Here is a 458237-nt window from a genome sequence, read left to right as displayed (position 1 = left end):
GTGCTGCTGCCTCATATGTGAAAAAGGTTAAAAAGCAAACTTGGCTCCAGCTGATACCTGGGACTCTAGCTTATGGGCCTAACGTGGCACAAATACACAGTTTTGTAATTTTCTCAGTCGGTAACTTGTGTACAGTATCACCAAAGAATTTGAAACAGTAAATTGACGTAACACTTGGCTGAATTGGAGTTCCTAGGACACAGGTTAGAGGCAACTTAAAACTGCCAGAAAGGAAAGGAAGAACCTAGAAGAAAGAAAAGTAAAAGGAAAGAAAAAAAACCCCCACTGTAAATCAAAATTTTAAAACATGAAGAAAACTAATGATAAAAATAGCCAACAAACATCTTTTTTTTTTGTAATTTTTTTTAAATTTTATTTTTAAACTTTATAATATTGTACTGGTTCTGCCGTATATTGAAATGAATCCGCCACAGGCATACAAGTGTTCCCCATCCTGAACCCTCTTCTCTCCTCCCTCCCCATACCATCCCTCTGGGTCGTCCCAGTGCACCAGCCCCAAGCATCCAGTATCGTGCATCGAACCCAGACTGGCGACTCGTTTCATATATGATATTATACATGTTTCAATGCCATTCTCCCAGATCATCTCACACTCTCCCTCTCCCACAGAGTCCAAAAGACTGTTCTATACATCAGTGTCTCTTTTGCTGTCTCATATACAGGGTTATTGTTACCATCTTTCACAAACATCTTTTAAAATTTTGATCCACTTGATGAAAATGACAGCACAGCCTGAAAAAGACTTTAAGAGAAGTACAATTCAGGATCCTGAAAGGTGAATAAAAAATAAAAATTATGAAACCCAATATATAGAGAAGATATTCATTCATTCAGCATTTAATAATGAGTGTTATTTATGTCAGTCACTGTTCTAACTGCTAAGAACATTGCAGTGCATGCCATAAATCAAGCAGACAAAACTCACTACGCTCATGAAATTTTTATTCTATAGAAAAAGAAAATAAACTAAAAGTGAATTAGAGAATAAGTGCTAAGAAGAAATAAAAGGAATGCTGAGCCTGGTGAGGTGAGGTGCTAGAGCAAATAGAGAATGTTTCATTTTGTAAGAAACCACTAAACTGGCTCAATTTTTTGCATTTCCACCAGCAGTGAATGAAAGTTCTTGTTCTACTTCCTTGTCAGCATTTGGTGGTGTCACTGTTGTGGATTTTGGCCATTATAATATGTGTTTAGTAGTGGTATGTCATTGCTCTAATTTGCATTTCCCTTATGACATATGATATGGAACATCTTTTCATATTCTTATTTATCATCTGTGTATCTTCTTTGGTGAGGTGTCTGTTAAGGTTTGGCTCATCTTTTAATCAGGTTGTTTGTTTTCTTAAGAATTCTTATGTATTTTGGGTAACAGTCCTTTATCATATGTATCCTTTGCAAATATTTTCTCCCATTCTGTGTCTTGTATTTTCATTCTCTTGATAGTGTCACTCATAGGACAGAAAAAAACTTACTTTAATGTAGTCCAGCTTACCAGTTTTCTTTCATGAATCATGCCTTTGGTGTTGTACCTAAAATTTATCACCAAATCCAAGGTCATCTAGATTTTCTCTTGTGTTATCTTCTAGGAGTTTTATAAGTTTACATTTTAATTTTAGATCTGTGATCTGTTTTGAATAGACTTTGTGAAGGTTAGAACCACTATGCCTAGATTTACTTCTTTTTTTTTTTTTTTTAAACTTTACATAACTGTATTAGTTTTGCCAAATATCAAAATGAATCCGCCACAGGTATACATGTGTTCCCCATCCTGAACCCTCCTCCCTCCTCCCTCCCCATTCCATCCCTCTGGGTCGTCCCAGTGCACCAGCCCCAAGCATCCAGTTTCGTGCATCGAACCTGGACTGGCAACTCATTTCATACATGATATTTTACATGTTTCAATGCCATTCTCCCAAATCTTCCCACCCTCTCCCTCTCCCACAGAGTCCATAAGACTGTTCTATACATCAGTGTCTCTTTTGCTGTCTCGTACACAGGGTTATTGTTACCATCTTTCTAAATTCCATATATATGCGTTAGTATACTGTATTGGTGTTTTTCTTTTTTGCATGTGGGTGTCCAGTTGTTTCATTTGTTGAAAAGCCTATTTTTTGTCCATCATATTGCCTTTGATCCTTTGTCAAAGATCAGTTAACTATATTCCTGTGGGTGTATTTCTAGGCTGTCTATTCTGTTCCACTGATCTATTTGCCTGTCCTTTCGCCAATACCACACTGCATTGATTATTGTTCTTCAAACTTGATCTATCAATTTAATGCAATCCCAATCAAAATTCTAGCAAGTTATGTTGTAGTTATTGACAAATTGATTCTACAGTTTATATGGAGAGGCAAAATACCCAGAATAGTCAACACATTACTGAAGGAGAAGAAAGAGGACTGACACTACCCGACTTCAAGACTAGGCACAAGGTTGGCCTGTCTTGGAGATTTCTAGGTGCTGGTATGTCTGACTTTGTAGAATGAGTTAGGAAGTATATCCTCTACCTCTGTCTTCTGAAAGAAACTATAGATAATTGGTATAGTTTCTTCCTTAATGTTTGTCACCAGTGACCCCCATCAAGGTCTGGAACTCTCTCTTTTGGGAGGTTATTGATTATTGATTCAATTTCTTTAATAGATATAGGCCTATTCAGGTTGTTTATTTCTTTTTGTGTTAGTTTTGGCAGATCATGTCCTTCAGGAAGTTGGCCCATTTCATCTAGGTTATCAAATTTGTAGGCACAAAGTTGTTCATAGTACTCCTTTATTATCCTTTTCATATTCATGGTGTCTGCAGTGATATTGCCTCTTTCATTTCTCATATTAGTTATTTGTGTCCTCTCTACCCCCCTTACTCCCCTGCTTTTTTTCCCTTATGTAGGCTGGCTAGAGGCTTGTTGATTTTATTTTCATAAAACCAGATTTGTTTTATTGATTTTCTCTATTGATTTCCTAGTTTTAATTTCATTGATTTATGCTTTAATTTTAAATTATTTCTCCTTTTAAAATACTTTTTACATTGGATTTATTTTGCTTTTATTTTTCTAGCTGTCTAAGGTAGACACTGATTGATTTTAGATCTTTCTCTGATACATGCATTTAATGCTATAAATTTTTTTCTAGTCAAACTCTGATAAAACTCTAGCAGTTTAGGCTCTGGTTAAATAATTTCTTCCAAGGTAAGGTATTGCTAAGAACAAATAAATGCTCTGGCATATTTCAAATCATTCATTTCCCATCCCCCTGATGAGAGCTTGAGGATATTTTTGAGTAAATATTCACTGTGAGAAACTGGTGGAGTTTCAGAAAGTAAAACTCACAAAAATGTTGGGGGCTGAGTTTCCCTAGACTAGCTTTTGTCTCTCAGATCTGCCCACAGTGAGCCTCTAGCAATTTGTTAACTACATTCAGGTTTTCCTGCCTTGGCACTAGTTCCCATGGACGTTTCTGCTCTGATTGGTTGTGATTCACTATACATACAATCTCTCTCATTTGGGGGACAGTGGCTTGCCCCGTGACCTCACTTGTCTTGTGCAGTTAAGAAGAGTTGTTGATCTTTCATTTTCTTCAGTCTTTTTCTTGTTGGGATGGAGTAGTGACTTCCAAGCTCCATAACGCCAGTTCAGGAATTAGAAACACTTAAAATTCTTTAAAAAAAAACTGATATGCTAAAACAAATCTAGTAGGAAAAATCATTAAGATCTATACTCTGTAAATGTCAACCTAAGATATTTCGGGCAAAAATAAAAAGGATAAATGGCACTTCACACTCTCTACATGAGCTCTATCTATATATTCTTGTCTAGCTGTAAATCACATTGTCTTTTCCTAAAGCCCAAATTTAAAATAGTAAAATAGTGAATGCATTTAAAACCTAATGCTGAGATACTGACTTGAAAGCTATTCTGCATTCAGTTCAGTCGCTCAGTTGTGTACGACTGAGTGTCCATCACCGACTCCGTGTCCATCACCAACTCCCGGAGTTTACCCAAACTCATGTCCATTGAGTCGTTCATGCCATCCAGCCATCTCATCCTCTGTCCCCTTCTCCTCCTGCCCCCAATCCCTCGCAGCATCAGGGTCTTTCCCAAAGAGTCAACTCTTTGCATGAGGTGGCCAAAGTATTGGAGTTTCAGCTTCAGCATCAGTCCTTCCAATGAACTAAAGTTTCTTGGAGAATGATTGATTCCATTTCCTAGAGTAAAAAAGGAAAAAAATTGCAAGTGTGTCTAAATCATTTTGTTGCAAGAATAAAGGCTTTTTTTTCCACAGGGTTTTTTAAAAAGTTCTGAGGTGGTGTTAAAAAAAATCAAAAATCAGTCTTTCCTTATGGCCAAATTTGATTTTGACGCTCAAAGAATAAATTATGGTTAATTAGTTTTAGGTGAAGAATAATAAATCAGATTTAATTTTTGCTTTGTAATGTATGTACATTTTCACTCCCTAAAAGCCTGACAATACGTAAGAAGAAAATAAGGACATGCCTCTATTATATAACTTGTTTTTAAATTTTTACTTTTTCTAATATTTGTTACATACAAAATAATATAGAGATTTGTATATGTACATTATGAGTCAAAAGATGAATAAAGCAAATCCATCACCAAAACTAGAGACAGAAGGGTAAAAAAAAAACTTGGCAATTTTTTTGATGCTCTCTGATGGCATACTTTGTTATAATGAACAAAATAAAAAATAATTTGAGGTGTTCTCTCAATTTTTCTAGGGAACCAGCCAATATCCTCCTGTCTTCCAGTGGGAGGAGCTGCACCTGAATTCTTCTTGCCAGTGCTAGTTATTTTTTTTTTTCCCAACTTAATCTTTCCATGTGAATCAAGGTCTCCAGATACTGGGTAGCTGGCTTTCTCAGATAATTCTTATAGTTTGCACCTAAACCACGAATTGCCTGGGTCCCACTAGTTTCCCTCCAGAAAAGGTTCCCCTTCATGTTTGCCCTTACAGATAAAACCTTACAGAAAAACTTAAGGATGACAAGATCACACACACACGCGTGCATGTATGTGTATATAAAAGTACATATACTTAAGCTTTAAACTTGTATGTTCTCCTTATGGAAGGGAGGACAGCAAGGGGATGGAATTCCTCTCCTATAATGCAAAGCTACATTGCAGATCAAGCATATTGCTTTGGGTCCTATATGCTTCTCCTTGGGATGAGGGGAGAATGGGGGAACCTGGGTTGTTTTGTTATTTTCTTGGCTTTGTGAGTTTCTCCTTTCCCCTATTAAAAGCTATCTCTTATCCTTGTGGTTCAGTTTTTGGTGTGCATCAAAATTACCTGGAGGTTCTGTTAGAACCCAGATAGCTGGGCCACAGTTCCAGGTTTTCTGGTTCAGCAGGTCTTCAGTGGGGTCTGGGAATTTGTATTTCTAGCAAGTCCCCAGATGATGCTGACATTGTTGTCAGGGGACCATGCTTTGAGCAACTTTGTTTTAATTCATGCAGTGTGTCTATGCAGAAATCAGCTCTTTTGGCTACCACAAAGAGTGTCACTTGCCAGAGTTCCACCTAGGAGTTAACTGTTATCCTTTCTGACATCTTATCTTTCCTTTATAGTTTTACCACATATACAGGAATCCTTAACCAACAGATTTGCTTTTCATTAAAATTTTATAAAAATGGCATTATTCCTTAAGGGTCTTTGCTTTTTTTTCCCACTCATCCACCCAGTATAAAGTTATAATTAATTTTTATTGTTGGATGATATTGTTTTGTATGAATATACCTAATGATATTTGGCTTGTTTTCAGGTTTTTGCTAGGAAGCTGCTATGGACAGTTAGTTCTTTATTCAAGCATCGAGTTTCCCTCTCTTTATGAAAGGATCCAATCTAGAGGAAACCCTCCCTCCCTTAGACTTTCCCCCTAGTTCTGAACCCCCTTACTGAGACACTCAAGGTGACACGTGTTCTTCCTTGCTCAGTGACTGAATAAAACACAAGTTATTCAACTACAGATGTCCAATATATATTGAAAAATATGTATCTTGTCATTCTTTATTGTGCCTGTTGGTGAATACAAGTTCTTAATCTTAGTTCAAGTTTTCAATCTTTTTTTCTTTAACATAAATGCTTTTTGATATCATACTTAAGAAAAGCTTAAGTATGACAAGATCATATATACACACATGTATGTGTATATAAAAATACATACATATAAGTTTTAAAGTTATATATCTTCATCTGAAATTCATTTTTGTGTGTGACGCCATATGCATGTAGCGATTCAATCTCATTTTTTTCCTATATGGTTACAATTTCTAACACCAATGTATTCAATAGTCATTCCTTTCTTTGCTTTTCGCCATTTATGTGCACACTTTTGCCATATATCAAATTTCCATCTACACTTGGGTTATGAAGATCTTTTTGTTTGTTTTTTAAATCTGTTAAGGAACACAGATAAGGAAGACTTTTAAGATTGAATTAGTTTCAAGGCTTGTGAAACACTTTTTAGGTAAGTACCTAAGTAAGTCTTGAAGTATACAGATTAATGGTGTTTTAAATTGGTATCAGCTGGTGTAATGATTCAGTAATAAAACTGATTAAGTTTTTTAAAAAAGATATTCATTCAGAGTGCAAAAAGTTTCATAAGACTGATAGAACAATTTCACCACACAAGTTTGTAGGTGCTTAACAAAGTGATAATTTCCCTGAAACTCGCAAACAGCTCAAAGTATACTTTTAATTTACCATAAATACATTATATCACTTGTGTTTCTTTATAGTGGCAGAATCTACACTTTAAAATTTTGGAATACATAAACTGTCTTTAGAAGACACAAAAGAGAGTTTGAAAGAAAATGGTGAAAGTAGGTATTGCACACAAGAGGGAAAAATGTTAAAAGCAAGATGAAAAAGAATCTACAGGATTGATTTTTAGGTTTCTCCGCTTGGGAGGACAAGAGACAAGAAGTCTAACATGGTCCCAGTATTCAAAGTTAGGATATCCTGAGACGATGAACTGTACTGAGGGGTGGCCTGTTTGCAGGGTAAAAGATGGTGTTTTTTCCCTCCCAAGTCTATTGTTCCTTAGCTTTCCTCAAGGATTTTTTTCAGTAGCTTTTAAATTTTTATTAGTGACTTACAAAATAAAATGTTAAAAATCCCTATCTCTAGGTGGCAAATAGTTTGTAGGTGCTTGCTGCTGCTGCTGCTGCTGCTGCGTCGCTTCAGTCGTGTTCTACTCTGTGCGACCCCAGAGACGGCAGCCCACCTGGCTCCCCCGTCCCTGGGATTCTCCAGGCAAGAACACTGGTGTGGGTTGCCATTTCCTTCTCCAATACATGAAAGTGAAAAGTGAAAGTGAAGTCGCTCAGTCATGTCTGACTCCTAGCGACCCCATGGGCCGCAGCCTACCAGGCTCCTCCGTCCATGAGACCTGCCAGGCAAGAGTACTGGAGTGGGGTGCCATTGCTTTCATGTTATTAAAAAAAAAAAAAAAAATCAAATTCCGGTAATTTTTAAAGCGTCTCCAAAAAGCATCCCAAGGAAAGAATATTGGGAGCTACGGCATCAGGATCTTAATCACGGTGTAGCCACAATAATCCAAGTGACAACAGGGTTGGGTATATGGATCTCAGATTCCTTAAACACGGCATGTGGGAAGACTAACATGGTCTTCAAGTTTCGTTTCAGCGCGAAAGTTACAAGTCTCCCTAAGCAATTATAAAACATATCAATGTCAATTTAACTTATCCTACAGTTGAGTTGCTGCCAAGCATTCTTCAGGTGAGTCATACGGTCATTAAGTTCTCAAACCGAGGAGCGAACCCTATCTACACGCCTGTGAGTGGCTTCCGACTGACAGGCTTTGAACGACTATAACAGGACAGGCAGGCTTCTAGGCCAGAACGTCTATATGAGCAGGAAATTCCCCGAACAAGAACACCAAATGGTGCTAACTTCTACAGCTTCCGTCACAACAAACAAAAGGCCAGGCTGCCACGGCGCGTGGGCGTCGCACCTGCTTCTCGCGGGTCACACTTTCCTACGTCCCTTTTTTGCATTTTTAGGAGTGAAGCTTCTTTCTTAAGCGGAAGTGGGTCTGCTACTTCACAGATTCCCGAAGGGATAAGACCCCAAACAGCGGGAACGCCCCTACAATCTGGCCCAGGCGGTCGCGAAGGGAGTCCGCAGGGCGGCCGCAGGGGCGCGCCCGGGGCACGCTGGGAACGCTGGGTGCCCCGGCCTTCCTGACCCGGAAGGGCTGGCGTGTGGTAACCCCGGCTTCCCTAGCAACCGAGCGGGCGTGAGACCGCCTCACTCTCGCCGGCTGCCCCCCAGGATGCCGCTGCACGTTAGCAATTACAGCTGGCAGCAGACGAGCACTGCGGTCTTCATCTCTGTGCCTCTCCGAGGCGTCAGCGTCCGAGACGCGGACGTGTTCTGCACCGAAAATTATCTGAAGGTAGGAACGCAAATCGTGCCAGCCGGCCCTGGGGGTGTGGTCTGAGGCGTCTGCGAGGGCATGGCTGTGGACGCCCAAGAGGCGCGTCCTTGCAGATAAGCATCCTAAAATATTAGTCCTATTAAAAATAAAACAAAGCAAAACAAACAAAATAAGATACTAATCTCATACAGGTGACACCTGGTCTGTAGATAGATGTCATCGGGTCAGGGATGATTTTATCCATGGCTTCCATATGCCTTGCTACTTTTATCGTGACCTGGGAATAAATTTATAGCAGGAATTTAAGAAAATGATTTTGGCTTCCATCAGTTATTTCTTAAGGGGTGTGTTTTTCATTTTGTGTAGCCATATTAACTTTCGTTTCCCCTTTTCTGAATAGGTGAACTGCCCTCCATTTTTATTCGAGGTGTTTCTCTATGCTCCCATAGACGATGAGAGCAGCAAAGCCAAGATTGGGAATAACACTATTGTTTTCACCCTGCGCAAAAAAGAAGCAGCCATGTGGGAGACCCTTTCTCTGTCAGGTGGTAAGTTCTTTACTAAAAGAAGTTAAGCTGGTTGTGCTTTTAAAACTTTATACCATTCAAAAATCTATCTTTTGAAATAATTATGTTGCTCTTCTAGGAAAACAAAATAGGCACGAGCGTCATTTAGATGAGGTAGTGCTTCAGCTGTCTCTTAAATAACCTAATTATTGAGTAACCGAATTTCTATAAAATTAGAGTCTGTTAATAATAGCTCTTAAACGTTGTGAGCTTCTATCTTCAGAGGGTAAGGCCTCCCGGTGTGGCCTTTATGAGCGCTCATTTTGTATTAGGCATTCAGTTCAGTTCAGTCTCTCAGTCGTGTCCGACTCTTTCATCTGTTAATCCTTGTAATAGTCTATCACTTAGGTACTCCACCACCCCCGCCATTTTTTTTTTTCCTATTAAGGTGAAGCTACTGAGGTGCAGAAAGGTTGAGTAATTGCCAAAGGTCACACTCAACAGTGGCTACATATTTGAAGATATATACTACAGAAGATAGTGAAGGACAGGGAAGCCTGGTGTGCTTGCAGTCCATGGGGGTCCCAACGAGTCGGATGTGACTTAGTGACTGAACAACAGAACTTTTACAGAATACAGATGTCTGAATCTTACCCTAGACAGATAAAATCAGTTTCTGGTAGTGGGACCTAAATTGTTAAAATGTTTTTAGAGATTAAAATATACAGTCCCAAGTTGAGATCTCCTGTTGTCTGTACTGTTAATCTGTATTCTATTCTTCTGCCAAGATCAGCTTTGTGGGTCAGTAATTGCCCTAGATAGCATATTAAAAAGCAGAGACATTACTTTGCCAACAAAGGTCCGTCTAGTCAAGGCTATGGTTTTTCCAGTGGTCATGTATGGATGTGAGAGTTGGACTGTGAAGAAAGCTGAGCGCCGAAGAATTGATGCTTTTGAACTGTGGTGTTGGAGAAGACTCTTGAAAGTCCCTTGGACTGCAAGGAGATCCAACCGGTCCATTCTGAAGGAGATCAGCCCTGGGATTTCTTTGGAAGGACTGATGCTAAAGCTGAAACTCCAGTACTTTGGCCACCTCATTCGAAGAGTTGACTCATTGAAAAAGACTCTGATGCTGGGAGGAAGACTGGGGGCAAGAGGAGAAGGGGACGACAGAGGATGAGATGGCTGGATGGCATCACTGACTCGATGGACGTGAGTCTGAGTGAACTCTGGGAGTTGGTGATGGACAGGGAGGCCTGGCGTGCTGCGATTCATGGGGTCCTAAAAAGTCGGACACAGCTGAGCGACTGAACTGAACTGAATTGCCCTCTACTGTTTTAGCTCTATTATCTTCCTCTCTAATACAGTTACCATGTTTTCTTGTGTTTTCTGTCTACTGTCTGAGATTTCTCTTAGATCTTTGGCATTAAGCCTTGAGTTGGAACTATTGAGAATGGGGAAATTGCAGCCACTCTTTATGTTAATGTTTTCTTCATATCTTGCAGTGGAATTAAATTTTTTAGTTCTTAGTACTAGGTAAGATTTTTCTCTACAATGTGGTTTTGAGTTCAGAAGATACTGGAAGGGAGGTTATCATAGCCAGCTTACTTTAGTTCTGTATTGAATCCTAGACTAACTGAGGGGTTTTAAAAACCAGATTTGTTCTCTCCTGCCCCTGCCTTATTTTTTGATTCTTTTAAGTCCAAGATGGTGTCTGGGAATATGTCATGAAACACACACAGGATGTTCTGACTTCTCACCTAAAATTAAATGTAAATACTTTGATTTATTTCATTTGATGTTGATAATCTTAATTTTGAAGTTAGATGAGACCAGAATCATCATCTAATATAATGACTTAAACAGATTGCATACATGCTAAGTTGCCTCAGTCATGTCCGACTTTTTGCAACCCCATGGACTATAGCCTACCAGGTTCTTCTGTCCATGGGATTTCCCAGGCAAGAATATTGGAGTAGGTTGCCATTTCCTTCTCCATGGGATCTTCCCGGACCAGGTCTTCTGCATCACAGGCAAACTTTTTACAGTTTGAGCCACTTATGTCATTAAATATTACTATTATTTTGATTTTTTCCACTATTTAAAACTTTAAAAATAATTCTTAGCCTATGTGCTGTAAGAAATCAGGCAGCAGATTGGGTTTGATCATAATTACCAATTAGACAAATCAAAACAGTCTTAAAACTAACTTATATAAGAAGTAATGAACATTGACTTTACTTCAGAAACCAAGTTTGAGATTCTTTTAGATGTCAAACTCAGTTTTTTTTAATTTGTTAATCTTGATTTTTATTTTTTGTTTTTTTTCAGACTCAGTTTTACATGCAATTCAGTGAAATTGTTTTAGCAATCTTTTTTTCCACATATAGTATTGTGAAACTCCAATATCTACTCCAAGCCTGCCTCCCTCATTATTAACAAAATACTGCTCCAGTTTTCTTTGAAGTTCATTGTTGATCCATTTTTCATTTCTTTTAGATGTGGAGCATTTAATTCAGAAACTTGATTTTTTAAAAATTACTTCTGCCCCTGAAGCTGGTCCAGGTCTCTGCCACCCTCTTACTAAAACAGGGGGATGGTTGGGGAGAGGCTTCAGACCTCATTCCAGTCCTGATTTCCAGCCAGGATCTTGGATGGGTAAAAATTCCATACTCTTTACTCATTTTTAACTGAAATTTAATATTCCCTTCAATTATGAATGGAGACAACAATCAAAAGTAGTATCAATAAAATTCACAACATGTTCATATCAGGTATCTTTGTCTTTTAGATGCACTACTTTGAAATTATATATTAGACATTTTGCTATGTATTTAATGCATTAATAAAGAAGCAGATATTTGTATATCACAAATTTAATGTTTTGTGTTTTAATATAGCACTTAATATTTTGTAAGTATTTTAACATAACACTTTGTAACTAGTTTTTTTTATGTATTATTTTCATATATTTTAAAACAATATTAAGGGTTAGTATAAGGGTTTACTAGTCATCTCTCCATTCCTGCCCTCCTTGTCTCTTCTTACTTCACTCTCCCAAGTTTCCTCTCCCCTCCTGTTTTTTTTCTTCAAAGTCTGGATCCCTTCCTTAATCCTTATTCTCTTAAGATAATTTACCCCATAATGGATCACAGCCTGCAGTTTCTAAAATACTGAATCACTGAATAAAAAATGACTGTGAATGGTAAAGTTTTGTATGTAACATGTCATATGACTTTATAATTTTTCCTAAAGCTTGCCGTGTACTCTTCATACATAAGACTAACCATTTATGTTTTTGAAGGTGATTGATCATGTTAGATGATCTCAACCCATGTTCTTTTCTAAGAGACCTCCTAGTGATGCTTTATTGTGATCAGGTTTATAAGCTAGTAGGAGAGAGAGGAGTATCAGTGTGTTCTCTTTCCTCCTCTCTGGCCCGCTTTGCCTCTCCCCATCCCTCTCGTTGCACACCCTCTCTCTCCCTCCTGTGACCCTCTCCTCCTTCTCTCCCTCCCCTCTCCGCATCCTCATTCCCTGTCTTATTTCCTGTCTCCATTGCTCCTCTTGTCTCTTATTCATATGTTCCCTCTCTGTCTCTCTGTGTCTCTCTGTCTTTCTCAGTGCACAAAGGCATCCATTCTTTACTAATTCATTACTGTTACAGTCATTCTTATTAGCTTCTTGACTGGTTTAATACTGAGAAATGTTCTTACTTCTCCATGTGAAGTTGGGTCCAAAACCATCTTATCCCAGATCAATATGTAAGAAAAACAAATTCTCCTAAGTAAGACAAATTCATCATGATTCTAATTTAGTGATAATTCTTTGTTTTAGTTGACAAAGAGATGATGCAAAGAATAAGGGAGAAGTCTATCCTACAAGCACAGGAAAGAGCAAAAGAAGCTATGGAAGCAAAAGCGGTGGCAAGGAGGGAAGATCAAAAATATACACTAAATGTCATGATGAAGGTAAGTTGCAGATTGATAGGAAGGTCCTTTAATTAAAGGTATAATAGTAAACTATGCAGTGATAATTTGTTCCATCGACGTACTTTCTCACCTTTTTGTTTATACCTTGGTTACAGGACTTGCTGTGTTACATAGGTTGTCTGCTACTTCTGAAAAGCTGTACGAAAGCATGAAGGTTCAACAATAGATTTACCTGTTTTAGGGAGAATGTTCTATTTCCAGGGGAACAAAAGTTATAAGGTTTTATGGTGGAAGTGTTTTACTTCTTTTTTTATCTTGAAATTGATGGACATTATTATTTAAAACAAGAAAAACATAGATTCAGCACTGAATATTGACCAGTAATATCTTTTAACTGTTGAGGCTTTCAAGTTAAAGCTTTGATCAGCAATACATTTTTTGAGATATAATTCACATACCATACAGTTTGCCTATTAAAAGCTTACAATTCAGTGAGTTTAGTATATTTAGAGTCATAAAACCACCATCACAATCAATTTTAGAACATTTTCATCACCCCAAAAAGAAACCCTGCACCATGAGCAGTCACTCCCTATTCGTCCAAACCTCTAACCCTAGACAACCACTAATCTACCTTCTGTCTCTATAGGTTTACCTGTTCTGATTAATTTTTACAAATAATTTTCCATCTTAAAGTCTCATTTTGAAATGACTAAGAAATCTATAACAAGCATTATCTCATTAAGAGTTCTGTGGACTCATGATTGTTCTTTTGCTTTTGGATCACTAGTATTGTTTTTATAATCAACAGTTCATAATTCCAGTCCATAATTCCAAAGGCTTCTCTGCTTCTTTATCACTTTTACTTGACGTTTAAATATCGCCAATGGTTAATATATTTCGTTTTTTACTTAATAATTGAACATGTGGTCAGCTATCCGAAGATTCCTGCTTTCAGTATACTTGATGAGTTCCACCTTTTCTTGATCATATTATCACTACTATCAAACTTTTCCTGAATGTAAAAAAAATACAAGCAAAATAGTATAAAATTTGTGGCAGCAAATAAGTATTTGTTGAACTGATAAATAATAGCCCACATACTGCTGCACTGGTAAATATAACAAAGCTGAACAGTTGATCCCCAGGCAATACCACAGTGCTCTACCTTGAAGTTGATAAATATCTCCTGACATATGAAAGCCTGACTTTGGTATTTGCGACAGTAGTTTAGGGTTATTAATGTATAAAGAATGAAGCTGTAGTTTACATTGAAGTAATAGAACCTATGAAAGTCTGTACCCTATACTACAAACTATTTACTTTGTCTGTCTCTTCCCCTGAGTATTGTTGAGAGTTGAGACTATATTTTCTTTCATCCTTATCATAACCATTGCCAAGTAATAGTAGGTGCTCAAATATTTGAATAAATTAATGTGACTACATTGTTTGAGTACTCTGTAATCATAGTAAAATTCTATTCTGGTGGATAAATGTAGATAAATTTACTCTGTGCAATATTAGACAACATTTAGAAAAGAACTTTGATGGTCCATTAAGAGTAAATGAAGCAATATGATGACAAAAGGCAGCTCATTATTAGCTTAAACCATAAATTAGCTTAAAACTTGATTTACATATACCCAAAACATTCTTTTTTTCGTAGTAATCTTTTAAAAAGAGTGAGCAGGGCTAGTGCTAAGACTCACTGTTCAGTTTGCTATGTTATATAGTGGTAACCTGCTCGGGCTTCCCTAACAGAACACCACAGAGTGAATGACAAAGCAGCACCCATTGGTCTTTTTGCAGGTCTAGGGCTTAGAAGTCTCAGATCAAGGTATAGTGGGTGATGAGTCTATTCCTGGCTTGCAGATAACTGAAAGAGAGAGAAAAATTCTCTGGTGTATCTTCTTATTCGGGCATATCCTGTTGTATCAGGGCCCCACCCTTATGACCTCATTTATCTTTAATTACTTCCTCAGACCCATGTAAACAGGAGTTAGAGCTTTAACACATCTGAGGGGACACAGACATCTAGTCTGCAATTCAGGAGACTGCCTTCAGTACAGTATCAGATCAGATCAGACCAGATCAGCCGCTCAGTTGTGTCCGACTCTTTGCGACCCCATGAATCGCAGCACGCCAGGGCTCCCTGTCCCTCACCAACTCCCAGAGTTCACTCAGACTCACGTCCATCGAGTCAGTGATGCCATCCAGCCATCCCATCCTCTGTCGTCCCCTTCTCCTCCTGCCCCCAGTCCCTCCCAGCATCAGAGTCTTTTCCAGTGAGTCAGCTCTTCGCATGAGGTGGCCAAAGTACTGGAGTTGCAGCTTTAGCATCATTCCTTCCAAAGAAATCCCAGGGCTGATCTTCAGAATGGACTGGTTGGATCTCCTTGCAGTCCAAGGGACTCTCAAGAGTCTTCTCCAACACCACAGTTCAAAAGCATCAATTCTTTGGCGCTCAGCCTTCTTCACAGTCCAACTCTCATATCCATACATGACCACAGGAAAAACCATAGCCTTGACTAGACGAACCTTTGTTGGCAAAGTAATGTCTCTGCTTTTGAATATGCTATCTAGGTTGGTCATAACTTTCCTTCCAAAGAGTAAGCGTCTTTTCATTTCATGGCTGCAGTCACCATCTGCAGTGATTTTGGAGCCCAGAAAAATAAAGTCTGACACTGTTTCCACTGTTTCCCCATCTATTTCCCATGAAGTGATGGGACCAGATGCCATGATCTTTGTTTTCTGAATGTTGAGCTTTAAGCCAACTTTTTCACTCTCCACTTTCACTTTCATCAAGAGGCTTTTGAGTTCCTCTTCACTTTCTGCCATAAGGGTGGTGTCATCTGCATGTCTGAGGTTATTGATATTTCTCCCAGCAATCTTGATTCCAGCTTGTGTTTCTTCCAGTCCAGCATTTCTCATGATGTACTCTGCATATAAGTTAAATAAACAGGGTGACAATATACAGCCTTGACGAACTCCTTTTCCTATTTGGAACCAGTCTGTTGTTCCATGTCCAGTTCTATGTCCATGTTGCTTCCTGACCTGCATACAAATTTCTCAAGAGGCAGATCAGGTGGTCTGGTATTCCCATCTCTTTCAGAATTTTCCACAGTTTATTGTGATCCACACAGTCAAAGGCTTTGGCATAGTCGATAAAGCAGAAATAGATCTTTTTCTGGAACTTTCTTGCTTTTTCCATGATCCAGCGGATGTTTGCAATTTGATCTCTGGTTCCTCTGCCTTTTCTAAAACCAGCTTGAACATCTGGAAGTTCACGGTTCACATATTGCTGAAGCCTGGCTTGGAGAATTTTGAGCATTACTTTACTAGCGTGTGAGATGAGTGTAATTGTGCGGTAGTTTGAGCATTCTTTGGCATTGCCTTTCTTTGGGATTGGAATGAAAACTGACCTTTTGCAGTCCTGTGGCCACTGCTGAGTTTTCCAAATTTTCTGGCATATTGAGTGCAGCACTTTCACAGCATCATCTTTCAGGATTTCCCTGAGTTGGGAGGATCCCTCTGGAGAAGAAAATGGCAATCCACTCCAGTGTTCTTGTCTGGGAAATCCCATGAACAGAGAAGCCTGGCAGGCTACATAGTCGGTCATGACTTAGCAACTAAACCAGCAAACCAAATATTTAGTCAATAACACTGTAAAAACTATCCAAACTTTAGTGGCTGAAACAGCAATCCCCAGCCTTTTGGCACCAGGGACCAGTTTCGTGGATTTTGCCATGGACCAGGAGTGGAGATGATGGTTTCAGGATGATTCAAGCACATTTATTGTCATTTATTGTGTGCTTTATTTCTAATCTAATAACTACCACTGATCTGAGGAGTTCTGATCTGTGGCCCAGAGATTGGGGACCTGTGGCTTAACACATTATTTCTCACGATTCTGCATGTTGGTCAGGCAGTTCTTGTGGTCTGAGTTTGTCTTGGTTGTGGCTGGATGTTCTAGGATGGCCTCACTCACATGCCTAGAGCTTTGCTTGGGAAAGCCGAAGTCCCTCTCCATGTGGTATTTCATTCTCCAGGTTAGCAGATTTCTTTACTTCGTAGTTAGTGTTTCTGAGAGTGGGAATGGGAAAGCCCTAATGTATAAGCCCTTTTAGACACACTTCTGTGTCACATTATCTAATGTTCCATTAACCTAATGTTGCATAGAACCAAGCCCAAATTAAGGGTTAGAGAAATAGACTGCACCTTTTCTGGGGAAGAAAGGTGAAGTCACATTGCAAAGGGACATGCCTATAATTAAGGAAGGAACTTTTGGCCATTTTACAACTTAGTTTGAATTGAAAAGATTGGAGTTTAAGCAATAAAGATAATTTGATTTCATCTAGCAGGAGAAGTTCAGAGACAAAGCAGTGAATCCAAGCCCTGACCCATCTCTCTACAACATCCTTAGCACTGCCTTTTCTTTGTACCTGCTTCATCCTTAGGCTGATAGGAAGATGATCCACATCTGCACATAACCAGGAGCCAGCAGGAGACAGACTGTCTATTCTGTTGGCTCCCTTTCAAGCCCCATAAAATGATTGCTTTATATACTGTAGAATGATATTTCAAATAGCAGTCAGTTTTACATAAGTGCAAATATATCTTTACTTCAAGTCTGATGCTTCAACCGTGGTTTACTGTGTCCATGTCTGCTTATCTTTGCTGCTGATCTGTCATTCATTTAGCAGACATTTATTGAATAGTTTAAAAGATATTGAGGCAGAGCTGACAAGTCAGTCTTCGATTTCAGTTTACTCATAGTATAGAGAGGGTGACAGACAATAAAAAGCAAAGATTACAGCCTCATATGCATAAGAAATCATGGGCAGATAAAGAGAAAACACTGGCCAAAGATTGGTATCTCAGTCTGAAAGGATGATCAGGAAACAGGAGGCAGTATAGCTTGTGCTGAATATTGGAGAATGAGCTACAGTTACCTAGGGATAAATGGGAAAATGACATTATAGTCAGTTTTGTATAAGTGCTCGACAGAATTTGGTACAGTGAGGAACAGTTGTGATAAGAAGTAAAATCTTGATATTTAGAAAAATCTCTTGAGGGGAACTCTTTAGGAATTTTCAGCAAGAATACCAAAATAATTGGTTTTGTGTTTTAGAAAGCTCATTCTGGCAAATGAGTTTGAAGAGGTTGCAAGGAGGAGGCAGAACTTTTGTATTCTTAGGATAAAAGCAAGAAAGAAAGCCAGTATGTGTTGAAGAAAGAAGCCAGTAACGAGGGAGAGATTGATAATATAACCGGGAGAGAGGATTGATGATGAAGCAGTTTTTTTGTGGTGGGATGAAGGTTGGAACAGGTGAAAAAATTAAGTCCTATGCAGTAGGGGTTGTTTTATCTTTTGACTAAAGGGCAGGAATAAAGAATCACCAAGGGTTTGGAAAATTTTTCATGACATAGATAGTTAAAGTAATCCTTTGTTTCATGGTGTGGGTAGAAAGTTCATCTACCCAGAGCATGAATAATTGAGATGGAGTAGGGGTGACTGTGGAGAAGGCAATGGCACCCCACTCCAGTACTCTTGCCTGGAAAATCCCATGGACGGAGGAGCCTGGTGGGCTGCAGTCCATGCGGTCGCTGGGAGTCGGACACGACTGAGCGACTTCACTTTCACTTTTCACTTTCATGTAGTGGAGAAGGAAATGGCAGCCCACTCCAGTATTCTTGCCTGAGAATCCCAGGGACGGTGGACCTGATGGGCTGCCGTCTATGGGACTGCACAGAGTCGGACATGACTGAAGTGACTTAGCAGCAGCAGCAGCAGCAGCAGCAGGTGTGACTAATAGAAGCTTGGAATATCGATACCAGGCTAATCAGAAACATGCTTTTTTCCCCCTTTACTTTGGACTACTATTGCCTACTTTTCCTGTTTTCTTCACTCTTTGTTTTGTAGGTTATCTTCTATATTGAATTTTTTGGTTCTATTTTATTTTCTCTTTTAAGGAACTTGTTTCCCACTAATTTTTAACCTAAATAGGTCAAATTTGAAGTTCTTTCTTCTGCTGTTTTCTTTAAGTTGAAACTCAGAAGCGTGGAACTGTAAAATAACTTTGCCTGATTATGTGTGAGTTACTTTCTGGAGTTGTCTAGATTATACTATCAGATCAGATCAGATCAGTCACTCAGTTGTGTCCAACTCTTTGCGACCCCATGAATCGCAGCACGCCAGGGCTCCCTGTCCATCACCAACTCCCAGAGTTCACTCAGACTCACGTCCATCGAGTCAGTGATGCCATCCAGCCATCTCATCCTCTGTCGTCCCCTTCTCCTCTTGCCCCCAATCCCTCTCAGCATCAGAGTCTTTTCCAGTGAGTCAATTCTTCTCATGAGGTGGCCAGAGTACTGGAGTTTCAGCTTTAGCATCATTCCTTCCAAAGAAATCCCAGGGCTGATCTCCTTCAGAATGGACTGGTTGGATCTCCTTGCAGTCCAAGGGACTCTCAAGAGTCTTCTCCAACACCACAGTTCAAAAGCATCAATTCTTTGGCGCTCAGCCTTCTTCACAGTCCAACTCTCACATCCATACATGACCACAGGAAAAACCATAGCCCTGACTAGACGAACCTTTGTTGGCAAAGTAATGTCTCTGCTTTTGACTATGCTATCTAGGTTGGTCATAACTTTCCTTCCAAAGGAGTAAGCGTCTTTTCATTTCATGGCTGCAGTCACCATCTGTAGTGATTTTGGAGCCCAGAAAAATAAAGTCTGACACTGTTTCCACTGTTTCCCTATCTATTTCCCATGAAGTGATGGGACCGGATGCCATGATTTTTGTTTTCTGAATGTTGAGCTTTAAGCCAACTTTTTCACTCTCCACTTTCACTTTCATCAAGAGGCTTTTGAGTTCCTCTTCACTTTCTGCCATAAGGGTGGTGTCATCTGCATGTCTGAGGTTATTGATATTTCTCCCAGCAATCTTGATTCCAGCTTGTGTTTCTTCCAGTCCAGCGTTTCTTATGATGTACTCTGCATATAAGTTAAATAAACAGGGTGACAATATACAGCCTTGACGAACTCCTTTTCCTATTTGGAACCAGTCTGTTGTTCCATGTCCAGTTCTATGTCCATGTTGCTTCCTGACCTGCATACAAATTTCTCAAGAGGCAGATCAGGTGGTCTGGTATTTCCATCTCTTTCAGAATTTTCCACAGTTTATTGTGATCCACACAGTCAAAGGCTTTGGCATAGTCAATAAAGCAGAAATAGATGCTTTTCTGGAATTCTCTTGCTTTTTCCATGATCCAGCGGATGTTGGCAGTTTGATCTCTGGTTCCTCTGCCTTTTCTAAAACCAGCTTGAACATCTGGAAGTTCACGGTTCATATATTGCTGAAGCCTGGCTTGGAGAATTTTGAGCATTACTTTACTAGCATGTGAGATGAGTGCAATTGTGTGGTAGTTTGAGCATTCTTTGGCATTGCCTTTCTTTGGGATTGGAATGAAAACTGACCTTTTCCAGTCCTGTGGCTACTGCTGAGTTTTCCAAATTTTCTGGCATATTGAGTGCAGCACTTTCACAGCATCAGAGTCCTTATTGGTGAAACCACATGCCCTGTTTATTGGACGCATGTATAACTAAGGTATAGAAAAGCTACAAGTAACTGCTTTCTCATTTTTTGTTCTATGCAATTGTAAAGGTGATTGTTTTATTCATGTATTTAACCTTGCAGCTTACGGGATTCCAGTTCACTGACCAGGAATTGAACCTGGGTCATGGCAGTGAAGCCTGGAATCCTAACCACTAAGCCGGCAGGGAACTCCAGTAAATATGACTTTTAAATTTCTCTTTTTGATAGTTCGTTGTTAGTGTATATAAATGCAACAGATTTCTATAGGTTAATTTTATATCCTTCAACTTTATTGAATTCATGTGTTAAATCTAATAGTTTTTTGGTGGCATCTTTCGGATTTTCTTTATATAGTATCATGCCATCTGTAAACAGAAATAGTTTTACTTCTTCCTTTCCAATTTGGGTTCATTTTCTTTTTATTGTCTGGTTGTTATGGCTAGGACTTTCCATACTATGTTGAATAAAAGAGGCAAGAGTGGGAATCCTTGTCTTGTCCCGATCTTAGAGGAAATGCTTCAGCTTTTTACCAATGAAAGTGATTTGGCTCTAGGTTTGTTATAAGGCCTTTAGTATGTTGAGGTATATTCCCTCTTGTATCCACTTTGTGGACAGTTTTTATCGTAAATGGATGTTGAATTTTGTTGATGGCTGTCTGTGCATCTGTTGAGATGATCTTAAGATTTTTTATTCTTCAGTTTGTTACTGTGGTGTATCCCATTGATTGATTTGTGGATATCCTTGCATTCCTGGGATAAATCTCACTTGATCATGGTGTTTAATCCCTTTAATGTACTTCTGGATTCAGTTAGCTAATATTTTGTTGAAAATATTCATGTCTGTGTTTGTCAGTGATATTGGCCTGTAATTTTCTTTTTTTGTGGTGTCTTTGTCTGGTTTTGGTATCAGGGTAATGCTGGCCTGGTATAATGACTTCTGAAGCATTCCTTCCTCTTCAGTTTTATGGAGTAGTTTTAGAAGGATAGATGTTAACTTTTCTTTAAATATTTGGTACAGTTCACCTGTGAAACTGTCTGTCCTGTACTTTGTTCATTGGGAATTTTTAAAGTCAGTAATCAATTTCAGTACTGGTAATTGGTCTGTTCATATTGTATATTTTTTCTTGATTCAATTTTGGGAGATTTTACATTTCTAAGAATTTATCCATTTCCTTTAAGTTGTCCATTATATTGATGTATAAATTGTTTGAGTAATTTCTTATGATCCTTTGTATTTCTGTGATGTTAGTTATAACTTATGGTTTTTCATTTCTAATTTTATTTGGGCCTGCTGTTTTTTTAAATTGATCTGAGTAATAGTTTATCAATTTTATTTTTTGACAGATTCAGCTTTTAGTTTCAGTGGTTTCTTAAAATTGTTTTTTAGTCTCTATTTTTTTTCTTCTCTGACCTTTGTATTTCTTTCCTCCTACTTTGGATTTTATTCGTTCTTTTTCTAGTTCTTCAGATGTATTATTAGGTTGTTTTCTTGAGATTTTTCCTGTTTCATGATGTAAGCTTGTATTGCTGTAAACTTCCCTCCTTGAATTGCTTTTGCTCCATGGCATAGATTTCAGTCATTATGTTTCCATTTTCATTTGTCTCCAGGAATTTTTTTATTTCCCCTTTGATTTCTTCAGTGACCTGTTTTTTGCTCAGTAGCATTTAGTTTAGCCTCCACGTGTTTGTATTTCTTGCACTTTCTTTCTAAGCTTATAGCGTTGTGGTAAGAAAATATGCTTGATATGATTTCAGTGTTCTTAAATCTGTTCAGACATATTTTGTAGCCTAGAATGTGATCTATCCTGGAAAATGTTCCATGTGCACTTGAAATGTTTATTTTGCTATTTTTGAATAAAGTATTTAATGTGTATATATATATATATATGGGCATCTGATCATATATATATATATATAGGGCCATCTGATCTAATGTGTTATTTAAGGCCAGTGTTTCCTTATCGATTTTTTGGTCTGAATCGTCTATTGATTTAAATGGGGTGTTGAAGTTCGCTACTTTTACTTGTTAATGTCAATTTTTGCCTTTATGTTTGTTCACATTTATGTATTTAGGTGTTCCTATATTGATGCTTTTGAACTGTGGTGCTGGAGAAGACTCTTGCGAGTCCCTTGGACTGCAAGGAGATACAACCAGTCCATCCTAAAGGAGACCAGTCCTGGGTTTTCATTGGAAGGACTGATGCTGAGGCTGAAACTCCAATACTTTGGCCACCTCGTGTGAAGAGTTGACTCATTGGAAAAGACTGATGTTGGGAGGGATTGGGGGCAGGAGGAGAAGGGGACAACAGAGGATGAGATGGCTGGATGGCATCACCGACTCGATGCACATGAGTTTGGGTGAACTCTGGGAGTTGGTGATGGACAGGGAGGCCTGGTGTGCTGCAATTCATGGGGTCGCAAAGAGTCAGACATGACTGAGCGACTGAACTGATGTTTAGTGAACATATATTTACAATGATTATATCTTCTTGTTGGATTGATTCCTTTATTATAATGTAATGTCCTTTTTTCATCTCTTGTTACAGTCTTTGTTTTAAAGTCTATTTTGTCTGGTAATAAATACTGGTACTCTAGCTTTCTTTCCATTTCCATTTGCATGAAATACCTTTTTCCTTCCTCTTACTTTCAATCTGTGTGTCTTTAGATATGAAATGAGTCTCTTGTTGGCAGCATACAGATGGGTCTTGTTTTTGTATATATTCAGCCACTCTTTGTCCTTTGATTGATCCTTTTAGTTCTTTTACATCTGAAGTAATTATTGATAGGTATGTACTTACTGCCATTTTGTTAATAGTTTTGGGGTTGTTTTTGTAGTTCTTTTTATTCCTTTCTTCTCTTGCTCTCTTCGCTTATGATTTGATTCCTTTCTTTAGTATTATGTTTGGATTCATTTCTTTTTTGTGTTTCTATTATACATTTTTGGTTTGTGGTTACCATGAAGTTGTATACAGTAACCTATATATGTATGTGAGTGTTTGTTTTTACTCTCCCTCTCCCCACATTGAATGCTTTTGACATTATTTTTTACTTTTTTGTTTTGTATATCCTGTAACTGCCTATCATGGATATAGATGATTTTACTACTTTGTTTTTTTATTCTTCCTACCAACTTTATAAGTGGTTGATCTACTACCTTTACTGTATATTTGCCTTTACCAATGAGATTGTATTCTTTTATAACTTTTATACTTCTAGTTCTGGTCTTTTCTTTTTTGCTTAGAGAAGACCCTTTAATTCTTCGTAAAGCCAGATTAGTGGTGCTGAACTTTTTGCTTTTACTTATGTGTCACATTATCTCTTTCAAATCTGAAATAGCTTTGGCATGTATTCTTGGTTGTAGGTTTTTTCCTTTCATCACTTTAAATATATAACGCCACTCGCTTCTGGCCTGCAAACTTTCTGCTGAAAAGTTACCTACCAGTCTTACGGGAGGTCCCTTGTATATAACTAGTTGCTTTTCCCTTCATTCTTTTAAGATTCTCTATCTTTAATTTTTGCCATTTAATTTATAGTGTGTCTTGGTGTGGACCTCTTGGGATTGATGTTATGTGGGACTCTGTGTTCCCTGGACCTGGATGTCTGTTTCCTTTCCTAGAATAGGAAATTTTCAGCTATTATCACTTCTAATAAGTTCTCTGCCCTTTTCTCTCTCTCTTCTGCATCTGGGACCCATATATTGTGATTATTTTTTTGCTTGATATTGTTCTAGATGTCTTTAAGACTGTCCTCATTTTTTTAAAATTCTTTCTTTTTTTCCTGTCAGCTTTGGTAATTTCCACTACTTTGTCTTTCAATTGGATGATCTATTCCTCTGTATCATGTAACCTACTGTGATTCCTTCTAGTGTTTTTTATTTCACTTATTAGATGCATCAGCTCTGTTTGGTTCTTCTTCATATTTTCTAGCTGTTTGTTAAGCTTCACACTGTGTTTATTCATTCTTAAATTCCTTATTGGTTAGATTGTTTGTCTTCACTTTGTGTAGTTCTACTTCTGGAGTTTTGTCTTGTTCCTTTGTTTGGACATAGTCTTTTGTTACCTCCTTTTGCCTAATTCTTTGTGTTTATTTGTAGGTATTAAGTAGATGGTTTATGTTTCCTAATCATCGAGAAGTGACCTTATGTAAAAGACAATCCTATGGGACCCAACAACATACTCTCCTTGGGTCACCAGAGTTATATGATCTAGGGCTAACTCCTGTGTGGCTAAGTGGGGCCTTCTGTCGTGTCAGGGCCAACTACTGTGGGATGGGCATGCTGGTAGACAGGGCTCACCCCTATCCCTGTTGTATGTGAGGCCCTTCTGATAGGGAAGCAGTTAGCTGACAATGGACAGAGCTGAGTCTTGGTATTTTGGCCACATGGCTTGGGCTGTCCCAAAGTTGGTGCCAGTCTGATGGTGAATGGGGCCAGGTCCCACTAAGGCTGTCTGTGGCCAGGGGACCCTGGAGCATCTGGCTGCAGGGCCTGGGGAATCTCAGGATTCGTGTTACTGCTAGAAGGTGGGGATGGATCCTGGGGGATCCTGTGTCATGTGTCAGCCCACCAGTGGGCAGGGCCAGATTCTAAAGTCTAGGATCTGGCCCTGGCTAGAAGGCTGTGTAGCTAAGGCTGGTGCTTACCCACTGGTGAGGAAAGCTAGGTCTCCTATGAAGCTTGCAGCTTGACCATACATATCCTGGTACTGGTGCTGATATGCTGGTGGGCAAGTAAGCTTCCTGCTAGAGGGAGAACTCCAGAATGTTCCTAGCACCAGTGTTCTCATGGTAGAGAACACTGCTCCCCAGAGTGCCTGCTGCCAGTGTCTATAGGAGGAATCCAAGTCACTTCCTGGCTCTTTGAAAAGTTTTCCAGTATCAGCCAATGGCTTTGACCTAAGCTCTTTTCACCTTACTGCCTTTGTTCTGGGTCTTTGAGTATGTGAACTTTTGCTACTCAGCTGTCTTGGTTACTCCCCCATCACTATTGCTTTTAAATTTTATTTTTTATCTTTCTCATCTCTGATATTTCTAATAACAAGTTCTACAGACCAAATGCACTTTGGCTTTTTGTTTGTGTTCCTTCTTCTTCATACTGCTGCCATGGTGACTTTTTAAATTTTTAAGCTGTTTTTTCCAGTTACTGCAGTAAAATTGGCAAATAAAATTGTAGTATATTTAAACCATACAATGTGAAGATTTGATCCATGTTTATATAGTGGAAGGAATCACGTTTTCAAGTTCACTAATATATCTGTCATGTCACATAGCTACCTTTTCTTCATCTTTTTTTTTTTTTTTTGAGGTGAATCCTTCAGATCTACTCTCTTAACAACGTTCAATTATGTAGTACAGTTTATCACTATAATCAATATGTTGTATACAGTAGATCCTCAGCAGTTACTCATCTAACAGCTGAAAGTTTGTGCCCTTTCACCAATGTGTTCCCATTTCCTCACCTCTCCTCCAGCTCCTGGCACCACGACTCAACTTTCTGTGATTCTGATTCTTTTTTTTTTCAAAGATTCCATGTATGGGCTTCCCTGGTGGCTCAGATGGTAAAGAATCTACCTGTATTGCGGGAGACCTGGGTTCGATTTCTGGGTTGGGAAGATTGCCTGGAGGAGGGCATGGCAACCGACTCCAGTATTCTTGCCTGGAGAATCCCCATGGACAGAGGAATCTGGTGGGCTACAGTCCATGGGGTCGCAAAGAGTCAGATACAACTGAGCGACTAAGCTCAGCACATGGTACCATGCAGTGTTTGTCTTTGTGCGGCTTATTTTGCTCAGTGTACTGCCTTCCAGGTTCTTCCATGTTATTGCACATGGCAAGATTTCCTTCTTTTTTAAGGCTGAATGATACTCTGTTTTGTGTGTGTGTGTGTGTGTGTGTACATATATATTTGTTGTTGTTTAGTCACTAAGTCGTGTCTGACTCTTCTGCAACCCCATGGACTGTAACCCTCCAGGCTTTTCTGTCCATGAGATTTCCTAGTCAAGAATGCTCGAGTATCATTGCTATTTCTTTCTCTAGGGGATCTTCCTAATCTAATGATCGAACCTGTGTCTCCTGGCAGTGGTAGGTGAATTCTTTACCACTGAGCCACCATGGAAGTCCATACATATATATAGAAATAATAAAAAAAAAACAAAGTGTACAATTCTTTGGCTTTGTTTATTCACAGGTTATACAACCATCATTACTATGTAATTTTGGAATATTTTCACCACCTTAGAAAGGTACCCCGTGCCCATTAGTAGTCACTCCTCACTCTTCCCTCCCCTAAAAATCCCTAATCTCCTTTTTGTCCCTATGAATTTGCCTATCCTGGACCTCTCACATACAATATATGTCCTTTGGTGTCTTCAGTCTTTCACTTAATATAATGTTTTTAGAATTTATCTATGTTGTAACATGTCTGAGACCTTTATTCTTTTTATGGCTGAACAATATTCCATTGCATGAGTGTACTGCAGTTTGTTATCCATTCATCAGTTGGTGGAAATTTAGTTTCTTTTCATCTTTTGGCTTTTGTAAATAGTGCTACTGTTAACATTCACTTGTAAGTATTTGTTTGAGTGAATGTTTTCAACTGATTTGTGTATAAACCTATGCCGGGAGCCGGCATATTGCATATTGAGTGCATATTGCATATTGAGTGCAGCACTTTCCACAGCATCATCTTTCAGGATCTGGAATAGCTCAACTGGAATTCTATCACTGCCGGGAGCCAGCGTGAGGCACTCCGCCCATGACAAAGGTCATGAGGAAGAAGGCTAGGCATACGCAAAGGCGGGATCGAGCCTCAGGAGTCCCCCTGGAAATTCTCGAGCATCTACCCCCAAAACCAGAGTCTGCCTACTTTCTGCTTTGTGCTTTCACCTACACCTCTGACTTTACGGGGGGCTGTCTCCCACTACCTCTCTCTGAAAAAAGAGTTAGCTTACAGCTCCAGTTAATAATTCCTGGGTGTGACAGTGTTTCAACCTACAAACTCCTTTGGAAATCCTCTAGCCTGCCTGAATGGGTTTTTCCGGCCACATGTGATTGTTCAGAGCCTCCCAACTGTGAGAGGCAGGAGATGTTCTAAACTGCCTAAACACAGATTCCTTTGAGTAGTTAAAAGATTGATTAGAAATTGTATTGGTGAAGGGTTTTTCACTTGTTGGGCCGATGTTTGCTGCTAAGTCTCCATACTCCTTACCTACTGTGTCCTTGGCAGTGTATTGATTGATATAATGGGTGTATAGAAATGTAAAATGCAGCTTTGTCCAATGCTTTTTCGGAAGCTGGTGCCTGACTTTGGAATAATCACCTTTAGAGAAAAATAAGTTTCTTAAAATGTTAACAGGCCTCCGGGCCAGAAGATGATGTCAATCACCTGAACTTTTGCATATGATAAGTTTGCAGGAAGAAAGCCTGGCTTGCTGCATGACTCTACTCCTTCCCCCATTATCCTCTATGCATAACTTAAGGTATAAAAACTACTTTGGAAAATAAACTGCGGGCCTTGCTCACCAACGCTTGGTCTCCCCATGTCATTCTTCCCTTTAACTTCCAGCTGAGCGTCCATCTGGAGCGTGGATGTCCTCTGCGACCATTTATTTGCCTGGGCTTCTAAGACCCACTCGAGAAGGTGTCTAAGGTGGGGCACCTTCCGCTATTCGAGAGGGCGCCTGCGGCCTCCGTGGTCAGAGCTAACCTGGTGTCACGGGTTATATTGATTTTCCGCGTAAACCAAGCCACTCAGCTTCTTTTCTCCACTGAATTTTCCTACTGAGCTATCCTTATTTCAGCCGCTTTTCTCCACTGAATTTCCTCACTGAGCTATCCTTATTCTATTACTCTTTGTATCCTTAATTAAAGTGTAATTAAGCAGTTGTTCCCTGACCCTCGCCTACGCCGTCTCTCCTTCGAATACCCTGGCTCAGCCGGGGCTGGTCCCCGGCAGGTGGTGCCTGAACAGGGAATTGCTGGGTCATTTGTAATCGTATATTTAATTTTTTGAGGAATCACCAAATAATTTCTCATAATTGGTACACCATTTTACATTCTTTCCAGCAGTATATGATGATTCCAGTTTCTTCCATCCTTGTTAACGCTTGTTATTTTCCTTTTTTTTTTAAATTATATAAAAAATATAAAATTTTTTAAAAATTATATAATTTTTTAAAAATTATATATCAGATGTGAATTGGTATCACTGTGGTTATGATTTGTATTTCTCTGACATTAGTGATTTTGAACATCTTTTCATGTGTTTCTTGGCCATTTGTATATCTTATTTGCCAACATGTCTATTTAAGCCATTTGCCCATTTTATAATTGGAATATTTGTCTTTTTGTTGTTTTATTCCTAGTTTTTTAAGGAATCTCCATATCGTCCTCCACAGTGTCTGTATCAGTTTACATTCCCACCAACAGTGCAAGAGCGTTCCCTTTTCTCCACACCCTCTCCAGGATTTATTGTTTGTAGACTTTCTGATGATGGCCTTTCTGACCAGTGTGCGGTGATATCTCCTTGTAGTTTTGATTTGCATTTCTCTAATAATGAGCGATGTTGAACATCTTTTCCTGTGTTTGTTAGCCATCTGTATGTCTTCTTTGGAAAATGTCTGTTTAGATCTTTACCCCACTTTTTGATTTGGTTATTTGTTTTTCTGGCATTGAGTTGTATGAGCTGCTTGTATATTTTGGAAATTAATCCTTTGTCAATTGTTTCATTTGCTATTATTTTCTCCGATCTGATGGTTGTCTTTTCACCTTGCCTATAGTTTCCTTTGCTGTGCAAAAGCTTTTAAGTTTAATCAGGTCCCACTTGTTTACTTTAGTTTTTATTTCCATTACTCTAAGAGGTGGGTCATAGAGGATCTTGCTTTGATTTATGTCATCAAGTGTTCTGCCTCTGTTTTCCTCTAAGAGTTTTATAGTTTCTGGTCTTATATTTAGGTCTTTAATCCATTTTGAGTGTATCCTTTTGTGTGGTGTTAGGAAGTGTTCTAATTTCATTCTTTTACATGTAGCTGTCCCATTTTCCCAACACCATTTATTAAAGAGGCTGTTTTTGCCCATTGTATATTCTTGCTTCCTTTGTCAAAAACAAGGTACCCATATGTGCATGGGTTTATTTCTGGGCTTTCTATCTTGTTCCATTGGTCTATATTTCTGTTTTTGTGCCAGTACCATACTGTCTTGATGACTGTTGCTTTGTAGTATAATCTGAAGTCAGGATGATTCCTCCAGCTCCATTCTTCTTTCTCAAGACTGCTTTGGCTATTCAGGGTCTTTTGTGTTTCCATATGAATTGTGAAATTTTTTGTTCCAGTTCTGTGAAAGATGCCATTGGTAATTTGATAGGGATTGCATTGAATCTGTAGACTGTGTTTGGTAGTACAGTCATTTTCATGATATCGATTCTTCCTACCCGGGAACATGGAATATATCTCCATCTGTTTGTGTTGTCTTTGATTTCTTTCATCAGTGTCTTAAAATTTTCTGTATACAGTTCTTTTGTATCCTTATTTAAGTTTATTCCTAGTTATTTAATTGTTTTTGTTGCAATGGTGAATGGGATTGATTCCTTAATTTCTCTATCTGATTTTTCATTGTTAGTGTATAGAAATGCAAATGATTTTTGTGTATTGATTTTGTATCCTGCAACTTTGCTAAGTTAACTGATCAGCTGTAGTAATTTTCTGATACTATCTTTAGGGTTTTCTATGTACAGTATCTTGTCATCTGCAGACAGTGAGAGCTTTACTACTTCTTTTCTGATCTGGATTCCTTTTATTTCTTTTTCTTCTCTGATTGCGGTAGCTAGGACTTCCAGAACTATGTTGAATAGTAGTGGTGAAAGTGGACACCCTTGTCTTGTTCCTGATCTTAGAGGGAATGCTGTCAGTTTTACACCATTGAGAATAATGTTTGCTGTAGGCTTATCATATATGGCCTTTACTATGTTGAGGCAGGTTCTTTCTATGCCCATTTTTTGAAGAGTTTAATCATAAATGGGTGCTGAATTTTGTCAAAGGCTTTTTTCTGTAACTACTGAGGTTATCATATAGTTTTTATCTTTTAATTTGTTAATATGGTGTATCACATAGGTTGATTTGTGTATATTGAAGAATCCTTGCATCCCTGGAATAAACCCAACTTGATCATGGTGTATGAGCTTTTTGATGTGTTGCTGAATTCTGTTTGCTAAAATTTTGTTGAGGATTTTTGCGTCTATGTTCATCAGTGATATTGGCCTATAGTTCTCTTTTTTGTGTTCTTTGTCTGGTTTTGGTATCAGGGTGATGGTGGCCTTGTACAATGAGTTTGGAAATGTTTCTTCCTCTTCAATTTTTTGAAAGAGTTTTAGAAGGATAGGCATTAGCTCTTCTCTAAATGTTTGATAGAATTCTCTTGTGAAGCCATCTGGTCCTGGGCTTTTGTTTTTTGGGAGATTTTTGTTCACAGCTTCAATTTCAGTTCTTGTAATTGGGTTGTTCTGGTCCTCCTCCTGTGTGTTCTTGCCTCCAATGTCCACAGCTATTAGAACTAGTGTGTTTTCTTTTGCGGGAGCTCTCAATGTCCTTTTATATATTCCATAGACACAGAGTCTGCCTAGTTGATCATGTGGATTTAATCTTCAGCTTGTACAGCTGGTGGGAAGGTTTTGGGTCTTCTTCCTTAGCCCCACTGCCCCTGGGTTTCAATTGTGGTTTTATCTCCTCTTCTGCATGTGGGTCGTCCACTGGGGTTTGCTACTGAGGCTGCCCTGGAGGACTGGGGTCTGCTCCTGTGAGGGCCAGGTGTGGAGGTGGTGCAGCTGCTTGGGTCGCAGGGGTTCTGGCAGCACCAGGTGCTCAGGGGAGTTGGTGGCTAGGGCAGCAGAAAATATAGTGCTTTCGAAGGGTATGGCAACCAGTATTGGCCAATATGCTCCAGTATTCTTGCCTGGAGAATCTCCCTGACAGAGAAGCCTGACAGGCCACAGTCTACAGGGTCACAAAGAGCTGGACGTTACCAAAGCGACCCTGTGTGCATAGACGCAAGACATTTTTTGCCTGTGGCAGCTCTTCCCCAGTGAGAGTTGAGCATGAAGGTGGCACAGCTGCTTGGCTTCAGAGACCCTGGTGGTACCTAGTGTGCTGGGAAATGGACTACCTTCGCCACAGGAGTTACGGCCATATCAGTGTCTTTTTTTAAGCCTCTTGTAGCTGGCAATCAGAAGGCCTTTTTGGCCAGTCTCTCCGTAGCTCTGCCATTCAGACACTTAGAGGGTTCCCTCGCCTTGTGTCCTTCTCTGTTTGGCACACCAGGCACATAGCGGGGCCCCCCTTGCTGGGCCCTACTCTGTAAATTGTGCATCAGGCACTTAAAGGACACCCTGGATGGGGTCCTACTCTGTAGTTCAGTGCGGCTAGTGTTTGATGGGCCAGCCTCTCTATTGTTCTGCTGTCGATGCTGGTGTGTGGGGAGAGAGAGGCTATGGTGATGGCTCCACCCACTATGCGTGACTCAGCAGCAATATGTCGCCTTGCTTCCATGGCTGCCCGGCTTTCCTCCACAGGCATTTCCCACCACAGTCTCCTCCCTCACATCCCCTCTATCCGTCTCTCTGCAGTCAACAGCAGCCCTCGACCTGGGATTGCTCCACAATCCCTAAACTCCAGCTGCCAGCTGCTGCGCCTTCCAGGGGACCTATGTCCCTGTCTGCCGCAAGGACTATCTGATTGTCATAACATTTAGGCTGCCACAGATCAGCTGTTTCACTCCCAGCCTTAAATGTCTCTCCTCTGACTCAGACAGTTGCCCCACTGTGGGGATCGGACCCCTGCTTCAGTTCCCCCACCCGCTGAGGGCAGGTCCAGTCCTACTAACACTCCTGTTTTCCCCACTAGTTCCTTCCTCCTACCGAGTTTTGCGTGGTTCTATATATTCTTTTCCGCTGGTCAGGTACTCCTGTCTGCTCTCAGCTGGTGTTCTGCATGCACTTCTGTGTCTGAAGGTGTATTCCTGATGTATCTGTGGAGAGAAATGTACTCCACGTCCACCTCCTCCTCCGCCATCTTGTTCTCTCTGTGTTTTTGTTGTTGAGTTGTAAGAGTTCTTTACATATTCCAGATACTAGGCCTTCATTAATGACTTTCAGATACTTTCTTCTATTTTGTAGATTGTTTTTTCACTTTGATAGTATCCTTCTTTGGTAGTATCTTTTGTACACAAAGTTTCTTTTTTTAATATATATATTTATTTTTGGCTGTGCTGGGTCTTTGTTGCTGACTGGGCTTTGCTCTAGTCGTGGCTAGCAGGGGCTTCACTCTAGTTGCAGTGTGTGGCTTCTCACTGTGGTGGCTTCTCTTGTGGCGCACAGGCTCTGGGGGGCGCCGGCTTCGGTAGTTGCCACGCAGGGTCAGTAGTTGCGGTTCCTGGGCTCTAGAGCACAGGCTTAATAGTTGTGGCACACAGGCTTAGTTGCTCTGTGGCATGTTGGGATATTCCCAGACCAGGGGTTGAACGTTGTCTCCTGCGTTGTCAGGCAGATTCTTTACCATTGAGTCACCAGGGAAGCCTCATGAAAGGTTTAAATTTAAAGGCCAATATGTTTATTTTTTTTCCTTTTGTTGCTCATTCTTCTGGTGGCAGTCATATCTAAAAATCTGTTGCCAAATCCAAAGTCATGAACATTTACCCTATGTGTTCTAAGAATTTTATGTTTTTACTCCTTATATTTAGATTGTTGTTCCATTTTAAGCTAATTTTTGTATATGGTGTGCAGTATGGGTCCTGTTTCTTTCTTTGGCTGGTGGATATTCAGTTGTTCTAGCACCATTTGTTAAAAAGCCTATTCTTGTCCTCTTTGAAAGGTTTTGGTAACCTTATCAAAAACCTGTCTGTGCATAGATGTGTAGATTTATTTCTGGACTCTCAATTTTATTCCATTGGTCTGTGTGTCTGTCCTTATGTCAGTACCACACTTTCTTTTTTTAATTAATTAATTTTACTTAATCTGTTTGACTGTCGGGTCTTAGTCGTGGCACGCAGGACCTTTTGCTGCAGCGCCCAACTCTCGGGTCGTGGCACGCAGCGTCAGTAGTTGCGGTGCGTTGGTTTAGTTGCTCCATGCGTGTGGGATCCTAGTTCCCTGACCAGGGATTGAACCCAAGTCCCCTGCATTGCAAGGCAGATTCTTAACCAGTGGACCACCAGGTAAACCCAATACCACACTTTCTTCATTACTGGAGCTTTGTAAATAATATATTTTGAAATTGAGAAATATGAGCCTTCCAGCTTTGTATTTTTGGTTATTCTGGGTCCCTTGTAGTTACTACATTTGAATCTGAAGAAAGACTTCTATTTCAGTTAATATTATACCATATCTATGTGTTTTCTGACAATTTGAAAAGGCCTTTACATGAAATCTTATTTTTATAATTTAAAAAGTATAGAAAATGAATGGGGAGTAAGATTTCTTGTAATTTTCTCTTTTGTTTTTTGTATTTTTATGTTTTTCTAATAATAAACATTTATTTTTCCTAATAAGAAAACATTTATTTTTGAAAACAGAACAATGCTTATCTTCCTGTGATTATTTTTAGACTTTTAATTTCTTTTTGTTCTAACAGGAATTTACTAAAACTCTATGTACATCTACCAATTTCCAAACATATGAAAAATTAACTGTAGCCATTAGCATGGTATCATGAGAAAAAGCAGTATCTTTGACTGTCTTTCTTATATTTACACTTTGTCAAGTCTACTGACTTACTTCCTTTTTGTGTAAGCATATCTCAAATTCACAGAGTCTGTGCAGAAATAAAATGTCAGCAATTATATATATGTCCACTTTTTTGTTTACTGCAGGCTTTTTCATCTTTTCCAGAGGTGTGGTTAAAATCTTTTTTTTTTTTTTTTTTTTTCATTTCATTTGTCCTGTTGCCCCATGAGCTTAGAGAAAGTCTGTGGTCAGTTTTTCAGACCTGTTACAACTTGAGCGCAGGACAGTTGGTCTTCTTGTGCGCCTTTCCCCGGGTCCCTGAATCTAGACCCTAGTGAGCTTTTTGGAAGTTACTGAAGGTTTGTAAGTAGATAATTTTAGGACAGTAATTTTTTTAATGCTCTATGTATGGAGTCAGTTGCCCATATTTTATAGAGTTACGTTTGAAAACCAGTTGAGTTGTTAGTGGCTAAGTATATGTATTATGGAAAAGAGATGGTTGGTGTAAGGTCATGCATTCATAATACTGATTAGGGTGTTTGTTAGCTTTGAAAAGAACAGAGTGTGGAAGAAGAAATACTTTGGTTTCAGAAAGAAGTTGAAAGAATTTAAGATGTTGATGGTTTCCATCATCTCAACAGCAAGGTCTTTTGAACCAGAAGTAGCTTAGCTCAATAGGACACCTCCAAAAAGAAATTGTTTGCAAAAGTCTGTTATAAGAGATGAATAAAGTTACTATTGAGCAGCAAGGATAAGGTAAAGAGTAGGGTACAGGAGTAAGATATTAACTAATTTCCATTAGTCAAAATCTGGTTTAAAAAACTAAATTTTACTTCTGTTCCTCCATTCTGTCAGTTTTGCTCCTTGAAGCTGAAGGCTAGTTTAATAGAAGCATTTTAGCATATATAACATTAAATATATCAGTACTGTATCTCTGTGTAGTAAACCCGGGTACTGACTTCAGGATGATTTCTTCAACAGTAAGCCAAAGCTGGATCTTGTAAAGATACCAGCAAATCATGATAAGACTGTAAAGTCATATAGTGTAATACCAAAGAATTTCTATCAAGTAATAACTTCTCTTCAAGGAGAGATAGAGCTAACACTTTAGTAAGAGTTTACTTTTATCTTTGTGTGCTTAGTCACTAAGTTGTGTGTGACTCTTTGTGACCCCCTGGACTGGGATTCTCTGTCCATGGGATGTTCCAGGCAAGAATACTAGAGTGGATTGCCATTTCCTCCTCCAGGGGATCTTCCCAACCCAGGGATCAAACTGGCATCTCCTGTGTCTTTTGCATAGGCAGGCAGATTCTTTACCACTGAACCACCTGGGAAGCCATCCTTATCTACACATGGAGTTTCCAAGGCACTTACAAATTCTTATGCTTTGTATGAAAGTCCAGATTTCAGTTTAGTTAAGTAAACTGAAAGGTAGAATCCCTACGTCCAAATTTGCCGGTGAGTTAAATAAGTTCCTCTCAGTTTTACTGAGTTTTGACTTTTCACTTTGTGAATTATTTAGCCTTTGGTTCTTCTTACAGCTCTCACTGATGTCTTCGGGCCACGTTTGGCCTATCTGAAAATCTGCCAAAGGGAAAAGAAAATGTCCTAGTCTGCTTGGGTTGCCATAACAGACCAATAGCAAAAACACAGACTGTGCAGCTTAGGTAACAGAAATTTATTTTTACACTTCTGGAAGCTGGGAAGTTCAATATCTGGCTTCAGGTCAATTCATTTTCTGATGAGACCTCTCTATCTTGCTTGCAGCTGGCTGTGTCCCTACATGATGGACACAGAGAGAGTGTCATTTCTTATAAAGACAATAATCGTAGTGAATCAAGGCTCTACCCTTATCACCTCATTTAATATTAATTTCCTCCTTGTAATTGTAAGCCTTACCTCCAAATATTGCTTCATTGAGTGACTGTTAGGGTTTCAACACACAAATTTGGGGGAACATGATTCAGTTTTTAGGGAAAAGAGAACTGAAGTGAACATCAATTTTATTATGTTTTAGCTTTGACTGAACATATCTCACATGCTAGTAAAGTAATGCTCAAAATTCTCCAAGCCAGGCTTCAGCAGTACATGAACTGTGAACTTCCAGATGTTCAAGCTGGTTTACAAAAGGCAAAGGAACCAGAGATCAAATTGCCAACATCCGCTGGATCATCGAAAAAACAAGAGAGTTCCAGAAAAACATCTATTTCTGCTTTATTGACTATGCCAAAGCCTTTGACTGTGTGGATCCCAATAAACTGTGGAAAATTCTGAAAGATATGGGAATACCAGACCACCTGACATGCCTCTTGAGAAACCTATATGCAGGTCAGGAAGCAACAGTTAAAAATGGACATGGAAGAACAGACTGGTTCCAAATAGGAAAAGGAGTACATCAAGGCTGTGTATTGTCACCCTGCTTATTTAACTTCTATGCAGAGTACATCATGAGAAACGCTGGGCTGGAAGCAGCACAAGCTGGAATCAAGATTGCTGGGAGAAATATGAATAACCTCAGTCAGCTATGCAGATGACACCACCTTTATGGCAGAAAGTGAAGAGGAACTCAAAAGCCTCTTGATGAAAGTGAAAGAGGAGAGTGAAAAAGTTGGCTTAAAGCTCAACATGCAGAAAACGAAGATCATGGCATCTGGTCCTATCACTTCATGGGAAATAGATGGGGAAACAGTGGAAACAGTGGCTGACTTTATTTTTTGGGGCTCCAAAATCACTGCAGATGGTGATTGCAGCCATGAAATTAAAAGATGCTTACTCCTTGGAAGGAGGGTTATGACCAACCTAGATAGCATATTGAAAAGCAGAGATAGTACTTTGTCAACAAAGGTCTGTCTAGTCAAGGTTATGGTTTTCCCAGTAGTCACGTATGGATGTGAGAGTTGGACTGTGAAGAAAGCTGAGTGCTGAAGAATTGATGCTTTTGAAGTGTAGTGTTGGAGAAGACTCTTGAGAGTCCCTTGAACTGCAAGGAGATCCAACCAGTCCATTCTAAAGGAGATCAGTCCTGGGATTTCTTTGGAAGGAATGATGCTAAAGCTGAAACTCCAGTACTTTGGCCACCTCATGCGAAGAGTTGACTTACTGGAAACAACTCTGATGCTGGAGGGACTGGGGGCAGGAAGAGAAGGGGACTACAGGATGAGATGGCTGGATGGCATCATGGACTCAATGGAGGTGAGTTTGTGTGAACTCCGGGAGTTTGTGATGGACAGGGAGGCCTGACGTGCTGCAATTCATGGGGTCGCAAAGAGTTGGACACGACTGAGTGACTGAACTGAATTGAACTTGCTGAAAAAAACGAACAAAAACCATGTAGTTGAACATCAAAAGATTACTGCTTGTCACAAGAAACAGACATCTCAAGTTAATGTTTTTAGTGCTTTTCTCTGTATGGAAAGATGCTTGATAATGTGCTTATTGAAATTATTCCTTTGAAATGCTTGTCAACTGTCTAGGGCCAGTATTCTGCCCCACTGGTGCATCTGCAGTGACTGATGGCTTGATGGTGGACAACATTGTTTATTACCAGAACGACAGTCAATGTTCTTTGTTGACAAAGATAATAAAGCTTAAAGATACTCTTAGGCATTTTTGCATGTTTTTTTCCCATTATCGCCCTTTACATTTTAAGCAGTTATTTTAAATTCCATGCCTAATAATTCTTACATCTGTGTTGTATCTGATACTGGTTCTAATTATTGCTTGTTTCTTTGCAATATGCTTTTACTTAACTTTTGGCATGCCTTACAATTTTGTTGTTGTTAGACACTAGTCATATTGTATCAGGTAATAGAAACTAAGGTTAATAGGACTTTAGTGAGTAAATTTGTTTACTGTAACAGATTTGGGGTTTTGTTTAATGTTAGCTGTGTTAGCTGTGCAGGTATAGGTATTAGAGGCTTCAAATTCCTCTAGTGGGTTTTTTTTTTCCAGTTCTCTTTTGAATCTTGGATTTTTGGCTTCTCTATCTACTCATCCTCAGAGAGAGCCTTTGTCATACAGCTCTTTCTTCTGTGATCAAGTGTCATTATCCTGGAACCCTGTTGGTGTGGTAGTAAATTGTAAGGGAGTGGAAATATTCTATCATCTTTCCATCAAATCCTAGTCTTTTCATGGGTCTGTATCTTGGTTGTGTGATCTTTTTACACGTGTTCTTCCAGTGATACAGCTTTTCTCCCCTGGCCCTCATTTTCTTCCTGGCTGCATTGTTCCTGTCTATTTTCCTGAAGCCTGACAGCTAACTGTGTTTTTTTTTTTCTCCCTTCAGGTGGGACAGGAAGTCTGGGGAGGACAGGAGTGGGAGGAATTCCCTTCTCCCAGTGCAGATAAGGGACTTCAGCTTTGACTGGTTGCTTTCTCCTGGAGAGTCGATCTTTGTTATGGAGAATGCTTTGGATATTTCTGTATGTCACAATGATTATTTTTTAAAATTCTTTTTGTAAGGATAATTGCTCTACAGTATTGTGTGGCTTCTTCCATACAACAGTGTGAATCAGCCATAAGTACACATATATCCCTTCCGTCTTGAACCTCCTCCCACCCCCCATACCATCCCATCCCTTTCGGTTGTCACAGAGTACTGCGTTGAGCTTCCTGTGTTATATGTCAGCTTCCCATTAGCTATCTATTTCATTAATACGTATGATACGGTATATGTTTTAATGCTCCTCTCTCAATTCGTCCACCCTCTCCTCCCCTCTGCCTCACTGTGTCCAAAATCTCTGTCTGTGTTTGCATCTCTGTTCCTGCCCTGCAGATAGGTTCATTGGTACCATTTTTCCAGATTCCATATATATGCATTAATATGCGGTATTTGTTTTCCTCTTTCTGACTTACTTCACTCTGTATAGCAGGCTCTCAATGATTATTCTTCTCTACCTTCTTCCAGAGTTCTTATTCAGATCTTAGTCATGGTAATCTAGTGGGGTTTCTGATGTTAAAGCTCATAAAAATATGGGGTCACCCTCTAAGACTGTGGCTCCCCAGAGTTTCTCACTGCCGTGCTGGGCCACACTCAGACTCCAGCATTTTGTCAAAGTTACTGTTTAAGTGTTTTTGCCAGCTTATAGCTCCAGTTGCTTCTGGAAAATACAAGCAGATCTTTGTGTCTTTCTGGATACACTTGTGTCTCTGGGTTTCACAGTAGCAGTTTTCTCTGTGACTTACTTCTCTGATGGGTCCAAAAAGCTTTGTTTTTAGTGTATCCATCTTTTTCTGTTATAAGGATAGGAATAACAACTTTTTAGCATGTCAGAATGGAAGCTGGAGCTCCTTTGTTGACCTTTTAGCTTTATATATATATGTGTGTGTATGTGTGTGTATGTATACATACTCTATATAAATATAATTTTTATGATATGGATATAAATTTTAGGTTATTCAAGTTTTTAATGGTTGCCATATGCACCTTTAGCTTATCACAATCTATGATCTACTTCAGTTTAACACTGACTCAGTTCCAGTAAGTTTGCTTTATACTGCTTCATTTGGTCTGTTTATTTTAGGCTATTATTGCCATTCATGAATAGGTATATGTATATGGATTTTATAAATAAACAATATGTGTTATAATTTTACTTTAAAAATTATTTTTTTTTAAATCTCAAGTTTTCAAAGAAAGAGAAGAAAAGCAATCAAATACTGTGTTTTAAAAAATTTTAATGGATAAAACATAAATAACATAAAATTTACCATTTTAACCATTTATATAGTTCAGTCACATTACATACATTCACATTGTTTTGCACCATCACCAACCATCCATTTCCAGAACTTTTTTTATTTTCCCAAACTGAAACTCTGTACCCATTAAATAATAACTTCCCATTCCCCATTTCCCTAAGCCCCTAGCAAGCAGCTGTTTATTTTGTCTCTGTGAATTTGACTCCTGTAGGTGTCTCATGTAAGTGGAATCATACTATATTTGTCCTTTTGTGCCTGGCTTATTTCACTTAGCATAATGTCCTCAGAGTTCACCTACTTTTTAGCATGTATCAGAATTTTCTTCCTTTTAAATCTGAAAAATGTTCTGTTAGTATGTATATACCACATTTTGTTTATCCATTTGAATTGTCTTTTATACTTACCCATATATTTACCATTTCCCATATTCTTCATTCCCACTTACAGATCTGAGTTAGTGTTTAGCATCATTTCCTTTCAGCCTGAAGAATCTTCTTTAGTACATCTTATTGGGCAGGTCTGTGACAAATAGTTTCTCTCAGTTTTCATATATCTTGGAATGTGCTTATTTCATCTTCATTTATGAAGAATGGTTTTGCAGGATCTAGAACTTGCAGTTTTAATTTCTGTCTGTCTGTGCTTTGAACAACAGGTCTTTCGCTGCTTTCTGTCCTCCATTGTTTCTAATGAAGATTCAGCCTTTAATTGTATTATTATTCCTCTGTACATGATGAGTCCTTTTTTTTGTCTCTGCTTTAAAGATTTTCCAGTTTTTGTTTGGTCTTTGTGTTAATTTAGTAGTTTGACTAAGCTTTATCTAGGTGTATCTCTTTGTATTTATTTTACTCTTGGTTGAAATTCTCTGAAAAGTGTAATGTTCTCATCAGATTTGAGAAGCTTTTGGTAGTTATTTCTTGATGTATTTTTAGTTGGAAACTACACATTTTAGTGGTTGGTAATTTAGTCATTAAGTTGTGTCCAACTGTTGCTACCCCATGGACTGTAGCCCACCAGGCTCCTCTGTCCATGGGATTTCCCAGGCAAGAATGCTGGAGTGGGTTGCCATTTTCTTCTCCAGGGGATCTTCCCAACCCAGGGATCAAACAGAGGTCTCCTGCATTGCAGGCAATCTCTTGCATTGCAGGTGGATTCTTTACGGACAGAGACACCAGGAAAGACATTTTCGTAGATTATAATAATTCTGAGTTCTAAAAAATTATTTATTGATTGATAGTTGTTTAGTTTTTTTTTTTTAATTTTATTTTATTTTTAAACTTTACATAATTGTATTAGTTTTGCCAAATATCAAAATGAATCCGCCACAGGTACACATGTGTTCCCCATCCTGAACCCTCCTCCCTCCCTCCCTCCCCACTCCATCCCTCTGGGTCGTCCCAGTGCACTAGCCCCAAGCATCCAGTATCGTGCATCGAACCTGGACTGGCAACTCGTTTCATACATGATATTTTACATGTTTCAATGCCATTCTCCCAAATCTTCCCACCCTTAGTTGTTTAGTTTTTAATAACTTGCCTGGACTTTAACTGTGGAGTCACACTAGACTCACTTGTGGTAAACAACTGCTGATGTTTCTGCTGAGTTTTCTCATTCTTATTTTTAATTTCTTATGTTTTTTTCCTTAAGTGTCTTCCCTGTGTCTGCATAGCTACTTGTTAGCTAATGACTTGGGCACAGGTGGTAAATACCTTCAGCCTGAAAGGTTTCTACCCCTATGCTGACTGGTCTGTATGTGGATTTGGGAATACATTCAAAGTTAGAGCAAGTTCTCAAGTATCCCTTGGTTTTGTTTTATGCCAGGCTTCCTCACGTATCCCCCAGTAATGCATCACTTTCTATTTAACCAGGGGTGTATGGTGAGTTTATTACAGACCTTCCATGGCTCTCTAATTTACATGCTCGCTCTTTTAATTTTCTGACTAGTCAAGCACTTACCCTAACCAGGACTTCAACCTCAGACCTCAGCTGCAAATTTTCCCTTTTCATTCCCAACCAAATTTACTACTTTTCTCCACCAAAGCCACAGGTTTTCACTACCCCACCCTGAAGTGAGTCCACTGTTTTTGCTAACAAAGCTGCCGGGTTTTGTTGTTGTTGTTGTTAGTTTCATGTTAGTGAAAATGTTGGTCTTGTCATCCTGGCTGGAGTGAGTGGTTGGAAGAAACCTTAGACAGAAGGGCAGAGCCTCTCACAGCTTTTAACTTGTGACATTAGCAGTTTCTCTGGAATCAACACTTATCAATTTGCAGGCTACCTTTGGTTAATTCCCACTGCCATGAATTGATTATTTTTGATAAATTTGTCTAGTTTTATACTTAATCTTTATGGATGAAAATTGCCAACCTCTTCATTCTTCCATAAAACCTGCATGTTTACTGCTGTGGATGAATTTCACATTTACTTATTACCAAAATTCCTAAGAATGCTGTTGGTATTTTGATTAGATTTAAATTGACTTATAAATTAATTTGCAGAATATCAGCATATTTAAGGCATTGAGGTTTTCTTCCAGGAATGTGGCATTTATCTCTCTTTATTCAGACTTACATTTTATATTCCTCAGCAAAATTATTTAGCTTACATATAGGGCTGGCTCATATTTTGTTAAGCTTATTCGTAGCATTATAAAAGCTTTTCTGGCAATTACTAATGAAATGACCTTTTTTTTTGTATTTACTGATTGTTGCCAGTTTGTAGGAAAGTTAGTTTTTATGAGTTTGTGTAAGTTGATCCTGTATGTGATTGCCTCTTTGAATCTTTTCATTCTGATGTGCTGTGCTTAGTCACTCAGTCGTGTCTGACTCTTTGTGACCCCATGAACTGTAGCCTGCCAGGCTCCTTCGTCCATGGGGACTCTCCAGGCAAGAATACTGGAGTGGGTTGCCATGCCCTCCTCCAGGGGATCTTCCCAACCCAGGGATTGAACCCAGGTCTCCTGCATTGCAGGCAGATTCTTTACTGTTTGAGTCATCAGGGAAGCCCAAGAATACTGACTGGAGTGGGTAGCCTGTCCCTTCTCCAGGGGATCTTCCCGACCCAGGAATTGAACTGGGGTGTCCTGCATTGCAGATGGTTTCTTTACCAGCTGAGCTACCAGGGAAGCCCTTTCATTCTAATAGTTTGTCAATTTATTATTTGTATTCTTTTAGGTAGCATATGATATTATTTGCAAATAATGATGGTTCTATCTCTGTATAGTCTATGTTTATAGTTCTTAAAGTTTTTAATTTTAAAAATATATTTATTGTAAAAATTCTGTAGTGTAGGTTATGCCCTCCAGGAAAATAGTAAAACAGTAGTCATATTGGCCTTAGGGACTTTACTGGAAATATTTCTAATGCTTCATCGTGAAGTATGATATTGTGTAACTCCTTTTATTGATCTAAAAAATATTTTTTTCAGTATAAACTAGTATATTGGCATGTACTGAGATCATATTATTTTTTTCTTTTGAGTGCCTAATATCATAAATAAGAAGCACCATATTTGATCAAGATGTATTATAATTTTAATATTTTCCTTGATTCATATTCCTAGATTTTATTATTTTTGCATTTTAATTCATAAATGAGATTGGTTTATAAAGAACATCGCCTTGATAAACCAGAGATTCATTCCAGATTGAAATAATTATAGGCTTCCCTTTCTTCAGGAATTTGGATTAGAAGCTGCTCATTATTCAGTTACTTACATTTGCTGTCTATATTAAACTCATATCCCAGACTGTATGGCATCCTTTTTTGAGCAGTACAAGGGACCTAAAATCCAGTTCTTCATGTAAGGTGATTATTTTTCTAGCTTTCTGAATTTTTCTGTTACCACACATTCCTCCTTTAAATGGTATGTTCCTCTGATTGCATTTTGTATAAAGTAAGACCATCAAGGATTATTTAATGTTTGTCAGTCTCTGTTTCTTTGCTGTATGGAGTCTCCCTTTTCTCTTTATCATAATCATAAGGTATTACCTTCTTCATGTTTTTCTTTTCATTCCAGTTCATTCTGTGACCTGTTCTTTGATGCCTTTTGTAATTATTCTTCTTCCTCATTAATCCCTGAAGACTACTTTTATGTTTGTGATACAGCCTATTATACATTATATACACATATGTATTTATAGTACATATACATGTGTGGCTACCCACACACTTATTTCCCTTAACCACATCTTGGCATAATAGAACTTTCTTGTTACTTTTGGTTGTAAGAACAGTCTTATTTTTGGTAATTGAGACTTAGTTTGTGCATTTATAACACTTTTAAAAATTTATTCTGCTTAACAGGGATTATGAGGGGTGAAGGTGTTCTGACTCTTCAGATACTTTTTCCTCCTTCCATGTGTTGGAGCAGAGAGGAAGGAGGGGGAAAAAGGCAAATATATTACTAAATGAGGGGAAGTTGTCATCATCCTTTAGGTTGTGGCTACCTATAGCTAATACTGACTGTTCATCATGACCTGTTGTGAGGCCTTTAAATGCTGGTTCATTGCCCTGTGCAGATTTCTCCTGGTCCAACCTGTTGACAGCTCCCTGCAGCTCTCTGAACCTAGGACATGTAGTAGTTAGCATCTTGTGTGCTTGGTTTAGGTCTTAGAAGCAATTCTAGGATTACAAGAAACTTTTGTTAGTAATCTATGAAATTTATTTTAATGTCAGTGTTTCACAGTTTAATAGGAAAAAAAAGTAGTCTCTAGAGGAGGGTATTAACTCATGCAAATATTTCTTTGGTACTTCACAGTTTTCATACTTGTAGTTTTAATTCCATATCCTAAAATAATTCAGCCTCTTATAAATTTCTTCCCAGCATGTCATTCTAGAGTTGTGTCAGATGTCCTATTTAAATGTAAATTAATTTAAATTTATATTAATGAAACCTAAATAAAATGAACAGTTCAGTCCCTCAGTCACGCTAGCTACATTTTCAGTGCTTCATTGGCCACAAGTGGCTAGTAGTACAGAACATTACTACCTCTGATAAAAGTTCTGTTAGACACTGCTTCTCTAGAGGATAGAGGTGAGAAATACTTGTTACCATAGGAAAGTTAGAAAAGTGGAGTTAACCATATATACTAACCAGTTACTCTGTTACACAGATTTTTTTTTTCTTGACCATATGAAGTTTGTGAAAGGGAGAAAAGTTGGCACACAACTGAGCAATGTATTGCTTTCAGATTCATCTGATATTTAGTTTTTCATGTGGAAATTTCAAATAACTTTACTGCAAACAAAGCTGGGAGAAGGCAATGGCACCCCACTCCAGTTCTCTTGCCTGGACAGTCCCATGGATGGAGGAGCCTGGTGGGCTGCAATCCATGGGGTCACTAAGAGTCGGACACGACTGAGCGACTTCACTTTCACTTCTCACTTTCATGCATTGGAGAAGGAAATGGCAACCCACTCCAGTGTTCTTGCCTGGAGAATCCCAGGGACGAGGAAGCCTGGTGGGCTGCCGTCTATGGGGTTGCACAGAGTCAGACACGACTGAAGTGACTTAGCAGCAGCAGCAGCAAACATAGTTGACAGCAGGGTTCAAAGTTCAAACATTTCCACCCACCAGAGACTAACTCCCTAGTTCCTGCTTTCTGTATCCCTTCTTATTATGTCCTCATTCCTCAGATGAAGGTCAGTGCAACTTCAGTCCTAAGACAGGAAAGACTGGCATTTTTGAAAGCCAAATGTTTGCGTATACATATTTGTGTATATGGAAGGGTTTTGAGACAAGTGACTTAACTTTCAGAATAACAAATTTTTCTTCTTTCTTTTTTTTTTAACCAAACTCTTACATATCATCTAATTGAATGTGTGCCTATATTTTACATACAAGTAAACTGAGGCTAGGGAAAGTTACTGCCCAAGAACATGTCAATGTGTGTGTGTTAGTCACTCACTCATGTCCGACCCTGTGACCACATGAATTGTAGCCTGCCAGACTCCTCTGCCCATGGAATTCTACAGGCAGGAATACTAGAGTGGGTTGCCATTCTCTTCTCCAGGGGATCTGCCTGACCCAGGGCTCAAACCTGGGTCTCCTGTGTTGCAGGCAGATTCTTTACCATCTGAGCTACCAGGGAAGCCTGAAACTAAGGTATGTGTTCAGTGACACCCAGATTGTTGAGCATTCTACTAAATCGTTTGCCTTTCCTATTTTAATTGTTTATGCATTGCTAACTATTGCTGCAGTTTTAATGACAAGTGTTTAGAGGTGAAAGTAACTAATTATTGTAATGAATTTTTTATTTTTTTAAAATGTTGCTTTTTATATGTTTTAAAGGATTTGGTAATTTTAATTTTTACAGATTGAAGAAGAAAAGAGGAAAAAAATAGAAGATATGAAAGAAAATGAACGGATAAAAGCAACTAAAGAATTGGAAGCCTGGAAAGAATGTCAAAGGAAAGCTGAAGAACTTAAAATAATTCAGAGAGAAGAAAAATTATATCATCAAGAAAAGCAAATGGAAGAAGAGAGAAAAAAATTAAAACATAAATGTCTTACTGGGAATTCAGCATCTAAAAATCTTGCTACAAAAGGTATGGTGATTAACAGTTTCTGGGAAAGTGAGTCATGTTAGTGAAGTATATATGTCATTGTGTGTGTGTGTGTGTGACAGAGAGAATCTGTCCACAGTATTAGGTCATTATTTTAGTATATGATGTACTACAATACAGAGAATAAGGTGAAAGACTTATTTCTTCCAGAAAGTAATTACGTTTTCATAATAAAATGAGCAAAGATTCAATATTGTTTTTACTCACATGCTTTCTTTAGACTTTTAGGCAAGTATTATCAATTATGTGTTTAACTCAGGTACAGTAAGACTTGGAGTGAATTAGCAGTACCAGGAACATTCATTTCTTTCTTTAGAGATAAGAAACTAGGAATTTCATTAAAAGGTCTTTTATTCATGTAACTCAGGAAAGCAAGTACTAATAAGCAGATTTAGTTGTAAACAGATAAGAACTCTGCTGGCTTTTGATTCTGGTATTTTCAAAAATAAGTGAGAGGACATTTTTCTTTATTGAAAACTAAGTTTGTTTTTATCTGATATTAGAATATTAAACTTTGTTTTGGGCTTATTTATATTTACTAAATGGAACATTTTGTAGTAAAATCTTACACAAGAGTAACTTCATATTTCTTGGGTGATTACTGTATGTCAGGTAATTTTATTGATTGTATCACTGTTTTCTCACAATAGCACTTGGAGTAAGTGCTGTTATTATTTTTTGTTTTATTTTGTTATTCGTATTTTAAAGGAAAAACATGTTTTGAAAGGATAAACAGCTACCCAGTAAGCAAACCTGTAGGATTTGAACTCAGATCTGTCTGAGTCTGAAACCTGTGTTCTTTTCAAAGGCTATAGGTCTTTACTACTATAACAGTGAGATCTAGCATGTTAAAAAGTCATTTATAGTGACTATTAAGCAATAGCCATTATTAAATTTATATATTTTTCATGGTTTAATATTGACATGCCAGTTAACTACTATGCTATCTCCTTTAATGCCATTTCAGCAAAATATTGATACAGCTAGAGAATTTGAAAACATTTCCTTCCAAATTTAAAATACTGCTAGACAAATTGATTGTTTTTAAATACTGTTGGAACACAAACATACTTTTATTGGTATGAGATATCCTGAAGGTGCTTAGAAAAAATTCATCCATGGATATAAGGGAAATTAAACATGGTAGAGGGAAAAAATACATGTCATCTTTTTTTTTAACTCTAGAAGTCTCCCCCCCCCCCCACCCCTTATTTCAGTTGTGTCATTACAGATGCCTGACAAATGTGGTTACTTTCTTCCATCTTGTTCATACATTTAACAGATATTTATTTACGGCATGTCTCCTCTGTGCTGAAAGTTATGGAATATACATTTATGACTAAACATGTGGCCAGTGCCTTCAAGGAACATATACTGTTATAGATACAAATATCTTCAGTTAGCTGGGATTTTACATAACTGCTTTAAAAAAATTCACAAATATCTCATTGGTCAATAAAGTTAGACCTCTTGAAGCGGGAAACTTGGCCGCTCCTAAAAAGTCTAATACTACTGTTTCAATGTCACTGTTAACTAAAAATGCTCATTTGATAGCATTTTTAACTATAGGAAGCATATTTTGGACAAGCTACTTTTGTAGTATATATAGAATACAGATGGCGTGGCAGGTACTGCAGCTTGCCTACTCACTGTGCACTCTCCTTTTCACTGATAGAATCATGACTTGGGGGTGGGGAACAGAAGAAATGTGTCCAGCTAAAAAAAGTTAATTCTGGGAAATTTGACTATTGGTTGGATATTTGAAGAAATCAATGAATAATTACATTTTTTAATTTACATGTGATAATGATATTATAGTTAGATTTATAAAGCCCTCATCTTGTAGAGGTGACTACTGAAATATTTATTGATTAAAAAATACAGTGTCTGAGGTTTGCTTCAAAATAGTGTGAAAGTGGATAGAGGTAATGATGAGTGGTGTTGGCCATGAGTTGATAATTGAAGTCATGTTATGAATGCATGATGGTGATTATTCTTTCCTGTCTACTTTTGTACATATTTGAAATTTTTTATTATAAAATGGAAAAAAATTAAGGATCAAACAGTTACTCATTTTTCAAAGTAATTTTAAATTAGTAAAAAAAAGAAAAAAGGAAAACAAAATTCACCTTCAGCTCCCTCAGACTCTCTTGTAGCCAAGTGACACGTGTATGTCACTTGTATATGCATGTCACTTGGGTGTATATGTATGTCACACACACACATATATATGTATGTACCTTGACACATGTGTGTCACTTGTCATACATATGTATGACATGTAGCCAAGTGACACCGCTCTGACTCTTGAAATAGAAATGTGCTAATGATTTATAGAAAAGTATTACTTTTCCAAGATAAGTGTCCCCAGTTCCTTTTTGCTTGCTTCTTTGCTTTTTCTACCTAAGATGAAGATCTATGCCAGGAAATGAATTAGCTATCATCTTGAGATCATTAAGAGGTAAGTCATACATTAAGAGTGATGGAACAGGGAAGAAGGAGCTTGCGACATTAATAACATTGGAGAGCTTATAAATCATGCTGGAGTATCTTTCTTCAAACTTGTTGAGAAAAACAAACCCATGTATGATTAAACCACTTTAATTGTGTTTGTTATTCATGTATCCTAGAGAATTTTGACTACTGGAAATGGCTAATGGAAGGCAAGGTTGATTTAGCCTTTGAAAATCATTTAGTATAGTTAACTAAATTAAAGGGAAAATGTGATTATTGCAATATTACAAAAAGGCGTTTGACAAAATCCAACACCCATTTGTAATAAAAATTGCTTAAAAAATTAGGACTAGAAACTTTCTTGATCTGGTAAGGGCCTTCTACACAAAAACCTATAGCAAACATCCTATTTACTGATGAAATAATGCATATTTTGCCCCTCAGGTTGAAGAGTAAGGCAAACATTTCTGTTTTTACTGCTTCATTCAGCATTATACTGGAGGTCCTAACTGCTGCATTAAGACAAGAGGGCACATTGGTGGTTGCCTGAGACCAGGAGCAAAAGGAAGGAATGAACTGCACAGAGCTATAGGGGGCTCTTAGAGATGATAGAAATTTTCTGTCTTGATTGTGATTTCATGAGTATGTACATCTATCAGAACTCATTTAATATGCTTTAAGTACAGTTATTGTACATGAATTATTTCTCAATAAAATTGGAAAAAATGTTTATTATTTTTAAGCATGAAAGCATCAAAGTGTATATGATTTCCTCAAATTCTTATTATTCCACAGTAGTGCTTAGGGCCAGGCATACTGAGGCCATCCCCCAAGTGGTTTCATTTGAGGGTCCTTGCCTTTATGTCTGTTTTTATAAGGGAAAGTGAAATCAATGAATGTTAATTCGTTACACAACTTTGGAAACTTCCTTGTCTTGTTAGGAAGAGCTTTGTTTAAAAGGGATAAACTCTTGAAGTCATTTACCAGTATCAGCCTGTTGTGTTGAACTAATTTTGCAGTGCTGAGCTATCTTATTTGCTAAGCTACTAAAAGCATTGTAGAGGGAAAGATGAGACTTCAGAGCATGTGGATTTTTCCATTCTCAACTTTATAGAGCTAGGTATTTCTAAAGGCAGGAGCAAGCATAAGTCTGGAGAAAATAAGGTTGGTTGAAAGTGTGTAAGACTTTGCTTACCAGTTCTCCTCCCCTACCACAGCAGACAGCTGGAGGTTTACTATCTCTACGGTTGAGTACACAATGAGATTCTCCTCTAAAAATACAGAGATTGAGTGAAAGTCTGCATTATGAAAATCTAAGTACTGATTCAAGAGATCCCTTCAAGTCCTATACTCTTTGCCATATGCATACATGAGCCCAGTGCATCTGGGATGCAGATTGAACAATTCCTTTACAGGGAAGCCAAAACCTTGCAAAAATCTTGTCATTTTTAATTGTCCAACTAATTCACCATGCTGAAGCTTATTCATCAACAATCTTCAGATTCATGTACACAACTTCCAGTCAGAATATTTATACTTAGCATTTTTAATATGAACAGATAGCCAAAACCAAACAGAAAAATATAACTTGGAACAACTAGGTATGAAACAAGTAGGAATGGAAGAAAACTTAAAAGGAACCATAATTAATGTCCTCAGAGAGATGAAAACATATTTTAACCTTGAACAAAAACAGAGGCTGTAATAAAGAATTTTCCATAAAAACAGTTTGGAAATTTAAAATGTATAAAACATTTGGTCAGATAGTTGAAATATAGTAAATTTTCCCCAGAAAATAGAAAAAAAAGACGAAGAGATTTTAGAATAGAAAAGATGGAACTTCTCTCATGGTCCCGTGGTAAAGAATCTGTCTTGCAATGCGGGGGACACGGGTTCAATCCCTGGTTGGGGAACTAAGATCCCCCATGCTGCAGAGCAGCTAAGCCTGGGCACTGCAGCTACTGAGCCCACATGCGCTGGAGCCTCTGTACCACCACTGGGTAACCTGCACGCTGCAACTGCTGGAGCCCACCTGCTCTGGAGCCTGCACTCTGCAAGTGCACAGTCCATGCTCCAGAATGAAATCTCCCACATAACACAGTGAAGGTCCTGGGTGCCACAACTAAGACCTGATGCAGCCAAATAACAATAAATAAACAGATAAATTAATGTAATTAAATAAAATAGAACAGATGAAACAACTGGAGTATACATCCACATTGTCCCAACATTCAAATAATAGAAGTATTAGGAAGAGAGAAGGGAGAAACAGTAAAGGAAATAATTTTTTTTTAAATCTTTTTTTAAATTTGGATATAACTGACTTATTATGTTTTAAGTGTACAATATAATGTTTTGATATATGTATATATTGTGAAATGATCACCACAGTAAATCTAGTAAATCTGTCCATCACCATACATATTTACAGTATTTTTTCTTATGAGAACTTCTAAGATTTACTAATATAAAGTACAGTGTATTAACTATAGTCATCAGGCTATACATTTCATTCCTAGGACTTGTTTATTTTATGACTAGAAGTTTGTACTTTTTGATCACCATCACCCATTTTGTCCACGTCCCAACCCCCGTCTCTGACAGCCACCAGTCTGCTCTCTGTAACTATGAGTTCCATTTTTTGTTGTCGATTCTACATGTAAGAAATAATTTAAAAATTTTTTAGTGAGGGGTTGTGGAGGGAGAAAGAAAGGAGGAGTTTGGGATTAACAGATACATACTACTATATGTAAAATACACACTCCAGTATTCTTGCCTGGATAATCCCATGGACAGAGAAGCCTGGTGGGCTATGTTCTATGGGTTTGCAAAAAGTCAGACACGACTGAAGCAATTTATCAGCAGCATTTGTAAAATAGAAAAACAGGGACCTGCTGTATAGCACAGGGAACTGTATTCAATGTCTTGTAGTAACCTATGATGTAAAAGAATCTGAAAAAATATGTATCTGTTCCTGCTGCTGCTGCTAAGTAACTTGAGTCATGTCCGACTTTGTGCGACCCCATAGACGGCAGCCCACCAGGCTCCCCCATCCCTGGGTTTCTCCAGGCAAGAACACTGGAGTGGGTTGCCATTTCCTTCTCCAATGCATGAAAGTGAAAAGTGAAAGGGAAGTCGCTCAGTCGTGTCATATTTGTTCCTAATACTATTTTATTTTTCCTTAATCAATCATTGCAGCATTTTGCAAATTTCATTAGTCTATTCCAAAAAGCGGTTTTGGATGTTATTGATTCTTTTATTCTTTATTTGTTTTCTAGTCCATTAATTCCTGTGTGTATTTTTATTTCGCTACTCCTAGTTTCTTTGAGGTTTCTCTGTTTTTTTATATACTTTGTTTGCATTAAGTTTTGAATCTTTTAATTCATGCATATGAAGTGTAATACATTCATTAAGTCTTGACATCTTGTTTTTCATTGTCATGTGGTTACAAATATTTTGCAAGCCATCATCATTTTTTTGGTCTCCAATTATTAGGGAGAATTGTTTTAAAGCAGAAATGATGCTTAGTTGTGGATGTATCTGGTATTAAAAGTATAGTCTGATGCTGTAAAGAACAGTATTACATAGGAACCTGGAATGTTAGGCCCATGAATCAAGGTAAGTTGAAACTGGTCAAGCAGAAGGTGGCAAGAGTGAACATTGACATCTTAGGAATCAGTGAACTCAAATGGATGGGAATGGGGGAATTTAATTCAGATGACCATTATACCTACTACTGTGGGCAAGAATCCCTTAGAAGAAATGGAGTAGCTCTCACGGTCAACAAAAAAGTCTAATATGCAGTACTGGGGTGCAATCTCAAAAACAACAGAAATGATCTTGGTTTGTTTCCATGGCAAACCATTCAGCATCACAGTAATCCAAGTCTATGCCCCAGCCACTAATGCTGAATTAGCTGAAGTTGAATAGTTTTATAAAGACCTTCTAGAACTAACACCATAAAAAGATGTCCTTTTCATCATTAGGGATTGGAATGCAAAAGTAGGAAGTCAAGAAATTCATGGAGTAGTAGGCAAGTGTGGCCTTGGCAAAGGCTAACAGTTTTGTCAAGAAAACACACTGGTCATAGCAAACACCCTCTTTCAACAACACAAGAAATGACTCTATACATGGACATCCCTAGATGGTCAATACTGGAATCAGTTTGATTTTATTCTCTGTAGCTGAAGATGGAGAAGCTCTCTACACTCAGCAAAAACAAGACCTGGAGCTGACTGGCTCCAATCATGAGCTCCTGATTGTAAAATTCAGGCTTTAATTGAAGAAAGTAGAGAAAACTGTGAGGCCATTCAGGTATGGCCTAAATCAAATCCCTTATGATTATACAGTGGAGGTGACAAATAGATGCAAGGGATTATATCTGGTAGACAGAATGCCTGAAGAATTATAGATGGAGGTTCATAACACGGTGCAGGAGGCAGTGACCAGAACCATCCCCAAGAAAAATAAATGCAAGAATGCAAAGTGGTTGTCTGAGGAGGCCTTATAAATAGCTGAGAAAAGAAGAGAAGTGAAAGGCAAAGGAGAAAGGGAAAGACACACCTAACAATGCAGAGTTTCAAAGAATAGCAAGGAGAGATAAGAAAGCCTTCCTCAGTGATCAGTGCAAAGAAATAGAGGAAAACAATAGGAAAGAGTAGAGATCTCTTCAGAAAAATTAGAGATAACAAGGGAACATTCCATGCAAAGATGGGCACAATAAAGGACAGAAATGGTATGGACCTAACAGAAGCAGAAGATATTAAGAAGAGGTGGCAAGAATACACAGAAGAACTATACAAAGAAGATCTTCATGACCCAGATAATCATGATGGTGTGATTACTCACCTAGAGCCAGACATCCTGGAGTGTGAAGTCAAGGGGGCCTTAAGAAGCATTACTACCAACAAAGCTAGGGGAGGTGATGGAATTACAGCTGAGCTATTTCAGATCCTAAAATATGATGCTGTGAAAGTGCTGCACCCAATATAGCAGCAAATTTGGAAAACTCAGCAGTGACCACAGGACTGGAAAAGGTCAGTTTCTATTTCAATCCCAAATAATGGCAATGCCAAAGAACGTTCAAACTACCATACAGTTGTGCTCATTTCACATCCTAGCAAGGTAATACTCAAAATCCTTCAAGGTAGGCTTGAGCAGTATGTGAACTGAGAAATTCCAGATGTACAAATTGGATTTCAAAAAGCTAGAGGAACAAGAGATCAAATTGCCAGCATTCATTGGATCATAGAGCAAGGGAATTCCTGAAAAACATCTACTTCTGCTTCATTGACTACACTAAATCCTTTGACTGTGTGGATCACAACAAACTATGGAAAATTCTTAAAGAGATAGGAATACCAGACCACCTTACCTGCCTCCTGAGAAAACTGTATGCAGATCAAAGAGCAACTGTTAGAACCAGAACCAGAACAAATCCCAACTGATTTGTTTCACGTTGGGAAAGGAGTATATCAAGGCTGTATATTGTTACCCTGCTTGTTTAACTTCTGTGCAGAGTACATCATGCAGAATCCTGGGTTGGATGAATCACAAGCTGAAATCAAGAGTGCTGGGAGAAATATTAATAACCTCAGATATGCAGATGATATCACTCTACTGGCAGAAAGTGAAGAGAAACTAAAAAGCCTCTTGATGAGGGTGAAGAAGAGTGAAAAAGCTGGCTTAAAACTCAGCATTCAAAAAACTAAGGTCATGGCATCTGGTCCCATCACTTCACAGTAAATAGAAGGAGGAAAATAGAAGCAGTGACAGATTTTATTTTCTTGGGCTCCCAAATCACTGTGGATGGTGACTCCAGCCATGAATTTAAAAGATGCTTGCTCCTTGGAAGGAAAGCTATGACAAATCTAAACAATGTATTAAAAAAACAGAGATATCACTTTGTTGACAAAGGTCTGTATAGTCAAAGCTATGATTTTTCCGGTAGTCATGTACTGATGTGAGTGCTGGACCATAAAGAAGGCTGAGCAGTGAAGAATTGATACTTTTGAGTTTTGGTGCTGGAGAAGACTCATGAGAGTCCCTTGGAGAGCAAGGAAATCAAAGCAGTCAATCCTAAAGGAGATCAACCCTGAATATTCACTGGAAGGACTGATGCTGAAGCTGAAGTTCCAATACTTTGGCCACCTGATGAAAAGAGCCGACTCATTGGAAAAGTGGGAAAGATTGAGGGTAAGAGGAGAAGGGGGCAATAGAGAATGAGATGGTTGGATGGCATCACCGACTCAATGGACATGGGTTTGAGTAAACTCTGGGAGTTGGTGATGGACAGGGAGGCCTGGCGTGTTGCAGTCCATGGGGTCACAAATAGTTGGACACGACTGAGTGACTCAACAACAACAGTAGGTTATCATTTTTCATTTTTACTCTCAAGTTTTCCACTCCTGAGTTCTTAATTTTATTTTTCCATGTTCTGGTACATTTCTTTGAGTAATTTACTCAGAAAAGATGGCTAGATGGTGTATTTACTTAGTTCTTAAATATCTAGGAATGTCTCCTGGCTTCATAAGTGAATAGTAGTATACTGGGTATAAAATTATTGGACATTGTATTAGGTAGGTTCAAGCCAATTACTGAAATAAGTGGTCCAAAGTCATAGATTGGGCCTCCCTGGTAGCTCAGTTGGTAAAGAATCTGCCTGCAATGCAGGAGACCCCGGTCCAATTCATGGGTGGGAATGATCCCCTGGAGAAAGAATAGGTTACCCACTCCCTGGAGGCTCAGATGGTAAAGAATCTGCCTGTAGTGCAGGAGACCTGGGTTTGATCCCTCGATTGGGATGATCCCCTGGAGGGCATGGCAACCCACTATAGTATTCTTTTTTTTTTTTTCATCAAATGTTTTTTTTTTTTAATTTTATTATTTAACTTTACAATATTGTATTGGTTTTGCCATATATCAAAATGAATCTGCCACAGGTATACATGTGTTCCCCATCCTGAACCCTCCTCCCTCCTCCCTCCCCATCCCATCCCTCTGGGTCATCCCAGTGCACCAGCCCCAAGCATCCAGTATCGTGCATCGAACCTGGACTGGTGACTCGTTTCATATATGATATTATACATGTTTCAATGCCATTCTCCCAAATCATCCCACCCTCTCCCTCTCCCACAGAGTCCAAAAGACTGTTCTATACATCAGTGTCTCTTTTGCTGTCTCGTACACAGGGTTATTGTTACCATCTTTCTAAATTCCATATATGTGCGTTAGTATACTGTATTGGTGTTTTTCTTTCTGGCTTACTTCACTCTGCATAATAGGCTCCAGTTTCATCCACCTCATTAGAACTGATTCAAATGTATTCTTTTTAATGGCTGAGTAATACTCCATTGTGTATATGTACCACAGCTTTCTCATCCATTCATCTGCTGATGGACATTTAGGTTGCTTCCATGTCCTGGCTATTATAAACAGTGCTGCGATGAACATTGGGGTACACGTGTCTCTTTCAGTTTTGGTTTCCTCAGTGTGTATGCCCAGCAGTGGGATTGCTGGGTCATAAGGCATGAAAAGATGTTCAACATCACTCATTATCATAGAAATGCAAATCAAAACCACTATGAGGTACCATTTCACACCAGTCAGAATGGCTGCGATCCAAAAGTCTACAAGCAATAAATGCTGGAGAGGGTGTGGAGAAAAGGGAACCCTCTTACACTGTTGGTGGGAATGCAAACTAGTACAGCCACTCTGGAGAACAGTGTGGAGATTCCTTAAAAAACTGGAAATAGAACTGCCACTCCAGTATTCTTGCCTGGAGAATCCCCTTGGACAGAGGAGCCTGGCAGGCTGCAGTCCCTGGGATCACAAAGAGTGGACACAACTGAGCGACTAAGCACAGCACAACACACAAAGTCATAGATCAAATAAGATCAAAATTGAATGTTATCTAATACTTATTATGTAACGGTCATCAGTCTAGACCTGATAGATGTCTTTGTTCCACAGGGCCTTCCAGGGTGGTGGGTTAACATCTATTGTACCATTATTTGGCTTGCATCTCTGGATCCAAGGTGGATAATGCAGTTGGCATTGTTTTTTAGCCAGTGGGATGGGGAAAGAAGATGTCCACTGCAAGTAGATTTACCGGTAAAATGATGATCTGTAAATTGTATACATCTCTTATATTCACATTCTGTTGTGTTAGGTTTGGCACATAACTGCACCTACTCTTAAACAAAGAGGGGAGAATTGATAGGATACTGGATGATAGCATTCCCAACCACAACCATCTATAGAAATTGTTTGTTTAAATTTTTGTTGATGTTACTTTCTAGTTTGAGTCTTTATTCTTTCTTCCCTATCCCCTCTTTCCTCCCTTTGAAATGTTAATTCAGGCCCTTTTCAGTTTTTCTTTAAAGTGGAAATTTTATATCTTAATTATATTGTTCATTTTATATCAAAGATATAAACTCTCTGTCATGTTTGTAGAAAATCATTTTTGATCACTTTTGATATTTTAATTTTTTAGTACCATTCCTTCCCATTATTTATACAGTTTATATTCTAACATATAGATTAATATCTTCTCTTATATTGACTGAACAATTATTATATCTAACTGCCTTTGTATAAATGTATAGCTTTTCATCATAACTCTTTGCCTGTTCCCATTAGCTTTCTCTAATAGCTGAAAATCTTTTCTGTCATTACCAGGAAGCCTGTAGAAGATAACTGTTATAGGAGCTTATGGAAAGTGATGACTTTGCCTAGGTACCCTCCTTTAGAGTTGACATAGGTTATAAGAGTGCCATCCTCTATAGTGAATGTAAGTTAGGCACTGTGTGGTTTAACAAAGAGAACCCCAGAAAAGTAGCTGAAGTCATTGATTAAAGAACAGATAATTAGCTTCCATAATTTCAATGAGGAATTTTACATTCCTTCCTGTAGAAAATATGTTTGGATTATTTGTATAGGATTTTAAAAGTAACTTTAATGGATAATTGCCATAAAAGTCTGTTTGATTGTTAACTAGGAAATTAAAGATTAATAACTTAGTTGCTAATATTGTTTTTGAAGGGAGAAATTCAGAAAATATATTTTTTGAGAAGTTAAAAGAAGACAGTGTTCCTGCTCCTCGCTCTGTTGGCAGTATTAAAATCAGCTTTACTCCTCGAGTATTCCCCACAGCTCTCCGGGAATCACAAGTAGCAGAAGAAGAGGAGGTTGGTACACTTGCTGTTAGTTACAGTGACCACACATGAGAGTACTTAATTTTTTACTTCATATGTTGAAACTTACTGGATCTGAATTTTTAAAGTATTCATTGCACTAAAGATATTACTTCATGAAAAAATTTAATATTTCTTTTTGAGAAAAATATATTTTGCAGGATCTATTTTTTTTTGGCTTCAGAATGCTGATGAGAAAACATTGATTTAATAGTCAGCATTGTTGCTTATTTGAGGAGATAATCTGTTGCATGTGCATTTATTTTGTTAAATACATAGTTTTCCATAATAGATTTGTAAACTTTGGGACTTTGTGTTGTGGTAAGAAAAGATTTGTAAATTTATTATAACTATATTATTACAATTAATTAGTAACGTCAAGTGTTTCTAATGTGACATTTGGCATTGATACCTTTCATTTATAAATTCCTGAGCTCTGGGATTTTGAATGTCATATATTTAGTTGTATAAGCATTAAGAATTCTAAGAACTGCTTTTATTAATTTATTTTTTACTATCAGGTATGAACTGATACCTCTCTCAGTTGAAAAGCTGTGAAAATAATTGAAGTTTCTTAATATATAATGATAATTTATAAATATTAACTTTTTTCTTAATATTAGCAATATATTTATGTATTTCATTATTTATAAAAGGATTTCTATAACTATAAAATTATAATTATTTTTAAAATGTATATATTTTTATAATATAAAAATACATACATATTATAAACAAGAAAAGTAAAATAATATTCACATGAACTACCAGAAATTTGGACAAAGTTTGAACTAGAAATTGATAACATATTTGATTTTAATCAGCTAGTGAAATTAAAAAAAAAATTTGAAAATGTATAAAAGCTGGAAGTTTAAAATCACCATGATCAAATATTATATCAGTCTGCTTAGAATACTATTACAAAGTACGTAGACTTGCTGGCTCTAAGAACAGACAATTATTTCTCACAGTTCTGGAGGCCGAGAGGATATGGGGGTGGGGTGTAGAAAAGAGCATGCCCTCTAGTTTCTTCTTCTCTTATAAGGATACTAATCCTGTCTTGGGGGCCTCATCCTCATGACTTCATCCAAACTTAATTATCGCCCAAGGGCCATAGTTCCAAATACTATCACATAGGTGGTTAGGGCTTCACCATACGAATTTTGGAGCACACAAGCATTCAGTACATAACAAATAGTATTTCCATGTTATGTAGGAAGATGGGAAATCTAAAAGGAACAGTTAATAAAATAATACCTTTGTGTCCTTCATTAAACTCATTCTCATTTCAGTGGCTACATAAACAAGCAGAGGCACGAAGAGCAATGAATACTGATATTCCTGAACTTTGTGATTTAAAAGAAGAGGAAAAGAACCCAGAATGGTTGAAGGACAAAGGAAAGTAAGTTGTTTGCACCCTGGCCATGAGACTTATTATAAATCTATGTAGATATTAGTACTTATAACATTTTCTAGATATCTTGACATATGTGTGAATGTGATTGTTGGGAAGAAATAATGTAAGTATGCCAATTATGTAGGTAGCACCTCTGTGTTTAAAAAGTCAGATCCTATAACAATTAAATGAGATTCTTATTTTTATTTGCTTTTATATTTAAATGTCATGGAAATGAAAAAATATAACATCTTTGGATTGCTTATTAAAGTCTCTTTTAAAATTACTCAGTGTTTGACATAAGTCCTTGCTAATACTTCCCTTAAAATCATGGTTCTTCAAAACTAGAATTACTTTGATTAGTCATATCAGTCTTTGAAAGCTTATCAGATTAGCTTGTTGCTCTGTCATGACCTAGATGGGTGGGATGGAGTGGTGGGGTGGAAGGTTCAAGAGAGAGGATATATATACACATATAGTGGATTCACTTTGTTGTACAGCAGAAACTAACACAACACTATAAAGCAATTATCCTATAATAAAAAAAGATTATCAAATCAGTCTATAAATTATTATTTTATGTCTAGACAATCTTTTTATTTATTTATATGTGACTGTAAATTTTAGACAATTATCAAAAATAATGAATTCTGGTACATTCTGTGGCAATTTGAGTTCATATTTGGAGGCAATTGTTGATATTATTTATTATATCTTATTTTGTATGTTTGTATTATTTTCCTGTTGCTGCCATAACAAACTGCCACTGACTTGTTGGCTTAAAACAATACTAATCTATTATCTTATAGTTCTGGAGGCCAGAAGTCTAAAGTGGGTTTTACTAGGCTAATATCAAGTATCAAGTGCAATCCTTCTGGAGACTGTAGGAGAGAATCTATTTCCTTGGGTTTTCCAACCTTGAGACCTCCCACATTCCTTGGCTTATGGCCCCAAACCAGCAGTTGCATCACTCTAGCCTTTGCTTCCATAGTCACATCTCCTTTTCTGACTCTGGCTCCCCTGCCTCCCTCTTTCATTTATAAACACCCTTGTATTGATAATCCAGGGTAATCTCCTACATTAAGATTCTTAATCACATCTGCAAGGTTCTTTCTAACTCACCATTTTATGTATTCACAGGTTTTGGGGAGTTAGGATGTGGCTATCTTTGTGTTTTCCTGTTCTCATCTCTTCTCTGTTCTCCTGGTCTTTTCTCTTATCTAAAACACCACCAGAGATTGATTTGTGAAGTTGAACTGGAGTAGACAGTTTTCTAAAGTTCAGAAGCCTGAGGCTCACAGGTTTGTTTCTCTTACTCCCAAGAGTAATCCCTTCTCCTCCTCCTCTTCCTTCTTCTCTCCCTTCCTCTCCATCTTTTGAACCATTAAATAAATATCTGTTGATTATTTATGGTTTGTCAGGCTGTAGGCTAGGCTCTGAACTACAGAAATAGAGGAGAGAGACATATACTTACAACACTGTATGAGAAGTGCAATACATAGAAAGCACATGATAAAATGAGAGTACAGAAGAGGGGCACTTAGCCTTAAAAGGAGGGAGGTAGTTTCAGGAAGAGCTTCCTAAAGAGTATAGCACCTGAGTTCCTCTTAATGATAGGTAGGAGTTTCAGGAGGAAGGGAGAGAAAGGTGTTCATTTTAGGCAGAGGATACACTGTGAGCAAATGCTCAGAGACAAGAATAGTGTGACATACAGGCCAGGAACTATGGGTAGCTTACTTTTTGATAAAACATAAATTTGAAGCTAAGAATAATAACACATGAACCTAGAAAAATAGGCAGTGGCCTTGTGTTATTCTTAAATTTTATTCTGTAAGGTGGAGGAAAATGTGTTCCAGTAACTAAGGTGGAGGTCTTGAACAGTGACATTGTTGTAGAGGGGGGAAGGCGAGGGCCATGTGAGAAATATTCAGGAGGTAAAATAGGGAGGACTTCTGAGTGACTGTTGAGGAGTAGAGAAGTAGTTGTGGACATCTTCTGGGTTTCTAGTTTAAAGGATTGATTATATGCCACCAACTGAATTAGAGAACACTAGAAGAGGGCCTGTTAGGGGGAAATGTAGGTAAAGGTCAGTTTTGAATATGTTGAGTTAGAGGTGTCTTTTGGTCAAGCTGACAGTGTCCAGCGAGTTTGAAACCCAGAGGAGAGTCCAGCCCTGTGTTATCGATTTGGAGGTCATCAGCATTTATGCAGCAGTTGATTTATAAGAGTAGGTGAAGTATCTAAAAATAGGGTATAAAGGGGAGTAGTGGCCTAAGGCTAGAACCCTGTGATCCACAGTATTTGAAGATCTGGCAAAATAAAGTAGTACACAGAAATAGTCTCAGAGGCTGACGGAATAAAAACTTTTAAGAGTTTTTTTTGTCTTGTTCTTCTCTAAAAGTTCTCCAGGCAAGAATACTGGAGTGGTTCATCATTCCCTTCTCCAGGGGATCTTCCCAATGCAGGGATCGAACTGGGTCTCCTGCATTGCAGGCAGATTCTTTACCATCTGAGCCACCAGGGAAGCAAGCCCTCTTTACAAATAGAAAAGATTCAAAAAGATGTGCAGATGAGACAAAAGAAGTGTTTGAAATGTCCTCAAGAAGAGTGGGGAAAACTCAGTCAAGGCCGATGGTAAATGGATTATCTTGATTTTGTTATTCTTTTTCCTTTTGTTAAAAGTTGTGTTCATTTTTACACTTTATAATAAAGATATACCTTTTGAAAAAAATTTACACTGCACATTAAATGAAAGTTCCCCTTGGTTTTTACCCAGTCTGCTGGCCTTCTTCCTTCCTTGTCCCTCAGATATATCCAGTCTAAATATTTCTTTAATTACATTTGCTTGTCTTTAAGCTGTCATTGTCATAATCACAGTTATTACGTTCATAGCTTGTGATAGGTTGCCAGAGCTTTGCACATACAATTTCATTAAATCCTTACTACTGTAGTTAGCTAGCAACCACTGCTTTTGCATTCGTTTAACAAATGTTTATCATAAAGCTAGCTGCTTTACACAAACTAGGTCTTTTAATTCCTTTAACAGTATAAATAGTTGTATATTATTATCTTTACCCCAAGTTTCTAAAATACAGAAAAAGGGCTAGAGAGGTTGAGAAATTTGGCTAAAGTGGTGGTTTATAAATAAAACCAGGATTAAGTCCCACGTCAGTATGATTACAAAGCTTTTGTTCCAGATAGTGTTGTATAATCCTCACAGATGAATAAAATTCTTGTTGTCCTTTTGTTCTGGTTGTTTAGCCTTAGTAAAGACAGCCCAAGTGGTCTGGCTCTGTGTCAGGAAGCATTTAACAGGAGGTTCCTGTGTGCTGTTTTGGATCTGTCAGGAATTCTCTGTTCCTTATTAATTCCTGAATATTCAGGAATTACGAGGAGAGGCAAGCCTCTCTCGGGGGCTGAGGAATCCAGGCATTTCCTTCACTAGTGCTTCTATATGGTGATAAGTACCCTCTTCCTTCTTGTGAACCATGCGGTAAAAGTGATTGTTTACAAATCTCTCTCTTTAATATGGATTGCCTATGTTTTGTAAGTCTGGATTTTTAATCTTTATCTTTGCTGAGAATAACTACTTTGTAAGATGGTATATATGCCCACACCATGTTGATTAAAACACCTTTGCTCCATCAGAGCTCTGGTCCCCGTGTCTTTCTCTCTCTCTCTCTCTTTTTTCAGGCTGATCCCCTGGAGCGCAGAGGCTCTCTGAGTTCACTTTCCTGCCTGGGCTTCTAAGACCCTTTCGAGAAGGCGCTCTGCGCCTTCACCCCATCGAGAGGGCGCCTGAGGCCTCTGTGAACAGAGCAAGCCCCGTGTCAGGGGCTTTATTGGCTTTCTGTGTAAACCAAGGAATATCAGCCTCTTTCTCTCTCCTTTACTTTCTTATCGGTCGACTCCGGACCACCAGGTTCCAGTCCATTAAAGGACCTCAACAGCTATGAATTGCTCTTCCTTGAGGCCTGAGAGTGTTGAAGTGCACGTAGCTGAATGTGCTCTCCTACTGGATTGGTTACTGAGGTCTAGAAAATACTGGAAGATTAAGTTGTAATAGAGATGGAATGGGAAAGACTAGAGATCTCCAAGAAAATGAGAGATACCAAAGGAACTTTTCATGCAGAGATGGGCACAATAAAGGAAAAAAATGGTATGGACCTAACAGAAGCAGAAGATATTAAGAAGAGATGGCAAGAATACACAGAAGAACTATACAAAAGAGATCATCATGACCCAGATAATCACAATGGTGTGATCACTCACCTAGAGCCAGATATCCTGGAGTGTGAAGTCAAGTGGGCCTTAGGAAACACTACTAAGAACAAAGCTAGTGGAGGTAATAGAATTTCAGTTGAGCTATTTCAAATCCTAAAAGATGATGCTGTGAAAGTGCTGCACTCAATATGCCAGCAAATTTAGAAAACTCAGCAGTGGCCACAGGACTGCAAAAGGTCAGTTTTCATTCTAATCCCAAAGAAAGGCAATGCCAAAGAATGCTCAAACTACCACACAATTGCACTCATCTCACATGCTAGCAAAATAATGCTCAAAATTCTCCAAGCCAGGTTCCAACAGTATGTGAACTATGAACTTCCAGATGTTCCAGGTCAATTTAGAAAAGGCAGAGGAGCCAGAGATCAAATTGCCAACATCCATTGGATCATTGAAAAAGGAAAAGAGTTCCAGAAAAACATCTATTTCTGCTTTATTGACTATGCCAAAGCCTTTGACTGTGTGGATCACAATAAACTGTGGAAAATTCTGAAAGAGATAGGAATATCAGACTATCTTATCTGTCTCCTAAGAAATCTGTATGCAGGTCAAGAAGCAACAGTTAGAACTGGACATGGAAGCAACAGACTGGTTCCAGATCGGGAAAGGAGTACATCAAGGCTGTATATTGTCACCCTGCTTATTTAACTTATATGAAGAGAAATGCTGGACTGGATGAAGCACAAGGTGGAATCAAGATTGCCAAGAGAAATATCAATAACCTCAGATATGCAGATGACACCACCCTTATGGCAGAAAGTGAAGAAACTAAAGAGCCTCTTGATGAAACTGAAAGAGGAGAGTGAAAAAGTTGGCTTAAGGCTCAGAATTCAGAAAACTAAGGATCATGGCATCTGGTCCCATCATTTCATGGCAAATAGATGGAGAAACAGTGGAAACAGTGTCAGACTTTATTGTTTTGGGCTTCAAAAATCGCTGCAGATGGTGACTGCAGCCATGAAATTAAAAGACACTTTACTGCTTGGAAGAAACGTTATGACCAACCTAGACAGCATATTAAAAAGCAGAGACAGTACTTTGCAAACAAAGGTCTGTCTAGTCAAAGCTGTGGTTTTTCCAGTAGTCATGTATGGATGTGAGAGTTGGACTATAAAGAAAGCTGAGTGCTGAAGAATTGATGCTTTTGAACTGTGGTGTTGAGAAGACTCTTGAGAGTCCCTTGGACTGTGCCAGTCCATCCTAAAGGAAATCAGTCTTGAATATTCATTGGAAGGACTGATGCTGAAGCTGAAACTCCAATAGTTTGGCCACCTTATATGAAAAACTGACTGATTTGAAAAGACCCTGATGCTTGGAAAGATTGAAGGCGGGAGGAGAAGGGGACGACAGAGGATGAGATGGTTGGATGGCATCACTGACTCAATGGACATGAGTTTGAGTAAACTCTGGGAGTTGGTGATGGACAGGGAGGCCTGGTGTGCTGCAGTCCATGGGGTCGCAAAGAGTTGGACAGGACTGAGCGACTGAACTGAACTGAACTGAACTGATTTTCTGAGGTGGAAGGAGAGAAAGTGAAGACAAATGTGAAACTAGATAAGTTTCTAACAAAAATTGCTTAGTGGGCACTATTGAGATCTCTACTAGGTTAGAGAGCATGAATTCTTGGAGATGTTATTCAGCACAGCTCTGTGATTTATCTTCTAAGTAGTATTTAGTGTTTCAGATTTAAGAGTAGATTATTGAGCCAAGATTGGAATTTTGATGGACAAGTACAACAGAAGACTAGTAGTACAAAGGACCAGATTGGAAAAATAGCTTAGATATCTAGCTGTGACATCTAGGCTGGGGGACTTGCCAGGCAATCCAGTAGTTAAGACTGTGTGCCCCCAATGCAAGAGGCTCGGGTTTGATCCCTGACCTGTAACTAAGATCCCACATGCTGTGCAGCATGGCCAAAAAAATAAAAAATAATCTATTTTTTAAAAATAGAAATCTAGGCTGGGTTAGAAAGGAATAGATGCCATAGTGACCCAGTGGACTAAGGAAAAATGGAGCAGTTAAGACATTAGAGGACACTATAAGGTTAAAGATTGATGAAGGGATAGTTTGCAGGATAGAAAGTTCTAGTCAGTGACTGGGATTCCAGAGTTTGATATCAGTGAAGTAGTGCAGATCAGGTGATGACAAGTCCAGGAGGTGGTCCTGGAGTGGGTAGCAAAAGTGAAGGAAAGGTCATTTGAGTTAAGGTTGTTACTGTTTAGCCAGTGAGTTGTGTCTGGCTGCAACCCCATGGACTGCAGCATGCCAGGCTCCTCTGTCTTCCACTGTTTCCCAGGGTTTGCTCAAATTCATGTCATTGAACTGGTGATGCTATCTAACCATCTCATCCTCTTGTCACCCCCTTCATCTCTTGCCCTCAATCTTTCCTAGCATCAGGGTCTTTTCCAGTGGGTCAGCTAGCTCTTCACATCAGGTAACCCAAGTATTGGAACTTCAGCTTCAGCGTAAGTCCTTCCAATGAATACTCAGGGTTGATCTCCTTTAGCATTGACTGATTTGATCTGCTTGCAGCCCAAGGAACTATAAAGAGTCTTCTTGAGCACCACAATTCACAAGCATCGATTCTTCGGTGATCAGCCTTCTTTATGGCACAACTCTCACATCGGTACATGACTACTGGAAAAACCATAACTTTGACTAGATGGACCTTTGTTGGCAAAGTGATGTCTCTGCTGTTTAATATGCTGTCTAGGTTTGTCATAGCTTTCTTTCCTTTTGTCCTTTCCTTAAAAGAAGCAAGCATCTTTTAATTTCATGGATGCAATAATCGTCCACTGATTTTGGAGCCCAAGAAAATAAAGTCTGTCACCGTTTTCCTTTTTTTCTCCTTCTATTTGCTTTGAAGTCATGGAACTTGTACATCTGGAAGTTCTTGGTTCATATCCTGCTGAAGCCTAGTGTGAAGGCTTTTGAGCATTACCTTGCTGGGATATGAAATGAGCGCAACTGTATGGTAGTTTGAACATTCTTTGGCATTGCCCTTCTTTGGGATTGAAATGAAAACTGACCTTTTCCAGTCTTTAAGCCACTGCTGAGCTTTCCAAATTTGCTGGCATATTGAGCGCAACACTTTAACAGCATCATCTTTTAGGATTTGAAATAGCTCAGCAGGATTTCCATCACCTCCACTAGCTTTGTTTGTAGTAATGCTTCCTAAGGCCCACTTGACCGTCTATTCCAGAATGTCTGGCTCTATCTAGGTGAGTGACCAGACCATGCCATCCTGGTTACCTGGGTCATTAAGACCTTTTTTGTATATTTCTTCTGTATTCTTGCCACCTTGAGTTAAGGAGTCCCAGGTATTTCAGGGCTAAACGGATAAATGGATCATATACCTGAACTTTAGAATCTTCTGGAATTATGGCATGAATTGGGTTGGAAACAGATGCTGGGAGCCAGGTATCAAAGACTTCAGTGAATAAGAGAGGAATGATTTTAAAAAGCCAGTTAGATGACAGTGACCAGAGGTTATAGAGTAAAGATGCCAGAGTTCTAAAGGATGATGATTTTTTTTTTTTTTTTATTAAGGGAGAGTTACAGCTTGGAACTTGGCAGAAATGAGTCTGGAGAATGCCTATGGTCCTAGCCCCTCCCGTGATGTGGGGAGGGAATCCTCCGTAGAGAAGGTGGTAGATATAGCACTGCCCTCCAGAGAGAGCCAGGTATACTTTAAGAAGCATTGTGTGGAAAAATTGAGGATTAAGAAACAATGAGGGTGGGAGTTGGAGTCATTTATGCTTGAATCACAAGTAAGAAAGTGTAAAGGAATAAAGGGGGATGAGAACAGGAAAAACCAGCAAATGTGAACTTTCATGTGAGGGCAAAGAAGCAGCTGCTATTTGATCAGTGCCTGAAGATTACAGGTTGTTGGACATAGTTGGAAAGTCCTTTGGCACACACAATGTGTTAAGGTGCTGGGACTGGGTAAATGGGCCTAGACAGTGTGTAGTCCGGTTTTCTTTCTTTTTTATAGGTAAATGTATTTATTTATAGGTTTATGTTTTGGCTGTGCTGGGTCTCCACTGCTGCATGGGCTTTCTCTAGTTGCAGTGAGTGGGGGCTACTCTCTAGCTGCAACGTGCAGGTTACTCTCTAGTTGCGGTGTTCAGGCTTCTCATAGCAGTGGCATCTCTTGCTGTGGAGTGTGAGCTCCAGGGCGTGTGGGCTTCAGTAGTTGCAGCTCATGGGCTCTAGAACACAGGCTCAGTAGTTGTGGTACACAGGCTTAGTTGCTCCACAGCATGTGGGATCTTCCCAGATCAGGGATCAAACCTGTGTCTCCTGCATTGGCAGGAGGATTCTTTACCACTGAGCCACCAGGGAAGCCCTGGTTATTTCTGATATACCAGTGATGTGATTTCGATTTGAATGGAAAGGACAGATGAGATCATTGAGCTAGTGTTGGAATTTTGCTCACAGGTACAGCAAAAGAAGTGTGTGTGCATATGAAAACTGGCAAAAGCATTGAATTGGTAACAGCCTAGTGCAAAAAAGTGTACTTGATTGTGGTGAAGTGTGACTGGTAAATTATAATCACCTTAGTCTCTGATGGTTTTTTGTACCAGTTAGGATATAGGGTAAAGATGGCAAAGTCCCAAAGGAAGCATTACTATGAACAAAGCTAGTAGAGGTGATGGAATTCCAGCTGAGCTATGTAAAATCCTAAAAGATGATGCTGTAAAGTGCTGCCTACAGTTAGGTATAAAGAGAAGCAAAATAGGAGAGTTAAAAAGGAGGAGAGATGGAAGAAAACTTAGTAACTAGTGACATCCAGAGAAACAAAGTACAGCTAATCATAGTGCCAAGTATGAACAGATAAAAGGAAAGGTAGTAATTATTAGAGAGAAATGTATCCTCTTTAGCCATGTAACACAGTACAGAATATAGAAACAGACGTAATAGACGCCATTCAGAAGCAGTGTTGGATTTAAGACAAAGGATGAAATGCTTTCATCTCCAGAGGCTTTGTTTCACGTTAGCCTTCTATATTTACACTGGCATAAACAGTCCAACTGTCCTTTATTGTGTTTAAACTCACGGGACACTTGTTCACAGAAGGGTAGAAGTGGACAAGCCTTCCAAAAGAACAGTCATTTGAGAAAACTCTTCACGGGATTGTATCTACTCAAAAGAGACTCTTTTGAGTCTACCCTTTCTCAAAAGAGAAAAAGCCATAGAATGTTTTCATTTTTCTTTACCTGGTCTTTTACTGCTGGTCTTTAGTTTTAAATGCCAAATCTACATTTCAGAAAAATAAATCAACTAAGGTAATTTTATTTGTTCATGAAAACATTTTACCTTTTGCAATTAACATTGTACCAGATAGCTTTTTAGTGAGAACATTTCACATAAAACAGTCTCTGGCTCTAATTTAGATGTTCACATGGTGTGTTGTTATTTAACAGCCTTACATGACTCAGAATCTGTGAATAACTAATAACTACCCTTTCAGACTCTTTTAGTCATGTAAGGTTAGCTCGATCATTGTTTTATCCCACCTGTGTTACTCTGTACTTGAGTTTCAGCATGAGTTTTTTTGGACTGTCTTAACCACAGACTGAAAGTTTCTTCTTCTCATGACGTAGGCCTACTTGAATACCATTTGCATACCTCACTCTGTACAGCAAATTATAATGTTAGATAGGAGGAAACTAAAGATATGTAATTCTGGAATCTAATAGCACCCAGCAGCATATTATTGTCATGACATAAAATTACCTATACTAGTTCTAGTGTCTGAATTTTCCTTTTTTCTCTTGGCCTAAGTGCCAGCATTAATAACCTGCCTAATCCTCCAGTCCTTTTAAGACTGAGGCTGTGATTTGCTTTTACTTTTTCTCTTGCCACTCAGGTTAATTCTGCTTCTGAACCCCAGCGTTGTGTGTAGGAACCTGCCATTTGCTCACTGACTCACCTAGTACCAACTTGTGCCAGTCTGAATCCCTGTTTGCTTACTGTTTGTGGATTTTCTGTAGCTGGACTCTGCCTGCCTGTCTGGATATCCTTTTACTTCATGTTGAACTTTTTGATGCTGATTGTTAACCACCTGTTACCAATTTCTCCCAACACAGGATATAGTTCTGCTTGCCAGATTGAATTTCTTTCTGGTACTTTGGTTTGGATCCATGCCCTGGCAAGAACTGTGAAGAATTAGCTTACCACAGTTTCACAGATGCTGGCAGAAGTCAGGAGACTCTTGAGTCAAACACGAAGGACTTTATTATTCAAGGCATGTCACACAGTATGACCTTCATGTTAGTTCCTTCTGTGCCTGAAATCCCATAGGGCCAATGCAGAAGTGGACCCAAGTGGATGCTGTACACAAAGTAGGTTTGTACCAGAGCTGAGAAGGCCAAGCTTAAGGAATGCAGTTTTTTACAAGAGTCTTATAAGCAAACCTGTCCAACTTTTGCCTCACAGGGTGATAATATCTTTGTTATACTGAACAGCAAACAAATCTATTATTTGCCTCAGAGAGAGACCATGTCTCTGTCATCCAAGGATGTCCACTATACAAACATCTATGAAAAGATAGTCCCAAGCAAAAGCCCTCAGTGCATCTGTTGACATATGACATGCAGGAACATAAAAGACCCGTGGAGAATTGTCTCCCAAGTATCCTCTTGGATCTGCCTACTTTCAGAACAGATCTGCCAAATCTGCCTTGCTCTCCTGCATATTTTACAAGTCTGTTTGTTTGCAGAGATAAGACAGTTTTCTTATACTGTCTTTTGCCTGACTTGAAGTTTAGAATCCGTATTCTAAAATAACTTGACATAATTATGACTTTGTTTGTTGGTTGATTGTATGCATTTTACAACCCAGAATATTCAGTTGCAGTGCAGTCAGCATTATGGCCTAACTTGTCATTTTATTTAGTTGTACAGCATCCTTTTCCTCCTTCCATCCTGAGTGCTCAATTGTACTGGTTGATGTTCCTTCACTAAGATGCAGTAATACTCAGTTTTAGAAGCTCTTGAAATACCAAGGATGTTTTCTACCCACATAAGATGTTGAGAGAAACAAGGACCTTCAAAATCTTTTGAGCAGTAGGTGCTGTTAGAGTTCTTATTGCCCACCAAACAGAGCTGTTGTGTCTTCTGTTAGAATATGTGTTACTCCTGGCCTCCACTGCTGTTTCTAAGCCCCACTGCTTTTGATTTCTCTAACTTCTTTTACTGTCTCTTTCTTTACTTCCGTCCAAATTGCTTCTTTCTAATTCATGGCTGCTCTTATGTTCAACTGTTGCTCAAAATGTTTGGCCTTTCTGGCTATTGCCAATCATGATGTTTCTTTCTTTACAGTGGAAACCAATCAATCATTGTAAAAATGACGGTAGTGTTTGCAGTTGTCCACATCTCTTCTGTTTTTCTGTACAGGCAGTACCATAAGGACTCAGTATGCTTTGAATGAGTATTTGTGCATAATTCTTTTCACTGTCATTGCTTTATTTGGAGCCATCAGGCGAGACTTCCTGGTTATTAGCTTCTGTATTTAAATGTGTTGTTCAAATGCTACTGCCCCTAACATTGAGGTTTATTTTTTTCCCCTTTTCCTTTTGAAGTTCACCTATTTCTGAGTTCAGAACCATTCTGAAAGTCATAAAACAAATTATACTTTGTTGAATGTTTGTATTGGTGTTAAACTTTTAGGAATATAATGTTCATTGCATTTATAGTTTAATATATATGCAAACATTGAAAATGTTTAATATTTCATATTTCTTGCTATTAAACCTCCTACAGTGTTTCTTTTTTAAAATTTTGATTGGCATACAGATGTTTAGAGTGTTGTGTTAGTTTGAGATGTACAGCAAAGTGAGTCAGTTATACATATACATATATTCACTCTTTTTTAGATTCTTTCCCCATATAGGTCATTACAGAGTATTGAGTAGAGTTCCTTGTGTTATACAGTAGGCTCTTATTATCTTTTTTATATAGTAGTATGTAGATACAAGCTCATGAACAGTTTTCTCGAACTTGGAAGGCTTGTCCACCTCAACACTTCTGTGAACAACTGTTCCATGAGTTTAAACACAGTAAAGGACAGTTGGACTGTTTACGTCTGTGTAAATAAGAAGGCTGCTGCTGCTGCTGCTAAGTCGCTTCAGTCGTGTCCGACTCTGTGCGACCCCATAGACGGCAGCCCACCAGGCTCCCCCGTCCCTGGGATTCTCCAGGCAAGAACACTGGAGCGGGTTGCCATTTCCTTCTCCAAAAGCCTAGCATGAAACAAAGCCTCTGGAGATGAATGCATTTCATCCCTTGGCTTAAATTCAACAGAGTTTTGTTTTGGGGAGATAAAAACATTCTAGATATGGATGGTGGTGATGGTTGTATGAAAGTGTGTTAAGTGTTTATGTGTTTAATGCCACTAAACTGTACACTTCAAAATGGTTAAAATGGTAAATTTTACAGTTAAATGTTAATTAATTTAAAAAGAAGGTTTGTAGTGGACACAGGAGATTATCTAACCAACGTTTATTGTCTCCTTTTATCCTTGCTGACAGAGTCCCTATTTTGTTTAGGCATGTAGACCTTATCTGTGTGACTTAGGGTCACATAGACAGGAATAAATTCTGGATTGACTGCAGCATATCAAGATTATTGTCATTACACTGCTGGTGTGTGTATTATATATATATATATGTGTGTGTGTGTGTACACAGTAATGTTTATTATAGTATTGTTTATAAAAGCTGAATATTGGGAAACAAGACACGTGAGTGTCCATCAGTAGGAGCAGACTGGTTTTAGAAATCCTTGCACAAATGAGGGAACCTCTGTGAAAATCTCTGTGAAAATAGTATATTTCTGTATTTGTTAACATGGAAAGATGGTCATATTGTTGAATTATTTAAAGAACTTTCCAAACAGCAGTGTATAGAACTGAGGAATGAAATTGGAGAAAGAGAATGGGTGGAAGGACTGAGAACAAGAGAAACTGGTAGGTTTTTTTTCAGGCAAAATACTTTTTAAGGCTCGGTATTTTTGATCCATGAGATTTGGGAAAGGTGGTAAACTGGGAGATTTCTGGCAAGGTTTTCTTGATCTCAAGAAGCATATACCAGAAGATACTGTCTTATTTTCTTTTAATGAATATCGTGCCTGAGTGTGGCTCCTTGAGCCACGCATGAGGAAAACCAGCCCCAGGATGAAGCAGGAACCTGAGGCCTTGATAAGACCCATGTGCTACTGATCACATGGGGCCTGGATCCTTTCCCTCTAAGCTAGTTTAATGTGAGGTGATCTGTTTCTTTCCGTGTTTAAACCAGTTTGAGTTGAGGTTCTGTTACTTGTGGTCAGAAGCATCCTAGCTGATACGAGACATTTCAGAAATGTAAATGTTCCCACAGAAGTAGCTTTTCTGGTTTGTGCAGGTTATTTTAAACTTGAGTCAGACTTAGGTTAGATGTCACTGTGGTGTCCTTTTATCTTTTATTCATGATTTGCAGGGTGCTTTTATGGGTCTGCTTTTGAAGTCATTGTGTTTAATATTCTAAAATTGTGAAGTGTATATAGTACAGTTGCCTGGAAATGAATACTAAATGTTGTTTATATGGCTCTTTTATATTTGGCAAAGACTTTTAATTTTCCTTATGTTTATGTATTTTTCAAAATACTAGGAATTGTACATAAAAAACAGAAAAGAAATTATGTTTTAAATAATTCTTTTAATTATGTATATATCTTTATTTGAAGAGAATTTGGGGAGATTTGAACTGAAAGTGTATTTATTAGAATGCTTTCGTTTGCAAGTAACTGAGAAACCCAATTTAAACTGGCTTAATGTTTAAAGGATGGCTCAGTGGGTAAAGAATCCACCTTTACACAGATGTGGAAACACAGATGTGGGTTCAGTCCCTGGATCAGGAAGATCCCCTGGAGGAGGAAATGGCAACCCACTCCGGTATTCTTGCCTGGAAAATTTCCTGACAGAGGAGCTTGATGGGCTACAGTCCACAGGGTCACAAAGAGTCAGACACGACTGAGCATGCACAGGCATAAGCAATATTTAAAGGAATTTATTTGCTTACATAACTAAAAAAACTAAAGGTGTGTTACTTGTTGGTTAAAGCTTGATCCAGCAGCTTAACTGTATCACTAAGAACTCGAGTTTCCTTCTGCCTTTTTATCCTTTTCATAATTCCATAGTATTAGCTTTATTCTAGTGCTGGCTCCTCCCACAGTTTCAAAACGGTCAGCACCAATTTTGACTTGTGTGCTTTCTACATTTGTATCCAGCAGGGGGCGTTTTCCCAATTTTTTGCTCTCCAACTTTGGTAATATAAAATCACAGGCTTCATTCTGAAAACGCAGTTTAGGTCAAAAATCCGTCCCTGTGTCAATCATTGTAGCAAGAAGGATGGAAAAACTTCTAGTTTTTCCTTCTTTTTTTCCATATCAAAGTAACATTTTAAGGGAAACTCACATGCAAAATCTGCTACGTGTCTCCTTGAGATTTAGGATATGGAGGAAACAGTTAAGTCCTCATACTTATGCCTACTGGCTTAAGTTACTAATTAACTACCCTTGGAGGTGGAGGTGAGGCCAGTCCTGTTCAGATTACATGCTGATGTTTGGAGGATAGGTACGTTAGTGCCATGTCCAGTGTATGATTCAAGGAACGGAAAGAGAGGTCAGCCATACATCCCCTCTGCCGGATATAATTAGATAGTATTTCTGTGTTTATGTTTCAGTCTTAGATTGTTTTTCTTTTATGTTTTTGTCTCATTAGCAAATTGTTTGCAATGGAAAACTATTTGGCAGCTATTAATGCATACAACTTAGCCATAAAACTAAATAATAAGATTCCACTACTGTATTTGAATCGGGCTGCTTGCCACCTAAAACTGAAAAACTTACACAAGGCTATCGAAGATTCTTCTAAGGTATGTGTATCTATTTATATATATTGCTTTAAAATTTCTCTGCTCCCATTATTGATTGAAATGATGGCTTTATCTTTTGTCAGGTAAATTTAAATAATTGAGATGCAATGATTTTAAGAATCTTCTTGCTTATTACATATTTTTACTGAAAAAAAAGTTTTTTATGGATAAGTTACTGGTGTAGAGACTTCAAGTTAGATTAGAGATACCTTATCAATTGCCTTAGCGTATCAGTTGAAGTTCAAAAGGAAATTAGTAAATGGTAATCAGTTTGTACCCACCTTTTTTCTTAAAGTTTTGGAGACAATGGGAGACGGAAAGAGACTTGATGTAACTACAGCTTGCACAATAAAAGGATATCTCCATAATCATTTTTCCATTTTCAGAGTAACTTAGTATATCCTAATTTCCATTGTGAATAACATGTCATTATCTTAAACTTCTAGTTTTTCCTTTTTTTTTTCCATATCAAAGTAACATTTTAAGGGAAACTCACATGCAAAATCTGTTATGTGTCTCCTTGAGATTGAGGATATGGAGGAAACAGTTAAGTCCTCATACTTCAATCTCATTAAGTTATTGAAGATCTGATAATATTTTCAAGATCCAGTTTCATTTTACTAGCACAATTTCATGTACAAATATTTACTGAATGAATGAATAAACTGAATCACCAAATTTGAATATAAAAGCATTATATATAGTATGTTTATTATTAGAATTAATAACATTAACTAAATTAATGCTATTTAACCATCTCTGCTGTAAAGGTTTCAAATGATAAACCAAAACATAAACCTGGGGGCAAGGGAGTGAATCTCGTATAGGAACAATCAAACAAATCCTAAAATTATTCAACATAAATGTATATATTTAATAAATTCCTGTCCAGTTAAGCCAAAAATTTAGGTGGGTGAGGGCCTGAGGCTTGTTTTAAAGTTGAATTTTATCTTGTTTTTGCTCAAGCTTAAAATGGGAATTATGTTTTTCCCTATTTTTTCTGTAAGGCACTAGAAATATTGACACCACCTGTTGCAGACAATGCTAATGCAAGAATGAAGGCACACATACGTCGTGGAACAGCATTCTGTCAACTAGAATTGTATGTCGAAGGTAAGAGATGAAATGCTTTAAGATCCAGATTATACTATGAAAAAAAATGTCGTTGCCATTATTTAAGAGACTCCATTATTTTATACTTTTAGCATTTAATTCTTTGTAATTTATCTGGCAAAAGATGACTTGAAATATTTTTAAAAATCGTTGTAGAAGGGAATTAATGCAAGTTATAAACATCTCCCTAGGTCTAGGAGATGCTGTAATATCAGACAACTTTTTGTAGAAAAAATGTGTGATAAAGGATATAAATGAATCATTTAAGACATAATGGAAATTTTAAAAATTAGCTTCTTTGGTCAGACACACAGATAGCACATACATACATATGCATGCTCAGTTGTGTCTAACTCTCTGTGACCCCATGGACTGTAGCCCACCAGGCTCCTCTGTCCATGAAATTTTCCAGGCAAGAATATTGGAGTGATTTGCCATTTCCTACTCCAGGACATACATACATACATACATGGCATAAGCTCAGAAACAATTGATGTAGCACAGTGCATGATCGATTGCTTATTTTTGTGAGAATGTACTAAGGTTTTTAATTCAGTCCCATGTATGTAGAAGCCATATTTATTTGATTTTTAGTGTTTTAATTTCTTTTGTTTTTCGTTTTTAATGTATTTAAGAACTATTTGCAGTTATTCATGTTGTCCCAGAGTTTTATCTTCAATGCTCTTCTCATACTGCCCCCCCCACCCAGATACCAATTCAGTTTCTTTTCATGTAAGACCTAAAGGCCTATTCCTGATAATGTCTTGCCAGGAAATGGGCTCTAGCTTATAAAGTTTTCTATTTCTGACTTGTTTCTGTCATTTTTAGATTTTTTCTAACCAAAGCATCCAAATTAGGTTTATGTGCCTATCCTTTCTTTGAGTCATACCCAGCTTCATGAAGAAAAAAATTATCAAGACAGGAATGCAACACTGTAAGCATTCTTTAGGAATTACAGCATCATAGACTTTTTTGAACTTAAAGACTTTATTGAACCTTCATTTTAAAGATGAGAAAATGGAGGCTTGGAGACATTCTAAGTGATTTGCCTGAAGTGGCATGTCAAATCCGTAGCACCTGGAACTCAAGTTTCCTTCATGGTTGGTGGTTTAGTCCCTAATTTGCATCCAACTCTTGTGACCACATGGACTGTAGCCTGCCAGGTTCCTCTGTCCGTGGGATTTCCCAGATAAAAATACTGGAGTGGGTTGCCATTTCCTTCTCCAGGGGATCTTCCCAACCCAGGGATCGAACCTGTGTCTCAGGCATTGCAGGCGGATTCTTTACCGCTGAGCCGCCAGAGTTATTCACAAAGAAATTCTTCCCACTGATTTTTTTTGTAAAGATTTAGATTCAGTTATATATTTTTAACATCCAGTCTACAATGCTTTCCTTTTTAACCAGTTTTTCACAAAGAAACTTTATAGATAGGATAACTACACAAAAAAGTACAAACTATAGTCTATGAGTTATATAAAGTATGGATTAAGTCTACCAAAATTAATTTTTAGGATCTAGAATTCTGAAATGATGACATTAATTACTTTTTAATTGAGGTGATAAAAATGTCCTTTTGATATATGAGTTTTGAGTCTGTTCATGTTTTAATGAGTTTAAGCTGTTAGCTTATTTGTATTTCAGTTTAAAATTACTGTTTCTTACTGAATCTTGGTTAAAATCATTATAATTATTTCTGAAATTACTTAAAAATTTCTTTAGTCTAGACCATGTATGTGAAACTGGGAATCTGACTAAAACCTATTACTTATGCTGAATCATGGATTTAACGATTTTTTTTTATTTTTAAAAAATGTTGTCTAGATAACACAGGTACTTAGAAAATATTTTATTGATCATCATTGCTATATAAATATAGGCCTACAGGATTATGAAGCTGCTCTTAAGATTGATCCATCCAACAAAATTGTACAAAATGATGCTGAGAAGATTCGGAATATAATTCAAGGAACAGAACTAGAATCTAAATGACTACAAGAAGCAACTAGGTATTGTTCTAAGTTTAACAAAATAACTGGAGGCATTAGAAATCTGTGCATATTATGGCTGATTATACAGAATCACTTTGTCTTTAGTTCCATAGAGGGCAGAGTATTATAAATCTGTAGAAAATGAAATGTTTGATTTGAATGTTTTTTTAATAAGTAAGTCAAAATAGGAATAATTATTTAAATTATTTGTTTCATATTACTACAGGATTTTTTTTGTTACTGAATTCAGCTTGCCCTTATAACTAACAATATATTTGTTGATGTGATTACCAGGACACTTACTGATTCATTTTTAACAAGAAGTTTAAAATAAAGGATTATGTTTATAAAATATTTTTGTTTGTATTAAATACACAATTTAATTGTCTGAATGCTTGGCCTTGGTATAATCAATATTGATGTTTCCACTTAGTTTCCAAATGCACAGAACCTTCTTTTAAAAGAATACTGCTCCACTACCTGTTGTTTTAGGTTTGACCACTTTACCTTAGTATTATAAAACAGCTGTTTGGAAAACTTATCTTCACCTGTAGGGAGTGTAGCCAAAGCATGGATCATATCTTATAATACTATCTGATGATGATTTTTCTAATAAAATTGTTTTCTAGTACTGTCAAGTATACCAGGAAAAAAAAAATAAGACAGCAAAGGTGAAAATGTTAAAACATTGTGATACCGGCATGGATTGCACCACCAGTTGTGTTGTGTCACTTGATGATGCAAGTATTAAGCAAAACCAGCACAGCTTCCCTTTTGCATCTAACAGTTGTCACAATTCTCTGTGATTATATTTAGGGTTTTTTTTAGGGGGAAAAAACCCACAAAATTTTTAGGAGTAAGTTTTACAGTATTTGGTCATCAGATGTCATTCAAGTAGATCATAAAACAGTCTTTTTTTTAGAAAAAAGATGTAATACTATTTTGAATATGTAAGTATGTATGTAAGTATATGTAAGTAAGTATACATATGTAAATATGTAAGTATATGTAAGTAAGTATACATATGTAAATATGTATCCTAGTTCAGCAACCTTGAAACTTTTACTTCTATAAAGCAACTCTTGATAACTTCTGTAGCAGTCCTGCCCAGTTATCAGACCTTCTGGTGAGGTAGGATTGCTTTTTCTTACAATCAGCCCTGGTTTGTTTTTATTTTTAAAAATAAATGTGACCAAAGTAAAGGTGGTTCTCTGGGAAATGGAGTCACCGTAGACCCAGAGATGGAAGTCTCATGTTAACGGTGGCAGAGATAACCCATCAACTTAGGTCCCAGAATGACTTTGCAAATTAGATCTACTTACCCATCCTGAACCAGTTGTCTGTTATGTGGGAGAAAAATGAACTTTTAAGTATGAAAAAGCAAAAAAGGTGGTTCTTCTGTATATCATGTTCCAGATTGACATTCAGAATACTTTAACCAACCAATACTTTAACTAGTCTTTTCTCAGGCTATTCCTATTGCAGGAAAAACGGGGCATGAGAGGATGGTCACGTCCCGGGTCTCAATGAGTCCCAGGGACAGGCCGTCAAGTGAGGTTCTTTGGCTTTGGGCAGGAAAGAATTCAAGAGCGAGTCATAGTAAAGTGAAAGCAGGTTTATTTAGAGATGCACATTCCATAGACAGAATACAGGTCACCTCAAAAGGTGAGAGCTGTGCCTGGGTATGGGAGTAGTTAGTTTTATGGGCTGGGCAGTTTCATAGGCTTACTGAGTGGGAGAATTATTCCTACTATCTTGGAGAAAGGGCAGAGATTTCCAGCAACTGGGCCACGCCCACTTTTTGGCCTTTTATGGTCTTCCTGGGAACTGTCATGGCGCTTGTGGCTGTATCATTTAGTTAATGTATTACAGTGAGCATATGATGAGGCTTAGGGGCTACTAGTAGTCAAAAATGTTCCACTATCTTAGACCTAGTTGGTTCTAACCAGTTTTTTCTCTATCCTCAATGACTGTGGCATTCTTTTAAAGCCTGTTCCCTTCCCTCCTGTCTCATTCCTGTTACATCCCAACCAGAAACAAAAACCTGGGCCCAATAGTTACCCTAAGCGCAAAGGATCTATTTTTGAAGGAGGTAGAAGGGAGTTTTAAGTAGTTAGTTATTATTTTTGACCCTATCCTGTAAGTCTTGGTTTAAAAGCAATAGATACTCATTTGTATTCATGAACTACTTGACCTTTTTTGAGCAAATCTTCTGTTAAGGGACTTTTGTCTTAGACTGAAGTAGTGATAGAGTTAAATTAGAGAGATGCACATTCCCATTTCATTTGTGATAAAAGCATGCTTCCCAAATAGAGATATCATTAAAACTTAGAGTAAAAAATTGTTAAAAGGAAAAATTATTATGGTAGTCCTTAGACATGACCAAGTCAAACAGGGAAAGATTTATTACTTGCAGCAAGTAAGGAGAACACTGGGGACTTTCCCCCAAGCTCCAAAATTGGGGAAGTTTTTGCTAAAGGTGCATCCATATTCATGAAACACCCTGAGCAAAGAATTCTCTTTGGAGTTGGCAAAGTAAACAGAGTTCCAAGCTCTAGTTGATTGAAGTTAAGAGTGTCAGAAAAGGTCCAACATCATCATCCCTTAGCTTCCAGTAGATCTGGTGGTTGAGCCCTGGTTGTTGTTCAGCCGCTAAGTCATGTCTGACTCTATGTGACCCCATGGACTGCAGCACACCAGGCTCCCCTGTCCTTCACTGTCTCCCACAGTTTGCTTAAATTCATGTCCATTGAGTCAGTGATGCTATTTAACCATCTCATCTTCTGCCGTCCGCTTCTCTTCCTGCCTTCAATCTTTCCCAGCATCAGAGTCTTTTTCAGTGAGTCAGCTCTTTGCATCAGGTGGCCAGAGTATTGGAGCTTCAGCATTAGTCCGTCCAATGAATATTTAGGGTTGATCTCCTTTAGGATTGACTGATTTGACATCCTTGCTGTCCAAGGGACACTCGAGTCTTTCCAGCACCACAGTTCGAAAGCATCAATTCTTCAGAGCTCAGCCTTCTTTATGGTCCAACTCTGAGCCCTGGAGGGGGGTTAAATTCTTCAAAACAACTCAAGAAACTGCTTCAGGCTAATCTTTACCACTGAAAGAAAGAAAGTGAAGTTGCTCAGTCATGTCTAACTCTTTGCAACCCTATAGACTGTAGCCTACCACAATCCTCCATCCATGGGATTTTCCAGGCAAGGGTATTGGGTTGCCATTTCCTTCTCCAGAGGATCTTCCCAACCCAGGGATCAAACCTGGGCCTCCTACATTGTAGGCAGACACTTTACCATCTGAGCCACCAGGGAAGTGGTGTTACCACTGAAGCCGACTTGGAAGTCTTTATTATCTGATTTGTTATCTTTGCTGTTGTTCCTTGCCTGATAAGAGTGCTTTGTTCTTTTGTTCCTGTAAGATCATTGTTATCAAGACTGGTTCAAGGTCAAGCATTGTGACCAGGCTTAGATCACAAAATGGTTTAGGCCTCAAATGACTTCTCTTTTGTCAAAAACTGTATCTGGTTTTTTTCTCCAGGGACCCCCTACCCCATCTGCTTACGCAAGGACGAGGCCTGATTAAAAAAGTGGCTCAGAGGAGCCTGTTTAGAGTTTGGTCAAGGAAAGACCACTTGGCATTGGTAAGCCAGGTTTTTTCCAACACACCTCATCTATGTGGAGAATAAAGGGAAAGGACTTTTGCATATACTATCTGGGGGAAAAAGTTGGTATGTGGTCTCCTAAGAATCCTGAAAACAAGGGTGTGTTTCATTATGTTACTGAATTGATCTGCCTCAGTCTCACTCTCAGAGACCCCCGAGCACCCTCAAGACTGACTCATCTGCAAGGATCAGAGTCATAATAACCAGGCTCAGGAGAGTAAGTAAAACAGATTACATACTTATTACTAATGCAATAATCAGAAATTGACCGAGGATGTTCATGGTCATGGTAGGTTAAATGAAAATTCATTTCTCTTTATAAGCAGATTTGATATGGTAAATCATAAATTTGCTTGACAGACATGGACTCAGAACAAGGATAATTACTTTAATGAATGGACTATTTCATGGCATCATGCATCCAGTTCTACATAACAAGCTTCCTTTTTCCTAAAATGTTTAGGCTAATTCCCTTTGTTTACAAGCCTTAAGACATACTTCACTATAACTAACTCTCTTGTACTAACAATAAAACCAGGTTAACTCTTCAGGTCATGACAAGGTTACCAGTATCATCTCTTTGAGATGTGATTTTCCTTTTTTTTTTTTTTTCCTATGAAAGAACATTAATAGAGGAATTTATTTAGTCGATATTGTGATTCCCCCTTATAAAATGTTTTAAAGGAATGTGACTCCTAAGGCCATCTCTTTCTTAAGACACTCTCTTCAGGGAACTGCCTTTTTTTTTTTTTTTTTAAGGTGCTACTTTTGACAGTACTAGAACACACTTCATTTTAGCCTTTGCATGACCTAAATAAGCATGGTTTTTATTTAATAAATGGACTGCCTTGTATAGTACCTAGAACATAATAAACTCAGCATAATTTTGAACTATTATATGTAGTAAAAACCAACATTATTTGGTGAAATATATTAATTAGATCATTGATGGGGTTTAGTTTATAGCTAAAAGAGGAAAAAGACCTAAATAAACTGGTAAAATATTCCTTTGGGAAGATAAGCCTTTAGTTTAACTTAATGCTCTATTTCTAGAAGTAATCAGTCAGTGAAAGTGAAAGTGCTAGTCACTCAGTCGTGTCCTACTCTTTGTGACCCCGTGGGCTGTAACCCACCAGGCTCCTCTGTCCATGGAATTCTCCAGGCAAGAATACTGGAGGGGGTTGCCTTTTCCTCCTCCAGGGGATCTTCCCGATGCAGGGATTGAACCCAGGTCTCCCTCATTGCAGGCAGATTCTTGACCAACTGAACCACCAGGGAAGACAATCAGTCAATAAATGGAGGTAAAACTTTAAATATTCTGATAATTGTGTAAAGGTAGGAAATTTTTCCTAAAGTATGTGAGTTTTTAATTTAATGTGCTTTAAATATTTTCCAGGAGAATTGATTGTTTAAACTGTTACCTGAAGTGGAGTCTTTCTTTCTGGAAAAATTACTGAGTATGTTTATTTTTTACACTTTGCTGCTGCTGCGTCGCTTTAGTCGTGTCCAACTCTGTGGGACCCCATAGATGGCAGCCCACCAGGCTTCCTGTCCCTGGGATTCTCCAGGCAAGAACACTGGAGTGGGTTGCCATTTCCTTCTCCAATGCATGAAAGTGAAAAGTGAAAGTGAAGTCGCTCAGTCGTGCCCGACTCTAGCGACCCCATGGATTGCAGCCTATCAGGCTCCTCCGTCCATGGGATTTTCTAGGCAAAATCTGGAGTGGGGTGCCATTTCAAATGTACTGCTTTATTTGGTGTAGCTCACAAAATAAATGAATACTTTACAGTCCATATTCCAATGCTTTTATTTTTAGCTTGTTCTTATGTATCCTGGTTCTAAGTATACTATAAATTGATGGATAATTCTGTGTCCATCCTGTCTATATGTTTGATTTTATACACTCTACTTTTTTTAGTCCATGTTACAGAACATTACTCTGCAGTCATCTTTAGCTACGTTTTCTCTGTGGAACTGATTACTGTGGGTGAGAGATTCTCAAAATGTGCTTCCATCAAATACAAATATGCTTCTTCTTTTTAAAAAGTAACCTTTGGCCCCCACATATATTTCCAGCTATTACCCCATCTCTATATTCACTGTACAGAAAAGCTACTAAAAAGTTTTTACTTCTTGCAGGCTCTCATAAACCTGTTCTAGTACAGTTTTCCTCTCTACAACCCCACTGAAATACTTCTTGCTGAGGCACCAGTTATCTCTACATTGCCTAATCAAACCCTCAGGTCTCAGTCTATGTGTTAGCTTCCAAGATAGTTTCCCAAAGCTGGGTCATTCCCTGTTCAGGAAACAAGTTCCTTACTTGACTTTGGAGTATCACAGTCTTCCTCGTTTCTTCCTACTTCACTAGTTACTTCTTGGTCTCATTTGTTTATTCCTTGTCATCCCCCTGACTTCTAAATGAGTTGCCTAAAGATTAGTCCTTTGGTCTTTATTCTGCCTACACTTTGTTATTTTATCTCATGATTTTAAATAATATCTTTGTGTGAATATTGTTTAAATCGATTATATTCAACTTCTTCCTTGAACACCAGACTAGATATTCAGTTCCCACAATAACTTGACTTTCTCTTGACTTGCTTCAGGGGCATCTTCAAATACCAACTGATCAGACACTCCTGTACCTTAAATACCTCCTTGTCCAAGCACTCTTCCTCTAACCCTGTGTTAGTTTTTCCCTATAATTCTTTTCACCTGGCATGTTGTATACATACATATATATATATATATATATATATATACACATGTCACTAACATGTAAATAAAATATTTACATAAGTAAAATTTATGTAACATAAATATGTAAATGTTGTACTTATATGGGGGCTTCCCTGGTGGCTCAGACATTAAAGAATTTGCCTGCAATGCAAACCCAGGTTAGATCTCTGGGTGGCAAAGATCCCCCTGAGAAGGAAATGGCAAACCATTTCAGTATTCTTGCCTGGAGAATCCCATGGACGGAGGAGCCTGCAAGCTACAGTTCATGGAGTTGCAAAGAGTCAGACATGACTGAGCAACTAACATACATACATGAACATAAATATTTATGTGTAAATATGTACACATTATGGTGTTGCTATTAGTTACTCAGTCGTGTCAGATTCTTTGCGATCCCATGGACTGTAGCCACCAGGCTCCCCTATTCATGGGATTTTCCAGGCAAGAATACTGGAGTGTGTTGCCATTCCCTTCTCCAGGAGATCTTCCTGAGCCAGGGATCAAACCCTAGTCTCCTGCTTTGCAGGCAGACTCTTTACTGACTGAGCCACTGGGGAAACCCAACATAAATATTTATGTGTAAATATGTATACATATAAGCCAGTGAGGGTGCTCATGATAGCGCCTTCTTCAAGGGCAATGCCAAAGAATGCTCAAACTGCCACACAATTGCACTCACCTCACATGCTAGCAAAGTCATGCTCAAAATTCTCCAAGCCAGGCTCCAACAGTATGTGAACTGTGACCTTCCAGATGTTCAAGCTAGATTTAGAAAAGGCAGAGGAACCAGAGATCAAATTGCCAACATCTGTTGGCTCATCAAAAAAACAAGAGAATTCCAGAAAAACATCTACTTCTGTTTTATTGACTATGCCAAAGCCTTTGACTATGTGGATCACAATGAACTATGGAAAATTCTTCAAGAGATAGGAATACCAGACCAACTGACCTGCTTCCTGAAAAATCTGTATGCAGGTCAAGAAGCAACAGTTAGAACTGGACATGGAACAACAGACTGGTTCCAAATCAGAAAAGGAGTACGTCAAGGCTGTATATTGTCACCCTGCTTATTTAACTTCTGTGCAGAGTACATCATGAGAAATGCTGGGCTGGATGAAGCACAAGCTGGAATCAAGATTGCCAGGAGAAATATCAATAACCTCAGATATGCATATGACCCCACACTTACGGCAGAAAGCAAAGAAGAACTAAAGAGCCTCTTGATGAAAGTGAAAGAGGAGAGTGAAAAAGTTGGCTTACAGCTCAACATTCAGAAAACTAAGATCATGGCATCTAGTCCCATCACTTCATGGCAAATAGATGGGGAAACAATGGAAATAGTGAGAGACTTTATTGTTTGGGGCTCCAGAATCACTGCAGATGGTGACTGTAGCCATGAAATTAAAAGATGATTCTTGGAAAAAAAGTTATGACCAACCTAGACAGCATATTAAAAAGCAGAGATGTTACTTTGTAAACAAATGTCCATCTAGTCAAAGCTTTGGTTTTTCCAGTAGTCATGTATGGATGTGAGAGTTGGACTATAAAGAAAGCTGAGTGCCAAAGAATTGATGCTTTTGAACTGTGGTGTTGGAGAAGACTCTTGAGAGTCTCTTGGACTGCAAAGAGATCCAACCAGTCCATGCTAAAGGAAATCAGCCCTGAATATTCATTAGAAGGACTGATGCTGAAGCTGAAACTCCAACACTTTGGCCACCTGATGTGAAGAACTGACTGATTTGAAAAGACCCTGATGCTGGAAACATTGAAGGAGGGAGGAGAAGGGGACGACAGAGGATGAGATGGTTGGATGGCATCACTGACTCAATGGACATGAGTTTGAGTAAGCTCTGGGAGTTGGTGATGGACAGAGAAGCCTGGTGTGCTGCAGTCCATGGGGTTGCAAAGAGTCAGACACGACTGAGTGACTTAACTGACTGACGTACACATATTTTACATTTATATATTTATACATGTAAGTAAGTATTTGTAAATATTTCTGTATCTTGTTGCTCAGTTGCCCAGTCATGTCTGACTCTTTGCAACACCATGGACTGCAGCCTACCAGGCTCCTCCATCCATGGGATTTTCCAGGCAAGAGTGCTGGAGTGGGTTGCCATTGCCTTCTCTGTCCATGAAGCTAGGTGCCTAGAAGTCCCTGGACTTTAATAGACACTGAATGACTACTTAATTGCATTCCAGACAACATGCTTGATTCCATGATACTCATCCTTCTTAAGAATTTTAGCAACAGCAGCAAAACAAAACAAAAAATTGCCTAACCACCTATCATAGTAAGGAACTTTTGGTTACCCTCTAGATTTTACATGTTAAAAAGTTGACTTCACTTGCTACAAATCAAGCACCTACAGTGAATGAGTAAAATGGTTTGTATAGTTTATGCCAAAGAAGTCTGGTAAACTCAAATTCTGTTGCATCATTCGCCTGGAAATCTTGTGCAGTGCCTTGATTTTTGATGTTTCAGAGGAAGTTAACAAAGTCAATCTTTTTTTCTATCCTGTGCCCATATCATATTTTGGGATATTTGAAAGAATTTCATGAGGCTGGAAAGTTTGAGCTGTTTCCTAAGATTCAACTTTTCTGTGTCCAACTTTTCTGATCCCCTAGTGACTCACAAGATTATTTTTTCTAATTGACGTTAATATCCTGAACCTGAAATCAACAGGGAAAAATAAGAACAGTGATTCTGTTTTTTTCCAGTAAAGGAGTTTAGTTCCAATTGAACAGGCAGTTTCAACAGATGGCAGCTGAAATATATCTCTGTGTAGTGTAATTTCAGAGTTTAAAGAATTGTATAGGCTATCATTGGAGAAGGAAATGGCAAACCACTCTAGTATTCTTGCCTAGAGAATCCTGTGGACAGAGGAGCCTAGTGGGCTGCTGTCCATAGGGTCACACAGAGTCGGACACGACTGAAGCAGCTTAGCATGCGTGCATGCATTGGAGAAGGAAATGGCAACCCGCTCCAGTATTCTTGGAGAATCTCAGGGACAGAGGAGCCTGTGGGCTGCCATCTATGGGGTCGCACAGAGTCGGACACGACTGAAGCGACTTAGCAGCAGCAGCAGCATAGGCCATCATCTGTCACTGCTCATGCTCTGTGTTGAAGATGTATCAGAGTAATTGCATTTGTGAAAATGTGCAACATTCTTACACATTTTCATTCTTTCATATATAAGATTTCTTTTTCCTGGACTGATCTTTCCTTTGATTTGGCTTTACCTTCTCTAGGATGTTTCTTTTGACCTCCTTGTCTCTGTTTAAGCCAATTCTGTCTCTGTGTCTGAAAGACCTTTTATGTATTTTATATTACATAAATTATCACACATTATTAATTTGCTAATCTCATTTCCCCCAAATATTGTTTATGAAACAATAAAACAAACTCTCTTTCCTTTCTGTGTTCACTTTACACATTTGTTGTTGTTTAGTTGCTAAGTCATGTACGAATCTTTTGTGACCCCCATGGACTGTAGCCTGCCAGGCTCCTCTGTCCATGGAGTTTTCCATGCAAGAATACTGGAGTGGGTTGCCATTTCCTTCTCCAGGGGATCTTCCTAACCCAGGGATCAAACTTGTGTCTCCTGCATTGGTAGATAGGTTCTTCCCACTGAGCCACCAGAGAACCCACTTATTTTGAATAGTGCCTGCCATAAGTAGGTGTTCGATAACTGAATGAAAAATTTTCAAGTCCTCTCTTCCACCAGCTTAGTAGTGAGAACTAACATTTCCCCAGGTTCTAAGCTATTAGTTGAAGTAACAGAAAAGTAAGAAATTTCTCATCAAAATCTTGTTCAATTCAGTTTTTCTAATTAGAATTCCTGTGTTCCTTTGTCTGGGTAAATATACTCAGTAGACAAGTTGAGATCCTGCAAACATTTTGAAGTTTTGGAACTACATGAGCTAAATAAAGCTAGGTATAATAAAATGCTTTCTACCATTTATTCTGTTCTGAACACATTTTTATTTAAGAAGTCACTGTCATTCACTTATCAGTTGAAATGCTTTATTTGTCAAAGGTATTTTTAAAAATTACTTCAAGGCTTTTAAAACTCGTTTTTCCTGAATACATTTTCTCTTTAAGAGTAACATACTTTCATAGAGTGTGTTGAAAATTAGGGAAATCAAGGGTTCTTGTTCTGTCAGGTGCAGTGTTTAGAGTATTATTTTGATAAAATCCAGTCGCTCTGATATGACTAGAAAATACTTGCTCCCTTGGAGTATAATAGCAGGGGAAAAACTGTGGCATAGGTAAAAATTCACCGTAATTACTTGAATTGGTTTTATACATGATCATCTTAGGTTTTGATAGTGAGGTAGTTGTGTGGAGTGTCTTTGGATCCAACATACATGAAAACACTGGATTGCCAGGATTCACACAGGGGGGCAGTTCAGGTTTCATTTCTGTGTCTGAATTTGAAGCTGAAGTGCTTTTCTTATCCTAAAAGATAAATGCATAAAATAATTATCAATTACACAGTTATGAAAAAAAGAAAACAGAATTATTTAAACTAAGCCCTAACCTTTTTTATACAACTCACAAAAATTGACTGAAAAAGATCAAAGACTTGAATGTAAGATCTGATACCATAAAACTCCTAGAAGAAAACACAGGGGAAAAGGTCCTTGGAGGTGGCCTTAGTAATGATTTTTGGATATGGCAACAAAACTACAAACAACAAAAGCAAAAATCAACAAGTGTGGCTACAACAAACTAAAAAGCTTCTGTACAGCACAAAAATAGCAGAATGAAGAGGCAAACTTGGAATGGGAAAACATATGTGCAAACCATGTATCAGATAAGGGGTTAACTTCTAAAATATCTTAAGAACTCATACAATTCAGTAGCAAAAAACCAAGCAATATAATTAAATAATGGGCAGAGGAGCTGAACAGACATTTCCCCCAAAGACACATAGATAACTAACAAGTACATGAAAAGATGTTGAACATTCGCAGTCATCAGAGAAATGCAGACCTAAACCACAATATGATGTCACTCCACACCTGAAGAATGGCTATTATCAAAAAGTTAAGAGAGAATAAGAGTCGAGAATGTGGAGAAAAGGGAACTATTGGTGGAAATGTAAATTGGTACAGCCACTATGGAAAACAGTGTGGAATTTCCTCAAAAAACTAAAGATAGAACTACCATATGATCCAGCACTTTCACTTCTTAGATATCCAAAGAAAATGAAATCACATCTTGAAGAGATATCTGCACTCCCATGTTCATTGCAGCATTATTCATAATAGCTAAGACATGGAAACAAGTATCCATCAACAGATGCATGGAAGGAGAAACACACACACACAGAATGGAGTACTATCAGTCATAATAAAAGAAGAGCCCTGCCATTTGCAGCAATATCAAGGACCTTGAAATCATTATGTTAAGTGAAGTAAATCAGAGAAAGACAAATGTTGTATGATCTCACATATATGTAGAATCTTTAAAAAAAAAAAAAATCAAACAGCAGAATGGTAGTTATCAGGGGCTGGGTATGGGGGTAAATGGAGAGATGATTGATGGTCAAAGAATCAACTTTTTTCACAACTTTCAGTTGTAAGAAGAGTAAGTTCTAGGGACCTAACATACAGTATGGTTACTGCCATTAACAATACTGTATTTGAAAGTTTGAGAGTAGATGTTCTCACCACACTCACACACAAAAATTTTTAATTATGTGAGGTGATGGATATATCAGCTAATCATACTGTGTTAATCATTTCACAATATATATCAAAGCATCATGTTGTACCCCCTAAACTTACACAAATGTTATATGTCAGTTATATCTTAATAAAGGTAGAAAAACAGAAGAAAACAAAAACTTAGTCCCATCTACTCTCCTTTTGGGAGTCCTTTTCTCTTGAGGACATTGAAGAGTAGCCATTATATTATATTATAATGGCTTCCTTGGACTGCAAGGACGTCAAACCAGTCACTCCTAAAAGAGATCAACCATGAATATTCATTGGAAAGACTGATGCTAAAGGTGAAGCTCTAGTACTTTGGCCACCTGATGGGAAAAGCCAGCTCATTGGAAAAGGCCCTGATGCTGGGAAAGATTGAAGGCAAAAGAAGAGGCCAGCAGAGGATGAGATGGTTAGATAGCATTACTGACTCAATGGACATGAACTTGAGAAAACTGGGAGATAGTGGAGGACAGGGAAGCCTGGTGTGCTGCAGTCCATGGGGTCACAGAGAGTCAGACACAACTTAGTGACTGAACAACATATATATATATATATATATATATGTATGTATGTATGTATATATACACATACATATATATGTATGGGCTTCCCTGGTGGCTCAGATGGTAAAGAATCCATCTGCAATGCGGGAGATCTGGGTTCAATCCCTGGGTTGGGAAGATCCCCTGGAGGAGGGCATGGCAACGCACATCAGTATTCCTGTCTGGAGAATTCCCATGGACCGAGGAACCTGGCAGGTTACATTCCATGGGGTCACAAAGAGTCAGACATGACTGAGTGACTAAGCACATACATATGTATATTAAATTTATATATATTTCAATTATATATGTCTATACAGAGCAAACTTGTCAAAAGTATATACAAGATAAGTTTTAAAAATCCCATACTAGAACTATGAGAACTTATAAAAATGTGTAAATTATAGAATAAGATGCAATAGATCATAGTTCAAAGAGGACGTACAGTTGAATTTGAGTGAAAAAAGAACAAGATAAACAAACATTCAGCAATCTGAACCTTGTGGATCTTTGCTTTGTGTATTAAGCAAATAATTCCAAAACAACTAATTACAATTGTGGTAAATGCTATGAAGAAAAAAAAATTCAAGGTATTTCTGAAGACTCAGGGAGGTTCTAATCTAGTGTGAGGGCCTAGGAAGGCCATTCTGGTGAAGTGTCGTTGAATCTAAGACTGGAAGGCAAGGAAGGAAAAGATAGAAAAGGGCACAGAGAAAATGCATGGCCCAAGTGGAGTGAAAATGGCTCAAGATGAGGGGAGAGGGGCAGGGGCAGAACCTGAAGGGTCTGGTTGACTGTGTGAGAAGTTTGGATCTTTATGGTAAAAGCAATGAAAAGCTATTGAAGAGTTTTAAAGAGAAACATAATTTTTAGGATGATTACTTGGCTGTCAGAGCCTTGAATGGATGTGGAGAGGAGCTTCAGTAATCCATGTGACTGATGATGATGATTTCTAGAAAGATGATGGTACAGAGAGGCTAGGAAATAAATTTGAGACATATTTTGAAAGTAGAATGCATAGGACCTTGTGACTGATGGATGTGGATGGAGAGGAAGAGGAACATATCAAGAAGACCCCCAGATTTATGGACAAACATTTGGGTAGATGGTCATTTGCTACAATTTGTAACTAACATACATAATAAATTTAATAAATATTCAAAATAATTTAGCTATTTGGGGGAGGAGTGAGCAAGACAGTAAAAAGAATGAATACAAAAGTGATATTTTCTAGCACATGAACATAACATGCTTTATCTTCAGTAAAGTCATGTCCATTAAAATCAACAAGCTTCAATCATGAAGGTGAAAGAATTCACATGGAACAGACTATATGGACCTTATTTATCACTCATTCAACAAATACTGAGTACCTACTGTGTGCCAGGCATTGTTAGATGCTGGAAAAATAGTGATTAAAATCTGAAGTTCTACATTTTATTGTATAGGAGATAAGCACATAAGAAACCACCTCAATAATGTTGGGAAATTGGTTAGTTATTTTTAAAAAAGGTAGGTCTTCGCCTCCAAAATTAGGTGTCACCAGTTCTAGGCTCTGATGTTGCCAGTAATAAAAGCTGCGTGACTTTGATGAAGTTGCTTTGCAAGGATTCAAATTCTTTGTCTATAAATACAAAACAGGAGATGGATTAGACAGGTTTGTTTCCTAATCTGAGGATATAGATCAGATCAGTCGCTCAGTCATGTCCGACTCTTTGCGACCCCATGAATCACAGCACGCCAGGCCTCCCTGTCCATCACCAACTTCTGGAGTTCACTCAGACTCACGTCCATTGAGTCAGTGATGCCATCCAGCCATCTCATCCTCTGTCGTCCCCTTCTCCTCCTGCCCCCAATCCCTCCCAGCATCAGAGTCTTTTCCAATGAGTCAACTCTTCGCATGAGGTGCCCAAAGTACTGGAGTTTCAGCTTTAGCATCATTCCTTCCAAAGAACACCCAGGACTGATCTCCTTTAGAATGGACTGGTTGGATCTCCTTGCAGTCCAAGGGACTCTCAAGAGTCTTCTCCAACACCACAGTTCAAAAGCATCAATTCTTCAGCGCTCAGCCTTCTTCACAGCCCAACTCTCACATCCATACATGACCACAGGAAAAACCATAGCCTTGACTAGACGGACCTTTGTTGGCAAAGTAATGTCTCTGCTTTTCAATATGCTATCTAGGTTGGTCATAACTTTACTTCCAAGGAGTAAGCATCTTTTAATTTCATGGCTGCAGTCACCATCTGCAGTGATTTTGGAGCCCAGAAAAATAAAGTCTGACACTGTTTCCACTGTTTCCCCATCTATTTCCCATGAAGTGGTGGGACCGGATGCCATGATCTTCGTTTTCTGAATGTTGAGCTTTAAGCCAACTTTTTCACTCTCCACTTTCACTTTCATCAAGAGGCTTTTGAGTTCCTCTTCACTTTCTGCCATAAGGGTAATGTCATCTGCATATCTGAGGATATAAGGGCTTTCCAAATGTAGCCATAGGAAAGTGATCTTCAGTTATTTGAAAAACATGAATGAAGAGTGTACATTTACTTGTGATAAGGCCCTTAAAAATGCATTCTGTGGGGTCCATGTCAGCAAAAAATTTTAGCAGTTTAAAAAAAAAACCCAAATTTGGCAATTTCTGAAATACTTAACATCTAAGTCCTTTCAGATCAGAATTTATATTATTATAATCTAACCTTATAGAGAGGTTGGCAGGGTACAGAGCGTGCGTGCGTGCTAAGTTGCTTCAGTCCTGTCCGGCTCTTTGAAGCCCTATGGACTGTAGCCCACCAGGCTCCTCTGTCCGTAGGGATTCTTCAGGCAAGAATACTGGAGTGGGTTGCTGTGCTTGCCTCCAGGGGATCTTCCTGACCCAGGGATTGAACCCACCTCTCGTTTGTCTTCTGCATTGGCAGGCCATCTTTTTACCACTGGTGCCACCTGGAAAGCCCCAGGGTACTGTAATTGTGACTTTTTAAGGTTGAATTAAATAGAAGGTTGCTTTTATGCATTAAAATTCTTTTTCTTTGAAGACTTTATAGTAGATTCTTGTGATTCATGAGGCTCAGACCCTTTAAGAATTCTAAATTCTTAAAACTAGCAAGCATAAAATCTCAGTTTCTCCAACTCTAAAATGGAGGAAAGAATATTGGCCACGTTGTTGTGTCAGGATCAAATTTGGGTCAGATTAGCTTGGTTTCTCTTAAAATAACCCAGTTCACTCTGAATTCCTGGGTGATTCCACTTGGTGTCTCAGCAAAATTGTTTCCCACTATCAAAAACCTATTTGTTTTGAAATCTTTAGTTCTAGTCTGCAAATGTGAAGTATTTACTCCACCTTCTTTTCTTTATAGCTTCAAAATTTAGACCTATATATTATTTTATATTCACATTTAATGGATCTAATTTGAGATACTAAAATTCATAATCCACTTGTTCACATTTGAAGAAGTATGATAGTATTAGGGGAGCAGCACAAGGCAAGAACTCTGTGACCTACATTTCAATCCTTTATCATCACTGCACCTTTGTTTTTATATTGTCTGTAAAACTGGTTAGAAAATTTTGCTATAATTCCTGTGGTTGGAAAGTGAAAGAAAATCAGATGTAAATGATACATTACTATATAAATGGAACCAATTTTTATCATTTTCTTTTTTGCAGGTATACCTCAATGCATATGCACCATCTTCCACAATTCAGTTCTGAAATTTACAGGTTAAGAACATTTACACTAGTATGCTCCCATTTACTAACACTTATTATCTTGTAGGAAGCTGGCAAAGCTGGAAATAAAACTCATCAGGTCTTGCTATTTATCCTTTTTAACACTGCTTATTAAACTGTTTTAAATATCCAGAGCAGAGACATTGGAGCAGAGTAAGTTGCCAGAATGTTATGGCATTCTGACAACAGGTCAAAATGTCAAGGTTCCCACTTTTCTTAAGTGCGAGGTGCTGCCTTGTGACTTGTGAGAGAAAGTACCAATCCTGATATAATTTATGGACACCAGTCAGGTTGCCCAGGGCAACCTCACTCACAGAGGTTGTGACTTTCAAATTACCCTCTACAATTGGCTCTGAAATTCAGATCAACTTTAACTCCACAATGTAATAGAGAAAACAGAATGTAGTCAAAATAGAAGACAAATGAGCTGAAAAATTTTGTTGGCATAATCTGTACCATACAATCTGTAGAAATTACTGTCCACCTACATCTTTTGTACCTCCAGAACAATTCAAAAATGTTGATGGACTATTAAATAAAAATATCCATTGCTTTTACTTTATATCCTAGGTCCTCACTGCAGCTTTCTTATTTAGGTTTAGCCCTCTTCAAATCTGATATTCTTGAAATGTGGAGTTCAAAACAGATACATTGAAAACAAAACAGCCTAATAGAAAGAAAAATAAAAAGATTACTTTAAATTCTTTACTAGATTACACACTGAGTCAGCGACTGTTAGTGAAGGATAAGAAGAAGGTTAATGAAAAATTATAAATGAGTCTTTTAAAATCAATTAAGTGCCTTGAATGAAATCTACAAATAAATGGTATTGGCTTTCTTACTAATTTAATACTCAGGCTCTCCCAGAATTAGAGAAGACTAGGCCACTTTGACTTTTGCAAGTCTTTTGTTATAAACACACATTTTTATAAAGATAAATAACAACAAGCCATTGAAATAATAAAAATGCCCATTATAGAAGCTGTAATTATAACATTAAAAGTGCTTTTTCATCTTTGGTTTTGGTTTCACAGTTGATATTAATCACAGTAACACCAAAAGCAAAAAATTCCTTAAAGCCTAATTTTTAGGCACCCTTTTGTTTCTCCTCAGGCCCAACCATCCTTCTTCATGTTAAAAAGAAAAAAAAATTGGCCACTATTAGGGACAGAGAATTAAACCTTAACTTTCTACTGTTTCTATCAACAGTGATATAAATGCATCATATTCTTTCGCCCCCTCATATCCTTTTTTGAACAAGACACAATGTAAACAAATGTGAATTAACAAGACACGTTTTTCTTGTTCAAAACCATCACCCCATTTTGATGTGGGGTATGAGTTGCATACCATCCCCAATCATCTTTATACCTTCAGAGGCAATTCCGGCTTAATGCAATGTATGTTACATCTGTATAGTCCAGTGATTGCCTACAAAAGTGGTTTTTTTGGAGCGTGGGTTGGGTGGGAATGCGAGGTGCCCAAAATGTATAGTAAAGAATACCAACAGTCAAAAACATCCAGCCCTCTGCCCAAACCCACCCAGTCGCACTCGGTCATTCTCGATGTCTTCTTTATTTTTTCCGCAAACGCAGTGTTTTCCTGCAGCTGATGGCAAGAAGGCCAGCGAGCACCGAGGGGACGCGGCCCTTTTTCTACACCCAATTAAAGCAGCAAAGAGCTGGTGAGCGGTCGGCTGGATCAATACGCATAAACTAATCTGCCTAATCCCAGGAGCGGCCCTCCAGGGTGGAATCCTGCCAAGAGGTTGTAGCAGCCCGTCTCCATAGTAACCGGTCGCGGCGCCTCTCCAGCGCCGGGGCCCGGATGTTGTCAGGATCTCGGCTGCGGGGCCCAGCTTCCAGCAGCTTCCCGGCGGCCCGTTGCACTCCTTTTCGGGAGTCGTAGTTCTTCACTCGGCCGCCGCCGGGTATGAGGCGCGGACCCGACTACGAGTCCCGGCATGCGCCGCGGCGCCCCGCCGGCCGCCGCCTCCCGGCTGCGGACGCCTGTGAGCAGGTTGTTTTTATGAGAGGCGTCACTGCTCTCGGAGTTGTGACCGCCGCCACCGCGACAGCCAGCGCCGTCGGGCGGAGGTGGCGCTGCCCCTTCAGGTAAGGTCCTGGGCGGGTTTGGACCCAGGGAGGTGAGTCCGCGCCGACTGTTGCGGTTCTTGTGTCAGTCGTCTGGTGGAGGTATTCGTGGGGTTTCAGCTGAGGGTAGTCTCGACCCTTAGGCTCTCGGCGTTTGCGGCCGCCTGGGTGGCCCCCTCAGAACGCGGGGCCGTAGCCCCCGCGGCGGAGCAGATCCCCACGCGTCCGGTCCGGTGGTCCTGCATCCTCGATTTCCTGCGTGCAGACGCGAGCGGAGCGCCGGGGTTGTAGGGGAGCCGTCGATCCGGGGGACGCACCCGCCTTCCTCCACTGGGCTGGCTTAAGGCTCTTCTCGGTCCTGATTGATGAGAATCCATATGGTAAGATGTTTTGTGCGTCACCCCGCCGGGTTTTCAGCCAGCCGGTCTTTTTTGGTGACGTTTGAGCCTTGTCATGCCAGGAGCAGAAAGATTAAATAATGCATTTGAGATTTCTGCTTGTGCGCCAGTCTGATAATCATCAAATCTCCCTATCTCTCCCCCCTCCCCGACCCTGTCCCGTTCCTAATCGATAAGCACCCCACGTAGCATCAATCCACACCGTGTCTTGAACGCGTTACCTGTTTATTTTGTTTCATGAGTCCAACTTTTTGCCATTGGGAGCGCCAATTTTGACGAACTCGGCCAATTAGGCACTTTGTTGAGCGGGTGAAATTGGTGCTGCTTCAGTCTAGCTTTATTAAGAAATGGAATGGAGCCTTCTTGTAGCTAGACTAGGTAATTATTTCAGTACCGCAAATTTTAGGAAATTTGCCTCCAGTAAGGTCACATCTACTGAATAGTACTTGAAACGTCATTATTAGTGCATCACTTCTTTGGTGTCAAGTTTGAATCTTATTAGGCCCCGCATTTCTCAGGGGGCTATTTATCCCATCTTGCACACTAGTGTGAAGGGTTTAACAATTCTTTTCTACGCTATGGTCATAAAGGGGAAGAGAAGGGAGAAAGTGAGGGGATTATTTTCAATAATTTTTAATCCTTTACCCCAACCTAAGGATTGGCTAAGAATTCTAGTTAAAGAATCCATTAAAAATCGCTCTCAAATAATATTTAAGCGTGTGGGAAATACTAGTTTTTATATGAAAATAGGTTAGAAAGTAGTGTAATTCTAATTTTGTTTACTAAACTATAGAATTAGAAGTGGTTATATGTGTTTTAGAAATAAGACTCAAAGGAGAGTCATAGTTATGAAAGTGATTAGATGATGCAACTACAATTTTTTTTTTACGCTTTCTAGTATTTTCCAAATTTTCTATAGGCAAAATTTAATTTAAAAAAAAGGGATACAGATAAAGCAATTCCAGTTATGTAAACTCTTTAAACATTAATTTTAAAAAGCAAGTAACGACAAACAACATAGGCAGAGCCCCTGTTACTGCATCCACAAACTATGAATAAGAAGTTTAAATGTAAGTTGGTTGTGGAGAAGTGACAAGAAATGCTTTGGTTGGACTGGAAAGGAAAACAAAACAAATATGACACATTCTCAGCATTTGTACATCTCATCTTGATCTGTTTTTATTTTGGACAGTAAAATCAAAGACAAAATTCCTTACTTTTCTTCAGTTAAGGCAGTGCAGTTTTGATTATTCCTGTAACTCAAGGTGACAAAGCATGGGCATGTTAATCTGAAAAGATCTGGATATAGCAAGATTTTTTCATTTATCATTTGCCAGTGGAAATAAAGAAGTTAAACATTATTGTAAAATAGGGGATGTTAAGCTTGTTTTCATTGAATCATTTTAAGCACTGTGTTTGATACGCCTGATATTTTGGATTATGTTTTTGTTTCATTTTCTATTATTATTATGTTGGATATGGATGGTATTTTGCATGTTTGGGCCACATTTTGTTTTCTCTTCTAAAGAAAGGGCTGCATTGTTCTTTGAGAAGAATAATCTATGTATTTTTGCAGTTATCAGTCTTGAAAAATTGGGGTTTACCTCAATTCCAAGTGGTCATTTATTCTTAATAAAATATCCATTCTAAAGCTTTCCTCCCCTCCCCCCCCCCCTTTTTTAAACTGTAGAAGTCATACTTTGTTTTCTTAGATTCTTTTCTTTGGAGCATTGTTTCTCTCCCCAAATTTCAGTTTCTTGTCAGTATTTTGTCTTGGTTTGTGTGTGTTTTGTGCCCTGTGTTAGTTCAATACCTTATTAAAAATTTGAGTTCCTTTACAGGGCATAAGAAACATTCATAATTGCTTAACTTGTCTGATTTACTAACTGGTTCTAGATTATAATATTGTATTTTTATGAAGGTTAATATTTAAAAAATTATGTGAGTTTGAACTGAGGTCTTAGAAGTAGTAGTTTCTGACGTGTAAAGAATATGGACACAGTGTAAGGCCTGTTAAGCCCAGAGTATTTTAAAACAGAAAATGCAGACTCATCTAACAATGTAGAACTAGTAGAGGCTGAATTGTTTTTGTTTTCATATGTGGTTAAAGTGAGGAAGTTGCCATATTATAAGTAATAACTTATATTTTCAAGAATCTTCTTTCTGGGAGTTGTTCAATTTTTGTTTTTTATTATAAATTTTTTTTGTAGTTTTTAAAGGTTACTTTCCATTTATTATTACAAAATACTGACTGTATTCTCCGTGTTGCACAGCACATGCTTCAGCCTGTCTTATACCCACTAGTCTGTACCTCATTCCCTTACCCCGGTATTGGCCCCCTCACTAGTTCTCTATATGTAAGTCTGTTTCTTTTCCTGTTAAATTCACTAGTTTGTTATGTTTTTTATATTCTACATGTAAGTGATATCATACCATATTTGTCTGACAGTTCTGCAGTCTTGATTAATTTAAAACAGTTAAAAAATATGAGTTTGTTTCAAAGGTCATGTTTATTGTATCAGATGAACTTGAAAAAAAATCTTAGAGTTCTAAAGTGAAATTTAGCTCTATAATGGGAAGATTGCAACTAACTGATTTGATTTAGAGGATTTTTTTTAAGGGTGTTTAATGTGTGGAAACCTGTGTAAGGGCTTTCTGAAGGAAGTATTAGCAAGGAAGCCAGAATCTAATTTTTCTTCAGTATTTGCCCATGAAGCACTTTACTAAAATCTTACTTCTGGTTCATGTTGCCAGCATGATGAAATGTGAAAAAAGAATTGGATTAGGAGTCAGAATGTTTAATGATGTTTACAGTAATTCAGTTTATGAATCTGTTGTTTCCATTTTTATGTTATAAATAATAGCCATTGCCACATTTCATGGCATATTCATGAAAATCAGATCTGATATAAAAATCATATTACTTTGTGTCAGAGTGATCTACCAATGCAAAGTATTATTGGCTTTTGTAAGTAACATTTACATAAAGCGTGTTATACATTAGAAATGTGATGACTTAATGTGATACACACTTTTGGCTGAGAAGTTTGATGGAAAAAAGTCAAATGAGACCTTCATTTGACTTTTTTGGTAGTGCTTTTTGCCTTTTACTAGGTCGAAGGAAACCTGGCCCCTTTCTGACTGTGACTTTGCACTCTGCTGCATTAAAGGTCCTGAAATTGCAGTGTGCTTTTATGGTTGGACCTTTAATTTTGGTTTTGAATTATTTTAATTGCGCATCTAAAGTATAAGGAAGATCATCAGTGTGACTTAACAGTAGGAAGTGAATGCTGTTTTTAATGTTCTAAAATGGTACTGTAAGTTGATTTCATGAGTAGTAAGCCTACATTGAATGTCAAATCCCAGGTCCTCCCAGAGATGCATGACGTGTGTGTAAGCATTTATCTTTGAGGGAGAGGAATAGTTTAGAGTTTGGACACCTCCTTCTGGGGACGTCAGCCCTGTCTGTATCTGACCATTGAGATTAACATCAAGTTTGGTTGACATACAGAGCATTCAAGTCTTTTAGAAACTTATAAATCAATTCTGAGGACTTCATGAGAACAAATATAAGTAAAAGTAACAGTGGGGGTATACTTAATTGTCTATTATGTACTTAAAAAAAATGGAAAACAATAAAAATATATAAAATCTCTTTGGGGACTTCTCTGGTAGCCCAGTGGTTAAGACTCCTTACTTCCACTGAATGGGGGCATGGGTTCCAGCCCTGGTGGGGAACTAAGATCCTACTTGCTGCTAGCATGACCCCCAAAAATAATCCCTTTGTTTCCCATCTTTCTGGCTTTTTTTTCCCCAACAGAAAAGTAGAAGAGAATTGTAAAAAAAAAAAAATTATGACAAATTATCTTTTTTGTGGAAAGTATGTTAAAAAATAATAGATATATGATTAATACATACATTTTAACAAGTAAAAACTTTTTTTTAATTGAGAGTAGAAGAAAACATCAAGCTATATAGTTCTACTTATTTATCTCTGAAAAGGGAAAAGGAGCCACCAGGGACTTAACAGTGTCCAAGTGAAGGCAGTATGGAGCTAGTCAAGCTTTTAGATTTACTCTTGGCTCTTTTAGCCTTTTCCAAAATTAAGGTGTAACAATTCTGGAAAGTTAGGATTCTTCTCAGAGTCGGAAAACCTGGTGGAAAGGATATTTCCATATTAACAAGTATCACAATTTCCTTCCAGCATTTTGAATTCATGTTGTTTACTACTTTATTTCAAACTTTTTATCAAAGGTGTAGCTTCTTTATCAAAGGTGGAGGCAAAAGGGGATACTTCTGTCTTCAAATATAGCAGTAGTTGCTTTTGTTTCCCCATTTGAAGGATATTACATCATAAAAGGAAACTTGTGAAGAAATTGTATATTGGCTCACTTCTTGCAGAATTTGTTTTGTAAATCAAAAAGTTAACCTGTATTATAACAGTATTGCTGCCTCCTTCTGGGGTGGATGAAGTGAAATTCTTAATACTATTCCTGTTGGAGACTTATCTCCAGATGCCTGTCTTTAGCAACAGATTTCAGTGTTTAAATGAAATTCACTCCATTAAAACTAGGAAAGCCTGTTTGCTGTGGAGTGGTTATCTTTGCATCCACTTAAAAGATGAATGTAAACAAGAAGAAGGCAGCCGTTGGACCCACATCTTGATCCCATAGTTACTACACTGTGGACTCTTCAAAGCTCTGGGTTATGTTCTTTTTTCTCTAATATTAGTTTTCCACAATAAACTTCTGATACCTCAGATATAAGTATTTTAATATGATTCCCTTAAGTCCTTTAACTTGTCCTGAAAAGACTGGTCCTCCAGAAGATGATTAGATTTTGTTTCAGTTAATCATTTACTTAATATCAGGCTGGTTTTTTCATTTTTAAAAATGTCCCTTTTCCTGCTGGTTATGAAGGTAATAAATAGCTTATTGAAATTTAGCAGACATATTGCATGTAATTTTATTTTTTTTTAGATTTGAAATACACTCTTTAAAATTTTAACTCATTTAAAGCATATAAATTAGTATCAGTAGGGTTTATTTTTCTTTAGCATATTAACCTGTTTAATCTTTGTTCATCATTTAGGTGTTAAAGTAATTTTGCTTCTCTTTGTGTATCTTTGCTAGTAATGTTGAACATTTTTCCTTATAAGCTAGTTTAATGTCCTCTATACATTGCTTACTCTTGTTCCTTGTTGAATTTTCTGTTCAGTTTTAAACCTTTCTTCTTACTGACTTATTGGTGTATTTTAAATGTTTTAAAAACTCTGTTATATATATGTTACAAATATGCTTAGTATTTCATTTTTACTTATATGACTTTTAAAATAAGTTTATGATTTTTGTACAACGGAAAACTTCTCCTATATAGTTTCTAGGTTTTGTGTAAAGCCTAGAAAAAGATTATCTTTAAGATTTTAAAACTTTTCGGTTTTGAGTCTTTTTTTTTTTCCTTGTGTTTTTATCTTATATGTTTAAATCTCTGGGCTGTATTTTTGCCAGGTGGTCTTAAGGTTTTATGAAGCCTTACATTAATAATGCTGAACTTGCACACGGCAAACTGGAGAAGTGACATCAATCTGAAAGCCTTTTGCAACATCACATTTATGAAGTCTAATTGAGATTATATTTCTGAGTGATGCAATTTGGCAAAAAAAAAAAAAAACAAAAAACAAAACAACAAAAAAAACCTTACCTGATTTCCCCCGCTTTGGGAGTCAGGAGAGAGAGAACAGTGAAATTTACTTTCTTTTTAAATTCAGAGGCGTTTTATGTGAAAATGGCTCTTATTTTTTGCATCTCTTTCATCCTCTACCTTTCACAAAAACCATAGAAAGCTTTTGTGTTGTTGTGAGCATCCAAAATGGCAGCCGGTACTTGAGTTCCATATGCAGGATTGCCTGTGAGATCTTTCTTCTCTTGCTGCTGTTTGGAAGCAACTTTAGTTTGGCCTGTACATGGTGAAAATATGCTGCAGGATTTATCTACTATAACAGTTAAAATGCCATACAAAAACTCAGTCTATTTCAAATAGAGAGTTTACTTGACCATTCTAGCCAGTAAGCTTTGGAATTAGCCTTGCTAGGGTGACAGCACAAAGGCCAGGCACTCCTAGGTTAGGCTTATTTATTGTCGGAGTTTGGGGGCTGAAATAAGGTTGACATTGTAGGTGGAAAAAAATATAAACTTCACCTTCACTTAAGATGAGACTATTTGGGAAAAAAGAAGCAACAGAGTGAAAGGTTCTCTCCCCTTTCCAATGAACAGAATTGAAGACTCCTTAATTCCCCAAAGAGATACAGTTCTTACCATTTACCTCCAGAGGTATTTGTCACAATACTTTTTAAAATGTGAATTTGTGCCAAATTACCAAAAAGCATAGTGACAGTAACAGTTTTAGATGCTTTCTTAGACTGAAAATCTTGGGAATTTTTAAGCTTTTCTGTTTCAACCCCTTAATTGTGGTGCTCAGTGATTTTAGTGACCCTACCACACTTTTGAAAATAGGAATAAAAAAGTTCATAATTGTGCTACATTTAACAGAGGCAGGCTTAAGGGTGGATCTGGACTTGAAATTAGACCTGTAGTTACATTCCTATTTCTGATCCTTTAATTCCTGATCTGAGTAAACATGCTTGTATGTCCTTTTCTGTAGATAAAATAGAGTATTTAAGTGATTAAAGATGAGAGATTATTATGTTTGTATTGTATGACTTCTGACTAATAGAGAGCAGTTAAATTTTTTGAGCTATTATGAAGACATTAAAAATAAAATTAGAACTTCTTGTCAGAGCTTTGAACTTAATACTAATTAGTTAAGTAACTCATGGATAAGAGTAATTGAAGCTGACATTAGGCAAATTACGCTCAGAAGTATAGAAGTTATGCTAATAAATAAATGCTGTGCATTCAGGGAAAGGAGAGATCAGTGTGTCAGAAACATGAAGGAAAAGTTCTTGGAGGAGGACTAAGCCTTAAAGATAGAAGAAAGGAAGAAGGAAGGCATTCAGGAAGTATGACTTGAGTAGGTGGAGACGTGGAGGATTGCTACAGTTCCTCCTCTACTTGTAACAAGTAGATGACTTTGATCAGATGAGATAGTTCTGGAGGGGAGATCTCATCAACTGCAGTAATGCCTAGAGCCAGATAGTGGAACATTTGGATGTCACCCTAAGGAGTTTGACTTTATAGTGCAAAAGTCTTATTCTCAAGGTCATGGAGAGAGTTTCTGCAAGGGAAGTTGCAAAAAAATCTTAGCACTTGGGATAAGTATTATATGTAACCTGCAGTCAATTTCAACATTGCCTGTATTTAAGTGTTTTAGGGTGGTTGTGTGTGTTTAGGGAAGGACCAAGGAAACAGTTGAAAAATGGAACTGTAGAAAGTGATGAGAATACCATAGTCATTTAAACAGCATTGTTTTGGTGCTGAAATATAGATCATTAGAACAGACCTGTAACTGATTCATAAATGTATGGGACTGCATGTGACAAAGAATGGCATTTTAAATTATAGAATTATGGACTATTTAATAGTTGAGATTATTTCTAAACTCACACTAAAAGGGAAAAAATCAAAATTCATAGTTTAAATAGCTAAATGTAGACGCTCAGTTCAGTTCAGTTCAGTTCAGTTGCTCAGTCGTGTCCGACTCTTTGCAACCCCATGAATTGCAGCACGCTAGGTCTCCCTGTCCATCACCAACTTCCGGAGTTCACTCAGACTCACGTCCATCGAGTCGGTGATGCCATCCAGCCATCTCATCCTCTGTCGTCCCCTTCTCCTCCTGCCTCCAATCCCTCCCAGCCTCAGAGTCTTTTCCAATGAGTCAGCTCTTCGTATGAGGTGGCCAGAGTACTGGAGTTTCAGCTTTAGCATCATTCCTTCCAAAGAACACCCAGGACTGATCTCCTTTAGAATGGACTGGTTGGATCTCCTTGCAGTCCAAGGGACTCTCAAGAGTCTTCTCCAACACCACAGTTCAAAACCATTAATTCTTCGGCATTCAGCTTTCTTCACAGTCCAACTCTCACATCCATACATGGATCCATACTGGAAAAACCATAGCCTTGACTAGACGGACCTTTGTTGGCAAAGTAATGTCTCTGCTTTTGAATATGCTGTCTAGGTTGGTCATAACTTTCCTTCCAAGGAGTAAGCGTCTTTTACTTTCATGACTGCAGTCACCATCTGCAGTGATTTTGGAGCCCCCAAAAATAAAGTCTGACACTGTTTCCACTGTTTCCCCATCTATTTGCCATGAAGTGATGGGACCGGCTGCCATGATCTTCGTTTTCTGAATGTTGAGCTTTAAGCCGACTTTTTCACTCTCCTCTTTCACTTTCATCAAGAGGCTTTTGAGTTCCTCTTCACTTTCTGCCATAAGGGTGGTGTCATCTGCATAACTGAGGTTATTGATATTTCTCCCGACAATCTTGATTCCAGCTTGTGCTTCTTCCAGTACAGTGTTTCTCATGATGTACTCTGCATAGAAGTTAAATAAGCAGGGTGACAATATACAGCCTTGACATACTCCTTTCCCTATTTGGAACCAGTCTGTTGTTCCATGTCCAGTTCTAACTGTTGCTTCTGACCTGCATATAGGTTTCTCAGGAGGCAGGTCAGGTGGTCTGGTATTCCCATCTCTTTCAGAATTTTCCACAGTTTATTGTGATCCACACAGTCAAAGGCTTTGGCATAGTCAATAAAGCAGAAGTAGATGTTTTTCTGGAACTCTCTTGCTTTTTCCATGATCCAGCGGATGTTGGCAGTTTGATCTCTGGTTCCTCTGCCTTTTCTTTTTTTTTTTTAATTTTATTTTATTTTTAAACTTTACATAACTGTATTAGATTTGCCAAATATCAAAATTAATCCGCCACAGGTTTACATGTGTTCCCCATCCTGAACCCTCCTCCCTCCTCCCTCCCCATTCTGCCTTTTCTAAAACCAGCTTGAACATCTGGAGGTTCACAGTTCACATATTGTTGAAGCCTGGCTTGCAGAATTTTGAGCATTACTTTACTAGCATGTGAGATGAGTGCAATAGTGTGGTAGTTTTAGCATTCTTTGGCATTGTCTTTCTTGGGATTGGAATGAAAACTGACCTTTTCCAGTCCTGTGGCCACTGCTGAGTTTTCCAAATTTGCTGGCATATCGAGTGCAGCACTTTCACAGCATCGTCTTTCAGGATTTGAAAGAGCTCCACTGGAATTCCATCACCTCCACTAGCTTTGTTCGTAGTGATGCTTTCTAAGGCCCACTTGACTTCACATTCCAGGATGTCTGGCTCTAGGTGAGTGATCCCACCATTGTGATTATCTTGATCATGAAGATCTTTTTTGTACAGTTCTTCTGTGTATTCTTGCCACCTCTTCTTAATATCTTCTGCTTCTGTTAGGTCCATACCATTTCTGTCCTTTATCGAGCCCATCTTTGCATGAAATGTTCCCTTGGTATCTCTAATTTTCTTGAAGAGATCTCTAGTCTTTGCCATTCTGTTGTTTTCCTCTATTTCTTTGCATTGATTGCTGAGAAGGCTTTCTTATCTCTTCTTGCTATTCTTTGGAACTCTGCATTCAGATGCTTATATCTTTACTTTTCTTCTTTGCTTTTCGCTTCTCTTCTTTTCACAGCTATTTGTAAGGCCTCCTCAGACAGCCATTTTGCTTTTTTGCATTTCTTTTCCATGGGGATGGTCTTGATCCCTGTCTCCTGTACAATGTCACAAACCTCCATCCATAGTTCATCAGGCACTCTATCAGAACTAGTCCCTTAAATCTATTTCTCACTTCCACTGTATAATCATAAGGGATTTGATTTAGGTCATACCTGAATGGTCTAGTGGTTTTCCCTACTTTCTTCAGTTTAAGTCTGAATTTGGCAATAAGGAGTTCATGGTCTGAGCCACAGTCAGCTCCCCGTCTTGTTTTTGCTGACTGTATAGAGCTTCTCCATCTTTAGCTGCAAAGAATATAATCAGTCTGATTTCGGTGTTGACCATCTGGTGATGTCCATGTGTAGAGTCTTCTCTTGTGTTGTTGGAAGAGGGTGTTTGCTATGAGTAGTGCGTTCTCTTGGCAAAACTCTATTAGCCTTTGCCCTGCTTCATTCCGTACTCCAAGGCCAAATTTGCCTGTTACTCCAGGTGTTTTTTGACTTCCTACTTTTGCATTCCAGTCCCCTATAATGAAAAGGACATCTTTTTTGGGTGTTAAAGGTCTTGTAGGTCTTCATAGCGGAGAAGGCAATGGCACCCCACTCCAGTACTCTTGCCTGGAAAATCCCATGGATGGAGGAGCCTGGTGAGCTGCAGTCCATGGGGTCACTAGGAGTCGAACACGACTGAGCGACTTCACTTTCACTTTTCACTTTCCTGCATTGGAGAAGGAAATGGCAACCCACTCCAGTGTTCTTCCCTGGAGAATCCCAGGGACGAGGGAGCCTGGTGGGCTGCCGTCTACGGGGTCGCACAGGGTCAGACACAACTAAAGCGACTTAGCAGCAGCAGCAGCAGCAGCAGCAGGTCTTCATAGAACCGTTTAACTTCAGCTTCTTCAGTGTTACTGGTTGGGGCATAGACTTGGATTACTGTGATATTGAATAATTTGCCTTGGAAATGAACAGAGATCATTCTGTCATTTTTGAGATTGCATGCAAGTACTGCATTTCAGACTCTTTTGTTGACCATGATGGCTACTCCATTTCTTCTGAGGGATTCCTGCCTGCAGTAGTAGATACAATGGTCATCTAAGTTAAATTTGCCCATTCCAGTCCATTTTAGTTCACTGATTCCTAGGATGTCGACGTTCACTCTTGCCGTCTCCTGTTTGACCACTTCCAATTTGCCTTGATTCATGGACCTAACATTCCAGGTTCCTATGCAATATTGCTCTTTACATTATCGGACCTTGCTTCTATCACCAGTCACATCCACAACTGGGTATTGTTTTTGCTCTGGCTCCATCCCTTCATTCTTTCTGGAGTTATTTCTCCACTAAACAGATGCTAAAATCTGATAAAATATTAGAAATACAGGAAATAATTGACAATTTTGAGAGTGAGAAAGACTTTCTAAAGTAAGGTGTGAAATATAGGTTATAAACAGAGACCCTATTCTCTACCCTCAACATTTTACTACCTAAAATTTAAAAACATATTTGTGATAGAAGCTATTACTTATTTATTTATTTTTGGCTGTGCTGGGTCTTGGTTTTTGCATGGACTTTGTCTAGTTGCTGCAAGCAGGGGCTACACTCTAGTTGGGGTGTGTGGGCTTCTCCTTGCAGTGGCTTCTCTTGTTGCTGACATGGGCTCTTGGGCTTCAGTAGTCGTGGCTCCCAGGCTCTAGAGGCAGTGGTGCATGGGCTGAGTTGCTCCTCAGCGTGTGGGATCTTCCTGACCCAGGGATCAAATCTGTGTCCCCTGCATTAGCAGGCAGATTCTTTACCACTGTGCCACCAAGGAAGCCCTGAAGATACTTTTTTTAACTGAAGCATTCTAAGAAAAAAAGTTAGTAGCAAATGAACTAATTAATGACCCAGTTTTATTTTTTTGCTCATGACATGATGAGAAGTTAAAGATGGTTGTTACCTTTTGGTGAGGTTTTGGCGAAATAGGTACCTTTGTATGTTGGTGAAAGGCCTTCTCTAACAGCCTTATTTAAAGTTCTGATCCCTCCCTACCCCCTACTCTCTGCATTGTTTTCCCCCATTTACTTTATTTTTCTCCACAGTACTTTCTACCAGCTGACTTACTGTATCTGTCTTGTTTATTTCTGTAGGGTTGTTATTGGAACAAAAAGGATGTTTAAAAGTTTTTATTAGTTGGGATCTTGGGTCCTCTTTCCTTTATCCAACAAGGTCTGGTTTCAGGCAGGCATTTTCATATCCTTTTGGGGAGGTGCAAGTTCCAGAACCTTTGAAAAGCAGGATAGAAATAGGTTCCTGAAAGCTGTCTAGATTAACTGTCTTGTCTTTGATCATATTTACAGCGCAGCAGCATTTTGGGGACCTTTGCTCACAGCCCATTGGTTGGCTTACATTGGAATTGTAGACGTGTGGGAGAATAATGCCCCCATTCTTCTCCATGGTATCTAATTCTAGAAGATACAGAAATGGAAATGGTACCTTTTTCATAGTAAAATGTAGCTACTCAGGAATGATGAGGGGCACCATCATATCAGGTAATATTCACTCCAGTTATACTTTATTAGGTGAAATTAATATTGTTGCTGTTATTAGTTTTGACAGCTGCCACCTCAAGTTGTTTTAAAATTGTGTGTTTAGTCTATGTCTGTCCTCTGGATTCAGTCCCCAGCTGCATACTTGATGTTTCAACTTGGATATGATAATAGTTGTCTCAAATTGGTATGTTCCCAACCAATTTACCAATTTTTTTTTTCATCACTTGCTGCTTTTAAAGTCTTTCGGTCTCAATGGTCATTTTTTTCTCGTATTTACTTAGGACAGGAGTCATCCTCATACCTTATATTCACTACATCAGGAAGCCCAGTTGGCTTATCCTTCAAAACACGTGTATAATTTGTCCACTTCTCACTGTCTTTGCTACCAGTCTGGTCCAAACCAGCATCATCTCACCTGGATTACTGTTCTTGCTTTGCAGATGGTCTTCCTGCTTCTGCCTTTGCTCCCTCCCAGTGCTGTCCTCATAGGGCAGTCAGGGTGATCTTCCTATTCCTCTCCTCAAAATTCTCCTGTGACTTTTAATTTCACTCAGGTTAAAGTGAAAAGTCTTAGGATTTGTAAGATCATGCATCATTCATCTCCCACTCCTTATCTCTCTATCCTCATCTGTTCCCACTTTCCTGCTTGGCCACTCCTCTTGAATCGCACAGGCCTCCTTGCTGTTTCTCAGAGATATGGGCTTGGTTCCAACCTTGTACCTACTGTTCATTTTGTCTGAAACACTCTTCCCCCAGTTAACTGCACAGCAATTCACTCACTCATTGAAATCTTTGCGCAAATATATCTTCTCAAGGAAGCTTTCCCTGATTATCCTTTCTGAAATTAAGCCTCTCCAACCGAGCATTTCTGTTTTCTTTTCCCATGCTTTCTCTGTAGTAGGAGTTACACCATCGAACACACTGCGTATCCTATCAGTTTATGTTGTTTATCGGATGACTCTGGTGTGAAAGATGAAATGCATAGGAAAATTGAGATGAGTTTAATTCAGACTGTTGCAGTAGCGAGAAAGTTCATTAATGAGGAATATCTCATAAAACCAAGGAATTTTATGGAGGCAAGTGAAATAAGGGGCTCAGGATGGATGGAAGTCTAACCTGGGGTTTTTTGAGGGCAGATTGGTCCTTTGCAAGTTAGCTGTTTGTCAGAACACAAAACAGGATGGGAACATTTCTCAACCTTCCTTGCTTTCCTGGAGCACAGGCTCAGATAGTTTTACTGATAGAATTTAAGCTCCAGGAAGGCAAGACTCTTATTTGCTTTATACATTAATATATTTTCAGTATCTCGCATGTGCTAAGAACTGAATAAATATTGAATGAGCAGATGGATAAAGGAATGAATTTAAAATGGTACCAACTATAGGCCCATCTGCTGGAGAGTGTGATTACACTAGTGTAGTATAATCCTTCTACCTTAAGAAGCTTCATAAAGGAGAGGTGAGAATTCGTGTAATAAATGTACATCCTAATATGCCTAGTATGTGCTATATTCTATATTGAAACCACATATTTGTAATGCTTAGTGCCAGATTCTCTTCCATAGAGTTCTACAAATCTTTCACTCTGTGAAGAAATGTTCCATAGGATTTCTTATGAAGTGAAAGTTACTTTCAGTAATTTGTTCTGGAGGATCTTATTATAAAGGAGTTTGGAGACTTTTGTCTTGAAGGCAGTGGAGACCAATTTTAAGTGATTGACTGACTAAGTGATCAGATTTGTGTTGTAGGATAAACATAGTAGGGGCAGCCTTGGGAAGGAGTAACCAGAGAGGAATTTGAAACTGTAAGCAGAGATCTGTTAGAGAATTGTCACTATAATTGAAATGAGAAATGATGAAGTTGGATTAGGAAGTGCATAAGGATTTAGACTTGGGTCAAGGCAAAGTTTTAGTTGTTTCAAATGTGCTGTGCTTAGAAGCTCAGTTGTGTCCGACTCGGCGACCCCATGGACTGTAGCCTGCCAGGCTCCTCTGTCCATGGGGATTCTCCAGGCAAGAATACTGGAGTGGGTTGTCATGCCCTCCTTCACGGGATCTTCCCAACCCAGGAATCGAACTCAGGTCTCCCTCATTGCAGGTGGTTTCTTTACCATCTGAACCACCCGGGAAGCCCATTTCAAGTGTAATTATCCTTAAATCTAGGATTTTTGACCTGATGTTTGGTGGATTTTGCTTATCACCATATTATTTTTGGTTAATGCTCTTCTCTGAGATAGAAACAGGAAGAGCAGCAGGAAGATGATCTTAGTCTTGTAGATGCTGAGAAACCTACAAACAGTCATCCAAAAAGCACTGGGAAAATCCGTAGCTGGAGATAGGGATAAGAAACTACCCTGAGGAATAAAAGGAAGCCTGAGTCTGGAACTTCCCTGGTGGCTCAGATGGTAAAAGCATCTGCCTACAATGCAGGAGACCCCGGTTTGATCCCTGGATTGGAAAGATTCCCCTGGAGAAGGAAATGGCAACCCACTCCAGTACTCTTACCTGGAAAATCCCATGGACAGAGGAGCCTGGTAGCCTACAGTCCATGGGGTTGCAAAAAGTCGGACACGACTAAGCGACTTCGCTTTCACTTGAGTCTGGAAAAGGGCTCCAAGTTTATCATCTTCATAAAGTATATCCTTAGCTTTATAGCTTTAAGTTATTATTAGTAAGCCCCTCGAAGTGGAACAGGGAATGGGGTCAGGAAATGGTTCACAAAGTGATGCCTTAGCTGAGATAGAAGAGTGGGCACCAGAGTTTAGGTGGAAGTTAGGGGGTGAGGAACTGAGATCAGAATATGCAGAGTGCCTGAGTTAAGAGAAAGCTAAGTTTTTTAGGTTACTTGAAAAGGTTAAGGGAAAAAAGAAGGAATGAAGAGTGGATGAAGTGCTAGAGACAAAACACTTGATATTTAAGGCCTGTGAGCATTATCTTTAAGACTATGAAAATCTTAACATTTTTAAGGAATGACAAAATACCGTTTTAAGCAGATAACTCTGTAATGAGGAGGTTCAAATGCAATGGCAGTGTCCGTGAAAAAAGATGCAGAACTTGAGAGTTGTGAGTGAAGTTTTACTTGAGACAAAATGAGGACTGCAGCCTGAGAGACAGCACCTCAGATAGCTTTGAGAGACTGCTCCAAAGAGATAGTTGGGGAAGGTTGATATGTAAGGCTTTGGTGAAGGGGAGTTCAGTGCAATCAAGCCCTTACTTTACTAATCTAAAGACCTATTCCACCAGATTCCCTGGAGCACAGAGTGCTTCACTCCATCCTGAATGGCCTCAGAGGGTGTTTAATGTTAACAGCTACGACAGCACAGGGTTCAGTCTCCACAAAGGCAGATGGCAAACTCCGTTGTTGTTCAGTTGTTGGTGGACGCTCTTGGCAACTGCCAGTTTGTAGTTGATAGAGGCTTTCAGAGTCAGTGTGTCTAGAATGGGGCTTAGACATATACTTTCTAAAATTTTAGTGCATGCAAATTTTTGAAAACATCTGAATTAAGAGCGTTCTTTAATAGGGCTGTGATTTTTGCTTCTCCAGACTCTTGGAGTTATGGCCAGTAGGGAATCTTTTTTTCCTCATTTGGGCTAGATGTCAAGCTTGTTCTTTCTCCAGGGCAAGTAAATAGAATTAAACAGGGATCTAATTAAAGTGGGCTCCTAGATTTGAGAAATTTAAATATGATAAAAAGTGTCAGTTTAGCAATGTATGTAACTTTCTTTTGAAATCTTGTCTTTATCTTCAGAGCAATTAGAATTATTGATTGGTAAACAAATAACTCTCTGGGGACTATCTGTTTAAATGAACTGTTTAAATGGAAATGACCTAGATAAGGGTAAGAGATACATACACATTAAATATCCCTGACAGGAAAGCCTGGTGTGCTGCAGTCCATGGGGTTGCAGAGTCCAACATGACTGAGTGACTGAACTGACTGACTGAACAGGTCTGGTGTTCCTGCAGTTTTAGAAGGTTGCCTGTGTGCAAGCCAAGATGTGCACTGGGAAATGTTGAGGGGTGAGATGGAACAGCAGTGAGAATATGGGCTACTATGCTTAGTTGTTCAGTCATGTCCCAACTCTTTGCAAGGCCATGGACTGTAGCCTGCCAGGCACCTCTGTCCATAGGGGTTCTCCAGGCAAGGATATTGGAGTGGCCTGCCATGCCCTCCTCCAGGGGATCTTCCCAACCCAGGGATCGAATCCAGGTCTCCCATGTTAACAGGCAGATTCTCTACTGTTTGAGCCACCAGGGAAGCCCAAGAATACTGGAGTGGGTAGCCTATCCCTTCTCCAGGGCATCTTCCCAACCCAGGAATCGAACTGGGGTCTCTTGCATTGCAGGTGGATTCTTTACCAGCTGAGCTTCCAGGGAAGCCCGTGGGCTACTCAGTTCAGTTCCATCGCTCAGTTGTGTCTGACTTTGCAACCCCATGAACTGTAGCATGCCAGGCTTCCCTGTCCATTACCAACTCCTGAAGCCTCCTCAGACTCATGTCCATCGCGTCAGTGATGACATCCAACCCTCTCATCCTCTGTCGTCCCCTTCTCCTACCTTCAATCTTTCCCAGCATCAGGGTCTTTTCCAGTGAGTCTGTTCTTCACATCAGGTGGCCAGAGTATTGGAGTTTCAGCTTCAGCATCAGTCCTTCCAGTGAATATTCAGGACTGATTTCCTTTAGGGTTGACTGGTTGGATCTTCTTGCAGTCCAAGGGACTCTCAAGAGTCTTCTCCAACACCACAGTTAAAAAGCACTCAGCTTTCTCTATAGTCCAGCTCTCACATCCATACAGGACTACTGGAAAAACCATAGCTATTTGAGGAGGTTCAGAAGTGGGGATTTGCAAAGGGAAGAGGGGCTTTCACATGGTGAAGAATGAATGCCTTTTTAGGCTTCAGCCAGTTAATCTCAAAGCCCTACCTACTTGTTGTTCTGTGTAGAATGGTTTTTCCAAATAGTCAGTTAAACCAAAATATCCTATATGTTCTCCCTTCTGTGGTTGGTTATTCAGTTCTTTAAAAATCTTTCAACTTTGTCTTCTCAAATCTCTAACTCCTCCTCATCTTCTTTACCCTTTCCCCCTTTGTCAATACTGGTTGAATTTAGGTGCTCATCTTTTCCATGGAATATTGCATTGATTCTTTCTATCCCACAGGTCATTTTTTTCTGCCTTTGTTTCCGTAGTGCTTTCCTCATTATCTCTTGGGAAATTTTTCCATGTCATTTTGTTGTTGTTAATGAGGAACTAGACCTTAATTTTTTTGTGATATCTCTCAATTTAAAAATTTTTGCTATTCAGTTAAAAAACATGCCGCCTAGCGTGACTGAAGCGACTTAGCAGCAGCAGCAGCAGCATGTCTAAAAACCTTACAACCTCATTTATAAAGCCTGCTTTAACCATTCTTTCTTCCAGCTAAGTTAACTACTCAGTCTTTGTGCAGTCTCATGTTAACCTGTAACTTTTAAGCTGTTATAAAACAATTCACATACAAATAGTAACATCAGAAAGTTGTTTTAAACTTGTGAAAACTGGTTCAATGAGAAATTGGGCTTTATGTAGTCAATCTAATAAGGAATGCTGAAATAAAATTGCTAAAATATAAAATAGGTTAATAGCCTATAGGGATTTATACTGAGCCTTTGGGGGATAGTATTTTCTACTAGACAGAAAACATGTATTTCACTCTAATAGTTTTTTTGTTTGTTTATTTTACAGTTACCTTTAAATTTAGAAACTGCCTAGGCCCTAATTAGTTGTAAATGAAACAATTAGTTTACTTCAGGTAAACTTACTGTAAAACATTCTGTCTAGTGTGATATTAAAAGTCACACAATTATCTTTATGTCTTATTCTAGATTTTGAATAATTTGTCTGAAAACACTTATTTTGTAGTATTAGTGACTAGCCACCTCTCCATATCTTCTCTTTTTAAAATATTAATTTATAAGAGTTTTCAGAATCACTGATGAATGGTTCAAGTCTGTATTTTTTGCCCAGTTCTCATTTGTGCCTTAGTTCTGTATTATCTACAGTAGAGTTCCATTAAAACACTAACCATCAACTTGGATATAATGGATTCCCAGGATATGTGCAATAACAGAAACATTTATAAGATATGTGTAATGATAGCACTTTAATGAGCTTAGTTTTGAAATTTAAGTAGGAGTTTAGATAGCAAGGGAAGAATAAACCAGGTAAAGTGACCAGTGTGTTCTGATTTAGGACTTGAGTTTGTCTAGTCCTGGCAAGACAAGGAAATCCTCCTGAGCCAAAATAGTTAGATGGTCATATTGTGGAATGAAGGGGCAAGCTGGATCTGAAAGAAAATGTAGGATTCGGTCAGGCAGAGAAACAAAGGTGAGGAAGAACAATCTGACTGTGAGGAAGTCAACTGTTGAGAGAATGATGAATGGGGAACAGTCAGCTAGAGTAAAAGCCTATGTTATTGCCAATTTTCACAACTCTCTGATCCACTTTTGGTCTTTTTCTTCTCATGTTTTAATCTAACTGAAGCATTACCAGCATGGTTATTTTCTTAAAAAGCATTTGATCGTCTTCCTTCCCTGCTTGAAAATATGAACTGCTTCATGATTGATGACAACACAGTAGACTTCATTTTGCTTGGCCTTTTAACTCTTCCAGTTTCCCTATGTGGTTTCCTCAGCCATGATTTTCACAGTGTACAGTTCATTGAAAACATAGACTTGACTCTAGCTGACTGTCCCCTAGAATGATGGATTCATCATTCTCTCAACACTTGACTTCCTCACAGTCCGATTTTTCTTCCTCAACTTTGTTTCTCTGCCTGACCAAATCCTACATTTTCTTTCAGATCCAGCTTGCCTCTTCATTCCACAATGCGACCATCTGACTATTTTGGCTCAGGGGAATCTAAGTTTGGTTGTATTTGTTCATATTGATATGCAAACTTGTCTTGTCTGGTAAATCTATGGGTGGGTTGTCTCAGTTTCACCTGGGAGATAGTAAACCAGTCACATACTGTGTTGCCTATAGAATTTTTTAGAATGTTTTCCACATATCAATATGTTTTTGTATTTGTAGACCCGAAAAATGTCTGAGAACTCCAGTGACAGTGATTCATCTTGTGGTTGGACTGTCATCAATCATGAGGTATGTATTTAATATTTTTTGTACGGCAGCTTGTAGTATTATAGTGTTAATAATGATGTAAACTGGGTTCTTTGAAGGCTATTAGTTTTTTACATTTAAGCATAAGATTCCACTGATCTGTAGCTTGGACATTTTCCCTCCTACATTACACTCACTGCTGAAAACTCTTTATGAGGCAGCATCTTAATGTACATTGGTTTCCTCAACTTTGAGACAGTAGGCAGATACTTATTGAGGGCCTATTGGTCAGTCAGGCCTTGTGCTTTACTTATGTTCTCATATAATTTTAAGCAACCCTCTGTGGCATTAGATTTTCATTCTCATTTCATAGTTGAGAAAACCGAAGCTTAGAGAGATTTAGTACTTTGGCCAAGATTATACAGCTAGAAAACATCAGCAAGTGCATTTAAACAGGCCAGAAAGAAGCATGAAGAACACGTGTTCCACCTGTGTTGTGTTCTGTTACATTGTTACCATTGCAGAACATCACAGGAAAAAAGACTATGACTAGAACTCTGTCACAAAGTGAATTTTATTACAGAAGTATGATGTTATGTGACAGTATATAGTAAATATTAATTTATTCTCTCACACTGGTAATATATATTAATTACAGAAAAAAAATAATAAAATAGTGATAAATAGAAGCAAAAGGGTAAAAATTATTTATACCTATATAATGTGTTAATGGATTTATCTATAGTTTTCATGTTTTTTTCCAGCCTCTTAGGCTTCACTTATTTTCCTGCATCAATAAAAATTTTAAATGGTATTTTTTTACAATTTCCCTGATAATTTAATGTTTAGACAATTGGTTAGTCATGTCTTTTAGACAACAACATTAACCAGACTTTCTGCAAGAAAGTTTTAACATTCCTTAGCAGCTGTACTAGTTAAAATTGAGTGGTTTCTTTTGTTTTTTCTTTTATTTTTTTTTAATAAATGACTTTTCTATTTTGAATATGTTTCTCCAAAGCTTAGATCAAGTCTCATAGCAACAATTACTCCTTCAAGGATAATTAACAGTGTAGGAGCAAGGCAGTTGTGGGAATCTTCAGTGTGATGTAAGAGAGCAAACCTCTCTGGCGTGTAGCCAAGTGTGCCATTTGGGTGTTCTGTAGTAGAGATACCTTGTCACAGAGTTGATTATATTTGTACCTTTATCCCTCTTCCCTCCATATCTTGTTCTCAGGTTCTGCTCTTTCTTGCTAATGTCTCTTATGTGTATTTCCTTTATTTTTTTTACCATTGCTACCTTTCTGGCCAAGGCTAGGACTGGTCTCCCCAGTGGCTCAAAATTCAACCCAAACCTTGTGTCTGTTACTACTGTTCTTCTGCCACTTTAGCAAGCCCAAAGTCTTACATTCAGAATTCTCTTTAGGATTCAACTCAAAGTCACTCCTTTAATGAAGTCTCTTAGTTATGTTGAGTTACATATTTCAGGAGAACTCAGACCTTTTGATTTCATGATCAGTAAACTATAGGGTTGAGAGAGGGATCTGGAGAGAGACTGAGTCATTTTTGGATAACTTATTTTGCTAATTAAGATGAGAAAAAAAATCTGTTAAGATCCACTTTTATTAAAGAAAAGACAATCTGACATCAAAGTAAAAACCTTGGAAGAATAAAGAAGAGTCTACTTTTACAGAGAACGTTTACTCTATTAGTGTAACGGTGGTGGTGGTTTAGTCGCTGAGTCGTGTCTGACTCTTGAGACCCTATGGACTATAGCCTGCCATATTAATCTAATAGATTAATTTTAATGCTTGCCCTTAAAAATTTTTAGTCAGATGTTGTAATAAGTAGTTATTAATATATACTTGTGGCTGTTTCTCTGAATAGGCTTTAAATCTGAATTTTAGATTTCAGTTTTTTATACTCTGTGACACCTAGCAAAATGCCTTGGCTAGAGTAGTTCCATAAATGTTGAGTAGAAGCAAATTATAGAAATAGCTAAATGTAGAAATCCTCTGGGATTCAGATTGACTCTTGGGTTTATAGTGTGGTTAGAGTGTTTGACTTCTGGACTGACTCCTTTCAGAGTCTAAACCTGTGGCTCCCTTCTGCTGTTTCCCTGCTGTAGGTTTTATGGACTAAATTGAACAAAAGCAATAGATACTGTTCCCTTTGGAGTAAAGCAGCATCTGGGACTTGTAATAATGGAAGCATTTACAGGTAGTCAAATCTAGCTTTGGGTAGCTGATAGACAATTAACTGATGATCACTTTTTCTCTAGGGGTCTGATATCGAGATGGTGAGTTCTGAACATGGTGCAGCTAGTGACAGCTGTGAGCCTGCTCCAGAAAGTGCATCTTTATCACAGGAGGAGCTGCAAGAATTGCAGGTAGAGCAGGGAGGTAAGTGTAAAGAAGTCTGATGTTTTTGTTTTTCTTGATAGGATATGTGAGCAACATGAATCTTGCCTTCTTTCTAGGTGGGCAGCCTTTCTGGCTAGTCTAAACCAGCAGATCCCTGAAAGACTAGTGTGATGCGGTGGGCAGGCCTAAAGAACCCAGTAGCACCAACCTGCCCAGGGGCCTTATTTGTAGCTATAGTGGGCTTCAGTATGAATGCTTGATACTGCTAGTGTAATCGGTAACTAAATATTATTCATCTTGATTAAGACTGTTGATACACAGAATTATTTATTCATCAGAAGGGGTTTACTCAACTCTTCTACAGTTACCACACTTCAGAGTACCTTTGGTTATAGGTAGTGAATGGTGTTTAACTACTGTATTGCATTGATGTTATATATTCTTCTATGGGATTTGATGCCCACATTAATTATATAGAGAATTAAACCCAAATAGTTAATGCAGCTTAATGTTTAAATTACTTCTTAAAGTTTTTTTAAAAATTGCATTAAAATGTAAACAGGGCATTTCTCCGTCAGGAGAATTAAAGTGGATGTGTTAAGGCCAGAAAAATAAAAGATTTATGCCTGTTAATCTTATTTTGAGCCCATGTGTTGATTGCTGTTCTCATTTGAGCAGTGATTTTCATCTTTCATGGGTCAGATTTTGAGAATCTGAAAGCTATGCATGGTCTCTTCAAAGAAATGCATATCTTTAGATATGTGTTATAAAAATTTTTTTTTCATACTTCCTCAGGGGTCCTTGGACCCAAGACCAACTTTGTTGAGGAGTCTTATCTCCAAATTAATATTCTGTTGGGGCTATATTACATGCACAAATAGTGGTTTCTTTTTTTTTGTTGTTCTTTTGTTATTTTGGAGGAGTTAGATAATGAAAAATACACATGTATGATAGAAAAGCAAAGGATGACCAAAAATTCAAAGCCATCTATAATTCTTTTGATTCTGAAGATAATGTTATACCAACAATGCATGTGCTTTGCTATGCATAAAACCTGGTGCTTATTATGTACTGTTTTTGTTTTTAGCTTCTATTAAAAATTTACAGCCTTTTTGATTAAAAATATGACAAACTAATTTGTATATTTTTTTTCTTATAAGTTTCTTATAAAATATATCTGTTGTGGTGACATTATTTAGTTTTTCTGTATTCGAGTCATTGTTTTTTATAGTCCATTTTTTATTATAAAGAATTTGTAATTTGAAGCCATAGTTTTGATCCTTGTGTTACCAGGCATTGACAGTCATTACAATAGTGGTACATTTAGGAATTTTGAATAAACTTAAGAATTCAGGAAATGTGCTCTCACTGATCTGAGAATGAGTTTTCCATATTAACAGGTTTTTATAAACACCTTGGCTTAAGTACTTTGGAATTGTAAAGTAGAGATTGTTTATTCAGAGTTTATAGTTTTTGTAAATTTTTAAATGAGTTCAGTTCACTAAAATTATCTCAACAATTTCCAGTAGTTATATTTGAAATGCAGAGATCTTTTTAACAACAATAGAGTGATTGTTATAATTGCACGTAGCTTTTCATTGCATCCACTTTAAAAATGAGGAATAGATTTTATTTACCCATATTATATGCAGACTATAAAAAGTTGATGAAATATAATTAAATTGACCTTTGCTTTATGTCAGAGAGCAGCCAAAATGGCACAGTGTTACTGGGAGGAGGTGCTTACCCTGCTTTGGAGGAAATGAAGTCAGCACTCGAGGTAACCTTGTGTTTTACTCTGGATATTTGATAAACAGTAATTCTTAGAGAATACTAATTAAAGCTGCCATTTCTGTTTGTGAATTTTGTCTATAAATAGCTTTTGTTGAAAAATTTGGATTTGCAGGTTGGTCACTTTTAAATTTAAAGTTAGCTTCCATTTTAATGCCTAATTAAGTGAAGTAAATCGAAGTCGCTCAGTTGTGTCCGACTCTTTGCTGTAGCCTACCAGGAATTTTCTGTGGAATTTTCCAGGCAAGAGTACTGGAGTGGGTTGCCATTTCCTTCTCCAGGGGATCTTCCCAACCCAGGGATTGAACCTGGGTCTCCCACATTGCAGGTAGATACTTTACCATTTGAGCCACCAGGGAAGCACACTATTAATTAAGTGAAGTATCTTTTAATTTAGAAAAGTGATTTCTTGGTTATGTGTTAAAGATTTATTCTTTTAACATCTAATATTTTCTTTGGAAATATATTACATTCTTGAATTATATTGAGAAATTAAGGGTTCATATGTAAAATGAGAGTTAATTTTCAAACTTGAGAACAAACTAAATCTTGTCCTTTGGCATTTTACTTGACTTCTGCGTACCTATGGCTGATTCTTGTTGATGTTCGACAGGAAACCACAGAATTCTGTAAAGCAGTTATCCTTCAATTAAAAAAATAAAGTGGCAAAAAACCCCACACTCTTAAGTGCAGTTGTGTATCAAATATAATACTGTATTGATCAAATGTAATAAAGTAACAATAATTGCTCAAAAAAAACTAAATAGCTGGATGATCTTTACATGTTATAGCTGTTGAAGTTTATTAGAAAATTTAATCAATCTTTTATGGATTTCCTGACCATATAAATAAACCCATATTTATTTATTACAACCCAAATAAACCCATAGTACTGGTGAGAAATGAATCCTCTCCTTTTTGTGGACTTTGGGTTTGAAAGATGGATTTGTTTCTCAACTCCTGCAGGAATGAATGGTGGGCAAGCAGTTTGATTTAATTCTGAGAGAGAGTTGCTGTCAGGTTTGATGGTGTTTTCATACTGAAAGATGAGTCTACTCTTGAGTACTCCTTTCCTACTGAGCAGGACTTATTTTAAACCCAATCATCGTGCTACTTAAGTATACTTAGGAAATGTAAGGGCCATATGTATTTGTTGAATATGTCTCTAAAATTATGATTCTAATTCTAAAGGGAGAGGAAGAAAAGTTACCTGATGACAATCTCTATTTTGGAACTGTCAGTGATGATTCTGATATTGTTACACTTGAGCCACCTAAGTTAGAAGACATTGGAAATCAAGAAGAAGCAATAATTGTTAAAGAAGCAGAGAGTCCAGAAGACTTTAATAACATGGGCTCTTCCTCTAGCAGCCAGTACACGTTTTGTCAGCCAGAAACGGGTAAGATCTACATAGCGAATACACTATGGAGGCTTAGGACTCCTGTGATGACATTGTATGTAATGGCTGGTTTTCTGACCCTAAATATCAAAGTTATGAATATATTTGGGTAAAATGCAAGAAAAATTTTTGTAAAAATGTATCATTTTATCTACTGTTTTCCTAGACCCAGGGCCTAGAGCACAGTAGTCCAATAAATACTATCTTTTATCATTAAAAGAAGGAAAAAAAAATAGCTTTAAGAGATTTGTTAATGTCTCAAACACTCCAAAATGCATTGGACAATTTTAAGGTCTTTAGGAGTGGGAGATTGAGCCATTATACCTAAAAAGCAGGAGAATATTAAGATCTTGAGTTACACTGGTACAAATTTTTTATTACAGAAACAGTGAAAGAAACTTTTTTTGAGCCTTCCAGATCCATTTAATTATCAGTCACTCAACAATCATTTTTTGTGTGCTACCATGTGCCAAACAGGATTTAAGGAACTGGCAAAACAGGAGTGTCCTAAAGCCCCCAAACTGGGATCTTTCACTTTAGACTGAGTTATGAAAATGTAGCTATTATGAGTCACATTCTTAATGCAGTTAATGCCTGTTGTTCAGACAGAATCATTTGGAGGTGAAATGTGAGTTACTGAGCTAATTCCTTCTGTAATTCTTTGGCTCAGTTTTAGGGACATATGTAACATCTTTTGGGGTAATATAAATATTTAAATACAAAGTTATAGAAAATAACAGAAAGAAATCTATATTTAACCAAAGGTTATTAACCCCCAGTTATAATTTAGGGTGGATTGTGGGAGAGATACCTGGGGCATTGCTAGTGTTAATAAGAAATTCCTAATTTGGTGCAAAAACAAGAATGTGTAGTATTTATTTCAGATCATTTTCTTCGATTTTACCAGTCTTTGTTTCATTTGCCAGAATCAGACTGTGGGAATTCTGTTATTCCAGTTTAAGATAATAAAATTCAAGTAGGGTTAAACTAGATGCTGATTTAATTGGAGAGTATTTGTGGGCCAGAGGTGTAGTCAGATTGAAGCCAGGAGCATTGTGGAAGAGTTCAAGTAGATATTTAAGAAATGATGCCACACACTGTTGATTGTTTTTCCATGAACTTCAGTATTTCAAAGCACATTATTCTAGTTTTAATCTCCTTTTTGAACTTGGACTTCCTAGAATTTTAGATTCACTTAAGCAGAATATTTTTCAGATGTATTTTTATCCATTGTTCTGTTTCCCAGGGAATTATTTCAGTAAAAGAAATGCTAAAAAATAATTTTAAATAACATTTTGGACTATGTTGAAAATAGTCTATATACATCAGTTGTTAAGAATTTTTGTTCTCTTCCCTTAGCAGATATTTTTCTTGGTTGGTAAAATTTCCTGCTATCTGTTGCTTAGTTTTGTTTGTTTTTTCCCTTTCCCTGTCTTCTCCATCTCTATAGAATTTAAGCTTCTTTTTTTTTCTTCTTATAAATTAGATTCTTGTGGCAGTAACCTTTTCGTTGGTGTAAGAACATTTCCCAGTCCCTCCATATGACCCTCTCCTCCCCTAAGGAAGCAGAGTTGGTAGTTGTATAAAAGTTTGTGTTGTATGTGTTTTTTAAAAAGTCATGATTTTTAGATTCTGATGGAGCATGTGATCATGTTAAGTGATAATTAAACAAGTATTTTTCAATTCTCTTTTTCCTTTTTATTCTTTATAATAAAGCTTTATACATCTTTTTTTCCCTGTTTATTCACAAAAGAAAGATGGTGGGAGAAGCTGTGGAAGATTCCTGAATGCATAAGGGGATGGGATGAACAGCTGAAACACCACGTTCCTAGCCAACTCACTTTCCAAGGTGGTGTGACTAAATCTGATCAGCTTTTCTAGAGCTGAGTGTTCCTAGTCACATTTACTATTCACTTAGTGCTTTAAAGATATCTATTGTAATCTGTGATACTCTGAACAGGTGTTCAAAATTGATCTTGTAAGAAAGCTGGCTAAGCTCTTTGCATGCCTTTGCACTGCTTGCATCTTGGACTGTGGGCCAAATTATGCTTTAAAAGAAGTTTGAAAATCAAAGTATCTCAGCTGTCATATGTATGGGTTAAAAAAGATGGAAGCATTAGAAGAATGTGAATTTTTTCATTTGGGCCAGCCTAATCAGTTTACTTAGAATGCGTAATGTAGGCAATAAGTTAACGTAGAATTGAAAATTTTAAAAAATTTACAAATGGTTTGTTTTTATATTTACCCATCTTAAGTATGTCAGAAAGTCTGAATTAAGTACTTCAGCCATGATCATGAATGCCTTTATATTATGTGATGCTTTGTTAAAGTCTTCCTTTCTTTCTCTTTGTCCAAGAAATGTAAGCTCACAGCTGAGGCTATGACATCTTGGAAAAACTAGTGATCAAGAATAACCAGATAAACATGATGGGCATAAGGGTTTTGACCCAAAGATCTCTCAGTGACATCTTTGTTATTAACTATTAGGAATATAATATTGAATGAATATAATATAATATAATACTGAATGAATATTCAGTAGTGCCTTCTGTCTTTGTGTCTACTGTTGTAATTTGAGAGTCAACTGAATTCTCTATGATCCAGCTTTTAAAAGTATTGTCTAACCTAAGTCAGCAGCTTTGCTGTGGCATGGATACCCTGTCTTCTGAAGAAGTGTTTTGCTTTTTCGAAGCATGAATGTTTGTGGTTTTTGGAGCTCTTTGTATCAAATTTATGTTCACATTTTATTCTTACTTGTAGTGCTTTTTTTTTCCTTCTCCCTGGCCTTTGGAAATTATTACTGAGACATCTAATCTGCCTCAGCATATAGTTTATTGATATATGGGACAATATTAAGAAATAATACATTTGAAAAAACTGAAGATGGTTTTTTCCAATGAATATGCTTCTAGTACTTGAGATTTCTTGTGGTTTTTTTTTTTCTATTTGTTGTTCTTTATTGTTCTTTTCATAAAGGAGCAGCACAAGACTAGTGCTTAATATCGGAGATAGCTGTTGTGTCACTTCCTCATGCTGACATATTTACTAGAGGGTAAAATTAATAACCTTCTAGTAAGAGTGGCAGTCGAAGGGAAGGGCTCATCTGACTTCTGGAAGCCTGGGTTAAACTACAGTGCTTTGAACCTTGATTTGGGGCCCATAGGATGGAAATAAAACTAGGGGCTAGTACACTCAGGGAAACTTTTGGTAGTTATTGTCTTTTTTAAATCACAGGAACTGCTTATATACTTCCCCCTGTTCCTTAAACAGTTGAGCTTAAATTACCTCCATTTGAAATTGAAGAGATAGAGGTTTTTTTTTTTTTTTCACTTCTAGAAATAGCATTTATGGCGCTAATAGCAGTGAAACTTAATAGGCTGTGAGAATAATTGTTTTAATGGTATAAAGTATATGGGAGGTTAAAAAAAGAAAAAAGCCAAAACCAGACCCTCAGTGGCACACAATATAGTTAAAAAAAAGTCTTAGATATCACAATTGAAATCTTTGGCTTTATGTTGATAAATTTGAAAATTTAAGTTTTGTTTCTGTTGTGTTGTTGTTATTCTTGGCTGTCTTATGTAAAAAGGCACGTATGGATGGCAATCTAAATCATATTTATCAGGAAAGCTTTCTAAAGTATTTATCTCCATTTTTTTTTAAACAGTATTTTCATCTCAGCCTAGTGACGACGAATCAAGCAGTGACGAAACCAGCCATCAGCCCAGTCCAACCTTTAGACGACGTCGTGCCAGGAAGAAGACTGTGTCTAGTTCAGAGTCTGAAGAAAGGCTACTTGCTGAACAAGAGCCTGAACCCCCTCAGGAGCTATGTAAACGGCAGTTCAGTAGTGGTCTCAATAAATGTGTTATACTTGCTTTGGTGATTGCGATCAGCATGGGATTTGGACATTTCTATGGTAAGTATTTGAAAATTTGTTTTATATAAAGTGATGGTGAAGAGTGAGGCATTCTGGGAGCTGTTTCAGTGTCATCCTTGAAATATATGACATTAGAAAACATACTTGTTTGAGCCTTAGTTTTCTTGTGGAAATTGGGGATAGTGTTGCCTTATAAAGCTGTTTGCGCTTAAATGAAAACAGTATTTAAGAAATGTAAGGGCTGTTCATATATATATATATTATTAGGAGGATTATTTAAGTTCCATTTGTAACTATTTGTTACATTTGACATGAATGTCACAGTAATTGGTGCTCATTTCTACCTTCAGGTTTCATGCAGGCATTATATTTTATGACTCTTATTACTTCTGTGATTCACATGATTTAAGAATTCACTTGTATTATACTTTGCTCAGTGTTATTTACATTGGTTAATTAATCTTATTTACATTGGTTAATTATTTTCTTGATGCAAAGCCTTTGAAACTACCCTGGTGAAAGAGGAAGGGATTCCACGTGGTATTTTTCTTTTGGGAGCCTAACCATTGAATCTTATTTAAGTTGTATATTTGTACAAAGATAAGACTATTTGAGAACTGAACATTTGTACTTTTTGCTTTATTAAAAATTTGAAAAAGTTTAAACAAATGTCTTAGATCTTGCCAACTTCACAACTTGCAGTTTGCCTTATATTAACTACATTTAGGATTTTTGCCTATATAATACACAGTTTAGCTTTCTGAGTAATCTGGTTCCTTCCAGTAGTGTGTTCCTTAAGATTCAAGAATTACATGTACCCTGTATTGATTCATAGAAAAGATGTATTATTCAATATAGTGTAATATGAGAAGAAACTTAGTGAAGATAATCAATTCTTGTTTAAAGTGAGAGAAATATAAATCTGTTTCTTCTTGTCTTTAACTTTATATTAATAAAAAATAAGTATTTAGATGCCTGATGGATGTCTGCTTGAATTTAATACTGGGACCTTTTGATTTGTATCTTCCCTTGAAGTTTGTTATAGTGAGATTTGACTTGAAATATATACTTGTTTATTATCTAGCTAGAGCAAATGTATGAACATTCTTTTGAGCATGGTTTTTTCCCATTGCAGGTAAACGTGGAGGTAACAAAGGAGAAGGTGTAATTTTAATCTTTTTTTATTACTAAAAAAAAATTGGACAGTGATTTAATGTTAATCCACATTGCATTAAATCTCTGCAAAGTGCATGACCTTTAAGTATTTTGTAGAAAGATTAACTTAGGAGTGCTTTTAAAAACTGATAAATTATTGCCCTCTTATTTAAGAATTTTGTTACTTGTAAAATATACTTTATTAATTATATTGAAAATATTTTCCTGTAGTACTTCAGATCAGCTTTTCAGAATAGGAACAACCTTCATAATAATAGGTCTATACATTAATGAGACTGGCTCAGTGAACATAAAAAACTTAATCTGAATGATAAGTTTTTCATGGTTACTTTTAAAGGATATCACGGGTTTTTTTTATTAATTGTGGCACTGATCTCAATACTTTGAGTTCTTTTGAGTTGATGTTAGAGCCAGCTTGAATTTCCCAGGCAGTGTGAAGTCAGTCATTGCATTCCATAATTAGTCATTTGCTTTATAATCATTTATCAAGAACACACTACTAAATCATTCAGAACATTCACCAACCTTGGTGCCATGTAAATTTGGAGTGTCATATCTATGTTGGATGGAAGAGAGAACTATTTGGAAGGGCTGAGGATAGTAAAAGAATACTGTAGGTATTTGGTACTGCTTCTCCTGAAAGTCCTTACAAAATTTTTTGAAAATCACAATTAAGCACTTATCTTGTTCTTTCTTTTACCTGTAGACTCTTCATATTCTAAATTGACAATGAAATTCAATTGATTTGTTTTCCTCATGGAGTTGCTTTAAGTATAGGCTGCCCTGCTTTTCAGCAAATAACATAACGATATAACTAGGTGCTAAGTTATGAAGCACAAATAAGAATCATAGCTCAGACTATGACACTGAGTCAGTCATCCAAGAGGAGGTAGGATTTGAGTTGGGTCTGGACTTCCACACACTCCAATGTGGAAGGAAAGCAGAACATGCTATCGGTGGAGAACCTGATAACCTGAAAGGAAACTTGATAAGTTTGGGAGCACTGAAAAGACTGGCAGGATTGTATAGCCAGGTATAGAACAGATGTTTAGAAATAATGGAATATAAGGTTGGAATATGTGGGATGCAACTATACTGTAAAACATCTTGGAATCTGAGCAGGAGAGTTTGATTTATAGTGACCCGAAGCAGTAATTTTAGAGGAAAAGTGAAAAAGATAGTGTGGGATAGTGTGGGAATAGTCAAGTAGAAGGTTTGGTAATTCAGGTATTTGGTGATCAGGGGCTTGACTGTTTTAGTGAAGGTGGGGATAGAGAGAAGGTTGGTGAAACAAGGAACATGGAATACCAGTGGAAAACATAACTTTGAGCCAGGGATACTTGAGATAGTGGTGGTTTACTTTTTAAATTCCAAGAAGTGTGTTAGCTTCTTTGCTTTAGGTGGTGGGGGGAATTAGAGGGATGCATTTTTTGGTCAGTGATAAAGTTAATAGATGGTGAGCACAGTTTGGTTTACCTGGCGTGCTGCAGTCCATGGGGTTGCAAAGAGATACAACTGAGCAACTGAACTGAACTTTATTTTAGAGTGAATTAGGGCAGGTGCTGAAGTGGTTTTGTTTTGTTTTACTGAAGACACCCCAAAAATTGTGCCCGGCAGGCAGATGGATGTACTGGCTGGAAGCTCTGGTGAGACTGAGACACTTTATCTGTAGAAAAGAAGCCTTACTGCAGTGGTAGAAAAAACCAACAGTGGGTTAATGTGATTAAGGTAGGCAGATTTGTGGACAGAACCAGAAAGCCTTACACCCTGGGTTGTAACACTTTATGGTTTACAGCTGAAGGTGTAGAAGGGAAAAAAAGCTAATGGTGGGATTGATTGATAAGGGGCATGCTGATAGTCATTAAACATATGCTGCGTAATAGTACCACAAACTCAGATCTCAACACATAGTTTTAAGATATTTCCCAGTGGCCAAAGGAATTCATTCTGTTAGCAGTTTTGGGGGGGGGGGGGAAAGCAATTTTCTGTTGCCTTGGAACTATAGATAAATTTATTTTAATATTTCAAAGGATCTGAGATTTTTCGGAATAATAGGGAAACATTTGAATTTTTTTTTTGTATTTCTGTTTTTGTTCTTTTGAGAAGTGAATTCTAACAGAGTATCATAGCTGTTAACTGGTAATAGTTGTCTGTAATTTGGCAAAAGTTTTAGGTGATTTTCAAGATGTATTAAAGAAATAAGTTATTTTTTCAGAAATCAATAAACTATTCATTATTATATTCTTTCACTACAAAATTCTGTGATGTGATGCCACTCAGAGATGTAGTATTATGGTTGCCAGATGCATTTGGCCTTCTTTTTGATTTAGTGTTTTTTCTCATGCATGAAGCATGTAGCAGCATTTGAACAGCATGTCTTGGCAAATTAACAGTTTGATTTTTAGGGTGAAAATATAGAGCATCCTGGTTAATTTATGATTCATGGGGGTAGGGATGGTGATATTCCCATACAGGCCTAACTAGTGCAGAGTTCTTAAAAGATCTGGCTTTGAGAATGGTGGATAATCATAGTTAGCCAGTTGTTTTCCTTGCTATTCTTTTTAGGCTTATGCTATATCATTTAGGCAAAATATAGTGAGAAAAAAATTTTCATTTTTCTTTAGTGACTAGACTGCATGATTTGTTCTTTTCTCTGTTGAAGTGGGGAATGCAACACTTTATGTACCTCAGAGGGCCCTTAAATACAACAAACTTGAGTGCTTTCAATATAATAAGACAGAAACATGACATAAATTATTTTGCTTGATAGAGTAATATGGTCTGGCTTGTTTTAATCAAAAGAATAGTGAACTGCTTAAATATACCTGGTATATGCTAAATATAATAAAAATTATATTAACCTGTTTGGCCTGATTTATAAATTAGCGTCCATCTATTGCCATTTAATGAATGGCACCATAAGATTTTACTTATTCTTTCTTTGTTTATATAATCAGAATTTTTTAAAACTGTGAAATATTTTGTAAAACTGTGGTATTTTGAAGAAAATGATCCTCTCTGGATCAAGCAGTTAAATATATGCAAATTATGTGTTTCATTGTATATTTTAAAATATTGGTAATTGTGACATTTATATATCTTTAATAAAAAAATTTTTATTTTTAGGCACAATTCAGATTCAGAAGCGTCAACAGTTAGTCAAAAAGATACATGAAGATGAATTGAATGATATGAAGGATTATCTTTCCCAGTGTCAACAGGAACAAGAGTCGTTAATAGAATATAAGGTATGTTCTAGTAACAAATTTATAAAATTGTGTCATCCCATAATTATTGTGCTATTCAGATACAAGTACAGTGCAGATTAGTAAATCAATAATAGTATTGGTAATTGTTGACTGAGTACTTACGTGTCCTGGTCAGTGTTGTACCTTACGTATAGCATTTATTGCCACATCCCAGTGAATTAAGCAAGTATTGATACTAATTTTATTTTATAGATAGGAAAGAGATTCAAAAAAGCTAAGTAACTTTCTCAAGTCTGGCAATCAACAAAGCTGAATTTAATTTTGTTTATCTGACTCCAAAGATTTTCTTCCTAATCACTATATTATAGTTAACATTATTTTAATTGATATTATATATAAAACATTATTAGGCGACTTCCCTGGTGGTCCGATGGTTAAGAATCCACCTTACAATGCAAGGAACACCTGTTCGATCCCTGGTCCGAGAAGATGCCACATGTTGCGGGGCAGCTGAGCGCGTGTGCCACAATTGCTGCAGCCTGCATGCCCTCGAGCCTGTGCTCTTCAACAAGAGAAGCCACTGCAATGAGAATCCCAAGCCCCACATTTAAGAGTAGCCCCTACCTGCTGCAACTAGAGAAAGCCCTCATACAGCAGTGAAGACCCAGCATAGCCAAAAATAAATTTTAAAAAACCATTATTATTATTAACATTATTTTTATAGAGCCAAGCAAAACATTTCATTCAGTGAGAGAGAAAGAGGAGAGTTTGTACTTTTTTCTAGGAGCCACCCTTGCTCATGAGGAATAATCGGGCAGTCCTTTTTTCTGGTCTCATGTCAGTTATGAAGACAGAGAAAGCATGCAATGAAAATACCTGAAATTCACCTAGGTCCAACAGGACTCTGCTTTCCATTCTGGGTTTATGAGGATTAGCAAAGTATTTCCTCTCTAGTTCTTGCTTTGGAAGGGTGTTGGGATTATAGTAAACTCAGGGTAGAAAGGTAAACTGTTCCTTTTTCCTTCCATTTACCTAAATTTCCTTCACAATGTATATGCTTCACAATGTAAATTTCCCTTCTTTATGTATATATTCCTTTTATTTTTTTTATATACTCTTTATAGGGTTATGGTTGTATTTCTTTGGAAGACAGAATCCCACTTAATATCTGAATTATATCTTTCAGGGATGGACTACTGAAGTTAATTGTAAATAGTGTAGTTTTCTCTGCCTTGAGCAGTGTGATAGTCAGTCACGTTGGACTCTGCGATCCCATGGACTGTAGGCTGCCAGGTTCCTCTGTCCATGGAATTCTCTAGGCAAGAATACTAGAGCTATGCCCTATTCCAGAAGGGCGTGTCAACCTCTTGAATTATAACCTCCTGAGTTGCCTTGAGCAGAGGATGTTACAGAAAGGAGCAGCCATTTTCTTCTTTACTATGACGGTTTCTGGTTGCATAGAATGATGTTGGCTCTAAGGAGACTCACCCTGTATGGATCTTTACTGAATTAGTTCTTGCAAACCTCTTGTCTCCAGCTGCTAAATGTGGTTTGGAGTTTGAAGATCTTCATGGAAGACCTGTCCAGGATCTGCTTCGCCACTTAATTCAAGATTTTAGAGTTTACTGGATACAGAATATTGTACCCTCTAGTCATCCTGTGGCACTCCCTGTGCTTGTGCATTTAAAGATAATACTGCATTAGTCTGTTCTACTCCATAGTTCACTTAAAAAATTATTGAAGTAAGTTGATTTGCACTATTAGTATCAAGTGTACAGCATAGTTATTCCGTATTTTTTACAGATTATATTCCATTAAAAGTTATTATAACATAGTGGCTATAATTCCCTGTTCTATACAATATATCCTTTATACAGAGCAGTAGTTTGTACCTGTTAATCCTATACCATAATGTGCCCCGCCCTTCTCTTTCCTCACTGGTAACCACTAATTTGTTTTCTATATCTGTGTTTCTGTTTTGCTTTTATATTTGTTTGTATTATTTTTTAGATGCCCCATATAAGTGATACCATACAGTATTTGTCCTTCTCTGACTTACTGCACTTAGCATAGTATTCTCCAGAGTCCACTTCTGTTGGATAAATGAAACGTGTTTTCTCTCACACAGGGAGAGCAGATGAAATGACTGTAAGGAAATTTTGATTTTTAATTTGTTCTTTGAAGATTAATGAGCCAGACAGTGAAATATCCATCTCAGATAGTTAATTTTTAAGTGGAAAATCTTGTCATTAAAAGGACTTTTTTTTTTGTCTCTGTCAGATATTTTTATGGTCTGACTGAAATGGATTAGTCATGGGACTTCCCTGGAAGCCCAGTGGTTAAGACTTCACACTTCCAATGCAGGGGGCACGAGTTTGATCCCTGTTCTGGGAATTAAGATCCTATATGCCACATGGCATGGCCAAAAAAAGAAAGTCTTGGCAATTTCCTTGTGGTCCAGGAGTTAGGACTCAGTGCTTTCACAGCTGTGCACGTGGGTCAAAAAGTGAAAAACAAAACAATGAAGGTGTTTTTTTTTTTTTTTTTTTTTTTAAAGAGGGAACAGTCATAATGTTTGTAGTCAATTTTAAACAAAGTTGAAATATCATTTTGCTGATTTATAAGAGATTTTAACTGACTAGATAGTGTTATAACCATTAATCTGTTTAAGCATAACCATTAATTTGTTTAATTTCTTGCTATTTTGATAAAAGTTTGTTACTAATACATGTATTGACAGAAAAATCAGGCCCTTCAAGGGTACCCAGCACTGCAGCAAAAGTTCTATAAACGTGATTGGACATAATTTCTCTCTCAGAAATGGTGCTGACTTCAGAGTTATATTGCTAATCTGGTCAGTCTCTTCAGAAACATTGAAATTGGAGAAATTAGTTGTAAGTGTTACCAAGATTTAGTCTGTTCTCTGAACTGTGGGAGAACTTATATGACTTACCTGAACTAAGGTGTTCATTTGCGTAGGACCAAGATCTTTCAAATAATACCAAGATTATTGAAATTTTTTTCCTTCAGAGAGTGCCATGAGTATATAATGGACTTTTGAAGCCTAAAGTCATCTCTCTAACTATAATTTTACTTTTTATAAGATAATCTCCATCACTCAAGGATCAGAGAACCTTTAGTCCTGCCTAAATTCTCTCTAGGAGCCTTCCCAGTACAGATTGTGGAGTCCTGTAGTTAAAAGGTAGAAGGCAGTCTTCTTCCAGCATGCTTTGTTTTTATTTTCATGTAGCTCTTTGCTGTGCATTTTCTTGCATATGAACTTTTTATTTTCCAATTTTCATGTATTTAAAATACTACATAAAGGATAGTCTCTGTGGAAATAGACACTAAACATTTATGGAGTATTTGTTATACCATTAAGATTTAAATTCATCTTTGATATTTTACTTGATATTTTTCTTTCTTATCTTTCAAAAAATTTAGTCATTGAAGGAAAACCTTGCAAGGTGTTGGACCCATACTGAAGCAGAGAAGATGTCCTTTGAAATTCAGAAAAAGAACCTTGATACAGAAAATCAGTATCTAAGAACATCTCTGGAGAAGGAAGAAAAAGCTTTGTCTTCATTACAGGAAGAGTTAAGGAAATTAAGAGAACAGATTAGGATATTAGAAGATAAAGGGACAAGCGCTGAATTAGTTACAGAAAATCAGAAACTTAAGCAGCATTTGGAAGAAGAAAAGCTGAAAACACACAGTTTCCTTAATCAAAGGGAGACTCTGTTGGCAGAAGCAAAGATGCTCAGGAAAGAACTGGAAAGAGAACGACTAATAACCATAGCTTTAAGGGTAGAACTCCAACAGCTAAGCTCCAGTCACTCATATGGCAACTCAGACTCGCCCCGTGTAGTGACTGAGAAAAAGGAAATAGAAATGTTACGGGAAAGACTGACTGAGCTGGAGCGCAAGCTAACCTTTGAGCAACAGCGTTCTGATTTGTGGGAAAGACTGTATGTTGAAGCAAAAGATCAAAATGAGAAACAAGAAACTGATGGAAAAAAGAAAGGGAACAGAGGAAACCACAGAGCTAAAAATAAATCAAAGGAAACATTTTTGGGTTCTGTTAAGGAAACATTTGATGCAATGAAGAATTCTACTAAGGAGTTTGTGAGGCATCATAAAGAAAAAATTAAACAGGCTAAAGAAGCTGTAAAAGAAAATCTGAAAAAATTCTCAGATTCAGTTAAATCCACTTTCAGGCATTTCAAAGATACCACCAAGAATATCTTTGATGAAAAAGGCAATAAAAGATTTGGCGCTACAAAAGAAACCGCAGCTAAAAAACCGACAACATTTAGTGAATATTTCCATCCACAGTATAAGGCACGTACACAAAACCAGAATAGTAGAGGCCCTACTATGCAGAGAGAGGGAAGGAAAGAAAAGCCTCATTTTGAAGAATTTGGAAAAAATACAAATTCACAGAAATGCAGTGCTGAGCGTGACTGTGGTGGAAATTATAATTCTTTCAGAAAGGCTTGTTCTGGTGTATTTGAATGTGCTCAACAGGAATCTATTAACCTTTTTAATGTTAAAATGTTGAATCCTGTAAGGATAGATGAATTTAGACAGTTAATTGAAGGGTATTTATTAGAAAAACTGGATAGTTTTCATCATTGGAAAGAACTTGATCACTTCATCAATAAGTTTTTCCTAAATGGTGTCTTTATACATGATCAGAAGCTCTTCACTGACTTTGTTAATGATGTTAAAGATTATCTTAAAGACATGAAAGAATATCAAGTAGATAATGATGGCGTATTTGAGAAGTTGGATGGATATATATATAGACACTTCTTTGGTCACACCTTTTCCCCTCCATATGGACCCAGGTCGGTTTACATAGCACCATGTTATTATAATAGTTTTTAACATTTGTAGATTGAATAGCATTTTTATAACTTGATAAGTTTTTTAGAATGCTACTACAGTTGACCCTTAAACAACATGGGGGGTTAGTCTGCATATGACCTATGGTCAGCCCTCTGTATCAGCATTTCTGCATCTGAGGATTCAACCAGCCACAGACCATGTAGTACTGAAGTATTTACTATTGAAAGATATCCAGGTATAAATAGACCCAAGCAGTGCAAACCCACATTGTTCAAGGGTCAGCTGTATTTGTTGTAGAAGTACTTTTTGTAAACAAAAGTACTATTTGTAAAAGTATTTTATTGCCTTGGAATTTAGGATAAATTGAAAGATTAAATTTTAAGTTAAAATCTATTACAAACTGAAAATTTCATAAAATCAGTTTGACTTGAGCAAATGGTTTAATTTCTACCTTAAAAAATCTGAGGATATAAAATTCTATTTTAGCCTATTTCATTTTTTTCATTATACTTTATATGAAAAGATAATCACCTTAAGTTATTTCCTTAATCTTTTATTTACTCACTCACTCTGGGAAGCTAGGAGTGAAAAATACAAATTTCACTTTGAAATCAGAGTAACAATTCAAGTGTCCCACTTGCTTTGTCTATTCTACTTACCAACTAAATTATGATATTTAATACATTTATTATAGAATTATTATTGGTAAAGGTAGAGGCATGATCAAGGCGGTAAACTTTGCAAGCCACAAGTTCTCATGCGTGTGCTTTATATATAACCTTTAAAAATAACACTGTATTATCCATTGCTTACCAGCTTTCTCTTGTGTAACACGAAACTCTCCTAATCTTTGAATGTTAGCTTTATTTTTTAACCTTTGAGATAGTTTTCTCTATATAGCTTTTTGAATAAATGAAATGTGTCAATAAAATAATGAGACTGATTTTGGTGTCTTTAGTCATTAAGTACATATCTAGAGCAAAGTACTGTGAGGCTGTCCTGAGGAAAGAAATGAAAAATTCTTGCTGTCAAGGAGCTCAGAAGCTTTTGGAGAATTAGGTCAATACAAGAAATGCAGTGGAGATGTGGAGGCATATTATATGCTGGCCTCAGTCAGCAGATGTTTGGGAAGGCTTCATAATAAGATGGCCTTTGAGCTGAACTTCTTTTTAACTGGTTTTTGAAGAAGTAGTAAAAACTTGCCTGCAGCAGATGGAGTACATTCCACTCAAAGGGAACTTCATTTGCACTGATTTGGAGATGTGAAAACATGCTATGTTAAGGAGACAAGGTAGAGCTGGGGTGTGAACAGAAGACAAGATTCAGATCATGAAGAACTTTTATGCTGGAGGACTTGTTTTATTGCATTTTGGGTCACTGTCAGCAGCCTGAAGGGTTTATTGGAGAGTGAAGCTAGATGCTGAAAAGTGGTTTTTGAAATGATACAGACATGAGCTGATGAGTATCTGAACTAGGGCAGTAGCAGGAATAGAAAGGAGGGGACAGATTTGAATGGTATATAGTAAGTAAAATTGGTGCTATTTCTTATGAAATAGAAGTAGAAAGTAACAATGCCTTTTGAGATTTCTGGGTTGGGTCACTAGTATATAGTTACATATATATGTCTATAGTTACAGGTGTGTGTATATATATATATAACTGTCTAGTTATATATGGACATTAGCTACACTAAGGAATACCAGGGCTTGGGTAAGGGGAATTGAAAATGAGAATTGTGGTTGGTATTTATTGACATATAAGTAGGGAGAATTTGTTGGCCATTGGTTATGTGACTCTGTCTCTAGCCCAGACTCTGTATATGTAGATAGTCTAGGCTGGAGGTGTTTATCAGACTCCTGAAGAACACCAACATCTAAGGGGTTGTAGAGAAAGAAGGCTGAGAATGAATGATGGGCAGAGAGTGGCATTGTGAAAATCGAAAATCATCTTAAGTAAAAGGAATAATGTTACATGCTGCCCCCCCCCCAAAAAAGAATGGATGTCTTGGTTGGGAATTGGATGGCCATGGGGTGTTTTGTTGAAGTAGTGACAAAGGTGTGATTATGGAGATCAAGAACTACATGTAGATATTGTTTATAAGCCTTAGCTGTTAGAGCATGCATGCGCATGCAGAAAAAAGAGAGGGAGGGAGGGAGGGAGGAACTCTGTTGGAACTGTGTATCTATCCCTGCTGAGGGAGGAAGCCACTTGGGGAGGGGGAATTAATTTTAATAGGAAAGGAGAAAAAATAATGGAAACACATCTCATTATTTTATTGTCACATTTCTATTTATCTTTTGAGTGTTTCCCCTGTTTGCCAGCACAGTTATGTTTGTCCATTTTTTCTTTCTGTAGGATAAAAGTATAAACTCACTGAAATCTTTTTCATATGGTTATACTAGGATTATATACTTCAGATTCATTTACTATCCTTTTTCAGTGTTCAGATAATAGATTAATGGAGAAAAAACATTAAAATTGTTTCCTGTTTAAATAAATTTAACTCTAACCTGGATGAAAAATGTGTTTACTGCTTTCAGTCGACCAGATAAAAAGCAACGTATGGTAAATATTGAAAGCTCCAGGCATCGAAAACAAGAGCAGAAGCACCCTCAGCCACAACCTTATAAAAGGGAAGGTAAATGGCATAAATATGGTCGCACTAATGGAAGACACATGGCAAACCTTGAAATAGAATTGGGGCAGTTACCTTTTGATCCTAAATATTGACCTTCACAACTAAGTTAAATTAGAAAACTGTAACAGAAACTTGGATGCTTTCTTTACTGTTTGGTGTTGAAACTAAGATGAAATTATCAAGATAACAATGTCTTTTTATCATTTCTAAGTATAGTTTGATGATTTTATATTATTACTCAGAAGTAACAAGCAAAAGCTTACTAACTTGCATTTTCCTGTTATTTAGTTTTGCTGAATTTTTTTTTTTTGGCACTGGAAATGTTCAACTGTAGTTTTATTAAGGAAGCCAAGCATGCAACACATTTTGTGCATGAAATGAGACTTCCTTTCAGTGTATGAGCTTAAAGCAAGCTCAAATCATACATGACAAAGTGTAATTAACACTGATATTTGTGTTAAATTTCCAGTAGAGCTTGAAAAAAAAGTACATTGTGATGGAATTTCATCTTTAACATTTTATAACCTTACACTTGCTTCTTGTCTTTTTGTGGGTTCAAGAGCCCGTTGATTTGTGAAGAATTTGCTGCCTTATGAACTTGCTGACTTGTTCTCTTGTGAAATTTCTTGCACATCTGAATACTGTGGAAGAAACAATAAAACTACACCATGAGGAAAACTAAAGGTCTTTATTTAAAATCTGGCATTGCATTAATATATGATTTTATATTGTGATTTTTTTTCCCCATATATTTCCTCAGTAGTGCTGTTTGGTAAAGCAGTTCATAGTGGTTTTTGCTAGTTCCATGAGTTTTACCCAGTGTTTAGTAGCATCTTTCAGCAACATCTGAATATTTCTGCTCAGCAATCTCTATTTCTCTGAGAAAGATCTAAACATAGTTCAGAATTTCAGCTTTGGTTGAGTTTCTCATTTAACTTCCGTTCATAGACGTATATGTGACTTCCAGTTCGACTCTCCGGAAAGTGAGTGTGGAAGAAAACGGCAGTTCTCTCATAGTTGTTTGAAATTAGGAAAGGACTTATTTCCTAGAAGGAAATAAATGTTTTTAAGCAAATAAAAGCCACCTTTTGTTGAGTACTTTTCATGAATTTAAGAATGACCTATTTGTTCTTCTCCAACTTTTTTCTTAATAAAACAATGCAATTTCATAATAAAATAACTCATGGTAAGTAACACATATTCCTTGGTAGTTCTATAGAACTAGGGCTGATTTTGACCAGGGAAAAGACCAGTTAATAAAATATGTGTTGAAAGGGACCATTAAAAAAAGTGATATTGTCTATTTATCTGAGTGTTTGCTAAACCTGAGGTAAAATAAAATACCAAGTTATAGCTTTTTTCATATTCCCTTACCTCCTCCAAGACGCTAAAGATGATCAAGTGAGTAGGCAGTTGTGAATCATTTTGAAACTCCATATACAACCACTTTAAGGGATTTAGATAAAACGTATCTGCTTCAACTAGATAATCAGTTTTTCCAGTCAGGTCTGGGGGACACTGGAGAAATCTCATTGGAAGTGGGTAGTGGACATGGCTATAAAAAGAAAGTTACCATTATAGTTACAAGAAGTTAAAAAAAATTGTGACAGTTTTCAAATTACACTTAAGATACATCATGTTTACATAACAAAATGTGAAATCTGAATCTAAACTGGGTTTCACTTAAGGTGAAGAGGCACATCTTTAATGCAGTTTTCTCAAAAAATGGAGACTAAGATTCTTATTCAGTGTAGGTAGCATAACCTCAAGTCCAGAGTAAAGAGTGAAACTCCATGTGAAGGTGGGAAGTCAGTCCTCAGCTTGTGGGACTCAATACTCTCTAACATTAGTAGGTGTTCCAGGCACAGGGGCTTTGGGGCTTGTTAATAAGAGAGTAATATCTGGCAAAGCAGAAAACTGGTCATGAACCCGAAAGGATAAAGAATTCTTTGTTCTTCTCCTCTTTCTGCTCTGAATTCTTAAGCGACAAGTTTTTCCTATTTCTTTTGTTGTTGTTAAATATTTATATAAGTATGATTTAGTAAAAAGAACAACATGGGTTCACGGATCAAAATCCAAATAAGTAACGGTTTTACTGTGGCATTGGAAGATTAGAGTATATGTAGTCTATGGGGTCGCACAGAGTTGGACACGACTGAAGTGACTTAGCAGCAGCAGCAGCAGAAAAGGTGGATTAAGCAGTTACTTGGGACATGCAAAAAGACATGTTTACAACTTTGCCTCAGAAAAATTAATATAAATAAATATTTGATAGAGGTTTATTTTTATCTGTGAAATGTGTACAAAGTAAATTTACACAGGATCTTAATACTTCATGACTTTTACAATTTTGAAGATGAAGGTCTTGCTTCAAGGGGAAAGCAGAAACAATTGAGAAAAGGCTGCCAGCCTTATATTTCAGAGGTAGGTATCATACTTTTGTGTGTGTGCGCATGCTCCATTGTGCATTGTTGGAAAAACCTAAGATGAGAACTAGGTGAACTATGCAAAGCCTAAGATACCAGTCACTACAACCATGTATGGGAGAGCATCATGGTACCTCTAGGATTCCTGTTCTCTGTGAAGTTACCACTACTGAGAATGTGGGGAGAGTGAACATCCCTCTCTCAGCTCTAGTCTTTTTTATATAGACTAGATCCCATCTTCAAGTTAAAGGGCTGTTTGAGGTCTTGCATCCATCTAACTGGCTTTTGCTGGACAATCCCAGTTTTCCAAATAGCCTATTAATGATTGGCATTAATGATTGAGTTAAGCAGAGTATTCCAAAAGTGTTCAATTACTGTAAAATGATACCAACTTTGATACTGACTGAATGTGCACATGGAAAATTAACTTCAGATTAACTCTAGACAGGTAAAGAATTTTCTAAAGGAAAGCTGTTTTCTTTGTCCTTTTATCCTTATTAGGCAATTGATGTATATAGCTCCCTGAAATACAAGCTTAGTGTCCATGATGTATTTTTAAATGCCCTGCATAATTAAGGCACTTTCACTGTTATTTCCCAGACACACTTAATCCAAGCATTAAAATATCACCTAATTGAATTCCCTAACTTTTACAGGCAAGACAGCTGATATCTAAAGAAAGTAAAAACACTGGTTTAAGACCAGGACAACAGTCCCCATCAGTAAATCTGGACTTGAATCCTGTGTTCTGAGATCATTTACAAATTATGTAAATATAAGATGTATCACAAAGGTTTGTATTAAGATCAATGATACCTGATTTTTTTTTTTTTACTAAAGATTACCTTTTAAAGGTAGTATAAAATGCTGTATAAGTTTATTTGATCAGAGTATTTAAATGTAAGTTGTTTTGAATATTAAAGTATATTTAAAAGTGGTATATGATTTTCATTGACATAAACAGGAGTTTCAAATGCCTTATAATCATTTGACCAATTAATTTAAATTCAGGAATCTGAAAGGAGTTTTAAAGTAGTTTTTATAGTCATAGCATTTAGTGAACAACTTTTATTACCTGTAATAAGGGGTAGAATGACAAGGCATCATCATAAGTACTGAAGCTGAAGATACATTTGTATTGTTGTAAGAGAGTTCTTGAATATTAGTCATGACATCAAGAGTACCTCGTTGATGAACTAAACCAGTATAGAGGGCAAGGAGCATATTTGATAAAAACAGAAAACTTAGAGCTGGTTTCTTCCATGTTTTCAAGTTGTTTAGCGAGTATCCTATATAAAGATAGACACATTGAATGGTAACACTGGTAATTTTTTTTCTTATAGCTAAGTGAATATTAATTGCAAATATATTTATAATCTTTAATGGAAGTGTACTACAAGCTGAAATGCTGTCATGGAAAAACATGTAATAAGCATTGGGTCATGTTTGTAATTTCTCTTGACTATTCACTGTCATTGTCCAGTATCATCCAGGTCTTGACCTTTTTCTAGAAAAAGGAATTGACCTATAGGGAATCCAGATTTGAATTCTAGCTTTGGCATTAGTTTCCCCATCCACAACAGTACCTTTTTCAAATATTAGGGGAAAATGTGGGTACAGCGCCAGTCCTGGTACATAGTTGATAAATATATAGAACTTGCTTTTATTCCATTTACTTATCTCTTTTATCTCCCAAACACTAGTGACAGATTGTGTACATACAAGTCTCAGTAATTCTGGAGGAAATGTAACTATGTATTATTCTTAGAAAAATATACCACTAGGCTCCTGGGAGACTTTCAGTGGTCAGTTTGTGAGTGGTGGTGTGGATCTCTTTCTGGAAGTAGATTTATGTTTGTTTCTTTCACTGTTGTGTTGGGCAATCTGGAGATGCTGAACAATTAAGAGGGTATAAGTGATGCCTCTGAGCATGGTCATCAGAGGGAGGGTACGGGAACCAGTTCTGTAACACTGGTTATCTGACTTTTGAAACAGCACAAGTGTGGTTTGGCTAAAAAGATTAGCATATGGAAAAACAAAGTGGCCTCATCAGAGACAAGCAGGTCTGCAACGGCCACTGTAGTAAAAACAGATTAAGCAAAAACCCAGCCCAGAACTGGAAACAGCTCAAATGACAAGTTCAGTCTAAGAATTTCAGCATTATTAGACTAGTGACACCTTTCTTCTACAGGTAAGGAAACTGAGGTATAAGGTTATACAGTTCACTAAGGATCAAAGCCAACATTCTGATCTAGAATTAAGGTGTTTTGGGTAGGATTGGGGAAAGTTCAAATTAGGCAAGACAAGTTACTGTAGATTGAAAAAAACAGCTGTAGTTGTTTCTCTTCCTGTGTCCTGTCCCCACACTAGCCTGAAGTTTGTCCTCTTAGTTTAGCTTGGCTTTGTTTGACTAAAAGAATGTGGTAGAAGTGGCAGTGTGCTGGTTCCATGCTTGGGCCTCCCTTGGATCTCTGCCTACACCCAGCTTGTTCAGCACCAGATACCCTGCTGGAGAATGAGAGCCCACAACAGAGCTGAGGTACCCTGACCAATAGCCAGCTGAATCCCAAGTATGCGACAGCCCAGCCTAGTTCAGCAGAGCTGCCTACCTCCTCCGCAGCTGATTATATTTGCATAAGTGAGCTCAGTGGAGAACTACCCACCTGAGCTGTCGATTTGTAAATAATTGTAAGCCACTGAGTGTTGAGGTGACTTGTTACACTGCAATCGCCAATAGAATTGTCATGTTTATATAAAATCAGGTTAATATAGGTCACATAAGAATAGAGTAAAAACAGATTTGAGGTACAATATAACTCAAGGTTTCAAGTGGCTAGAAAAGAAAATTGGGCCAGAAAACTGCCATTTAAAACATCTGGAACTCCAAGGAGACTGTTGTCTGAAATCATTCCTGAACATCCAGACTTTGGTCTAGGTGAACTTACTACTTAACTAGTCTTGTTGTTGGAACTCGGCATAACAGTTCTAATTCTTAGTGAAACTACAAGTCTCCAAGGAATCAGAATTCTTGGCTCACTCAGGAACCTTAGGTACACGTGTCTGAGGGAAAAGCTCACATCCTGTTAGAAGATCAGGGGTTTTTCTAGGTCTCTGTCCTTGAAGGATCTGAATGGACACAAGATGGAAGAAAGGCAGATTGTTTTCATTAGAAAGGTGGCTCTACAACCCACACGAGCATTTTATCTCAGTGTTTGGGACTGGAAACAGGTTACCAAGACCCTCCCACTTAAAGATTCACTCTCTTGGAATGGGAATGAGGATTTAGACAACTTAGTCTTTAAAACACTCTGTTAAAGACACAGAGCAGAGAAATAGAATGGTGGAAAAAACAGATTATAAAAATGGAATGTAACCAAGTTCCTAAATTAACGAAAACAAAATGTGCACAGAAATATTTGTCCTCCAGTAGCATCTGGCAGTGTTCACCTGGGTGAAAAGTAAACAATTGTAACTAACTCAAGTGGTTGTTAAAAAGAAAAAAACTAAATCTGAATAGTACTTTATGAACAGAATTGTTCTGTTAAATGGTCCCACTATTCTAAAGACTTGCCAAGTAGCTCTTAGACTTTTATATTTTTGTGTCTGCATCTGTAGATGAAGTATGACTATATAAAGATACTATATGACACTAACTTTCATTTTAGTACTTTAGATATTTCAAATATATAGATATGTATGTTTGTGTCTAAAGAGAGTACATACAGCTGAGATGTGGGAGACGATATTTATACTTGACCAAAGAAGGCTGCTTAATGAATTTGGAGGGTTTTCTGTTTGTTTGTTTTTTAAGTAAAAAGTTCGATACCATTAATGCCTTCATTTTTATGAGCCTCCAGGTCCAGTTTGATTATCATTTCTTCCTTCCATAGTCCAGTGATTTTTCTTTTTTTAGTGATTAATATTTGAAGCAAGCCAACAAATCATTCTGAATTAAACTTTAATAAAGTTTCAATTCATAAATTTTCCAGACCAACATAAAAATTCATATTTTCCAGAGCTTAGTAATATAAAACTTTTAGAAGTCACATGTAAAAAACTTACTGCAAAGACCTAGTGGAGATACGGAGAAAGGTGGCAAATGAAACCAGAGGTGTGAATCACGTTAAAAACTGCATATGCGTTGGGACTGAGTCTTGAAGGGATAAATGTATATAAAGCATTAAAAACTAGTTTCAACATTAATTTTCCATTTGTGGAATGCAGAACTTGTAGTTTAACCATAAATTTAAATTAGCTATTCTGAAATAGATGTATTACTTTTTAGTGAAAGATTTCTAACAGCCAGAAACACCACCATCAAAAGGTGCTATAGATGCTGGATCCTTATATTTTTATCTCACTTTACAGGACACAGGAAAAAGGGCATTTAGGGAAGAAAAAGGATATTTTGGCTGCAGAAAGGGAAAGCTGCAGTAGTATAATCAATTTGTAATTAAGGAGCAATCCTTACTTAGCCTAGTAGAAAATAATATTTTAGAGTTTAATAAGCATTGACTGTCCTTGGTTTATTATTGTTTTTTTCCTCTATTTTACAAAAATACTTACCACAGAACACCATACAAAATGGTAAAACTGGATAGATAAACCTGAATTCTTTGTGGCTCAACATGCTATAATAAAAAGAAGATATTCAAAGAAAATATTATTTTCTCATATTAAATGATACTTTAAGAAATTAATGTATTTAAAATGAATATAATTAACATCTGTTTTTGTAATTATGAGACTGAGTTTCATGCTTCAGGAATCAGTCTATTTTTCAGTTATATGGTGGTGATGATGTGTTAAAAGTAATGCCAACAGTTGATGTCAAAGTGAAATTCTAAAGTACAACTGCATTCTAAAAAAAAGAGATTTTTGTTACCAACCCAAGTAATATGACTCAAATTTCAAATAGAAATGCATACATTTTCATTTAGGAATACAGTACTTAAAATTGTGGTGGTTTCTGTTTTTTAAAAGCAAATACAATTTTCAGCCTCTTAAAATTGAATATAATATTATTAAGCAAACTATATGTATCGGAAGGGCTTCCCTGGTGGCTCAGACTGTAAAGAATCTGCCTGCAATTCAGGAGACTTGGGTTTGATCCCTGGGTTGGGAAGATCTGGAGAATGTATTAAAAGTATTCAGATGGTCTGAGCATCAGCATTTGTTTGATATTTAAACGCTAAGTCGTGTCCGACTCTTTGCAACCCTATGAATTGCAGCCCACCAGGCTCCTCTGTCCATAGGATTTCCCAGGCAAGAACACTGGAGTGGGTTGCCATTTCTTTCTCCAAGGGATCTTCCGGACCCAGGGACTGAACCCACATCTCTTGTGTTACAGGCGGATTCTTTACCACTGAGTCACCAGGGAAGCCCTGAGAACCAGCATAATCACTGCATTTTCAATCTGCTAAATAATCCCCACTAACAAATCATAAGAATTAATGAACCTGCAAAAGATGAATAGTTTACCTTTCAAAGAATTTAATTTCTTGGTAACATTTAAAAAATGAACTATTTGAACAAATAAAATCTTACCTATAAACTAGCAGTGTCCATAGCACAGTCACCAAAAATATCCTGTACCTCTTTGGGGCTAGAAAGCAGCCATGAATAAAGAAGGGTAAGTGAGTACCCAGGACAGCTGGAAATCCTTGACTGAAGTACCAGTGCCATGGATGAGAGCCATAAAATGATCCCAAATCCTGCAGCACATTGAATTTCAAAAAATTGTACTGAACCAGAGTCCACTGGGATAGTTGAAGGAAAAAGAAATAGAAATGTGTTAATGCCAAGTATGGGTTTTTGGCCTTAGGGAATTTGGCATAATCATGAAATTAAATCAGAATGGAGTCTGAATACTAGGTAGTTTACACTGATAATTTTGAATATGCAATAATTCTTTTTTATACTGTTATGGTTTATAATAGTATACTGAATACAGTTCCCTGTGCTATATAATAGAATCTTGTTTATCCATTATCCATATAATAATTTGCATCTACTAATTGTAAACTCCCAATCCAACCCTCCCTCCACCCTCTTCCCCTTGGCAACCACAAGCCTGTTCTCTTATGTCCCTGAGTGTGTTTTTGTTTCACAGATAGGTTCATCTGTGTCCTATTTTATAGATTCCACATATAAATGATATGGTATTTGTCTTTATCTGACTGACTTCATTTAGTATGATCATCTCTTGTTGCATCCATGTTGCTGCACATGGCATTATTTCAGTCTTTTTTATGGCTGAGTAGTATTCCGTTGTATGTTTATCCATTTATCTGTCAATGGATATTTACAGTGTTTCCATGTTTTGGCTATTGGGAATAATGCTGCTATGAACATAATGGTGCCAGTATCTTTTTAGATTTAAGTTTTGTCTCGATATGTGGAAAAAGTCCCAGGAGTGGGATTGCTGGATCACATGGTAATTCTGTTTTTCATTTTCTGAGGAACCTTCATACTGTTTTCCATAGTGGCTGTACCGTAAGCTTACATTCCCACCAAAGGTGTAAGAGGGTTCCCTTTTCTCCACATTCTCTCATGCGTTTGTTAATTGTAGTTTTTAATGATGGCCAGTCTGACCAGTGTGAACTGGTACCTAACTGTAGTTTTGATTTGCATTTTTCTAATAGTGACGATGAATATCTTTTCATGTACCTATTGGCCATTGTATTTCTTCTTTGGAGAAATGTCTGTTTAGGTTTTCTGCCCATTTTTCGATTGGGTTGTTTGTTTTTCTGTTGTTGAGTTATATGAACTGTTGGCATATTCTGGAAATTAAGCCCCTTGTTGGTTGTATCATTTGCAAATATTTTCTCCTGGTTCAAGTTGTCTTTTTGTTTCTTTTTTATGGTTTCTTTTTGGATATTTTTCTTTTTTAAAAAATTTATTTTAATTGGAGTCTAATTACTTTACAATATTGTAGTAGTTTTTGCCATACATTGACATGAATCAGCCATGGGTGTACATGTGTTCCCCATCCCCATTTGTTTATATTTGTTTTTATTTCTGTTGCCTTGGGAGACTGACCTAAGAAAACATTGGCATGATTTATATCAGAGAATATTTTGCTTATGATCTCTCTTAGGGAGTTTTATGGTGTCATGTCTTATGTTTAAGCAGCCATTTTGAGTTTATTTTTGTGTATGGTGAGACAGGGTATTCTAACTTCATCAATTTATAGGTAACTGTCCAACTTGCCTATTACCAGTTGCTGAAGAGACTGTCTTTTTTTCCACTGTATATTATTACCTCCTTTTTCAAAGATTAATTGACTGTAGGTGTGTGGGTTTATTTCTGGGCTCTCTATTCAGTTCCATTGATCCATATATCCATTTTTGTGCCAGTACCATGCTGATTTGTTACTGTAACTTTGTAGTATTGTCTGAAGTCTGGGAGGGTTATGCCTCCTACTTTGTTCTTTTTCTGTAGGATTGCTTTAGCAATTCAGAGTCTCTTACGGTTCCATATAAATTTTAGGATTGTTCTAGTTCTGTGAAAAATGTCATGAGTAATTTGATAGGAGCAGTCACATTAAATCTGTAGATTCTCTGGGTAGTATGTCCATTTTAACAATATAAATTCTTTCAATGCAAGTGCATGGGATATCTTTTCTATTTCTTTGAATCATCTTAAGTTTCGTTTATTAATGTTTTATAGTTCTCAGTATATAAGCCTTTCACCTCCCTGGTCAGGTTTATTCCTAAGTATTTTGAGTGGTGTGATTTTGAAAGGTTTTTTTTTTTTTTTTACATTCCCTTTCTGATATTTCATTGTTAGTGTAAATAAATGCAAAGGGTTTATGTATGATAATTTTGTATCCTGCTACCTTGCTGAGTTCATTTATCAGTTCTAGTAGTTTATGTGTGGAGTCTTCAGGGTTTTCTATAGATGGTATCATGTTATCTGCTATAATGACAATTTTGCCTCTTCCTTTCCAATTTGGATACCTTTTATTTCTTTTATTATCTGACTGCTGTGGCTAGGACTTCCAGTACTATGTTGAATAGAAGAGGTGAGAGTGGGCATCCTTATCTTCTTCTAGATTTTGGTGGGAAGGCTTTCAGCTTGTCACCATTGGGTATTAAATTGGCTATGGGTTTGTCATGCATGTGTGCTCAGTCGCTCAAGTCATGTCTGACTCTGCAACCCCATGGACTGTAGCCTGCCATGCTCCTCGACCCATGGGATTTTCCCCAGGCAAGAACACTGGAGTGAGTTGCCACTTCTTCCTCCAAGGGGATCTTCCTGACCCAGGTATTGAATCCACGTCTCTTGTGTCTCCTGCATTGGCAATCATATTCTTTACCATTGAGCCACTTGGGAAGCCCATGGGTTTATCTTAAATAGCTTTTATTAATAGCCAGGACATGGAAGCAACCTAGATGCCCATCAGCAGATGAATGGATAAGAAAGCTGTGGTACATATACACAATGGAGTATTACTCAGCCATTAAAAAAAATACATTTGAATCCGTTCTAATGAGGTGGATGAAACTGGAGCCTATTATACAGAGTGAAGTAAGCCAGAAAGAAAAACACCAATACAGTATACTGACGCATATATATGGAATTTAGAAAGATGGTAACAATAACCCTGTGTATGAGACAGCAAAAGAGACACTGACATATAGATCAGTCTTATGGACTCTGTGGGAGAGGGAGAGGGTGGGGAGATTTGGGAGAATGGCATTGAAACATGTATAATATCATGTATGAAACGAGTTGTCAGTCCAGGTTCGATGCACGATACTGGATGCTTGGGGCTGGTGCACTGGGATGACCCAGAGGGAAGGTATGGGGAGGGAGGATGGAGGAGGGTTCAGGATGGGGAGCACGGGTATACCTGTGGCGGATTCATTTCGATGTTTGGCAAAACTAATACAATATTGTAAAGTTTAAAAATAAAATTTAAAAAAATAGCTTTTATTATATGTTGAGATATATTCCTTCTATACCCACTTTGGCAAGAGTTTTTTTTTATTATGAATGTTGAGTTATGGCAATGCTTTTTCTGAATCTAGTGAGATCATGTGGCTTCTGTCTTCTGCTTATGTGTTGTATCACATTGATTTGCCTATGTTGACCCATCATTGTGAACCTGGGATGAATCCCACTTGGTCGTGGTATACAATCTTTTCTGTGTGTCTTTGGATTTGGTTTGCTAATATTTTGTTGAGAATTTTTGCATCAATATTCATCAAAAGTATTGGCCTGTAATTTTCTCTTTTGGTGATATCTTTTTCTAGTTTTGCTTCTTAGAATGTCTTTGGGAGTGATCCTGATCAGTATAAGCTCTTCACATGTTTGGTAGAATTTGCCTGTGAAGCCATCTGGTCCTGGACTTTTGTTTGTAGCAAGTCTGTTTACAGATTCTATTTCTCCTCTAGTGATTGAAAGAGCACAATTCAAGAAGAAGTGAATCAATTTCTTCTTGATTCAGTTTTGGTGGACTGAATGTTTCTAGAAACTTGTCCCCATTTCTTCTAGATTGTCAGATTTGTTGGCATATAGTTGTTCATAGTATTATGTTGCTTTGTATTTATACAGTATCAGTTGTTAACATGTCCTTTTTCATTTCTTAATTTATTGGGTCCTCTCTCTTTTCTTCTTGATGAGCCTGGCCAGAGGTTTGTCAATCTTGTTTATTACCCTTTCAGAGAACCAGCTCTTGGTTTTACTGATTTTTTTCATCTCTTAATTTTCTCTCTGATCTTTATTATTTCCTTCTTTCTGCTGACTTCTGATTTTGTTTTTCTTTTTCTAACTCTTTTTAAGTGGTAAGTTTAGGTTGTTCATTTTAAAATTACTTTGTTTTTTGAGGAAAGCCTGTATCACTATGAACTTCTAAGAACTGCTTCTACTGCGTCTGATTGATTTTATATGGTTCTCTTTTCATTATCATTTATAATAACAGTGAAATTATTAACTTTTTACAAGTATTAATGTGTTCTTTGCAAAACACTAGGTTTTTGAGATTCAACAGAGTATAATTGTTTATGCCCATTTTGACAGTGTAGCATGTAGACATAAAGAATTAATGAAAATAATTTTTATATGTGTTTGGTACCCATATTAAAAATTTTACTGTAGTACCACCTTATGGCATCACACATTACCTATTAAGATAAAGCTATGAAAACACTGCACTTTGAATTACAGCATAAAGTAGGTAATAACAATAGCAGCTAACATTAAGTGCTCACTTTTGCCATGCAGTGTTGTAAGCATTTTACATGTGTTATCTCATTTAATCCTCCAACCTTAAGAGACAAGTACCACAATTATTTCCAGATAAGGAAACTGGCAAGAATAACTTGTCCAAGATCTTACATCTTAATACACTAGGCTTTAGACAGTAGCATCTGATTCCAGACCTATAAGTGACTTAAAAACCGGGAACTAAAAATCAACCAGAGGCTGTTACCAATTAAATTAAACCTATTACCATTATTATTAGATTAAACCTATATTGATGCTTTTGAACTATGGTGTTGGAGAAGACTCTTGAGAGTCCCTTGGACTGCAAGGAGATCCAACCAGTCCATTCTAAAGGAGATCAGTCCTGGGTGTTCTTTAGAAGGAATGATGCTAAAGCTGAAACTCCAATACTTTGGCCACCTGATGCGAAGAGTTGACTCATTGGAAAAGACTCTGATGCTGGGAGGGATTGAGGGCAGGAGGAGAAGGGGACGACAGAGGATGAGATGGCTGGATGGCATCACTGACTCGATGGGCATGAGTTTGGGTGAACTCCGGAAGTTGGTGATGGACAGGGAGGCCTGGCGTGCTGCGATTCATGGGGTTGCAAAGAGTCGGACATGACTGAGCGACTGAACTGAACTGAACCCATACTAAATCTATTACCAATAAGATTAAACCAGATGCTTAAAGAATATTCTGGTTAATATGAATTCTGAATAATTGAGGTTAACTAAAATCATTTAAAAGTTAACCTTTATTGTTACAAACCTGACAATAGTACTTTAAATGTATTTCTTAGAACTTCAATTAATACACAATTCTGTTATATGGCAAGTACAGCAAAGTGAACCAAAGGCATATGCTACTAGCTTTTTCCTAATATATCCCATATCATTAAAAAATATGTTTTGCCTATGTTTCCAGATACTCATGGATTAAAAAGTAAGGCTGAGTTTTTAGTGTAATAAAGTGACTATATTAAAGTAACTTAAAAAAAAAAAGGTTAATTTTACTTACTTGACCAAAAAAAATACGATCAATTATCAGAGACAAACTCAAAGTGACAAATCTGAAAAACAAAATAGAATAGTGACTAACACTTTGAACCTACTGAAAATCCAGTAATGGCATATGACTTAGTGGCATATAGCATCAAAAGCCACTTTAAAAATGCTTCAAAAGTTTCTCCAGCTGAATATGGATTTACACGTTTTGAAAGATATTTCACTGAGAAAAGCTGTATTTAAACTTTTTAAAAGTAATAAATTCTGTATTACCTATTGCTGCATAATGAATTACCACCAAATGTTTTGGCAACCTAAAACTATGAACATTTATTATCTCACAGCTTCTGTGGGTCAAGAATCCAGGCAGAGCTTAGCTGGGTATCTCTGACTCAAGATCTCATAACTTTTTAGGATATTGACTGGGTCTGTAGTTTCAGCTGAAGGTTCTCATGATTTTTCCCTACAGCATGCATTGTCACTTCTCAAGTTTCTCACACATAAATTAATCATAGTTTTTAGCTGTCTCCCCGAACTGGAATATGTAATTCATGAAGGAATGGACTTTGTTTTGTTAAATTGCTGTATCTCTAGCATCTGGAACAGCACCTAGCACATACTAGGATTAAATATTTGCTGAATGAATGCTTTACAATCAAAACAGTGTTAATAAATCTGAGAAATGACAACAGTGGCAACTTAGCCACCATGTGATTTTGTCCTTTTTTAATAGCTACCAGAAATAGCCTGTACAGAGTGAATATATTTAATATATTAAAAAGATCACTGTTTTAAGTGTCAAAGTACATTCATTCCTTCAATGAATAATTATTTTGTATATTCCACTAGGTACCTGGTATAATTCTGATCCTAGGAGCTCAAAATATAGTTAGAGAACCTGTGCTTCAATCCCATTTTCATCATAGCAACCCAGTGACACTGGCTAATTTAATTTCATCAAGCCCTCCATTTTCTGTATCACAAAGTAAAAGCACACCTACATTGCCTAGATCCAAGAATTGTGAAAATCAGGTAATAAGTTAATATATACTGTATGGTTATCATAAAACCCCATACAAATGTGAAGGAATCAAATATCCTTAAAATATATTTGAAAAATATTTAAGAAATAAAACATAGGAAAGTTCTAATTTAGAAAAACTCCCAGGATCATTTAAGCAAATTAAAATACTCAGAATCACAACTAAAAATATAAAATTGGAAATACTATGTTTCCTTGGTCTGATAATTCTCAGTGATATTAGAAGATATACCTGACTAAAAAGATGTAAAATCTTGTTTATAATCTTTATTAAAATTAATATGATGGATTGTAGCCATACTTACCCTACAGGTAAAAACTGATGTAGAATAAGATCAAGCTTTCTCTGTTCTTGCCAGAAATGTCTGAACAGCAAAGGTATCCATGGAATAACAGCTGTGGGACGGATTATGAAGGCAAGTGCCACCAGGGATGAGTACTTCACACTATACATAAGGAAAAGGTATTATTAAGACAACTTGGAAGTGAGTTCAGAGGTTATCTATTTACTCTGTGGTATTATATATATTTATTTTTTTAATGAGAGCGTTTTCTTTTTGGTATAAATGGCTATCTGAACATGGGGAACTTACCTAAACTTTATGGTTCTTAATTTTTCTCATCCATAAAAAAGAGGTAATATGTAAGGTCTTTTCCAGCTTTACTTAATATTCTAGTATTTCCAAGTAAGAAGTTATTCTAATCTTAATGTTAGTTTTATTTACTGAGAGGTATATCAACTTTTAACCATAAAACTCTTGTCAGATCCTTTTCTGGTGGAAGTGTCTCCTACCAAAATAAAAGACAGTCACACATCTTCTAAGGGGGAAAAAAAAACTCTTTTAAAGAAACATTGGGATTATTTAGGCAATGATGGGCTTCTGGGCACATGTGGTTTTGTTCAGAAAGTAGGCTTGTAGTTTTGCCCATCTGAAAGATACATATATCTGTGTATACATATATAGATATACACCTGATTTTAATAAAGCTTACTGTAAAAACCTATATGATCATGGATAGAAATGTGGGTTTTTACTATTAGGACCTCTCTCAATAAATAGTTGAAGGAGAGCACCTAATAATTTAATCATCAAGATGACAGACAGTAGCAAAAGAACTTTATGGTACTATGATACACCTATTGACTAATAAGTAACTATAAAGAAATTTCCAATGTTGGTGAAGATATAATAGGGATTTCAAGTTCAAATTCTTATGGAGACCAGGTAAGTAATAAAAATTTGCATGGAACCTCCAATAGTGTCATGAAGGAAGCTTGGCCCAGAATGTTGCCAGGCCTTACATTTTTTCAAGAGAAACTAGAAATCAAGATTTTAGGTAAGATCTCCCAATTTAAAAAATTTGCCAAGTAGTTAAGGTAAAGAACAAAAACACTGAGCAGGTGAAATAAAACACCTCTGGCTTGGTCTGAACTTGTAGTCAGCCTAATTGCAAATTCTGCCATAGTGAAACTACCTAGAGGATGCCCAAATGTATCTAGTCCTACCTAACCTCACTCCAAATTTTCCAACTTGGATTTCTTACTCCTTTCTGAATATTTCTACATAATTCTTACTGGAATTTAAAATCAAAGTATATGAAATATACCCCTTAACTTTCTCACAAACCTGTTTAGTGACTAGTATTTAATAGTATCACTCATTTTCTCAGTCTAAAAATTTGGAGTCACCTTAAATCCCAACTTTTCATCCTACACATCCACTTTCCTTCTTATTGCCGTGATTTTACATCAAGTCCTCTCACTTGCCTAAAATCTTCTCAGTGGTGTCTCCTGTTTGGAATCTTTTCATAGTCATTATTTCTGATTTTGCAGAAAGATTTCTTAATATCATTGTCACCGTCAATACTTACTCAACACTTACTGTGTAATAGGACACACTGTCTATAGATTCTCATTTAATTCTTGAAAGTGGCTCTATTCTCATTTGATAGAAATCAATGTTTATATATCCTCATCTGTAGGTAACGAAAGTGAATGCCTATTCTAGCAGTCAAGAGTCTTAATGCAGAAATGATGTTATTTGGTTTGATCCTCAACAACCTTGTATATAAGGAAGAATGGATACTAGCTTCTTAACTAGATTCCCAGATTTTCTAGCTTTCTCCCTTTTAATATATCCTCAGTATTGCTACTAGGAGAGAATTCTAAATCAGGTTTAATTGTGTCATGCTTCGCAAAGCTACCGGTACCCTGCTACTTACAAAATCTGAATTCTGGAGAAGGGCAAAGTGCCATGATAGCCTCATTCCTCTCTCCCACGCATTAGCTCCTCCAGACAACCTGCCCAGAATACAGTGAAACCCTATTCTGATGTTCCTTTTTCTTAGTATTTTATACCAATTTATATAAACCCAAACCATGTCCATGTATTTTCTATTTGCCATCCAGGATCTACTCTCTGTTCTTCACCTGCCCAGGGTGTAGGGAGGGTGACCTATTGGACTGTATCAGTGGGCTGCCTTGCTCTTTGGCTTCTCATTAGCATTGGTTAACTGGAGGGCAGAAGAGTCAGTGTATGTTATTCACCCAGCTCTTACCTTGCTATGGATAAAGGCTGGCTGTACCCCTCTATTGTTGGGGTCCTCTCTAAGAGCTCTAGGGATTTCAGTAACAGTTTCCTCTCCTTACTCCCTGAGGCCAAAGGATAACAAAAACTTCTGTGTGACTAGTCCTCAGGTGCTATGCTATGCTATGCTATGCTATATGCTATGCTATGCTATGCTAAGTCACTTCAGTTGTGTCCGACTCTGTGTGACCCCTAGACAGCAGCCCACCAGGCTCCCCCATCCCTGGGATTCTCCAGGCAAGAACACTGGAGTGGGTTGCCATTTCCTTCTCCAATGCATAAAAGTGAAAGGTGAAAGGGAAGGCGCTCAGTCGTGTCCGACTCTTAGCGACCCCATGGACTGCAGCCCACCAGGCTCCTCCATCCATGGGATTTTCCAGGCAAGAGTACTGGAGTGGGGTGCCATCGCCTTCTCCATCAGGTACTATGGTATCCCCTTACTAGCTTTTCTAAACATTGTTTATACCTTTGTAAACAGTCCTTTTATTAAACTCTCTTTGGTTATCTAGTTTGAGTATCTCTCTTTCCTGCTGTAATCAACTGTGAATTTGTGGTTCTGATAGCCTTCATGAATATTGGGGGAGTCCACTGGATATTGCAATATATTAATAATTTAAGATTTTTCAAAACCATGCTTTAGAGTTTTGTACATAATTGTAATAGTACTGTAACTCACCTGTTCATAGACTTTGAACCTTCCAAAGGATAGTAGAAAAGGGCAATTATAGTGAGAACAGTTTCCATGGTGTTTGTAAGAGTTCTGGTACAGCAATACCATGTGAACCAAGAGCATAACTGGCAAAAAAACTAAGAACAATTATAAGCAAATATATATGGAGTAGGAAATGGAAAAGCTTAGTATTATCTTCTAAGGAAAATAGCAAGCAAGTCTAATGTTAAAAATGGGCATGCCCAAACATTGTTTTTTAAGAAGTTATATCAAACACATGTCTATGATAATCAGATCTATATTTGTTAAAGTTAAGTTTATTCTTTCAGGTACATTTCATTTGATTTAAATTTCACTTCACACTAATAAAAGATATAAAAAAATGCAGATTCCTTGATGGCAGAGTTTAAAGACTGAAATTCATAGCTAGAATTTAATAATCAGTATTACTCAAATTGTCTTATATTACTGACAAGTATTTACTTGATATTTTTATTGACCTGGTTTGGAATGTCCTGTTTCCTGATGGGAAATTGAAGACAACACACACACACACAAAGTGACTTCTCAGGAAAAAGCATTAAATTCTAATTTGGAAATTGACTAAATTAATAAACTACTTTTTGGTAGAACATGCAAACAGAAGCATCATTAAGTCTGAAAAACAAATGCCTTTAAAAGAAATTTCTTAGTTGCTTCAAGGATGTTAAAACATGTCATACCAGCTTCCTATCTCTTCCAATGCAGACTTTAAAACATGTTCCCAGTTAACTTGTTGTGAAGTTAAAGGCTCTTCCTGAACTAGACGATCATAGTGCTGCCACTTTGGAGGAAGGATTTTAAAGGCATTATGTCTCTGCTGTTTTAGGTTCAGCCTTGGGCAGTGTATATAAGCACAAACTAAAGAGACTGACTGAATCCTTGAAGGACTCAATTGCTAAAGTAATCTGTATTTAATGCAAGTCAACATGCTATCTGCAGAAATGTCATATTAATAATTAATGTTAATAAATTAACACTAAATTGTATTTCAGAAATGTGTTGGTAAATTGGTTATCTGGAATTTGAAACATTTGCCAACAGAAATATAAAAAAGGTAATAAGATTTCTAAGTTGGCTTATATAAGCTTACTTAATTGATAACTCTTTTTAGGATAGTTTAACTGGGAAAATCATTCAGGATTTGAATGGGAGATTGAGAATCTCCTCACTGTGAAGTAAGTCAAATAACAAAAGACAATCTTCTGTACTTTTTCCATTATTCTAGCCAAAAGTGAAAGTGCATCAGTGAGAAGAGAATTCTTAGGCCTGAGTTGCAGGTAGTTGGAGAAATAGTGAAAGGATTGTAAACAGCTGAGGTAGTCCATGTGGTAGGCAATAATTTAGAACTGTTCCTACTGAATATTATGGCAAGTGAGACAAGGACTGAGCCGAGTCATGGTGCTTCCCAAGGCTGTGTCCTAGGTTTCGGCCTCTCCAGGGTTGCAGGGCACCAATGGTTTCTGCCACGTAGGGCTCATTCAAGGAGACAGCATATCCACCTGCATCTTACTGTTCTGAATTATGGAAGTGCCTTTGTAAAGTTGTACAAGTTATCTTCTGAAACTGCCTTGGGAAATCAATCATGTTGACTGCCCTGTTCACGTGCTTCATGCTCACAGAAATGAAGGAAATAGATTTTCTAACGTGTTTTAAACTTACCACCCATCGTGCTACTTGCTGATTTTCTAGTTGCTTCATTAATGAGTAAAGCCTCAAGTCTGCTATAGCAGACAGAAGTGCTTGGGCAAGTCTAGGAATCCAAATCTTCATTAGTTAAAAAAAAAAAAAAAAGATATTAAAAACATCTGGTTAGTTCACACTTTAAAACCATAAGAAATCAACAAGCTTATCCAACATTGATTGAAAGCCATTCTTAGTTTTAAAAAAAGATGCATTGTTCTATTCTTCTGCAAAAATACCTGTTTTTCTACAAAAAAAAACCTACATTAATTTTCATGGAAATACCAAAAGATTGCTTTATCTTTCCCGTTCTCTCTATAATATATGTATTACAATACTATTAATTTTAAGTAGCCAGCAGCCCATTTCATTGTGTGAAGGCTCTATTTTAGAAGCACATTTAGTTGTTTTCATTAGCAAAACAGTAGGTAATTTTAAATGAAACATTTACAATACTGTGGGCTAAGTATCATACTAAGTACTTCATGTATATCAGCTCATTCAGTCCTTCTGTCAATCCTCTGAGACAGGATTATAAATGAGAAAACAGGGACAGAGAGGTTAAGTGATATCCGCAAAACTGCAGAGCTAGTTAGTGTGGAGGTCAGGATTCAAACCCATCTGCCTGATTCCAAAGCTCTTAGCTACTAAACTACATTGCTTTGCTATCCTGCAATATCAATAATGTGAGTTGCTTCTTTTTTGTAATCTATTATAGAAATATGGTTTTCAGATTATATTAAAGAAGAATAAAAAGTAAATGTATTATAACACAGTTACTGATTCTATATTATACATTAATATCTTTGAGTTTTAAAATGTGTCACAGTTATCATTAACAAACTAAACACTTGCTGGTAGATCACAACTTAGTTTGTTCAGAAGATGTGTTTCTAAAAATTTACATGTACATCTGTATTTTATTGCATCAAACGACTAATTTTACGTTATAATTAGACCTGCTTTACTTTCAATTGTCAGCGATTTCTAACACTTTAGCTTTATGTCCTTTATCAGTACTCTGTAAGTATATGTTTAAATCATAACGGTACATTGTACTTCATAATTCCACTTAAACTGTGCCCGTAATATACAGTAAAAGACACCTCTGTACTCCTCTTCTGTTTGCCCTGCAAAAGAATCTATCAGCCTCCTCCTCACTTCCCAGGTCTGCAAATACTTCATGTGAAAAGTTAATTTCGCTACAAACTTGATATGAGCTGAGTGTTGAGGTAGCCACTAAAATACTAAAAGAATTCTTGTGCACTGAGAGAAGTATAGTTATTTATGAACTTAATGAGCTACTATATTCTGAGCTACTTGCCCTAGCTTTCAATATTGTGTTCAGTTTCAAGACCCACATTTTAAGATTAGACATTAATAAATTACAAGATGATTATGAGGTTTTAAGACTGGAGATGTTTATCCTGGATAAATAGGACTTTTTGAAGTGTTATGTAAAAAATCTTGAATTTAAAAGTAGATAGATTTTAGCTGAACACAAAAATAAATGGAGTTGTAAATTTCTAGTTGTTAGCAGTCTCTCCAGACTTTATCATAATTTTCCAGGTTATAATAAGGCCTTGACAAGAATTAAAGTGTTACACATGGCTGCTGGAGAATAAAAACTAGTGTGATGGAGTAAAGAGAAGATGGAATGTGACAGGAGTGAACCCTGAAGATTAGGCCTTTGTTGGCAGCTTACCATTCTATATTCCTGTTCTTTAAGATCCTGACCCTTCCTTTCCTGAAGCTCCAGGAGCTGGATGTCTATGTGCCATCTTCTGACTGATCAAAACCCCCACTGTGGTACACCGCTCCCCCTCCAACAGGTCTCCCTTCTTATCCCTCTTCTCACAATATTCCAAGCCAGTGCTCTCCAGTATAAATACAATGTGAGCCATATACTGAATTTTAAATTTTATAGTAGTCAAAAAGTGAAAAATGTCAAAACAGGTAAAATGAACCTCAATACTTTTATTTAACTCATTATATCTAAAATATTTCAACATTTAATCAATGTAAAAATTACAGAAATATTTTACATTCTTCTTTTGCTCTAGTTCTTTGACATTTGGTATGGATTTTACACTAAGAGCACATCTCAATTTGGACTAGCCACATTTCTAGCATTTCCAGTCTTGAGTAGCCACATGTGAGTCGTGGCTTCTGTATTAAACAGCAGAGCTCTAAGCCATCCTTAATTCTGTCCACATACCTTATGAAGTTTAGAGAGAAGTTATCTGGAAAGAGCACTGGACTGTGAATAAGTAGACATAAGATCTGCTTTTAGCTTTTAATATGCAGTGACTTTGGTCTGTTTTCTTCATCACTTCTCTGACACCTTCTGGTTTCAAAATTATATAATCTATTTTAAAATAATCAAGATGAGAGTATGATGACTGACAGAATCATAATGGTTCTCTGTTCAAGTTCTATCTTGAAGACTCCTTCATTCATAATCTAACCTATTCTCTAGGATAGTATATACATTTGGCTAGGCAAATATGAATATCCTGCATATCTAGAAGCTAGTGGGTAGTCGTGAGAGATGAAAAAACAATTCACAGTTCCTAACTTCTACCTGTGTTAATGGGAGAAACAACTCCTACTGCTCTCAATTTTCCTTCCCTGTGATATTCTCAAATGAAGCATCAATTTCACCAATATGGGTCTTTGTTTTTCACTAATGGGTAATTAGGTATCATTGTAAAGGGGAGGGTACAATACAGCCTTTAAAAAAAAGAGAACTAAACAAAACTCCACAACCTCGGTGTTTTTCCAGGCTTCAAAAAACCTTGCAGGATTTGGGCTGCCTTTAGAATTCTGGGCCACTTCCCGAACAGAAAATGGGGAAGGGCCAAACTGTTGAGTCCAACTTGATAGCTTAAAGGATGTTGATAATGAGGTTAGAAAAACTTCTGCACCGTTAGTTCTTCTTTTGTATCTTTTCTTGGCCACTGACCCCAGGAATTCATTATCTAGGGATTACAACCCTGCTCACTCTTGATGGCTAATTACTACACACCACAATGACTGTACATATCAATATATTTTTGTCAAGTTAATTTGCCTAATTTTTAATTTCAGCACTAAATCCTGAGTAGGTTTATATGTATTTAGTTTTCATAGGCTCACATAACATGGCTTTATGTTTACAAGTTAAAAAAATAAGATATATCACTTTCTTAAGTGATTCTTTTATGAAGGAAATTTACTTTTAAAGTACAAATATATAGTCATTCTGAACATCTGTATATCTTAATAGAACACAATTAAGCAGCAGAACACTAATGCTTAACGTTTTTAGCACATATTGAACGCTTACACATCACCGTGTGTCTTTGAACCCTGGGCTTCCCAGATACAGAGTTCAGTAACAGTAGTCTTTTAAAAACAAACTTCCATAAATAATAATTAATTATCATTAACATTTAATATTAATATTCATTAACCTTAAAAAAAGGATGAAATCTGTTAATGACTATTTTGATTACTTTTATTTAAACTTACCAGCAAATGAACACTATCTTTCCCCAAAAGATGCAGAATCTTGTAAATGCTTGCAAAGATTAAGGGGTAAGTATAACCCCTCAATCTTTCTGTCCATTCCCAGGTCAAATAACCATAATTAGTAATATTAAGGACTAATGTTAAGTAGCATTGAAACAGAACCTCTTTTCATTTCTACATATAAAACTTATTTTTCAGCAAAGAAGCTTAAATAAAAACATAGTATTTTATACAGGGTATTGGAAATAAAAATGTAGTTGGCTAACTAAACAATTTCTTCAAAGCAGGAATGTTTTTTACTTCATCTATATCCTCCACATTACTGAGCACTGTGGGAATATATGCCAAAGGCTTAGTACATTAACACCAAAGAAAGTACAGAAGAAATATTAGCCTAAAATAATGGCACACTTTTATAGGTTAAAATTACTCGGAGAAAATATGGAAAATTGATTGAAAACAAGTCAGAGCTGACACAGTTTCTGAGATGAATACACATTTCTAGTCCAGGAATAGAAAACTACAAAGGATATTTGAAAACCATACGATGTGCAACTTCAAGAGACTGCCAGTATTCATCTGGAACAAAACTTGTCTGGACTAAAAAGCAGTTACATATTCGTAATGCTATTATAAACAAGACCAGATAAATGTTTTCACCAAGATCTGAAAAAAATGAACAAACAGGTAATTGTAGCACAAGAGTCAGGCAACTTCCACTTGGAGAATGAAAATCTGCTCTGATGGGCCCCTTGCTCAGGTTCTGTTAAAGTGCAGTAGTGAATTCCAGCCCCTCCACACTACTCAAAAGCAGACCTGGGTGGAAGGTTAGACAAAGCGCCATAGCGTCATCAATGGGGGATTACCACTCCTTTCATTTAACAAAGCAAATATTAAGATACATTTTGAAAAAGATTGGGTTAACTAAGGCCTTAAGCTAATATATGTGTATATAATGAAAGAAACCAGCTAACAAATTACTAACTTCTGAAGCAACATTTTGTATGTGTGCATATACTGGCATATAAAATGGTCCTTTGTACACTTTAAATAGTCCTTATTGATGCTTTTGTATGCTAGGCACTGAAGTCATTCCTTTACATGCACTATGTCATTTAGTCCTCATTGCTAGGGGGAAGGTATCATTAGCCCTATTTTATATGAGAAAACTGAGGCTCAGAAGTTAAACTGCCTTCTCCCAAGTCAGAAAGGTTGTAAATAAACAGGATTCAAAACCAGGTCTGTATGTTGACTGGAGTCCTGCTCTTAATCACAAATGGACATCTTACACACTAAATATTTTTTAAATGTGAATTTAGTTGCCAACACTTAAAAATCAGATTTTATGTTAACATCTGTATTGTAGCATATCGAAACTCCTTAAGATCTGGCAACATAGAGCTCAACTGGGAAACAACTGGCTGGTACTGAAATATAGGCTCCTTTGACTTGTTACTTGTATTTAGCCTTGCCTCTTCTGTCTCCTGACAACTTGAGTTTGCAGCCTGCCTCTGATCCACTGTGAGTCTTTTACTATCATTCTGGGTTCCTGCACTTTCATTCCTTATTCTTCAGGAACATTTCCTTTTTTAAAATTGAGGGTAATTAAAATATTGTGATGGTTTTTCCATGCATCAACATGAACTGGCCACGGGTACATGTGTCCCCTCCCTCCCTCCCTAACCCCCCACCCCCACCCCACCCCACTCATGGCGCTGCCTTTGAGTGCCCCATGTCATACTCAGACTTCCATTGGCTATTATTTTACATAGGTAACACATGTTTCAATGCTATTCTCTCAAATCATCCCACCTGCTCCTTCTCTGGGTCCAAAATGTTCTTTATGTCTGTGCCTATACTTCCCTGCACATTGGCACCATCTTTCTAGAGTCCATCGTTCAGCTGTCAACATACACATGCACTAATACATGACATTTGTCTTTCATACTTCACTCTGACAGGGTCTAGGTTCATACACCTCATTAGAACTGACTCAAATACATTCCTTTTTAGAGCTGAGTAATATTCCATTGTGTATGTGTACTATTTTCCGACGGACAACTAGGTTGCTTCCATGTAATAGCTATTGTAAATAGTGCAGCAGTGAACACTGGGGTTCTTTTTCAATTCAAGACAATCTGTACTTTTCAATTCTGGTTTCCTCAGAGTATATGCCCAGTAGTGGGATTTCTGGGTTGTATGGTAGTTTTATCCCTAGTTTTTTAAGGAGTCTCCATACTGTTCTCCATTGGTGGTATCAGTTTGCATTCCCACCAACGGTGTAAGAAGGTTCCCTTTTCTTCACACCCTCTCCAGCATTTATTGTTTGTAAACTTTTTGATGATGGCCTTTCTGAGTGGTGTGAGATGATTCCTCATTGTGGTTTTGATTTGCATTTCTCTAATGAGCAATGTTCTGCATCTTTTCATGTATTTCTTAGCCATCTGTATGTCTTCTTTGGAGAAATATATGTTCATGTCTTCTGCCCACTTTTTGATTGGGCTGTTTGTTTTTCTGGTATTGAGCTGCATGGGCTACTTATATATTTTGAAGATTCTTTGTCAGTTTAATTTGTTATCTTCTCCCATTCTGAGTGTTGTCTTTTCACCTTGCTTATAGTTTTCTTAGTAGTGCAAAAGCTTTTAAGTTTAATTAGGGCCCACTGGTTTAATTTTATTTCCATTACATTAGGAGGTGGGTCATAGAGGATCCTGCTGTGATTTAGGTCAAAGAATGCAGGAACACATTTTAAATGTTCTCACCGGTGCATTCAACACCACGTAGTGCCCCTTGTGAACTTTAATCTTTCAGAAACAAACCTCCCTACTGGACTGTATCTGCTGTCCAAAAACCTTGTTCTCTCCTTTTCTCCTCTTTACTTTGTGGCCTCAGGCAGAAAAAACTGTACTCAGAACTGGCCCTTAAATAACAGCCTTCGGCACATACAAGGCACGCAATATATAATGAATAAATGAGGAACCTATCTACATACCCCCTCGGACAGATCAAAATCCCACTTGCTGAGGTGATGTTTCTCCTATCAGGGTGACAACGAGACCAAAGAAGGCGGAGGGGCCAGCAGAAAAAAGCAATGTGGCGGGGGTCAGACCTGGTTCCACTCCAGGAATCAGCCCTCTGTACATACGAAACTTTGGGAACACTGGGTCAGGGTGGCCACTCCCTCGCTGACTTGGGATGGCCACATCATGCTTATTCACCTCACATGGCTGCGGAAAGCTGGCACAAAACAATGCAGAATACAGTGCCCTGCAAGAGACGGGGATCCAGAATCCCATCTCCAGCGCAACGCGATTTCTTGGCACACCACGCCCCCCCAACTCCCGGCCTCCCAGTAGATGGAGCCCTCGTTCAGGGTCGCCGATTTCCCGCCACCACCACCCAGCTCGGCGTCCACACCCACTCACTCACCCCCACAGCGCCCGGTGCTCTTCTGCGGGCTGAGATACAAGGTGGACTTTCTTGTTCGCAGTTTTGTCTTCTCATGAGAGCGGTTCTGGAGACCGCGGAAAAAGAGGCCGCCGCCTCCGCCGTCGTCTCGCTCCATTCTGCATCAGCTTTGAGGTCCACTGGGGACCGCCAGCAGTCAACGTCCCCAGCAATGGATGGCTGAAGCGGCGCTCGTTGCTCTTTCGCCCACGAAGTTTGGCCTTTGTAAGCTGCCGTGCCGGAAGGCGCGAAGATAGCCGGGAAAAAGGCATCTTCGTCCCGCCCACCTCCAACGGTGGTCCCCGCGGCCCACTATTGCTGGTTCGGCAACGCGTTTACGTCTTAGCCGCGGACTGGTCCGCGCTTTCCCTACTACCTTTCTTTCTCGAGGGGTTGTCCCTTCCTTTGGTTTCCTGGTCTCTGGGGCTGGGGTCCGGAAACTGCTGAAAGGAACTGGATCTCACCTCTGCGAGTGCAGGCAGGATGCGGCGGGTAGCTGAAGCAGAACGGTGTGTGAGTGGTAATAATAGTACTGATAATTATAAACGGAAGTGTTGGTGTAACGTTGCATGCCTTGGGTGATCTTACAGTGACCATTTGTTGGGCGACGTAGGCGGGATAAGGGTAATTTAGCCTCGTGTACAGATGTGGAAAATGAGGCCCCACAAAGGTTAAAGGACTTGGTCAGGGTCATTTAGCGAGCTAGTGGCGGAAGGGGAACCTTTCCGAATTTACTTGCGGTTTAATTGTCTGTTTTACAAGGAGGTGACTTGCAAATGTCTCCTTTTCTTACACTTAATAGTCATCGAACCAAAACATGCTTGGTGAAGTTCTCATTTATCTAGTTAAGTGTAGAGTCCAGGAGGAAGAAAGACTTCTTCCCCCAGAAAAATAGTACATTACGATTTTAGAAATGGCACCCCACTCCAGTACTCTTGCCTGGAAAATTCCATGGACGGAGGAGCCTGGTAGGCAACAGTCCACGGGGGTCGCAAAGAGTCGGTCACGACTGAGCTACTTCACTTTCACTTTCAAGAAGAAGCTACTATTTACTCCGCCACTGTTGAGTTTTGTGGCCCTGGAGACTGGCTTAGGATGCTGTGAAATATTGCTATAATAAAACATAAAAATGATTCGCTCTGTTTTACCTGTTTATAAATATGTACTTGGTATCTCCGAACCATAGAACTTATCAGACTATAGACTACTGCAAGGAATATAACTTTCTGAGAAGTTCTAGAATCTTAACTCTTCAATTGTTAAAAGTAAAACCAGTGAAATCTCTATTTTATTTTTTGTCAAAAATGGATGGTAGATGACTTAGAGGTGATGTCAGTTTGTATCTACTATAGCATCAGAGGAAACTAGAAAATCTTTTAGTTTGTAAAAATTGTTTTTAATCACACATATTGTCATGAAATAGTAAAGAAGAGCTAATAATGAAAAGTAACAAATCTCTCCCCTTTCAGATGAGATTGGCAATCACATTTAACTTTCGTGGACGGCTGTTTCTTTTAATAGTATACCTTTTTTTTGTATACCTTTAAAGGCATAAAAAGTATGTTCCTCTATTTTTTCACACTTCTGCCATTTAATAAAGTATCAGTTTAAAACCTCTGAAAACATTCTATAATAGCATTTAGCTTTATCTTACACCGTCCCCTAACCCTCATTTCTCATATTCCCTTTGTATCTATAGTCCTATTTTAGTTACATCAAAAAGCATATTTACATATTATGAGAAAAATACTGTTTATGCAGGAGCAAAGTTGTGGCATGAAGTCTTTATAAAGGATATAGTACTGAGTTACTGCTTTGCTTCCCATTTTCTTTGTATACAGACCTGAAGAGAGTTCCTGGATGTGGAGTTTGTTTTTTTAGAACCATCTTTGCGCTGTGAAGTGTTTGATGAAAAAATGTTTGGAAGATTGACTTTTCCACAACTGCTTTTTGCTAGCCTCCTTGGAATTGCTGGAGGAATATATATTTATCAACCAATATTTGAACGGTATTCCAGAGATCAGAAGGAGTTAAAAGAAAAGATGAAATTGGTACAAGACTCAGAAGAGAAGAAAAGTTGATACTATATGGAGTTGAACTGTAATTGCTTAAAATTCCATTGAAATTATACATTGAGTATTAATAATTAGTAAAAAGTTATTCCCTATAAATAGTAAAAAATTATCAACTATACTTTAAACGTAAATACATTATTGATAGTGATTTTAAATTAGCTTTAAAAGTAGCACTGTCAATTTTAATGTTTACTTTTACTTTTTGCCATTCTATGTCTTTTCACCAGGATCTATGAGTACGTTTCCTTTTAAGCAAAAATGAATGTATTAAGGAATATTTTATTTCCTAGTTGAGGCTTATTTTTCTGGGAATGCGGCCTATACATTGGCAGTCTAGAGTATATAAACTAGCTGGAATTGTGTTTACAGTTATGTTTGTAAATGAAGTTAACCAAGTCAACTACCTCATGCAGAATGCACCTCAGTTAGCCTACAATTAGCCTACTTTAATGTACTTCAGCACTCTTTCAATTCCTGGCTTTCTCATCCCAGGCAGAATGGAGGTGTAAATTGAGAATCAGGATGGCTCAAATTAAATAGAGGTTTTTGAGAAGGTAGATGGTGTCACATAGGGTGGCAAACATGACACAGATCTGTTTACTTAACTCACTAGGCAAATTTACATTAATAATCGCGATCATGGAAGAGTTAATTTCTTATGAAGCTATTCATATAGTTAAAGGGTTTTTTGGAAATTGCTAAGAACTGATTTAATTTTATATTTTCAGTGAGAGCTTAAATGTAATCACATTGTACAAAATACTGTAAATCAACTCATTTCTTTTTTTTTTTCTTTAAATTCATTATAACTTAATATAAGCTATCTATGTGAGATCAGTGTAAGTAATAGGATTAAGAGAGAGAGAGGCCAGGAGGAAGCATGAAATTGTAAGCTTCTGTTCAGTTGCCACAGATGTCTCTTTATATTCTGCTGATTTAGAGCATGTCACATAACCATGGGCACTAATATATCATCTTGTTGCCCAAGGAATGATAATCCTATTTAACATTACGTGAAGTTGAACCACTTTTGATCATTTTGAGAAGGATGCACCTGTCTGTTTGGTAATCACATACCAACTGTCAGAGAATGAGTCGATTTTTTTTTTTCCAGTAAAGGTACTGCTGCTGCTGCTAAGTAGCCATTTAAATCAAAGCTATAGTGAGATGCCACTTCACATACACTAGGATGACTGCAGTCAAAGAGGGAGGAAGTAGTAAGTGTTGATGGGAATGTGAAGAAGTTGAAACCTTCGAATATTGCTGGTGAGGATATAAAACAAGTTTGGCAGTTGTGAAAGTTTTGAATTTCCTCAGAAAGAAGAACATACAGTGTTACCATATGACCCAGCAATTCTGCTTTTAGACGTACATCCCAGAGTAGTGAAAACATGTCTGCATAGACATCTGTAAATGAATACTCGAAGCATCATTATTATAATAGCCCCAAAGTGGAAATAATCCAAATGTCTCAGCCAGTGAACACATAAATATATCGTGGTATATCCACGCAATGGAATATTAATTTGTTGAGCACAAAAGGCCACATATTGTATGATTCTATTTATATGACATGTCCAGGATAGGTAAATGCATAGAGACAAAGTGGATTAGTATTAAATATTTCCCAGTGATTAAGGGGAAGAAGGTCTAGGGAGTGACTGCTAATGGATATAGCGTTACTTTTTAGTATAATGAAAATGTTTTGGAACTAGATAGTGGTGTTCAGTGACAGGTTTGTGAATATATTAAAAACCACTGAATTGCACACTTACAACTTTATTATGTGACATTATATCTCAATAAAACTGTCAGAGAGGACTTCCCTGGTGATCCAGTAGTTAAGAATCCACCTGCTGATGCAGGGGAGATGGGTTTGATCCCTGGTCTGGAAAGATTACACGTGCTATGGGACAACTAAAGCCTACGTGCCACAACTACTGAGCCCACATGCTGCAACTACTGGAGGCTGTGCTCTGCAATGAGAGGCCACTGCAATGAGAAGACCTTGCTTATTGCAGCTAGAGTAAACCTGTGCATAGCAGTGAATACTCATGTAGCCACATAAAATTAAAAAAAAAAACACTGTCAGAGAGGAGGGAAAAAACCCCAATGCTTCCAGAGTAGCAGCTGCAGTTGGGGTAGTCCATTGTTTTCTTCCATAATCTATCTAGTATATGTGTGTGGTTTAGAATATATATAACAAAATTTATTATTTTTATGATTTTAAAGCACATTTCGGTGGCATTAAGTATATTCACATTGTTGTGTGACCAGCATCACCATCCATCTCTAAAACGTTTGTTTAGTCTTTGCAAGGCCCAAAGAAGTGAATTGAATGGCAATGTGGAGATGCCCCACCCCTATATCTTTCATATATTTGAAGGTGGCGTTAATGTCTGCAATTGTTCACATGAATTGCTTCCAATTTGCTGTCATAGTCAGGGAAAGCAGATTCAGAGGCTTTCAGTTGGTTCTTTATACAATAATGATGTAGTATGGACTGAATGCATCCCCCCATTCATAGGAGGGGAAGCCCTGATCCCCTTGTGAGGGTATTTGGAGGTGGGGCGTTTGGGAGGTAATTAGGTCCTGAGAGTGGAGCCCTTATCAGTGGGATTAATAGTAGTGTTAGTTGCTCAGTCCTGTCCAACTCTTTGTGACCCCATGGACTGTAGCCATCAGGCTCCTCTGTCCACAGAATTCTTCAGGCAGAAGTACTAGAGTGGTTGGCCCTTCGCTTCTCCAGGGGATCTTCCCAACCCGGGTCTTCTGCACTACAGGCAAATTCTTTACCATCAGAGCCACCTATGTTTAAAAGCATCAATAGGATTAGTGCCCTTAAAGAAAAGATACCAGAGACATGCTCGCTCTCTCACCCATGTAAGGATATAGCAAGAAGGTGACTGCAAATCAGGAAAAGAGGCTTCATCATACACTGAATCTACCTCTGCCAGCCCCTTGATCTTGTACACCTCAACCTTCAAAACTGTGAGAAAAAAATACCTGTTGTTTAAACCACTTATTTAGTGGAATTTATTAATAGCAGTCTGAATAGACTAAGGCACAGCTCTTCCTGTAAGATCAATGTGAGGTCCCCGCCGGCTACTGAGTGTGTATATATATGTGTGTGAATATGTGTGTATACATACATATATATATATATATTTATATATATCCTATCCATGGACCTGAATTTGGGGAGGAATGACAAAGGGTTCCTCTAAAACAAATTTGGGCTAAACCTGCATTTATCCCACCCCCAATGACCCTGCACTCTAAACTGAGGGACTAAGGTTGCATTTAGAGCTTCCTTGTACCAGCCTCAGATCATGCAGTCAACAGGATCTGAATTTTGTCCTGGTTAAAGGCCTTGGGTCTCTCGGTAGGAGCAGAGGAAAGTTTATGGTAGATTCTTGTGGCATTGAGTCCTTCCTCAGATAAACACAGCTTCTTTTAATCGTTGGGTCTAAATTTATGGAATGACTTAAATCAGGAAACGTAAAAAGATCTTGATTCCCAGTGTGAAAACCAACAGCCTTCTGTTCACTGTTCTTAATTTTCTTTTAAAAATATGTGAGTCAAGAAACACCCCTTTCTCTCCCCAAAACAATAACACCCATCTATTCCTTCAGAATACAGTGATCTTTTAAGCTGTTGGCATATATCCCTGTATGCTATCAAGTCAAGACACCCTGGGTGCATTTCAGCCTGGTTTCCTGTTTTAGCAGTTAGGATTTGCCATCAGACCTTTGCCACTTGGAAATTCTTTTATTTCTAACTTGGGAGTCCTGTTGCAGCATCTTCTGTCAGTCTCAGCTCATAAAGGACATCCATGTCAGTGGCCTTCTCACCAGTGCCTCATCAGGGCCTTTCAGGTAACAGCAGGTGGTGGTTCTGCAGTCTCATCACAAATCCATTATTTTGACTCCAAAGTCAGCAGGGCGAGATAGGGAGAACAAGAAAGTTAAGGAGGGAAAGCCACGACTGATAGATTTTCAAGGGGGCCACTTGACTTGATCCTATGGGATTTTCTGAAGAGAATCTAAAGAAATTTTTAGCTATTATTTTGAAATAACTTCAGACTTAAAAAGTACAAAAATAATATAAAAAACTGTCATATACTTGTTATCCAGGTTCCACATATGTTAGCATTTATCCACATTTGCTTTAATCTCTCTCTGTATATATGTGCTTAGATATATGCACATTCAAACATTGTTTTTCTAAACTGGATCATGGAAAAAGCAAGAGAGTTCCAGAAAAACATCTGTTTCTGCTTTATTGACTATGCCAAAACCTTTGATCATATTGTGATCCTGTGTGGATCACAATCGGAGAAGGCAATGGCACCCCACTCCAGTACTCTTGCCTGGAAAAATCCCATGGACAGAGGAACCTGGTAGGCTGCAGTCCACGGGGTTGCTAAGAGTCAGAAACGACTAAGCGACTTCACTTTCACTTTTCACTTTCATGCATTGGAGAAGGAAATGGCAACCCACTCCAGTGTGCTTGCCTGGAGAATCCCAGGGATGGCGGAGCCTGGTGGGCTGCCGTCTATGGGATCGCACAGAGTCGGACACAACTGAAGTGACTTAGCAGCAGTAGCAGCAGCAGTGGATCACAATAAACTGGAAAATTCTGAAAGAAATGGGAATACCAGACCACCTGACCTGCCTCTTGAAAAACCTATATGCAGGTCAGAAAGCAACAGTTAGAACTGGACATGGAACAATGGACTGGTTCCAAATAGAAAAAGGAGTACGTCAAGGCTGTATATTGTTACCCTGCTTATTTAACTTATATGCAGGGTACATCATGAGAAATGCTGGGCTGGATGAAGCACAAGCTGGAATCAATATTGTCGGGGAGAAATATCAATAACCTCAGATATGCAGATGACACCACCCTTATGGCAGAAAGTGAAGAGGAACTAAAGAGCCTCTTGATGAAAGTGAAAGAGGAGAGTGAAAAAGTTGGCCTAAAGCTCAAACATTCAGAAAACTAAGATCATGGCATCTGGTCCCATCATTTCATGGCAAATAGATGTGGAAACAATGGCTGACTATTTTTCTGGGCTCCAAAATCGTTGCAGATGGTGATTGCAGCCATGAAATTAAAAGATGCTTACTCCTTGGAAGGAAAGATATGACCAACCTAGACAGCATATAAAAAAGCAGAGACATTGCTTTGCCAACAAAGGTCCATCTAGTCAAGGCTATGGTTTTTCCAGTAGTCATGTATGGACGTGAGAGTTCGACTATAAAGAAAGTTGAGTGCCGAAGAATTGATGCTTTTGAACTGTGGTGTTGGAGAAGACTCTTGAGAGTCCCTTGGACTGCAAGGAGATCCAACCAGTCCATCCTAAAGGAGATCAGTCCTGGGTGTTCATTGGAAGGACTGATGCTGAAGCTGAAACTCCAATGCTTTGGCCACCTCATGCGAAGAGCTGACTCATTTGAAAAGACCCTGATGGTAGGAAAGATTGAGGGCAGGAGGAGAAGGGGATGACAGAGGATGAGATGGTTGGATGGCATCACCGACTCAATGGACATGGGTTTGGTGTTGGTGACATGGTCTGGGAGTTGATGATGGACAGGGAGGCCTGGCATGCTGCGGTTCATGGGGTCACAAAGAGTCGGACACGACTGAGTGACTGAACTGAACTGAAATCCTTTGGAAACAGACTAAGTTGCCCATGTGATTCCCTTTACCTCTAAATATTTCAGAGTGCAATTCCTAAAAACAGGGATGTTCTCATTTATTATAGTGTAATAATCAGGATCAGGAAGTTAAGATTGATAGGATATTATTATCTAATCTCAGATTTCATTCAGAGTCTACTAAGTCCCATTAATGTCCTTTAGAACAAGACAAAAATATTTTTCTGAACTGGGATCTAATTTAGGGTCACATCTGAATTTAGTTCATGGTTTTTTGGTTTAATTTATTCTTGTTCCTTAGTCATTGCCTTTTATGACCTTGAAATTTTCAAAGAATATTGGTTTGTTTTGTAAAATATCCCTTAATTTGAATTTGTTTAACGCTTCTGTAGGATTAGGCTGGTTCCAAATAGGAAAAGGAGTACGTCAAGGCTGTATACTGTCACCCTGCTTATTTAACTTATATGCAGAGTACATCATGAGAAACGCTGGGCTGGAAGAAGCACAAGCTGGAATCAAGATTGTCAGGGAGAAATATCAATAACCTCAGCTATGCAGATGACACCACCCTTATGGCAGAAAGTGAAGAGGAACTAAAAAGCCTCTTGATGAAGGTGAAAGAGGAGAGTGAAAAAGTTGGCTTAAAGCTCAACATTCAGAAAACGAAGATCATGGCATCTGGTCCCATAGCTTCATGGGAAATAGATGGGGAAACAGTGGAAACAGTGTCAGAATTTATTCCTTTGGGCTCCAAAATCATGGCAGATGGTGATTGCAGCCATGAAATTAAAAGACACTTACTCCTTGGAAGGAAAGTTATGACCAACCTAGATGGCATATTCAAAAGCAGAGACATTACTTTGCCAACAAAGGTCTGTCTAGTCAAGGTTATGTTTTTTCCAGTAGTCATGTATGGATGTGAGAGTTGGACTGTGAAGAAAGCTGAGCGTCAAAGAATTGATGCTTTTGAACTGTGGTGTTGGAGAAGACTCTTGAGAGCCCCATGGACTGCAAGGACATCCAACCAGTCCATTCTGATGGAGATCAGTCCTGGATGTTCTTTGGAAGGAATGATGCTAAAGCTGAAACTCCAGTACTTTGGCCACCTCATGCGAAGAGTTGATTCATTGGAAAAGACTCTGATGCTGGGAGGGATTGGGGGCAGGAGGGGAAGGGGACGACAGGATGAGATGGCTGGATGGCATTACTGACTCGATGGATGTGAGTCTGAGTGAACTCCAGGAGTTGGTAATGGACAGGGAGGCCTGGCGTGCTGTGATTCATGGGTTCGCAAAGAGTCGGACATGACTGAGTGACTGAACTGAACTGAACTGAGGATTAGATAGCTTCAGGTTATACCTTTTTGATGGGGATACTGCAGAAGTGATGTGTTGGTATGGTTCACAGATTGCTATTTTATTCAGTGAATTACAATCTATTATTATCACCAGGGCTGACGCCATGATTTGTGGGGCTCAGTGCAAAATGAAGATGCATGGCTATGGATAGGGATCAGAAAGTCAGTCTCTTTCCATGAACCCACTACTCCAACTCATGATTAGTGTGCAACCCCCAGAGTTTACAAACTTCCATGCTGGAGTGCTCTTGATTCCTGGGTAGTGATGGCAGGAGGCCCCTGCTGCATGGCACATAGAATGGTGCTGTCAGACTAGGGCAGGGACACTTGCCTTCTTGCCCACCCCATGGTGCCATGGGGCATGGGCTCAATCCTGATCTTTTCTGTACTTACGCCCAGGCTCCTGGCCATGTGGAAGGTGATGGCATGGGCCTCCCCAAGTGAAGGTTACCAAGTCACTGCTTTGGAGTTGCAAATGCAAGGCCGTGCAGGTCCCAGGGGACTGATAGCTTACAGTGAACGATGTTGGATTCGTGATCTCCGAGGAAGATGTAGCATCGGGACCAGGGACCAGGCTTGATCACTCAAGAGCTTTTGTGTAGCAGAGTTTTATTAAAGTATAAAAAGGGACAGAGAAAGCTTCTGACTGACTTCAGAAGGGGGACAGAGAGTGCTCCCTTGCTAGTCTTAGCAAGGGCGTTATATACTTTTTCAGTTGGTTATTACAGTAAATCAAAAGAATATCTCAAGGTTGTAAAGGTTTTACCAGACCCACTCCCACAATTTACATTTTAAGATAACAGGATTAACTAACAATGGAAAGATCTTACCAGACCCACTCCCACAATATACATTTTAAGATGACAGGATTAGTCAGAAGGATCTCAAGAAGGAGAAACATGTCCTCAAGCAAGATACATTGTTATATTGACTAAGACAAAGCAATGTAGAAAAAAAGTTTATCCTTTTTTCCTCCTTGAGAACTCCAGACCCCTATCACCTCCTTGAGAGCCCCAGACCCCTATCTCCTCCTCAAGGACCCTGGACTTCTTATCAACCTGCTGTCGACTAAAAAAAAAGGTGCAACTTGAGAGTTGTGAGTTAAGTTTTATTTGGGGCAAAAATGAGGACTGCAGCCAGGAGGCAGCATCTCAGATAGCTCTGAGAGACTGCTCCAAAGCAGCAGTGGGGGAAAGTCAATATGTAAAGTTTTGGTGAAGGGGGAGTTCAATACCATGAAGCACTCATTTTACAAAAGGGTCTTTGTTCATCATGAGGATCTGATGTCACCATGAAGGGATTTAGTGCTTCTCTAGATATGAGGAGATGCAAGAATTGAGATCATAAAATCTGTTCCTAATGTTAGGTAGGTAGAATAGGGAAAAGGAGTCCAAAATGGTGGTGGCTAAAAGACAAGGAAGGGAAAAGCCCGTGAAAATAGAACAAAAGAAGGTCCAAGGACCAGAGTGAGGACCTCAGGTAAAACAAACAACACTCCTGGCTGGCCCAATTTACAAAGGACAGGCCCAGGGAGAGAGAAACATATAAATAGAGGAGCCAAAGCTAGCTCTTTCTCTCGCTCTTTCTCCTTCCCCCTTGCGCAGGGGTGCTCTTCGCCTCATGTCTTTGGATCGACATGCCCTCACGCCTCGAAGATGGATTTCCTGCTATCTTCTAAATAAATAGAGCTGTAACACTGAGCTGTAACACTGATTTGTCTAGGAGCTATAACATGGTCTATCGAAGACCTGAGAGCTGTGACATGCCGAGGGGGCTTTAATGTCCGTTACTCCAAATCTTTGTTTTGACAAGACAAAGAACCGAGGAACATACACTCGCATGACACTAAAAACATCCAACTATTTAAAGACCTGTCCCACCAGATTCACTGGAGCACGGAGTGCTTCACTCCACCCTGAACTCTCCCAGGGGTTGTTGAAGGTCAACAGCTGTCTCAGGATGGAGTTCAGTCTCCCCATGGCAGATGGCAGATGCTCTTGGTAAGTGCCAATTTGTAGTTGACACTACCTAGGAATTGACTCTCTGGGCCAGAAAGAAAGGCGTGGGCAGTGGCAGGAGTCAGAGCCATGTACATACAGAGGCTTCAAGCCTCCATCATGCTCCATTGTGCCATCAGATTTCACTTGTAAGACACAAATTCAAAGATAAAATTATTGAAAACTTTAAGACGGTGACTACAGAGCAATATAATTTCTGTGTACTGGGCCCTGTGTAGTGTTCTGGTTGCATGACCATGAAGCCAACCCTGATGATCACTATTTTTATGTTCAAATTGTTCCAGATTTGGTCAGTTGGAGTCCTTTCAAGCTGGCCCTGTTTTTTTTTTTTTTTTTTTTTTAGTGTTTATTTCCAATAGGAAGTGTTATTTTTGAGCATTTTCTGAAAAATTTATTGTTTAACGCATTTACAACTAGATACAAAATACTTAAGAATATACTTTGACATTTGCAGTGGATGCATTTGACAGGTAAGTTTTGTTAATGTAGCATATAAACAAAAATATTTTGACAGTCCCAGTTAAAACAAGCAAGCTCTTAACTGAGGTTTAATATACTCAGTTTCTGTAATAACTTTCTTTTGTTTTCCTCTGGATACACTTTTCTCAAATTCCTTTTTGAATTTCCTCTGCCCATGCCTTAAATAACTGAGCAATCCTCTGGATTCTGCACCAAGTCCCCTTTTTACCCTTTCAGCACATTTTCTAGACTAACTCATTGCCCCTCACATCTGCGTAGTAATAGCTCCAGTTCATGTCTTCTGTGCTTCAGACCAGCACTTTCAACTGCATACTAAAGAGTTTCACCTGGATGTTCTGCTGGTGCCGGCATGTCAGAGTTGAAATGTCCTGAACTTGTTGATTATGGTCTGTTTCACTCTCCCTACCTGTTGCTTTCTTTTGCTTAGGGGTTCCTAGTTGCCCAAACCAGAAACCTGAGCATTTCCATGAATTCCTCCTTCTCCCTCCCCACCTACAACCAAGTCTTCTTGATTCACTCTCCTGAGTATCTCAACTCTCTATTCATCCTCATCCTCACGGCCATCCCCTTCAACCAGATCACTGTTATCCCTCACTTGAATTTCAGCATGCTAATTGGCCTTCCCAGCCAATTCTTAGCCTCACAGCCATTAAGAAAATGGATTGTGAATTCTGGTCCTGGCTTTGCCACTTATTAGCTATGTAAAACTGGTGAGGTTGCGTAATCTCTTTAATGTGCTTTTTCCTCATCTGTAATGTGGAGACAAGAATAGTGCTTATTTCATAGGGCAATTGTGAGAAGTAAATGAGGTGATATATGTAAAGTTCTTAGCATATTGGCTGATTCAGAGTAAATGGCCAATAAATGTTAGCCTTTATTATAAGCATTCCAGGGTCCTTCATTACCCAACCTCTGCTTATTTCTCCAGTTTCTTTGATTGCTCCTTCCACTCTTTTCAGCTTTTCTGAGCTTTCAGTTGCTCCAGTATCTCATTCTCTCTTTTTTGCCTCCAGGCCATTCTTCTGATCTTTTTCGTAGAATTCTCTTCTCACCTTCCCCAGGGCTTCCCTTGTAGCTCAGCTGGTGAAGAACCTGCCTGCAATGCAGGAGACCCTGGTTCAATTCCTGGGTCAGGAAGATCCCCTAGAGAAGGAAATGGGAACCTACTCCAGTATTCTTGCCTGGAGAATCCCATGGACAGAGGAGCCCGGCGGGCTAAACCCCATGGCGTTGAAAGTGTGGGAAACGACTTAGCAACTAAACCACCCCACCTTCCCCACTTATTCACCCTTCAAATGGGCCTTAGAAAGCATCACTATGAACAAAGCTAGTGGAGGTGATGGAATTCCAGTGGGGCTATTTCAAATCCTGAAAAATAATACTGTGAAAGTGCTGCACTCAATATGCCAGCAAATTTGGAAAACTCAGCAGTGGCCACAGGACTGGAAAAGGTCAGTTTTCATTCCAATTCCAAGAAAGACAATGCCAAAGAATGCTCAAACTACCACACTATTGCACTCATCTCACACGCTAGTAAAGTCATGCTCAAAATTCTCCAAGCCAGGCTTCAGCAATACATGAACAGTGAACTTCCAGATGTTCAAGCTGGTTTTAGAAAAGGCAGAGGAACCAGAGATCAAATTGCCAACATCCTCTGGATCATGGAAAAAGCAAGAGAGTTCCAGAAAAACATCTATTTCTGCTTTATTGACTATGCCAAAACCTTTGACTGTGTGGATCACAATAAACTGTGGAAAATTCTGAAAGAGATGGGAATACCAGACCACCTGATCTGCCTCTTGAGAAACCTATATGCAGGTCAGGAAGAAACAGTTAGGACTGGACATGGAACAACAGACTGGTTCCAAATAGGAAAAGGAGTACAGTCAAGGCTGTATATTGTCACCCTGTTTGTTTAACTTCTATGCAGAGTACATCATGAGAAACGCTGGGCTGGAAGAAACACAAGCTGGAATCAAGATTGTCAGGAGAAATATCAATAACCTCAGATATGCAGATGATACCACCCTTATGGCAGAAAGTGAAGAGGAACTAAAAAGCCTCTTGATGAAGGTGAAAGAGGAGAGTGAAAAAGTTGGCTTAAAGCTCAACATTCAGAAAACGAAGATCATGACATCTGGTCCCATTGCTTCATGGGAAATAGATGGGGAAACAGTGGAAACAGTGTCAGAATTTATTCCTTTGGGCTCCAAAATCACGGCAGATGGTGATTGCAGCCATGAAATTAAAAGACACTTACTCCTTGGAAGGAAAGTTATGACCAACCTAGATGGCATATTCAAAAGCAGAGACATTACTTTGCCAACAAAGGTCTGTCTAGTCAAGGTTATGGTTTTTTCCAGTAGTCATGTATGGATGTGAGAGTTGGACTGTGAAGAAAGCTGAGCGCCAAAGAATTGATGCTTTTGAACTGTGGTGTTGGAGAAGACTCTTGAGAGTCCCATGGACTGCAAGGAGATCCAACCAGTCCATTCTGATGGAGATCAGTCCTGGATGTTCTTTGGAAGGAATGATGCTAAAGCTGAAACTCCAGTGCTTTGGCCACCTCATGCGAAGAGTTGACTCATTGGAAAAGACTCTGATGCTGGGAGGGATTGGGGGCAGGAGGAGAAGGGGACGACAGGATGAGATGGCTGGATGGCATCACGGACTTGATGGACGTGAGCCTGAGTGAACTCCAGGAGTTGGTAATGGACAGGGAGGCCTGGCACACTGCAATTCATGGGGTCGCAAAGAGCTGGACACAACTGAGTGACTGAACTGAACTGAACTGAATCTATACATCACTTGTCTCTGGGAAGTACTGATCTGGTATCAATTAACTTGTGTTCCAATTAGTCAGACTTAGCAACTGAACAACAACTTCCCTTATCAAGGATCTTATCTCACTGCACAGAAGTTAACTTGATCTCTTTGAGGACAGGATCACTGAGGGCAAGGACCAGTTTGCCTTGTTCACTATTGCATTTCTAGGACCTAACACAGTGTTTGACTTGAAGAATGAAAGGACAAAATGGGTGATGTATGAGCCACAGCATCGCTGTTTTCTGATCTCCTGCCTGGTGAAGTCCTGGTGACAGCCCAGCCTGGCTGTAGGAGTGGGGAGGGCTGAGCGCTCCTTGAATCATGTGAACCATTAGCAGTTGCTGTATTGTTGGCACCCTTCCCCCCACCCTCAACAGATCTTAGCGCATCAGTGATTCCCAAGACTTCCTCTACACATGAACATGGAACTACTTTCCCTGTTTTAACCTCCACTGACAACAGTTTGATGGCTTTTCTCTAAGGAATATCCCTTGAAACCATCACCCTATAGTGAATCTGTTATCCCTAACTCTGCGATTACTGCATTATATTTGCCTGGAACTATTAAAATGAATATGTATTCAATATTTAGCAACTTCATATGATTCATCCTATATGTGATTTTTTAAAGTAATCTGAGAAGCTCATTGTGCTGTAATGCAAACTGAGTAGTCTGAAAGGATAATGGAATTGGGCAGGTGTCCTTGAGACAGCTGGAATTTGTGATCCAGGAAGAATCTGTGAGATAGAACAGATATGAGGAGCCGGTGGACTAGGACTTCCAAACATTTTGCTTTGCTTAGAAGTAGACTTATTTGGTTGAGAGGTGCTTTGCCTAAGGACTTCCCTGGCAGTCCAGTGGTTAAGACTCTGCTCTTCCAATGCAGGGTCTCTGATCAGGAACTAAGATCCCAGATACCTCCTGATGTGGTCAAAAATTTAAAAAATAATAAATAAAAAATGCTTTGCCTGAAAACTCACAGCGGTAGGCCCAAAAGTTGCTGTTCAGACCTTGAGGGCGCTGGAGGAGGAATTTGGCGCTTCTAGTGAGAACCTGCTGGAGAAGGCAATAGCAACCCACTCCAGTAATCTTGCCTGGAAAATCCCATGGAAGGAGGAGCCTGGTAGGGGGCAGTCCGTAGGGTCACGAAGAGTCGGACACTTACTGAGCGACTTCACTTTCACTTTTCACTTTCATGCATTGGAGAAGAATATGGCAGCCCACTCCAGTGTTCTTGCCTGGAGAATCCCAGGGACGGCGGAGCCTGGTGGGCTGCCGTCTATGGGGTCGCACAGAGTCGGACACGACTGAAGCGACTTAGCAGCAGCAGCAGCAGCAGCAGTGAGAACTGCGGGCCTGAAGCTTCCCATCTCTGCCTCACAGCCACAGGTCCAAGGGGCCCACAGAAAGCCGCCGGCACTGAGAGAGGGAAGCCGCTAGGGGGCAGCAGAGGCTCGCAGGTGTCTCGCTACAGGAGCTAGTCTTTCAAGTTTTTTTTTTTTTAATTTTAACGAATTGCTCTAATACTTGGAAATTTAAATAAGAGAGATTTTGTAATCTGAACTCGACTGTTCAAGAGCAGAGACCCTGTTTACTACCCCACTTAACTACCCTTTTTGATGGCCCACCCCCCCACCCCGCTCCAGTCATCCAGTCATTCTCAAGTATCCCAGAGCTTTCCCTCACTCCAGGAACACCAATGCCAGGCTACCCGAGTGAAGAGCAGGCGGGGCCGGATGGACAGTGGCAAAGCCAGGACGCCCAGTGCGGATCTGGCCCCCGGGGAAGCCAGACGAAGTGGGCAGTCACTGCAAGCTGGGAGCCCGCCCCTCAGATCCCCGTTTAGGGCCTCAGGAGCCGTCGGTCTCAGGGCCGACTTTGCAACCGCTCAGCACATGTGGCGACCAGAGACAGACACTGACCTGACGCCATGAAAAACACCTGCAGAAAATGGCTTTGGGGGAGGAGATTTGGGGAGCGGCACCAAACTATACCTTATAGTGCCCCGTCCCCAGAGCAGTCTTTAAATGTCATCCCTGTGTCTCAAAACGAAAACAACCCCTTAAGGTTTGGCACCTTCCAGGAAAGGACAGTGGAGACTGGGTTTGGGCTAAAAGAGGCGAGTGGGGAAGTTTGTGTCGGCCCCCTGGGCAGGTAAGTAGGGGCTGGGGGCGGCGCGCTCGCCCTGTCGGGCGGGGGTGCGCCCCGAAGTGACAGGAGGAAGCGGGAGGTGGAGGGCGGGGAGGAGGTCCCGCCCCCACCTCGCGCTCCTTTACGGGAAGTGATGTGGGGCCAGACGGAAAATACCCGCCAAGGACCCGAAAAGGCCGGCAGCGGGTGGGCGCGGCGCGCGCAGAGACAGAGCGGCGTGGGGACCGCGGGCGGAGCAGGTGAGGCGGAGGCGCGGGCTGGGAGGCGCGCTCGGGCTCGGGGCGCCGGTCACCCCGCGGGGCAGCGCGACGGAGCGGGCGCACAGAGGGTCTGGCCCTGGGGCCGGGTGTTGGGGTTGCAGCTCCTCTCCGCTCTCTGGGAGGCAGAGCCCACCGGAGAAGCTTCTTTGCTTCTCCCAGGCCCTCAGCACAAACTACGATGACAATCGCGGGGGTAGGGGTCAGCTTGGGCGAGGTGCCGATTAGGTGGAGTCCCAGGTTGGGATGGGGCTGAGGTCACCTTCCGGCGGCATCCAGGTGCTAGGGGCCGCATGGAGGTGGCCGGGTGGGAGGAAGGAAACTTCTCAGGCAGGAGAGGAGGCTCCTGCACGGCCTCTCTAATTTTTTCCTTCCTCCGGTTTTGTCAGTTGAATGATTTAAAGTCTTGACACCTTTGTTGGGCGGGGTCTGGACGGCAAACTGAGTGGGAGAGGGTCCCCCATTCCTTGCCCTGCCAGTCAGACAGAAAACCCTACCAGGCAGTCAGGCCCTTCTGTCTTGACTGGCGGTAGAGCCGATGTGATGACAGGTTTCGGTAACTCTTGCCAAAGCTTTTGTCTCTGTCCCAATAGATCACGGATTAAGCAAAGTCAGGCCTGAAGTGAAGGAAATCTTGTGAACCCATGACTTTGCCTTCCCATCATTTTGGCTCCTGCGGGCCCCCTGCATGGCCTCAGCATCATCTGTTAGATCCTCTGTCTCAGGGGTCTTCTGTGGGCTAACAGCTATTTTCCCCTACTGGATGGATTCTTAACTTTGGGATTGGCTCATCAGTCAGAGGTTGGGTGTATCCTCTTATGCTGTATAAAGTTTCTATAATTATCAGTGATTTAGTTTGTTGGTGCTCCACTGTTCTGTTTTATTGATTTATTTATGCCTTCTTAGAAACTTGTTTTAGGGGGAAAACACGGTCTGGAAGACAGAATTTTTGCAGATGGTTACAAGTAAAGAAAGGTTTATGTAGTGCTGAAAAAACTAGACTGAGGATCTGTATTTTATGTTAGTTTTCCTTCCTACTTTCTTTCCTTTATTCTTTCTTCCTTACTCCCTCCCTTCCTTAATTTCCATGACCTGCCTTGGTTTTACTAATTTTGATGAAGTATAACTAATTTTTTCTTTTCTTGCTGCGCTTTTGGTGTCAAATCTAAGAAAGCATTGCTCAATCCAAAGTCCTGAAGATTTATGCCTATGTTTTCTTCTAAGAGTTGTTAGTTTTAGCTCTTACATTTCCATCTTTGGCTTGCTTTAAGTTAATTTTGTACATGGTGTGAGGTAGGAGTGTTAACAATTTTTTGCATGTGGGCATCAGGTTCTCCCAGCACCATTTGTTGAAAAGATTATTTTTCCCCCTTTTAATACCATTGGTGCCTGTGTTGAGAATAAATTGTCAGGAAATGTGAGAGTTTATTCCTAGACTCTCAGCCCTACTCCATTGAGCTGCATGTCTATCCTTATGCTAGTATCATACTCTCCTCTATTAACTATGTACGCGAGAGGTTTTGAGATGCGGAAGTGTGAGTCCTCCCACTTTGTTTTTCTTTTTTGAGACTGTTCTGGCTATTCTGGGTCCCTTGAATTTCCATCTGTAATTTAGGATCAGCGTCTCAATTGCTGTTGCCTGATTTTACAACAGATGCAATGGGTGTTGAAGTGGGCAACAGTCTCTAGGAACCAGACTCTTGATTTTCCTCTTCCCAACCTGCTTTTCCCTCCATCTCCCCTGTCTCAGTTAATGGCAACTTCATTATTACAGGTGCTCAGACTAAACACCCTGGGGTCACGCCTGATTCTTTTCTTTGTCTCATATCGGACATCTAGTCTCTCAGCAGAGTTCATTAGTTCTGCTTTGAAACTATATCTAGGATAGGAATCATTTTGTAACATTTTCACTGCTCCCACCATTTCCTTTTGTTTTGTCAACCTGGATTACTCCAAAGCCTCCTGCAGGCCCAGCCTGCTTCCACCTTCACCACTCTGTGGTCTGTTCTTAACAAAGTTGCCGAAGCCACTTAATATCACTCAGTCCTGTGCTCAAAACTCACCGGTGGCTTGTTATACCAGAGGGAAACCTCTGTCGCCTGCAATCCCTTACGTGGTGTGTGGCTTCATCTTCCATCACTCCCCTCTTTTCTCACTCGCCTTCAGCCACACCTCAGGACCTTTGCTGTTTCCTCTGTTTGAAATGTTCTTTTTTTTTTTTTTTGCCTCATTTTTCACTTTTATTTTTTTATTTTTTTTAATTTAATTTAATTTTTAAATTTTACATAATTGTATTAGTTTTGCCAAACATCAAAATGAATCCGCCACAGGTATACATGTGTTCCCCATCCTGAACCCTCCTCCCTCCTCCCTCCCCATACCATCCCAGTGCACCAGCCCTGGATGCTTATCCAGTATCCTGCATCGAACCTCCTTCAAAAGTCTGCACTGCTTACTCACTCATTTCATTCAAATCAAGTCATTTCTTTAGAGATGCTTTCTTGTCCCATCCCTTCTAAATTAGCATCCCCCATCCCCCAACCCCAGCATTTTCTTCCCTTGACCTTATTTTTCTTTAGAGTATCTGTAGCATTTTTTGTCATTGCACACACACATCTGTCTCCCACTGGTAGACTACAAGCTCCATGAAGGTCCGGAATTTGTCTTGTTTGCTCTGGTGGAGGTAGCACCTGGAATGGTTTTTGGCACATATTAAACACCCCCCCCCCCCCAAAAAAAAAATATGTTGAGTGAATGAAAAGGGAATGAGAAGCTGAGAAATGGGGATCACTCTGCTATTTCTTTCTCACTCTTCCTTCCCATTTGCAGTGTCCATAGCTACACCAGCAACTCCTCCTTCTCTCCTTTTCTATCTACTTTTTTCCCTGGAGAGAATGGCCTTACTCTTCTTGGAAAGGGAAAGGTCAAACAAAGGAAGGGAAAGGTCAAACAAAGCAGAAAGGTGAGGACTTTGGGTCCTTCCTGAGGGCAGGACGCTGACAGACTGTGAGGAGGCCTTCAGCGCCTGTCTCTAGTGACTTGGTTTCTTGTGCTGATCTAGGGAGAGTGAAATTCCTTGGAAATTTGAGAAAATGGAGTTTCATTTCCTGATGAATATTTTGCAGTGCAGTGAATTTAATTTTTCTCTGGCTTCTAACTGAAATTTCCAATTATGAGACTTGTTTTGACTTTTAATTGCATAATGACTTCAGACTGTCAACTGATTATGCATATGTAGCCTTATTTCCATGATGAGATTGTAATAGCCTGGAGGCAGAGCATGTCTTCATCTCCTTTATGATTCCTGTACTGCAAGCTATCATAGACAAAGGAAGTGTTCAATAAACTCTTGCTGAATGTGCCCATAAGTTAATGAATAACCTTGGATTTGTTTTCATCATTAGAAACCTCTAGTCCATATATTTAATTTTTCTCAGCCTGTAGATATTAAGTATCTTGTTTTAGTCCACCTCATCCTGCTGTTGCTGATAAAGCAGTATTGGCTAGAGTTGAGAGAGGTTTCCTGCGGACCTTTCTCACTGAGAATTGAATTAACTGGCCTGGAGAGTATAGTAATCACTGTGGTATTTTAAAAATTGAACTAGCTTTCCATTGTAAAACTTATCTTGGAATATGCCATATCTATATATTCACTACAAACTATGAGAAAGGAGTATTTTTAAACCCATGGCATGTATATGTGTGTGGGTGTAAATAACGTGAGCCCTAGTTAACTTGATGGGTGGGGGAATCCTTTTCAAAACGTATACATATGTCAAATCACCGTGATGTACGCTTTAAATATCTTACAATGTTATATCTCAATTATACCTCAATAAAGTTGGCTGACAGGATTCCTTGATGGCACAGTGGTAAAGAATCCGCCTGCCAATGCAGGAGATTCGGGTTCGATCTCTGGTCCAGGAGGATCCCACATGCTGCCAAGCAACTAAGCCCGTGTGACATAATTATTGAGCCTGTGCTTTGGAGCCAAAAATAAATAAGAAAATAAAATTATATATTTTAAAAAAGTGGCCCACAATTTAAAAAACAAATGAATTGTGAGCCTCTATGCAGCAAGATTGTCTTGTTATTGTTAGAACAAGATTGCCTTCTGAAGAGAGGAATTTTTCCCTCTCACTGCCTTTGCTTTATACGCTGTGTGCAGGTTTCGCTTGATCAAATTTATTCCTCTGCCTTGTAGTCAGGAAGTTCCAGTTTATGGTCTGGTTTCCCTAAGCTGATTATCTGGGGAGCAGACATGAGCACTGAGTTGCAGGAAGAGATAAAAGGTTTGCAATTAACTTTGTGTCCAGAAGGTGAGAGGTGCGGAGCTATGAGCATCCATCTTGTTCCATCCACTGTGTTTTGGCCTCCTGTCTGGTCAGGAAGTATACCACATTCTTTTCCCTGTATGATTGAGGTCTACTAACATTGATATTCTACTCACTGTTTAATAAAGTTTGATGCCTCACCTACTCAAAACAAATGTTGCAAGTCATTCTTCCTTGCCTGCTTTTGTTTTGTTTTATTTTTTGCCTCTGTGTATGTCACCCATGAGAAGGCCTCACATTTAGTGCTTCAGCCACACTTGGAACCACCCACCTGTATGAAATCAGACTTTTGAGAGCTGAGATTACACTTTGAATGTGAGGTTAGAGGTAGTGTGCCAGATTTTAAAAATTGGATGAACAACAAATACTATTTTACTATAAGTATGTCCCATGCAATCTTTGGGACACACTTATACTAAAAAATTAGTAGTTTTTTTCCTATGAGTGGCAGAGTTAACCGGTGTCTTGGATTTAATGTGGTAACTCTGGTCTGATAAATTTATGTTTTTGGGCAGGAAATGTGTTGATCATGATAATGTCCACAGAATAACTGAGCTATGGCTCATTTTGCTAATTGCACATGTCTCCATTTTAGGAAGGAGAGGGCGTGTAAACTCAAGGATTATTAGAATTAGAGGACAGTGGGAGAAGATTCCATTTTCCTCTAATGTTTTGTGGTGAAGGAAATTTTTCTCCAGAGATGTTGTCATTTTCTAAGATCACACAGTTAGTGGTAGAGCCGGAACTGGAACTCCGGGTCCAGTGGTTAGTCTGCTGCATAGAATCTTCCCTTGAGAGATCACACGTAGTTGCTTATGTTTTCATGCTGATCTTTAGTCACTTCTGTTGCCTCCCTCCCATATCGCTGCACTGTCCTGCTGCCCTTCTGGCCCTTGGATCTGCTGTGTGGCAGGCAAAGCTACCCTCAAGGACACACTTGACTTTTCTCTGAGAACCGCAGGGCCGTTGAAAGCCACCGTTGGTTGTATGCCTGTGGTGATGCCAGAAATCCCATCTTTCCATGTGTTTTTATTCCTTCTAAGGTCTGGTTATTATTCTCATCCCCTTTGAGTGCTTACTGTAAGATGCTTTGATTCAGGAGGACTTGGCTGAGAATAATTCCACAACCACCAAGTATTGTCTCACTGAAGGGCGCCTGCTTTGAGTGGCCAAGTCCTTTGACACTCTGTATCTTCTTGTAATTTGGTAGAACAGATATGGAAGATACATGGTAAGGATTGATGCAGTAGATAGGTGTATGTAACTTCCTCTTTAGAGATGTGTTCTTTTAAAACACAGTTTGCTTACTGTTTTACAGTTACCTGTACTTATTTAAGAAAGTAGCCTTAGAAAAAAGCATCCTTCCTCTGACTGCTGTGAGAATACCATATTTCAGAGCCACTAACCCTGTTTTTTCATAGCCTGTTGATTAATTCATATAAAGCCTTACCAGCTGCCAGGTCAAAGCATAATAATAAAATTGGTTGCCAAGAGACTGAAAAATCTGTTCATTCTTATTAACTGCTACTCATCTATCTTGCTCTGATCCCACCACGTGGGCAGCTGGTCGAGTCTTATCTGCATATGGCTGGTTACTTATCGCCTGTGTATTTTTATCATTTGACACAAAAACAGGGCCTCAATCAGCTAACGGAAGCTTATGGTAAGGTTTTTTTGATTATTATTCTTCTTGCTGTATTAGTCCTAATATGGGAAGGAATGAGATATACAGAAATAGGTCTTGACTTAAATGTCCGTTTGAGATACCTGAGAATTTTAAAATATAATCCAAGGGTGCGGTCAGGATTTCCTTTGTTTCCTGCAGTGTGATTAATTTTCATAATGAATCTCACCGTTGCAAGGGAGCAACCCCAGGGATGAGTAAAGAGGTCTAGCAGCCCTTGAGAAGATAAGGTGTCGTCCTTCCAATCAGATGCTAGAGACCAAACATGGCCAGATCAGCTGCTGGCCATTCTAGGCTGGACTTCCTTTGTCAGGGGCAAGGTCAGCTCTTCATCGCCCCGCTCCACTTAGGCACAGAGGGCCGCAGAGCGGGTTGTGGTATTTCCTTGGGGGGTGACTCAGCCATGTGTTCCAGAATTCCTGCTTCAGTGTGGAGGAACTGACTCCGCCAGGAACTAGTGGATCAGTTTTTAGTTTCTAACTTTGCCAATAATTAACTAAGTGGTATTACACTGGCGGTTCTTAATTAGGCTGTTTTCAGCTCCTTCTTCCTCAAGGGGGCATTGAGCAACATCTGGAGATGTGGCTGGTTGCCATACCTGGGGAGTTGCTGGTATTTAGTGGGCAGAGACCTGGGATGCCTCTAAACACCCCAAAGTGCACAGGACAGCCCCTCAATACAAAGAATCATCCTGCCCACCATGTCAGTGGGTCAGGGCAGAGAAACCCTGCATTAGACATGTTGTGGAACCTCTCTGGCCTGCAGTTTCCTAAAGTCCACATTCTCTCCATCATGTAAAGTGAACTAAGCCTAACTCCACTTCTGTGGTCTTTCTAACCTCTCCCTTACCCCCAATTCTGAGTGAGTCATCAGATATGAGATAGGGCCCCAGCATCTCTATTTGTATGTATTTTATGCTGCTAAGTCGCTTCAGTCGTGTCTGACTCTGTGCGACCCCAGAGACGGCAGCCCACCAGGCTCCCCCGTCCCTGGGATTCTCCAGGCAAGAATACTGGAGTGGGTTGCCATTTCCTTCTCCAGTGCATTAAAGTGAAAAGTGAAAGTGAAGTCGCTCAGTCGTGCCCGACTCTTAGCGACCCCGTGGACTGCAGCCTACCAGACTCCACCATCCATGGGATTTTCCAGGCAAGAGTATTGGAGTGGGGTGCCATTGCCTTCTCCAATGTATTTTATATCTGTGTGTATATATTTTACATACATCTATGTGTATGTATTTTACATCCATGTGTATGTATTTTACATCTCCACTGGGGATTCTGATGGGCAGTTAGGATTGAGGGCCCTGCCCTTAGGGATCCTGGGCTGAGGGCCTCGCCAAGGTGCCCAGTGGGCCATGTGAGGGGAGTGAACAGTGTGGGGACAGTCTGCCAGTAGGAAGCAAGAGCCAGGCGGCAGGGCCTGGCTGCCCTGTGATTGAGTGCAGGTGGAAGTCTGCCAGCAAGTCCTCAGGGAGGGCTGTGACTGAGGGCTTGACCCCTGAATTCCTCAGAGATGGGGCCCCCAGCCCCTCAGCACAGCGGGCTCTCACATGCCCGGGAGTGTCTACTCCGCAGAGTCCCAGCTGATCACTATACCCTTGTACTAGAGGTGCCCCAGATCCCAGAGTTTCCAAAGGATATAGCAAGACTGGACAGTTTCTTCATGGAAACTCCATCTCCTGCTTAGTTTGAGCCTTTCTGGGAGATTCAAAGTCAACGGCAGAAACCCCAACCCTGAGTCAGCAGCCCCTCTTGCCACCCAGATAAGGAAACCTCACTCGCTACACTTACAGCATCATGTAACTTAAGGGCTGGTGGGCATCTTAGAAACCAGGGAGCCCAGCCTCTCCTCCGTCTGACAGATTCAGAGCTGTGCCCACGGTCACATGACAAACTGATGGCAGAGAGGGTTCCAGAAGACAAGTCTGCTGGTTCTTTCTATGCCCCTGTGCTAATGTTTCCCAATTGTAACCAGCAGTGTCTCTCCCTTGGACTCCTGTGAAATATCACAGGAAGTGAAACAAATATATTAAAGATTTTCACCTATTTAAAGTGGTCCAGAAATGTCTGAGCATCTGCTATGGCTATGTACTAGCTGCCAGTTAAAGGCCACCATTGTTTCCTGCCTGGTCTGCTGTTTTTCTGGTCTCATTCTAGCTAACCCCAGCTCCCCGTAACCCATTCCTCATGCAAAGCCAGTGATATTTTTAAAAATGTAAATCAGATCATATCCTTCTTCTGTTTGAAATTCCCCAGTCTCTTACCACTGTGACTGGTGTAAGATCCAAATGTTCTAACCATGATCTGTAAGTGTCTCCATGATCTGAGCCCTGTTGGCCTCCTTGTCCTCAGCTCATCCCTGTGCCTCCTTCCCATCTATTCCTTAAAAACGCCAACCTCTTGCCCTCCTCAGAGCATCTGCACTTGCCCACAATTCTTTTCTCTAGATTCTCACCTGGGTGGTCCCTTGGCAGCAGAGTCATCCCTGATCACTCTGTTGGGAGTAGTCTTTAGTCAGCCTCCATCCTGTTATACTTTATGGTCTTCACAGGACTTCTTGCTGTTTGAAATTATTTTATCTCCATGTTAACATTATCTTTCTCTTTCTGCTGATTGTTCTCTATGTGACAGCAGGGACTTTGTTTTGTGAAATTCTGGGTACTTGTCACCTAAAATAATGCCTGGCACGTGGGAGATGCTAAGGTGATGGTGAGTGAATGATGGAGCAGGTAACTAGGAAGTTGGTGTGAGAGAAGATTGCATGGCCTGTGTTAATTCCTGTTTTTTCCTACATTGACTATGTTTTGTTGTTGTTTTTACACTTTTTACTATTTGTTTTTTAATTGGAGGATGACTACTTTATGGTATAGTGATGGTTTCTGCCATACATCAACATGAATCAGCCACGGGCATACACATGTCCCCTCTCTCTTAAACCTCCCTCCCACCTCCCTCCCCATCCCGCCCCTCTAGGTTGTCACAGAGCACCGGCTTTGGGTTCCCTGCATCACACAGCAAATACCCACTGGCTATCTATTTTACATATGGTAATACATATGTTTCAGTACTACTCTCTCAGGTCTTCCTACTTTCTCCCTTCCCTGCTGTGGCCAAATTGTTTTTAAACTTTTTATTTTGTATTGGGGTATAGCTGATTAACAATGTTGTGATAGTTTCAGGTGAACACAGAAGGGAGTATGTATCCATTCTCCCCCCAACTTCCCTCCCATCCTTAACACTGCTGCCACATAACACTGAGCAGAGTCGCATGTGCTACAGTAAGTCCTTGCTGATTATCCATTTTAAATATAGCAATGTGTACATGTCCGTCCCAAACTCGCCATCTAACCCTTCTCCCCATCCTTCCCCTGGCAACCATAAGTTCATTCTCTGAGAGTCTCTTTCTGTTTTGTAAGTTTGTTTGTATCATTTCTTTTTAGATTCCACATATAAGGGATGTCATATATTTTCCTTCTCTGTCTGGCTTCACTGAATATGACAATCTCTAGGTCCATCCATGTTGTGGCAAATGGCATTATTTCATTCTTTTTAATGGCTGAGTAATATTCCGTATATTGATATGTACCACATCATCTTTATCCATTCCAATGCCGATGGGTGTTTAAATTGCTTCCATGTCTTGCCTGTTGTAAACAGCGCTGCAGTGAACACTGGGGTGCATGCAACCTTTTTAATCATGTTTTTCTCCAGATATATGCTCAGGAGTGGATGCTCTATTTTTTAATGAACCTCCCTACTGTTCTGCATGCTTGCTGTACCAGTTTACATTCCCACCAACAATATAGGAGGATTCCCTTCTCTCAATACCCTCTCCGGTATTTATTGCTTGTGAATTTTTGATAACAGCCATTCTAGCAGTGTGTGGTAATATCTCATTGTAGTTTTGATTTGTTTTTCTCAATAATTAGCAATGTTGAACATCTTTTCATGGGCCTCTTGGCCATTTGTATGTCTTCTTTGGAAGAATGTCTATTTGGGTCTTCTGCTGAGTTTTTGATTGGGTTGTTTATTTTGTGCTGTTAAGGATTGGACTTTATTTTTTAAAATTAAAACCTAAATATCAGTTTGATACATGAGAAAAATGGAAGTGTTAAGCAGACTAGTTTCTTTTCTTTTAAGATGAATGTATTCAGATCCTCTAGTGTGAACTCTGTGGGAAACAAATAAAAGGACAGAGCTACTTGGTAAGCACAGACTCTGGCATAGGGGCTTAGAAATCAAAAGATCCAGGCTTTAGTCCTGGAAGGGGCCTCAAATATCACCTTGGGGATAGTTGCTTAGAACTGGCTGCCCATGAAAATCACATGTGCTGTGCTGTGCTTCGTTGCTCAGATGGGTCCGACTCTTTGCGACCCCATGGACTGCAGCCTGCCAGGCTCCTCTATCCATGGGGATTCTCTAGGCAAGAATACTGGAGTGGGTTGCTATGCCCTCCTCCAGGGGATCTTCCCAACCCATGGATTGAACCCAGGTCTCCCGCGTTGCAGGCAGATTCTTTACCATCTGAGCCACCAGGGAAGCCCAAGAATACTGGAGTGGGTAGCCTATCCCTTCTCCAGGGTATCTTTCCCACCCAGGAATCAAACTGGGGTCTCCTGCATTGCAGGTGGATTCTTTACCAGCTGAGCTACCAGGGAAGCCCAAAAATCACATAGCGAGCTTTTATTTAAAACATAGGCAAAACCACATGTTTTTCAGTCTCTTCTTAGGAGATTCTCATTTGTTAGGCTTGGCTTTAGGGCTAGGGAATTCATGTTTTATCTAAATGCTGCTGTAGCAATGGATGGTGCACTACCAGGTTTGGGAACCAGTGACTGAGCCCAACTCTGTCCCCAGGTGAGTACACTGAGGCTCAAAGAGATCAGGTGTCTCATTCAGGGGTACCCACATGAGTGGCTGGGAGATGGCACTCAAGTCTCCCAGCCTTCTTTCTGCACCATTCAAAAATGTAGTGAGAAAGATTCTCAGGGACAGAGGTGGGGCTGCCTCGGAAATTGTGGGTTTATTACTTTTTTCTTTATTGACATGTAACTAACCAGTCTGGTGTCAAACAGGAAATGCATCTAGCGTTGCTGTCCTTTTTTATTACAAGGTGTCAGATCAGTTTGAGTTTAATAGAGTGATGACCAAAGTGTGGTTCCAAGACCAACACCACCATCACCCCCCAAGAACTTGTTAGAAATACAGATTCTCAGTTCAGCCCAGAACTGCAGATTCTGTACTCCAGAGATGGCCCAGTGGGCTGTGTTTTCAAGCCATCCAGGAGATTCTCATGCCCACTGAAGCTTGTACTTTTTACAACCCAACCAGTGGTTAAAGCTGCTGGCCTCGGCCTTTTAGTTGGTGACTCATTAACATGGAGGCCTTAACTTAAGCTAGCCATCTGCTTTCCTTGGTAACAGTTGCTCAAAATAGGGACTTTTGTTATAAATCTTCATTAGTCTGCTACACAAGGTGGGGTGGATTAATACTTGTTGAACACCTGCTGCATGTGAAGCTGTGTGTTGGAAGCTATTACTTTTCTCATGTAATTCTCACATCATTCTCAACCAGGAATCCTGCTGTGTAGGTATTATTATCCCTATTTTACAGATTTGGAATCTGAGGCTGATGGAGGTTAAATAACAGTTATTTGCCCAGCTATGCTTGTGCATTTTGCTATCTGTTGTCTCCCCAGAGCAGTTGCTCTCCAACCTTTTTATGCACAATTGGGAGTCCTTTGGAGAATCTTGTCATTAATGCAGATTCCCTTGCTGCCTTCCCAGAGGGCTTCATTGAGGGGCCTGATGGAACCCAGGACTTTGGATTTTCACCAGTTACTCTAGGAGATTCTGGTGCCAGTGGGCATCAGACCATACTTGGAGAAAGTTCTCTCCTGGACTCATTCACTCTTGCTTCAATAGTTGGAGCAGATGTCTCTCAGGGCTCCTCAGAGTTTATGTGGTTCGCCAGTGTTTTGTGCTCACAGACCTTGAGCAATGGATGGCGAAGAAATATGAGCATGGAGGAAGGAGCTTGGTAGCTCATATAGAGAAAGATCTTTTTTTTTTTTTTTTTGACGTGTACCCACTGCTTTATTTATTTATTTTTGGCTGCACTGGGTCTTCATTGCTACACATGGGCTTTCTCTAGTTGTAGAGCGGGGACCGCTATCTAGTTGCAGGGCATGGCTTTCATTGTAGTGGCTTCTCTTGTTGCGGAGCACAGGCTCTAGGAGCACAGGCATCAGCAGCTGAAGCACTCGAGCTCAGTAGTTGCGACTTGCTGGCTCGTGGGCACTTGGACTCAGTAGCGCAGCTCCAGGCCTCTAGAGCACAGGCTCAATAGTTGTGGCACACCAGGTTAGTTAATGCTCCGAGGCATGTGGAATCTTCCCGAGCCAGTGTCCCCTGCATTGGCAGGTGGATTCTTATTCACTGGGCCCCCAGGGAAGCCCCCAGAGAAGCTTCTTATATGCCTGGCTGTTCCTGCTCTCTCTGCTGCCTCGGTGTTTGCAGGCCATGTTTTGGCTTTGAGTAACTTGTGATCCTTTCAGTTATCTACCCCAAAATTGTGCAACTTTTCATGTAACAACTTCACCCATGTGTTGGTGAACTGCCCCAAAGTGAGCCATTTCCTCCAGGCTGAAATAAGTATCTGTCGAGTACTGAGTTGCTTCGGCTTTTGAGGCAAGAAATGGCATTTCATCTGTTTGATGATATGATCCATTATTTTTCAGGCATAGAATGGACATATTTAGTGAATAAACTGTCAATCCATCAGGAGACAATGACTTGGTGCTATTATGAAGGGAAAAAGTGAGATGCAAATTTAAAAATAATTTCAGGTATGATGCCTGATGCCTTTTTTTGTGTGAGTCAGAATGCTGATTTCTCCTCCAGAAGTTTACCTAAGTACCCCAGGATCCCCGTAGTGAAAACAGTGCATATATCCAGAGCTGGTGGAGACCTCTCAGGCTTTTGCCCAGTGGATAAGTCAGCATTGGTGAAATATTACATTTCTTTAATAAGGCCTAGTCCCTGAAACAAATTATTAGGAAAAGGTTGGAAGGAAATTTGGGAAAGCAAACATTTCAGCTTCCTGGAATCCACTGTGTATAAGGTAAATTATTTTTCTGGTAAGAAATTAATTAAGGTATAGGTTAAGTTTCTAAGGATAATTTATTTTGCTGCTGATATCAGAGTTGGAAATACCAATAGGTAACTGAGTACAGTAGCTAGAGCTACCATTTATTGCAAGCTTACTGTGTGTCAAGAGTCATACGAACATTCTCTCATTTACTCTTCAATAGACTTTCAAAGTAAATATCATCCTTCATTTTACAGCTGATGAAACAGTCTCAAAAGGATTGTGTAATTGGACCATTGTTGAAACTGGGGTTTCCAGGTATGCAGGGCTTTGCTAAAGTGCAGGCCCGGGTAAACTAGGATAGTTAGTTACCCTGAGTGTCACCCAGCTCACTGACCTACAGCTGATGGCTAGGAAGTAAGCCCAAAGGATTCTCAGTTGTCTAATAGATGGTACATATATGGAAGTGTGCCGATTCGCCTCACAGAGAGACCTTCCCAACACTTCGTGGTACATATTTTTCTCCATTTCATACATAATTCTGATCTTGGTTATTTGGTTTCCAGATGCCTTGTCAGTTAGAAGCTGCTCATTGGTGGGGCGAGGAGTGACCCTGGAAAGGCCCTCTGATTACTGTGAGTAGGGACAACTGGCTGACTGACAGAGAAGGTGAAGGCAGGGAAAATGAAACATAAACTAATAAAAGACAAAATCAATACAGTGTCAGGAGGCTTTAATATAGTGGCAAACATACCTTAAAAGAGAGCAGCTATTATTGAACATGTACTAGGTGCCGAACACTGCTTTAAGCACTTTATGGTATAACATGACTCATTTTTACAAAATAATCCTATTGTTCCACCAGTGAGGAAACTGAGGCACAGAGTGGTTAGGTAACTTGGTGAAGGTCACACAGCCAGTGAGTAGTAAAGCTGGGATTCAGACCCAGGCAGCCTGAGTCCAGGGCCCAGGTCCTCAGCATCCTGTTTCCATGTAGCCTTAGGTCCTGAGAGTGTAGCGCACATTAGTGGTGTTTATTGTCATGGCCTGAATCATCCAAAGGGGGGAAAATAAAACTTTAAGGTTGGGCATTACATGTCTTTTTGTATTAATTAATTTATAAAATTTTATCAGGCCATAGTTCTGCAAGGACTGTTAGTAGAAGCTATCAGAATCTCCGCCCGCGGCTCATTTCCTGCTCCCCAGAGTCAACAGCTTTCAGTTCTTGCAATGAGTTGACACTTGCTGGTTGTTGTGTCCTCTGTCTCTAATGACATACTTGTACTTCTGTACGATTGATTTTCAGTTTTAGGCATCTTCTACTGATGCATTACTATGGAAAAAGAAAATTTTAGTTTGTTTTTCCACCCACCCCAACCACACACGCATAAGATTTCCATCTCCTCCTTCTCCCAGCAGTTACATTATAGTTGTAGCTAGCTCAGTATGTGATGGGCTTCTATTTATGTTTAGGCTTCCCTTCTGGGTTGGGCAGTCTCCTGAGAAGACGACTTGAACCACTTGTCTGTGGAGTAAGCCTGCCTTTTGGAAGTCCAGCATGGAGGTGTGGGGTGGAGGTGTCTTCATATTTATTAATACTGTGCAACTCCTCCCCTGCCTCCACTGAACTTGGTATGACTCAGAGACCCCCTGCGAGTTTGATTCTTGGAGTTTTACTCTCTCCGGAGAATAGACGTTCGACTTCTTCTGGAGCTAGAGGAATCACAAGGCTGGCAACGCTGGGGTTTGGGGTGTAAACAGACTTCCATTATTTTAGCCTCACTTTATGCTCTCCCCTCCCCCAGAGGTACTGGGGCTCTGACTGCCTAAGCCCTTTCTGGAGATTCTGTGATGAGTTGCTCCTTGTGTTTCTTTACTGGCAGATAAGGAGTCTGGTTTCCTGAGTTTGCTAATCAATTACCTCTTGTTCATCTACTTTCTTTTTTTTTTTTTCTTATATTTTTTGATTATTTTAATCACTGCATATATATTTAAACCAATCCATCTTTCAGGAAACAGAAACACCACACAGTGTGCAGTTAGCAAAGGTAACTTCTGTAAGTCAATATAAAATGTTACAGTTTAAAGCTCTTATATTTATCTTTAAAATTTTTATTGGAGTGTAGTTGCTTTATAAGGCATTTAGTCATAGAACTAAATGTATTTAGTGTGCTATCTTTATCCTGAAGCGTGAAAGGCACTGGAGAAAGCTTTCAATGCAAAGGGGTCATAAAAAGGCGGTGTTGCACGAAGGGGAAGACTGATACAGTTCTATGAAAAAGGGGGTTGTCGAAGTTTTACTTGCTACTCATAGTGTAGTTCTAGGACTAGGAACATCACTGTTACCTGGGTATCACTTGGGTGCTATTTAGAAGTGCAGAAATCCTGGGCTTTACCTGGGCCTGTTGAATCAGAATTAGCATTTTAACAAAAAATCCCTGGGAGACTCCTAGGGATTGAAGATTGAGAAGTGCTAATATCAAACTTTCCTCAACTTCTACTGTAATTTAGAATAAACTAACTGTAATGAATTTTCATGTGGGATTTACACATTTTGATACTTTCCCTTACTAAATTATTCTCCAAATTCTAGAGCAGTGGTCCCCAACCTTTTTGGCATTAGGTACGGGCTTGGTGGGAGACTCTTCTTCCATGGAGTGAGGTGGGGGAGGGAAATGGTTTCAGGGTGATTCAAGCACGTCACATTTATTGTGCACTTTATTTCTCATCTGATGCTGTTGCTGATCTGACACGAGGTATCGGTCTGTGGCCCAGAGGTTTTCTTTTACCAGATGATGTCAGACTGGTTCTGTTCAGGCTTTTTCAGTTGCTCACAGTTTTGCAGGTTGGTGAGAGGTTTTAGATTGCATCAGTGGAGTCTTCAGTCACACATGGAGTGGTCAAATGAGAGGGTGGCTGCCCCGTGAGGTAAAGGATACATCATTTGTTTTTATGCCCAACACCTACCCAGTGAAAGGCCTGTGTTTAACTAGAGACTTGTGGAATGAGTGAGTCAAATAAGACACAGTTCCTGTCTTTGAGGTATGCACCAACCAGCAAGGAATCAACTGGATAATTATCATACAGGGTTAACCTGCCTTAGGAAAGAGGGAGCACAGAGAAAGGACATCTGAGGCAGCATTCCTGGCAGAGGGAACCGAAGGGCTAAGTCTCTCGGTGAACAGAGCCTGTGGGTTTAGAGCAGGCGCACTCAGGTGAGTGTATCAAAGTCACCTGGCGGCCTTGTTAAACCATAGACATCTGCCCTCATCCTTAGAACTTCTGACTCTGTAGGCTTGGAGTGGGCCCATGAATGTGCATTTCTAACAGCTTCCAAAGCGATGCTGATGACATTGCTTTTCCATTTTGAAAATCACTGGTTTTAGAGAATTCCAACTAGCTCTGGTGGCTGGAGTCAGGAGGCTGGGAACAGTAGATGACAGGGAAGGCAGAGGCCTAGGGACTGGGGATGTTTCTGAGAAGATTGTGGGGAGCCACTGACTAGTTTTACAGAGGAGAGTGATGGAGACCCACTTACCTTGTGGAAAGATCAGTTTGGGTGCAGTGTGGAGGATGGGTCAGTGGAGAGGCCAGGTTGGGGGCCAGAAAATCAAATGTGTGGTTGACTATAGCCATCTAGATGAGAAATGCTAAACACTTGGAATAAAGACTAGAGGGGGAAAGATTCCAGTGGTCAATGGAAGTGGGAGGGGAGGGAGGGAGGAGTCATTGAAGACCATCAGATGTCTGGCTGGCTGTGCTTTGGGATTGTGTTACTCAAGACACAGGAGGAGAAGTAGGTGTGAAGCAGGGTCTACAGAGAAGAGCTCAGAAGGTAAGTGGAGGGCCGGACATATTGAATTTAAGATGCCAGCAAGGTATTTGGGTGGACTGCCAGGCAGAGAGTTTTCCTTGTGGGTCTGGAGGCCAGAGTGAGATGTGTGGGAAGTCCCTTCACTTCCTCAGCTTACACTGATCTCCTGTAGTGTTTGCTTGAATCAGGCCTTGTAAATACAAGAAAGCAATATTAATAAAATATTGCTAATTGTTAATAAAGAAGCAATATTAATGTAAGGGTTTCCCCAGTGGCTCAGCAGTTTAAAAGAAAAAAAAATCTGCCTGCAATGCAGGAGATGTGGCGGGAGCCATGGGTTCAATCCCTGGGTTGGAAAGATTCCCCCTGGAGGAAGAAATGGATACCCACTCCAGTATCCTTGCCTAGAAAATCTCATGGATGGAAGAGCCTGGCGGGCTACAGTCCATGGGGTCTGAAAGAATTGGACATGACTGAGCAACTAAACACTCACACACAATATTGATATAACCCTTAAGGACCTTTAGAATGCAATGCTTTTAATATGTTTTATCAAGAAAACAAATATTCTACTTGTTTGGTTGAGGGGAAAAGAAAAAGTTGAAGTGTAAGTCTTCTAACACTGGAAGAGGTTAATACAGCTGCCTTCTGTCTGAGAGACCAGGAGATTGGGTTTTAGTAAAAGCTTGAAAGGGGCAAAATCACTTGACTGGTTTGCGGGCCATATGACAAACAGCTGAGACTAATTAGCTGGATTGTGGGTTTTTCCAGAGATGACTGATTTTGAAAGTTGATGAAGCGAACTGCTTTTCAAAAGACTCTTTTGAAAAACTTTTGTAAGTAGACTGTTCTGATTTTAACCTTTCTCTTTGTAATAGACAACAATATCTTTTTAGAAGAGGACATGTGATTACAAGTTGCCTAATTGTTGAAGTGTTGGAAACTCCAGTCTCTAAAGTTTTGGGAAAATCAACCAGGATTTATACTTTGTCAAGGTACGATTATGCCTTTTTTTTTTTTTTTTTTTGGTGGTGGTGGGGAGGTAGAGGCTTCGAGTGCTGAGGTGCCAGTTTTCAGGTACTTAAAATAGTGCAATTTAACATAAAACACCACTGCACACATTAATTTTTTTCAAACAAAGACTTCAAGATGTCTGCTAAATTTCTTATGTTTAATTTGAAAAGTGCATTTTCAGTTACCAGAGAGTGGGCATGAATACTGACTGCTTTCTTCCTTTCTTTTCTGTACTTTAACAAAGTAACAGAGGCTTTTATTCTCAGGTAATATGTGGAATAAGAGAGCTGATTACGGAATTGAATAGCTCTAAGAGTCCTGCTCATCTTCTGAGCATTTTATCCACAAAAATTCAATTGGGATTTTGTTGTTAATGCTGTTGATAGCTCTGTGCTCTGTATGGTAAGTTTCTTCAGTTGTGTCTGACTCTTTGTGACCCTATGGATTGTAGCCCACCAGGCTCCTCTTTGCATGGGATTTTCCAGGCAAGAATACTGGAGTGGGTTGCCATTTCCTCCTCCAGGGGATCTTCCCGACTCACAGATTGAACCTGCACCTCCTGAGTTGGCAGGCAGGTTCTTTACCACTAGCGCCACCTGGGAAGCCCTAATAGCTTCTTCCCAGCTGATAGTTCTAGTGGAGATTATGTAAGTCTGTGTTTTAGTGTAAGGTGTGTTTCTTCTGTCACTTAAATTTGTCTTCTAATTATTACTCCAGTACATCATTTTGTTTTCTTGGTCCTAAGTTCATGCTTTCACCTAGGAGTGAACCCAAAGTCTCTTTAGAAATCAGATGAGAAAGAGCCTTGATTAAAAGCTGACAATCTCTGTTGAAATTCTTGGATTTTAAGTACCAAAAAAAAAGAAAAAAAAGACTGAGAGGATTTCATCCACAGAATGTCCAGTTTGTACCTAATACATCCCGAAGGAGATTGCTCCCACCTTGGCTAGTCTGTCTCTTACCAAGTTCTCTTTATTCTTTTCAGACATACTGTTCAGTGACCCAGCAGCCATTAGAATACAAACAACATTTTTCCTTCTTTCTTGCTGCTGCTGCCGCCGCCCACAAGACAGGAACTGCGGCAGAAAGACAGCGCTGATGAAACATTGTCGGCCAGCAGGGTGGCACCATGGCAACCAGGACCTGCCCATGTCTGGCAGGGCTGGGAGCCCAGGGCTGCCTCTGCTGCCATTTCAGCATCTGCCCCGTCCGGTCTCTCAGAACCTGAGTGCTCACAGAGGACATGCTCCACACTTTGCTCTGTTTCTCTTTTCTCTTTTGCTACTATTCCCTTCTTCCTCCCTCTGCACTTGGTTGATTTATAGTTTGAGCCAGGGCGCACCACATGTGCTAGCTGCTGGAACAGGCCCATTAAAAACAAAAGCTGATTTCTGCAGAAGCCATCCTTGTTTAGGGCTGTCCTTGCAAGAGGGCACCTTCCTGCTTTTTTTGGCGTTCCCGTTGTTGCTGGCGTGGCTGGGGCCCTGCCCCCTTGGCAGAGCAGAGGCCAGGTTCAGTGGGGGTTGGAGGGTAGGGAGGTGGTTATGAGACGCTGCTTGGGAGGAGAGCTTGCCTTGCTGCTGTTTTTCTGAAGGCAGGAGCCACTTTGCTCAAACACAGATGCAAATTGCCCAAGAGCTGAGAGCGGTTGTTTTTTTTGTTTTGTTTTGTTTTTTGCCTGTTTTCTTGCTTTCGCCCATTTCATTTTCTATTAGGCTTTTCCTCTCCCTGATGTAACCTGTAAGGGGATCCTTTAGCTCCAAGTGCTGGATTTATCACACTGTAAATGTTAAGTGGATCCTCTGTTTTCACAAGAAGAAAGCCCAGACAGCTTTAAGCTGATAGCACTCTGCGGTGGTGACTGATGCAGGGTATGTACTATTGTTTGAAAAATCTTTCTAGTGTCATTTTTGGATCTCTCTTGCTGAGCCTTACATTTTGGCCGTCTTCCTTCTAAAATGCCTTCTCTCTCGCATGGCCTCAGGAAATCAACTTGGTTGATGAATCTAAAATCCATCTTGTTAACCCTTATTTTTGTTTCGAGCCCTAATATTCTGTTTTCAGAATGCCAATTAAACACATTTCCCTGGATATCCCTGTGACATGAGGGACATGTAATTGGTCATATTCCATACAGGATTACATAGTCATTCAGAGTGTGTCTGGGTTCAAACCTTGACTTCACCTTTTATTGACTGTTAGTTTTCTTATCTGTAAATTAAAGAGTTCATAGGGTTGTTGTGAGCCTCTAGTGAGTTAATATATTAAAGGGCTTAGAAAAGTACTTAGTAAGTGTTTGTTATAATCATCTCAAACCAGCTTTTCCTCTCCTGCTTGTGTGCTTGTGTGTGGGTGCTCAATTGTGTCTGACTCTCTGTGACCTCATGGACTGTAGCCCACCAGACTTCTCTGTCCATGGGATTTTCCAGGCAAGATTACTGGAGTGGGTTGCCATTTTCAACGCCAGGGGATCTTCCCAACCCAGGGATCGAACCTGCATCTCCTGCATTGGCAGGTAGATTCTTTACCACTAAGTCACCTGGGAAGCCCTTTCCTCTCTTAATTAATGATAGTATCTTCCATTCAGTTAATAAACTGAAAGTTTTGATTATCTTTAACTCCTGTACCAGTCAGTTAAGGAGCTATACTGATTTTCTACCTCCTAAATCTATCTTGAATTAATCCCTTTCTCTGAATCCCACTGTCACCAACACAAGTCACTCACCATCTCTCAGCATAGCTTCCTGGTCCTCTGTGTATCCCCAGAAAGATCACTTTCAGGCACAGACCTCGTGTTCCTCTCCTTCATAAAGCCTGCAGTGACTTTCCGTTGCCCAGAGGATAACACACAGACTTTCTAGTGTCATATAAGAGTCCTTTCAGGCCCAGGTCCCAAACCCTCTCCCATCTTTTCAGCCTGTCTGGACGCCTCCTCTCCCATCCCGGTATAGTCCACTAATGGCAGGCATCTGCTGAGGTTCCCTAAATGCATCACAACCTTTTCCCTCTTAGACCTTTGCAAATATAGATGCTCTTCCCTGACTCCCACCCTCCCAGTCTGTTATGTGTTCCCTTCTCGTGGCTCCAAGCCTTGTCTGTGTTTTGTACTTCAGATGTCAGACAGCACTTACCTAGTTCCATCAAAACTCAGTTACACCTTTCACATTGGCATCGATAATATTTTTGTTGATGGTTTCTGTTATCTTTAAAGGATAAGGCTTATCTGACCTGTGAGGTAAAGTTCTTTACCACATCATCTGTGAACTGTGTAATTTTGTTCTTTTCCGTTTGTCACTTATCCCTCTGTGTGCTGATAAAAGTCCGTGGCTGGGGTACCCCTCTGTGAGGTGACTTGGTGGGCTCCCCCACTGCCCTGGCCCTCTCTGCCCCACGTCTCCCAGCTGCCCAGTCCTGTGTGCATATTTCTGTTACGGTTCTCGTTCCACTGCATCTTCATTGCTCATGTTCACGTGCAGCTCTTCTATTAGACTTGCTTTTCTGTAGCCTCGTTCTAGGTGCTTGGCATAGTGACACGTGCAGGGGCTGTTCTCAGTGCTCACTTGGTACGTGCATGATTGAACTGATGTGCTCATCAGCTACCACCTGCATTTCTGTCATTCATCCTAGCTTCTCTCTCCTCAGTGTCTTCAGGCTTTGCCGGTATATCTTTCGATCGTTGGTGTAGGACAGTCCACTTGTCAGATTTCATTTAAAATTATTAACAACTTTTGGATTGACATTTGTATATCATTTTGCATTTAGTTTCAGGTATACTTGAGGACATTGGGTTTATGTATAATTCTTGGGAACTACCTCTGTGTCTGTCACAGCCCATTCCCCTTGTCATCCTGTGCTTTATAATGTTTGCAATTTTGCGTTGGTCTCTTGAGCCAGGTTTTTCCTCTAAAGCCACTAAAAAGTTCTGTTAAAAAAATTAGATTCTTGGGACTTCCATGGTGGCCCAGTGGTTAAGACGTGCTCCCAATGCAGGGGGCATGGGTTTCCTCCTTATTCAGGAAACTAAGATCCCACATGCTACATGGCACAGCCAGAAAATAAATACATACATTTCCATCTAGTCTAGTTTTTATAGTTCTGAAAGTGTTTAAAAACTAAAAGTGAGTGTTTATAGAACTCACAGAATGAAAATAGACTGTTTTCTTTTTAAAATTTTTAAATGGTGTTTTAAAACATAACTGCTGGCAATGGCCTTGTGGCTCTTTGGAGTCAGGTATAAACTACAATTCTGTATATTCTTGTGATTTTTAATTTACTTTTCTTAGGACAAGAACTTGAAGTTTGTTTGAGAGCTGCTTGCTGATTTCTGTTTCTTTTAATTGCCCTTTTTCATTTCTAGATCATGCCTCATCTAACAATATTGGTAAAATAGCTGTATTTTATAGAGTTAAATACAGACTTTAGTATAACTGTAGAGACCAATTGAAAAAAAAAAAATCTTGGAAAAAAGTTTTTTCAAAAATTCATCGTAAATAATTAGCCAGAGTATAGAAATGTAGCTTCAGCTGCTTTAATTTTAAAATGAAGACATCACTTTTTAAAAAGTGGTAAGGTCACATTAAAAATGTTATTGGTTTATAGTTGATTTACAACTTTGTGTTAGTTGCAGGTGTACAGCAAAGTGATTCAGTTATACATATATCTGCTCTTTTTCAGATTCTTTCCTCATATTGATTATCACAGAATATTGAGTAGAGTTCCCTGTGCTACACAGTAGGTCCTTGTTGGTTATCTCTCTTGTATATATAGTAGCATGTGTTTGTTAATCTCCAGTTCCTGATTTATCCTCCCTCCCCCACCTTTCCCCTTTGGTCACCATGTTTGTTTGCAGTATCTGTAAATATCTTTCTGTTTTGTACATAAGTTGATTTTTATCATTTTTAAAAATTAGATTCCACATATGAGTGATATCATATATTTGTCTTTCTCTGTCTGACTTACTCCATTTAGTATGATAATCTCTAGGTCCATCCATATTGCTACAAATGGCACTATTTTGTTCTTTTTTAATGGCTGAGTAATACTCTGTTGTATGTTTCTACCACATCTTTACTCATTCCTCTGGTGATGGACACTTAGGTTGCTTCCATGTCCTGGCTACTGTAAATAGTGCTGCACTGAATATAGGGATGCATTTAACTTTTCGAATTATGATTTTTCTCCAGATAGATGCCCAGGAGTGGGATTGCTGAGTCATGTGGTAGTTCTATTTTTAGTTTTTAAGGAACCTCCATACTGTTCTCCATAGTGGCTGCACCAATTTACATTCCCACCAACAGTGTAGCAGGGTTCCTTTTTCTCCACACTCTCTCCAGCATTTATTGTTTGTAGATTTTTTTTTTGATAGATAATGACCATTCTGACTGATGTGAGATGATAACTCACTGTAGTTTTGATTTGTATTTCTCTGATAATTAGTGATGTTGAGCACCTTTTTATGTGCTTTTTGGCCATGTGTATGAAGGTCAGGTGGAGAAGGAAATGGCAACCCACTCCAGTATTCTTGCCTAGAAACTCCTGTGGACAGAGGAGCCTGGTGGGCTGCTGTCCATGGGGTCACACAGAGTCGGACACAACTGAAGCGCCTTAGCATGCATGCATGCATTGGAGAAGGAAATGGCAACCCACTCCAGTATTCTTGCCTGGAGAATCCCAGGGACAGGGGAGCCTGGTGGGCTGCTGTCTGTGGGGTCACACAGAGTCATACACGACTGAAGCAACTTAGCAGCAGCAGCAGCATGAAGGTCAGGGGCTTCTCTGGTGGCTTAGCAGTAAAGAATCTGCCTGCAGTGTAGGAGATGCAGGAGCCATGGGTTCGATCCCTGGACTGGGAAGATCCCCTTGTGAAGGAAATGGGAACCCACTCCAGTATTCTTGCCTGGAAAATCCCATGGACAGAGGAGCCTGGCAGGCTATATAGTCTATGGGGTCGCAAAGAGTTGGATACAACTGAGCAACTAAACCACCACATGAAGATCACAGTTTTTGACTAGCAGAGGGAGATGGCAGATTGGGTGGGGTCTAGTGCATACCAAGAGATTTATGATAAGGCAAGAAAGGTGAGGAACCTGTTTCATATTCACTGTCACAGCCATTTCTCCAAGTATCTGGGGAATACATTGACTTTTTTTTTAAGCTATAACCTTTTGGTGAGTCACACAGTTGTGTATGTGGGAGGCAACGAGGTGGGACGAGGGGAGAGTATGGATGAGGGTCTTTGGATCTTTTAGCTTTTCTATTCTCTCCTGCTGTACACTTTAGAGTGCTTGCCTCCCAGGGAACCCCAGCTTTAATGTACTGTTTAGGACTGCATATTACTTCGAGAATTTATCCATTTCCAGACACCAAACCTTTTGTGTGCTTTCTCTCAGAACTCACCTCCCCCATATCTAGATGAGGTGTTAATTTCATGTGCTCCTTTTATTATGCCGGCCATAGGTACTTACCATGCTTGGAGTTTTGCTTCAGTGGTCAATATTGTCCGTTAGATGGTAAATTTGGTGGGGGGATGCAGATGCTGTATCTGTCTTATTTGCATTTCTGTCACCTTGCACAGTGATGGGTGTGGGCACTCAACTGTTAAATGAATGAACAAAACAAACATGTGATCACCTTTTACTAAGACAGAACCTGTCCAGTCTTTTGTAGACGTATAACTTCCCTTTGATGCAGCATTCCATGAACTAGATTTGTTCCTCCTGCTTTAAACAAAAGGGTATAGCTACATTTTCCCCTCTGTCTTCAGATTGTACAAATTAAATGATCATCATGGCTGGTCTGGTTTAGGTTTGGAACCAAGGTTTTGAGGCATGGACTGGCTCCTTTGGCTGATTGTGCTGAATTGCAAAATATATATAAGCTTCACTTTTTATCTCTTTTAAGATGCTATTTTTTAAATGTGTTACCCTCAATGCTTAGTGTTATAATGGGGTGTGTGTGTGCTTGAACCCCAGTACTTAAAAGTCCAACATAGTATTGAAAAGAAAATTCAAAAGCTAGCTAATGATTTTCTGATGTTACTCTAGGTAATAAAAGACTATTTCAGTTGAAAAACTTTCTGTGATAATTACTTCTGTCTCTAAGTGACTGCATCTTGAGTGACCCTTTTTCTTTTGGCCCCAAACTAGAGCAACTTATGTAAAATGTGATGTGTTATATTTGAAGGTTGGTTTTTCATGGGGTCGCAAAGAGTCAGACACGACTGAGTGACTGAACTGAACTGAACTGAACTGAACTTTGAGTAAATCATCTCAATTACATGGAACTTAATATACAATTCATTTTTTATTCATCCAAATATTTATTAATGACTCTGAGAATTATAGCGTCCTTTCCTCAAGAATGGACTTGGAAGAAGCAATGAGTTTGAAAGAGAAGTCCTGGGTACAGGTTATCAATAAGAAGAAATTAGGAAAGTTAGAAAACTAAAAGTAAATAAAAATAAAGATCAAAGGCAGAATAATTGTAAAAGCTTGTAAATTAACAAATTAAAGGAGAAAAAAATCACATATTTTTCTCAGTAGATTTAGAAGCAAAATTTGATAAAATTGATGTATATCTGTAATACTTATTCTTAGAAAACAAGGAATAGGTGGAGTACTTCCTTATCCTGATAAGAGTGTTTACCAAAAACCTACAGCAAATGTTATTCTTAACAGTGAAACATTAGAATCAAGATGTTTATTCAGTACTTTTGGAGGTCCTAACTAGCACAGTAAGAGAAGGAATATAAATAAAATGTATAAAGATTAGAAAAGAAAAAAAAAGATGTATTTATTTTCAGCTATGTATAACAAATCATTAGAATAGTGTGACTAATAAATAGATGGTAATACACATGTAAGTATATATATTTGAAAGATATCACTTATAATAGTAACAAAAATATAAAGCATCATAAGTCTAAAACCGTACAAGGTCTTTATGAAGGGAATTTACTTTGACATTTGTAAAGGCATTAAAGAAGGCATCAATAAATGTAGAGATTATACATATACATGGATAGAAAGATTCAATATTATGAATATGTAAGTCTTCTCAGTTTAATCCAACACGCTCACATTCTGAGGAACTTGGATGGAAGTGTGAAAGGTCAAGAATGTCCTCAGTGAGGCAGCGGGATCTGGTCCTCCCAGGTATACCTTTATAACTCAGGTATAAAGCTCCGTTATAAAGTCACAGGAGCTAAGGCCTTATGACATTGGCCCATGGGTAATGAAAATGACCAAAAGAACAAAAGAGTGAATCCTGAAACATATCTGCCCCGATACGGTGACTCACTAGGAAAAGAGTAATTTTTCTTGATAAATGGTACTATGATAAATAGGTGTTTTTCAGGGAAAATTAGTGAAATTGGATTCCTACATGCACCTTAAAAATTACCACTGGGTTGAAGACAATGTGAAAGGTAAAATCTTTTGAAAAATAATATAGGTGAATATCTTTATCACTTTAGGTAAAGAAGGATTTCTTAGCTGTATTTTTGTTTTGTTTTTGGTCACATCACGAGGTATGCAGAGGTTCCCTGATAAGGGATCCAACCTGCACCCCACAAAGTAGAAGTGTGGAGCCTTAATCACTGGACCATGAAGGAAGTCCATGGATTTGTTTTATATTATATAAAGAAAACTATGTATCAAAGATTGATAGGTATGATTACTTGAAGATTGAGCTATTGAAAAGGAGGAAGGACAAATGACTAGGTCCTACTGTATAGCACAGGGAACTATATAGTCAATATCCAGAGGTAAACCAAAATGGAAAAGAATATTAAAAAAAAATATATATATATATATATATATAGAGAGAGAGAGTGTTCCTGGTGGCTCAGTGGTGAAGAACCCACTGCCGATGCAGAAGACGTGGGTTCAATCCCTGGGTCAGGAATATCTCCTGTAGTAGGAAATGGCAACCCACTCCAGTACTCTTGCCTGGGAAATCCCATGGACAGAGAAGCCTGGTGGGCTATAGTCCATGGGGTCACAGAGAGTCAGACACGACTGAAGTGACTTAGCACATGTGCGCATGCGCGCGTGCACACACACACACACACACACACACACATATATAATAATTGTCACTTTACTGTACAGCAGAAATTTATACAACATTGCAAATCCAACTATATTTCAATTTTAAAAAGTAAAAAGACAAACCACAAATAGGAGGAAGATATTTGCAGCCACTGTAACTGTCAAAGGATGAGTACCTAGAACATTCTTCTCAAAAGAATTCCTGCATGTTCATAAGAAAAAGACAACCCAATAGAAAAAAAGGGAAAGGACATGACTATGCTTTTCCACAAGAAGAAACTGAATGGCCAACAAACTAAAGAAAAAAGAAAAGAAATTGAATTGCTCAACCACATTAGAAAATCAAATAAGTGCCAATTTAGATTACAGTGTGGTACCGTTTTGAGAAGTCTGACAATAAACACCTGATGTTGGTGAAGATGTGAAGTTGGGAGTGTAAAACAACTGTGGCAGTTGAGTTGCTCAGTCATGTCCAACTCTTTGTGACCTCATGGACAGTAGCCAGCCAGGTTCCTCTGTCCATGGGATTTTCCAGGCAAGATTATTGGAGTGAGTTGCCGTTTTCTTCTCCAGGGAATCTTCCTGACCCAGGGATCATATCCATGGCTCCTACATTACAGGCAGATTCTTTACCACTTAGCCACTGGAGAAGCCCCCAGTTTGGCATTGTCTTGTATTATTGAACATGTACATACCAATGTCCCAGGAATGTCATTCTTTGGTACCCATCCTTTTCCTTTGGTATGTTCTGAATTGGTTCAGATGTCAGTTCAGTTCAGTTCAGTCGCTCAGTTGTGTCTGACTCTTTGAGACCCCATGGACTGCAGCATACCAGGCCTCCCTGTCCATAACCAACTCCCAGAATTTACCTCAAAGTCATGTCCATTGAGTCGGTGATGCCATCCAACCATCTCATCCTCTGTCGTCGCCTTCTCCTCCAACCTTCAATCTTTCCCAGCATCAGAGTCTTTTCAAATGAATCAGTTCTTCACAGCAGGTGGCCAAAGTATTGGAGTTTCAGCTTCAGCATCAGTCCTTCTAATGAATATTCAGGACTGATTTCCTTTAGGATGGACTGGTTGCATCTCCTTGCTGTCCAAGGGACTCTCAAGAGTCTTCTCCAACACCACAGTTTCAAAGAATCAATTCTTCGGCTCTCAGCTTTCATTATAGTCCAACTCTCACATCCATACATGACTATTGGAAAAACCATAGCTGTATTGAGATACTAAACCCTTCTTCCCTCAGGATTACTAGGCAGGGCCTGACATTGCTGAAATACCCAGATCTGTCATCTTTGATTATGAGCATTTGGCTAGTTTGTCAAACAAATAGCATGAAAATGGTTGGGAAGCAATTTCCTGGAGATGCTCTTGCTGGCGTGTATCAGGAGATGGTGCACATGCATATTTATAAAAAAAGAAAAGTATTGTTTTATTTTAAATGAGAACAAAAACTTAGGAAATACAGTTCAGTTAGCTAATTCTCTTCTGAACAGCCACAGGCATTAAGTAATTAGAAAGGGTTTTGACTTGTCATTTCTTGATATCAGTGGTAAACGTGGTAATTATTTCAAGCCAAATGAGAGAGGCAGAGAAGAAAGCTGAGGGAAAATGATATACTCCTGGCCAGTATATATATTCCTGGCTATATTTTTATTACCATGTGGTCCGATGGGTGGTGTAGGATAATGTTTTGAATCTGATATCTAAGTTTTTGAATCTGAGTTGCTGTACTAATAAAGGCTCCCCACAGGGGAGAGTTGTTGTTCAGTCACTAAGTCATGTCTGACTCTTTTCAACTCCATGGACTATAGCATGCCAGGCTTCCCTGTCCTTCACCATCTCCCAGAGTTTGCTCAGACCCATGTCCATTAAATTGGTAATGCCATCCAACCATTTTATTCTCTGTCATCTCCTTCTCCTCTTGCCCTCAATCTTTCCCAGCATCAAGGTCTTTTCCAGTGAGTCGGCTCTTCTTATTAGGTGACCAAAATATTGGAGCTTTAGCTTCGGTATCATTCCTCCCAGTGAGTATTCAGGGTTGATTTCCTGTAGGATTGACTGGTTTGATTTCCTTGCTGTCCAAGGGACTTTCAAGAGTCTTTTCCAGCACTACAATTCGAAAGCATCAATCCTTCGGTGCTTATCTTTCTTTATGGTCCAGCTCTCACAGCTGTATGTGAGTACTGGAGAAAACCATACCTTTGACTATACAGATCTTTGCTGACAAAATGATGGCTCTGACTTTTAATACAGTATGTGGGTTTGTCATAGCTTTTCTTCCAAGGGGCAGGTGTCTTATAATTTCATGGCTGCAATCAACTGTCCACAGTAATTTTCAGTTCAGTTCAGGACTCTTTGTGACCCCATGGACTGCACCACGCCAGGCCACCCTGTTCATCACCAACTCCCGGAGTTCAGCTCAAACTCATGTCAATTGAGTCAGTGATGCCTTCCAACCATCTCATCCTCTGTCGTCCCCTTCTCCTCCCTCCTTCAATCTTTCCAGAATCAGGGTCTTTTCAAATGAGTTAGTTCTTCACATCAGATGGCAAAAGTATTGGAATTTCAGCTTCAGCAACAGTCTTTCCAATGAATATTCAGGACTGATTTCCTTTAGGATGGACTGTTTGGATCTCCTTGCAGTCCAAGGGACTCTCAAGAGTCTTTTCCAACACCACAGTTCAAAAGCATCAATTCTTTGGTGCTCAGCTTTCTTTGTACTCCAACTCTCACATCCATACATGACTACTGGAAAAACCATAGCCTTTACTAGATGGACCTTTGTTGGCAAAGTAATGTCTCTGCTTTTGAATATGCTATCTACGTTGGTCATAACTTTCCTTCCAAGGAGTAAGCGTCTTTTAATTTCATGGCTGCAGTCACCATCTGCAGTGATTTTGGAGCCCTCACAAAATAAAAAGTCTGACACTTTCCACTGTTTCCCCATCTATTTCCCATGAAGTGATGGGACCAGATGCCATGATCTTTGTTTTCTGAATGTTGAGCTTTAAGCCAACTTTTTCACTCTCCTCTTTCACTTTCATCAAGAGGCTTATCAGTTCTTCTTCATTTTCTGCCATAAGGTTTATGTCATCTGCATATCTGAGGTTATTGATATTTCTCCCGCCAATCTTGATTCCAGCTTGTGCTTCATCCAGCCCAGCATTTCTCATGATGTACTCTGCATATAAGTTAAATAAGCAGGGTGACAATATACAGCCATGACATACTCCCTTTCCTATTTGGAACCAGTCTGTTGTTCCATGTCCAGTTCTAACTGTTGCTTCCTGACCTGCATACAGATGTCTCAAGAGGCAGGTCAGGTGGTCTGGTTTTCCCATCTCTTTCAGAATTTTCCACAGTTTATTGTGATCCACATAGTCAAAGGTTTTGGCATAGTCAATAAAGCAGAAATAGATGTTATTTTGGAACTCTCTTCCTTTTTTCCATGATCCAGCGGATGTTGGCAATTTGATCTCTGGTTCCTTTGCCTTTTCTAAAACCAGCTTGAACATCAGCAAGTTCATGGTTCACATATTGCTGAAGCCTGGCTTGGAGAATTTTGAGCATGACTTTACTAGCGTGTGAGATGAGTGCAATTGTGCAGTAGTTTGAGCATTCTTTGGCATTGCCTTTCTTTGGGATTGGAATGAAAACTGACCTTTTCCAGTCCTGTGGCTATTGCTGAGTCTTCCAAATTTGCTGGCATATTGAGTGCAGCATTTTCACAGCATCATCTTTTAGGATTTGAAAAGGCTCAACTGGAATTCCATCACCTCCACTAGCTTTGTTCGCAGTGATGCTTCCTAAGGCCCACTGGACTTCACATTCCAGGATGTCTGGCTCTAGTTGACTGATCACACCATCATGATTATCTGGGTCATGAAGATCTTTTTTGTAGAGTTCTTCTGTGTATTCTTGCCATCTCTTCTTAATATCTTCTGCTTCTGTTAGGTCCATACCACTTCTGTCCTTTATTGTGCTCATCTTTGCATGAAATGTTCCCTTGGTATCTCTGATTTTCTTGAAGAGATCTCTGGTATCTTCCATTCTGTTGTTTTCCTCTATTTCAGTGCTTTGCACTGATCACTGAGGAAGGCTTTCTTATCTCTCCTTGCTAGTTTTTGGAACTCTGCATTCAAATGGGTATATATTTCCTTTTCTCCTTTGCTTTTCACTTCTCTTCTTTTCACAGCTATTTGTAAGGCCTCCTCAGACAACCGTTTTGCTTTTTTGCATTTCTTTTTCTTTGGAATGGTCTTGATCCCTGTCTCCTGTACAGTGTCACAAATCTCTGTCCAGAGTTCATCAGTCACTCTATCAGATTTAGTCCCTTAAATCGATTTCTCACTTCCATTGTATAATTGTAAGGGATTTGATTTAGGTCACACCTGAATGGTCTAGTGGTTTTCCCTACTTTCTTCAATTTAGATCTAAATTGGCAATAAGGAGTTCATGATCTGAGCCACAGTCAACTCCTAGTCTTGCTTTTGGTACTTGTATAGAGCTTCTCCATCTTTGGCTGCAAAGAATATAATCAATCTGATATCAGTGTTAATGGTGATTTTGGAGCCCCAGAAAACAGTCTGTCACTGCTTCTACTTTTCCCCTTCTATTTGCTGTGAAGTGATGAGTATGGATGCCATGATATTAGTTTTTAAATATTGAGTTTTAAGCCAGCTTTAGTGTACCTTCATCAAAAGGCTCTTTAGTTCCTCTTTGCTTTCTCTATTAGGGTGGTATCATGTGCATATCTGAGGTTGTTGATATTTCTCTCAGCAATCTTGATTCCAGCTTGGGAGTCATCCAGCCTAGGATCTTGTACTCTGAGGCTTCCGTGGTGGCTCAGATGGTAAAGAATCTGCCTCTAATGTAGGAGACCTGGGTCCAATCCCTGAGTAGGGAAGTTCCTCTCTGGAAGGAAATGGCAACCCACTCCAGTATTCTTGCCTGGAGAATTCTATGGACAGAGGAGCCTCATGGGCAACAGTCCATGTGGTTGCAAAGAGTCGGACATGGCCGAGTGACTTTCACTTTACTTCACTATGCTATGCTATCCTAAGTCACTTCAGTCATGTCCGACTCTGTGCGACCCCATAGACGGCAGCCCACCAGGCTCTGCTGTCCCTGGGATTCTTCAGGCAAGAACACTGGAGTGGGTTGCCATTTCCTTCTCCAATGCATGAAAGTGAAAAGTGAAAGTGAAGTCGCTCAGTCATGTCCAACTCTTAGCGACCCCATGGACTGCAGCCTTCCAGGCTCATCCGTCCATGGGATTTTCCAGGCAAGAATGCTGGAGTGGGGCGCCATTGCCTTCTCTGTTACTTCACTACTCTGCATTTAAGTTAAATAAGCAAGGTGACAATATATAGCCTTGATGTACTCCTTTCCCAATTTGGAACCAGTCTGTTCCATGACTGATTCTAATTGATGTTGCTTCTTGACCTACATACAGGTTTCTCAGGAGGCAGATTAGGTCATCTGGTATTCCCGTCTCTTTCAGAAGTTTCCTTGGTTTGTTGTGATCCACACAAAGATTTTAGTGTACTCAGTGAAGCAGAAGTAGATGTTTTTCAGGAATTCTCTTGCTTTTTCTATGATCTAATGAATGTTATCAATTTGATCTCTGGTTCCTCTGCCTCTTCTAAATCTAGCTTGTACATCTGGAAATTCTTGGTTCGCATATGGTTAAAGCCTAGCTTGAAGGATTTTGAACATCAACTTGCTAGCATGTGAAATGAGCACAGTTGTGCAGTATTTTGAACATTCTTTGGCATTGCCTTTCCTTGGGATTGAAATAAAAACTGACCTTTTCCAGTCCTGTGGCTATTGTTGAGTTTTCCAAATTTGCTGGCATATTAAGTGAAGCACTTTCACAGCATCATCTTTTAGGATTTGAAACAGCTCAGCTAATCACCTCCACTAGCTTTGTTTGTAGTAATGCTTCCTAAGGCCCACTTGACTTCACACTCCAAGATGTCTGGCTGTAGGTGAGTGACAACACCATTGTAGCTACCTGGATCTTTAAGACCTTTTTTGTATAATTCTTCTGCGTATTCTTGTCATCTCTTCTTAATCTCTTCTGTTAGATCCTTATTGTTTCTGTCCTTTATTGTGCCCATCTTTGCATGTAATATTCCCTTGTTATCTCTAACTTTCTTGAAGAGATCTCTAGTCTTTCCCATTCTGTTGTCCACTCTATTTCTGTTCCATCTTATTCTCATGTCTAGGCTCTCATCTTTAAGGCGTGAGAGGTGATACAAGAGGCAGCTGCCACCAGGACCCCATGTAAGCTTCTCATGGCCAAACTCTTTGGACTGAGAACTGTGTGAGGGAGAGACCATTGAGTTCAGCCCTCTTATTTCATATTTGAGGAAGCAAGGCCTGGAAAGTGTTGGATCACACACAGGTGGTAGCAGAGCTAAAACTAATATCGGCACACTGACGGTTAGTTGTCCAGCCCTCTTCAACTTGCCACATTACCTCCTAAGCGTTCCTTTGAATTTATAGCCAGCTTTATAGTTATTTGTGTATTTGTCTTATGTTTCTCTGACTGTAAATTCTGAGGGGAAGGAGTATATCTTATTTACATTTGTTGCCTTTGAAGTAGTTAACTGGGCTTCTCAGTACCTGTTAAATTGCAGTCAAAACATGCTCTTGTAACAGACATGCCATTTTCCTACTCCTCACCACTTTGAAGGTGTTCACCTCAAGACCTGGCCCCTGTTTGAAGCCTTGGTCAGATTGTGCCCTGTTTCTGACTTCTCGGGGTCTTCAGTCCTCCCAGTGATCTTGATAGATAAAATCTCTCATATTGAAGAAACAGGCTGAGAGGGGTTACACGACTTGCCATGGATCACACAGCTGGAAGCGACAAAGCCCCATTTCATGTTTGATATCCTGTGCTGGGTGACATCTTGCTTCCTGAGGATCTTGTTTCATGTGTCTTTTGTGGAAAATGAGTTCATTTTGTTTCCTTATCCTGATTGCTAGCTTCTTGAGGAGAGTGGCAAGATCACATATTTCTCCTGTGCCATTTGTAGTTGCCAACACAATACTGGGCATGTAGAAATTGCTTATCAAATACTGTTAAATTGAATGCAAATGTAACTTAATTTACCAAAAAGAGCAGCTGTCAGTGGCGCTCTAAGACACTTTTTGAGTCATTCCTGAATGTAATCAGCAGGGAACAGAGGGAAGCGGAGGAGGGATGAGCTGTCAGAGAAAGTCAGATGGTAGACACAATTAGCAATGGAGTGGCAGCTGGCCTGCTGTCAGACCGGTGGTGAGCGGCGGAGGGGAAGCTGCGCACAAGAACACAGTCCAGGCAACATGAAAGTTTACTGCGGGGATGAGGGATGGGAGAGGAGTACTCAGAAGCAGCCTAACAGCTGTCCAGGTTAATGAAGATAGAGCACTCAGATACATTGAGAAAACGTTGATTAAAGGAATATCCAGACCTTGATGTGGCTTTGGAGGACTGATTTCGAGGGTGAGATTTGAATGGGTAGAGAAGCTTTGGGCTTAGTTTGTGATCATTCTGTTAATTACTGAGGCCGTGAGAAAAGGAACATAAGTCGACGAGGTTGTTGCTGGTGAAACAACTTCCCTCCCCTTTTCTCTACTATAGTGATCAGTAGGGTCTCAGTCCTGAGCCCTGATGGTCAGAAGTGAAGGGAATTCAAATGACTGCACGTGTCCTCTGTGCCCAGAGATGTGTTGTGATGACCAGCACCATGGCTGTTCTGGTATTGCTTCATTTTACTTTCTTTTCTTTGCATTGCCCTGAAAGTTAGTGAGGTGCGTTAGAAATTCCAGTTCTTTGACAGCTAAACTGTATTTCCAATTCTGCCTTTTCCCAAAAGGGTCATAAAAATCCACTGACAGACCACATGCTCCAGATTTTGGTTTGGAAAGTCACACTGCATCTCCTGAGTTAACAATCATTTTGCATCTGAACTAGATATGAAGCCTCTTGCATTAGAATGCATGTGGTAAATGTCCAGTTTCCTCAGAGAAGCCTGCACATGTTCTTTTGTGAAGTTCTGTCTCCTACAGAGATCAAGATCAAGAGCTTTTAGAGGAGAAGTAATAGAAGTTGAGTCTGTTCTTTTCTGTGTCAGAAATGTTCAATTTAGAACTATTTTATAAAAGCTAAAGCTATATGTACCTCAACTGCTTAGAAGTTAAGGGAAATTATTTCAAATAAAAAATTGTAATTTCTATGTAGAATAACTTTCTTTATCATGTTCTATCTAAAATGTAAATATGGAAAAGCTTTTCTTGAACATTTGCATATGAACTTTTAAGGTGATACTCATTTCCAGGAAAATTTCAGTATCATTGTTACGAGTTTTGGTTTATTTTCAGTGTTTGATAGCTATATAGCAATTGTATTTTTCCGTGATGTACAAATAAATAGGAAAGTTCTAAATTAAAGTGATATCAGTGACAACATCATTATTTTAATGGAAAGGTAATTCTTGGGGTCAAAGCGCTCAACTTACTAATTTTTGCAATCAAATTTGTTGGTATGTGAGGGCTAGTTCAGTTCAGTTGCTCTGTTGTGTCTGACTCTTTGTGACCCCATGGACTGCAGCACACCAGGCCTCCCTGTCCATCACCAACTCCCAGAGCTTACTCAAACTCATGTCTATCGTGTCAGTGATGCCATCCAACCATCTTGTCCTCTGTCGTCCCCTTCTCCTCCCTCCTTCAATCTTTCCAGCATCAGGGTCTTTTCAAATGAGTTGGTTCTTCACATCAGGTGGCTTAAGTATTGGAGTTTCAGCTTCAGCATCAGCCCTTCCAATGAATATTCAGGACTAATTTCCTTTAGGATTGACTGGTTGGATCTCCTTGCAGTCCAAGGGACTCTCAAGAGTCTTTTCCAACACCACACTTCAAAAGCATCAATTCTTCGGTGTTCAGCTTTCTTTGTAGTCCAACACTCACATCCATACATGACTACTGGATAAACCATAGCTTTGACTAGATGGACCTTTGTTGGTAAAGTAATGTCTCTGCTTTCTAATATGCTGTCTAGGTTGGTCATAGCTTTTCTTCCAAGGAGCAAGAGTCTTTTAATTCATGACTGCTGTCAGCATCTGCAGTGATTTTGGATCCCGAAAAAATAAAAGTCATCACTGTTTCCATTGTTTCCCCATATATTTGCCGTCAAGTGATGGGACAGGATGCCATGATCTTAGTATGTTGAGCTTTGAGCCAACTTTTTCACTCTCCTCTTTCACTTTCATCAGGAAGCTCTTCAGTTCCTCTTCACTTTCTGCCATAAGGGTGGTGTCGTCTGCGTATCTGAGGTTATTGATATTTCTCCCGCCAATCTTGATTCCAGCTTGTGCTTCATCCAGCCCAGCATTTCTCATGATGTACTCTGCATATAAGTTAAATAAGCAGGGTGACAACATACATCCGTGACGTACTCCTTTTCCTATTTGGAACCAGTCTGTTGTTCCATGTCCAGTTCTGTTGCTTCTTGACCTCCATACAGATTTCTCAAGAGGCAGGTCAGGTGGTCTGGTATTCCCATCTCTCGGATTCCTTACCAAATGAGCCACAAGGGAAGCCCATGTGAGGGCTAACTTTATACTTTTAACAAGTGTGTTTATTAAAGCATGATTATAGAATTATGAGAATGATTTCATGTGTAGCTTATAAAACTTTTTTTTTACTAGTTTGAAGTCACCTCTTTCTTATATAGATTCTCATTTTATCCTCATTAAGATGAAGTACAGTATTACACGTTTCTTCAGTATCCTCCAAACCCTCAAACAAAGTTTCTAAAGTTGTTGCTTGTCAATCTGTTATTCATGCACAACTACTTACATCCTCACGGTGTTCCTTTCATGTGTTTTATGCTCCTCTTGTCTGTAATTTTCTTTCCCCTCTTGGCTTGTTCTCCTGCAGATTCATAGTTTCCTTGCTAACACAGAATCTTTATTTTGCCTTAGCATACCTATATTGCGGTCTCTTTATTCACTCTTTCTTTTAATAAGGCCCTGTAGATTCTTTCTCAGTGACCATCTTGCTCACTGACTTTGGCCCCTATATTCTTAGTCCCCTCCCTTCAAATGTCTTTCTAATAGGTGCATTCAGAAAATAGAACTTGGAACTTCCCTTGTGGCCCAGTGGTTATGACTCCAAACTTCCAAAGCAGGGGGCATGGGTTCAGGGTGGGAACGAACACATGCTACACAGTATGGCCAAAAAAGAAAATAGGAGCTTGGTTCCCATAGGTGTCCTTACTACCTGGTTGATGACAAAGACAGGTGCAGGTTTGGGGACCAAGTTCTAACCTGAATGCTTGAGTTTTCCATTTGCGCAGGGCAGGAACCTGCTTGGGTAGATTAGGGAGGCTTGGAAATTGCATGGGTTAAGCAGGAGGGAGCAAATAGGTGGAATAATTTCCCTGACTTAGCTAAGAATCTTTCTGGCTTTTGATAAAGTAACTACTACCTGGGTCTTAGGTTCTAAGTGTTGTTCCTGATGAGCTAAGTGGTCTTCCCAGTGTATATGGGTAGGTATCCTCCTGATTCCTCAAATTCATAAGCCACCTCTCCGTCTTTTTGATCTACTCCTTACTTTGTTGGTGTTCAACTTTGGCGTGACTCTGTCCACCTGTCTGGGACCTCCATTTGCATTTACCCCTTCTGAACTGAAGTTGGTTCTGTGCCACCTTCATATGAGGCTGCCTTCTTGGGTAGGGAACACTAGGGGTTGCTCTGTTCCCATCTTACCTGTGCCCTTTCCTCCTTCCCTGGAACTTCTCGATGGTTCTAAGTAGCAGTCCTTGCATGTGTAGCTTTCCTCATGATACAGCCATTAGCTGGAACAAGGGGTCCTGTGGAGAAAATACAATACTAGTAATTCCTTTTAAATTTATGGAAAAAGTCAAGTTAGTGCAGAGGATTTTAGATTTTTCTCCCATCTGCTCTGTTATTCTCTGCTGTACTTTAGTACACAGTGGCTTATGATACAGAGCAAAAGAATATATTTTCAGTTATTTTGCTGTATCACATAGTAAGTTTGCTATATCATTTCGTTGTGTTCTTCAAAGCATATTTTGACTTCTGAGGGTTCTGCCCAAGCATAGGTTGTTGAGTCCATCAAGAATAATGTGGTTGTACTTTGTAATGCCCTTTAGGAAAAAATCAACAGTGTAGCTGGTTATAAGTATCCTTCCAGTAGTTCCATTTTGCAAGTACACTGGTTTTCTGTCCCAAGGAAGATGCTACTCCTTGGTACATCTCTGGCCAGTTTGGTCTAGATTTTCCCTGGACTATTCAGCCTTAGATCCACAGCTCTGCTTTCCCTTTGAGTGACTCAATTATCATTGTTTCCAAAACTCTTTCCTTATTTTCTGAAGCTCCAGTTAGCCCTTTTTGGAATTCTTACCAGGGTCTTTCAGTACATTCCAGATTTTCGCTCCCAGATAAGAAGAGTCCTAAGGTTGTGGTTAAGTGGGCAAGATTTGAGAGATGGTGTGTTTAGGAGATGTTGAATGAAAAAGCCTCGCAGACCTTGTAATGAGCTGTCAGTCTGAGGTGTTTAGGGAGAAAGAAAGTGTTGGGTACAAAGTTGAAGGCAAGTGAGATGATTCAGAGCCATTTGAGGTTGAGCTTTCCTCACTGGTTTTCCACATGTGTGCGGTGGAGCTTTTGTTAGGACCTTGTTGGGTTCACAGGCCTTGGAGGTGGGCTTACCTTCACTTCTTTTACCAGAGTGGTTCTAAATTCACCTGTTTTATATATTAGAGTGCCAGGTTAGATTTCATTTGAAGAAACTTGCTAAGGAAGGTTTGCAACCAGCTGGACAATAACACTTTTCGGAGGGAGTGAAGGATCTGTGGCAGTGACATGAGGTAGTTTTTCTGAGCCCCAGTGCCAGAGCGTCCCACTGGCTGTGAAGATGCTGACCTGCTAGGGACAAAAAGTAACCCAAACTTACAACTGCTCTAAGTCAGCCAAGAAGCTTCCCAAACATAAAATCAGCTCTGTAGCTGTAATAAAAGAAACCCAAACTTACAACTGCTCTAAGTCAGCCAAGAAGCTTCCCAAACATAAAATCAGCTCTGTAGCTGTAATAAAAGGTTAGGATGCAGCATAATGTGTTCATTCCTTATTGCTCAATTGACTGTCCTAACAGGAAAAAAGCCACTGTGTGCTGAACAGACATGCCTGAGCCTTGCTGTCACTTACAGAGTATGGCTCACACATGCTTCCTTAACTACTATCACAAGAGTAGACATGTGAATTCACTCCAGATTTTTAAAAATGAAAGAAAATAAAGAAAGACTAGTATGCATTACAACCTTTTCAATTAATGACACATTTATGAGAATACCTAATACTATATACTATTTGGAATAGTATTTGGAATTCTCTCGTAAATATATCATTAATTGAGAGGGTTGTCATGTGCACTAGTCTAGCAAATAACTTTGCCAGGCAGTGTCAGTGAGCAGTTTGGAGATCTCTGAGTGTGGATTATAACTCATTTGACTGTAGATTTTTATTCCAGTTTAAAAAATAATAATAAAGAGGAAAAAAGGCATTTGAATAAAAGTTTTTAGACTCTTAAACCACCTCCATGGATCCCAGAAGACTTGAGATCCCACAGACTTGAGGACTCTCATAAGGACTGCAGTGCCTTGTTCATTTATGATGTGTTATTTTCATCTCCTTCAAGACATTGTCTTGTGCTTAATTTTCTAAAATAAGATACATTATTTCCTTGGAACCTAACATTATTTCCTTGGAAGTAGTTTATATCCATAAACAAGGATATAACAGATTGAAAAATGCAACTAACTAGCTTGAACTCGGAGAAGGCAATGGCACCCCACTCCAGTACTCTTGCCTGGAAAATTCCATGGACGGAGGAGCCTGGTAGGCTGCAGTCCATGGGGTCGCTACAGTCGGACACGACTGAACGACTTCACTTTCACTTTTCACTTTCATGCATCGGATAAGGAAATGGCAACCCACTCCAGTGTTCTTGCCTGAAGAATCCCAGGGACAGGGGAGCCTGGTGGGCTACCGTCTATGGGGTCGCACAGAGTCAGACATGACTGAATTGACTTAGCAGCAGTAGCAGCAGCTTGAACTAGCAAGTATCTAATTCTGCATGGAACAAACAGGGAACACAGATTATTTTCATACTTAACACCCCTCCCCCCAATTTGATATTAAGCAGACCACATTTACTGATCCATAGGTAATAAAATTAGAAAACGACAACAATAATCACAAAAAAAGCCAACAGTGATCTGACAGGCTGATTTAGAAATAGGCTGGATGACTGCAAGTACTTCTGTCCTCTTTTGCATAAGTAAACTCAAGGCACACCCTAGTCTATACACAGCTGTTGATAGAAATGCAAACAGTCCCTTGCTAAGACTGCCTACTGAATAGGTGGAACTGGGCAAGACTTCTTGAGAATCAATAAGAAGTATATCCCACTGGACCTGGGCCATAGGTGAGTTTCTTTTTTTTCTCCCTTTTGATTTAGCTGTTAAAGAATATGATATGCAGCTAAACATGTGTTGTAAATATATTAACAGAGAGAGTGGATCTGACAAAGGCTAGAAAGACCTATAGCCGGCTGTTTAGAGCTTATGGGCACCAAACGAGAGAGGCTGAGAATCCTAGTACTGTTGTCTGGTGCTGCTAAAACGTCAGGAAATAGTTTGATTTTTTTTCTGAGCCTATTTTACTGTTTTTAAAAGAACTAAGTTAACATATGGTGGGATATTTACAGACAATAGTGTTTTGTTTTGTTTTGTTTTCAGACTATAGTGTTTTCAACTCATGATCAACTTGTCTCTGTATGCTGCCTTTTCATCAATGTATGATAAAACCCAAGCTGGCACCATGGAGAAGCACTTGGGTTTCAGAAATGGCCCTGTTCCCAGACTTAGCTGGAGGAAAACTCCTTTCCTTATTGGAAAAGCAGAAGTCCCTAAAGACAGAGTAGCGCATGAGCTTGTGAAGGAGGGTCCAATACCTTAAAATTGACCTAGCCGCTCACCGTTATAAGGAGAGCACCAGTATTCACTGACTGGCGTTGTTGGTGTAAGGTCAGTTTTTGCTCGCACAAGCTGAAGTTTAGGACGAGTACCTGGAGATGAAGGACAGGAAAGCCAGAAAAGGAGAGAGGGAAGAGGGGTCATGATTCAGGGTAATGAATAGAAGTGGAACTGTTAGAACCCAACAGGAGGGAATCATAGGGTGGATAGGAGACTGTGGAAAAGAAAACCAGCTGTGAAGAGATGATGTGCTTTCATAAGTCAGCCTGCATCTGAGAAGCATATCCCTGGGGCAGAGAACAGCTGTGCTCTGATGTGGTCAGCGCAGGCAAGGCTATGGGGTCGGCAGAATGAGGGAGACATAAAGACATACCCATAGCATCTTAGTGGCCTTTGGGAGAATCTGTATGCCAGACCAGTGCTTCGCCCCAATAGGGTGTGTGTAATAGGAGCCCTCACCATTCACAGTTCCTCAAAGTATGCACTTAAATACAGTGCGTGCGCGCTCAGTTGTGTCCGACTCTTTGTGACCCCATGGACTGTAGCCCACCAGACTCTTCTGTTCTTGGAATTTTCCAGGCAAGAATACTGGAGTGGATTGCCATTTCCTCCTCCAGGGGATCTTCCTGACCCAGGGAATCCGCATCTCCTGCCTTGGCAGGTGGATTCTTTACCACTGAGCCACTGGGGCACAGTGCATCTCATCACAGAAAAGATGAGGTACAGTCTGTGCCCTTTGGTAAAGAAGTCAGGGAAATGTTACAGTACACTGTAAAAAATCACACTTACAAAACAACAGTGACAATGATGTCCTAGTATGCAAATGAAGGAGTCTAGAAAGGCAGGACGGTGGTGTACTCTGGACACAGTTTCTCTACATGAATAAATATAGAGTTTTTGTCCTAGTTTTTTAAAAAGGCAATGATGAAGGAACCCTCTCTTCCCCAGCTACTGCCAACTCAGGGATATTTACCCAGTTGTTTTTATTGTTTGGACAGTCATCTTCAACAGGTCTGGATTCTTTTAATTCACAATTTTTTTTCATCCTAAAATTTTCTTGTTGTAAAAGAAGCATTGTTGCTCCATCACAAAGTGAGGTGATTCTCTTCTCGATTGGGTGTATTTCCTCTGAGAAATCAGCATCTTCCCTGTGTTACCTCACATGAAAAGCTTTGAGGCAGGTGAGATGCACATGGACAGGCAGGTTGTGTTGGCCAAAGGCCTTCCAGCCCTCCCACATTCCAGTAGGACCAGACTTGGCAGAATCCTCAACTCTGTTTCTCAGTCATAAATGGAAGGGTATTCTGTGTTTTGCAACCTTGGAAATGCATTCTTCAGTTTCAGGTCCTTTGAGTGCTTCTTCATTTGTAATCCTTCCAGTCCTGGCTGTGGTAGCAACATGCTCACTCTTCATCTTTCCATCTTTGAGTCTTGGCCCTGGGAGCTTGGCATCACTCTGGCATAGCCAACAACTCTTCACTTCTACTTCTTTAAAACTTAATAGCAGGATTTCCTCTATGAATCAGTTAGTCTTACAAATATATTGCCTTCCAGGTAGCTTAGGTCTTTTCATGGGGTTCTCAAGGCAAGAATACTGAAGTGGTTTGCCATTCCCTTCTCCAGTCCTGAATACTCACTGGAAGGACTGATGCTTAAGCTGAAACTCCAATACTTTGGCCACCTGATGCAAAGAACTGACTCATTTGAAAAGACCCTGATGCTGGGAAAGATTGAAGGAAGGAGGAAAAGGGGATGACAGAGGATAAGATGATTGGATGGCATCACTGACTCAACAGACATGAGTTTGAGTAAACTCTGGGAGTTGGTGATGGACAGGGAAGCCTGGCATGCTGCAGTCCATGGGGTTGCAAAGAGTCAGACACAACTGAGCAACTGAACTGAACCAAGCTTAGGTCACTCCTCCTTTTCCATTTTCAGAAAATATTTTTACTCCATTCTTTGGGAGCTTTATTAGGTTCAGTGTCCCTCTTAAGATATCATGGAAAAAACACCAGTCTTAATGTCATAATATCAGTTTTCAAACCTTAATGTGTTGTAGTCATTAGAAGAGCTACGATATATCGATTTCCATCATGGATTTTGCTACTCACTTTACACAGGTGGGTGGTGGTGTCCCATTGAATTTAGGAGTCCTTGACTCTGGCACCTATGTTTCATTGTCTTCGAGGGAGTAGACTTCACAGGTATTGCACTTCTTTGTAATTCTTGGAGTCTTCCTTGCTTCATGGCGTCTTTAGGAAGCACATTTAGCCACGGGAGAGACATTCCGTTGACAGGACATGTGGTTGTGACCATTATGGGGATGCTTTCCATTATTTGAGATATTAGTCAGCAAACCAAACAGCCACTCCTATTACCACGGTATTGCCTATATTTTACAAGTGACAGATTCTGTAGTACACCTTTATTCCTGTTACCCTGTGTCTATAAAACAAGATGTACTTGTCACAAACTGTGAGTAATACAGCACCCAGTGTTTACTTTTCATAAATTTCAGTAAACATTCATATTCTGATCCTAAAAGAGGTGTGGACAACAAATAATGTCTTTGGAATAAATGAATCAATGATCTCTATAGCTTAAAAAACAAAAAAGCCAGTATCTCATTTGAGTTGTTGACAGTGGTCTTCCAGAAGAACATTTTCTACTTCCATGAAACATTCTGGTGCCTCTTCTTTTTGTAGTTGCTTGAGTTATTGGTCTACTGGTTTATGTTGGTTACCTACAGAAGTGATGGTAACATCTCAGAAATAGTAGGTCAACTCTTGAGTTGGGATTGTTTATTTTTTCTTTATTCTGGACCTTCTATTTAATACTCATAAAGAATTGCAAATGTCTGAAGGATGCTTTTAAAAATGATATATTTGGATGTCCTGGCAATATTTGGGAATGTATATTTAATTCAACAGTTTTGTAGATAATTCTTTTTTTTTCTTTGAATCATTTGGCACTTTAGATATCATCTAAATAGCATTTAGATATCATCATCTGCTAGAAATTAGTCTTTTCACTTTGTTTAAATAGGGAAAATGGAATATTCGTATGTAACAGGCACATGTATAAATATTCAGTTCAGTTCAGTCACTCAGTTGTGTCCAACTCTTTGCGACCCCATGAATCGCAGCACACCAGGCCTCCCTGTCCATCACCAACTCCCGGAGTTCACTCACGTCCATCAAGTCAGTGATGCCATCCAGCCATCTCGTCCTCTGTCATCCTCTTCTCCTCTTGCCCCCAATCCCTCACAGCATCAGAGTCTTTTCCAATGAGTCAACTCTTTGCATGAGGTGGCCAAAGTACTGGAGTTTCAGCTTTAGCATCATTCCTTCCAAAGAAATCCCAGGGCTGATCTCCTTCAGAATGGACTGGTTGGATCTCCTATTATTAAGATATGTAAATTTAGATTCTGTCAGTTTTTAGTCACATGCCTCTCTTTTCATCAATGGTGGATGTATGATATTACTATAAAACAGTATATTGAGAAGAATCCATTTACAAATCATAGGTTGTAGGTGAATATGTAATGCAGTTATAATCTAATATTCTGAAATTGGATAAAGCCAAACTCATCTTTCAATAAGGAGATAAGGAAGAAAGAGATTCCTGTTTCTGTCTATTTTTCAAAGCCCATTACATTTCTACTTGACTTCTCTCTAACTAAGATCTTCTTGAAAAGAATAATTATTTGTTTACACCAAGTCTTAGTTGTAGCACATGGGATCTTTGATCTTTGTTATGGCACATGAAATCTTTTTTTTTCTTTTAATGTTTTTAATATTTACTTTTATTTATTTGTCTGCACTGTGTCTTACTTGCCACATGTGGGATCTAGTTCCCTGACCAGGAATTGAACCTTGGCTCCCTGCACTGGGAGCTCAGAATCTTAGCCACCAGATCATCAGGGAAGTCCCTACCTAAGATCTTTTCACAAACAAGATAAACTCTTTGTTTATAATTTCATCTATTTCACTATCAATGTATTCAGGAGGGCGGAAACGTATCCATTCAAACTAGACCAGAAATTGAGAAGAGGAAAGTCATGTGCACAGAGAGCAGAGGATGTCTCCTACTGTAGAAATGGGGACCCCCACTCTTGGGCAGTACACAGCTTGCTTTCCCAGTAAAAGTAAATGTGTTTCACTTCAGGGTGTAGCAATTGCAGTGACCTAAGACAGTGGAAACAGTGTCAGACTTTATTTTTGGGGGCTCCAAAATCACTGCAGATGGTGATTGCAGCCATGAAATTAAAAGAAAAAGCCATGAAATTACTCCTTGGAAGGAAAGTTATGACCAACCTAGATAGCATATTAAAAAGCAGAGACATTACTTTGCCAACAAAGGTCCGTCTAGTCAAGGGTATGGTTTTTCCAGTGGTCATGTAAGGATGTGAGAGTTGGACTGTGAAGAAAGCTGAGCACCGAAGAATTGATGCTTTTGAAGTGTGGTGTTGGAGAAGACTCTTGAGAGTCCCTTGGACTGCAAGGAGATCCAACCAGTCCATTCTAAAGGAGATCACTCCTGGGTGTTCATTGGAAGGACTGATGCTGAAGCTGAAACTCCAATACTTTGGCCATCTAATGCGAAGAGCTGACTCATTGGAAAAGACCCTGATGCTGGGAAGGACTGGGAGCAGGAGGAGAAGGGGACTGACAGAGGATGAGATGGCTGGATGGCATCACTGACTCAATGGACATGAGTTTGGATGAACTCCAGGAGTTGGTGATGGACAGGGAGGCCTGGTGTGCTGCAATTCCTGGGGTCACAAAGAGTCGGATTCGACTGAGCGACTAAACTGAACTGAAGACAGTGGTAGCCAGAGCTCATTTGGTAAACACAAGTTGCGCCTACACAGATCTTGGTATATTATAAAATGCTGTGGTGATGAACACTCTAGCTCTGACAATGCTGAAATCACCCAGTTAAAACTCACTGTTAGATCAGAATGCCAAGGTAACTTTTGTGATAAAGACCTTGTACATGACTGCACCTAAATTGAATTTTTCAATCTTTTCCAGAAGGTTCAGGCACTGGTTGTAAAATTGTATGCTTTGCCTAATAAGAATGTGATGAGGCTATGCTTTAGTAATAGTATTGATAAACAGAAATTTCAGTTATTGAACACAATGCAAACCAAGCAGTGTGCTAAAATTTTCTGTGGTTTATGTCACTTTATCCTTAAAGTAACTCAGTGAGGTTTGTAATGTTATTTCTACTTTGTAGTTTAAGAATGGAGGCTTAGTGTGGAGAACTTGGACCAAGTCACACCAACAAGGGTTCAGAATTTGAACCCAAACCTACTTACCACGATGTTAAGAAAACATCCCTTTCTTATACAGACTTGAAGTTCTCCTTAAGGATGATGACAAAAAGTCATGACTGTCTAGTATCATTTGTGGCATATGGTAGTGGTTCAGGTAATAGTATCTCTCCCTGCTTTGTTACTCTCTGTACTAAATATGGTTGATAGAGGGAAAATTGGCTTTCAAAAACCGGCTGGGTTGTCTGGGATAACTTTAGAATGACTCTGCCTTGTGATAGGGAATCCTAAGACTGGAATCTATGACTGAATTTAATAGGGAGATAATTCTCTTCATTGAGAATTCTCTTCATGGAGAATTCTGAATTCTCTTCATGGAGAATTTGGACTCTGTTGTGTGTGTGTGTGAGGGAGAGAGAGACACACAGAGACACAGATTCACACACACAGAGAGATCTTTCCCCTTTGTTTTAGCCAAACCATTTTCTTCTATCTTATTTCCTGAAGAGCAATTAAAATATATTTTATTTTTCAAATAAGGAAGAAGATCATTGACTTTCTCTTACCAGCCATTTATCACCACATGATACTTGTTGAAGTAGTGGGTGTTCCTTGCTTTCTATTGTTACTCTGATGAGAGTGAGGGTGGAGAGCACTTTGAAAAAATATTTGTGTAAGGAGGAGAGAAAGAAGTGAGCTGGATAAGAAAGTCTTTTGCCTATCCAAAATTGAGGGCATTCTTGACTTTTATTAATAGAAGACATTTCCTTGAGGTTTAGATGCTACTTCCTCCAGGAGGCATTGTGTTTAAAGAAGTGACCTTATATTCAAACGCTCTCCATAGATTCTTATTTTGTGTCTTATTTTTACTTTAGGGATTCAGTTCTCTTTTTAGATTTCTAGGGAGGAAGATTGCCTGGGTATTGACCCTTCAGAACTAGACTGCTAGGTAATGATGCTAATAGCAGTTATTGTGTGCCAAGCACTATTCTAAAGTTTATATGTATACACTAACTCAAACCACACAACAGATGTTTGAGGTAGATTTACTATTGTGCCTCATCAAATCTAAATGTGTTGATGCTGTACCTTGATTTTGCTAGAAGATGCTATTGAAAGGTTTTCACACACTGTATTTCTAGTGCCATTTTATTTACAAACAATTGCAAGTTGTCATAGGTTGTAAAACTGTGAAATATAAGATATACCCTACTTATAAAAAAGTTAAAATAACAAAGCATATACCAATAGTATTAATAAAATAGGATATCATTCCCATTTTTAAAATGGAGACCCTGAGGCAAAAGACATTAAGTTTTCTAAAGTGACATGACTGAACTCATATGTGTTGTGATTCTAGAGTCCATGCTCTTAACCTCCACTTCGTTCTGTCTCTCAACAATACGTTGGAATTGAGCCCATGCTGACATGTGATAGACTGCCCAAGACCCACTTACTCATCCTTTTATTGTGGCATTCATGATAGAATGGCACGGAGATTTTTCCAAGGGAGGAAGTATGTATGATGTGTATCTTGAGGGCTGTGATGAGGGTTTTGCCCTAATGCATGCAAAGTGCTTGACATGTGGGCATCTGACATGTTTTTAGTAAGAGCAATGCAATTGGGAGGCCTTTATGAACTGGCTTTCCAAAGATCAGTAGGTTGGAGTACTTGCTGGAAATTGTGTGCACAACATGCTGTTTGGGTGCCTCAAATTCTGCATTGGGTATTTTATTCTGTTCCCCTTTGTGCGCTAAAATACCAACATAAAAAGAGAAGGGAATACTAGACCACCTGACCTGCCTCTTGAGAAACCTGTATGCAGGTCAGGAAGCAACAGTTAGAACTGGACACGGAACAACAGATTGGTTCCAAATAGGAAAAGGAGTACCTCAAGGCTGTATATTGTCACCCTGCTTATTTAACTTCTATGCAGAGTACATCATGAGAAATGCTGGGCTGGAAGAAGCACAAGCTGGAATCAAGATTGCCAGGAGAAATATCAATAACCTCAGATATGGTGATGATACCACCCTTATGGCAGAAAGTGAAGAAGAACTAAAGAGCCCCTTGATGAAAGTGAAAGAGAGTGAAAAAGCTGGCTTAAAGCTCAACATTGAGAAAACAAAGATCATGGCATCCGGTCCCATCACTTCATGGCAAATAGATGGGGAAACAGTGGAAACAGTGTCAGACTTTATTTTTTTGGGCTCCAAAATCACTGCAGATGGTGATTGCAGCCATGAAATTAAAAGAAAAAGCCATGAAATTACTCCTTGGAAGGAAAGTTATGACCAACCTAGATAGCATATTAAAAAGCAGACATTACTTTGTCAACAAAAGTCCGTCTAGTCAAGGCTATGGTTTTTCCAGTGGTCATGAATGGATGTGAGAGTTGAACTATAAAGAAAGCTGAGCATCAAAGAATTGATGCTTTTGAAGTGTGGTGTTGGAGAAGACTCTTGAGAGTCCCTTGGACTGCAAGGAGATCCAACCAGTCCATCCTAAAGGAGACCAGTTCTGGGTGTTCATTGGAAGGACTGATGTTGAAGCTGAAACTCCAATACTTTGGCCACCTGATATGAAGAGCTGACTCATTGGAAAAGACCCCGATGCTGGGAAAGATTGAGGGCAGGAGGAGAAGGGGATGACAGAGGATGAGATGGTTGGATGGCATCACCGGTTCAATGGAAATGAGTTTGGGTGAACTCCAGGAGTTGATGATGGACAGGGAGGCCTGGCTGTGCTGCGGTTCATGGGGTTGCAAGGAGTCAGACATGACTGAGCAACTGAACTGATACTGAAAAATAATTCATTATTTCCATAATTGAAGAATATAATATTTTTTTTTCTCCTGAAGAATAGGCTCCAGAGACACCACTCAGGACTTGAGTAACAAAAGTAATTTTTCGTACGAAGATGATTCTATGTGAAGACCTACCAGAATCTCAGATAAGAAACCTGTTACCATCAGTATCCTACCAAAACCCTGAAAAATTTCTATTAACAATTTGAAGACCTGCCTGTTCCCTGAAACCTTGTATTTCCTTGCAGCTTCCTTACTGTTTAGAATTCTGGTCTCTGTTAACCCAAACCAGCCTGGTCATTGTGTCCAATTTAGGACAAACTCTAAATAGCCTCCCAATTTGCTGAATGTTCCGCCCAACTGAAATTTATATTTCATTGTTGGATCACAAATCAATGTTTTGCTGCCAGATCCTTGAGATAAGTCAGGAGGTGAGTTCTCAACCCAAGACGCCGGTGTCACTCATCATGCCTTTTCCTACTGTTTATCATTTTCTCCTCGGACAGTGTCCTTTCTCCCAACCAGTATACTGTACTCCAACATGGACAAACTGTTCAGTTGTCAAAAGATACTATACTGTGGTAGAGATACATTTTTGAGTACAGGTTGTCTACAATTGAGGTGATTATAAATAAAAATTTAAGTTTATTGATTTGGCATAAGTTTAAAACACCAAACCATTGCTTTTGGTGCTTCTGATTATCATTTTACTTTTTTAGTCTTAAACTGAACATCTGATCAGTCAACTTGGACTTTTTTTTTTGATGTTTATTTTTTGGCTGCACTGGGTCTTAGTTACAACACGTGGGATTGTCAGTCTTCGTTGTGGCATGCAAACTCTTAGTTGTGGCCTGTGGGATCTAGTTCCCTGAAAGCGAAAGTGAAAGTTGCGCAGTTGTGTCCGACTCTTTACAACTCCATGGACTATACAGTCCATGGAATTCTCCAGGCCAGAATAACTGGAATGTGTAGCCTTTCCCTTCTCCAGGGGATCTTCCCAACCGGGGGATCAAACCCAGGTTTTCCACATTGCAGGCAGATTCTTTACTGGCTGAGCCACAAGGGAAGCCCCGTGTTCCTTGACTAGGGATCATATCCAGGACCCCTGCATAGGGAACACTGAGTCTTTGCCTATGGACCACCAGGGAAGTCTCAACTTGGACTGTTTTGAACCAGTTTTTACCTTAAACTAGTTACAAGTGGTTTGATAAACTTAGAGCAACTGTGGCCCAGTTAGAGATAGATTTAATTGGTCAGTGCTAACTTGAGTCAGTGAAATTTATTCTGAACGAATCAAACCTCATGTGAGTCAGTCAGAACCTGCTTGTCCACATGAGAGCTTATTTGAGCTAGCTAAAACCAGCCTGAAGCCTATTTGAGCTCTTGAAACCAGACCTAAATGGTTAGACATATGTGGTTTTAGCCAAAGTGGCTTTAGATCAATCAGAAATGGTTTTGTAAGTAGAACATCTTTGAACTTAACTCTTTCATTCTCAACCAGAATGAACCATTGAGGTTCTTTTGAACAAGTGTGAATTGGTTAGAATAGATTGAATTGTTTTATGTAATTTAAACCTGATTTTAGGCTAGTTCCAACTCTTTTGAAAATGACATATCTACTTAAAATTAATTGAAAATGGTTAGATTTAGCCAAAAAAGAGGGTCTGACTTAGTGCACTACTCCGAGCCAGTCAGTAATCTTTTGTGTCAGAAATGCATGTTTCAAGCTTCCCAGAGGCTATTTCAGAATTGTTTTAGGTCTTCAGAGCCCCGTTGGATCTGTCCAGATGGGGAGAGGAGCTTAAGCCAGCATTTACTGAGTACCCAGCGTCTCCCAAGCATTGTGCTGGGCACTCCACAAAGAGTGTCTCTTTCAATCCTTAGAACAATGGGGTGAAGTAGTGTACATTATCTTCTTTTTCATACAATGGAAACCTGAAAATCCAAGGTTGAAAAACATCAGAGTAGCCAGTAGGTGGGAGACGTGGAATCAGTCTAGCTCTGCTTGACTTCAGAAGTCATGTGTTTCCTGTTAGGCTACCTTGTATGATACCAAACCTGGCCACTTAAAAAATATATATATTTATTCATTTATTTGGCTTTGTCAGGTCTTAATCATGGTAAAGTAGGATCTTTCATTGCAGCACACAGATTCTCTAGTTGTGGCACGTGGGCTCAGGAGTTCCATGGCATGTGGGATCTTAGTTTCCTGTCCAGGAATTGGATGCACATCCCTAGCATTGCAAGGTAGATTCTTAACCACTGAACTACCAGGGAAGTCCCCCATACCTGGTAGCTTCTAAGTCCAACATGCATTTGTAAAAATTTGAGGAATGGCCACAAAGCTTGGGGTAGAATAGACATTGGACTTGAAATTAGGAGACATTTGTTCTAGACTGTGCAAATGAGTTAAACGCTCTGGGTTCTGTTTTATTCTTTAGCAAACAACCCAGGAAATGGAAGGTCTGAACATTTATTTTCAGGTAAACAAGGCAGATAATTATCTAAAGGTGTAGTCTAAAGAATATAAGCTATGATTAATACCAACAGTGGTGTGTGTACCGTCAGTTGTGGTATTTCGTTTGTTAACACTTCTTTTATGATGGTTTGGTTTTGAACAGACTGTTATGTATTGCTGTTACCATGAATAGAAAACAAAACCCATGAAGACCATTTATAGACTTAGGTGTGTAATTCTTCTCCCATGATAACTAAACACTTTAAATTTGGGGGCCCTAAAGATACATTCATCTATCTTTGAATTCCATTTAAGTAGGTTTAACGTTCTAGAAGAGTGTGCCATTGATGACAACATTTTCTCCTGTACCTAAAATGATACAAAAACATATTTATAGAAATGACCAACTTTTTTTCAAAATAAAAATAAAGAGGAGACAAGGTAGCCACAGAAACTTCTTACATCACTCTCCTTGCAGACTTTGGAGTTGCTTTCTGCTTTCTCATTTATTTGGAGGGGAACCCCCCCCCCCCACCAAATGGTTTGATGTTATCTGGACCTACTTTTCAATTCTTATCTCTTTATTTATGAATAACTTGGAGCCAGTCAGATGCTGTGATGAGACATGCTAGTCTTTATTTGTACCCAAGTGGTCATCTTCTGGAGAAGTGTTCTCTTGCACACCATCAATACTGGCAACCTGCACCTGTGAGTACAGACGCTGTAAATGGAAAGCCATTGTCTGCGCTGTGTCTCTCTTTACAGTGTGCAAACAGAGCTGGATGTTTGTAGAGGCTTTGCCCTTAGTGACTGACCAGGCATATCTGAATGTGAGGTTGTAGCTCTGCACTAAGGCTGCAGCCGCTCTTGGGAATCAGAATTCAGGATTTTTGAGCATAAGGTGAGTCACCAAATTGAGGATGGGCTAGGGGAGGCAACCTTGAAAAGTCAGTGAATGTCCTTGCCTGAGCTTTTATTAATTTTATGTATCTATAGGAATAATCCAATAGGAAGCATTGAGAATTGTGGTAAAGTTTCTGGATAGGAGCTGACTGGATGAAAAGGGGACAATGAGAGGGAAATCAGCAGCATTTTTTTTCCTTTATTTTGGCTACACTGAGTCTTTATTGCAGTGCATGGGCTCTTCGTTGCCACGTGTGGGCTTTCTCTAGTTGTGGCATGCAGGGGCTTCTCTAGTTGCAGCACATGGGCTTAGTTGCCTGGCAACATGTGGGATTTTAGCTCCCCCACCAGGGATCAAACCTGCGTCCCCTGCATTGGAAGGTGATTCTTAACCACGGGAGAGGTCCCCCAAACCAGCAGAGTTTAATGGAGGACTTATAATGTGTATGTGGATAGGTAAATGTGTATGTTGAATGGGCAGATAGCATTGTCAGTGATAACAGGATGATTGGTTTTCTGATTTTCAAGAGGGTTTATTGGTATTAGAAATGGGAGGATAAAAAGAAGTAAGCTTTCCCTGAAGATAGACTATGTTTCCAGTCAGATTAATACTTTGAATAGTTTGAATCTATTTAAAGGATTAAAAATAAATTTTGAAAAGTGCTGATTGCAAAAAATAAAAGGTAACCATGGTTAGGTCTTGCTATACAAACAAGAACATTTATTCTCAAAGGTAGACTTGTTTTGGCCAGTGCTGAAGAGCTGAATTGGTAGCATTTCCTATAGGCTATCAAGGCAAGTGTAGGTAAATGAGCCTTTCATGGTGGAACTCAGTTCTCAAGTAAGCAGTGATATTCCAGAAAAATCTAATTTAATATGTAGTAGAAGAAGGCAATGGCAACCCACTCTAGTACTCTTGCCTGGAAGATCCTATGGACAGAGGAGCCTGGTAGGCTGCAGTCCATGGGGTCGCTAAGAGTCGGACACAACTGAGCGACTTCACTTTCACTTTTCACTTTCATGCATTGGAGAAGAATATGGCAACCCACTCCAGTGTTCTTGCCTGGAGAATCCCAGGGATGGGAGAGCCTGGTGGGCTGCCGTCTATGGGGTCGCACAGAGTTGGACATGACTGAAGCGACTTAGCAGCAGCAGCAGCAGGTGACAATAATAACATGTGAGGAAGCTGCAAACCAAGTTTTATTAGCATTATCTTTGAAGGAACTGTAATGACATGTGAAAATGCATAGGATAAATGAAATTGCCTAGATGTCCAAAGAGAAGCCAAGGATATAGCACTAGGAGACTTTGAAAAAGGAGGTACAGTTGGAACCACTTGCACTCTAAGAATTATTATTATTCCTGTAACATTCTCTTTGGAGAAGGAAATGGCAATTTACTCCAGTATTCTTGCCTGGGAAATCCCATGGACAGAGGAGCCTTGCAAGCTATACAGTCCATGGGGTCCAAAAAGAGTCAGATACAACTTAAGGACTAAACAACAACAAACATTCTCTTTCTTCCTTTGTTTTGTTACTTTTATTATACATGATATTCATGTAAGATAGTGACCATTATCTTCTTGATTTTCATTCTCAGTTGGAATTTTTGTCTTAAGGGTACTATAATAGCACAGCACGGTTTAGTAGCATCTTATCTAGCAAATGATTAAGTCTTTGGGACAGTGAATAATATCTAACCCTTTCTTCACAGAACCCTTGGGCATATAGGTGTTATGTAGGAGTACTTGTTGAACTGCATATTAAAAGAAGTCACTTTATTAGCAGAGGATTCTGATATTTTCTGATGAGTTTTTGGTAAATATGCATTTGTTTGTATTTTTCAGGTGACCCACTGAGTTCTTCATTATGTCTGATGGAGACTATGATTACCTCATCAAGTTTTTAGCTCTGGGAGACTCGGGAGTAGGGAAGACCAGTGTGCTTTATCAGTACACAGATGGTAAATTTAACTCCAAATTCATCACAACAGTCGGCATTGATTTCAGGGAAAAGAGAGTGGTAAGTTCTGCATCCTTCCATATAAAAATGTAATCTCTGAGTCAACCTTTGCCTGTCTGTTTTATTTACTTCATAGGAATTAGGAGGACAAAAGTTGGAATCTAAAATTAAAGGGTGCATATGAAAGTGTATTATGTTCAGTCTGAGCAATGTGATTAAAGGCTGTAACTGAGAACACTTCAAAGTAAAAGTGAAGATTTTTAAAAAATTTCCTTGATGTACTTCTGGCTGGTATCTTCCTTCTGAATTCTAAAAAGTGATTTGTCTACCTTTATTATGAAGCTTGCAAACCACCCTGCTCATTTTAATGGCTTTTCTCGTAATTAAGGCCTCAGCAGTCCCATTCACTAGGTGGCAGAACTCACTGACCCCACCAGGAATGTGAGGTTGAAGTACGGATGGGAATGAGTGTGCATATGGATCCGGGAGGTACCAAAAGAACAGTAGGGTTCTGCAGAATAAGAGAAGAGGTTCTTTTTAACAATTGTATTTATTTTTTTTAAAGGACTGCAAGACAAGTTATTCTGGGGGTAGAGAGGAAGTCAGGAGGTTGGTGTGTCCAGGAACTACATTTCTTACTAAAAAAGCAACCATTCCCGTAAAGCAGGTCACAAGTAGTCAGGAAGACTAAGGACAAAGAGGCTTTGGTGGAGCACATTCTACTTGGGAAATATGCAGTTTCTGGCTTCGAGGACAGAAGAATTCATTCTTTCTGATCCACCCCAAGTCTTTTATTCCACTACCAGAATTCTTTTCTTCTATGACCACTGTTTTGTTTTGTTTTAAAATTATTTTTAAATTAAGGTATAGTTGATATACAGTATTGTATAAGTTTCAGGTGTACCATATAGTGATTTACAATTTTTAAAGGTTATATTCCATTTATAGTTATAAAATATTGGCTATATTCTCTGTGTTGTACAATATATCCTTGTAGCTTATTTTATACCTTTGTCTTTTTCATGATTATTTTGGGATGCTTGCAATTTCAAACGAATTTTAGGGTCATTTTATTAATGTCTACAAAGAAACCAGCTGAAATTCTGACAGGGATTGCACGGAATCTGTAGAACAATTTGGGGAGTGCATGTGTGCTCAGCTGTGTCAGACTCTTTGTGGCCCCATGGCCTGTATAGTCCACCAGGTTCCTCTGTCCATGGAATTTTCCAGGCAAGAATACTGGAGTGGGTTGCCATTTCCTACTCCAAGGGATCTTCCTGACCCAGGGATTGAACCCTCATCTCCTGCATTGGCAGGCAAATTCTTTACCACTCTGCCACCTAGGAAGCATTCATATCTTAATAATATTAAGTCTTCTGATTTGTGAACGTGGATTTTTTTGCCATTTAGATCTTCTTTAATTTCTTTCAACAATATTTTGTAGCTTTCAGAATATATTTTATACTTTTTAAATTAAATTTATTCCTAAGTATCTTAATTTTTTTATGCTACTGTCAATTGTTTCCTTAATTTTATTTTTGAATTATTCTTTGCCAGTGTATAGAAATACAACTTATTTTGTAAGTTGAGCTTGTATACTGGAACACTACTGAACTTGTTTATTGTTTCTAATATAACCTGCATGTGTGCCAGTGTAGGGGGTGTCTGTATCTGTGTGTGTATCTGTGTGTTTATTCCTTAGGATTTCCAATATACAAGATCCTCCTATCTTCTGTTATATTTCTTCCTTTCCAAGTTGGATACACTTTCTTTTCTTTTTTTTTTTTTGTCTAATTGCTGTGATGAGTGCCTCCAGTAAAATGTTGAGTAGAAATGTTGAAGGAGAACATCTTTGTCTTGTCTTTGATTTAAGGAGAAAACATTCAGTCACCATAAAGTATAATAGAAGCTGTGCGTTTTTCATAGATGGTGTTCTTCAGGTCCAGGATGTTATCATCTGTTCCTAATTGTTGAGCATTTTTATTATGAAAGGTGTTGGATTTTTTTCAAGTGCTTTTTCTGTATCTGTTGAGATGATTGTGTAGTTTTAGTCCTTTATTCTAGAACTGTTCTGTTCCATTATAAATCAATATTGATTAGTTTTTGTATGTTAACCCAACCTTGTTCTTATGATAAATTCCACTCAGTCATGGTATATAATCCTTTTTATATGTTGTTGGATTCTGTTTGCTGGTATTTTGGTGTCTGTATTCAAAATGGATATTGGTCTATAGTTTTTTTTTCCCCTCATAGCTTTGTTTTTGGTGTCAGGATAATAAAGCCCTCATAGAATGAAGTGGGGAAAATTTCCTTCTTTTCTGTATTTTGAAAGAGTTTCAGAAGGATTGTTGTTAATTCTAAACATTTGATAAGATTCACTAGTGAAGACATTTGGGCCTGGTCTTTTCTCTGTGAGAAGTTACTTTTATTATGAATTCAGTCTTCTTACTGGCTATATGTCTCTTTAGATTTTCTATTTTTTCTTGAGTTAGTTTCAATTGTTTGTGTTTAGAAATTTCTCCATTTCTTCTAAGCTATCCAATTTTTTGGCATATGGTTGTTCATACTATTCCTTTATAATCTTTTTATATATTTAAAGTTGGTAGTGTTGTCCTTTCATTTCTGATTTTAAGAATTTGAATCTCCTATTTTTATTCTTAGTCTAACTAAAGGTTTATCAATTTTCTTAAGCTTTTCAAAGAAAAGATAATTTATTTCCACTCTAATCTTTATTATTCTTTCCTTCTGTTTGCTTTGGATTTAGTTTACTTTTATTTTTCTAGTTTTTTAAGGTTGAAGTTTAAATTATTGATTTGAGATCTTTCTTGTTTTTTAATATAGGTGTTTACTGCTATACATTTACCTCTGAGCACTGTTTTAGCAGTGAAGCTACTTTTTGTATGTTGTGCTTTTCACTCATCTAAAAATGCTTTCTAGTTCCCATTATGTTTCTTCTTTGACCCATTGGCTGTTTAAGACTGTACTGTTGAATTTCCACATACCTATGAATTCCCCAAATTCCTTTCTGTAAGTGATTTCTAATCTTTTTTAAAAACCACATTATGGTTAGAAAATATATTTTATATAACTTCAGTCTCTTAAACTTGTCACGACTTGTTCGATGACCTAACCTAAGGTCTGTCCTTGAGAATATTTCATATGTGCTTGAGAAGAATGTGTGTTTTGCAGTTGTTGGGTGAGGTCCTCTATAGATGTCTATATTATGACTAGTTGACTTAGAGTGTTCTGCAGCTCTTCTGTTTCCTTGTTCATCTGCTTGCTTGTTTTATCCATTATCAAAAGAGTGTTGAAGTTTCTAAATATTGTCAAATTGTTTATTTCTCTCTTTTTATCTGTATGTATTCTTAATGGTAAATACATGACCCTTTTATCATTATAAAATATCCTTTTTTGTCTCTTTTTGTCTTCAAGTCTATTTTGTCTCATATTAGTATAACTCTAGCTCTCTTTTGGTTATTGTTTGCATGACATTGTATTTTTTTCATTCTTTTCCTAACAACCTTTTTGTGTCTTTGAGTCTAAAGTGTGTCTTTTGTAGATAGCATATAGTTGGATCACATCTTTAAATCTATTCTGCTAACCCTTGCCTTTCAGTTGGAATCTTCAATCCATTTACATTCAATATAATTACTAAAAAAGGAGGGTTTATGTCTGCCATTTTGCTACTTATTTTCTATATGTCTTGTCTTTTTTTCTGTTGTTCTGTTACTTCTTGGCACCCTCTTTATTTTGTGTTATATAGACATTTTCTAGTATACCATTTAAATTCCCTTCTCACTTTTTATTTTTTGAATTGTTTTCTTAATAGTTCCCCTGAGGATTAAAATTGTCATCTTAATTTTTAACAGTTTAGTTTGGATTGCTGCTGCTGCTGCTAAGTCGCTTCAGTCGTGTCTGACTCTGTGAGACCCCATAGACAGCAGCCCACTAGGCTCCCCTGTCCCTGGGATTCTCCAGGCAAGAACACTGGAGTGGGTTGCCATTTCCTCCTCCAATGCATGAAAATGAAAGGTCAAAGTGAAGTCGCTCAGTCGTGTCCGACTCTTAGCGACCCCATGGACTGCGGCCTACCAGGCTCCTCCATCCATGGGATTTTCCAGGCAAGAGTGCTGGAGTGAGGGCCGTTGCCTTCTCCATAGTTTGGATTAATACCCACTTAATTTCAGTGCCATACTCTGCTCTTATATGGCTCCATATCCTGTCAATTCCTTTTCACTGTTATTGTCATACAAATTGCATACATATTGCATCTTTATGTACTGTGTACCTGTCTACACGAGTTTATAATTATTGCTTTATGAAATTGTGTTTTATCAGATGCAGGAAAGAGTTATGAAAAACCATTTATATTGTCTTTTGTACTGCCCCATGTAGTTACCTTTCCTGGTGCTCTTTATTTCTTAGTGTGAATTTGAATTACTGCCTAGTGTCTTTTCATCTCAGCCTGAAGCTCAGTCTTTGTTATTTCTTGCAGGGCAGGTCTGCTGGCAATGAATTTTGTGTTTTTGTTTATCAGAGGATGTTTTAAGTTCCCTTTTAATTTGAGGGATAGCTTTGCTGGAAATAGGATTCTCGGTTTGTAGTCTTTTTCCTTTCAGTACTTTTTATTGTCCTACTGCCTTTTGGCCTCCATTTTTATTTATTTGTTTCTTAATGATAAATCAGTTCTTAGTTTTATTGAGATCCCTTATATGTATTGAATCACTTTTCTCTTGCTGCTTTAAAAATTCTGTCTTTTGATTTTTGACAGTTTGGTGATATGTCTAGTCAGTATCAGAAAGTTTATGCTTCTTGAAGTTCATTGAGTTTCTTGAATATGCACATGAATATTTTTCATCAGATTTTGGGAGTTTTTGGCTATTATTTCCAGAAGTATTTTTTATGCCTCTTTCTGTCTCTCCCCCCACCCCACCAAATAATATATTACTTGTACATTTTTTAATATATTTATAAAGATATATAATGTGCTTACACATTATAATGAAGAGCCAATTCAATGAAAAAGACCCTAATTCTGTGAAAGATTGAGAGCAAGGGAGAAAGGGGCAACAGAGGATGAGATGATTGGATGGCATCATCGATTCAACAGACATGAGTTTGAGCAAGCACCAGGAGATAGTGAAGGACAGGGAACCCTGGCATGCTGTAGTTCATGGGGTCACAAAGAGACACAGCTGAGTGATTAAACAACAAAAATGTGCTTACATCATTTAATACAAATTATTGTGTTATCCAGGGACAATTATTTGAAATAAAATATAAATAAGATTGTATTCCAGATGGAATTTTCTTTAGAAGTTTAGATACTTAGGGGAGTTATACTGAATAGCTAATTTAGAAGAGTTCACCAGTCTCAGAAGTTCTCTTTTCTTTTTCATTTTGCCATTTTAGGTGTACAGAGCCAATGGGCCAGATGGAGCTGTTGGCAGAGGTCAGAGAATCCATCTGCAGTTATGGGACACAGCTGGACAAGAGAGGTATGAGATCTTCAGTCATGTGCTCTTTGCTGGAACAAAGGGGAATAACAATTGCACTGTTCACACAGTGACCTGAGCAGGAAAAGGCCAACTGATCCGTTGATGTGCACCTGGATAAGCCATGCTGCCAAATTAGCAGGAAATTTATCAGTCTGAAATGATAATAGTGGCTTTATTTCATACAAGGTCAAAGGGAAAATGAATCCTTTTAAAAATGGATGCTTTTACTTATGGACTTCTTTCTTTTTCTCCCCCTTTTTAAAAAACCTGTATACTTGTCTCCATTTACTTTTGTTTACTCAACCACAAAGAAAGCTAGAGTTGCATGCATTTCCTTACCTGATTATTGGAACCTAGCATAAAAATCTTGTTGGAATTAATTTATATGATCAGAGGTTGCTTGACAAAAATGTCACATGAAATCTTCATATAAAGTTACTTTTTTTGATTGAAATATAGTTGATTTACAGTGTGTTAATTTCTGCTGTACAGTAAAGTGATACAGTTATACAATTATATACATTCTTTTTTATATTATTTTCCATTATGGTTTATCACAGGGTATTGAGTATAGTTCCCTGCACTATATAACAGAACCTTGTTGATTATCCATTGTCGGTATAATAGTTTGGATCTGCTAGTCCCAAACTCCCAATCCATCCCTCCGCCACCTACCCCTCCCTTGGCTACCACAGGTCTGTTTAAAGTTGGTAAAAGAAAATATAAAAAAAAAATAAAATAAAAATAAAGTTGGTTTCAGTTAGCTACAGCTGTGTTATCTCTCACAATTTCCTTAAAGGATTTCATTTGTTTGTTTAACTTTTTCTTGTGGAAAACTCCAAGTATATATGGAAGTAGAGAGGCGAGTACAGTGAAATCAGGTACTGACTTCCCAGTTTCAACAAACATCAGGTTGTGGCCCATCTTACTTCGTGTATATCCTTCACCTCTTCTCACTACCCCCGCCCCACAATTATTCTGAAGCAAATTCCAAATATCAAACTGTTTTCTTTTGTAACTATTTTGGTACATATCTCTGAAAGATGAGTACTCTTTTTGTAAAAACGTGGATTAGAAATGTTTGAGAACACTTAAAATAGCTAATTAAAGGACAAATTCTTAACCAGTATTTTCTTCTCTGGAGCCCATGCCTGTCAGTTGCAGGCTTTGCATAAAGGCAAAATGAGAGAAAACCTACTACGAGAGAGAGAGGCACAGAGATGGCAGGATAAATCCTTGGTGCATGCATGCATGTGTGTGCTCAGTTGTGTCCAACTTTTTGTGACCTCATGGACTATGGCCCACCAGGCTCCTCTGTCCAAGGAATTTTCCAGGCAAGAATATTGGAGCAGGTTACCGTTTCCTATGTCAGGGGATCTTTCCCACCCAGGAATCGAAGCTGCATCTTTTGCGTCTTCTGCATTGGCAGGCAGATTCTTTACCACTGGGCCACTTGGGAAGCCCAAATCCTTGGAGAAGGTACAAAGAAAGGGGAAATTGAGTCTGACTACCATCACCCTAAAGCCAAAGAATGATTCTCAGGGATAAGAGATTTCTGTAGAGACTGAAATTAAAAGGTCACGCATGGAACACATTGTGATGTTAAATCAAGTCAGGCTTTCACAGGACAGGGAAGACACATACACAGCAAGCACCACTGCTTTTGGCCTATTTAACTTTTAATTGTACAATAAATTCTTGGCTGAGACAAAGAGATCATGAGCTAGTTCTTGCCATCCCTGTCCAGAAGGCTGGTTTTTCAAATCACATGGCTTATTAACACATAAACTTCTACCAGTTAGATAAATAACTTATTATATACATTTGGAATATCATCTAATTTGTTAAATTAAAAAAATTAGTTTTTATTTTAAAAGAAAATTGCAATAACTGTTGGCATTTTAGAAAGTCTGTGTATGTTTTAAAATATTTTTTCTTGTTCTAAATACCTATTTACTATATTTTTAAGACACTCAATGTCATTGATTATGTACCTAATTTTACACTGTTGAAACTATCTATTATATAATAGCAGAATTCAGTAAACCTTGTGCAAGTAAGATCTATGCATAGTGTGCATGTATAATGTGAAGTTAGTAGAAACGGTGGCATGTTTTTTAACATCTGACTTGTTATTGATGAACTGTTGTAAAAGGCTTGAGGGGACTGCTGGTGGCTTTATGTTTCAGAGTAGGGGTGTGGTTTAGGTGACCAATCTGCTTTTATGTTCCCAGGTTTCGTAGCTTGACAACTGCCTTCTTCAGAGATGCTATGGGCTTTCTTCTGCTATTTGATCTGACAAATGAGCAGAGTTTTCTCAATGTCAGAAACTGGATAAGTAAGTAGTATTCTCTCCCTGCCTGTTTCTTCCCACTCCCTGAAACAGAATCTCTCTTATATTCTACTTCTTTTGTAAGTTGTTTTGTAAGAGCTCATAATGCTGTTTAAAATGCTATTTAAAGGAGCACAGCTCTTAGTTCAGGAGCATAGATAACTAAAGTCCTCTGCTTTCCCTGGTCATGCTAACCTGCATTCGTTGAGTGCATCTTGCATTCTAGATCCCTGCATTTGTTGAGTACATCTTGCATTCTAGATCCATGGAGTGTTTTCTGTGTAATCTCTTCACCAGTCTTTCCCACAAAGAGGACCCTTATCCCCATTTTATAGATGAGGAGATAGAAGCCTAGAGAAGTGCTATCAAGTCTGATACCTTCCCAGGGTTCAAAACATGTAGTACATTGACTCTTTTGAAAAATTAATGGATCCTAACCCTGTCTCAAGGTCTCTTCTGTGTTTAAAGGGCCAAAGCACTTGCCAGGAGGATCTTGTCATAGAAACCTTTAGAACTGCCTTGGCCAGAGTGGTCCCCAGCACAGTATACATGAACCTGCATTTGGCTCTTTGGAGACAGCCTGATAGCTTACAGTATTGGTTAGTAGTCATTTAGAATCCTACTACTTGACCAAACGTACATTTTCCTCTGTTGGCTGTATTGGTGGAATCATAGAGAACCTACTGGAGAGGCCTGTGATATTAAATTCCTAACAGCCAAATCTTTAGAATGAACTTATTTATAAACCCCTACTACATAACAATTTCTTATAGTTTCAGTGTTATGAAAGGGTAATGGGCTGTAATTTTTATAGTAGAAAACCTTGTTTCTAAAAATGAGTTTTTAAATAAGTAATTGATGAATGCCTTGTGGTTTTCAAAGCATTTTCACATAGTTTGTGTCCAGTCCCCATGTTCCCCCATGAGGAGATCCAGGGAGGTGGTGTATCCTCATTTTAGGATAAAGATGCTTAGCCTTATAGAGTAATAGGCTTGCCCAAGGACATGGAGCTTTTGGCTTTTGATTCAGTGGCCTTTTTGGGGATGGGGGGATTCAGTGGCTTTTTATGCTGTTTCTCAACTAAGCTAATCATTAAGAGTTGAAGAGCTATTTAGTACTTTAAATATAGGTTCCCCGGGTTAGTCATGCTTACTGGGCTTCACTTTGTTAAGTGCCTGTCTGAGTCACACACCCTTTTGGCTGAACGGCAGTGACTATTTCTAATCGCTTATCCTTATTCAGTTCTGGGGCTTTCTTAAGCACTTTCTAAGGGTTGTTGTTAGAGATGGGCTCATAGAATCTTAGTACAGGAAGAGCATCAACCTACTTATTTTTCACTGGGAGAAACCAAAACTCTGGACAAGGTAAATCTCGTCCATTTGGGCTTCATGGCTAGTTACGTGAAGGATAAAATCATGTGAAATTCTGTGTATTATTTTGTGTTTTCCTTATAGCGTTAAAGAATTCTTCTTGCTCAGTTAGGCAAAGAAAACATACATATTGGAGATTTCACGTCTTCAGTGTAAAGTATTTGCTCTCAGAAAGATTCAGTGTCAGAGGTAGTAATGACAAATCTTAATTAGGAATAAAAATTTGTTAATTATATATATTTTTTATTTTTCCTCTGCCTGTTAGTAGTTTGAATATTAAGGGGATCATTCTTCTTTGGGGGGGTCAAATTATATATTATATATTTAATGTATATTTTAATATTTAATGTATTTTGTATGTTTAATGTATTTAATATATATAAATTATATATACACACACAAGCATATATATATGTGTACACATATATACATATACCAATGGTGGATAGCAGAACAGAGGCAGTATTGCATTGAACAGGTAACTGAGTCCTGGGTGCTGAAGGCAGAGACCAGGTCTGCACTCTCTGCTTCTCCAGAGATGCATTACAGTCCTTTCTCCCTTGAACCCAGATCTCTCCTGTCCTCATGGGAAAGAGTCCCAAGTTGATCCCAAGTAAGAGTCCCAAGTTGATCCCTGCTGAAGTTAGGAGACTGAACAGAGATCTGTGTCCTCTGGGCCTGAATTTGAAATCAAAGAGGAATCGGATAGTGTTGTATCACTCACCTGTCTTTCTGGAGCTTGAGGATGAACCAGTTGCTCCCACAGGCACCATATTTTGTAGGGAAACTCCAAAGTAGCCTGTATTTCTAAACTGTTCTTCTGTAGCCTCACTTAAGTGGGACAAGAGCCCAACAAGTATATTTTTAACATATTTTTCCCTTTATATTTTTATTCCTATTATTCCCTCTATCTGAAAAGCCCTCTCCATACTCACTCCCATTGTCTTAAAAATTTAGAGTTCAATTTACTCTTTAAAATCTGACAAAATATGGCCCCCATGAAATTTTCTGTGATAACTTTATTGAATTAAATTTTTTATCTCCTCTTTAAAAATATTATATTAAAATATAGTTGATTTACAATGTTGTATTAGTTTCAAGTGTACAGCAAAATGAATCAGTTGTACATGTATCCATTCTTTATTTTTAAAGATCTTTCTCCATATAGGCCATTACAGAATATTGAGTTGAGTTCCCTGTGCTATACAGCAGACTCTTATTATGTATTTTATATATCCTGTGCTGTGCTTAGTCGCTCAGTCATGTCCGACTCTTTGCAACCCCATGGACTGCAGCCCATCAGGCTCCTCTGTCCATGGGGATTCTCCAGACAAGAATACTGGAGTGGATTACCATGCCCTCTTCCAGGGGACCTTCCCAACCCAGGGATTGAACCCAGGTCTCCCACATTGCAGGCAGATTCTTTACCATCTGAGCCAGTGGGGTGTGTATGTCAGTTTTATTCCTCTCAATTGGAGTTAAGCTTCCTATTGTGTTTTGTACTACTTACACATGATCCTTACCACATACCATATCAAGTTGTAGTTATTTATGTATGTGCTTTTTTGGTGTGAGATATTTTAAAATAATTCATAAATTTATTTTTTATATAAATAATTCACAACCTTTGTAGAAAAGTTAGGAAAAAAGAAAAATGATCAATTATCATACTTCCCAGACTCCTCAAAATAAATACTATTAAACATCATTACAGGTAATAAACAACATCTCTAAATGCTTTATTGCATTAAAAGAATGATTTTCAAGTGTGAGCATGCATCTAGATCCCCCCAGAGAACTTGTTAAAACAGATTCCAGACCTCAAACCCAGCCTTCCTGCTTCAGTAGATATGGGGTGGTACCTGAGAATTTGCATTTCTAGCAAGTTCCCAGATGATGGTTGTTAGGCTGCTGGTCCATGGACCTTACCTGAAGACTAACTGAATTAACTCATTTAACCTTTACCTTACTCCTATGAAGTAAATACTGTCATTGTCTTCATTTAAAGATGGGGAAACTGAGGCACAGAGTGGCCATGTAACTTCCTCAAGGCCACACAGCTAGTAAATGGCATAGCCAGGATTCAGCTTTAAACACCTTCAGTCCTGAGTTCATTTTCATAACCTTGATACTGAACGGGTAAGGTATTAACAGAGCACTGAACCTCCCTGGAGGCCAGAAAGATTCCACAGTAGAAGTGACTGAGAGGCAAGTTGTAAAGGAAGTAGGGGATGTCCCTGAAGGAAGGCTGTGTTTGGTTATTCAGGGTCTAGGGACAGAACGCATAACAGCCTGGAGACAGAAAGGATGTGGCTGTTGGAAATGGTACAGTTTGGTCTTGCCTGTATAGGTCCTGTTCCCCACTTCCATCCCGGAAGGGCAAAGGGCAGTGCCCTGAAATTCTGCACCAAGTATCAGGCCTCCGTTATTGCTCAGTAAATACTAACTGACTTGACTTTCTCATGATAAGATATAATGAACATGACTTGATAATGAGGAACTAATGGTTAACCGTGATAAAAAATAAATTAGGCCATACATTTTTGAGGATGTCTTATTATGCAAGTTTGGGTTACTTTAATTTCACTGTGAGGCATGATGAGTATGAAATAAGACTTATTTTCCTTATTTGGGAGATTAAACTCTTTAGCTTAGTTGAAGTTCCCTTGCTTTTATTACTGTTAATATGCCTACTAACAGATTTTCATGTGAAAAGAAATAGAAGCTACAGAGTGAGAACTGTAGTCTTGTGCTTCTTGGGTCTGGTGACAGAATCATTGACTATATATTCTGGGTTTTCTGTCTTCATTTGATCCTATATTTTGTTTGTTTTAGATAAATTGATTCTGCCTTAGGATAATAGAAAAATGTGAAAAATATTTCAGATAGAAATAGGTTTATAGAAAGACAATTCATTTTAAAAATGCCACTGCTGTGGAGAGAAAATATATGAAAAACAGAGCTTTAAGGTTAGTCATGAGCACTAGGAAATCCTCCAAGTGTGCTTTTTTCTTTTTAAATGATCTTCATAAAGAAGATAGCTATGTGGTATATGTGTGTGTGTGTGTGTACATAAGTTTTGGAGGGATAACAATTTCTCCCATTCCTCTCCAATATAAATAAGCTGGAGTATGTGCATAAGGGCAGGATTAGTTTTACATCTCTGCCCCATCCATTTAGTTTTATAGCTTGGGGTATTGGTGTTTTGAAAGCATTATAGAGAATTATGTACTTCCTTATATCTGTATATCCATTTACAGTTTTAAAGCAGTTTTGCATATATTCTCCACTGATCATAGACTTATATTACTTAACTATAACAAATTTTCATATCTTCTTCTACTAATAGGTCAGCTACAAATGCATGCATATTGTGAAAACCCAGATATAGTGTTATGTGGGAATAAGAGTGATCTGGAAGACCAAAGAGTAGTAAAAGAGGAAGAAGCCAGAGGACTTGCAGAGAAATACGGGTGAGTATTTTTGGGGAGGATCTACAGCACAAATTTCCGATGCAAGCATTGGCACGTGAATGGGTAACAAAAAGGGCAAAAGCAAAAAACTGAGGGATGTAGGCCTCGGGAGAAGGTGTCAAACACCTCCTTTGCATATTAGTATTACATGATTTGGGAACCATAGAAAAAGCCATTGGTGAGGGCCTTCATTCAGGCTTCAGTACCATTTTCTCAGTCTCTTGGTATTTAAAGAAAGACAGCTTCAAGGACAAACACCCTAACTGTGTAAGGCCTCTTTTCCAAGATGCAGGTACAAGATGCCCAGGTTAAGGAAATTCTGTATATTTATTCAGTGAGGAAAATTCAAAGCCAATCCATATTCTGCTTTGGCGAGTTCCAGGATATAAGAAGGCCTTCTTGGCCTTGAAATACCTATGCTGGTGGAGGAGTGTGAAGATCTCCTTTGGTTTAAGCTGTTTTTTTGTTGTGTGTGCTTAGTCACTTCAGTCATGTCTGACTTGAAGGCCCCATGGATTGTAGCCCTCCAGGCTCCTCTGTCTATGGGATTTTCTGGAGCAGAGATACTGGATTGAGTGGCCATGCCCTCCTCCAGGGAATCTTCCTGACCCAGGGATTGAACCCGTGTCTCCTGTACTGCAGGGATTCTTTACCACTGAGCCACTGGGGATGCCCCATTTTTGTGGTGGAGAGTCAGCTAAATATTGTCTTCCTTCTTGAGCTCAGGGGGTAGGATCATAGTAGCAGCAGCATTAATGGACATGATAGAAGGGGTCAGCCACTGCTCAATAAAGTACTACAAAGCAATTTGTGCTGTACTTTCTTCCTCCAATATAATGAGAATGCAAATGCGCATGTAATACTCTTATTATCAATGGGAGACAGCAAGTAGGGTAGAGAAGGAAGGGGAGGGAGGGAGAAGGAGAAAGGTAGAGAGAAGGGTGGTGTGGGTGGTGTACTGTGTGTAGAGGGTGTTACTGCCTAGTGGCCTCTGTCGTTAGACAAATCCAAGGAAGCTATAGGAGGGACTTGGCCTTTTTATCGTGTGAACCCTGCGTTTTTCTTTTTGGGGCTGATACAGTTCCGAAGGCACTCAAGAATGGGGTTTACACTGGAGAGGGAGTGGAAGGATAGGTTGACTGGGCAGGAAGGAGCCAAGAGTCTGGAGAGATTTGAATACTAGGGAAGAAGAGTAGACTTGATCTCAGGGGCTCAGGAAGTTGCTGAAGGCCTTTGAACATGGAGTGCTGTTATGAGTACTTCCCCAGGTCAGTCTGGGGCGATGGGGAGGATGGAGTGGAGAGCTCCTGGGCAGTCCCTGTGAAGGGTTGCTGAGTGTCTGATGCTGAGGCCCTTAGGATGGGCAGTCAGAAGGGAAGATGGATTTGAAGTGGGGAGAGCCAGAACCAGCTGGGACCATGACCACGGACTGAAGCTGTGTCAGTCCCTGTTGCTTCTGACCTGGATGGTATGGGTGGCCAACAGAAGCCAATGCTCTTTGCACAGAGCTAAACACAAACACACCTGGCCCAGGAGCTGGAGAAGCTAAAGGAGGATCTAGGGGAAGGTGGAAAAGGAGACAGGTCTGGTTGCTGATTTGTGCCAATGAGATGAGTCAGCACATAAACGACAAAATGTGAGTGCCACAGAATGGCTGCTGCTTCACTTCTGCCCTGCGTCTCTCTGTGGTCCACCTTAACTGCAAAGGGAGTTCTGGGAAGTGTTATTCAATCTAGACAAGTTGACAGATCATAAAGCTACCACAGATAGAGAGTGGGGCTGGGCATTGGTGTCTTTTAAAAACTCTCCATGTGATTTTTTTTTTTAAAGCAATGGTCCCACTGACTTTTATTTATTTATGTATTTTTAATTAATTTAATTTTTGGCTGCACTTTGCCTTCATTGCAGCATGTGGGCTTTCTCTAGTTGCAGCAAGTAGGAGCTACTCTTTAGTTGCGGTGCACAGGCTTCTCATTACAGTGTCCTCTCTTGTCGGGGAGCACGGGCTCTAGGTTCACGGGCTTCAGTAGCTGTGGCACATGGGCCCAGTAGTTGTGGCCCTTGGGCTTAGTTGCCCATGGCATGTGCTATCTTCTTAGACCAGGGATTGAACCACATCCCTTGCATTGGCATGTGAATTCTTAACCATTGGACCACCAGGGAAATCCCTCCATATGATTTTTGGAAAAGAACTTGAGAACCTCTGACTGAGGTGATTCTGAAGTGGGGGCTGACCAAGCTCCACGGACGATTCTGATCACCTGATATGCCCACTTCTATCTTGATAGTCACTTTTGTAAAGTAGTGGAAGGAAGAGGGATCAGATACCATGGTGGATTCTGAAGTGTTGAAGCTGGGGGCTGTGTTGCAATGGGGTGAGGAGGAAGTAAGTGATGAAGCAATGGAAGCTGTGGACCTAGCTAGACCAGGCTTTTGAGAAGTGTATTTGCAAAGACAAGAAAAAATAAAATAGGGCAGCTAGGAAAGTTAGCTAGACCCAACAATTATATTGTCAAGTGTTGTAGGGGGTCTGGATTGACTCATTCCCTCTCTGGGCTTTACCTGCCCTTTGCTTGTTTCCTCTGTGCCCATTCTCAGGATTCCACATCCTGCCCAGTATTGGAGAGCCTGCCGTTACCTTCTAACTATATGGAGACTCTGGGTACAAAAGGGGCCACCTTTCCTCGGTGCTCAGCTCAGAAGATGTGGGCAGTATTTTGTAAGAGAGGCTCAGTGTAAAGTTTCTGAACTGGGTTAAAATGAGCAGAGGAGAGATTAGCAGATAAAATAGTGGAGGTTATTGAAGATGGGAAGGGATAGAAGCAGACTTCCCTTAGGATTTAAGAAGCATAAAATAGAGTTCTGTAGGCTATTGGGAGTTTCAGAAGAAGGTGTAAAAGAGAATTTGGTTCACATGGATTGGACAGATTTGACATTTAAGTTTAATGATTATTTTCACAGAAATCTTTTTTTTTCATTTTTAATAATTGTAATATTTTCATTGGTTGCACATGCACTAAAATACTATATTGGTTAATCCATCTATGTGCTAACAATCAGAAAACAGTAGTTTATGGGATATCTTCATATCATTTGTATGTTATCTGATAAATTTGTGGTTTTTGTTACTGTTGCATTACCATCTATCCTTAGTTCATAAGAATGGGTTGTTGGTTCACAAGTGGCTCTCTGAAATATATGTGTATTTAAGAATGAAAGACTATGTCTCAGAAAAACTTTGCAAACCTAATAAAAACATGCTGCAGTGCAAATAAGAAATATAAAGGTGTGTCTGCTGGGACAAGTAAATTTGAGAATGAGAACTTCATGCGGCAGCCCAGAATAGAAAGGGTGAATTGGATGCATGATGATGAATATTGGAAAATTTATTTTTAGTAGACTAAGAATCCCTTTACCCCTAATCCACTCCCCTGCCTTTCTTTGCTATAGCATTTGTTTAAATTGTAACATGAAGCTCTTAGGTCACTTTCTAATACAACGAAGCAATGTGGCCCATAAACCAGCTTTTTTAGAGCAACTACAAAATAATACTTTCCAATATTGAATAATATTGACAATGAAATCAGAGAAGAGAGCAATCAGAGAGGGTTATTCAGATTTGTACTTCTGCCAGTCAAAACCATGATATTTACTTTGTTGCTGAAACACTTTAAAAAATATCTGCGAAGTCAGTGACAAATATGTTAGAAGAAAAAGCAGAAAGCATATTGGCAACATTCCTCCTTTAGATGATACTATTAGATCTCAGACTTAAGTGTGCCACAGCATCACCTGAACTCTGGGTCCCACTGAGTTTCTCATTTAGTGGGACTGGGATGAAGCCCCACATTTTGCATTTCTAGCTGATTCCTAGATGTTGCTGCTACTAGTGACTGAGGATAGCACTTTGAGAAGCACCCGTGTAGGTGTCAGGTTACCGTGAGCTGTGCATGCTGGCAGATATTTTCCTTGCCCACAGAACTGGACAAAATGATGGTGCAACAGAATATGAAGCAGGTGTCTACTTGTGCCACATTTGGGGATGGACATGTGCTCACCGACTGATCACTGGGAAATCCACGCTAAGTCCAGGAGGATTTTTTCTCTTACACAGTTAATGATATCAGCTGTGCTATAGATGGGGCAAGGACATGGATTGTTACCAAGCGAGCACGAGCCATAAGCTTATAGGCAAAGACTTCACTGTAAGTGAAAATGGTTGCATCTGAGTGTCCTTCTGTCCTCTTCTTTACTCACAGAAGATAGGTGTTGGTCAGTATAAGCCTTTTGTTCTCAATTCAGGGTTAAGGGAAATAGAGGACATAATGAATATGATGAAAGTATGGTAATTGAATGTATGCATATCACATATGCTGTGCAAAGAAATAAGCAGTAAATTTTCACAGAATGAGATAAAACTGTCATATAACATTGTATTCATTTTAGGTATATGACTTAATGGTTTGATTTATGTGTATGTTGTGAAATGATCACCACAATAAGTTTAGTTAACATCCATCACCGGTGTAATTACAGTTTGTTTGTTTTTTCTTTTTTTACTGAACCTCAAGGCATTTGGGATCTTAGTTTCCAGACGAGGGGTGGAAACTGGACACCCTGCTGTGGAAGCACGGAGTCTTAACCACAGTCCTGCCAGGGAAGTCCCCTGTAGTTACAATTTTTTTTTTTTTTCTTGTGATGATGAGGACTTTTAGGATCTATTCTTAGGGACAGCATACAGAAGACAACTCCGCCCCCCCCACCCCCCCACAACTGGAGACTACTGGCTAATGATGAGAAAGTGCTCAAGAGTTTCTGGAACGGAGGATGTGTTAAAAACTTTTATTTACAGCATTAATAATATGAGTACAGACCGTTTCTGGGAACAGTGGTTTCGCTCAGCAGGCGGCACTCAGTATTTCATCTAGTCTGAACTAGATGAAATGTATGAATAGCTTGATCTCTGGTGCTTTGATTCTTTGAAAACTTGATGATATCTTCTCTTTATTCAAGAAATAAATAATGACTTATCATTGGGCACATTTTAAAACCACACACAGAAGCTGCAACTAAACAGACAAGACTGATTTCCAGGGCCCCGCAGAGCTCAGAGGATGATCTGGCTTTCGTTTGGCACTGTCTCCCAGGGTGCAGCAGCGTGTGCCTCACCCTTCCCTCTAGAGGCTTGTTCACTCAGCAGCCGGCAGGCTATAAAAAGTAGTGAGACTCGCTTTTTAGTTTAGTGAAAAATTCCTCCATCATTTGTGGATACACATGTGAGCCAAATATCTAAAACCGTTGCACGGAATCACCAAATACGCTTGCTTTTCATTCCTGGGAACCTCTAACTGGGACCTGGGATATTCTCGTTTTGTAGAAATAAGTAAGAGAAGAGAGAACACCTAAAATTGGATCCTAAACTATGACATGAGCTGGATATAGGTATCTTGGTGAAAGACTGCAAATGGTCATGTCCCCCTCATTTTCTTAAATTTAAAAATTTGTGATGTATCTATTTATTAAAAGTGCATCAAAATTGGTGTTCTGCGAGTGTTCCAAAATCCATTTAGCGCACATGTATGGAGGGATATCAGCTGCACAGGATTTTTTCTGAAGGTTTGACGAGCTGCTTCCTAGTTGTTCTGCACTAGCACCATCGTGTGGCAAGAAGGAACAGTACACCTGTCTCTATGCTTGACAGTGGGGCAGTTGCTCCACTTGAATTTAAGCTAAGAGTACTAAATTTTTGCCTGGAAAGTTTTAGGAAAAGCAGAACATTATGTTTAGAGAAGAAGAGAATCCCATTGGGTGAACATCCATTGAGCACTTGCTGGACGCTAAGCTTGTGTTAAGCCCTTTACCTGTATTATCTTATTGCTTCTTTATTAAGACCCCATGAAGCACTGTTATACCTCTTTACAAATACAGAGAACTGTTCGGATAAAGTAGCCCAAGTACCTTCTAAAAGTGAACATCAAGAAGATAATGGACATAAAAATATGTCTGACTCTATGCTAGAATTTCTATGCCGTTAGGACAAGCTGAGCAGTCCAATTTTCAAATGTGAGCACAGGGCATCATTTTTTGTTTGTTTGGTCACACCACATAGCTTGCAGGATTTTAGTTCCCTGATCAGGGATTGAACTCACGTCCTCAGCAGTGAAAGCTCAGAGTCCTAACCACTGGACTGCCAGGGAATTCCCAGAGACATCATTTTATGATGGAAAGAAAGTCTTAATTCAGGATCTTTGCTGTCCATCTCATTTAGTTTACTTTTTGTCTGGCAGCTCAAAGAGCTGAGGGTGGCAAGGAGTGATCTCTATCATTCATTTATTCCTATAGGAATAAAAACCGTATTACCTCAGTTGCTTGCTGCTGCTGCTGCTAAGTCGCTTCAGTTGTGTCTGACTCCGTGCGACCCCATAGACGGCAGCCCACCAGGCTCCCCTTTCCCTGGGATTCTCCAGGCAAGAACACTGGAGTGGGTTGCCATTTCCTTCTCCAATGCATGAAAGTGAAAAGTGAAAGTGAAGTTGCTAAGTCGTGTCCGACCCTCAGCGACCCCAAGGACTGCAGCCTTCCAGGCTCCTCCATCCATGTGATTTTCCAAGCAAGCATACTGGAGTGGGGTGCCTCAGTTGCTTAGAAGACTCTGAATAATTAGTCTGAAGATTTTAAGGTTGTTAACCTGACTCCGGGTCACATCACCTGGAAGTTCACAAACGATCAGAAAATACACTTTTAATTTTTAGTTTGTTAGTAGAATTTGAGATTAAAACTCTATATCTTCTTAATATTGTACCTCTTTTAATATGAGTGACTTCAAAATGTATGCTTTCACTCATATACCCTGAAATTCTGTCAAGTAAGTATTTACTTAAGTTAGTAAACATTAGAGAATAGCTCATAGTTCTGCTAGAAGCGTCAGTCATTTGTTGTTCAGTTGCTCAGTTGTGCCTGACTCTGTGACCCCATGGACTGCAGCATTGCAGGCTTCCCTGTCCTCCTCCATCTCCCAGAGCCTACTCAAACTCATGTCCATTGAGTTGGTGATGCCATCCAACCATCTTGTCCTGTCTTTCCCTTCTTCTCCTGCCTTCAATCTTTCCAGCATCAGGGTCTTTTCCAATGAGTCGGCTCTTTGCATCAGGTGGCCAAAGTATTGGAGCTTCAACTTCAGCATCAGTCCTTCCAGTGACTACTCAGGACTGATTTCCTTTAGGATTTATTGACTGGTTTGATCTCCTTGCAGTCCAAAAGCCTCTCAAGAGTCTTCTCCCACACCACATTTCCAAAACATCAGTTCTTCAGCACTCAGCCTTCTTTATGGTATTAATCAGTAAAGTAAGATCTGTTTTCTCTCAGCATTTAATGATGATCACTTATGATAGTAAGGAATGGTAGTAAGTATGGTTTGACAAGAACTGGAGGGAAACAAATGCTTTGGAGCATGAAACGCTTTGGCTAGGACAGATCTGAGTGAGCCATCTCTAATGTAGGGAAGCATAATTCAGACTACTAGAATTTAGGGCAAGACTATAGATCAGCTTCATAGTGGATTGAATCAATTTTTGTGGGCTAGTCTGGAAAGTTAATGTTTATAATCTTGGTAAGGTCTCTTGGAGCTATGATTTTCCACAATTCAGTGATTCTATATATTCTGAGTTTTAAACAACAAAGTTAAAAACAAACTTTTGTAACCCATTACTGTGTTTGAAATAGAAAATGTTTATTAATGACAGATTTGTCAGAAACGACACATTTCTTATGTGTCAGACTCCAGTCTAAGTCCTTTAGATGACTTCCTTTAGAAGTCAATTAATCCTTAATAGGAAGATAGTGATAGTTTCTGGTTTTATGGATAAAGCAACTGAGGCACAGATATTTATAGTTTGCCAGTGCTACACAGTTAGGATGGAGTTGTAATAGGATTTGAATCCAGGCAACCTGGCTCCAGAAGTTATGGCTGTTAACCATTGTCCAGACTGTCTTTAAGTGTCTGACTCTTTGCGACCCCATGTACAAATGGGGTCCCCTTTATTTAGCCCACTGGGTACTTCTGTGCATGGAATTCTCCAGGCAAGAATACTGGAGTGGGTGTTGTTGTTCAGTTGCTAAGTCATGTCCGACTTTTTGTGACCCCATGAAGACTGTATGCCAGTCTTCCGTGTCCTTCACTATCTCCCAGAGTTTCCCCAAATTCTTGTCCATTGAGTCAGTGATGCCCTCCAACCATCTCATCCTCTGTTTCCCCCTTCTCCTCTTGGTCTCAATCTTTCCCAGCATCAGGGTCTTTTCTAATGAGTCAGCTCTTTGCATCAGGTGGCCAAAGTATTGTAGTTTCAGCTTCAGCACCAATCCTTCCAATGAATATTCAGGGTTGATTTCCTTTAGGAATGACTGGTTTAATCTCCTTACTGTCCAAGGGGCTCTCAAGAGTCTTCTCCAGCACCACAGTTCAAAGCATGAATTCTTTGGTGCTCAGCCCTTTTTATGGTCCAACTTTCACATCCATACATGACTACTGGAAAAACCGTAGTTTTAACTGGGTAGCCATTCCCTTCTCCAGGGGATCTTCCTGACCCAGGGATCAAACCCTGGTCTCCTGCATTGCAGGCAGATTCTTTACCATCTGAGCCACCAGGGAAGCCCTCATGTATAGGTTCTATCATTTTTAGACTATTTATATTTTTTTCATTTATGCCTTTAAATGGTTATGGGATATTAGGAGCTGAGATGGAAGAAACTATGTAAAGTAGAAATAGCGTAATGGAGAGAGATCCTGTTGAGGAATTCAGTGAGGCTGAGGACTCTATGGTTGGAAAGATATTTATGATGGACTTTGAGGAAATGTTAAAAATGAGATGTGAACCATTGTAACCAGTGTTTACAAGAAAGTTTTCTGCTCAACTACTTTTTTATTTTTGTATTTCCAATTTCAACCCATTATTCTTATAGGGAGAGATGAATTTTTCAGTTGCTTTTTCATGAAACAATAGCTTTCTGAATGGTGATAGAATGATCAAGACTTCTCCTTAAATATAAGCAATATTCTTAGACATTAAATGATTCTCCTTGGGTGTAACTGAGAAAGAGCATGATGGAGAAAATCTAAGTATTTAAATTTTGAGAATTCTTAATCTAAAATTCAGTTCATATAAAAATGGCAGCATCAAAAAGTGTCCCTGGGACTTAATAACATAGATAGTTGATAAATAAGTATTTATTGAGTTTCCACAAAGAATGTCTTCTTCAAACTTGGTAGAGAAATACTGCATGTGACCAGGGGGATGGGGAAAATGCATTTCCTTCATTTTGTGGCTAAGACACCAGATGAAGATATAGGAAAAAAAAAAAGACTGAAAGTAACCAAAGAGATAGCCAGGCAAGAGGTTTAAAAATCACTAAGATTATGTAATTTGCCCAGTGAGACCTTCTCTGATTAAGATATTTACTTTATTTTTAAAAAGATTTATTTATTTATGGCTGTGCTGGGCCTCTGGTGCTTTACACAGGCTTTCTCCAGATGTGCTGAGTGGGGGCTACTCCCTGGTTGTGGTGCACGGGCTTCTCATTGTGGTGGCTTCTCCTGTTGAGCACACAGGCTCTAGGGCATCAGGGTTTAAGTAGTTGTGGCACATGGGCTTAGTTTCTCCTTGGCATGTGGGATCCTCTTGGATCAGGAATTGAACCCATGTCCCCTGCCTTGGCAGGCAGATTCTTAGCCCCTGGACCACCAGGGAAGCACCTGATGAAGGTATTTTAGAGTCAGCATATGAAGGGCTATGAACATGGGCATGGTAGAATCAGTGGAACAACTATGTCCATCAGACCTCACAGATAGATGGATAGATGCTCAAATGAAGAGATGGTTCCTCAAGCAGTTTTTATGAGCTACACTCCAACAGGAAAGAATATAGAGTCCAGTTGCAAGGCCTGTTAGTTCCTGTAGGAAGCAAGCAGATAATAAGGCATCATCTTGAGGAATCGTAATGGACTTCATGATAACCTTCATGCCTCCACATGTACCCCTACTGTGATTCTTAGGAAGCAGAACAGTTCTGAAAATATCTGTCAAAGCACTAAGAAGGTTAAAATAATTCTGTTAAAGCTCTCCTGTGGAAGCTGCTCCTAGTCAGGAAGTAATGAATTGTAATCAGAGTCATTGATGGAGTGTTAACATGCTATGAGAACACAGGAAAACAGATATTCTTCAGCAAGAGTAATAGAGATGGATGTTAAAGTATCTATAAATGTAAAGAATATTTTACTGAATTCAATTGCAGGACTCCTGAAGGGGCTAAACAACTTTCTTTTGTAGTTTTTACATCTAAGAGTATTTTTGGTCAGACTCCTTACTAAGTGGTGGGAATGAAGTTAACAGTTTGAAGAAAATATAACTATATCATTATTTTCATGACTTTATTAAGAAGGGGGAAGAATCTGGCAGGTAATTGATTAATCCCCTTGCAAAGACCAAGTATGAAGGGTGACCACCGCAAGAAGACTGATGATGTCTTAAGAACACATGAAAATAACCTTATAGTTTTGAAACGATGCTTTGTGAGTTACTAAAGAATTATACCTAATCTCGGGTCCTGGGATAACAAAATAAACACGCTTAAGATTGATATGCTTGAGGAACCCTCAAGTGCTATAAAATTCAGAATGTCTTGTCTTCAAGGGTGTGGTCCAGGAATACCGCCTGGAGCTGACAAGTGGCCAAGCCCTTGACGAATACGGCCAGGGATCTCTGATGTCTCATGTCGGCTTGTATTTTTTTTTCCCCCATTGACAGCAAGTGAGAGTTCTCTATTTTGGAGAACTTCATACAACATCATGTAAATTTGGAACCAGTAGAGGCTATAGTTGAGTTGGTTACACTTGAATAGCTGTGGATTCAAAGCCTGGTTCCACTCCTTTCTAGCATTATGAAATTGGGCACATTACTTCATCTTTCTGAGCTATAGTTTCATCATTTGTGAAATGGGGATAAAAACTCCCGGAAGTTTTACATCTCTGTTAGGAATGCAGTGTCAGTTATTATTTTACTTTTCAATGTGCTAAAATGCCTTTCTTGTCTTATATATTTATTATATATATATAAATATATACATATTTATATATATATATTATATAAATATAAATATATTTATATTCTTCTGATTTTCTAAGTTGAATTATCAAGGGCAGAGGTCACTGACCTTTCCCGCCACACGCTATAACCCAGGTTGTTGCTTCTTTCAGAGTCCCCTACTTTGAAACTAGTGCTGCCAATGGGACAAACATAAACCAGGCTATTGAGACGCTCCTGGACCTGATAATGAAGCGAATGGAACGGTGTGTGGACAAGTCCTGGATTCCCGAAGGCGTGGTGCGTTCCAACGGTCACACCTCTGCAGATCAGCTGAATGAAGAAAAGGAGAAGGGGTCATGTGGCTGTTGAGGGGGCTTAGTGAGCTGAACAGCCATTCGAGGGGCCCATGTCTGTGACCTTCCCTATGGTGATACATGACTCAGAGAGAGGCAAACAGGCCTTGCGTGCAAACTGCTTCTCACCATCCCAATTAGACCTATCAGTAAAGCATCCCGTTTTAAAATTACTTTGCTGCAGCTTTGTAAATATTCTTTAAGTTTCAGCCTGAGAGGCAAAATATCTCACATAGCCAAAAGTGCCTTATGAAACATTAGCCCCATGGCAGTAGATTGTTCAAGGATTCAGGATTTTGTAGCCACAGAACAGTGCATTTATTATGTATAATGACTGAAGATACCATCCCTGCTTTACCATAGATAGGCCCAGAGTCTCACCTTTAAGATCTTAGATGTAATATCGGTCTTTAACGCAAATTTAAGACACTTCTTGCACCACAGGGGACTTTCTAAAATGTCATCTAAACAATTTAAATATTAAATAAGAATATACACAAATGATGGTTCAATGTCGTGAGTATAATTTATGTAAGCATTCTCTTTAAAATGAATATAGGAGAAATGATTGGCCATATCTATAGGCCCTGGATAAACTGGATTGATCAATTTCATGCTCACTGTGACTATTTTTGGTGGGAAGGGCCTTGAGAGTAAGGACTAGGGTGGTTTAGTGTTGTGTAAGTGACTGAAGTGGGGACTTCTGGCTCCCTGCCCGATTCCCTTTGCTCTGAAAGGTTGATTGAAGGGTCAGGGAATTAGATTTTTATGCCTTTAGTTCACAGTGATATGTGCATTTATACTTGGCCTATGTGCTGGCCATATTGAACATAGCTGGTGCTTATGCTGAAGTTATTTGTGATAAGCAAATATTTAGCTTTTCTTTATATTTATAATGTTGGTCTGGCATCCTCAGGCTGCAGTTTCAATTAGCTTATGAACGACTCCTCATTTTTTTTCACCATCAGGCTCTATCTTGATCTTTGAAACTTGTTTTATTTTTATATGGGTGGAATTGAAGGAATTAGTTTATAATTACATAACATGTCTGTTTATACTGTTTGGTGGAAGATGGATGTTTGTATTTAAGCAATTACATTCGTATTCTGTCTCAAAATAGAAAAACAAAATATTCTATGGCCTGTAGTTTTCACTGAGATCATGGGTATTTACTATACTTGCTGGATCTTGCCAAGGTCATGTACTCTTCCACACTGCCAAGATGTCTTTTTTACCAAATTAAAGGTGTGTTTCAAAATATGCTTCATGGCAGTTGTTTATAAAACTCAAAGGGGAAAATTCTTATTTATTAAAGTAGTTTAAGTGGATTAAGATTTCCAAAGAACTTAATGGCTATTTAGGAAGAAATACCACTCATTATAATTTAAATAAAGAATAAAAATAAATGTATTTTGTGATGGCATAACTGTAATTAGAAAAATAAAACTGTGATGAAAAGTAGCTACTGGTACATGATAATTTTCAAATGGCTTTTTATGGACCATCTGTCCTGTTTTTTTTTTTGCCACTGCCCTCCCACCATCTGCTTAAGAAACTTAGTTGTGCTTTGTAAGATCTTATATATTTCTATCCTTAAAATTTAGACTTTTTAAAATACTAAGAAGTCACTGAGTCCTATGCATTTGAATTGTGTATCCTAGTGATAAAAGGTCCAGCTATTTCTGGATCAGAGTCCTCATCATAAGCAGTGCCTTGTAAAATTGCTGTAAGACTGAAGTGGAGAAAATAATTTTATAGCTATGTACCAGGGAACATTTTATATGATTTATTTGTAGAGTGAAAAAGAAAACAATATCTGTATTGTGTCAGCCTATCAGGAACCAAATGAGCAATTCATACAGATTCTATTGGCCTTAAACATAATACACAGTGAAACATATACACGAGACAGTGCACACACAAGAGCCATTTTTAGTTATTGACATCAATAACCTGTATTCTCTTTGGAAATCATGTGTTTAAATTTACTTTGAAGCACCAACATAAACTTTTTTTCTGTGTCAGTGTATTTTTCTATTTACAGGCTTGTGTAAAAGTGAAGTGTATCTTCAGTGAATTTTGTGCCAGATAAGCTTATAATAAAAAAGTGGTCTAATCTGTCATTTATGTGTGAACATAACTTCATTTCCCTTTACAAGAAAGTTTCAACCCAGAGGATGTAATGCTCAAGCAAAGCACATTCAGAGACACAAATTCCATTAGGTACTTGATGAGGGACCAGCCAAGATAACATGTTCTGGAGAAGGTAACTCACACATGTCATCATCAAACACAGATGGAGCACCGACAGTGCATGAAGTGTTGTGCTGGCTGTTGACAGGCGAACAAAGCAAGGATGGTAGGGGCTTGAACTAAGACTGGGGCTGAGAGATGGGATGCAAGAAGCATTGGGGAGGGTGTGGTACTTAACTGGATGAGGAGGGAATACGCGGAGATGGACTCTCTGACCTTATTTCCTGCCACCCTGTCTACCTCACTCACTCCTCTGTGAGCATACTGGCCTCCCTGGAGCAGTCAAGTGTGTTCCTGGAATATCTGCTGTTCCCTCTGCCTGGAATGCTTGTCTTCCATATATCTACATGACTCCCTCTCCCACCCTGTAGGACAATTCAAATGTCGTGTTGTCCAAAAGGACTTGGCTGATCACCTTCTATAAAACAGCAGTCACTCCCTCTCATGGCCCCTATCAGATTGTCCCCCGCTGCCTTGTTATTCTGCTCTGATTTTGTACATGTCACTTGTCACCAGTCAATATCTTTGTATGTTTGTCTCTATCCACTAAGATATAAGCTCCATGAGGACAGGGACATGGGAAGTTTTCTTCAAAACTGTGTTGCTGCTACCTGGAAAAGGCCTGGAACATGGTAGGTCCTCAAATGGCTATTGGACTGAATAGAGGACTTAAGATGCAGCAGGGTCAAATGAAAGAGTTTTCAAAGTAAGACTCCAAGACTTCAAAATGTTTAGAAAGGTTCTCAAATAATAAGTCCATATTGGTTTATTATAAGAAATTAGGAACTCTGAGAGGTATACTCTTGATCTTTTGAAGTTGATACCAAGATAACTAACGATCCATTGAAGAAATGTTCAATATGGACTTTTGGGGTTTTTGTGTTTTTTGCTTTTGGCCGTTCCAAGTGGCATGCAGGATCTTAGTTCCCTGACCAGGGATCAAACCCTTGCCCCCACAGTGGAAGTGTGGAGCCCTAACCACTGGACAGAACAGGAAATTCCCAATTAGGAGTTTTTAAAAACTGAACTGTAGTTTATTTACAATCTGTTTTGGCAAAGTAATTCTTTGCTAACATTATGTATACATTATATAAGTATATATTAATATATAACATACATGTGTCTATTCTTTTTCAGATTCTCTTCCACTATAGGTTATTGCAAGCTATTGAATATAGTTCCCTGTGCTCTATAGTAGGGCCTTGTTGTTTACTTTATATACAGTAGTGTGTGTATTTGTTAATCCCATACTTCTAATATATTCCTCATCCTCCTTCCTCCTTTCCCCTTTGGTAACCATAAGTTTGTTTCCTATGTCTGTGGGTCTGTTTCTGATTTATAAATAAATTCATTTGTACTGTTTCTTAGATTCCATATTTAAGACATATCATATAGTATTTCTCTTTCTCCGCCTGACTTAATTTCTTTAGTATGATAATATCTAGGTCCATCCATGTTGCTGCAAATGGCATTATTTCATTCTTTTTATGGCCAAGTAATATTCCACTGTGTGTGAATATATATATACACACACACACACACATATATATATATATATATATCACATCTTCTTTATTCATATATCTGTCAATGGGGGCAGGCTGCTTCCATGTCTTGACTGTTAAACAGTGCTGCTCTGAGCAGTGGAGTGCAAGTATCTTTTCAAATTAGTTTTTGTCCTTTCCATATATGCCCAGGAGTGGGATTGCTGGGTCATATGATAACTCTATTTTTAGTTTTTAAAGGAAATCTCAATACTGTTTTCCATAGTGGCTGCACGGATTTACTTTCCCAAAAACCATGTTGAAAGATTCTTTTTTCTCCACCCCCTCCCCAGCATTTATTATTTGTAGGCTTTTAGATGATAGCCATTCTGACTGGTGTGAGGTGATATGTCATTGTAGTTCTGATTTGCATTTCTCTAATGATTAGTGATGTTGAGCGTCTTTTCACATGCCTGTCTTCTTTAGAGAAATGTCTATTCTGATCTTCTGTCCATTTTTTGATTGCTTTTTTTTTATATTGAGTTGTAGGAGCTGTCTGTATATTTTGAAAATTAATCCCTTGTTAGTCACATTGTTTACTAGTATTTTCTCCCATTTTATAGGTTGTCTTTTTGTTTTATGATTTCCTTTGCTATGCAAAAGCTTATATGTTTGATTAGTCCTCATTTGTTTATTTTTGCACAATAAAGAATGCTTTGCTTGGCTTCTTGTAACCCGGAAAACTCTATATAGTATTTCCAGGTCTTCTATTTTTGGCAAGACGGATGAGTTTAGAACTATAAAACTCTTCTAATATAAAGCACTTGATAATGCTGGATAAAATATAATGAATGTAGTTTTTAAATGAACTATTGATCTCTTAAGAAAGTAAGGATAATACCTAGAGACCATCCCTCTTCCTCCACAAAACAGACAACAACAACATCAGCAACAACAGTGGGATCTTGTAACAAACTGATACTGGATGTGGTTTGCTTTTGGTTTGGATTTTGCAAGATCAGTAATCAAGGTGCTCAGCTTTAATGGCTATGTGCCATCATGAGAGAAAACTTCGGATTCCTTGGAGGTAGGACGCTGGAATGGAGGGCCTCCTAACCCCAAACACACGGAAACCTGGGGCCTGGTCTATGTGTTAATCTCTGCTACAAATTTATAACCATAAGTGTGCTTTTACACAGGTTTAAGATTCAAGTTTATGTTACTCCTCTCCTGTTTTTTTTTTTTTTTTTTTTTTCTGGGAATGGTTAAGCCAAAAAATTAACATAAGCTAACATAAAATAATTTGTGTGTTCTTGCCTGGAGAATCCCAGGGACGGGGGAGCCTGGTGGGCTGCCGTCTATGGGGTCGCACAGAGTCGGACACGACTGAAGCGACTTAGCAGCAGCAGCAGCAGCAGTACTTCTGGATTACTTGGGAGAAGCAAACAGAATCTCTTCAGAGGGAAAATTTCCACCCAGAATTTACAAAATTTTTACAGAAAACACCTACTAAGGTGAGCTCGCTATTTAAAATGAAAACCCGATCCTTCCCCACCCGCTTCAGCCCCAGACATGAGCAAGGGCCGTGAACCAAAATCCAGCAATATGGCACTTAAGAACCTCAAATAATATGCTTTCCAGATGGAGATCATAAAATAATTACAAACATAAAAGGAATTGAAATATCTGGGAAAAGAAGACTTCATTAAAGATACAGGACTGGTTTGAATTTAGAAAAAGACTTCCATGTATGGAAAATGTAGCCACTGGCATTCAGAATATAATGGTTAGAGGTTAAATGGTAAGTCTGAAAAGAGAATGGGTAAACTAGAAGATAGACTGGAGGAAATTACACAGAATTCAGCAGAGAGAGATAAGGTACAGAGAGGTTAAGAGAGCGAGAGAGAGGGAGTATTAGGGCTCCAGTTCAGTTCAGTTCAGTTGCTCAGTCGTGTCCGACTCTTTGCGACTCCATGAACTGCAGCACACCAGGCCTCCCTGTCCATCACCAACTCCCGGAGTCCACCCAAACCCATGTCCATTGAGTCGGTGATGCTGTCCAGCCATCTCATCCTCTGTCGTCCCTTTCTCCTCCTGCCCTCAATCTTTCCCATCATCAAGGTCTTTTCAAATGAGTCAGCTCTTTGCATCAAGTGGCCAAAGTATTGGAGTTTCAGCTTCAACATCTGTCCTTCTAATGAACACCCAGGACTGATCTCCTTTAGGATGGACTGGTTGGATCTCCTTGCAGTCCAAGGGACTCCCAAGAGTCTTCTCCAACACCACGTTCAAAAGCATCAATTTCCTGTACAAATGGTGGGGTTTTTTTTAATGTCTAGTAATTAAAAGGCGGAGAGGGAGTAAAGGTGGAGAAGACGACCACTACAAGTTTTTAAAACACCGCTGGTTAAGTCCTGCGAGCCTGAGACTCAGCAGCTTCGGTTGCCGTGCGGGGCAGCAAGTTCCCGCAGTGGACACCAGGCAAGTCCTCTAGGGAATCCGGCGGGGCTCGAGGCGTCGAGAAATGAGTTCCTAGAGACTAGCCAAGTGTGGAGAGCCGCCTGGGAACAGCACAAACTAGAGACAGGATATATAAGACATGAGTAAATGCTGACTTAATATGATTCGGTAGGTGGAAAAACTAGACGCTCTAACAGCCAGTTCAGAAGACGCAGAACCCTGCACTTGCCCAGACTGACAGCTGCCAGCCGGACTGCATTTCTGCGCCTGCCCCAAACGTCAGCGCTTTTCCCCGCGCGGCCACGGGGAGGCGCGGTCACGTTCGCCTCGCTTTCCAGAAGCCCTGAAGAGCACCGCCTTTTCCGGATGCTCTTTCTGGAGAACTGGGAAGAGAATCACTTCCTGTGGCGGGGCTACGTCACTTCCTCTTCAGCTGGGTGTTAGGGAGGCGAGTCCCCACGCGCATTCAACATGCGGATTGAAAAGTGTTATTTCTGTTCGGGCCCTATCTACCCAGGCCACGGCATGATGTTCGTTCGTAACGATTGCAAGGTGAGCCGGCGGGGAGTGGGGCTCTTTTAGCTGCGCTCCCGCCGGGCTGAAGCCGTGCCCACTCGGCGCGGGGTTACTCTGCGCCTACCAATTTGGCGTGGGGTTTGGCCTTGGATTCTGGCGCGTGAGGCTGGCTTTACACAGGGTCGGACCTCCAACTCCCGCTGGGGGAGTTTCTCCTTTAGGCGGTCCGAGCAGAGCTGGTCACTAGGCCGCTCTTGGGAGAGGCCGGCAGTAATGAGGTTGAGGAGCGATTCCAGCCAGAGCCCACGGGGAAGCTGGGAGTCTGTTGGCCCACTGTTGTATGTGGGCCACATTCTTCAATTCAGTAAACCTTGCTGAACGCGTGCCGGGTCAAGCATCTTTGCCGAGGTCCACCTCTATACAAATGTATAAGACTTGCGGTCAGCCGTAGTGTGTAGAGGTTGATAGAAATGTTGGGTATGACTTAATAGCAGAGTTAGGTTTTATGAAGTGATTGAAGGTGATTTGGAGAAGGACGTATGTGAAAAGACACAGGAAGGAGGTGCTTTTATCCTGTATCTTGCATTTTGTTTAAGAGCAAGAGGAGAAAGCATTTTAGGCGGAAGGGAAGTGAACAATTTGAGCAAAGGCACAGAGGAGCAGTTACTTCTCTGTTTAAGGAAGTGACGGATTGCAGATGGTGATAGAGGCTTGGAGTAGGGCTATAAATACAAATATAAATCTATATTAAAAAGGTACGTCTGAAAACAGAAGATAGATACAGATCTTACCGGACTTTCAATGGAGTTGCTTCTGGGCAAACCTACTGTAAGTCGAAGATGCAAAAGCCTAACCTACTGAATATTGTATATAGCCTAGCCTTCTTTAAACATGCTTAGAACACATTAGCTTACAATTGGGCAGAATAATCTAACGCAAAGCCTCTATTATAATGAAGTGTTGAATATCTCATGTAATTTATGATATACTCTACTGGAATTGAAAAACAGAATGATTCTATTAAGTTGTTTACTCTGTGGACTCGGAGCTTTGGTTTGCTGTCAGATGCCCAGCATCAGAGAGAATTTTACTGCATGGCTAGCCTGGGAAAGATCAAAATTGGAAGTATGATTTCCACTGAATGTGTATCACTTTTGCACCATTGTAAAGTTGAACCATCTTAAGTTGGGCACGGTCATTATAAGGCCTCATTGTGAAAGGCTCTAGGAATAATATATGAATTTGCCTTTCATGCTGGAATGAATCTCATTCCTTTGTTCAAAATATTGTTTCTCATAATTTGAGCTCTTATATTTGCTTCAGAATCACTGGACACTTGTGGAAAAAAACTGACTCCTGATTCCCACCAGATCTGTTGAATTGGAATGTCTAGGGGGAAGGGAAGAGGCTCTAGGAATCTATATTCAATGAGGTGATTTTGACACGCTCAGGAATTACAGTTTGTACTTCTTCACCTTATATGTGTATTCTGTATGAAAAATACTGACCTCACTAAATTAGGAGTAAGAGGTCTTGCTGAAATGAGGCACCAAAGCTGTATTTGGGAACCTGAAAGAGTATGTAAGTGATTCTTAATTCCTCCTCTCAGGAACATGACAAAGAATTTATAGCAGTGAATGAAATGATCGCCGGGTTGGGGTGTAATTCACAGTAGGCATTATGGCATTGTAGATGATCTGGTGATCATAATTTTATGTTTTGTCCATCAGTGTTTGTCAGCTGGATATGGAAATTAGAAAGGACAGTGGGAGCTGTCTAAAGTTGGGCGTTGACCTGGCAGATACAGTGGGAGTTCAGGTTGATGAGGAAGTCTGTGTTGCTAGCAAGAATGGTGTTGAGTTAGTTGGAAGCTCGCTTGCTCTAGGGAAGACTGGTGTATCCAGAACAGAGTCGATTGGGGAAATAAGATGTAGAGGCCCAGAAGCACTAATGAAGACCAAGCACCTCATTTTTTCCTTTGTTGATATTTCCCACATCTTTATATCCTAGTTCCAGGTTTGAATTTCCCACTTGACAGAGAAACTTCTTTTTGTACCTAACAGTGAGCCTCCTGAAAGAGAGTTCTTATTACCTTAGCTCTTTTTGCTCTCAGAATTAATAGTCATGTACTTAGATAGTTCTAGAAACTGAGAGTTACCTTTGAATCTTTTCACTCTTTGTATCTAGCTATAGGTCCTATCCATGCTGCCTTTGCAAAGGATAGTGGTGTCTTGGCTTTTTTCCTGCCTTCCTAGTCCCAGATTAGGCACTTGTCACTTTTGTAGCCTCCTAACTATTTTTTCTCCATTTATGCTTGTAGCTTTGGAGATCATCTTTCACAGACATCTCCCCTCTTATGCTTCTCAGGTAGCTTCTTAAGAGTAGAATTAGTGTGTTGTTGTTTAGTCACTAAGTTGTGTCCGACTCTTTCGTGACTCTGTGGACTGTAGCCCATCAGGCTCCTCTGTCCATGGGATTTCCTTGATGAAACTGCTGGAGTAGGTTGCCATTTTCTTCTCCAGGGGTCCTTCCTGACAGAGGATTGAACCTGCATCTCCTGCATTGCAGGAGGATTCTTTACTGCTGAGCCACCAGGGAAACCAGAATTAGTGTGTTACTAATTAAAATACTGGAAAAAGTGAAAATATTAGTTGCTTAGTTGTGTCTGGCTGTTTGTGATTCCATGGACGGTGTAGCCTACCAGGCTTCTCTGTGCATGTGATTTTCCAGGAACGAATACTGGAGTGGATAGCTCTTCCCTTCTCCAAGGGATATTCCCAACCCAGGGATTGAACCCGGGTTTCCTGCATTGCAGGCAGATTCTTTTCGGTCTGAGCCACCACGATAAAATATTACTGCTCTGTATTTTCATAGTTTGCAAACAGAAACATGTACACTCTTAAGGTGTGCTTAATAAATCTTTGTTGAATTAGTGGCATAAAAAGTATTGAACTGTGAATCTCAGATGGATCATTTGTTTGCATGTTGAAGACTGAGGATAGTGCTCAAGGACTAGATTAGAAGGGAAATTTGAGCCTATGAAGCTTTGTCTCACACAGAATCATCCACCACCTACCCCAGTAGAGATTTAATCACTCCTTAATGTATATTTACATGTTACTTTATACTTGATTATTGTGTATAGCCATATCCCATTATTTATATCCTAGTCTGATCTTTATTTCTCTTGTTTGCAAAGTGAGACTTTATCACAGTACTGGACTAAGCTTCTCAGGGTAGAGCATTGTGTTGTAATTATTCTTGTACTTCTTGCACCTAATGCAACATTCAGCACATAGTAGTCGCTCTTTATTTGGGAATCCCCATCCCATCTCAGTGACTCCAGTCTCTTCAGATACTTCATCATGCTTTTTCAAGTGAGTCTGTTAGATACAGAGTTTAAGTAGGCTTCCCTGTATCTTCCCATTGGCTTTCTTTGAACTGAGAAGACCTAGAAAAGTTCAAACTTCTCAATGAGGACTTTTGTAGGAGTTGTCTAGTAGATACTAAACAAGGAGGGCTTTTACTTAAAAAGGTAGTAGTACTTTGGGCTGGAAATCTGCAAAAGAAGTTTTACCAATAATGATTTTATAGTGAATTATTCCAGAAAACTACTGTAGTTCACATATTTTCTAGCTGTTTGAAATTAATTCAAGAACGTAGAGAGGGCTCTCCAGGAAGTCTGGCCCTCGATTAAATTGATCTAACATTGACCATTTGTTTCTTCCTTTTCTTTTTATCCTTGCCATACTGCTTGTGGGATCTTAGTTCTTGGACCATGGGTCCATCACAGGGCCATCCCAGTGAAACGCCAAGTTCTAACCACTGGGCCACTAGGGAATTCTCTAGTATTGACCATTTCTAAGAAATCTATGTCCTAATGTGATTAGTGACCTGTTTGAAGGTCCTCATAGAGCAGTGTACATAAAATGAAAAGTATTGTGATTTATGTGTACACACACACACGCACACAGAGGCTTTATTGTTGTTTTAGTCGCTAAGTTCTGTCTGACTCTTTGCAACTGCATGGACCTACCAGGCTTCCCTGTCCATGGAATTTCCCAGGCAAGAATATTGGAATAGGTTGCTATTTCCTTCTCTAGGGAATTTTCTCGACCCAGGGATCAAACCCGTCTCCTGCTTTGGCAGGTGATTTCCTTACCGCTGAGTCTCTTAGCTTGAAATGTCTGTACCTTAGTTTGGCCTTTTTTTGAATGGGTCACATCTAAGCGTGATAATTCAATTTAATTTTCTTTGCCAAGGTCCACAGATTCAATTATAATACTTTTTCTCTCAGATTTCATCTAGTAATACAAAGTGTAACTTTTTCTAAGGCAGAGTAACGAAATGATGCATTTTAGATGTATAAATCCCAGTAAGTCACTTTAGGAGCACTTTGAATCATCATTAGATTGTAAACACTATTGAAGAATCACATCTTTGGAGATGAAAGTGTAGAATTAAAATAGTGAAGAATCTTCCTAGTAGATCTCTGAATAAATTCTTAAGAAAAACAAATCTATAGCCAGTTTTAGTTGCTTTTTTGGGAAATTATTTTGTGCAACAGTGAAAAGAAGCAAAGGACATTTCAGAATGGTTGTTTGGAACTTTACCCCTCCCCCCTCATTGAGATATATACAAAGTGAATTTTGAGAATTATTCTGAATTGCAAACGGATTTAAATAAATGACTTAATTAAAATTGTTCCCTTCATTCAAGATCATAGTAAAGGTTTTACTGTTATTCTATAAAAATGCTAGTTTTTAACCATATTTTGGGGGACCTCAGTTTTTAGTCATAATGATGTTTGATAGTCAAAAAATAGTTCAATTTGCGTTTTATGTGATAACGTCTCGTGTTTCTAAATGGTGCTGTTTAAGTAGAAGCAGTTGTGAGTGAGAACCATTGTTATTTCTCAGACTTTATAGTATATTTTGTCTGGTGGGGTAATGTCCTATGGCATAAAAGTTTTTAATATTTTCTTTTCACTATTTTAACACTTTTTAAAATAGGTGTTCAGATTCTGTAAATCCAAGTGCCATAAAAACTTCAAAAAGAAGCGCAATCCTCGCAAGGTCAGATGGACTAAAGCGTTCCGGAAAGCAGCTGGTAAAGAGCTCACGGTGGTGAGTACACTTAGCTATCACTATAGTTTTTATAGTTTTCAAAATTTTAGTTTTTGGATGGGGAACAATTGATGTTAATTAGAGTTAACCTCAATTAACTCTAATAAGGCTTCCCATGGAGTTATTAATGACTGACTGACTTGTATTTGGCTTTGGCAATCTCATTCTCACACGATCCCCAAAACTATAAATCTGTAGAATTCTGAAAAGGGAAAAAAAAAAAAGATTCCTAATCTAGCTTGTAGAAATGATTTTTCTTATTCTCCAAAAAGTATTTTAGCTCTTGTAACAAAGGGGAGAATTATTTAAATGGATTGAAGTTGGAAATTGTTACTTAAGGATTTTGAAAGGAAGTTAAGAGATAAAAGGATGTTTGAGTAGCAGTGAGGGCTCGGATGAGGTTTGTAATAAGCTTGTTGATCAGTTTTTCAATTTCTTTAGCTGGACTTTGTGTCTGAGAGCAGAGAACTTAGTTAATGATATTGGTGTAAGGAGGAATAATGAGGAATTGGGGTGAGGGAGTTTCATGAGACGAGCCCCCCCAAGTATTGCTCTTACTGAGTTGGTGTGAGGTCCCACCGAAGCTTGTCCGCTCTCTTTCCTTGAAAAGGAAGGAGAAACTGTTGCACAGGTTGTTTTTGAGGGTGGGAGATCTTTCAGCTGTCTTCTCCCTGCTGCACTTTCTCTTCCACCAAACCCCTGACTTTTTCCCACCTTTCTACTCCATAAAGGCAGTGTCTTAAGTAGTTGCTATGAAGTCCTTTTCTGGCTTTCTTAACACCTGAGGTTTTTCAGTGAATGTAAAGAATATTTTTTGACAACTTGTAAGGCCAGATCATGATTGTTGTCACAAAAATAATTTTCAGTATGGATGAATAGAACTGTAGCATCTCAAATACAGGTGGCAACTGTATGAGTGAAGGAAGAATGCTGGGTCATATTCATTTGCTGGTGACCAGTTACCTTGTCATGGCTGAGGTTACTGTGATCTGAACAGAGTCTTGTGTATCTGAATGAAATAGCTAAGTGCAGAGTTAATGTTCACATTAACTGAGTCTGAATCTGATAGATTTGAAAACCAAGAAATATCTGGGTTTTTTCCCAAAATTATTTTGCATGTTTTGAGATAAGTAAAGTTGTTAATTGTCAAAATACCGACTACATTTGGAGGGGACCTAAAGAATTTCAGGATGAAGCTTACATCAGGCAGAGTAGCACCACATTATTTGAGGATGTGTAGTTTCAACTCTGTGCTGTAACACAAAGGTTTATAGTTCAAATAGATGAACAGGCTAGGTATTTTTGTTGAACCATATGAAATTCTCAATATTTGACTCTTTTTGATCTGTGGGAAAAGGCAGTTTCAAATGGTTCAGTCTAATATGTTTTATGACTGTTAGACTCAGCTAGGAACAGGAAATTAGGGAAGCCTTTTGAGTTTATTTATAATCCTTATGATGGTTATAGGCCCATCTCCCCTCCCACCCCTTGAGAATCACTAATATGTAGAGAAATTTTTTCATTAGGACTGTCTTGTATGTTGTGTTTAATGGAGAAAAAGTTTGAAAACTTATATTCTCTGAGATCATCTTGGGGAAAATCTTAGTATGTTTCCATAGCCGTGACAAACCTAGACAGCATATTCAAAAGCAGAGACGTTGCTTTGCTGACAAAGGTCTGTGTAGTCAAAAGGCTGTGGTTTTTCTAGTAGTCATGTAGGGATGTGAGAGTTGGATCATAAAGAAGGCTGAGCACCGAAGAAATTATGCTTTTTAACTGTGCTGTTGGAGAAGACTCTTGAGAGTCCCTTGGACTGCAAAGAGATCAAACCAGCCTATCCTAAAGGAAATTAACCCTGAATGTTCATTGGAAGGATTGATGGTGAAGCTGAAGCTCCAATACTTTGGCCACCTGATGCGAAGCACCAACTCATTGGAAAAGACCCTCATCCTGGGAAAGGTTGAAGGCAGGAGGAGAAGGGGACAACAGAGGACGGGATGGTTGGATGGCATCACCGACTCAATGGATATGAGTTTGAGCAAACTCCCGGAGATGGTGAAGGACAGGGAAGCATGCTGTAGTCCATGGGGTCACAAAGAGTCGGCCATGACTGAGCAACTGAGCAACAACAGTAACTTGAAATACTTAGAACTTCTGTGAAAAGGAGAAAAAGTTTTAAGAAATGCTTCTTTTCTGTCTCTCTTAAAACCATATTTTTCCTCTTTTTACAGGATAATTCATTTGAATTTGAAAAACGTAGAAATGAACCTGTCAAATACCAGCGAGAACTGTGGAATAAAACCAGTAAGTCACAAGGGAATATGAGGAGTTTTCAGGAGACACTGGTTTGGGATATTACCATAGCTTTAATATCAGTTGATTGTTTAAATATTAAATTTATTCTTTTAATTGGTTAGCTTTTATAGTTTTATGCTTATTTCAATGGCTCTTCTGTAATTGTGTTTTTTATTATAAGCTATCCCAACTCGTCTCAGAATTGATTGATGTATCCATTATTAAAGTAGCATAATTATTAAATTTGCTGTTATTTGAAGTGCCTGCACAGAAATCTAAAAGCAGTCAAATATCTCAACAAAAAAATAGAGATGTAGAATACTTTGTGGAGGTGTGACATAGTTAAGATATACAAAAACTTAACGTACTTTGCCAGTTTAGATAATTTGGTTTAGGGATATAAATAGTGTTAGGGATACAAGTATTGTATACCTCATGAAACTTAGTGATTCTGTAAAGTTCAAAATACAGCATGTAAGCATGATAATTACAAATTTTCTAAGAGAATTTCTAAGTGTTTGACTTGAGTGGAAATGAAGTTAGAGGCTACTAAACTACAAGCAGTGATGTTTAGTTCTTACCTGTCTGCATACCTACTAGCTCTTTCTGTCCATTTACTAATTTAAGTTAGGCAGAGGCCATCTAAAAAAATTCTCATATGTAGTAAAACTTAATTTCTTAATCTAGCTTAAAGATTTTACCATGTATATGTATAGTGTGAGGCCCTTGGCCCTGCCTTTTCTTCTTCCCCCATGCCTGCTTATGCAGCCTTAGCCTCTTCTAGTCTTTGGTGTGGAGGTGAGGTAGTTTGTTAACTAGAAGTCTCTGTAAGACTTAAAATTCTACCAGACTTACTGTGCTGATCATTTCACAATATGCCCAAACACATCGATCCCATATGGAGCTATACATTTTTCACAGGATTATTAAGTTGATTCCTGGAGGCACTTTTGGCAGGGACTTTGTTGAAAGATTCTAAAGCATTTCTGGACTCCATTGAGTTTTATTTCATTTTGGCCTTTGTTTTCTTTTTTGTTCCTACTTGAAGATAGCAGCTCCAGACCGTTTTTATCTATAACTACTTTTATTTGGTGGGTATTCAGCTTGATGTGGAAACTGAGGTGCATATCTTAGTTTAATCATCTGCGGATATTCAGTTACTGAGACCCTCTGTGCTGGTATCATGATGTTTTTATTGTTCCTGAGAAATACTGTGTGTTCTCTAAGATATTGTATCCTTTATAATCAGTAACCACTGATTCTGGTATATGAAGATGAACAGGGCATATACTCTCAGTGCATTTTACTGAGAACTCCTATTTTGTTATTTGTTAGACAGTAGTTGGTTCAGGTATTATTACAGAGCCTCATTCGTTTGTCCCACTCAGATACACAGACTACACTTTAAGAATCTGGTTGGGAATTGTGCTGCTCGGTATGGTAGCCACCAGTCACAGGGGCTACCGAGCAATTAAATGTGACTGGTCTGAATTGAGATGTGCTGTGAATGTAAAATACATGCTGGATTTTGAACACTTAGTGTGACAACAAGCATAAAGTCTCAGTAAATAATTCTTTATATTAATTACATGTTGAAGTGACGGTAATTTGAATATGTTGGGTGAAACAAAATGTACCTTAAATTTAATTTTGAACTGTTTCCATTTACTTTTTGAAAAAAATGTGGCTACTGGAAAATGTAAATTACATACGTGATTTATCTTACATTGTATAGTACTCATACAGATTCTAGAGTATAGTTGGACTCAACTTCCTTATAACCAAGGGTCTTGTATAAATTTTCCAAAACAGTTGTTGGATTTTAGTGATTAAGAATGTGGCAAATTGACAGGTTGATTCTACCAACATTCGTAAATGTGATCTTATCTCAGGTATATAATGTGATTCATAATGAGATCATAGCTCAGGTACTTGAAGAAAAAGTAGATTATATTACCAGGAAAGGGCTCTTTATTTATGGAGATGACAAACTAAGAATGGGATTAATGTCATAAATCCAAGTTCTGTGTAGAATAAAATTTGAAAAGTGTTGGACTGGTTTCAAGTACAAGGAAAATTTAGTGGTAAAGGCTTTTGCAAAATAAAGATTAAAGAAATGATACTTGGGAATGAGTCAAAAGTGATGTTAACCAAGAGTATTTACCTTTGTCAGCTTTAGTAGGAATTGTTTTTGCAGTGAGTTTTTTTGTTTGGTTTAGTCCGTTTCTAAATCAGAATAAAGAGGTGATTGTTAAAGCTCTTGTTGATTATAATCATCCAGCTTGAATGTACATAAATTTGTTAACTTTAATGAATTTTTTTAAATAGTTGATGCAATGAAGAGAGTTGAAGAGATCAAACAGAAGCGACAAGCTAAATTTATAATGAACAGGTATGAATGTTTTAAAATATTTTTATTTTCACATAACTTCTGACTTTCAGAAACAATTAAGATAGTATAAAGAACTCTATATTCTGTTAGCATTTTACCAGATTTACTTTGTGTTTAACTCTGTGTGTAGTAAGTTGAAGACATGATGCCTTTTCCTCTTAAGTATACTTCAGTATATATATCCTAAAAATAGTATGTTATTTTTCTGTGTGGTTTTTAAAATTGAGGTATAGTTGACACACAACATTATTTTAGTATCAGGTATACAACATAAGAACATGCTCTTACATAATCACAGTATAGTTATCAAATCAGACAATTATCACTGATAAAATATTTTTATTTAATCTGTAGACCTTACTTGATTTTACCAATTGTTCCAATAATGTCCTTCATCACAGCAGAAAATCATGTTATCATGCTTTGCATTTGGCAGTCATGTCTCCTCAAGCTTCTTTAATCCAGACAGTTTCTCACCTTTGTCTTAAATGACATTGACATTTTTGAAGAGTACAGGTTAGTTATTTTACAGGATGTTTCTCATTTTGTGTTTGTTGTTTTCTTCATGATTAGATTCAGGGTAGGCACCTTTGGCCAGACTGTCACAGAAATGTGTCTTCCAGGTACATGTTGCCTCTTACTGGTGATGTTAACTTTTATCACTTGGTTAAAGTAGTGTCTGCTAGTTTGGAATGGAGGAAACTACTTTACTGTTTTATTCCCCTCTTTCTAATCAGTGCATCTTGGGGGAGACACACTCAGCAAAGAACCTGTTACTCCTCAAAGTGGTATCTACTGGTTTTAGCATCCATTAGTGTTCTGCCTGAATCTGTTACTATTGTTATTATTGCCAAGTGGTGATTTTTCTAATTTCATCCTTTCCTATTTATTAGTTGGCTTTTTTATCCAAGAAAGAGCATTTTTCTTTTCCCCCAGTTCCACATTTATTATTTTATTCATTTATTCATATCATATGTGTGTGTGTGTGCACTAATTATTACTGTTTTCAGTGTGTTACAGTTCTTTATCATTATTTATTTTGATGTTCTAAGTACCCTAAGTTGGCCAGTGAGAGTTCTTCAGGCAGGCTCTGTGTCATTTTGACAATTCCTCATCATTCTTTGGGTGTTTTTTGCTTTATGGCTAATAAGATTTTCTGGTACCATCTTGCACTTTCCCTGCCCCAGCTTGAAACTGGCTATTTCTTTAGAAGAGACATCACTTTTGATCTAGTCATCATAAACGTCTGTCATAGAAAAGCATGTGTCAACAGCTTTTTGGCTTTAAACCTTTTTAATTATGAAAAAAAGGGGGCACAAATGCTTGAGAACTAGTCTGTTGACTTGTTGTTGTTGTTGTTGAATGTTTTATGTGTTTCATGCTCTTGTAATTATTGAATGATTTTAAAAAATAGATAACACAGAGATTATATCTTTCTCCTCAAATAGAGAACAGCTACTTTAATGATTAGAGGTTTGTATTCTGTGTCTGTGATCTCTAAGGCTTGTTAATTCTTTGTTGCAGTTACATTCCTTCGTTCACTGAGCAAATACATATTCAACCCCCAGTTTATTCCTGACTAGGCACTAGAAATAACAGTGAATGAACAAATTGGGAGTGTAGGAACCATTAAGCTAATAAGGAACAAGAAACAGATTGTATTCCCATTTCTCATCTGTGTGGTTAACTAAATATAATTTTAAAAAATTACGAATTAATGTCTTTTAAAGAGGTTTTAGTAACTGAGCTTTTGGCCTTGATGTGTTTTATCCTAGGTTGAAGAAAAATAAAGAACTACAGAAAGTTCAGGACGTTAAAGAGGTCAAGCAAAACATCCATCTTATCCGGGCCCCTCTTGCAGGTAAGCAAGCATACACAGGAGCTGCTGCCTTCAGCAGAGAAATGGAAAGCTTTTGTGGTCCATGTAATTGGGTACCAGCCAACTTTTTGAGGATAAATTTTTTTTTTCATGTTAATATTCTCTCTCATTTAGGATATGACTTAGTAATTTATAAAAAATATTGATTCAGTGCATTTCTGAGTTCCATTCAGTTTATTGCATGTGGTGTTTCTTTTCTCCCTTTCGTAAAATCCTAGCTTCTGTAAAAACATTTTCCAAGTTAATCAAAATTATTTGAGTCATAATTAAATAGATGATTTTGCCTTATACCTGTTTTGATTAAAAGGACAATGTTTCATATTAATAGTTCCCAAACTTCATCTGGTGTGGGAATTACTTGGGGGACTTACTAAGCACAGAGGTTCAAGCCTCTTGGATCTGGACCTCTGTGCTTCAGTAGCTCTCCAGGTAATTCTGATACCTCAGTTTGAGAACTGCAGTTTTGTACTAAAGCCTTGCTTGTGCTTCTGTAACTTACAGGTAGGCACTCACTTGGGCAGTTGTTTGTGTGCATAATTTCTTTTGTGAGGTGCTAAGAAACCAGTATTTTTCCTCAGCTGGCACCGAGTACAGTCTATCAGAAGGAGAGAGATTTTGGTGGGATTTAGCTATGCCTAAACCTTAGTTAAGTTAAATTCTGTAACAACATATTGGGTAGATTTATGCAAAAGTCCCAGCTAGGACTTTTTTGTACCAAATTAAAAAAAAAGAAGCCTGGAGCATTGTTTCACATATAGATTATATGGACTGACACCCCAAAAACAATAGAAAGGAACTGTTATTATATAAGATTTTAGGTAGCCCTTTTTGAGGTAGAGAGTGCAGTGTTGAGAGCAGAGATTTTACATCCAACCCCTTTGTCTTACTGGACTTACTAGCCAAGTGACTGGGTCACTGATTGATTTGTCTCTGTACCTCAGTTTTCTCATTTTTAAGATGTAGGTTGTCACGAAGGTGAGATGAGCAAATGTGTGGCAAGTCATAAGACCTGCGTGAGTTTAGTTACTATTCTTAAATTATTTAGGAATATTTAATGTTATTTTAAAATAGCCAAGATTCTTTATAAAGTGTGGATATGACTTCCACAAGGTCACACCAAATCAGTAAGAGTTTAATTTCTTTTTTCAAGGCAAAGGAAAGCAGCTGGAAGACAAAATGGTACAGAAATTACAAGAGGATGTGGACATGGAAGATGTTTCTTAAAACCCTAACTGTCTGTAAGCATTTCTTTTAAGTGCATCTGGAAATCTCCTTTGGAAACTTAGAACTTGTAAATTATTGAATTTTTTTTTTTTTTTTTTTTTTTCCATGTAAGGTCACTCAGATGAAAGGGGAGTAAACACTTCTGTCCTACATTGATATTTGCAGAACAGCAGATATTATGGATGCTAGGTTGCATCTCAATGTTAAACCTTCAGTGAAAGATACACTTTTATAAATTATGAAAACTATGTAAATACTGAAGTGAATTGTGGACATAAAATGGTCATGCCATTTGGTTAATGGCACTGGGCAGCATTTATGTAATAATGACAAATTCATGACTAGTAATATATATAAAATAAAATTTTCTTTGCAGTAAAATATTTCCTTTATTAATGTTCTGGATGGGATACAGCAAGGAACTAACAATCTGTATGATAATTAGCCTCAAGTAATATCTTTTCTTTTGATTTTAATATTTCTGGTAATGGTTTATTAGCATCTTAGAAGAACATAATGGCCCAATATGTTGAAGCCTAATTATGTTGGACTGTTTTGATGTGGTTTAACTATTGTGATAGTCATTTGTGGATGTTGAGGGTGAGTTGAACAGTTTGTTCCTGAAATGGCACTGTGTAATTTCCACTTTGGAGAATACTCAGTGATAAGTTGACATTCCTAGTAGAATAAACTTTATTTTTCCATGACTTCAGTGCCTATTAAAATTTTTGGTGTGGTTTTCTTTTCAAAAATTCCTAATTGTTTTTGGAAAATGGGATGTATGAGTAGCACATAAATTATTTGCACATAAAATTGTTTCTAAAGTAACCGCCTACATATTTTCTTAAAAGTACTAAACAAAAGATAGATATTCCCAGGTGGCTCAGTGGTAAATAATCCACTTGCCAAACAGGAGATGCAGGAGATATGAGTTCAATTCCTAGGTTGGAAAGATCCCCGGAGAAGGAAATGGGAACCCACTCCAGTATTCTTGTGGGGAAAATCCCATGAACAGAGGAGCCTGGGGAGCTACAGTCTGTGGGGTCGCAGAGAGTTGGACACAACTGAGCACAGCACAGCATCAGACAAAACGTATGAAGTGTCAATTGCTTGGAAGAAAATTATTTTGTTCACACATACTACTGAAGTTGTTTAAAGAGAAATGTATACTTAAACTTAGATTATTTATGAGTATGTTAAGAGTATTAAGTAATTCAGTTTTTTAGGACAAAATTTAGAATAAATTACACATCCTTAGGGTTACATATGGTAATGGCTAAACTTTTATTTCAATATTAGATAGTAGAAAACTGGACTGATCACTGAATCAGGTGTTAGAAGACCTGAATCCAGCTTTGTTCTTGTTGATAAAGTGAAACTTACTTGTAAAGGGAATACATGTGTAAAAACATTTGTAAAATTGAAGTTTTCATCCCATACTACATTTGTGTTTGTTTTAATATAAACTTGTTTTAAAATCACATACTGTTAAGAAACAAATTTCCTACTGTGCTAGTTAGATAGCAGCTTGGCTATTGCTTTGAGATCATTAATTTGGGGAAACTGATCTGAAACAAAAAGCTGACATTGTATCTCAGGTTTAACATTCAGGCAGTTCTCTTAGCTGTCAGAATTTCATATTATTATGAGATACTAGATCTCATAAAGTATTTGGATGCAAATGCAGTGATCTTATTCACCCTCTGCTTTCTAAGTGTAGTTGGACCACTAAGGATGAATTGTCCCTTTAAAGTTTGCTTGAGAGTTGCGTGGTACAGAGCTTTTAGGTTACTATTGTTTTAACTTGTCTGGTTGAGACCTCTGCTGGGCAGTTAGCATAGCACAAAAGCATAAATTGTCCAGGCACTCACTGCACAGAAAATACTAAAAGCAGTATCGTCTGTAAGTCAGAGAATTTTTTTTTAACGTCTCTTAAAAAACCTTGTAAGATGGAGAAAGAAATTCTCACATGGGAAAAAAAAAACTCATTGCTTAAAAATAGAAACCCTAGGAAGATGGTTACTCTATAGAAGAAAGTTTGAGAAGGACTAGCCCATATCTTGTGAAGCAGTCAGCATTTTCTCGTTTTATAAATGGCAAAATCTTGGGTGTAGGTAACTTGTCCTTTCATAGCACGTAACAGAGGATGAAGGAGGCGGGATCTGTGTCCTTACCAGTCTGTTTCAAGCATTGCCCTGCATTTATATAGAAGGGATTTATTCAGAACCTCTCAGATCCCGTCTTCACAAGTCCAGGTGATGGCTGTAAACTGACTTGACTGTGCTTTGGTTTCTTCATCTAGAAAAAAGAAAAAATGGAGATGATAATCCCTCAGGAGTTTTATGAGGACCTAATTGGTTAATATGGGGCTTCCCTAGTAGCTCAGTTGGTAAAGAATCTGCCTGCAATGCAGGAGACCCAGGTTCGATCCCTGGGTCGGGAACATCCCCTGGCAAGGGGAATGGCAACCCACTCCAGTACTCTTGCCTGGAGAATTCCTTGGACAGAGGACCTGGCAGGCTACAGTCCATGGGATCGCAAAGAGTCACACATGACTGTGTGACTAACTTTCCTTTCCTCTAATTAGTTAATATATCTAAAATAGTCATTTCAAGCCCACCACCATGGTAAGCTCCTGTTAAAATGTTAGGATTGGGTGTGTGACTATACAAAACTCAGTAACAGCAAAGGAGTTTGACTTGGGAAGAAGGTGGAGGGTCTTAGGGTGTGGGGATAGCTGTGCTCAATTGAGTGCAGTGTACTTGGTCTACAAAGGGACATGATTTAGAATTTAATTTCAGCCTTTATGTCAGCTGGCAGGTTCATTTATTAAGAACATCTCATCCCCCAAACATTGTCTGCTGTGAAGATTGGGAGGGAGAAATACATTTCTGGTTCATGAGCATTAGTTAAAAAAAATAATCACCCATAATTTTAAGGGCTAAATTAAATGTTATATTTAATGATATAAGAGAAATTATTTTTTCCCTTTGTCCTTTAGCTTACATTTTAAATGGAGATCTGGAAAAAAAAAATCAGACTTCAGTCACTCAGTGTAAATTTTAATATTGAATGAAGACTACACTTTGTAAAAATTAACTTATCAGCCTGCTGAAATAAGAGTGTTGGAAAAATAGGGGAAAATATATTAAAAATCAATTTTAAAGGCTATAGGAAGAATTTTCCAAGGAGTCTATTGAGACATAAAGCAAAGTGGAAAAGGTAATCCACAGCTTTTACCCTGTATGTGTTTATACTGAGTATATTAGCCTCATGGCTTTTTTGCCTGTGTGTGTATAATTTTACTTATTTACTTATTTTTGGCTTTGCCGGGTCTTTGTTCCTGTGCAGGCTCTTCTGTGGTTGTGCTGAGTGGGGACTACCATCTGGTTGTGGTGTTTGGGCTTCTCGTTGCCGTGGCCTCTCTCGTTGCAGAGCATGGGGTCCAGGGTGCTCAGGCTTCAGTAGTTGTGGCTTACTGGCTCTAAAGCACAGACTCGGTAGTTGGGGCAATGGGCTCAGTTAGTCCGTGACATGTAGGATCTTCCCAGATCGGGGATCAAACCCATGTCTCCTGCATTGGCAGGCGAATTCTTTACCACTAAGCCACCAAGGAAACCCTCAGCCTCATGTTGATTTGAATTATTATTGGAATTTCTTTTTAAAGGAGAGACTTTTTTCTTATCTTACATTCTGGGTGTGTTAATAGCAATCTCTAGTTTCTGGTGCTCTGGGGTGAGCCTCTAACTTAAGCTCTCCTGCTTAAACACTCTCCCTACGTTTTGTATCTTAATTCAAGCTGTTATGCACAGGTTGGAGGTGATGTTTCTACTATATGACCTTCCATCGGGTACCAGTTACCTGAACTGATTCTCTAGGCTTTCACTGATTCTGTGACTTCTGTTTGATCCTGCCAATAAATTCCTTTTGCCAGCATTTGTAACCAAAAATCTTGATTGATAGACATCTCCATTTTTCTCCAGCAAGTCTGGGTAACCCATTTTCTATCATAATCCCTTAAGAGTACAGGGACTGTTTTTTATACCAGGCACATATTAGGTACCTGTTGTATTGAAGATGTTCAATAAATGTGACTAAATTTTACTCCAGTTTATTTTTAAGATAGCTAGTAACTTGGAAGATATAAAGAATATTAGCAGAGAGACACATTGTGATTTTGACATTAATTGTATCTGCACTGTTGGGAAGATTTGCTGAACAACAGTGCTTGCCTTGTGTTGCAAAACTGACTTTGCTGCTTAGGTCTAATCTAGTGGTATTACACTGTCCTCCATTTCTGGGTCTGGCTAGAGCATTCCCATGTCAAGAAATCCCAGGAAGATCTGATCCCAAGCCATGGTTTTGGCAGGTTTCTTGAGGAAATTTTGCATGGAACTTGCTTTGCTGATAGAAGTAGTGCCTTACTTCAGGAACCACAGAGCCTAAGGAAATAAGGACAATTATTTGGGGTGAATTTGTTACTGTTTCTTTAACGGTAACTAACCAACTGATCCCTTGTTTAGTCTCCCTAGAAGACTGATCCCTTAGCATTTTGAGGAACTCTTTGCTTTCAGAATGCCAGCTTTAAATACTTGATTTGTTTGATATATTCCAGTGTGTGTGTGAGTGTGTGTGAGTGTGTGTGTGTGTGTGTGGTTCGACATCAAGCTGTGGAGTCTTAGGAAGAACAGCAATGAAAAGCATGCCATTCTAGTCAGTGAGTTACCCCACACTGTTTTCCAGTGTACACTTAATGATGGTTTCATATTAGCTCTTCTGATATCAGAGAATGCTGTATAGACAGTGAGCAAGTAGTTAAAGGCAGTCTACCTGATTAAAAGGACTCTACATTTAAAAGTAAATGATAAGCAGACTCATACAGTGTTAAACTACATTGCTGTCCTCTGCATTTCTCATCATATCTTTGTGCTGCCAAAACATTTTTTATTTTTTAGAGACACGGTTTTCCCATTTCCAGAAGATACATTACATTTATTTCCACTGTATATTCCACTGTATGTAGGGGAAAATATCTCAAAGGAGAAAATATCTAGGTCTTAACCTTTCAGTTCCTTTGATCACATGTTTGCCAAGAGGTAGTACCACCTTATTCCAGAGTTGTGAGAACTCAGTGATACAGGAATTATTATAGCCAGGTATATTGCATATATTCTGTCATAATATTCATAACCCTTTAAGTTAGTCTTTATTTTGCAAATGAGGAACATAAGAATATGAAACTCAATAGCTTCATCTATATATTTATCACTAACAAGTAGCAGAACTCAAATTCAAGCTCCGACAATCACTAGCTGAAATTCTAAACCACATCTAGCTTATTGGTGCCCAGTATCTCTCTCTCTTTAGTCACTAAGTCACGTCTGACACTTGGGACCCCATGGACTGTAGCCCGCCAGGCTCCTCTGTCCATGGGATTCTCCAGGCAAGAATACTGGAGTGGGTTGCCTTTTCCTTCTCCAGGGGATCTTACCAACCCAGGAATCGAACCCAGGTCTCCTGTATTGCAGGCAGATTCTTTTACCGACTGAACTATGAGGGAAGCTATGAGGTGTCCAGTATACATACCTTTATTCATTATGGAACAAAATCTAGCAGATAAAGAAAGTGTCCGGGAGAACAGGATAAATTTCATGGAGTAGTTTAACTTGTGACTCTAGAATGGACACTTTTTCCTACCAGTTCTAGGACTGACAGGTGATCATCTGTCCCACAGTGAATCTAATTCAGACAGCGAGTTGAATGAAATGAAGGTTGTTTTTTTTTTTAATTCAAAAATTAGTTTAGCAGTACAAGCAGTTACAGCATAACTACTGGAGGAAAAAATATTAAAAACATATCAAGCTTCCTTTCCGTCCTCGATATGAAACTAGGGATCAGTTCCAGGAAGAAAACTAGGGGAAACAACCCCACAAATAAAAGAAAATTAAACAGCATGCTCCAGAATAACCAATAGGTCAAATAAGAAATCATAGGGAAATAAAAATATTTTGAGACAAAATGGAAAGACAATAAAACTTAATGAGATGCAGCAAAAGCAGTTGAAAGAGGAAAGTTTATATATGCAGTTTACCCTTGAATAACAGGTTTGAATACCTAGACATTTTTTGGAGTACCTAGATATTTTTTCCAAAAGAGTTGGCTCTCTGTATCTATGGGATCCACATCTGTGGACTCAGACAACTTTGGATTGAGTATTGTGTTTACAGCCCATGATTGGTTGACTCCATGGATGCAGAATCTGAAAATACAGAGGGCTGACCCTGGGACTTTCAGTATCTACTCATTTTGGTATCTGTAATCTTGGAACTGATCTCCCATTGATACTGAGGGATGACTGTCATACTACATGCCTACATTAAGAAAAAGCAAGATCTCAAACAATCCAGTCTTTCATGTGAAGGAATTGGATAAACTAAGCCAAAAATCAGAAGGAAACATTTTTAGCATTATGTGTATATAGTGTCAGCAGCAATTATGTAATTTTCCAAGTACCTGATGACATCACTATTATAGTTAACTGGAGAGAGAGAGAGAGAGATATATATATATATATATATATATAGTTATCTTGAGTTTTAAAACAAAATTGGGGCCCTGAGATAATCATTTTTTTAAATTAGAGTTTGATTAATATTCTGTCTGGAAAGATGTGACCTTGGAATTAAGCAGTGAGGATGGCATGCCCATTTGCCAGGATCTACATATTTTATCGTCTTTAATTCTCACCATTATGAATGGCCTGGCTAGGACTTCTTGAATCCTAAATGAGGCCCTCACCGTGTTCTTTACTTTTCATTTGTGTTTCTTCCAAGGCATAGCTTCCCAATCACTTTTGGGTTTAAGGTCCACTGCTGCTGCTGCTAAGTCGCTTCAGTTGTGTCCGACTCTGTGCAACCCCATAGACGACAGCCCACCAGGCTCCCCCGTCCCTGGGATTCTCCAGGCAAGAACACTGGAGTGGGTTGCCATTTCCTTCTCCAGTGCATGAAAGTGAAAAGTGAAAGTGAAGTCGCTCAGTCGTATCCGACCCTCAGCGACCCCATGGACTGCAGCCCACCAGGCTCCTCCGTCCATGGGATTTTCCAGGCAAGAGTACCACTAATTAGATATAAATAGGTACAGAGTGTTAATGCAGATGAACTATTCAAACTGATTTTGGAATGTTTTCATTGCAAGACACGAACATTTAGTCAATGTGGCATCTCCCCAATTTTTTTTTCCCCTTAATTTTTAGTATTTATTTGGCTTTGTCGGGTCTTAGTTGCAGCACGTGGAATCTTTTTACAGCATGTGAGCTCTTAGTTGCAGCATGCAGGATCTATTTCCTCTGACCAGGGATTGAGCCCAGGTCCCCTGCATTGGGGACTGCAGAGTCTTACCCACAGGACTACCAGTGAAGTCCCAGATTTCTTAGTCTTGATTTACAAAAATAATCAAAGACAACTTTCAGTATTATTATTTTCTTCCCAGTAAGGAAGCTGTAAAATCATGGGGCAGTGAATAGGTATTATCTTCTGAAGAAGCAACAGAGCTAGGGAGACTTAATAAATAATTCATCATATCCCTCACCAAAATCTCTTTATTCTGACTGCAAACTTGAAACTGAAATGTTCAGGTCTTGAACTTTTAATTTGCCTCTTAATACCCTTCCTTCTTCTCTGAAGTCAGCATACATTTACAGCCTATTTATTACTTCAGAATCAGCCTTAAATGTGTTCCTTTTGGATGTTTCAAAGGAACATTTTGCAAGCAGTTTGAAATTTTAGCTGCCATTCTTTCATGTATCCATTCATCCATTCAGTGGACATTGAGCAGCTATTATGTGCGAGGCGCTAATGTGGACAATATGTGGGTATCATAGGATATAGAAAATAGAGAAATAAACCTCTCAACTCAAGACGCAGTGTGGGAGAGAATGTCCCAGGTATAAAGGCTGACACTAGTCTCAAACGGAAACTAACGCAAGGGGGTGTAAGGACATTAAAAAATCACCTCCCCCCAATTTTGACCCAGAAATCCTAAGAAATACAGTCGAAGAAATTATCTTGTTTTGGAATATGTATCTACAAAGATCATCATATTTTAGCACAACACTGGATACAAAGACTGGTTAAATAAGTTAAGGACTGGCTAGATGCTGTTTAAATTATTTAAGTGCATCATATAGTAGACTATTCTGAAGCCATTAAAACAGATGCCACAGAAATGTTTCTCATTTCATAGAAAGATGTATATGATACATTGTTAAGGGACAGTTGGGGGTTTCAGAAACAGACTCAGTTATATAGAACATACTACTGGTTACCAGTAGGGAGAGGGAAGGGGGAAAGGCAAGACAGGGGTAAGGGTTTAAGAACTACAAACTACTACTGTGTGTAAAGTTAATGAGCAAGAAGGATCTCTTGCATGATACAGGGAGATATAGCCATTATTTTGTAATAACTCTAACTGGAGTCTAATCTATAAAAGCATTGCATTGCTGTGTTGTATACCTGAAACCAATATAAGATTGTAACTCTACTTCAGTAAAAAAGTTGGGGTTTTCAAAATCGTATAATGTGGTGCCTCCATTTCTGTGATGGACATCATTTACTCCTATAACATGAGTGCATGCACTTGCTTGCTTAGTAATGAGCTATAACCACCCCAGAAAGTCATCTGTTTGATACTTTGAATAGCATGTACTTAGACATCCATGGGTTCTATTCTGAGGAAGTCAGAGGACATTTGATCCCTTAACTTAGCACATGTCCCAGAAAGACAGAAGTGCACTATAACTGCTTCAGCTGCTAAGAACTCTACTTTGGCAGATCCAGTCCATCCTGGTCAGGAAAGCTGGGTATAGTTAACTGTCTTTTTTGGTTCAAATATTGTAGCTACTTCTTTTTAAGCTACCATGGGCTATAAAAGATTAGCCATAAAATACCTTTAAAGAACCTCCAGGTTTTATATGCAGGGAAACCCAGGGCCAGTGGCGTTATGCTAGTTTGTGGAGGTCAGTTGTGTCTGCAGACACTTTCTCAGGTGCCCACCTGGGATTTTTATTAGTTTAAATGCGCATGCTTTATTCATCAGAGAATTAATTGTCTCCAGTCTTTGAGTAAAAGTCACATTACCTTGAGCTTCTCTGTAGCGCAGTATCTGTCTCCACTTGTCAGATCCTACCTATACTTCAAGATCCATCTCAAATTTCTGCTCTTACATAGTTTTTCACGACGACTGCTCTTGGAAATACTTTGCTTCATTCACTCTACCCTGAGTGCTATGTGCTGTTATGACTTTTTTGGGCTATTTATCTCAGGTAGTAATAATAGATAGCAATAATCTTACTAAAGCTTCTTAAAAGGCAGGGTCTCTATCATCTTTTTATATACACCCAAGCACATAATAGATACCTGTTAAATATTGGTTGAATGGAAGATGATAGTGCCCACAAATTATTTTAGTGCCAGACCCTTTGCAAAAATATATTGCAGTTGTTGTTCCCCTAGACCAGTGTCCCTGACCTCCAGCATCTCATGCTTGATAATCTCAGGTGGAGCTGATATAATAATAGTAGAAATGACATGCACAATAAATATAATGCACTTGAACTGTCCCAAATCCATTCCTCCCTCCCCGGTCTGTAGAAAAACTGTCTTCCATGAAACTGGTTCCTGGTGCCAAAAAGATTGGGTCAGCTGCCATAGACAAATCTCATCTCTACAGTCATAAGAAGTTCAGCCTAAGAGGTCTTTCTGAGTAATCTGATTTTGAGGAGGAGTATTAAGAGAAATTATAGAAATGCGATGAATTGCTGCTGTCCAACTAGAGTTTACTTTTTTTAAAACATTCATCCACATATTCAGCAGATACTTAATGTAAACCTGCTATGTACCAAGCCTAGTTCTGAGCACTGGGAATACAGTAGTGAATAAAAGAAAGTCACAGTACCTTGGTCGGACAAACATCGTCATGTGGGCAACGTAGATAGTATGTTTTAATCTTTCGTTGGACTCCTCATTTTTCTAACTAGAGCTTGCATATCCTGTGCTAGAAGAGCTTCTTCAAATTAACCTACTATCCTCCTTGTAACAGACTCATTTATGGGGGCCCATGAATGTGTGCACTCCGTTTGATCTCATCAAGTATTTTCCCCAAAATAAAGAGTCCAGTTATCTCATTAGTGGATGGTTTGTTTCTGTGGGTAAGTGCCAGCTTGTGATGATTCCATCTACACTTGTACCACATTAATTTATTTCCCATTTAATCGGTGTTTAAATTGAACTGGGATCAGATAGAACAAAACACGCAGTTTTGCTTAATTATCGTGGAGCAAGTGGAAACAGTCATAGAATTTTAGCTTAGAAACCTTACTGCAGAAGCACAGATGGTTTAGGAGATGTTGATAAAAAAATGTCCAGGAATTAAACCCTCTCTAAGCACTATATTAAATTCCCAGTGCCTTCATGATAATTAACTTTGCATTAATTACTCTTCTTAAAAACTTCTTAAAAACTTAAAAAATTAAGTTTTCTTCTGCTGTCTACAGCTCTGAGTAAAAATCCTACAGATTGAGCAAACTGGCAAGGCACGTCTTGTCATGGTGCATTAACTGAAATCATTAGATTGTTTCGAAAGGCATTTCTTTCCAGACTTGTCTAGGTGGTAAGTTCAGTATTTATAGCTGTTCCTCTGTGATTCTCTAACCTTTTCTAAGTCACTGTTGTGGAAGTGAGGATTTGCCGTGTGGCAAGATGGGCTACTTTGGAAAACAGATTTTGGATGGAAGCTTATCTAGAAACTCTCTAGATTAAGAATTTCACTTGCTGATTTTATTTCCTCTAAACTACAAAGAGACTGAACAAAGTGATCTTTAGGCAAGGGACATCTGTCTTAAACATTTTTTTCCTCTTCGGTAAATCATTGAAAATACCGTTGAAGTCTCACTTTGTACACTGTCAACTCTATATCCTTCCTTCCATCCCCAGGGAGCCACTGTTCCAAAGTGGGTGTGTATCTTTCCAGGCATGTCTTCATAATTGCATGTCATTAGTTATACACGTGGTGATTGAACTAGTAGTCATTAAGGAACGAATTAGATTGAAGTGGTGGAGTCTGTACTTTTAGGTGCCAGGTGGGGGCAGTAGAGGGTTGCTAGACTCAGGAGTCCATGTAGGGTAGGACCATGCAAAGGTGCTGTGCTGACAAGCTGAGACTCAGAAAGGTAGAATGTCAGCGAAGGGGTTAAAAGGGGCTATACTCACTATAGATCCAGGGATTAGATCCTGGATCCTGGCCAGGAGGGACCGAAGCCAGGGCCATCTACGGGAGAGAATGCTGCTTTAAAAAATGAAAGTGCTGATACAGCACAGCTTTGAAGTCACACCATGCTGTTTGAATCCTGACTCTGAATTCAGGCAAGTTATTTGAACTTTGTAAGACTCGGTTTTCATATATGTAAATTGTGGACGATAGTAATTTTTCAGCTGATGCATATAAGAGCTTGTCACATACACTGAATGTTCACTATTATATTTTAATAAGTCATTGGGAAAGCATCAGAAGTGGTCTCTTTCCTTTTGAAGCAGTAGATATAGGCTACAGGTCTTACCATGCACAGCTGTTTAAAGCAACCTATACAAAGCTTGAGATGCTTCCTTTGGGCTTAAGTCCTAAAAGTTTCCACCAAATAAAATATAAGTTTCAACTTGTAGGTTGTGAATATTGTTTAAGTCAACAAAACTTTTATTTATATTTAGCTTTTAATCAACCTTTTATGATGTATATATTTTGTGTATTATTTTGTATGTTGGTACAGCAACACAAGTATATAATAAACTCACGCATGTGTATGTATTTTGAGAGTGAACCACAGTTTTTTTAGTGATGAGGTATGTGTAATCACAGAACTCTGCAGACAGCTGCTATGTGGCTAGTCTAGATATGCAAGGTCGAGATCACAATAACGTTGTCTGGGGCCTTCACTCTGTCTCTCAGCTCTTATTTTGGGCAAGGTGGCAAATGGAGGCCTAACTCATACTTTTCCAACTTAACACCTGGAGGCCAAAGACTCTGGTGGTAGCAGAAAAGTCCTGGGGAGACTGATTTGGTTGGGTTCCATTCCATAATCTGAGCCAGTCACTCAGGCCAGGGAATGGAATATTCTGGCCACTTGGATTAGATCCTGTTCTTGGGGAAAAGGGATGATATGAATCAATCCTAAGGGAACGATATGGCAAAGGTGTCCCCCAGCAAAGAGGAAGGACACACAGGGAAGTGGGCAGACAGGACACACAGCGGTCTGGGTGAGAGTGGGGCTTACTACCCCAGGACAGACTGCTCAGGAGAGGAAGGGTCCCAGCCAGAGTGTTAAGTCCAGATGTGGGCGTGAGAAACAGAAGTGGGCTGCTGGGCTTAGTCATGGGCCAAGGAAAGTTTTATATTAAATGTGCATAAAGGAACACTGCCGAGCCTAGGTGAAGATGGTGTCTGATACCACGAACAAAAGGCTGGGATGTAATTTCTCTTCAGGACTTCCTGTACTTTGTCTGATTGTGTCCTCTGGTGTGCATCAAATTAGAGACTTTGGGATCAGAGTGGCCTTGCTTTTCATCTTAGCTCTGCCACATGCTAGCTGTGTATATGCTGCCCAATTTACCAGAACCTCTGAATCTCACTTCTGTCATTTCTTTCTCTCTGGCAGAGTTGTGGGGAAGATGAAATGAAAATACCTATCATAGTTCCTAGTGCTTGATAAATAGGAACTATTATGGTGATGCTACTGATGCTTTTGTTTTCCTTTCAGCCAGTTTGGCCAAATTTATGTGGTGAAGGATGCAGGACTGATTCATCTTTGAAACCTCACTGAGCCCCCAGAGAGCCTGGCATGTAGTAAATGTTCAATAAATCCTTGTTGAATGATCAATGAGGGAGGGACTGGAGTTTATTCTGTGTCAAATCATTCCTGAGGGACTCTATTATGAAATGCTGCTCAGACTTGCAGCTCTACTGAAGGACAAATTAGTCTTTGACCAAGAAAATTACTTCTTAGTGGTTTCCCTCTTGCCTTGTGAAATGTCGACCAATATTACTACAGGGAAGCTTTTCAAAGTACTGAGATTTCTTCACTGGCTTTGAGAGCACATATTAGTATTTTTCATGGCTTCTTCTATTGCTTTATAAAAATATTTTAATCTGTATTCCCACACTGATTACACAAGAGCTGAATAAACTGTTCTCATTAATGTCAGCAAAGACCCCCACCCCCCACCCCCCCCACCCCCCCCCACCCCCCCCCCGGAAGGGATGAAAAGGCTGGCATGACTTGGGATTGTCTGGGCTGCTTGGAAGAGTAACTTGGGAATAAAGATAATGAGTTTTCTCGAGCCACCTTCGAACTACTATGACTCACTGTGGAGGAAGTTGCCCTGGAAAATAATTATACAGGCTGTTCTTAGGACTTCCCTGGTGGTCCAGTGGTTAAGAACCTATCTTTCAATGGGGGAACATTGGTTTGATCTCTGGTCTGAGAAGATCCCACATGCCGCTGGGCAACTGAGCTTGCTGGCCACAACTATTGAGCCTGCATGCCGCAACTAAGACCTGATGCAGCCAAATAAATATAAAAGAAGACAGGCTGTTCTTCTGGGAAGTAGTGATCAAGACAGGGGTATACATTTGCCTATATGCTGCTGCGGGACTTTTTTTTTTAATTGGATTATAGTTGACTTATAATGTTGAGTTTCAGTGTACAGCAAAGGGACTCAGTTACACATATTTATCCTTTCCCATTATAGTCTATTACAAAATATTGTATATAGCTAGTAGGACCTTATTGTTTACCTATTTTATATATAATCGTTTGTATTGCAGGAATCCTTTTTGACAGCTTTATCTGCCCAAGAATCTGGTAGGCTGGAGCTCTTTCCCACAGTGAATAAAGAGGGTAACTTTCGCATAATACTATCAGAACTTCCAGCTCTGAAAGTTATTGTGGAGTCATCTGGGCTCTCATCTCAAACCCCATATTCCATGCTTACTGAAGAGAGAGCAATGATACTGGAAGGGCTGGCTCACTGCCCAGAGAACACTCCTGTCACCTTGGTTTTGAGAATAAAACAGACAAATGAAGTTGGTGATTTCAGGGATAATTACTGACTTCAACCAAAGTCATTTTGGATTTTGTGTTTAAAGATCAGAAAGATTCTACCTGGGACTAGGAAGGTCCTTGATTTAGTCCTTGGAGATGTCATCCCTCAGTCCAGGCACTGAGCAAGATAGAAAAGACTGAATTAAAACCATGAAACTGATGGACAGTATTCAGAAATACAATTCAGGAATGATTTCATCAAAACAGTATCATAGGAGACCCCAGCCTCTGTCTCCCCACAAAGATCAACAATTTGACAGCTATATACAAATAGAGCTCTGAAAGAGCTCTGGAATCCACTTAAACTTCAGCAACACAGTTGAATAAAACCCCTGAGAATAACAGCTCAAAAAGGGGAAGAAGACAGCTTCATCATTTGTGTACATCATCCCATCCCCAAGCTGGCACTGCTCAGCACCAAAAATAAACTTCCCAGGGCTAGCTTGCCTCAGAATAGGTTGTTGGGGTGAGCGACCAGTTTCCCCACCCTTTCAGGACACTGCATGAATGTTCTCCACCAGTTTCACCCTACTCCAGCCGGCAAAGTCAATTCATTCAGAGATGGCCGGGAACGAAGAGGAGAAGCAGGAGCTGCCAGGAGTAACCACACAGCCGGAGTAATTATAGCTCCCAGTGACCTCATCTGCAGACAAACTGACAGCTTTCCCCACGGGAAACCGAGGGCCAGCAGAGCTGCCTCTGACCCCCTGCAGATTTCATGGCTTTTGACCCACAGGTATTCACATGTTCACTGATGCCAGCTGCCCGAGTCCTTCTCCATTCACACCCCACAGCCCCGGCCCCCGCTGGGGCCCAGGATCTGTATTGGCAGCCATCCCAGGCCTGTGAGGCCACTCAAGTTCAAGACATCAGCCTAGATTCCTGCAGCTGAGCCCCTCTGCTGTGTGTGCGTTTAGGGAGAGCCCCTTCTGCTGTGTACTGGCCTCACACGTCACGGGCCTCCACTGCTGTGCATGTGTCCAAGGGGACGTTGTTCAGCCATGGGAGAGCACACCAACTGCCAGACCCCTCTGCAAAAAAACCAGGTGCACTTGTGGGCCTGAAGAAGGCCTTGTCTTCTGTCATTGCTTGCACTGTGCTCACCTGCTGCTAGCCCTTCAAGCTGCAGAGCCCTGGCCTGGTCCCGGTAGCTGGCTACCACTGCTCTGCATCAGTGGTGAGAAGCAGCAGTCAAGGCCTGCATAATGATAGCCAGGGCACCTGCAGCTGCCAGCATGCTTGTAGTTGGCTCCAGACTTTTCTGTCTGCTATGTCTCCCACCACTACATGTGTGTGTCTGTCTACCAGCCCCTGCCACTACACAGGCCCCTGCAGCTGAGGGTGTGCATACCACGAGCTCCAGCCACCACTGCTGCCTGCCCTGGTCCCTGGCTGCTAGAGTAGAAGGCACCACATCAGACCTTGATAGCCCTTGCAGCTCCTGGACAGCCATGGTGCTCACCAAACTACACAGCTGTTGATGATCCAGATCCCAGGAGCCTGAGTAGAAGGTTTATCACAGTCCCCTGAACCCAGTGCTGCTCTCCCATCCCCCCAACACGTGGTGCTCTGCACAGTGGACCTGGGGTCACAACATGCTCCAGTATGTCCCTGAAAGAAAGTGAAAGTGTTAGTCACTCAGTCGAGTCTGACCCTTTGTGACCCCATGGACTATAGCCTGCCAGGCACCTCTGTCCATGGAATTCTCCAAGCAAGAGTACTGGAGTGGGTTGCCATTCACTTTCCTAGGGATCTTCCCAACGTATGGGTTGAACCCGGGTCTCTTGTACTGCAGGCAGATTCTTTATTGTCTGACTCATTGGAGAAGAGAGTGACTACCCACTCCAGGCTTTTTGCCTAGAGGGTTACATGGACAGAGTATGTCCCTACCTGCAGGTAAAAGTCTTTCCTTACCAAAGTTAGTTCATAAAATCTGGAAGATGTGATTGCTTCTTCAAATGTGCAGACACCTGTACAAGGCTACAAAAATCACAAAGAACCAGGAAAATAGAACTCAACCAAAAGATTACTGTAAGCCTCCAGTAAATAACACCATTCGCTCCCCCACCAAAAGGGAGATTCAGGAATTTCCTAATGAGGAATCCAAAATAATTGTTCTAAAGATGTTCAGAGAACTATACGAGAACACAATTTAAGGATATCAGGAAAACAGTACAAGAACAAAATGAGACAGTCAACAAAGAGAAAACATAAAAAAAGAACCAAAGAGAAATTCGGGGGCTAAAGACTTTAATGACTGAACTGAAAAAAAAAAAAAAATCAATAGTATGCTTTACCAATAAACCTGAAAAAGCAGGAAGGAATCATTGAGCTTGAAGATAGATCAATTGAAAATATCCAATCAAAGGAGCAAAAGGAAAAGAACAAAACAGTAAAGGGGATTGGATCAAGATGGCAATGTAGGAGGGTCCTGAACTCACTTGCTGCCATGGACATACCACATCTACAGCTACGTAGAGAATAGTTCCCTATGAAAGAAACCCAAAACGAGCTGAGCAACTCCTACACATCAGTGAGGAAGGAAAAACTCACATCAGAATGGGTGGGAGAGACTGACACAACCTTTCCATGAATCCCACCTTTGGCACAGTGACTCACAGTCGGGAGGGAACTTACAACTCTGATTCTCTCTGAGGAACACAGGGTTTGAAATTGCCACCCCAACTTGTAAGAGTTGGAGGTGAGAGACTGGGCCCCTAGAGCATGTAGCTTTGAAAGTCAGCAGGGCTTGCATGCATGAAAGCCACAGGCTGACAACTGGTCTTAAAGGGTTGGGCAGGGCACTCCCAAGCCCCAGTGCCAAGCACACATCTCACCTAACCCACTGCTGGATCCTTGTACGTGCTCCTGAACACCTCTGTGAGAGCAAACTCCAGTAAGTAGGGAGTGTGCTTAGGAAATAGACCATGGCTGGCTGGCAAGTGAGAAGCCAAAAATGAGCTATAGCACCACCTTCTAGAATACAAAAGGCAGGTTTCAAATGGCCAATCTGGTGAATATTAAGAACCAGGTAAAGTATAAAAGCTGAGTTAACATGTTTGCTACTTCAGAGGCAAAAGGCAAAAGCAGAAGTAACTGCAAATGATATGAAAAATCAAGGAAATACATTATCACTAAAAGAAAATAGTAGTTCTTCCATAACTAAAAACTCAAAGGCATGGAATATTATGATCTAAATGATGAAGATTTGAAATAACTGTTATGAAGAAATTCAACAAATTACAAGAAAACTCAGAAAGGCCATTCAATGAATAATGAATAAAATTAATGAACAGAAGTTCTTTACCACAGAGAATGAAAATATAAAAAGAACTAAATGAATGCTGGAGCTGAACAGTTCAATGAATGAGACTTAAGTGTGCAATACACAGCATCTGTAGCAGGGCAGAGCAGATGAAAGAAAGCAGCAGCATCTTGGAGGATAGGAATAGAAAAGTAGTTCCCGCTCATCTTCTAACTGTATTAAGATTAAAAAAAAAAAAAAAAAAGGAAGAAAGCCTATAAGAACGTCAATTTCCATCAGAGGGGCAAACATCTGAATAACTGGAGTTCTGGAAGAGAAGGAGAAGGCAGAGAGTTTTTTATTTGAAGGGAAAACCCATGTGAAAGAAAATAGTGAAATAAACCTATTTATAATTGGGGTATTTCCCTTCAATGAAGTATCAAGAAATAATTTCAGATTACACACCTAGAAATGGGGTAAGTATGATTTGGATTATGGAAAGCTTTGGAAGTAAGTCTCTCCATTACCATGAGATTCCACTCAGAGATGGTAATCTGGTATTTGTACAGAGCTCTAAAGTTTTCAAAGCATTTTCATACACTTCTCTCACTTTAGGTATATAGCAGTCGTGAACGGTCTGTAGAGCACATATTCCCCTGCTACAGATAACTGAACTGAAACTCACAAAGGCCCAATAGACTTGCCCAAGATCATGTATCCAGTTAAAGGCAGAGCTTTGCCTAGAAGCAGATTCTCAATACATTTTCTCTAGTTCTGTTTTAGCATGACCAGCAGATGTCATCTTCTCCTTTGACCTGGACCAGTTTTTAGATGACTCAGATGTTCAGAAAAGGGGCAGGATCTGCCTTGGTGATGATTCCAGCCTATTATGGTATTTAGAAGAATAGCTTGGGGCTAACAGTGGGAGAAAGGTGACTGCTGCATCTTTCCTATGGGAGGAACAGGACAGTTTAAATTGACTTGAAGGTGAACATTTCTTCCTTAAAATCTTTGTTTTGTAAAAAGAGAAACCATTTGGTTGCAGCCTTGTGTAGGGTAATTATGGCTTGAATCAATTGAACTCTTGGTGGATAGTTTTATTTCCCCAAAATTATGCTTGGAGAGTTTTAAATGACCACACTTTCTCAAAATATCAGTAAGTAGAAAATGAACAAAGCAAATTCCAATTAATTTTCTGGATCTAATATTGCAGTGAGTTTCTTAGTTGAATAAAAATATGTTTACTCAGAACATAAGTACATAGGAGAATGGTCAAAGACAGCTATATTGGAATTAAGGCTTTATGTTGCTTTTATTATTTATTTTTTGCACCAACAGATACTAGGTAGTATTTCCTATGAATCATATCTATGGGTAGCACAGGTATTCCTAATTTTTGGAGGGCTCTTGTTTTCCATTTATAAAGCTACCTTAGAGTGGGGACTTCCTGTCTTCTGCTAGGGGCCATTTGCCATAAGGGCAATCAGTGTTTCACATCCAAGAAGGAACATTTGTTTGTAGTAATCACTGCCAGGGGACTTGGGAAAGTGTTTCAGATAAAACAATATTCATGATTCTCTCCTTTTCCTCAAAACCAAGAGCTGATTCTCATTAGGTATTCTTCCAGCGACACAGGCAGGGGACTGACCCTTACTATCTCAGTCATTTCTTCTGAACTAGATTTCAGATTTTCTCACCTGCTTCATAACTTTATGGAGAAACTTGAAAGACTCCTCTTACTTGGCTTGATTCTCAGAGTGGTCTGGATTCTGCTTGTGAGTTCACCTGGAGTAGGGGAAACATTGGTCATAAATACTTGTATTCCTCTGGGTCAACTGAATTATATAGAGTATATTTACTGAGAATAGCAGAAAGCATCTTAACTGGGAGTTGTGGACCAAATCATGGTCCTGGGGTGAGGCCAGGTCTTAGAGCTGGAAGAGGCTAAGGTCCAAGGGCTGAAATGATATTATAACCAAGAAACAGAGTCAGGAGCTGGGAGACTGAGGATAATTTGGTAGTTGAGTAGGAGGTAGGTTGAAGTGTGTGATTTAGGATAGAGGCTGTGAATAAGAAGACTCTCTGGAAGCCTGCAGAGACATTTTGGAGAAGAGTTCAAAGAAAAGAGTAACTGCATTGAAAAAAAAACAACTTCTAAGGAGAGAGTTGAAAAACACCTCCTGTATGGGCTCAACAGTGGACAACCATTCCAGTCGATGATGGAGACACTGCTTCTGAGTTAACTGCAACCAGACATCTGGAGAAGATGAAACATGAGAGGGTCAACATGATGGCAAAATCGAGCTCTGGGACTTCCCTGGAGGTCCCGTGGTTAAGACTCCATGTTTCCACAACAGGGAGCGCAAAGGGCACTGGATCCCTGTCAAGAACTAAGATCCCACATGCCACACAGCTTGGCCAACCCCCCCTCCCCAAAACAAAAAAACAAGCCCCTCAAAGCAAAGAAACCAAAACAGAACCCCCCCAAATAAACAACAAAACAAAAACCAAGCTCTGGGTAAACACAGAAGTGAGCCTAAGTGTTCTTTTTTTTCAGGTTCTGTGAGTGAGATGTGAAATACTCTGAACAGGGATTTCATTCTCTTAATTAGGCTTGAGGATTTTCTAGACAAAAATTCACCAGATTGGAGTCACTAGCAATACACAATCAAATGGTTTCAACTCTCAGTGAGGCAGAGCTGTCTCTGGATTTTTCTAATGTCTCTCCATGGACTGTAATCTGCAGAACTTCCCTCAGCCCATAAAGTTGAATGCTTAGTCCTTAAGAGGAGAAAACAGGATTTTCAGTAAAGCTTTTCTCTCCTCAACTCCTCATCTCTTTGCATTTCATTCACTTCTAATACCAGGTGCCTTAGTTCTAGACTATGTTTGAATTTTTATGCAAGCAATTTATCATAGTGTCAGAGCTGGAGAGATCAAAGTCATGTTATGTGAAAGCATTTTGTGGATTAGACAATGTAGGCCCATAGTATTTACTCATAGTCATCAACTGTGGAGATGTGTTCAGAACCCAGATGCTCTGATTTCATTACCCCATATGTAAGATATAGGAAATAATGAATTTATTTCAAAGGAAATGATAAAGACATGCATAGCAAATATGGGGATGCCACCAGAGTGTAGAAAAGGTGATTGTTTTCCTGTTTGGAGTTTGGATTACTGATACAAATGTGGAAATTTTAACTTTTCATGGCTAGTTGAAAAGCAACTGATACAGTGTTATCAAAAACTAAAAAGCAGCACTTGTTTGCCCTAAGAACTGGTCAGTCCACTTACTAGTTAAAATAAGTTTTAAGAAAAGATTTCTTGTCAACCAAATTCCTTTATAACAAACCACTGTTTCCTCATTTCTGTACTATATTTTCCCCAACCCCCAAATTTGAGAGGTCATCATCTTGACACTAACTGGATCAAACTTGCTGACTTCACCTCTGTGATTTCTAGCACTGATACCCAGTCTCATTTCCAGTTGTTTATATTTGCCTTTATGCCGTAGATTGTGTAACAGGAGTAGGGGAGGTAAGTAGATGAAACATGTGTTTCTGGAAAATGCAAGCACCCCAGTGTTCATAGCAGAATTATACCATTGCCAAGATATGGAAGCAACCTAAATGTCCATCAGCAGATGAATGGATAAAGAAGATGTGGTACATATATACAAAGGAATATTAGCCATAAAAAAGAACAAAAGAATGCCGTTTGCAGCAACATGGATGGACCTAGAGATTGTCATACTCAATGAAGTAAGGCAGATACAGAAAGACAAATATATAATATCACTTATATGTGGAATCTAAAAAAGGGTACAAATGAACTTACTTATAAAACAGAAATAGAGTCACGGATGTAGAAACTAGCCTTTTGGTTACCAGGGGGAGAGAGTTGGGGAAAGATAAATTGGGAGATTGGGATTGACATATACACACTACCTTATATAAAATAGTAAGGACTTACTGTATAGCACAGGGAACTCTGCCCAATACTTGGTAATGACCTACATGGGAAAAGAATCTTAAAAAGGTGGATATGTGTATATACATAACTGATGCACTTTGCCGTACAGCAGAAACTAACACAACATTGTAAGTCAATTGTGCTCCAATAAAAATTAAAAATAAAGAACACAGGCTCCCAAATAAGCTCTAGTCTGAATTTGAATCCTAAATCCATCCTCTACTAGTAGCAAGTTATATAACCTAGGTTTATGTATCCTTATCTGTAAAACAGGGATGAAAATAAAAGTACCATAAAATAGCGATCTCGTAGGATTGTTCTGAGGATTAAAGGGTTGGTATCTGGCACATAGTAAGTGCTCAGTAAATGATGACTATCGTAGTAGCAGTAGTATTTAGTAGAGGTATGATGCTGAATCTTTTGGTCAGTTTGCTTAGAAAGGTAGCAGGAAAAAAATTAGTAAGGACAGTGATATGTCAGTGTTGAGACTGATTCTTACAAGTCAGAGTTTCAACATCAGCACTATTGACATTTTGGACTGAATAGTTCTTTGTTGTGGGGCTATCTGGTATTGTAGGATGTTTAGCAGCATCCTTGGCCTGTCCTGACCACATGTCAGTTGTGACAACCAAAAATATTTCCAGACATGGCCAGATGTTCCCTAGAGGGCAAAATTGTTCGCTAGTGAAAACCACTTTTAGAATAATATAGCTGTAGTTGATGACTAGTAAGTTGTGAGATAAGTTTTATCTTTATTTATTTATTATTTTATTTCAAAAAGTGATTTAATGAAAATTAAACTTGGGTTTTCAAAGACTGGCTAAGCAAAATGGTATGTCTGACACTTGAAAAATCTTAACTCATTCATACACATGCATACACATAATGTGGACCTGCATAATCATTTCCTGAACCCTAAAACTGAGGAGGCCCGAGTGTGAAAACAAAATAAGGTCTTAGGCGCACACATCTAGTAAACTGCAGAACATTTTAGGATGGTTCCTGCTCGCCTGCCTTGTAAGTATCACTTGCTGTTTATTCACAACAATATCGTTTAGTCTAGATGTACTCTTTAGTTGCTTCTGGGAGCATGAGCTTTGGAGTCAAACCTGAGCTTGGGTCCCAGTTCTGTCACTTATTTGCCATGTGACATTGGGTAATTTAATCTCAGGCTCTTCATCTGTAATGGTAACGGTGCCTGTCTGCTTGCCTGGGCCATGTGACCCATACCCACAGCATTGTGCCAGGCAGTCAGGACTCACTATATGTTAGTCTCCATTCTTCCTCCCTTCTTTCCCCTTCCCCCAAGGTGGGTTGTGAAAGTAGGGGGACCAAGGGATTGAGCAGGTGGACTTTCTGGTCTATATTCTAACTCCTTACCTGGTACCAGAGTCTTGTGAGCTCCATAAATGTTAAGAAGGTGAACATTCCAGGTTTAGCTAGAAGAAACACCTAAAAGCATTGTAACTGAGACCTCTAAGAGTATGTATGTATTTATACACATAAACAATACACTGCTCAAGTCATTTGATGTGTGCCTTTGTACCATATTTCATCTGGCATCCTGAAAAGTGATCCATTTTGGGGAACTGAGGCAACCATAGATATATCCTCAGACCATTTTACAGCTCTGTGGAGTGACTGGGGGGATGGTCACACTTCTTTATGGAGCTGACCCTACACTCTTAAAGATCTCTCAGCTTGAACCGCCACTGCCAACCGATAGCAAGCGTGCAACTCTACATCTGGACCCTGCCTGCCAGTCTGGACAAGGTGCTTTTGTAGCACAATATAGGTGGGAGGATTGAGCTGTGGATGGTTGGCGGAAAGGCAGCCTGTTAGACACTGCTTAGGGAGGCGCGAGGCTGTCAGCACAAGTGTGGGAAAAGGAGCATCACGACGCTGCCACAATTGAAACAGCTCCGAAGGGCTTGCTGGGAAGCTCCATAAATAGAACCACATTGCATATGGAAACTAGGGACGGCTCAGGAGACGTCAGGTGGGGAGACAGGGGTGAGTACCAGACTGTCTGCCTTCTCCACTTTTCTTTGTTGCTCAATAGTAGTCTAGAAATCACTGCATCACTTTCTACCTCTATAAAGTTTACTCTGTCTACTTCTAAAGATGTTAAGATTAAAGACGGCAACACATGTAAACTGAAACCCTGAGCGTGGCAGGTGTTACGTTTCTACGTGATGCCACGAAACAGTCAAGAAACAAGCACCTGTTGCCAGTCACAGTAATGGTGACCCATGTAGTGAAGGCATATGTGCCTGGAGATCGACATGAATCATTGATATCTTTTCAACTCTGTGAATTAATTTTTATTCCCATTTTGCTGTTAGGTGATTTGTTCAAGGAACTCAGTCCTGCCTATTTCCAGAGGTTATACTCTTCTCACCAGCTTACATGCCTCCCCTAGATTTTTTGTACATTCATAGGCTGTCAGTATGGCAAGTCTAAAGTATGACTTATTTTTCTACTCAGCTCTGTACTTTCCTGCCTTAGAAATGCACACAAGCTTTGTTCTGGCAGAGCTGTTATAAACGCCAGTCTAGAGACTGGCTTTCTGATTTTCCATGTGAGTTTTAACCATGCAGGATTCCGGCATCCTTGCCATGGCTTCCGGGGGGCAGCTTAGAAAGCCCCTGTGCAGAGTCCCCCTTACACACTGGAAACCACCGCAGCTGCCACCGGGCTAAGGATGGGGGAGAGAGGGAGTATCATTGTTCTATCATTGCTGTAGCAAATCACAACAAATTTAGCCACTTGAATCAATACAGATGTGTTATTTTACAGTTCTGTAGGTCAGCAGTCTGACATGCATTTCACTAGACTGACATCAAAGTGTCGGCAGGGCTGCATTCATTTTTATAGGCTCTAGACGAGAGTCTGTTTCCTTATCTTTTTCAGCTTCTAGAGACAGTCCTCATTCCTGGGCTCACTAACCTCCTCCACCTTCAAAGCTAACAATACTGCTTTTCCACCATCATATTTCTCTCCTTACAAGGGTTCCATGATAGATTGGTTCCACCTGGGTAATTCAATCTTTCCCCATCTCAAAAGTCCTTGTTGCCACATAAGGTAGTATATTCACAAATTCTGAGGATTAGGATGAGGGCGTCTTTGGAACATCATTCTGCCTACCATAACCCCCATTCAGATTGTAATATGACAAGCATAAACAGGTTTGGGAACAAAAATACAACTAACTTATTAGGGGAGCAGAAACGTGTGGCTTATATACAGGGAGAAGCTGACTGGCTCACGTACTGTGACTGCTCGGTACGCATTGTCATCTCGGTGTTTTATGGACAGAGTTGGTTCACATGGTGAAATGTTAAATGGGAGTCAGTTAATAGAATGTCTGCTGCTGTTTGTTCAGCAGGGCAGGTTTGGGAAGCTGAGTTTGATAGTGTTGTCAGGAACTTGAGTGCTGTTGTTTCAGCCTCCAGGGACAAAACAATTACAAACTATCCCTTGACCCCATATGGTGGTTTAGTTGCTAAGTCATGTCCAACTCTTGTATTCCCATGGACTGTAGCCTGCCAGGCTCCTCTGTCCATAGGATTTTCCATGCAAGAATACTGGAGTGGGTTGCCATTTCCTTCTCCAGGGGATCTTTCCAACCCAAGGATTGAACCTGAGTCTTCTGCACTGAAAGCAGATTCTTTACTGACTGAGCTACCAGGGAAGCTCTGACCCCATATAGAAGTGAAGTAAGAGAACTTGCTGGTCTTCAGGGCCTTGAGGTGAGAAGTTGGATGGTTATTGAAGGTGACTGATAGGGCGCTAGAAAGTAACAGGAGTAAACAAGTCTTTAAAATTTTGAACTTGACTCAATAATCTTCCCTATGAAGATGCCTTTTTCCCTCTCCTCAGCCAGAGGTTTTAACATTTTGTGTGTGCTCAGTCACTCAGTCGTGTCTGGCTCTTTGCAACCCCATGGAGTGTAGCCTGCCAGGCTCTTCTGTCCTTGGGATTTCCCAGGCAAGGATATTGGAGTGGGTTACCATTTCCTTCTCCAGGGGATCTTCCTGACTCAGGGATCTAACCCACATCTTTTGTGTCTCCTGCATTGGCAGGTAGATTCTTTACCCCTGAACCATCAGAGAAACCTTTAACAGTTTCTGAGTTTCAAATTCTCCAAGTGTACATGTCTCACTTGTAGCTCTCATAACAAGGGGTTGTAATTATTTAGTTTTACACTCAGACAGGGTGCCCCTTGGGGACAGATTCTGTATCTGATTTACTGTTGCACCCCATGATCTGGTTCAGTGTCTGTTATAGAATGAGGGAGTGAGGGCATGCAAAATCTGGAGGATTCCCACCCATGGTTATCAGCCAGGGTCAAAAACACAGTCCTCCATAGAAGTAGAGGGATCCACTTAGTGTCTCATGAGAGGCTAGAAATGGTGCTTGGCAATGGAGGGTTAGATTAGGATCAGCTTTTGGGGATTCCTTGGAGGTCCAGTGGTGAAGACTCCACACTTCCATTGCAGGGGGCACAAGTTCGATCCCTGGTTGGGGAACTAAGATACCATGCGGTGCAGTTAAAAAAAAAAAAAGAACAGCTTTTATTGGTGGTGGGGAAAGGGCTGTCTTCCAGATCAGTTCTGTAGGGGATTGTAGGAGTCTGTTGTGCTAGTTGGTTTTCATTGTGTCTTTTGTTTAAAAGCAGATTCAAGGTGACTAGTGCGGCCGACACTGGTGGAGCTAGAGACAGCCAGCAAGGTTGCTGTGTGATGATGCAGTTGTGTAATTCTTTTAGACATAGAGTTGTTAGTTGTGATTTGCAATAATCACATAAGCCAGTGAAACACCTAATGCCCCTTTTCTCTTCGAATATGTTTAATGAAGTAGACATGGCCTCATATTAGTAGAATTAAACAGAGTTGCTTTAAAATGTGTGTTATTTCGGGGTCATTGTTCTTGCCAATGGTGCAAACCAGCTCAGATTATTGTTCACAGGGCCGGATGGGCTGCAGTTGTAGTGTATGGATGGTAACCTTTTAACAGTTGTAGGTTTGACACTAGACTTCATTTCTTCTTCCACTTTGCATTTGGAAGTGGTCTCAACTCATTTTAGGGCTTCTCCAGTGACTCAGTGGTAAAGAATCTGCCTGCAATGCAGGAGATGCAGGAGCCACCAGTTCAATCCCTGGGTCGGGAAGATCCCTGGAGAAGGAAATTGCAACCCACTCCAGTATTCTTGCCTGGAAAATCCTATGGCCAGAGGAGCCTGGCCTGCTACAGTCCATGGAGTCACAAAGAGCTGGACATGACTGAGCGACTAAACCGCTGCTAAACTCATTTTGGAAATAGTCCAAGTATATTTTGTGTGCTCAATAGGGGTGTCTCTGCTGAAATCAGTGTAAAGTACCATGCAATTTTATCACCATTCTTGTTCTGATTATTCTTGTCCTCAACTCATTTGAATATTTATCTCAGATTGGTTAATGTTACTTCATCTATTTCATCTTGGCTTTGTGGTATTTGATTTGTATGCATTCTCAATAGTTTGGCCTCCTGATAGTTCTGAGTCAAATGTAGCAGGAAAGGATGAAAAATAGCTTTACTGTTGCAACTTACTTTCTTAATCAGCATTTATAAGTAAAAAAGTAGGCGAAACCACAGGTGACTCCCTGAAATTTGTCTTGAGGCTAAACTGCTTAATCCTTTGGAGACAGCCAAATCTAAGAATTATCTGCCACAGCAAAATCCTACAAAAGGTGAGGTGGTTGTTATGTGTATTAGTCAGGGTTCTCCAGAGAGACAGAACCAATAGGATGGATATAGATATTTAATATTTATACATTTATCTATATGTGTATATATAAAGAGATTTATTGTAAGGAATTGGTTTGTGCAGTTGGTAGAAGCTGATGTTGCTCAGTTGCTCAGTCATTCCAACTCTTGTGACACCATGGGCTGCAGCATGCCAGGCTTCCCTGTCATTCACTGTCTCCCAGAGTTTGCTAAAACTCATGTCCATTGAGTCGGTGATGCTATCCAACCATATCACCTGATGCAAAGAACTAATTTGAAAAGACCCTGATGCTGGGCAAGATTGAAGGAGGGAGTAAAAGGGGACAACAGAGGATGAGATGGTTGGATGGCATCGCTGACTCAATGGACATGAGTTTGAGCTAAACTCTGGGAGTTGGTGATGGACAGGGAGGCCTGGCGTGCTGCAGTCCATGGGGTCACAAAGAGTCAAACACAACTGAGCGACTGAACTCAATGAATCAGCTCTTTGCATCAGGTGGCCAAAGTATTGGAGTTTCAGCTTCAACATCAGTCCTTCCAATGAACACCCAGGACTGATCTCCTTTAGGATGGACTGGTTGGATCTCCTTACAGTCCAAGGGACTCTCAAGAGTCCTCTCCAACACCACAGTTCAAAAGCATCAATTCTTCGGCACTCAGCTTTCTTTATGGTCCAACTCTCACATCCATACATGATGTGATGGGACCAGATGCCATGATCTTAGTTTTCTGAATGTTGAGTTTTAAGCCAACCTTTTCACTCTCCTCTTTCACTTTCATCAAGAGGCTCTTTAGTTCTTCGCTTTCTGCCATAAGGCTGGTGTCATCTGCATATCTGAGGTTATTGATATTTCTCCTGGCAATCTTGATTCCAGCTTGTGCTTAATCCAGCCCAGCATTTCTCATGAAGTACTCTGCATATAAGTTAAATAAGCAGGGTGACAATATACAGCCTTCATGTACTCCTTTCCTAATTTGGAACCAGTCTGTTGTTTCATGTCCAGTTCTAACTGTTGCTTCCTGACCTGCATACAGGTTTCTCAAGAGGCAGGTCAGGTGGTCTGGTATTCCTATCTCTTTCAGAATTTTGCAGTTTGTTGTGATCCAAACAGTCAAAGGCTTTGGCATAGTCAATAAAGCAGAAGTAGATGCTTTTCTGGAACTCTCTTGCTTTTTTGATGATCCAGTGGTTGCTGGCAATTTGATTTCTGGTTCCTTTGCCTTTCCTAAAACCAGCTTGAACATCAGGAAGTTCATGGTTCATGTACTGTTGAAGCCTGGCTTGGAGAATTTTGAACATTACTTTACTAGAGTGTGAGATGACTGCAATTGTGCAGTAGTTTGAGCATTCTTTTGCATTGCCTTTCTTTGGGATTGCAATGAAAACTGACCTTTTCCAGTCCTGTGGCCACTGCTGAGTTTTCCAAATTTGCTGGCATATTGAGTGCAGCACTTTCACAGCATCATCTTTCAGGATTTGAAATAGCTCAACTGGAATTCCATCACTTCCACTAGCTTTGTTTGTAGTGATGCTTCTTAAGGCCCACTTGACTTCGCATTCCAGGATGTCTGGCTCTAGGCTGGTGATCACACCATCGTGATTATCTGGGTAGTGAAGGTCTTTTTTTTTTTACAATTCTTCTGTATATTCTTGCCACCTCTTCTTAATATCTTCTGCTTTTGTTAGGTCCATGCCATTTCTGTCCTTTATTGTGCCCATCTTTGCATGAAATGTTCCCTTGGTATCTCTAATTTTCTTGAAGAGATCTCTAGACTTTCCCATTCTATTGTTTTCCTCTATTTCTTTGCATTGATCGCTGAGGAAGGCTTTCTTATCTCTCCTTGCTATTCTTTGGAACTCTGCATTCAGATGTTTATATCTTTCCTTTTCTCCTTTGCCTTTTGCTTCTCTTCTATTCATAAGTATTTGTAAGGCCTCCGCAGACAACCATTTTGCCTTTTTGCATTTCTTTTCCTTGGGTCATTGTTTAGGGTTTAATAAATACAATTCCAGGCCATCATCTCATTACTAGGTTGTCTTTCTCTTCATATATATTTTATAGCTTATTAAGAAGTCATCACAATATATATCCAGTTCTGCAGTTTGCTTTTCCAAAAAGTTCATAATGTTTCTTTTTCTCTCTTGCCAATTTAAAATAAAAGATTACTTTACCTATTACTGTTCCCTGCCATTGTCCCCTTCTAATCTTTTTATGCAAAGGCCAGTATTCACAGGATTCAGAGAAACTAATCATCTTGACTGAGAAGTAAATTTGTAAAAAAGTTTTAATAATAAAGCAATTCTTTGATAAATAATATCTTTTACTGGCGGCAGTTGGGGTTTTTGTTAATTTTTTTGAGTGCTGTTTTAAACATGAGTTTTGATTATAAGGAGCCAGATGTGTCAAATTTGCCTTTCCCAAAATTCAAAATGACGAAGTGGTGGAAGATGGTCTAAAAATAAAACAGCACATGTGTATATAAGTTGTCACATGGTTTTGTTTGTAAGGCTATCAATTTTCATAACCTTTTGCCTTTCACTGTCCATAGCTCCCTGGCCTGTGATTTATGCTCTGTCTAGTATACAAGGCTGGGGTAGCCAGATGTCCCAGATTTAGATGTATTGTAGATGAATGATGAGGTTTTACCCATCACCAAAATAAAGAACCACCCTGTGATTTACAACATAATTACTGGGGTTGTAAGATGAGCAATTTTTCTTTACTGGAGTTGGGAGCATTCCCCACTTCTTCCCAGGTAATCAGCCTAAGAGATGTCATTTGTTTGGTGCCTTGAGCGAACATTTCCTCATGGATTATTTTAAATGGATAAACAGCAGCTGATAAGCTGTGAACTGTGATCTATTAGTTAATCGAATTCCAGCAGGAGATGAGGAGAAACAGAATCTTTTCAGAGTATCAATAGTAGTTCACATGGAGTTTGGAGTTATAGTCTTTTTTAGAACGAGCAAACAACAGCTCTGCCTTTATTTCTTATTTTCTCTCCTTCCGCCTAAAACTTTTACTTTTGTTCTTTTGATTCTTCATGTGTCTTTTTTCTTTCTCTTCTTACCAACTCACTGTCATCTGACATGCCGAATTTTTCCTCTGGCTTTGTGGTCCCACCACTTTTTTCCCTTCACTTTTTTTTTTTTTTTGAGCCTAAAACCTCATTCCTGGAAAAATGCCCTAACAAATGTCTGTATATCAATACCATGAGAGAACATTTGAGAATTTCTTCAGTCTGGTGCCTGAGGAGAAATAAAGGAAAGGATTCTTCTCAGAGCCTTTGCAGTGCCTCACATACCTCCTAAATTTTGGAGATTGTGGCCAAAAAGAGACTTTTTGTCTTGGCTTGCTTGTCTATAAGCTGATTTGGTTAGATCCAGTCATTAGGACTCTGAGCTTCCAATTCAGGGGACTTGGGTTTGATCCCTGGTTGAGGAACTAAGATCCGGTGTGGTAAAGAAAATTTTAAAAACATAAAGTAATTTCATGTACCCATTGGGTTCTTCCTATGGCATTACATTTTCTCCTCTCTGTGCCACCTCCAACCCTCACCCCGGCCCCCCTGCCCAACCAATGCTCGCTGTTTGCAGGGGCAAAAGGGAACATGGTTCTTCACTTTTCACAAAAGTGAAGTGCTTAGCCTTGTGGGTAGTGCCCTTTGGCTTCCAAGAGTGTTGGAGAATGTTTCATTTTAGTGAAAACATTTCACTAAAAATGACCCCTTTTGGAGATAGCTATTAGCTACTTCTGGAGAGCCGAGATAGTATAGACTGGCTAAGGGTATGGAACTTTGCTTTAGATTTGGGATGAAGCTTCTCACTTGGGCAAGTTTCCTTCCTCTAAATTTCAGTTCCTCATTTGTGACATAGAAAAGCCTCATAGAATTGTGAAGAATAAATAAATTCAGCAGTGAGAACAGCCCAGTAGAAGTCTGGCAGATATTATTATTCACATGATCAGTGTTTGCTCTATGGCTGCTCTCTGGGTTCCAACCCCCCTCCTGATTGTGGTAGGTATTTTTAGTACTCTTCCATGTCTGCTGCTTCTTTCTTTCTGGGTCCAGAGCATCATTAGTGGGTATGTGCTGTGCCTAGAAGGAGGCCTGACCTTGAGAGGGGCAGTTGTCTTCAGCCCCTCCAAAGATCTCCAAAGATCTCCAAAGAGGGCCCAGAGCTAAGGATGGCTGGAACACACCCCACCTGCCTACATGAGGGGATCTGGGTTGCACATCACTGCTGAGTAGACCTAGGCTTCCCATTCCTTGCCAGTGTTTTCTGAGATAATCTCCTAAATACACCACTTGCCCTTGAAACCTGTCCCAGTGCCTGCTTCTGGGGGAACCCAAGGCAAGATAGATCTTTCACAGCGCTACTGGAGAGCTTGACATATGTCCATTGAGGCTGCCAGGTGTGGGGAACAGGAATGTGACTTCTGTCCTGGGAGTCAGAAAAGAGAGACAGACTGCTGTGCTGATGGGGGCATCAAACAGGTTACCGCGCCCAGAGTAACCTACACTTCAGTGTTTGTTGGGGCAAAGGAGAGTGACTGTGTCTCCCACGGAGGAGTGAGGGGCCTGGGTGAGAGAGAGCCTGTGTGGGTTGGCTAGATTCTGGTCAGCTAGTGAACGGACTCGTGCAGCAAGAAGCTGGCAGTGGACACCAGATTTTCTGGGGGCTGTGGAAGAAATTTTCACATGTGCCTGCTCAGTGTAATAAAAGCAAGATTAAAAAAAAATTCAAATCCAATTCCTTCTGCCTACATTAATTATAGAAAGCCTAATTTATTTGCACTATAAAATAACAGTGTCCAGGGCTTTCTCTGGATTGCTAATCTTTCCCCATTCATCATTCCAGTTATTGGCTTTCTGCATTCTGGCAGCCAATCCAGAGAACTCTTTATGTGGAGGATTAACTATTCTATTTCAGGGTCATGCTTCCTGATTTTACATTCCCTTTTATTGAACCCACCATAGGGAATAATAGGATAATCAAAGCTGTGCTACCTCTGGTCATGATTATACTTGCATTATCCTCAATCAGGGCATCACAAAAGTCCGTATTAGTGATTTGTGTTTTCCACAGTAGATGTCACCAAGCAACAAATTTCTTAACAGTCTAATCACTCTAATTTTATGATGTTCAATCAAATATTTGGCAGCGTATTGTTTTCCTTGGTTGATCAGGTTAATCGGAGCCCCAAATTTTTCATCCTGTTGTATTATAAGTATTTAATCTGGTTAGTATTCCACTTGACTAACAGTATAAATATGTCAATTTGGAACATCACTGAAAACCAAGTTCAGCACTGCTGTAGGAGATACAGTTTATTTTTAAATTAAAACTTGATTCCACAGCCTCCAACTTTGGTATTGATATTACCTCTAATTTCCAGAGATTTTGATTTCCATGTACAATTATATTGATCTCCAGACACATCATAAATATTGAAAGATTTGAAAACATCATCTTCATCCCAATTTGCCATTATATTTTTAGTGAAAGATTAAAATTTGGGTGAGTAGTTAAGGGAATGAATTCAAATGTCCAACTATATCAATAGCTCCAACTTGAAACAAACAAAAAGCTAGAACAGTGCTTTTAAAACGTGATTGTACACACAGATTACCTGGGGTCTTTGTTAAACTAAAAATTCTTATTGCTAGGTCTGAGATGGAGGCTGAAATTCTTCATTTCTAACAAGATCCCATGTGCTGTTGCTGCTGCTGGTTTGTGGGCCATAATATGAGTAGCAAGGACCCAGAAGATTTTCTGAAACCCTTGTGAATTTAAGTGAAATGTTCCCTTTAACATTTCTTCATAAGCCAGTTTGCATAAAGTTAGGTTAGTTACTCAGCTGCTCCAGGGTTAGGGACCAACTCTCTTCTTAAATCCAAGATGTCACTGATTGTTAGATGAGTCATTAGCTAAGAAGGGAAAACACTGACAAACTATAATGTATGCTGATTTAAGAAATATTAAAATATGAGTCTTAGAATTCAAGAAATAGGATGGATTTCTCTGACTCCTTCCTGCCGGGAGCCAGCGTGAGGAACTCCGCCCGTGGCAAAGGTCATGAGGAAGGAGGCTCGGCATACGCAAAGGCGGGATCGAGCCTCAGGAGTCCCCCTGGAAATTCTCGAGCATCTATCCCCAAAACCAGAGTCTGCCTACTTTACTGCTTTGTGCTCTCACCTACACCTCTGACTTTACAGGGGGCTGTCCTGGGCGTGACAAGAGTGTTTTAGTTCACAACCGTGAGAGGCATGAGATGTTCTAAACTGTCTGAATACAGATTCCTTTGAGCAGTTAAAAGATTGATTAGAAATTGTATTGGTGAAGGGTTTTTCACTTGTTGGGCCAATGTTTGCTGCTAAGTTTCCATATCCCTTGCCTGCTGTGTCCCTGGCAGTGTATTGATTAATATAATTGGTGTAAGTAGTAGCTTTAATGTTTGTAACCTTGGACCCTTGAGTTAATTGTTTTTCTTGTTATAGCCCACCACACCTTTGCCCTATAGGAATGCAACTTTATCTAATGCTTTTGGAGGGTGGTGCCTGACTAATCACCTTTAGAGAAAAATAAGTTTTCTGAAGAAAGAGTCTTAAAATGTTAACAGGCCTCCGGGCCAGAAGATGATGCAAATCATCTAAACTTTTGCATATGATAAGTTTGCAGGAAGAAAGCCTGGCTTACTGCATGACTCTACCCCTTCCCCCATTATCCTCTATGCATAACTTAAGGTATAAAAACTACTTTGGAAAATAAAGTGCGGGCCTTGTTCACCGAAACTTGGTCTCCCCATGTCGTTCTTTCTCTCACCTTCTGGGTGAATTTTCATCTGGGGCGGGGAGGCTCGTCAAGCCTACTAATTTTGCCTGGGCTTCTAAGATCTGACCGGGGAGGCCTTAGTGTCTCCTCTCCTTCGGGAGAACAGGAGGACGCCTGCGGCCTGTGTAGGTGACGCAAAATTCCTTATTTTGGAATTTTATTAGCTTTCCTCGTAAACCAAGTTATTCAGCCTCTTTTCTCCACTGAATTTCCTCACTGAGCTATCCTTATTTAACCACTCTTTATATCTTTAATTCTATCGTATCCTGATCACCAAAGCCGTCTCTCCTTCGAATTCCCTGGATCCACTGGGGCTGGACCCCGGCATCTTCCCAGTTTACAGAATGAGTGTTTATTCTGTGCTAGGTATTTTTTCTATGAGGTATGTGCTCTGCTGCCCCCACTTCACAGAGGTTTGGAGTGGCAAATTCCTTTAAATGGCACAGCTTGAATATGAACCCGGGTCTCTATGACTGGGGAGCCCACCCTCTCATCTTCTACCCTATGTTTTTGTTGTTGTTTAGTTGCTAAGTTGTGTCCGACTCTTGTGACCCAGTGGACTATAACCCACCAGGCTCCTCTGTGCATGGGATTCTCCAGTTGAGAATATTGGAGTGGGTTACCATTTCCTTCTCCGGGGGATCTTCCTGGCCCAGGGACTGAACCTGTGTCTCCTGCATTGTAGGCAAATTCTTTACCAGTGAGCCACCTGGGAAGCCCCCTTCTACCCCATAGGAACAGGGAAGATTGTCCTGGAGGAAAATGCTTTCCTGTGCTGTCTCCCATGGCATCCACTTAGTAATTGCTCCTACAAGAGTTTCTGTTCCTGCTGTGTTTATTTCCTTTTAAAACACATTTTCTTTGAGCCTGGCTTCTTGTGTTCATCACTCTATTGAAGTGATTTGTCTTGAAGTCACCAGTGACTTTTTACTGCTAAATCCAGCAATCCTTTCAGTCTGAATGTTCCTCAACCTTGTCTCTATCTGACATAGCCTACCATCCTCTCTTTGAAAGTCTGCTGTTCTGTGTTTTTGAATAGCTTGTTGTTTATAGTTGATGCTTCTTTGATATGAGTAAATCATATTTCACTTAATGTATTTATCACCAGCTTTCCTTTGCAACCATGCATCAAAAGGATATGAAAGGAATTCAGGCAGTTCCCGAGTCTTCATTGAAGGAAGTGATGCATTTGGGGGTACAAGACAAACTGTGACTTGGAATCATGGATCTTTCCTGCTATAACCTTCTCTTTTTTGCTCTTACTTTATGTATATTTTTATCATGTGGTTTACTATGTTAGGTTCTAATTATGTTCGCTTGTCTTTGTATTGTATCCTGCTTGACTGAAAACCCTTGCGGATAGGGCCTGTGTTTTATTTATTTCTGTTTCTCCAACCCCTGTCCAATGCCTGGCACACAGATGATCCAACACTGCTGAGGCAGGAGCATAATTCCCTATTTTAGTGGCAAGGGTAGCTGTCTTCTGGTATGTATCTAGTGTGGCAGGGCAGTGTCACTTATGAGGTCTCTAGTCCCAGGAACAGACCAGTCAGGATGGGGCCGGGGCCATAGTGGCGTCCCTTCTCTGTTTCACACAGAGACCTTGCAGGCCCTAAGTTGTAATTATTCTGGGCTTCTTCCTTTTCTCCCCCACCTAATTTGGAAGTTCTGATTTTTTTCGCACAGGGTAAAATAAACTTTTGTATGGCGGACAAAGTCTTCTAATGGAAAAAAAGAAAAACCCACCAATTAATGGTTACCCTATAATGTTATTTAAGGGAAAAAAAAAAACAATTAGAGAAAGACTGTAATATAAATGTTCCTATCAAGAAATGGTTCTCTAGGAGTTTGAAAGAGTTGCTTTCTAAAAGTGACCAGTTTGTTCTCTTCAAGGAACTTGTCATAGCATCTGACTCCCTAAGCCCATTCCCAGCTTGGTCTGAGATGATATCAGCCTGGAGAAAATTGGCCTGTCTCCCCCCTCAGCCCTTAACGGCTAGCACCGTGGTCTCTCACCTCTCTTCAGCTTGCTAGGTCACTTTGGTTAGATTTGACTTCGTTCATTGTCTGCTTCTGAAGCCAGTCATGTAAAGCCACAATTAATGGTAATTCAGCAATATAACAAAGCTGTTTTTTAAGAAAAATCAAATTAAATCTTGTTTTGAAAGCGGAAAGTAACATAACTGTTGACCCTGCCTTAAATAATTTTACTTCTTGATTTCAAAGTCTATTATACCCATTTCTTCTTTTGTTTGTTAAATGATTTTCGGTCCAAACATCACTTTTCTTACGCCACCGATTTATCTGCAGAGCTATGGTTGTAGAATGTTTTAAAAGCTCAGGTAATCATAGAGGCCATCGGGAAGTAATGTGGCAGGAAGGCCAATAGAGGGCGCCGGGCTATTTGCAATAATTTTGGAAGGGCTGGAGAAGTCTGTTTACCAGCCTCTGCTGCTGCTACTGCTGCTAAGTCGCTTCAGTCGTGTCCGACTCTGTGCGACCCCAGAGACGGCAGCCCACCAGGCTCCCCCGTCCCTGGGATTCTCCAGGCAAGAACAGTGGAGTGGGTTGCCATTTCCTTCTCCAATGCATGAAAGTGAAAAGTGAAAGTGAAGTAGCTCAGTCGTGTCCGACTCTTTGCGACCCCATGGACTGCAGCCTACCAGGCTCCTCCGTCCATGGCCTCTAGATGGGGGAAAAAAGTGAATGAACACACAGCATTTTTTTTTTTTTTTTAATCTCACTAATTCTGTTAGAAGCACAATGGGATTCTTAAAAATGAAGATGGAAAAGTTCATCAGCTATACACTTAGATCTGGATTCTATGTGGTGAAAGTTTTAGACGTCGGCTGTTTTAGAAAGAGAGCTTAGAGGACCTCACACACTCTCCCTTTACCTGATACATTTCAGTTTTCCTGGGAGTCATGGTAAAGGACTTAAATTACATTGGGTTTTGTAAGAAATAACTTTGTAGAAGACAGTTGAAATAAAAGAAACGCTGATGCCCAGGAGTGAGATTGCTGGATCATATGGTGGTTCTATTTTTAGTTCTTTTAAGGAATCTCCATACTGTTCTTCATAGTGACTGTACCAATATAACCCCACCAGCGTTCTAAGAGGGTCCTGTTTCTCCACACCCTCTCCAGCACTTTAATGTTTGCAGATTCTGACTGGTGTGAGGTGGTAACCTTATTGTAGTTTTGATTTGCATTTCTCTAATAATTAATGATAGTGAACATCTTTTCCTGTGCCTCTTGACCATCTGTATATCTTCTTTGGAGAAATGTCTATTTAGGTCTTCTGCCCATTTTTTTGACTGAGTTGTTTGGTTTTTTTGATATGGAATTACTGTATAGCACAGGGAATTCTATTCAGTCCTCTGTATCGATCTAAATGGGAAGGATAAAAAAAATTGGGGATATATATATACACGCACATATACACACACACATAGCCGATTCACCTCACTGTGCAGAAGAAACTCACATTGAAAAGCAACTGTGTGCTATGCTGTGCTGTGCAGAGTCGTGTCTGACTCTCTGACCCCATGCACTGTAGCCCACCCACCAGGCTCCTCTGACCATGGAATTCTCCAGGCAAGAATACTGGAATTTGTTTCCATGCTTTCCTCCAGGGGATCCCCAATAAAATTTTTTTTTAAAAGTGCTGATCATACGACACCTAGTTTCTAGGGAACATTTTGTATTTCCTTCTGGGATTCTGATTCTTTCCCTCGCTCCCTCCCTCCCTCAATTCCTTTCTTCCTTCCTATCTTCCTTCAGAAGTTGGCGTGGGTGGTTTTTTTCTTCTTTGGGGGAACTGATTAGTAAGCTTATGTCCTGCCTTTCCTGCTCTTGTATTGTCGGACATTGTGATTGACTCTGGTCTGTTGCCTTCTCTCCTTCTCCTTTCTCCAGAGACCTCAGTTGGAAAAAGTTAAGAAGAGGGTGGAATAGGGAGGAAGCTGGGTCAGGAGGGAGTTGACTGAGTTTGGAAGGCATCTTCAGTGGGTTCCTCTCAGTTCTATACCCCATGACAGCTGCTTTGGGCACATGGCCAAACCTCTTCACTCCAGCGCTGGGAGCTCTCTCCCTTTTCACTTCACGCACCTCTCCCCATTAGGTTTTTCAGGCCTCTAGTCTTTGTTGTCTTCGGGGATTGTTTCAGATTTCTCTCTTCAGATAATGTATCACTGTCACAGCTGGCTGACAGGTACGTAATTTTCACTACTGCAGGTCTAAAGCCTCTCAAAAACAACTAACAAATGTATTATCAAAGAAAAGCAAAAACTAGTAATATCTCAGCACCTTCAAATTTGTGATAGTGATATAAAACTGCTCTTAAGCAGGGAATGCTTAAACTCTTCCCTCTGAATTTATCTGCACTTTAAAAAAATTAAACTAATCTCCATTTTGATACAATTAAAATTTTGTAAAGGTTCACTTAAATCACTTTGGTAGATCCTTGAACTCAAGGTCTTTAGGGATAGTAATTTATCTGGAATGATTTATGTTGGAAAGAGGCATATGACTTAAACCAGGATGGTTATCAGGTAATTTATTCAGGTGAAACTAGTGGCAGGCGTGTTGGCTAGAGCATACCAACTGAAAGAGAGCTTGAGGATATCCATAAAAGAGAAGGTTGAGAAAAGGTAAATTTGGCCCCCAGCAGGAAGAAGAAAGGAGAATGGGAGAAAGCAAATAAGAGATGTAGAGTAAGATTTGTTTGTTTTTCAGACTTTATCTCAAAGTATACCTATGAAATAATTTTAAGAAATGTCATTCATGCAACATTAAATGAATATAGAGAGTTAAGAAAAGAAAAATTGTTCTTTTCTCCCAAGATAGTAAGAAATGGGTAAAGGGAGTAAGGTCTTCTCTGGTGGCTCAGTGGTAAAGAATCCGCCTCCCAGCACGGGAGATGCGAGTTTGATCCCTGGGTCAGGAAGATCCCCTGGGAGAGGGAATGGCAACCCACTCCAGTATTCTGGCCTGGAAAAATGCCATGGACAGAGGAGGCTTACGTGCTACAGTCCATGGGGTCGCAAAGAGCTGGACACAACTTAGCTACTAAACAACGATAACAGCAAAAGAGAGTAAAGTAGTGTTTTTGTTTTTTAGGCCGCGCAGTGCAGCATGCAGGATCTTAGTTCCCCATCCAGGGATCTTAACTCGTGTTCCTGAATTGGGAGCACAAGAGCTTAACCACTGGACCAGGGAAGTCAGGAAAGTGGTGTTAAGCTTAGGAACCTTCATAAAATTCTCCCATTCCTAAAGCACAGCTGCACTTTCTTCTGAAAATCTAACATGTCACAACTCCCTAGCAATAAATGCCTTAATACATATTGTTTTATAGTGAATTTTCAAAGACATCTTTAATTGCACTTCACAGAGTGCTGTATCCTATAGGCAATCAGGTCATTGTTGGTCAGATTGATACACGAAGGGGACCTCACTTTATAGATTAATATGACCGAGACGTGGAGTATGCTCTTAAAGTTTGAATTCTAATCCTCAGTAGTAATCTATTTTGAATGCATCATTTTATTAATAACCATTGGTTCCATTTGTGTCAGAGTCTGATATATGGTCTGGCCTACATAATAGAAGGGTGGCCATAGAAAGCCTGTTGTGACCTGAGTCTTTGGCTGTGAAACAGGGGAGCCTGAGGTATCCCCCACCTTCATTTTTAGCAGGGTTCCTCAGGCTGTCTCAGGCATGGTTGCTGCAGATGTCAGTGTCTTACGGATGGTGTGGGAGGGATGTGCCCTGCATGCAGTAGGGCAAGACCTGTGTCTTAGGATATGCATGGTTGAGTGAGAAGCAGGGTAACCCAGGGCACTGGAGGCACTTAGCAAGGCGTTGTGTTTAGAGACTGAGGAGGGGAGTTGACTTGTCAAAATGTCTGCCAGGCTCAGTGGTCTCAAGCCGCCCACCTATTCTTTGGGGGAAGCTGGGACACTGAGGGAGCCCTTGTAGGACAGATGAAAAGGGATGCTGAGTGTGGGAATCAAGCAGAAGCAATTTCCCTCCTGGTGGAAGCTTTGCTGATTTGGAAGGTATGACAAATGCTTTGGTTTTGGAAGTTTGACCAACATGTTAGTTCAGTCTAGATGGAGTTGACAACAGTCCTTCTATTCAGAAAGCTGAGCACCGGGAAGAGGAGAGTAAGTTGGGGTCATTAATTGACGTTTTTGTAGAAGTATGTAGTGGGTGGGCAGTAATGCTAATAATTTCATTCTCTGGCATCTTCCTTCCCCTGAATACTTGAGAGGGATGCCTTGAAATAGATTGTACTTGAAAGTACAGTCAGAAATGAGTGGAGCCAAGAGCTCTTCTGCTAAAGGTAGGAAAGAAGAAGTCTTGTTGAGTTCTTAGCATTTCCAAGGACGATATGAGTGACAGAAGGATCATGAAATGTGTAGACTAGTAGCATGAGAAGGTATCTGAGGGTCGCATGTCTTTCTGGAGTACTGGCAGTGGTGACCCCTACCCTCTGGCAGACTGTGTCTGACTTTGGCTGGTTGCAGTCACTGGCTGACAGTGAAGGAGCAGTAGCGGACCACTGGGAAGCAACAAGCAATCTCTACGTTTTGTGCCAGAGACATTGACCTTCAAATACACATGGGTTCTTAGCTTCCATCCAGATGGCTGAAGCCATTTTGCATATGACCTTTGCATAAATGTGATACTATTGTGCATATTTTAGGGATTTTTATAGGATTTGGTATTCAAAATACATAAATATATTCCTATCTACTAGACACGCAAATGTATTATTTTGGTATATGAAATGAAAAATAAAAGTTGACACAGTCAAAATAAATGCATATTTGATGTCAGATTAATTGAATGGAAGGTAGGGAAATGAAAATGCATTAACTCTAACAGTAGCTTTAAGCAGAATAAAGTATTGACTTTTCAAAGGATTATGACTATCCTTAATTGTGCCAAAATGAAGCTTGAAGCAATTATTGGTAATACAGATGTATTATTAATACCAGCTGCAACCCAGGTTTTGATTATGTAAGAAAACAGGCTTAAACTTTTGGCAGATGGTTAACTTAAAAATTCAAGTAAATCCAAGTTTTTAAATACTGAAGAGTAGGTAGCATTTCTTTTTGAGAACCCAGTTTTTTTTGTATTCCACAGGGAATACAAAATGGAATTATCCCAGCCATATCCAAATGTGATGTCATTCTTTAGAAAGTAACTATACCTTTATTTTTCTGAATCCTCAAGTTTATAATCCTTCCTAGGCATTCTGTTTGACCCTAGGAGCCTTTTTTAGGACATGTTCAGGCTTCCATTAGCCATTCTCCTCCTTTAAAAAAAAAAATCCTTGATTCTTTTCCTGTGGGACATCCCTGAATTATCATAGTGCATACTGGGTGGGAGATCCTTTCTGCCATTGCGGTGTTATCCCTCTTGTGATGCATCGGGGCATGAAGGCAGGACAAATCAATGGGCTGAATTTCATGAGCTAATAGAATGGTTCCTTCTAGCTTCACTGGCAGGATAGAATCTTTGCTCGACAAGGTCACTCAGCAGGACTGCAGACCAGGACCAAGATGTTAGCACTGTGTCTTACCTTCTGGCTTCAGTAGTGTGATGTCGGTCATGCTTGTTTCCATTCCTCTGGATAACAGAGGGGCAGCATTTTGACTCCTTAGAAAGTAGGAGGGGTAGAGAGACCAAAGTCCCAACCTTGGGAAATTAAATTATCCTTCATCAGTTAAGCATTTGTGTTTTATGGGAGAATGTGATTTGAGTTTCAGATGACTATACAACAAACCAGTGGAAAGAGTTTGCAAATATCCAATGTAACTTTTTGGAGTAGGGGTTTGAAGTCAAAGATAATAGCAAGAGTGAAAGAGAAAAAGGAGCAATTTTTCTAAAAGAGCAATGAGGCTCAGAATATTAGCTGAAAATAACACGCAGGTGTATATTAACCACCTGCAAACCCATGAGGTCTTTCTGATGGCTTCACAACTGGATACTATCTTTAGGAAAATGTAAGTGGTGACTACTAATTGGGGACAGATTGAGTCACTGAAAGTGAGTACACTTTTTTTTCGGTGAACATTTTTATTACTTAAAATGTATCATTATCAAGGAAAGGAAAACAGAGTCTCTTCCTTTAAGGACTTTATCCTGTCCCAGGGGAAAAAAAGACAAATGCAAACAAGACAGTAAAGAATTAACATTCATTAGACGCATTGTTTGCTAGGAAATATACTTACAGTATACCATATTTTTGCATGTATCATATTTGTTACAACACAATGAACTAGGCACTATTATCATCACATATTTTACTGATAAAAACTGAGACTTGAAACGTTAAAGACCTTTCCCAAAATCATATAGCAATTAAAAGATCCAGAAATCTGACTTCAGATCCCAAACTCTCAGTCACTGTACTTTCCTGGGTCATGGACACTTTCAGTGCTCTTCTGTTGTTCGTGGGGAATAAACCCATCTTCATCTGTGCCTAATGGTTGAATAGCTGGAACATGAAAGCTAGTCAGCATGATTTGGTTGATGAGAGCCAGTTAAGGCTGAAGATGGTTTTATAGCCAACAGACATTTAAAGAGGCAGAGAGAGAGTATGAACTAGTCCTATATGGAGGCAGTTGAATAATTTCTTGAACTGATTCCATGTCTTAATTTCCTCTTTTTAAAAAAGTAATTTCCTAATTTGTAGACCATCCTCTAATTACGGGGCTCATAAATGTTTATTCATTATATTAAAATACAAGTTTTAATGCTGCAGTCTTCAGAGGCCTAAACAACAAGTAACAATTAGCTCTGTGGCTCTTGGCCAAGCAGTGCTAATGCCTAAATTCATCTCATATTTCACTTGGCCAGATTGTAGAATGGCATTCTTCTACAGTAATTTTCCTTGCATCTTGACTCTCTGTCTTAAATGGCTCTACCGAGGAAATGAGCCACTATTTGGACCTCCTTCCTTGCAATGGTTGGTTTTAATAGCATTTGCAATCTTTCCCATAATTTTCCAAGGTGACAGATTGCTTATATATAACCTGTTCATGTCTTCATTCATTTAGTCATCTAGCTCTTCCTTCTTGCCTCCTTCCCCTCTCCCTTCCTTCCACCCATCCTTCTTTCTTTCTTTCCTCTTTCATTCCTTTCCACTTCCCCCTGCTTTTCCTCCTTTCAACAAATAGTAGGTTCTCAAGTAATGCTAGGCCTTGTACTGAGTCCTGTGGGGGATACAGAAATATGTAACTAGATGAATAAGTATTATGATTGATTTGTTTATCCATTTAATTAATATTTATTGAATGCCTCTGGTGTGCCAGGCTCTGGTTTGCAAGCTAGGAATGAAGTCTCTTTTCTCAGTGATTTGTGTTCCTGGACGTGTATTTGGTGGTGGTTTCATCACTCAGTCATGTCCAGATCTTGTGGCCCTATGGACTGTAGCCCGCCAAGCTCCTCTGTCCATGGGATTTCCCAGGTAAGAATACTGGAGTGCGTTGCCATTTCCTTCTCCAGGGAATCTTCCCGACCCAGGGATCAAGCTCATGTCTCCTGCATTGCAGGTAAATTCTTTACCACTGCACCACAGGGAAACCCCAGGATGTATATTTGTGAGACAAAAATGTATGTCAACTACTGTGTGCGTGCTAAGTCGCTTCAGTCGTGTCCAACTCTTTGCAGTCCTATGGACTGTAGCCTGCCAGGCTCCTCTGTCCATGGGATTCTACAGGCAATAATACTGGAGTGGGTTGCCATGCTTTTCTCTAGCGGATCTTCCCGACCCAGGGATTGAACCCACGTCTCTATGTCTCCTGCATTGGCAGGCTGGTTCTTTACCACTGGTGCCACCTGAGAAGCGTGAGGTCAAGCAAGTAGTAGTAAGAACTATAGAGAAAAATGAAGCAGGAAATGGAGAGAGAGGTGATGGAGGTAGGGTGGTTTGGGATGGCCTCTCTATTAAAATGACATTTGATCAGAGAAACATTTATCTAAGGGAAGAACAAGTACCAAGGCCCTCAGGGAATTCATTTCTAAGAAGGAAAAAAGGTGTAAAGGTAAATCCGTGTAACAGAAGTTCGAACAGGTAAGTGATGTAAAGAATGCATGGATAAAATAGCTGCTGGGTGAGGTCAGAGGGAGAGGAGATACCTGCTGGGGAGGAGGGGCATTGAAAGAGCACAACCCACTTCCTGAGGGCTAACACATACTCTAACACCTTAGGTCCTTTCTTGAAGAGTGGCCATTCTCCTCCATTACGAGATAGTTGGGTGTGCACCTAATTAAGGTACCCTTTGTTTAAGATGCTGAGATTTTAATAGAGATGAAAATAAGTTACATCATCTGTCTACTTTCCCTTCTGGTTTTAGGCTTCTCTAAATCATATTTCTTATTTGTAAGAAGACTAACTGTCTGCTCTTGTCCAGTGTTGCCCCACCAAAGACTAGAAGGTCAAGAGATTACTCCTGCTTTTAGACAACTGTGCCTTGTGCTCAAGATTAGGTCGCCTTTATTTTTACTTGCTTTGGTCATCTTGGTGAGGTCCTAGCTCTTCTATTTGGATGCAAGTGCCCCAGTGAAAAAGGAAACACTTTAATGCAGTATCGACTCACCTTTGGCTTTTAGCCAGAGAGAGTTCAAACAAGGAACTATAAAAATAAACTAGAAGATTATATCATATTTTTATTTTTAAAATGGGATGCTGGCAAGAAGGGAATATAGGTCTGTAAGTGAAGAGAGAATGAAGAGAAAGAGCACAAGGTGATGGGATAGAAGGAAAGAGAAAAAAGGATATCATTTTATTTCACAGAAAGAGATATGTATCCAAATCTTGAAACTGATCCAACTGAGACCTTTTGAGATATAGGGATAGATACATTTTGAAGAGCTGAAATACCTTGATAAGCTACTTGAAGCAAAGATGTGAGTGTGGGGATCTGCAGGAGCTGAGGCAAACTCATGACAAGTGAAGTGGGGTGCCTTAGAAATGAACAGGGATTTAGAGGGGACTGGAGGTAGAAGGAGAGACAGAAGAGAAAGCAGAAGGAAGAGAGAGAAAAGCAACAATATGGAGGGTGACTGGTGCCCAAGGCAAGGAAATGACCAAGCAACCTTTAGCAATACAGATATCTGTTTTTGAATTTTAAATGATTTCTGCTGCAGTGTAGATTTTTCTTTCCAAAACCTTCAGTAATGTTTTCTCCTTGTTCAAAAGGCCTTCACTGGAGGGACATATTGGGTTGAAATTAAGGATAAGAACAACCCATGGCAGAGTAGGGTGGCTTCCCTGGTGGCTCAGAGGTGAAGAATCTGCCTGCCGATGCGGGAGGTGTGGGTTCGATCCCTGGCTCAGGAAGATCCCCTGGAGAAGGAAATGGTAACCCATTTCAGTATTCTTGCCTGGGAAATCCCATGGACAGAGGAGCCTGGGGAGTTTAGTCCATGGAGTCGCAGAGTCAGACATGACCTAGCGACTAAAGAACAATATGTCAGAGCAGAGTTGAGCTGGACAGGAATGGATGATGAGCGAACTGCTGATCTTGGCATTCACTCAACAGACGCAGATGCAGAGTCAGCCATTTAGAGGGTCCCTCTACCCTCAAGCTCCACTGAAGAAATGAGCAGAAATCCCAAGGCTGCTGCTGCATTTTTCTACAGTTGATAACATGGAGATTTTAATCTGTCTTTATCTAGACATTAAGAAATAGGTCAACACCAGTTGATATCCAGATTACATATACTTAAAAAAATTTTTTTATTAGAAGTTCATGTATCAAACTTCAGAAGTGAAGATGAAAGCTGAAACTCCAGTGCTCAACATGAAGGGGAAGGGAATGTTTGAAGTATAGCACTAAGTGGTTCTTCCTTTTAATAGATGGGAAGCAAGCTGTCTTTCGTAAAGAATTATCTGATTTGTGTGTCTCTCAGGAGGGTCTTTCACAGAAGTGGGTCTTTTCTATGGGGAATCTGGAAGTGGAGGGGTTCTACACTATTTCTTCTCATAGCCCCGAGGGCACATTTGAAAACTTTGAATATCCTACTTAATTTCTTTGTTTTTGAAGCTGTGGAAAATCCCAACTATCCAGAGAGGGCAAACTTGTGGAAGGCTGAGCAAGGAGATGACTGAGTCATTACTGTGCCCTTTGATTTGAATACTAACCATGGGCAGTGTGTGTTCAAACCCTACCTTCAGTCCTGTTTGGAGACTTCTGATTCCTGATAAGATGATCCACCCAGCCTGGGTTCCTGAACCCCTTTCTGTGTGCGTGTGTGCTCAGTCACTCAGTCATGTATGACTCTGCTACCCCATGGACTGTAGCCTGACAGGAATTTTCCAGGCAAGAATACTGGAGTGGGTTGCCATTTCCTACTCCAAGTGATCTTCCCAACCTAGAGATCAAACCCTCATTGCTTTTGTCTCCTACATTGGCAGATGGATTTTTTACCACTGGACCACCATCCTACAGAAGCCAGAGGGAAATCAGTGGGTCTGGTAGACTAATATAAACAAACAAACTCCAAGGAACACTGAGGCAAAGATTTGCCTGGGTTTCAGAGTGTGTGAAATGGCAATGTTTGGAAGAGAGTTGGACCAGATCTCTACTGTCCAATATGGTAGCCACCAGACTCAGGTGGCTATGGAGTGCTTACACTGTGGCCAGTCTGAATTGAGATGTGCTGCAAAGGTAAAAGATCTCATCCCCTCACCCCCGCCAGATTTTTTTTTTTTTTAAACTTTACATAACTGTATTAGTTTTGCCAAATATCAAAATGAATCCACCACAGGTATACATGTGTTCCCCATCCTGAACCCTCCTCCCTCCTCCCTCCCCATCCCATCCCTCTGGGTCGTCCCAGTGCACCAGCCCCAAGCATCCAGTATCGTGCATCGAACCTGGACTGGCAACTCGTTTCATACATGATATTTTACATGTTTCAATGCCATTCTCCCAAATCTTCCCACCCTCTCCCTCTCTCACAGAGTCCATAAGACTGTTCTATACATCAGTGTCTCTTTTGCTGTCTCATACACAGAGTTATTGTTACCATCTTTCTAAATTCCATATATATGCGTTAGTATACTGTATTGGTGTTTTTCTTTCTGGCTTACTTCACTCTGTATAATAGGCTCCAGTTTCATCCACCTCATTAGAACTGATTCAAATGTATTCTTTTTAATGGCTGAGTAATACTCCATTGTGTATATGTACCACGGCTTTCTTATCCATTCATCTGCTGATGGACATCTAGGTTGCTTCCATGTCCTGGCTATTATAAACAGTGCTGCGATGAACATTGGGGTACACGTGTCTCTTTCCCTTCTGGTTTCCTCAGTGTGTATGCCCAGCAGTGGGATTGCTGGATCATAAGGCAGGTCTATTTCCAGTTTTTTAAGGAATCTCCACACTGTTCTCCATAGTGGCTGTACTAGTTTGCATTCCCACCAACAGTGTAAGAGGGTTCCCTTTTCTCCACACCCTCTCCAGCATTTATTACTTGTAGACTTTTGGATCGCAGCCATTCTGACTGGTGTGAAATGGTACCTCATAGTGGTTTTGATTTGCATTTCTCTGATAATGAGTGATGTTGAGCATCTTTTCATGTGTTGGTTAGCCATCTGTATGTCTTCTTTGGAGAAATGTCTATTTAGTTCTTTGGCCCATTTTTGATTGGGTCATTTATTTTTCTGGAGTTGAGCTGTAGGAGTTGCTTGTATATTCTCGAGATTAGTTGTTTGTCAGTTGCTTCATTTGCTATTATCTTCTCCCATTCTGAAGGCTGTCTTTTCACCTTGCTAATAGTTTCCTTTGATGTGCAGAAGCTTTTAAGGTTAATTAGGTCCCATTTGTTTATTTTTGCTTTTATTTCCAATATTCTGGGAGGTGGGTCATAGAGGATCCTGCTGTGATGTATGTCAGAGAGTGTTTTGCCTATGTTCTCCTCTAGGAGTTTTATAGTTTCTGGTCTTACGTTGAGATCTTTAATCCATTTTGAGTTTATTTTTGTGTATGGTGTTAGAAAGTGTTCTAGTTTCATTCTTTTACAAGTGGTTGACCAGATTTCCCAGCACCACTTGTTAAAGAGATTGTCTTTAATCCATTGTATATTCTTGCCTCCTTTGTCAAAGATAAGGTGTCCATATGTGCGTGGATTTATCTCTGGGCTTTCTATTTTGTTCCATTGATCTATATTTCTGTCTTTGTGCCAGTACCATACTGTCTTGATAACTGTGGCTTTGTAGTAGAGCCTGAAGTCAGGTAGGTTGATTCCTCCAGTTCCATTCTTCTTTCTCAAGATCGCTTTGGCTATTCGAGGTTTTTTGTATTTCCATACAAATTGTGAAATTATTTGTTCTAGCTCTGTGAAGAATGCAGTTGGTAGCTTGATAGGGATTGCATTGAATCTATAGATTGCTTTGGGTAGTATACTCATTTTCACTATATTGATTCTTCCAATCCATGAACATGGTATATTTCTCCATCTGTTAGTGTCCTCTTTGATTTCTTTCACCAGTGTTTTATAGTTTTCTATATATAGGTCTTTAGTTTCTTTAGGTAGATATATTCCTAAGTATTTTATTCTTTCCATTGCAATGGTGAATGGAATTGTTCCCTTAATTTCTCTTTCTGTTTTCTCATTATTAGTGTATAGGAATGCAAGGGATTTCTGTGTGTTGATTTTATATCCTGCAACTTTACTATGGTCATTGATTAGTTCTAGTAATTTTCTGGTGGAGTCTTTAGGGTTTTCTATGTAGAGGATCATGTCATCTGCAAATAGTGAGAGCTTTACTTCTTCTTTTCCAATTTGGATTCCTTTTATTTCTTTTTCTGTTCTGATTGCTGTGGCCAAAACTTCCAAAACTATGTTGAATAGTAATGGTGAAAGTGGGCACCCTTGCCTTGTTCCTGACTTTAGAGGAAATGCTTTCAATTTTTCACCATTGAGGATAATGTTTGCTGTGGGTTTGTCATATATAGCTTTGATTATGTTGAGGTATGTTCCTTCTATTCCTGCTTTCTGGAGAGTTTTTATCATAAATGGATGTTGAATTTTGTCAAAGGCTTTCTCTGCATCTATTGAGATAATCATATGGTTTTTATTTTTCAATTTGTTAATGTGGTGTATTACATTGATTGATTTGCGGATATTGAAGAATCCTTGCATCCCTGGGATAAAGCCCACTTGGTCATGGTGTATGATCTTTTTAATGTGTTGTTGGATTCTGATTGCTAGAATTTTGTTAAGGATTTTTTCATCTATGTTCATCAGTGATATTGGCCTGTAGTTTTCTTTTTTTGTGGGATCTTTGTCAGGTTTTGGTATTAGGGTGATGGTGGCCTCATAGAATGAGTTTGGAAGTTTACCATCCTCTGCAATTTTCTGGAAGAGTTTGAGCAGGATAGGTGTTAGCTCTTCTCTAAATTTTTGGTAGAATTCAGCTGTGAAACCGTCTGGACCTGGGCTTTTGTTTGCTGGAAGATTTTTGATTACAGTTTCAATTTCCGTGCTTGTGATGGGTCTGTTAAGATTTTCTATTTCTTCCTGATCGAGTTTTGGAAAGTTGTACTTTTCTAAGAATTTGTCCATTTCTTCCTCGTTGTCCATTTTATTGGCATATAATTGTTGATAGTAGTCTCTTATGATCCTTTGTATTTCTGTGTTGTCTGTTGTGATCTCTCCATTTTCATTTCTAATTTTATTGATTTGATTTTTCTCCCTTTGTTTCTTGATGAGTCTGGCTAATGGTTTGTCAATTTTATTTATCCTTTCAAAGAACCAGCTTTTGGTTTTATTGATTTTTGCTATGGTCTCTTTTGTTTCTTTTGCATTTGTTTCTGCTCTAATTTTTAAGATTTCTTTCCTTCTACTAACCCTGGGGTTCTTCATTTCTTCCTTTTCTAATTGCTTTAGATGTAGAGTTAGGTTGTTTATTTGACTTTTTTCTTGTTTCTTGAGGTGTGCCTGTATTGCTATGAACTTTCCCCTTAGGACTGCTTTTACCATGTCCCACAGGTATTGGGCTGTTGTGTTTTCATTTTCATTCGTTTCTATGCAAATTTTGATTTCTTTTTGATTTCTTCTGTGATTTGTTGGTTATTCAGCAGCGTGTTGTTCAGCCTCCATATGTTGGATTTTTTAATAGTTTTTCTCCTGTAATTGAGATCTAATCTTACTGCATTGTGGTCAGAAAAGATGCTTGGAATGATTTCTATTTTTTTGAATTTACCAAGGCTAGCTTTATGGCCCAGGATGTGATCTATCCTGGAGAAGGTTCCATGTGCGCTTGAGAAGAAGGTGAAATTCATTGTTTTGGGATGAAATGTCCTATAGATATCAATTAGGTCTAACTGGTCTATTGTATCGTTTAAAGTTTGTGTTTCCTTGTTAATTTTCTGTTTAGTTGATCTATCCATAGGTGTGAGTGGGGTATTAAAGTCTCCCACTATTATTGTGTTATTGTTAATTTCTTCTTTCATACTTGTTAGCATTTGTCTTACATACTGCGGTGCTCCCGTGTTGGGTGCATATATATTTATAATTGTTATATCTTCTTCTTGGATTGATCCTTTGATCATTATGTAGTGACCATCTTTGTCTTTTTTCATAGTCTTTGTTTTAAAGTCTATTTTATCTGATATGAGTATTGCTACTCCTGCTCTCTTTTGGTCCCTATTTGCATGGAAAATCTTTTTCCAGCCCTTCACTTTCAGTCTGTATGTGTCCCCTGTTTTGAGGTGGGTCTCTTGTAGACAACATATGTAGGGGTCTTGTTTTTGTATCCATTCAGCCAGTCTTTGTCTTTGGTTGGGGCATTCAATCCATTTACGTTTAAGGTAATTACTGATAAGTATGACCCCGTTGCCATTTACTTTATTGTTTTGGGTTCGAATTTATACACCATATTTGTGTTTCCTGTCTAGAGAATATCCTTTAGTATTTTTTGGAGAGCTGGTTTGGTGGTGCAGAATTCTCTCAGCTTTTGCTTGTCTGAAAAGCTTTTGATTTCTCCTTCATACTTGAATGAGATCCTTGCTGGGTACAATAATCTGGGCTGTAGGTTATTTTCTTTCATCACTTTAAGTATGTCTTGCCATTCCCTCCTGGCTTGAAGAGTTTCCATTGAAAGATCAGCTGTTATCCTTATGGGAATCCCTTTGTATGTTATTTGTTGTTTTTCCCTTGCTGCTTTTAATATTTGTTCTTTGTGTTTGATCTTTGTTAATTTGATTAATATGTGTCTTGGGGTGTTTCACCTTGGGTTTATCCTGTTTGGGACTCTCTGGGTTTCTTGGACTTGGGTGATTATTTCCTTCCCCATTTTAGGGAAGTTTTCAACTATTATCTCCTCAAGTATTTTCTCATGGTCTTTCTTTTTGTCTTTTTCTTCTGGGGCCCCTATGATTCGAATGTTGTAGCATTTAATATTGTCCTGGAGGTCTCTGAGATTGTCCTCATTTCTTTTAATTCGTTTTTCTTTTGTCCTCTCTGATTCATTTATTTCTACCATTCTATCTTCTAATTCACTAATCCTATCTTCTGCCTCTGTTATTCTACTATTTGTTGCCTCCAGAGTGTTTTTAATTTCACTTATTGCATTATTCATTATATATTGACTCTTTTTTATTTCTTCTAAGTCCTTGTTAAACCTTTCTTGCATCTTCTCAATCCTTGCCTCCAGGCTATTTATCTGTGATTCCATTTTAATTTCAAGATTTTGGATCAATTTCACTATCATTATTCGGAATTCTTTATCAGGTAGATTCCCTATCTCTTCCTCTCTGGTTTGGTTTGGTGGGCATTTATCCTGTTCCTTTATCTGCTGGGTATTCCTCTGTCTCTTCATCTTGTTTAAATTGCTGAGTTTGGGGTGTCCTTTCTGTATTCTGGCAGTTTGTGGAGTTCTCTTTATTGTGGCGTTTCCTCGCTGTGTGTGGGTTTGTATAGGTGGCTTGTTAAGGTTTCCTGGTTAGGGAAGCTTGTGTCGATGTTCTGGTGGATGGAGTTGTATTTCTTCTCTCTGGAGTGTAATGAAATGCCCAGTAATGAGTTATGAGATGTCTATGGTTTTGGGGTGACTTTGGGCAGCCTGTATCTTGAAGCTCAGGGCTGTGTTCCTTTTTTGCTGGAGAATTTGCTTGGTATGTCTTTCCCTGGAACTTGTTGGCCCTTGTGTGGTGCTTGGTTTCAGTGTCGGTATGGAGGCATTTGATGAGCTCCTGTCAATTAATGTTCCTTGGAGTCAGGAGTTCCCTGGAGTCTGGGTTTGGACTTAAGCCTCCTACTTCCAGTTATTGGTCTTATTTTTACAGTAGTTTCAAAACTTCTCCTTCTATACAGCACCATTGATAAAACATCTACGTTAAAGATGAAAAGTTTCTCTACTGTGAGGGTCACTCAGAGAGGTTCACAGCGTTACATGAAGAGAAGAGGGAGGAGGGAGTTAGAGGTGACCCAAATGAGATGAGGTGGAATCAATAGTGGAGAGAGTGGGCTAGCCAGTAGTCACTTCCTTATGTGCACTCCACAACTGGACCGCTCAGAGATGTTCATGGAGTTATACAGAGAAGAGAAGAAGGAGGCAGGAGACAGAGGTGGCCAGAAGGATAAAAGGGGGAAATGAAAAGGAGGGAGACAGATCCAGCCAGTAATCAGTTCCCTCAGTGTTCTCCACCGTCTGGAACACACAGAAATTCACAGAGTTGGGTAGAGTAGAGAGGGGTTAGGGAGGAGACTCAGGCGACCTGGTGGAGAAAATGGAGAGTCCAAAGGGAGAGAGAGCAGTCAAGCCAGTAATCTCGCTCCCTAGTGAAAAATGGGTCCTGAAGATTGGGTTCTTAAAGGTACAAAATTGATAACAAATACATAAAAGCAAAAATTAAAAATCTAGAGTAGAGTTTGGAATTTCAAAAATACAACGTTAAAAAAAAAGAAGAAGAAAAATAAAGAGAGAAAACAAACCAACCAACAAAAACAATGTTGCAAAAATTATAAAGAAAATACAGGTACAAAATTGATATCAAATACCAAAAAGCATAAATTAAAAATCTTGAGTAGAGTTTGGAATTGCAGATATACGATGTTATATAAAAGAAGAAGAGAAAGAAACAGAGGGAAAAAAAAGAAAAAAAAATCACAGAAATTATAAAAAAAAACTATAGGTACAAAATTGATAACATATACCAAAAGGCTAAAATTAAAAATCTAGAGTAGAGTTTGGAATTTCAAAAATACAATGTTAAAAAAAAGAAGAAGAAGAAAAATAAAGAGAGAAAACAAACAAACCAACAAAAACAATGTCGCAAAAATTATAAAGAAAATACAGGTACAAAATTGATATCAAATACCAAAAAGCATAAATTAAAAATCTTGAGTAGAGTTTGGAATTGCAGATATACGATGTTATATAAAAGAAGAAGAGAAAGAAACAGAGGGAAAAAAAAGTCACAGAAATTATGAAAAAAACTATAGGTACAAAATGGATAACATATACCAAAAGGCTAAAATTAAAAATCTAGAGTAGAGTTTGGAATTTCAAAAATACAATGTTAAAGAAAAGAAGAAAAAGAAAAAAAAAAAAAAACAAAACACGGTCAAAAAATTACAAAATATATATATGAAGTTTGCTGAAGAAGAAAAAAAATAGGTTCTTTTTTTTTTTTTGCAAAGTAATAGTTATAAAAGTGAAAATTAAAGGACAATAGAGGACTTAAAATGTTTTTTAAAAAAAATTAAAAAAAAAGAAAGAAAGATTGATCATAAAAATAGTAAAATATATCTAGGTCTTTCTCTGGTTTTGTTGTGAGTATTGTGGGTTCAGTTCATTTTTGGCTAGTTCCTTAGTCCGACTTATATTTCTCAAGATCTATAGGCCCCTTCCTATGTAATCCGTAGTAACCACAGGGTTTTAATCTATGGCCTGTAGCTTCCAAGGCATTTCCCTCTGTTATAGCTGCTTCTGTTTGCTGGTCTCTTCAGTGTCTGGTTCCCACCCCGACACAAAGGGGACGGTTGAGGACACTATTTTTTATTTTTATTTTTTTATTTAGGCTCACTTGTTCAGCCGCGCTGTGGGGAGGGAGGGAGGGAGGGATGCTGCAAACAGATAACACTGGCGTGCGCTCGCAGTGCCTCAGCCACACTGGGTCTGCCCCCGCTCACGGCGCGTGTAGCCTCCCTGCCCACACTGTTCGGGCTCTAGGTTGTTCCACCAGGAACAATCAGAGGCCGGCCCTGGGCTGAGCTCCCAGGTCCAAGCCGCTCAGGTTCAGGCACTCGGGTAGTCCTCAGAGGCGCAGACTCGGTTGGGCCTGCGTTTTGTGCTCTTCCCAGATCCGAGCAGCTCAGGTGATGAGGTGTTTGGCGGGCGCCAATGCTGCGACTTATCGCCTCCCCACCACTCGGTTATCTGGGTGTAAAACCGGCGCACCTTCTCAGGCAGATGTTGACCGTCCAGACCCCCAAGAAGTTTTAGTTAGCAAAGAAGCCTGCTTACAGTTTTATAGATAGTGTCTCTCTGGGGCTGCGATTGCCCCCTTCCAGCTCTGGCTGCCTGTCACCGGAGGGGGAAGGTCTGCAGCCGGCTATCTCTGTTCAGTCCTTTGTTCTGTGTGCGGGCCTGGCGGTGTCTTAGGTTAGGGCTGGCTTTTTGCGTGGTAGATATCCCACAGTCTGGTTTGCTAGCCCAAAGTATTTCTCTCAGATAGCGCTCAGGACATTCGGCCCGATTCTTACTCTAAGGGACACAGCCCGTGCGGAACTTCCCTGCCCAGCCCCCGCTTGCTAATGCCGTGTGCAGGCGTCTGCGCTGCTTCTCCGCTGCGGGAGTTACCGTAGGGCTCACAATCTGCGATTTTTAATTGTTTATTTATTTATTTTTTTCCTCCCTTTTATGTTGCCCTCTGTGCTTCCAAATCTCGGCACAGATTCGGCAGTGAGAGGGTTTCCTGGTGTTTGGAAACTTCTCTCTTTTTAAGACTCCCTTCCCGGGACGGAACTCCGTCCCTCCCTCTTTTGTCTCTTTTTTTTGTCTTTTATATTTTTTCCTACCTCCTTTCGAAGAGTTGGGCTGCTTTTCTGGGTGCCTGATGTCCTCTGCCGGCATTCAGAAGTTGTTTTGTGGAATTTACTCGACGTTTAAATGCTCTTTTGATGAATTTGTGGGGGAGAAAGTGTTCTCCCCGTCCTACTCCTCCGCCATCTTGGCTCCTCCCCCCAGATTTTTTTGTTTGTTTGTTTGAAGACTTACTATAAAAAAGGGAAGGTGATATATGTCACTAATTCATTTTTATATTGCTTACATACTGAGATGATAATGTTTTGGATTTATTGGATTAAATAATACATATTATTTATTTTAGTTTCTAGGGCTGCTGTAACAAAGTGGCACATGGACTGTAGCTTGCCAGACTCCTCTGTCCATGCAGTTTTCCAGGCAAGAATACTGGAGTGGGTTACCATTTCCTCCTCCAGGGGATCTTCCTGACCCAGGAACCCAACCCACATACCTTGTGCCTCCTGCATTGGCAGCTGGATTCTTCACCACCAGTACCACTGGTGGGGATAGACTGAGTAACTTAAACAACAGAAATGGATTTTCCTACAGATCTGGAGCCTAGAAGTCCAGGGTCTAGATGTCAGCGGAGTCTGTTTCTTCTGAGGCCTCTCGTGTTGGCTTTTAGATGGCTGTCCTCTCCACGTATCTTCATGTTGTCGTTCCTCTGTATGTCTGTGTCCTAATTGCCTCTTTTTGTAAGGACATTAGTCTCACTGAAGTAGGGCCCATCCCAGTGACCTCCTTTTAACTTAATTAAGATAAGACCTCTTTAAAGGTCCTAACTCCAGATCCAGTCACATTCTGAAGTAATGGAGATTAGGATTTCAACATATGAATTGGAGGATGGGTGCTCATTCACCCTATATCATTATTAAAATTAAACTCACCTGTTTCTTTTTATTTTTTAAAAATGTGCCTACTATAAAATTTAAAATTATACATGTGGCTGCATTAGATTTCTGTTGGACAGGGTTACACTAGACTATAACTCCAAAAGGGCAGACTCCTTTCAATGTTGTGAGTGCCAAAGAATTGATGCTTTTGAACTGTGGTGTTGGAGAAGACTTTTGAGAGTCCCTTGGACTGCAAGGAGATCCAACCAGTCCATGCTAAAGGAAATCAATCCTGAATATTCATTGAAAAAACTGATGTTGAAGTTGAAACTCCAATACTTTGGCCACCTGATGCAAAGAACTGACTCATTTGAGAAGACCCTGATGCTGGGAAAAATTGAAGGCGGGAAGAGAAGGGGATGGCAGAAGATGAGATGGTTGGATGGCAATGAACTCAATGAACGTGAGTTTGCGTAAACTCCGGGAATTGGTGATGGGCAGGGAGGCCTGGCATGCTGCAGTCCATGGGGTCACAACAAGTCGGACATGACTAAGCAACTGAGCCGAACTGAACTGAACTGAATTGAGTTTCCTATCATCTTGGACAGTTCAGTCGCTCAGTCGTGTCTGACTCAGTGACCTCATGAACCGCAGCACACCAGGCCTCCCTGTCCATCACCAACTTGCGGAGTTTACCCAAACTCATGTCCACTGAGTCGGTAATGCCATCCAACCATCTCATCCTCTGTCATCCCCTTCTCCTCCCACCATCAATCTTTCCCAGCGTCAGGGTCTTTTCAAATGAGTCAGCTCTTCACATCAGGTGGCCAAAGCATTGTAGTTTCAGCTTTAGCATCATTCCTTCCAAAGAACACCCAGGGCTAATCTCCTTTAGAATGGACTGGCTGGATCTTCTTGCAGTCCAAGGGACTCTCAAGAGTCTTCTCCAACACCACAGTTCAAAAGCATCAATTCTTCAGTGCTCAACTTTCTTTATAGTCCAACTCTGACATCCATACATGACTACTGGAAAAACCATAGCCTTGACTAAACAGACCTTTGTTGGCAAAGTAATGTCTCTGCTTTTTAATATGCTATCTAGGTTGGTCATAACTTTTCTTCCAAGGAGCAAATGTCTCAATTTCATGGCTGTAGTCACCATCTGCAGTGATTTTGGAGCCCCACCAAATAAGGTCTGTCACTGTTTCTACTGTTTCCCCATCTATTTGCCATGAAGTGATGGGACCAGATGCCATGATTTAGTTTTCTGAATGTTGAGTTTTAAACCAACCTTTTCACTCTCCTCTTTCACTTTCATCAAGAGGCTCTTTAGTTCTTCGCTTTCTGTCATAAGGGTGGTGTCATCTGCATATCTGAGGTTATTGATATTTCTCCTGGCAATCTTGATTCCAGCTTGGGCTTCATCCAGCCCAGCGTTTCTCATGATGTACTCTGCATATAAGTAAAATAAGCAGGGTGACAACATACAGCCTTGACGTGCTCCTTTTCCTATTTGGAACCAGCCTGTTGTTCCATGTCCAGTTCTAACTGTTGCTTCCTGACCTGCATACAGAGCCTGCCACAAATACAAGCTTGATCACAGTGGTTGAATGTCAAATAAATGAGCACTATAGGCGAGAGGTAGGGTGAGAGAGGATTTTAGGTGTGCATCTCTATAAGATCCCTTGACCTGGTGTTTACCTGAGTAGCTTGTGGTTGGCTGCATTGCTAACATGAAGGAGGAAAATAATAGCCATCCTGACAGCTGTCTAACAGTGCAGAGGTGAGTCTGGCTGGGGCGGTGGTAGTTTACAGTTGGTGCAGGCAGGCATACTGGTCTTCAAGCCTTCTCCCCTTCTTAGCATCCTTCTCCACTTTGAGACCTATGTGCTAGAATGAAAGGAGGCAGGTCTTGAGGGTTGCTGTCAAGAGGGGTACATACTATAATATCAGAGGATTTCTGAAGTTCCCAGGAGGTCACAACATAGAGTCTTCTTTCACAAAAGTGATTTAAAAAGACTATTTCAAAAATGTTTTGAAAAATTAAATGAGCTAAGTTTCTTGAAAAATGTGAAATTACAAAATGATGTAAGAAGAAAGAATTTTTGAGTCTGAAGTGGTGATTAAAGGCCCTCATTCCCAAAAGCTTTAGACAAAAATGGCTTTATGGGAGAGTTCTACCAAATTTTCAAGGAAAGAAAATCAATGTTATATATACATTTTAGAAATAAAGAGGAAAACCTCCTAACTAATTTTCTTTTTAGGGTAGTATGACCTTAAGCCAAATAAAGACGGCACAGGGAAAGATAATTATAGGTCTGCTTAAGAATGCCATGTGAAAATTCCAGATAATCATCCTTAAGTCCATTGGTATATTACAGATATCAGATCAAGTAAGGATGGTTTAGCTTCAGAAATGCCAATTCAGTATCTTAATTTTCTAATAACTTTTTCACGGTTGTTTTGATATATGCAGTACAAGCTTTCAATAAACTTCAACATCTATTAATAATTCAAAAACAATTCTGCTGCCTGGCTCTCGCCATGTCAGATGAGTTACATGCTTCCCACGAGTCAATTGCGTTTGTTCCCAAAGCTCTTTGTACCAGTTGTACTTGATATTGTAATTATGTACTTTAGTTAAATATTATATAAACCAAAGTTTGAAAAGAGAATTGTTTTGCTGAAAGCTCCATTGAATATTTTGGAAAGATTTGCTAAAGGTAAACCACTAATAAATATTGCTATCAGATCATTGTCATTTCTATCATATTAAAAGCAAAGGCTTCGGTCCTACATCAAAAGATTGATCAATGAATATGGATTTAATAAGTTAAAATAAAAATTCTAATGAGTGCATCATTTTGTATAATTCCCGATCCTTACTGGCTTTTATTCATTTACTAATTGTTACCAATAATGTGAGATACAAGGGCTCTCATTGTATTATTTTGAAAAACAACACTCTCTGAATTCCAAGTATCACCCCTTCCATTCTTTTCAACCTCTCATTTGATTATGAAGAGGACTTGTAAGTGAATTAATACACTTTCATCCTACCTGGCCTGCTGTGTCACTGCATGCGTAGGAACGAAGATGTGTTAGACTGTCTATGTTAGGACGCCCCCCTCTCTTGCTCACTGAAATTATTAAATCTACAAGAAGTCAAAAATTTCAGGCTCCTAATCATTCCCATTTATTTTGTGTCACTTCTGAAACTGTTTTCTCATCATTCTCTCAACTTTGTATTCCTGAGTCTGAATAAAAATACAGTATCTGAAACCTCTCTCTGTTCCCCTTTTGCCCTAGATCTCAGTCACTAGAACTATTTTTTTCTTGTTGTTGTGGAAATGTACTGGGATACCATTCTATAACTTCTTTCTTAGAATTGTGCAAATTGAAATACTATTCCAGAACCCAGATTTCTGGAAAAATAACAGTGTTTCAACTTTTTTTCCTTATGATAAGAGGGAATTTTGGAAAAAAGCATCATAGAAGGTTGCTAAATATGATTTAGTTATGGACGCTTGCTGGACTCATGCCCATCACTTTCTTTCTTGATATAGGTAAAAACTATGTATTTTTTCCTCTTGTAGTGTGTATAGAGAAAACCAGAAGTGGAGAGTAAAATAGGAGATGCAAGGTGCAGAGTTTCTTTTTAAAGGGCTTCCTTGATATATAATCCACATATCATACACTTCAAGCATTTAAAGTGTACAATTCAGAACTTTCTTGGCGGTCCAGTGGTTAAGACTTCACAGTTCCATTGCAACGGGTGCAGGTCTGATCACTCATTGAAGAACTAAGATCCTGTATGCCACATAGTGTGGCAAAGAAAAAAGGGTACGATTCAGTGGATTTTGGTACTTATCATAATTTTTTTTCCAGTTTTATTGAGACTGGTGTACAGCTCTGTATACATTTGTGTACAACATAATGATTTGACTTACCTATTATACATCATGAGATAATTATCATAATAAGCTTAGAGAGCATTCACTCTCTCATATAGATACAGAATAAAAGAAAAAGAATAAATTCTTTCCCTTGTAGTGAGAACATCTAGGATTTACTTCCTTAACAGCATTCTAATATAACATACATCAGTGCTAATTATATTAATCCTGCTGAACATTGCATCTCTAGTATTTATTAATCTTATAACTTGGAAGTTTTTACCTTTTGATCACCATCATCCAGTTCTCCTTCCCCCTACCTGTCACCTCTGGTGACCACAGATCTGATCTCTTTTTTTCTGAGTTTGTTTTTCAAAGTATAATTGACCTTATAGGTCAATTACATATTAGTTTCTTGTGGACCCTATGGTGATTTTGATATTTCTATTCATTACAAATTGATCACCACAATAAATCTAGTTACCATCTATTGCAACACAAATATGTTACATTATTATTGACAGTATTCCCCATGCAGTGCATTTCATCCCTATTACTCATTTATTTTATACCTGGAAGTTTGTACCTCTTAATCTTCCTCACGTTTTTGCTCATCCCTGCTCTGACAAGCACCAGTTTGTCTTCTGTATCTGTGACTCTAATTCTTGTGTGTTTTTTTGTTTTGTTTTGTTTTGTTTTGTTTACAACAAAAATTTATTCATTTTTGTTTTTTGCTCATGGGGTTCTCAAGGCAAGAATACTGAAGTGGTTTGCCATTCCCTTCTACAGTGGACCACATTTGTCAGAACTCTCCACCATGACCCGTCCGTGTTAGGTGACCCTACACAGCATGGCTCATAGTTTCATTCAGTTAGACAAGGCTGTGGTCCATGTGATCAGATTGGTTAGTTTTCTGTGATTGTGGTTTTCAGACTGTCTGCCGGGATAAGAGGCTTACAGAAGTTCCTGATAGGAGAGACTGACTGAGGGGGAAACTGGGTCTTGTTCTGATAGGCAGGGCCATGCTCAGTAAATCTTTAATCCAATTTTCTGTTGATGGGTGGAGCTGTGTTCCCTCCCTGCTATTTACCTGGGGCCAAACTATGGTGGAGTTAATGAAGATAATGGTGATCCCTTAAAAGATCCCATGCATGTGCTGCTACACTCAGTGCCCCTAATCCTGCAGCAGGCCACCACCAATCCACGCCTCTGCCAAAGACTCCCAGACACCCACAGGCAAGTCGAGGACAGTCTGTTGTGGAGTCACTGCTCCTTTCTTCTTGGTCTTGGTGCACAAGTTTCCGTTGTGCCCTCCAATAGTCTATTTCCCAGTCCACTGTAAGTTCTGGCAGCTGTATGGTGGGGTTAACAGAGACCTCCTCCAAGATGGCTTATGCCATCCCCAAGTCTGCTGCACCCAGAGCCCCTGTCCTTGCGGCAGACCACTGCTTACCCGAACCTCCACAGAAGATGCTCAAACACAGTTCTGTCTCAGTCTCTGTGGGGTCCTTGGGTCTTGGTGCACACAAGATTTGTTTGAGCCCTCTGAGTGTCTCTGGCTGCTGCTGCTGCTAAGTCGCTTCAGTCGTGTCCAACTCTGTGCGATCCCATAGACGGCAGCCCACCAGGCTCCCCCATCCCTGGGATTCTCCAGGCAAGAATACTGGAGTGGTTGCCATTTCCTCCTCCAATGCATGAAAGTGAAAAGTGAAAGTGAAGTCGCTCAGTCGTGTCCGATCCTCAGCGACCCCATGGACTGCAGCCTACCAGGCTCCTCCGTCCATGGGGTTTTCCAGGCAGGAGTACTGGAGTGGGGTGCCATTGCCTTCTCCGTCTCTGGCAGGAATGGGGTTTGATTCTAACATGAATTCACCCCTCCTACCGTCTTGCTGGGACTTCTCCTTTGCCCTTGGATGTGGGGTATCTCCTCACAGCCGCTCCAGTGCCTACCGTCTTACTGGGATTTCTCTGACCTTGGACGTGGGGTATCTCCTCTGCTTGCTGCTCCAGTGACCTGCCTCTTGAGAAATCTGTATGCAGGTCAGGAAACAACAGTTAGAACTGGACATGGAACAACAGACTGGTTCCAAATAGGAAAAGGAGTACATCAAGGCTGTGCTTATTTAACTTATATGCAGAGTACATCATGAGAAATGCTGGGCTGGATGAAGCACAAGCTGGAATCAAGATTGCTGGGAGAAATATCAATAACCTCAGATATGCAGATGACACCACCCTTATGGCAGAAAGTGAAGAAGAACTAAAGAGCCTCTTGATGAAAGTGAAAGAGGAGAGTGAAAAAGTTGGTTTAAAGCTCAACATTCAGAAAACAAAGATCATGGCATCTGGCCCCATCACTTCATGGCAAAAAGATGGAGAAACAGTGGCAGGCTTTTTTTGGGGGGGGGGGCTCCAAAATCACTGCAGATGGTGACTGCAGCCATGAAATTAAAAGATGCTTACTCCTTTGAAGGAAAGTTATGACCAACCTAGACAGCATATTAAAAAGCAGAGACATTACTTGGCCAACAAAGGTCCATCTAGTCAAGGATATGGTTTTTCCTGTGGTCATGTATGGATGTGAGAGTTGGACTATAAAGAAAGCTGAGCGCCAAAGAATTGATGCTTTTGAAGTGTGGTGTTGGAGACGACTCTTGAGAATCCCTGGGACTGCAAGGAGATCCAGCCAGTCCATCCTAAAGGAATTCAGTCCTGAATATTCATTGGAAGGACTGATGTTGAAGCTGAAACTCCAATACTTTGGCCACCTGATGCGAAGAGCTGACTCATTTGAAAAGAGCCTGATGCTGGGAAAGATTGAAGGCCGGGGGAGAAGGGGACAACAGAGGATGAGATGGTTGGATGGCATCACTGACTCAATGGACATGAGTTTAAATAACCTCCAGGAATTGGTGATAGACAGGGAGGCCTATTATGCTGCAGTCCATGGGATCACAAAGAGTCGGACACGGCTAAGCGACTGATCTGAACTGATTTTTGTTTTTTAGATCCATTGTGTGAGTGAACTCACATGGTGCTTCTTTTTCTTTGTGTGAATCGTTTCACTTAGCATGATACCTTCCAGATCCATCTGTGTTGTTGCAAATAGCAAGATTTCATTTTTTTTTAATAGATGAGTAATACTCCATTGTTTATATATATCACGTCTTCTTTATCCATTAGGTTGCTTCTGTATCTTGGCTATTGTGAACAATGCTAATACACACAGGGATCCTTATATCTTTTCAAATTAGTGTTTTGTTTTCTTAGGAAAAAAATATCCAGAGTGGGATATGGTGGTTCGATTTTTTTAATTTCACAAGGAACCTCCAAACTGTTTTCTGTAGTGGTTGTACCAGTTTACATTCTGAGTGCAGAAGGGTTCCTTTTTTCTCTACATCCTCACCGGCATTTATTATTTGTTGACTTTTGGATAATAGCCATTCTGACAGAGGTATAAGATTTTTTAGTTTTGATTTTCATTTCTCTGATTATTAGTGATGTTGAACACCTTTTTATGTGACTGTTGGCTATCTGTAGGTCTTCTTCAGAAAAATGTCTATTCAGGTTCTTTGCCCATTTTGAATTGATTTTTTTTTTTATTTAAATTGTATGAGTTCTTTGTATATTTTGGATATTAACCCTTATCAGATATGTAATTTGTCAATATCTTCTTTCAATCAGTAAGTGGCCTTTTCATTTTATTGACAGTTTCCTTCACCATGCAAAAGTTTTTTAGTTTGATGTGTTCTCATTTGCTTGTTTTTGCTTTTCTTTTCCTTGTCTGAGGAGACAGAGGCAAAAAATATTTTTAAGCACAGTACTACAGAGTATATGTCTTACATATTATTATAGGAGTTTTATGGTTTAGGTCTTATGTTTAAGTCTTTAATCCATTTTGAGTTAATTTTTATACATGATTTGAGTAATCCCATTATATTCTTTTGCATGTATCTGTCCAGTTTTCCCAATACCATTTATATATGAGGCCATCTTTTCGATACCGTATATTCTTGCCTTCTTTGTCATAGATTAATTGACCATGTAAGTGTGGGTTCATTTCTCATTTTTCTATTATTTTCCCATGATATTTGTGCTTGTTTTGTGCCAGTACCTTACTATTTTGATTACTATAGCTTTGTAGTAGAGTTTGACATCAGGAAGTGTGTTTCTTCCATTTTTGTTCTGCTTTCTCAAAGATGTTTTGGCTATTTGGGATCTTTTGTATTGGGTTGGCCAAAAGGTCTGTTTGTTTTTTTCTGTAGGATGCTCTAGTAGTATTTAGTTGTCTTTAACTTCATTCAAAACAATTTTTTTAGATTGTATTGTGACAGTTATCATATCAGTGTGCACTTAAAAACCCTTATCAAAATTGGTGAATTTTTGTGTTGCTTATTGAAGGTGGAAGAAAAAAGCAACATTTTTTGCCATGTTAGGTTTTATTATTTAAAGAAAGGTAAAAATGCAACTGAAACACAGAAAAAGATTTGTGCAATGTATGGAGAAGGTGCTGTGACTGATCAAATGTATCAAAATGGCTTGTGAATTTTTGTACTGGAGATTTCTCGCTGGATGATGCTCCATGGTTGGGTAGACCAAGTGACATTGATAGCAATCAAATTAAGATATTAATTGAGAATAATAAATGTTGTACCACATGGGAGATAGCCAACTTACTCAAAATATACAAATAAAGCATTGAAAATCACTTATACTAGCTTAGTTATGTTCATTGATTTGATGTTGGGTTCCACCTAAGTGAAAAAAACCCTTTTTGACCATATTTCTGCATGTGATTCTCTACTGAAACATAATGAAAATATTTTGTTTTTAAAACAAATTGTGATGGTTGATGGAAAGTGGATACTGTACAAAACTGGGGAACAGAAGAGATCATGGTCAAAGTGAAATGAACCACTACCAACTACACCAAAGGCCGGTCTTCAAAGAAGGTGACATTGTATATATGGTGGGATAGGAAGAGAGTCCTCCATTATGAGCTCCTTCTGGAAACCAAACAAATAATTCCAGCAAGTACTGCTCCCAATGAGACCAGCTGAAAGCAGCACTCATTAAAAAGTGCCCAGAATTAGTCAAGAGAAATTACATAACCTTCCATCAGAATAATGCAAGACTGCATATTTCTTGGATGAGCAGGCAAACACTGTTACAGCTAGGCTGGGAAATTCTGAAGGCTTTATTCACTGGATACTGCACCTTCGGGTGCCCATTTATTTTGGTTTTTACAAAATTCTCTTAATGGAAAAAATTTCAATTTCCTGGAAGATTGTAAAGAGCGCCTGGAACAGTTCTTTGCTCAAAAAGATAAGAAGGAAGATAGAATTATGAAGTTGCCTGAAAAATGGCAAAGGGTAGTGCAACAAAGTTGTGAGTACATTTTTCAGTTAGGTTCTTTGTGAAAATGAAAAATGTGGAAAAAATTGTTACTTAAAAAAGCTGAAGCAACTTTTTAGCCAACCCAGTATTTCCATACAAATTTTAGAATTGTTTGTTCTAGTTTTGTGAAAAATGCCATTGGTATTTTGGTATGGATTGCATTGAATCTGTAGATTGCCTTGGGTAGTATGGTCATTTTAACAGTAAGTTGTTGTTGTTCAGTCTCTCAGTTGTGTCTGACTCTTTGTGACCCCATGTACTACAGTACCCCGGGCTTCCTTGTCCTTCACTGTCTCCCAGAGTTTGCTCAAACTAATGGCCATTGAGTCGATGATGCCATCCAACCATCTCATCCTCAGGTCACCCCCTTCTCCTCCTGTCCTCAGTCTTTCCTAGCATCAGGGTCTTTTCCAATGGGTTGGATTGTCACATCAGATGGCCAGAGTATTGGAGATTCAGTTTCACCATCACTCCTTCTAATGAATATTTAGGGTTGATTTCCTTTAGAAAGGACTGGTTTGACCTCCTTGCTGTCCAAGGGACTCTCAAGAGTCTTCTCCAGCACCATAGTTTGAAAGCATCAATTCTTCAGCACTCAGACTTCTTTATGGTCTAACTCTCACATCCATACATGACTACTGGAAAAACCATAGCTTTGACTATACAGACCTTTATTGGCAAAGTGATGTCTCTGCTTTTTAATAATCTGTCTAGGTTTGTCATAGCTTTTCTTCTAAGGAGCAAATGTCTTTTAATTTCATGGGTGCACTCACTGTCTGTAGTAATTTTCTATCCTAAGAAAATAAAGTTTTTCACTGTTTCCATTTTCCCCCCCTTCTGTTTGCCATGAAGTGATGAGACCAGATGCCATAATCTTAGTTTTTTGAATGTTGAGTTTTAAGCCAGTTTTTTCACTCTCCTCTTTCACCTTCATTAAGCGGCTCTTTAGTTCCTCTTCTCTTTTTGCCATAAGGGCGGTGTCATCTGCATATTGGAAGTTATTGATATTTCTCCCAGCAATCTTGAATCCAACTTGAGTTTCATCCAGCCCTGCATTTTGCATGATGTACTCTGCATAGAAGTTAAATAAGCAGGGTGAAAATATACAGCCTTGACGTACTCCTTTCCCGATTTGGAACCAGTCTGTTCTATGTCCAGTTCTAACTGTTGCTTCCTGACTTGCAAACAGATTTCTCAGGAGGGAGGTCAGGTGGTCTAGTATTCCCATCTCTTTAAGAATTTTTCACAGTTTGTTGTGATCCACACAGTCAAAGGCTTTAGTGTAGTCAGTTAAGCAAAAATAGATGTTTTCCTGGAATTCCCGTGCTTTTTCTATGATTCAATGGATGTTGTCAATTTAATCTCCAGTTATTCTGCCTTTTCTAAATCCAGCTTGTACATCTGGAAGTTCTTGGTTCACATACTGTTGAAACCTAGCTAGAAGGATTTTGAGCATCACCTTGCTAGCATGTGAAATGAGCTCAATTGTGTGATCATTTGAACATTCTTTGGCATTGCCCTTTTTTTGGAGTTGGATTGGAATGAAAACTGACCTTTTCCAGTCCTGTGGCCACTGCTGAGTTTTCCAAATTTGCTGGAATATTGAGTGCAGCACTTTCACAGCATCATCTTTCAGGATTTGGAATAGCTCCACTGGAATTCCATCACCTCTGCTAGCTTTGTTCATAGTAATGCTTCTTAAGGCCCCCTTGACTTCACAGTCCATGATGTCTGGCTCTAGATGGGTTGTCCAGGTCATTATGACCCACTTTTGTACAGTTCTGTGTATTCTGGCCAGCTCTTCTTAATATCTTCTGCTTCTATTAGGTCTATACCATTTCTGTCCTTTATTGTGCTCATCTTTGCATGAAGTGTTCCCTTGGTATCTCTAATTTTCTTGAAGAGATCTCTAGTCTTTCCCAATCTATTGTTTTCCTCTATTTCTTTGCATTGTTCAGATAAGAAGGCTTTCTTATCTCTCCTTGCTATTGTTAGGAACTCTGCATTCAGATATATCTTACCCTTTCTCCTTTGCCTTTTACCTCTCTTCTTTTCTCAGGCTATTTGTAAGTCCTCCTCAGACAACCATTTTGCCTTCTTGTATTTCTTTGTCTTGGGGATGGTCTTGATCCCTTCCTCTTGTACAATGTCATGAACCTTCATCCATAGTTCTCCAGGCACTCTGTTTATCAAATATAATCCCTTGAATCTATTTGTCATTTCTACTGTATAATCATAAGGGATTTGATTTAGGTAACACCTTAATGGTCTAGTGGTTTCCTCTACTTTCTTCAATTTAAGTTTGAATTCATGATCTGAGCCACAGTCAGCTCCTGTCTTGTTTTTGCTGACTGTATAGAGCTTCTCCATCTTTGGCTGCAAAGAATATAATCAATCTGATTTTGGTGTTGACCATTTGCCTTCTTCCAATTCATGACCATGATAGATCTTTCCATTTTTTTTTTCCTTCAGTTTCTTTCATCAGTGTCTTGTAGTTTTCCAAGTACAGTACAGGTATTTTAACCTCTTGTTAGCTTTATTCCTAGGTATTTTACTATTTGATGCTATTTTAAATAGAACTGTTTTCTTAATTTCTGTTCCTGGTGGTTTTTGCCAGTGTAAAAAAGCACACATTTTATGTTTTTGATGCCATTTTTTACATAGTTTTTGGATACCTCTTTTTTTTTTTTTTGGTGTCCCTTGACTACTTATTGTACTTATATAGTTTATTTTATGACTTTTGTCTTTTAACCTTCATGCTTGTCTTTCAAGTGGTGAACCCTCTGCTTTTATTATGTTTGTCTTTACTGTGAGATTTTTTTTTCTTTCATGTATTTTCTTATTTCTAGTTATGGACTTTTCTGCTTAAGGAAGATCATTTAACATTTCTTGTAAGGCTGGGAACACTTATAATTTTTAATTATCTTGGAAATTTTTGTATGTCCTTCAACTCTGAATTATATTCTTGCCAGGTAGAGTATTCTTGGCTTTTAGTTTTTTTCCTTTCAACAGTTTATATCATGGCTCTCTTTCTCTCTCTGGTCTACAAATTTCTGCTAGAAAATCAGGTTATAGCCTTATAGGAGTTCCCTTGTATGTGACTAATTGTTTTTCTCTTGCCTTTAAAATTCTGTCTTTATCTTTAAACATTGCCATTTTAATTCTGATATATCTTGGTGTGTACTTCTTTGGTTCATCTTGTTTGTGACTTTCTAGAGTTTTGCCAAGAAAATGCACTGGTCATAACAAACACCCTCTTCCAACAACACAAGAGAAGACTCTATACATGGACATCACCAGATGGTCAACACCGAAATCAGATTGATTATATTCTTTGCAGCCAAAGATGGAGAAGCTGTATACAGTCAGCAAAAACAAGACCAGGAGCTGACTGTGGCTCAGACCATGAACTCCTTATTGCCAAATTCAGACTTAAATTGAAGAAAGTAGGGAAAACCACTAGACCATTCAGGTATGACCTAAATCAAATCCCTTATGACTATACAGTGGAAGTGAGAAATAGATATAAGGGCCTAGATCTGATAGATAGAGTGCTTGACGAACTATGGAATGAGGTTCATAACATTGTACAGGAGACAGGGATCAAGACCATCCCCATGGAAAAGAAATGCAAAAAAGCAAAATGGCTGTCTCGGGAGGCCTTACAAATAGCTGTGAAAAGAAGAGAAACGAAAAGCAGAAGGAAAGATATAAACATCTGAATGCAGAATTCCAAAGAATAGCAAGAAGAGATAAGAAAGCCTTCTTCAGCGATCAATGCAAAGAAATAGAGGAACACAACAGAATGGGAAAGACTAGGGATCTCTTCAAGAAAATCAGAGATACCAAAGGAACATTTCATGCAAAGATGAGCTCGATAAAGGACAGAAATGGTATGGACCTAACAGAAGCAGAAGATATTAAGAAGAGATGGCAAGAATACACAGAAGAACTGTACAAAAAAGATCTTCACGACCCAGATAATCACGATGGTGTGATCACTGACCTAGAGCCAGACATCCTGGAATGTGAAGTCAAGTGGGCCTTAGCAAGCATCACTACGAACAAAGCTAGTGGAGGTGATAGAATTCCAGTTGAGCTATTCCAAATCCTGAAAGATGATGCTGTGAAAGTGCTGCACTCATAAAAAAGAGAGAGAGAAAAAAAAAAAAAAAAACTGGAAGAAGAAAGAAAAAAGGGGGGGAAAAAAAAAGGAAAACTCCACAGAACTGCAAAAGCCCAATGTAGAGGCAGAGGTTTATAACAAGAATAGAAAGTGTGACTGAATATACATATATACATATAACCCATTAGCAAAATCAAAACAGTCCAACAAAAATAAAGTACAATGGATTGACCTGGTGAGCAAAGGAAACCAAAAATTATATTTACCAGAACAAAATTAATTAAAGGACAAACTGGAAAACAAAACTAAAGCAAGATGCCAACTGGGGAATAAAGCAATGAAAATAAAACTAACAAATTTGTTGAGAGGAAAGGAGAGAAAGAAGAGAAAGAAAGAATAATTATGCAAAATTAAATAGAGGTAGATAAAGAAGATGGTGGCTCAGATGGTTAAGTATCTGTCTACAATGTGGGAGACCTGGGTTCAATCCCTGGGTCAGGAAGACCCCCTGGAGAAGGAAATGGCAACCCACTCCAGTACTATTGCCTGGAAAATCCCATGGACAGAAGAGCCTGGTAGGCTACAGTCCATGGGGTCTCAAAGAGTCGGACATGACTGAGAGACTTCACTCCAAGAAGATTTATATACATTAAAGATTAACTGCAAATAGAAAAGAACAGTAGGAAAAGCAAACAAAGGAATAAATGTAGAAAAAATTATAATAATTTTAAAAAATTAAAAATTAAAATTAAAAAAAGAGAAAAGAAAAAAAAAGGGGAGAAACACTACAGAACTGCAAAAGCCCAGCATAGAGGCAGAGGTTTATGACAACAGTAAAAATTGTGACTGAGGAGGAAAAAAGCTAAAAGCTTGATTGGATTTCTTTGTGCCAATAAAATCGACAACTACAACAGGGAAAAAAAGGAAAAGAAAAAATCCAAAAGAATCTACAGAACAAATAAATAAATAAGAATAATAAATGTTTTTCTTGAGTCACTGCTGTCAGGGTCCTTTCCCTCTCTGGGAGTCACCATCCACCTCACCTCCCTAGCATGTCCTCCAACACCGTGCTGATCTCTGGACCTGCTGTGGGGGCAGCTGAGATTCTAATCTGGCCCTACTCCTGTGTGTTCTTGCCTCCAATGTCGACAGCTATCAGAGCTAGTGTGTTTTCTTTTGTGGGAACGCTCAGTGGCCTTTTATATATTCCATAGGCACAGAGTCTGCTTAGTTGATTGTGTGGATTTAATCTGCAGCTTGTACAGCTGGTGGGAAGGTTTTGGGTCTCCTTCCTTAGCCACACTTCCCCTGGGTTTCAATTGTGGTTTTATTTCCACCTCTGCATGTGGGTCGTCCACTGGGGTTTGCTCCTGAGGCTGCCCTGGAGGACTGGGGTTTGCCCCTGTGAGGGCCAGGTGTGGAGGTGGTGCAGCTGCTTGGGTCACAGGGGTTCTGGCAGCACCAGGTACTCAATGGGGTTGGCAGCTAGGGCAACAGGAAATATAGTGCTCTCGAAGGGTATGGCAACCAGTATTGGCCAATACCTCCAGTATTCTTGTCTAGAGGACCCCCTCTCTAACAGAGAAGTCTGGCAGGCAATAGTCTACAGGGTCGCAAAGAGCTGGACACGACCGAAGTGACCCAGTGCGCAGAGATGCAAGACTTTTTTGCCCGTGGCAGTTCTGCCCCAGTTAGAGTTGAGCATGAAGGTGGTGCAGCTGCTTGGTTTGTGGGGACCCTGGCAGCACCAAGTGTGCAGGGACACGAACTGCCTCCGCCACAGGAGTTACAGCCCCATCTGAGTCTTTTTTTTGAGTCTCTTGTAGCTGGGGATCAGAAGGCCTCTTTGTCCAGTCATTCTCCATAGCTCCGCCCGTTCAGGCACTTAGAGGGCTCCCTTGCCTGGGGTCCTTCTCTGTTGTTTGGTGCATCAGGAACAAAAAGGGCCCCCCCCCCCGACTGGGGTCCTACTCTGTAGATTGGCACATCAGGCACTTAAAGGGGCACCCTGGGTGGGGTCCTACTCTGTAGTTTAGTGCCTCAGGTGTTTGATGGGCCAGCCTCTCTATTGTTCAGTTGCTGATGGTGGTGTGGGGAGAGAGAGGCTATGGTGATGGCTCCCCCGTCTCCTTGTGGCTGAACAATATGTCGCCTTGCTTCCATGGCTGCCTGGCTTTCCTCCACTGGCATTTCCCACCACGATCTCCTCCCTCACATCCCCTCACTCTGTGTCTCTGCAGTCAACAGCAGCCCTCAACCTGGGATTGCTCCACAGTCCCTTAACTCCAGACCCAGCTGCTGCCCCCTCCAGGAGACCAGTGTTCCTGTCTGGTGTATGGCTGTGGCAAAGCCTGTCTGATTCTCATTCCATTTAGGCTGCCACAGATCAGCTGTTTCAGCCTTAAATGTTTCTCTGACTCAGACAGTTGCCCCACTGTGGGGATCAGACCCCTGCTTCAGTTCCCCCACCCGCTGAGGGCAGGTCCAGTCCTACTAACACTCCTGTTTTCCCCACTAGTTCCTTCCTCCTACCAAGTTTTGTGTGATTCTATATATTCTTTTCCACTGGTCAGGTACTCCTGTCTGCTCTCAGCTGGTGTTCTGCATGCACTTCTGTGTCTGAAGGTGTATTCCTGATGTATCCATGCAGAGAGATGTACTCCAAGTCCACCTTGTGTACTCCAAGTCCACAAGATGTACATTGTGATTTCTGGTGGCTTTGGCAGGCAGGCAGGGTCTGGAGTGGGAATAGGCTAGGGGTGTCCTGGGGCATGCTAGGCTGGGGCCACCTTGGCAGTATAGCTGGAGATGGATGGATATGGCCTGGGGGGTGGTGTCCCAGGTCATGCTAGGCTGAGCTGGATCATCTTGACTGAGTGGCTGAAGCTGGAGTGGGCATTGCCGGGGGCTGTGCTGCAGCATGCAGGTTGGCTAGAGTACCATGTACTTTAAACTGCTACCTCTGTTCAGAGTTTCAGACAGAGTGAGTTTGTGCATGAGCTCTTTAAGAGTGAAGTCTCAGTTTCCTGCAACTCTCCTGCTCTCTGGAACTAAGCCCTGCTGAGTTTCAAAGCCAGATACTATGGGGGCTGATCTTCACCATGCTGATTTCCAGGGCTGGAGTGCCTAATGTATGGCTCAAACCCCTTGCTCCTTCCAGAGGAGCCCTGCGTGTGTGATTTTTCCCTCCAGCTTATGAGTTACTATGCTAGGGATGTGAGTTCTGACTCAACTGTGTCTCTGCCTCCTCTCCTACTGTTGTTTTTTCTTTATATCCTTAGTTGTAGAAGCACTTTTTTGCTAGTCTTCAGGTTGTCCTCAGGGAGAGTTTCCTATGTGTGTTGTAGTTTTGGGGTATCCATGGGAGGAGGTGAGCTCAGGATCTTCCTACTCTACCATCTTGATCCCTCCCCCCAAGGGGTTAAGCAACTTGCCCAAGATCACACAGTAAATAAGTGGTAGAGTAGTATAGGAATGTTTATATTTTAACTAGTAGTCAAAACCCTCGGATCCAGTTCTGATTTATCACCAGTTAATAACTATATGACCCTGTACAAATTACATAAGGTCTGCTAGTCTGTGTTTTTATGGGTAAGATGTGAAGTTGAAATACTTGGGATCCTTTGCATAATTTGAATTCTTTTAAGGTTGCTGCTGCTGCTAAGTCACTTCAGTCGTGTCTGACTCTGTGCGACCCCATAGACGGCAGCCCACCAGGCTCCGCCATCCCTGGGATTCTCCAGGCAAGAATACTAGAGTGGGTTGCCATTGCCTTCTCCAATGCATGAAAGTGAAAAGTGAAAGTGAAGTTGCTCAGTTGTGTCCGACTCTTAGCGACCCCATGGACTGCAGCCGTCCAGGCTCCTCCATCCATGGGGTTTTCCAGGCAAGAGTACTGGAGTGGGTTGCCATTGCCTTCTCCATCTTTTAAGTTTAAGAATAGTATAATATAGACAACTGAATAAGCAGGAAAGATGTATCTCAAATGAACATATATTCTCTTATAGCAGAGTCTAAATGATTTTCCATTTTAAATTGAGAAAGTAGGTCTTATCAAGTATTTATAGAAGCTGCAGATTGCTCAGGCTTGCAATCCAATACTTCATTTTACACCAGTGAGAGGCAAATGATGTCTTTGACTTTAACACATGCTTAAGTCAATTCAGTGAATAAAGGACTATCTGCAAGTAGCTCAGGTTTAAAGGAAGTCATACATTTAATGAATGACATGACTTTGGGGACCAGTTAAGAAAATAGTTTTTCTAAAAATCTTCACAGTTAAGTCTAAAGTATATATTCTTACAAATGTAAATTCTTTTAATTGAATCCACCTGCCAATGCAGGGGTCATGGGTTTGATCCCTGTTCTGGGAAGATCCCACATGCTACAGGACGACTAAGCCTGTGTAACGCAGCTACTGAAGCTCGCATGTCTAGAGTCCATGCTCTGCAACAAGAGAGACTGCCTCAGTGAGAAGTCTGCGTGCCGCAACTAGAGTATTCCCTTCTTGTGGCAACTAGAGAAAGCCCATGAAGAAACGAAGACTCAGCACAGGCCAAAACAAACAAAAAAACCCCACAACATTTGAGAAAAAACAGCCATAAACATTGATACTAATCAACTATAAACAATAGCTCCATCTATATTTAATAAAGCTTTCTAACATATATTTAAATAGAATAACCATAAATACACATAAATATGTATTTCTGATGATGCTTATCATTATGTACAAATCTTTTTAATTTCTGCTTTGTTTCTTCTGCAACAATTGGAACTCATCATCATTAAGGTCATCATAAGGGGTTCTCTCTGAGGAGAGGTTTTTGGGCAGGCACTTAGGACAATTTGGGAACGAATTCAGAAATTTCTGTTTTGTAGCTCTGTTCTCATTGCTGATTTCCCTGTAGAAAAGAGGTGGTGACGATCACTCAGGTGCTGTTCTATTTTGCCTTGGAAACAACTTTTCCATTTCCTTGAGCTGCCTCTCATCAGCAATGGCAACTTCACCTTGTTCCTTGACAAGATACAAGCAGATCCATCTTCAGTTTGCACGAGTCAACTGATTTGCATTGATTTTCCTCATTCTGTACTCCTACTACATACCATTACCTCCCAGCATCAAAAAGACACAAAACTCTGGGCAAATTTAGCTCGTTAAGTCTCTGAATCACAAATTCCTTTTCTGCCACAAATTCTGTCCTTTGCCCTAAAAAAGGATAACAGTTATTTCCTTAAAAAATGAATATGCATAAAGTATTGAAGCAATTCACCTCCCTCCCAGATTGACATAATAGGGCTTACCTCTCTCACTGAGCATTTTTTTTCCTTCAAAAAGCCCTCTTGGGAAGTCATTTATTAATACTTATTCCAAGTAATTTAGGACTTCATCCTTTGGGATCATCATTTAAAATGTTGTAGGTTGGGTTTGCCAGAAGCAGATACTTCCAGCAGAGTTTGAGGTGATATATGTTTATTAGAGCTCAACACCTGTGAAGGGAAGGGGGAAAGCAGGATTGAGCAGAGGGAGACATTGAATTGAGATGCAGGCCCGACAAAGACTTGACTAACCTGGGACAGTCAACCACGGGTCAAGTCTTGCTTGGTAGAGTGTTTTGCTTCAGACCACAGAGAGTGTGCATTTATTACTCCTCCTTGCTCAAGCACTGGAAGCAGGCTGTCCCTGAAATGGCATGACCTGTAGCTGAAGCCAACCCTGCTCGAGATGATGGCTGGAAGATGCCCTGATGGTCACAGAGCTGGGCAGCAGATCCTGCCTTGATGGGGAGGTGGCAGTGGGGGCGCATATGTTCATGTCTAGCATATAGAACCAGTTAAAAGTCCAAGGAAAAGCCCAATCTTATTATAATACTTTTACATCTCATGCTCAGCTTCCACTGAATGTGAGGACTAAAATGCTTATATAGACTTCCTGGTCTAACCACTCTCCTCTCCTCCACACTTGAGCAGTGTCTGACATTTCCCCCTTGAAACACTGCACTGACAGAAGGTGGCGTGAAACCTCCCGATAGCCCACTTTCTGCACCAGCTACCTCCTGTCTACTCACTTCATGGGGTTTTTTTCTCACTTAAATTGGCATAAGAAGGGACAAAAATTTAAGGGAAAGAGAAGGAACGTTAAAAACTTGGAGGAAAAGATTCTTTGGGGTTATAATTGCAATTTGTGAGAAATACTCAGAAAAGCCTAGATCAGGCTCCAAATACTGATAAATAATTGGAGAAATAAACAGTCTTCTTGAAAAGGTCCTCTGTCTTTTCCCCCAGTTTTATTGATTTTGTTGTTGTTGTTCAGTTGCTCAATTATGTCTGACTGTTTGTGACCCCATGGACTGCAGCACGCCAGGCTTCCCTGTCCTTCACCATCTCCTGGAGCTTGCTCAAACTCATGTCCATTGAGTCAGTGATGCCGTCCAACCATTTTGTCCTCTGTCATCACCTTCTCTTCCTGCCTTCAATCTTTCCCAGCATCAGGGTCTTTTCCAATGAGTCGGCTCTTTGCATAAGGTGACCAAAGTAGCTGTGTAGCAAAGTGACTCAGGTATATATATCTATTCTTTTTCATATTCTGTTCCATTATGATTTATTGCAAGATATTGAGTATAGTTCCCTGTGCTATGTGGTAGGACCTTGTTTATCCTTTCTATATATACCAGTTTGTATCTGTTAATCCCAAGCTCCCAATACTTCCCTCCCCTCTCTTCCCCTCCCCTCCTCTGTCTTTCCCTTTGTTGAAACTCTTGCAAAAATGGTGTACAGATTTGATTAGGTAACCTAAGGAAAAACTGTTTTAAAGGATCTCCTTAACTGATATTAATGGCCAGATATGTGAATAGGTAGGTCATCTCCAGCCCCTGTTCTGGCAACAGAGTGGCTGAGTGATAGTTTTCATAAACCATTCATTCATTTATCCATCAAATATTTTTTTAAATGCCTGTTATGTGCTAGGCCCCATGACAGGCTTGGAGACAATGGGGAACTCTAGTATAAACTAGTTCATACATACAGTTGGCCAAAGACTTCAGCCAAAACTCCTGGCTCTTTCCCTAGGACTTTTTTTTTTTTTTTTTTTTTGGGCTATGCTGCATGGCATGTGGGATCTTAGTTCTCTGACCAGGAATAGAACCCATGCCCCCTGCATTGGGAGTGCAGAGTCTTAACCACTGGACCACCAGGGAAGTCCCTGTTTCCCTCTGATTTTGACATTTCTTTCCAGGTTGTGCTATACCTATTAATTTACATGAAGGTGTTCTAACGCTCAATGTGGCAGTTTTATTTTCGTTTTGAAACATTTCAGTTTTCTTCATCTAAACCCCTCCTTCTAGGGCCTAAGGGAAGCTGAGGACTGGTATTCATTGTAAATTTTCCACCCAGTTTTCTCCCTTTTTCCCTCTCTGTCTGCTCCTTTCCCCTTCCTTTGCTGTTTGTGGTGGCAGTCATGATTCTCAGAGGGAATGCATTGCACTGGTCTACAGAAGGTGAGGGACAGGAAAATAAAAAGGAGGATTGGGGATGTCTTCTGAGGCTCCCATTAGGAAGCCGGTGGACCATTAATAATAATAGCTGAGGTTTATGTGACATCAACCATGTGCCAGCACATGTGGTAACTCGTTAAATCCTTTTAACAATCCAGTAAGTTAAGTTCTTGTGGTATCTTTAAATCCCTACTTCATAGATGAGGATATTAACATAGAGAGGACCATACAGGTAATTGTCAGAGTCAGCAATAACTTTAAGTTCTTTATACTCTAAGCCACTACACCAAAGTACCTTTTGAAAGTGAGGGCAGCTGAAGAGACACCAAATCTGCTGTTCCATAATTTCTGGAAACAAACCTTTTTCTCTCCTTGTCCCTATCCCTCTTGGACAACTGGTACATTTCCTCTCTCTCTCACTTTCAGGAGCCTTTTTCATTCTTCATGACTTCTCAAATCATGGATGGTATAAGCACTTTAAATGCCCTGAAGGTAATTCACCTGGATTTGAGCAGTTGGGTTCATCTAAACAGCTGGGCAGAGCATGACTTCTCTTATGTGTTGGACTTCAGTTCTTCCCACTCAGTATTTGTTTTATGCTTTCTGGTGTGGAAATCGCTCTCCCTGGTGAGATGATTTGCAAAATAAATATTCAGTTGAATGTCTTTCTCAATTTTGAATCGTCTTCCCTAATTGGTGATTCTCCTCCATCCTTACTGAGTTTCTCATCAGCAGCTAAAGAAAGAAACCCCAAACAACAAAACTTAAAAACGAGTTTTTTTTTTTTTTTTTTTTTTAAAGCACTGTTCACAAGCCTCATCTGATTCTTGGCCAGTTTTGCTGACAGTTTCCAAGTATGTGGCTCTAACTTGTTCCCTAATTAAGTACCCCTCTTCCTTTTATAGGTGTGGGTTTCTCCACAGTGGCACAATTGACATTTGAGCCAGATAATTTTTTGTTATAGTGGCTGTCCTGTGCATTATAGAATGTTTAGCAGCATCTATGGCCTTTATCCAATAGATGCCAGTAGCATCACCTGTGACAACCGAAAATGTCTCCAGAACATTGCCACATGTCTTCTGGAGGGCAAAACTGCTCCCTGTTGGAAACCACTGCTATAATTGTTACAAAAGGAAAGCAAACAAACAAAAAACCCCCAAAACCTGAATTCAAATGTAGATGCACTGAGTTATTTGTTTCTACTTCACAACTACTAGAGTATTGTTTCATCTTTAAAAATGGCGGTGGCTGTTTTAAGTTTAGGATGGAAGAGATGGGATACATATACTATCACTCTTCCATGTAGTAGACACTGCAGAAATCACTAGGTGGTCATTTCTTTTTAAATCACTGAGCTGTATGCTCTTCATAGTCCATCTCATTATTGGACTCCAAGGGGACAGCTGGTTGGCATTAGAATATGAAATGGAACCCATTCATCACCCCTTCATTTTAGAGTTTATTGTAGAACATCCATGATTTTACTTTGAACCCTTTCAAACTTTTCCTAAACTTTGGGACATATTGTGAGAAAATAACACTCTAACCTTGAGAGTTACGATGATAAAGAAATAAGACAGTGATTGTACCTACTGCATTATTTTTTTTTAATTATCATAAATCCCAGGATTAGAGGGTTATTTTCTCACAATATTCACATCAGTTTCAACCAGTTTTTCCCTGTTGATCAGAGTCAAGTCCAGAGTTAACAGTCCTCCTATTGCTTCTTTTAATTTAGGAGAAATGAAGTAGCCAAGATGTACCAAACTGTTTTTCATCTATTATACTGGCAAAGATGAAAACTGTGGAAAACAGAGAGAGCTGACCAGGATGTAGCGAAATACATTAGAGAGAATAACACAACCCTTTTGAAAGACAGATTGTAAATATCTATCAAGTTTCTAAAATATGCATTCCCTTGATCCAGCCATTCTTGGAATTTTATGTAAAATTCATATTCTTACTGTGTTCCAAATAATTTAGTTTCCTGCTCAGAATTTCACGGTACTTTGCTCACAGCTTTTATGTCAGTTAACATTCTGTACTGCAGCTGTGGTTTTTACATCTTTCCCTCAAATGTGCACTTCTTGAGGGCAGAGATCTTGTCTGAGTGATCATTGCATCCCCAGTTCTCTGAACCCAGTAGATGAATGAAGGTACTGAAGAATGTTCCAGGTTTCTTAATAAAATTACTAGAGATGATGACCCTGAAGAATGTCCATGCTTTTCATGTTTGAAAGACAGTCTATATTGCTTACTGATTTGTTATTTGGCATTAACTAAAACAGTCAGTAGGATACTCAATAGTATCTTCAATACTACAAAGAAGCTTAAGATGCAGATTACAAAAAGCAAACAAGTCAGTGAGAAAGAAAAACTTCAGAAAGTGAAGAAGTATGTTGTTTAACCAAGAAGAATCTAATGGACAATCTGAATCTAGGAAGGACACAGACACTAGCTGTTTAGTGGAAAAACTTTGGAATGGGAAACAAAAAAATCCCAGTGATGAAAATCCATTTTGAGTGTTTGGTTGAATCATTTCTGAACTCAGTATAGCACAATGTGAAGTTGAATTCATTTCTTCAGTAAAATGTGAGATGCCCATTCAAGATGTAACTGAAAAGAATTTGTAAAGCTTTGGTGAAAAACCAGAGTGATGCTCACAGAGAAGGAAGATGTTTTTAGTTTTTAGTATGATTTCAGCTCTTCATCGACCTGGGGAGGTCAAGTAAAAAAAAAAAAAAATTTTTTTCCTGGCATGTCTTTGGAGAAAATAAACTCTGTTTCTTTAAATCCTGCACAGCTACCTTTGATGGGGAAGGGTTTGAAGCTTCTTCCAACAGCTTCAGTTGATTCAGCAGAATAAGTATAGGTTTTAACAATTATTTTCTGGATTTACAGCATTCCTAAGAACCACAGAATATCAGTTAATTTTATTGCAATTACATTTTATTTTACTGAGAAAATCAACAGAGGGTGAAGTTGATTTTGAAACCCTTTGTAAAGGAAAAAGCTATGCCAATGCTCGTAGTTATTATTGTTCTTATTGTCACTATTGTTCTGCAGGTGAAATTGGGAAAGAGTGTAGGGAGCATGAAGAAACAAACTTTCTCTTTAAATGAAGTTTGCTGGCTGATTTCAGCCTCATGTGTGACTGAAAACCATGATAAATTCCAGGATCAGTGGAACCTGACCCTGGGGTTAACAATAAAGCAATTCCCGCAGAGCTTGGGGTCTGAAAGCTGTCACACTATGGATGATAGCCAGGCTGCTGGATCCATTTCAAAGTGACTCAGTCGGGTAGAGAATTACTAATACATTTAGCACCACAGGTAATTGTTATATCTCACCACTAAGAGACTGCTGCAGAGTAATTTTTAAAATTTGTTTACCCATATATTGTCTAGTTAAAAAAATTTTATTTGTGCTCCTGTTTGTTTTGTTCATAGAAAGATACTTTTGCTGCTGAGATTCCTCCAAATTTTACAGTTTGTAAAGTAAGTAGTAAAAAAAACTAATTGGAAAATGGGTGAAAGACATGAAGAGATAGTTCATCAAAGAGGATATACAGATGGTAAATAAGCAGGTGACAACATGTTTAACATCATTACCCATTAGGGAAATGCAAATTGAGACTGCAATGAGATATCACTGTATACCTATGGAATGGCTAAAATCGTAGAGTGATAATGCCAAAATTTTGGAGAAGATACAGAGAAATTGGATATAACTAGGGTAACTAGAAAATGGTCTAGTTACTCTGGAAAACAATTTGGCTGTTTCTTTAAAAATTAAACATAAAACTACGATCAGATCAGATCAGATCAGTCGCTCAGTCGTGTCCGACTCTTTGCGACTCCATGAATCGCAGCATGCCAGGCGTCCCTGTCCATCACCAACTCCCGGAGTTCACTGAGACTCACGTCCATCGAGTCACTGATGCCATCCAGCCATCTCATCCTCTGTCGTCCCCTTCTCCTCCTGCCCCCAATCCCTCCCAGCATCAGAGTCTTTTCCAATGAGTCAACTCTTCACATGAGGTGGTCAAAGTATTGGAGTTTCAGCTTCAGCATCAGTCCTTCCAATGAACACCCAGGACTGATCTCCTTTAGAATGGACTGGTTGAATCTCCTTGTGGTCCAAGGGACTCTCAAGAGTCTTCTCCAACACCACAGTTCAAAAGCATCAATTCTTCGGCGCTCAGCCTTCTTCACAGTCCAACTCTCACATCCATACATGACCACAGGAAAAACCATAGCCTTGACTAGACGGACCTTTGTTGGGAAAGTAATGTCTCTGCTTTTGAATATGCTATCTAGGTTGGTCATAACTTTCCTTCCAAGGAGTAAGCGTCTTTTAATTTCATGGCTGCAGTCACCATCTGTAGTGATTTTGGAGCCCAGAAAAATAAAGTCTGACACTGTTTCCACTGTTTCCCCATCTATTTCCCATAAAATGATGGGACCGGATGCCATGATCTTCGTTTTCTGCATGTTGAGCTTTAAGTCAACTTTTTCACCCTCTTCTTTCACTTTCATCAAGAGGCTTTTTAGTTCCTCTTCACTTTCTGCCATAAGGGTGGTGTCATCTGCATATCTGAGGCTATTGATATTTCTCCCAGCAATCTTGATTCCAGCTTGTGTTTCTTCCAGTCCAGCGTTTCTCATGATGTACTCTGCATATAAGTTAAATAAGCAGGGTGGCAAGATACAGCCTTGACGAACTCCTTTTTTTATTTTGAACCAGTCTGTTGTTCCATGTCCAGTTCTAACTGTTGCTTCCTGACCTGCATACAAATTTCTCAAGAGGCAGATCGGGTGGTCTGGTATTCCCATCTCTTGAAGAATTATCCACAGTTTATTGTGATCCACACAGTCAAAGGCTTTGGCATAGTCAATAAAGCAGAAATAGATGTTTTTCTGGAACTCTCTTGCTTTTTCTATGATCCAGCAGATGTTTGCAATTTGATCTCTGATTCCTCTGCCTTTTCTAAAACCAGCTTGAACATCAGGAAGTTCACAGTTCACATATTGCTGAAGCCTGGCTTGGAGAATTTTGAGCATTACTTTACTAGCGTGTGAGATGAGTGCAATTGTGCGGTAGTTTGAGCATTCTTTGGCATTGCCTTTCTTTGGGATTGGAATGAAAACTGACCTTTTCCAGTCCTGTGGCCACTGCTGAGTTTTCCAAATTTGCTGGAATATTGAGTGCAGCACTTTCACAGCATCATCTTTTAGGATTTGAAATAGCTCCACTGGAATTCCATCACCTCCACTAGCTTTGTTCGTAGTGATGCTTTCTAAGGCCCACTTGACTTCACATTCCAGGATGTCTGGCTCTAGGTCAGTGATCACACCATCGTGATTATCTGGGTCGTGAAGATCTTTTTTGTACAGTTCTTCTGTGTATTCTTGCCATCTCTTCTTAATATCTTCTGCTTCTGTTAGGTCCATATCATTTCTGTCCTTTATCGAGCTCATCTTTGCATGAAATGTTCCTTTGGTATCTCTGATTTTTTTGAAGAGATCCCTAATCTTTCCCATTCTGTTGTGTTCCTCTATTTCTTTGCATTGATCGCTGAAGAAGGCTTTCTTATCTCTTCTTGCTATTCTTTGGAACTCTGCATTCAGATGTTTATATCTTTCCTTTTCTCCTTTGCTTTTCACTTCTCTTCTTTTCACAGCTATTTGTAAGGCCTCCCCAGACAGCCATTTTGCTTTTTTGCATTTCTTTTCCATGGGGATGGTATTGATCCCTGTCTCCTGTACAATGTCATGAACCTCATTCCATAGTTCATCAGGCATTCCATGTATCAGTTCTAGTCCCTTAAATCTATTTCTCACTTCCACTGTATAATCATAAGGGATTTGATTTAGGTTATACCTGAATGGTGTAGTGGTTTTCCCTACTTTCTTCAATTTCAGTCTGAATTTGGCAATAAGGAGTTCATGGTCTGAGCCACAGTCAGCTCCTGGTCTTGTTTTTGCTGACTGTATAGAGCTTCTCCATCTTTGGCTGCAAAGAATATAATCAATCTGATTTTGGTGTTGACCGTCTGGTGATGTCCATGAATAGAGTCTTCCTTGTGTTGTTGGAAGAGGGTGTTTGTTATGACCAGTGCATTTTCTTGGCAAAACTCTATTAGTCTTTGCCCTGCTTCATTCCGTATTCCAAGGCCAAATTTGCCTGTTACTCCAGGTGTTTCTTGACTTCCTACTTTTGCATTCCAGTCCCCTATAATGAAAAGGACATCTTTTTTGGGTGTTAGTTCTAAAAGGTCTTGTAGGTCTTCATACAACCATTCAACTTCAGCTTCTTCAGCGTTACTGATTGGGGCATAGACTTGGATTACTGTGATATTGAATGGTTTGCCTTGGAAACGAACAGAGATCATTCTGTCGTTTTTGAGATTGCATCCAAGTACTGCATTTTGGACTCTTTTTTTTTACTATGGTGGCTACTCCATTTCTTCTGAAGGATTCCTGCCCACAGTAGTAGATATAATGGTCATCTGAGTTAAATTCACCCATTCCAGTCCATTTCAGTTAGCTGATTCCTAGAATGTCAACATTCACTCTTGTCATCTCTTGTTTGACCACTTCCAATTTGCCTTGATTCATGAACCTGACATTCCAGGTTCCTATGCAATATTGCTCTTTACAGCATCAGACCTTGCTTCTATCACCAGTCACATCCACAGCTGGGTATTGTTTTTGCTTTGATTCCATCCCTTCATTCTTTCTGGAGTTATTTCTCCACTCATCTCCAGTAGCATATTGGGCACCTACTGGCCTGGGGAGTTTCTCTTTCAGTATCCTATCATTTTGCCTTTTCATACTGTTCATGGGGTTCTCAAGGCAAGAATACTGAAGTGGTTTGCCATTCCCTTCTCCTGTGGACTACATTCTGTCAAAACTCTCCACCATGACCCGCCCATCTTGGGTTGCCCCACGGGCATGGCTTAGTTTCATTGAGTTAGACAAGGCTGTGGTCCTAGTGTGATTAGATTGACTAGTTTTCTGTGAGTATGGTTTCAGTGTGTTTGCCCTCTGATGCCCTCTTGCAACACAGACTGTCTTACTTTGGTTTCTAAACTACGATATGACCCCGCATTTGCTGTCTTGGATATTTAATTCCAAAGAAATTAAATTTATGTCTACAAATAAATCCGTACATGAAAGTTATAGCACTAATTGATTAAAACATTAAAAAAATTTAAAAAGTGTGTTAAAATATATGTAATACAAAGTTAACCCCCTTGACCATTTATAAGTGTGCAGACCATTTATAAGTAGTGATAAGTATACTCACAGTGTCGGCTACCAACCTTCAGAACTCTTTTCCTCTTGCAAGACATAAATCCTATACCCTTTAAATAGTAACATTTGTCTTCCCCTTCCCTTCCAGCCCCTGGAAACCACCATTCTACTTTCTGTCTTTATGAATTTGATTGCTTAAGATACCTCAAGTTGAATTACATCTTATTTTATTTTGTGACTGACTTATTTCATTTAGAACAATTTCTTCAAGGCTCATCCATGTTATAGCATGTGTCAGAATTTTTTTGAAGGCTTAATAGTATCCCATTATTTATTTACTTATCTGTTGATATACAGATGGATACCTGTACAAATATCTCTTCAAGACCCAGAAGTGGGACTTGATAGATCATATAGTAATTCTAGTTTTACTTATTTATTTATTTATTTTTAGAATCTGCTGTACTGTTTTCTGTAGCGGCTTTACCATGTTACATTCTCACCAATAGTGTACAGGGTTCAAATTTGTCTGCATCCTCACCAACATTTGTTATTTTCTTTTTCTTCCTTTTTTTGGGATAATAACCATCCTTGTAGTTTTGATGTTCATTTTGCTAATAATTAGTGATATTGAGTATCTTTTCATGTGCTTGTTGGCCACTTGTATATCATCTTTGGAAAAACGTACAATTCTTTTGTTGAGGTGTAGGAGTTATTTGTATATTCTGAATATTAACCCCTTATTATGTATACGATTTGCTAATATTTTCTATCCTTTTGTAGGTTGTCTTTATATTCTGTTATTTGTATCCTTTGATGCATGTGTGTGTGCCCATGTAACCTACATTATATTAAAATATAAAAAACACCTGTATACATTAAAATAGAGAATAAAAGGCTGCAATCAGCCTGTTAGGCAAAAGCACTAAACAGGAAATGGAATCACAAAGTAAAATGTCAGTCTTCACAAAAAAGCAATTTAGAAACTATTGTCAGTGATGCAGAAACTTTTCAAAATTCTGTATATCATCTCTATACATTATGGTCCTACATATTTAATTCAAGAAAGTTAAACCTAACAGCCAAATACATACAAAATATTAGATATAGAGAAACATATTACCATTCAGGACCCAAATAATTTAAGAAATCCACAGAAACATGTTAGATTAATGTTGTCATAGTTTGGTTTTGGTTATAATACTAGGTTCTTCATTCCCATTCAGTCATTATAATCTGTTAATTAAAAGGATATCTATTACAGCTTATTTTTCAACTTGTTGTGAGCTTTTGTTCTAGGATTAAGGTTCATTCTGCTTTTGATCTCATTTGTTTCCACAGCATCAACTGTACATGTATCATAACTAATGTCTCTAACAGCAAAATTAATTTATGTTTAGTATACAATTACATTTATTTTGAAATTTTACCGTAAAAATTCTGCTACTGAAAATATTAAACTTCAGTTCTCTTGATGTTTTATCATTCCTGAAAACATCTGGGCAGAAGGTTTTAGAATGTATCACAGCATGGTACAAACAGATATCATGACTTAGAATATATGTGAACAGAAATCTATGAGCTGCTTAGCAAACTAGAAAGTTATTATCTTGTATAATATGCTAAAACTTCATGAAATTAAGATAAATGCTCTGTTCAGGCATAAAAAAGTTCTGGTCACATTCTTTAAGTCCTTCTTATATAGATATATGACTCATAGCATGAACAAATTTCAATCAAGTAAGAAGAGCTTAAGTGTAGAAAATACACAATCAACCCAGTTTCCTCTTCCCTGTACCACAGGGCACAGCTACATGCCATCTGGTGATTATTAGGCGAGATAGCTGCCATCTGCCACTTCTGTTAATACATAGGAGAGGGTTAGCTCTCCCTACCCTGTAAGCCTAGGAGATTCTCTTATGGCTGTTTACATGCCCTAGGGCTCCAACTGAAGATAAAATTTACTCTGTGTGTGCGTGTGTGTGTGTGTGTGTGTGCATGTGCACCCAACATATCCCATACCAAAATGAGAGAGTCCTTCCTTACAACCTCTTAAATGACACAGGAGTCTGTGTTTGGCCAGGTTAACTCGCCCCACAGCAAGCCTCTTCTATCCTGCCTGACTCAAAGTCAAGACATTATTAAATACAACCTAGGGAGGTGAAACTGGATTGTAGCCATAAAAATAGATTACAAAGTAGACACAAATAGAATCTAAGGTGTGAAAAGGACTTGTCATTCTGTTGTACATCCCTTCAAGGAAAGGTAAAACCTAAATCATCCTCAAATGTTTTCCGTAAACTCACATAAAAGCATTATTAAGGTATCATATCTTTCCTTATGCCAGGTAGAAGTTAATATTCTTACATTAAAAAAAGAAGAAGGCATAAAATTATTTCAAAGAGGCCTTAGCTAAGATCCAAAGTTGAACTATTTCTAGAGTTAGTGAGGTGGCAATCAGGAGCAAAAAACAGGATATATAAACAGTTTTAAAGTCTCAAGAAAATCAATTTATTTCCAAATAACTGAATTATATTCCAGAACAAAGTTCAAGAATACTTATAGGAATACAAAATATCCAGTACATTACAGTGTTAAATTCATAGTATCTGGCTTCCAATAGAAAATTCCCTGTGATGAAAACAATATATGTCCCATACTGAGGAGGATGTTTATTTGATCAAAACTGACCCCCAAGTGACACAACAGAATTAGTAAATAAGACTATTAAAATAGTTGTTATAACTATACTTCACTTAAGAGGCTAGAGGAAAGATCAAATTTGTTAGAGATGTTAAAGATATAAAACGTGACCCAGAAAGGAATCCAAGATGGTAACTTAGGAAGACCTTGACTCACCTCCTTTCACAGGCAATACTCAATCTATACCTACATATGGAGGTGTGACTTACTGATTACTATAGTGATCAATAACCTCAGATATGGAGATGACATCACCCCTATGGCAGAAAGTGAAGAGGAACTAAAAAGCCTCTTGATGAAAGTGAAAGAAGAGAGTGAAAAAGTTGGCTTAAAGCTCAACATTCAGAAAACGAAGATCATGGCATCTGGTCCCATCACTTCATGGGAAATAGATGGGGAAACAGTGGAAATGTGTCAGAATTTATTTTTCTGGGCTCCAAAATCACTGCAGATGGTGATTACAGCCATGAAATTAAAAGACCCTTACTCCTTGGAAGGAGAGTTATGACCAACCTAGATAGCATATTCAAAAGCAGAGACATTACTTTGCCAACAAAGGTTCGTCTAGTCAAGGCTATGGTTTTTCCCGTGGTCATGTATGGATGTTAGAGTTGGACTGTGAAGAAAGCTGAGCACTGAAGAATTGATGCTTTTGAACTGTGGTGTTGGAGAAGACTCTTGAGAGTCCCTTGGACCACAAGGAGATTCAACCAGTCCATTCTAAAGGAGATCAGTCCTGGGTGTTCATTGGAAGGACTGATGCTGAAGCTGAAACTCCAATACTTTGACCACCTCATGTGAAGAGTTGATTCATTGGAAAAGACTCTGATGCTGGGAGGGATTGGGGGCAGGAGGAGAAGGGGACGATAGAGGATGAGATGGCTGGATGGCATCACCGACTTGATGGACATGAGTCTGAGTGAACTCTGGGAGTTGATGATGGACAGGGAGGCCTGGCGTGCTGCAATTCATGGGGTTGCAAAGAGTCGGACATGACTGAGCGACTGAACTGAACTGAACTGAACAGTAATCGAAACAGTATTGTACTAATGATTTACGAGAGTATTTGTAATAAATAACAGGGAGATCTTTCACCAACAAATTGCCTGATATTCTACCAACTGGGGATTGGATTTTTAAAAAAAAGAGTTATTTTTTTAATTTATTTTTTGGCTGTGGTGGGTCTTAATTGCTGCATACAGTTTTTCTCTAGTTATGGTGAGTGGGGGCTACTCTTTGTTGCGGTGTGCGGGCTTCTCATTGCGGTGGTTTCTCTTGTTGCAGAGCACAGGCTTTAGGTGCACAGGCTTAAGTAGTTGTGACGTGTGAGCTCAGTAGCTGTGGCTCGTGGGCTTAGTTGCTTTGTGGCAGGCAGGATCTTCCTGGACCACAGATCTAACTGGTGTCCCTTGCATTGCAAGGTGGATTCTTAACCACTAGACCACCAGAAAAGCCCTATTGATTGGATTAATATTTACCCCTGTGAAGACTCAGACCAGGGCAGAGGATGTGGTAGGGGTGACATGAAATACATTTAATGACAGTCAGACAACAGCAAGGGGCAAAGCAGAGTTCTGATGGAAACAAAGGAGAAAATCTTGTCTTCCTGGAGGCATGTGTTTTACTTTCATTTTAGGCAATGGCACCCCACTCCAGTACTCTTGCCTGGAAAATCCCATGGACAGAGGAGCCTGGTAGGCTGTAGTTCATGGGGTCGCTAGGAGTCGGACACGACTGAGCGACTTCACTTTCACTTTTCACTTTCATGCATTGGAGAAGGAAATGGCAACCCACTCCAGTGTTCTTGCCTGGAGAATCCCAGGGACGTGGGAGCCTGGTGGGCTGCCATCTATGGGGTCGCACAGAGTCGGACACGACTGAAGTGACTTAGTAGTGGTAGTGTAGTAGGTTGGAAGAATTCCTTAAAAGAACCACTTGCTACACACAAATAAACAGTTTCAACTTTTAATAGAAGATTGTTTAACTTAATTTCAATCATTTGGGAAATAGAAACGGTAGAGAGAGGTAACAGCATATACATCACCAAATTGAGCCAACACCTACACCCAGACTTGAACAGCACTGGGAAGTCTCACATTAGCAGCAGTCTGGGGTCTCCACTGGGAAAAGGCCTCAGGTGGTGCATCCACCCTACAGGTTAGACTTCAGATTGCAATTCTGGGGGCTCCCGCTTATAATCGCAGGCTGAAAACTGATGCCATCATCAGTTTTAGTGCAGAAATGCTCTGATTTTTCTTTAACTTTTACAATGCTATTTGTTTCACCTTGTGAGTTGTAAGATTTTGTTAGACCCTGAAGTTGGGGGAGTGGGACATGGGGTTTCCAGGCCCCCAGGGGCTTAAGAAATTCCAAGACTCTCTCTTTCTTATCTAAAATGCCCCTTGACTAGCTGGTAACCCTTGATGTGTTTGCAAGCAGGCAGGTAGTCCAGGCAGGGTCCAGGCAAGGTCAGAAGTTGGTCAGAGGCCTGTTCCCTTACTTCTGAAGCCTGAACAAGACTACTTCCATTTTAATGTCCCTAACAGCATGCATACAAGAAGCCATTATAGACAAGGTCATAACACTTGAATTGCTTTAAAAGATGAGTGGGAATATGATAGGTGGAAAAGGACAAAAGGGAACAGTAGGCCAGGGGAACAGAATGAGCTCATGGCATAGAGTTGTAGAAGATTGTGGTTGAGTTGGTGAATGGTGGTGGTCAGAGCACAGCTGCATATTAATAATGTTTATAGTCCCCACTGATCTAGGGCTGAAGTCCATTAAATGTGCAAATTAATCTTCTCTTCAAAATCCACTCTAGATTCTGTGTTAGGGTCCAATTGCTGGTGTACAAATCACTACAAATTTAGCAGCTTAAAACAACACAAATTTATCTCACAGTTTTGAGGTCAGGAGTTTCAAAATCCAACGTGTCAACAGGGTATGTTCCTTGTAAAGATTCTGGGGAAGAATTCATTCATTTATTTGCCTTTTTTAGCTTCTGTGGGCTGTGTGCATTCTTTGGCTCATGACCCCTTATTCACCTCATTCTGATCTCTACTTCTATAGTCACATCTCCTTCTCTTACTCAGACCCTCCTGCCTCTCTCTTATAAAGACCCTTGTAATTACACTGGGCCCACCTGCATAATTCATGATATGCTTCCCATCTCATTTCTTAATCACATCTGCCAAGTTCCTTTTGCCATGTAAGGTAATACATTCATAGGTTTTGGGGATTAGATTTTAAACATCTTTGTTTCCATAAATTCTATAGGAATTAATGATCTTAGATCCCCAAAGACAGAGGCAGAATGAACTTATATATCTAAAGCATGTGCAGGCTTCCCTGGTGCTCAGATGGTAAAGAATCCACCTGCAATGCAGGAGACCTGGGTTTGATCCCTGGGATGGGAAGATCTCCTGGAGGATGGCATAGCAACCCACTCCAGTATTCTTGCCTGGAGAATCCCCATGGACAGAGGAGCATGGCGGGCTACAGTTCATGGGGTGGCAAAGAGGGCACAACACAAAGCATGTGCAACCCAAATGGTATCTTTCTGGCTATCAAAATAGTTGACTTTCTGTAACTTACTATATCATCATCCTTTTATCATGACTGTGATTCTTAAAATAATCCCAAATCATTCACAGCTTTTCCATTGGTGAGACCCTTATGACAACAATCCTTGCCATGTCATGAAGTATTTAAAGAGCTCCAATTGCCTCCTTCCCTTTCAGCACCAAACTTTTGAAAAGAGGAATCACCCCACCATCTCCATTTCTTTAGCTTCTGTTTACAGTTCTACCCAGGAAAAGCTGATGCCAACCAGTTTAGTTTTCTCACCTGGTTCACATCTGTTATTATTAAGATGTTCCTCTCCAGTTTAAACTCCATGACTCCAGGCTACCTCTTGTCAGTCACTCAACATCAGCAGTTGGCTGGTTCCCCTCAAGTCTCCTAGCACCTATTCAATTGTATTTCTCCTAGGACTTCAAGCGAAGCTGTCAGTCTAATCAGTTTGTTGTGGTAAGCTTCAGTACATACAGAATTGAGCAAAAACTTTTTTTCCATCTTGTAGAATTCCACTAAGAAAACAATTCAAGGTGGGAATGAAGCCTGCTCTTGCATCCCTAGGAGACTTCTCTCTTGATGCTGGGCTGCATACTGATGCCCTTCTGGCTGGAGGCTTTCCTATACTATGAAACCAAAAATACGACTGTCTCAGGATAGAAGGAGATAGAAACTGCAGCACAGATATGCTCAAGGCAGATTGGCTTCTTAAGAGATCCTAGTGTCTATTAATAACAGCTTTCACTTTTAGTTATATATTTATTTTTCATATAATCAGTTGCCTCTTTTGGCTGATGGTAAACAATGCATCTTATAACCATGGAAAGAAAGCAGTTGCCTTATGAGAATTCAGTATCCTATTAAATGTTTTAAATTACTTTATATAATATTTCAAACTTGGATTTTTATGTAATTTAGCTTATAATAAGCACTGAGGGAGATCTTACAATGGTTGATTAGGCTCCAAAAACTTTTCCTGATTTATTTTCAGAAAAGCCTGATTATCCTCTTGCTTCTGGGGAAAGGGATCTATTCGAGAATGCTCCTCAAATATGAATGGGGAAACATTACCTCTAGTCTTGTGTTAACTAGTAGTAAGTGAAGAGCTAGTACAACTTCATTTCTTTGTTCATTCAGTGTATTTACTGAGGTCTTTCCATGTGCTAGGGTCTATGCTGGGCAGTAAATATAGATATGAAGCTATGTCTTCATATAGCTTGGTTTTCAGGGAGTTTCCAGTCTAGTAGGATAGATAGGTATGTAAATATCAAATAAACTAAGTGCAACAAAATGTCATGGATTTTTCTGAAGTAACTGCATAGTGTACAATGAGGATAAAATGGGAATGGACCCCATGATTTTATTATTATCAAGAAATGGGAGGGGCATCACTTGATGTCCTTGTAAGCAGTAGAGTAGCAGACATATGAATGAAAAGGCGTTCTGAAGGAGGCCTGATGCTACCCACATACAGGTTCAAGAGCCCCTTAAATGTTTATGGAGTATCCACCTTAAGCCAAGTACTCTTCAATGGTGAAGAATTTGACTAAATGGAGATTAATTACAGAGGAATCAAAGAAGGAGAGGATTCTTCTTGTCAAAAGAGTATAGAGCAGGAAAACAAAGAGGTAGTGAAAATTCAAGGGAGTCTACCTTAATATTAAATATTCATCTGATTAGGGTTGAAAGTTTTTCCAGACTCTAATCAGGCTTATCAAATTTGAAATGATAACCCAATAAGTGTAAAATTATGAGATATCTTCTGTGGCCTTCCTTGTAGTGGTAAAAACAGAATATGTGACTTAAAAAAATAATCTTGCTTTTATAAATCTACAGAGAATAGCTTAAACTCTCAAGTGGTTCTTATATTTCTTGAAGAAAGAAAAGATATTATTTTCTATAACAGTCATTTTAAGCCAAAGTAGCACTGGATGATTTAATATGGGGAAAAAAATAATAACTTAGTGAAAATACAGGCTAAGAATAAGCTGTTCCCAGAGAAAGAAATGTGAATGGATTATACAAATATAAGCAATAGTGTTACAGTTAAAGATATGCAAATCAATATAAGGAGATACCTACCTGATTGCCTACATTTAGACAGTTGATAAGATCTGGGGTTGAAGAGTGAAGAAGCTGTCAACCTCATATGTTATGGATCAGTGAAACATGGGTGCAGAGCAAATAGATGTTAGCAAAATTGAAGATGCACATGTATCCTGTGACCTAGTAACTCCACATCCAGAAATTTATCCTAAGTTAAGGCAGGTGGTCAAAGAAGTTACGAACAAAGATATTTCTCCAACCTCATTTCTAATAGCAATACAAAAATGTATCTATCAACTGGCGATCGGTTAAGTAAATTATGGTTGATTCATACTATGAAACATTATGCCACTATTAAAGAGTAAGATATAAATAAATACATTTGTGCTAACATAGAAATCTATTGTTAAAAAGCAAGATGCAGAGCTGTGTGTCTGTTGCCTGTAAATGGAAGATATTTTAATAGGTACACCAGAAACTTCTAATGGTAGTTCTACAGGGCAAGGAATTGGGTGGATGTGGAGTAGGAAGGAGATTTAATTTTCATTGTATACATGGGATTCTGTTTCACTATATTTATTTCTTTTTCAGTCAAAAAGAAGAAAAAACTAGTTTAGTAGACTGACAAGCTCAGTAATGGAGTAGTAGTGTCAGAGAGATTCTTTGTAGTCCTGAAATAGAGAAAAATTCCTCTCCTTAGTCACTCTGAATTCTAACGGTACTTCTTTTTTTGTAGCCTCTTGTCAGTCTCTAGTTAGCATTCACCAATGTCTCCTTGACTCTTGGTTTCTGCACATTAGATAAAACAGCAATGTCTTCCAGTCTTGACAGACTTGTCTGATGTAGGAGATGAACGTAATCAATGGGCCTGAATTCCTAGTTGCCAAGATTGATAGTGCTTTTTTCTTAGTGGCTCCCAGTAGTTGAGAGTATGTCATGACCTGTTAGTGTCCCGAAGGGGAACATCATGGTCAGCACCTGATGCAGGCTGATTAGAAGCCAGGTCCTCAAGCCAGAGCTAGGAGAATGTTCAGTCAGACCCCTCCCAGGGAGAAATTGGGAAATAATGAATATCAGGTATGTAGCATGGTACACAGAGGCACTAAGTAAATTCTAATTTTGGGGAAGGTGGTTTATAAGTAGGGGTGTTAGGAAGATAGCAAAATAATTTTTTGAAAATTAATATTGTGAAATAAAAATATAAATTACAATATGTACAGTTATTTGACAAATGAAAATGGCTATATAGTGAGTTACCACATTACTTTTTAGTTTCTCCTCCCTCCAAAACTGGAAATGAACTGTAAAGAATAAAGTTAAGGCAATACTTCTGATTTGGCCTGGATTATTATTCTTCTACACGTTCATAACCCCTTCAGGCAATATGGCACAGCTTTTATTTCCTTATTATCTGATGCAAAATGCCAGTAGTCTCTTTTACCATTAAATAGAAATGACCTTTAAGAACCATATGTGTGACCCACAATGATGATGTTCTATTGATTTAAAAATAGGAAAATAAAATCACAAAATTGAAATCAGTACATATTTAATTAAATGTTTACAAAATATTACATTTTGCCAGCTAATCAGTAGCAGTGCAATACATGTATTATAAAGGGATATATATATTATCTTCCACAAGGGATATGATTGTACTTAACATAATCTATTTACCATAGGTTGGGGCTTTTGCAAGTAAAGGCAAAGAGACTATAGATGGTCAATAATCACATGAAAAGATGCCTAGTGTCATTACCATCAGTGAAATACAAAAGAAAACCATGAAGACATATTACTTCACACTCTAAAAGGCTAGAATTAAAAAAACAAACAAACAGATAATAACGTGTTAATGAGGTTGTGGAGAAATTGGAACCCTCCTGTGTGTTGCTGGTAGGATTGTAAGATGGAGCACTCACTTTGGAAAACAGTTTGGCGTTTCCTTAAAAGGCTAAACAGAGTTACTAATGATCCAGCAATTTTACTTCTAGGTTATATAGAAATGAGAATTTATGTCTACACAAAAACTTCAAGAGAAATGAAAACTTATGTCTACACAAAATATTGCATACAAATGATCATAGCAGTATTATTGATAATAGCCCCAAAGTGGAAAAAAACCTAAATGCCCATCAACTGATGAATGGATAAATAAAATGTAATATATCTGTACAATGGAATACTATTTGGCAGGTAAAAATAACTGAAATAATGATATGTGCCACAACGTGTATCATGAATGGGTGAACTTGGAAAATTATTAAGTAAAAGAAGGCAGGCATAGGAGGACATGTATTTTATGATTCCATGATGTGAAATGTCTGGGATAGGCATACCTATAGGGACAGAAAGTAGATTGGTGGTTGCCTAGGGCTGAGGGGTTTTGGGAGTGACTGTTAAAAGGGTATGGGGTGAAGTTAGGGTGTTCACACAGCTCTGTGAATATACAGAAAGTGAAAAAGTGAAAGTGAAGTCGCTCAGTCATGTCCACCTCTTTGTGAACCCATGGCCTGTAGCCCACCAGGCTTCTCCATCTATGGGATTCTCCAGTCAAGAGTACTGGAGTGGGTTGCCATTTCCTTCTCCAGGGGATCCTCCCGACCCAGGGATTGAACCCGGGTCTCCCACATTGTGGACAGATGCTTTACTGTCTGAGCCACTGTGAATATACAGAACGATGCGAATTGTGTACTTTACATGGGCAAATGGTATGGTATGTGAATTAGATCTCAACAAAGCTGTTTAAAAACAAGTAAAGGTGAGGAGAATGTATAGAGAAATTAAAATGACTCTGGAATGACTATGTGCTACTTGTCTCTCTAATGTGATTATCAGTGTAGTTGTTCTCTTTGTCCTTACTTTCTGCCTTTTTCTTTCATTCATTCACTTACAAATATTTATTGAACATCCATACTCTATCAAGCATTATGTTCAGTGCTGCTAATATAGTTGTAAAGAAAACACCTGTAGGTTTTGCTCACATGGAGCATGGAGCATATACTCTATTAGGGGAGAGAGATATTAAATAAATATTCACACAAACACATGTCTGATTATATACTGTGCTCTGAAATCTAAAGAAGACTAGGATGCTGTAGGACATGTAGGGTAGATCTGATTCAATTTGTGATTGTTGAATCACACCCTGTGGAATGACTTTAAAATTGAACTCTGAAGGGTAAGTAGGAATTGGCTGGGTGAAGATTGAGTAGAAAAACATTCTAGATAGTTGGATCTGCCTGTGTTAGGTCTCCAAGGTGTGAACTAGTTTGGTGCTCTTAAAGAAGGGCAAGTGGGTCAGAGCTTGGTAGCAAGGCTGGTGTTGTATATTTCACATTTGGTAAGTTGGGAGAGGAAAGATCTCTCAGGGATCTTTTTTGGTCATATCAAAGACTTTTAAATTTATGAAAGAGGTAACCATTGAGAGTTTTTAAAGTGGAATTCTGGCATGATATTTACAATTAAAGATATAATTTTGATTTATAAGTTGAGAATGGCTCAAAAGGCAGCATCAGTGGAAGTGCAAACACCAATTTGGAATTAGTTGCAGTGTCCAGACAAGATCATGCAGGCTGATGATAGAGGTGGCTGATAGCAGATGGATTTAAGATATAGTTTGAAGACTAAGATTTTATAGATTAGACATAGGTGATGATGTAGGTATCCAGGGTAACTCCCAGATTTATGGTTTGAAAGTATCATTAACTAAGTTGGGGAGGAAAGAAGTATCAGCAGATTTGGAACCCTATAAATGATATTCTTAATGCCTGTAGATGGATCATTACAAATATTATTCAGTGGGCAGAGTTGCTTCTTTCTTGGTTAAAAAAAGAATAAAAATAGTTTCTCTAGGCACTTCATGGATCATACAAATAAACTCTGCACTAATTGTGGGTACTCAGGATTCCATTGAACTATGTCACATACTATATTGTATAGACTAAATAAATTGCACTTACTTATATTTGTTTTTTAAAATTTATTTTTTATTGAGCAATAATTGCTTTACACTATTGTATTGGTTTCTGCCATACATCAACATGTATCAGCCATAGGTATACATATGTCCCCTCCCTCTTGAAACTTCCTCCCGCCTCCCAACCCCTCTCCTCCCTCTAGGTTGTCACAGAGCCCCAGTTTGAGTTTCCTGAGCCATGCAGCAAATTCCCACTGGGTATCTGTTTTACACGGTAGTGTATATGTTTGCATGGTACTCTCTCCATGAGTGCTACCCTCTCCTCCCCCACCCCGCATCCTTAAAGTCTGTTTTATGTGTCTGTGTCTCTACTGCTGCTCTTCAAATAAATTCATTGGTACCATCGTTACATTTGTTTTTATGTCTCTTTTCTTTGTTGGGCTGAACTCCTTAAAGATTGCATTTCCTTCTTATTCATCTTTTGAGATTCTAATGCATAGTGTGGGTTTTGGTAGTAAACATGACATACTGAAAAGACGAGTGAGGATACATAGCAAAGTGTTAAAACTAACATGTTGAAAAGAAGATGGAGAGAGGACAATTTATGGGCAGTGACTCAAAGATACAGGGAAAGGACAAGCTCAAAAGCCCAGGTTGAAAGAATGGTATAGTACAAAGGAAGGGATAACCTTTGTTTTGTTTTTTTTCCTTTTAGATACTAGTGAGGAAGAGTGAGGGAGAAGGTAATGGCAACCCACTCCAGTACTCTTGCCTGTAAAATCTCACGGGCAGAGGAGCCGGGTAGGCTGCAGTTCATGGGTTCGCTAAGAGTTAGACACGACTGAGCTACTTCACTTTCACTTTTCACTTTCATGCATTGGAGAAGGAAATGGCAACCCACTTCAGTGTTCTTGCCTGGAGAATCCCAGGGACAGGGAAGCCTGGTGGGCTGCCATCTATGGGGTCGCACAGAGTCGGACACGACTGAAGCGATTTAGCAGCCGCAGCAGCAGCCTTGTGATAAAAGGGATCTGATATTTCAGGAGAAGAAAGGGTTAGTAAAGAGCAATTGATTTTCATGTAAAAGAACCAAAAGGTTGGTATGCTTAGATAATTTCAAAAGAAACAACACACACAAAAATACACAGCCAGGCTTGTCCCACATGGGGACACCAGAAAAAAAAATTTATCTTCAGAATTTCATGTACTCTTAAAGTTGTATGTGACTTTGAAGGACAAAGTAGCATGATTTTGAACTATTCTCTGCCCCATAGAAAAAGCTTGGTTGCACAGAAATATTGTAAATGAGATTTTATCAGTGTCTCTAAAAAATTGATAAGTACATGAAAAAAATCATTTGTGGCTGTAAAGAACTTGGTAATGCCTAATTGTGAGAGGCAGAATGAATAGTGGAGAGGATTCTCAACTCTGCCTCCAACTAGATTTGTGATCTTAGACAAGATTATGAGCCTCAGTTTCACCATCTATGTGTAAAAAAGGAGTTGGAGTGGGTAATTCTTTAAGAGACTGCATCCTTCTCAAACATTTGGAGACTGTATCCACTGGCTATCCAGTGTGTGTGTGTGTGTGTGTGTGTGTGTGTTTCTGTAATGGAAAACAGTGGTCTCTGTAAGGCACAAAGGGTTATGATTCTGTAAAAACAACATAGAATCATAATTTATTGATTCAAAACCCAATTATTCAAATTCTCAATAATGTGAGCATGAGGCAGTCCTCACTGGAATATGTAATGACTTGAGTTTCTAAACATGAAGCAGAGTAAAACTGAAGAGAGGGCTCTGGAATCACCCATATATGGTTTGGATCTTGGTTCTGCCATTAACTGTGCCATTTGGGAAAAATTATTTAATCTCTTTAAGTTTAATTCCTCATCTGTAAATGTGGTCAATAATGATGTCTGTCTCTGTAAGGGCTTGAAAGTGTTAAATGTAACATAATATTTAAAAATACTCGGCATAGTATTTGTCCTGTTGTAAGTGGAAACAGTGTCAGACTTTATTTTTCTGGGCTCCAAAATCACTGCACATGGTGACTGCAGCCATGAAATTAAAAGACGCTTACTCCTTGGAAGGAAAGTTATGGCCAACCTAGATAGCATATTCAAAAGCAGAGACATTACTTTGCCAACAAAGGTCCGTATAGTCAAGGCTATGGTTTTTCCAGTGGTCATGCATGGATATGAGAGTTGGACTGTGAAGAAAGCTGAGTGCCGAAGAATTGATGCTTTTGAACTGTGGTGTTGGAGAAGACTCTTGAGAGTCCCTTGGACTGCAAGGAGATCCAACCAGTCCATTCTGAAGGAGATCAGCCCTGGGATTTCTTTGGAAGGACTGATGCTAAAGCTGAAACTCCAGTACTTTGGCCACCTCGTGCGAAGAGTTGACTTATTGGAAAAGACTCTGAAGCTGGGAGGGATTGGGGGCAGGAGGAAAAGGGAACGACAGAGGATGAGATGGCTGGATGGCATCACTGACTCGATGGACATGAGTCTGAGTGAACTCCGGGAGTTGGTGATGGACAGGGAGGCCTGGCATGCTGCGATTCACAGGGTCACAAAGAGTTGGACAAGACTGAGCGACTGAACTGAACTGAACTGGAGTGCTTAATACTAATACTTGTATTTCAGTTTGGTCTTGTATGTGTAAAATATGGTTTTAACTGGTCAGTATTACCATCACTTCATGGAAAATAGATGGGGAAACAGTGGAAACAGTGTCAGACTTTATTTTTCTGGGCTCCAAGATCGCTGCAGATGGTGATTGCAGCCATGAAATTAAAACACGCTTACTCTTTGGAAGGAAAGTTTGACCAACCTAGATAGCATATTGAAAAGCAGAGACATTACTTTGCCAACAAAGGTCCGTCTAGTCAAGGATATGGTTTTTCCAGTGGGCATGTATGGATGTGAGAGTTGGACTGTGAAGAAAGCTGAGTGCCGAAGAATTGATGCTTTTGAAGTGTGGTGTTGGAGAAGACTCTTGAGAGTCCCTTGGACTGCAAGGAGATCCAACCAGTCCATTCTGAAGGAGATCAGCCCTGGGTGTTCTTTGGAAGGAATGATGCTAAAGCTGAAACTCCAGTACTTTGGCCACCTCATGCGAAGAGTTGACTCATTGGAAAAGACTCTGATGCTGGGAGGGATTGGGGGCAGGAGGAGAAGGGGACAACAGAGGATGAGATGGCTGGATGGCATCAGCAACTTGATGGATGTGAGTTTGAGTGAACTCTGGGAGTTGGTGATGGACAGGGAGGCCTGGTGTGCTGCAATTCATGGGGTTGCAAAGAGTTGGACACAACTGAGCGACTGAAGTGAACTGAACTGATTACCAAAACTTGGGCCAGGAGGGAGCCTTTAGGGGGCATATGAGGAAAGAGCAGCTAGTGAATAAGAATCCAGCCTCTGTGCCTTGGCACTGAACTAATTCTCGGAGACAGAGTTTTGGGTGAAGTAGAAAGTTCGGTTCAGTTCAGTCACTCACATCCATACATGACTACTGGAAAAACCATAGCCTTGACTAGATGGACCTCTGTTGGCAAAGTAGTGTCTCTGCTTTTGAATATGCTATCTAGGTTGGTCATAACTGTCCTTCCAAGGAGTAAGTGTCTTTTAATTTCATGGCTGCAATCACCATCTGCAGTGATTTTGGAGCCCAAGAAAATAAAGTCTATCACTGTTTCCATTGTTTCCCCACCTATTTGCCATGAAGTGATGGGACCAGATGCCATGATCTTAGTTTTTTGAATGTTGAGCTTCAAGCCACCTCTTCTTAATACCTTCTGCTTCTGTTAGGTCCATACCATTTCTGTCCTTTATCGAGCCCATCTTTGCATGAAATGTTCCCTTGGTATCTCTAATTTTCTTGAAGAGATCTCTAGTCTTTCCCATTCTATTGTTTTCCTCTGTTTCCTTGTATTGATCGCTGAGGAAGGTTTTCTTTCTTGCTATTATTTGGAACTCTGCATTCAGATGTGTATATCTTTCCTTTTCTTCTTTGCCTTTCCCTTCTCTTCTTTTCTCAGCTATTTGTAAGGCCTCCTCAGACAGCTATTTTGCCTTTTTGCATTTCTTTTTCTTGGATGGTCTTGATCAGTGCCTCTTGTACAATGTCATGAACCTCCGTCCATAGTTCTTCAGGTACTTTGTCTATCAGATCCAATCTCTTGAATCTATTTGTCACTTCCACTATATAATCATAGGAGATTTGATTTAGGTCATACCTGAATGGCCTGGTGGTTTTTCCTACTTTCTTCAATGTATGTCTAAATTTGTCAATAAGGAGTTTGAATAATGAGTTTCAATTTAAATCTAATTTGGCAATAAGAAGTATTGCTTTGTCAGTCAAAAGGGGCCACAGCAGGCTCAAAATTGTGTGCCCCAACTGGAGAGGGTAGTAAGAAGCTTTATAGTAATTGTTTGAAGAGAGTGTGATCAGCTCATGGACATTCTTCTGACTGGTTGGTGGTGAGGTAAGTGGGTAACAGCCTCATCAACCTTCTGGTTTGCCAGGTCTCATCTTGGGTTTATGTGCTTGTGGGTATTTCTCCTCCCTGGTGGAGGTTTCAGTATCTGTAAAACAGCTCTAAGATATTGTTCTGTATATCCCATTGGGGAACCAGGGCTCTGCCCCAAGGCTGCACTATTGTTTCTTTTTGACTGCTCCTCCTCTGTTTCTGCATATTCTTCCTTCCCTAATTAGCATTTGTATGACCCTGACCACTGGAATTCAGGGAAGGTCATGAAGGTTGAATGAAGCCTATAGTCAAGAAACAGGGGGCACATAAAAGTTTTTGTACCCAGCAGCCCCACAGTGTCCTGTTCGGTATCACTGGGAGTAAATACAGATCTTCAGACTAAGAGTAATTCAAGTTTTTTTTTTTTTTAATTTTTAAGGTGAGAAAATAATATCTCAGGGTAGTTTTGACATACCCGTACAGGTCATACAGGTAAAGTTACACAAAATGAATAAAAAGAAACCATAGGAGGATATTGTATGAGGCCACTAACATTACATTTAATGACATTACAGTGTTCTTTTTTTTTTTTTAATTTTATTTTATTTTTAAACTTTACATAATTGTATTAGTTTTGCCAAATATCAAAATGAATCCGCCACAGGTATACATGTGTTCCTCATCCTGAACCCTCCTCCCTCCTCCCTCCCCATTCCATCCCTCTGGGTCGTCCCAGTGCACCAGCCCCAAGCATCCAGTATCGTGCATCAAACCTGGACTGGCAACTCGTTTCATACATGATATTTACATGTTTCAATGCCATTCTCCCAAATCTTCCCACCCTCTCCCTCTCTCACAGAGTCCATAAGACTGTTCTATACATCAGTGTCTCTTTTGCTGTCTCGTACACAGGGTTATTGTTACCATCTTTCTAAATTCCATATATATGCGTTAGTATACTGTATTGGTGTTTTTCTTTCTGGCTTACTTCACTCTGTATAATAGGCTCCAGTTTCATCCACCTCCTTAGAACTGATTTAAATGTATTCTTTTTAATGGCTGAGTAATACTCCATTGTGTATATGTACAGTGTTCTTAAAAAGCTTTTTGTATGACTAAATTATCCACCTGAGTAACAGTGAGTATGAGCTTTGGACCTGGACTGATTTCTATATAAGCCCAGTTCAGGAATTTTCAGCTCAGGTGCAGCAGCTGCCAAGAAATTTGGGTTGCTTTAAGAAACAGGATTCCAAAAGACACTACCCACTTCATTCTTTAAGGTTGCCGCTACATGAGATAAAGATTCTCCCATCCAAGTACTAACCAGCCACAACCCTGCTTAGCTTCTGAGATCAGAAGAGATTGGGTGCGTTCAGGGTAGTATGGCCATAGATGATAAAGATTCTCAACCAAGATGGGCATTGGGATTGCCTGGGACAATTAAAAATATGTCCTGATAACTTGGCCTCACTACCAAAACTTCTAATGTTTAGCTTGGAGAGAGAAATGTCTTGGTATTTTTTTATCTCACTTTTTCTTAAAAATTTCCAAATAACTTTAATATATACAGTTGACTCTTTGTATTCACAGGTTTTGCATCTGTAGTTTCAAAAATGGAAAACATATGGAAAAAATTTCCAAAAAATTCCCAAAAGCAAAACTTGAATTTGCCTTGGGCTGGCAGCTATTTACATAGCATTTACATTGTATTGAAAACAATTTACATAACATTTACATTGTATTAGGTATTATAAGTAGTCTTGAAGGTGACACAGTATATGGGAGGATATGTGTAGGTTATATGCAAATACCATGCCATTTTATATAAGGAATTTAAGTATTTATGGATTTTAATATCTACAGGGGGTCCTGGAACCAACACCCTGTGGATACTAAGGGACTACTGTATTATAATACACAAATTAAATAATGGAAATATCATGCTGAAGGTGATGGCACCCCACTCTAGTACTCTTGCCTGGAAAATCCCATGGAAGGAGGAGCCTGGAAGGCTGCAGTCCATTGGGGTCGCGAAGAGTTGGACACGACTGAGCAACTTCACTTTCATGCATCATAGAAGGAAATGGCAACCCACTCCAGTGTTCTTGCCTGGAGAATCCCAGGGATGGTGGAGCCTGGTGCGCTGCTGTCTATGGGGTCGCACAGAGTTGGACACGACTGAAGCGACTTAGCAGCAGCAGCAGCAGAGATATTTTTAAGATTGGAATTTGCACATATTATGTGTTCCATTGTTTATATTGGATGACTATACAAGAATCCTATCTCTATTTGTTAAAAAATCCTGTATCTCTATTTGTTAAAAAAAAAAAAAAAAACAAAACCTCAGGACTTCTCTGTGGTCCAGTGGTTGAGAATCCACCTTCCAATGCAGGGGACAGAAGTTCAATCCCTAGTTGGGAAACTAAGATTTCATGTGTTGGGGTCAACTAACCCTGCTTGAAGCAACTAGAGAAACCTGAGTGCAGCCAAAAAAAAAAACCAAAAAGACAAACTTCCCTGGTGATGCTGATGTCTATTGGGATTGAGAACGCTTGACATAGGGTATTAGTAATATAATTCAGTGCTTATTTTTAGTTTTATTGATCATTATAGATTGTTTATAATCACTGTGTTGTTGGTATTTAAAAGTTATTTTTCCCAGATGGGTAAGGGAGTGATTGATAAAACAGAATGAAACAAAACATAGAGAATGTATTCTAATGTCTTAAAGGATGCTTATATGGTGTAAATGGCCAACCTCAGAGAATAATATGTCCTTTATTCAAACTCCTATCTGACAGTTGTCAGTGAGTGACTAGCCAGAGGAGGTGATGCAGCATAAAGGAAAGTTTTAAGCGTGGAGTCAGGTGGCCAGGAACCCTGGGATTTCATCCCAGCCTTGCTGCTTAATGAGCTCTGAGACCTTTGTCAGTTGTTTCACTGCCTTGAGTTTCTGTTCCCTCATCTGTAAATTGAGGCAGACTTGAACTAGATTATTTCTAAGATCTAGTGTCTCAAAATTTAGTGGCTTATTTAATGCTTAGTAGTTACAAAGATGTGTGTGTGTGCTAGGTTGCTTCAGTTGTATCCAACCCTTTGCGACCCTATGGACTATAGCCCACCAGCCTCCCCTGTCTATGGGATTTTTCAGGCAAGAATACTGGAGTGGATTGCCATATCCTTCTTCAGAGGATCTTCCCAACCCGGGGATTGAACCTGCATCTCTTTTGTCTCCTGCATTGTCAGGCAGGTTCTTTACCACTAGCGCCACTTGGGAAACCCTAGTTACAAAAGTGAAAGTGAAGTTGCTCAGTTGTGTCCAACTCTTTGCAACCCCATGAACTGTAGCCCACCAGGCTCCTCAGTCCATGGAATTTTCCAGGCAAGAGTGCTGGAGTGGGTTGCCATTTCCTTCTCCAGGGGATCTTCCCAACCCAGGGATTGAACCCAGGTTTCCCGCACCACAGACAGATGCTTTGCCGTCTGAGCCAAATGTCTTAATTTTGCATTTCAGAATCAAGCTCCTGAATACTTAAGAGTAAAAGCAGGTGGCTGGATTGATCTAGGGTGAGGTGAGGTGGGAAATCACAGCAATACGGATGCTAAATTGTGTCTCTCAGGCTTGATCATGTCTGTAAGGATCTAGTAGGATATGCTGTGGATCTAGGAGATGGTGATTAGCTGGGAAAAATTAAAGGGCTCAAGATACTACAGAGAGCAGTACAGTTTAAAAAAAAAAAAAAGAGGTGGAAAAGGAACTTTCCTGGAGGTCCAGTGGTCAAGAGTCTGTGCTTCCAATGCAGGGGCTGCAGGTTCAATCCCTGGTCAGGGAACTAAGATCCCACATGTTGAGTGGTGTGGTCAAATTGAAAAGAAAAAAGGAAAAGAAAAGCAGGTGGGGAATCATATGGTAAGTGATCTGTAGTTAAGCTGAAGTATTTGGTCAGAAAATGGAATAATGGAGTCTAACTTGAGGTGAAACAATTCTGTGTGCCAACCAGTAAAGTTGGTATTGGTATTGTAGAGATGAGGTGAATGTCCCTGGTACTGAGGAAATCAAGGAACTATTGCCCTCGACCTGTATAGATTGTGCACACCAATTTGGGAATCGACCAGAATGGTGGTAGTATTAGGAGAGGAGAGGAAAACTGTAATTAGGTGTCAAAATTCTCAGTGAAGGTGAGACCATGATCAGGAGGGTAGAGGGAAACCCAGTGACCTTCATTAGGGAAGAAAGGGATGATCTGAGAGACTTTTGCATAACATGGAAGAATAAAGTTCTGGAAGTAACAGCTGACCTAAGAGTGATGCTTATCTATTTAGGGAAGTTTCCCAGATCTTGAGAGGCAGGATGATTTCCTGAGACCACAAATTACATTTTTAGTGTAAATGTATTTATATTTACTTTCTCAATACATGAAGGCAGCTATGGTCCTTGTGTCCTCTTTCCTAGAAGTATTTATGTCCCAAGACTTAAAGTAGAAGACACTTTCAAACAGGACTGTATTTCTCATTTAATGGTTTTGTTTTGAGGAAATTATGCTGGTGTATCCCATGTAGTCATGTACAGATGTGAGAGTTGGACCGTAAAGAAGGCTGAGCACTGAAGAATGATACTTCCAAATTGTGCTGCTGAAGAAGACTCTTGAGAGTCCCCTGGACAGCAAGGAGATCGAACCAGTCAATCCTAAAGGAAGTCAACCCTGAATATTCATTGGAAGGACAGATGCTGAAGCTGAAGTTCCAATACTTGGGCCACCTGATGCGAAGAGCTGACTCATTGGAAAAGAGGCTGATGCTAGGAAAAATTGAAGGCAAAAGGAGAAGAGAGCAGCAGAGGATGAGATAATTAGATAACATCACTGACTCAATGGACATGAGTTTGAGCAAACTCCAGGAGATAGTGAAGGACAGGGAAGACTGGCATGTTGCAGTCCATGGGGTCACAGAGTCGGACATGACTTACCAACTGAAAAACAACAACAACATCCCATGTAGTATGGTAAAAGAAGTAACTGTTATTATCATTTTTATTTTAATTTTTTGATTAAAATTTTTTCAAGTGAAAAAAAAAACAATGTTTATATTCTCAATTGGTGACAGTTTGGGAGAAGAAGCTGCTCCTGTCTGAGAGCCCATATTAAGCTGCAGTGTTGTTCTACCTAGAAGTCATCACCACTTGGGCATCTGCCATGGTAGAAAGAATAGGCCCCTGAACCTTTCAAATAACTTGGTTGCCCTACTTTTCAGACTTTTCTTTTTCCATATAATTTCCCCAACGTTGACTTCCTTTGTGACTTAAATATTCTTCCCAGCTCTCAGACTTCTTTTGAGGAGCCATAGAAATTTCGTTCCTCAGCCTAAATAGAAGCTGATTTCTTCAAATGGAAAATTCAGCAAATCACTGCAGTAATGTGTATTGATTCTTCCTGCTCCAGCAGCTGGATCAATGTGAGAAGTGAATGTCATTATTTCCTGTGCTGTCTACAATCCCAGATGTATTCACAAGAGAGGCCAATGGTAACGACTCTGAAGTTTTACTTGAAAGAGTTGTAAATAGTCTGTTACACCTTTGGAAAGCTCAGGACAGAACTCTGGTTATGCCTGTTTGTGGCCCAGGCATTGTCAAAAATCAGAAAATCTGACATCTTTGGTTCTACTTTGGGATCCAGAAATGGTGGGCCTCAGTGCTTGCTTCTTCATGCTATAGGATCATGGGACAAACTCCTAGAAAATTAGATCACCTTCAACCGCGTGACCTGTGAATATAAAGAATTAATACCATACTTTCTCTGAGATGAATTTAACTGCTTATCTTAGATTAATATAAATATAAACATAAACAAATGGGTAGTTTTGCAGTAAATAAATGTACTATAAAAACAAAAATTTAGAGCTTAGTTTAACATTATTTTTTCACAACTGAGCAAACAAAGTCCAGGAAAGTAAAGAGACTTTCCCTAGTCACCATCCATTCAGAGTGGTGTTGAGTCTAGGGCCCAGGTATATCAGTCTTCTTTGGTTACTTAATAATTCTCAATAGTAGTATGAATGGCAACAGTATGTAGTTTGAAGACCAAGCAGTACTTTGTCCCATGTTAGTATTTTTAATTTTAGACAGTATTTAAAGAAGGATTAAGACTGTTCAAAAGTTTTTATTTTTTCTGGGAAAGCTTTAAATCCACTTGGTAAGGGAGAAGGTGATGTTGAGAGTGGTATTGGTGTATGCAGAAAATGGGGTTTGTGCAGAAGTCTGAGACAAGTTGGGTGTTGGTAAGTCTTTCAGGAGGCTCTGGTCTGGGAAGCAAAGCAAGCATAATTATTCATGGATTGAGGAAATGTTGGAAGATGACACCTGCTGCTGCTGCTGCTGCCAAGTTTCGTCAGTCGTGTCCGACTCTGTGCGACCCCATAGACGGCAGCCCAGGAGGCTCCCCCGTCCCTGGGATTCTCCAGGCAAGAACACTGGAGTGGGTTGCCATTTCCTTCTCCGATGCAGGAAAGTGAAAAGTGAGAGTGAAGTCACTCAGTCGTGTCCGACTCTTAGCAACCTGACCCCATGGACTGCAGCCTACCAGGCTCCTCTGTCCATGGGATTTTCCAGGCAAGAGCACTGGAGTGGGGTGCCATTGCCTTCTCCAAGATGACACCTAGATAATGTTAAATGGAAGAAGTAGACCCACTAAGAGTGAAGGGATTCTCTAGTGGTAGGGCTTCCAAATTGTCATGGATTTCCTAAGATGTGATGATGGTGTCATGTTATAAAATTTCCAAATAGTCTTAAAAACTATTTAGGAGATGTTTTCTTTCTCTCTCTTTTTATCTTTAGGGGAAATTGTTGGGGAGTTTAGGGAGATAGTAGTAGAGTGGCTAGAGTTAAGTTACAGTGTTTTCAAATGGTGTTGCTGACATGCTATTTATTTTACCCAGTGATCTAATATGGTGTTGACAGAAGGAAGATGTCTGTTCAATTTCCCTTTCTTGGATAAAAGTTTATTGCCCATAATTATATACTGTTTAACATACTGACATTTATAGTGAGGAAATAATTTTTAAAGCTATGTCTTTTCTTAGTGCCACAGTTGGTTGAAAAAGAGAACAGTTCATTTAATTAGGAGAATATATTGGTCATACACAGTGGAACAAATTAACCTATTTTGACTTATTTTTTTCACTGGTGAGTTGACAGAGCTTTGGACAAAACTGGCTGTCTTCTCTGACACAATTCACTCACAGCCATAGGACAGCCTTTCCAACATAAAGTGAATTATAATAAATTCTTGTCTTATTTGGAACTGTTGGTGAATGGTCTGTTCTGGTGAACTAAAAATTATCATTAAGATCATATGCAAATAAGCTTATAGAAGAAACATCTTATGTTGAAAGTAATATGACTTTTATAGGTTTAACTGCTGATTCACTCCATCAAGGTTCTTAGAAGCATGCACCAGAAGCTGACTATGGCTGACTAAGCAAAATGATACTTTATTCAAAGGATACTGGGAAGCTCATAGTATCATTGACCTGACTGGAGAACAGGCCTGAGGTTAAGTTCCCAGGAACCATGTCCAGAACCACACCTCACCACAGTAACCCTGGCACTTTGCCCAGCACCAGTGCTACGTCTGCACAGGAAACTTGGCCTTCCGGTTGTTCCGAACCCCCAAATCTAGATACCTTTTCTGTCACCCACAGAATTGAAACATGAGGTCCTCCTCTATTTAGTTTCTTACTTCTGAGTCTTGGTGTCATCTGAAGTCTAGAGCACATGTCCATGTGTTATCTTTTAAGGAGGTTGGGGTAAAGATTTCTTTAGGTTCTACCTTTTTTTTTTTCTTGAAATGATTTGTCTAGAAATGTTTAATGAAGGACAATTCATAACAACAAAAACTGGAGACAACACAAAGTCCCATTATCTAAACTATGGATAAAGTATATCTGTACTATGGAAATATCATACATCATTGTCTAGGTTTTACCTTGATATAAGATGTGACTTGGAAGGTTTTTCAAACATAGCAAGGTGTTAAAAATATGCTGGGTCTCTAGAAAGCATTACAAATACCTACACGGTGTGTCTTTGGGCAGACCATGTCATCTCATTAAGCCTCTGTTTCTCCCTCTGTTGAATGGGATTATTCTTCCTTATATCCTTTCATGAACTGGTATATAAGCAACTTTGTTGTCCAAATGTAAGTCCAGGGTCCCCAAAGTATCTTCTTACTTCTGAGAATTCATGACTTGCCATGACAGGTCTGATTTTCATTTTGGCTCCCATGCTTTCTGGAAGTAGTAATAATGTTGCTGGGGAAATTTATAGCTTATTAGATGGCCTTGTTTACGACAGCATTTTCCACTGTAGAGCACTAGCCTTCCAGAACGAAAGATAGATAGTTCCTCTTTATTATAGAGGATGCCCAGACAAAATAGGTTGTCTTCCCCAACCTAAGATTCACTGGATTTGTGTGCCACTTCACAAGTATTGGGAAATAAAAGTTATGACTCTACACATTACAGAAATAGCTTCTCCCAAATTGACTTGAGAGAGTTAGGGCCCTTGGTGTGGGGAAATGTAATTGGTGAGGCTTAGCCTACTTTATAGCTTTACTGAGCATTTGCTAGTGTGCTAGGAACTATACTGAGTGCTTCCCATGCTGCTGCTACTGCTGTTGCTGCCAAGTCGCTTCAGTCGTGTCCGACTCTGTGCGACCCCATAGACGGCAGCCCACCAGGCTCCCCTGTCTCTGGGATTCTTCGGGCAAGAACACTGGAGTGGGTTGCCATTTCCTTCTGCAATGAATGAAAAGTGAAAAAAGTGAAAAGTGAAAAGTGAAAGTGAAGTCGCTCAGTCGTGTCCGACTCTTAGCGACCCCATGGACTGCAGCCTACCAGGCTCCTCCGTCCATGGGATTTTCCAGGCAAGAGTACTGGAGTGGGGTGCCAGTGCCTTCTCCAGAGTGCTTCCCATACATTATCATTAAATTCTTACTACTATTCTATGACATGTAGACTCTCATCATCTCCCTTTTATAGATCAGAAAACCAAGTCTTGGAAAGAATAGGCTATTATTCCAAGGTCACAGGAGTGTAAGTGACAGATCCAGGGTGGCACTAGAGGTCTATATGATGCTATAGCTGGTGCTCTTAACCACTGTGTATGGTGTACAGTGAAGTCCTTGGAACTCTGTTCACTCACAGGGCTAGTCAGTCCCGAAGTGTAGAGCATCACCGAATCCTTCCACATGGTGTTTGGTTTTGGTAAAGTCAGGACCCTAGTCAGTCTGTAATTTTGTTCAAAGGGTCATCCTTTTTTTTGGGAAGGATGTTCCACACAGCATGTGGGATCTTAGTTTCCTGACCAGAGATGAAGCCTGCACCCTCTGTATTAGAAGAAGAGAGTCTTAACCACTAGACCATCAGGAAAGTCCCCAAAGGGTCATCTTTACATCTCATTTGACCTTTCACTGTGGCTTGATTCAGACTAAATTTTATTCTTCTCCCTTATCCAACTTTTCCTTGTTTTTAATCTTCCCTGACCCAACTTGGTTCCTGCCTTGGGCAAAGATTTTTTTTCTCACACTTCATTAATTTTTGACCATGGATATCTTGGGACCCCACTCCTGGGTCCTCCTCAGGGACTGGAGCTACTATATGATGATCACTTAACCCTCAGAAACTAGGCATATGAATGCAAAACCTTCTTCCATCGTGAGAAACATTGTCCACTTCATCAGCTAGAATGACACCATGCTGTCCCCTTCCTCTACATCTATCTCTGCATTCCCCAAGGCACAATTGATGCCCTTGATTCTATTTTTTCCATTCTCTCTCCTTCATAAAGGAAAATCTTATCCATTCTGATAAGGTGTTGGCTTTAAACAACCCCTATGCTGAGGACCTAAAAACTACTGGATTGATTGGTAAGGTGTAAATGGATTTGTCATACACCTTGACAGATCCAAAAGCCAATTTTATGGCTTGCTTTAAAGTTCAACTTAATTTTTCCTTTATACCCCAAGAGACTTGTCTTTTTGAATTATTTAGCTTTTGCTAACAATCCCATGGCATATTATTCTTAAGCTGTGATGGATTGATACAGAATAGATCTTCTTCTAGTGCCAAAGAATCCCCAAGGCACCAATTCAGATCTTGTTCATGAATTATTTTCTCCTCTGAGTCCATCACATTATTAATTATAATCAGGAATAATTTAAGTGTCTATTCTGAAACCATGAGTTGCTCCCCTAGTGTTGAGAAGTTATGACACACACATATATATATAACATGATCACATGGAGCTGTAATACACAAGGTAATATAAATATTTGGGGATACATTTTGTGATGTTTAGAGCTGGCCAGATATCTGGAGTTATTTGTAAATGTGGAAAAGAAAGTTCTTTTCATCCTTTTGGGTGAAGACTACCATCGATGCCAAAAAGTGTCTCCTGGTCTTATCATGTAATGAAAAATGGGCTCATCTTTATGTTTGTATTATACATGCATATTATATACTATACAATATCTAACATAATTATAATTGCTTATAATTACACAAATATGCATTTATGTTAATTCTCAAATCAAAATGATTTTTGAAGTCTTCCCTGGATTAACTCAGTCCCTTAAAGTGTTCCTACAGGTATTTCTGTGACCCACTTCCAAGATACATCTCACATGTGCATATACACGTGTTCATTAAATGCAATGACTATCAATATATTTTTCAGTTTTTTTAAAAAATGTGGTAAATAACATATAACACAAAATTTGCCATCATGACCATTTTTAAGTATAATATTTCATAATGTTAAGTATATTTACATTATTATAAAACAAATCTCCAGAACTTTTTTTCCTTGCAGATGTGAAACTCTGTGTCCATTAAAAATAGCATCTCCTTTTCCCTGCCTCAGGTTCTGGTAACCAACATGCTACTTTTTATTTCTATGAATTTTATTAGTTTAGATGACTTGTGTAAGTAGAATCATACAGTACTTTTCTTTTTGTAATTGATTTATTTTTCTTAGCATAATGTCTTCAAGTTTCATACTTGTTGTAGCATGTGACAGGTTTCTTTATCTCATAAGGTTGAATAATATTCCATTTGTGTATGTAGCACATTCTGTTTCTCTGTTCATTCATCAGTGCACATTTGGCTTGCCTGCCTCTTAGAATAGTGTTGCTATGAATATGGGTGTGCTAATATCTATTAGCACGAATGGTCCAGCGTGTTTGTACAATCAGTGACGTCAGTGCCCGCCAGTCGGCCTCTCTTCGGTTGGTCAGGTTCACCGGTTATCACTGTGTTTGGAACTAGGACTGATGGTCATCTTCGTGACAGGCGGCGGCTGTCACTGGAGACACTGCTTTCAATTCTCTTAGATATACATCAAGAAATATGATTGCTAGATCATATAGTCATTCTATTTTTAATTTTTTGCTCAAGTTTAATGTTGATTTCTATACTGCTTGCCCCATTTTGTAATTCCATCATTAATACACAAAGATTCTAATTTCTCCACATCTTTACCAGCATTTGTGATTTTATTTTTTTATAATAGCCATTTTGACAGGTGTGAGGTAGTATCTTATTGGAGTTTTGACTTCCATATCATTAGTGATTTGTTGGGGCATGTTTTCATATGTTTGTTGGCTAACTGTATGCCATTTTTGAAGAAAAATCTATTCAAGTCCATTGCCTATTTTTATATAGGATTATTTGAATTTTGTTGTTGAGTTATTTGAATTCTCTATGTCTTCTGGATATTAATTCTTTATCAGATATATGATTTGCAAATATTTTCTCCCATTTCCTATGCTTCCTTTTCACTCTGTTGATTTTGTCCTTTGGTACACAAAGTTTTTTAGTTTGATGTCCCATTTATCTATTTTTTACTTCTGATGCCTATGCACAAAAAAAGTATCTGTTTTTTGCTTTTGATGCTTGATATCACATACAAGAAATTATTGCTACATCCAATGTCATGAAACTGTTGTCATGTTTTATTCCAGAATTTTTATAGTTTTAGGTCTTACATTTTAGATCTTTGATCTATTTGAATTAATTGTGATATATGGTATAAGATATGGTTCCAGTCTCATCTTTTTCATATGTAGATATCTGTTTTTTCCAACTGCATTTGTTGAAAAGACCATCCTTTCCCTATGGATGGTCTTGGCTTCCTTGTTGAAGATCATTTGACCATTATACAAGAGTTTATTTGGGGGCTTTCTTTTCTTTTCCTTTGGTCCATTTTTCTGTCTTTATGCCACTGTTACACTGTTTTGATTATTGTAGCTTTGTAATATATTTTGAAATCAGGAAGTGTGAGACTCCAGCTTTGTTCATGTTGAAAATTGTTGTCGCTATTCAGAGTCCCTTGAGACTTCACATTAACTTAATTGTTTAAACTTATGTAATAATTGTGATTGGGATTTTGACAGGGATTACTTTGAATTTGTAGAGTGCTTTGAGTGGTAAGGATATCTTAATATTAAGTCTTCCAATCCATGAATAATGGGTGTCTTTCCATTTATTTGTGTCTTTAATTTTTTACTGAGTGTTTTGTCACGTTCTATGTACAAGTTTTTAACCTTCTTAGTTTGGTTATTTCTGAGTTTTTTTTTTTTTTAAATATTTTTGTAAATGGAATTGATTTAACCACCAAGATTTCTTACAGTAGGCTTTACTGACCACACGCACAGAAATGTTTGGGGGAGCCTCGCCACTCTTTATGCTGCCAGTACCCACTGTGGGCATGGCATTGTCCACTCTGAGCATGTTGTCTCCTTATGTCCCACAAAATACTAGTGCTTAGGGCACCAGAGTGTTGCCAGGCTCCTTGCAGAAGTCAGCGAATGACCATCTCTGCCACACTGTCCCCCAAGCTCCTAGACTGTCCTGCTTATGCTTCATCTCTCAAAGTCCATTTGTTTCTGTTCCTCACCCTATGATCAGTCTTATAAAGACTTGCATCAATTTTAGGACTTCACCCTGTAATCATAAGGCTCAAATCTGTGTCAGTTCAGTTCACTTCAGTCGCTCAGTCGTGTCCGACTCTTTGCGATCCCATGAATTGCAGCACGCCAGGCCTCCCTGTCCATCACCAACTCCCGGAGTTCACTCAGACTCACGTCCATCGAGTCGGTGATGCCATCCAGCCATCTCATCCTCTGTCGTCCCCTTCTCCTCCTGCCCCCAGTCCCTCCCAGCATCAGAGTCTTTTCCAATGAGTCAACTCTTCCCATGAGGTGGCCAAAGTATTGGAGTTTCAGCTTTAGCATCATTCCTTCCAAAGAAATCCCAGGGCTGATCTCCTTCAGAATGGACTGGTTGGATCTCCTTGCAGTCCAAGGGACTCTGTAGCTTCTGTCTAATTTAAATGGACAGCATGGTACTGGGTAGTAGAGAAAGAGGCCAAGAAGGCTGGCAAAAGTACATGTTCCAGGGAAATCCTGATCCCAGATAGAATTAGTTCAGCAGTTTCTCAGAGCTAGTTTCAGCCTCTTGACTGAATAATTTCTGACATTGGGGATATTTCTTTGCAGATTTCAACAATTTCTTGGACAGTAAGAGAGTATGACATAATTGAAATGATCATATAAATTTCCTGAGTGTCATCCTGCTCCAGAAAGATGAAATTCTACAAGAGTCATGGGCTAAGGAAGTTCAGCCTGGGAGCTGTATGGCAACTGCATTGGAAGAAGAGCTGGGACTGAAAGGATCAAGACTCTGTCTTTCTTCATGTTATAGACTTTTCTGATATTACCTGCTGTGTAGGGGGCTTGCTGGGAGATATGTAGTCTGCAACCAAGGATGCAGGTGCTAGACATGCTCCCTGAGTAGGCACCAAAGACTCTGGCAGCATGGGCAAGTGCCTGTTTCTAAAGTTAATGTGGGTAGAGGTAATTTTGTTTACTTGTACAACTCCACATTGCCCTTCCTGAAACTACACATTTGCTTAATGAGTATTCCAGAGTATTTTTAGGATGCACAGGTATGTACAACTTCATTGATAAGTGTCAAGATATGCACTTATATAGTTTCAAGACTATATTTTTGGTTGGGAAGCTGGTTTGGGTTTATAAATCATCTGGATATGATTTTAATCTCTAGATGAGAAATGTCTAAAATGTATTTTTTTTTCTTCCAGAATATTTTCAAGACTAGTTCCACAGAAGTGAATTGAGAAATAAGGGCAGTACGTTCATTTTAGTAGATAATTGACTCAGTTGAAAGCATGAGATATTGACATCTTTGGTCATAAACATGACAGATATTGGAAAGAGAGACTTAATTCTTCCAGATTAAAAAAAGTCATTGTGGATATTGATATGGTACTTGTGATTCACTTCCCTATCACTGCCTCAGGCACACTTGATTTTGGAGAAAAGATGACATAATCAAGAATACCCAATCCTTTACCTGCAGGAAATAAAGTTACCAAACTTTATTGTCATTCAGTGGTAAAGATTGTTCAGGTGTGCTGGCAGTGAACCAATATAAAATGAATTAGTTCTTTTCCTGATGAGTATGAGTTCTGAGAGCGTGTTTGGCAAGCTATCCCTGTGCACCATAGATTTCATATACCTCAATTATTATGGATGATTTCACTAGCAATGGTTGTGTTACCCAACTGACTACATCAGTTGAGGGGAAGAACAGCCAAAGGTTTAGTTCTAGATGAATAAGCTTGGAAATGTCAGAGTCAGCATCATGTTCTAGTTTTGGATATGGCAGTTCCCACTGTCCTAAGGAAACTTAATTCAGTGAACATTTTTGAATTTCTGTTGTATGCTACATCTTGTGCCAGGCACTGGGGAAATGAAAATGAATGAGATATTGTCCTAGCCCTTGAGAAATGTCAAGTGCTGTTAGGGGAGATGTATACACATCCAAGGAGCGGTGGCTGCGTGGGCACAGGAGGGCTGAGAGGAGCTACTCCACATTCAAGGTCAGGAGGGGCAGCCGTGAGGAGATACACCTCGTCCAAGTTAAGGAGCAGTGGCTGCGCTTTGCTGGAGCAGCTATGAAGAGATACCCCATGTCCAAGGTAAGAGAAACCCAAGTAAGACGGTAGGTGTTGCAAGAGGGCATCAGAGGGCAGACACACTGAAACCATAATCACAGAAAACTAGTCAATCTAATCACACAGACCACAGCCTTGTCTAACTCAATGAAACTAAGCCATGCCCTGTGGGACAACCCAAGACGGGCGGGTCATGGTGGAGAGGTCTGACAGAATGTGGTCCACTGGAGAAGGGTATGGCAAGCCACTTCAGTATTCTTGCTTTGAGAACCCCATGAACAGTATGAAAATGCAAAATGATACGATACTGAAAGAGGAACTCCCCAGGTCGGTAGGTGCCCAATATGCTACTGGAGATCAGTGGGGAAATAACTCCAGAAAAAATGAAGGGATGGAGCCAAAGCAAAAACAACACCCAATTGTGGATGGGACTGGTGATAGAAGCAAGGTCCAGTGCTGTAAAGAGCAATATTGCATAGGAACCTGGAATATCAGGTCCATGAATCAAGGCAAATTGGAAGTGGTCAAACAGGAGATGGCAAGAGTGAATGTTGACATTCTAGGAATCGGCAAACTAAGATGGACTGGAATGGGTGAATTTAACTCAAATGGCCGTTATATCTACTACCGTGGGCAGGAATCCCTTAGAAAAAATGAAGTAGCCATCATGGTCAACAAAAGAGTCCAAATGTAGTACTTGGATGCAATCTCAAAAACGACAGAATGATCTCTCTTCGTTTCCAAGGCAAACCATTCAATATCACAGTAATCTAAGTCTATGCCCCAACCAGTAACGCTGAAGAAGCTGAAGTTGAACGGTTCTATGAAGAACTACAAACCTTTCAGAACTAACACCCCAAAAAAGATGTCCTTTTCATTACAGGGGCTGCTGCTGCTGCTAAGTCGCTTCAGTCGTGTTCGACTCTGTGTGACCCCATAGATGGCAGCCCACCAGGCTCCACCATCCCTGGGATTCTCCAGGCAAGAACACTGGAGTGGGTTGCCATTTCCTTCTCCAGTGGATAAAAGTGAAAAGTGAAAGTGAAGTCGCTTAGTCGTGTCTGACTCCTAGCGACCCCATCGACTGCAGCCCACCAGGCTCCTCCATCCATGGGATTTTCCAGGCAAGAGTACTGGAGTGGGGTGCATTGCCCTCTCCACATTATAGGGGACTGGAATGCAAAAGTAGGAAGTCAGGAAACACCTGGAGTAACAGCACAACTTGGCCTTGGAATATGAAATGAAGCAGGGCAAAGGCTAATAGAGTTTTGCCAAGAGAATGCACTGGTCATAGCAAACACCCTCTTCCAACAACACAAGGAAAGACTCTATACATGGACATCACCAGATGGTCAACACCGAAATCAGGTTGATTATATTCTTTGCAGCCAAAGATGGAGAAGCTCTATACAGTCAGCAAAAACAAGACCAGGAGCTGACTGTGGCTCAGATGATGAAATCTTTATTGCCAAATTCAGACTTAAATTGAAGAAAATAGGGAAAACCATTAGATCATTCAGGTATGACCTAAATCAAATCCCTTATGATTATACAGTGGAAGTGAGAAATAGATTTAAGGGCCTAGATCTGATAGATAGAGTGCCTGATGAACTATGGACTAAGGTTCGTGACATTGTACAGGAGACAGGGATCAAGACCATCCCCATGGAAAAGAAATGCAGAAAAGCAAAATGGCTGTCTGGGGAGGCCTTACAAATAGCTGTGAAAAGAATAGAAGTGAAAAGCAAAGGAGAAAAGGAAAGATATAAGCATCTGAATGCAGAGTTCCAAAGAATAGCAAGAAGAGATAAGAAAGCCTTCCTCAGCAATCAGTGCAAAGAAATAGAGGAAAACAACAGAATGGGAAAGACTAGAGATCTCTTCAAGAAAATCAGAAATACCAAAGGAACATTTCATGCAAAGATGGGCTCGATAAAGGACAGAAATGGTATGGACCTAACAGAAGCAGAAGATATTAAGAAGAGGTGGCAAGAATACACAGAAGAACTGTACAAAAAAGATCTTCACAACCAAGATAATCACGATGGTGTGATCACTGACCTAGAGCCAGACATCCTGGAATGTGAAGTCAAGTGGGCCTTAGAAAGCATCACTATGAACAAAGCTAGTGGAGGTGATGGAATTCCAGTGGAGCTCTTTCAAATCCTGAAAGATGATGCTGTGAAAGTGCTGCCCTCAATATGCCAGCACATTTGGAAAACTCAGCAGTGGCCACAGGACTGGAAAAGGTCAGTTTTCATTCCAGTCCCAAAGAAAGGCAATGCCAAAGAATGCTCAAACTACCACACAATTGCACTCATCTCACATGTTAGTAAAGTAATGCTCAAAATTCTCCAAGCCAGCTTCAGCAAAGCATGAACTGTGAACTTCCTGATGTTCAAACTGGTTTTAGAAAAGGCAGAGGAACCAGAGATCAAATTGCCAACATCCACTGGATCATCAAAAAAGCAACAGAGTTCCAGAAAGACATCTATTTCTCCTTTATTGACTATGCCAAAACCTTTGTGTGGATCATAATAAACTGTGGAAAATTCTGAAAGAGATGGGAATACCAGACCTCTGACCTGCCTCTTGAGAAACCTATATGCAGGTCAGGAATCAACAGGTAGAACTGGACATGGAACAACAGACTGTTTCCAAATATGGAAAGGAGTATATCAAGGCTGTATATTGTCACCCTGCTTATTTAACTTATATGCAGAGTACATCATGAGAAACGCTGGACTGGAAGAAGCACAAGCTGGAATCAAGATTGCTGGGAGAAATATCAATAACCTCAGATATGCAGATGACACCACCCTTATGGCAGAAAGTGAAGAAGAACTAACGAGCCTCTTGATGAAAGTGAAAGAGGAGAGTGAAGAAGTTGACTTAAAACTCAACATTCAAAAAACTAAGATCATGGCATCTGGTCCCATCACTTCATGGGAAATAGATGGGGAAACAGTGAAAACAGTGTCAGACTTTATTTTTCTGGGCTCCAAAATCACTGCAGATGGGGACTGCAGCCATGAAATTAAAAGACACTTACTCCTTGGAAGGAAAGTTATGACCAACCTAGATAGCATATTCAAAAGCAGAGACATTACTTTGCCAACAAAGGTCCGTCTAGTCAAGGCTATGGTTTTTCCAGTGGTCATGTATGGATGTGAGAGTTGGACTATGAAGAAAGCTGAGTGCCAAAGAATTGGTGCTATGGAACTGTGGTGTTGGAGAAGACTCTTGAGGGTCCCCTGGACTGCAAGGAGATCCAACCAGTCCATTCTAAAGGAGATCAGCCCTGGGTGTTCTTTGGAAGGAATGATGCTAAAGCTGAAACTCCAGTACTTTGGCCACCTCGTGCGAAGAGTTGACTCATTGGAAAAGACTGATGCTGGGAGGAATCGGGGGCAGGAGAAGGGGACGACAGAGGATGAGATGGCTGGATGGCATCACGGACTCGATGGACGTGAGTTTGAGTGAACTCTGGGAGTTGGTGATGGACAGGGAGGCCTAGCATGCTGGAATTCATGGGGTCGCAAAGAGTCAGACACGACTGAGTGACTGAACTGAACTGAACTGAACTGATACACAAATAGTAATGATAACAGTAACAGTGCTAATTATAATGATAGGCTAGCATTTATTTAATGGTTATCATGTGCCCAGCACCATTTTAAGAACTTTATATGTATGTTAACTAGTTAAACAGTAAACTAAAATTCTGTGAGATAAATGGGAAAGATATCTCAATGAAGGATCAATTAAATCCCCCCGTGAGGTTGGGAAGATGAGGGACAGCTACAGAGAGGAGATAATATTTGAGCTGGGCCTTGGTGAGTAAATTAGAATTCTCTTGGATGATAGGAGGCAGAGTGGAAGGGGAAGGTTTTTCAAACAGAAGGAAGAGCTTAAGCGAATGCATGAAATTACACGGTGGCTTCAGGTTGCAGCGCAAATATCCTTTAGTGTTGTAAATGACTGTCAGGAAAATTTAAGAGAGAAGTAGTATGTATGGTTTATGACTCTTCGACTAGGAGTAGGTTGAAAGAATAAGGGAGGGTGAAATGTATTTCTTACCACTGACCAGTAATACAGTGATTATAGATGAGTTCTGGGATTTTAAACATTTTATAAACTAACTTTCTTTCTAGGTTCTTCTTTCCCTGCATTAGCTACAAAATGAATGGATTTTCAGCACATAGGACTCCTCATTTTTCAGCATTTTCTCCTTCCCTTACTTAGTGACTGATGTTTATTCTTGCATCCTAAGAAGCAGGTTCTCTTGCACCTCTATTTTTAGTTATTCATGCTTGTTTTCTTCGGGTGAATACAGCTTGACAGACAAATGTCTTAGGACAATCTTCCATTTGCGTAATATCTGCCTCTCTGAATCAGACCAGAGAATTCTGTGAAGCCTGTAATTCTGCCTGACAATAGAGCAGAGGGCATAATATCAGATGGGAGAATTTTTTCATGCCAGCTTTAAAGGACGTGTGCTCTGCCACACCGTGTTTCCTTTAACTGCCTAGGGGGTGGATATTCCAACTTATTTATAGTTTCAGACATTACTATTTCTTGGAGATAATAAGTTTTTTAGTTTATCAGATATGTAAAAAAGTACTTTAGAGAAATATATCCTTAAATCATTTTTTTTGGTAACTTAGGTAATGTTTTTTAAATCCTGTTTCCACTCTAATGAAGGGTGTAAGTGAAGTGAAGTGAAAGTTGCTCAGTTGTGTCTGACTTTTTGTGATCCCATGGCGTGTATAGTCCATGGAATTCTCCAGGCCAGAATACTGGAATGGGTAACCTTTCCCTTCTCCAGGGGATCTTCCCAACCCAGGGATCAATCCCTGGTCTTCCACATTGCAGGCAGATTCTTTACCAGCTGAGCCACAAGGGAAGCCCAAGAATACTGGAGTGGGTAGCCTTCCTGTCGCTTCTCCAGGGGATCTTCCTGACCCAGGAATCGAACCAGGTATCCTGCGTTGCAGGTGGATTCCTTACCAACTGAGCTATCAGGGAAGCCCAATAAAGGGTGTAACAATTATCTGAATAATTGGGAAAGCACCATGTTCATGACTGAATATTTTAACACTATAAATTTGTCATTTCCCCACTAATTAATATACAAATTAAATTCAGTTCTAATTTAGAATTTCAGCAGAACTATAAAGAACACAAAAAACTTATTTTAAAGTTTATATATCAGTGGCCTTATATATAGACAATTCTAGACACTCCACCAAAAAATTGCTAGACCTAATAAATTCAATTAAGTTTTGAATTATACAATCAGCATACAAAAAGTCAGTTATGTTACTATACACTAACAGGAACTATTAGAAAGAGAAATAAAGGGGACTTTCCTGGTGGTCCAGTGGTTAGGACTCTTGCTTTCAACTGCAAGGGGCACAGATTTGACCCCTCATTAGGGAACTAAAATCCAGCATGCCACATGGTGGTGCACCGCACCCTCCCCGCCCCCCCCCCCCCCAAAAAAGGGAGAGAGAAAGAGAAATAATGTAAATAGTCACATTTACGATAGCATCAAAAGCGGCAAAATATTTAAGAATAAATTCATCCAAAGAAGTGAAAGGTTTATACACCAAAAACTGTAAGACATTGGTGGAAGAAATTAAAGAAGACACGAATGAGTGGAAACATACCATGTTCATGGATCAGAAGAGCTAATACTGTTAAAATTGTCATACTACCCAAAACCATTTACAGGTTCAATGCAATTCTTATAAAAATTCTAATGGTATATTCCACAGAAATAGAAAAAGAACAATTGAAACATTCATTTCGAGTCACAAAAGATCCTGAATAGTCAAAGCAGTCTTGAGAAAGAGCAGAGCTAAAGGCATCATGCTTCCTGATTTCAAACTATTTTACAAAGTTATAGTAATCAAAACAGTATGTTACTGGCATAAAGATAGACATACACCAAGGTAACAGAGTTAAGAGTGCAGAAACAAGCCCATGCAGATATAGTCAACTAATATTTGACAAAGAAGCCAAGAATATTTAATAGGGAAAAGAAAGTGTCTTTAATAAATGGTTTTGGGAAAATTGGATATTCATATGGAAAAAATGAAACTGGATCACTATTTTATACTACTCACAAAAATTAACTGAAAATGAATTGAAGTCTTAAACATACTACCTAGGAATAATAAAACTCACGGAAGAAAGCATAAGGAAAGAGCTCCTTTGATATCGACCTTGACAAGAATTTTGTTTGGCTATGACACAACAAGCCCAGACAACAAAAGTAAAAACAAGTGTGACAGTATGAAACAGAAAAGCTTCTGCACCACAAAAGAAACAATCAACAAAATGAAAAAATCTCCAATGGAGTGGGAGAAAATATTTGCAAACCATCTATCTGATAAGGAGATAATCCAAAATATATAAGGAACTCATACAACTCAGTAGCCCAAAAACTAACAATCCAGTTTAAAAATGGCAAAGGACTTGAAAGAGAATTTTTTCCAAAGAGGATATATAAATGGCAAACAAGCATGTGAAATGGTGCTTGACATCATTAATCATCAAGGAAGTACAAATGAAAACCATAGTGAGGTATCACCTTACATCTTTTAGAATGGCTAGAGATAGAATAGAGATAACAAATGCTGGTGAGGATGTAGAGAAAGAAAACCTGATGTACTATTGGTAGGAATGTAAACTAGTCCAGCCAGTATGGAAAACAGTCTGGAGTTTCCTCAAAAAAATTTAAAATACAATTACGGTATGATTCACTAATTCTACTTCTGGGTACATATCAGAAAATGAAATCACTTTATCAAAGAGGTATCTGGACTCCCATATTCACTTCAGTATTAGTTACAATAGCCGATACATGAAACCAACTGAAGTGTTCATTGGCAGATGAATGGATAAAGAAACCATAGTGTGTCAGATCAGATCAGATCAGATCAGTCACTCAGTCGTGTCCGACTCTTTGCGACCCCATGAATCGCAGCACGCCAGGCCTCCCTGTCCATCACCAACTCCCAGAGTTCACTCAGACTCACGTCCATCGAGTCAGTGATGCCATCCAGTCATCTCATCCTCTGTCGTCCCCTTCTCCTCCTGCCCCCAATCCCTCCCAGCATCAGAGTCTTTTCCAATGAGTCAACTCTTCGCATGAGGTGGCCAAAGTACTGGAGTTTCAGCTTTAGCATCATTCCTTCCAAAGAATACCCAGGGCTGATCTCCTTCAGAATGGACTGGTTGGATCTCCTTGCAGTCCAGGGGACTCTCAAGAGTCTTCTCCAACACCACAGTTTAAAAGCATCAATTCTTTGGTGCTCAGCCTTCTTCACAGTCCAACTCTCACATCCATGCATGACCACAGGAAAAACCATAGCCTTGACTAGACGAACCTTTGTTGGCAAAGTAATGTCTCTGCTTTAATATGCTATCTAGGTTGGTCATAACTTTCCTTCCAAGGAGTAAGTGTCTTTTAATTTCATGGCTGCAGTCACCATCTGTAGTGATTTTGGAGCCCAGAAAATAAAGTCTGACACTGTTTCCACTGTTTCCCCATCTATTTCCCATGAAGTGATGGGACCAGATGCCATGATCTTCATTTTCTGAATGTTGAGTTTTAAGCCAACTTTTTCACTCTCCACTTTCACTTTCATCAAGAGGCTTTTTAGTTCCTCTTCACTTTCTGCCATAAGGGTGGCATCATCTGCCTATCTGAGGTTATTGATATTTCTCCCGGCAATCTTGATTCCAGCTGGTGTTTCTTCCAGCCCAGAGTTTCTCATGATGCACTCTGCATATAAGTTAAATAAACAGGGTGATCAGCACACTGTATACCTTATACTTACACAATGCTCTACATTAGATCCCATGTATCTTGCAAATAATTTGCAAGAACATAGTAGACTTTAGGGGCATTATGCTCAGTGAAAGAAGTTAGACAGAAAAAGACAAATACTGTATGATATATGATCTCACTTTTATGAGTAGTCTAAAAATGTTGAACTCATAGAACAGAGAATAGATTGTTGGTTACCAGGGGCTGCGGGTTGGGGGAAATGGGGAGATGTTAGTCAAAGGGTACATACTTTCAGTTACAAGATGAATAAGTTCTGGGGATCTAATGTACAGCATTGTGTAAGTATAAGGTATACAGTGTGCTGATTTGATATACATTTATTGCAAAATGTTTACCATGATAGGATTATTTCATACATCATTCACCACACATAATTATAGTTTTGTTGTTGTTCTTATAATGAGACTATTAAAGCCCTACTCTCATAGCAGCTCCTAAGTATACAATACAGTGCTGTTGACTGTTGTCATTCATGCTGTACATTAGATCCCCAGAGAAGTATCTATTTATTTATTTAAAAATATTATCCTATAATACATTTATTCAGTCTGCCTAAAAACATTCCTCTTTCTCTTTTGCCTGATCCCATAGTATGCTTTGTTATTGTTGTTTTAAATATTCTTTGACTTGAAGCACCTTCAGAAGTTTCTTTAAAACTGAATAAGTTATACTTGTTACTTCCTTGGAATCTATGCGTTTGGTACTCATTTGAAGGATCTTGGTATATGAGCTTTAAAAATAACTGTGTTAGTTCTCATGCCCCCACACCCACTGTGTAGTTTGCATTTGCTTAATAAGTTAACACTTCATTTCATTTACCATCCATCTAAATTTTCAATTTAACTTGCCCGTGAAATAGTCTGTTTTAATGTACATGGTCACTTTCACACATTTACATATTCCTGGGGCTGAGACCTGCCAGTGTACATGTATGTTCTGACTGGCCAGTGCCTAAGCCACACTGGTTGTTAAATATCTTGAGTATTTCCCAGCATATATGGATATACCTTACACTTATGAGTGAGGAAAGCCAGCTAAAGAAGGCAAAATTAATAGCAACAAAACCATACTATTATCTAATGTTTGATGAGTGTGATGTGGCAAGCAATGTACTATGTGCTTTAACATCAATAATTTCCTTGAGTCCTCAAAATAACACTTTATTAGACCATTTTATTATAAAATAGTGAAGTCAGAGAAGATGTGAGACTTACCCAATGTCACATAGCTAGTAAGTGGTGAGGACCAGATTTGAATCTAGTCTATTTGGCCCTGTGCTCTCAAACTGTATGTTACACTGCCATTTATCAAGCTAAGCTACACTAAAGAGATAAAGACAGAATAGGAAGTGAATGTTCCCTGCCTTTCTTAGAGTGATTGAAACAGGAGAATTCATTCCTCTTTGGCTGAGTGGGGAGTCACCATCTGACTTTTCTCAAAATGCAAAATAAATGTTAACCTCTGTTTCGATCTATTTCCTACTGCCTGGGTGCTGCCTAGCGCTCCAGCCAAATGGATCTTTTGTGTTCCCCACCTGTGTTCCATGACTTTTCTCTTTGCACCACTGCTCATGCCTCTGTCTAGACTGTCTTTCCTGGCCTACAAAAGTCCCTAATTAATCTTGGAGGTCCAGGCCAAGAGTCACTTCATCCATGAGAAGTGTTACTTTTTTGATGGAATTTCCTTGAATGTCACATTATATATTTCTGCTCAATCTTTTCTTAACTTGTAATTACTGCAGCTCTTTGTGCCAGAGAGGAATATGATTGCTGAATTTAAATTGGCTATTGTTAAAAAAAAAATTCCAGGGAATATTTACCTAACAGAAAGAGACAAAGGGGAAAGATTTACAGTGAACTTGCCCTTTTCCTGTCAATCAGCACCATTTTAAAAAAAACCTGAGGGCATATAAATGTGAAATGTTATTTCAAATGACTAGACATTTATTTTAAACATTTTTCTCTTTCAGCAGAGATAGTGAACAAAGTATATCCTTAAACTGTTGTAACATATTTGATTCTGAAACAGCAGCATGTAAGGTGCCTGGAATTAACTTTGGAGGCTTTTCTTCTTTAAATATAGATTAAAGCAGACCTTGGAGGTGTCCTTTTGGATCAATATGAAATACAGAGCATAAATCTATACTGGTACACAGTGTAGTGTAGAAATTCTTAAAAAGAAAATTAATATTACAAATTGTCTTAAAGAAAAATGATTTTTACTTGACATGAATCTATTTTAACCAAATTAAAAATTAATGCTATATAGATGCATCTATGCTTAGATTTCCTATTTGTTCATCAGATGTGCTCATTTTTCTCTTTGCTGAAATGGCTAATGATTAGAAATCAGTGTCTAGTTCCAGTTCTGCCATTAAATACTGGGAAATTATTTTAATTTCTTAGGTCTTAGTTTCCTTACCTTTAAGAGGGTTGGACTAGATGGCCTCAGAGATTCCCGAGTTTCTCAAATGTGCTATGATCTCTTATAAGAAGAATTTTGAAATTTACCAAGTCCAAAGAATTTGAAAAAATATTAGCATATGGAAAGCATTGAGATGAGAGGAGGGAAAGTTGGTTAAAAGAAAAAAAGGGTAGAAGTGTTTATTTGCTTAGAGAGGAAATCCAGTGGTCAATATGATTGTGAAAGCTGGATTGTAAAGACAGAGAGCTGAAGAATTTATGCCTTTGAACTATGGTGCTGGAGAAGACTCCTGAGAGTTCTTTGGACAGCAAGGAGATCAAACTAGTCAATCTAAGGGAAATCAACCCAGAATACTCATTGGAAGTACTGATGCTGAAGTTGAAACTCCCATATTTTGGTCATCTTAGGCGAAAAACTGACTCACTGGAAAAGTCCCTGATGCTGGGAAAGATTGGAAGCAGAAGGAGAAGAGGGCATGACAGGAAAAAATGGCTGGATGGCATCACCAATGCAATGGACATGAACTTGGGCAAACTTTGGGAGATGCTGAGGGACAGAGAGGCCTGGTGTGTTACAGTCCCTGGGGTGAGAAAGAGTCAGACATGACTGGGTGACTGAACAACAACAAGAGAGGAAAAGTTGGTGTGGTGGAAAATATTAACTGGTAGGGAGGTTGAAACTTCTACTTACACTGAATTTTCTACTTTGCAAAAAAGCTGCCGCAACATGTCATGTTTGAGATCCTTAATAAGGAGTTTCCAGTCTGAGAGGCAGTTGGAAGCATTGCAGGTTTCTGAGAAGGATGATATGCTTGAAGCGATGCTTGAGCAATTCGATGACTTCTTAAGGGAATATTTGTAAATCAGCATGGCATATCACAAGTGTTATGATATGTTAAAACAAAATGGATATTTTGGTGGGTAAAGGGTAAGCCTGGTCAGGCAGCCACTGCTATCTTTGTGTTGGAAGAGTAAACGAGACTTGTTTTCTAAAGGTATGAAGGCCCTTGGCATTTCTTAGGCTCTCCTGGTTTCCTCTGTTAATTTTCTTCAGGTGATCAAAACTTTCCCCTCATTTCTAAGCATGATCTCAGCTAGCTAGAGCTGAGCCACTTTTTTTTTTTTTCATTTCAAAATTTCTTATTTTAAAAAGGAAAAATAGGTGATGTTTGGCAGAATCCAACACAATACTGTAAAGCAGTTATCCTTCAATTAAAAATAAATGAATTAAAAAAAGACAACACAGGGTACAGAGAACTGTAGGAGAGAGTACATGAACTGCGTAAGATTTTATTTTCAAATAAAGTAACTCATCTTGAATAGTTTCAGGGAAAAATATGTATACTTTGTAGAAAGTGTGGATAATAAAGACATTAACTCTGAGTCAAGTGCCTTTGGTTAGTCCTTGCTTTGTCGTCAAGTGACTTTGTGTGGTACTGGACAAATCGTGTGATTTTTCTGAGCCTCAGTTAACTCATTTGTGAAACAGGAATGATGAAAACTAGTCTCCTACCTCATGGAACTGTTATCAGTGCTTGGCATAGACAAAACACTTGGCAAATATTTCTTGAATAAATAAATGGACTTTAATTTATATAACATGTACAGAGATATGTACCAATGTATAATGTATATAAGGTATAGAGATATGTAGCAATGTATAACTGAAAGTTATTAATGTAGTGGCACCCCACTCCAGTCCTCTTGCCTGGAGAATCCCATGGACGGAGGAGCCTGGTGGGCTGCAGTCCATGGGGTCGCGAAGAGTCGGACACGACTGAGCAACTTCCCTTTCACTTTTCACTTTCATGCATTGGAGAAGGAAATGGCAACTCACTCCAGTGTTCTTGCCTGGAGAATCCCAGGGACGGGGGAGCCTGGTGGGCTGCCGTCTATGGGGTCGCACAGAGTTGGACACGACTGAAGTGACTTAGCAGCAGCAGCAGAGTTCCCTATAATAGTTTGGCAATTCCTGACATTCCTACAGTAAAAGAGAATTTTAGGTTACTACTACTTCATTCTAACTCCTACCAGAAGCCTGATTTCAGGATGGTATAAGATGTCAGCTGCCTTAAGCAAGGTGATAGTTACCAACTACTTTGTTGAGAGCAATAGGAGACAATTAGCATTGAAAAAAGAAAAGTAGAAAGTTATATGTGGAATGTAAGGGTGAAACAGGGTTGCTTGGATTTCATGCTTGGCTCAACCACTTTTACTGGCTGTGGGACTTAAGGCAATTCCTTAAACTTGCATGCTTGGGGTTTCTCTTTCTCATCTGTGTGTGTGCTTAGTCACTCAGTTGTGTCCGACTCTTTGCAACCCTGTAAAGTGTAACCTGCCAGGCTACTCTGTCCATCAGATTCTCCTAGCAAGAATACTTGAGTGGAGGTTGCCATGCCACCCTCCAGGGGATCTTCTCAACCCAGGGATCAAGCCCAGGTCTCCCTCATTGCAGGCAGGATTCTTTACAATCTGAGCCACCAGGGAAGCTACCAGGGAACCCTTACATTCCACATATAACTTTCTCATCTATGGAAGAAGATAATAATAATAATATCTACCTTAGTATTTTTATGATAAAAGGGCTTGCAAAATAATGTGACATCTAATAAAGAGTCTGTGAGTACTGGATACTTTTTTTATTCAAAGGAAGGAGAATTGGTGTTATAGACTCAAGGTAACAAAATAAAGGTATCTTAGTACCTAGAATTTGAAAGAAGTTGTCAAGGAAGTGTTAATCATGGGAAACCAAGTTGGGGACATTCTATATTTAAGACATGTACATTTTTCAGGAGATGCTCAAGTAGCAAGGGATGAGTTTAGACTATGGTTTGCTTCTATAGCCTAGTCCTTATTAGATTTAATATAGCTTTACTCCTATCATTCAGGAAGTTGATAAGGAAAGAACACAGAATTAAGTAGGATATGAACTTTTTGTATCTTTTGGCACATTGGGATGTTCTAATAGGCATGATGATTATGAGAGGAAAGCCTGATAAGAGTTATATTTTCACTATTAATTTTGTTCAGTTTTGAGTACAAATGAGACCTAAAGAGTAGGCATATGGTAGAATTTTAAAGCTCTCTTTGTGGACTTTTCTTTACAATCTTGCCTCATCTTAACCTCCTAGGAATGAATAGTATCTCTATCTATATATAACTATCATGTATAGTTAATGCTGGTTTCCAGATGGCTCAGTGGTAAAGAATCTGCCTGCCAATGCAGGAGATGCGGGTTTGATCCCTGGGTAGGGAAGACCCCCTGGAGAAGGAAATGGCAGCCCACTCCAGTATTCTTGCTTGGGAAATTCTATGGACAGAGGAACCTGGCAGGCTGTAGTCCAAGAGTTCACAAAAGAGTTGGACACTACTGAGCCCCTAGGAAGGAAGGAAGAGAAATAAGGGATGAGGTCAAAGAGATAAAGGAAGGAATAGATCATGGAGAACATTGTAAGAACTGTAAGGATTTTGGCTTTGAATCTAGCTAGAATGGGGAGGAACAAAACTTGATTTAGGTATCAAAATATTCCCTTCCAGTTGCTATATTGTACATGAGCATGCATGCTAAGTTGCTTCCATCATGTCCAACTATTTGCGACCTTATGGACATAGTCTGCCAGGCTTCTCTGTCCATGGGATTCTCCAAGCATAAATACTGTAGAGGGTTGCTATGCCTTCCTCCAGATCTTCCCAACTCAGGGATCGAACCCACATTTCTTATATCTTCTGCATTGGCAGGCAAGTTCTTTACCTCTAGCGCCACATGAGAGGCCCCATGGTATTTAACCTGAGCAATTGAGATGGGGAAAGTTGAGAATGAAGCAGGTTTTGTGGCAGAATAGCCGAGGTTCAGTTTTGGACATGTCTAGTTTGAGATGTCAATTATATATTGCAGAAGACAGATTTCTAAATACTTTCCTCTCCCTTAGATCTCTCATCTTACATCCTGGGACTATGATGATGATATTTTACCCATGAATATGTTATGTTACTTGGGAAGGAGATTTTGCAAATGTAATTAAGTATACTAATAGATTAACCTTAAAATAGGGTGATTATCTTGGATTATCTCCCAGTGTAATGACGTGAGCACTTTAAAATCAGAGTTTGTTTGTTTGTTTTTCTGGCTGGTGGCAGAAGGAAAAAGCAGAAGGAGAAGCTAGAAAGAACTGAAGCATGAGAAGATTTCTCCATGCCGATGTTGGTTTGAAGATGGAGGGGGCAGTGCGATGAGGAATGTGGGTGCCCCTTAGAAGCTGAGAGCAACCTATACCAAACAGCCAGCAAGGCAACAGGGTCCTCTGTACAACAGCTGCAAGGAATTGAATTCTGTCAGTAATCTGAATGAACTCAAAGCCAGTTCTTCCTCAGAACCTTCAGCTAAGAGCTCACCCCAGCCAACATTTTTGTTTTTCAGTAGTTTCTGGCTTTTAATATTATCAAGAGGTCTAAATCTTAACCTGAATCTTGCTTGTTTGTATACCACAGTTTTACTTTCCAGATGTGGTCTTATTAGATCTCTGAACAAAGAACCCAGACTAGGCCACACAAACTTCTGACCTACAGAAACTGTGAAATAATAAATGACTGTTGTAAGTGACTGTTACTAGTTATTTGTTCTATAGGAACAGAAAACCAAGGCAGACGTATATGTGATGTCAAGTAAGTAGTTAGATTTATAAAACTGGAGTTCAGGAGAAATATTTAGATGACGTGTCCATTTGAATGCCACTGACATATAGTATTCAAAAATCATGTAACTTTGACAACCACTATAACCTCAGATATGCAGATGACACCACCCTTATGGCAGAAAGTGAAGAGGAACTAAAAAGCCTCTTGATGAAAGTGAAAGTGGAGAGTGAAAAAGTTGGCTTCAAGCTCAACATTCAGAAACGAAGATCATGGCATCCGGTCCCACCACTTCATGGGAAATAGATGGGGAAACAGTGTCAGACTTTATTTTTCTGGGCTCCAAAATCACTACAGATGGTGACTGCAGCCATGAAATTAAAAGATGCTTACTCCTTGGAAGGAAAGTTATGACCAACCTAGATAGCATATTCAAAAGCAGAGACATTACTTTGTCAACAAAGGTTCGTCTAGTTAAGGCTATGGTTTTTCCTGTGGTCATGTATGGATGTGAGAGTTGGACTGTGAAGAAGGCTGAGCACTGAAGAATTGATGCTTTTGAACTGTGGTGTTGGAGAAGACTCTTGAGAGTCCCCTGGACTGCAAGGAGATCCAACCAGTCCATTCTAAAGGAGATCAGCCCTGGGATTTCTTTGGAAGGAATGATGCTAAAGCTGAAACTCCAGTACTTTGGCCACCTCATGTGAAGAGTTGACTCATTGGAAAAGACTCTGATGCTGGGAGGGATTGGGGGCAAGAGGAGAAGGGGACGGCAGAGGATGAGATGGCTGGATGGCATCACCGACTCGATGGACATGAGTCTGAGTGAACTCCGGGAGTTGGTGATGGACAGGGAGGCCTGGCCTGCTGCGATTCATGGGGTCGCAAAGAGTCGGACACGACTGAGTGACTGATCTGATCTGAGGTTCAGATGGTGGAGAAGGCAATGGCACCCCCCTCCAGTGCTCTTGCCTGGAGAGTCCCATGGACGGAGGAGTCTGTTAGGCGCCCGTCCATGGGGTTGCTGGGAGTCGGGCACGACTGAGCGACTTCACTTTCACTTTTCACTTTCATGCATTGGAGAAGGAAATGGCAACCCACTCCAGTGTTCTTGCCTGGAGAATCCCAGGGATGGGGGGTCGCACAGAGTCGAACACGACTGAAGCCACTTAGCAGCAGCAGCAGCAGGCTCAGACGGTAAAGCATCTGCCTACAACGCGGGAGACCCGGGTTTGATCCCTGGGTCGGAAAGATCCTCTGGAGATGGAAACGGCAACCCACTCCAGTACTCTTGCCTGGAAAATCCCATGGACGGAAGAGCCCGGTAGGCTACAGTCCATGGGGTCGCAAAGAGTTGGACACAACTGAGCGACTTCAGTTCACTTCACTTCACTTCAGAGTAAGTAAGGATGGAGTAGAGACTTTGACCAAGGAATGAGTCTGACCTATTTAATTTTTTTAAATTACTTTATTATAGTAAGAACACATCATTGAGATCTACCCACTTAACAGATTTTTAAGTGTGCAATATTGTTAGCTATAGGCACAGTGTTCTATGGCAGATCTCTAGAACTTATTAACCTTTATGAACTTTTATGCCCATTGACTAGCACTCCCCATTTTCCCCCCACCCCTTTCACCCTGGCAACCACCATTGTGCTCTCTGGTTCTATGAGTTGACTATTTTAGAGAGCTCACATAATTGGAATCATACAGTTTTTGTTCTTCTGTGATTGGCTAATTCTACTTTACATAGTGTTTTCCAGGTTCATCCATGAGGTTGCATATTGCAGGATTTCCTTCTTTTATAAGGCCCAATAACATTTCACTATATGTATAAGCCACACTTCCTGATCCATTCATTAATTGATGGCCATTTAGGTGTGTCCACATCTTGACTATTGTAACTAATGCTGCAGTGAACGTGGGAGCTCTTTGAGATCCTGATTTAAATTCTTTGTTGCCTAAATATCTAAAAGTGGGATTACTGGATCATATAATAGTTCTGCTATTTATTATTATTATTAGCTTTCCCCAATATATTTGGTTTCTAAAATTTTTTTTATTGAAATATAGTTGATTTACAATCTTGTTCAATTCATTAGTTTCAGGTGAACAACATAGTGATTCAATATTTTTATATAGTATATTCCATTTAAAGCTATAAAATTCCCTGTGCTGTACAGTATATACTTAGAGCTTATTTATTTTATACATGGTAGTTTGTATCTCTTAATTCCCTACCACTAATTTGCCCCTCCCCTGGGTTTTAACCTGGGGTACAGCGGTGAAAGTGCCGAGTCCTAACCACTGGACCACCAGGGAATTTCCTGTTTATTTTATATATAGTAGCTTGTATCTCTTCATTCCTTATCGAATAAATTCCTTATCTAATTCCTTCCCTATCTTGTCCATCTCCATTCTCTCTCCCCATTGGTAACCACTAGTTTGTTCTCTCTACCTGTTAAGTCTGATTCTGTCATATTTGTGTGTCTTATTTTTTAGATTCCACACATAAGTAGTAACATTCAGTATTTATCTTTCTCTGACTTTTTTCACCAAGCGTAATGCCCTCTAGGTTTGAATGTTGCAAATGGCAGAATTTATTATTTTTATGACTAATATTCCACTGTATATATAGAATATATCTTCTTCATCCATTCATCTGTTGATGGACAGTTGCTTCCACACCTTAGCTATTGTAAACAATGTTGCTGTGAATTTTGGGGTTTGCCATGTATAAGTGATAACATACAGTATTTGTCTTTCTCTGACTTATTGCACTTAGCATGATACCCTTCAAGTCCATCCATGATTTACAAATGGCAAAATTTCTTTCTTTTATATTGCTCAGTACTCCATGTATATATGTATGCATGTGTATGTGTATATATATCTCCTTTATCCATCCATCTGTTGATGGACACTTAGGTTGCATCCCTATCTGGCCTATTGTAAATAATGCTGCTGTGAACTTTGGAATGCATATGTCTTTTTTTTTTTTTGCATATGTCTTTTTGAATTAGTATTTTCATTTTCTTTGTCTACATACCCAGGAGTGAAATTGCTAAGTCATGCAGTAGTTTTCTTTTCAGTTTTCTGAGGAGCTTCCATACTGTTTTCTATAGTGGCTGCACTAATTCATAATCCTGCCAACAGTGTATTAGGATTCCCTTTTCTCCACATCCTTACCGGAATTTGTTATTTGTGTTCTTTATGATGGTAGGCATTTTGCCTTGTGTAAAGTAATATCTCATTGTGGTTTCATTTTGCATTTCTCTGATGATTAGCATTGTTGAGCATCTTTTGATGTGCCCATTGGCCATTGGTATGTCTTCTTAGGAATTATGAATTCAGGTCTTCTGCCCATTTTTAAACTGAGTTGTTTGTTTTTTGATATTAAGTTGTAAGAGCTGTTTATGTATTTTGGATATTGACTCCTTATTGGTTGTATCAGTTGCAAATATTTTCTCCCATTCAGTGGTTGTCTTTTCCTTTTGTTAACGGTTCCCTTTGCTTTAAAGCAAAATCTTTAAAGTTTAAGTCCCATTTGTCTATTTTTGCTTTTGTTTTGACTTGGGAGACATATTAAAAAATATTGCTATTATTTATGTAAATGAGTGTTCTTTGAGTGTTCTGCCTCTGTTTTCTTCTAGAATTTTTATGGTTTCTGATCTTACATTTGGATCTTTATTCTATTTTGAGTTTATTTTTGTATATGGTGTGAGAAAATGTTCTAATTTCGTTCTTTTACATGGAGCTGTCCAGTTTTCCCAGGGCCATTGATTGTAGAGACTGTCTTTTCTCCATTGTACATTCTTCTCTCCTTTGTCTTAATAAGTGACCGTAAGTGCATGGGTTGGTTTCTGGGCTCTCTGTTCTTTTTCACTGATCTACGTGTTGGGTTTTGGGCCAGTTGTTGTTTAGTTGCCTAATCGTGTCCGACTCTTTGTTGACCCCATGGACTGCAGCATGCCAGGCTCCTCTGTCCACATATTGTTTTGATTTCTGTAGTTTTGTAATTTTGTCTGAAGTCAGGGAGTGTGATACCTTCAGTTTTGTTCTTTTTTCTCAAGATTGCTTTGGCTATTTTGGGTCTTTCATAGTTCTACATAAATTTTAGGATTTTTTTATTCTAGTTCTGTGAAGAATGTCATAGATATTTTTAATAAGGATTGCATTATATCTATACATTTCTTTGTGTAGTATGACCAGTTTAACAATATTCATTTTCTGATCCATGAACATGGGATGTATTTCCATTTCTTTGTATAATCTTCATTTTCCTTCATCAATGCTGTAATAGCTTTCAAAGTAAAATCTTTCAACTCCTTGATATTAAGTTTATTCCTAGTACATTTTATTCTTTTTGATGTAGTTTTAAATGGGATTGCTTTCTTGCCTCTTCTTCCTGATAGTTCATTATTACTGTATAGAAAGTTTCAGTATATTAATCTTGTATTCTGCAATTTTACTGAATTCACTTATTGGTTCCAATAGTTTTTGGATGGAGACTTAAGGTTTTTTATGTATAATATCATGCCATCTGCAAATAGTTTCAGTTTTACTTCTTACTTTCCAATTTTGATGCCTTTTATTTCTCTTTCTTATCTGATTGCTGTGACTGGGACTTCCAATAGTATGTTAAATAGAAGTGGTGAGAGTGAGGATTCTTGTCTTATTCCTGATTTTAGAGGAAGAACTTTCAACTCTTCATGCATTGAATATGGTGTTAGCTGTGGGTTTGTCATATATGGCCTTTTTTATATTGAGATATTTTTCCCTCTATATCAACTTTGATAAGAGTTTTTATCATGAATGGATGTTGAATTTTCTTAAAGGTTTTTATCTGTGTCTATCGAGATAGTCATGTGATTTTTATCCTTTATTTTGTTAATGTGGTGCATCACATTGATTGATTTGTTGATATCACATTCCTGGAATGAATCCCACTCATGTATAATCCTTTGTATATATTATTAGAATCCTCTTGCTAGCATTTTGTTGAGGATTTTTGCATCTGTGTTCCTCAGGGATATTGGCCTGTAGTTTTCTTTTTTTTATAGTGTCTATCTGGTTTTACTATCAAGGCAATGGTGACCTCCTAGAATGAATTTGGGAGTGTTACCACCTTTTCAATTTTTTTGGAATAATTTGAGAGTATAGATATTAGCTCTTCTTTGATGTTTGGCAGAATTCCCCTGTAAAGCCATCCAGTACTGGATTTTTGTTTTCTGGGAGCTTTTGATTACTAATTCAATTTCACTACTAGTAATTGATGTGTTCAGATTTTCTATTCCTGATTCAGCCTTAAAAAATTGTATATTTCTAGAAATTTATCCATTTCTCATAGGTTGTTCAAATTGTAGGCATAGAACTAGTCATAGCATTCTTTTATGATAGTTTTATATTTCTGTGACATTGGTTGTAATTTCTCCTCTTCATTTCTTAGTTTGTTTATTTGGGTCCTCTCTTTTTTCTCAATGAGCCTAGCTAACGTTTTATGGATTTTGTTATTTTTTCCAAAAAAACCATCTTTTGGTTTCATTGATCTTTTTTATTTTATTTTATTTTCTTAGTCTCTATTTTCTTTACTTCCTCTCTGTGATCTTTATTATTTCCTTTCTTCTGCTCACTTCTGACTTTGTTTTTCTTTTCATAAATAACCATTTATTATTTTTTATTTGAGATTTTTCTTGTTTCTTGAGGTATGGCTGTATCCGTATAGGCTTATCCCTTAGAACTGCTTTGCTACATCCCATAGATTTTGGAAAGTTTTGTTTTTATTTTCATTTGTCTCAAGATATTTTCTGATATCCTATTTACTTTTTTCACTGACTCCTGAAATTTTTATTAGCATGTTGTTTAGTTTTCCTGCAGTTGTGTTTTCCCCAGTTTTCTTCCTGTAATTGATTTCTAGTTTCATACCATTGTGGTCAGAAAAGATGCTTGATGTAGTTTCTGTCTTCTTATTTTTGAGACTTATTTTGTGGCCTAGAAAGGTTTATTGGAGTGGATTAAAAAGAAAGTTGTAGGATTAGAGACACAAATTAGAGACACAAATTATGGAGCACTTCTTTGAGGAATTTTGCTGAAAAAGGGTGTAAAGGATTAGGCACTAACTTGTGGGGAAAGTGAGTTGACATAGACTGTTTCTTTTAGGATGGGAAATTAACAATATGTGTGTGTTCTCTTTGGAAAAATTAATGAGAGGGGAATTCTGGAGAGTGCAGTGGAATTTAATGTGAAATTGGGGGAGAAACTTTAGATAGAAATATGTTTAACTCTCTTAATAGGTGAAAGGCAAGACCATTAGGGGAGATGCCATCAGGCGGATTGATAAGTTATAGAGTCTGAATATTTCAGCAATCACTAACAACAAGGTCCAGCATATGATCTTGGGAGTCTGTGGTTTAGGTAGGATGAAGGACAGGGGATGAGGACGAGGTAGTTGAGGAACACAGTGGCCAGGGTATTTGGGAAATTGTTTATAAATTTGTTAAAATTATCAAAGATTAAAACAAGACTAGAATAGCAATGAACCAAGAGCTAACATCAGTGAGAAACAGGTGAGATAGGCCTGGGTGTTGCTGATAGCAGTGACAGTGGGGTGTAAGAGGTGATGTAATCTGATGACTTGAGATTCAAAGTTGGAGATTTTTAGGGAAGAGTGAGGGAGAATTAGAGTAGCAATGAAGAGCAAGTATAGCACGTACTGCACCCCCAGGTCCAGTGGCTTGATGGCTCTGAAGAAAAAATAGGCTCCATTGGGAGAGCTTCACAGAAGTAGCATCCTCATGGAAGATCTATTTTAGTTAAAACAAGATAATAATGATAGGTAGAAAGTCGAGCAAGGGCATTTTGAGAATGACTGATTGAATTCCTGAGAGCATGGCCGGGATGGGAAGTGGGGAGAAATAGATGTGTAGAGCCTTAGGACTAGAATGTTGGCAATAAGGGACAATCTTGCAATCTGGGGATTCTTATAATGGTTTATATAATCAGGGATAAAGAGTTTAATTAGATTTTTGCATGTGGATTCAAGCAAATATCAGCAGTAAGGCTGTGAGTGCTGGGGAATAGGGAATGCAATTATTAACTTATTTCTGTCCATATTGGTACACCCTGCAGCCAAGCTAAACATGATGTAATTTATGTAAATTACATCAAACAAACAACCCTCATTTGCAGAGTAGGAGTCTGTTGGAAATGCCAACTCCCCAGTGGAAAGTCACCAGTGGCTCAGCTCCCTAGCAAAATGTCAAATACTTGACCAGATTCTGACTGGGGAAAAAGCAGGAAAGTGGAGTTTCCTCGACTTTCATCCCATTCCTTGACTTTCAATCCATTCATCCCATGGCCAGGTTATCATTGCCTGTGATGTTTAGGTAAGAGGTAACAGGAGAGAAACAAGTTGTGTGGGTATGAGTGACACTGAACTCTCCAGGAGGAAGGCGATCATCTCTAGGCAATTGCACTCAGCCAGGTATGAGGTGCTGCAATGCTCCCAGATAGATGCATTACTAGTTTACTGGGAAACCTTCCAAATTTACCTGTTTCTGGTACCTCCCCGAGAAGCTTGTAACAACCTTATAGCAAAGGCTGAATGTGGAAAACTTCCCTGGATGTGAATACTCACAAGTGTCTTGATAGAAGGACCAAATATTAGAACAAAGAGGGGCCTTAGGGATCACTAGAGATCTTCTGGTTTCACAGTATCCAAAATTTTCTATTTTGTAAGGTTTAGTATGTCTAATATTTAGAGATCTTATAAGGGGCCACAGTATGCATAAAACAGGTAAAAATGAAACCTCATTGGGTGGTTTTTGAGATACTTCTGAATTCCTACTGAATTTCACTTTATGAGTGCTCATGTGTACCTTTGGGGAAACTTTAAGGGATTATATAACACACAATTTTGACAAACATTGATCTAAATTCCTTCTCTTGGCTTTGGTTCCTTAAAAAGGCATACTCTGTGACAAGAATACAAGATGTTTATCAAGAGGTGATCCCAGGGAGTGGATTTAAAGTGAGACTGGTTATCATGTGTTGTATGTTTTTCTTCAGTCACATGCAGCTGCATGGAGCAGGCATAGTGTAGAAGCAAGTTGGGTTTAACTAGTGTGGTTTTGCCAGAACAAGTGTAATAACGTGAGAGAGGGGCAAGGGAGATGAAGGAATACAAAGGAATGGATTGATTATAATTATTTGCTAAGGAATAAGCTGGGTAAGGAGGGAAGAGGGGGTATCAGTGGATGAGGCAGAGTAAGTAAGATAGGACCAATGAATGGGAGGTCTTATCTGGGGTCTTAGTATAGATGGAGTCTGGTACCAGAGGGTGTGAGCAGAAAAGGAACATGGTGGTCAGGGAGTGAGATGTATGAAAATGAGCTCATGGAGGGGTAGCAGTTATTAGTCATGTTGGGGTCATTATGGACATGATCATGGGAGTGAATGACTGAGGCAAGGCAGAGGACAAGGTCATTTGAGAAGAGGAGTTCTAGGAATTGAAAGGCTAAGGATGTTGGAATTGTCTGTGTGTGTATGGGATTCTCCTTGAATTAGGACTGGAATAGTGTTGATAAGAGGACCCACCTGCCAATGCAGGAGACATAAGAGACATGGGTTTTATCTCTGGGTTGGGAAGATCCCCTGGAGGAAGAAATGGCACCACTCCAGTATTCTTGCCTGGAGAATCCCATGGACAAAGGAGCCTGGCGGTCTACAGTCCATGCGGTTTGCAAAGAGTTGGACACAACTGAAGTGACTGAGTACAGCAGTGTTGTATAGAAAAGAGAGAGTAAAAATATCAATATATATACAGTATAATATCTAGGTCATGGGTTATACTTGCTTTATTACTTATACTTTGTGTTTTACTTTTATTATCAGAAGTAAGTGATTGTTTCTGTTGGAGTTCAGTGAGGAAAACAGGAATTTAATAATTTTGTGTTGCTATTTGGGTGCCTACAAATCACTCTGGAGCCTGGAGGAGTGAAAGAGAATCAGCCATCAGTTTTTAATTTTGCCATGTCCATGTTCCAGAGTCAGAGGGCTGTTACCCGAGAGAGTCAGGAACCTGCAGGAAATTGCTGCTGACTTCACAGAATTTTCATATCCTGAGATGAATGAATGGCAGGGAAATGCACAGGCTGTTGAAAAACTTGTTTGTGCGAAGCCCACATATCTGGCGCTACCGCTGGAGGGACAAAGAAATGACTTGTGCCTCCTTTACTCCTCTCAGATTTTATGTTAATGCATCTCAGAGGCAGAACATAATTCACATCCATCTCTCTGCAGGCAAGGAAACCTATAAACTGTAGTTCTGGGTGACCTGCTCTTGCGATACAGAGAGAGCATAGCAGAAGAATAGGAATCAATGCTGATTGTAGAACAAAGCAAAGCAAAACAGGACAGACTAAATAATATCCAACCTAACAAACAGTTGGTCAAGTGTTTGCCTGCAATGCGGGAGACCTGGTTCGATCCCTGGGTCAGAAAGATCCCCTGGAGAAGGAAATGGCAACCAGTACTCCAGTACTCTTGCCTGGAAAATCCATGGATGGAGGAGCCTGGTAGGCTACAGTCCATGTGGTTGCAAAGAGTCGAACATGACTGAGCCACTTCACTTTCATTTTCACTTTAACAAACATTGCTTCATAGGGCTAAAATGCATTGCCTGGCTCAGTTTGTACTGTCTCCTCTTAAGCTTGGGATTTTGCCTTTTAAACTGAAATTAAACTGGCTTTCTTTCTCCTTGGTGTGGTCATCCTACAAGCATGTACAAAGAGGAAGCCTCTGTTAGTCTGGGTCCCTCAGGGGTTATGAAAAGATATGCTGGGCAAAGAGTGTGAGACAAAAATATACCTTTGCAGTGTTGAGCCACTTGGAGTTTTGGAGTTCTTGTGACAGTGTTATACCCCTGCTCATCTTGCTGATTAGGGTGATCTTGAACAATTGCCTTCATGTGTGGAAGCCCCAGTTTCCCATGGGTAAGATGAAAGATTTAGAATAGATTGTTTTCAAGAATTTTTCTTTTCTAGCAGTAAATTTCAAAAGAAATCCACCAGTAAACCTAAAGTGTAAATGTGTGTAGACAGATGCTCTCAGTGAAAACCACTGGAAGGAGACCTCTGATGTTTTGTCCAGCCCTAGCATGTTATAAGTCTCTTGGATGGCTCAGAGTCTGCTAATTCTGGTCAGGTTGGTCAAGTTCTCTCTCACTGGAGCAAATCTGACTAGTATGAATTTCAGTTTCACAAACCTGTTTTGCACTTCTGGGTAAGGTGAGCATTGTGCTTCTTGTTAGAGAACAATCTGTGCAGCCTATCTTATGTAGCTTTCTGGTTTCCCCTTGACGCCCCAAGACAAAGGCAGCTAAGGTGACCTATCCCTGGCTGGGGAACCAGGAATGTGACTGGCAGATGATGCTGAAGATCTACCGCTGAATTCCTTCACTGATGCTTGGGTGGACTCAAGTGACCTCTACAGGGGAGAGACTGAGAAGTCCTGTTAGTGAGCATGATGGTGTTTCAGAAGTTGGGCAAAGAACTGTTAATAGACATAGTGCAGCCTGTAGAGGTACTGATGGTTTGGCTGGGTGAGAAAGACTATGAGCATCTCTTCATTGACCCCTGAGGGACCCAGACTAACAGAAGCTCCCTCTTGTACATACTCCCATGATGATCATACCAAGGAAAAAGAACACCAGTGTCAGGCATAGTGAGTAAATGCTTCTACGTGCAAGTGACATATGTCTCTTTCTAAAAGAAGGGGCCTGATGTCTCTATTTTCCTCTCCTAGTCCTCAGGGGTAAGATGATTACTAACTGCAGACAGACCTGTGTTTGATTCCCAAGTCATCTACTAGTTGACCGTGGGCATATACCCTAAGGACTCATCCTCAGTTTCTTTGATTGTAAAATGGAATAATAACACCTACTTGGCCAGGTGGTTGTAAGGATTGTTGAGATGAAGCATGTGAAATACTTGGCACTTGCTTCTTTCTCATTCCACCCTCCTCATCTCCTGTTTCCTTTGTTGTTGTTGTTTAGTCACTCATTTGTGTTTGACTCTTTGTGACACCATGGACTGCATGCAGCATTCCAGGCTTCCCTGTCCTTCACTATGTCCCAGAGTTTGCTCAGATTCGTGTCATTGAGTCAGTGATGCTATCTAATCATCTCATACTCTGCTGTCCTCTTCTTTTGCCTTCAATCTTTCCCAGCATCAGGGTCTTTGCCAATGAGTCAACTCTTGGCATCAGGTGGCCAAAATATTGACACTTCAGGTTCAGCATCAGTCATTCCATTGAATATCCAGGATTGATTTCATTTAGGATTGACTGGTTGGATCTCCTTGCTGTCCAAAGGACCTTCTCCAGCACCACAATTTAAAGGCATCAACTCTTCAGTGCTCTTCCTTTCTTAAGGTCCAACTCTCACATCTGTATGTAACTACTGGAAAAACCAAGGCTTTGTCTATAGTTAAAGTTACTGTCAAACCTGTCCCCTTTAGTTTCTATCTATTTTGAAATTCCTATGATGCATTTTTCCTGTTTAACATGTTCGTTATATCTTCAGAAGTATCAGATGTTTATTTATTTGAAGTTCTGTGGGCATCACTTTGCACAAATGTCTTTCAATATTTTGTAGGACATGTGTTGAAGATCCATTTTAGCTTTTGACAAGTACCTGTTTGCATGATGGAGATGCCTATTTGCACTTTTTAATTAGCAGGAGGTCTTGGAGTACAGTCTAAACTTCTCCTGTGCTGAGTTGGACATGTGGGAAAGATAAATGATCAGGTAGCTTCAGCAAGGGGAAGAAAATTTTCCAGTGTCCTGCCTCAGTGGTGTTCATTCTTCATTTGCTATGGAGTAAAAATGGCAGCTAGGAATGGGGTACAGAGATGATAAAAGGCCCTAAGTTTGTGACCTGAGAGGTCACTCTGAGAGCCATGTCTAATGCGACAGCCTGGTGGTTTAAGGAGTGGGATAGACAACAAAGCAAGGAAAGCATAGTGAAATTCAGAATGGGATGACCTGGGCTTGGTCCTTGACTTTAATATGTACTTTGACAGAAGTTTATAATGTTGCTGATCCTCAGTTTATTCATCTACAAGACAGGGACAACATTACCTAAGAGCAATGTTATGTGTATTAGAGAAGATAATATATGTGAAAAATACTTTGTGAATGGTGAACTACTGTCCGAAGATTAGGAGTCAAGGTGATCACCCCATATCTGTTACTGGGTGCATATATGGGTAATACTTACAGGGCTCCTGATGACCACATCCAGCAAGAGGCCTCATGGGCGGTGTCACCGAGGCAGCACTGTTGATTTTGGCTCCACCGCTGTCTAATATCCTCAGCATGACTCCTGTTTGGTGACTCTGGGGCCCAAAGAACAATACTGATGAATAACTTGATGAATGTCCTATAGAAGGTTGAAAATAGAGTTGAGACTACAACTTATACTGAACACATTCCTGTGTCCTGGTTAGTCAACCAGTGATAAGAGAGTGAATGTGAAATTCAAGTTGGCATAAACACGTATAGCTCTGTGGTAACATCTGTGTGGATGGTTGTGGGTTTAGGTAGTGGCTTTCCAGAGGACTTGTACCAGATAAAAGACAAATCCACTCACAGTGGATACTGACAAGATTTGGAAAAAGGATCAGAGGTTATCATGTCCCTCAGATCTTATATTCTGCACCCGGGTTTAAATCCTTTTGGGCTTTGTGTTGTTTTCATCACTGGGCATTGTCACTGTCGAAGTATTTATCACTCACTTGTGGTTTATTCAGTCGAACATGTATTGAGCATCTTCTATAGATAAACTGCTGTGTTAGCAAACTGTGGACAGCTTTTTTCCCCTCAACATTTTATTATGAAAATATTCAACCATAGAGAAAAGTTGAAATAATTTTATAACCAGCAAATGGTATGTATAATTACATATCTAAACACATCTATTCTTCTGTCTGTGGGTCAATCCATCTTACTGTTCTCCCTAAATGCTTGAGCATGCAAATCAGAAACCATGGGAAGTTTTTGAGCTAGGATATAATAAGGCTCAAGCTGTATTTTATGCAAATATTTTCAATGAAAATGTGGATGTGATGGTGCTGGTCCTGGTGAGTGTGCCCTTCTCACTGTCCTTCCTTCTCTTATTTTTAGGACAATCAGTCATTGACTAATGTGATGGGAAGCACAGACAGTTTCCATAAACTGAATGCCAGAAGTAAGGATGGTGCTGATCTATACAGTCATGTACATTCATACATGTATTGAAAAGATAATATTTGTATCCATTGTATCATCAAAAAAGCAAGAGAGTTCCAGAAAAACATCTACTTCTGCTTCATTGACTATGCCAAAGCCTTTGACCATGGGGACACAACAAACTGTGGAAAATTCTTAAAGAGATGGGAATACCAGACTACCTGACCTGCCTCCTGAGAAAGCTGTATGCGTCAGGAAGCAACAGTTAGAACTGGACATGGAACAACAGACTGGCTCCGTATTGGGAAAGGAGTATGTCAAAGCTGCATATTGTCCCTGCTTATTTAACTTATATGCAAAGTACATCATGAGAAACGCTGGGCTGGATGAAGCACAAGCTGGAGTCAAGATTGTCAGGAGAAATATTAATAACCTCAGATATGCAGATGATACCACCCTTATGGCAGAAAGCAAAGAAAAACTAAAAAGCCTCTTGATGAAAGTGAAAGAGGAGAGTGAAAAGGTTGGCTTAAAACTCAACATTCAGAAAACGAAGATCATGGCATCTGGTCCCATCACTTCATGGGAAATAGATGGGGAAACAGTGGAAACTGTGACAGTCTTTATTTTTTGGGCTCCAAAATCACTGCAGATGGTGACTGCAGCCATGAAATTAAAAGACACTTACTCCTTGAAAGAAAATTTATGACCAACCTAGACAGCATACTAAAAATCAGAGATATTACTTTGCCAACAAAGGTTCATCTAGTCAAAGCTATTGTTTTTCCAGTGGTCATGTATGGATGTGAGAGTTGGACTGTGAAGAAAGCTGAGCGCTGAAGAATTGATGCTTTTGAACTGTGGTGTTGGAGAAGACTCTTGAGAGTCCCTTGGACAGCACGGTAATCCAACCAGTCCATCCTAAAGGAAATCAGTGTTGAATATTCATTGGAAGGACTGATACTAAAGCTGAAACTCCAATACTTTGGCCACCTGATGTGAAGAACTGACTCATTGGAAAAGACCCTGATGCTGGGAAAGATTGAAGGCAGGAGGAGAAGGGGATGACAGAGGATGAGATGGTTGGATGGCATCACTGACTCAATGGACATGAGTTTGAGTAAACTCTGGGAGTTGGGGTTGGACAGGGAGGCCTGGCATGCTGCAGTCCATGGGGCGGCAAAGAGTTGGACATGACTGAGTGACTGAACTGACTGAAGTTTCTAGGCTTAATTTATCCATTTTTCTAAGTGTGCAGTTACTTTACTAGTGATTTTATCTATATTCTTTCTCTCTTGTTATCTTCACAGTAGACCTTTGAGTTGACCTTACTACTCCCATTTTTATAATGTGCATATTGTGTACGAGAAAATGTAAGTCATTTGCTTGAATTACTTTACGGGGAGGTGTTACCACTGGATTTACAGTCTAGGAACAATGCTCTTTCTCCTTCATTGGCTGTTGCCCAAAGCTGATACTTACTCTACCCCTTGCAGTCTGCAGTGCTTCAGAAGAAAGTGTTACTGAAGCAAAGAAAATCAACAGAATTATGTCTCTTCTAATAAACAAATTATAGGATCTCCTAGTCCCATGGTAGCAATTATCCAATGTTCTTTTCAGTCTGTGGGCATCGGTGAGAAACAATTTCCCTCTTGGGCAAGTCTGCAGATGTGTTGTTGCTGGCCCAGTTATGCATCTCATCTGTCTCCTGGTCTGACCTTGGCTGATCTGACTTGCCTCTGTTCACCAACAGTATTCCTTCCCACTCACCACCCTTCCTGATCAAAGCATAAGAAGCCCTGAAGATTCTCCAACCTCACCAGGGACTACAGCACTTTCCCAGTGCTCGTGTCTTAGTAATAAGGTTAGATTACGGGCTTGAGGTTAGATTAGATTATGCTTGAGGTCTTTACTCTCAATTTCTGTGTGAACTTTATTTCTTTGGTGATAGAAGGTGGGAAGAAATAAGGAGAGCTTGTTACTTCTGAGAGATTTATATCTGCCTCTTTTTTTCTTTTCTTAATCATGATTAAAGACACATAACATGAAATATACCTTCTTTTATTACTAAGTGCACAGTTGAATAGTGCCAAGTATACTCACATTATTGTGCAACAGATCTTCAGAACTTTTTTATTTTGCAAAACTGAATATATATACTTGTTAAACATCAACTCCTTATTTTTCCTACCTCCCAGTCCCTGGTAGCTTGTTTTTATGAGTAGGACTACCTTAGATACCTCATATTATATTATTCATATCATATCATATTTTACAGAATTCATCTTTCTGTGACTAACTGATTTCACATAACATAATGTCTTCAAGGTTTGACCATGTGGTAGCATATGACGACATTCCCTTCCTTTTTAATGCTGAATGATATTCCATTGTATGTGAATACTGTATTTTATTTATCCACGTATTTGTCAACTGGCATTTGGGTTGCTTCTATCCCTTGGCTGTTTGGAAAAATGATGCTGTCAGTTGTTTAGTTGCTAAGTAGCATCTGACTCTTTGCAACCCCATGGACTGTAGCTTGCCAGGTTCCTCTGTCCATGGGATTTTCTAGGCAAGAATACTGGCTGCTGCTGCTGGTAAGTCACGTCAGTCATATCTGACTCTGTGCGACCCCATAGATGGCAGCCCACCAGACTCCCCCGTCCCTGGAGTGGGTGGCTATTTCTTTCTTCAGGGTATCTTCTCGACCCAGGAATCAAACCTGTGTCTCCTGCATTGGTAGACAGATTCTTTACCACTGAGCCACCAGGAAAGCCACACTACGAATATGGATGCTCAATTATCTCTTGAGATCCTACTTTTAATTCTTTTAGATAAATATCCCAAAGTAGGGTTGCTGAATCATATGGTAATTCTATTTTTACTTAGTTTGAGAGACTTCAATAAACCTCTACAGTGGCTGTAGCATTCCCAACAGTGCACAAGATTCCAACTTCTCCACATCCTCATCAACACTTATTTTTTGCTTATTTAGTGATAGCCGTTTTAAGGGATATGAGATCATATCTCATTGTGGTTTTGACTTGTATTTCTATAGTGATTAATGATGTTCAGGATCTTTTTGTATGCATGTTGGTCATTTGCATAACAGATTTGGAGAAATGTCTATTCAAATTGTATGCCTATTTTAAAGGTTAGTTGTCATTGTTGAGTCGTAGAACTTCTTTATATATTGTGAGTATTATCCCCTTATAGGTATATGTTTGGCAACTATTTTTTCTCATTCCACCAGGTGCCTTTTCACACTGTTGATTGTGTCTTTTATGATGTCTTTCTCTTTTTTGGGGCTTCTCTGGTAGCTCAGTTGGTAAGGAATCCACCTGCAATGCAGGAGACCCCAGTTCGATTCCTGGGTTGGGAAGATCACCTGGAGAGGGAATAGGCTACCCACTCCAGTATTCTTGGGCTTCTATTCAGTATCAGAAAAGCTTCTTAGATTAGGACTTATTACCTACCTCTGGCATAGCACCTACTACATTTAACTATCAGTTAGTTAAAATCTTTAAGGGCTATTCAAGTTAGTATTCTTAGTGCTTAGACCAGTATATATTTATAATGAAAATGAAATAAATTATTTTCCCTCTTGCCTCTTAGCTACATATTTGGCTTTCCTTCACCCAGAGAAAACTCCTTCTCTAGTTGGAGCTATGAGAGCAGACCAACTCATTATTTAGGCTTTGAGTGGTAGGATTCTAGCATGGTATACTCTTAGGAACAGGAAGTAGTCACCAACAAGTTCCATTCATGAAGCATTTTCTAATGTTTGTGTATTCTGGAGATTTGACTTCAACTCTTCCTGGGGAATAATGTGGTTATAGTTCAGAATTCTTTCTTTAAGGATGCCCATACTAGCAAGAGAGTTCTAGTAAATTCCTAGTTGGCCATAATTGGGTTTTATTAATTTTTGTAGTTTCTACAGCTCCTAGAATTGGTCAGGCATACAGAGTTCTAAGATAGTCCAGGAAGTGTAAAGAACTTTTGGCAAGAAGTTAGAAGATTTGGATTAATTCAAGAGCTGCCACTTAACATTGAATATGACCTTAGCCAAGTCATTTAACCTCTCAGACAATTTATTTCCTTGCCTGTAAAATAAAAATCTCAACCTCTATGTCTCCTACAGCGTTCATTATTAATCTGTGATTCTCTCAGGCATTTTCTAATTATTAATGCAATTAAAGTGCAGACTTGCATTTTTTATCAGATTGGCATTCTAGGAGTTCCTGAACTTGTCTGTAATATTTTTTTCCACTTCATTTCTAAAGAGGAAATAGCTAGAGTTCCTGGGGCAACTATTATCTCTTAGCAATCTTGATGTGATTCTTATAATATCTGTGATACAGCATCCTTTTATAAAAGGACACTAATACTAGCTATTATATTTTATTTACTCACTGCATGCCCTATTGTTTTACAGTGGGCCTAGAGGCTAATGAATTTATGCTAATTATGGCACCATTTTCCTTTCTTTATTGATGCTTGGCCAGCACATGATTTTGTACTAGGTTGGCATTTGTTTAGTTAGCTTCCAAATTTTAAGTTGACTCGAGAGACTGGTTGAAAGTTCCCACATAGAGTTAGCGTTGAAATATTGAATCATTTTTTCTTTAGCTCCGCAAATTTTGGAAAATATTATGTAGTGTTTGAAATGTCTCAGAGGGTCCTGAAATGCTTCATGACTTGTTCAAAAGCATTATGAGATGATGTGATCTGGAAAGCAGAGAGTGCTTAGCTGCAGTTGCTCCCGGTGGGATCCTGCTGCCGTCAGTTATACTAGCGAAGAGTGCAAAGTCATGGGGCGTCATTGCTAAAAATAGTGGAGACAGTGGATCAGCTCCAAGTCACTGCTTACGTTGCAGCTACGTACTCAAGGCTTGCTTCGCTCCATCTGAACCTAGAGAAGCCTGAAGCCAGGCATACAAAGCCCCTTCCCTGCCTCCCAGCACTCTTCCACCTCACACACTGTACATAATCCTCCCCCAATACACCACACACAATACGGCTCACATAAACATACACCACACATTACATACCACAGAACACACACAGTCACACACCCATTCCACACCACACACATCACACACTCACCCCACTCATACACACACCTCACATACAGAGGGACTGAGAGATATGCTACCTCGCTGAGCAGCTGTGTGTGCAGTAGGAGGCCTGCTGGCAATGGCAGCTAAACAGGGCAGCCGAGTTGCTCTTAGGGACCTGTAGGCGGCCCACATTTCTGGATATGTTCCTGCTTGTCCTCTGTTCTCTAGGTCTTTGTTATCACAGAGCTCCGAGTCTACCACTGAATTCCTGTTGAGAATTAAAGGGTCTTTGTGCTGTAAAACTCTCCACCACAGCCTGGTATGAATTACGCTGTGTTTGAGAGGCAGCCGGAGGTCAATTGGGCCCACTCTCCTGTGATTTTCTGAACCCTGCATCTGACTCTAGCAGTGCTGCCTGACAAATTATTTAGCTTTCCTGATTGACTGACATTTCTTCTAGGAGTTTCATCAGCTGGGTCCTCTTGTACTTGAGGGCACTTTTTTAGGAGACTCAAATAAGTAGATCTCTTCCTAGAAATGTTAACTCCTTGTCATTTTGATCCAGTTGCCTTGGTAGCCCAGCTTTGTGGGTTTGGGGCTGTGTGTAGGTGGCAGGTGAGATATAATGCCACCCTGGACATGAAGGCAGTCTTATTCTGCATCACTTCATTCATCAGATATTGAGTGAGGGATGATAGAAATGAGACTCAGAGCACATGGGAAAGATATTGCACTATTTTTTGTTTGTTTGTTTTGTTTTTAATTGGAGGAAAATTGCTTTGCAATGTGTGATGGTTTCTGCTATACAATAATACAAATCAGCCATGATTATATATATATCACCTTCTCTTGAACCTCACTCCCCTCCCACATCCTGCACTTTTTAGTTTAAACAGTTTTATGCTCTCAAGGCAGGGGTACATGTGTGCTAAGTTGCTTCAGTTGTGTCTGACTCTGTGAGACCCTCTGGACTGTAGCCCACCAGGCTCCTTTGTCCATGGGATTCTCCAGGCAAGAATCCTGGAATGGGTTGCCATTTCCTATGCCAGGGGATCTTCGAGACCCAGTGATTGAACCCACATCTCTTTCATCTCCTGCATTAGCAGGCAGATTCTTTACCACTAGCATTATCTAGGAAGCCCCCAAGGCAGGGGTAGGATGTGACGAAGCAGTTTGGGCCAGTTCTTACAGGTCTTGCATGGATAGTGAGTGTATTGACTTCCTAGGGCTGCCATTACAAATTACATACATTGGGTGGCTTAAAATAAGAAAAAGTTACTCTCGCACACTTGTGGAGGCAAAAAGTCCAAAAACAAGGTCTTAGTAGGTCCATGCTCTCTCGGAAGGATCCAGGGAAGATTCTGTTCCAGTACTTTTTCTTACTTTCTAGTGTTGCCAACAGTCCTTGGAGTTTCTTAGCTTGGATTCCACTTCAATCTCTGGCTCTGTCGTAACATGGCATTCTTCCTGTGGGTCTCTGTGTCTCTGTTTCACCTTCTTAAAGGACATCCATCATACTGGATCGGGGCTTACCCTATTTGAGCATCACTTCATTTTAGCTTGATTCCATCTGAAGGACCCTATTCCAAATATGGTCATATTCATAAGTAGAGTGTTAGGAACTCAACAGATATTTTGAGAGGACATATATCAGCTTATGACAGATGGGTTTGGTAGGTAAGGATGGCATCCACAGTCTTGGTGCTTGTATCAAAATCTGGACAGAAATAATTGCATTTTATTCATATTGAGATTTATCAAGCTTCTTGGATCAGTGGGTTTATAACTTTCATTAGACGTGGAAAACATTTGGCTTTTATTTCCTCAAATACTTTTTGCATTCACCCCTCTTCTATTTTTAAGAGACTTGAATTATATGTGCTTTAGATCACTTGAGTTCCATAGCTCACTGACCCTTTATTAATTTTTTTTTTTTTAGCTTTTTTCTCTTCTGTTTTTCATTTTGGATACTCTATTGTTTTATCTTCAAGCTTACTGATCTTTTCTTTTGCAATAGCTAATCTGCTGTTAATCCTATGTAGTGCACTTTTCATTTTAGTCTTAGCTTTCATCTCTAGAAATTCTATTTGTGTCTTTTTTTATTTCTCCATGTCTTAACATATTCAATCTTCTGGCTTCTTGAACATATGAAATACAGTTATATTAACCTTTAATATCCTTGTCTACTACTTTTATTATCTGTGTCTTTTCTCCATTGGTTTCAATTTATTGCTTTTTCTTTTCATTTGAATTCTATTTTCCTGTTTGCTTACATTCCTGATAATCTTTGATTGGATGCCAAGCATTTTTAAATTGTTGGGTGTTGTATATGTTTGTATTCCTATGAGTATTCTTGAGCTTTGTTGTGGAATGTAGTTATTTGGAAACAGTGTGATCCTTTCAGGTCTTTCTTTTAAGCTTTGTTAGGTGGGGCAAGAGCAGCATTTAGTCTAGGGGAGTCTTTCTCAACCTTGTCACTTGGCATTTTGGGTTGTATAATTCTTTGCTGTGGAGGATGGTGCTATTTGAGATGTTTGGCAGAATGACTGGTCTCTACTAACTGTATGCCAGTGTTGTGGTATACACAGTCTCCGTATACATATCTACATGCATACATATATACTCCGTATACATAATCTCCATAGTGTGACAAATAAAATTGTCTCCTGACATTGCCATATGTCCCCTGGGACAAAAAGCACACATGATTGAGAAGTTCTCATCTAGGGCTCATTTTTTTCCACTACTGAGGCCAAGGTTTTCTGAGTACTCCATCCAATGCTCAGGAATTACGTGGTTTTCTGCTCTGGTTAATGGGAACAGAAACTATTTCTGGCTCTGTCTGAGCCCAAAGAATAGTTCCTTCTAACCCTCTCAGGTTTTTAATCCTGACCTCACGTGGTTTCTTCACATGAGTGGGCTGATTACTTAAAACTGAAGGCAACACTGCTAATCTCTAGAGGGCTCTTGCTCTCTGACTTTGTCTCTGTCTCTCTGGGCAGCTCTGTCCTCTTTGGTATTTTGCTCTGTAAATTTTAGGTGCCATGGCTTTCCAGCCTCCTAGCTCTGTCTGCTTTTAACTAACAGAGTCATCCAGGGTCTACCTACATTCCCTAATTTTGTATCACTGCCTGGTGACTTCCTCCAAGCAGTAAACTGGGAGTAATCAAAAAGCTCACCTCATCTCTTTCATTTTTCAGGGATCAGTGTTCTTTCACTGCCTGAGATCTAATATCTTGAAAAATATTGTTATATGCATTTGCATCGTTAAAAGATGTTTCAAGTGGGAAGGTAAATCTGGTCTCTGTTACTCTATCTTGGCTGGAAGCAGAAGTTGAAACTATTAACACAGATAAACTCTGAGTGCATATATGGGCACATGTGCAGATATACACTTATGGAGTAGGCTTGTCAATGTTCCTTGAGACTATTCATTCAAGAATTGTGGTGTACATTATGGGATCCAATGGCTGCATATGGCCATTTAAATTTAAATAAATCAAAGTTAGAATAAAAAATTCAGTGCCTTAGTTGCACCAGTCACATTTCAAGTGTTCCATGGCCACATGTGTCTATTTGCTACAGTACTGGACTTGGAAAATACAGACTATTTCTGTCAGCACAGAAATTTACATTGTGCTGCTCTAGAGACTCTCTTTGAGAGAATGAACTCAAGCTTGTGACTTTATTACTTATGTAAATATAGATTTATAGATTTCTTTCCAGCATTCTAGTCCTGTATAGCCAACTTTTGTGTGTCTTTACATGGTACCTCAAATGCATTTTGTGTCAAATTCAACTTAGTAGGGTCCTTCTTCTGCCCAGTTATGATCCTGTTCTTTCTCTTAGTGAATGGCATCATCTACTTCTACCCAATTATGCAGGCCAGAAACTGGACATTTGCTCTCACTCAGTGTCTCATCCTATCAGCACAGAGTTCTCATCTTAAAATTGCTAGTAGACACATGTTCTACCAGAACACCCCTTTTTCTGTCTTAATTGCTTCTTTGTTATATACCTAATTCCTGTGTAGGCATAACAGGTCTCTCTCTTCCCAATTTCCTACCTCCAACGAAAGTGCTACAGTACCATCTAACTTGAAGGATGTGGAATACTGGAGTCCTACCAAGATCCTGCAAGGAAGAGAACCAAACTTGATGCTGAATATTACTAATGACTATCAAAAAGTACAGTTGACCCTTGAAACATGTGGAGGTTAGGGGCACCAACTATAAAGCTGTTAAAAATCTGCATACAACTTTTGACTCTTCCCCAGTTTAACTACCAATAGCCCTCTGTTGATCAGAAGCCTCACTGATAACGTAAACATTTGATTAACACATATTTTGTACGTTATATATACTATATAGTATATATAATCATAATAAAGTAAACTAGAGAAAAATGTTTTTATGAAAATCGTAAAGAAGAGAAAATATATTTATAATACTGTACTATATTTATTGATATCATAAAGTTCATATCATCTATTTATAAGATGAATAGTTTGTCAGTATCTACATCAATAATGTCTTATAGGACACAAAGCACTGTAAGATATTATGTGTATTGCTAACACTAGACATAAAAAATGAAAAACTAGTATGAAAAGAAAATGTATATTTATTTACAGGTATAACAATTCATGCATAGATAATAAAATAACATACAATTGTTTTATGGTAGCCTAGTATAATCTTTCCAGTTGCTTCATGGTAGCCTAGCCTCTACAGTAATGAATGAACTGTTAATGCCATTTTTGTGGCACACAGTATTACAGTCGTATTCATGGTACAGTATAGGGAACAGTGTTACATTTTAAAAACTACTTACCTGTGATGATAGTCTGATATGCAGTTTCTCCAGTGATGAAAGAAATGGCATACTGTATAGTAATGTAGTTCTTGGAAAGCAAAGTTATAAAATTGTAAGGCATATATATTATTAATTTTATATTTTATCCTTTGTAAGGATAGGCTTTAATACAAGTCTTGCATGTAATATTCTAAAGAATGGCTACTCAAGTGATGATAAAAACAATGAGACAAGAATACAGTTCTTGCCTTACAGTTGTTAGTTTTTCACATAGATTTCACAAACAAGTGCAGCAGACACATTTATTAACTGTATGGCAAGATAATTATTTACTATTTTTAAGTGAATGTGAGTCATTATAAAGATGTTCATTCTCATCATCTTCACATTAAATAGGCAGAGGAGCAGGAGGAGGGGCTGGTCTTGTGGTCTCAGGGGTGGTGGAGGAGGAGGAGGAGGAGGAGGAGGAGGAGGAGGAGAGGAGATGGGGAGGCAGGAGAAGCAGGTGTCCTTGGTGTAACCTTATGGGAATACATTGTAACTTCTGTCTAGGGTTTTGCTTTTTCATTTCTCTAAAAATGTTTTTGTGTGGCACCAATCCTTCTGCCCCTGTTTGCTTTGCTTTCAGTACCTGTATCGTAGAAAGGTCTATGTCATAAAAGAAGTCACAGTCTTGAATATTCAGAACCTTTCTGCCAGATGGTCAGAAGTCAATTTGTTTTTGCATTGATTCTTCTACATCTTGTTCATCAGCGTCTGGCACTGGTTTGGAAGCTATCATCTCTATCAAACTCCTATGTTATTTTCTCCCGTGTCATGTCTATTAACTCTTGAGTTCTCTGAAGATCGATATCTTGAAAACCTTCCCTTCCACATTTTTTTTTTTTTTGCCATGTCTACAATTTCTTACATGATTTCTTTGACTGGATCTGTTGTAAATCCTCTGAAATCATATCTGGATAGTTTTCTCCAGCAGGAATTTATTGTTTTGAGCTTAATGACTTTCATGGCATTTTCTATAACAAAGATGGCGTTTTCAATGGTGTAATCCTTCCAGATTTCCATTATGTTCTCTCTGTTGGGGTTCATTCCATAGTGTTGATAATCCTTTCCATAGAATACCATATGCAATGAGCCTTGAAGGTCCTTATGACTCTCTGACCTGGAGGCTGAATTAGAGATATTGTATTTGGGGTCAAGTAGATCAATAAACTGCCTTAGGTGTCGAATTCATGGGGTTCTGGGTAGCCAGGGTCATTGTCCATTATCAAAAGGCAGTCCCTACTGGCAAGGTACTTCCTGACTTTAGGAATAAAGCATTGATGGAACCAATCCACGCAAAGTGTTCTTGTTGTCCAGGCCTTCTTGTTGTACAATCAGAAGTCTGGCAGTGTCATTTATCTTTACTTGTAAGGGCTCAGATGTTAGCAGTTTTATAGATGAGGGCAAATCTTGATCATAAACCCAACTGTATTTGCACAAATCAGTAGAGTGAGCCTATCCGTTCCTGCCTTAAATCCTGGTGCTCACTTCTCTTCCTTTACTAATAAATGTCCTCTGTGGCATTTTTTCCCCAAGAATAAGGCACTTTTATCTGCGTTTAAAACCTGTCAGGGAGATATCCTTTCTTCTCAGTGATTTTCTTAATGGTATCCGAGAACTCGTCTGCTGCCTTTCAGTTGGCAGAAGCTGCTTTTCCTGTTATCTTTACTTTTTTTTTTTTTTTTTAAAGCTAAACCTTTCTGTAAAAATATCAAACCACCCTGTGCTGGCATTAAATTCTCCAGCTTTAGAACCTTCACCTTCTTTTTGCTTTAAGTTTTCATATAATAACCTTGCTTTTTCTCAAATAGTATTAGTCTGTAGGTATGCCTTTTTTAGGGCTTCCCAGGTAGCTCAGTGGTAAAGAATCTGCCTGCAATGCAGGAGACGTGGGTTAGATTGCCGGGTCAGAAAATGGCAACCCACTCCAGTATTCTTGCCTTAGGAAATCCCATGGACAGAGGAGCAAGGCAGGCTACAGTCAAGGGTTGCAAAAGAGTCAGGCACAATTTAGCAACTAAACAACAACAACAAAAACAATGCCTTTCTTATAACAATCCAGCACACACGTAAAAGCTATATTTTCAATACAAGATAAAAAATATTTTGTGAAATGTGCAAGTTTTTTATGCCTGCTGGTGTAGCTTTTGTGATGGCTTCACAAATTTTTTTTTTCTCTTTTTATAATAATCCTTACACTGGGTTCATTTATCTTGATATGATGGGCAACCACAGCTACAGACCTCAATCTACAGAACATAACAAGCAACTCAACCTTGTCTTGTAATGTCAGACTTTCCTCTGCTTCCTGGTGCACTTCTAGCTTCACTAGTGTCATTCTATACGCATCTCCTGGTGGTATTTGAGGTTCACGGTAATGCACTAAGCACAAGGAAAAATACAAAAGAACTGTGAGAGATCAGTTTTTACTGCAGTACTCAATTTATTGAAAGGGTAAAATGCTTCCATAGAGATGACTGGTGTCATATGGCATCTTAAGTGGATACTCACAACACTTGAGCTCAGCATAGCAATAACATGAGGTGGCCATGAAATTAGTACAGTAGTACAATATGTACTGCAGTTTATTTTATGCAGTTATGATTAAATACTGTATCTTTACGTTTACATTTGTCTTGACTTTGAATGGTGCCATGTATGATCTGTTGAATGTTTGTGTAAGTTTTGATAAATTTCAACTTTATATAATGGATTTGTGTATATTTTATCATGTGCTATGTGCTTATTCGCTCAGTGGTGTCTGACTCTTTGTGACCCCATGGACTATAACCAGCCAGGCTCCTTTGTCCATGGGGATTCTCCAGGCAAGAATACTGGAATGGGTTGCCATGCCCTCCTCCAGGGGATCTTCCCAACCCAGGGATTGAACCCATGCCTCCCGCATTGCAAGTGGATTCTTTACCAGCTGAGCCATAAGGGCAGCCTAAGAATACTGGAGTGGGTACTCTATTGTTTATCCAGTGGGTCTTCACAACCCAGGAATCGAATCGGGGTCTCCTGCATTACAGGTGGATTTTTTACCGACTGAGCTATCAGGGAAGGCATTATTTTATCATTTGTGTATATTAGTCACTTAGTCATGTCCGACTCTTTGAGACCCCTTGGACTGTAGCCCGCCAGGCTCCTCTGTCCAAGGAATTCCCTAGGCAAGAATACTGGAGTGGGTTGCCATTTCCTTCTCCAGGGGATCTTCCCAAACCAGGGATTGAACTCTGCATTGCAGGCAGATTCTTTACTGTCTGAGCCACCAGGGAAGCCACAGCGATAAAACAGACTAATATCTATATATATTTTATGCAGTCATGACATACCTAATCTTAATGTTTTTTGATGTTTCCTGGCTATGTGGTTCATCTGTGGATTTTTTCAAACTGCTGCGAATCTCCAAATTTTTTTCTAAAATATTTATTGAAAAAATATCTGTGTATAAGTGGCCCTGTGTTGTTCAAGGGTCAACTATATAAGAAGATATCTACTGGTTCATTATCACTGTGGATTATGAGTTGATTGTCTTTCTCAATCTGGAGAATGAGTTGCCTTCAACTATTTATTAGTCCTCCCTTTGCCTAATGTTACCCATCTTTGACTTGACTAGCTGGTGTGTGCAATCAAACTGTCATCACTTTATGGGGCATGGTGGAGTTCTTTAGCCATTCTCTGAGAAGAAACAGTTGATGCTATTTGATATTCAAGTATCTGGCGCAGAGCACTGATTTTTCAGTGCTTAACATAGTGCTTGAAACAGACAGGTATTCAAAAATATTTCTTGAGTGACAAAATGTGCTCTGCATACTAAATGTTTTATCCTATCAACTTTATTTTAATAATAAAGATTATTTTTAGAAGTCACCCCTAGAGAAAAGTGTGTAAGGATTGAAACATTAATATGGATTGTTTCAAGAGGTAGAATGGAGGGCAAGGTGTAGATTCTTAACTCTTCCTTTTTTGATTGCTACCAAAAGACATTTTTTTAACTTAATAAATTCAATGAATTCAAAGCAATAGCAATGGAAATTCTCCAAACGCCAAAACAAAACTAGAACAAAACACTAGTGGCAGCTGGGTTCTAGATCGCTTGATTATATGGGGATCCAGACACTTCCTGATGTTAAGACTGTGGCTGAATAATCGTCCTAAAAAAGGGAAAGAGGAAAGATGAGGAGGAGGAGGGAGGCAAGTGATGGAGAAAGTGTCCTGATGGTTGCAGCTACTTAACTCTGCTCTTAGAGAAATAAAGGAGCCCAGACAACATGTAAACAAATTGATATGGCAGTGTCCCAATAAAGGCTTATTTACAAAATCAAGCAGCTGACCTGGTCTGGACCACACGATACTATAGTTTGCTGACCCCTGTTTTCAAGAAGGAGGGAAGGATTGGAGTAAAACTGGTAGCCATCTGGGGCTCCACCAGCCAATGCCTGCCTGGAACAGAGACGTCCTCTACACTCAAGTGCTTCCAGTGGTTTCTCATGATGGCTCTAGCTATACTGATGTGAAAGGCTGATACTACAGCTGAGGGCTTCCATTAGCTACAGAGGACCAATCATACCTCTTCTTTGGGGAGATGTGTGACTAATAAATTCAGTCAAATGGTTAAAAATTTTAACGAATGAGCTTTACTTTGGGCATGTTATACAAAAGTGAATTTAGTTGTTACCAGCATAACCTCCTCACACTGAATAGATGAGGAACTTGGGTCAGGCAAAGCCAGGCCAGCATCCATTTAGCTGCTGTGGCATCTCTTCATTTGTCATTTTCCTGTGGATCTTGCAAAGGGTTTATAGCATTTCTCTGTGATGTCTGTATGGCCGTGGCTTTGCTGACCTCCTTGCCAAACTCATCATTTGAACATTTTTTTAAAAGCGCTTATGGTTTTTAATCAATTTTTTATCCTGAAGCATTTTTACAGGGTACAGTTGCTTTCCAATATGGTGTTATTTTCTTCTGTACAATGAAGTGAATCAACTATGTACGTGTGTGTGCTCAGTCTGACTCTTTGTGACCCCATGGACTGTAGCCCACCAGGCTCCTCTGTCCGTGGGGGTTCTTCAGGCAAGAATACTAGAGTTTCCATGCCCTCCTTCAGGGCATCTTCCCAATCCAGGGGTCGAACCCATGTCCCTTACATCTCCTGCACTGTCAGGCAGGTACATATAATCCCTTCCATTTGAGACCTTACCCACCCCCCAGTCTTACTCTTGTAGGTCACAGAGCATTGAGGACCTGCACTATACAGCAGGTTCCCACTAGCTGTGTGTTTTACACGTGGTAGCAAATATGCGTCAAACCTGAGCTCCCAATTTATCTCCCCCTCCCTTTACCCCGTCCCATGCCCACACACCCATTCTCTATGTCTGCATCTCTATTCCTGCCCTGCAAAGAGACTCATCTTACCATTTTTCTAGATTCCATGTATTTACATATATATAAATACACAACATTTGTTTTTCTCTTTCTGACTTAATTCACTCTGTATGACAGACTCAAGGTCCATCCACATCTCTACAAATGACCCAATTTCAAATTTGTTCTTGGTGTGCTCTTTTCTTTGGGGCAATTTCATGTCTGCTCTGTCTTCACTTGGGCAGGGTCTCTTCTGCTCCCTTTGCTCTTCCTCGTACTATTGTGACGTTAAGCTGTCAGTTCATCCATACCATTGGTGCTATTTCTGTTGTGGGTCTGATTTCTCATGATCCACACTTCAGGTAGTTTTTCTATTTTGCTTCTCAGGACAAAGCACGCATATAGATAATGGTCCTGAGGCTCTCTTCTTAACAAAATCCACAAGAAGTAAATGGCAATTTGTTTCTCTCAACATAACCATAATGTTAGAGTGAAATATTTGGGCTCCTATTAATGACCTTTAAAATCATGACTGCTAGGATATTTCTGAGTCTTTTCATTTCAAAGCAACTTTTAAAGATGAGATCAAAGGGAGTGTGTCAACCCCTAACTGTTAGCATCTGTAGAAGGACTGCTGCTGCTGCTAAGTCGCTTCAGTTGTGTCTGACATTGTGCGACCCCATAGATGGCAGCCCACTAGGCTCCTCTGTCCCTGGAATTCTCCAGGCAAGAATACTGGAGTGGGTTGCCATTTCCTTCTCCAATGCATGAAAGTGAAAAGTGAAAGTGAAGTCGCTCAGTTGTGCCCGACTCTTCGCGACCCCATGGACTGCAGCCTACCAGGCTCCTCCGTCCATGGGATTTTCCAGGCAAGAGTACTGGAGTGGGGTGCCATTGCCTTCTCCGGTAGAAGGACTGTCTGCTTGTAATTCTTCACTGCTGTCCTTTCAGCTGTTTCTCCTCTCTGATGCCCCCTTGCAGCGGTGAACTTAGGAAGTTAAGGTGTTCTGACACTGTCAGGCTGAAGCCTGGTAGAGGGCCTCTGGGGTCCTGGTTTGCTTTACGGTAGAGTATAACCTGCTGTTGACTCTGGCTCTGTTAGGGCCCCAAGAGAACCTTGCCTACCCTGAAAAAGTCTTAATAGAAGTAGAGAAAATTTTGTTGTCTATGATGTGGTATAATACTTTTAAAATGTTCACCTTCCAAGAGAGTTCCTGTTGCTGATATTGTTTATGTGGTTATTGGTCTCCTTGTATGCACTGAAATTCCACGGTGTCTTGGTTGCCAATATACACTGAGAATAATCATGAAGTATTAACAAACTGACCTTTTCATGCTTGTGCTCTGAATTGTTCCATAATGTGGGCAATGTGATAAAAGGTACACAGCATTGTGTTTTAGATAAACTTGGAGAAGAATAAATATTTTACAAATGTAAAGCACCAGAAGAGGTGTGAAATAGTCTCCTTGGCACTGATCCCAGAACCTGACCAAAGAGAGGAATGGTCTGATCTGAAGTTGTTCTCTCATCCTGATCTTTTGAAATAAGTGCAAAGTCCCACGAGGCCTCAGCTTGCTAAGCAGCTAAGACGGGTTAAAAAAGAGTGTGAAACTCTTCCCCAAAGCATTATCCTGTCTTGGGAAGAAGTCAGGCTATTCGGCTTCTGTCTCTGACCACCGAGCTCCATTTCATAGCCTTGACTTGAGAATCTTGAGCACCGTGTCAAGAGTGTTTAATTTAGTCAGCCTCATTAAGAAGGAAGAAGAAACTAGAAATCATAACAGGTAATAAGAGTGCTGTGGGCTTCCCTCTTGGCTTAGACAATAAAGAACCTGCCTGCAATGTAGGAGACCTGGGTTTGATCCCTGGGTCAGGAAGATCCCCTGGAGAAGGGAATGGCTACACACTCCAGTATTCTTGCCTGGAGAGTTCCATGAACAGAGGAGTCTGGTGAGCTAGTCTGTGAGGCTGCAAAGAGTTGGACACAATAGAGCAACTAAGCACAATAAGAATGCTACATTTCTTTTTTTCCCTTTGCTCAGAAGCTGTCAGGAATAGGAGATGGGACTCATTAGGACTACAGTTGAGGATATGCTAAACTGAAAGTCTCAAGGAATGGAGAGATCCCTGAGAGAAGGGACCTACTATTTATGGGATTGACCCTATATGTGAGATGTGGGATGGGGCCTTTTCCTAGCATGGAAGCCAAATTCAACCTCTTGATGGGATTGCAGGCATCAATAAAGAACACCTGGGAGATAACAAGTACCTAGTTCTTACAAGAATCATAGAAGAAGCCCATGAGGTTAAGCCATGTAGGTCCCTGTGCTCAACAGTATTCACTTAAGACATGTCTTCAAGTCTCTGTGCTGGACCCTGTGGAGCCCTTCCATGAGGTGAGGGTTTGCTTGGGAAAAGAACTCCAGGTTGAGTGAAGAAGGGAGAATCAGTTCCACAGAATAGTGAATTGAAGGAACACTGGACTCTTCTGATCTTAGGGCTTTAAACCTAGTTCTGTCACTTGGAAGCTGTGTGATTTTAAAAAGTTTACATTTCTGGACCTCACCTTTCTTTCCTGGAAAATGATAGAATTATAACTTCCAGGATACTTTCCAGGTCTAGGATTCAATAAATAGAGGCTGTTGGGATTCAAAGAAAAAGTTAAAAATCAACAAGCCAGGAGATTTAAAAAAGCCCTGCATGATCACTGATTAGCACAGCCCTTTGCTCTCTTAGAACTTAGTTGAATTATGTTATATGTATTTTTTTTTTTTTCCCCTAAGCTAAGCCATTCAGGTCTTAAATTGGGTGAATTGCTGAGCAGTCGTCTCTTTCCCAAATTACGACTTTGGGTGAGTTGAATTCTTATGGTCAAAACTTACCAATCATTCCTCATGCTCTAGCCTGTGTCAGAATTTGTCATCCAACCAATTGTAGTCATTTCCTGGGTCTCTTTTGTAGAGTGGTCATTAAGTACAAGGTCTCATCTAGAAAGTACAAAAGAAGCTTTATATAAAGAAAAGTAAGTACGTAATCCATATGCTGCTGTTCCCTGATTCTACATTCATGATGGCACAACCTCAGAATCTTCCTCAGCACAGCATTCCAATCAATCATTCCCAGTTAAATTTGGCTCATGGAATTAAACGCATGTGTCCTCTGTAGTCTTCATCTTAGCATTGCAATGACACCTCTGACAATTCTGTTTACCTCTGTATTCATAAAACATACTGTTTACAGACCACAGGGAACTCAGCCCTTTGTAACCCTCACTAAAATTTCCTCTGTATCCGTCGCCACATGACCATCTCTGCTTTGCTGTTGACTATGCATGAGAATGATGCCTGTTTCCAATGTGACTGCTAGTCCCTACACCATGGGGAAACATACCACTTCCACTAGCAAATATCTGTCAAAGGCCAAATTGATATCAGTACATAGCAGCTGGTGGGAGAGAATATGCTGCCAAATGGTTTCTATGGTTTCAATAACCTAATGAAATGTTTTGTTATAGAAAGATGGTGATTTTAGTAGAACACAATGGTTCTCCTGCTATATAGCCTGCAAATGTTTAGTAGTATTCAGATATACCAATGAAAATACCTGAAGACTATTCCTTTTTTCCATTTGGAAAAATTTCCAGTTGTCATTTCAATGTTAATAAATGGATCAGAATTTTTATTTTTAGGACAGAAATTCAACTTTAGGTCACTTTTGATCTTTATTTATTTAGAATCAAGGGGGAAAAAAGTTGTTCTAAATTTTTTATCCAACAATAATAAATACAACATTGAAGATGTTGACTGCTGACAGGAAAAAAGCAATACTCCCAAACTATGTGTATTTTAAATTTAGCTCTTTCCCTGTAGACATAAACATGTCTTTTGAAGGATGTTTTTATGTTAATTTTCAATGAGCCATCAAGAAAGCAAAGGTTGGTATCTTTGGAAGGAATATGATTAAAAACAAAATCTTCTCTCAACCCAGAAATTCTCTTCACAAAGGTAATAAAACAAAGAAAACACTTTTATTATTGAATAAGCATTAAACTAGAAATGCCCTGTGTGTCACATGCAATCAGCTTTGAGAGATTTCAGGACAGAAAGGAATCATATCTCCTTATACAGCAAAGCAGATATAACCCTTTACATATATGTTTTTAAGATAATGAATAATTGGTCCTCAAATGAGAGGACTCAACAACACCATTTGTCACACACAATTCATTCTAACTTCACCTGATAATTGGGGTGACCATCTGTATTAGCCAAATTGCTTTATTCAGAGGAAAAGCAAACTTCTCATCTCTTTATGATAAGGAGGTAGTTTTGTAACTCAGAGTAAGGTGCCCACTGAAATTAGGCTCATACCTTCTAATAAAAACTAAGAGATAAGAGTGCTGCCTCTTTGATGTTTGCATTTCAAACAGATGGCTTCCCTGTCCTTGAGAAAATCATAAAATAGACAAAAGGCTTGCTGACAAAAGGCCCATCTGGCCTTCAAAAGAATAGATATACATTTCAAAGAGATGAGAAAATACTTACAATTCCAAATTCTCAAAGAAAAAGGAGAAGGAAATCTCTTCTCCCATTTTCATTTATTTTTAAGCTGTGTTGAGTTGGCCAAAGAGTTTGTCCAGGTTTTTCTGTAGGATGTTAAGGAATGAACACTTTGGCCAACCCAGTGTTTGTCCTTTTTCACCTAAACACTTTTGAGTAGAAGGACTCTAAGAAGGTTGATCAGGACTGCCTAAGAGCCAGACTGAGAACAGAAAACAATCTACCTAGAGGAAGGAGGTCTTGGGAAGAAGGCGGTGGATCAAGTACATGTCTCACCTTTGTATAGATCCAAATAGACTTTCTGGTCTAAAGAATACTGTAGGACCAAGATGAACATGGACACTCAGGGAAGTCAATGTATACTTCCAGGAGCAAGAAACCAATTTCGCTGAAACTCAACTCACCACTCTATTACTGTTCCCTTTGTCTATGAGCTGCAACTGATATTATTTGATTCCTTTCTTTTGCCATTAAAAATATTTCATTATATAGTTTTCTTTCATTCTTTCTATATTTATTCTTCCCTTTGTCCCAATTTTTCTTCAATCCTTAGTTTACTACAGGATTTAGCCAATGTCTCACTCTTTTTTTCTAGTTCTGAGACTTCTTTTCTATTCATTCCTGATTATGTTTCTTATTTCCAATTTTTGTATACTTTTTCAAATTAATATGAAGTTAATTTGTGAGAATATGAGCTCCCCAGGGAACCTCTTGGGCATCTATTCTCTCATTACATAGCCTTCCTCCTACCTATTTTGACTTTGAAAAAAAATCCCATATAACACTTATTTCAATACATTTCTTGTCCTTTTAATGAAGACTTGATGCTATATAATGAAAATTATTTTAAATTATCTTCCAACTTTGTGAGTAATTTTCTTTTAGGGAGACCAGAGTATGTGTTCAATCTTGCCTTTCTTTTGAATGTCTTGGAATCTGGCTTCCTAGATAATGTATACTCTTGATTTGGCCAAGTTTCTCTTTTTCTGTCTGTTGCAAAACTCCAAGGTTATATGTTTACTTTTCCTCAAGGTTTTGACATTTTCATTTAATTAACTCCTTATTTTCTGTTACATAAGCAGTTTCCACAGATGACTATACTTTCAGAGAGAAACACATTTTAGAAGCAAAGTCCAGAATTTCTCAGATAAGGTTTTGACCAAATGTGGTGTCTTGATTGTTGATCGTCTGTGTCACTTGTATAACTTGTACCTGTAAAGTTTATAATATGCATCAAGATTTAATAGCTCATATATTTTCTGAGCTTGCTATGTGGTCTATTGTATAATTTTCCAGTTTTTTCTCTCCTCCCCCAAGTCTGTATTTTACAAAAATCAAATGCTCAGCAGCTTCTTTCTAGTCTCCAATTTTCCTGTTGGTTTAAATTTTTTTATTAGCGTCCTAATGAGCTGTTTCTCTTGAATATGGTCTCTCTTTCCTCTGTTATATTCTAGCTGTGTTCTCTCTTGCTCAGTTGTGTCCGATTTATTGCAACCCCGTGGACTATAACCCACCAGGCTCCTCTGTCCATGGAATTTTCCAGGCAAGAATACTGGAACGGGTTGCCATTTCCTACTCGGGGGGATCTTCTCAACCCAGGGATCAAACCCACATCTCTGGCATCCAGATCAGTGGCATCTTTACCACCGTGCCACCTGGGAAACCCATTCTATCTGTGACCTCTCGTCAAATTTTAGTGAAGTTTCTGGAGCATATTTACCACTTTCTACCTCATAAAACACTTGTTTTCATACATTTCTTACCATGCTCCAACTAACATATGGGTAGAAACTGTCTTCATTTTAATTTTTCCCTATGGTGCCTAACATAATGTTCGATACATAGGTGATTGATAACTATAAATAAACAAGTGAGGGCAAAGCCTGTTAGTCCTAATAAATTAACTAACATAAGACTAATCTTTAAAAATAAAATTTTTCTCTTGTTAACGTTTAATAGAGTAGTCAGGCAGATAAAGAACCAAAATAATTAATTTAGTAGCTAAAACAAGGCAAGCAGCTCCGAATCATTAGACAAACAGAGACAAAGACCAAACAGGACTAATGTAGGTGTGTTTATAGGAATCAGGAGTAAATAAAAATTTGTCAAAAAGAGTCAAAGGCATCATCTCTCAACTATGAATTCTACATCATCAGTAGCTGCTGGTTCTGCTCGTTCATCAGGACAGCCTGGCCTTGATAAAGAGGCTTTTCCAATTGCAAAAGGAGGATGAAAACAGAATATGGGAAGAATCCATTTGTCTGACCTGTGTGATGATATCCCAGAAGGCGTCAGGGAGGGTGCTTCCTGTGAGTTCAAAGTAGACAATCAATCCAGGAAACAGGGAACTCACAGGTGTTGGAGGAAGAAACAGATGATCCCACCACCGTGCTCCAGATGCTCCTCAGGGTGCCCTTTGGATGGAGTTTTTCTCTGAAAACAAGTAAGAATGAAGCTTGTCAGCTCCCCTGGGCTGTCCTCCTTTCTAAGCCTGTCTCTTACCTCCTCTTGTAAGAAACTGACTTGAATTTCTGGGCCAGGTCATGTGAATGGTAGTGATTCCACTCTCTGACTTATATAGAAATGTATATCACTATTAAAAACACAAGCATATGAAATAATCCCTTATCTTGTTCATTACAGGATGTTCCCTGGGTTAGAGATAGGATATTTCCTCTGCTCTTAGTGACTCTTGTCTTTGAAAGTCACTTTCCTTTCTTTTGCTGGCATTGCTGCAGTCTGGTGTATGAATACATTGTCAACTCTCTTTGTACACCAGGAGCTTTGATGGCATCTCTGCTTGATCTCATTAAGAATGTGGATGCACTGTGAAGGTGTTGGTCTCTCAGTCATGTCTGACATTTTGCGACCTCATGGACTGTAGACTGCCAGGCTCCTTTGTCCATGGAATTCTCCAGGCAAGAATATTGGAGTGGGTAGCCTGTCCCTTCTCCAGGGGATCTTCCTGATCCAGGGATTAAATGTGGGTCTCCCACATTACACACAGATTCTTTACCATCTGAGCCATATACACAGATGCAATACATAGGTCTCTACATGGAGTCATTTCTTTTTGAAGGGAATCTATGAGAATTACCTTTAAATATCTTCTCTTAGCAAGCTTTCTGAAATTCTCACATTTGGAAAAAGTCCATATTTATATAAAAATGAGCATATGTTAGCTCTTTTAGTGATTTTACTCATTAAACAAATATTTGTTAATTACGCCATTCCTAGGCACTCTTCCCAGAGAAGGCAGTGGCACCCCACTCCAGTACTCTTGCCTGGAAAATCCCATGGATGGAGGAGCCTGGTAGGCTGCAGTCCATGGGGTCACGAAGAATCGGACACGACTGAGCGACTTCACTTTCACTTTTCACTTTCATGCATTGGAGAAGGAAATGGCAACCCACTCCAGTATTCTTGCCTGGAGAATCCCAGGGATGGGGGAGCCTGGTGGGCTGCCATCTATAGGGTTGCACAGAGTCAGACACGATTGAAGTGACTTAGCAGCAGCAGCAGCAGCAGGCACTCTTCCAGGCACTGGAGATGCAGAGATGAACAAGATAATGATGGTCACAATTCTCATGGACCTAACGTAATAGAAAGAAAAGAGAGTGGTAGAGGTTGAAATGGAACAAAGATAAGAACATAATTTAGGATGATGTAACTGTTCTGAAGGAAACAGGAAACATTCAAGGTGATACACACTGATAGACTCACATCAAGGAGCCAACTGAAAGAGCTCCCAAAGACCAATACTGAAATAATCTGAGCAAGAAAATATATAAAGTAGCAGAGTGACGAGTGAGTATGCATGTGTGCTAAGTCGCTTCAGTCGTGTCCAACTCTGTGCGACACTATGGACTGCGGCCTGCCAGGCTCCTCTGTCCATGGGATTCTTCAGGCAGGAGTATTGGAGTAGGTTGACATGCCCTCCTCCAGTGTCCAGGGAGAGGGACTAGCAATGGCAGAACCTGATGTAGAATGAGCTTTGTAGGTTTGAGAAGCTGAACACCATTGTGGCTGGAACTAGTAAACAATGAGGAGAGTGGAAAGGGATAGAATTTGGGAAGTAGTGTCTCAGGATGATCTTTATTATCAGAAACAAAGCATTATGATTCAAGTTGGCATAGAGAATTAAGAAATAACCTATCTCATGTGGGATGTTTGGAGCGAGGGTGGACTCCAAGGTTAGTTGATTCAGTAGCTCAATGATGTCAGGTTTCCCCATCTTTTGCTAGGCCATCTTTTCGCAGTTTCCCTCTTAACCTCAAGCTGGTTGCTATATTTCAGCACAATACTTGCACGAGAAGAGAGGAGTCTGTGCCTTCCTTTCAATATGAGGAAGGCTTTCTCAGAAGCAATTCATCTATTTTCCTTTCAGATATCATTGGTTAAGTTTGGTCTCACATCCTTTTGTTAAAAAAGCTAGGGTAACAATGGAGTTACCATGCTTGGTTTTGTTAAGTGGTTCTCAAAGTGTAACAGTGGTATGAATGTTACGTAGGCACTCAGAAATACAAGACTTCAGGAATCAGATGGTGCTGTGAAAGTGTTGCACTCAATATGCCAGCAAATTTGGAAAACTCAGCAGTGGCCGCAGGACTGGAAAAGGTCAGTTTTCATTCCAATCCCAAAGAAAGGCAATGCCAAAGAATGCTCGAACTACTACCGCACAATTGCACTCATCTCACACACTAGTAAGGTAATGCTCAAAATTCTCCAAGCCAGGCTTCAGCAATACGTGAACTGTGAACTTCCTGATGTTCCAGCTGGTTTTAGAAAAGACAGAGGAACCAGAGATCAAATTGCCAACATTTGCTGGATCATGGAAAAAGCAAGAGAGTTCCAGAAAAACATCTATTTCTGCTTTATTGACTATGCCAAAGCCTTTGACTGTGTGGATCACAATAAACTGTGGAAAATTCTGAAAGAGATGGGAATACCAGACCACCTGACCTGCCTTTTGAGAAATCTGTATGCAGGCCAGGAAGCAACAGTTAGAACTGGACATGGAACAACAGACTGGTTCCAAATAGGAAAAGGAGTACATCAAGACTGTATATTGTCACCCTGCTTATTTAACTTATATGCAGAGTACATCATGAGAAATGCTGGGCTGGAGGAAGCACAAGCTGGAATCAAGATTGCCAGGAGAAATATCAATAACCTCAGATATGCAGATGACACCACCCTAATGGCAGAAAGTGAAGAACTAACGAGCCTCTTGATGAAAGTGAAAGAGGAGAGTGAAAAAGTTGGCGTAAAGCTCAATATTCAGAAAACTAAGATCATGGCATTTGGTCCCATCACTTCATGGGAAATAGATGGGGAAACAGTGGACACAGTGGCTGACTTTATTTTTCTGGGCTCCAAAATCACTGCAGATGGTGAACTGCAGCCATGAAATTAGAAGATGCTTGCTCCTTGGAAGCAAAGTTATGACCAACCTAGACAGCATATAAAAAAGCAGAGATGTTACTTTGCCAACAAAGGTCTGTCTAGTCAAGGCTATGGTTTTTCCAGTGGTCATGTATGGATGTGAGAGTTGGACTGTGACGAAGGCTGAGTGCTGAAGAATTGATGCTTTTGAACTGTGGTGTTGGAGAAGACTCTTGAGAGTCCCTTGGACTGCAAGGAGATCCAACCAGTCCATTCTAAAGGAGATCAGTCCTGGGTGTTCACTGGATGGACTGATGTTGAAGCTGAAACTCCAATACTTTGGCCATCTGATGTGAAGAGCTGTCTCATTTGAAAAGACCCTGATGCTGGGAAAGACTGAGGGCAGGAGGAGAAGGGGATGACAGAGGATGAGATGGTTGGATGGCATCACCAACTTGATGGACATGGGTTTGGGTGGACTCTGGGAGTTGGTGATGGACAGGGAGGCCTGGCGTGCTGCGGTTCATAGGGTTGCAAAGAGTCAGATATGACTGAGTGACTGAACTGAACTGAATTGAACTGAAGGAATCAGAAATTTTCAAGGTGGCATCCAGTTATCAAAGTTTTCATAAGCCCACCAGGTGATTCTGATTTCTGCTCAAGTTTTTGTTTTAAGCACATATATTTTAGTGGAGGGCTTCCCTGGTGGCTCATTGGTAAAGAATCCACCTGCCAATGCTGGAGACTCAGGTTCGATCCCTGGGATGGGAAGATCACCTGGAGAAGGAAATGGCAACCCATTCCAGCTTTCTTGCCTGGGAAACCCCACTGATAGAGTAGTCTGGTGGGCTAGAGTCCACAGGGGTCACAAGAGTCAGACATGACATAGCAACTAAACAACAATGATTCAAAGCGGAACAGGGTATAAACTTGTGAGATTTATTGACAATAGTGTCATCGTCCTAAGTTTGAGAAAGCCAAAGAAGAGTGATTTCAGAACTTCTTCAGGTAAACACAGTCTAGGAAACTTCAGACCAATTTTACAATGCTTTTGAAGAGACAGAGAGAGGAAAGCAGATTTTTATTTTTGCCTAGAGCATTAAAGCTGTGTTTCATCTCTAGTGAGTTTGTGGTGTAAATCAGAAGTTACCCGGGATTTGAATAAGATTGACTTATATTCCTATTTCAAGCCCTGGAGCAATCCACTGCCTACTCAGAAAGTTTATAATTTCCCCAGAAGGTTTATCTTTCTTTTTTTCTTAAAAAAAAAAAAAAAAGAAAACTTAAAAAGACAGTTATTATTTTTTAGAACAATTTTAAATTTATGGGAAAACTGAAGACAGAGTACAGATAGTTTCCATATACCACCCTCCAAATTCTTCTATTATTGACCTTTTATTCTCTTATTGACATTAGTTCGCTATATTTGTTTTAACTAGTGAAGTGTTTTGATACATTATTGTTAACTAAAGTTCATAGTTTATTCACATTTTCTTATGTTTATCTAATATTTTTTCCTGTTCCAGGATCCCATTTCCTGTTCCCAGATTGATATTACAATTAATTTTTGTCTTGTTGGGTTCCTCTTGGATATGATAGTTTCTTGCATGCACCTGTATGCTCAGTCATGTCTGACTCTTTGGGACTCCATGGACTGTAGCCCACCAGCCTCCTGTGTCTATGGAATTTTCCAGGCAAGAATACTGGAGGGGGTTGCCATTTCCTATCCCAGGGGATCTTCCTGACCCAGGGATAGAATCTCTTGAGTTTCCTGCATTGGCAAGTGGGTTCTTTTACCACTGAGCCACCTTTGAAGCCCCCAGTTGTGTTTCTCACACTTTCTTGTTTTTGTTGATTGACAATTTTGAGGAGTACTTTTAGGTATATTGTAGGATGCCCTGCTACTACAATTTGTCGGATGTTTTTCTCATGATTATATTGCAGTTATGAGTTTTTGGAAGATCACAGAAGTGCCATTTTCCATTATGAGTACATACTATCAAAATGATTCATGACTGTTGATGTTGACCTTGATCATCTGGCTGAAGTAGTGCTTCTCAGATTTCTCCTTTATGGTTATCTGTAATTTATTTGGAATCCTTCTTCATGTGAGATTGTTTCTTCTCCCCGTTTATTAATTTATTCAGTCATTTATTTATATTGGTGTGGACTCATGGATATTATTCTTTGGATTATAACCCAATACTACTTAATGTATTTTCTTGCTCAGATTATCCCAATGTTGGTCATTGGGAGATCTTTCAGGTGGCTCCTGTGCCTTTTTGATATGCCTCTATCAGTGTGTGTGTGTGTCTGTTAGCGCTTCCTTACTTTATGATACTGCAAGATGCTCCAGGATCATCTTGAATATTTCCTGTTTCTGTCCTAGAATCAGCGATTTGACACACAAGTTTGACAGCCATGGCTTTAGGCCAGTCATATGAAGAAAGAATATATGTAAGGGAGAAAAGCAGAAAAGGCCACCATAGGAATCAGACCATCAGAGATGTAGGCCAAAGTAAAGAGTTAAATGTTATACCAAGTGTAATTAAATGCCACTGGCTTTAGTCAGGGGAGAGTGATTCTTTGATGTCTCTGCTAAATTGAGTGTAGATTGTGAAGGAAACAAGAGCAAAAGCAGAGAGACAAGTTAGGAGGCCATTGCACAAAGGAAAGATATACCCATTTGAATGCAGAGTTCCAAGAATAGCAAGGAGAGATAAGATAGCCTTCCTCAGTGATCAATGCAAAGAAATAGAGGAAAACAACAGAATGGGAAAGACTAGAGATCTCTTCAAGAAAATTAGAGATAGCAAGGGAATATTTCATGCACAGATGGGCACAAAAAAGGACAGAAATGATACGGACCTAACAAAAGCAGAAGATATTAATAAGAGGTGGCAAGAATACAGAAGAACTATACAAAAAAGATCTTCACAACCCAGATAATCATGATGGTATGATCACTTACCTAGAGCCAGACATCCTGGAATGTGAAGTCAAGTGGGCCTTAGGACACATCACTACAAACAAAGCTAGTGGAGGTGATGGAATTCCAGTTGAGCTATTTCAAATCCTAAAAGATGATACTGTGAAAGTGCTGCATTCAATATGCCAGCAAATTTGGAAAACTCAGCAGTGGCCACAGGACTGGATAAGGTCAGTTTTCATTCCAATCTCAAAGAAAGGCAATGTCAAAAAATGCTCAAACTACCACACAATTGTACTCCTCTCACATGCTAGCAAAGTAATGCTCAAAATTCTCCAAGCCAGGCTTCAACAGTACGTGAACTATGAACTTCCAGATGTTCAAGCTGGATTTAGAAAAGGCAGAGGAACCAGAGGTGAAATTGTCAACATCTGTTGGATCATTGAAAAAGCAAGAGAGTTCCAGAAAAATATTTACTTCTGCTTTATTGACTATGCCAAAGATTTGACTGTGTGAATCACAACAAACTGTGGATAATTCTTAAAGACATGGTAATATCAGGCCACCTGACCTGCCTCTTGAGAAATCTGTATGCAGGTCATGAAGTAACATTTAGAACTGGACATGGAACAACAGACTGGTTCCAAATAGGGAAAGGAATACATCAACTTTGTATATTGTCACCCTGCTTATTAACTTAAATGCAGACTACATCATGAGAAATGCTGGGCTGGATGAAGCGCAAGCTGGAATCAAGATTGCCAGGAGAAATATCAATGACCTCAGATATGCGGATGACACTACCCTTATGAGAAAGCAAAGAAGAACTAAAGAGTCTCTTGATGAAAGTGAAAGAGGAGAGTGGAAAAGTTGGGTTAAAGCTCAACATTCAGAAAACAAAGATCATGGCATCTGGTCCCATCACTTCATGGCAAATAGATGGGAAAACAGTGGACACAGTGACAGACTTTATTTTTGGGGCTCCAAAATCGCTGTAGATGGTGATTGCAGCCATGAAATTAAAATACGCTTACTCCTTGGAAGAAAAGTTATGACCAACCTAGATGGCATATTAAAAAGCAGAGACATTACTTTGCCAACAAAGGTCCATCTCGTCAAGGCTATGGTTTTCCCAGTATCATGTATGGATGTGGGAGTTGGACCATAAAGAAAGCTGAGTGCTGAAGAATTGATGCTTTTAAAGTGTGGTGTTGGAGAAGACTCTTGGGAGTCCCTTGGACTGCAAGGAGATCCAACCAGTCCATCCTAAAGGAAGTCAGTCCTGAATGTTCATTGGAAGGACTGAGGTTGAAGCTGAGACTCCAATACTTTGGCCACCTGATGTGACAAACTGACTCATTTGAAGAGACCCTGATTCTGGAAAAGATTGAAGGCAGGAGAAGGGGATGACAGAGGATGAGACGGTTCGATGGCATCACCAATTCAATGGACATGAGCCTGAGTAAATTCTGGGAGTTGGTGATGGACAAGGAGGCCTGGTGTGCTGTGGTCCATGGTGTCTCAAAGAGCTGGATATGACTGAGCGATTGAACTGAACTGAACTGCACTTACTCTGTATAAAACTGACAAAGGCTTGAAGTAATGTGGGTAGCAGTGTAGATATGAGAGACGGCTGGATTTGGAATATGTTTCAGAGGTAGAAGCAAAGTATCAGCTGATGGACTGATGAGTGGTATGTGGGATGAGGTAGGGAGATGAAGGGAATGAGGAGACAAATCAAGGATAAAGGCGAAGGATGAAAGAGTCAATGAATCAAGAGCAAAGGGCTATTGGTGGTGCTACCAGGTGGAATAGAAATGCTTGCAGAGGTGCAGGTTTTGGGTTTGAAAATTTAGAGTTTTGTGTTGGATGTTAAATTTGAGATGCTTGTTAAACATACAATTCACATCAAGTGGACTGCTTACAGTTTTGCAATTAGATATGCAGGTTTGAACTGGGCGGAGGTCAGGATTGGAGATGTAAATATGGGAGTGCTTAGCATCTAGCTATTATAGTATTCTCATGTAAATATTATTCTCATGATAATAGCTTTGGGGATAATTTGAGTAGAGAAGTGCATGAAGAATAGCACTCAGAAGTTAGGCAGAGGAAGAAGACACTAGAAAGGAGATTATGAAAGCGCAACTAATGGAAGAAATAAAACCACATGGAGCCTGGCCTGGTATCATGGAAGCCAAGGTCAGAATGTTTTTCAGGGAGGAGGTAGTCATAATGCTGTAAAATGCTGCTGAGAGATGGAGGAAGATGAAAGCAGATAACTGTCCATTGAATTTGGCAAGAAAGAGGTAACTGGTAATTTTGTAGAGGAGTTGTTTTGTGGAGTGGTGGGGATGAAAGTTTGTTGAACTTGATTTCAGAGAGGCAGCAGTGAGGGGTGGCTTGAAGCAAGATCTTAGCTCCCTGTTCAGGATTTGAACATGGGTAGTCTGGATGAATGGAGAAGGCAATGGCACCCCACTCCAGTACTCTTGCCTGAAAAATCACATGGATGGAGGAACCTGGTGGGCTGCAGTCCATGGGGTCACTAAGAGTCGGACACGACTGAGCTACTTCAGTTTCACTTTTCACTTTCATGTATTGGAGAAGGAAATGGCAACCCACTCCAGTGTTCTTGCCTGGAGAATCCCAGGGACGGCAGAGTCTGGTGGGCTGCCGTCTATGGGGTCGCACAGAGTCGGACATGACTGAAGTGACTTAGCAGTCTGGATGAAAATCAGGAACCCTAGCCACTAAACCAGCAAGAGATAGAAGCTAGAAGCAAAATTTCCATGGCTCTTGCCAGGGGATGACAGAGGATGAGATGGTTGGATGGCATCATCGACTCAATGGATATGAGTTTGGATATGAGCAAGCTCCAGAAGTTGGTGATGGACAGGGAAGCCTGGTGTGCTGTAGTCCATGGGGTTGCAGAGTCAGACACGACTGAGTGACTGAACTGAACTGCCTCTATTTGAAGCAAGAATGTTTTAAGGAGGCAAAAACTGTAAAAACAGGTGCAAAGTTTATTATTAGAAGCATAGAGCAACAAGCGGGAGAGCACATGGAGAAATAGTTTATTTAAGACAGAAATGAGGCAGAGATACATACCCAGAGAGAAAGGGTGTGGGGGTCCTGCCTAATGAGGATATGCGTGGTAAAGAGACAGGTAAATCATTTATATAGGGAAGTTCTTCCAGGTCTTTATTTACCTTTGGCTGATTACCTGGCTTCCTTTTTCACACCTAATCTGCCCTAGGAAGCCTCCCCAGCATACATGCACAACTTTTTTCCAAGATGGATTCCACCTCAGAGGCCTATGGAGGGCATTGGCATCACCTATTATGGGGTGGCACCCTCTCCTTTTTGATCCCATTTTGACATTGCACATGTACAATGTCTCCCTTTTCCCAAGGATGGGAAATATGTGACCTCTTGATCTTTTACTCAAACAGGGTTTAGCCCCTCTCTGTCCCTGTCAAAAATGTTGGCTTAAAATTCAACATTCAGAAAACTAAGATCATGGCATCCAGTCCCATCACTTCATGGCAAATAGATGGGGAAACAATGGAAACAGTGACAGACTTTATTTTCTTGGGCTCCAAAATCACTGCAGATGGTGACTGCAGCCATGAAATTAAAAGACGCTTGCTCCTTGGAAGGAAAGTTATGACCAACCTAGACAGCATATTAAAAAGCAGAGACATTACTTTGCCAACAAAGGTTCATCTAGTCAAAGCTATTGTTTTTCCAGTAGACATGTATGGATGTGAGAGCTGGACTATAAAGAAAGCTGAGTGCTAAAGAATTGATGCTTTTGAAGTGTGGTGTTGCAGAAGACTCTTGAGAGTCCTTTGAACTGCAAGGAGATCCAACGAGTCCATCCTAAAAGAAATCGGTCCTGAATATTCATTGGAAGGACTGATATTGAAGCTGAAACTCCAATACTTTGGCCACCTGATGGGAAGAGCTGACTCATTTGAAAAGACCCTGATGCTGGGAAAGATTGAAGGCGGGAGGAGATGGGGATGACAGAGGATGAGATGGTTGAATGGCATCTCTGACTTGATGGAGATGAGTTTGAACAAGCTCTGGGAGTTGGTGATGGATAGGGAAGCCTGGTGTGGTGCAGTCCATGGGGTCATAAAGAGTCGGGTATGACTGAGTGACAACTGAACTGAACTGTTCCTGCCATAGCTGTTATCTTAGAAAGTGTCCAAAGGAGGCAGCCTGGCTATTTACTCTGTTCTTGTTATTTCCATCTTGAAGTGCAAACAGAAGGCTGTAAATATCTACCCTAGAGCCCACCTGCCTCCTTCCTCAGAAAATGTAAACAGGAGGCTAGTTGTAAATGCCTAGCCTGGAGCCCAGATATTACCTGACTCAGACTGGTTTCAGAGAGACTAGAGAGTGAATAAGGCGAGAATGACTATGGACAACTCCAAATTGATTTTATTGTACAGGGTGTTAAATCTGGGATAGCAGGTTCAAGATAATGTGGGCTCAAGGAAGATTTCTTTTTAAGATGGGAAATAATTGAATATATAACTCAAATTGTAACTTGAACTCAGGTTCTTTTAACTGAGACACATCTGGTCTTAGGATTTAATGAAGCTCAGGTTCTTGATGTCTCATCACAGAAAGAATTCAGTTAGAGACAGAGTGATAGGAAAAAAGTGGATTTATTTAGAGAGTAACACACTCCAGATAGAGAGTGGGCCATCTCAGAAGGGAAGAGGCCTTGAGAGAAACATACTCTACAGGGATGTCTCAGAAGGGGAGAGCAGCCTCGAAATATGGTGTGATTAATTTTTATGGGCTGGGTAATTTCAAAGGCTAATGAGTGAGAAGATTATTCTGACTATTTTGGGGAACAGGCAGAGATTTTCAGGAATTGGGCCACTGTCTACTTTTTGTTCTCTGATGGTCAGCATCAGAACTGTCATGGCTCTGGTGGTTGTGCAATTTAGCTTGTGCTAATTTGTTACAATAAGCATACGATGAGCTCTAGATCTAGCTGTGAATACTCCACCATCTTGGACCTAGTTGATTCTAACTGGTTTAATCTTCTCCTGTCCTGTGTTATTCTTTTAAAGGCTGTGTCCCGTCCTCTTCCCTCCTGTTTTACCTGTATGTCAGTGGGAATGAATCAGTTGAGAGGAGTATAGAAATGTAGAAAACAGAGAAGATAATTGTTATTTAGCAGAGAATCAAGAAGCGTTAGTAAGGGATGGTTACATTTCAACAAAGAGAAATAGGAAAAGTTCTGAAATATGTGAGATCTTAGTAACTAAAGAGAGTAAGTGAAGTATGCCAAACATACAATGTTTTAACGTAAACTGAAATTTAGGACTTGGGCCTGCTTCAGTTCTGACTCTTAAATCTATATCTGAGTTTTTTTTTTTTATATTATTATTAAGAAAATGGTGATTTAATTGATTTTAAATATAGACATCCATTGCTATCCAAGGGGCTTCCCTGATAGCTCAGTTGGTAACGAATCCACCTGCAATGCAGGAGACCCTGGTTTGATCCCTGGGTTGGGAAGATTCCCTGGAGAAGGGAAAGGCTACCTACTTCAGTATTCTGGCCTGGAGAATTGAATGGACTATATATCCATGGGGTTGCAGAGAATCAGGCATGACTAAGCAACTTTCACTTTCACTTTCATTGCTATCCAAACTCACTTTTTAAATTTGGAAAGATAGTTGATTTATAGTATTGTGTTAGTTTCAAGTGTTGATAGACATCTTTTCTGCATGCATATTAAACTAAAGGGTTATGGAGAGATGAGTGTGTTGAAAAGATGCAGAAAAATAGAAATAAAATTTAGTTAAATTGATAACCAGTCTGGTCAATGAATTTTACCATGGGAGATTGCAGGAATTAGCTACAAGATAGAAGAAGCAGTATAAACAATAAAAGAAACATGTCTGAAAAAATCAAGTGACAACTGTAATTGGCTTCTGGAAGAAGAGAACTCAGATCAAATTGAAAGATGGGAAGAGTTAGAAGAAGGTTAATTGGCAATAGTTATTTATAGGTTTGTATCTCTTCCACTCTTTAGTTTATGAAAGCACAGTCTGTGTTATGCTTGTGTAGGCAAGAATTGTCTATGAAACAATAAGCACATCCTAGTGATTTTTCAGAACTGTACTGACAGCGCCACCTCTGAAGACTTGCACTGTGACCTTCTGGGGCAGGACGAAATGTCCACACTTGACAACTTGGCCTGAGGGAAGACAAGGAGCAGAACAATTAGTAGGATGCTGGTAGCACAAGAGCCGCACCCCATCACTAAGATGTGATTCTCCTCTGCCCAGTGTCTCCTTCCACCTTGTCTGCACACTGATATTTGTCTTTCATGACCAGGGGTAGCTACTTTTGAAAGGTAGTAGAATGGGATGTTAAAGAATTTAGACTTTGGGGTTAGGTAGCCTGTGTTTGAATCTCAGTTTTATTGCTTATTGCGTGTGTGCTAAGTCGCTTCAGTTGTGTCTGACTCTCTGTAACCCCATGGACTGTAGCCCACTGGGCTCCTCTGTCCATGGGATTCTCCAGGCACGAATACTGGAGTGGGTTGCCTTGCCCTCCCACAGGGGACCTTCCCAATCCAGGGATTGAACCCATGTCTCTTATGGCCCCCGCATTGTCAGATGGGTTCTTTACCACTAGTGCCACTGCTCATTATTTAACCTTTATTTGAGTTTGGGTTTTCTTGGCTATAAAATGAGAAAAACAACAGTTCTCCTACCCTATGGGGTTGATGAGAGGTCTACATCCAATAATACACCTAATTACACTAAAAAAAATATTTTCCCATAAATAGAAGAGAAAGAAAAAACTTTTATTACCCACAATGTCAAAAGTGTCTTATGTGCATTATAAAATTTATTATTCTTAGAACCCATGAGTTAGTTGGTTTTTTTGGTCTATTTTATGGATGAGGCAACTGAAGTTTATCAAGATTAAAAAACTTGCCCCCATTCACTCAACCAAGGGGTTAATTAAACCCCATTTAATTAGGTCTGTTTGATTCAAAACCTGTGTTCTTTTCATTACATGATACTTCCATTCATTCAGCTAATTTTGCATTGAGGTGAAAAATAAATAACCATGATTTTAAAGCTAACATCATTTTGATTTGTGTTGGTTTTGTAATACTGTTTATATAGACATGTCACCTGCTGTGTCCACTCTTTATTTTAAAAGTGTTTTCCAATATTGGCTGCAAATTGTAATACTCTAGGTGGATTAGCTGTATGTACATATATAGTTAATATATGTAATATATATTA

The 458237-nt window shown here is 39.3% G+C and overlaps 7 protein-coding genes across 25 annotated transcripts; 5 read left to right on the top strand and 2 right to left on the bottom strand.

Moving 5' to 3' along the window:
- The first annotated feature begins 8194 nt into the window (after positions 1-8194).
- On the top strand, positions 8195-78127 carry DNAAF4 (dynein axonemal assembly factor 4). 2 transcript variants are annotated; one of them, XM_025295628.2, is made up of 9 exons: positions 8195-8451; positions 8834-8981; positions 12777-12910; positions 46183-46414; positions 57929-58074; positions 59373-59482; positions 74519-74672; positions 75680-75785; positions 77662-78127. In XM_025295628.2, the coding sequence occupies exons 1-9, from the start codon at positions 8329-8331 to the stop codon at positions 77772-77774; spliced, it is 1266 nt and encodes a 421-aa protein (XP_025151413.2). In that variant the 5' UTR covers positions 8195-8328; the 3' UTR covers positions 77775-78127. The 2 variants fall into 2 exon arrangements, with proteins under 2 accessions (XP_025151413.2, XP_006074989.3); XM_006074927.3 differs by lacking the exon at positions 75680-75785 and having other exon boundaries at positions 77662-77745.
- Positions 78128-88180: 10053 nt separating this feature from the next.
- On the bottom strand, positions 88181-95839 carry C11H15orf65 (chromosome 11 C15orf65 homolog). The gene is made up of 2 exons (XM_006074928.3): positions 95702-95839; positions 88181-88632 (listed from the first exon to the last, which is right to left on the bottom strand). Exons 1-2 carry the CDS (start codon positions 95717-95719, stop codon positions 88288-88290), a joined length of 363 nt encoding a protein of 120 aa, XP_006074990.1. The 5' UTR covers positions 95720-95839; the 3' UTR covers positions 88181-88287.
- A 296-nt stretch (positions 95840-96135) lies between these two features.
- Positions 96136-137913, top strand: CCPG1 (cell cycle progression 1). Of its 7 annotated transcripts, XM_044925031.2 has the most exons (12): positions 96372-96632; positions 115903-115971; positions 118208-118328; positions 119993-120069; positions 121272-121479; positions 123233-123328; positions 125144-125395; positions 126492-126518; positions 129659-129780; positions 133186-134591; positions 137133-137230; positions 137791-137913. In XM_044925031.2, exons 1-12 carry the CDS (start codon positions 96618-96620, stop codon positions 137805-137807), a joined length of 2508 nt encoding a protein of 835 aa, XP_044780966.1. In that variant the 5' UTR covers positions 96372-96617; the 3' UTR covers positions 137808-137913. The 7 variants fall into 7 exon arrangements, with proteins under 7 accessions (XP_006074995.1, XP_044780966.1, XP_006074993.1 ...); XM_006074933.4 differs by lacking the exon at positions 96372-96632 and adding an exon at positions 96136-96273 and having other exon boundaries at positions 137133-137913; XM_006074931.4 differs by having other exon boundaries at positions 96379-96632; positions 137133-137913.
- On the bottom strand, positions 137900-164121 carry PIGB (phosphatidylinositol glycan anchor biosynthesis class B). 2 transcript variants are annotated; one of them, XM_006074929.4, is made up of 12 exons: positions 163840-164121; positions 160944-161076; positions 160411-160528; positions 156877-156981; positions 155182-155312; positions 152223-152363; positions 150889-150940; positions 145204-145415; positions 144223-144287; positions 140732-140945; positions 138605-138785; positions 137900-138276 (listed from the first exon to the last, which is right to left on the bottom strand). In XM_006074929.4, the coding sequence occupies exons 1-12, from the start codon at positions 163973-163975 to the stop codon at positions 138139-138141; spliced, it is 1626 nt and encodes a 541-aa protein (XP_006074991.3). In that variant the 5' UTR covers positions 163976-164121; the 3' UTR covers positions 137900-138138. The 2 variants fall into 2 exon arrangements, with proteins under 2 accessions (XP_006074991.3, XP_025151411.2); XM_025295626.3 differs by having other exon boundaries at positions 145204-145370.
- A 24-nt stretch (positions 164122-164145) lies between these two features.
- On the top strand, positions 164146-166751 carry PIGBOS1 (PIGB opposite strand 1). 3 transcript variants are annotated; one of them, XM_044925044.2, is made up of 2 exons: positions 164146-164377; positions 165699-166751. In XM_044925044.2, the coding sequence occupies exon 2, from the start codon at positions 165774-165776 to the stop codon at positions 165936-165938; it is 165 nt and encodes a 54-aa protein (XP_044780979.2). In that variant the 5' UTR covers positions 164146-164377; positions 165699-165773; the 3' UTR covers positions 165939-166751. The 3 variants fall into 3 exon arrangements, with proteins under 3 accessions (XP_044780979.2, XP_044780978.2, XP_044780977.2); XM_044925043.2 differs by having other exon boundaries at positions 164147-164370; XM_044925042.2 differs by having other exon boundaries at positions 164155-164366.
- Positions 166752-180512: 13761 nt separating this feature from the next.
- Positions 180513-261354, top strand: RAB27A (RAB27A, member RAS oncogene family). Of its 6 annotated transcripts, none has more exons than XM_045162073.1 (7): positions 180513-180667; positions 198484-198600; positions 235014-235188; positions 240541-240626; positions 242861-242964; positions 247678-247801; positions 259049-261354. In XM_045162073.1, exons 3-7 carry the CDS (start codon positions 235036-235038, stop codon positions 259245-259247), a joined length of 666 nt encoding a protein of 221 aa, XP_045018008.1. In that variant the 5' UTR covers positions 180513-180667; positions 198484-198600; positions 235014-235035; the 3' UTR covers positions 259248-261354. The 6 variants fall into 6 exon arrangements, with proteins under 6 accessions (XP_045018008.1, XP_045018011.1, XP_045018009.1 ...); XM_045162074.1 differs by lacking the exon at positions 180513-180667 and adding an exon at positions 197496-197626; XM_045162076.1 differs by lacking the exon at positions 198484-198600 and having other exon boundaries at positions 180551-180667.
- A 4469-nt stretch (positions 261355-265823) lies between these two features.
- On the top strand, positions 265824-291788 carry RSL24D1 (ribosomal L24 domain containing 1). Of its 4 annotated transcripts, none has more exons than XM_006074946.4 (7): positions 265824-265980; positions 270957-271070; positions 273302-273374; positions 275694-275757; positions 277533-277618; positions 278787-278874; positions 291673-291788. In XM_006074946.4, exons 1-6 carry the CDS (start codon positions 265900-265902, stop codon positions 278858-278860), a joined length of 492 nt encoding a protein of 163 aa, XP_006075008.1. In that variant the 5' UTR covers positions 265824-265899; the 3' UTR covers positions 278861-278874; positions 291673-291788. The 4 variants fall into 4 exon arrangements, with proteins under 4 accessions (XP_006075008.1, XP_006075006.1, XP_006075007.1 ...); XM_006074944.4 differs by having other exon boundaries at positions 291669-291788; XM_006074945.4 differs by lacking the exon at positions 291673-291788 and adding an exon at positions 278973-279567.
- Positions 291789-458237: the final 166449 nt, after the last annotated feature.

The sequence above is a fragment of the Bubalus bubalis genome, chromosome 11 (genome assembly GCF_019923935.1).
Source record: "Bubalus bubalis isolate 160015118507 breed Murrah chromosome 11, NDDB_SH_1, whole genome shotgun sequence".
NCBI classification, from domain to species: Eukaryota; Metazoa; Chordata; class Mammalia; order Artiodactyla; family Bovidae; genus Bubalus; species Bubalus bubalis.
This window is presented reverse-complemented; position numbering and strand designations above follow the sequence as displayed.

Excerpts from the sequence above, each read along its gene's own strand:
- CCPG1 (XM_006074931.4), top strand. Across the intron at positions 120,070-121,271 it reads AAATGAAGTCAGCACTCGAG|GGAGAGGAAGAAAAGTTACC; the intron begins GTAACCTTGTGT and ends CTAATTCTAAAG. Across the intron at positions 129,781-133,185 it reads AGTCGTTAATAGAATATAAG|TCATTGAAGGAAAACCTTGC; the intron begins GTATGTTCTAGT and ends CAAAAAATTTAG.
- DNAAF4 (XM_025295628.2), top strand. The coding sequence starts at position 8,329 with ATGCCGCTGCACGTTAGCAATTACAGCTGGCAGCAGACGAGCACTGCG. Across the intron at positions 46,415-57,928 it reads TAAAAATCTTGCTACAAAAG|GGAGAAATTCAGAAAATATA; the intron begins GTATGGTGATTA and ends TTGTTTTTGAAG. Across the intron at positions 59,483-74,518 it reads TGGTTGAAGGACAAAGGAAA|CAAATTGTTTGCAATGGAAA; the intron begins GTAAGTTGTTTG and ends TTGTCTCATTAG.
- RSL24D1 (XM_006074946.4), top strand. The coding sequence starts at position 265,900 with ATGCGGATTGAAAAGTGTTATTTCTGTTCGGGCCCTATCTACCCAGGC. Across the intron at positions 273,375-275,693 it reads AGAACTGTGGAATAAAACCA|TTGATGCAATGAAGAGAGTT; the intron begins GTAAGTCACAAG and ends TTTTTTAAATAG. Across the intron at positions 275,758-277,532 it reads GCTAAATTTATAATGAACAG|GTTGAAGAAAAATAAAGAAC; the intron begins GTATGAATGTTT and ends GTTTTATCCTAG.
- PIGB (XM_006074929.4), bottom strand. The coding sequence starts at position 163,975 with ATGGAGCGAGACGACGGCGGAGGCGGCGGCCTCTTTTTCCGCGGTCTC. Across the intron at positions 156,982-160,410 it reads AAGATAGTGTTCATTTGCTG|ATTTGGATTCCTAGACTTGC; the intron begins GTAAGTTTAAAT and ends TAACTAATGAAG. Across the intron at positions 140,946-144,222 it reads ATTTTGTATGGTGTTCTGTG|GATACTCGCTAAACAACTTG; the intron begins GTAAGTATTTTT and ends ATCTTTATATAG.
- RAB27A (XM_045162073.1), top strand. The coding sequence starts at position 235,036 with ATGTCTGATGGAGACTATGATTACCTCATCAAGTTTTTAGCTCTGGGA. Across the intron at positions 242,965-247,677 it reads CAATGTCAGAAACTGGATAA|GTCAGCTACAAATGCATGCA; the intron begins GTAAGTAGTATT and ends TTCTACTAATAG. Across the intron at positions 247,802-259,048 it reads GGACTTGCAGAGAAATACGG|AGTCCCCTACTTTGAAACTA; the intron begins GTGAGTATTTTT and ends TGCTTCTTTCAG.
- PIGBOS1 (XM_044925044.2), top strand. The coding sequence starts at position 165,774 with ATGTTTGGAAGATTGACTTTTCCACAACTGCTTTTTGCTAGCCTCCTT.